Below are 563,339 nucleotides of genomic sequence, written 5' to 3' on the forward strand. Positions count from 1 at the left end.
CCCAAGAAACTGACATGAAAATAATAGAGCCAAACAGATTCATTTTAAAAGCACCCTGACCCAATGTAAAACAGCTCAAAGGGTCCACCTGCAGACTGAAATGTAGAGATGACAACTATGTTTGGTAGAAAATTATTTTCCAGTCTGCTCAGAGAGTCTATAAAGCCCTGGCAGCCCAATTAAGTATGGGTGGGGGGCGGGAATTAATGTTTATTAAGTGTCTTCTGTGTGTCAAAGTCTATTCTTATATTCTCTTGCTTATCAATCATACCACTGTACCCAGGTACACCACAATTAATGCCAGGCACAGGGCGGGGCGGGGGGGGGGGGGGTATTGTTCTGTTGTGCTCTCTTTTTAAACATTTCCTTGAACCCTTAACGGGTACAAATTCATCCAGTCCTCTTGATGATACTTTGAAGTAGAATTTATCATCATTTATTAAAAATGGAACTGAGGCACAGAGAAGTTAAGTAAATTTGCCCTACATCATGCAGTTAATAGGTAATAGAGATAAAATTTAAACCCTGGTGCTAACGTACACTGTCTTGAAAAAATAAAATACATTACACTGTCTCATCTCTGGTGAGCTGATCCTGGTGCACAGCTGCAACACCAGCGTGAACTGGCAATGGGTCGGCTACACTGTGACAATATTGTATTTTAGATTGCTACAGGTGCTTATCATCAGTTTTGAATAGTTTTTCTTTTGGGTGGGGGGACCTGGCTATTTTTAATTATTGTTATTATTATTACAGTAGTTCCCCCCTTATTGGTGGTTTCAATTTCCATGGTTTCAGTTACCCATGGTCAACAGTAGTTTGAAAATATTAAATGGAAAATTTCAGCAGCAAACAATTCATAAGTTTTAAATTGGACACCATTCTGAGTAGCATGACAAAACCCGTGCCACTCGCTTTTGCCCGGGACATGAATCATCTCTCTGTCCAGTGTATCCACACTGAATATGCTACCTGCCCTGGCTGTTAGCCACTTAGTAGCCATCTCAGTTATCAGATTGAAAAAATGAGTGTGTACAGGGTTTGGTACTATTTTCAGTTTCAGGCACCCACTGGGGGAATTGGAACATAAGCCCTGGGGACAAAAAGGGACCACTGCATTATTATTGTTATTTGAATGGGTGATACAGTCATGTGGTTCAAAATTCAAAAGGTATCCAACAAGTGCCCCCTATCCCTACTCATGCCAGTCAGTACCTTGCTCCGGAGGCAGACAGTGCTATTAGTTTCTTGGGTATCTAGCCAGAGATTTCTTACGCATATGCAAGAAGATAAACACACACACACACACACATGCACACTCAAGGTAACCTATTACACATTTCTGCACCTTGCTTTGTTCATAGTACCCAGTATCTGGAGACCGTTCCATATTAGTACATGGAGAGCTTTCTCATTCCTTGCCAGAGCTGCCAAGTATTCCATTGTGTAATCTGTCCTCTATTGAACATTTAGGTTCTTTCCAGTCTTTTGCTGTTACAAACAATGCGGCAATGAACATCTCAGTCTGCAGATCATTTTTCATATTTGAGAGTAGATCTGATAACATCCTAGAGGTGGAATTGCTGGGTTAACCAGTATGTGCACTTGATAGATATTGCCTTCTTCTCCTCTACAAAGAATATCCAGATTCTAAAAGGTGTATTCCCTGCCACTCTTATTTATGAGTGTCTGGATCCATTTGATTAAAGTGTTCCTAAGATTCCAGCTGCTTAACTGCATGATCTGAGATGCTGACACTGATAAAAAGGGCAACTTTCAACCATAACTCATGATTTCCAACTTTTATTTTCACCGAAAGTATATTTCCCAGTGATTGGCTATTAAATAAAGGTTCAAAATTTGAATGTACAACTTCCATGCTAATAAAACACTGCTCTTATTTGCTTCATATGTGGGAGTGCTACCCGGGCACTACCTATGGTCATGCAAACAGCAGTGGAAATGGCAGCCCCTAGAGTTGTACGCAACTATATATCGTGACTCTGGCTCTGCCTAAGATTTCATTTAGGAGAAGTGTGTGGGGAGATGTTTCATGTAGGGTGAAACACTTTTGAGACCCACCCTGAGTTAGACGCAGAAAGTTGCTTCCTAAATACTGCTTGATACTAATGACAGTGGCTAAATCCTGATTCTCTCTCTAAGAGCTTACAAACTCCCACGACATCTTCACAGCCATCTCAGATGACCTAGCTGAAATGAAACTTTCAACCTTGCACCAAAAAGGAGGCCAACAGGCAGTGGCATCTTATCTTTGTTAAAGAACAGAATGCAAGAGGTGATCACTGAGCCACCCGCTTCCGGACCCCTGGATGTTCCGCTATCATCCATGGGAAGTTAGATGGTGGCATGCAGGGGTCTGTCTGGGAGACGGAGAAGGCCAGCCCAGTGGAGATGTAAATACCATTCACAAGCCTGTGTCACTCATCCTGTGAGACATGTTGGATTAGCTGTGCTTTGCTTTCCACCAAGCACCCTGTATCCTAAATTAGATTTGAGATTTAATATACCTGGGCCTGGTCCGCCAAGGCTGGCTGTCCAGGGAGTAGGAAGGACCTTTTACACTGCCAATGGGACAGTTTGACAACTGGGGTGTTGGAAATGAGATGCTGCCAAGGCTGCCACCTTCCCTCCTTCCCTGTCTCTGGCATCTTATCTTCTCCATCACAGAAGGGGGAGCACCAAGGAGGCCCTAGGAGGAGAAAGGGTGCGAAAGCCCTGTGGATGGAGAGGGATGGTGCCTAATCCCCAGCAGCCGCAAGAGCTCAGCTCTGGTGATAAAGGGATCTAGCAGTAATCCAACCTCTCAACAAAGAGATTTAGTTCCCTGAGGGGCGAGAGCCACTCAGCTGTGCAGGGTCATCAGCTGATTTAATCCAGCCGGGTTTTCTACAGATAGAGTAAGTGACTTTAAGCTCCTCTCTGCTTGCGTTTCCAGGACTGATAGCATTTTAAGAGAGTGGATGAATGAGGTAATATACTTTCCGGTGTGACTATATGAGATTTTCATATCTTAAAGATAAGTTTATTAAATAAACTAATTATGCCCAATTTGCTGCTAACCTAAACACAAGCATTTCTCTGAAGTCCAGAAGCCTTTCACACTTGTCATCTGCCTTGATTACTGTGTAGTGTGGTGACACCTAGTGGAGGAAGGAAAGGTAGCACCCAAACAAGAGGTTGAAAAAATTGTATTTGGGGTGATTCTACTTCTGTCAAGGTTATAGAAAGGTTCCAATTTAAAAGCTCCTTCATGTTTCCTCCACTGCTGATAATAAGTGTAGACTTGTCTCACTTTAAGCCCACAGTGACCGGAATATGGCAGAGAGGTGAGAAGTTAATAAACCCTGTTCTGTCCAAAACACTTTCCCCATAGCGATGACATTTGTTTTCAGGCCTGAGAGAAGCCTGAAGATGACTATTCAAAGTCTGAAATTACTATGTCGCTTAAAGCAAGTAGCATCAGGGCTGGCCAGGGTGGTTTAAGAATGAGCAGACTAGAAAATAGCCTAGTCTGATACAAGGGAAGGTAAAAAGACTTCTCTGCCCCCCCAAATGTTTTCTGTCTCACCTATATCAATGCCCAGATTCTCACCATTTTGTAGCTCATGCTTTTGGAACTTGAAAATTTTCTGCAGCCCTTGTAAGTGCAAATGACACTGACAGGGGGAATACTTTAACGTTTGCCAACATTCTGAGGAAGGAAGGTGAATTAAAGCTGAGACCAGGAGGATCATTTGAGGCCAGGAGTTGGAGACCAGCCCAGGCAACATAGTGAGACCCCCCACACACTACAAAAAAATTCTAAAATTAGCTGGGCATGGTGGTGCATACCTGTAGTCCTACTTGGAAGGTTGGGGTGGGAAGACTGTTTGAGCCCAGGAGTTTGAGACTCACTACACTCTAGCCTGGGAAACAGAGTGAGACCCTGTCCTAAACAAACAAAAAAACCCAAACAAATAAACAAACAAAAAACTTTCTCATAAAGAAAATTCCATGCTCAGATAGTTTCACTTGTGAATTGTATGAAATATTTGAGTAAGAAGTGACATGAATGTTACACACCTTTTAGAAAACTAGAGGAAGAGGAATAATTTTCCAGCTTGCTTTCTGGGGAACCCTGATTTAATATATAAATATTTGTCTCCTTTTACCACATCTATTCAGCAGTACATTGGAGGCCCTAGCCAGTGCAATGATGCAAGGAAAAATAAATTAAAAGGCATAGACAGAAAGGGAAAAAGCAAAATTGTCTCTATTTACAGATGACATGCTTGTTTACATAGCAATCCTATGAAATCTACAAAATGGCTATTAAGACTAAGCAAATTTAACAACATCAGAGCACACAAGGTTAATGTATAAAAATTAATAGTATTTTTATATATAAGAGTGAACAATTGGAAAATAAAATTAAAAACAATTTCATTCGCAATACTAAAAAAAAAATATTCTTAGGGATAAATTTAACAAAAGACATGTAAGACCCCTATACTGAAAACCATAAAACATTCGAGAAAATTTAAAGGCAATCTAAATAAATGAAGACATATACTATGTTCATGGATTGGGTGACTCAATATTATTTGTATGTAAATTTTCCCCAAATCAATCTACAAATTCAAAGTAATTTCAATCATAATTTCACAGGCTTTTTTGGAAGAAATTAATAAGCTGATTCCAAAATTTATTTGGAAATGTTAGGGACCTAGATTATCCATAGAAATCTTGAAAAAAAAAAACAAAGTTAGAAGTTTAAAATAAATTTTAAAAATTAAATATTGATGGCTGGGTACAGTGGCTCATGCCTGTAATCCCAGCACTATGGGAGTCTGAGGCAGGAGGATCATTTGAGTCTAGGAGTTCAAGACCAGCCTGGGAAACATAGTGAGACCCCATCTCTACACAAAATTTAAATAATTAGCGGGGCATGATGGTGCACACCTATAGTCCTAGCTACTTGTAAGGCTGAGGCAGGCAGATCACTTGAGCCCAGGAGTTTAAGGTTATACTGAGCTATGATTGATTGCATCAGCGCACTCCAGCCAGGGTCACAGAGTGAGACGCTGACTCTAAAATTTAAAAAAATTAAATATTGAGGGATGAGTATAGACATGTATTGATAGATAAAGCAAGTATAATTAAATGTTAACAGTAGAAGCTAGGGGGCGGATAAAGGGGTGTTTGCTATAAATTCTTTCAGTGTCTCTGTACATTTGAAAAATTTCATAATAAAATGTTGGGCAAAACTTACATGAGTCTTTATCAAAGGTCTTTTGATAGGAACAGTTTATATGATACAACACACAGCAAAACCTCCTAAAACTTCTCTACTCATCTATTTCCTAAAAGTCCCACACTTTGCTTATTATTATGACTATCCATTGTTCTTTTGTTCCAGAATGAAAGGAAATGACCTACTTTTTCTTTAAAAAGGGAAATCTCAAATGTAAATATCAAAGGCAGAGCTAAGTGCAAATACACAGGCCTAAGTCAAGTGACAAATTACACTCCTTGCTTGAAAATCATAGGGTGTTTTAGACCCCAGATGATAATTCTATAGATATCTATTTAATCTAGATCTATGATATATTTATATTAGTCTTGGTTCCAAGTTACTGAGAAGTATTTCCAAAAATCAAATTTACCCTCAAAAGATGAGATCATTCCACCACAAAGGAAATCTGAACTAATAACCCTAAGTAGGACATTCCTAAGGAAGAGTTTCAGATAAATTGTACACAGTCATAGCATTGTTAGGACAGTAAGAAACCACACAAGACAACTATTTTGAAAAGAACCTTATCCAATTAGAGGTATACATTAAAAGAGCCTTCTAAATTAATTATGTTATTTCACATTCTAGCACAGAACAATAATAGATGTTCATAATGATAAACTTGTCTTATCAAGATTAAATGACAAGTAGCATGCTGTTTACCACAAAGCATGATACATAACTTTGAAAGATTTCCAATTGAAATGTCAAATTGAGACAGGGAAATGGCAGGCCCTGCTTGACAAGGAGTCCTAAGACCTGAACCAAGATCTTTGATAAAACAGAAGGTGGTGGAAAAAACAGCTGAAACCAGTTAGAACCAAGGTGGCCATGAAAAAAATGACCTTGGGTCACGCTCACTGCTACAAATGCCATGGCAACTTCTGCAAGTTACCTTTATATGGCTTAAAAGGGGCAGGGTCCCTCAGTACCAGGAACTCTCCACCCCTTTCCCAGAAATCTTGTGAATAATCCACTTAACATAAAATTAAATAGATGATATAATAATAAGACCCCAAAAACTCACAAAGTGCTACTTTCTGTTGTTCTGAGGGATGCGGCAGCCACTTTTCTTTTTTTTTTTTTTGGATTTTTCTTACCTTAATAAACATGATTTTGCCTTACTCTGTTGGCTTGCTCCTAAATTCTTTCCTATGCAAAGCTGAGAACCCACTTGGCCTTCAGGTCAGACCCTGGTTTGGGGGTCTACTTTCCTGTACCAAAATCTTTAAAAGCTCTGATGCTTAAATGTCAGTTATCTGAAGAATTTACCATGTGGGAGATAGCTCAGTCTATTTCAATATATCATATATTACTAAATTCACTTCTAGATATATCTTGACATTTTGTTTCTTCTAGCCTGGGATATGATCTTCAAGCCAAGATTCTAAAACGTCAGCTATCTCTGCAGGTATATTGGGAGACAGCACAACATGACCATCAGAGATTTATTTTCTAGCAGCAACAAGAGAATAGGTCAATTCTGTTTATTTCTGTTTGAACAGTCCCTCATTTTGTCAGGTTTCAGTATGAAAATGTCAGTTCTTGGCACACTCATGGTGGAAGAATGACGAGACACGCCAAAGTTAGGCAAGCATGAAAATGAGGTTTATTGAGGAGAGAAAGACAGGATGATAGGGCAAGAGCAAGATAGAGGTTTACAGAACATGGTACATACGCCACAGATGACAATTGGACCAATTGTTGCAGCAAAGGGAGAGCAAAAGGATGGGCACAAAAAAAGGGAGGGTTGGCTATGGTGTGAGTCTTGTTTTATAGTGCCTGCATAGGGACCTCCCTCGTGGTTCAGACGTCACCATGGCACCACTGTGATTGGACAGTTGGGAGTTGCATGACCTGAGTCTTACTGTACATGCAGGTTGTTCTAGGTCAATTTCCAGACTCTATGGTACCTATGCTGCTTGCCCAGTGGGCTAGAGAGTCCTCTGCATGCTTTTGCAGCTGGTGTGCCAAGTTCTGATTGGCCGCTTCCTAGGGTATTCTCTCCTCCCCCAGGTATGGAAAATTAGGGTGGGGCAGGACCAAGATGGGAGCAACAGCACCCACTTTTGTCCCTAGGAAACCTGGAATCCCTCACTATCTACTTTAAAATAATGATAATAAATGCAATGAAAAAACAGTATTTCAAAGTGGTATTTTGTGAAGTTCAGTATTTACAATGCATTCCTAAGAATAATGCATTTGATGCAGTAGCTATAGGTGATATCCATGTGGTTAATGCTAACATTCACCCTTTTTTCCTCCTTAGGATTCTGGTGTGGACTTGAGGTGAAGACACTGTAGAACACACTTAACACCAGGTAATACATTAGATAAATGATCAGTAAGTTCAGGCTACTGTTTGTTTGGGTTTTTTTCCATAGATTATGGGAATAGCATTTTTAAAAGTGCCATGTGAGGGTCAGAAGAAAAGGAAGCCAAGAAAATTATGTTTTTGTTAGCATTTTGTTAGAACTTGGCATTTTCCAAAACATTTGGTATTAATTACCTAAGTATTTGGGGGTTTCTTTTCACTTTAGTTCAAGATTTACATTTTTATCTCCATTGATTTTAAGTTACATAGAACAAATAGTCTCCTTTTCAAAAACAATCAAACCAAGTTGAAGCACATAGGATAAAATGCAAAGGCTCTCCATCTGCCTCCTAGGCCAGCTCCATGTCCTCCTAAGAGATATCAACCTGTATCTAACTTTCTCCAGTCATTCATCTACACATGAAACAGAATTTGTATTCCTTATCCCTCAGCTGCAGAGAAGTCTCCATCAAAACATAAGATTTAGTTCCCTTAGTCACTGCATAGAAACTTCAAGTCTTCCCACAAGGAAAATTCCCTCTGCAGCCTTGATAATAATCTCAACACATTTGAAAGAATTCGACAAGCCCACCCACCCCCATCCTCACAAATACACAGAATATCTCCAGGCTAATTTAGGAATGCAGGAGACTCAGATGTACTACAAGATTTCAGAAGCCAAATTCCACCAAAGAACCTGGGAAGAGGAGACTTGAAAGCTCACTGCCACAGCCAATCGTGGAAGTCTTGCCATCAGTGGGAACTGGCTGATTTCTTCCCGGCCTGCTGTCTGTCTGTTTATTCTGCTCTGGGCAATAGAGTAAAAGATGGGCCACAATTTCATAAAAGTATCATAGAGACATAACACAAGGCTGGGAGGATTCTCTCTCTTTGTTTATGCAAATTATCACACAGGCCATGCAACATAAAAAGATGCTTGCAAAAGTAAATTATTCCATAGCAAATGTGCAAAGTGGATGATTAAAATTCAGCAGGCTACAGGTGCTGCCATTCTACAGGTGGTTTTCTAGGCAGTCATTTTTTGTGAGCTGTCTGTCCTTGTAGCTTTCGATATTCTGGAAGGATTGATGACATCCATTTCCTTTCAAATAGGGCAGTTTTCAATCTAGCCACATTCAGCAACCTGCAAATCAGCCTGCAAGGCACTGTGAGAAAATGACTTTCAGCTTTGGCTATGTTGCTGGTGGTTCTGTGGAGAATCACCAAGTACAGATGCCCAGAAACTTTTGATGAGTCCTAAGTAGAATAACATCAAAAGTGAGCTGCTTCTTCAGCAAGATACTTGAAAGGGAAAACCTAGCTGAAAGTATCACATCACAGGGCTCATTTTAAATAATGAGGAGAAATGAGGCAAGTGCGATATTTACTTCCTCATTCCGTGGAATTAGAACTCCACTAAGAAAAGATGCACGACACAGATATAGTCTGTAAATTCTTGGGAACTTTAAAAATGGCATAATAAAAATATTCACAAAATAGTCACATTTCTATAGCTTCTATAACTTTGTTAAAGAGTTGGTTAGCTTTTAAAAAATTGTACAAGTAATATATTAGCTTTATAGGACTGCTGTAACAAAGTACCACAAAATGAGTGGCTTAAACAACAGAAATTTATTGTCTCACAGTTCTGAACACTAGAAGTCAAAAGTCAAGGTATTGGAAGCTTTCTGAGGGCTGTGAGGGAAGAATCTGTTACAGGCCTCTCTTCATTTGGTCTGTAGATGGCGGTCTCCTCCCTATGTCTCTTCATGTCATCTTACCTTTGTGCATATCTCTGTGTCCAAATTTCCCCTTTAATCAGGACACCAACCATATTGGGGTAGGGCCCACCCTAATGACTTCATGCTAAGTTGATTACCTCTGTAAAGACCCTGTCTCCAAATATGGTCATATTCTGAGGTACTAGGGGTTAGGACTTCAACACATGAATGGAGGTGGGTGGAGTGGACACAATTTAACCCATAATGGGCAATTTAAAAACCACTGAAACTTTCTTTAGTGAAATAATACACTTCAAGATAAGACATTCCAAGTTTTCCTTTTACTTTTTTTCCTTTTGAGTCTATTTATAAATGTAATTAGGTTCAGCAAAATCTGTTTCAAACTAGTTTATAGTGCCTCAAACTAAAAATAGAAAAAATTAGCTGGGCCTGGTGGCCTGTGCCTGAAGTCCCAGCTACCTGGGAGGCTGAGGCAGGAGGATCACTTGAGCCCAGTAGTTTGAGGTTGCTGTGAGCTAGGCTGATGCCACAGCACTCTAGCCCAGGCAAGAGAGTGAGACTCTGTACTCTGTCTCAAAAAAAAAAAAAAAAGAAAAGAAAAGAAAAGAAAAGAAAAAAATATATCTATGAAGAAAAATTGACAGAACTGAAAGGAAAAATAGACAATTCTACAAGAATAGTTGGAGACTTCAGTATTCCACTTTCAATAATGGGTAAAACAACCAGATAGAAAATAAATAAGGGGAATAAAAAAAAGAAAATAAGTAAGGAAATAAAAGACTTGAACAACACAATAAATAAATCAACTAGATCTAACAGACATACACAGAAACCCTTATTCAACAACAACAGAATAAACATTCTTCTCAAGTGCACATAAAACACTTTCCAAATAGACCTTATGTTAGGCCACAAATTAAGTCTTAAGAGATTTTAAAAGATAGGTATCATACAAACTATCTTCTTTGACCACAATGAGATGAAGTTAGAAATCAATAGTGGAAGGAAAATTGGAAAATTCAAAAATTTGTGGAAATTAAATACCATCATATTGGGGGTTAGAATTTATATGAATTTGGTGGGATCACAAACATTCAGTCTATGGCACTACCTCAATATATTAATATAAAAGCTATACATGAAACTCCACAGTAAACATCATACTCAATGGTAAAAGATTGAAAGCTTTTCCTTTAAGATCAATAATAAGGCAAGATGCTCACTTTTGCCACTTCTATTTAAGGTACTGTGCTACTGAAAATCCTAGCCAAAGCAATTGGTGGGGGGGAAAGGCATCCAATTTGGAAAGGAAGAAGTAAAATTATCTCTGCTTGCAGATGACATGATCTTACATGCAGAAATTCCTAAACATTTCATGAAAAAACCCTGTTAGAATTAATAAATAAATTAAGCAAACTAGCAAGACACAAAGTCAACACAAAAATCAGTTATATTTATATACACTAACAATGAACAATCTGAAAAGGAAATTAAGAAAACAACTCCATTTATAATGGCATTAAAAAGGATAAAATACTTAGGAATTAGCTTAACCAAGGAGGTGAAAGATTTATACAATGAAAACTAGAAAACATTGCTGAAAGAAATTAAAGAAGACATAAATTAATGGAAAGATATCCCATGCTCATAGATTGGAATATTTCATATTAAGGTGCCAATACTAACCAAAGCAATCTAGTTCCTGGAAAACTTATCACCAGATCATCAGAACAATGGATTTTCTCCCATGGATAGAGTTTTGTTAGTTTTCTCTTCTTTGTTAGAAATGTTTATTTTTTTAAGAGACAGGATCTCACTATGTTGTCCAGGCTAGAGTGCCATGGTATCATTATAGTTCACTGCAGCCTCAAACTCCTAGACTCAAGCGATCCTCCTGCCTCAGCCTCTTGAGTAGCTGGGACTACAGGTGTGAGCCACCACACTTGACTAATTTTTCTTATTTTTTTGTAGAGACAGGCTCTCCCTATGTTGCCCCCCACCTCCCACCTCTCAGGAGACAGAAGGTGTCTAGATTAAGCTGCTTACTCTGTCAGAGAGACACGGGGGCCTGGTCAATAGCCATAGCTTGCCAACCAGCCTGTTGAGCAGCAGTAGATTTTATGTGCATCTCTTGGGCCCAACATGACAGATTTATAATGGGACTATAGTGGGTATCACTGGTGGACGGCCAGTTTAGGGATAATAGTTATATGTAACATGGAGATAAAAACTGTCAGTCTGGGAGTGGCATGAAGAAAGAAAGAAAGAGAGAGAGAGAGAGAGAGAGAGAGAGAGAGAGAGAGAGAGAGAGAGAAAGAAAGAAAGAGAATCAAGATTGGGAGTGTTCATTGTTTCTTAGGCATGGACATTCTAATTATTAAATTGAGACAGAGTGTGTAAACTAAAAGAAACCAGAGAAGTTGTGGGACTTGCCCAAGCTTTCATTTGGGAGCATGGAAGAACCAGCCCTACCAAATAAAATGTAAAGGAGCGGTGGAAGACAAAAATAAAATATTCATCACAACCCATAAGTCTTGCCTGTTCAACACAATGGATCCATGTGGGAAGTGCTTAGAACAATACCTGGCACATAGTAAGTGATGAATAATTATACCCCATTATCATTATGTGTCCCACTGCCCAGCATGATGACTTCTACACAGTTAAGATCCTATAAAAGTTTGCCAAAGTAGACTGAATTCATGGTAGATGTGATTAAAATTTGAAAGCATCTTTAACATTTAACATTTTGCATCTAGAACAAAAAGTAAAGAACTTTTTTGAAGCTCTCTCCTGAAATCTACAGCTTATTAAAAAGGATACAAAAGAGGATACCCTGAGGCATCAGAGGTTTATTTTTCCTGGCTGCTCTGGTTTGAATGTGTCCTGCAAATTTCATGTGTTGGAAAATTAATCCCCAAATTCATATGTTGATTAGAGGTGGAGCTCTTGGAGGTAATTAAGGTTAAAGTCATCAGGGTGGGGCCCCCATGATGAGACTGGTGGTTTTATAACAAGAAGAAGAGGGGCCTGAGCTGACACACTCTTGACCTCTTGCCATATGATGCCTTCTGCAATGTTATGATGGAGCAAGAAGGCCCTCCCTAGATGCCAGCACCTTGATATCGCACTTCCCAGCCTCCAGAACTATAAGAAATAAATCTCTTTTCTTTATAAATTATCCAGTCTGTGGTATTCTGTTATAGCAACAAAAAATGGACTAACACTGGCCCATAGCATAACAACCAGGCAATCTCTTAAACAGGTCTCTCACATCACCCATAAAAAGGAAGCCATTTCCTTCTCTGGTCTTAGATTTAAAAAAAAAAATAGTTTCTTGGCCAGTCATGCTGTCTCATACCTGTAATCCCAGCACTTTGGGAGGCCAAGGTAGAAGGATCACTTGAGGCCAGCAGATCAAGACCAGCCTGGGCAACACAGCAAGGACCCATCTCTACAAAAACTTTAAAAATTAGCTGGGCGCAGTGGCATGTGCCTGTAGTGCCATCTACTCAGGAGGCTGAGGCAGGAGGATCACTTGAGCCCAGGAGTTTGAGGTTGCTGTGAGCTGTGACGCTGCCATTGCACTCTAGCCTGGGCAACATAGTGAGACCCTGTCTCTTAAAAAAAAAAAAAAAGTTTCTTTATCCCTAAAACTGAAATACTGCTTATTTGTGAGTAAGAGTTGAAAACAAATTGCTTGTAGAGGGTATTCCAGAGCATACTTGGCAGGCACTATGTGGGCAGCCTCCCCAAGTTCCCTTGGCCCGGTAGAGCCTTAGGCATGCACAGGGTCTCTGCAGCCCTTGTCCACTCTCGTTTAGATGACAACTCAAGTTGTGTGTTTTACTGTATGAGTACTTAAAAGAAATTACTTATTTTCAGCATTGATTCCCTATCTGTTTCCAGAAAGTGCCTTCTAGTCGGAGGGCAAAAATCATTGATTTGGACTCTAATTTCTTTTCCTAAAAATAAAACTCAGTTGCCACAATGTACTTTTTTATATCCTCTAAATTATTTTAAAAGGAGGGCAGGCTAGATCAAACATTCACAAAGCAACATTTGGGTTTGTTTCATTTGTTTGTTTTGAGGATTTGTTTCAGGGTTTTTTGCCATCATATCAAATTCCATAAATTTTCTTGATTCACGGGTCATTTTATCAGTATGGTCAAAATACTGGTAAAATGATTCTAGTGTCTATCAATAATCAGTGGGCTGCCCAGAGGAAAGGCTAAAGATCTATAAAGGTCCATAGCTCTATTTAAATTATTTTTTTAAAAATATAGTAGTATGAGAGAACTCTGAGAAAGCACATATTTAAAATGAATATTTTTATTTAGTAGCCTTGCCAATAGAGCATTCCCAAAATTTGAATGTATAAGGCTTCATTCACTCTAATCAACAGTGAGGACTTTTTTGAGCTAACCAGCAAGGTATTCTGAAACTATGTTTCCTTGCTTTTACTAGACTCTATTCTTACCAAAACCAAAAAACATTGACTTGACTAATTCACTTGAGTGGGGTGGCCATGTGTATACTTAGGTGTACAAATGTAATCAGGCAGAGCCAAAGATAACGTCATGAAATAAAATTGCCTTTAAAATGTACTCCAAGGCCGGGAACGTCATGAAATAAAATTGCCTTTAAAATGTACTCCAAGGCCGGGCGTAGTGGCTCACGCCTGTAATCCTAGCACTCTGGGAGGCTGAGGCGGGTGGATCATTTGAGCTCAGGAGTTCGAGATCAGCCTGAGCAAAAGCGAGACCCCATCTCTACTAAAAATAGAAATTAGCCTGACAACTAAAAACATACAGAAAAAATTAGCCAGGCATGGTGGCGGCTACTCGGGAGGCTGAGGCAGGAGGATTGCTTGAGCCCAGGAGTTTGAGGTTGCTGTGAGCTAGGCTGACGCCACGGCACTCTAGCCCAGGCAACAGAGTAAGACTCTGTCTCAAAAAAATAAATAAAATAAAATAAAATGTACTCCAAAAGTTAACAACTACCTGAGTAGTTAATTTTCTGTCACTTCTACAAGAAAAAAAAATATTTTAAAGAATTATCCAGGCTGAGCCAGGTGAGATAGCTCATGCCTGTAATCCTAGCATTTTGGGACCCTCAGGTGGGAGGATCGCTTGAGGCCAGGAGTTTGAGACCAGCCTGGGCAACATAGGGAGAGCCTGTCTGTACAAAAAAATAAGAAAAATTAGCTAAGTGTGGTGGCTCACACCTGTAGTCCCAGCTACTCAAGAGGCTGAGGCAGGAGGATCGCTTGAGTCTAGGAGTTTGAGGCTGCAGTGAACTATAACGATACCACGGCACTCTAGCCTGGACAACATAGTGAGATCCGGTCTCTTAAAAAAAAAAAAAAGAATTATCCAAATCATTAAAATAAAACTAGAAATGAACTCTCAATTTCTAACAAATGTAGCTTTTTAAAAAAGTATTGATATTTACTTCTAATTATAAAAGCAACACATGTTTATTGTAGAAAATTTGGATACTATAAAAAACCACAAAGAAAAAAATTACAGCTCCCATAGTGCCACATTAATATATTTCCATATCTTTCCTTTGTTTTCATTGATATCATACTATACAATATTGTTTTGTAATTTATTTCTTTCACTTAACATATTATGAATGGTTGCCCACTATTTTAATGTTCAATATGATATTATATTCCAAAATTTAGCCAATCCCCATTGTTGCACAGTTACATGGCTTCCATATTTTTTCACTCCAAATAGCAGTGGGACAAATACCTTTGCACATAAATTTGTTTGATCCTCTCTCATTGTTTCTTCAGAATAACTTCTAGAAATGAAAATGTTGGGTGAAGGAGATGAACATTTTCAAGGATTATGATGGAAAATGTAATTTTGCAGGGTTTCTCTAGAATTTTCCCTTTCTAAAAACAGTGACTCAATTGAAATAACAAGAGTCGTATTCTGGACGGCTTCCCTATGTGGAAACAGTCCCAAAGCTGAGCTCCTAAGAACCCGGTTAGCCTACTAAATCCAAGTGTGAACCGTTCATGTTGCCATCACTGCTGCAGCAGTAAGCCTGAGCTTATTCTGTCTCTGCTTGTGTGCCAGTCCTGTTGGCGTCCTCTACATCTATTCCTCTACCTTGCCAGCCAGCTGAGCAGAGCACAGGAACTGGAAACCAGGCAGGTCAGTACCCAAAGGAGCTATATCCATTTCTACTTGCCTCTCCACTTTTCTGCACATATGGTCCCCAACATACTTGTGAAACATCTCAATCTGAACATGAAAGACTGAGTGCGACTAAGGAGTAGCTAAATACATTCAAAAGGAATAAAAAAAATAATATCAAGCAACACTTCCTCAGTTGCCAGCTTCCATTTTCAGAGTTTCTGTTTCGTACTTCCCATGAAAAACAAGTTAGAGTTTCATAGCAAAGAGATGAATTGCTGATAATTGTGAAAGGTGATTTTTTTTTTAAGTGGAGACCTTGACCTTGGGTAATATTAATCAAGGTGCTTGTGTTATACAATTAGTAAGAAAAAATAAAGTGATGTTGAGGCATTAGCAACAGCCTCTCTAGCCACCTAGTTGAGGTCACAGCAACCTCCCTAAGAGCATCCTTACAAGCCGAGTTAACGATTCCTCCCATGAACAGTCATCACTGGGCTATAAAGAAAAAACATTTCCCTAAGAGACCATAAAATAAACTTATTTTCACTGAACCTTCCATTAAAAGATCAGAGAGTATCAAACTAAACAGTAAGGTTTTATTCATCTGTTTGGTTGTGGAAAGATTAAAAGTGTGATGTTTATTGGCAAAATAAATGTTTTTTTTTAATCACCCACACATTTTGGTTTACTACTTATAACTATCCTTTCTGTTTATAAGTAATAATGTGTTTTGACAATACTAAGAAAACAGCAGTTGTTCTGGAGAATTTATACATAAATAACAGAATTTTTGAAGTCAAAAGCAAAACAGTGTTTAATCGGAGACCTGATCTAAATTGTCATGTTGATTTAGTTAAATAAATGTATGAACTTCTAGTTCTTTCATGGAGGATTAAGTAATATGTACTAACTTTCCTTCTTAGGACAACTAAGAAACTTGGACAAAATAATGGGGAAAAACATTTTTAAAACACTAAAGAGCTAACAAATGAGTGAGGAGTTAGTTGCTTGGCCAAGATCCAAAAGAAGGTGGAAATTCTTTGTAGAATGTTATTCTTAGTCTCATCTCTCACGTTAGAGGGATGAGTCTGTCCTTGAAGCTTCTACTGGCTGGGAGGTATGTGCCACCCAGTGCTTTTGACAGCCTCACTAAGCTAGGGGATCAAAAGTTAGAGTCCTGGGTTTAGGAGAAGAAAGGAGACTTGCTCTTCATGGGATATCCATTTGAACCTTTTGATTTTAATATTATGTACAGGAATCACATTAAAACAAAAAAAAATCCAAGAACCATCAAATGCTCTGCACCAAACCAGTTAGTAAGAATAATAAATTATACATTCCTTAAAGTCACATAGCATACTCTACTTTTTAAAAATATAAAGATTAATGTTATCTTGAGATCTATAAACATAGTAATAAAATATACACACTGTTATACTCCATATTTAGAGAGGGCTTAGAAGGGCTTAGAAAGTAACACATATTTTAAGATAGGGCTTAGAAAGTAATACATATTTTGGTACAATTCTAAAAATATTAAAAATTTGCTTTTAGTGATCAATGTCCCAAATGGCAACCAAAACCTAAATCTCTTTAGCTTTAAAAATCTGGACCAGTATTCCATTACAACTTCGACTATAACAGTTTACATTATAGTTACCGGGATTGCTAAAAACGGATCATGAGTTTAAAGGTTTAGAAATTATAATGGGAATAGTACTTATCTTCCTGCAATAGAACTGCAAGGTTGAGTCTAGATATTCCTTATTCAGTTAAAGATAGACTGTTTAAATTTAACCACACAACCTCACTAATGAAACTGATCATGTAATTAAATTTGTGACATACTGTAGAGAGTACAAAAGAAATCCCAAACTTTTTATCCAACCAAATTCTCCCAGGAAAATTGCACTGTAAATTTTTATGAACATTATTCCATTTTGATACATAAAATGAGTTCATGTAGTTTAAGAAAATGCCTTGTAGAGTAATACAACCATCACTGGAGGTGAAGGGATGAGGTGGCTATTGGCTCAAAAACTGCTGATTTGTGTAGCATGTCCAGTCTGACGCTACATAACTTAAAAGAAACAGAAAAAAAAATGCTGTGAAAAGCAACAATAAAGAGTATATGGTAGAAAATGAAACAAAGGGTTAAGATTTCTAAGCCCAGATAAAATAAATACAAATGCAATAACTGTAAGAACAAACAAAAGGTTAATCAAGAATATAAATGCCATCTGTTTTCCATGTTTTCTAAAGGCAGTATCGAGGACACCTTACTGTTTTGATGTAACCCAGAATTCCTTCACTAATTTGTGGTAGATACCACCCCTCTCCAAATCCCAAGCCTCTAGCTTAAGTGGGATTGACTCTAGCCCTAGTTGCAGAGGTAGCTGTCATTCAGAATGGCCCATCCCTCTGGCGAAGGGATTGGTGCAGAGACGGGAAGATAATCCACTTAGAGATGTACAGGGGAATTTTGCTGAGGTGTCTAGAAAAGAAATCTGGGCAACTTTGCAACTTTGAGAAAGCTGAGATACACTCTCCAGAAACCACGTTGAGTACCATGTTGGATCATATCCTATTGCAATACCTCTGCTTATGTGTGGTGAGGCAGCATAGCACAGGGGTTAAGAGAACAGGCTATAGAGCTGTGCTCTTGATCCTAATCTCAGCTCTGCTTCTTACCAGCCCATGTGACCTTGGGCAAATCACTTGAACTCTCTATGACTCAGTTTCCTCACCTGTAACACAGGAATAATAGAACTCAATACAGTTGAGATTTAAATGAATTAATACATGAAAACCAATCAGAACATTGGCTGGCACAGGATAAGTACTACATAAATGTTAGCTATTATTATTACTGTTGTTATGAGGATTAAATGAATAAATGGAAAGTGCTTAGAAGAATGCCTGACACATAGTAAACCATATATACACATTATCCATTATTAAAACTATCCATTCATTCACCCATTTAACAAATATTTATTGAATGCCTTTTCTGTGTCAGGTCAATGTTTTCATTCTAGACAAGCACTGTCCAACAGAAATGTAAAGTGAACCATAAATGTGAGCCAGGTATGTAATTTTAAATTTTCTGGTAGTCACATTAAAAAGAGAAAGGTAAAATTGCTTTTAGTAAAATATTTTATTTAGCATAATATCCAAAATATCATTTCAACATGCCATCAATATAAAAAATGAGATATTTTACATTCTTTTTTTCATTCTAAATCACTGTGATATGGTATGTATTTTGTACGGTATATCTCAGTTCAGACTAGCCATATTTGGCCAGGCACAGTGGCTCATGACTGTAATCACTTTGGGAGGCCAAGGTGGGAGGATCATTTGAGGACAAGAGTTTGAGACCAGCTTGGGAAATAACAAGACCCCCATCTCTACAAAAATACTAAAAAAATTAGCTGGGTGTGGTAGCTCATGCCTACTCCCAGCTACTTGAAAGGCTAAGGCAGGAGGATCCCTTGAGCCCAGGTGTTGGAGGTTGGAGTGAGCTATGATGATGCCACTACATTCTATCCCTGGCAATAGAGCAAGACCCTGTCTCACAAAAAATAAATAAATTAAAAAAAAAGACTAGCTATAATGCCATATTTCAAGTGCTCAATAGCTATATGTGGCTAATGGCTAACTCCAGGCTTTAAAGAAAGTTAAGGAAAGAGGGGAAATGTTATCTTTGTCCTCTACCCCATCTTGTTACTAATTATATAATTTTTTTCAATTTACAAAGTCCTTTAGCATTTGTTATTTCATTTGATAGAAACATGCCTTGCCTTGAAGGATAGATTAGTTTCAATAGGTGGAGAAAGTTCCAGTTAAGAGGAAACACATGAGCAAAGGAAACAAGGCAGGAAACTAAGGGATCTATTATGGAATTAGAAGTCAGAGAGTAAAATCTAAGATCAATCAGGGAACCTCTCAGTGCCAGATCAGAGACGCTGGATGTTTTTTGGCAGGTGGTAGGGTGAAACTGAAGGTTTTTCCTCTTGCACTCTGGGCCCTTCTCTCCTACCAAATCTCATAATCTACACAACATCTGGAAAATTCTGAAGAATTTCCTCCAGTCAACAGTTCTCCAAGAAACTTCACACGTAGCACCCTTGCCTGCTCGCCGTCTCACGTGGCAGTGCAAACAAGACAACCCACGATCAAATCCGAGAGAGGACAATCAACGCCAGGCTAACCGGACAACCCCTACACGTCATAGCCGGTGGCCTGCTAGGCAACCTCCGCCCTACCGGAAGTCGCTGGCCGGATGAAACAAAAATGTCCCTTGGGGGCGTGTCTCTTCCAGAAGCCAATGGACTCTCCCCACCTCCCTCCTCCATCAACGTTTGGCCTAATCGTGGCCTGTGACGTTTGAAGGGCGGGGCGCGGCGGCAGGTACGGAAGCCGCCCGGGGCCAAGCTCCCTAGTGGCTCGGAAGCAGGGAAACGGGGCAAGATGGTCTACATCTCGAATGGTGAGTTGGAGGGGCTGCGGTGGCGACTGCTGACCTGGAAGCCCAACCCCGGGTTTCTTCCGTTCTCGCTCGCTGGGCCCGGCGCAGCTTCCCCGGGCTTAGAGCCCCGAGGCCGGGCGGAGTCGGATACGAAGTCGTTCGGGCTTGCGGCGCGTCAGCAGATGGTCGCTGAGCCGGCGGTCGGGCGCCGAGGCCCCCCTGGGGAGGACCACCCCGGGTTCCCGCTGGCCTCGAGCTGAGCACCGGGGCCCGGTGACCTCGCCCTCGTGCTGCAAGCTTCTGACTGTGGATTTGTGAAAGTGGTCTTTCCCATCGGGCGTCGGCATCCTTAACTAATAAAGACAACGACGTTGACACCGTATCCTAGCGCTTGTGCGTTGCGCACTGTTACAGCGTTATTTGTTTATCCCATTCAATCTTTATAACAGCCCTGTTCAGGTAATATTTTATTATCCCTGTTTTACGGATGGAGCCTGTAAGGCGCAGATAGAGTAAACAGCTTGTTGAGGATCACAAAGGTGATAGATAGGCGAAAGATAATGGCTGAGTGGGGATTTGAAGCCCGGGAATGTTGGCTTCAGCGTCCTTGTTATCAACTACTCTGCCTCTTTCTATGACTTTTAAAAAGACTGAGCCTACTTAGCATGATAGAGGAAAGCTTTGGATAGGCTTTTTCTTCGCGAGAGGGTAACTAGTCATACATGCAACTTTGTGCCTGAATTTCAAGGGGCCCGGGAAGAAGTACCATTCCTTCTAGGAACAAGTGGATCATTACCGGAATAGAGAATCTGAAAGCGACTTAATTCTGCGATTCTATAAAGAAAATGATGGGAAAGGAAAGACACAGTATGATTGGGTCAGATCAATGCCAGAACTGCCTGCCCACCTGTTTAATTCAGATGAAATCCATTGGTGCAATCTTAGCAAGTGGTCCTTGCATCACTGGAACTAGGTCCTGGTTCTATTTGAATCATCTGTTTATCTCCAGAGATGAGTAAGTTAGGGAGAAGTCTTATGGCTGAGTGCTCTTTGCATTTCTTTGCTGCTTTCAAAATCTCCCCTCCTGGCTCCCACTTAAAAATCTTTGAAACAAGTAGGTTAATGGACACTAAAGAAAAACATCAGTTTCATCTTGGTTCAGGGCACTAGCAACTTTAGTTTGTTTTATATTCTTTGTGATTAAGGCTAGAAGTTTCTATTTATGCATTGTTGAATAATTCCTTATATTTGTGGTGTATCATACTGTGTATGCATTATCTTATTTGATTTACATGAATAGCCGCAGTTAGGACCTTTTATGTCACTTTTATAGTTGAGAAATGCAGCTGCATTCCAGCACCTTATTTCCCTCTGGGGATATTGGGGGGGGGGTCCTGCCTTCAGAAACTAGGAGGGAAAGTGCAAAAAGCAAGATAGAATGATAGAATCACAAAGGAAGAATTGGTGGGTTCCAATTAGATCCGTCTTCTTGGAAGGACTATATTTATCAGCACTTCGTAGTTGACAAAATATTTCTCTGTCAGATGACATTTTCCCCCCAACAATCCTATATGATGGCTAATCCTGGAATACTTTTTCTCAGAGAAGGAACACATCACGTCAGCCAATGAAGCAGAGCTAGTGAGAGGCAGAATCAAGCCTATCACATACTCTTTGACTTTCTGTAGCCATTTTTCTCAGTAGCTCAGCGACAGCATAGGTAAAGTGGATACCTGAAAGTAAGGTGGTCAAGGAAAGAGGAAAAGTAAACCCTAGTGGAGGGGATGGAGGGGAGTGGGGTGAAGCCCTTGGGATAATGGAGAGGAGAGGTGGCCGACAGCTGTTCTTTCCCAAAAATAGGGTGAAACTCTAGCGTACTAATTTCTCATTTTGTAGCTTCTATTAAAGTGTTTTGAAAAATAGATACAGTTTTGCTGAAGATAAAGCTAGAATCAATTATTAAAATCAAGAACATCCTGTTATAGAAAATAGTGGTCATTTTGATGAAGAACAAGCCAAATTCTCTTCACTACTTAGAGTATACAGACTCTTTGATTTGTAAGAATTTTTTCGAAATAACTGATTCTAAAGGCTTGTAAGAGTATGTGTAAACAAGCTTTTTATACAGGCAAGAGACTTTGCAAGTGAAAAGAAATGCTCTGAATGCTTTTAGGAAAATGGAAGTGGTGTGAGCATTCCTTTATATTCACTCATCTTATATGTTTCTCCAAAATACTTGAATAAAGAGGTATTTGTACACCCATGTTCATAGCAGCAGCATTCACAATAGCCAAAAAGTGTAAGCAACCCAAATGTTCATAGATAGATATGAGTGGATAAACAAAATATATATATTACAAAGGAATATTAATTATTCAGCCTTAAAAAGAGGAAGGAAATTTTGACACATACTATAACATGGAAGAACTTTGAACACATGCTAAATGAAATAGGCTGGTTGCAAAAGAACAAAAATTGCATGACTCCTCTCTTATGAGTTTCCTAGAGTAGTCAAATTCTTTGAGACAGAAAGAAGAATGGTTGTTGCCAGGCGCTGGGCAGAAGAGGTAATGAGGAGTCAAGAGTTTAATGAGTATAGAGTTTCAGCCGGAGATGATGAATAAATTCTAGAGGAGGATGGTGGTGAGAGGAGATTTGTACAGTGTGAATATACTTAATGCTACAGAACTGTATACTTAATGGAAAAAGCAGTAAACTTCTATGTATATATTACCAATAAAAAAGAGAAAATATTTGAATAAAATGAAGTTACCCACTAAAATTACAAACTGTAGGCACGCATTTGACATATTAAAGAAATGCCCCTAGATCATGGAGCTTTACTTCTCTGAACCTTCCTTAGAATGATGATCACATAGTAGATTTCTCCTGGTGTTGACCATTTGGAACACTGGACAAGTTGAAACCCGAGTATCATTGTTACCTAACTACCTAACATTACATTAAATGTAATGCCTCTTGGGTCAGGGATTTGTAGACTCACTAAAGTTTCTTTATTCTTATCTGTAGGACAAGTGTTGGACAGCAGGAGTCAGTCTCCATGGAGATTATCTTTGATAACAGATTTCTTCTGGGGAATAGCTGAGTTTGTGGTTTTGTTGTAAGTATGGCAGTGCTCTTAATTGCCTTGATATTTAAGTTGATTGAAATACATTGGGTACATTATGTTGAGTATCTTAAGCTCACCTTTTCCTGAAGTGGTTTTTAATTGTAATTTTTAAAATAGCTTTACAAGGGGAAAATTAAGACTTGTTTAGTGGTAAAGCTGCTACCAAACATCTTATTATGAATATATCTGTTGGGTAGGTAAGCTTTAGCATGTCTTCACAGTGGTGGTAACCATTTCAACCTGTGGCCAGGCCTGTCCCTTCTAATGCCAAATGACTGTGTATCACTTTCTATTCCTGGTTTATGTGTGTTTGTACAACTTTTTTTCCATATTATACAACAGCTAAATAAAGATAATTATATCTTGATTTAAAACATCTCCTAAGTAGTAAACTTTTTTTAAATGAAGGGTTAGAGTTAATACAGAGGAGACCAAAATGTAAATGTCCCCATAATTTTGAGCAGTTCTTAAGTGCATTTTTGGTCTTTCACATGTTTGTTTTAGGAAAATTGTTCATCAACAACTAACAAGTCTTTCTCATGCCAGGTTTGAATATATATTTGAATGTCTCATGGTCAGAGAACTTCAGGGATATAAAGATGTGGGAGACAGTCCCTTTCTTCATTGACATTACTCTCCATAAATATCTTCATATTGCAAGGAGTACAGAGTGGGCATGATTATGGGAGGTGGACATCCGGGAAAGTTTTCCCAGGTAGAAGAAACCATATGAAGGATGGCACAGAAGTTTGAATATGAGGCCGTGGTCTTTATGCTTAATTTGGTTGTAGCTGTGGTTTAGAAAGTTTAATTTTATGGCTGTAGGTAGCATAAATTGGATGAGTGGAATGTAAAATGCAAGAGATGCTTCCATAGAAAAATAAAAATACAACAGGAGACGAGAGGTCCTAAGTTAAGTTACCCAGTACAAAACTTATTTAAAGTCTTATAAATTTCACTACTTCATATTGTTTATAGAAATACTGTTTAAACTTAGTTAAATCCTTCCCCATCCACAAATAAATTCCATTTAAATAGATTCCCAGAAGCCCTGTGCCTCTGCCACATCCCCCTTAGCCCCTCCCTCCCCAAGATAATGTCAGATAGGCTGTCGGCAGGGGAAATGCAGGGGCAATGAATGTGAGATACTGTAAAAGCAGGCTTTGGAACCTGACAACTGATTTACAGTGGAGGAAGATCAAGGATGACTCAGGCTTCATGTGTGTCTAGAGGAGTTATTAGCAAATAAGAAATACAAGGAAGGGTGGATTTGACACACAGCATAGCACACTGATTAGGCACATGCTTAAGCTAGATAGTATTGTCCAGTTGGCTGTAAGAAATGTGGGTTTGGAGCTAAGTAGGTTTAGTCATCTTCCCACAGAGATGATAGTTAAAAACATAGAAATGTATTTTATGTTGTTGAAAGTTGTACCTCTGTTTTTTGCCCCTTATTTCAGTTTCAAAACTCTGCTTCAGCAAGATGTGAAAAAAAGAAGAGGCTATGGAAACTCCTCTGATTCCAGATATGATGATGGAAGAGGGTACAGCTTTTTTATTGATAATAGTAATTTTTACCCCTTTGCATATTTTAATTAAATTAGGTATTTTAGATAGATCAATAGAATTGATGGAAATTAACAGTTTAAATCCCATTTCACAAAATTAAAACTCAGGTTGCCTCTGATTTGATAATCAGGGTTAATCTGGCAAAGCTAAAGTATATGTTAACTATTGTATAGTAAAAGTCTAAGAGGATGAAAACTGATAGTCAACGTCAAAATCTAGAGGTTTGACTTTAGAATCTGGATTTCCAGCTGCTAATGAAAAACCTTAAAAGGTAAAGCAGCACTAGGCTGGGCTTTGCACATGGCAAAAATCAGCTGCAGTTGGGTTTCAGCTGGGCATGTACAGGAAGTGCCATTGAGTTCCTCACAATCCTTTCTTGACTAGGTTTCCTCATATGTGTTAGGTGTCTGGCTCCTATAAATCTTTGAATTTTTTTGACTCCTCTCCTAAATGGTAGTTCCTATTTTGAGTAATGTTTTAGGGTCATATGCATGTTGAAAAAGAAAAGAGTCCAGGTGAGTGTTTAAAAGGAAGCAATTGAAGTTGTATTTACTAAACAGTAGATAATTAACTTTTTCTTTTATTAGGCCACCAGGAAACCCTCCCCGAAGAATGGGTCGAATCAATCATCTGCGTGGCCCCAGTCCTCCTCCAATGGCTGGTGGATGAGGAAGGTAACTTAAAATCTGAAATTATTTTGTAGGATTTTATTTATTTTTTAATTTAAATTTTTTTTGCCCACACAGAACTAGGCGGGTTTTGTTTTGATAATACTTCTTTAGGAAAACAGAAGTTGCCAAACATTTATAATTATTCAGATATTATAATTTGGAAAAATATTTACCTCACCCTTGAAAAATTCATTGGCTTTCTTATCAAAATGTCTTTTGAAAGAGGTTTTATAACATGTAATGTGTTGGGCTTTTCACAGAGATGCAAATTAATAACTAGTAACTATTACAATGTTTTCTTTTAGGTAAATGTCTGCTCTAAGAAGCAGACAACAGGACATGCACATTCATAGCAGAAGGAAACCATCAGGAAGTGGAGGGCTGACCATGCTGGACGAGTAGATGAATGTGTATGTCTAAACAAGGATTGCTCTGTGTCTTCACAGATGAATGAGGTCATGCTGGGAATTCCCTCTGCAGGGAACTGGCCTGACTGAAATGCGGTTCTATAAATGCATATGTTTGTCTCATTATCTTTTTTGTATAGTTTATTAAAGTATTGATAGTTTTAATAAGTAAATATTTTTAGGTTGCAAACTGACGCCTCATCTATGTTTTTTTCTCTTGCCGCCGAGGGCTCTGTTGAGGAATTGCCCAGAGCACGCGCAGCCCTCGCTGGGACTCGGAGCCAAGGCCAGGTGGACGTGGGGAGGGCTGATCGCGAGGGGCCCAGGAAAGGAGGGGTGTCTGCCTGAGTTTTCCCTGTTGACATTTAATTTGAGAATGAGATGCCAAGGGATGTGACTGCTGTGCTTGATGGCGGTGGCTAGAGTTCTCTGTGCAAAGGACGGACAAAAGCCCGGGGGATCATTGCCTCTACTGCCTTCCCCAGGCTCCTGCCCTCTCTTGCTAGGACACTCGGTTTCCTTCTGAGTGCGACCAAGGAGATGGGAAGGAGAACCACTCCTCATCTTTATATAATTAAATTACAAACTCTGAAGAAAAGAAAAGGCTGTGCATTCAGTACTATTTAATTTCTGAAATACTGTTCATTGTTACTTTGTTCTCATTTATAAATAAATCACATTGTATTTATTTCAGTAGTATGCATACAGTATCTGTGCTCTCGAATTAATTTTTATCTTTAATATATTTATCTCGTGAATCTTTAATATATCATATATGATCTAACAAATATAATTATGAGTATTTATTTCAGTAGTATGCATACAGTATCTGTGCTCTCGAATTAATTTTTATCTTTAATATATTTATCTCGTGAATCTTTAATACATCATATATGATCTAACAAATATAATTATGAGGGTATTTATAAAGCCATCACCAACAAAACTGAACTACAAAATGAAGATTTGCTCACGTAGTCTTTAAAATTGTGGACACTTCAATGCTATCTTGACGAATTTGAATTCTATGCCATTGTTCAAGATCCTGCCTATTGGCTTTAACTGTCATCTGAATACTGCTAACGATCACATTTTGTCACTAGAGTAGAAGTTCTATGAGATTAGGGATTTTGTCTTCTTTACCCCGATCCTTTGAATGATGATTTCATGTAATAGGCACTGAAATATTTATTGGAAAAATGAATAATACAGATAATTCTACTTCTGTGTTTAGCAGGCTTTGAAACCAAAATATTCAGGTGAAAGCTTTTTTGTATCCATTTATCAGTATTTATTCAACTCTGCTTGTCAGGAAGTAGGGATGTAGTACCATAAGACACTGATGTCCAAAGATAAGGAAACAAGCAATTTTAACACAAGTTTTAGGATAAGGATAACAGTTTCTTGGCCACTCAATTCTGTCAGACATTTTACACATTTTAAATTCTGACAAAGGAAGGTAGATAGATGATATTTGCATTATGCAGATACCAGGGCTCAGTGAAGTTGTACAGTTTTCCTGATTATATGGACAGTGAATGGCACAGTCATTCTGTTAAACCTCCACCTAACTAGCTGGGGTGACCATAGCAGATTCTCAGTAGGTGGTGGCTTAATGTTATTGATGGCTTCTCTGAGCATGCGACCCATGATCCTCTTTTGTCTCCCAGGATTGCTGCTACAGGACTCATTCCTTAAGGCTTATCCTGGAGTCCTGGCTACTTTTGACAGTTAGCTGTCTCACTCTACACTTCAAGTAGACTACTGTAGTGCAGAACATAGCCTCTTGAGTAGCTTGTGTTCAGATCTTGTCTTTGCTACTCAATGGCTTATGATCTTGAGTGAGTTATGTCATTTTATTCCAGTTTACTCACTTGTAAAATGGGAATTAAATTCCTACCTCAAAGGATTCTTTACTCAGAAGTACTTGATCAACAAAAATGTGATTATCAGGCACCTACTATGTGCTGAAGATCACAGTTGCAAGACAAAATCTCCCTTCCCATGAAGCTTACATTCTAGAGTGGGAGACAGTAAGTGAGCAGGCAAAATAATTAAAGTCTAATGCTTTGTTCATGCTTTAAAGGAAATGGAGTGATGAGAGGATAACTGGGGGAGGCCTGAAGTAACATGTGAGTTGAAATATACAGGATGAGAATGAGTCAGCTGAGGGAAGGCAAAAGGCACAGCAAGTATACGAGCCAGATGATGGGAGGGGCTTGGCATGTCTGAGATAAAGCAAGTGTAGCTGGAAATGCCAAGGATGGGGGAGAGTGATGTGAGGTGAAATCAGAAATGTAGCAGAGTAAATACAGCCTTATAGACAGTGATTAGATTCTGTTCCTTGAGCTTAAAGGGAAATCATGAGAGTTTAGAACATGCGTGTGACATATAATTTTTTAAATAACTCATTGGCAATATTTTACTAAGCAGAGTGTTGAGTACATAGTATTGATTGTCTTAATTACTTCGTATTTCAAAACAAAACTTGGGCGACTGTATGAAGACCAGATCATAGGGGACAAGTTAAAGAAATCAAGTAAAGAGGCTCCAGGTGAGTTGAAAATGGCTTGGACTAGATAGTGGCAGTAGGAATGGAGAAGTGGATGAGTTCAAGATAGATTTTTTGAAGACTGCAGGATTTGCTGATGGGTTGGATGTAGAAGCTACGGATGACTGAAGAATCAAAATGACATTTACTGAGATAGTAAATTGTGTGTGTGTGTGTGTGTGTGTTGGGAGGCGGGGATCAAGAGTTCCATTTTAGACATAAATAAGTTTGCAATTCCTTGACGTCCAGATGGAGGTACCAAACAGGCAGCTGGTTATTAGTCTGGATCTCAGGGAGAGGTCCAAATTGTAAATACATACTGGAGTCACCTGCACAGTTAAAGCCAGGAAATGGATAAAGCCTTCCAAGGAATGCATGGGGAGACCTAGCCCTGGAGGACTCAACATCAGAGGTTGGACTGAGCATGAAGAAATATGAGAAGAACTAGGAGTATGTATGGCGTCTGGGAAGTCAGAAAAAGAGACACCTGTGAGAACGAAATGAGACGTCGGTTTCCGGCCGGCCCACCGCTCTGTGTATTAGCTGCTAGCCGGACTAACCTCAGCAACGACTAACCAATCCACAATCCACACGCTCCCGCGCTCGGACAGCTCCGCCCTTCCGCTCTCCCGGAATCCTTGGGGGCGACTCTGCGGTGGCCATCTTGACTGTGGGCAGCCGGCCGTGCGCCTGCGCGCTGGTTCCACCTGGCCGTCGCCGCTGAGGCACCGAGGTGAGAGGCTGGTGGAAGTCGGCGCCAAGATGACCCAGGCTGAGAAGGGAGACGCGGAGAATGGGAAAGAGAAGGGCGGGGAGAAGGAGAAGGAGCAGCGCGGCGTGAAGCGGCCCATCGTGCCCGCGCTGGTGCCGGAGTCGCTGCAGGAGGTGGGGCGCCAGACGCGGGTCAGGGTTGGGACCCCCGCACCGTAGCCTTAGTCCTCGCTTCCGGGCCTAGGCGGGGGCCGAGCGGGGACCAAGGCCTGGCGGCCGTCGGGCTGGGTCGGGCCTCTACCTTGCAGGCCCCAACCCCTGGTGGGTGGTGCGTATGGGTGGTCTTCCCCGCCCCCGGTCGTTGTGCGCCCGAGTGTCGGGGGCGAGGGAGCGCGGCAGGGCCCGGCGGGGGGTCTGCGGGGCCCCGGCGTCCCGCCCGCCCGGAGGCTGGCTGTGTGTGCTCGGCCCGGCCCTGAGCCCCAGCTCCCCCGGCCGTAAACCGACGACGGTGATACCACCTCCGTCCCACGTGCTGTGAGGTTTAAATGGTCGCAGATAGAGTTAGCACCAGGCTGGCTCAAAGGGAGCGTCAGCCTGTGTTTGTTAAGGGGTCGAGTTCGAAGTTCAGGCTTTTCCCATTGTTAAGGAAATATCAGGTAATGGAAGTCAAAATAAGCTTAAAAGCAACGAAAAGGTAGACGTTTGTCTGAATAGACTTTAAGAGCGTGTGTGTCAAAAACAGAACAAGATTAAGTGAAACTAGAAAAAATTTGCAGTAGGATGGCAGGTAAAAGGCCTTTATTTATACTTATACGCATGGCCCACCCCCACCACGCCTTACTGATCAGTAAATCAGACATGAACATTCCCATAGGAAAACGGACAGAAGCAATGTACAACTCGCAGAAGAAGTAAGGAGGCATTGAATGCTCAGAATTGCACGTGGGCCGTCTCTGAGCCAGCTTCCTCGCCCATGGATGGATTAAGGATAATACCTCACTGGTAGGGCAGCTGTGAAGTACATAGCACAGTGTCTGGCAGGTGGTGAGGTCTCAGAATGGTTATTACTGTTGCACAGACCTGGTTTCTCCACCCATCTCATCAAGGGGGCGGGCAGACTGGATGGTCTGTGAAGGCTTTGCTGGTTCTACCTTCTAGGTTTCTTCCAGGGTTGGGCATTGGGAAGGGAGAGCTCACAGTTGGGGGTGTGGCAACAGAGCTCAGCATGGTGTGGAATGGGCTAGTGCAGAATATTGGGCACACACCGCGGGTACCTTCTCCAGCACTGACAGGGACAGTTTCTTCAAAGGAAGTAGCCTCTGTACCAAGACCTGAAGATTAGGAGCTAGCTAGGGAGGGAGAAATCTCATGGAGCGGGGTAATCTCATGGAGGGAGAACAGTGTGCAAGAGACTTGGGCCAAGAGGATGTGGTGTTGGAGGCACAGCTGGTAGATCAGGATGTCTGGAGTCAAGGGGTAGGACTGGAGATCTTAGTGGGAACTGTGTCATGAGGGTCATGTAAGCTGAAGAGTCTGGCTGCTTCTGAAGACACTGAAGAACTTTGGAAGGCTTTCCTGCATTCAGAGCTAGTGTGCCTTCAGTCCTTCTGGTGGCAGGCTCTGAGCTACATGATTAGCTCCTCTAATCCTCATGATAGCCATGAGGTAGGAAATTCATCCAGACCAAGGAAGCGGCAGTCTGAATTTGCAGCCAGATCTGTGAATCCAGAGCCTGGACCTTTAACCACTATAGCAACATTTCCTTCAGTCACATTTCAGTCAGTTGTACAACACCCTTTGGTTTTTCCAGATCCTATGTGGCAGCTGTACTGTTTGCCTAATAACTAGTTTACTCAGTCTTACCTTAAGCAGTAATATCCAGAAAATGATGTATGGGATATACTGGCTAGGTTTTTTTTTTCCTAATACATAAAATAAATAACATAATTATTAAAAAATATTTGTCCATACTTTGGGAAACCCCATTTACTATCCTGGAGTTTCCTAATCAGTGTGCCATACCCTGTGTGCCACTAGTGAGGTGCAGGGATCCCTGATGGCAGGTAGCCTCATCTGTTTACCCCAGTCTGTTGGACAGATCTTCTCCGCCACAGCACACAAAAGCTTGGGAAGTACTGCTCAACAGCTTGGCACGTTAGAGTGATGCCATCATCATTCAACGAATACCTTCCAAGCTCCTGTGCACCATGTGCGGGCATAGAGTAGTGAACAAGACAGAAGTGGTTCATTCACACTGGAAGTTTATTGTGTGTTGGGAGGGCAGACAAATAATTATAACAGTGACAAGAGTTATGAAAAGAAGGAATGCTGTAAGATTGTATTGCAGGGGGACCAGCAAACCTAGTCTGATGACACTTAACTTCAGACCTGAAAGGAGTAGTAAGATTTAGCAGGGAGAAGGAACACTGCAGGAAAAGGAAAGTGTGTATGGGAAGGCTCTGAAATCAGCAAGTCAGAAATCAAGAGAAATCTGGATTGAGAGAATTAAAGAGACTGAAAAGGAGGTGGTTCTAGAGTGAGGCTAGAGAAGTAGACAGGGTCTTGATCTTGGAGTTTTTAGACTTCATCTTATTGGCAAGCATGGAAATGTTTCAAATGGTGGCATGCTTAGAAGACACGAATGTAGTTCGAGGGCAGGTAGAGTAGGTGCTAAGGAGTCAGGCTGGAGTTGTGGTTCTCAATAGAGGGATCCCTGTTGTCAGAGGCATTGTGAGAGTCCCTTCTCCTCCCTACCAAAACTCTGGGCCCCTCAGTAAGTTTACGTGGTAAAGGTTCTCCCAAGTAATTGAGATTCTGCCCCCTGTAAAATTATGGAGCTAAACCAATTTTCGTGTAAAAGTAAAGCCCACAGTCATCACTCCGCTGTTCTGGATTTGTACTGCTTTGTCAGTTCTTGTTCACCATCTCCCAAAAATGGATTGTGAAATGTCACAAATTTTTCTGACTTACAAGGATAGAATTGTGAACTCTGGCTTTTTAACCCCAAGCTTTTGCAAGATCAAGTAAGTAGCCCAGAACCAACAAGAGTAAAGTGTTTTCAATGACCAACATACAGTTTATGAACATATTCTGAAGTGGTTAATGTGTAAAGCCTTAGTTTCCAACATTACAAAGTAATAATTCTAACCTTCCATGAGTTTCTTCCTGGCCCTTTTAAGCAATGGTTATCAAACCCAAGTGATCGTATTCATCACTTGAGGAGCTTTTTTTTTTTCTTATTTCAGAATATTACGGGGGTACAAACACTTTGATCACATAAATTGCCTTTGCACCGCCCAAGTCAAAGCTACAAGTGCACACTGCACCCGTTAGGTGTAATTACATTGCTAGTTCCTAGGCTCTCCCTGGAGATTCTGTATTGGAAATTTTTTTGTTTGTTTGTTTCCACAAATGTCTTTAAGTGACTCATATTTATGGAACCCAGGACATAGAATTCTTCACATTCTTTTAGTCCATGTTTAACTGTTTTCCTTAGTAAATGGAAAGTTCTCTGATAGTAGGGACTTTGTCCTGGTCTCCATTGTACTCACAGTGCCTGGCACATAAATGCTCAGTACTTATATATGTTAATTTGCATTGGATAATTTTGGTTTTATTCATTTAAACAAATATTTGTTTTGGTTGTTTTTGAGACAGAGTCTCACTCTGTTGCCCTGAGTAGAGTACCATGATGTCAGCCTAGCTCACAGCAACCTCAGACTCCTGGGCTCAAGTGTTCCTCCTGCCTCAGCCTCCCAAGTAGCTGAGACTACATAGGCAGGTGCCATGACACTCAGCTGATTTTTCTATTTTTAGTAGAGACGGGGGTCTCACTTTTGCTCAGGCTGGTCTCGAACTCCTGAGCTCAAGCGATCCTCCCATCCCGGTTTCCCAAAGTGCTAGGATTACAGACGTGAGCCACTGTGCCCGGCCAAAACAAATATCTGTTGAGCTATGTACCATGAGTCAGACTGAGGGAACACAGAGATACAAAATGAATTTGTGTTCAGGTAGAGAGGAGTAATTGGATACCTCTCAAAAAAACTCCCTTTACTGAATACCTTTGAGTCTAATAGTTATTATGGGAAACTAACTTTTTAGTTTAACTTGTTACCTGTATGTTATGTAATTTGTTATTTGCATATTTTTTACTAAGGTCACATGCCTATGTTTTATATTTACAGCAAATCCAGAGCAACTTCATTGTTGTCATACATCCAGGTTCAACAACTTTAAGGATTGGTCGAGCCACCGACACACTTCCTGCCAGCATTCCTCATGTCATTGCACGAAGACACAAACAACAAGGGCAGCCCCTGTACAAGGACAATTGGCTCCTAAGGGAGGGACTAAATGTAAGTTAGAAATGGAGGAGCTAGGGAGAAAGGCCCAGGTTATTTTCCTGGTAGGCTTAGACACTCAAGTGTACCTGGGAGTCTTGAATAATATCTTCCTAACTTTATGGTGTTGTAAAATAATATCATTCAGGGTTACAAATACCATTTTTCATCAGAGCTAGTAATCTTAGATTGTAAAGAATTATTTGTAACAAGAGTAAATCCATCAGGGTGAATTGGGTATTGATGAAGGTGATCTTTAATGGAAGACATAGAATTGTCGCTCACTTAACAATAAAATGATATGTTCAGGTCTTTGTTAACTGGCAGCCATATCTTCTCTTCCACATACTTACAGTTTCAATCAAACTCATGTTTTAAATCTATTAGTAAATGGAACTGCTGTAATAAGCACTTATTACAATCTTAGATCAAACTGTAATTTTAAGGCAAAAAAAATGTTTCCTTATAGTAAGCATTTACTTTATCTTATTTTGTAGATGGTAATTATCAGGAAAATTTTTAGTGATAGGTGTTAAATCTGTATATTGCATCATAATCCACTTTTACCTTTCAACTTTTAACTCAAGGATAGTTTCAGGAACTTACAGTTTCTGTAATTCTAATAGTAAACCTTAAGTTTCCATCTTTTAGCACAACTAGCAGACTGTACTTAAGTCCAGTTGTAAGCTTAAATATAACTTGCCAATCTAAGAGACTATAATTCATTGTATGTCTTTGGATCATATCATTCTACTTCATGGAATAAATTTAAGGACTGTAAATCAAAAGACAAAGTAAGACTTCTACAAAGATATTTATGAATGTTTTCTTTATAATATCACAATAACTCAAATACTAATCAAAATATATTGAATGTGACATTGTTACAAAATTGTAATATAACAAATATTAAGAAAATGCTACTTGTTGATGAGGGAATGTTTCCTAATGATGGGTTAAGTAAGTATTAATAGTTTGCCAGATTGCTTTCTCTCTTCGCTCAGTCCTTTATACTGCTCATCTTTTTCCCTCCAGAAACCTGAAAGTAATGAACAAAGACAAAATGGCCTTAAAATGGTGGATCAAGCAATATGGTCTAAAAAGATGTCAAATGGTACAAGGCGGATTCCTGTTTCCCCTGAACAGGTTCAGTCAACTCTTCAGATTTATTCTTTTACTACCACTATTATAATGCCATTCACATGTTCTTCTTATATCAAATATGCAAATAATAAGATGAGATTTCCTTAAAAAGGAAGACAAACCTTCCGTAACTATATACAGAATACCTGAATCAGTGTCACAAATGCTTAAGCAGGCCAAATAATTTATGAGGTGGTATTTCTTAAGGCAAGTTGATGAAAATGTACACTTTACCTGAGAGTATATAATTCGAGGATCTTGGTGGGAAGCTATATTCTTACAGCATTCTTCAATTTAATGTGGTTAACCAATACTATTAGGAATGGACATGAGTCTGGACTATGTATAAATTTGTGTTCAACTTCAGGCAGAGTATAGTGTTAATTTTGAACTGGCTGTGAATCACAGCCTAGGTGTTAAAATTATGTGAAAAATCAAGATTGTGGAAGAGGACAAGAGAACACTTTTTCGACCAGTCAATATTTTGCCAAATATCTTGGATTTGTGATAAAATTTGCCATTGTATCTGGTCTGGGAGAGAGAGGAGAAAAGGAGACTCTTGTACTGCCCACCCTCCTTTCCTTGTATCACATAATTTTCTGATGATCTTTCTTTTCAGGCACGCTCCTACAATAAGCAGATGCGACCTGCAATTTTAGATCACTGTTCTGGAAATAAGTGGACAAACACGTCTCATCACCCTGAGTATTTGGTAGGAGAAGAGGTAGGAAACTTCTTCACAATGAAATGGGAGAAGAGAAACCTGATCCTCCTAAAATTCACTTACTTTACCACTCAGTTCTAGTTGTTTCCTAGCATTCCATAACCCTACATTGAGGACCGTACATCTACACTGACTTCTGAAATGTTAGATACCTCACTCTCAGCATTTGGAACAGTCAGCTAATGTTAGTGATAATTTCTGGCCTAGATTTTTGAATATGAATCCAGAAAACCCTGAGAAAAGAGTTTTAACAATGCCCTCATCTCCCTCCCCTCCTTTTCTAGGCCTTGTATGTGAATCCACTGGACTGTTATAATATTCACTGGCCTATCAGGAGAGGCCAGTTAAACATTCACTCAGGCCCTGGGGGCTCCCTTACAGCTGTTCTGGCAGATATTGAAGTAATATGGTCTCATGCAATACAAAAATACCTGGAAATCCCACTGAAAGATTTAAAGGTAAGCTAAAATTCTTGGTTATTTGGATTGCCTTTAAGATTCCTGGTCAATAAAAGTACACATTACTGAGTCATTTGTAATATAGTATCCTTCTTGAAGCATTCTTAGGCCTGAGGAGGATATCTTTTCTTCTTCACTTAATTCCCTTCTGGTGCTCTTTTTCTGACTCTGTTTCATTGTGCCTCTCTACTGCTCTGAAATCACTAAGCTTTCTTATGTTTGTTTGTGCCTTCTTTCTGGACCTTACTCAAATATATCCATTGTTTTATTTTTCCTTTCATAAATTTTAAATGATTCTAAGAGGGAAAAAATTAGCGTTTTCTGTTTCTTCATAAAACTCGAAGGATAGCACAGATCTTTGAGCTGGTATGCTGGGTCTTTAACCACAGGTGCTACTCCTTTGAAGGGAATCCTTTCTAATGACAAGTATGGTGAAATTTGACTTGACGAGACTTGAGTGTTAACCCTTTTATCTTTTTCTTCTTTTTAGTATTATAGATGTATCTTGCTAATTCCTGACATCTATAATAAACAGCATGTGAAAGAACTAGTGAATATGATACTGATGAAGATGGGTTTTTCAGGTATGTTTGATTTCCAGTGAAACCGACTTTAAGTGGATTTATTTCTCTTTTTCAATGACAAAGTTCATCTAATTGACTGATTTATTTAAATGCTTATCCTGAAAGGATCAGCATTGCTGAGACTCTTGCCCAGTGGTTCCAGGCTCCTGACTTTAGCTGATTATTTGTTTTAGGATCTTTACTGCTTCACAGCTGATTACTTCTCTGCCTTTTTTTTTTTTTTCTTCAGGAATTGTGGTCCATCAGGAGTCTGTGTGTGCCACCTTTGGAAGTGGCTTAAGCAGCACTTGTATTGTAGATGTTGGGGACCAGAAGACAAGTGTCTGCTGTGTGGAGGATGGAGTGTCTCATAGGAATACTCGGTAAGGAACTTGGGAGTTGGCATTTGCCTCACAGTCTTTTCAACTATAAATCATCACAAGTTAGAAATCACAAGAAATTGTGTGTTCAAAAGTCTGCACGGGAAACCAGCAAGATTGTGGAAGTACAAATTCTAGCCAGGGTAAAACACAATTTTACCCTTCCCATTGGAACTTTCTAATAGGGATTTACATCAGCAGCTCCTGAAAATCCTGATATGTGTTGTGTGCTGGTATTAGAAAACATTAGCTTCATGTCTTTCACTGTGGTTTAGCATAGAGATACTAATCATACCCTCACAGCAAAGCTTTAGTTAGGTGAGTCATGTGGGAGAAAATAGATTTTCTTCAGGTGTGAATTCTCTAGCTAGCTAGAGTATCTGCCTTTCTTGTCATAATGGTGCTTAGGGAGTGATGAGTAACTTTATGATGATACACAAGTTAATAACTATCAGGAGCAGATTTGCTGCTTGTCCTTCCTGGGGCAAGCCTGACACAAGTAAGCACACTCAGGTAGTGCAACTGTAGTTTCTCTGCAGCATTTTGTGATCCTGTGATGGCTTCTTCCTGCTTCTTGAGGATGCTTTAATTTTTCCTGTTCCCCACATTAGGTAGTTTGAATCTCAAGGTATAGAAACAGATTTCAAAGAGGACCCAAACTGTCTATGAAAAAGTTATTCTGCTACCTCCCACCCCGAGTTAAAATGCATTCTAAAACCCAGTATGAGTTATTTTGGCTCGTCCATTGTTTGAATTATCTAATTGTCAGTTATTCTCAAAGTGTGGAGAAAATGCTAGACCCAGGATTCCTACCACTAAAATAATATAGCAGTGGTCTTTCCAAATTGTAGAAACCTTCAGTTAGTGGATAGTTTTCTCTAAGCTTTTCTTGAAACTTACTATGTTCCACTGTGCCTACTGGAGTTCTTGAAACACCCTTTGTACCTTCTTAAGCAACAGATTAACCATCTGCCCTTTTCTCTGAACTTTAGGCTCTGTCTGGCATATGGGGGATCCGATGTGTCAAGATGTTTTTACTGGCTAATGCAGCGAGCTGGATTCCCTTACAGAGAATGCCAGTTAACAAATAAAATGGACTGCCTTCTTCTGCAGCACCTTAAAGAAACTTTTTGTCATTTAGATCAGGTAGGAGCAAAATCAATATTGCTGATTATTTTTGTTTCTAGGAAAAACTTAAAAAAGATACCTAAAAAAAGTTAACAATATTATGCTACCCTTTCAACTCAAGTTAGTAAATCCTTGAAGCTGAAGCTCTTAAGGACTGAGAGCTTTTTGGTAAGGTCAGAGTGGCAAAGATGTGTCTCAGGCGCTGGAAAACACAGCTTGTTTTTTTAGGAAAGAGTTAAGCAAATGTCTCTCTCTAGGAGTCTGATCATTCTGATAAAGTATGAAGATAAACTTTTAGGTGTAATGAATATAGTGGGTAAATATATAGGTACAGCATGTAATTGTTATTAAATGTTAATTCGAAGTACTTTCTTAGTATTAAGAACAGTCAGTATTTAATCATTGTTACATATGGATTGTGACCTTTTTTACTTTTTGTTTCAGACTTTTTTTTTTTTTTACTTTTTTCAGGTAATATAATTCTAAATTTTAAAAATGTTGAGAAACTTAAAGACACTATAAATTTCCCAGTTATTGAGGGAATTTGCTTATTGATTTGGGTCATTGGTTATATTAATACATATTGACAATGAAAAAAGCAAAAAATGCAGACAGTGGAAATTTCAGAAATATTAAATAGGGAAGCAATAATTGAACTCTTGTTTTATTAAATTACACTGAGAGTGTTAAAAAATTGTAGGGTGGGCTGGGCATGTTGGCTCACACCCGTAATCCCACACTTTGGGAGGCCATGGCAGGAGGATCACTTGAGGCCAAGAGTTCGAGACTAGCCTGGGCAATAGTAGTGAGACCCTATCTCTACAAAAAATAAGAACAAAAATTAGCTGGCATGTGGCAGTGCACACCTATAGTCCTAGCTACTCAGGAGGATCCCTTGAGTCCAGGAGTTTGAGGCTACTGTGAGCTATGATGGTGCCACTGCACTCCAGCCTGGGCAACAGAGTGAGACTCTGTCTCTAGAAAAAAAAAATTGTAGGGTTGGCTTTTTATAGGTGATATTTAGATGATGGAGAGGCTTGAGCATAATTTGAAGAGTTTACATGCATTCTTACTGATTCACTGACAGCATCTTTTCCTGGAATCAGGACATCTCTGGGCTTCAGGACCATGAGTTTCAGATTCGACATCCAGATTCTCCTGCCCTACTTTACCAGTTTCGATTAGGAGATGAAAAACTGCAGGTAACATATGGGTATATATTTCCATGGTTAGAAAGAGAACCACATAGGTTCAGTCAAACTGATAATAAAGACTTGCTGGAAACATCGTGAGGTCAGAATGTAAACTGGTTGTAGATTTGCCACCAAACCAACATTTAAGCCACTCACAGGGAACAGATTAGAACAGATATGAGGAACATCTTAGCTGCTGTGTAAGGAGTTGTTAGAGAGGCCCCATTCTTTTTTTTTTTTTTTTAAGAGCATGGGCCATGCTGATCTTCTTTGTATCATTCCAGTTTTTTAGTGTATGTGCTGCTGAAGCAAGCACGAGTGGCCCCATTCTTATTACGAAATTATAAACTAGGTAATGAGGCACTTACTTTACACTTGCTTGTGAGATTTCTCTCATATGGTGTCATGTCACCCATTTATTTGGATGGTGAGTGAGTCCTGGCCTGTTGTGCACTGAAGAAATGATGCCACCCTGCAAAGAGAGTGCTGCCCTATCTGACTTACAGACTCTGATCTGCCAGTTTTGTTTTTGGAAAAATAAAATATAGTGGGATGTGTTTTTTCAGGAGGGAATATCTTTTGTTGATCACTCTTTTCCTTCTATGCACAGGCTCCAATGGCTTTGTTTTACCCAGCAACTTTTGGAATTGTGGGACAGAAGATGACGACTTTGCAGCACAGATCCCAGGGCGATCCCGAGGACCCTCACGACGAGCAGTACCTTCTGGCCACTCAGAGCAAGCAAGAACAGGTCCATAGCCATTCTGGTGGGAGAGGAGGACAGTTTTGTCCCTGACAGAGAAGTTCTGCCAGAGTTAATAGATCATGGCAATCATTACAGTCTTCCAGCATACTAACACTGATGCTGCTTTTAGACGTGGAGAAGCATGGAGGTCTGAATTTACAATCTGGATGACAGATTTCTCTGTTGAGACATTAACCTAATTTTCCAATCGCCAGTCCTTATATTTAAAAGCTAACTTAATGAAGACACTTTCCTTTTGGCATATATTATTTACTTACACTATCTACTTCTCAATATCCAGTAGTATTTTCAGTAAATATCACCTATTTTTTAATTATGTGAAAGATGTGTGGCATAGGCGAAGAGCTGAATTCCTTTGTCGACAGCTGATCCGAGTATTAGGATGTCTGGTGCACTGGTGCAAGGGCACAAACAGAGCTCTGTTCTCCTGATGAAACAGCAGCAACTTGTGATGGAGAATAGACTTTTCTAGTCTTATTCCTGCCCCAAAAGCAAGCATGAAGTGGAGAGATAGGATCTGAAAATAAGGATTCCATAATAGCCACTGGCCCGTGAAGCCCCCTGAATATTCCACTTAAAAACTCAGTTTAAGGGGAAGAAAGTCCATCTGTATTGACATTTCAATTTTAAAATCCAACCAGTGATAAAAAGGTTCTGAGAGACCTACTGTGCCTGCCAGACTGCTTTGGAATTGTCAGAGCATCCTCATCTTCTATACACCACCTCTTATTCCCAAGTTGTCTGGGAATGGGTGCTAAGCAGTTGTTATATACTATGGTGGCTTTTGTTTTATAGTAGTATGTAGAAGTAGGGTACGGCGGGGTAGGGTCTAGCTAGACAATATCAACAGTGTTCTACTGTAGTCATACCATCTACTTGACTGTCTTTTTGATTGATTTTAGTCTGCAAAAGCTACTGCTGACCGAAAGTCTGCATCCAAACCTATTGGATTTGAAGGAGATCTTCGTGGCCAGTCCTCTGATCTTCCAGAAAGACTCCATTCCCAGGAGGTGGAGTTGGGGTCCTCCCAGGGAGACTGCCTGATGGCTGGCAACGATTCTGAGGAGGCCCTCACTGCACTGATGTCCAGGAAGACTGCCATCTCACTGTTTGAAGGGAAAGCCCTGGGCCTGGATAAAGCCATCCTTCACAGCATAGACTGCTGTTGTAAGCACATTGGGAGACTGGGAGATGGCAATTAAATGAGCTAGCAATCAGATGAATTGGCTTAGCCTAGGGTATAGTTGTGCAGTGTAGCATGTTTGTTGAAAAACTACCAAACAGCTACTCTGCGCCTGCATTGGCAGGTGTTGGGAATACAGTAATGAAATAGAATTGGTTCTTAGCCTCACTGAGCATATCGCCTGGTGGAGGAGACCAAAATAAGGCTAATTATTACACAAATGTGAAATTACAACTAAGAAAGATGCAACAAAGTTGAGCTAAAGGGTACTGACTGAGAGCTTCTGATTGAGGGAGTTAGTAAGGGATCTTTACTTCCTGGGGAGAGGTATGGAGGGAAGGAGGCAGGGAAGCATTCCTTAAGGACAAGCCCCTTGAGAGAGACCTTTGTGTGAGGGGAGTTAGTGGTGTTCCAGGCAGAGGAGGAAGCCTATGGAGGCCAGTGTGTCTGGGAAGCAGGGTGTGGGGATAAGGCTGGAGAAGTGGGTGAGGACCACCCCACACCTTCACACTGGATTTTGTGGGCCTCCTTAAAGATTTTGTCTTAATCCTGTGAGTAGCAGGTGTAGAGTGGCAGCGTGCTCACATTTGCATTTTGCCAGGTTCCTCTGGCTGCAGGGTTGAGGGTGGTTGGAGGGAGATCTTTGAGAAGGCTATTGCAGTTGACCAAGCAAGAGATGATGGTGGCTTAGCCTAGAGTTGGGGGTGTGGAGAAAAGGTGTGGAAGGAATATCACTGTCTTTTCAGCATCTGATGATACCAAAAAGAAGATGTACAGCTCCATCCTAGTGGTGGGAGGTGGTTTGATGTTTCATAAAGCTCAAGAGTTTCTGCAGCACAGAATTCTCAATAAAATGCCACCTTCATTCAGGCGAATTATTGAAAATGTGGAAGTGATCACAAGGCCTAAGGTATGTTGTTTCATGGTGCAAGTTGGACTGTATGCAAATGAAACCAGCACTGATTATTTCTAATTGTAATGTTGTCTGTGGACAGATCAAATCCAGGGGGCATGGGCTCATGTCTGGGGAGTTCTTGAGGGCTTGGGGCAAGTGGAAGAACTACTTTCAGCAGGTCACATACATGGTGGAAGCTCTGGCCTAAGGGGCCTGGATTCCTGCTTCTCTTCCCCGCCGTGCCCCCCACGATAGCATGCCTGGCTTCCACCTTCAGGACCAGGTGGGGCCGGGGGAAGACTGCCCGATCTCTGCCCTGCCAACCAGAACAGCTCCATTTTAGTCTTTCTTTTATATCAAGGATCCCTGGACCAGATGATTTTTAAGGATCTTATGGCTTAAACTATCTTGAAAAGAAAGATAAACCCAGGAATTTAGAAATAGATTGTATCTGTATTTTATTAAATCTCATAATTCCTGAAAATGTTACTTCTTTTTAATCCTGAGGGAGGGATTGTGAGGATGTATTTATTCTATTCAAACTTTAAAATAAGTTATTTCTTTATATATGTTTCTGCCTACAGGACCTTGACTATTTGTGGAATAGTAGTGAATGGTAGCATCTTCAGTAATAAAAATTTAAAAGTTTTCTTGTCAGTTGAAACAGAAGGATGTCTGTAGCTATGAGTCCTGCTATCTTTAATGCAGTTTGAAAACTTGGCCTGCTAGGTATTGGCTCAGCAGGGGTTTTCTAGCATTGAAATTCAAGTACATGATTAAGTATAATATATGTCTTGTCTGTTTAGGCTGAAATACCTTTATCACCTTTCTAGGACATGGATCCCAGGCTCATTGCGTGGAAAGGAGGGGCAGTGCTGGCTTGTCTGGATACAACACAGGAACTGTGGATTTATCAGCGAGAGTGGCAGCGCTTTGGTGTCCGCATGTTACGAGAGCGGGCTGCTTTCGTATGGTGAAATGGGGAGGAAAAGTCACTGTTGAAGACCAGAAACAAGCCTCTTGGTATAAAAGCCTCTTACAGAATATGTATATTTTAATTCATTGATCTAGATGCTTAAGTTTCATGGAAAGTAAATGAATTTCAAATTCATGTGGAGGGCATGACATTGGTTTGAAATTATAAGCTGCTTTTGTAGTCAAGACATTTGGGAATAAATAAGAACTTCTCAGTTGTAAACTCTCTTGCCCTTTTCTCAGGGTCTAATGAACTCCCCAGTAATGTAAAATATTGGTGTTGAATGTTCTCACACGGTGGAGCCCTTCATTTAAGTTGACTTCTGAGTGTCATCAGCAGGCAGGCTCATGCAGCCACGAGGGGTAGCCTCTGACTTGTGAGAGCTCTCTGGTCATGCGATCTTCCCTCTTTTATAGCAGTTAGAATCTAAAGTTGTCTGAGTTACGTGCACCTACAATGTGACTCATGTGTCCTCTTGGAATCCCAAATAGGAAAAAGAAAAGTTTGGGGGCTTTTGTTTTTCTGTTGGGTTACAAAAAAGAATGGGACCCACTCAAGTCTAGATTTCTAGAGGTAAAGATTTAAGGTTGGGCTGACTGGGTGAATTTTGGGGAAAAAACCCCAGTTATTTGGCCCAAACAGAACAAAAGCTGAAAATCTTGTTTCCTTCCTAAAGCCAAATAGAAATGATGTAGGTATCATTTAGAGTTGTTAGCTTGTGTTGTCAGATAAACAAGGTGACTGCTGTAATTACTACTGACCTAATCATCAGGCCCTTAGTTTTTCTTTGCCTGAAGAACCAGCTGAGAGCTTTTGGAGTTCATTATATTCAATGAGATCAGCTGACCTTCACCTGTAAGCATCCCGATCAAAATGTAGTACAAGTAGCTACTAGCGCCGGTGCCCAGGCCCTGGTGAGCCATTCATTATCCAGAGACAGGAGCCAGTCAATGAGCACAGCCCAGGAGCTCAGAGACCTGGGAGGACCAGAGGATGCTGATTCCTGCCACTTGCTGCCAGGCATCTGCTTCCACCGTCTCGCTTATCAAGACTGGAGACGGCTGAGACTGGGGCAAAGACAAGAGCAGGGACAGAGAAGAGATGGAAGTAAGAATGGAATATAGGAAAAAGTCTTTGGATGTGGAGAAATGCTGGTACTGGAGCATTTTTTGTGAATAGGAATACTATCTATAACTGCTGAGTAGGTCAGAAACAAGCGAGAGTCCACCAGTTTAACAAAATAATTTTAACTTGTTAATACTATTTGGGATATGGGGCTTCAGTTTGAAAATTGTATGTTTTTACTTATTTTTAAAATTTTTTAATGAAAGCATAGATTATTGGTTTTTATTTATATTCCTGGGCTATTTCAACATAATTTAGTATTGGCTACCTATTTTCAAAAGCATGGTAATGTATTTCTGTTTATAACAGTTTTTCACCTTTCAGCATACTGCTGTTATAACTGGTAGATGTTGATTCAAAGGAAGTTAGTTTCTGATCAAATTTTTTACCTAAGCCATGTCCATCTTCTGTTATCAGCACTTATAAGCACTGTGAAAACTGATCATAACAAATAATTGAGTTTTACCACATTAAATAATGCCTCAGCCGTTACTAAGTATCCGCTTGTGAAACTGGACATGCTGAGTTTGCACTTTGTGCTTGTTTTGGTTTTTATTTTAAGTCGTCCATCTGAAACTGATCCACATTCCAGAACAGATGCAGTATTGTACTGTGAAATAAGCATTCCCAGAAAGAGATATATGCTAATATTAATATAATGTGCCCTCTGCATTAATAAAAAGATCCTTTTAGAAAAATTAGAAATTGGGAAGACTTTTTTAAAATACCATATATCTCTATGTTCTGTAATTCTGTGGTGGTTTCTGTTTTTTATTTAAGCAAACCATTACAGTAACTCATTTATAAAAGATTACTTCAAGAGGGCTAACTTTCAACTTAAGAATTATTTATATTTTGAACATGAAAAATTACATAAGAACCAAGAAACTCTGACAACTCTGAGAGTTAATAGGTAACTTTGGGCAAAAGTAGATAGCAGGTTTACAGGTAATATATGTTGGTGTTCATGTTAAAAGTTACCTGTACAAGAGACAGGACATGAATCTAGTTTGGAGAGGGAAGGTCTTGTGCAAATACCAGATAATACAAGTGGTTACACATACACTAGATCATCTGGTCAGTAAAGATGGGTTCAGCTTTTTTATTCCCTAGTTTTGGTATCTTGAAAATAAAGATTTTTACATGTAATAGATTTTTCACTTAAGGGGCTGAGTGAATTAGTGAGGGCTTCTTAAATTTAGTATTCATTAATTAAACTTGGACTATTACAGAGCCAAACAGTACTACCTGCAATGCAATGCATGCACTACCAAGACTGGACATTTGGTTGGAAGATGCTTTATTGTTGCATTTTCAGAATGGTCATAGTTTTCAATTATAACTATTTTTGATTTGTAGGTATAAAAATGATTTAGTTTTATAATTATGAATTTAGTTTAAATGCTTAATGCTACAGTGATTGGCAATATTTGTAACAAGAATTTTATTGGCATAAAATGTTTTAACTAGTAGACCACTTCCAGGCTGTAGAGTATACTTTAGGATCATCACAAATGCTTTTTCTGTGATGATCCTGAAGGAAGGCTTCAAGGTCTCTTTGCTTCTCATGGGTGGGCTACAAGGAAAAGCAGCCATTGTGGCAGGCTTGTGACCTTTTCCCCACTGACACATGCTGCTTGACATGGAGAAGTTCTGAGCAGAAAGTGGTGGCATCCTTCATGAGGTGGTACTGGGGGCAGACACTGAGAGCACTGTAATCGTCTTTGGTACCAGCCTCTCTAAAGTACACCACCACATATTTGCGCAGGTGAGTGTGGCTTCTTAGGTCACTGCAGAAAAGGTTAAAGGCAAGGGGGAACAGGTCTTGAGAGTTCTCACTGAGGCTGTCCTCGCTCTTGCCACAGGTACTGTCACACGCGGTGTTGACGTCATTGGAAAGAAGGAAGATTACTTTATCTGCTGCTTGCTTCTGAGTGGTAAGCCACTGCACTGGACCCATCTCTGCTATTTTCTTTTTCTGCCACTTTTCAAGGATGACCTCACTTCTGCAATGGTTTTGAAGAAATTCAGTGAAGTAACAAACTGTATGATGGAAACATACTTCAGATGGGTAAACCACAAGAACCTTAGTGGTGGGTAGTAACGTGGTAGCAGAAAAGGAAGTGGTCTTGATCCTTTCTGTAGAGGGAAGAAAAGCATTTGTTATCTGTGAACAACAAACAGCAAGCTTCTGCTCTGTGTAAAGCATCACTGACAATTGTTCCCTTGCTAGAGAATGTCACCTGAGCACCAGGCATCTTGTTATTGCCTAACAAGAAAACATCCCTGATGTTCCTTTCGAACATATCCCCGGAAACACACTGATCCTTAACACACTGACTGCCACACAAAAAAATATTTTCCTTGGGGCCGCGGTGTTTTATTACGAAAATAGAATAAAAACTTCTAAAACAAAATGATCCTTTCTAATTTAATGAAAAATTTGTCATTTTTTATTGTTTTCTGTGTGTGAGTTATATATAACTTGAAAAATAGTTCACACCACTCCCAAGGTGAAGAGACGTGTGAGTTCCACGTCCTTCTCAAGGCCGCAGGCTCAAAACTAGCATGATTTAAATATAACTCACATGGCAGTTAATGTGTTAAACCATAGAAATAAGTCCTCTTATTCAAGCCTTATCTTTTCAAATAAATTCATAGAAACTGTTTAGGTTTAAGGTACTTTGTTTAAGGCGGGTAGTTATAAATTCAGTATTTTTAATGCTCTATGTAAACACGGACATCTGACCTCTGCACTTCATATGACACTTGGAGTTAACTCAGTAATTGTTTGTACCGTCTTCTACCTGCAGGTGGTAGAGTTTCTTTATATTTCCATAAAGTCAAGTGGTACCCCATTTCAGCCCCTGAAACTTACCTAGAATTCTGTCCTGTACAGTGTCATAAAACAGAAACTCTGTATGAAACTACTTTAATTAATACAGGTCAAACAACATCCCCTAAATATAAGTATTTTTGAGGTAAAAATGCCACATAGCTTTCTTAGCTTAGAACATGGAGTTAATCTTATTCTATCTACATTGTCACAAATGACTGAAAGTGCATTTATATTTCCTTTTCTACATGTAGAGAAAAGCAGGTTTTTAATCATTCTGCCTCTAGCTGTGTACCTATATAAATACTGACTTCTGTATGCAAATACTTAATGTTTCAGAGTTGGCAAAGACCTTAGAGAGTACAGGTGATGCTTGAGCAATGCAGGGGTCAGGAGTACCAGCTCCCCCATGCAGTTGAAAATCCACAGTAACTCCTGGCTCCCCCAAAACCTTACTACTAATAGCCTACTGCTGACTTACCAATAACATAAACAGTTGATTAATGCATACTTTGTATATCATATATATTCTGTGTTCTTATGATAAAGCTAGAGAAAAAGGTTATTGAAATAATGAGAAAATATATTTATTAAGTGGAAATGGATCATCATAAAGGTCTTCATCCTCCTCATGTTGAGTAGGCTGAATAGGAGGAGGCAGACAAGGGGTTGGTCTTGCTGTCTAGGGTGGCAGAAGCAGAAGAGGTGGAGGAGGTGGAAGGAGAGGCAGGCACACTCAGGGGAACTTTATGGAAATGCATCATACATCATAATTTATGGCCTTTTTGCTTTCCCATTTCTCTAGAAGTGTTTCTATGAGGTATCATTCCTTCTACCATTTGTTTTAGTCTCAGTGCCTGTATCACAGAAGGGTCCATGTTGTAAAAAAAGTCAAAAGCAGTCTTGAATAATTGGAACCCTTCTGCCAGACTGATGTCAGTTTGTTTTCTCGCTGTTTCCTCTGCGTCGTCTTCTTACTGTCTGGCACTGGTTCAGAAGCACTCATCTCCGTCAGGTCGTCTTCCGTTACTTCCTCTGGTGTGGTGTCTGTTAGCTCTTAAATGTCTCCAACACCCGTATCTTGAAATCTTTCACTTCCCTGCCCCCACCTTTTCTGCCATATCCATAAGCCCTTTCATGATTTCCTTGATTGACTCTGTCGTAAATCCTATAAAGTCATGCATAACATCTGGACAGAGTTTTCTTCAGCAGAAATTTATTGTTCCTGGCCTGATGGCTTTCACAGCTTTTAGTGTAACAACAGTGGCATCTTTAGTGGTGTAATCCTTCCAGACCTTCATGGTGTTCTCTCTGTCGGGGCTGTCTTCCACAGTGTTGACAATCCTTTCCATAGAGTGCTGTGTGTAATGAGCCTTAAAGGTCCCTATGGCCCCCTGATCTAGAGGCGGAATTAGAAACACTGTGTTTGCAGGCAGGTAGACCACTTTGATGCCTTTGGTGTTGAACTCGTGGGGTCCTGCGTGGCCAGGGGCATTTTACAATATCAAAAGAACTTTAAAAGGCCGTCCCTTACTGGCCAGGCACTTCCTGACTTGACTTCAGAGACAAAGCACTGATGGAACCAACCTAGAAAAAGGGTTTTTGTCATCCAGGCCTTGTTGTACCACCAAAAGACTGGCAGTCAGTGTTTATCTTTTCCCTTCAAGGCTCGGGGTAGCAGCTTTATAGATAAAGGCAGTCCTGATCACAAACCTGACTGTGACTGCATTTGTGCAAAATAATAGAGTTAGTGTCTTCCTTCCTTCCTTAAATCCTGGTGCTCACTTCTCTTCCTTACTAATAAATGTTCTCTGTAGCATATTTTTTTTTTCCAGAATAGGTTACTTTTGTCTGCATTAAAAACCGTTCAGGAAGATACTCTTTCTCCTCAGTGATTTTTCTTAATGGTGTCTGGGAACTTCTCTGTTGCCTCTTGGTTGGCAGAACCTGCATCTGTTACCTTGACTTTTTTTTTTTTTTTTTTGAGACAGAGTCCCTGTTGCCCAGGCTAGAGTGCCGTGGCATCAGCATAGCTCACAGCAACCTCAAACTCCTGGGCCCAAGCGATCCTCCTGCCTCAGCCTCCCAAGTAGCTGGGACTACAGCATGCGCCACCATGCCCAGCTAATTTTTTCTATATATATTTTTAGTTGTCCATATAATTTCTTTCTATTTTTAGTAGAAATGGGGTCTCGCTGTTGCTCAGGCTGGTCTCGAACTCCTGAGCTCAAACGATCCTCTCGCCTCCGCCTCCCAGAGTGCTAGGATTACAGGCATGAGCCAACGCGCCCAGCCTTATCTTGACATTTTTTTGACCCAAACTTCTTTCTAAAATTATCAAACATCCTTTGCTGGAATGAAATTCTCCAGCTTTAGAACCTTCACCTTCCTTTTGCCTTAAGTTGTCTTATAATGACTTTGCTTTTTCTCAAATCATATTAGAATCTATAGTAGGCCTTTCTTATAGCAATTTCGCACCCACCTAAAAGCTGCGTTTTCAATACCAGATAAGAAGATATTTCACAAAAAGTGCAAGATTTTCACACCTGCTGGCACCACAGCTTGACTAATTTCTTTTTCTTTCCTTTTTTTTTTTAAACAATGGTCCTTATTTATGCTGGATTCATTATCTTGAAATGGTGGGCAACTGCAGTTGCAGGCCTTAATCTATGATACATATCAGGCATTTCACCTTTTTCTTGTAATGTCATGACTTTTCTCTGCTTCTTGGCAGCACTTCTAGAATCACTAGTGGCACTTGGTATGGGTTCCAGGGTGTTATTCAAGGTTTACAGTTTGCATTAAACATGAAAAATATGCAAGGACCACTGGAGATCAAACTTTTTACTGTGATATGCAATTTGCTGGACAGATGAACTGCTCACATGGAGAGGATTAGCATCACATGGTGTTTTAAGCAGACACAACACTTGAGCTCACTATAATAGCAACAGGAGGTGGCTATGAAATTATTACAGTAGAACAGTGTGTACTGCAGTTAATTTTATGCAGGTAATACCGCATCTTTGTTTACATTTCTCTCAGCTGTGAATGGTGCCATGTACAGTCTGTGTACATAAGTTTTGTTAAATTTTTGCTTTTTATAATAGATTTATGAGTATTTTATGGTAGTGAATGATAAAATAGATTAATATCTACATATATTTTATGCATTCATGACATACCTAACCTTTTTAAAATTTTTTCAATATTTATAGGCTATGCAGTTTGTCTATTTCAAATTGTTGCAACTCTCCAAAACTTTCTAATATTAATATATTTACTGAAAAAAATTCACATATAAGTGGACCCATGTGGTTCAAACCCGTGCTGTTTAAGGGTTAACTGTATATGAATCCAAGAATGTTTTTCTTACACCTCAGAAAAGCTATTTTTAAAAATTAGGAACTAGCATAGAGTACCTGTCACAGGTAAAGTGCAATTTGTTACCATTCCTCTTTTGCCCATTTCAGTACTTATAGTTACCTCAGTGGTAAAAATAAAACAGGTGATAGTCACCAGGTCTGGAAGTCCTGACTGCTTTAACCTGGCAGCTGTAATCCAGTCATTATCCTGTCAGTCTGTGGGAACACTGAAAGGCACTAAATAAATGCTGTCTAACTCTGGGAAATGCCAACATGTGATTGCCTCTAGAGGAACCTCCTTTAAAAAAATTTATCTGTTACAGGTGGCTTGGGAAGAAAAATAATTTTTTTAATATTATTTCCTCATTAAGATATTTTTTAAAAATTACAGTGCTTACCATGCCTCCACATTAGATAGATCCCGGCCACCAGCACCCACGTGACCACCAGCAGAGACGGGAGGAGGAACGGCAGCCAGCCTCCTAACATGCTGCTGTCTGGAGAAAACAAAGCTCACTCACCTTTGGCAAAACAAAACCATGTTTATCTATTTGAAAACTAAGATGTTTTTTACTCTATACTTTGTAGAGTTTAGATCCCTTCAAAACCAAGGGTCAGAAGATCTTTTGGGAGTCTGCTAATCTCTGTTTTTCCATTAGATTCTCAAAAGGGATGTGGGACCCAGGAGGTTAAGAACAGTCTTCTACAAGCTCTTCCTTACCTGCGTGGGCATTTTCACTGTAGTAACCAGAGTTCACATTTGGTTTTTTTGTTCTTTGAGGAATCAGTGTTGTTCTGGGATTCGGGGTATAGTTACTTACATACATAGTATGTATGATGTATGGATGCCTTTTTTTTTTTTTTTTTTTTTGAGACAGGGTCTTGCTCTGTCTCCTGGGCTAGAGTGCAGTGGCATCATCATAGCTCACTGCAACCTCAAAGTCCTGGGCTCAAGTGATCCTCCTGCCTTAGCCTTTCAGGTAGCTGGGACTACAGGTGTACACTACCATGCTCAACTAACTTTTCTATTTTTTGTAGAGACAGAGTCTCGCTCTTGCTCAGGTTGGTTTCTAACTCCTGGCCTCCCATCTTGGCCTCCCAAAGTGCTAGGATTACTGGTGTGAGCGACCTCGCCCAGTCTAGATGGCATTTTTAAAGGCTGTTTTGATAGAGTGATATATGTGGGGGATAATGCCACCGCCTCACAGAATATCGAGGCTTAGGTAAATTCAGGCACGATGTGCTCAGGCATCCATGAGGCCCTGTGCCCACGCAGAAGTCGGGATTGTTAGGCACCTGGGTTGTCTTCACTTCATTTGGCTGAGATTCTAAGAATGACACCTTCTGTCTTTTGACCCCATCCCTGTGCTAGTTCTGCAACATTTTATTTGTCCATCTAAAACGAAAGAACTAACTGACACTTCTCTAAATCTAGAGAGACATTTTCCAGAACAGGTTGCTCTCAGGTACCAGTGAGGTATGTCTTTGGTGCCAGCATTCCTAATTTGTTTATTCAAATGTTGGCTGTGTGACCGCATCAAGTCACAGTAACAGCTCAGCCTGGGCTGCTGAGCCTGGTGAGAGAATCATAATGTAGTGAAATGTGTATTCCCTGTACACCCAGCCATTTGGGCCATTGACCTTTTTCAGCAGATCCCTGTGACACTCAGAACATCCATTTTACACTGTTTATTTTTTTCCTTCAGTGTATCCTGCTTCATAAAGGGTCATGAGTGGTTTTACAAATAAAGCCTTTGTTCTTACTCCGTTGTAGGCTCTCTGGGACAGTTTTGGTGGCTTTCTCTGCACCCCGGTTCAGCATACATAGTTAGGGACCCCTCACTCCCCATGTGCACATGCCCTGCCACGTATTGAGTGGGTGGCAGTGAAAATTGGGCCCTTCATGTCCTGAACGGCTTGAATCATCCTATGAAAACAACTAGGCACTTACTCGTATCCAGAGGGAAGGGAACACCTGTTTGTGGGCAAAGGACAACAGTTCCTTTGTGTCGGATGCAGTCATTGCCACAAGTAGAGAAATACGGAATCAACTGAGGAAAAATGAGAGACAGAAAGTTCACAATATGCTTCAGAGCAAAATCTCAACATTATTCCTACTTCACCTTCTCTTCCCTTTTCTGGTTTCAGCCCTACATCTAGCATTGTCATGGGCATTTTTTCCTTGGTCACACATCTGTAACAAAGCCCTAAAATCCAAACCAGTGACCCAAGACTGAAACACCTAAGACCCCCAGGTTCTGAACGTAAACTCTGTACATGTAACTAATATGTGGGTTCCTTATCTGAAAGGGCTAGGTCACATCTTAGCACACAATGCTTCCTCTAGAAAAAGAGAGCAGTAGTGCTCTTACTGACTTCAGTCCGTGCTTTACAACAGGCAGGTCCCCTGTGATTAGGAAATTCTATAGTTCCCTGGAAAAGGAGTGTAGTCATAATGTGCTTGCTCCTGCCAGCATGTCAGGGCATTTATGTTCCAGATAATGAGGAACAAAAGCTCCTTACTCTCGTGGGTGTGGCTGTGTTCCACCGGACCCTCCATGTCCCCACTTTATAAACTCAGAGTTGAAAGACCTGAGGGCATCTATGGGTCCAACTTCCTGTTTTCTGCCTTGGTCAGCAGAGGCCCTGAGAGGACAGGCAGTCCCTCTCCAAAGTTCATACACTCATGTGGAACCCAGACCTGATTTCAAATCCTTTGGAACTTCATTTTACTGTTAAAACTGATGCTTGGGGAAGTAAAATGGTACTTCTATCCCTGAGTGTCTGTGACAGAAACAGAAAGAAAAGCACTTTGGAGAGTCAGCAGCCACTAATACAAGCAAAAGGACCACGACTGCAAGGTCAGCTTCCTGGCCCCAGCACCGTGGAGACTGCAGAGGAGGAGCCTCTGTTAACCTCACTAAACTCGGGTCTGCTGGCAGAAGTGTGTTTGGGAGGAGAGAATGAACTCATCTTTAAAAGGACTCATCAAAAGCAATTATGGGGGAACAGTCAGTCTTCTACTATCCCTCCCCTCCCTAAAGCACCTGTTAAACTTTACCTGAACCACAGCACCTTCGCTCTCCCCAGTCACCGGAATCACCACAGAAGTTCGAGATAGTTTGTTCTGGTGCAGGTAAGTGAGACAGTCAAGAATTGAGTCACGAGTGAGCAGATCAAAGACCACCAGTGAACGAGCCTTGCTTTTCAAACTGACTTTCAGGTCATTAGACTATGTTTGAACAAGGATTCATTTCATACTTCTGAAACTCCTTTTTTTGGTTTTAGATTCATAGTGACATATCCCAGGATGCCCACAGGGACTTGTTTTTATTTGTTGAATTAACCAAAATGGCCCAACCCCTTTCAGACAACAGACAGTTGTGTGCTCTCTCCAAAGAGAGGCTGCTCAGGAATCCTAAAGTGTCCTCATTTTCCATCCACAAGCGAAGGAAAGCTGGAGGTTGACGATGGGGATGACGTTAAGGGAATGAAGGGAAAGAGTACCTCCAACACGTTAGAAAACCCAATGACGGTGTTATTCAGGATAAGAGCCATGTATCTATTTCCAAGGGGACTGGCTGTAAAATTCACTTCTACCGTCTTCTCGTTCTTCTTACAAGCGGTGATGTTTGGATCCCACAGACTTCCTGTGAGTTGAGAGAGAATCACATGGTGGATGAACCTGCTACCTGCTGCCTCATGAAAATTCCCCAAAGGGCTTTACAAAGACTAATCTAAGTTCTCAGGCACACATCTAAGACACAGGGACTCCACTGCACAGCGAACTTTTTGTCGTTGCTCCCAGAGTCCCAGAGTATCTGCTGCTCAAGAAAAGTATAGGGATCCCACATCGCTGCTCTGCTGAAAATAGCTTCCCTGGGCTGAGGGTGGTAGGAGGCTCTGACTGGGTTCTGCTTCTCACTTATGTTCTTAATCTCTGCTTTCAGATAAGGGCCGGCAGTGGGGGGCTTGGGGGGTGGGGAGGGATGTCAGTATTTTCTCCTCCTCAGGATGGGGAGAAGGAGCCACAGGTTAGGAGACATGCCTAAGATTACAGAGCAAGTAAATTCAGGATCAGGACTACGACCACTAGAACATTCTGTGTTCCAGGAACCTCATAGATCAGACAATTCTGCAAGTTTTACTGGATGCAAAGAAAGAAGGAAATGGCTCAAAGCTTAGAGGATACCCTGACAGATCGACTCCTTCAGAAAAAGTCAGTTGTCTCATTGATGTGACTTGCAAATAAGGACTAGATTGATTTCCAGGAACATGACATGTAATAGCATGAATTATCTTCCGCACCTAGGAGACCATTTCAGGCCCTGGCTCCGAACCATCTTTAGGAGTTCAAGGTCCTCCGACCTCCTCACACCCCAATGTTCACACTCCTACAGATCACTCTCCGGGGAGGCGAGAAAGGCAGCTCAGTGCTCCAAATCTGCCTTCTCACCAGGACGGCACATGCAGCTCAGTCTGACAGGGTACCCAGGGAGGCCTTGTCGGGTGAAGAGTGCCTAGAAGTTTGGAACCAATCCCCCCAAATGCCACAACCCTTATTTAGCATCCCAACATTAAATTACCCAGAAATTTACACAAACCCTTGGAAATCGGGCCTTAGCGACTGATTATTCTAAAGGTGCTTATTTCAAACTTGAAGGGATTGGGTTCTAATAGTCTAGCATGTGAAAGGTGATCCCATTTGAGGACACAGGATAAGGGCATGCTTCTAGGTCATTCCTTTAGCTAACACTCCCACTTGAATGTTTGTGAATCCAAGCAGAAGGTTCTCAGGGTCCCCATGGCCACAGGTTGGCAGTGCTGGTGTCTGGGCAGGTGAAAGGGCTTACAGGGCTCCAAGCCATCAGGAAGGGCCTCCAGCTGGCACCACTGTTAAGTGTGATTTGCGCTAAAATGTTAGCCGAGGGGATGGGGATGGTTTTGTGTGACAACATTGATGCTCTGCTACATAAACCTACTAAGAGCCTATCCCCTGGACAGGCTGCTCAACTCAGTGGGCAAAGTGCTGGGAAGGGATTAGGAGCCCTGGGTGCTTCTGCCTTCACTGTCTGAGCGACTTGGATCCATAACCCCCCATCCCATAGGCCTCCATTTCTTCATCTGTAAAAAGATGGAGAGAGCTGTGCTGGCTCAAGTTACCAGTTTCTTCAATAACAAAAGCAAATGCTGTATTTACTTACCTGCCTCAATGCACTTCTTTTTATGTTTCATTGTGTGGTCTAGGCAGCCTGGAAATTTGAAAGTTTTTACATTTTAGAAGAGGTATCTCTGTTCCACCCTCTTGCCAACAAGTACACACACACACACACACACACACACACACACACACACATGCACACGCACGCATACCACACCTGTAACGAATTGCCAAAACAGTCCAGACACAAGATGGCAGATTTAAATGGGACACTAACATTTGACTGTTAAGCCAAAGATCATCTCCCCATGATGTGATAACCAGAGTCTAATTTAAATACAGCCTTTATCTAAACAATAGCTATGATCCCCAAGAGAAGATCTTTAGAAACATTTGGTAGTATATGTAGATATTGCCTCTTCCAGGACATGAAACTTAATCTACCCCCGACCCCCACCCTAGGATGGGGTAGATTTAGTGGCTTGTTTCCAAAACCTAGAGTTGAGAAATCTACCTAGAATGGATTTACAAGAGAAGCCTCGCAGGTACCACCTTAACCAAGGTGACCTCAGCAGTGACGTCACACGCCCCCAGAGGAGACTGAGGAGACACAAGGAACTAAAAGTAATGGAACAGAAAGAGGACTTTAATGAAAAAGCACGTGAAATCCAAAAAAGTCTGGAGTTTAGCTAATAGAAATGTATTAATGTTGGTTTCTTAGTTTTGACAAATGTACTATGGTGATGGAAGATGTTAACAATGGGAGAATCTGGGTGAGAGGTATATGGAAACTCTTTTTATTATCTTTGCAACTTTTCTATAAATGTAAATTAGTCCAAAATAAAAAAGTTTATTTGAAAACAAAATGAGGTTTGGTCTTATCAAGAAAGCTGGAAACTGCTGTGTAGTAGTAAATGGCACAGCACCACAAACATGCTGGACCACAATCTCAGAGGCCTTTTGGCTTTGACGCCTCCCCCGAGACAGAAGACAGCACTGGGGCACAGAGCAGGTGACCCAGCCCAGATGGGCCCTTCATACACATGAACCTGCCTCTTCCCCACCACAGCCTGGCATTGCACTCAGTACCACCCTGCCTCTCATAGACAGCCCAGGGACAAGCCTACTGGAGTCTGCAGATCCTCAGAGGCCTGGCCACACGCAGCCCACCAGAAAGCTGAGACTAGAAGGAACAAATGTTTTGCATCAATGGCATAAAAAGCAGCTAAAGTGCATTGGTCAAGAAAGACCAGAGTCTGAATGTCAGCTTCAGTTTTACTGTGTGTATAATGCAGGGCAAGTTACTTAACCTCTCAATTTCTTCATCTGTAAAATGGGGCTGTCCCAACCTTGGGGTTGTTGGGAGGCTTAAATGAAATGTCACATGTCAAGTACTCAGCACTGTGCCTGACACACAGGAAGGGGCTTTTTCCTACATTTCACCTGACCTAATCCTCTCTGCTCTGTGAGTGAGGTGTGGTTATACTATGTCTGTATTATAGGTGAGGAAACACTTGGCCAGGCCAAAGGCCCTATCCAGGGTTCCCCGGGCTTTCTGCTCCAAACCACACACCCCAAAGCAGGCAAAACAAGACAGAACAACAGAAGAGTGAGGAAGTTTACCTGGTGAGGTGAAATTCACAGACAAGGAAGGGCCATCTTCATTCATATTTGCATTGGGGATATTATGGGCCCCAATGAAATAGCGTGTGTTCGGCTCCACAGGAAAGCCTACGTAGGAAAATGTCCACTGAAAGGCAAAGCAAGGAACCCTGAGTTCCCAGCACACCGTGCAATGCAAAAACAGTACCTCTGTGTGTTGCCCTTTTCATTGTAATTTCATTCCTTGTTCTGCTGAAACGTATGTTTCTAGCCAGCGTCTGCTTAGGGAGTGGGCACCACCCAGTTTGCTGTGTAAGTCACAGAATCAGAGAAGTGTAAAATTTTACAGTCAGGATATAATTTATCCAGCTCCCCTCACTTTGCTGATAGGGAAATTGAGGCCTAGAGATGCTGACTTGCCCAGGGGACAGAGTAGAGAAGCAGCCAGAAAAGAGATTCAAGCCCAGGCATCCTGCTCCAGGGTCTGAGCTGAGTCGTAGCTGCTCACCAGCCTGTGTGTGCAGCCTGCAGTCCATGCTCCCCAAAGGTCCCAGCTTGCCACAGTTAGCCAAGTGCCTAAAAGTGCTTACTTTGCCGCCAGAGGGTCTGGTCTGGCTCTCGAAGGCCTTTGTGTAATTGCACCTCACACAGCTGTAGGACTGGAATTTGCCTTTGCCCGTCACGCAGATCTTGGTGGCATTCAACAAGCGGATGCTGGCTGGCGAGATAGGCAAGAGGGCAGTTGTTTATTTAGCGCTGTGTGGCTGACGTGATGCTTGTTATTTTGCTAGCATGCTTTCCGTTACGCCTCAGCTCCTAGTCACAACAGCACTAAAAGGTAGGAACAATTCTGCCCAGTTTACAGATTGAGTGAGTGAGGCATGGCGAGTTGCAGGGAGCTTTGCTTAAGCTTACAAAGCTCAGCAGCAGCAGATGTGCATTCAAAGACCAAAGGCCAAGCTCCTTTCTTCTCAGAGGTCAGCCTGGGTTTCGTAGGATGCCTACAAAGGTGACTGTAGCTCTGCATTTTTCTGGGTCTCAAGAAGAACAGGCCTGCCTCAGAGAACCCACAAAGACCCTCCGAGGGAGTCATCACCACACCATGCCTGATCTGACTGCACCTTTGTCCTTGCTGATTCTTCTCTCTGGAAGGCCCTTTCTTCCCATTCTCTTCCTCCAAGTCTTACTTCTTTAAACCCCGTCTAACTCATGCACCATAGCCTATGACAATAGCCAAAAAAGAGCTCACTCTGTGCCAGGCAAGGGGCCAAACCTTATTGCCTCATCTCACTTAATGTAGTCTCACCAGGGCCCCTCTCCTGGGCCTCCCTGCCGCATCCCACTCAGATGGAGCACAGCTCCCTTCTGGGATTCCCCTGACACTGTGCCTGTGTCCGCCTCCCCGACTCCCCTGAAAGCCCTGCTGGGTGGAGACTGCAGCCAACTCATCTCTCTGTGCCTGGCACTCATGGATTCTTGAATGGATAGACTTTACCTGAATTTAGCAGATGGAAACCACAAATGGCATTAGGATCCCAGGATTAGCTCATCAAAGGAACTCGCCTTGCCTTGCAGTGTAATCTTGGGGAAATGCCAAGAGTTTCATGATGTCATTTAGGAAGTGAAGAAGTCACCTACCTAAGCCAGTGCTTTTCCTAAACTAGAGGGAATCATCTCTGCCTTACCCTATCTTCTTCCACGAAGTATAACATACAGAAAGCACACAGATCGTAAGTAAGTGCACCACTTGCATTTGCACACTAACGTGACTAGTACGCAGGTCAAGAAACACCCCAGGAGCGTCCCTCGTGCTTCCTTTGTCACGCCCACCCCAAGAGTACCACTACCCTGACTTCTTAACTGCTAGATTAGTTTTACAGCATTTTCTGTAAATGGAATCATGGCATGTATGACTGTGGGCATGCACACAGATATAAACGTATGAACTCTTTTGAATCTGGCTTCTTACGTTTGTGACATTCATGCATATTGTGTGTAGTTACAGAGCATTCACTCTCACTGCTATAATGGAATCCTTTGGTGATTCCATTCTGCTGTTGGGCCTTTGAGTCCTTTCCAATTTGGGGCTGTTTATGAATAGTGCTGCTATAAACAGCCTCGGATGTGGCTTTTGGTGCATGTATTTATTTCTGTTGGGAATGCTTAGGAGTGGAATTAATGGGTCATATAGTCTACACATTTCTGGTTTAGTAGACACTTGAGGCCTTATATTTGACTGGGGCAAACTTACCATCTGCGCGGAGCATCCAGCTTATATTCATCAAAATTGAATAATCCTCTGTTGTAACACTGGTTTTAACAGGTTCCACTTGGAGATCCCTCAAGTCACCTGGGGTCAGAATATGTTGGATCTCCCACTCTCGAGATGGCCCTGGGAAAAGGCAAGACTTCCCGTGATACTCCTTTTCCCAGCCCCATCTGATGCCATCTCCTCTCAGTGACCCACCCTGGTCCACCCCCACTCACAGTGCATCACTTCCTGCTAAGGTGGGCCAAATGTTTCTTGGTGCTGGCTCTTTTATAGTCGAGGTGATGTTGACCTAAGAAAAATACTCTCAATCTCCTGGTGCCAACCTACAGAGCACTTGGGACCACTCTAGATACCTGTATATGTAAGTACATATATACATAGTGTATTTAACATGTTTATTAGGGTCAGTCCTGCTTGCTCTGTACCTCAGCCCTGGACTCCAGCCAGCTGGCCCGCATAATCCCCACGTTCCCACCTCCTAGCCTTTGCTGGTGCCATCTCTCCTCCAGCTCACCCTCCTTACCCACATGGCAGAAGCCCACCCATTCTTCAAATGCTACCATCTCAAACACCCACTCTTCTATGAAACATTTGCTTTCTGGTCCCAACTGTAAGTGATCTCTCTCCGTAGAGTGGCAGGCATCACTTTCCACCTTGCATGGCAAGTCCTACCCTGCTGTGCTGACTCACCTGAAACACCTCTTTATTCTGCCAGAACAGAGACTTCATCTGCATCAGCTCACAAAGCAATGGTTCACCCTGTGTCTGGTCTCTGATGTCCTAAATGTACAGGCCCCCTTAAAATTACAACTATGCTTCCAAAGCAAAGCCCACAGTACCCATTCCCTAACGCACCTACCATTTTCAGAGCCACACTGAATAGTCTGTGGGAGAGAAAGAGACCAAATGTCATGTGGAAGCCAGCAAACCACAAGCCTTCCTCTGCTGAATTAGACAACATACCATCTTGTCCCTTAAATGCATAAACAAGTGACCAAATTTCAAAGAAAAGATGAACTGGTTCCACATCATAGCTTCATTGTAGCCTATGATGGCCCGTGGATTCACCATCAGTGTACCTGATCCTCAAGCCAGCCCACACCCTCACTTGAAGACCAGGGGTGGGTCTCCATCTGTCTCTGGGTGTCAGCCTTCCCTGCCACAACCAGGGGATGTGGACCATCATGAAGCTCCTTCACACTCTAATGTTTATAGGTTATCAGAATGGTCTGGAGTATTTATTGAGTTTCCCTAGATTAAGGAGTAGCTGTGCTAAGAAGATGAAAGGAAGGAAGCTATGAATGTAGTCTATGGTACCTTCCCCAGGTTCTTTAAAACATTCCCCTTTTGTTTTTTTAGAGATGGGGTCTCACTCTATCACCCAGGCTAGAGTGCAATGGCACAATCATAGCTTGCTGTGACCTCGAAGTCCTGGGCTCAAGCGATCCTTCTGCTTCAGCTTCCCTAGTAGCTGGGACTATAGGCGTGCACCACCACGACTGGCTAATTTTTAAATTTGTTGTAGAGACAAGGTCTCACCATGTTGCCCAGGCTGGTATTGAACCCCTGGCTTCAAGCAATCCTCCCTCTTCAGCCTCCCAAAATGCTGGAATTACAGGTGTGAACCACTGTGCTAGGCCAAAATATTCCCCTTGCTAATACAAAAAGACTCACCTATGCTATTATTTAGAAAACCATATGCAACTTTGATTTCATCATGTTATGTTTTTAAAAGAACTTTAAAAAAAATAAATCTGGGTTATCAGTGTGCAAGAAAATTTGGTACTAAACCCTTTGAAGTTAACTGCTCATGTCTTTCCATAAGAAAAAATAATTTGTATTTTGGTTTTGGAGTAAAATACTGAACCTAAAATATTTAACTTTTAGGCAGCAGCAAGTTCCAATGACAAGACTCCATGTGGTAAGTCCACCAGCTCTGGACTCTGATCTCTTTATGTGTCCACATTTCCAAACACCTTGTAAAACGGAAGGCAGGACTTCTGATGGTTTGAGTAATTTGAGTTTGGGCAAAATCATCAGTCACTCCTCTGTCTTTTTAAAAATGAACTCTAAGGGATAAATCAAACTTTTTAAAAAAACAAGACACCGTACTAGGAGCTGAGTTCTTGTCAAAGGGCTGGTGAGACAAGTTTTAGGAAGAAGCCAAGCAACACTCTAAACGTTACAGAGTTCAAACTGTTGGCCTTACAGCGCAGTTACAGCAAAAGGATGAATTCTTCCTTCAGTGGAAACAGCCAAGGCTGCCTGGAACTTGAGACAGAGGGCAAGGATAGGCGCTGAGGACAGCAGGCAACAATGAATGGGGTTTGTCTTTCCCTAACCATCAAGTCACCACCATGCTGTTATGCCATGCGCAGAGGGCAGGGACATAATCACGAATGCTATTTTGGGGATGAGCTTTTTCCTCTTCGGTGACCAGAAGATTCCCTCAATCATTCAAGGCGCCGGGGAAGAAAGGCAGCTTGCCTTCATGAATGAACAAGGCAGACAACATGACAAAAAAAGGCGGGTGCTAATGGAGAAGCAGTTCTTGTGCCCCAACAGGTGGGCAGACCCCTCCACAATGATCATCTAGTATGCGCCGGGCTCTCTGCTGCTGTGTTGCAGACCCTCAATTCCTTAAGAGACCGTGGTCAGTTAGGTACTACCGTTCGTTTTTCCGATGAGGACACGGAGGTTTGGTGAGCATAAATGACAGGATCAAGAGTACGGGGTGGCATTTCAGGAGATTAGGTCTGATTCCCGCACCCCGACTCAAGTAGCCTGACGCCGGATGCCCACCAGGCTGGGGACAGCTGGACTAGGGAGCTGTGAGGCTCATGGGGCTGCAGGGTGCAGACATACCCTCTCCAGCCGGCGGTCCACGCTTTCGCAGAAGCGCGGGCTGGCGGGTCGCACACCGCCAGGATCCGGGCTCGAGGGACCTTTGAAACAGGGGAAGGGGTGCGGGCGGGGGCTTACCGGCTCTCGCGGCACAGCGCTCCTGCACAGCGCGGCCAAGCTCAACAGCACGAGCGACATCGCCAGGGCGGCGCGCGGGACCCCGGCCAGCCGCCCGCTGCGCTCTTAATCCTGCTCCTGGGGCCGCCCCCTCCCGGCTCCGCCTCCCGCAGCGCCGCCCCCTGCCAGGGTGGGGCAGATCTCAGAGCCCGGGCCTGCGGGGCTCGGAGGGGTGGGCGGGGTCCGGGCGGAGCACGAGCAGCCGCGGCGCGCCCCGGCCCCCGCGCACACGTGCGTGCAGGGAGCCTGGTGCCGCAGCTGCACCACGCCGTCGGGCCTCGCGACCCGGTCCCCGCCCCGGACCGGACCGGACCCGGTCCGAGCGGCTCCGAGCGCTGTCCCCTTCCGGACGCGGAGAGCGCGCCGGGCGCCCGCGCTGCCAGTTAAAGTGCCGCGGGGCAGGGGCAGGGTCCCTTCCCCCCGCCCTCTCGCTCCCGCTGCTGCTCGGCGGCAGCCGACTGTCCCGGCCGTTGGCCGCGCCGTGGCGGGTGAGTAGTGGGGGCCGCCCCGCGCGGAGCCCCGGGAGCCTGGGGCTGAGGTTGGTGGGTCGGGAGGCCCCAGGCTGGACGCGGAGACTGGGGCTCCTTTACGCAACGCAACCGCCGAGTCTGGGCAACAAAAGGGGCGGGGCGCGCGTGAGCGAAGCCTCCTGGACTTATTTGGGGGCGCTAGTTCTTCGCAGAGCTGAGTTACGCGTTATTAGCGATAGAAACCCCCACACCCCAGGTTTCCTGGTAAATGTGTATTTCCACGGAATCAGGATTGACAGCAACACCTGGCTCTCTCCAGCAGCGGGAGCCTTCCGCACTAGTTGGAGCTGCAGTTCTCAGGTGTCACTGTGCCGGGATCCCTCAGCGCCAAAATGAGATTGCGACCCGAACTTGGGCCGGGAGCGGCATTGAACAGCCCCCTCCCCGGTAATTCTGGGGTGGCCCAGGGACCATCCTTTGAGACACAGTGGTTTGGGAGAAGGTTAACAAAGATCAGCTGGGCTAACAGTAGAGTCATAGGGCCTGGAATGCCACTGCTTCAGCCCCTTCCCTTTGCAAAGGACCGGGTTGGGGTGACCAACTGAGAGTCACTTACACTTGTAGGCCGAATTAGCGATGGGAAGACAGCCCTAGAGAGAGATGCGAACTTATGGATGAGTTAGTTGTCAGCTGGTGAGAGGTTGTACTGAGTTAAGCAGCTGTTTTTGCTGAGGCCCCACTGTGTGCCCGGCCTGGCCCACCTGCCAAGTTTGTGTTCTGGCCTGCGTGTAGTGGGGCCCAGTCCCCAGACTCAGGGTCAGCTGGGGCCTCTGGCATGCCTGCATGTGGGGTTGCAGGTGATGGTTCCAGACCACTGGTCTGATTCCCGACCAAGGAGGGTCCCTCAGGTGAAGCTGTGCACTCACCCCTGCCTGGGGCCGGGCCACCCTCTCTGAGTTGCTTTGGGCTCTGTGGTCCCTGAGAGCATTTCTAGCTCTAACAGTCATCTTCCTGTTCAACAAACACTTACTGGGTGCCAGGTACAGGGGTGCAAAGGTAAACGACACCTGGGTGCTGGCTGATGGGTGCCCTGGGACTGAGGATGAGTGCAGTGAGAAATGTGTTCAAGGACACAGGTGCCCGCCCTGCTGTGGATGTGCAGATGGTGTAGTGAACTTTGTCCCATGGTAGCAATAATGAACCACAGCAGGGGCTTAGGTGGTGGTCACTATTCAGTTTTAGAAAGGCCACCGGGGCGGCTGTGCAGGGTGGGTAGGGGCCAGCCTCTCTGAGACCAGCGAGCGGCAGCCATTCACCAACATGCGTTGTTCAGTGAGTATCCGAGTCCCTGCTGTGGAGAGCAGGCGCTAAGATGCACGGGCTCTGGGACGCCAGGGGTGCAGAGGTTAGGCCTGGAGACGGGGTTTGTGAGCCAGACATTCCCAGGCGGTGTGTGGTGCGGAGGAGGATAGGGCTCTGGGGTAGGGGAGCTTCCCGGAGGGAAGGGAGGACTAGGAGACGCTGCAGCAGGAAAACCTGGAAGTAAGAAAGGGCAAAGGGACCAGGGGCCCTGGCCTGCGGGGGACCAATGGCATCATGGTGGCCTTGGCAAGAACAGGTGGGACGGGCATGGGAGGAAATAGGAGTGGCATGGGGAGGTGGTTTTGTTTTAAAAAAGGGGGAAGAAGCCGGTGGGCAGAAGAGAGAGGAAGCGTGAGGAGAGGGTGGTGTGGAGGCAGCTGAGCCAGTGGGGAGGAGGAGTGGGAGGAGGGGTACCTGGGCAGGGGGTGCCAGGCAGAGACTCTCAGCACAGCCTGAGTGAGTTTCCCGCTGTCCTGGGTCCAGAGATGACACTGCCCTGGCCCCTGGGCTTTAGAGGTGGGGCTGCTGCCCAGGCCAGCTCTGCAGAGGGGCCGTGGAGTGTGGGGTGTGCCCAGCGGGCACACAGATGCCCCTGGCTGCCTCCTGGGGCTTTCACCTGGCTCAGAAGGCCACGCCCCACGTGTTCCCCCATGAAAGGTCCTTGGCGATTAGACGTGCAGCCTCCGAGCTGGCCTGCTGGAAGCAGATGGCTGAACTAAGGTTGCAGGGAAGGGACACGACTAAGCCTGACAACTTTGTGGCTTTATAAACTGGAGACAGGGCCACTGCTGTCTCAGCTTCCTCTCCCTCTGACCTCAGGTCTCAGCTTCCTCTCCCTCTGACCTCTGGCGAGTCACTGTTGTTCTCAGAGCCCCGGGGTCCTTTCCTGTAAATGGGCATGGGTGAGGCAGGATGGTAGCGATGAGGTGATTGGAATCTAGGAGAGAAGCAACCTTTGGAGATTTTCTGACTTTCTCCCTTCAGTCATAAATTCTTCTAGGTCTGGGTTTCTGAAGGAGCCACCTGACACAGTGTGCCTTCATGTCCGGGGCTCAGTAGTCGCTTGTCAAATGTTCAAATGGATGAGTAAACAATGCATACCTTCTTCTGAGACTGGTGCCTAGGCCTGAGCACCAGGGAGAGCGGTTTGAACTTCCTCCTTTTTTCCCTACAGGCAGGGTGAAGGTCAGGGCCTCTGTCGGAGCCTGGACGACCACTCTGTCTGGTGGCCCTGGCCTCGCACGGGCTCCGTGCAGCAGGGGGCCGAGAGGCCTGGCTCCCCCTCCGCCCACCCTGCACCTTGCTGGCCATCAGCTGGCCTTGAGCGAGGCTCTGGGACTCCTGGGGCTTCAGCCTCCCCACGAGTAACCTGGGGCTGAAGCCAGCCCTGCCTCCCTAGCAGGCCTGTTAGGAGGCTCAGATGAGACGAGAGATAGGAAAGCAAGTTGAAGGATTTAAAAGTGCTGTGTAAATTCAGGGGGAGGAGAGGCAGGGCAATAAAAAAGCCTAAGATGTCTGTGATCTGCGGAGGGACATTCATTCCTTTGGACCCAAGAGTAATGACACGCCCCAGATTCTGTCACTGTTACTCAGACCTTTGTCTCTCTGCCTGATCCATCCTAGAAGGAACAAGGCCATCAGGGTTGTTGACATGTCCTGCGGGTCCAGCCTCCACCCACACAGGTGGAATTTTCCACTTCGTTCTTTTGCAAATATTAATCAAGGCCCTGGCTGGTCAACAGTGGATTCATTGTCTTGTGAAGAGTGAGCCGTTTCTGGCAAGTGCTGGCTGCCTCCCAGGGCCCCCGGCAGCTAGCCCGAGCTGGGAGAGGAGCCACTGGTAGCACTCCCGGCCTCGGTGCTCCCCCACCCCCGTGTTCTGCACCCGCTTGACAGGTTGGGCATAGCAGGGTCAACTCTAATGCCTGCTCTGAGCCAGAGACCCTGAAGCCACATCGAGGGCTTGCCCACCACCATCCCAGCAGGGCCACGAAACCACAAACATTTTTTCTGCTTCAGTGGGTGGGGCTGGCCCAGGAAAGCTGCAGACTCAGCTCAGTGTTAACATGGCGTTAATACCACTCTTGCTTTTTCCTAGGATGAAAGCCCATGAGGTCATAGATCATGTGTCCCGTTCATGGCTGTAGTCCCTGTGCCTGGTCCCCTGGGTACTTGTGTTGATTTTCACGTCTGTTGTTATCACGTTGGGGCTTCAGGAAAGCCCAGAAGAGGAGGCAGGTACTGTTGTTCTGTCAAAGCCCCATCTGTAAACGGGGGTGATGGACTGGTCCTCGCAGGGCTGTAGGGAGGATCGCCCGGGATTCCAGGGGCAAAGCGGTTAGCACCGTGTTGGGCACACACAGGGCCGGTGATAGGTTTTTTGATCAATGATACTTGACTTAATCTGTTATTAGTAATATTATTATTGATCCTAGTTGTAACATCACATTCTACACTTTATGGAGGAGTAAACAAGATGACTGAAGCTGTGCAAGAGGGGGAGAGAGAGAGAGGGAGGAATGCAGGCCATGCTGTGAACTTGATAAAATCACTATGTGCTTTTAGCTTTGTGCTTTTAATTCTTTGAAGTGTTTTTAGCTCTTATTTCCTTTTGCCCTAATAAAAAACCCAATGAAATGGGTGGCTCTGTTCCAATTATGTAGTTGAGGAAACTGAGGCCCAGAGACGCTAAGCTGTGAGAGATGGCTGAACTAAGGTTGCAGCACAAGGATCTTGACCTTCAGCAACTTTCCCTTCTCTTTTAAAGCAGTGCAACTTGAACATGGAACTCCAGTGCGTAAAATAGAAACAGGTGATGTTGCATATTAGTGTGAGTTTATTTTATAAGTTTACATTTGTGATATTTTTGGTTTGTTTTTTGCATATCATAGTCAGAACAGCAATACCATTTTCAGGAGCCATGAGTACTAGTTGGTATCTTCCACTAACCCAAGTTCCTGATTTATTTCTGCACTTCAGTTGAATGATAATTCCAGTTGGTACAAAGAAGCAGTCAGTTTTCTAAGCAGCTCAGCTTGCAGTCTTGGGACACTCTGCAGTTAAACCCATGCAGACATTTGAAAGGGAAACATAGTGGGCATGTGTGTGAAAGCTGGCTGTCTAACCACAGCTCGCGAAGGTGCCTTGGCCAGGGCGGGCACCCAGCACACGTGCTGGTTCTTGCTCGCACTTGCTGGAGGTGGCTCTGCTTGTGCTGGCATGGAAGTGTGTAAGTGAGCATGGATTGAATAATCAAACAGCTTGTAGCGCTGCTGCTCTCTTACCCGTGACCTGTTTACAGCAAGTATTCGAGTCAGTGCAGCAAACAGTAAGAAGGGAAACTTTGGGGGTCTCCGGCTGGTCACCTGAGCTGATGGGTTTGGGGTCTCCAAGGGATCGATGCTTGGTCCGTAACGGTGCTTCTCAAACTTTCTGTGGGGAAGGCCCAGGTGAGTGTTTGCTTTTTAAAATTTTAATCTCAGGGGCCAACTTTTAAAATACCACACAAATTAGTAGTTACAATAACAACAAAGATATATGAAATATAAGCCCATTATCTTCTTACTAGACTCACCAGACATAAGGTCACCATGTCAAATTCCTATAAAAGTTTCTCAACTCTGACTTCTGATTCTGTGCTTATCTCTCACAGACAATCACAATAGCGTGTGGGCCGGAGCTGGTGGCAGAATGCGTTGTATCCTGTCACTTCTGGGTGTGAGGTGGGTGTTTTTTAACTGAGATTTTAAAAACTGGTTAAAAGTGTACTTGAGGCCGGGCATGGTGGCTCACGCCTGTAGTCCTAGCACTCTGGGAGGCCGAGGCGGGCGGATCGCTCGAGGTCAGGAGTTCGAGACCAGCCTGAGCAAGAGCGAGATCCCGTCTCTACTAAAAATAGAAAGAAATTATCTGGCCAACTAAAAATATATATAGAAAAAATTAGCCGGGCATGGTGGCGCATGCCTGTAGTCACAGCTACTTGGGAGGCTGAGGCAGTAGGATCATTTAAGCCCAGGAGTTTGAGGTTGCTGTGAGCTAGGCTGATGCCACGGCACTCACTCTAGCCCAGGCAACAAAGTGAGACTCTGTCTCAAAAAAAAAAAAAAAAAAAATGTGCACTTGAAAGAGGAAGCTGGCAACAGGCATTTGCAGAACCTCCCAAGCTGCTGTGGAATGGTTCAAAGTCCCCGCCCCAGACCAGGTGCTCCGCATGAATGTTCTCCTGCCCTCATTCTTTGTCTCACTTCTCTAGTGGGGTGTTTGAGATTTCAAGCAAACAACAACTTCAGAAATCCTTTTTATTAAGGAAAATGTGAAACATGTACATTAGCCAAAAGAGATTATTGAGATGGGAACTCTGTTCCCATCATGCAACTTTGACAGTGTCTCCTCATGGATGATCGTATTTTATCTGCCCCCCCTAGTCCCTGGGGTGATTTTAAAACAAATCCCAAATGTCATATTTTTTCTGTCAATTTTTCAGTACACATTTTTGAAAGGGTGCACTACTATTTTGTTTTTAATATAATTTATTTCATTATAAGTTTATATAATTTATTTTTTTGCTTTTCCTATACTTTTTATCATTATTTTTATTGATACATAGTAGTTGTATATATTTTCAGGATATATGTGATCATTTGTTACATTCATATACTAGGCAACGATCAAATCAGGGTAATTGGAATTACCACCTTAAATATTTATTTTTCTTTATGCTAGGAACATTTGAGTTATTCTTTTCTAGCTATTTTGAAATGTATCATAGATTAATGTTAATTATAGTCACTACTGATCTAGCGAACAGCAGGTCTCATTTTTTCCATCTAATTGTATATGGTGCCCATTCATCAATCTCTCCTGATCCCCACGCCCCTTTCCTGGCCTCTGGTAACCATAGTCTACTCTCTGTTTTCATGAGATTCACTGTTTTTTTGGTTACCACATGTGAGTGAGAACACGCAATATTTGTCTTTCTGTGCTTGGCTTGTTTCACTTAACGCAGTGGACTCCAGTTCCATTTTTTATGGCTGACTAATATTCGTTGTGTGTATGTGCCACATTTTCTGTATCCATTTGGCCTTTGCTGGGCACTTAGCTCAATTCCATATCTAGGCTATTGTGATGGGTGCTGCAGTAAACATGGGGGTGCCGACGTCTCTTCAATATATTAATTTCTTTTCTTTTGAACATGTAGCCAGCAGTGCAATAGCTGGATGATACAGTAGCTCTATTTTTAGCTTTTCGAGGAACATACAGCTTTCCATCGTGGGTGTACTAATTTACATTCCTACCAGGAATGTACAAGGGTTCCTGAAAGAGCTTAAACAGCATAACCACAGGACCATTATTATCACATCTGACACCCAGTGATTTCGTGTCACTGGGTGTTCAAATCCCCAGGGTCCCAGGAGGAGCCGCATATTCTGATGGGCGAGTGGTCCCCTCTCCTAATCTGCAGGCTTCCCTGCGTCTTGCTCTTACCGTTGACTTGGACTTACTGCTGAAGAACTAGGGGGGCAGGTGGGCTTGCCTGCTCCTGGGTTCTATTGACAGTGCACCTTTTGTGTGTCCTTCTGCCCTCTGCCTTTCCTGCAGATCGGTACATGGATGTAGAAGTGTGATCAGATTCAGGTTTGAACTTTTTGGCAGGGATATTTCATAGGCAGTGTTGCCTTCTTCCACTCAGACCCCTGCTTTGCCTATAGGGAAAAGTCTGTTTGCAGTTGTCCCCTGTGTGCGAAGTCACTTTGGTGAGGCCCAAGCTGACCCTCGCCTGGATCTTTCCTACTTCGCTGGTCCGCGCTCCCCTCCTCTGAGGCCGCCTGGCTGCTGTATGGAGAGCCGGCTGTGGGGTGGCGTGGGGAGGGGTAGTAGTAGCAGGGACACTGCCGGGTCGCTGTGGAGAGGGTCCCTGTGGGAGGTAACGGGGCCTGGTCCAGCTAGCGTCCCTGGGGTGGGCAAAATTGGGCAGATTCTTCAGTGCCAGCCCCACCCTTCTGAGAGAAGTTATGCCCCTGTGCCTCAGTTTCCATGTCTGTCTGCGGCTTCTCCTGAAGTGGACAGTGTATTTTTATATACCTGCCACAAACACGCGTTTATGGAGTGCCTGCTCTGTGAGTGAACGTGCGTGGTGGGAGCGCAGCTGTGTGCACAGGTTCTGCTGGGTGGGAGTTTGGTGACTTGTGGTCACGAGGACGCCAGCCTTCTTGTGGCCCTTGAAGGGGGAGGAGGGCGGAGGGAGGAGTGACTCATCTTTCTGTCCCTGCTGCGTTACTGCATAAGTGCTAGGACACCGGGGTGTCTTCCCCTGGGCCTGCCTCTGGTGTCGCTCAGACTTACCCACGCACAGCTCCAGCTGGCGTCCCCACTGTCACCTGAGGCCTCCGTGCTCTGGAGCCCACTCGCCCAGGCACAGGACAGCCAGAGTGCAGGGAGCTTGAATCTGGAGAGGTCCCCCTTCCTCAGGGGACAGCTGGAGCCACTCCCGCCCCTCACCTCCCGGTCATAGTGCCTGACTCTGGGAGAGGGACCTGAGGGATTTGAGTCCTCCAGCAGTGACCTCTGTTGCACCCTGTCTCCCAAACACACCTCAGGCGCATACACCACCTGCTCAGATTGGATCCACACACACACACCTGTGAGGGAACGAAATGGCAGGTGACCCCCAGGAGCTGTCCCTGAGGAGCCATCCCTATGGGTCAAGTCCCCTGCCCCTGCCCATGTGTTAGGACTCTGGGTCCCCCCACCTTGCTCTCTGCTTTTGGTGGAGACCACTGTGATGGTTTTAGAAAAGGGGGAGCCAGCTAGAGGGTGGGGTGTGCCTACGAGGGCAGATGCCTGGAACGGGCAGCACAAGGTCCCACAGGCTGGCGGGGCGCCCTGGGGGCGGCAGAGGGAAGTGGCAGAGCAGATGCACTTCCGAGGAGCCACAAGTGTCAGAGGTGCCTGCAGGGGCCAGTGCCCACACGTTACCAGCAGGAAACCCCGGCCCGGGTCACACAGTGAGTCCCAGCAGGGCTTTGATGCATGTCAGACTTCAGGGCTCCCACCTGGGGGTCTTCTTGGCAGCCTGCAGTATGTCCTGACCAGCCTCTGCCCTGCCGTGGCCTGGCTGCACCCCCTCAACCGCTTCACCAGGGGATCCGGAGGCCACGTGGGCTCTGCCCAAGCAGCAGGGACTGAGCAGCCAGGGCACAGGGGGCCAGCGGGCACGGCCTCATCCAGCCAGTCCGGGAGTCCTCTCCAAGGTAGCAAAATAATCAGCTATTTCAGGAGAGTGGAGGAGAATTTCCAATTCACTTGTTTATTGTGCATGATTATGTGGAAGATGAGATCCTAGGAAAAGAAAGTTGACTTTTGAAGAAAATGCGTTAAAAAAATTTTTTTTAAACTTTTTAATTGAGGTAGAACAGACACGCATTAAGTGCATGTCACGTTGATTTTGATCTGTGTATACACCCAGGTAACCACCACCAGGTGAGGATCCAGAACATTCCCTGTGCCCCTCCTGAGTGGTCCCTTCTGTGGGTCCTGGCATGTGTTTGCGCTCGGCATCCACATCTCCGGCTGTCTCGCTAGGGTTTGCCGTGGGCCACGTGCAGCCCGTGCCCTGCTCGTGTCTGCTCAGCCAGCATGGCAGAGCGCCGTGGCAGGGGACAGGGCCGCAGAGCCCTCCACCAGGCCAGGAGCCTTCCACAGCTCATCTCGCTGCTGGTTTGTTGAGGCCCAGTAAGTGGTACAGGGCAGTCCCAGGGTGGCCGTGACCAGTGGCAAGGAAGGCTTCTCTCAGAGGAAATGTGCCTGGTGGGGCCTGCAGGAAGGTGAGTGAGTGCAGTGAAAGGAGGCCGGGACCTCTTCTTGGAGGCCGGAACAGCATGTGCAAAGGCCCTGGGGGAGGAAGAGCAGGTGGTCCATGCACCTGGAGGCCAGAGAGCTGTTCCTATTATTCTGACTCAGTTGGGTTCCACGGTTTAGTGGAGCTCTGTGGTCAGACAGAAGCAGCCACAGAGCAGTGCTCTTCTTGCCCAAAGCCCAGCCTAGAAGGTGCGTAACCTCACTCGAAGTCTTGCACACATTGCAGGTCAAAGCCATTACTGGAAGGCCAGGTGAGAAAAGGCAGGTGATTGGCATTGCATCAAATCTTTAAGTCAATTTGGGGAAAATTGACCTCAGAATAATATTGGGTCTTTGTATTTATGGTATCTCACTCTGTTTAGGTCATCTTTTTTGTTTTTTTAATTGAATTTTTTTTAACAGACAGGGTCCTGCTCTGTCACCCAGGCTTACAGTGCAATGGCACAATCATTGCTCGCTGTACCCTTTAACTCCTGGGCCCAAGTGATCCTCCTGCTTCAGTCTCTGGAATAGCTGGGACTACAGGCATTGCCACCACACCCAGATAATTTTTTTGTCTTTTGTAGTGATGGATCTTGCTGTGTTCCCCAGGCTGGTCTTAAACTCCTGGCCTCAAGTGGTCCTCCTGCCTCAGCCTCCCAAAGTGCTGGGATTACAGGCATGAGCCAGCACATCCAGTCTAGGTCATCTTTAATTTCTCTCAGTGTTTTGTAATTTTCAGTATAGAGGTTTTACACATATATTGTTAAGTTTACTCCTAATTATTTCATATTTCCTGATGCTCTTTTTTTTTTTTTTTTTTTTGAGACAGAGTCTCACTCTGTTGCCCGGGCTAGAGTGCCGTGGCATCAGCCTAGCTCACAGCAACCTCAAACTCCTGGGCTCAAGGAATCCTTCTGCCTCAGCCTCCCAAGTAGCTGGGACTACAGGCATGTGCCACCATGCCCAGCTAATTTTTTCTATATATTTTTAGTTGTCCAGCTAACTTCTTTCTATTTTTAGGAGAGATGCGATCTTGCTCTTGCTCAGGCTGGTCTCGAACTCCTGAGCTCAAACAATCCGCCCGCCTTGGCCTCCCAGAGTATTAGGATTACAGACGTGAGCCACCACGCCCGGCCCCGATGCTCTAATAAATGGTATTGTTTTGTCTTGTATTTGCCCCATGGAGGCAGGATCAACCTCGCACAACCCATGTTGGTTTGAATGTTGAGACTGATGATACCATATACACTCCAACGGGCCATGGGAAGGTTTATTGCTCATATCATGGAGCTTTATGGGGAGAGCAGAGCAGGTACCCAAGCACCTGGCTTGAGTGAAGGAAGGGGCAAGTGTTCCTGGTTTTTATTATGGTTAAGGAGCAGGGCCAAGGTGAGGACACTCACACATGGGTTGGGTCTGCATGATCTGAACTTCCCCACTAATGCTCAGAGCAGAAAAGCCAGAGCTTTCTTATTGATTTGCCCAGACATGGGGTAAGAGGGGAAGAGTAAGGAATGGGGCTTGAAAGCTGTCAATAGTCAAACATCAAAAATGGAGCCAGACTCTTTATATTTTTTAAAAGACTTTTTTTTTTTTAAGACAGTGTCTCACTATGTTGCCCAGGCTGATCTCGAACTTCTGAGCTCAATGGATCCTCCCGTCTCAGCCTCCCGAGGAGCTAGGACCGTAGGTGCACACCACCATGCTCAGTTAAGACTTTTTAATAGAGAAGTTTTAGGTTCACAGCAAAATTGAGAGGAAAGTGAAGAGATTTCCCATATACCCTTTGCCCCCACACATGCATAACCCTCCCATTAACAGTATCTACCCACCAGGGTGGTACGTTTGTTACAATTGAGGTACTACGTTGGCACATCATCATCCAGAGTCCATAGTTTACCGTAGGGTTCACTTTTCGTGTTGTATACTCTATGGGTTTAAACAAATATGTAAATACATTTGTCCACCATTATGATCTCATAGAGTAGTTTCACTGCCCTAAGAATCCTCTGTGCGCTGCCTGTTCATCCCTCCCTCTCCCAGTCCCTGGCAACTACTGATCCTTTCACTGTCACCATAGTTTTGCCTTTTCCAGAATTTCATATCACTGGAATCATACAGTATGTAGCCTTTTCATATCAGCTTCTTTCAGTTAATAATGTACATTTAAGATTCCTCCGTCTTCTTTCACGACTTCATGGCTCATTTCTTTTTAGCACTAAATTATATTCCGTTGTCTGGATATACTACAGTGTATTTGTCCATTTACCTAGTGAAAGACATCTTGGTTGCTTCCAAGTCTTAGCAATTATGAATAAAACTGCTATAAACATCAAGTTGAAGGTTTTAGTGTGGACATAAGTTTTCAACTCCTTTGAGTAAATACCAGGGAGCACAATTGCTTAGATCATATGGTAAGGGTATGTTTAGTTTTATAAGAAATCACCAAACTGTCTTCCAAAGTGGCTGCACCATTTTGCATTCCCACCAGCAATGAACGAGAGTTCCTGTTGCTCCACATCCTTGCCTGCATTTGGTGTTGTCAGTGTTCTGGATCTTGGTCATTCTAATAGGTGTGTAGTGGTATGTCATTGTTGTTTTAATTTGCATTTCCCTGATGGCATACGATGTGGGGCATTTTTCATATGCTTGTTTGCCATCTGTCTGTCTTTTTTTGGTGAGGTGTCAGTTAAGGTCTTTGGCCCATTTTTTAATCAGGTTATTGTTGTTGAATTTTAAGAATATATTTATTTATATATTTTGGGTAATAAGCCTTTGTCAGATATGTCCTTTGCAAATAATTCTCTCCCAGTCTGTGGCTTGTCTTTTCATGCTCTCGAGATTGTCTTTAGCACAGTAGAAAATTTTAATTTTAATGAAGTCTGGCTCATCAATTCTTTCTTTCATGGATTGTGCCTTTGGTGTTGTATCTAAAAAGTCATCATCAAACCCAAGGTCATCTAAATTTTCTCCTGTATTATCTTCGAGGAGTTTTATAGTTTTGTTTTTTACCTTTAGTTGTATGATCCATTTGAATTAATTTTTGTGACAGGCATGAGGTCTGTGTCTAGATTCATTTTTTTTATGTGTGGATGTCCAGTTATTCCAGCTCCCTTGGTTGAAAAGACCATATTTTCTCTGTTGTATTGCCTTTGCTCCTTTGTCAAAGAGCAGTTGACCGTATATATATATGTGGGTCTATTCCTGGGCTCTCTTTTCTGTTCCATTGATCTATTTGTTCTTTCACCAATACCACACTGTCTTGATTACTGTAGCTTTATAGTAAAGCTTTAAGTCAAGTAGTGTCAGTCCTCTAACTTTGTTCTTTACCTTCAATATTGTGTTGGCCATTCTGGGTCATTTGCCTCTCCATATAAAGTTTGGGTCAGTTACTTGATATCTACAAAATATTAATAACTTGCTGGGATTTGATTGAAATTGCACTGACTCTGTGGATCAAGTTGAGAAGAACTGACATCTTGACAATATTTAATCTTCCTATCCATGAACAGGAAACACCTCTCCATTTATTTAGTTTTTTAATTTCATCAGCATTTCATAGCATTTTCTTCATAAAGATCTTACACATATTTTGTTAGATTTACAACTAAATATTTCTGTGGGGTGCTAATTTAAATGGTATTGTTTTTAATTTCAAATTCCACTTGTTCATTACTGGTATATAGGAAAGTGATTAACTTTTGTATATTAACCTTGTATTCTGCAATCTTGCTATAATTGCTTATTAGTTCCAGGAGTTTTTTTGTTGATTCTTTTGGATTTTCTACATAGATGATCATGTCATCTGCAAATAAAGAGTTTTATTTCTTCCTTCCCAGTCTGTCTACCTTTTATTTCCTTTTCTTATCTTATTGCATTAGATAATAGGTTGTTTTTTTTTTACCATTAAGTATGATGTTGGCTATAGGGTTTTTTGTAGATATTCTTTACCAGGTTGAGGAAATTCCCCCGTATTCACAGTTTACTGAGAGTTTTTTTTGTTTTGTTTTAAATCGTGAATGGGTGTTAAATTTTGTCAGATGCTTTTTCTACATCTGTTGATATGATCATGTGATTTTTCTTCTTTAACCTGTTGATGTAATGGATCACTTAATAATTGATTTTTGAATGTTGAACCAGTCTTTCATACCAGGGATAAATCCCAATTCGTTGTGGTATATAATTCTTTTTATACATAGTTGGATTCAATTTGTTAATTGTTCATGAGAGATATTGGGCTATGTTTTTTTTTTTTTTCTTTTTTTCTTGTAATATCTTTGCCTGGTTTTGGTATTAGGGTGATACTAGCCTCACAGAATGAGTCAGGAAGTAATCCTTTTGCTTCCATCTTCTGGCAGAGATTTTAGAGAACTGGTTAATTTCTTCCTTAAATGTTTGGCAGAAATTACCAGTGAACTTAACTAGGCTTGGTGCTTTACATTTTGGAAGGTTATCAATTATGGATTCAATTTCTTTAACAGATACTGGCTTATTCAGAGTGTCTGTTTATTCTTGTGTGAGTTTTGGCAGGTCGTATCTTTCAAGGAATTGGTCCATTTCATCTAAGTTATCATTTTAAAAGGTGTATTCACTGCGTATAGAGATGTTATTAGGCACATTTTTAAAGCTCTGTAAACTATGCTCAGTGGGTTTTTTTCTCTTCAGCACTTTCAAGTTGTCACTCCATAGCCTTCTGGGTTACATGTTTTCTGAGAAGTTTGCTGTCACTCTTATATTTATTCCTGTGTATATAATGTTTCTTATCTGGTTACTTTGATGATTTTCTCTTTACTTTGGAGTTTAGCAATTTGACTATGATGCACTTAGATGTGTTTTTCTTTGTATTAATCGTGCTTGGGATGCTCCACGCTTCCTGAATCCATGGTGTTTTGTCTTGTCCTAATTTTGGAAATCTCAGCAATGATCTCTTCAAATATTTCTTCTCCCCTGTTCTCTGTCTTTCTGTCATTCTTTCTCTCTGGCCTTCCCCCCCCCCATCTCCTTCTCTCCCTCTCCTTCTTCTGGGACTCCAATTATCCATACTTTAGTTAGTTTGATTATTGTCCCAAAGCTCTTGGTTGTTTTATTTTCTCTCTCTCACTCTCTCACCCTCTCTGGCTCTCTTCTCTTTCCCCTTTCACTCTTTCTTCTCTTTATATTTCCATCTGGGTGATTGGTTTTACTAATTCTTTGCTTTGCTGTATGTAATTAAAAGTTATTCATCTCCAATATTGTATTTTTTGGTCTTTTTAGTTTTTAGCATTTTGCTGAAATTTACTATCTGTTCAATGTGTCAAACACCTTTTTAACTAAGTCTTTTATAGTGTTTATCTTGGATAATTTAAAGTGTTTGATGGTTCTAACATCTGGGTGGGTCATCCCTTGGTCTGGTTCTATTAACTACTTTATCTCTTGATAAGGACTTATTTGTTTGTTTTGCGTTTTTGTGTGTCTCCTATTTTTTATTGAATGCTAGATCTTGTGTGTAACAGGATAGTAGAGACTGAGATAAATATTTATGCCTGGAAAAGGGCGTGCCTTTTATTCTGCCAGGTTGTTAGTGTGGAGTGTTGAGTCAGTCCAGTGGGGAGTTGAACGGTGGGCAGCTGATACCTTGTGCTTGTGTGAGACCTGGAGCCCTGAACAGTTCCTGCTTCAGACATAGCTTTTAGGAGGCCCTGCCCACCTCATCTTCCCATGCTGCATACCAGAGGGGAGGAGGAGGAGAAAGAGTCTTCTTCTGTACTCCAGTGTTAGGTTGCTGTTGTTACTTGGCACAGGGCTTGTGGAAAGGGTTTTGGGGATTTAACAGGGTTTTCTTTTGTTTTAGCCTCAGTCTTGGGCAGGCCCTGTAGGCGGAGCTTAGGCCATGTGGGTGGAACTTTCTCTGATGTCCATTGTCAGTGGAGATTTTGATGGCACACCCTGGTTCTTTTCCACCTCTGTGTACTAAGTATGTTGGGATTGATTTCAATGTTGTTGGGAAAGGACCCTCCAAAAGCTATTGCTACTTCCCTGTTAAAACTCCAGTACTCCACAGAGTGATATTTGAACAGTGTAGCTCTGACCCTGTCCCCTGCATAAAACCCCTCTAGCACATCCCATAGCCCCTCTGGTCAAATGCTTTGAGCTCCGTAGTCTCGTGCCTCTCACCCTGACCTTCTTTCAGTTACTCATTTAAGCCTGGTTCTTAACCCTGGCCCTAGACCATCAGTTTTGAGGGTAGATTTCTTTCTATGTATTACTAGAGAAAAAACAGCGCCTAGCAGCTGGTAGGGGCTGAGTAGCAGTCGCAAATGGGTGCAAGCACCCTGTTTTCTTTCTCCTCCTGTAAACTCCTTCCCTCCCAGGCCTTCCAGCAGGTAGACTCCTGCCCAGCCTCCAGGTTCATGCACAGATGGCACCGGGAAGACATTCACCCCTAAGGTTGGGTAGGGGCCTTTCTCCTGCCCCCCTCCAGCCCTGCGCCTGTCCATCCTGGCACAGGTACAACAGTACTGAACTCCTCCTAGTTCCCCAGGGTGGTGACCATGGGGACTGGACCTGCCCTACCTGGCCCTGGGCAGGCCCTTGGCGAGCGTGCTGTGGACCTCTGCTGACCAGCATGGGTGCCCAGCTTTGGGGGACTGATTCTGCATGTGCCTGTGGAGTTAAGATTTTCTTAAACCCCCTTTCTTGTTTCAGGAGAAAGTGAATCACTTCATTCCCTTCTGTGGATAAGAGGACTTGGGCTAGGAGCATGTGGTGTGCCCTGCGAGGCTGGAGGCAAGGGCTCCTGGGCCTGCATAGAGCCCTGGCATGGGGAGCCCTGGGGCAGCAGCAGCCCCTGGGCCTTCGAGCTCTGGGCAATGTGGGTTCCCAGAGCGGGGACGAGTACAGCTACGTGGTGGTGGGTGCAGGCTCCGCGGGCTGCGTGCTGGCCAGACGACTCACAGAGGACCGCAGTGAGCATGTGCTGTTGCTGGAAGCCGGGCCCAGGGACTTGTACGCAGGGAGTAAGCGGCTCTTGTGGAAGATCCACATGCCTGCGGCCCTCGTGGCCAACCTGTGCGACGACAGGTACAACTGGTGCTACCACACGGAGCCGCAGCCAGGCATGGATGGCCGGGTGCTGTACTGGCCTCGCGGCCGAGTCTGGGGAGGTTCCTCGTCCCTCAATGCCATGGTCTACATCCGTGGGCATGCTGAGGACTACAACCGCTGGCACCGCCAAGGCGCCGAGGGTTGGGACTACGCGCACTGCCTGCCCTACTTCCGCAAGGCACAGGGCCACGAGCTGGGTGCCAGCAGGTACCGTGGCGGCGATGGCCCCCTGCACGTGTCCCGGGGCAAGACCAACCACCCACTGCACCAGGCGTTCCTGGAGGCGGCACAGCAGGCCGGCTACCCCCTCACTGAGGACATGAACGGCTTCCAGCAAGAAGGCTTCGGCTGGATGGACATGACCATCCATGAAGGTAGCGTGTGGCCAACCTTCCCCATCTACCTAGTTCCTCCTTTAAACAAAAGAAACTGTCCCCCGTCGTGGTAAGTGTGGACAGGCTGAGGCTGGAGTAGGTGGAAGGGATGTGACTTATTGCATCCCTAGATGCCACAGAGCACACTCCAAAGCCCAGTGAGAAATGCCTGGGGATAGTGATACTGAGGGCATCCTCCCTGTTGGTATGGAAAATGGAGTCAGAGGGCAAAGAGCCCAAAGTCCTCTAGAGACTTGCATATGGGGAAACTGAGGCACAGAGCAGCAGTAAGGAGCACATGGCCCTCTTTCCCCCTCTCCCTGGCTCGTTTCCTCACCAGAGCCATGTCTATCCTTTATGGATGGGGAAACTGAGGTACAGTGGTGATGGGCCTTGCTCACAGCAGGACAGAGGCGAGGCCAGGCTGCTCTGGGGCTCCTGCCCACCTCTGCAGTGTTCTCCTCTTTGGTCAGTTGCTCCTGGCCTCTGTGTCATCCTGTCAAGGGTGAAGGTTATTTTTCCACCTGCACCCAGGGGACCCCAGGCAGATGTGGACTTCCGTAGGGCAGGTCTGTGGGTCTCAGCCTTACTGTGAAGGCAGGGCTTGCACAGTCAGGGCAGGGCACATGTGCTTTCTCGTCAGCCCCTCCCTTCTGCCCAGGGGCGGAGGAAGGGCAGGGCCCAGCGCTGATCTCCTTGCTCCATCCTGCAGGCAAGCGCTGGAGCACAGCCTGCGCCTACCTGCACCCAGCCCTGAGCCGCACCAACCTCAGGGCCGAGGCCCGGACGCTTGTGAGCAGGGTGCTGTTTGAGGGCACCCGTGCAGTGGGCGTGGAGTATGTCAAGAACGGCCAGAGCCACAGGGTGAGTGAATGACAGCTGGGGGGCAGGACATGCGCAGGAAGGAACCCTGGTGGTCAGGCTTAGGGTGGGCGGGCAGAAGTCACGCCCTCCTCCTAGCTACACACTCTCAGCCCTGGGACGATGGCTTGTCCCTGGGGCCTCACAGGAGGCAGTGGGCTGGTGGAGGTGAGGAAGCCCCCAGCCCTGCCACCTGCAGAGGGTCCACGGTGCCCCAGGGTGGGTGTGCCCGGAGCCTCTGTCTGCTACACCCACCTTAGAGCGGCCCCCAGTGCCTTGCACGTGTTCCAAGGCGCTGACCTAACGGAGTTACAGGTTTATGCTAGAGGTTGGAACCTCCGTGAACGTGAATGCACTCTATGCTCTGCAGTGGCAGCAGTGTGTCAGGTTGTTTTGCAGCCCCCTGTGTCGATCTGGCTCACTGCTTGCCTTATTTAGACCACTTGCTTTCGTTTATCTCATGTAAGCTTTCCTGTGCCGTTTTAAGACCCTGGTTACTGTCTGGCTGTGGCAGAACGTATTAGAGTGTGGTCACACTTGATCACGACACACCACGATTGCACGTGCAGGTTGCTTTCCAACAGCAACGCGGCTAGCTTCCTCTCTGTGCGCCGGGTCACCACTGCCACCGCAGCAGTGCTCCTCCCCCGCGCCACGTGGGTTCGACACGCCATGTTCTCACGGTGCTGGCCGGAGCGGCACCGGCCCACGAGTCAGAACAGCCGGCTTGTCAGGAGGTGCGACCTGCCTGGCCCTCTGCCCCTTCCAGGCTTACGCCAGCAAAGAGGTGATCCTGAGCGGAGGCGCCATCAACTCTCCGCAGCTGCTCATGCTGTCAGGTGTCGGGAATGCGGATGACCTGAAGAAACTGGGCATCCCTGTGGTGTGCCACCTGCCTGGTGAGCCCCCTTCAGTCTTCCCCAGAGGCTGTCTCTGCTCAACAAAATGGCTTCTTGTATTTAATGAGCACAGAGCAGGGAGGTGGTGAGAGTCAGTGCTCTGTGCAACTGTCATGTCCTTCCCGTGAGCCCAGAGTCCCCCAGGCCTCACCAAACGCCCTTAGTCTGGGCCCTGAGTCTTTGTGTTGTTTCCTTCTCCCTCGCTGGCCACCCCATCCTACTGGGAGGAGAGCGCCCTCGGGCAGGGAGTATCTGCCCACCAAACCCCGCTGGCTGGCCGGTGCGGGCCTGTCACCAGGGCAGCTGTGTGGTGAGAGGGGTGCACGCTCTGTTCCCATCCAGGGTACTCACCCGCTGCCCTAGCGTTCATGAGGTCAGCTCAGTACTGCGGAGCCTGCCTTTCACATTAAGACCTAAACTTTGTTTCATAAACTATCTTCGATGTCCTTGCAGGCCTGGCTCTGTCTCTAGCCCTCTGTGAGCCACACTCCTAGCAGGGCAGCTTCCTCCTTCCCCAGGCCGGGGCTGAGGGTGGGCTGCTGTCCCCATTCAGTGACAGCTCACCAAGCGATGCCTGCAGCAGGCGTGGGCCCTGCCCGCATGGAGGGTGCTGCTGAGCGGGCGGACAAAGGGCACCTGGAGGCTGCCCTGGAGCATGTGAGAGAGGGCGGACTTGGCCAGGGTGCATGGCGTCTCTGCCTTTAAGCTGAGACCTGGGGACCGAGCAGGAGCTGGCCCAGAACATTAGAGGATAGGGGAGAATTTTTCAAAACCAGGGGAGTGTGGAGAAGCCAGCTAACCCTGCCTGGCAGCCATGAGTTTCCTGACCACTCCCTCCCATTTCAGGAGTTGGCCAGAACCTGCAGGACCACCTGGAGGTATACGTTCAGCAGGCGTGCACCCGCCCCATCACCCTCCATTCGGCACAGAAGCCCCTGCGGAAGGTCTGCATTGGCCTGGAGTGGCTCTGGAAGTTCACAGGTGGGCACTCGCCCGTGGCCTGGGTGGAGAGGGTCCATGGCCTTCCTAAGCAGCCAAGCAAGGGCTCTGGCCTCAGGGTGCTGGGTTTGAAGCTGAACTTTGCCATTTGCCTTAGCCTTGAGCTTCTGTTTTCCCTTCTGCAAAATGCGGACACACAGTTCGTGCCTGGTGGGCTGCTGTGAGGACTGGAAGCAGTAGCTCATGCTATGGGCCTGCTCAAGGTGAGACTGCTGGGCTTAGGTGCTGCTATTCCTTATGGATGGACGTGGGTGGCCTTGAGCTGGACACCACGTGGGCACCAAGGAGCCCAGAGAAGTGGGACAGAGGAGACCCTGGTGCCAGACTGCGGAATCGGCATCCATCTTTCAGCATTTTTGTTCGTGGTCTAGCTGTGTCTCACAGTACTGCCTAGGCCAGGAAATGGCATTTGAAGTCCTACTCATTTATTCAGCCTGTGTTTCTTGCACACCTGCTGTGTGTTGCAGGTTGTGTTGGGTGGTAGGCCTGGCCTGGGTAGAGGGCAAAGCTGAAGCCCCCCGTTTGGCATGGAGTTGATATGCGATGTTCGGGTGCTGGGAGAGCCGCCTGGGGAAGAGGGCAGATGTGGACAGGCCTTGGGCCCAGGCCCCAGCATGGAGGCCAGGAGAAAGGAGGTCGCCCTGGCTGGCTCTTCTGCCTGACCCTTTCCTGATCCTCAGGGGACGGAGCCACTGCCCATCTGGAAACGGGTGGCTTCATCCGCAGCCAGCCTGGGGTCCCCCACCCGGACATCCAGTTTCACTTCCTGCCGTCCCAAGTGATTGACCACGGGCGGGTCCCCACCCAGCAGGAGGCTTACCAGGTGAGCAGATGGCGTCTGGGCCCCAGGGCACACTTCCTTTCCCCCTTTGGTAAGGGAAGAAGCTCTCACATCAGCAGCAGCAGGGCCTTCAGGGTAGCAGGCACAGAAGCCTGTCCCCTTCCCTCCCACTGCCCAGTGTGCCAAGTGGGGAGAGGAGCAGGGGAGCCCAGAGAGGTGGTCTGCGTGGTGCACGCAAAGGTATGACCGCACCAGCTTGGGGCAGATATGCTAGGTCCCAAGCACCAGTAGTGGGACAAACGAGCCTGGCTGGGCCCTGGGGTTGCCACCCCTGGAAGTTCAGACAGCACACTATAAAGCCAGGAGGAAGGAGTGATTCATCAAGGTGGTTTTAACCTCTTGTGGAAGCAGGGTAGGATGCAGGCAAGTGCTCAAATGCCTCTGCAGGACACCCGGGGCCTCTCTGAGCCACTGAGCTGAGGACACTGATGGAGGTCACTGCTTCCTCTGGGTTCTTGTAGGTGCACGTGGGGACCATGCGGGGCACAAGTGTGGGCTGGCTCAAGCTGAGAAGTACCAATCCGCAGGACCACCCGGTGATCCAGCCCAACTACTTGTCAACAGGTAATTCAGCAGCCACCTTCGTCTAGCCTGGGCTTGAATGCATGAATGCCTTTGTGGGGTTCCTGTTTGTCCCTGAGTCTTGCCTCTGGGCCACACTTGGAGACACAAGTTACCCTCTGCCCTAGCATTCCAGGCTGTCAGTTTGCACGTGCTGCTCCGTAGTGTTCTGGGTCTTCATTTTACACACCGGGAGAGATTTGCAGCTTTCAGAACACGAGGTGCAGGGAGACCTGGTTGTGCTCACACAGCATTTTTCCTGCTGTTACTCTGAGCAGCCTCCAAAAGCAAATGACGTTTCTGGGCCTGTCTCTTTGCAGGCAGCAAAAATGAGCACTCCCATCTGCTCACCGCCACCCTGGGGCCGGGGCAAGACGTGTGTTCTTAGCCCTGCCTCGCAGATCAGCCAGACCCCGATTTAAACCTGGCCTCTGGGGCGGGCTGGGTCGGTCTAGGCCACCACCTTTTATCTACCCAGGACTCTGCTTGGTCGCAGCCTAACCACCTATGGGCAGGTGACAAGCAACTCAGTGCCTCAGTCCTCCATGTCCCCAAACTTCATCCCCAAACCTTGTCCCCTCAGGCAGCTTACAGAGCTTAGTGAGGCCACATGGCAAGAGGGGGAGTCTCACCTGTGTCCTCTCCTCGACAGAAAGAGACATTGAGGACTTCCGTCTGTGTGTGAAGCTCACCAGAGAAATTTTTGCACAGGAAGCCCTGGCTCCATTCCGGGGGAAAGAGCTCCAGCCGGGAAGCCACGTTCAGTCAGATGAAGAGATCGATGCCTTTGTGCGGGCAAAAGCCGACAGTGCCTACCACCCCTCGTGCACCTGCAAGATGGGCCAGCCCTCCGATCCCACTGCCGTGGTGGATCCGCAGACCAGGGTCCTCGGGGTGGAAAACCTCAGGGTCGTCGACGCCTCCATCATGCCCAGTGTGGTCAGCGGCAACCTGAACGCCCCCACGATCATGCTCGCGGAGAAAGCAGCCGACATTATTAAGGGACAGCCTGCACTGTGGGACAAGGACGTCCCTGTCTACCAGCCCAGGACCCTGGACACCCAGCGTTAAGGCAATCACTGCTCCTTGACAAGCCAGGAGGGCCAGCACAGCCCTTGCTCCAAATCTCCTTCCTGAAACTGTCCAGCACGTTAGGACCCAGGAGAAACCCTACTCTGTGGCTGAGAATTGGATAATTTCTTGGGAAATAAGACCAGTATTGGGCAGAGAATCAAGCTCCTTTTTCTTGGCGTTTCCCTCTGGGCCTTTTGGGGAAGGCCCTATTTCAGGCTGCGGCCTCTCCCTGCCTCGTGGAGGGACAGCAGAGGAGGCAGGGTCACTGCTGCCACATCCTTGTCTTGTGTCGGGGTGTGCTCTCTAACGCGGGACCCTGCTGCCTGGAGGGCAGTGGTCTTTCCCAGCTCCCCTCCGCGGGCAAGCCCCTGAGAGCAGGTGCTCGGCTCCCCAGGTAGAGGCATCCTCGAGCGCCAGGTGAGGCTGGAGTCACGCAGAACTTAGCTGGGGCTGCACCCAAGTCCCCCATGCCTCTGTTCAGAGGGAGAGCTGCCTGCCAGCAGGAAAGCAGGCTTTTTCTTTCTCTCTCCCTTCCTCATCTCACTCCCAGAGTGAGGCAGGTAACTGGGGCTCCGCCGGGTCATGGAGGGGCTGTGACCCACTTTTCCAGTGCTCTGGTTCTTACTGAGCACAATCAGCCACGCCGAGAGAATTTCTGGACCTTGTTCAAGGAGAGAGGGGTCTGGAGAGAATGCTACTTGGCTTCACTACCAAAGGTTCCACGACTTAGCATGGCAAAAGATTTTCCTGTTGCCAGGAAACGCAGAGCGAACTCCATGTACCAGATCGCGGCTTGATGCTGAAGCAGCTGGCCCGAGAGAGGACTCTTTCACATCAGCCTGGGAAGCGACTCAGCGCCAGGACCCCGGCAGCGGACAGGGCTGGCTGATTCCTGTTCTCTAGACGTCCACGCGAGCAGAGCAGGACGGAGCTGAGACTGATGGAAAAAGCACTTAAGTACAGGCACTGGACCCTGTAGAAATGCCATTGCGTGAAAGAAAAATAAATTGGTGAGTTTTGAGGGGAAAAAAACAGCTACAAGTAGCATTTAGCATTTTATATACATCTCTTTGATCTTAAATTTCTTATTATTCAATAACGTGATCCAGTAACTTATTTTTGAACTGAGATGTTTTATCCAGACTGTTCGTACACGGTCATGAAAAGTACTGCATCTTGGAGGGATTTTTCCGAAGATGCCCACAGCTGCAGCCCTCTGGGTCCCGGAGCGGCCTGCAGGGGTGCCGGGGTGTCAGAGAGCACGTGCTGGTGCGGGGGAGGGGTGAGAAGGAAGGTTAGGCGTGTGTACGGAGGGGTCCCAGGCTGGCCCGTGACTGCACTGACCCTCCTTCCCTGGTATGGACAGGGATGTGGCAGGCGACATTTAGTTCTGCCATCTCTGCGTCCTGTGGTTTGTCAACCTCTGAGACAGTGGTGGATTCAGGCGGCAGCTGCGTTTTAAGAGAAGCAGAATGACATGCGATAAGAGGCACTCGTCTGGCGTGTCGCTCAATGGCTTCCAGGCCCCCCTCGCCCTTGAACACTCAGGCGTGTTCCGCACGATTGAGCCATACGTGGAAATGAGCTTCAAAAGAAAAGACAGCGAGTGTCTCATGTCCAGAACCCATCTGAAAAATCTACTGCTATCGGGGGGGGGGTGCTTTTGCCCCACCAGAGCAGCTGCGGCAGCCAGAGTGGGGAGGGCAGGCTGCCAAGTGGGGTGCGCGGAGGCTCTGCTAGCTGTAGTCTCGTGGGGAATCAGGCCCCTTAGCAAAAAGCCTACAATACCTAAAAAACAGAAGAAGGTGCTTTGCAAAAAAAAAAAAATGCTTGAAAGAGTACAACGGAACACTGCATGTGCCCAGAGCCCCGAGGAGCCCTGGCGGAGAAGCCTGTGTGTGAGCCGCGGACCGGGGGGCGTGCAGGCACGGAGCGTCTGTCTGTCTGTCTGCACGCCTGGCGCTGTGGGTACAGATGCACGGCCTCGCTGCTAACAAACAGCACAGGCGCGATAACTTCCGGGAATTCAGATTCTTCTCTCCGGCCAAACCTTGTTGTCATCCCAGAAATTATTTTGTTTCCACTGACAAAGCAAATTAACATCCGATTAAATACGTACTTTTTTTTTTCTTGAAAATCATAAAAATACACCGTTCACCGGGCCAGGCGTCCCAGACCACGCTGTCAATTCCTGTTCTCATGTTGGAAGCCAGGGCCTAGGCCTGCTCTTCCTCCTCCTCCTTCCCTTGCCCTCCCAGTCCCCAGTAGAGGAGGAGAGAGATCATTTCAGAGAAATAAAAACCTTTGCAATGAATGACAGCATAGCTACAGTCAGTTTTTGAGTCGGGGTGGGCAGATTGGGGAGCTGGGGCTGTGTGTGTAACATCAGCTCTGTTGCTAGCCAGGTTTTTAAATCAACCAGCTGCCCTCGGAACACTAAAAGCCTGTGTAGGAAGACACGATTGGCAGAGACACTTAAGGCTGCAAAAAGTACACAATGCGAAATAAGACAGACTCCTCTGGCTGCTGTCACAGGGCGGGTCAGCAGTAAAGTGGGACCTGGGTTGCGCAGGGGACCCACACCCCTCCCTGTGCAGCCAGAGCCCCGGGGGCCTCACAGCCGGCCGCCACCACTGTGGAACTTCTCTGGATAGCGCCGGGGAGTGCTACCTGGCTAAGCAGGGGTCCAGCTCTTTGGGGGGAAATTGACGTCCGCACACCGAGCAGAGATGGTTCTTAGTGAGGTTCTCGCTGCCAGCTGATGATTAAATCATCACTGCCATTTCCATTTTGTGAGATTACGAAAAACACAGGATTCAAGAAACTAAATGTACTATTCCTGTGGACACAATTATTTTTTTGCAGGAGAGGGGAAACCAAAAAGGAGAGACATTTATTCTTAAAACTTTCCTAAAACAAAGGAAAAAAACATGCTCTACAACTTCAAATTTTTCTTCCAAAGAAAAATTTAATAGTAGATGAGAGGTCGAACCAGGCTTAAAGCAGACAGAGATTAGGAAGTGGTGCAGCCTGTAAAAAATGCCAGTTTTTAAGTACTGACTTTGGAAAAGATCACCACCTACACCAGACGCTTGGGGTCCTGGTGCGGCGATTTTGGCTTGATGACGTTAAGCCACACAGTAAGACCAATACCCAACAGAGAGACACAGAGTCCAAGGTAATGTTGACAGTGGTGTAGCCCTTTAGGAGAAATGGTCCTCCCTGCAGCTGGTATGAAGTTACCGTCGGCACCGAAGGAGCCAGGAAGATGAGAAAGAACCTACGTGATTACAGACATGCCGCACAGAGAACCTGCCCCTCGGAAGCTCTCACTGGCCCACGCCAGCCCTGTGCAAGGAGAGCTCCGACATGTGACAAAATTATTACACAGTTTTATTCTGAAGAACATTTTGTATTTTAATAAAAAAGGATTTATGTCAGGAAATAGTCATTTACAAACCTTGAAGTGTTTTTTGCCTGGATTTGGAGTAAGAATGTCTTAAGAAGAGGTTTGTAAGGTTTTTATAACAAAGTGGTGTTATTTACAAAAAAAAAAAAAAAACCATTAACAGGTTGTCTATTTAAAAATTTTGAACCAAAATTGCTACCTGTCTTTTATGATCTCAGGGAATCTCCGCCAAGGTAACTTGACAAAATCGGCATAATTCAGGTAACAGAAAAGGAAGCCTTGACGGTTCTAATGATGCCAAAGTGGGTTTTCATCAGGACGTACAATCGGAGCGTGAGTGCATTCTAATGAAAACTTCAGCCCTCGTTCAATTGCATATAAAAGCCCTCAGAGAGAACACACAGTACAGCAACGTTTTGTAAAAGGCAACAATACAATTTGTACAGACCCCGACATTCTAATCCTATAGGTCACCAAGTTGCTCCCTCTGTCCCCCCACCCCCACCCCCACCCCCCTTAAGACAAGCAGCACCAGTCCCCAGGGGACAAGAGCACACGTACTTCATTTGCCTTTGTGAGTATTTCTGCACCAGAGATGCAAAAACGTCCCATGTGGGCAGCTGAGAAAACCAAAGTCTTGGATGCCACAGGGGCAGAGTGGGCCAGCTCGACCTACCAGAGGGTTATTAAAACAAAAGACAGTCGCAACCTACAGTGGATCAAAAGGTACAATATCAAAATCATAGAACTCTTGCCCAAAGAAAAAGGCTGCCAATAGTCATCTGATATATCTCGGGTAAAGATATGTTTATAATGACTCAAAATATTTTTAAAAAATTTCTGTAGTGGTGTCAAGTTCTTTTGAACTCAAAATTTTACCCCCAAAGGATTTTCACTGAATAAATGAGAATTGGCTCTATTCTTCTACTTCTGTATAGCCCAAGTAAAAATACTAATAATTTCTAGATTTCAGTGGGGAACTACAATTATTAGGACCCATGGATATTGCTGCAGTTCAAATACGGTACAATAATTACAAAATATAGACCATCTCTTTACAAATACAAATTATAGTATATTACAAATCATGTACAATAAATCTATAATTTTTAAACAAACTAGCGTATCTAAGTTTACCTGGTTGCGAGTGCATTATTCCAGTTTACCGTTGCCCTTCGCTTGACAGTCAGAAACCGACCATCGGAGTGATATTCTCATGTGTAAACTGGCGTCATGTAACAGAAAACCTCGTGTATAAGGTCCCATTGCCCTCTCGTGATGACCGCTGGTAGGTGGTTCTGACTTCCTCACTGTGTTTCAGAACAGCTAGACGGGAACCAGGAAGCAGTGTGTCTGGGGGAAAGGGCTTACAAATGGAGATGCTGGGCCCCGTGACTGTCTGATATGCTAGACCGAGGGCTGAGGTAATGACACAGGTGTGGTGATGGTCATCACCCGGAACCTTCCCCCGCCACGCCTTAGGGCGGGTGGGCGCAGGGGCCCCACGTGCAGGAGACGTAGCCTCCGCGGTGGTGCCCTTGAGACAGGCAGGCCTGTCTGCCCTCCTTGCCCTCCTCTCCCAGAGGGCTGGACCCGCTGTCTCCTGCAGCCAGGCCAAGCGCGTCGTGCACTGCTGGGCTCCGCCGCTCGGCACCTGTTCTGACCAGGTTTATGGCTTTCTTGAGGCATGACATCACTTGTACGAAAGTCTAATTGAATATTGACTCCCAGCCAGTGCCTAACTTCCCCTGCTACGAGGCACTTTTCCCCGGCCCCCCTGCGCCCCACCTGAGGCTGGGCCAGCCTGCCCCCCGGGGCTACAAGGTGGTGATGCATATCATTTCATCCGCCAGGTCCTCCTCCTCTCTCCCCGGGTCCGGCTCGTCGTCGCTGTAGCCGGGACCAAAGTCCTGGAGCTCGTAGTCCTGCCGGTGTGAGATGGGGCCCACGTCCCCGTTGGCTCGGGGGTGCACGCTGCCGTTCAGCAGGGTGCTGGCCGCACTCTCCATCTCATCGATGGTCAGGTCACAGGCATCGGCGATTTCGTGTTTTGTTGCTGACACAAATTTTGGGTCCCTTGCATAGCGTCCTAAGCCTTCAGATATCAGCACCTGTACGGGAAAGAGGATTCATGGTTGGGGAGGCGGGAAATGACAAAGACCAACTCAAGCACCAACTGTAGCACGTGCTTTGGGGACTCGGCGCCATTGTGTCTACTCGACCTCATTCGTGAGATCCCTCACGTAAACGGCTTTGGCTTTGGAAATGTCCTGGGGCTGAAAAGTACACGTGGTCCCAACAAGAGTGAAACCCACTGGGGGGGAAACTGAGCACAAACTAGGACTATCTGCAGGAACAGCACGTTTATGAGAGTGAGCAGTGGCAGCCAGTTTTCACTCATGCTTTAAATACACTGAAGCTGCTCAGAAGTGTCCGCCGAGGCAGCCTGGCCCCGGAGCCCTCGAGCCATACTCACCGCCTCCACCAAGCTGTCCGCACTCCTCTGCTTGTCGCTGTTCTTGTTCCGGAAGCTGCTGGGGACCGTCAGGCTGGCTGGTGTGAAAGTCCGATAGGAGATGTCGGGCTCATCTGTGTACCAGGAGCTGCGGTGCAGGGACGGCAGGCTGCCGTTGACCTGGTCCAGGGACTCCGACCGATCCACCTGGATCAGCGGGGTGTAGCATGGTGTCCAGTCCCGGTACGGAGGGGTCGCTGGAGGGGTGGCCCATGACCGGGTTGAGTGACTCGGTGAGTACTTCTGGGCTTTACTAGAATCTAGGCCTGCAACTGCCATGATCTGAGGAGAGAGAGGAAAGTGGGGACACTAGAGGTCCAGGCCTCCTGCCGCCTCCAAACAGACCAAGCCCAAGTGTGAGCCCTGCTCTGCAGGGCAGCCCAGACACGGCCTTGCAAGGGACATGGGCACACTGAAGCAAACGAAACGAACTGGCAGAAGTTTGGCTTCCTAGGGGGCTGTGTTTTCTTCTCCCCGAAATCCCTAATGCATTTCGTATGACTGTTCCCAAGGAGTCCCCAGTCGCTAGTTCGCAGAACTGCTGCTGACTGAGAAAGAATCAAGGAAGACAGGGCTGTGTGCGCAGACCACCCTGTCCACGCTGGACCTCAGTACTGAAATACGTGCAGAGAAAACTGCCGATTGCAGCACGTACAGGGAAACACAGCTGCTCCTCCGCTCTAGTGCAGCTCATCCCAGCACCAGCACTTGGTCCTAGAGCAGCGGCCACAAGCCCTGCCCCTCTCCACCCCACCGTGGCAGACCCACCCTGGGATCCCCACCCTGCAGGGAGGGTGCTGAGGCCCAGTCTGCACAAACAGCACAGGTTCCTGGCCGAGGGAGGCGCTGAGAGGCCCTGGGCCTGGGCAGGTGGAGGAGAGGGAAGTATGTTCTATGCACGTGCCCCTTATAGATTTCTGTGCCTACTTGGTTCATGGCCTCAGATGGCCTGGGCCTTCCCAAGGTTTGTCCTTCTTCCGTGACACAGGGTAGAAATAAAACTTAGCATAAAAAGTGAAGGCAGAGAAGTAAAAAGGTGGCAAAGAGACTTGAACAAAAAATCTGAAATGGCAGCTGAGTGTTCCCATGCCCAGGACTCTCAGGGCCAGAACCTGCAGGGAGACCTGGCTCTGCCCCCTGGCTGGCAATGCTCACCGTGTGCTGGAAGCTCCCTCGACCAGCCCCATCCCCCCACACAAATGCATGGCATCTCTGATGTGGTATTTTCAGAAAGAAAGTGCCATACTATTGTCCTAGAGGCCAAGCCCTGGTGAGTGGGCTCCAGCCCCGCCCACCTTCCTGTCCAGCCCCCTCACTGTGGACGGGTCATTCTCCCTGGACCGCACTCCCTGGTAGGTGGGTGGGAGACTCACCCACCTTCCTGACCACAGGGCTCTTGCCCACAGTCAGCTCTGTAAACTTGTCTTGAGAAAGGAACCACTTCTCGGGGCAAATAAAGGGCTGTTCTGATTGTGAGGAATCAGTCAAGTGGCCCCACTCCTTGGGGCCAAGACCGTACCAAGCCCTGTATTCAAAGCCAAGAAGAGATTGCGGGGAGACTGTGCACTAGGCAGAGGCCAGCTCTGGAGGCTGACTCCTTGGATCCAGATACCAGCGGGTCACTCAGCTGTGTGAGCTCGGGCACAACGGGGTGGCTGCATCCACTTGGCAGAGTTGTTACAGGATTGAACCAGCCTCCCGGTGAGGGTTCTCCCCTTCCCTCCTGGTGCTGGTGGCCAAGGGGAAGAGAGTGCCCCGGGCAGGTGGACCGGCTTACCTGTTGCTGCATCAGGTGCAGAGGCAAGGCTGTGCGGTGGGGGAAGGCAGGAGACAGTGGGACCTCCTCCTGGCTGCTCTGCCGGCGCAGGCACTCGAAGTTGAAGGAGGATCTCCGGTGGGCTAAGAAGGCAAAGCACACTACCAGTCGTGACGCGAGTTCTCTGTGGGGACATGTGTCTCAGGAGTCACACCCCCCAGACTCTCAGCAGGGAGCCCAGGAAGAAGCAAGCAGAATGCCCAGGAGAAAGAATTATGTAGTAAGGTCTCTAAATTTTTGGAGGGGAGAATGGAAGGAAAAGCCCAGTGTTTTTAAAAAGCACAAACTTATGAGTTTTAAACGTTTGCCTGCTCCTAGGAAGAGCTAAGGCTGCCCAAAGGGCCGGTATCGTGAGTCAGGAGCCCTGGCCCTGCGTGCTGCGGGAACAGGGCATTTCAGTGCAACCACACTGGTCACTCCAGAACCCCCCAGACACCCTGTGTCCCTGGGGGCTGGGACATCCTGCTGGGGCGCCTGTGTTGACACCTCTGTTTTAAAGGGAAGAATTCAACCTGCCCTGATCTGCTCACCAGGTAATAAGCAAACTTTTTGTTGGGAAAGACTGAAGACAAACAACAAACCACACCGCTAACTTTGAGACCCTGGTTGTCCTAAGAGCTGTTTCCAGTAGAGGCCCCCACACAGGCTGAGCCGTGGCAAGAGGTCCACAGCTTCCAGCCTAACAGGGCACCAGATCAGTCCGAATTCTGGCGCCCACCTGGAAACTCCTCCGTTGTCGCAGGGACTGTTCTGGGGGCCTCACCTGGAGTTTGCAAGGCAGTGGCTGTGGCATTTCAACAGCTCCTATCTTCACCTCTGCTTTTCTAACTAAGCTCATGGCATGTCCCAGCCCTGGCAAAACCGTCCATGCCCCAAATTCCTGTATTGGAAAACTTCAGGGACTCGCCTGGAGAGGCCTCCATGGGGCTGGGGCTGGACTGAAGGCCAGGCTAGCCCTTGAAGAGGAACTAGACAGCCAGCAGCCTGGTCTCTCAGGCCCACGCGCACTAGTGGGCCACGCTGGGGCCGCCCGGCGGAGCTGCCTGCATGGAACAGGGACAGCTGCCATCCCAGGGCCTGCACACCCCCAGGGCCTACGGCAACGGTGTGCACTGAGCATGGGGCGCCCCGTCGGCACAACCTCTAGGCCCTGGATCAGGCTGTGCTCCGCACAGCAATCTCTGGAGCAGGAAGTCATGCCACTGTCACTGAGCACACAGGCCGGAGGGGTGACACGTTCTCCCTGCCCCAGGTCAGAGTGGAGGGACAGCAAAGTAAAGCTACCTCATGCACACGGATGGCAGCTGCCCCTGCCCGGCTTGGGCATTCATGTGCTCCCTGGGCTGGCCGGGCAGGTGACCAGCAGAGGCGCAGGCCTGAGGAAGATCATGGACATCACAGGCCTCCCCCACCTCACCTCCACACGCTGCGTCTAGTATTTATGGGGAGGGAGTAGCTCCACTCAGCAGCCTGTGTTTGGGGCTGAGAAATTAAATATTAACCATGGCAATGAGTCTGGTTACACTCCCCAGCGGGGCTGGGACAGCTGGAGCGAGGCAGAGGGCCTGGGCGCCACCCAACGGCGCTCTCTATTGTGTACACGGTTGGCAGGCTCAGGAGCCAGCGTGTCTCAGCTATTTTAGTTACTGATTAGCGTCCGCTCTCATTCCTCAGAAGCACCAGCAACGGATATTCTTTAATTGTCATCAAACCGCCCACATGTCCAGGATCAAACTGAGTGTGTGTGCATGTGTAGGTGTGTCTGGGTGTGTCTAAGTGTACGTGGGCATGTGTGGCTGTGTGTGGCCGTGTCTGGGTGTGTGTGTTGTGTGTGACTGGGTGTGTTTATATGTGAGTGTGGGTGTGTTTAAGTGTGTGTGTGTATGTGAAGGTGGGTCTGAGTGTGTTTGAGTATGTGTGAGAGTGTGTAGTTGTGTGTGGGCGTGTTTGAGCGTGTTGGTGTGGGTGAGTGTGTGTGAAGGTGTGTCTGGGTGTGTTTGAGTGTGTGTAGTGTGTGTGTAGTTGTGTGAGAGTGTGTAGTTTTGTGTGTGACTGTGGGTGTGTCTGAGTGTGTGTAGTTGTGTGTGACTGTGGGTATGTCTGAGTGTATGTAGTTGTGTGACTGTGGGTGTGTCTGAGTGTGTGCGAGTGTGTGTAGGGGTTGGCGGGGCCAGGGCTGCCCTTCTCTCCCCGGCCCGAGTGTCCTGCCCAGGGCTACCCGGATCTGCCAGTGCCCGCTGCGCCCCACAGTGGAAGGAAAGCCAGCAGGGGAGCAGCCAGCCCTCACCCCTGGAATGGGAGCACCTGTCCCGGAGGTGACCAGCAAGCAGAGGGCACTGGCAGGCCTGAGGTGACGGTGAGGGTGAGGAGGAGCCCTGGTGGGGACAAGGAGAGAAGGTACCGAGAATGCCCAGTGCCCCTCGGAGGCAGAGACTTCGCCAGACGGGCCTGGGCGAGTCCAGCTCCGCACCTGGGCCCTTCCTCCTGGGGCCCAGGCTGAGGACAGCGGCACATGCGTGGCTCGCCCACCTCTCAGGGCGGGTCCCAGGCTCAAAGGCACTGATACATACAAAGAAAGCCCCTTATCAGACGTGTGTGTGCAACGGTAGGGCCCCCACTGCCCCTCTCTCTTCTCGAGGAGAGTCAAGGGGGGCGCTGGAGTGGCCAAAGCTTTACCCCGTGGGAGCCGGATGAGCAAAGAGGAACCTAGGCATCAGGCTCTCCAACCAGGGCACCGGTCTGGAGGACCCACGGTCCCTGACAGGGCGGGGCATGTCTGTCACGCTCCTCTGGAGCAGCCTGGGGGAGAGGCACATCGTTCTCTGGAAGGTTCCACCCCAAACAAAAAATCTGGCCTCACATGTTGGGGTGGGAGGTAGTAGGCGTCTCCTTGGAGATCTCCGTGAGTCATAGCAGACGGGGGAGTCGTCGTCCTCCAGGAAGCCTTGGGGGTGATGGTAGCCCCGGGGCCTCTCGAAGTCCGAGTTGCTGCCTGTGTACCTGCTGTAGTAGCCGTAGGTGTGCCTGGCAGGCAGGAAGGGCAGAGGAGAGAGGGGCACGTGAGAGTCCAGCTAACAGGCTCTGTCTCTTGGCTCCACAGACCACGTCACCCTCTTCTCCCCCCCTCCCTTGTGCACAGCAGGACTAGCTGAGACCAGGGCAACCCTCAGTTTCACGGAAGATTCTAGGTGGAGAAAAAGGGTCACTGCAGGCAGGTTCAGGGCTGGAGACCTGTGACAAGTGATGTGCTGGTCATTTCCCTCCCTCAGCCCCAGGTCAAACATGGACTGCAGGTGCCCTGCAAGCTGACTGCCCCCCACCCATTTCCCCCATGAGAACCTCTCTCCTGAGCACCTGCCCTCTGCCAGGTGCTGGGCTGGGCACCAGGGACACAAAGACATACGAGCCACCCCCTCAAGCACCCAGATGGCCAAGGCAAGCTGGAAAGGCAGTGTCGGAAGAGAGGGGCTCATGGTGGGCTCTCTGAGGCTTTGTTTGGGAGGTGGGGGTTCAATTCCAGGCAGGAGACGAAAAGCAAGGTGCTGGCGCAGGCCCCTGGGGAGAAGGTGGAAGGAGGCCGCCAGACGGGGTAAGGCCATCCCCACGGGGGACGTGGTTAGAGCAAGGGCCCTGAAGAGGGAAACGCAGAGTCAGGGGTTTCAGAAGTTTGGCACTCGAGGGAGGCGGAGGCCAGGGCCACTGGAGCTGGGGGTGTGCGTGTGCGCGTGGCTCAGCTGCCGGACGCGGCCCAGCTGCAGCCCCACTTCTGTTCACTGGGCGCTGGCCCTGGCGAGATGCGGGTCACAGAGAACAGAGTGGAAGTTTCCTTCGTCGCCTTGCACTGCCTGCTACTCTGCCTAAAGCGAAGTGCCCATTTTAACCACATTATTCCTGCAGGACAGAGCTGGCGAGGCACCCCAGTCTCTGGGAGGGACCCTTGATGGGGCAGAAGCAGGTGCTATTCATTAAGACTCAGGTGACACCCACAGGCTGGCCAAGCCACCGCACAAACAGCCCCGGGGTCAGAGCTCCCAGTGTTCACTTAATGCAGACTGCTCTCTCAGAGGCCGGGGCTGACGGAAGGGGGTCAAGCCAGCTGTGAGGCAGGCCCCACTCTCATTTCCAGACCTTTTACTAAAAGGCCTCAGAGGCCCCTGGTGGAAATAAGGTGACAGGTCTGAAAGGACAGCCTCCACTCTGCCTCTCTGTGGGCCTGTTGCTCCGGCTCCGCTCTCCAGGGGCGGCCTGCTGACCTCAGCGGGAGCCAGAGCCCCTCACCTGCTCCCGGGTGGCGAGCCGTCGTCCTCATAGCACTCCTCACTGCTGAAATATTCCTGCTCCCCCAGGCAGCGGGGGTCCCTGAAGTAGCCATGGATCTCTGGGTCTTCCCGGCAGATAGTTGGGAGCTGCTCCTCTCCCGAGTCGGATCTGCAGTGGGGAGAGAGGGTGTGAGAGCTGGACGGGGCCGACACGCCTCTGCGTCTGGCTGGCAGCCCTGCCCAGGCTGCTCCCGCGTCTCCCCGCCTGCTCCCGCCTCGAGCAGGACTGGACCGGCAGGCTCTGGCAGCAGTGCTGTGCGTGTTGAGCGTGCGCACACGGGGGTGTGGAGGAGGAGGGGTATCTCTCAGCACCCTGTACAACACCAGTGCCAAACCAGTGTGCCCAGAGGTCTTGGAGCCAAAGGAGCAGATGTGATTTGGAGAACGGAGCAAGAAAATGGACCTAGAGCATTGCAAGGCAAACAGTGGTCGGAGGCCCTGGGGAAAAGACCCTGGGCTCCCAGGCTGTCTGCTCTGATTCCTTCTCCTTCCCCTCATTCCCCCAGGGTCCGGCCCCGCATGACTTCAGAACTAGGAACAAATGGGCCTTCTCACCACTGACTTCCCACTGTATCAAACCAGCAAGGGCGAGGTGAGTTTTAGATATAGTGCCACAGGAGAAAAGTCCCATGGGAAATGCCGGCCACGTTTTCAAAGGCTGCCCAACCTCAAAACTGTGGTCAGTCTTCCTGAAACCTGGCTTGCCCTGGCTTAATCCTCAGGAAAACCAGCAGGTTCAGTGACATCAACCCTCTCTCCAAAGGAAGGAGGGTACTTCCTCAGACCTCTTCTCTCTCACACCCTACTTGAGCCCACATGGCTCCTGATCGAACTTGACATCATGAACTGGAAGACCTCTCCTCCCCTATGTCCAACAAAATGGTCATTCTGCCTGCAGTTCAACTCAGGTTCACACATGTGGAGCAGAATATACTGCACATTTTTTTTTTTTTTTTTTTTTAGACAGAGTCTCACTCTGTTGCCTGGGCTAGAGTGCTGTGGCATTAGCTTAGCTCACAGCAACCTCAAACTCCTGGGCTCAAGTCATCCTCCTGCCTCAGCCTCCCGAGTAGCTGGGACCCTAGGCACATGCCACCATACCTGACTATTTTTTTATATTTTTAGTTGCCTGGCTAATTTTTTCTATTTTTGGTAGAGATGGGGGTCTTGCTCTTGCTCGGGCTGGTCTTGAACTCCTGACCTCAAGTGATCCTCCTGCCTCGGCCTCCCACAGTGCTAGGATTACAGGCGTGAGCCACCATGCCTGGCCCATTGCACATATCTTGAGGGCTATAGCGGAGATGACAGAGAAGATCCAGTTTCTGTTCTTTAGGAGGTTTGGGTCATGCTTTTTTTACCAAGCCCCTATGAGAACCCTGACCCCAAAGAGCAGCTGAAGTTGCCCAGCCACACACCCTGGGGCTCCCACTGTGCACACTGGGCTTCCCTGGTGTCACTGTGAGGCCCGCAGGAGCCTATGGGGCACGCCTGGTGTGTGGACACCAGACCTGGAAGGCAACAAGAGTCTACGCTGATATGGATCTGAAGGCACCGTTGCTTAGAAAGCAACAACCTCTGACCTCTGAGTTCACAGCCCTGAATTATGATAACCTATTAGGCTAGTTGGCTCAAAGAAATTCTTCCTATCCCTCAGCATCCAGACAGCCCAGTCGGTAACATAACACCACAGTATTCAACACAGAAACGTAGGTAATGAGCACATACCTAATGTAAGTTTCATAATAGCGGGTTCTATCCAGGAAAGCCATAATATGGGAGGGAGGAAGGGAAAAGATAAAAGTTAAATATTTCCAACAAAACTTGAACTGCAGATATCAGGCTACCTCCTAGAGTAGGGATTGGCAAACCATGATTCACTGGCCAAATACGGGCTGCCACCTATTTCTGTATGGCCATGAGCTATGAACAGTGTTTGTATTTATAAAGGATTTTTAAAAATTCAATGAAGAAAGATATTCCACCACATGTAAATATAACAAGTTCAAATTTCAGCGTCCATAAATAAAGTTTTACTGGGACACAGCCATACACCCATTCACTTCCATGCTATCTACAGCTGCTCTCACACCACAATGGTGCAACTGAGTAGTTGCAAGACAGACCATATGGTCCTTAAAACCTAAAACATTTACTCTCTGGCACTTTATAGAAAAAAATAAAATTCACCCACCACTATCCCAAAGTACGCTGTCACAACTGGGGAGGGTGGATTTTGCAGCTGCTGCTGGTTTAAGGGGCCGCCATTTGGCAGGTGGCCCTCATCTGTCAGGACCATCACATGGCCAGCGTCTGAAGCAGCCATGACCTCGGGGGTACCCACAGGCTCCAGCACAAATGCCCATGGGTAACCTCCTCCACGTGCCAGGGCACGGGGGAGAGACCTGCCTTGCTCCATGGGGCCGGACTTGACACAGCAGACACCACATTACCACGTGCAAACACACTTTAAAGGTTACCTTTTGATACTGGACCTTCTCTGAGGCTCCCGATCATGCTTGTGGGAGGAATGATGCCCATTTTCAGACACATGCTCAAGGTTCCCAAGGCTGGGCCGCTTTCCATGGGCAGCTTTGGACATATTGGCATTATTGAGATTGGCATTTGTTGAGGTGGGAACGTGCTTTCCTATGGAATTATGGTTATGATGGTTATGACACACCGAATTTCCTGCTGGAGGAAACAGCGGTTTCTCAGTATCACTTGCAGGTGGAATTGAAGGCCTTTGGACATGCAGGGGACGGTGGGTGGTATTGGTCTGCTGAAGGGAATCTCTCCTATCACTATTAACATGATTGACATGGTTTCCAAGCAGGGCACCATTTCTCTGCAAAATAATGGGAGACAACACCAGGTAATTTAACAAGTATTTGATGCAGGCTAGCTATGTTAGGTCATTTTTTCTACATGAAAAACAAATTCTAGGTAAGTTCCGTAGGATCCCTGTGAAACAATCTCAATGTCTCAACGATCAGGGTGAATGTGTTGGTGTGGCAGTTGCCCCCCCCTGAAATGAGGAAGGTTACCGATTTCTTGAGCTGGGGAGCAAGCTCTTGGCTGTCACTCAAGTGTGCTCTTCCAGTTGCTCCAAGTTGGGGTGACTCATACCCAGCTGGGCTGGTTGGCAGCCCCGAGGTTGGGCAGCAGGCATGCTTGCTCTCTGGGGGGGGGAGGGGAGCTGAGGGCTGGCTGGCAGATCAAAGAGCTGACCAGGGAAGAGGAGGTCAGCATGGGCAGCTGCAGGAAGGACCCAGGATGCTCATCCACATGACCAGTGGCTGTGGCCATGCTCCTCGCCAGGGAGGAAGCTCAGGGAAGGAGCTGGCCTGGCCCTACAACAGCTGCTCGTGAACAGGGAGGGCCTGTGAGCCCCACTAGACCCTGGGGCTTGGCTCCATTCTCCAGACTCTTCTGTGGATTGTTAACTGCCCAAACTGGAGTCCTGCCCCACTATTTCCAGGTGGCCAGTGTGTAGCTAGGCGTGTAATAATTACTTTGAATATATCTTCTTCTTCCTCTCGTTTTGTTTCCTCGGGCTCATCATCTTGCAAATCACATGATATGGCACGCCGGATTTCTGGCCCAATGTCGTGCAGTGTCCTTAATCCTGCCTAGATCAATGAAAATGGCAGAACAGGTTAGACAACACATGAGCCCAGCGTTCAGCCTGGGTCTTGGCTTTGCTCCTGCCTGATTCAGCGGTGGGAGTGGAAGGTTTCTCCAAAGGGCAGTCCAGGGAACTAACTGTTGGGATGTGACTGAAGTCAGTCTAAGGGCTGCTGGGAATGGTCAGGAGTTCCATATGGTCAGATGGTCCTGGGCTGGGCTGGTCACTGCAACACAGTGACCTCCTTTGCAAACACCCGCACTCACAGGGAACGCTGCCCAGTTGCCAGTCCTAGGGTCTGGCAGGCCAAGAGCTCCTGCCCCTGTCCTCAGTGGGCTCACCTGCAGGGGCCCCTCTCCCCAAGCAGGGCAGGGCAGTGCAGGGTAGGGAGCAGAGTGAGTGGTCTAAAGGGAGGGCGGTGAGGATGCCCTGGCTGCGTCCAGGATGAGGAAGCCTAGGTACAGGCACCAGAGGAGCAGGCAGACCAAGCAGCCATTAGGGCCACTGGTTCTGCTAACAAGCCATGGAACGAGTGAGGACACACACACTGCAACCACCAACTCACACAGACTGGGACAGAACAGATCGACACGCACACAGACCTGGGCCGCTGTGCAGTACGGCCTCTGTGGCCACCCGGGGTCCCCTGGGCTGTACACCCTGTGTGCAGGCTCAGAACTTGCACTCAGAGGGGGTAGCTTTTTGAAGGCCATAGCAAATTCAAAGTGGCTCACCAGCCGCCACAGGCAGCGCGAGACCCACGGGGTGACCCTTCTGGCTGCTCACAGAAATTCTGTATTTCTCAGAGGCCCCAGAGCTGGCCTTCCTCACTCTCATCCTGCTTTGTTGGGTCGGGGTGCAGGAGAAGCCCTTCCATTGTTCACGACTTCGTTAGGGAAACATTCTGAGATGAGTGTGGACTATCTACGGGGGAAGGTGGTTTCCAGCTCTGGGAAAATTATGATGTGACCACCAATTTGAAGAAAAACAGCTTGCTGGCTTAGAGACTAACAGGGACTGTAGAGCTACTTTATCATTTTCCACAAAAAGATCTTCATCTGAAAGAGGCATTTCCTCCCTGCCCCCAGGTCTAGGTACGCGTCCATGCGGCCTCCTCCTTTGCTGGCCGTGTGCCTGCAGCTCAGCAGCTGTGGAGGCCCGAGGACGTCTAAGACACAGGTTGTGCATGTCTCCACCTGCGGCTAATGCTCCAACTTCAGGGTGGCCAGCAAAGGAGCACCGGGCTGCAGTCTTGCCAGATCTGGTACGGTCAGGCCCCACTGGCGTGTGAAGGCTCAAATCTGGTCTTCTGCAGATGCCAACGGTAACGATGTTCGTTTAGAATGTAAAGTCGCACAGGAACCTCCCAAGAGGTCCTTATAAAAATGGCCTTGTCCATAGAAGCACCCAGCCTTTGAGATGATTCTGCTAACCACGGCATGCCAGACTGGGTTTGATTTGAACCATTCTGTGAAAAGGGAGCAGCAGGTCTCTCCATTTCATGAATCGTGAGGGTGAAGCAAGTGCCAGAAATCAAAACTTGAAGGTTCCTGGCTAGGAATGCTGGGGTCTTGCAGGGTTAAGACAGACATGTCCTGGTTTAGACCCCAACAGCTCTTGGTGCAATAAGTGAAGCTGCTTCTCACTCTCCTGTCCCTCTGACCATAGGCTCAGGATGCAAATGTGCGCGCACACATGCACACGTGGGCACGCAGCAGGGCACAGGCACACACACGCGCGCACACACACACACTGTCTCTCACTTTCCCTCTCTCAGGATTCATGAGTCCAGCACATCTGAGCCTGGGAATCATTTAGCTCTGAGGGGGACCCACTTGCCATTCTCATGGAAACACCGAGAAGGCAACTCTAATGTTATGTTGGTAACAAGCTCTCACACAGCACAGCTGCAGGCATGTGAAGAAAGGTCGTGCCCAGCAGTATCAAACAGCCTGCAATTCATTCATCCAGAGCTCTCTAGGGTACAATTATCAAGGAATGATAAGCTAAGCAAGGGTTTCACTGTCTGATTTTGGACCAGCTGGGAAGAATAGTCTGTTATAGATCTGAGGCTCACAAACAAAAAGAGACAAAGTTTGAGACACCTGCCGCTGTTCCACAAAATAAACATCAGTTACAATGCACTAAAGTCAACATCCCGAAGTAAACTGTGTACATTAATTCATGTTACAAGGCAGTGGGGGCCATGAACGCTCCTGAGTTTAAATGGCAGATAATGTTATTTACTGTCATTCAACTGACTGGACTAGGTCTGATTAAAAGAAATAGAAAACTATTTATTTGGATAATTTTTAACATCATCCTCTGTTGACGGGTTGACATTTCACTGAAATACACATATAACATAATTGCATAATAAAAACAAAAACTGTCTCCAGCACATCTTCAAAGATACACAAGATTAGGGTTCAGTCGACAAGGTAGTGCAGTGAACAGACATGGGACAGAGAATTTGTTTGCAACATAAATCATGGAGAAACGTGGCCCAAGATGCCACTTCCAGAGACAAATAACGATAACATATTTATTAAAGACATCAAAGGAGGAGAGAAAGCATCACTCTTCCCAGATACAAAAGCAGAGGGTTAGAAATCTTGCTCCGCGCAGGAAAATACACACCTCATCAGAGTCAGGGACTGACTTTACTCTTTCACGTGTGATCTGGGAGGGACGGGGAGGGTTGTCCCCCAGGGTTAGGAGTGAGGGAAACAGATGTTCCCAAACTAGAGTTGAAATAAAGCTTAAGCACAGCACCCTGAATTTATTACATATCACAAAACATGATAATGAAATTTTTCTAGCACACATATCAAGCTAAAAGTTAGCTTAGGCTGCTCCAAAAATTCCATAGGCACAAGTTCCAATTCCAAAAAATACAGAAAACTATCTTAAACCCTTGAAAAAATTATTTTCCACAGCCCTGAAAAAAAGAACATTCTTTTCTTGAAATAAACACTTTACAATCAGTAAAATTATCTATTCTTTCGTATTTCATACCTGTGTCTATTTCAATTAGCAAAATATTTTAATTTGAAATGTGGTCATTAGCACTTAAACCAACACAAAGCCATATAAAGTTATTCCATTCACATCACAGCAGAATCATGGTTTGGAATAAACACAGAATTGCTATAAAATATAAACATTATTGACTTGTTTTAAGATGTCCAATCTTATAAAATATTAAACAGAATCAAGCCTAGTTTCTGGTTGATTTTAAAATGCTAGATGTTATCATAAATATTTCTTTAAAAAAGAAATGTTGGCGCTTTGCCTGTAGACTGCTGCTTTAGATTTTAGACACCATTTAGTTGGAATTTTATAGATATTTAATCTATTGAACGATTAAGTCATCAAAAAAAAAAAAACCTAAAATCTCTCTAAACATTTCTGAAGCAATAACATAAAATTATATTTTGACATTATATATGAATATTCATTGACCTTCCTTTCTCTTGCCCACATTTAGGGTTAAGTTTCTCCCACCTGGATACATTTGAAATGCTTTTGCTGCCTGTCTCCCTAAGCTAGCTCCATCAGACACACCAGCCGTCTGCCAGCTCTCAGCACCCCAGCAAGCATGCACAAGTGCCCGGAGCCCCGCCCCGCACCTACGCTGTAGCAGTGGAGGTAAGAGATGCGAGCCTCCAGCCGGGACTGGGCCAGGCCATTCATCTTCAGGTGCGAGTTCCAGGCTTTCGGATTCCAGCCAAAGAATCCCACCCTGGCAGAGCCTGCTCCCCATTACAGGCAGGCTTCACTCAGCCCACACTGGCCCTGCACACAGTCATCTAGCCTGTGACAAGTTTCGATTAACCCTTTAGCAGGATTCAGCCCATGCCCAATCAGCGGGGACAGTTTTAGACCAGCTCCATTAGAAGACAGAGCGGGAGATTAAGTTCTTATACAATAAACCTGCTCATCTGCAAGCTGTCCTCCACCTCCTCCGCAGCACATCACACATGGGCACACCCCTTATTTTGTCACTGCTTTCCTCCAAGGAAAATGTGATGGTGGCCTTTGTGTCCATTGTGAACAGTCCTTGTGTCAGATATAAAGGGCTGGAATCGTGGGCACGACACTCCCTTAGTCAGCCACAGTGATTCCCACCCTCACTGAAAAGTCAGTGGTAACGTTACCCCCACAAGTTATCCTAGGGGTTGCACTGAGCTATAGAAATCAAGTTTGCTACCATCACTATGAAAGGTAAGGGAAACTTTTTAAAAAAATTACCTAAAGTAACCTCTGGCCTTTCCTGCAAACAGTCTGAGAGAGCTGTTTCAGTTCCACCTTGGTTGCAATTTGAACACCAGAATCAGAGAAATTCTTGCCAGTTTCCTAATAATAGAGCATTATGTAAAATTTAGGCTCAGCAGAAGCTACAAATCACTACTTCTATTCTGATATAATAGCATGTTTATCCCTTTCATTGTGGGCTCACATACTTATATTCCACCAGATCCTGGGAGGAGGGGAGAGCCTAGATTATTCCCATTTGATTAAATCCCAAACTAGTCAAAGGCTCAACAAGGACTCTTGATCCCTAAGCCTGTTCTTCCCATGACACAATGCTGGTCCCACCTTTCCCAAACTCCCACCTTGACACCACCACCAAGACAGTCATGGTATCTACCTGGACAGAGTGCTGGAGTCTTAATCACACGCTTACTCACCTACAGTCACAACTGTGGGATGCCACTAATCCAGGTTAACTTTCTCTTCACTAACCTAGCAGAGCTCTTATAGCACTAAGTCAGCATGGAAATGGCAAATGATCACAAGTTGTCCCTGAAACTGATCCTCTGTTTGGCATACATCCTTAGTCTCACTTGTGTCACTTGGAGGAGCTCATTTCTCTATGTGCACTGATTCAGACCACGGTTCCTCCAGATCAGCACAGGTAGTGAGACTCGGCCATGCCACGCTGCTCTCAGCCTGAACTTTGCTGGACACACGGGGACACAGGCAGCTCCATGTCTCGGTGAGTGGGTGAGACTGGGAAGGGACTGGGGAGGGGGAAAGAAGGGCTCCAGTTAGGGGCAGTGCCACTACGCGGGAGCCTCTTTAACAAGGGAAAGCATTGAAAGGCTCCAGCACCTTCTGCCTTTGAAAGGGGGACTTTGGATCATTCCCCTAGAGCAGTGGTTCTCAAGGTGTGCTCCAGGAACCCTGGGGCATCCCGAGACACCTTCAGGGGTCCATGAGGTCACTATGATTTGCATAATACTAGGATGTCCTTTGCCTTGTACACTCTCATTCTCTCATGAGAGCACAGTGAGGTTTTTCAAAGGCTACATGATGTGTGATGATGTCATCACCCTGGTGTCATTGTGCTTGCATATTCTTGGGTTTTAAAAATACTCAGTTTTAATTTCTAATACAGTAAATATTGACATGTAAGGGTCCTCAGTAATTTTTAGGAGTATAAAAGGGTCCTAAGATCAAAAAGTTTGAGAACTGCTGGCCAATCCACCTGGCAGGCACCACGACCTCTCCCCCAGGCACCAGGCTCTTCACCCACCCAGGACTCCCGGGATTCTGCCGGCCTTTCTCCGACTTTGGAAGGAATGTCCTTCATCTGCCTCCTCTGAGCCAGCCTTTGGCTTCTTAGTGGCTTGCCTTCACCGTGCCTGAGAGTGACGTGCCCTCCCACTACTCCAAACAGCCACCTCTCTCAGGTCTAAGAGGTGCTAAGAACAAACTCACTGGGTGCGCACTCACCCCGGAACCACTGGCAAGTTTCAGCAAGCTCCTTGCTATAGATGACTGGACCATGATAAGTTTGGGCTACTGAGGGATACTAGGTGCATACTATTAAATAACATGCTGCAACAATTAAGACCTCTTACTGCTACAGAATATAACGCCTTAACTTCTGTTCAGTAATTCTGTCTTCTCAAAGACCTTTGAACATAATAATTACTGTCCTCAAAGGGGAAAGATCTCCTCACTTTCAGAAAGAGCACAGAATGCAGCACCCAGTGATCCTGCATGTTAATTTAATTTTCAGCTGGGTTGTCCCACACTGTGAGCTGTCTGAGAAGAGTGGCCCCAATCTTACCTTGGCCCCCTCCGGTGTGCACCGGCCCACATCCTACCCTCCGCCCAGGAGCTTCAGCGGTTAGCCCCGTGGATTCTGGCGCTGGGTGCCAAGTGTGCTGTGTGTGTCTGTGCAGACTGTAAATAACGAGCTTGAGTAGTGTCCCACAACTTTCTCTACTGGAAGCTACGCTCTTCTGCCGAGACTTTCAGAGAAACAACAGGAGTCTGCAGTCTGGCTGTGAAGCAAGCTTTAGGAAGCCGGCCTTTTCCCTGTGGAGTCAAAGCTGGGGGCGGCCCTCGCGGTTCCTGGCTGCCTATCCTAGGCCGGCCCTGGCTGCCAACCACAGCCAGGCTGCTCCTTAGCAACAGCCCAGCCCAGACACGCAGGGTTCTCGTTTCATTCAGACCATTCCCCGAGTCCTCTCTAGAAAGCTGTCAGTTTCCAGTTTTTACTTATTTGGAAGGTGTGTAGAGAAATGCATGTAGAAACACCGCCCACTTGAAAGGCTTGGGGCCTTCCTGCCAAGGCTTGCGTGTGTGGAGACTTGAATCCAGAAGACAGTAGGTCACACTGGCCCTCTGAGATGGGGTGACACAGATGGGGAACATATACTTTCTTTCAGCACTGAATAAACTCAACATTGGAGTGGCCCAGAGACAGAGAGAGGGATTGTTTATCTGAGGGTGGGTCAGCTCCTCACCTGTGCCCACAGGGCCGACCTGCTTCCCCTTCAGGGATGATACTTCAAATTCTTATAAATTAACACATCCTAGGCACTGCCCGAGCAGAGCAGAAGTGGGCCTTTGGACCAGAGCAGGGTCCCAGCGGCCCCCACTCTGCCAGGCGTCAGCTCTGTAGTTGCTGGGTCACAGAGGAGTCTGGGAGAAGGGGTGGGCTGGGGGGATGCAAGGTGCTGGGGTAACAGCTACTGATACCAGGTACAGATGTGCTTCAACATCTTCCCACGTGGCCCAGCCACATTGGAGTATGCCGGCCAGCTGCCAACCGCACACGCACGTCAGCCCAAGTGGTGGTGTGTGAAGCTGCCAAACCTGCTGTCGGGCTCTACAGACTCTGCTATGAGACTCCACAACACCCACGTGAGCTCCTAAACTTACTGCAGTCTGCACACTTATGCACGTGGGGCAGGGTCGGGAGCCAGGCCCAGTTCCGTGGTGAGGCCAGGAGGTCCATGTAAGTCCAGGCAGGTACGGGGAGTCACTGCAGCCAAAGGCCAAATGTCACAGGCACAAAAAACATCACTAGAAAAGAGCTCAAGGCAGGGGAGCCCCTGCCAGTCATGCCTAGGACAAGTCTGCAGGAAGGGTGCTGCCCACTGGCCACACTGCTCCTGCCCTCTGCATGGCCTCTGGGATTCCTGCACTCCCAGGATGCTTGGAAGAGCATCCACTTCCACCAGGAACCGGGCTGGCCCAGCGTCTGCCGCTCTCTCCTCCCCGTCTCTCACCCCCACGTGTGCACACCTGCACGGGCACACACACAGCCTCCAGTCTGCACACACCAGGGCAGGCGAAAGGGCCCATCACCCCTTCTTTTCTCTACACAGTTCAGAGACTTCCATTCTTTGTACTCTTCTCCATGTCCTCAGAACTAAGGATACTTTTGAATATTGATTTTAAAAGCACAGTTGGACACTGTGGGTGTCTTGGGCTCAGCATCAGATGTACTGAATCCGCAATCACTGCTTGGACTTGGCCGAGAACCTGAGATCAGATGCTCTTACCAACCAACTTTTTGGGCAAAATCTGCTGTTCTTAAGATGTGAAAATGCAACCTGTAGACCACCTCTGTTTACATCTTTATGCATTGCCTAGATGTCTTAACAAGGGGAGAATTCTCTTTCTCAGTGGATAACTACAGTACAGAACAGAAAAGAGATCAAAGGAAAACAAGAATTTCTTAAAGTTCTGGTAGTAAACAGGCATACGATATTATTATTGTTGTAGTCTTAATAATAAGCAATTATACGTTCAAAGTGCTTTACAATCACTTAGCTATTCCTCACAACAGCCCTGTGAGGTAGGTCGACATTATTACCCCCATTTTACAGATGGGGAAACTGAGGCACAGAGAGGTTAGGTGTCTTGCCCAAGGTCACACAACAAGTGAACGCTGAAGCTGGGACTAGAACCCAGGTTCCCTGACTCCTGGTGTCCTTGAAACTAGACCACACTGCTTCCAAAGAGGCATCCCCAGACTGGCTCTGAGCACGAATTAAAGACGGACAATGTTAGATGAGGTTTGGGTGTGGTGGTATTTCCCGTGGACACATTAAGATGGAACCTGAGGTGTTGCCTGGACTGGTTTTGGCATGCAGGTGTATGTGTTAGTTTCAATGGAGTGTCTGAGCTTCCTGGCCTGTCCGCTCCTCACTGCATTCTGGGCTGGGTACTGCAGAGAGCAGGGCCGGACGGGCAGGAGGTCACGGCGGACCGGCACATAAAAGGAACTCTGTCAGCTCAGCGCCGAGGGGCCTGCCAGTCTTTGGGAGTTCGGGCAAACTAGGGATGCAGGACTTTGGAACGGAGTCAGCTGCCCACCTTAGGCAGGTCTGCTCAATCTTTTTATTATTATTATTATTTTTTTTAAACTGGCCAGCATCAGGAAGTTGTGTTCATTTCGTTTCTCTGTGGGGCGGCTGCCCCCCTCCTTTTCTCTCTCTCACTCTTTCCCTTTCTCTGAGTCTCTGCTTGGAAGGGAAACCTGTTAAGCCTCGTGTGTTCCCTTTCATGAAAAAGAGCCACTGCGAGCAATGTCCGCGACAGGCAGCCCTGGCTCCGCAGATGAGCCACGGCCCCGCTTCCACCTTCCGGAGGAGGAGTGCTTTGCTTGGAAGGGGTCTCCCCGGGGCCTTGGGTTTGCTTTTTCCTGCATTTCTCCCGAAATGCTGTTTCAGTAGAAATAAGCCCACTTGAGACTTTTCCCTTTCAAGGCCTGCTTAGCCACATACGCCTTCCGACTAACCAGCTTGGTGCCGTAGCTCAGGCAGAAAATTCTAAAGCATCCGTTCAAGCATCTGAAACAAATGAATCAACCAGTGAAATCTCATCTGTTAGCATCTGTTCTCCTCTTAGATTAAAAAAGGAAAGATTTTTTTTAAAAAAAAGCCTTTTTATGGCTTCCGGTGGAATCATGCTTTCAAAAAAAGTTTTTACTATTTTTAGACAAAAGTGACAAGATAACAGGTGTTTCATCCTCCACCGGTTCAATCTCCGTGAAGGGTCGCCTTTAGCTTTGTCATTGTGTACTGAGCCTCCCGGGAATGCCAAATCAAGGCACATCAGGAGCTCACAGTCACCCTCGTCCTGTATACCACCCCCATCTCCCCTCGACCACCTGCCTCGCCAGCTGGTGGCCAGGGCATAGGCATTAAAATCATTCAACCTGACAACCTAATTCTTCATAGCTAGAAATAGGTCTGCTCCTTAAACCAAAATTCCAAACAGGTCAAAATGACTCTCTCTCTGAAGCTGTCCTATCATTCAGATGGGTGGGCTCCCAGCTGGGATGGGTGGGGGACAGAGTTTCCTCAGATTCCACCAGAGTGCATGTCTTTTGCAGAACTCGATCCTTGAATGTTGAAAGTAAGAGAAATGAACAAAACTTTTCCCACTTTGGGATCTTTTCTTTTTCTTATCCGTGAAAAACTGGATTAATTGGTGCCTGTAATCTGCACAGAAGTCCTCATCTAGAAGATACGATGGGACGTTCAACGTGCATTGCTATTTGCTGGGAAGGGGACTGAGAGTTTTCACGGCCGCGGGGCTGTGCTCCTTCATTTATTTGCCCCTTGTGGAAACTTGCAGGTCACTCGGATGGAGCAACAATGGATGGAGAGCGAATGCTGAGTCAAACTAAAGTGGGTATGGCGCGTCGCAGATGAGTGGGGGAAACTAAAAGAGGCCTGATGCAGCTTCTCTCCGGCTCCCTCTGTAGAGGGGCTGCAGAGAAGGTTGGTTTTAATGGTGAAGATGGATGAATGGATGGAACCGCACACTCATTCAGACCACAGAGGCCAGCGGGTGCCGGGCTGCTCCCCACACACGGATCCAGGAGCTCCTCGGCCATCCCCTTCAGGTGGAAGGCAACACTGCAGCTGGCCCGAACAAAGGGAGGTCAGACGGAGCCCACAGGGTTCAAAACCACAGTGCATCTGTGTGCCGTGGAAAACCACTCCATGGGCTGGGGGCGCAGAGGACGGGGCGAGCTCTGAAAGCTGCTCAGACAGACTGCACTCTACGCGGCACAAGCACACACATGCCCACGTCTCCACGTCTGCGTGCACACTGCGACGGCCACGCTCCACCTCCCGCAGCAGTAAGTCTGTGAGCCGCGTGGCGCCCTGTCACGGGAGGAAGCCAGTTGCCCCCCTTCTCAGCAGGCTGTGCCCACTCTCAGTGGCTTCCCGAGGATGTGTGTCCTTGTCCTAGTTACGTTGGTGGCACCATTTTCCTAACTGCTACATCGTCACGTAATATTTCATCATGAACTCTCCTCACCCTAATTAAACAGAGTAACAAATCACACTTAAAGCCATTTCTACAGCAGAGGAAGCCAAAAATGTAATTAGAATTATCCTTCAAGGAGACAAAAATTTTGTATTTTTATTGTTTGTTTCAGAATAAAATGCATTTTTGAATTTATCTGTCGAGATTATGTATACCGCTTAATTTCCTAGGCTGTGTGCTCAACATAAACTATGGCCATTGCCTCAACTCCCAATGGAATCATGTGAAAATGTGTTGATATCATCTAACTGGAAATATGAGAATTTTACTGCAAAAATGAAACTCTATAAGCAATGAGAAATATTTAGGAGAGAAAAACCCCTCATTATTTTAACACAATGTGATAGTCTTTCAACCCACAAACTACAGATGTAGTATTAGCACCATTTGACCTTTCAACTTAAGACTCAGTAAACCCCATACATGAAATATGGTAATTACTCAGCCATGTGTTGTTTTTACACAGTTTAAATCATCAAAACACTATATCCAGCCACCAGAACAAACACTGAAGCCATCTAATTGAGAAGTCTCGGGGGCCCAGGAGAGGTATAAGTAACCCTGCATCCAAGTGGTCTTTGTACATGCCTCCTGCAGAGAATTGTAACAGTCTTACAGCACAGAGCTAACTGCATTACTGCATATCACAGCATAAGCCATCGATGAAAGACTATGTTTCCCCCTCCAGAAAAGTCATCAGGTCTGACCCCAACTAGGCTGCTAGAAGAGAAAGCAGTTTCCTGCAAGGAGGGCACCACGGAACCTGGAAATCTGGCCAGCCTGACCCTCCGGGCAGAGGGCTACTTTAAGGAAGAGGCCTCAGAAACATGTTAATCACTCCCCCTGCTCACACCCAATCTGGCCACGCTGCCCTCAGGATGTATGGACCAGAGACCTGTTCAAATCTGCAAACACATCTTTTCCGTTTGCTTTGTCTACGGCTAGCTGTGAACTGCAATCCAGAAGGGGGCTGTCACTGTTGCAAACAGAATCAGCTGGAAATAAGAGAGCTGAACTTGTAAATCCTACAACCTGAGATGGCAATGAGCTGGCTGACTGAGCAGCCGATTCACTGAGCTACCTTTAGGATGTGTGATCAGAGAAAGAAACATCAGAGATGGTCTTCAGTGGGATTCAGTGTTCACCTGCCAACCTGTTTGCCTCTTCCCCCAGCCCCTGCGGCTGTCCAGGCAGAGCTGAGGTCTCACCATGAATCAGCAGGTCACTGTCACACAAGGCCATCTGCTAACCCGCCATATCCACACACCATATCCCCACATTCCTTGCTCACTCATCCACTGCCGTTCATGGTCATGTTCTCTCTCTCAACAAGATCAGAGACGAGACTTCACTTCAGTAGTTACCATTGCTTTGAACACAAAACAATGCTGAGCATTTTTCCCTGGGAAAAAGTGAAGGACTATTCCACATTAAAACTTATCGATACCTACAAGGCCAAATTTAAGACATGTGGTGGTAACAGAGACATGAAGTAATTTTACGGGACAGAAACAATACTTTATCTTATCCATGATGGACTTGGAGCATTCTGGGTAGCAAAGATGACAGGGCTTCCGACCAATCTGGACAGCTGTTGCTGATAGCTGGCCGACCTCTCTGGTTCCCTTGGGCCTGTTCTTAGCATCTTCATGACTACCTTTCCCCTCCACACACCTGCTTCCCAACCCAGAGCTTTGGGCTTTCCTAGGATTCTATGTCCCTCGCGTGCATGGAACCCTACCAGAGGTTCCTGAAAGCCACATCCACACTCTAGGAGCCTGGGGTGGGGCCGGGGTGGAGGAGGGTAGGGCCCAGGGACTGGTGGGGGCTTGAGAGCGCAGCATGTGCACAGCAGGCCCCCTGGCCACCAGGAGACAACACACGGAGAGACAGACATACCACACACACACACACACACACACACACACACACACACACACACACACACACACACACACACAGTACAAACTAGGAGGTGATGGATGTTACTGGAATGGACCAAAAACCAACAAGCAGTGGGGTAAGAAACAAACAGAAACAAAACAAAGCACTTGCGTTCAGATGGAAAGCTGTTCATTCACTGGGCAGCCAGAACCCTGAGCCCAGGGCTGTGGGGAACGTGGGTGCCTGGTGGGAGGCCCTGCCTTGAGGAGTCTGGAGGGGCCGGGGTGCAAGGATGATGCCCTTTCCCCTCCGTCCGGGCCCTGCCATGTGGGTGGCGGCAGGTGCAGGGCTCCACGGAGGAGGCAGGGGGAGGGAAGCACTTACCTTGTGGCCCAGAAATGGCCAGTCCACATTTGGGGGAGGGTGCAGTATCTCAGTTTAAACAAAATCCTTGTAGTACTGCTCAACCATGAATAGGCAGCTCTCTAGTATTTCAAATAAGCTTATAAAATCGTTAGTGAAAAGAGAAAACAAAACAAGATGACAATTCACCTGTAGGGCAATTGTGGTGTTCTTCGCAGGGTACTTTCCCACCAGTCCTTGTTCTTTCCGTTTCTTGAATTTCCTAAAGTAGTCCTGTATCAGGAAAGTGGCATAGAACTTCCCCACGGTTACCTCATCATCTAAACGGAGAGACCAGACAGAGCTCTCCCGAATCAGCACATTTAGACCAAGAGCCTAAACACTCGATTCCGGCTGGGGCAGGGGTGGGGTGGGGCGGGGCACAAGGCACCGGGCTCTCAGCCTACAGCATGGGAGTCTCATCTAGCAAAAAGCAAGGTTTTGCAAAGCATTTAAGGCTCAAAATTAGAGTCAGTTGAATGAACTGATACTCAAAGTTGCAGAAAATAATATATTTGTCATGAGTTTAATAGAGCAGCGTATTAGTAACACTACGAAATGCCATCTTGGTTATTTACTTAAAATAAAAATTACAAAACAAAAAAAGGCTTCACGGGCCACATTTTCACCCCTGTGCATAGGGATTTGCATGTGTAACTACCACCAACTTATCAAGGGCAATTAAGCATCCAAATCCCGACGTCTCAAGATAGAGACCTAGAAAGGTGACATACAAGCTCAGAAGGAGAGAAAGGTTCGGAAAAGTAACTGTGAGTCCAGATTTTCACGTCTCCCCCACCCCCAGTGCTCTGCCAATAAGCTCCATAACCATTTCTTGGTTTGTAATTCTGAACTGCTCATTTTCTGCACTGCAGCGACAGCTCCAACCAGTCTCAGAGTTGAGCTGGGCTTATTTCTGCTTCAGAAACAATCTCCAACACATATTGTTGGGGAATCAGAACTCTGCTGATGCCTTTAAAGGTGATGCATGAGGCAGAATAGAGGCCCTGGCTGTCTCATGGTAAACCACCTTGGACATGTAACTGTGCCCACGGGTCTCCCCAAGGGTGCTTGCCACCAGATCTGCTGGGTGCTGAGGTCTCCCGGGGTGGGGGAAGCTTATGGCCACCTCAGCAGGCCACCCCACCTGGGCCGTGCTGAGGGCTGGGAGGAGGAACAGCTGCCGTCCCCAGGCTTCAGAACAGGTGACCTTTGGCCAAGCCACCATACAAGAGTTACATGCTGATGTGGGACAAGGGGCTCAACCTCTCCAAGCCTGTGTCTCATCTGTAGAATGGGGACAGTCTCTCAGAGGAGCTGTGAGAGTCGCACAAGAGGCTCAGAAAGCATTCAGCGCCATGGCTGGGGTTGTCCTAGAGGCTGGGCACTTGCTCATGGGGACCCATCAGTCCCTGTTACTTTATAGCCTGCCAGTGGCATCTCCTGACCTGGATCCCAGGGCATGACACTGGGACCCACCATCCTTGCTAATGCATCCTGGGTGGGCTTCATTTAGTGCCCACGTGGGAGGTGCCGCCGACCTCCTGTGGTCCCCACCTGGAGACTGCTGGGCCCCTCTGGGCTGCCTCTCCAGCCCTGCTTGTGAGAACTGCTCAGCACTACCATGTGAGATGCTGCCTTGGGGTGCTCTGGCATCGGGAAGCATCATGCTCCTTCTGACTCGAGCCAGGCAAGTCCCGGAGTGAGGGAGGGGGAGGGGCCCTCCCACATAAAAACACAGTACATAAAAACACAGTCCCCAGCTGGACCCGGGCTTGTCTAACTGGTCTGGTGACGCACCGTTCACAGGCAAGGCGGCAAGGGTGGGCAGACATCACTCAGGTCTTGACACCTCACTGCTGCTGTGCCCCCAGCCCGTCCTCTTGCTCAGGGTGCGGTAGAACATCGGTCTAGCTAGCCCCTACTATCGGGCATCCACGGCGTTAAGCCCTGTGCCAGAGGAATTCCACGTGGGTCTCAGGGCCTCTTAACAACTCTCTCTGGCATGGCGGCTCTGCCCACCCTCCTGCCCTCACCCAGACTCGCCCAGGGTGGTGGGCTCCTGCACCTGGATCCTCACCACCTCTCTGGAGATGGCCCAGCTCCAGCCACACTGGCCACCAGCTTCTTTAGAGCTACCTCTCCCACAGTACCAGTCTATCCCTTTCCTGGGCCGAACACAGGGAGTGGATGGACTTTACCCGGCTAGCACATCCAGGGAGTCCAGGGAGATTCTCTGGAGGTCTGCCGTGCCACAGGGTCCTCTGTAGTCCAGGGTTCTGAGTCTTCTATGGGGGCCCCCAGAAAAAACACTGGCTCTGTCTGCAGAAGGGCCACACCTCATTCCACACCAGGATGCTTCCAGCAAGTGCAGGCCTGGCTTGTATCTCTTTTCAGCCCCTGGAGGCGGGGCAGGCCCACCCAGGGGGAGGATTCTAGGGTCACTTGATCTTTTCCACTGAGATGCTGAGCTACCTGGGAGACTGGGCCCAAGGAAGGGTTCTTAAGAACAAGAAAAGTCAGAGCTATGGGAGGATAGAAAAGGAAGAGCAGGAATGAATGCGGTGAGGTCGTCTGGGCTAGGGACTGAATAGAAAGAGACCCAGTCAGCTCGGCGTGCTCTTCAGGGCAAAGGAGCGAAAGATCCGGGTCAAGGAATGAAGGGCCACAGGCCAGGAGAGACTTTTGGGGAGAGAGAGGTGAAGGATCCGTGAAATGGCAGGAAGTCTAAGGAGTGGAGGTGAGAACCAGAGCCAAGATGCAGAGGTGAGGGGCTCAGCCCTGACGGCTGGGGCGGCCGGGGATCACACAGCTGACCCTGGCCACGGAGAAAGTAGCCAGACCCGATGCATGGCCACAGCTCATCCTATCACCCTGTCAAGCTCACAGTGAGCCGGGCGACGTCTCACGTCATGCCAGCAAAGGCTCCTAAGACAAGCCTCCCCGTACCCTGTCACAGGGATGAGGGGCTCCCTGAACACGCCCCACCTGCCAGTCCTAGGCACCCAGGGGCAGAAGCTGGCCTTGCCCAGTCTGCTGCCCTTCGACCAGGTGGCAGTGTGGGGACACCAAGGCCGTCTGCCTCTGGAGCTGCCCCTCTGTTTGTCCAGAGGAGCAGACAAATAGTATCATTTCCTAAGTGTGCCATGATGCAGGAAAGGGTGGGAACTGCTAGTGTATGGAAGAAAAAAGAAGAAAAACAAATAGACAAGTGATGAATACAGATATCAGAACCCAGCCCAGCAGGCGTTCCAGAGGCTGTCACCAAAGCCTGACTGTGACTGTCCTTTGCTCTTCCTCAGTGGCAACAGTGCTTCTACGAGATTCACCCTGGATAGGCTGTAACCATACTAGGCACATAAGCATGCGCAGGCATGGGGCTTCCGGAGCGTTCCATCTCCTCCTCCTAAGCCCACTTCCCTCTTCTCAGGTTTCACAATGCCTCTCGCTGCCATCGTGGAATAGATTAACACTTGTCATCCTAAACCCCCATGCATTTCAAGAGATAGGGAGGAAAAGCCAGGGCCCATTACTGGACCAAGAGATGGAGAAATATTTAGCCTTTAGTAGAAGTCTAGCAGAGCTAACAGTTGATCATCTTTTCAAAGGAAAGGTGCCTAGATGGTGAGCCAACTTCTGGACTTTTCTTCTGATAAAGTGGAAAGAAATGAAGTGTCACAATAATGTGACTGGCACTCTCCACGTGCGTCTCTCGAGGCCAGCGCTGACGTGGGAGCCAGGCAGGCAGTGATGGGGGTGGCGTTCCAAGAGAGATGTGAGGTGGGGCGAGGGGGGGGTGGTGCCCCCGGCTCACGGGAGAGAGGAAGGTTTACTAGACAGGCACAGCCTGCTATTCTGAAGCATGCATCTGTGTTTCAAGAAACATCGTAGGGGAATACAGTTGGCAAGAGATAACTCTGATTCCATGCCACCACCCTAAAACAGAATTGCTTCAGAATATTCTGAAAGACTAAGAGTTGAAAGGAATGGAGGCTGCAGAAAAAGCTCAAGCACATTGTTACAACAGTTTTTAAAAAGCAGTTCAACTAAGCCATGCGAGCACTTGGATGTGCAGCTGAAAGGAAAAGAACGAAAACCAAAGAGTCGTTTTAAGTGTGCAGTATCGGTTCTCCTGAGGGGAGCCAGGGCTCTCCAGGTGGGAGTTTTGCTATGTTTTGTTTTCCTTTTATCATTTCCTTCTGGGCCATCTCCCTCAGCTTTGGGCCAGTGGCCAGGCCAGCTATGGGTGCTCCCTTCAGCGACAAAAGCTCATACTGCTTCGCGCTTCATGCTGAGCAGCAGAGCTGGCTGGCATGCTGTCCTCTCTGGGCCCCAAGAGCCAGAGCTTGTCACCTTCTCAGAGGGAGAGGCCTTGGCCACCGTCCTGGCCCGAGTCCTGAAGTTGGCTTCCAGACCGGAGCCAGACCCATCTCGAAAGCAGCAGGGGCAGTGACACTATAAAAGTTCAGCTGGTCACAAAACACACCAAATGCTCATCACTTGCCCAGGGCCAGGGACGCTAGAGGGCTGGTGTGGTGGCACCGGGGGAACAGATCCTGCACCTTTAAAACTAGGAAACAACAGTCAAAAACCACCACCTCCACGTCTAAGACCGTGTGTGTTTCAACAAAAATGGAAAAACAGTATGTATATAAATATACTGTATATATTTATATATATATATAGATATTTTATATATATATAAAATTTGGAAAAGTTTAGTCAGTTATGTTGTGATAAATAACAAAAGGAAATAAGCATGCCAGTTAGTTCTGTCTCTGCTCGCAATTCTAGTTAAAAGGACATTTTGGAAATTATGGTAGTAAATTCAGTCTTGATAAGAACATTTCAAAAATACCATTTCCTGAAAGCTATCTATTTTTTGTGAGAAGTTTTCAACAGCATGTTGAAGGGTAATTGGAACCTAATTTTGAATATTTCATTTTGGACCAAAAAAAATAGGTTTTTCGTTTTGAGATAGCAATTTTGTTCTCTAATATTAATTCCTCCACCGATAAGAAAACCCCTGCTCAAGCCACGTGGGTCTCGGTTTCCTTCCCACTGAAGCCCCTCGTTCCTCTGGACTGGTCTTCACATTGTCCCAAACAATTACAGCAAAGGGCCAAAGGGCTTTCTTGAGCTGTTGGCCTCGATGCTCTAACTGATACGTAAAGCGTTCTGCAAACGCTCTCTGGGCTTTCTGGAGATGCTACCATGAAAATCAACGCGTTGGCCAAGAACTACTTAGGAAATAGATTACACTGACCACCAGCGGGAGGGACAACTTGGTCGAGCAGTTTCATGCTGGTTTTCTTCCAGATTTTCTTTATCACAGCCCGGAGTTCTTCATTAGCTTGTTCCAGGTTCCCTGGATCCAAAACACAAAAGGGGAAAAGCCAGCTTTGTTTCTGTGCCCAGCTCACCCTGTGTCCACACCACGGTGACCTCGGCCCCGCCTGACCTGGGTGGACGCACTGCCCCCCATGGGGCTGCCCCCCCCCCCAAGGCTCTACCAGTCAGGGCCAAACTCACGTCCGGCATCCAGCTACAGCAATCGAGGCCTCCACCGCGGGAACCACATTTCACCAGGAATTCAAGGCCTGTCGCACTCGGATCCCGTCCTGCCCTCCCACAGCCAAGATCTCCTCCTTTCTCACTGCCCCCAGCCCCGACTGCCCCTCCTCCTGCACTGTCTGTGCCCAGTTCTACTCCATCCTGGAAGATGCAGCCACGTGCACTTGTCTGCTCAACTCACACGTTGGCACATGAGGCCATCCTGCCTTCTGGAACCCCTAGCGAGGCTGGCCTGGGGCCGGGCACATATGAGCATGGCACAAGGAGCACATGTCGGGCTGGAAGAGGCTGGCTTTCCTGGATAGGTTCACCCTGAGCTCTGGGGTTGTGAGAGATCACCTTGTCCACTGACTCGGCACGGGTCCTTTGCTACCTCCCTCCTCTTCCTGCACCTCCACCAAGCTCCCCAAAGAGTCAGCTCCCCTCCGGGTCTCTACTCCCTCACCTCCCAGCCACGGCTGCAATCTGCCTTCCACCCCACCTGCGACGCTGCCACTGCGCCGACCCAGCGGCCACACTCCAGGGCCTGCGCTACCAGGCTTGGCCCAGTGGCCGTGAAGATGGCTCCGGTTTGGTCTGGCAGCCGGAGGATGCCGGTCCCACTAGCATCCCCCGAGTGCCGACTGTGCGCTGGGCGCTGCAGAGCAGCTTCTGCAGACATCACCTCATTTCGCCCTCAGGACTTTCCCTGACACTGGTGCACTTATTTCCCTTTTACAGAGAAAGAAACGACCGCTCTGAATGGTGAAATCCCTCACTGAAGCTCACACAACTAGCAAGACACAGCCGGCGTGAATTCATTTGTGATGGCTCTGTTCCTGCCCCGGGACCCTCCCTGTTCCTCCTGCTACGTAGGAAGTAGTGGTGCAACTCTACTCGACTCAACACATTCTGGGACAAAGCGAAGAGTAAAGGAAGAAAAGAACAAGGGAGGCAAGCGACAGCGCCCCCGCCCAGCACAGACATTCCCACCATGCACGAGTCCCTTCCCCAGCGACTGCCCTTTCCAAGAAAACGCCCAGAGAGGAGCAGGCAAGGTGGGATGTGGTGTCCCCTCCCTCTTCTACCACCTGTCCTGCTGCCAGGGGACACTCACCTTCCGTCTTGATCTTAAGAGCCGTTCGAACCAAAGCAAAGAGAGTTGCATTAAACATGACCGTCCCATCACTGTTGAGAGGCATGTTCATGGCAACTAATCTCTGTAAAGAGAAAGACAAGTTTCTTACTAGAATGCAAATGCCTGACAACAGCCATATCCCTTCTTGGTGTTTATTTTCTGTTTATCACTCATTTCTTTTCTAGTCAACCCTCAGCTTAATTAATTCAAAGCCAACTGGGGAGCACCTATGTGATGGTTAATTTTATGGGTCAACTCGACTAGGCCACAAGATGCCCAGTGGTTGACGCTATTCCTGGGTGTGTCTGTGAGAGTGTTTCTGGACGGGATTAGCGTTTGAATTGCTGAACTGAGTAAAGCAGATCTGCCCTCCCCAGTGTGGGTGGGCCTCACCCAACTGCTGGGGGCCCAAATGGAACACAAAGGTGGAGGAAGGGTGAACCCTCTCTCTGCCTGCCGCATGGAGCTGGGACATCCGTCTTCTCCTGCCCTAGGACTGAGACTCACACCATCGGCTCCCCTGGGTTTCAGGCCTCCAGACTCAGACTGAACTACACCAGCAGTTCTCCTGGGCGCCGGCTCACAGGCGGCAGATCCTGGGACTCCCCAGCCTCCATGGGCATGTGAGCCAATTCCTTATGATGAATCTGTCTCTCTACATATGTATGTGTGTATGTACGGTGTATCTATACATAGAGATACACACACATCTCTCTCCATATCCATCCTGTTGGTCCTGTTTCTCTGGAGAACCCTGACTGAGGCAACCTGCCATTCGGGGGGCTCTGGGAGAACAAAGATCAAAGTTTTCGTCACGAAATGTAAATGCTGACACTCAGATATTGAGTCTTATTTGTTTTAAATCATTAAACCTCACCGTTCAAGCATTTGTCTCCTTTTCTCATTAAACAGCTCTCCCTGTGTCTTGGGGTCAGACCTCCATTCCAGGCATGTCATTAAGGCTGTGGTGAGGGTCAAATGGCACAACAGACAGGTGGGCCGGGCACAGGGCCCGGGACTGCGGCTCTAACCAGCAGGTCCCTTACTATTCCCAACGCTGGGAGTGTCCTTCGAGGAGCACTTGCAGATGAGACCATCATGCAGTGTTTTGAAGGAGTCTGTGTGGCTTCTCTGATGTTTGGTCCGCAGAGCAGGGTCCATGCTCCCTACTCCTCTTATACCTCTCCCGGTCCCTCTCATACCAGCAAGGGGAGTTGGGGGGGACTTGGATGAGGGACTCCCTCTCTGGGCCCCAGTCACCTCAATCTGTAAATGCAGGTGACATGCCCAAGCCAAAGGGGCCTCGCAAGGACTGAAGATCAGGGGACACAAAAATCTTTGTGCCTGGCATAGGGCGAGTGCTAAATAAATGGTAATGTTGACTGTTTGGATTTTAAGTTTTCTTATTTTCAAATGTCCCCAAAGAAAGATTCTTTTTCTCTCCCCTATTGATGGACTAAAACCTTGTGTTTGTGCGGCCTATCCCACCTAAATTCCTAGTCCTCCTACCAACTGTGCCCATCTCCAAGACCAAAGCAGACAGCCGGGGACCCTGGCCGTTCATTCCCGTTTCCTGGCAAGTTCTTGGGTCAGCAAAATGGATGACTGTGCCTCGAGGACACGTGGATCCTTTATGTGAAAGGGTCTGGAAATCCAACCACAAGATGCTGTCGATGAACTGGATCCCATATTGTTCTTGGAGAGCAGAAAAGAGGCCGATACTGGAAAACTTATGGGGGAAGAAGTCAACCTCTGTATGTACATCCAGACTCCAGCCTTAGGAGAAGCCAGGACCCCAAGGACTCACCAGGGGGCCTTTTCTGGATTTTCAGGGCAGGGAATGTGAGTTTGACTTGGGATTTCTTTGCAAGTGTGAAATATTACATTTTAGACTCTGCTCTGTTATCTTGGCTTCTGTCTAGAGCTGGCCTAGCCCCCTGGAGTGGTCAAACCCCTCAGATCTGTGAGGAAAGGGGACCAGTTGTTGTGTGGACTGGTCAGACTACTACACGGCAGAGTTTCAACAGACAAATCTTGCATTTCTCTTTAAAAAGGGAAATCCTTTTCTGCTGCTACAACAAGGGGTAAGGCCACTGTGAGCTCTACGGAAGGAAAAGAAATCTCCCCTGGGATTCCCGGAGAGTGTGCTCTGTGTGGACACGGCAGAAATGGGTGGGAGATTTGGATCCACCCCTGAAAGGCCCGATGTCCCCGGAAAGGGGCCCGTCTCCAACAGTGGCCACAAAGCTCTGCAGCAGAGGGACCGTGTGAAGTGCATGTCACTGCGCCCACCACAGCCCAAGCTAGGGGATATGCTCTCCTGTCACCCAGGCCACCCAGTCGTCCCCATTCCTGGGTGGGTCTCTAAGGTGTCTGCTTCTCTCTGGCCCTACACGTGCTGCCCTCGTTCTGGCTCTCCTGGTTGCCCCCTGCCTCCAGTCTACTCTGTTGCCAACTGAGTCCACTTCCTAAAACGGAACCTGAAGTTCATGTTTCTTCCCCAGCGTGTCGCTTTCTCCCAGGACTCAGCACGGCACAGAAGGCTCAGCCTGGGCCTTCTGCCACTTCCTCTTGTGTCCCAGCCAAGTGTGACGGAACGATTCACCCATCCCCATCGTGATGTCCATCCTCCTGCCCTCGTCTGGGCTCTCCCTGCCTCTGACAAACTCCTGTGTCACCTTCTGAACCTGACTCCAATGTCACCTTCCCCATCGTCCTCTCAATGACAAATCACAGATTTCCCTTCCTCTTCTGATTGTTCCTGACAGGGTGGCCTAAGAGTGACAAATCTGAGAGCTCCTCCAGGGCAGGAGCCAGGTGTCATCCATCTCTTCACCCCCAGCCCCTGACAGAAGCTTGGCTAAGTGTCACTCAGGAAGTGTTTGTTAAATGAAGCAGTGAGCCCCTGCAAGAGAGGCCGTTAGACACGCAAATGGGACGCTCACCTTGCATGCCACTCTGTGCGGACATAACTTCCCAAAGCCCAGGGGAGGCTGGATGCGCCGGAGCAGAGTGACCACGTCCAGGTGTTTGATCCTTCCCCTGGAGGCAAAGGACAGCGTGAGGTCCAGGGCGGCACCGGTCGGCCTGAGCTTGCAGGCCACCCCACCTCCCACAGAAATCACAGCTGACATTCCAGAAACAGCCCCCACAAACCAGATGGAATCCTTTTCAACCTACTTCGCCTCAGGGTCATATTCTGACCATATTCTTTTGAATTCATCTAAATGGTGAGGCCCCAGAATAGACCAGTCCCGGGTCAGATAATCAAAATTGTCCATAATGACAGCCACAAACAGATTGATGATCTGAAAAAGAAATTAAAAAGGAAACAGCTTCAGCTGCAGTTAGATGAATTGGGTTAGACCCTAGTATATGCTCACTAATGACACGAGACATAAAACATTTGAAGGCATGTCTCCAAGAGAAGGTGTAAAAATTTTCTGTTTGGAGAATGTTTAAGCATAGGATTCTACTTTTCCAAGGTGGCTTTGGTAAAGCCCCAGGGAGGGCAGGCAGATGCATTAGCTGGCCTTCTGAAGCACACTGCAGTTTCATAATAACGCACACTCTTAAGTCAACACCACGTGCAGTGGCTTTGACATTTTTAGAAAGGCACCCACAGCCCTAAGAAGCTGGGGAGGTTGGTAACTGCGGAAGCCCGTTAGTGAGCACCACGTCCCTGCGTACAACAGAGGTGGTGGTGACACACGCAGGATTAAACAGAAACCTCCAGCGGCCAAGGGCAGTCCCCAGGGCTCACCCACCTCAACTAACACACAGTGAGTTGACAGGGCAACGTCACCTGTCTGAACCCCGAAGGCCACCAATAGTCTATAAATTGAAGGGGATGCTATTTTGATCACTTACCAGAAATGCACACAGCATGTAAAAGCTGATGAAATAGACGATGGCAAAGTTGCTCCCACAGGTATACTCCTCCCCGGGGCTGTAATCCGACTCAGGGTCACAGAGCTTCCCCGGGAGGCAGGCCAGCATGATCTCTTGCCAGGCCTCACCTGTTGCACACCTTTTTTCAGATTAAGAAAAAGAAAGGGCTTCAGTGGGGGAAGAAGGAATTTAAGGCTTAGACCTCCAGGGAGAAATTTCTTAATAAGAGCAAAATCTAAGTAATTTGGGGGAAAGCCAATTTGAATTAGTGAAAATCTGAAATTCCTACTTATTTTCACATGCAACTTATCTCAGGTCCTACTACAATTCCCTTTGATTTATAACAATCATTTGATACAAGCACAACAATTCTCTTTGCAGAATGGATGTTTGTTTCTGTGTCTTCTCTACTTCAAATATTTATATTACAATTTGTAAATAATTATTAATTATTAGATCCCTGTTCAATTGTGTTGAAAGCCAAGAGTTCGAAACCACCTAACTTTCAAAACCTGTTAATAAGTCACTAGCATCATTAGAAATACTCCCATGATTTCTAGAAAGTTTCTTCACTATGAGGCAGCTTTATTTATAAAGTTAATTAACTAGAGTTTAAAAAAATCCCACAAAATTTGAAACTATACATGTTATGATGTTCCCCAACGGTTGTGTAAAAGGCTTCTATGTCTCTGCTAAATTTCCATTCTCCTGGTTGTGTGTAACTGTGCGCTTCCATGCATAAACATGCAATTTTCCTGGAGGCCTAAGTAGCCCTGCTAACTCCCAAATGGATGAAACTTTCAGCCAGCCACCATCTGCACGATCACAGCAGTTTTATTAAGTAACAATCCAGCAAAACTCCTGTGACTGAAATGCTAGGGTCTCTGCCTAAAAATACAAAACAAAAACAGAACCAAAAAGCCATCCTGATCAACTAGGAGAGGCACCCTGCTTTAACAACTGAGTCCTCTGTTCCTCCAGAGCCCGAAGCTAGAGGGACTCCCCCCTGCCCCGAGGGCCACGGGAGCTGCACTCAGTCACCTGAAGAGCAGCAGCACGGCCTGGGGAAACGTCTGGAAGTTGTTGTTCCTGTTGATCTGGTTGTTATCTCTCATGGCAACTTTTCCAAACATCTACAGGGAGGAAAAAAGAATTCAGGAAAAATGTTATAGATTTTGTCATACCAAAAAAATCCACATGTCAATTTAGAACTAATTCAGGTTTGATTAATACCCACTAGGGTTTTCTCACAGTACTTGGCACTTCATACATTCAACAAAGATCTGCCAGCACAACCACGTGCCAGGCACCCAGTGAAACACCTGGAACAGGGTGCTCCAGACAGGCACACCCTCACATTCGAGGAGTCCCCGCCCTGGGGTAGAGACACAAAGGTAACCAGGTAACGACAACCCCAGATACTGCTGCTGGGAGAGTCCAGCACACAGGCAAGCATGGAACAGGCTCATCTGGCCGAGGCTAGGGGTCTGGGTCAGGGAAGGCCTCTGGGGGAAGGGGCATCTAAGCCCAGAACTGAAGGATAAGTAGCAGTCAGTCAGGTGGTGAGAAGGGTGAAGAGGGAAAGCCGCCTGCACAGGAGCCGGGGGACACAGCACAGGTGTCCAGGGGAATGAAAAGAACAAGAACAATGAGCAAACAGATGAGAAGACCAGGCTGCAGACGAGGGTGGGGGCCCACGGCAGGGCTGCAAGCCACAGGCGCCGGTGGGCTTTACCTTTAGGGCAGTGGGAAGGGCAGTAATCAGTTTTACTTGTGGGACTGAGGAAGCAGACTGACATTCTAGCAGCATCTGGTGCCTACAAATGCCTGCTGGGTGAATCTGGGGCGGTGTGTGCAACACCGTTTGCAGTTCTGAGGTGTCTCTTTTTTTTTTATGAGAACCTATGTGATAAAAGACCCTTCAGAGCACACAGCCCACTGGCTGCTGAATTACAGGGGCTCAAGGACATTGACTTTTGTCTCGTAACTCCAGGTAAGATTCCTAGAGACCTGCAAATGCTTCTATGTCTTCAAGATTAAAAAAAAAAAAAATAACAAGCACCACCATTTCTCTGCCCCTGGAATCACTTCGCCTCTTTCTCACTCACAGTCCTCCTTTATCTGAAAGATGATGTCTGAGCAGGTGCAGGATCTGCAAAGAGGCTGCTCCCTGCTGCTCCCCAACCCCCTCTCCTCCTGGAGGCCGCCCTCTCCCTGTCCCCAAGGCCCACCTGGTGCCAGGGCCCAGATGTCAGTGAGGCCCAGTCCCGCTCCCACCCCCAGGAGGAGCTGGGAAGCAGGCCGCAGCCCCTCAGCCCCAGGCCAAGGTCACAAGGGAGCCTGGTTTCATGCCTGTTTTTAAAGGTGAGCTACTGAAGCACAGTAACGACCCCAATTCAGTCCTACTCACCACTGGAAGTATTTTGTTTCAAGTGAGAATCTCAGTTGGTTTTGATAAAGCATAATTTGTCAGAATATAAATTGGCTTTTGTATCACTAAATATCTTCTGAGTAACATCAGTGCAGAATATACAACACCCATATTGACAATTGTGACTTCTTTTAGTATGGCGTTTCCTCTGTGCGGGTCTCCTATGGCCTATTGCTGCTAAAATCGACTGTGGGTTTTCTCAACCCATCGATTCTCCCGAGACTCAGGTTGGGGGCCAGAGAGCCAAGAAACACAGCTTTTCTCTGTGCATTCTGACCTCTCCCGGCACTGGCTCTTTCCTGCGGAGCTCACTCCTAAGAAGCTACATCTTTCTCATCTTCCTATCACGTCAGCAGAGACATTTGGCTGAAAAAATCATGACCTTTTCTTTCTACTTCACTGGCCAAGGTACATCTTGCTACAGATTTGGGGCTTCCCAGCAAAAGGGCACCTGAGGGAAGGTGGCTGGAGCTTACCTGCATGCCGATGACCGCGTAGATGAAGAACAGCATGGCTATGAGCAGGGCGACGTACGGGAGCGCCTGGAGAGAAAGTGCACCTGGCTCAGCGCCCACTGCCCGTCCTTGCCACAGCTCGCACAGGCCCAGAGGACCCACGAGGGGCCACTCACTTCTCTTCTTTTCCACATTACAGGGAAAGGACACCCACAGTGAGGAAGAACTTTTTAAATCCCAGCCCGACACTGCTGCGGTCCTTACGCGCACGCCTGGTGTCATGGCGCTGCAGGCAGGGCGTGCTTCCCAAGGCCACTAACGCTGCATCCTAATCCCAAACAGCTTCAACACAGACAAGTCCCTCTCATAATAATTCTTACGTTCACTATTGGATTCCTTTGTGAAATTATAATTGATCAAACCATTCCAAAACACTGGACATTTCGATTGCTTCCACTTCCTTTTGTGGGCACGTTTGGGGTGGGGGTCTATTGTAGGTAATGTTGCAAAGGAACATCTTCATGCACAAATCACCTTGCTTTCTGTTGAAGTATTTCCTTAGCATGAAGACTTAGGAGTGGAATTACTGGGCCAGAGGGGAAGAACCACTTTCTGGCTGTTGCTGCAGAATGCAAAATACCTTTCTTAAAATGCACACCTTCTGAAAGAACCGTAAAGTTGGAGGGCTGGGCCAGGGAAGAAAAGAGTTGGCGGGGTGGTTGCCAAGCCTGGGCTTTCTTTGGAAACACCAAATACAGGTACATACATCTGATCAGACCCCTCAGTCCTTGCATCTAATGTTCAACTGCTTTTCTATCATGTGACAAGTGTGTCCATGTGCATGGGGTACCCAGATCGTCAGGCTTAATTCCAGGCACACACGCTTAAAGCACCCGCTTTTCCTCCTACCTGAGAGAGCTCATCAGAAGTCAGCGGCTAACAGACTTCCAGCTACGCCATCTTCGGACCCGTGCCAGCTGTGGATTGTGACTGCCAGCCTGGCCTGGTGCAGTAGCACCGTCCCCACAGCTGGACTGTTTGACAGAGTCCCACAGGGTTAGTTTCAGCCTTTCCTCACCACACATCTACGTATTTTCTTCCTAGGTTACCAAATGTTTAGAATTTTGCTGGCAGTTGCTCAGTTTTCATGGACCACTGCTCTGTGATCTGACTTTCTTATCTATAGTAGACCCAATCTTTTTTAAAAAGTTTAATAATTTCTTTAAAAAGATGACATTATCACCTGAATTCATTCTATTTTTATAGCAGTTCTTTGATGAGCTTTGGTATTTTACATAAATAACAACTGTGGAGGATTTTGTGCCTTATCAGAGACAGGCTCACCTGCCTGGGGCCCTGCCGCACCCTGCCCCACCCTGCCCCCCAGAGCCACACCCTCCTCCCCCTCCCCAGCAGGACCCGTGCCTGTGACTTCCCTTCTCTGGGTGTCTGCACCTGCCCCCTCCCCAAGGCCATCCCTTCTCCCCTTTACTTGTTGAAATCCCACCCACTGTGGGAAAATGTTTACTGTTATCCTAGAGGTAGATGAGGGGCAAGTCTGAACTTTTTTTTTTTTTTTTGAGACAGAGTCTCGCTTTGTTGCCCGGGCTAAAGTGAGTGCCGTGGCGTCAGCCTAGCTCACAGCTACCTCAAACTCCTGGGCTTAAGCGATCCTACTGCCTCAGCCTCCCGAGTAGCTGGGACTACAGACATGCGCCACTATGCCCAGCTAATTTTTTCTATATAGATTTTTAGCTGTCCAAATCATTTCTTTCTATTTTTGGTAGAGACAGGGTCTCACTCTTGCTCAGGCTGGTCTCGAACTCTTGACCTCGAGCGATCCACCCGCCTTGGCCTCCCAGAGTGCTAGGATTACAGGCGTGAGCCACCACGCCCGGCCTGAACTTTTTTAAATATATCTTTGGATAGCTTCATTTGTTATTGTATTACTTTGGAATGAAAACTTGTCAAATAATTTAAAAAAAAAATGTAGGATTCCCTTTCTAATGTCTGTGCATATCCAGAAATTCCCTATGTGGGTGCACCTTTTAACCAGAACCTGCTCCCCCCCCCACCTCTTCCCCAGTGGATTCAGTCCGGAAGACTAGAATACCTGGGGTAGGGTAGAGGAGCAGCTTGTTCTACTCAGGAATTGTCTAGAGCTGGGCTGCACCAGCCTAGAGAATCACAGGTGACAAATGTCCTGAACGCTCCCATCCTTCCAGGCTCTGGATAACCCAGACACTGGGGATGGTGAGCTGGCCCAGGTGCAGGGTCTCTGATCTGAATCCACACTGTGGGGAGTTAGTTATGTTTCCTGCAAAGGGTTTTGGGTCTCTCAGGCAGGGGTCACCGTAAAGGATGAAAAAATAGTAGGAAATAGAAATAAAAAATAATATGTAGAGTCAAAGATATAGTTTATAGAGTAAAGATTTACGAAGATAGATAAAAGAGGGTGTCTGGATGGTTTATATTTTCTTTGTGGAAATGTAATAAAAAGTGAAGTTTTATATAGATATTTATAGGGCAGATATAGGCTCTTGGTTGTCAAGGGTAACGGGATTTATATAATGATAGTTTGGTTAGGGTGAAAAGTTTTTTAATAGGCTATTATAGATTATTTAATTAATTTTATTTAGGTAAATAATGAGTTAAATTTTTTTAGGGTAAACTTTTAGGTTTACGATATGGCTATAATTTTAGTAAAAATAGAGACATTGTGGCTCTGGTTATTGTAAGAGATTTTAGAAGGGAAGTATAAGTTATTTTTTAAATTATATATTTTAAAAGTATAGTTTGTTTGGGTCTGGCTCGGGCAACATATTTGTTTAATTAGTTTTTAGTATATTTTATGATTAGTTTTTTTGGGGGGGAGGTCTGTCTTTGTTGATCAGTTTTGGCAATTTATGGCCTAGGTAAGACCTGTTTTGTTTTTTAAAGCAGGTGAGAGTTATAAACCCAGATTGTAGTAGTTGTCTTGGAAAGTAGTTGTTATTGACTATTGAGATGCCCTCCTGAGGTGAGGCAGTTTTTGATTTGTGAACTAATATGTTTATATACTTTTTAAAGGCAAAGCCTTGTTTGACTTCTGAAATTATATCTGTTTTTAAAAATATAGGGGGCATTTTTATAAATTAGTATTTTTAGGCTCAACACTACACAAGCAACAGACAAGACTATTGCAGCCCACGAGAAGCTGTCCAGGAGAAAGGCTGTCAGGCTTCCAGGGAGTCTGCTGGGACTGTCACCACCAGACATCCTGGGGAGGACAGAGGGGCTCAGGGACGCCACATGTCTCCCAGTCTTGGAAATGCTGCAGCTCTCTCAGCTACGGGTCCTCACTGCTTTCTTCTCGCCTTCCCTTAAGTAAGTAATCCTGCGTGACTTAAGAAATGCTGAAGTGGGTCCTTCCAGCATCCCACGTTCTCTGCTGACCTGGGTCCACACAGCGGTCATGTGGAGGGAGCCTAGGACAGGGGACAATCACTGCCTTATATATGGTTTTCAAAGACAAACAGAGAAGCCCTCAGCACGGCTCTTACCTGAAAGGACTTAATGAAGGTCCACAGCAGCGTCCGGATGCCTTCCCCCCTGCTGAGAAGCTTCACCAATCGCATCACTCGGAAAAGACGGAAAAAGGTGATGGAGATTCTATTGCTCTCTTCAGAGTTCTGAAGGGTTATCATGGAGAGGTCAAACCCAATGGAAAGTAGAACATGCAACACTTTCAGAAAAAACAGCAACAGATGCAAAGGTGACAGAGGTAAGAATTGAAGATGTGTTTCTAGGGCCTTTTTATCTTAAGAAGCATGATATGGAAGGAAGAATTACATGCTAACAACACAGAGCTTGAGAAACTGCGTCCACACAGCACATGCATGTCCACGTGTTCTACTGTGTTAGAGGAGAACGCCGCGCCGGCCGGCAGTGCTGGACACTGATGATGGATGCAGACCACCGCAGACACTGCTCTGAGGACACCATGGAGGACACAGAAAACCAGTGGAAACTCGACACGGCCAATAAACTCAAGGAAAAGGCCCAGCCCCTGGGGACTAGTCACTGATCTTACCCCAGGTGTAGCAGTTGGGACAGGGACATTTTCACTTTCAGTTGGCTTTAAGAAATCAAAGATTGAAAGGCATTAATGAACCGGGAAGGAATCGGTGGTTCAGGAGAGCAGTTCCCCCCTTTTAAAAACTGTGTGGTTAATGTCCTTGGGCGACACGTTGCCCCCTCCCTGAGGGAACACCAGTGGCTCTGCCTGGAACTGGACCTGAGCGGGCAGCCACTGACAGGGACACAGACACACCACCACTTTCCAATTCACATCCAAGGACATGACGTTCCTGGCTGACAGACATCCAGTGAAGACAGTGCGCTGAGACCTCAGCTGCCCCCAGAGACAGAAGCACAGAGTGCGCCTCTGCCTCTCGGGGTGGGGACACTATTCACTGTGCCCAGTTAGGGCTGTGGGTCTGGAACTAACTGCCCCACAGCAGGCCTCCTAACCCCAGGGAAGGGAAGGGCTTTGGGGCAAACAGTGGCGCCTGCTGCAGTCCACAGACCTCCTTGGCCCACCTTCTGTTCCCACGGGACAAAACGCCTGGGCGGCGTGTCCAATGATGGCTACTAAGGAGTGGGACAGATGGAGTCCCTGTGAGGAGGAGAGGGGCTGGTTTCCCTACAGAAGCCTCACTGCCCGCCCCCCAGCTCAGACTGCTCTCAGACGAGAGAAAGCTCAGGTCTGCAGACTCTAGAAGAAACAGCGTAGGACCAGCTCCCTGCCCGAGCTGCAGGGGCTCCACCTCCTCTGAGTGCTGGCTCTGCTGTGGACCAGACGACAGTGCTCTCTTGCTGCCCAGGAGGGCAGCGACCGGGCCTCGCTCCCTCGGGGCCCAGCATGGGGTCTGGCACTTAACGGGTGCTCGGTAAGTGTCTGAGAGAATGCAGGGGAGCTGCAAGCAGGCTCTAACCAACACCAGGAGGCACCTTTAAATTAATGACAGTAATTTAACTGAGCCAGATTCAGGGTGTGCCATCTCCACTGCAGCAGCTGATCTACCTGGGAACCAAGAGAGAAATGAAGCTCTCTGGCTAGGGGCTTCCAAGAGGGCTTCCTGTATGGCGTGTCTGCAAAGCTAAGAGACACGTGTGCACACTTTTCAGATGGCCCCCTCCCCTGGGGACGCAGGGGAAGAAGGGCTCAGTCTGAAGCCTCTCTGTCATCAAGGGCTACCTCCCGAAACCAAGCAGAAATTCCATAAAATTTACAGAAAATAAGGGGTTTGAGCACATCAGAGAACAACTGAAATTCAGCGATGTGACTGTGAACCCCAGTCGAACAGGTTCTGATAGAGTTAAAAGGGGTCCTCGGTTCACCTGGGATGCTCAGAATGGGAGCTCTGCAACAGATCTGCCAACACCCAGGCTAACTTGTAATTTTCCTCTTCTGTTTCTCACCTCAAAAGAAGTAACATCTCCTTACAGGGACAGATAATGTTTTTCAACTGAAGACTTTAACAAATGAAGGAACTAGTTTTCCAACATTCTCACTGTCCCCCATGTCATTCTCATTACATCTGTGCATGGGGAGGCTTCACTCCTGCCCACCCAGCGGGAGCGTGCGTGTTGCGTGTGCGTGTACACGCGGCAGTGTGGGCAAGACAGAGCACTCTGCAGGTAGACTTTTCAAATGCCTGTAACCTGTGTGTTAGACCTGCAAGAGAACAAGGAGGCCTGCTGGTCAGGGAAGACAACCCTCCTGCCTGCCCCTCCTATCCCAGCCCAAGTCTCACACACCGTTAGGACCCCCTTCTTATGGTGTGAAACTCAGCAGCCAAATTGACTTTCAAGGGTCTGTCCCTTCTTCAGCTGATAACTTTGGACTATGACAAATCAAGGACTATGAACTTCAAACTCTGGGTATTCTCTTGTTTAAAAAACGAAAAGGAGGAGGAGACAGCATTTATGGAGGGACAAGACAGCACGACGTGCAAGAAAGGAAGGAAAGAGCACACGGCACACCAAGCTACATGTACCCTCAGTGTGCCTGCGACATGCCCCAGCCCGCCACACGCCACTGGGCCGGGAGGACTGCTTCAGGGGAGCATGCGCCTGGCAGCACTGGGGGGCAGCGCAAGTTGCCAAAATATCTTACAAATTTGAAGGACCCCAAGGATGGCTTTGCCCAAACTTCAAATGTCAAGCCGATGAAAAGGGCAGGCCAGCCCTCATCCTGGCCCACACACTGAAACGGCCGGGAAATCTCTAACAAAATCTGGTCAGACTCTCATGTGATTCATCTGGGGTGTGCCGGCACACTGGGAATTTCAAAAGCTCCCAGGTGGTTGTGATGTGTGGCCAGCACTGAGCGCGTCAGTCCCGGGTCAGGGTGTTCGGCCGGTTGCCCACACCAGCCGAGTCCCTGTGGGTCTGGGGTGACCGTGTGGGGTGAGGCCACTAGAAAAGCCCACTGAGACAGCTACAGCTGAACAGCGGGTTCTTTTGGAGTTGGTGAGGGTTCAGTGCTTGGACACACAGATTAGACCCCAGCCCTACCTTCCTCACCAGGGACGGAGGAGGCTTGGACAGGAAGGGGGCTGCTGGGGGCGGAGACGGAACGTGAGTGAGCTGACAGTGTGCTTGGCTCCTAGGAGCATCCACAGGACGCCCCTAGAAGACACGGGATTAGGAAAGGATGTGCTCCCCAGGTAGCTTTCCAAAGATGACTTTGGGGGGCTGGTCATCAGTTTTCAACAGGGGTAATTCCAGTGTCACCTGAGGGCTCGGGCTGGACAACCTTAGTAGCCCCTCTCAACCCTGAGACATCATGTTCTTCAGCTGGGAACCCTATAGGGAGACAGTAGGGGTGACCTCAGGGGGGTGGCCTCAGGAGGCTGAACTACACACACGGTCCAGAAAGTTCCCCACGTTCCTGCAGCTCCCCTGCTGTTCTCTCCAGCCTCTGCCCACAGGGCTCCTCGGCGAGACACAGGCTCTGGGCCAGCCGTCTACAACTGAGGAAACCAAAACAACCCTGGGTTTCCCAAATAGAATCAGTGGAATTAGTCTGTGTTTTCTGTATTAATTTCCATCTTTGCTCAGAAGAGCAGAGAGGATGTAGATCTCCAATTCAGACAGGAAGCAAACAGGCATCCCAGAAGAGTTGCATCGGTTAATACAAGGCATCCTGGGGAACCCAGTTTTTGGGGGGGCCCTCCCCCGACTACTTCTGAGCTGGCATGTAAGACCTCTGGGGGCACTTCTTTATCTGGGGTTGCTGGGTCTGTGTCCACAACCAGTGTGACCTGGTTCCTACAAAAAGGTTAGCATAGCAGGGAGGGGGCTGAACAACCTTACCGTGGGTTCGGGACAAGAAGCTGAATGCAGCTGTTGGCCACCTGGTCCAAACTGGGTACCTGACAAGGCAGGGACAATTCTTGGGTGTTTGAGAGTGAGCTCCCTGCTGACTTTTCACATGCTCTTTGGTAAGTAATAACAAGGCAGACATGGCTTCTAAACAAGTGTTTTGCCTCTCAGGCAACAATGATGATGGGAAAAGACTAAACATCAGCAACAGCCATCCCCGGGTTAGGGAAAACGTGTTGCTGGGCCATTTCACCACTCGAGGAGCAAACAGGCATCCAGGGGGAGCGAGAGTGAGCCCACCAGTTGTCATCTGACATTTTAGCAGCTTGGTGATGTCACGACCAAATGTGGAGACAAGCCCACGAGAGCTACCAAACCAGGAGCAGAGCAGGGTTGGGGGACGCGGGAGGGGACAGTAGGATGCAGCGGGCTGGTGAGCATGCAAACAGGACAGTGCAAAGGGCCATCCAAAATGTCCTTGCCAAGAATATAAACACAAGCTTGATTTCTCATTTCTGGGCCAGATAATTAATTCTGGAAGGTTAACATTGGCAAGTCAAGTCACAGAGCCAAGTGTGACTGACCAAGACAGCCCAGCTCAGGCCCCAGGCTGGAGACCACGACACATGGGATGGGGAACAATTTAGATGACCACGACCAGTCCTTAGCACGTCCTGTGAAACGCAGTAAAACCAAAGGTGGGGAGGCCAAAACCAAGCACACAGTCTTTAGAAGTGCTTTGCTTTAACAACGACTTCACCGTATATATGCTTATATATACTTGCCGTTACAATTTTCTAAAAATAAAACCAATATGAAAATCAATTAGGCAACAGAAAAGAAAGATCAACAGAGTTTGGGGGAGAGAGGACAGCAGGTTAAACATTGCAAAAAATAACTTATGGCAGCTAAAACCAGCCAACAATGAACCAAGGGTGTTCATGCTCAGCTGACCCCAGAGCTCAGGGGACAAGGCCAGCAAGGATGTGACGTGCACTACTCCCCTGGGGAGCTAGATATGCAGGGGCGGGGGGTGGTGTAGGAACCAACGGTTCCACTTGTACAGATTTATGCCAGAGGTTAAGGATACCCAGTCTTTTTATCTTGTGTTTCCCCAGAGCCTAAGAATGGGAGATGCCCAGGACACGTATGCCGAAAGGCAGACTAAATGAGAAGACGGCCTTGGGCCTTCCCTCTGTGCCAAGGCCCAATGGAGAAGCACAGATCTCCCCAAGGCGGTATCCCAATGGCCCCAGGTGGGGACCTGGCATTGCCATGGCTGAGAAGCATTTGGTCTCAGGCCACAGCTGACCAGGGGAAAGGTCACTGACTGAAAGCAGAGTATGGGAGCGCTTGCCAGTGTGGCTTTGCAAGTCTAATTGCACAAAAGCCTGTCCTGTACAGATAGCCCATGTCAAATGCTAACTAGAAATGTCAGCGCAGACTTGCCCTTTCCTGACTGACCCAGGGTGAAGCTGGGCAACCCTGAGACGCTGACGAGCAGGTGGGTGAAGCGTGACAGGGCCGGGTGTCCACTTGGTGGACAAACCTTGGCCACACCCTGGCCCCCAGAAACGAAGCATTCCCACCACCACCTGCACAGCACTTTAAGCACCCAGCGCTCCAGGGAGACCTGCTGAGCTGACAGTTCATTGCATTTTCACTTCCTTTACAGACTGCCTCTGACTTACATAAGGGTCTGTTCCAGAATCTTCCTGTAACTATACCTCAGTGTAGGTTGTGAGCACTTTACGTTGTGATATGATTAAGCAGGCAGATGTCTGGCCATAAATTCAGGAGAGAGCCCAGTTAGAAACCTGCTGTTCTCCCATTAGCACCAGATTATTTTATACGCAAGCATCATTTACATATCGTGAATGGCAATTTTATAGCTGACTTATGGAACATCTCACATAAAGTAGAATTTGCACTATTTGGGCTTCAAGAGGTTGGGGGACACGTGTACCTACATCTTGTGAAATACATTTTAGTATCTTGTCATGGCACAAACTTGGGTGTGATGAGGCTTAAATCACACACTCATGGAGAAGGTAATATCTTACAGTCCATTTCACTTATTACAGGGAAAAGCTCACAATAATACCCTTGTATCTCGCTAACACTTTGGTTTTTTTAGCGAGTATTTGCACAGATATTCAGATTGTTTTACCACCATAACACACCTGTAAAAGCAGGGCCAGGTATTATTCACCCCATTTGATCCATGAGGGACCTGAGACCGGGGCTCAACAAGTCAGTTGTGAACCAGGGCTGAACTGCCAGGTCTTGGGGTTGCCAGGCTGGTGGCTGTCTCATAGTCACACTCCGGAATCACTTTGGCCCCAGACAGGTGGCACAAAGGGATTTCACGGTCCTCATGTGAGACAGGCTGTCTGGGCACCAGGAAGGACCTGCAGATGCTGGCCAGGTGGGGCAGGGGCAGGGGCAGGCCAGACTGGCATCGTGGAGCAGAGGCCAACACCGCACAAGAGTCCCTTCCATGCCCGGCTCAAACTGGGCACGTGCACTGGACACCCACTAAGACTTGCTGACAGGCTGGGGACAGACCAGGTGCACAGGGCCCTTTCTGCCTGCCCAGGCCTCCCCGTCTGGCATGGGTCAGGCCCAAGGGAGCCGGGCAGGAGGTGGTGATCCCTTTCTTAATTTTGGAAGGGGGGTTCTCAGGGTGCTTCTTGAGGGGGTCGCTCTGCCTACCATGCTGCTACTGCACTTGGTCCCCCATCAAATGATTCAAGTGAACATAACAAAGAAGCAGTGACAGCCGCTCCCCTGATATGCACGAGGCCCTCCTTCCTGTCCTGAGCAGCCTGCCATCGGCACCAGCCCTTGGGGAGCTAGAGTGTGGGTGTTCACCAGTGTCACCTGAGACTCAGAGCAGACTAGGGGACAGGTGAGGGCACCAGCAGCCACCGCCGCATGCTCAGAACACAGCTGCAGGGTCTCCCTCCTGTGCCTTCACAGCACCACTGTGGGCACGAGGGACACACCATGAACTCTGTTCACGGCTGGCAAGGCTGGGGCACAGAGTAGTCTGCCACCCACCACGGTCACACAGCTGGTGGGGGACAACATTCACATACTCTCCCAATTAACCCCCAGCCCTCACAACTTTAATAAAATCTTTCAAAAAATTATTTCAGTTCCAGAATGGCAATTCCACACTTACTCCCCCCACTCCTATCTTTCAGGGAAGGGGATGGAGGTGAGGTGAAGGGGGGAGATACAAATTATCCTCAGTCTTTTCAAAAAAAAAAAAAACCTGTGCCTACATTTCTACAGTGTGTGGAGATTCAGGGAAGTGCTTCTAGTCTGTTCTAGAGCAGACTGAATGAAAACAATCACGTTAGAGGACACGAAGTTTGCTACTTACATTCACTTCAGTTATAGCAATATCAACGACGCTACCAACAACAATTAAGGCATCAAAAGTGTTCCATGCATCAGTGAAATAGTGCTGTTAGGGCAAGCATTCAGAAGCCACAGAGGACAGGGAGCACAACAGGAAAAAAGAAGAAAAGGACAGTGTTATAAAAGGGAAACATTCTAGCATTATGCCACCTGGCTACTTGAAACATCACCTTAAAATAAACACATTATAGATATGTCACTTTGGGTATTGGTTCTGACACAGCAGATAAAAACAACGAGAGACGCTCTATCCTCCTTTGCCTACTGGTGACTGGGGTAAGTGCCGGGAAGAAGCCCGTCCTCTAAGAGGTGACTTGTGTCTACAAAGGCCTTGGGATAAGCCTCTGCCCTACAAGGCGTCCTTCCCGCAGCTCTCATTAGGAAATCCTAGTTTCAGATCAAGTGACTGGGATCTGTGACTTGTCCAGGTGATGCCACTGCAGGGCAGGGAGCAGAGTGTGCACAGACAGAGGAGAGAGGACACAGGCAGCCGCTACGCCAGGTGGATACTCACGTCTGCTTCGCTGAGGGCCACGTCTATAATGCTGCCGATTACGATGAGGGAGTCAAACGTGTTCCAGGCGTCACTAAAATACCCCTGGACAGAGCAGGCGAGGGCAGATGTTTATGAGCACGTATGAGTGAAACAACACACGGACCATAGGGGGACACATCCGAGTCCCCGCAGCACCCATGGCAACCAGGTGGGTTGGGAAAGCCAAAGAAGGCAACAATACTGTCCACTGGTGGAAAGGGACACAGCAGGGAGGTTGTGCACCTTTACATGTGAGAGAGGGCACGTGCACACACACACACACACATCACACACACACAACGCACATGTGCGCACACACAGACCAAGGTCCTGAGCGGCACCACCCCAAGCAGAACATCTGCAGGACAGACGGAGGCATTTTGGTAATCCTGCCCTCGTGCCCGGAGTGACAGCCCCCCAAACCTTGCAGGTTGACAGAAGAGGAAGGTTCTCCCACTCCTTCCAGAGTGTCCAGTCTCCCGCTGGCTTCGTGGCTCCTCTCCCACGTAAAGAGCACCGTCTCCAGGCATTCTGCACACTCTCATTTCTGTGCCCCTTCAAATGTGCCAGCAACCCTCCTCCCCCTCACCAGCCCAGCAAGCATTGCAAAGGCCGTGCCCTGTGGCAGGATGGCCGAGACAAGTCCCCGTCTTCAAAGAGCTCTCGGTCTAGTGGACACAGGGGAAGGCTTCGAGGGAGACAGCACAGAGCAGAGCGGAGGGACTCCCTCGTGGCTGTGGCGGGGGGCCCAGCGGAGGGAGGCCGCTGCAGGCTCTGTGGGGGAAGAGTGCTGAGGAGCGAAGAGCACGTCCAAGCTCCAGATTCCTGCCACCTCAGCTTTCGCTCTCTTCCCTTCCCCTTCCCTCCTCCAGGCTCAGAGGACTTCTTCCCACCCCTCAAAACCACCACCAGGTTCCTCCCCACCTCCTGATGCCTCTGCAATCCCAACTGCCCCACCCCACCTCCGTCTGCTCAAACTCACTCCCTCCTTCAAGGTCAGACAAACACCTGCTCTGTGAGGGGACCTGGCTGTCCGCGCTGCACCAGCTAACTCTGCACCTCCCTCGTGCCCTGCCCGCTGCACGTGGGGCCTCTGTCTGCAGGTCCACCACACCAACAGCCTCGGGGACGAGGACTGTGCCGTTTGTTCTGTCCCCACCCCACCAACCCCAACCTTGAAGAGCCCAGAACCCAGTTAGGGCCTGGCTTGGGCCACGTCTCTGCCTTCCGCCACCCTGCACTCGCCCCGCTGTCACCCAGCTGCACCCAGTGCTTGTTTTGTCAGGTCCTCTTATCTTGCCACAATGCTAAAGGTACCTCTGCACAACTGTGACCTATGGAATCCACCTTACATCTTCCCCTGGGGCAGCATCGTAGGTGCTAAGTTAGCACCTTCCTGTCCCAGCACCCTGGGAAGTACGGCACATGGAGCCGGGGGCTTCGGCTGGCAGGGGGCAGACTGCCACGGTCAACGACTCTGTCTTCCCAAATCAGCTGTGTCTTCCCAAAAAGCCAGGACATGTTTTAGAAATAAAAATTCAGGTATGAATTATATAAAAAGGGGCCCAGCATGCTTATAACTGGGTACATTTAGTGCCATATTAAGAAAACCAGAACAGAAGGTACTTCGAAGCGTCAGGTCCCAGGAACTGTGATCAGATGCAGACCCAGAGGAAGCCACTCAGAGTCACGGCCTTGTGACACTATAGAAAATGTGGACATGTTGACTGTCCTAATGGCTGCAGTGGGGATGTTTATTCTAGTTACTGTTAGCCCCTCCAGATGCATTTATAGGAGAGCTATTACACTAACTGATGGCTTGGTTTTCAAATTTCTTCTTAATCTAAGATTTCTCTATCCAACAGCTGTGATTTCTGAATTTTTTTTTTAAAGACACAGGGTTGGCCAAGTGCAGTGGCTCACTCGTGTAGTCCCAGCACTATGGGAGGCTGAGACAGGAAGACTGCTTGAGGCTAGGAGTTCAAGGCTAGCCTGGGAAACATAGTGAGACCCCATCTCTAAAAAAAAAATTAGCCAGGTGTCATGGTGTGCACCTGTCCCAGCTACTTGGGAGGCTGAGGCAGGAGGATCGCTTGACCCCAGGAGTTTGAGGTTACAGTGAGTCATGATGATGCTACAGCATTCTAGCCTGAGTGACAGAGCAAGACTCTGTCTCTAAAAAAAAAAAAAAAGAGAGAGTGACGAGGCTTTGCTGTGTTGCCCAGGCTGGTCTGGAACTCCTGGGTCCAAGCAAGCGATACTCCTGCTTCGGCTTCCCAAGTCACTGGGATTACAGGCACATGCCGCTGCGCCCAGCTCTCCGACTGATCCTTCACCTCCCCCCACCTTGCAATCACAGTGCCCTCTCATATCTCACCCCCGCTGACCACCTCACTCCCAGACCCCTCTTCTCTCAGCAGTCTGACAGCTGACAAAGGAGTTAGCCTGCACCCGACGAGGAGATCTGTGTATAAAAGTCTAATGGGAAAGTCTACGTAAAAAATAGCATAGCTGTTCTTCTAGCTTTTCTTGTCCTGCATGTGGGACTCTTGGCCGGCAGCACGGGGGACAGGTAGCAGCCGTCGAGGTCTAGGCCAGCGATGATGCCCCACCTGAGAGCCGTGATAAAGAGCAGGCCCAGGACGTGGAGGAACACAGTGGTTCCTTCACCAGGGAAGTGTCCTAACACAAAAGCCGGCTGAACTAGTGTGTGTCGTGCTGTGGCTGAGGTACCAGGGTTGTAAGCACGCTGGGGCCTTTTCTAAATTCTTTATATTGTCGCCAGTGGGTAACGAGCAGTTTTCTGGCAGCCGAGCCACAGGCCACCCTCAGAGCAGCAGAGCCTGCCCTTTTCTTCTTGGACTTAACAGCAACGCAAAAGCTAAAGACAGCACGCTGATCCCTGCCCTCTCCTCTGGGGGGTGATCTGTGCCTTGGGTGAGCAGCAGCCAGAGCTCCAGAGTTCTCACAGAGCAGCGGAGATCAAGCCCTTCCTTTCCTCCTCCGCGGCCCTGCCCCGGCCTGCCGCGTGGGTACCGCGAGCTCTGTTTCTCTCCTGCTACTTCACACCGTTCCTCAGAGGCCAAAGCCGCCACGTGGACACTGGGGCCGGCCCCTCTCACCTGCTCTGGGAGTTTATGCCTGAATAGCTCCTCTCTCTCCGCAAAATGATCACCTTTTCCGCCTTTGAGTGATTCCCATAAGCCGACAAACTACTCTCAGTTCTGGTGCACTGCGGTGGGTGAGACCCCTTTAAATCAACAGGATAGGGGCTCAACACTTCTTCTGGGTCCTGGAACTGTTTGACAATTTCATCGGTTTTCTCTCTAGAAAACTCCTCACACTCACAAAATTGTGCCAAAATCCTAACAGTTCATGGACTGAAAGTTGACAGCCCTAATCTAGGCAACGGGAGGCTTGAGTTGGTGCAGGTGGCTGGACTCACAGGCTCTGACCAGGTGGCTCTGACAAGACTCCAGGGAGGCAGAAAATGCAGCCCTCCCTTCCTTCCCACACGCTGCTTCCCTGTTTAGTGGCCTCCTATTCGCTAACTCACTGGCAAGCGGCGTGATTCAGCTCCCCCACCCGCTCCCCACCAAAGGCGCACCCTGCAGTTTGGTAAGCAAGGTAAGACACGGGCCCACCTCCAAGCTCTCTGCTCTCGGCCCGTGACCACATGTTCTCCTGGCACTGAACTCTGAGGCCAGGGCCTCTCAAGTAGAACCAGCAGTCAAATCTATTTTTTTTTTTTTATCCAGTTCCACCTGTCTGAAAAGACCAAGCAAGTCAGCCACATGCAGTAACATCTCTTACTTAGAAACATTTCTGACTCTGGAAACGTAAAATCATAAACCAGACTAATGTGGGCCTTGGGGCCAGGGAGCTCCATTATTTCTAAGAACCCTATTTTCTCACTGTTTGCTGATGTCTGTCCCCTGCCCGACAGTGGGCTCCCAGGGGACAGAGCCTGCGCCCTTCCTGTTTCTGGCCGTCTAGCCAAGCTACAGCATAGTGCGGCACGGGGAGAGGGCAACGTCTACGGAATGGGTGCAAACAGGAAACAAGAGAAGCAGCCCAAGTCCAGGTTCTTCACGCTGCCTTCATTCCCTCTCATCTGAAGACCTGAAGAAACCTACACGAATCACCTGCCTTATGTTGTTGACCGTGGCAGCCAGAGCATTTGCTGGCTTCTGGCAGGGGATCGTTTGGGCAGTATTTGACCCGAGGGGTGACCCAAAGTGCCAACTTTTGGTAGAAACTAAAACTGACAGCTCCCTAACTAGCACAGCCTTTCCAGAGGTAAAGTGGGGGCTTAAAGGAAACATATCTCACTCTGGGGCTCTGCTCCACCCAAATACCTCGCGATAGAAAAGTGCCGTCTCATGCCCAGAGGCTGCACCTACAGGCTCGTCCACTTCTTCCTTCCCTCATCGTTACTGCAAAATGACCATGTGGCAGACACCATATGAAGCAGCACCGTGGACCCAAAGACAGAATACTCAGCCTGTCACCTCAAGCAGCTGCTTGTCAGCAGGTGGATCGGCAGGTACAGAGTGATGTTGGCAATGTCGATGCAGGGTGACCATCTAACAGACACACACGCCAAGGGAGGGCTGACTCTGGCTGGGCTGGTGAGGACGGTGTCATGGAGGAGGTGACATTGCAGAGAGGGCTTCCAGACAGAGGCATGTGAGCATAGTAAGGTCTAGCATGTTAACACTTGGGGAGAGGGTGGGGAAGAAGAAATGGCAGAGAGGGAGTGGCAGGAAGGAGGCAGAAATACACATGGACCCGTGTTTCATGCAGGACTTTGAATATTAGACTAAGAAAACTATGTATTTTTTCTCAAGCAACAGGTGGCTGGTGCCTGAATTTCACTGGAAGAGTGGCCTGGTCAGCTCTGGGCTTCCAGAGGGGTGTGTGGCAGGTGAACAGAAAGGGCTGAGGCAGAGGCAGGGAGAGCATTTAAAGGCAGGCAGAGTGGCTTGGGGGAGAGGAGGGCAGTGCAGGTTTGGGGGCCCCAGAGGTGCCACTGAAGCCCTAGCATGTAGCATCTTGCAAGGTGAGAAGAGGACCAGGAGGGAGAGCTGGGAAACCTTGGTGTTGAAGGGACAGGGGGAGAGGATGCGGCCCAGTAAGAAGCCCAACATAAAAGTCTAAGGACAGAAACATTCCAAGCTTCATTTGACATTAAAAATAAATCTCCTGGAATAGGTGTGACCACTGAAGAACTGAAAAGATAGTATCAAATTTTCTTTCCAGGAGGTGGAGAATGAACACTAGGGAGATCGCTGGCACTTTGTTAAGAGGCCAGGGAGCCCGGAGCAGGGAGTGCCCCGTGCGCCTCGCTTGGCTCTGCACAGAAGTGTGGTGACAGCACTAAGATACTTTCTTCTTTCCCCAAACCTACCTTCTCTTTACTTTTTCCAAGCTCAGGTGCAGAGCAATGTGAATCTGACATTTTCAGGGTAGAATTCAGATGGCAATGCTTTAAGGACTGAGACTTGGGAACAAAGTGTGGTTGCTGGCGAGGAGCCCACGGCCACAGCAGGTGGTCTGGCCTAGAACGTATCCTGGACTAAACAGCACAGGGGTGACCGAGAAGCACAAGAAGGAGCCCCAGACAGACCAGGCCCTTCTGACCCCACAGAAGTGCTCTGCGCACCTGCTGGGGCCAGCACTTTGCAAAAGGCCCTCCTCTGTGAATCTCTCTCCTTGGAGCAAGAGAATTCCAGCAGCTTCTCCTGGGGATACTGAAGGAAGGGTTGGAGGAATGAGGCTTGTGTCTTACCTAAATTGTGGCCTACTTTGAAAACTCTGCATCCAGTCAGTGCCAGCTGGTGGATTTTCCTTCGGGGAATCAACATAATAAACTGAACCACATGCTCACCTTCCCCTCATTCTTTTGCTCCGGGGCTTCTGCTCACCTTCCTCTCCTGCCTGCCCAGAGCGCAGAGAGGCTCCCAGGTCTGGGTTTCCTGCCTGGCCCTTCCTGCTTGATGCTGGGCAGCCTCACCTCACCTGGCCTGGGCTCATTTCCCTCTGACTGTGGTTGCTCTCAGTACCCCTCCCCTTATATAAAAGAAGTTCTTAGGGTCAGGTATCTCGACTTTTGTTAACCCTTGCCTCCTACCAGTAAGGATTTGTGTAACTGCACTTTCTGTATTTGTTTTACAAAACAACCGCAACCCCGTCTCTCCTGACAGAGATGCTAACAGTCCCCCTGGAAGGGAAGACCACAGCGTGGAGAAGGCTGCCCCAAGGGACCCTGCCACCAAGCTCCTCAAGAGACACTCCTGAGATGAAGCTGATGTCCCCTCTGGCCATCTCCTCAGAATATCCATCCGCCTGCTGCTCTGACCGCCTTGTTCCTCAGCCCGACTACCCCACTGACCAGGAAGGAAGGGCCCGCAGGCTTCTCTGTGAAAGACCACCTGCCTGGGCTGGGCTTGTTAACATCAGAACAATGAGAGAGAAGGAGGGCAGGAACAATTTTAGGTAGTGCTGCCTCTGGGTAAATTGATTCCCTCACTCATCCAGGTACAAGTGACATGAAACCTCCCTCTCTGGCCCCGGTGGACCCAGCAACAGGGCTCTTCAAGTGCAGGGAAGCTGCTGCTGCTTTTGTTTTCGAAGTTCTCTCTGTTGTAATCTGAAGTTGTCTTGTGCTACGAAGCTATCTTGCTGAGTAAAACTAAAAAGCCGCACAATTGCTAGCGGAAACCACCCACTTACAAACTCTGATCTATCAGTACTGATTATAAGTTAGCTATTCATTTCCCTTTGGTATCACCCATCTGTTCACACGCCACGGCCCTCTCCTCCCGGGTTTGGATATTTACTGGGCACAGCAGTGCGCGAAGGCCTGCTAGAGGGTGTGAGCACACGCACAAACACACATGCACACACACATGTGCACGCACACTCACACACTCACACTCACACACCGTGGGGGAGTGTGCTTTCTCCTCAGCCTGGAACAAGCGTTCAAAAACTTCAGAGCTTCGTCACCAGGCAAGGGAAGACATGACACAGCCATCTGGGAAATGTCCCACAGACGTGTCCCATGTTGCACTTTGCAAGCACTTTTGATGTTCGCACTTTGCACCCTTTTCCATCAGTCCAGACAAATATTGTTCAAAGAAGTAAAGGTGAGAGGGAAGCAAACCAAAATCTCAAAGGAAATTAGGATGAATTTGGAAGAGGAGGAAATGTTTATGTATGTAGATATGGACAAGTCACAGGAGGTAACATCTGGCCATGCACAAGGTGCCAAATTTGACCCCACTGCAATCACCCCAATTGGTCACTTACAAATGTCCTTTCTTTTTGGTCCACAAAGATCTGATAAAGATTGCAGAGATTAATTCAAATTAAAGAAAGGAATGTTTGGAAGTAGAATTTCCTGTAACTATGGAGCATGTGAAACCATCCATTTCCTAATCCACGTCTTACTTGGATCAGTGTTGCAGGTACCTTACACACAGATCACGGGGAACTGGGTCACCAGACTCTGGCATTCTCTAACTCTGAGAGTCACGGGCTGTGCTAGGAAAGAAACTGAGGACCAAACGTCCCACCATTCAGCCCGGCATGGGCTCCTCTGTCTACGGTTTTAGAACAAGGGAACATTGTACTAATAGCTTGATGGTGATGGTGGCGGCGGGGACAGCAGTGGTTGACATCTGTCTGCAGTGTGGCACTACACACCAGGCATGATTTCAAGCATTGCGTATGCAGTAATTCTTTGCTCCTCACAGCCATCCCATGAAACAGGACTATGAGCATCCTCATTTTATGGATGAGGACACTGGGCACAGAGCAGTTGAGTGACTTAAGCTGGCAAGTGGCAGAACAGGAATCTGAGTCCAGCCCGGTTTCAGAGCTGTGCGCCCGACATTGACCACACTGCGTCTTCTGCTGCAGCCACCGACAACCGTGGACCCGGATCCACTCCCTCCCAAAGGAGGCACGACATGCTGAGTCGCCAGCACAGCTCAACACATTTCATGTCTCATTTTGTCTTAATGTCAAGCAAAATTTTTCTAAATTAAACAAACAAAAGATGGTATGGCTGTGAGAAGTCTGTGGCTGGTTTTAGCATTTTCCATAAAAGGTAAAAGGATGCTGTAGACCCAAAACAAATAAAACCAAAGTCTGAAAGTAAAATCAGGGTCAAATTCTTCCTGATGGGCTTATGGTCAAACATTTTCTCCAATGCTCAAGTAACGAGGCAGGTTTCCCTGAGACAGCATGATCCATGCTATTCTAGAAACAGCAAATCTGGTTTCAGAACAATCTCAGTCTACAAGTTCCAAGTTCTCTCCTCCCTTCTTTTTCTCAGAATTGTTTTCATGAGTTTTGTTTTTGCAGATTCATTTTCCCACATGTACACAGATACTCTAATCAGATTTTAATGTTCTCAGGTGGTAACCCAGTTAGCAGCCAAACAATTTAGCATAATTCAGTAACAGAAGACTAACAGGAAGCGGGTGCTTCTCTGGGGTGATTCAGCAACAGCCTTTGAAAAGAGGGTTTGACGACTCACCTTAGGCTTAAACGCAATGACTTTCAAAACCATCTCAACGGTGAACACCCCAGTGAAGACCATGTTCAGAATGTCCATGGCGTCGTTGAACATCTTGGACTGCTCGTAGTGCTGCGGATGGAGACAGAGGTGCGGTTCTCAGAGACTCGGCCGCAATGACACAACTCGCAAGTGGAGGCCCCCCCAAACCCGGCACCCTCTTCCAACGACTCCACCTTGACCAGGACTGCAAGGTCACAGGGTGAACTCCCACAAAGCGCACGGGGTCCATGACAAGATGAGGATGATTGAATGATGAAGGGGACAAACATATCCATTTCCTCTGCTCAGGAAAAAGGGCATTCACCCTTTCTTCTGGCAGGGCCTATATTCAGGACCTTGACCAGGCGCAATGCAGAAACCACCAAAATGTCTATGAACAAAGGTAGAACTTGGTTAGGGATAAATTTTATGCCATGTAGGTGTATGTTTAATAAAAGGCAGTGTTACCTTGACTTTACACTTTTCCCTCCATCAGCATAAGGTCCTTTTCATTCATAAAGAATGCTTAAGTTAAAAAAAATGCCAGAAAATTTATCCCTATCTTTAGACTCACATTCCAGACAGCACTGAGAGTTGGTTTGATTTGCTCAAGTTCCTAAAGTCAGTGCAGAAACTGGATCTAGACCCTGGTCTTTGCTTCCTGTCCTTGTGCAATATCTACCAGGCAACATAACTTCTGAAGATGCTCACTGTTAATACCACACTGTGACTGGGATTGGCCAATTAAAATGAATTGCATTCTTTGCCACAAATGTAAGCAAGAAGTAGCCATCATTCAGGTCAAACGCAATACATCATGAACTGGAGAATTCCCCACTGCCATACTGAGAGCCACTAGAGGACAGAAATGTGACTTATGTTTTGTTTTCCAACAGTGGGTGTTATTCTGGGACAGGCTGAGCTCAAAGTGCCTGACAAGAATTACCTAGCATAAACCTTATTTCTCAGGGAGGCATGACAGATTCCCCATCTTACCAGTAAAGAAAGCAAGGCTTCAGGGAATTTAGCTTTCCCAAGGTTATCCAGCTGGTAAGGAGTAAAGTCAGGACTGAAATGGCTGTCCATCACCAGAGCTTTAGTCCTCACCTGCAACCTGGCCACAGGACGCCCATAGTAAACGTTCACCAAGTTGAATGCCACACTCCACACTCAGGCTCCAAGAAAATGCTACCTACCGTCAGGCAGTGCAGACAGTCTCTTAAACAAAAGAGCGATCTTAAACTCCTACAGTGACAACTGTTTGCCAGAATGGGACTCTGGCTAAACTAGAGCCCAGACTCATCAGAAAATGAAACCCATCCTCTCGTGAGGGGGCAGCATTCCAACCCTCAGGATTTGGGGTATGGGCTGTGCAGAATGCCCAGACTTGATACCCACAGCTGTCTCCATTTTTACCTGCATGGCCAAGCAGAGTGTGTTGAGCATGATGAGGACAAACATCATGTATTCGAAAGGCGAAGAGTTCACCACGTACCAGAACTTGTACTGGTAGGGGTTTTTGGGGATGTATCTCCGCAAGGGACGTGCTTTCAAGGCGTATTCAACACACTGACGCTGCAACGGCAGAAAAGGGCAAAAACGGGGTTCTGAGCACCTCTGGGGAAGGAAGCATCGTGGTCATCTGCTCTGAACGGGCACACTCAGCACCTCGTGGGCGGGGACCACAGCCAATGGTGGAAGTGACAAGCAAGCCCCCTCCCCGCCACTGGCACCTCTCGGAGTCACCCAAGGGCCTTCCTCCATGCCTTCTCTGCCTCATAGCAACCCCGGGGGTAAGCAGGGCACCCATTTGGCTTCCATTTTGCTTATTAAAAAATCCTGAGTTCAGAGCTTTTAGCTGTTTTTCCTGGGGTCCTGCAGTGCACGCATAAGCACAGGAGTGAGGACTCGGCCCAGGCCTTTGCCCTGTCAGCAGATCATGTCTACAGTGCTCCTGCCTGTACTTCCTCCAGGAGAGGAAGCCAAGTAACCACAGACACAGAAATCCTTAAGAACCAGGGCTGCGCTCACTCGCTGAGACTGGCAGCCTGCTGGCTGCTCCAGCATGGACCCCACGAGACACGTCTCAGGAGCCAGAACACACGGTGACCATAAATGTCTTACAGCAAACTATCTGTGTGTCCACCTGGGAGCTTTGGGGGCTTTGGAGCTTGTCATGTTCATCTCAGACTCCCTGGGATGTGGTCAGTAAAGCAGCTGGACTGCACTCAGGTCGGGGCCCTGCCAGAGCACTGTCTTTCCCGCTCACTCTGGGGCAAGCCCAGAGGGACCCTCCAGCCCCAAGAGCCCTCATCTCAGCACCAAGGCCTAGATCTGCCCCCACTCTTCTGCTTTGATGCTGGACGCAGACTTCAGACGGGGTCCTTCTGGCTGGGACTCGGTGCTGTGCTGACTCCAGGGGCCCCCTGATTCGAGCCTGTTCCAGACCTCAGGTGCTGAAACCCTCCTAGTGCTGACTGCCTGGCTGGCCCTGACACTCGTCTTGGGTGAGCAAAGTGCTGGGCCAGGCTGCCCTTGGACTGTCCCTGGTGCAGTCTGCAGGGACACCTTGACAACGCGAAGGAAAATCTTCCTCCAAATCAAGCCAGCACGTCCTCACATTTCCCCCAGTGGAAACAGCCAGCTGGGGGACAGATTGCCTCAGCATGCCATGGCCACTTCCCCCCAGGAAGCCCACGCTGCCAGATCATTCTTGCTTTCTACGCAGTCATCAAAACAGAGATGCTACTGATAGAGGGCCTGGGGGAAACTCCCAGAACAGAACCTTGATCTCACAGACTCTTAGGGGAGAAAGGAACCTCTAATGAGCAACTCCTTAATGCTCTCAATTTAGAGAGAAGGCAAGAAGCCCCAGAGAGCAGCAGGATGCACCCAAGGTCACAGAGAAGATGCCGGGGAAGTGCAGGGCTCCTGCCTCCCTCATGTTGCCTCATAACCAGAGCCAAAGGCCCTGCTCCTTCTGCCAGATTGGCTAAAACAAGGTGCCAGATAAAGGATCCTGCTGGTATGATCCTGGCCCCAGATCTGAAGTTACTGACTTCCCTGTGCTGCTACAGGGTACTTCCCCCTAAGTCAGCAGTTCTCAACCAGGGGCAACTTTACCCCCTGCCCAGGGGACATCTGGCAATGTCTGCAGGGGTTTTGGTCAGCCCTGCTGGGGTATGGCGGTGGTACTGGCAACTGGTGAGTAGAGGCCAGGGATGCTGCTAAACATCCTGCAAAGCACAGGAAACACAGCAAAGCATCATCCAGCCTAAAATGTCAATAGCACCAGGGTTAAGAAACTTGGCCCTGAGTGGATACTGAAGACTGTCTCTCAGCAGGGACTGTAAATGTTTCAGTGTCTTCTAGCCTCTGGCCACAGCATCCCTGTTAGAGTCTGGGCCATCACTAGTGGGTCAGGACCACAGAAGGTGGCCTAGGCATTCTTTGACTTCAAACCAACAGGTCTGGGGATGGACTCCATCATGACAACACCTAGTCTGTATCCGGCAACCTAACTCTCAAGCTGGCTGAGAGCACGCTCTAAGCAGGGCCCAGCCTCCGGGACACAGGGCAGGTGGGCGCCCCTCCCTGGGTGTGGGGTAAGCAGTCAAAAGAGAAGGCACTCCACTCTGGCTCAAGGGACAGAAGCCCAAACAGTGTGTGACTTTAACCTGATTCTTGTCCAGCTCACAGTTCTTATACTCTTTTTCCCCCTGCTCCTGAAATGTAACGATGACAAAGCCCACAAAGATGTTCATCATGAAGAAAGCTACAATGATGATGTAGATGATGAAGAAGATGGAGATCTCCACGCGGTGGTTGTAGACTGGGCCGACGTTCTCTCCGTTCGAGTCGATAGCTTTATACAGCAACCTGGAGAGCGGAAAAACCAAGTAAGGGCCTGCCAAGCAGTCCAGCCCACTGCCTTCCCAGGGGTCTCCTTCTTCCGAACTCCTCCCGTGAGCACTGGCACCACCCCAAAGTCTCTGGGCACAGCCTCCCGAGCCTCAGGCCCAGACAACAGCCAGTACCTAGAGGAGGGAGCACCAGGGATACAATCACTGACAGACAGTTCTGAGGACTGCAAATCAAAAGATCTCACTGATACTCAGTAGCACTCCTTTCTGTGCACGCAGAGGAAGAACATCACGTGCGAGACCCCAGAGAAACTGAAAACTGTGTATGCACTGGCAAAGACAATAAGCAACCAACTGGAGTATTTCCAAACAACTAAGGGAGCTTCCACAAACTGAAATATGCACTAAAATTAAATATATGCCCAGCACAACTCTTCATAGGAATAAGAGTAACACCCCCATGTTCAACTGACCCCTATTTTGACGCAGATTCAACACTTCTGGAGCACCGAGCCCATGGTACACGGTGCTAGACCCTCACATCCTCTCCCTGAACCCTCATCTCCATCTGGAAAGGCAGCCGTTACTGTCACACCCATTGTATGGACACTCAGAGAGGCAGCAAAGCACCCAAGGTCACACTCCTCAGGGGCAGCGCTGGGAGCTGAGCCCAGTTCTTCCAAGCCCCAGGTCCCAGATTTGTCCATTTCCCACCAGCTGCCACCGCGTTTTGCTAAAGTAAGTATTCAAAGCCTGACACCACAGCCAGTGCCTCCACAGAGGGAAGGGGCTTCCTCCATGCCTCTCTGCTCCCAGGACCAAGTCCCTAATGAGCAAGCCCCACCCCACCGTCCCTACACCCCACAAGAGCTCCTGAGAATATCTGACTGTCACGTGTACCCGAGAACTCTGCGAGCCCTCGGGGCCCCGCCTGCCCACCTTCTGCAGCTCCTCCGCAGGTGAGAGTGGGACAGTCAGGGCTCTATGTACGTACAGATGCTGGTGCTGGGACATCAGAAAGCAGAGAGCAACACAAAGGCACGGGAGACCTGCCCTTTGTACTCTACCTTCTCCTTTCTGTTCTTACTTCACCCGCTAAAATCCCCGCCATCCCTCAGAACCCTGTTCTGCACATCTAGGACACACCAGGCCTCCCGCCTGGCTTGACCACCTGACTCTGACTAGCCTTGGGCTTTGAAGGGAGGAACCACGTCTAGACAACTGTTTCCCCCACAGTTGGAACACAGCACGCTGCACGGAGTTGGCGTCTAAAGGACTGTTTCACGCATTAGCATGCTAAGTATGAGGGAGGAATGGACGCATGGTTTGGGACACTACCGAGACCCTGTCAAGGAGCAGCCCACGGCAGCTTTCCTGCCACAGCTACCAACGGGAGTCCATGTGACCAACGCCTCTTGGGCCTCCCTGCTCCCACCCAGAGGTGCTGCCCAGGACCTGCCATCCCTGCTTCACAGGCCACTCGCCTATGTGCACAGGGGAGCACTGTGGGTCAAGAAGTGACTGACGGGCGGCCCCAAGTGAAAAAGCCACAGGGCAAGCCCGTGACGGTGGAGGACAGAAGTGGGACTGACTCCGGGAGGGAGGGCTGAGCCCAGGGCCCCCAGGGAGCGCGCAGACGCCCCTGGGAGACGGGCGCCCTTGGTACTCACGCGGGCCAGCCCTCGAACGTGGAGACGGTGAAGAGCGCCATCATGGCCGAGAGCACGTTGTCAAAGTTGAAGTCACTGTTCTGCCAGATCCGCTCACGGACCACAGGGGTATCGACGTCCCCATCCTTGTAGAGGATGAAAAGCCCCCTGGAGAGGAGAAGCATGGGTCGTCTGGTTCACACGTGGCAGGTGGAAGCAGCAGTAAGTCGGTCACACGGTCCCAATCCCACCTCCAGGCACGCCATGCTCAGCCCACCGGCCAGGCCGCGCAGCTGAGCGCGACTCAGGCGGAGTCTCTCCTCTCCTCGCCCTGCCTGTCATCCGCTTTGTGGTTCAAGTAACTGCTGAACAACTATTAGCATAACGTGTATTCTCAGAGCAGCCGGGCTGCCACCATTGGTCTGCTAACCAACGGAAACCATGGGACAGCAAACACTTCTCACATACGATGCGCTCGAAGCATGTGCTGAGGAATCAAAGCTCCGGCCATAGAACATCCCAAAAGCTCTGGGAAACGAGCCCAGGTACATTCTTATCTGCATTTTAGTTTTAATAAAATCTCTTTTTTTAACTAATGATATTCCCAATTTTCGCTCCAAAAGAATTCCATAATTTCTGGCACGCAGTATTTCTCACAGAATTCCATTTCTGGAAGGAACCCACAAATCCAACATCTTTATTTTACAGATAAGGAAGCAGAGGCTTCGAGAAGGAAGGGACAGTGTCTCCAGTCTACCAGGGAACTGCGGCTGCACTGCTCCCCTCCAGGGGTGCCATGTACCCCACAGCCTGTGGAAACCTCCAGGGGGTGCCACACACCCCACAGCCCATGGGAACCTCTAGGGGGTGCCACACACCCCACAGCCCATGGGAACCTCCAGGGGTGCCACATACCCCACAGCCCATGGGAACCTCCAGGGGGTGCTACGCACCCCACAGCCCGTGGGAAGGAGCCTCTGGAGGTGCACGCCCACAGTCAAATTGCAGTTGGTGCTGACTACACCACCTGCTTCAAAGAAACCCCAAACCAAGGCAAGCCAGAGCCCAGTCAGCTAATCTCTGATGGGCGACAAGACACAGACTTTTGCAGAGTCTCAAACCTCAGGCAGTGGTTTCCGTGCCTGCCTACGTAGTCACTGCATATCCTGGAATAAGAGGCACGAATATTTCCCACCTTCTCTCTCCTCTGCCAGTTCTCGTGAATGGAAATATACGCCCAAAGCGTGGGTGACAGGCACAAGGAGAAAGGAAGGCTGGAAGATCTGTCAGCAGAGGGTAGCCAGCGCCTGAACACCAGGAAGTTGAGTTTTCAAGTTCTGGTTTAGGGGAAAGCATCCACATGGCTGTCGGGGAAGCTATCTGGGGCATTTCACAATCCTTATTTCAGAGTGTTCCCCACCTCGTTTATAGACTCTACACCAAATGTCAAAAGGAGCCATCTATCCATTCCTTTGGGATGATACAAAAGTTTTGAAACTAGATAGAGGTGTTGGTTGCACAACTATGTGACTGTACTAAATGCCACTGAATTGCAGCCTTAAAATGGTTGGTTTTTATGTTATGAGAATTTCACTTCAATTTAAACAAAACAAAACAAAACACCATCTATCCAATCATGAGCTGAGCACACAGGTCTCTTCCATTCCATGAAAAAAACTCCCGAAATGCTAACACAAGTGAATCCTTGAAGTTTTCTGTTTGTTCTTCCACGTGCCCCACTCTGCTGTCAGGACGCTCACCTGCATTCCTCAGGGTTACTTTTGGCTTCATCTGTGCAGCGATAGAACTTCCCCTGGGTAGAAAACAGACAGGAGGTCAAGTGCAGGCTTCCCCTTCGGGAACTCAACCTGGCTCTGTGCTGGGAGGCAGTCCCCTCTACCTTAAACAGCTGGACCCCGATGCAGGCAAACATGAACTGGAGGAGGGTGGTGACGATCATGATGTTGCCGATAGTCCGGATGGCCACAAAGACACATTGGACCACGTGCTGGGGAGAAGGCAGAGGGGCGTTACTGTCCTTGTCATCCTAGCCATGAGGTGAGCTATTCCCGGCCAAGAGAGTCTACGTTTATGTGCATTTGTGTATCATTTTCCACCTTTGTGGTCCCCTGTGCTTTGCTTTCCAGCCTGTTCTCTGCAGGGAGAGACCTGTGGGGAGCACTTTGCCCTCCTTGGTTTCCCCCAAAGCAGTCAGCTTCGTCACAAGAAATGCCACAGGCGCAGCACTGCCCGGCACACAGGCCCAAAGGGCGCCTGACCCCAAAGAGGACTTAGGAAAATACAAACCCTAGCCTTTTGTCTAATGTGCACGAGAATAGATTTAAAGACTAAAATCAACACAAAGAAGTACTACTAACAAAAAAGTAATAAATGAACAATCATAAAGAAAAATAAATTAACAAAAATAAATGATTTTGAAAATCCTATTAGCACTCGGCACAGGTGGCTTAATTGGCTAGACAGCCTTTTCAAATGTATAACCCACTTTAAAACCCATCAGGCCTCAGCTCAGCTGCGGCCCAGAAGAGTCAGTAATTACGGCCAACCCCAACCCCAGCCAGCCCAGTCTAGAGGGGAGGGATTAAAACCTTAAGTCCTTTTGCTCTGTTGATTGCCCTGAGGGGCCTCAGAACCCTTAAGACCCTCAGAATCTTCACCACGGAGATGGCACTGGATCTAGGGAAAGAGCAGACAGAGGCAGGCGGAGTACACTGTGGTGGACAGAACACTTAGATTATTTCACTTGACCTTTACTTTAATACGCTATACAATTTGCATGGGACCCACATGGGGCCGATCTCTCTCCATGACTCACCCACAGTCTCCTTCCAGCCCACGCTACGCGGCACCTCCCGAGCCCGCAGGTACGCAGAGGCCCCGACAGGCACACAGCTAACCTCGGCAGAGATGTGACTTACGAATCGCCTTTGTTCTTTTCACTCTCTGTAAACACTACGTATTCATAGTACTTGGCTTTTAGGCTTCAGCTTCTCTAAGTTTGGAGACCTGCGGTCGTGGATTGGCGCTGGAGCTTCCCTGGCCCTCGAGAAGCCCACAGTCTGGTGGCAGAGCTGGGCAATCGCACCCCAGTGTGGGACATGTGACAGTGGGGCAAATGCGATGTGCTGGGCTAGGGGAACACAAGCCTGGGAAGGCCTCGGGGGGTGGGGCAGTGACAGCCAGGCGAGCCCCAAAGGAGCAGCAGGAGTTAGACAAAGGGGAGGGGCTCCAAGTCGAGAGCAGCACGTGCAAAGGCCCTGTGTAAGAGGAGGCAGCGCATCCACAGCAGCCCAGACGGCTGGTGTGGCCAGAGCACGTGCTCAGGAGGAAGAGGGCAAGGGCTGCAGCCGGACAGGACAGGCACAGCCTGGGAGTCCACAGGGGTTGGAGAGATACTAGTACAGATGTGCCTCCAACCTATGACTGCAGGCCTCCCTCCCTAGCGCAGTGGTGGGAGGTGAGGAGCATGACACAGAGGGCTGTGACAAGCAGGGGTCCTTTCCATGTCCCTTTAGCTTAGGGGGTGTGCGTGTGCTCATATGGGGGCACTGACGGTCGGCACTGGAACAGAGGAGTTCACAGGTCAGCAGGAAGGCGAAGCCACCCCTGATGCTTCCCTGGAGCCTCTGCCTAAGACCCCTGGGCAGGCAGGCAGCCTCTAGCCACGACTGCGCCTCACCAGAAATGCCAGGAAAGGACCTAGGGCCCTGACTTTCAGCCTTGGTTCCTCCTAGCTGAAAAATCTCAGAGGCTAAAAGAAAAGGTCACAGAAGCTATTGCATCCTAGAAATCAAGAGAAGTCCTCAATATCCACACTGAAAGGGCCCTGAGAAGCCACCGGGTCCTCGGCCCTCCTGCCCAGAAGGCGACCTGGGATCCCGAGGGAGGGTGCCCTCCAGCCCTGCAAATGGCCCAGAGGAGATGGGACTAGGACTCAGCTTCCCTCTTTCCTGGTCAAGATTTCTTCCACCTCAGTTGAAAGCTAATTTCACAGAGAGTAATAAGCCTAACCTAACGATGGGCACAAAAAGAAAAAAAGAAACACAAAAAACACAAATTGTCTCAATGCTTTCTGGCATGGCATCAATTTAAGGAACCCTGGATAACTAATTATCAAGCTGATGCTCAGCTTCTATGAATTATGTTAAAACTCCTTACATAAACCATGCTGCCCAGCAGTCTTGGGTACACCCCCCGGATACTTACTGAATCCCAAATGACACCAGAGACACCCCAACAACCAGCATGTCCAGCAAATTGAAGTAGTTCCTGCAGAAAGCCCCTTTGTGGAGGAAAGCGCCAAAAGTCGTCATCTATAAGCAGAATCAGGGGTGATTTACTGTTTTTTCTTTCCAGAGGAAAAGAAACCTGGGCTCTTTACAAAATCCTGAGGTCAATACGACTTTATGAACAAGTGCACATCAGGAAGCCAGAAATGTTAAACCCACAGGCTGAGCAACCGTATAGTTTGTTCAAACAAACATTGAGAAGGGGCAGCTTATTTCAGATACATTTTAGAAGATCCATTTGGGCTTTATGACTGTGATGACAGATTTCAAATATGAGTATGTCGTCGGCATGTCCAGAGAGCCTGTCTCAGGAGAGGCGCCACACGGCCGCGTGTGTCAGAATACGGTCGCTGGCCAGAGGGCTCGGCTTCCCGGCAAAGTGTGGTTCGGGTCTCTCCCAGGCCCAGGACAGCCTACGTGCTTCCAGCCAGGCCTTCCCAGCGGGGCTGGGACCAGAGTGCACAGGCTCCGTTTGTGCAGACACTGGCCTCACATGTCCACACAGGCCCCTTATCGTCCCCTAACGGTCCTTTATGAGACACCCATTTTAAATGTCTCCTGCAAGTCTGACCCCTCTAGCCCGTGCGAGGCATGGCCAGGAGGCCACACGCAGCATCTCAACTAAGGCAGTCACTGCCTTCTCCTCGCACCCCACGGGTACCCGGGGCACACGCTATGGGTGCTCCAGAGACATTCCTACTGGCGATGGAAAAAGAGTTTAATAAGGAATTTCCCCAGAGTAAAAACAGCAAAATATATAGAGCTCACCATCTATTTAATAAAAAGGAAAAAAGGCTGGGGAAAAGCTCAGGTAAGTATTATACAGAAGAGAGGGAGAGTTGGGAAATAGTATAACTTTATGAAAACTTTAATGAAACTGCCAATATGAAACCCTTCTTGGCCTATAAACACGTCAGTTTCATAGGGTTTAACCATAGAGCTAAACGGCCTTCCAAATCTCCCCAAGGCTGCCAGCAACCATCATTTCAACGTTAGATACTTCTCGGTGATTCTCCATTTTCTGAATCCTTCTTGTTTCAGCTTATTTTCCATTCTCTAAAATAGCTTCAAAATGAAGAAAAACTTAGAAGATTTAAGTCACCGAGGCAAATCTACAGAAATTAAAAGAGCAACATGATTTTTTCTTCCTTTTAAATAACCCTGCATGTCATTTCCCCCAAAGCTAATGAGTAACTGTATTCATTTAACAACTTAAAAATGTGAAGAGTAAAATAAAACCTCAATTAACCAGGCTAACAGACATTTAGTAGAATATTTCCCCTTTCAGTTTGAAGAGGAGAAGGCAAATCCTAAAAAACAAGAAACTGAGGCAGACGTAGCCCACCCCTGTGCATTGAGCATCCACAGTCGTGACAACGGAGGCCCTTGACCAGGTCTGGTCTCCATCCCACTGCACAGCTCTGACTTAGGAGAGAGCTGCCAACCAAATTCAGTAGTTTAAAGGCAGGAAAATGAACTCAAAGTTTTAGAAGATTTTTAATGAACATTTAAACATATGTTGGTTGGTATTATGCTGTTTCATTAACCAAAAACAAAAACAAAGGAAACTAAATATTCCATTCCCTGGTCATGTTAATCGAGGTTCCATTTTATAGAAGATTTTGTAACGAGCCCAAGTTCCAAAATATTCTGCATAAAATACATTTTTCCTGATATGCACACTATACATTTTTTCTGATATGCTTAAAGAAAATGACTAAAAGTCTTTGTTTCCCAGCTCATCTCCCCAACACAGAATGGTTGCTCTGATGGTTCTCACAGGCCATGTTCTCTCAGAACCACGATACCCACGTCTTGCAGTTCTCAGCCAGTCTTGGGGGTTCTCAGCTCTCTGCTGTGGTCTCCACCCTCTGAGCACATGAGGAATGGGCTCCCCCATGGGGCAGCCTTCACAGTCAGTACACAAACCACATGCAGCAATGGCAACTGTTAGCTCATGCATGGGCAGTACATTTAGGTCGCCCTGTCCAAAGGGTGCTCCTTTTGTCTGTGTAAATGTAAGCCCATCCATTAAAACAGATAGAAAATACCTTAACACAAATAGAATCAAGTCATCTTGCAAATCCTGTTGCAAGAAAATAGCATGTTTCTATTTTAGGCCACCAAAAGCATAATGCAGTCAGAGAAATAAGAAGATAGATGTTCCCTTCACAGGATAAATGCTTTTCCTCTGACTTTGATGCCAGGAAGGGTGGAAGAAAGTTCACACATAGTGATGTTTCTGTTATCTGTTGATAAATTTCAGAGGATATTAAAAAAAAAAGGAGCAAAATATAATTCTCAACCACTATCACGAAGCCAAAGTAGCTCCTACATGCATTCAGAGGTTAAAAAGAAACGGCAAGAACAAGTTGGAACGGTCACAGAAAAAAAAAATCGTTTGGTTTAAAAAAAAAAAAAAAAAAAAGTTTAGCTTGATCACAGAAGACAAAAAGGTAAACAAAAAGTCAAAAGCACTTCACGCTTCTCTCCTGTGTCTCACACGCAGGAGGAGCCCTTCAACACACAGCTGGGTAACCTGTTACCTTCAAAATGATCTCAAATGCAAAAGTACCAGTGAAGACATAGTCTGCGTAACCTAGCATCTGGAAGGCAAACAAACAAGCGCAACTGTTACTGCTACAGCTGCCTTAGAGTATGCGAGGAGCAAGGAAAAAGCCATTACCTTCAACAGGATCTCAACAGTAAAGATGGCTGTGAAGGCATAGTCAAAGTAACCCAGTATCTGCAAGGCACAACACGTGGCAGTGAGAAAAGGCACCCGGACACCTTGCGACAGCTGCACGCCCACAGGCACAACCCCCCATGCAGTCGGAGTCCTGCCCTCCCGGGATGCCCCTGCCACTGCAGAGAGGAGGTGCAGAACTGCTCATGAATGCTTACCTTCGTCCACTGTGGGTCCTCTCTATGACCGAAAAGGAGTGTGTGGGGATCCCTGCCCCCTTAACCACTCACGTCGACTCACTTCCCAGGCTCTTGTCTTGGGACAGACAGAGGCTCATTTCTAAAAGTGCTTTATTAGCAACTTTTTCTCATCGGAGCTCGACATCTACCAATTACCTGTGACACCAGGTAAATTCCAGCCTTGTACACATTTTGGGATTTCTAACGTGTCTTTGGCTGAATGAAGCATGCTGCCAGCCAGCTAAACTTCACATTGACAGAGCAGCATAAAAAAGATGGCAGGGCTAGGCACGGTAGGCTCACGCCTGTAATCCTAGCACTCTGGGAGGCTGAGGTGGGAGATCACATGAGGTTAGGAGTTTGAGACCAGCCTGAGCAAGAGTGAGACCCTGTCTCTACTGAAAATAGAAAAAAAATTAGCTGGGCATGGTGGTGTGTGCCTGTAGTCCCAGCTACTCGGGAGGCTGAGGCAGGAGGATCACCTGAGGCCAGGAGTTTGAGGTTGCTGTGAGCCAGGCTGATGCCATGGCACTCACCCAGGCAACAGAATGAGGCTGTCTCAAAAAAAAAAAAAAAAAAAAAAAAAAAAAAAAAAAAAAAAAAAAAAAAAAAAAAAAAAAAGATGGCAATAGCCTCAAACAGAGCCAGAAGTGTCCACATGTCCCCTTGTATTCCGGTCTATTTCATCACAGAATAAACACCCTTCCCCCGCAGATGTGCTCAGCTGGCTAAGTTTGCCAGGGACAGTTTTACTTCCTGTCTTCCTCCTGCCCACTGCTGTGCATCTAACACCGCTCTCTCCTAGCTCTGGTTTTTCGCCTTGCTGGGCCCACTCAAAGAATTCTTTTTCCTTGGGGCCATGGTGTTTTATTAGTAAAACAGAATAAAAACTTCAAAAACAAAATGATCCTTTCTAATTTAATGAAAAATGTGTTCTTTTTTATTGTTTTCTGTCTGTGAGTTATATGCAACTTGAAAAATAGTTCTCGTAGCTCCCAAGGTGAAGAGACAAGTGAGTTACATGTGCTTCACGAGGCCCCGGGCTCAAAACTAGCATGAGTTAAATATAACTCACACAGCAGTTAATGGGTTAAAAAAATACACAACGCTGCAGGATTTTAAGAGCAATACACATACTCATATGTACATCTCTTTAAAAAGAACAATAAATATTTTTAGGAAAAGAAGCAGGGAAATAAACTCATGGATGCACAATTACAATAAAAAAATAAGAACGTGAAGCCCCACCATTAAATTAACCCCTTGTCAATCTGTGTTCCAACTACCTCCCAACCTAGTCTGTAATATTTTCCCAAGCATATTTTCTCTCTTGTGTCTTATTTTTATGATGGAACTCAATGACTACGTAGGCCTTTAATTCCATTCAAACGTCTAGAGAGATACGGCCTTGCAAACCTCTAACAAAAGCCCTAATCTGTGAGGACGGATTGAGACGGGCTCAGTGCCGTCACCTTTGCATTGGGACCAAACGGGGCTCGGGGAGAGCACTTTTCCCTTCGTATCAGAGCACGTGTTTTATCAGTCTGATAGACTGGCTCTGCCAGGCACTGGGAATGGAGAGAAGCCACGTGAGGGCTTGGTTGTCACGACAGAATCCGGGGGGCCCTGACCTGCTGATGTGCCTTAGTCCTAAAGTCTCTAACAACCTGGTGCACAGAAAGACGCACCAGCCAGGCAAGGCTGTGACATCTGACGGCCGGAACATGTGCAGGCTTCCCTCCGCTGGGAGGGTTTCTTGGTAACAACCCAACACCGCATTCCAATAGCCAAGCCTGAGAGTCCACAGGCTACTGCGTCTCCGGAGCTGTCTCGCCTTTGGGTTGTCCTCAGTGCTGAATTAGCTCAACTGCTAAACTGGGCTGCTGAGGCAAGAACTAATTTAGGTACAAATTTCTTTCCAACGTAGATATAGTCTGGCGGGGGTGGGGGGCACTATCCTTAAGTTACAAAGCTGATGAATAATAAAAACTTAGCTCTCTGCTTGTTTTGTTAGTATAGTCGTCCCTTGGTACCCACGGGGAATTGGTTCCAGGACCTCCTGTAGACACCAAAATCCACAGATGCTCAGCTCCCTGACATAAAACGGTGTAGTGTTTGCATGTAACCTACGCATATCCTCCAGGGTACCTTAAATCGTCTCTAGATTATTTATGATACCTAATGCAATGTAATGCTATGTAAATAGTTGTTAGACTGCACTGCTCAGGGAATGACAAGAAAAAAAGTCTATACACACTCAGTACAGATGCAGTTTTCCCCTGAATATTTTCAATCCTTGGATGGCTGAATCCACAGCTGCAGAAGCACGGATATGGAGGGCCGACTGGAAAACCACCTCTGCCACACCAAAACCCACAGTTCTTCCTCTCCACGGAATGGCTCAACTCGACATCCCGTCTTCTCCCTAGCTTGCATTTCTCCTCGGTAATGGACCCAGCAGCTTTGTGTATTTAAGTCCATGTAAGAGAGAACTCTCCCCCACCAACCCTAAATGAGAGCCCCTGCATGTGGCACACCTGGTTTCAATGCTACCCTCTCCCTGCTGCATGCTTCCAGGAGACACGCATCTCCAAATAGGTGCGTGTGAGAATCTGAGCAGCGAGGGGAAAAGATGGATGTAAACGTCACTGTCAAGACACAAAGAGGAAGAGGAGCTGGGTCCCTCAATACACTAGAAGTTACTGCAGAGTATCTAAAACGGAGTTCAAAATCAACGACTCCGTTAAGATTTATCCCACTAAAACAGCAGCTCTCAGGCACTCACAAGCCGTAAACGTCCAGCCTTCCCAGGTGAATGAGGGGCCTACTCTAGCTGCCATCTTGCAGGTGCCCCAGGTCCTATCTCCACGGTGGCTCCGCCGAGAGAGGCCAGCACCATCCCAGCATGCGCCCCACCTGCCTCTCCTCTCCCAGGGGCTTACGGTGTTCCGGAAGGAGTGGCTGCGGATGGGGTCCTCGGCGGCAAGGGCGGCGCTGCTCAGCATGATGAAGACGAGGATGAGGTTGGTGAAGATGTGGTGGTTGATGAGCTTGTGGCAGCCCACGCGGATCCTGCAGGGAGAAGCTGCTGCATGGACATGGTCCCAGACAGGGCCCAGACACGTGGGGCTGTGAGACCCCAGGCAGGGTGCAGCGGTCTGCTGTGCTGACCGTGCACTGGTGCCCCAGAGCGAACTGGCCGTCACCCCCAGGAAGCATCCCCCGCGGGCTGCAGCACGACCAGCTCTGTGCTGGGGGCGTCACAGAGACCATCCCACTGCATCCTCAGAGGTGGGATTACTGCCCTCCTAACCTCAGGGAAACTGAGGCTTATGGATATGACAGAACATTAAGGTGACACACATAGTAAGACCAGGGGAAGATTTCCCACCCAGGTCTGCATGACTCTGAAGTTTCTCCACTACAACAGAAATCTCAACTGCTTAGTGTCCCTGCCTTAAAAAGGAAGCCGAGGCCAGACCCCACCGCAGTAGTTCACAAAGAGATAAATCCCTTTCTCGTACTGCAGGAGGGCTGCATTAAAACAGGACCTGCACTAGCTGAGGATGGGTGAAATCTCCTATTGCCTGGAAATTTTGTTATACGTGTTGTTTTTTAAATTTTGCAGTTGACCCCCACCAAGCAGTCCTTAGAAAGTGAAGATTGCATCCTTGCTAACACGCAAGGATCTTACTGCACCATGTGACAGAGCTCTCACGGAGTCCTGCGGTCCTGTGACGTAAAGACGGCAGCTCACGTCGAGCACCCCAGGCCCTGGGCTCCAACGACAGCTCTCCAGGCCGTGAGAAGCTCCCTGCTATCTCTGATGTGCCAGGGGCTGGTTAGCAACTGACTAGCCTTACCCTCAATCATCCTCTCTAGAATCTAAAGATTTGGGGGATGGTTTATATAGAACAGAGATAGGTTTTCCTTTAAAAACATTTTTTCACTTTTAAAACTGGAGTCAACTTTATATGAAGGTGACCCCTCCTTCAAGTCCTCCCTTTTGGGGTTGCTTAATGTTAGATATACCCCTCGGAGGGTCTGTGGGTTGTTAGCAGCTGAGTCAGGGTAGACCTTCCAAGGCAGTGAGGGTAGGGGTGCTCGCAGCTTTGGGGAAAACAAACCCATTCCCTCAACGTATGTTTACACAGTAAGCTGTGGGTGTCGGTAACATCAGTTTAATAACCTTTTTTTTTCTCTCTTTTTAATGGACATCCAAATAGTGATGAGCTGTAAAAAGTATCATCAAACCTTCATGTCTCTATGGACTAGGCATGCCCTGCTTCTCACCTGTGTCTCCCTAGGGCCTATGAATTATACGGAGTTCTTCTCCGACAGCCAAAACCTACTTTACAATTCTAGAAACCTTTCCAGGAGCCATTTATTCCCCCTGGCATTTTACTCAATCCCAGATGATTTAAAACCTAGAAACCAGCTAGTAAATAAACGTCTTCCTCGTATAGTACTTGTGAGTCATTGCCATGTTCCTGGTGAGCACCTTATCATCTGAACACGAGAAATGCTATTTTAAGCAGCACATTATAGAGCTGAAGTGGATACTTACAACCAACAAAATATCACTGCACAATATTACTTATCATCACAAAACTCAATACAGAAAAATGATCAACTAAATGGGATCTCAAGATGAAGGCATCGTGCAGACCTTGGTCACAAAATTCTCATCCCACAGAGCATCTTAATGACAATCCCCTCGGTGAGAGAGTGTCCTACGGCTGGCTGACGCGTGGAACAGTGCAGTGGGCTCCAAGTGGAATATTGGTGAGGACAAGGCATCTCCCCATTGCTGTCCCCATGCAGGGGTTGAGGGAGGAGGCGAATCCAGACTGGGGCTCCCCCCAGGACCTGGTCACACCCCACAGGTAAAGAAGGCTAGGAAGAGAGGGACTGAGGGCAAAGGCAACAATGGAGCAGGAGAGGGGTCGGCAGGGACTGGGGGCCCAGAAGAGGCTATGACTCACTTCCCCCTCCCCCTCCCCAGCCACTGCAAGCAGGCTGTAGAGGCACTGGTGAGATGCAGTGATAGGACTAGAAACGAGGTATTTACGGGTTGGTCTTGCTGAGAATGAAGAAGGCGCTCCCTTCAGGGATGGGGGCGATTTTCTCCTTCATGTTCAACTCTGAGATTCTGCGAGGACGGGGACCAGCAGGAACCTCAGGTTCATCCTCCTCCTCTTCTTCTTCCTCTTCACCTACTTTAAATGAAATACTTTTTTTAAGAGGCATGAAAGACTACATATGGGTTTAAATTGTTCTCAATTTCACATTAAAATTAGGCTTATGGCTGGGCGTGGTGAGTGGTTCATGCTGTAATCCCAGCACCTTGGGAGGCTGAGGCAGGAGGATCGCTTGAGGCCAGGAGTTCAAGATCAGCCTGGGCAACAGAGCGAGACCCTGTCTCAAAAAAAAAAACCCAAATTGGCTTAAACTTTAACATCTACCTGCTTACACTAATGAAAACTCTCCTGCTCCTTCAGAATATGGGCCGAGTGTACATGGGGCTGAGAAGCATCCCTGTCTGGTGAGCGTGTATAGTTGTGCGAATGAGGTTCCCACCAGGGTGAGATCTGACCGCAGATAAAGTGGTGGTGGTGGGATTCTCATTGCCATCCTGCCAGCACCTGGCTATTTCCCCTGTAACCTCTTTGGCTCAGCTTAGCCTGGACAACTATGTGTGGGACTTCAAGCCACAGTGAGCCCCCAGGGTCCCTGGCTCCCAGCCCCACCACATCAGCCAATAAAGGCAGCAGTCAAAGGTAAAAGTGCAGGTGAGTGCTGACAGTGGGCGCTCCCGGAGAGCTTTCTCAGCACACGTTCCCTCTCCACCCCCCGGAACTTGGGTTACACGTGCTGCTGGGACCACAGGAAAAAGTGGAGCTAACTGGTCCCCAAGGCGACTGGACCCATGGCCTCAGCAGCCCTGTGAATACCCTGCTGGCTGGTGGCTTGTCACAGAGTAGCAGCACAGCCACATTGTGGACAGACTGAGAGCCTGTCTCTGGCCACCACCAGCATACCTGGCACGTCACAAGGTGGGTAGGGGTCCTTGTCTTCATCCTCTTCTCGATAGTCGTCAATTGTAACCTGCAACGACAGAGACGTTTGGGGAGGAGGTGAGACGGACCTAAGTGCGCTTCAGAGGGCCAAAGCGAACAGCCACCCTGGCCGTTCAGCACAGGGCATGGGATTTCTCTCCCAGGTGTGTCTGTGTGTGAGTGCATAGGGACAGGCAGACGTCCCCGGATGGTGACTCTGCTTCAGACAGAGGCCTGAGGGCAGATGAGGAGATCCAGCCACAATTACCCAGCCCCGTCCAGGCTCTGTCCTTTCCCATCCCCGCACAGTCACACACGCTGTGCGATACCTGTATCTCACACTCCTGTCTTCCTGCTTGACTGTGAGCTCTGGAATGGCAGGGACCTTGTCTATCTTCCTCATTACTGAATCCCCAGTGTCTGACACACGATTGCCACTCAAACGGTATTTATCAACTCAAGGAACAGATGAGCAAGACATCCACAGCTGCCATAAGTGGGACGAAGTCTGACAGTACAGCCCTGATACCACCCAGACCCCCTGATCCTGGGATTGTTTCTGGAAATAGACATCTATTAAAAATCCCTGATTTTAATTCCTACTCAGAAGATGCTAATGTGATCGTGACCATGGGTCAGGTGTGACTACACAACTCCAATAAATAAAAAAAAAGTGGTCAAACCAACCAAATATCTATAATATTGATTCTCTGGTGAAATTCTGGTTAAGAGGCAGCTAACTGCCCTCCCCCCACAACCCGGGAAGCCAGTATCTATACGGTGTGCTACACTCTTTCACACCAAAATATCACAGGTGTGATACGTAAGATACTTCCATGGTGTTAAGTGGTATATTTTTGGAGATACCAACAGAATCACTTTGAAACAAGTATTTCAGAATAAATACCTTGTTGTCACTGTTGGCTATCTGGTTGACTTCTGGTTTGTTCTTTTTATTTTCTAAGCTCTCTTTTCTACAGAGAAGAAAAAAGAACATAAGAAACCAAATAACCATATAACTATGTATAAAAATGCTAATCAGGATTCTGAACCAACAGTGCCCCAATGAAGGACAGAATTTAATTGGAAACAACACTAACAGCAAGAACATAGCACAACCCAAACTCAGAGCTTCTGTTAGTCTCAGTGCAATGGATTCATTACACAGATCGTCTTATTAAAATTCTCATCCAAGAGCTAATCAGCATTGAATGCATCATTTATTTTATGACGCCAAAATTAACTGCAGCAATTCTTTAAGCACAGGGACATGTGACTCCCATTTGCAGCTCTGAGGGACAAGTGTCAAGGGCTTGGCTTCTGCCCAAGATCCCATCCTTTTTGGTCTGCACCACATGGTCACCCACCATCTGCAAAGCGGCGACGTGGGGGCTGCAGCTACCCTGAAGCACAGGTGAGCCCGCCGGGCCCCACCTGCGGCAGGGCTCCCCAAGGGGTTACCTGGCAATCTTTTTCCTTTCCTTTTCTTCTGCTTCTTCTTTCTGAGCAGTGTTCAAACTTTCAGCATCAGCCAAATTGTCTACAGCAATGGCCAAGAAGACGTTCAGTAGAATATCTAATTTGAAAAATTTAAGGGCACAACAACACTTCTGATTGCAACTACATGTGGTCAACAACGGTAACACCATGTCCCTCTGCATTCTGGGAGGCTGGTAGCAAGTGACTGTCCCTAGTGCTACATTCACTTGGTAAAACCAGAGGACCAGAGCTCTGTTTTTGTAAAAAAACAAAACAAAACAAGACAAAAAACAACTCAAAAACTGAAAGAAGACAGTCTGGAAAGAAGTAAATTAAGATCCACTAAAACCCATGAAAACCTATATGCATGTAACTCTATACATCCACGTACCTATAGTTATGTTATACATTGCATAACAATCTATAACATAAACATGGTGTAATTAAAGAGTACTCTGTGTGTTTTTTGTTTCTTTTAAAACACACCCCATAATGTATATATTCAGGGGAATGCTTTTCAAAATAGACTGCTTTGAAAGCCGCAGGTTATTCAAATGATGATCCTGTTGCCTGTTGCATAAAACCATATCAGACTTTCTCCTTTGAAGTGACCTTCAGAGTCTATGCATAACTCATTCATTCCTTCACTCCACAAATACCGACAGACGATAACATGCCCAACTCACTGCCAGATGGTGCTGCACTTTCTTCCGAAGAGTTCCACTGTGGCTAGGTCTTTGATTATTGTGGTTGGACTTGATTTCTGCAAACAGCAGAAACTTTTTTTCTCTTTACAAATCACCGAGACAGGTGATTAAACAAATTATGTTTCTTCACTCTTACTGTAATATTGTATACACAGTTTCCTTGAATGTTTTCATTTTTAAAAAGTATCCTGAAGAATGTTCCCAAATCAGAAGATGCCTGCTTGTTATTCACTAGCAGTTAAGTACACTCTTGAGAAGCACAAGGATCAGAAGGCAAGAGATGACAAGGCTTCCCTTATGTGATGAATGCTTCTCTCTGCTGCACACCCGGCCATCCGCAGGCAAAAGCTCAGGAGCCCAGGGACCCTGAGACAAGAGCAGCACACCACCGTCCCCCATGCCCTGTGCAATCTGCAGTCTCGGATAGGTTGCTGAACACATAAACCAACATAACCTAACAAGGGCCTGAGGAGGAGCTCTCTGTGAGGGGACATCACGCTTGACTAATCTATGCAAGGCTTTAAAGAGGATAGAAACGTGAGTGAATTACATTAAGACACTCAAAATGCCTTTGACAGCCTAGCCTATTTTTTCACTGGAGCTGCAGTGAAAAAAGGAGGAAGCAATTTGTCCTGGGCTGGAGACGGCTGGGTAACAGGAGCACTGCTCTGATGGGCATGGGGTAATGGTGGCTTAGGCAGGTGGTAGTGTCTGGGTCTAGCTGTACTGAGTATTCCCCTCAGTGATTTCAATTAAGGAATAATGACCTCCCTAGCCTTGCAATGACACTCAACTCTTTAGGCAGTAGAAAGCAAACCCAGAGCAATAAGCCACAGGAAGACCTTACAAGCTTGGAACAGATGGTTTCCAGGAGCAAAAACGCATCACCTGCATTGAGAGGCATTACCCAGACCCTCCTCAACAGTGGTGTGCTCCGGAATGCACTGAAAAAGACCTACCGGGCACCTGCACTGTGCCGGCACTGTTCTGGGTGCTGCGGGCACGGAGGAGACACCACAGACTGCAGCGTCTATTCTAGCTGAGGGAGACGGAGCATAACTCCCTAAGCGCCTCAGAGAGTTTTCACAAAGCAAACTCGACACGTGAGCAGAGAGAAGTGGCCAGGGAATAAATCTCTGCAGACTTAAGTCCAGAATAAGGGTCAATCATGAGGACAGCAGAAAAAGAAAATACTAACCATTCATTTCACTGACATTTACCAGGGGCCGACTATGCGCAAGGTCCTGTATTATACTGAGAGATGCAAAGGTGAAGAAGAAGATTCCTGACTCATGGGGCGTATCATCTAATTAGGGGGATGGAGGAGTACCCCACCCCCCAAATTCCAGTAGACAGCAGAGCCTACATGCAGTAAGAGACATGGGTAAAATATGATGGGAGTTCAGCGGTAGGAGAGCTCATCTCTGGGTGGGAGACAGGGCAGAGGAGGCTTCCTGGAGGAGGCAGCCTTAGATCTGCGTTAGGAAACTAGGAGGATGCGTATGTGCTGAGATGGGAATTTTCACAGAATACCTGGTAGCACAAAGCATCCTCCTTGTGGAAAATGGGGCAAGTTTGCAGTGAGGTTGCTACACTGCAGAAAATTCATCAAGGAGCCAAATAGGATTAAGGAGAAAACAGCTAAAGGGATCTGGGCCTCCTTAGAAAAATCCAGGTCAGAACCCTTTAAAACGGAAGGGTGAAGACCAAGAGGTGGCATCGTAGGTGTGTACATTCCTCGCCCACCAAACATCCATTAAGGGCCCCGTACACCAGGTCTTGTGACAGGCTTGCAGGACCTGGAGATAAAACAGACACCCGAAGACTACAGGGTCAGGAGGGTCTGAACAAGGTAAATACAGATCCAAGGGCCAATTTCAGAAGGCTAGGGTTAGGGAGTGCCTCTTGGCCAGGAAAAGGAGCACAGCAAGTCAGGGAAAAGTTGCACAGCGTAATTTAGCAGCTAGCCAATGGACCTCTGATCTCTGAGGACAGACCAGCAAAGCAAAATTAGGCTGAGGGGAGCGTAGGTCAATCCACCAAAGATGGCTCCACATCGGTCACGAAGGGTCTTAAGAAGACATAGATGTGCCCCTAACCTCCAAAGGGTGGTGACACAAGAACCACCTGGCCTTGTCCTAAGCCACTCCTTGGGACCTGTGCAGGGGACATGGCGCTAAGCCGGATGAACACTGGTACCAGCACGTGTGCCATCTCACACTCCTTCCCCCGGCTTGCAGTCTCCAAACCCCCCCGGAGCTCCACTTATACAACACTGTCCCCCAGAGACACTGTGCTAACGAGGGAAAGGCATTCACCTCCCTGCCACCGCCACTGCCACCACCACCACCGCGGGGAAATTCAGAGAAAGAACAAGACAACAAGACGACAATGACAACGGCAGCAAACCCCTGGTCAGCCTGAAGGATACAGTTACCACAAATGAAGAGGATGATGAAGTAGATGCAGACAATCATTCCTGAAGAGGACGGGCCCCCATAAGCCATGATGCCGTCGTACATCACAGCATTCCAGTCTTCACCTGTCAGGATCTAAGGAACCGAAACTGGGGTCAGCCAGCGGGTGGACACACAGTCACAGCTGCTCTCTCGGAGCACCCTGGCGCTGTCCGAATCCGTACCGTGCAGTCTGCACTGAACAAATCCGCTGTTAGCCCATGGAATTCTCCCAAAACATTATTTTTAAATGTTTCATAAATAGATGAGCTAATTCTTCTAGTGAAAAAAAAATTATGTCTAAGACTTACGTATATCCTGATTATACCCCAGCCCAGTTCAAGTCCCCTCCCCAGAAAGCGTGCTGTGGGTGTGTCTCTCTGGAGCCTTCATCTATGGATTTCAACACACATATGTACACTCAGAGAAAACGAGCCCCGGATGTCTTCTCTGAGTGTTTAGACATAAAGAGCATTATGCTATGTGAATTTTTCTGCAACTGGTTTGTTTTTTAATTCAATAAACTCTGAAGACCCTCTTTGTCAGAAAAATCATCTCACTCTTTTTGACTGCTGCTTAGTTTTCGACATAGTTAATCAATTGTAGAAATGGAGAATTATATCTACAAAATTTTAGAAGCAGGAAATTCTAAATGCCTCATGTAAATTTAAAACTCCCTTAACAGTAGTTACTACCAACTGTGAGAAATTTTAAATCTAATCTTCTCTACTGATGATACTTGATAAATCATGAAGTAGATGAATATGGACAGCAACAGAGACAGAGAAAGAGACTGAGTTCCTTTACCTTCTGTCTGGGCTAGATATCTTAAAATTTTAAACTGTTATGGATCACAACCAAACAGAAAAATGGGCAAACAATTTGAAAAGATAAAGTCATTCATTGAAAAGGAACTATAAATGGCTCGTAGTTGTATGAAAAGACATTGAACTTCACTCCTGATAAGAGCAGTATCAATTAAAACTACAATGAGATGCCGTTTCCCGCTATGGGATGGCACTAAAAAGTGTGACCAGCCACTGTGGTGAGAGGCAGAGAGCAGTGGGCAGTGTCCACACAGCCGGTGGAGGGTGAGTTAATACCACCGTACAGAGAGCACTTGGGCAAAGGTATTGAAGTTTAAAACGCACATAGCCTCTAAACCAGCAATTCCATTCAGATCTACCCCATCATGTATGTTCACAGTCACCCACTGAAGCCCTGTTTACCTGGGCCAAGACTGAACACAACTGCATTCATCCGCAAGGGACTGGTTACACGAATTATGGTACATAATTTAGGCAGAACTTATGCAGTGTTTACAAGGAAAAGGTGACCTTTCATGGACGAAGCAGGAAGGCTCTTAAGGACACTTTACGTGCCTTTAAGTGATAAAAGCAAGATGCAAAACAGTCTGTAGAGCAAGCTACCATGTGTGTAAAGTCATCTACAGGTAGGTAGGTTAACTGATTTATATCTATAAGCAAATAGAGACCCAAGAATTCACAAGAAACTGTTAATGGTGGCTGCCTCCTAGAAGAGAAAATTAGTGCCTGGGTGAGAGAATTATTTGTCATTTTAGATCCTCTTGTAACATTTGAATTTTGTGCCATATGCGTGTACAACAACATTAATAGATACTTGTTCCTCTGAAATAAATTAGGAAAAAAAGAATACCTGACCAGCAGCCAAAACTTAAATATAATTCAAAAAGTAAAACTATGGCTTATAGAAATAATTCCACACACCTCAAAATGACCAAGTGGGAACAAATCTTACAGATCATTCCCCTTAGTCTCTGTGTTTTCTTCCAAAAGGGATAAGGGACTTGTCCAAGGTCAGAGAGCCACGCATGGGCACAGCCGCTAGGGGACCCATCTGTCCACCACCCTTCCCATGGTGTCTCCCTGCCTCTCCTGCAGGGCTCTGAAGCTGACATCACACGTGAAAAGTGATGAGGACAGATGAGTCTTTCAAACTTACCTGCCAGGCTCTGTCCAAGGCAGGGGATTTGGAAGACCTCGGCTGACAGTCAGGGTAGGTGGCGAGTGTGCCACTGCTCTGAGCATCGGAGCCATCGGTGCCTGTCTGCAACCATCGCTCCCTTCTCAGCCCAGTGCCCGCTGGGGCCCCAACAGCACCGCCACCCTCCAAATCTGCGTGTCCTCACCCCACCGCAGGAGGACAGAAAGGGCACAAGGCTTCCACAGTTGCTGTCCCCCAATTCCCCTGACTGCACACCAAAGCCTTGAGGCTTCAGAACTCATTTCTTTGCATGAATCTGTTATAACTAGGATTATAAACTTGCATGCAATCAAAATTAGCAAAGAATAAGGGAATTTTAGTCTATTTCACATAAACCTTATAAAATCACTCAAAAAGCTTTTTGGTTTATTATTTTGTAATATATCTAGTGGTCTTATAAAACATTAAATCACATCACATAGACGGAGGACAATACAAAATGAATAACTTAAAGGCACAAGATTGACCAGGGCCATTATTAGGGCACAGATAGTTCACAAAAACCCCAGGAATCTTTTTATCTTACTGAGCTGTGAGCAGACAAGCAGGCCAGAGAGCTTTGGCTATGCCCACCACGTGCTTCTCGGGGAGAGAAAGGAGGGGCTCACCTGGAACACCGTCAGAAGTGCTTGCGGGAAATTGTCGAAGGTGCTTCGCTTGGTTTGTGTTTCATCGAAATTAAACTTGCCGCCAAACAGCTGCATCCCAAGCAAGGAAAAGATGATGATGAAGAGAAAAAGCAGAAGCAGTAGCGAAGCGATGGACTTCATGGAGTTTAACAAGGATGCCACCAAGTTGCTGAGGGAAGTCCAGTGCCTGGAAGTCAAAATCAGGGTGTGAGCTCAGAACACCTGGGTGGGACAGAGCAGAGCGTCACCTGACCAGGGATGTGACTGGTCGCCGCCTCATGCTCATGAGACACCCGCAGGGAGACACATGCTTCCTCACCTGGTCACTTTGAAGATTCTTAGGAGGCGCACACACCGAAACACAGAGATGCCCAGGGGAGACATGATTTCCAGCTCCACCAGGATGGTTTCAGTAATTCCGCCGCACACCACGAAGCAGTCAAACCGGTTGAAAAGAGAGACGAAATATGCTTGGAGGCCCAAGCTGTACATTTTTACCAGCATCTCGCAGGTGAACAGCGCCAAGAGGACTTTGTTAGCAATATCTGGAAAGACAAAGGGCACCGTCCTCGGGGTCGCATGGGAGACACTCCGACTCCCCTTTCCTCCTCGCACCCCTCCCCGTCGGCCCCTCTCTTTGCTACTGCAGCCATGGCAGAGATGTGGCCTTAACCTTGATGTCTGTCTGTCTGCCAGGCTCTAGTCCTGCTTCTGCCTATGACCCAGGTGTGTGACTCTGGAGAAGTTACTTGATTTCTCTGGCCTCAGTTTCACTGGCTACAAGACGGGGAAGGGCAGCTCATCATATAGATTTCTGAAGTTTTCCAGCCCTAAAAGCCTATGATTCTGCATTGAGACCATCATATTATATTTTTTTCTTTTCATCACACACAAAAAGATCTGTCTGATCTTGCTTGTGGCACGATGCTATATCAGAAGCAGCCACTTATCAGTGTCATTTATAAGAGCAGAAAATACCACCGTGCAGGCTGGAGAGGTAGAAGGAAAGAGACTGGACTTGATATAAGGAAGAACTTTTCAATAGCTCAAAACTGCCAAACCCAGAATGGGCTGTCTCTGGAGATGAGCTTCCCCACTCCTCACTGCTGGGGCATTCAAAGCAGGGGAATCAAAAACACTTGCCGAAAATACTATGCAGGAAGATAAAGCTTCCCCATTGGAGGTAGGAAGGGGATTATGAGGGCCCCTCCAACTCCAAGATTCCTCAATCCTAGGTCGTCTCAGGGTCAGGACAATTACATGTTTGGCATCAGCCAGCTCCAAGGTGCTTCCCCACACGGCACAGGCTGCGCCCCCACTCCAGTGCTTGCATGTGTTTGGATGGTTCTACCATCTTCCAAGTTAGTCCTCACTAGAAACATTCTAACACTACATTAAGTATCGATGAGATAAGACTCAACAGCAGTTGGACAGCTACAGGAATCTCCAGCTCAGAACAAAGTGAGAACAGCCTCTGCTTGTACCTTGAATCTGTGTCAACCAATCTGGCTGGTTGTAGTGCTCAGAGGAAATGGTTAAGGTGTTGAGAAACACCAGGACAATAACCAGCCAGTAAAACGTGACAGACTTCACGGCAGCCCTACATCTTCTGCGATTGAACCGGTTCCAGCGACGCCAGCGTCGACTGAAAGACAAGCAAACATTACTCCCTAGGTGACAGATACAGCATCTGAGTGTCCAATGAACATAACTGAGAAACAATTTGGCTTTCACTCTGGAGGTCCAGATTGGGGTGGGAGTGCAGGTAAGAAAGATGAGAACAAATGGCATGGAAATTAACAGACCCAATGATAAAAATTATGTTGGTCTTAAAGCACAACTTTTAAAAGTATAATCCTGACTTGATCATGCTATCAGTTTCCTTCCTTATGGCTTTAGATAACTGTAGAATCTGTCATATGCAGCCCTTATGCGGGCTAGAAAATCTAGATATTCATAGGTTCACGTGCAGATGCAAAATCGCACTCGCAGACATATGCAGTGCATACACCCGCCATATGGGACGCGGATCTGTGCGTGCTATCAGTGCAGAAAGCCACTTAGCTTATTATATACATGTCTCACAGCATCTCAATCACCATACAGAATTTATCAGGCAGCAAAGTGCTCCAAAACCACACTTTTCTTTTTAAGGAAACTTTCCATCATTTCTTAAGTCTCTGAGGTTCCTCCAGAGCCTGGCAGAGTTGTCAAAGCTGAGTAGGACATGAGTCTTCATACTGAGTCATCAGGTGCCCTTTCTAACTAGCGATGCTCAAAATATACCTTTAGGAGAAAAGCCAATATTGAATCGTGTTTTCACAAAAATAAAATGAGCTGAGCCAAACAGACAAGTAGCATGTCCTCCACCCACCTTCCGCTCCTGTTTGTAATTAGGGAAAATATCCTCTGCCTTAGCCTGTTCCCCTGTGGAAAACCTTCCCTGCCACAAGGTGGTGGTTTGGTCAAGTGCACCGTGAGCTGCTGCTCAGTGACCTGGATCCCTGGGAAGGGCCAGCCCTCTGGAGACCGTGCCACCTCACTGACAGCAACAGGGCACTGCCTCTGGGGCCCTGAGTCAAGAGGATCCTCCAGGCTGCCCAAGCTGCAGCCCTGGCTGACTCAGCTGTGTTGCTATGCAGAAAAAAAAAAAAAAACCCACAAAAAACACAAAAACAAAAAACAAACACCAAAAAAACCTGTAACCCCGGAGGCAAGCGAAAGAAGAGCTGTGCCAACTCTTCACCAAGACATGGATCAGGCAAGGTGCATTTTCTTATTGCTCTTGCTGTGCAATTTCCAATGGAAAGAACAGCCAGAAATATGACAGCCACTATGGGAAAACTCTACCAAGGACACTAAAGGCTCTGTCCCACTCACAGTTAGGTTTCTCTTGGGATGCATAATCCAGCACACACAAGCAAAGTGGCTTGAAAAAGACCCAGCCCTGGTGGGTCTATCTCATGCTGTGGTGACAAGGCACGAGTGTCTCCCAAATCCAGGAAAACTCATCGTCCCATCCCCTGGAACCCTGCAGCACCCCCACCTGGCCCCCACTGGGCTCTGAGTGCCAGGTGGCCCAGGCCTGTTCTTTCATGAGACCAGCATTCCCGAGCACCAACCGCGTGCCAGGCACTGGGCAGGTGGAGGTGAAGAGGGCATAGTCCCACAGTACCTGTCCCCGAGAAACATACAGGGTTGTGGAAATAATGACTGTAAATCCACACCGGGTGCTGTTCCCAAGGTCCAGGGTGCAGGAGCAAAGAGAAAGGAGCCACAAAGGCTCTTGGGAGAGTCAGGGAAGGCTTCTCCAAAAAGCAGGGTTTTAGGCTGGGTCTTGATCCATGAGTAAGAGTTCCCCAGGGGGGCAGAGGAAGGGCACTCCACCCACCGGAGATGGCATGGCCAAAGGCACTGAGGTGGGAAGAAACAGAGCATGTGGCACCTCAAAACTGAGAACAGTCCAGCGCAGCTACGACCTGGGGAATGTGGAGGGGAGGCTGACCAGGGGCTAGAGTACGAAGGCATTTATATGCCCTTTGGCAACACGGAGCCATAGAAGGGCTCTTAACTTTTTTAAAATCAGGTTTACTAAGATATAATTTATATTTGATAAAATTTGCTTTTTAGGTATATACAATCAAAATATAGAATATATCTATCACTCCAAGCAGTTCCTTCACTGCCTTTCGTAATCAATCCACCATCCTCACCCCCAGCCAACTACTGCTCTGCTTTCTAGCACTATTGTTTGGTTTTATCCAGAACATCGTATAAGCAGAATTGTACACTGTGTAGGCTTTTGAGGCCAGCAAGAATACTTCTGAGATTCACCTGTGTTGCTACATGTCTCAGTTCTCTCCTTATTGCTAAGCAGTACCCCATCACATGGATGGATCACTGTCTGCCCATCTGCCATTTAATGAACATTTGGATTATTTCCAATTTGAGGTAACTACAAATATAACTGATATAAACACTCATGTAAAATTTTTTTTTGTGTGTAGGCATATATCTTCATTTCTCTTATAGAAACACCTTAGAAGTGGGATAGATTGCTGGGCCATATGTTTAAACTTTATAATAAACTACCAAACTGTTTTTTTTTTAATGGCTGTGTCTTTTGACATGTCCACTGCACTGTATGAAAATTCCCACTGATCAGCAGAACTTGTCAGAACTCGGTATTGTCAAATATTTAAATCTGATCCACTCTACTAGGTATGCCGTGGTATCTAAATGTGATTTTAATTTGCATTTTCCTAACAACTAATGGTCATTTCATATGCTCATTTGCCATCCACATTTCTTCTTTGGTGACATGCTTGTCACAATCTTTTCCCATTTTTTATTGGGTTGTTTTTTTCTTTTTTTGGACAGAGTTTTGCTCTGTTGCCCAGGCTAGAGTGCCGTGACATCAGCCTAGCTCACAGCAACCTCAAACTCCTGGGCTCAAGCGATCCTCCTGCCTCAGCCTCCCGAGTAGCTGGGACTACAGGTGTGTACCACCATGCCCGGCTAATTTTTTGTTTCTATTTTTAGTTGCCTGGCTAATTTTTTCTATTGTTAGTAGAGGTAGGGTCTCACTCTTGCTGAGGCTAGTCTTGAACTCCTGACCTCGAGCGATCCTCCCACCTCAGCCTCCCATTGTGCTAGGACTACAGGCGTGAGCCACTGTGCCTGGCCTTATTGGGTTGTCTTCTTATGATTGACACAATCCTTTATGTATTATTCTCTCTACATATACCAGATACCAGTCCTTTATTAAATATGGTTTGCAAATATTTTTTCCAACTCAGTGGCTTATCTTTTTGTTTTCCTTTGAAGAATAAAAGTTTTAAATTTGATCAAGATTAATTTATCAGATTTCCCTGTTATGGATAGTGCACTGGGTGCTTGTTTATCTTAAGAAACCTTTGCCTAACCCAAGGTCACAAAGATTTTCTCCTATGTCTTCTAAAATTTTTGTAGTTTTAGGTTTTATATTTAGTTCTATTCTACCTCAAGTTAATGTTTATATATAATGGTAAAATGTTTTTAATTAAAAATAACATTTATATGGTAAAGTACAAAATCACAGGTATATGGTTCAATGAATTTTATCAGCTGAACATGTAGCCCTCATCCAGATCGAGAAACAGAACATTACTAGCACCTTAGGAGGCTTCTTGAACCCCCTTGCTATGGAAAGCCTTTGAGCAGAAAAGTGACAAGTGGTAGCTGTCTCAGGGAAATGACTTGGAAAATGAAGGACTGAGAGGCAAAAAACTGTTCGTTATTGTGTCTTGTTGGTTTGTTTTGGGGGGAGATCTTCAGTACCTACCACACTGCTCCCTGGGGTAGGCACATAATATTTAATGCACTGGCTGAAAGTTGGTATCAATGTTATAACCCACAGTAAAACCCAAGTCCAGAGCAATTCTATGTAAAATTCAGAAGTTAAAACATAAAAAAAAAAAAAAAAAACACACAACACACAGGCTGAAGAAAAAACATAAAGACGATACTGACCTGAGTTTGGATTTTGAGATGGCTTGACTGAAAGAAAGACAAAAAGCGTTAAGATTCCTGCTCAGAGGGCTTGAGCACACGCTCCCCGTCACTCCCGCTATGGGAAAAGCCATGCACAGACGCCTGGGCCGAGCACCCCGATCCCCGCAGCGGGCCAGCTGGGGAGGCTAGAGCAGAAATCAAGGTGCTACCAGTGCCGGGCAGGCAGCCGGAGCACCCTCCAGGGCCCAGACAGGAGAAGCCTCTTCAGCTAGACTCCCCGTGTGGCCCTGATGACAAGCAGAGAGGCCAGAGGTCCTTCTCCCGCCACCCCAAACGGAAGGAAGCAGGGCCCCTCCTGCCCACAACACAGCCACTCGCTCCACAGCAGCACCTGCCACTACTGTGGCAAAAGGAGCACTGCATCAGGAGCCCCGGCGCGGCTGTTTACCAAGTGGCTGGGTGTGGGAAAGCAGCATGCCTTTTTGAGCCTCAGTGTTCTCATCTGTAAAATGGGGAAGACACACCCATTCCCTGCCTGCTTCATGATGTTGCAGGGAGGGCAGAGCAAGAGAATGGAGGCAAAGTCATCTCATAAACTGCTGACATTCTGCCCGTATCACATTCTTTTTTTGAAACTCTGCCAAGAGTAAGAGTGAGTTCTCTTAAAGACTATCTATACCTGTACTTTACAGAGATGAGACCTTAAGGATATCAGCAAGAAGCAAACGAAACCACACCACATGGGGCTCCCCTAAAGCGGGCAGTACTCAGCACATTCCGCACTGCTGGTGCCCCACAGCTGCAGCCCAGATCACCTAGGAAAAGCCAGCGATGTCACTGTGAGCCGCCCTCCACTGCTAGAGAGGGTGGTGCACGTCTCCAAGGAACAGTGCCAGGAGCAGCGGAGACAGGGCCTTGCTGCCCAGCCGCCCGGCCTGAGGTTGGGCAGGGCCCGTGAGTGAAGGCAAAAGTACATAGCACATTCTAGTCAGCAACTCCGCCATACAAGCCCCTCTGTCAAAGCACGGATGCCAAACTCGGACTCGAAGGAGAATCAAGCCTTTACCCCCACCGCCGACACCCCGAGGGCCCAGCCTTGGCCGCGCCTCTTCTTCTCCACCAGCACCTAATGAACACAGCGGGGTGGCCGGGTTAACTGGCACTCTCTTCACCAGCTCCGCTGCAGCAGGGACGACTTCACGGGGGGCAGCAGGTGAAATGTGGGGCCCCCGAGGGGCCTGGCACAGGAGGAAGAATGCCAAGGGGTGGGGGGAGCCCGCCCGCCCCTCCTGCACCTAAGGCGATGGCCCTAGGGCACGGCTGCAGGCTGGGCCTCACCGCTTGCTTCTCTGAGGCCACAGGAGGGAAAGGGGAGGCAGTGGCCTCCGCACTCACCAGAGGCTCCCGCAGCAGCCCTGGGTCTCGCCTTCGCCACTCACGTTCTCCGTGTTCACAGATTCGGTCTCACTGGTGGGCATGCTAGCTGTGGGGACAGGAGAGGGCTTTAGACGGCGCGCTGGAGGAGCCGCACACCTGGGAGCAGGTTGTATATGGACCGCTGCCGCCAGGCAGACCCCCAGGGACCAGCAGGAGTGCAGTGAGGGCCCTCAGGGGCTTGGCTGCCAAAGAAAGGCAGGGCTGAGGAGCCAGGGTTAGGGTTAGGGTTAGGGCCAGACTCGCTTCCGTGACGCCGAGAAAGCCCACAGAGTCCTCTGCCGGGAGGAAATTCTGTCCAGACACTTCCCAAGAAACGGAGCCGAGGGGCCAAACTGAATCCTGTCTCCGGGCCTGGCACCAACTTGATCACCTCATCTCCGGGATCACACTGAGAAGCCACCAAAACATCTCAGTTAGAGGCGCAGCTTTACCTGTCCCAGCAGGTGTATATAGAATACCTGTGAATAGACCTAACATTTCATAAATAAATTATTCTAAACATACTGAAGGAGAAGAGCTATTATAGATGGGGCAGTGCATACAGGTACCACGCACAAAATCTTTTTAAAAAGTTAAGATCTCTACTCCTTTTTTGCTCATTTATCTGATGTCTAAGTTCTGCAGAGCTTGTGAAGCTAATATGCAGAAAGTTCTCACCAAATAAGCTGGCACTAGAGCACCGAGAAAGCATAGTCGTGGGGTGGAAGGGGAAGGTTTTTACCAACCAGCGAGCAGAGGGCAAAGCTGACTGTGGTCCCAGTGTCACCGGGGTCCCCGGGCATGTCTCACGTCTCCACGGCCGGATACAGAGCAGAAGTGGAGGAAACGTGGGAACACACCCGCTAGTGTCAGGAGGTCCGGGGACCACCCCGCGCCACCAACTGGCACATGGGCGTCGTTTCTCAAGTATCTGATTCAACCTGTGCTCGTCATGAACTGCCAGAGGCCAGGCAGGGAAGGAGGAGGGGGGGACCAAAGCGGAATGCAGTACTGTGCCCACCTGGAGCAGCACCAGGGAGAGGCAACCCCCAGCAGATTGCTATTAACCGTGCAGAGAGCTGCTGCGGGGGTCTGTGCAAGAAGTTCCAGAGTAAAGACCGACTAATTCCGCCCTGTGGGTAAGAGAGGTGGTCACTGAAGATGGAAACGTGGGACAATCACCCAAGCACGTGTACTTCCTTTTCCTGATGCACAGTTTTGAATGGGAGTGACTGCTTCCAATAGTCCTCGTGGTGTCAACAGAAAAGCCTTCCTGCTCTGGGCTCTGCCCACATGGCCCCCTTAGCAAGGATGTCTTCAGTTTCATCTGCAAAAACTGGTACAGATGGCGCCTCAAGCGTCGTGGTGAAGGCTCTGAGGCCCAGCCAGGCTCAGAGGGGAAAGGGGCTGGATCAGTCCGCTCTGTCCACGGGCCTGCTGCCTGCTGGCCTGCTCAGACGAGAGGCCTAATGCAGTTAATGACAAGGACACAGGTGGAACCTGGCACAAAGAGCCTGGAAGTCTGACAGAGGAGTTTCCTAAGGGGCCTGAGACAAGCTTCCTTTCGCAAGCGCCCAAAGGACCGAGTCTGCCTGAGCGGGAACCTCAACAGCCATATCCAGGACATTCAGGCAAAGGTTTCAAAAGCAAAGGCCAAATAAGAAAAATCAGACTCACATCACACTATTGGTATTCTCATAGAATAACTTTTTTCTTCCTTCCTTAGTTAAGTCCAAAGAGATCAATTATAAAACCTTGATTCACTTTTTCACTAGTCCATGCAAAAAAGCACAGACAAAAACAAATCAAACCCTCTCCCCCCACCCCCAGCCCCAATCCAATCATGGAAAAACTTTTGACAAAAACTCCATTAACACACATAGATACACAGTTGCTCACTCTGACTTGAACAGAAAGACTAGAAAATTGTAAAATTCCATGCAGTTCATTGTTGTGAGTTCCTCTCCCATCATCCCCCTTCCCTTCAGAGACAGGGCAAAGAAAATCCCAGGGGGAGACCCTTTTCAAATCTGGCCATGAGTCATCTCCGTGCAGTGTTCTCCTTGGTGGTCATTACAGCCACTAAGGGGGTCAGAGGTCCGGGGCAGCACACTGGGGAGTGCACAGGCCCTGGCTGTTCTGACTGTCCCCGGGCAAAGTGCCACCTCTCCAAGCTGCCTTCTCCTGTCCATGACATGGTGGCGCTAACTCCACAATCTCGAAGGTTGTTTCTGTCTCTAACAGTTTACTATCTCATGGTTCTAATATTAATCATATGAAAACATTAGTCATTATTTCCGAAACAGCAAACTTCTGAATAGACTAAAGCTTTGTGGCTTTTTACTCTCGGGGACTGTATCTCATGCTGATATGAGTACAGTTGCTGCATTTCATTCCCAAAGCTTCATTTTTCAAACAGTCTGATTGAAACGGATAAACTGCATATTGCTGATGTAAGGGGGGGCCTCTGTTTGCATCTCTAGCTCCATGCCAACTATCAGCGTATGAAACGTACTGGTTGTTCCCTAGACTGACTGGGAAGGAAGGTAAGAAACAAAACCAAACTCCCCAAGCAGCCACTAAGAGAGGATGACAGCTGCACAGCACCGCGTCAGGGCTGCACAGAGGGCAAGGGGGTCCTCCTGCTCTCTGAGCAGCCCCTGCCCTTCAGGTGGGGTGGCCAGATCTGAGTTTAACGTCACATCTGTGACCTGACTTCACACCTCCACTTCCTCATCTGCAAAGCAGGCAGTACCTACCTCGTGCGGCTGCTGGCAGGACTACAAATGAGATGAGGCAGGCAGAGTGCTGGGACCCCAGGGCTGGGTGGTCAGGGAGCCCACAAATGTCAGCTCTGACCATCATCCCAGGACAGCACCCCTGGCGCTCCCTGGAAGCAAAGCGACCGATCTTACATTGCCTCCGCCTGACCACCCCTGTCACCGCAGACAGACAGACCTGTCTGGGGTGAACGGCCTTCCAGACTTGTGGATTAGCTTTCACTACTTGCCCAAGTAGCCAAAGTCACTCTTACTTTGCACCTTTCCTGCCATAAACTGAGTTTCTGTCTAACTCAGCCTGTTGTAGGGACGCCAACAGAGCGACAGGCACATAATAAATCAATTTTTTCCAGAATGCTGTCGCCGGGGCTGAGGACGGGTGGAAGCAGAGGGAGGAGGAAGAGGACAGTGACTATGCCAGAAATTGGTGACCTCCTTTGGTCCTGGAAACAGACACTGATGCAGCCCCTAAATCTGAGCGGAGGAGCCCAGCCCCGACCGGGGCCCTGGCAGCCTCACTCTCTCCTCCAGCCCCGCACTCCCTACCACAGGACAGAACATGTCCCTTTTCAAAAGGATGGAAAAAATCAGGCCCGGTGGGCATAACCAAAAACCTCGTTTGTACATTAAAACTGTTCACCCTTCACTTGCGCTAGGCATTCTTTTTTTTAAATGCTAATAAATCGATATCGATATAAGTTTCACTTCACTTAGCCCCAGTAGCACCTCAGTTACGTTTTTAAAAAGCAAGACAGAGAATCCTAGACTGTTAGAACTGAAAGGGGCTTCTGAGAGCACACAGATGAACTCTGATTTCACGCGTGAGAGAACTGGCCACCCCGCCGTGGGACAGTCACCGCAGGCTGAGAAGGTGATGACTTCCACTCAGCACGCGCGCCTTCCCCCTGGCCACGCTGCCCCGCGCTTGCCTTACCTACCTAAATATACTGGTATACAGCTTGCTGTTGGCATATACTTAAAACCCCACAAATCAAAAGTTCCAAAAAGCCAAGCCGGTCTATTATCTATCAGTGTTGGCCTGCTATTCGGATGCCCTTTATTAACCCCTAGAAATCTGGAACATAACCAGGTCACTTCCAGCAGATCAGCCCGGTGACTGACAAAAATCAAGCTGCACTGGTGACTACTGGGGTTTTATAACAACCCAGACAGAAAGAGTTATAAAAACCCATGGTGAGTAAGTCTACGGGCAAATTACTGCACCACGTGCACCTCTCCTGCCTGACTCCCCAGCACCTGCTCTGTCCTGTTTAGCAGGGATTCAGTGTTAATTGCTGACTAGTGGCCAGGCCTCGCTGGGGTGCAGGAAGATCCCTCAAACCTCCCCCTTCCATGTCACCTATGGGTGCCAGCCCCTCCTGCAGAAATAAGCCAGGGGCCATGTGCATGTGGAGAAGCTTATATAAGGCCTTTCCCCTGACACATTCCAGGGAACTCTAGAGCTTTGTTGGGCAAGTTTTTTTTTTTTTAATATAAATTCAAAAACTATTTTCAGTGAATCTGGGTGAAACCAGGCATCAGGATAAGCCTGTCACCTGTGATGGGATGCTGACTGGCACTGCAATCTGCCTGCTGAAAATCTGGGGGAAGCTCAGGGGTTATGCTTTGCAATCTATTCCAGGCACCAGGATCTCTGGAGTGAGCACCAGGTGAACCCTTAGGCCTAGAGTGCAGTGCACTGACAAGGGCCGTGGGTGCTGCCATGGGTGCGTGGAGGGTGCCAGATAGTGGCCCAGCACATCCTGGACTACAATGGGAGTTTCCAAAGCCTTTGTGTAGGCCGCCTGGGCCAGGCCCCAACCTGAGCACTCTCTGCAGATGTGAGTCACATTGTTTCTAAGATCTTGTATTGGGTCTGGATGCCATAACGGGCCATATCACACAAAAATACACTGTTTCTCAGGCCAGCACAATAACTAGCATTTTCACCAATGTGTAGAAATTTCTCCATCTACTCTCATTCTGAAAGACAACATACCTCTCAACCAAAGCTGCCTGGCTTGTGAATTCAGAGGCAAGTCAACATGCACACGTGGGTGCACACACACACACACAGTGCGTGAGTCTACGTGTGGGTCCAAGTCGGCAGCCTCAAAATTACGTTCACCGTTAACAAGCACATCAAAATCTCAGACCAGCTTCCTTCAGTGACGGAGGCTAATGAGGTCAGACTCTAGAAGAGATGTCAGGAAAACTTGGTTCTCGTCATCAGGTGATAAGGGGACAAGTGCCTCTTCCTGCCGGTGCTTAGTAACCTGATCTGTAAGATGAGCTGTAGGACAACATCATCGCTAAGATCCGTTTACCTCTGACCTGCTACGAAGGCAGGAAAGCAGAAACGCCCCCGAGCTGTCTGGTTTTACTACCGGCAACTGGGGGGTTTCCCTTGCATTCCCCCAGCTCTGGAAGGACAGAAGGGGACAAGCAGCGCTGTGAAGCCCTTGCCACCACAGGAGGGCAGGCAGGAGTCCAGCAGCCTGCCCAGGAGAACTGAATCCGGGCCCTCTCGGGGCACAACGCCCCAGGGAACAGAGTGGAACACAGGACGGAGCAGCCTGAGAGGCCTCAGTCACAGCAGCACAAAGGAAAGACTCGCCACATGCCAAACCGAGCTCAGCGCTCCCCAGCCACACTCAGGGATTTGTTTTCCCATTTCCTTTCCGGTCCCAGCAGCCTAAAGGCTCTCACTCTTTCTTTTCAAAAGAAGGGGCAGGGGTGAGGCTGGACAACTGCACAGGGCAGAATGTGGCTGCTTTCCTACAGGACAGGGATCTGACACCAAGATCTTGTGTTTTCATCTTATTTTCACGACAAGCATGAGCAGTACCATGATGTAACAAGCCTGCCAAAGCCAAAATGACCCCAGACATCCCCTGAAGGCATGTGCACATGTAGAGTAACAACATTTCATTGCTGCAAGAAGCCAGACTCTTCCTGGAGATGTGGGTCAAAGCCAGACCAAGGTCTCCATGTCTCAAGCAAGAATTACACCCAGTGACACCAGCAGTTTCAGGGTCCTTCCTTAAAGTCTCTAGGTATTTCAGTCAATAAAAGACCATCCCCACTAAAATAACATATCCTGAAAATATCAGCCTGCTTCCTCTCCCTGCAGATCTCAGGAAACTAATGGAGAGGCCACAAAAATTCTTAGAAAGTCACAAGGCCTGTGCCCCAACTCAGGAAGGTGGGCTCGAGGAGGGATGTTTTCTGGGGACTGGAGCCACTCATCTCATTCTGGTAACCCACCCAGAACAATACTCCTAAGTCAGTCTTCAAAATCATGTTTTCTTATGTCTATGACAATATTTCCTGCTTAGATGAAGCCCATTCTTCTTCCAGAGACCTCCAGGAACCGCATCAATCCCAGCCTCCCGTTCATAAACCCTCTGCAAACATCAAAGCTAAGTCAGTCAGCCCCATCTCTGCCCCTCGCTTATTGTCCAACCTCAGGCAAGTTCCTGCTCCTTCTTCCCCTTCTGCTGGGGCCACAATGTGCTGAGTGACAAGGGGCTTATATCCAACAATCTCTCCGTTCCTTTCCACTTTTAGGCCTTCTGATGAGACTAGGACTCTCAGATAACCCTCGGTCAGACCATGCATGGGTTGTTCCCATCTACTTCCCATACCCTCTGTGCTCAGCACTCCCATGGTGGCAGAGGTCACTTCAAAGACAACAGTGCAATGTGTCCCCTCTGCTCTCCTAGCAGTTGGCTTTGTGTCCCTGCAGTCTGAATCTTCTCAAACAGACTCTTCCTCCAGAGTTATGTGACCAGGGCTGATCTCGGTGGCAGAACTAGGTGGCATGTGCCCGTGTGCACAGGCCAAGGTTTGTGCTGCTGTCGAAACACAGCAGTGACTCGAGCAGAGCAGGGAGTCAGCTGCTCATGTAACTGCCTGTCTGGGATCGGCCTGACTGCTACCTCAGGGTTTCTCATGGCGGGTGTGTTTAGCATTATTTTAGATCATAGCCGGAAACTTAACTATTTCCCACAGGAGCCCATTCTCACTTGCAAAGGCAAGTGCCCCAAATCTTTGCATCCCCAAAGTCTAACTTTTAACTTCATTCTTGAAACTGCCACTACTAGCTTTAGCATAGTCCTGAGCAAACCAGCCAGAGACTGGAAGACCAAGAAGCCATTTCAAACATGTAGCCTGGAAAAAAAAAAATCAATCAAATAACATTATTGGAATTTCTAAACAGTTTAAATTTAAAAACATCATTTGGGGAAAAGTGATTAAAAAGTCTGTCTTCCAGTCTAAGAATATTCATGCTGAATCAAATAATTTTTTTTAGTTGGTTCAGCTGCTTCTCCATAAGGTACAGTTCAAACAAAAAGGAAACTGCAATGCAGTCTTGATAAGGACACACATTTTGGAGAAAGACAAGAAGAAAAATGCCATGACCAAGTGCAAAGAAATCAAGCAATTAAAGTATAGGCATCTTCCGAACACACCACACGGCACACACATTTCACACGATGCCTATAAACAAGGAAAAGGTATCAGAGATCTCGGGGAAAGAGTCTGCAGAAGAGAAATTTCAATCTCAGTAATTTACCGTGATCTTTAGCCCTGCGTTGACGAAAGCAGCAAAACTTCTTTTTCTTCTTATCCTCTTTTAGCAAGTCGGCCACTGTGACCCCTTCAGGTTAAACACAGGCAGTTTCATCACAGAGCAGCAGAGGGCGACAAAAGCAACGTGATTGAGGGGACAAGGCAGCCAGCCCAGAGGACTCAGACCTCAATATGCAAACCTGAACCAGTTCTCCTCCTCCTCCTAGCAATCTAGCCCAGGATATAAACAGTAGAGGGGAAGTGCATGTTCTACAGCTGTTACACAAAACACTTGTCTTTAGGAAACTGCTGCAAATCAACGACCAGGTAACCCACTCTGGATCAAGGTTTCCAGTGTTTGGCCTCTCATTCAGGGAGGACGTTAGGGAAAGGACACTTCAGGGAGCCGGGAGTCCTGGGTGCTGACTGGCTGTGTGATTCCAGCCAGCACTGCCATATGGGCAGGACAGGTGGGAGTTCAAAAGGCGGGCTCTGGACGCTGACACGCCAGGTCTGATCCCAGGCCTGCCACTTCCTGGCTGAATGACTGTGGACAGGCTACCTGATGTGGCTAAGCCTTAGTTTCCTCACCTGTAAGATGTCAATAATAGTTGGACCTGGACCTCATAAGGTTGTTGTAAGAGGTAAATAGTAAATAAAGTAACATAAGCAGCATACTCAGCTTGGGCAAGGCATGGTCCACCATTACTATCATCATCACCGCTACAACTCTCCAAAGACCACTAGGGCACAAGAAAAATGATTCTGGGGTCTCTAACCCAACCTCTTTCAACTCCGTCATTCCAGGATCACCCCTAGCTGGCTCGTCTTTGGAGCAGAGGCTGCACGCTCCAGGGAAGGGAAGCACAGAGGCAGCAGAAGGAATGCTGGAGCCAGCCAGGGAGCAGGGCACAGGCACCTGCACACACCCTTGGTGGGCAGAACACTCTTGGTTCCTAAAATGGGCATCCTTCCTGACACAGCAAACCACCTTCTTGTAACCGCCCCCACAAGAACATGAGCACGAGTGTGCAGACACAGGAGCATGTATTTGTGGGGTTTAACATGCAGACTGCAGGAGAGCATGGGTTCAGATCTCAGCTTTGCCATGTAATGTCATGTGGCCTTGGGAACTGTGGTTCAGTTTCCTCACCTGGCAAGTTCCCGTCTCACAAAGCTGTGTGAGGAATTACAAACTCATGTCCCCTTGGAACAGTGTCTGACACATACAGCACCCGACAAATGCTACTTAGGGTTATCCTGTGTCTTTCATTCAACAAATAATCGAGTACTCATGTGTGTGACACACACCGTGCTGGGTGCCAGCCACACAATGGAGAGCAGACACAGCGCCTGCTCCTGCCCCCAGGGAGCTCGCAGTCTTCCCGTAGAGACATGAATCACACCATTGCACAAATGAGTGTGACAACACAACTCTGTCAACTGCCGTCAGGTAAAGGTCCACAGATTATAGAGTAGACAGTCCATTGTAGCAGCTTTTATAATGGCAATTTATTAAAAATAGCCAAAATTTTTGCTCTAAAAACATAGGAAGATGTCTATGGCACACACAGTTCAATGAAAACTATCTGTGCTGAGCATCTCATGGCGGGAACCTATGAGAACGCTGGCGATGCAAAATCACGTGTTCTGCACATAAAGTGAGGTCTAAAGAACGGGACTCAGACTGCAAGTCTGGCTCCCTCGAGGGAGAAGGAAGGGAGAATTTTATTTTTTACTTTATATACTTTGATATTATATGAATTCCTATGTTATTTTTGTAAATGAAATATATTAAAACCAAACAAACCGAAAGAAGCCTGACTTGGGAGTCTGCAAGCCTGGCTGGAGAACCTGCTCCTCCTCATCCCCACGGTGAGGCAACGATCCCTAAGTGCATCTCCCACCAGCTCGTATGAGGCCTAAGGTGGTGCAGATGTGAAGGTGCCCTTGGAAACCACTACTACTTTCCACTACCCCGGTGGAGACGGTCCGCCTGGGGCAGAGGACTGATCCCAGTGCCACCCGGCGGGGACAGCGTCCAGCCGCTGACCATCCCAGGCAGCACATCCAGCTGCCTCTGCAGTCCAGCAGCTGACCCGGACACATGTCTACCATATGCCACTCCAACCGCTGCTGCTTGCTTTCAAGCTTTTAATTGAATATTTTCAATTTTAAACTTGTGCCCTGAGGTAGTTTAATTGTGATGAAAGAAGTTTTATAAATCAAAATTTTAAAACACAATATTTTAAAAGAGGACCCACAAATTGCCATGCCTTATGCTTGCAAACAGCTATGCTGCCCTGGTTTTCTGCCCACCCCCAAAGCAAGCATCCCAGTGAGAGGCACCTAGGTGGCACGTACAAAAGGGAGGCGGCGAGGGCTACCTGTACGCTGAGCCCCGCGGCAGCAGAGTCCTGGGGGAAGCAGGCAGGGGCAGCACCCACAGCCTCTGCGACCGCTGAGGAAGCAGAAAGCAGAGGCTTTCCTTGTGGTCCAAGTCGGAGCTTCAGGTATCCCCTCTTTGGGCATCAAATATCCCCACTTAGAGGGATTATTGATCATTAATAGTTCCCACAATAAAACTCCCCTGCTTTTCTGGCCAGAATTTTAGAATGAGCTCCCTTTAAAACAATTTCATTATTTTTAATACTACTTTTTTTAAAGACTAATCACTGACAATGAGAAGAGTTTAAAATAGAATTCTAGGCTTCCAGATTTTAATGGCCCTAGCAAAACTCCATTGTTAACTCAGAAGCAGCTGCATACGTCTAAAAAATCACTTTGAGATCTGGCAGGGTTTCTTAAGAAACTTGAAGCTCAGCAAAAAGTTAAATAAATTATCCTTGAAAATTTACCAAATGCTCAGGAAGTAAGTCCGAAGGGAATTTTATCTATTCAACTAATTTTGTAATGTGAGATTTTTAATGGCAAATTACAAAATTGACAATTTAAATAGTTCATGAATGCACAAAGCTAGAGCTACCTGCTACCAGTCACCAGACAGCTCAGGTAGAGATCTTAAGTGCGTGCCTGGAACAGTGCGACATTCAGCCACTGACAGCATCCAAGACTCAGGAGTTCCCACCCCTAGAGCTTCTTATTAGAAGAACATCCAGGGAACTTTAACAAAAAAGAGCCACCCTGGCTCCCACTCTGGAATTAATCAGTTTTAGGGGGTGGGGTTTGGCATCAGGAGCATGTATTAAGCTCCCCAGGTGACTGTAACGTACAGCCAGCACTGGGCACCACAGATGCAGGCAATGACATTCAGCAGGTCAGCGAGAAAAGAGAATGTGAGCGCACCTCCAGGTACTTGACTGGACATCTGTTCTCTGACAGCCAGCACCGACCAACTGGAAATGAACTTCAAGAGCCAGAAAGCTGTGCTACCGTATCTCAAACGTGACCCAGTCAGTAGGTTTGTTTCCATCAATACTGATACTTTCTGAACAGCAAACTATAGGGCAATGGTCCTAAAAGTGGTCCTCACCCTGAGGTTGGTTAGACGTCTAGTAGAATCTTCAAAATTACCCTGTTTATGTTTTACTGGAGTCTGATGACAACAGCAGCAGCAAGTACCATAGCTATGACAACTCCTGTCAGTCACGGAGACTTCGATCCTCACAACAGCCCCATGGGTAGATACATATGTATCCCCTTCTTGCAGACAAGGCAAGTGGGGCTAAGAGATGTTATGTTGACTAATTTGTCTAACACTGAAGTCCAAATTCCAAGTCACAAAACTCAATTGCAGCCCTTTCCAGAGAAGGAGCATCAAAACGCCCCCCAGCCCAAGCCTTTGCCCCTGTGAGCTCGTGGCCATCTGCCGTTACTAAGGACTTCCTGTAGCCCACCCCCTGCTCACCCAGGCTGAGGTCCAGGCATCAGGAAGTGCTGCTTCTCACACTGTCACTTAATTCCTCAATGTCTGGACAGAAACTGCTCAACTCACATCCGGGACCCTGTTGAAAAGGGCACTCAGCTGAATTAGCACCCCACGCCAGTGCGGATGAAGCCAGAAGCCCCGGAGGTACCATCAGAGCAGGGCTGGGGTGTGAGGCACGTGGGGTGGTCTCACCCCGGGGAGGATGCTGACACCCCGACACTGGTGCTGACGGCACTTCTACCACCTGCTAAACAGATGCACAGGCAGCCCCAGACCTGGCATGGACGGGTGGTAAATCCACGACTGTTTGTTTGGTGAGGAGGACTGTGTGGGCCTCACTGAACCCTCCCCTCCCGTGGTTTTCTGGCTGTGACAGGAAGAAAATGGCTGGCGGCCCCGGGAGGCCCCGGGGAAACCTCAACTGCGCTGGCTTCTCCAGAAGGTCTGGGCCGCCGAGGTCTACGCTCAGCGAAGTTCCCCTCCTCCTCGCTGGAGGAGACTCGCGGCTCTCTGCTTAAGTCAGTTAAATCTCAACACGGTTCCCACAGTCTAAGATTTACGTCTTTATTTAAAACCCTCATCACCAAGGGCCTGGAAATCTGATGACTCAGAAAGCACTCGCTCCACAGGAGGCCCCAGCACCTGGCAAAATGAGCTCAGGAAAGAACAAGGGTGCACTACAGAAATATTTGCCATTCTGGATCAAACATTAAGCTAGTTAATCATTTTGAGTCACACATCACTGTGCATAGCAGAGACAATAATGCTGACGTTCCAAAGACACAGTGCAGTTTCATGGGCTTGGGAACCCAGCTACGAGGTTAATTCTGAAGATCTACCAGACTTTTAAAGGGGGGTTGTTTCTTCCTTGTTTATATTACTGAGTGATGCATTTAAGGGCCCTGAACATCTATCATTTTCTGCACCTTATTGATGCCATTTCCTTAGCTTGCAAAACTCCCTGTCCCCACCCTCTGCAGCCAAAGGTTGCTCACCCCACAGAGCCTTCCTTGCAATCCCCCCACCTCCCCACTGCCAGCATCACTGCGCCCCTCTTGACTCACACGGCAGACTGTGGTCCCTGACCATGGGCCCAGCTTCTCCACTCTGTCTTACACTAGGCCACTGCTCCTCCCTCTTCCCTTCACGGCAAGTTCTCTGAAAGGCAGAGTCATTGATTTTGTCACTACACTGGTCAGGTTCTTTGTAGGCAGTGGCAGGACAGAGGAAATGCTGGGCTGAGATAAAATAGTTAACCCTCAGGACATTGCCTTCAGCCTAGTGCAAATCCTTACTCCTCAAATCACAGGCCATACAACTCCACCACAAACGATGCCAGCAACGCCGGAACATGGGTCTCTATTTCTAGAGGTGGAGCAGTAAAGAGGTGAAAAGCCACTGGCCTATAACAGGGCCCCAGTCAGCTCCCCATAGGACACATCCAAACTAGCAAAAAACTAGCCCTGCCTGGAAAAAGGGACAATATTTTCCCTGGTTTATACCTCACAGGCTGCATGTTGGGGTTAGGAGTGGGGAGGCAGGTGGTTGGTGGACCTCTGAGGGCAGCATCCGAGCTGCAGTGCGCAAGTGAAGAGGAAAAGGGCTGGGCAGGCATCCCCACGCTGCCCCCGCTGCTGCCAGCAGTACTGTGGGTGCAGGAGCTCTGCCAAGGCCATGGCTCCAGGTGGGCTCCAACTGCCCCCAGGGAGAGCTGTGCGTAGGGTGGGCAGACACTCTTCTTACATCTAATCACCTAGTGGACACACCACCGAATTTGGGACTCAAATGAACGTCCATTTATAAACGCTGATCTCATTCGACAAACACAGCCAGCTCTAGAAATGCTCCCAGTCTTCTGATCCTTAGGTGATGAAGCCCTGGCCCCTTCCTGAGCCTGGCAAAACACAGGGAGGATGGGGAAGAGGGAGGCCTGCACTCTGTTGGCCCCCCATCAGCACACAGGTCTGAGCGGGTTGTAGCATCCACAACAACAGAAAACACCCCTCCCCACAGCAGCACAGACTCCCAGGCTGGAAGAACGGCAAAGGCCAACTCAGCCAGGAATCCCCTCCCCCATGGGCCTCTCAGCCCCAGCTGCCACACTCCACCCCTGCCACCCCTCCTGCTACAGCTCACCCTGGCCTTCACAAGGCCCACTGCATCCTCCCCAAAACCTGGCCTTTTCGCACCTCCCCAGGTCAGATTGTTTCTCCTGACACTGAACTGTCACAGCTCATATCCATCTATCTGTCAAGGCCCAGGGCAAATTCCCCCAGCCCTGTCCCAGACCCCTGCTCTCAGCTCCTGTGTCACATGCCTGCCTCCCCTCGTGCCCCATAGCTCTGTGTCCCTGTGCTGCGTTTATGTGTGGGCAGGCCTGCCCCTCCCTAGAGGGCAGCAGACCCTCTCAGGGTCTTCCTGTGCCCAGCCCCAGGCCTTGCAGAGTGCACAAGTGACTGCATGACAGCCGAGGGCCTTGCCCAAGCTGGGCCTTGCTCAGCCATCTTCTATAAGGGAGGCCAAACCCAGTCTCCCAGGCCCCTCAAAGGACATGCGCCCTTGAATCACGTTCTCGGTCCTTATTAACAGCTGTTCTAGACTGGAAACGAATCACAAACATCTTAGTCAAATGCACTGCTGGATCTCAGCTTCCACTTTTACCAGAGGCACAGACAGCCCCAGGAGGAGTGAGCACGTGTCTGTGGGAAAAGTATACGGTAAAACACACGCCGTGGCTGACAGTGGCAATTAATTCCAGGGGCTGAGCTACCAGGCCTTGCCTCCTGCAGGAAGTGCTCTAAGGTGCCTAGTGTCACAGCGTGGGGTATCGGGTGGGTCGGCTGCAAAGCAGTTGTCACTGACTCATGTGCCTCGTAACCACCACCTGGAATGCTGAACTGGTTTCTTCCCAGCCCCGGTGGGCTCAGCCTTTGACTTCACATGGACAGCACGGGGGGGGGGGGGGGGGGGCCACTTCAGGCGGCATAAAAGTCAAGAGGGACCCTGCTCTTCAAATTCTTGTGCATCGCCGCCGTTCACTCTGAGGAGAGGGCAACCATAACTTCCTCTCCGGTGGTGTAAGACGAACACATGTCTCACCCCACTCTGTGCCCTCACAGAACCGGGCTCACTGCTTTCCTGAGGCCAACAGTGAATAAATATGTCTGCCCCTCCTCGCCATAAAGCCACCTTACTAAATGCAAGTCTAAACCCCAAACCTCAGGCAGAAACTCGGAGTCAGTGCAAATGCACCAGTTCTCTGTGTGACGTGCTCGGGCAGAAGGAAGCGGGTGTCTGGGAGGAGGCCACCCCGTTCGCAGCCTGGGTGGCAGGGGAGCCGGCCCGCTGCCTGGCGTCTGGACCGCACCCTGGGTCCCTCTCGTCAGGAGCAGGAGGGGCTCTACGTACTATTTCGTTTGCCTTCCTCTCCTCCTTCATCCTCATTCTCGGGATCGATATCTTCTGCTTGGGTAATCCAATCCAAGTAGCCCTTTAGATCCTCTTCCAGCTGCTGCTTCTCCCGGAGCTTCTGGAAGTCTCCCCGTGCTTTAGCCTTCTCTCTTTCCTTTGAAAATTCTCTGAGGGAGGCAAAGAGAACACGCACATGTCAGGACATCCGTGGGGACCTCCTCCATGAGCCACCTGTCCTGCTGCACAACACTGTGGCAGGACACACAGCACCGAGTACAGCCACATTAGCACAGCAATGGGAGCCACACGTGGACAGGACATAAGACAGTGTCTTCCTAAGCGAGCCTGTGGGTGTCAGAGTTGCAGAGACCACACCAACACACATGCATCATTTCTTAGAAAATTAGCTCCCTTCGGCATGACAGCGGTCCCAGGGAGCCCAGGCCCAAAACACCATGTGCTGTCATGGTGGGCCTCTGACACCCCCACCAGGGGCCTGAACTCAGAGAGGCCCCACCTTTCCCAGAGCCTCCTCGGATATCTGGCATCACACTTCAAAGGGAAGGGACCCAAGTGGGCCAAGCTGTGTCAGAGAGTACCCGGTTTAGGGCTTCTTCAATACTTTTGGACAGAACTTTGCATTCATATTGTGCACTGACCCCTGGGTCCAAACCAAGAGCTCTGAGGGGGGAGCGGTGCTTCCCAGCACCCACACTGGGCTCCCTCCCCACCACCTGTATGTTCAGGCCAGAGCAGTGGACAGGGTGGGCCAGACCCACCCCACAGCCCAGAGGGGAAGTCGAGCACCGAAGCACTACTATTTCTCTTAACCCTTGCTATTTGTCACCGTCTTTCCCTTGAAAGCCTCTCCCGCAGGAGGGAAAGAGGCAGTACAATTAGTTGCCCATTTATGGGAACACCTGCCCTGGAAAGGCTTTGGCAGACGTGTAAATGTTCCCAACTGTTCGCTGTTTATGCTACTTTCCATGTGTGCAGTCCTATATCTATGCATACGTACAAGACCCCACATTCGCCCAGGCAAGTCTGAGAGTCAGGTGGACGATTACCCAATTTTTATATACAAGGAACCATCTGCATTTCCAACCGTGAATTGTTACAGGAGCCAAGATATACGCGTTATGGATTTAGTAAGTATAATTAAAAAGCTGCTCAGAAAGCAGGTGAGGTTACAGCAATGCAGCTTCTGCACACAGACCCTGAGATTCTGCCACGGGTTACCTCTATCTTCTCGCCTTCCTTCCAATTCGAACCTGCACATCTCCCTTTCAAGGACCTGGCTCGCTAACCCCACCCAAGTGACAAATGGGGAAACAGCCTACTTTCACCAGGCTAAGCCCCTTTCACTCCCCTCCCTCGACTCCAGGCTGCCAAGGGGCCAAACAGATACTTGAACATCCAGTGATGCCCATACTTCAGATAAGAAACCAGAATTCCTGCCAAGGTGCCACCTTCTGCCCATAATTAGAAATGATCCCACTCATTGTTCCTACATCAGCCCACTTTTCGGACCCCCTGGAACCTATCCTTGGCTCTGTTCGGGCTGGTCCATCTTCACTCTCTGGGAAGTGAGGAAGGAGGCAAGGCTTCCCAGTGCGCTGGGTGCAGCCCACACAGACCTGACCCCAGGGATCTGGAGAGTGAGCAGGAGTTGACCCACCTCCAGACATGCGCTTTGACCTTCCCATAGGAAAGTATTCCTCTCGGGGAGAACACCTTCCTGTCTCAAAAAAGAAGGGACTCCGTGGGCAGTGTCTTGCTGCTCACACGTACCACATCCTGAGAATGGTCTGGGGCTTCTAGAACCTCCTGGGCTTCTGAGATATAGGAAATGCATAAGTCAGCCCAGGGTAAATTCACCAAATTGCTCTGAACTCTGAAAAAGTCACACTCGACAGAGAATCACATCCCTGAACAACAACACAAGGGCATGTGTCAAATGAATTACATAATCTGTTTTCTTAAATACATCGTAAAGAACAAGTGGAACTACAATTCTATTATACCAAAAGGTATCCTAGTGCTGATCTTTCTGCACGTTTTGATTCTGAACTTAGCATACTAAATTTAGGTGATTACATTTAAACAGGGTATTCTTATTTTGGATTCATATCATATATGAGTTCTTGAAAAAAATTTACAGAGATAGTAAAAGAGTCACCCCATGAAGCTTAAGGACTTTATAAAATGAAATTTTGCTTTAATATCATATTTTACACATTTTTAACATTAGAAATATAAAAATCTCCTCTAACAAGCTGCATCACTGTTGCACATTCTTGGCGGTTTGGACACAGCTAAGCAGGCAGAAGTATTTAATAAAACCCTACCATGATTTAAGTTCCTGAGAATAAAAAAAACCCTGCCAAGTCCTGGTTTATTTAAAATAGTAGTCACTATTACAAAAGCTCATATAACAAAGCTGTTACCATAGACCCTCTGAATTGATTTTAGACAGTTCTGAATGACGTGATACTTAGCAGGCAACTAACACTTACTGATTTGGACAGAACTGAGATTTACGCGGCATAAATCTCCTGTTGGCTATGGGACTGGGTGGAGGACAGGGACAGGGAGGTGGGGTCTGTGTGATAAACCCAGCTGCCCCCTTGGCCCTCCTGGACCATGTGAGCTCCTAAGTCTGAAGACCTTGGTTCTAGTTCCAACTCCACCACTTTTCTGTTCTGAGCTTCAGTTTCCACATGCAAAACAGACACAATGATGCCTCGTCTTCTGTTTCACAGGGATAAATTCCATAAGATGGAACTTTGAAAAACACAAAGTACTGTACAAATGTTAAGTTCAAATGTATAATTTTTAGTTGTTGAATCTGGTCATAAGAGACAAATAAAAAAGGCAAAATGGAAGAGCTTTCTCAAATACCAATGGGAGAAAAATTAGAAATAGCTCTGAATGGGCTCTAAACTGCCATGACCCTGTTAGAGCTGGGGCACACACAGAAGGACACATGGATCCTAGGGCTCAGAGTGACCGTGATGAGCCTGAACCATTCTCTGCTCAGTTGAAAATAGCCCATTCCCATCACACCCAACCCTCTAACCCTCCATTCCAGAAAATCTCCCTGAAGTCCACTGCACCTTGTAACAACCTCAGTGGATGATACAAAAAAGTGACTCCATTTTGCACAAGAATTCATCATATTCTAAGAAGCCCATTACTCAGAGATTAAATCACAGTCACTGTTAAAAGAGCTTATTTATCACAGCTATCGTAGAAACCGTCAGACTTTCACAAGTGACTAAAAATCCAACTGTTACATCCTGGGAGGCCACTTGTTCCAAGATGGAATTTTGTTTGTGGTATGTCTGACCAGAAGTAAAGATAAATAAGAAGTGTTTGGACAAAAAAGCACACACCAAGTGCTACCCTTTGCACACCAAAGAAGGGGAAATAAAATGTACCTATCTCAGTATCTGAAGGACAGAACAGAAGGGCGAGAAGCGACCAAGGTTGGAGTGACACCCCTAAGTACACCTTTTTCTGTAGTTTTGACACTGGGAACCCTGTTAATGCCCTTCACATTAAGCATTTTTAAATTAAATCAACAAGGATGAGAAGAAAGGAAAATACCCCTAAACTGAAAGTGAATTAAAACAAACGAAACTGATTGCATTTCAAATGAACACCAATAACTACACTGAGGGAGAAAGACACAACTAATTTATATAGCTTGTGAACATCTGACCACCTGCCCTCAGTCCTGGGCAGGGCTGGAGTGAGGGATGCACAGCAGACAGACACCGAACTCTTTTTAGGAGGATTTTTGGCTAGTGATGTGGATGAGACCATTCTGAAACTATTTTAGATGTATTACAGGATTTAACAAATGAGTAAATGTGTGACTGTTGTTGGGAGCCAGAGTTCTCACCATGGAAAGAGGGACACAGAAACACTGAACGGAGGAGGGCTGGAAAGAACCCTCTGGCGACGGACTGGAATTGGAGGTATAGGTGTGAACTCACGATTTCTAAAATATGTTTATTTTAAAGTCTGATTTCTAACGTCTAATTTTTCAAAGATATCGGTCCATGAGTATGTATATGTATATGTGTATAAAAATGCATATGTTTCCTAGTTCTGTCTGTTGGAAGGATCTAGACACAAGGTGCTCCGCAGGTATGAGCACACGCAGCACCCACACCTTGATCTCTAATAACATTCTCCATTAAAAGAAACCAGGGGTCTTTGGAGAAATAGCCAATTCCAGTGACAGGGCAGGGTAGTTACAAGATGAAGAAAATAAGTGCTCAAAAGCAAAAACATGACGGAGCCATGCCATAAGAATACAGGAGCTAGAGAAGCACCTCCCACTGGCCAAATTTGAAAAAATTTCAGTATGAAAATAACTAAAAATAGTAATAAATTATAATTTAAAAAAATCAGACCGTACCCCTTATGGATAACAAAAAAGCAAATGAGATAAAATATTAATAGCGAGTGAATTGGAGTAAAGGGTATATGGATTTTTCATTGTATTATTCTTATTCTTGCAACTTTTCTGTATGTTTGAAATTATTTCCAAATAGAAAAAAATTTTAAGTGCTTAGAAAATGGAACTGTACTAATCAAATGTAAATTTATGTTGTCACATATTCATTTTGGTTTGCCAGCTAGATTGTAAGCTCCTGCAGGAATGGACAATGTTGTCCATTTCTTATGTATTTCTTCCCATGTCTGCTTCCCCATGGTGTCCACTGCAAACAGGCATCAGGAAGGCTTTGCACAAAAAAATGCACCCAACAAAATGAGCCCTACTTTCAACTCCTGTAGGAGGCCAGGCTACAGCCCCCTATAGGACAGAAAGCCCACAATTGCTGGAATCGCCCAGAAGCAAGAAGCAAGCACGTCCAAGCCTACACATCCCGTCTGGAACAGCCTCCACAGCCAGCCTGCCATTTCTCCTTATCATTTTCAGGCCTCACGTGGTGGATTTTCTGTCTCTAGGTCATTAGAAAATCTTCCCTTTCATCTCCTTTTTAAGGAGCCATTACTCAGTAAGGAACCTCCCCGATAGCCCAACAGGACACTACCAAGGGCCTCACGCAGGCCAGTTTGCACACGCCCCACCCATGGAGGCCACGGAGGGAGGTGCAGCCAGAGCATTTCCCTGGAGCTTGCCTCCCTCCCTGCTCCGGTGACTGCTGCAGACCCGGACTTCACTCTGGTGCTGTCCTGCTCACAACGGCTCACGTTTCCTTGCTGCTGCCCTCCAGAATTGATGGCAGATGCTTCAGCCTGGCACTCAAGGCCTTCCAGCCTTCTCCCAGCTTCCATTCCAGCCTTATTCACCCATCCTACAAATGTATACCTTGTACTTTGGCCACACTCTTCTCCATACCTCCACCCTCTGAGTCTTTGTCCATGTGAGCACAGCCTTCTCCTGCCTTTGAATTACAGTTCAGCTTTCAAGCCTAAGCTCAAGTCTCATGTTTTTGGTGATATATTTCCTGTCTACCCCATCCAAATGTGTTCTGCCCACCTCTGAATCGCCAGAGCACTCTTCTCTTGGAGCACCAAGACACAGACGTGTGTGTCCCCTCCTCCAGGCAGCCCCCTCGGTGCTGCATACTGCACAGAGCCCAGCACAATGCCCCACCCCATCCTCCCTGGGGAGTGTCCACTGTGAGCTGGGACTGCTTTCACCGTCCTTATCTGGTACCTGAGGCTCAGAGCAGTGGGACTCACAAGCCCCTCTAGCTGCCGAATCCACCCTCCTAAGCACCCCAACGTGGCACCTGGGAGGCAAAGGCAGGGAGCAGAGGAAGAAGAGGGCAGCGGCCTGGAGGGTCGAGGATCAGAAAACAGGCAACAATCAGTCCAGGAAGGGCCTTAAATACAAAACCAGGGAACTTGGATTGCCTCCGTATAGGCAATGGGGAACTGATGAAAGTTTGATAGGACTTTTATCAGCTTTGTTTTATAGGTGTTATGTGTAAAAGAGGAGATCAAAGTAAGGAGAAAATGGTGGTGGGAAGGCCAGAAGGCGTCAGTAAGCCCTTCCCCAGAGGGGCACCCACCGGGGCCTTTGGTAGAGACGGACTAACGCCTCGGCGGGGAAGCCGGGGCACGGATGTTCCAAGACCTCAGTCGGCCTCGCCCAGGCCCACACCACCCAGGCTGTGCCCCACTCTGGCTGGCACCTGGCAACACACTGGCCTGCGCTGTGTCCAGCCGCTGCTGTAACGCTGGTCTCCTTGGCCTCCTCTGTGGCTCACTAGGGAAAGCAGGAACCTGACTACTGTGAACTGGTCCCTTCTGCATTTCCTGCTTCTTTTCCTGGGCAACAGTCTGGCACTCTCTCTCAGACCCGGCAGCCAAGAAGTTTGGTGGCATCAACACCCAAGAAGCATGAGGGCTGAGTGAGTTCAGAAGAAATGGCTGCGGGGGGTGGGGGGGGTGGTTCTGACTATAGAGCAATGGTACGGCCCTGCCCCCACACCCAGCCCCCAGAAAGACCCTTAGATGGGAAAGATATACACGATGGCACAGCCTGAGCCCACGGCCCCCGTAAGCAGCCCTCCACCCATGACTGTGCCAGCCCTGGGTCCCACCCAACAACCAACAGCAGCTCAGCAGAATCTGAGCCCGCACAGCTCGGAAGTGACATGGGTTTCTGCAAGACAGCGTGGGTCCACACCATGTCCTCCCCTAACAGAAACAGACCTCTTGTTTATTCGGGTTTTTATTTACAGTCCTCAAAGTGTCTTTACGCTCACTATCCACAGGCTGCTCATGGCCTCGGTGTAAAACAGGCAGGGCAAGGGTTTTCACGTCCCTTCCACAAAGGCCAACACTGAGGTTCAACAAGGCATCATCACTGGCCCCACATCATGTGCCGGGTCAACAGCACAACAGGGCCACCAACCAGGCTCTAAACCAAGTGTCTCTTCCCCTGGCCTGCCTGAGCCACAGCCTCCAGGCTCAGGAGGAAGAGATGTGTGAGCTGGACACTCACTGGTCAGGACTAGGGAGGGAGGGGACAGAAAGCCAGCTCTGCTTACCACTGCAGTCTGATTTTCTTCCAGAGAAAGGTGACAGCCCCCCTACTGCTCATCTCCCCACCTGGTGTCTCTCATTCCTCCTCAGGAAGCACCACTCCAGGGAGAGATTCCCTGCCCCAAACCCCGATGGACCCCCCCAGGGCCTGGGAGCAAGCCCCATGCTCCACAGAGGCCCCCAGCCCCGACATCCTGAGCTCTGGGACGCCTGGCTCGGCCAACACTCCCGGAGAGCGAGCAGCGGCCTGCAGCCAGCCGTCACACGCAGATGGAAAGGCTGAGCACACGGGACGGCCACAGACACAAGACGACACACAGGCTGCCCTGGGAAGTCTTGTTTCTCAAATGCCCCATAAAATAAATGAGCCACTGGAGATCATCTTGATTTAGACAGAGGATTTTTTTTCTTGGGTGGCAGTGCTATTTGTTTTAACCAGATCCACACGAATAAAAATGAGACAAACTGAACACTTTGATATTTATACACACATGCCAAAAAAACCCCAAACAAAACAGAACACACAACAACCTCTGATGAATAGCTCCAACAGAATCCCCAGGACTCAGATTTCTAGTAAAATAGAGACATCAGAATTTCACCAAAAAACAAAGGCTGTATTATGAAGGCAGAGAGAAGGGGGAAGTTGAAGAAGTAACCCACTGATTTTTATCGCTGTAGGCCAGCCTTCTTTAGAGCTAAATTACTTTCCCTACACAGACATAAAGGAAATGAAACAGAATGAAAAAGTGGTTTGGTTCAAAGAACATTTTTATGGTTAAATCTAATTTTTTGGAAAGCACATAGATTCAGTTTCTGCTCAAGGAAACTAGGTATTTTGTAAAAAAAAAAAAAAAAAAATCAACAGTAATGTGTGATTTCACAACAAAAAATTTTTTTAATCAGTGGTACTGGTTCAGCTCAAAGTTCATCAAAATCATGGTCTTTGTTCCAGTTTTCCTTCAACCATGAAAAGCCAGCGATGGCCAGAGGATGTTCTCTCTGCATGAGACAAACAGGCCAGGGTGGGGTGAGGGCTTGGGACTGCAGCACCCGCCCATGCCAAAGAGATGGGCTCCTTCCCAGGTGACGTCCCTGGAGGGAAGACAGCTGGCCTGGATGGCATTCTGCAGGGGAGGCTGGCCGCTGGGGGTGCTCGGGAACCACTGGGGGGCAAAAGGGAGGGGGGACAATGGAGGGCCCTTGTTTATACCCGAGGTATGTTGAGGGAAACGTCTCTGACAATCACACTTTAAATCATCAGCCCACATCATGGCTATTCCTTGGGGACTCAGGACTGAGATAAACCCATGGTGACTCCTTTTGTAAAAGGATTCCCTGGCTCCTAATTTTTCCTGTTTGCTAAAGTTTGGGTTGTTATGAAATTTTCGCAAAGTGATCTTCCCCTGTTTGTGTCCTTGGTGCTTTCCTTGACATAAAAGACTGAAGATGCTTTTAAAAGAAAATAGTTTCCATCTTTTGGGAGGACAAAACACTTTCAAAGTAGGTGTTTCCTGGCTTTTAATGACTAGGCTGAGTTGCCTGCCATGAATGCAAGAACTTAGCAGCTGGGCCACCCTGCCCGGATAGAGCCTCAGCAGCCGTTCACACACGGCACTCCCCATGAGCAGGGTGTCTGGTGTCTCCCCTGCCTCCTTGAACTCCATACTCCGGTCATGCTGGGGTCCACTCACTTCCCCCGAGGCAGGGGCTCTCTTTCTGCTCCAGGCCACTGTGTGTGCTATTCCCTGCGTAAGCCTCAACTGTTCTTCCAGATACCACCCTGCTCAGCTGGCCAAGGATATAAGGACATTTCTCTAATGTCCTTAGGGTCCCCTGGACTAGAATCCTGCTTTTGTAGAATTTATTTCACAGTCCTACAATTGGGTACTTAATATTTTCTTTTGCTCACCAGATGGTAAGCTCTGGGAGGGAGGGGTTGTGTCTGTCTTATCTTCATACACCAGTTACCTAACACAAACCCAGGCCGTTAGTAGTTTCTCCATAAGAATCGGCTAGATAAATTAATAAATACTTTTGTAAGCGTGGGTTTTACATTAATGATGATCAGAAATCAAAGACATGGACATTTGGGCTCTGCATGGAATATATTTGGACACAAGTGCTTGTGTAACTTCCATCACCAAAAATTATACCCATCGTGCCATTAAAAAACAAAAACAGAAAAAGTAGCAGTCCTGTAGAAGTCTAAAAAAAATACATACACACACACAAACACATATGCAGAAATAAAGTATCCCAGGCATCTGAGAATGAAATGCGCTTTCCCTTCACTACATCTCCTGGTTTGAGGATAGAACAGTTTCCTTCTCTTTGAAGGGTTGGTTTCCATGGCTACCAAAGACAGACTAAGACTTCTAGCAGAAAACTTCTCCCAGTGATGAGAATCCACGCAGGATGCATGCTAAAAGTTACAGACTTATCTCAACCTATTTTTATTTAAACATATTTTAACAGGTATTCTTCAAAAACATGGGCTCTCTTGCCTGACATCAGTCTCTCTGAATGAAATATATCACTTAATCAAACAAGCCAAACTGAAATCATCATATATTTTCATGACAGGCTTCAAATACTGCTACTTAGGAAGTCACTTAAGAAACACACTTTGCTAGACTTGATAGATTCCAGTTTTTAAAGAAAAAGAAGAATAATGTATACCTGAAGTCTGGCCGGGGAGTTTGGCAGAACCATTAAAAACAAACCTGTCTGAAGGCACCAGCACCCCCGGGGCATGTCCTACGTAGGCACCAACACAATTTGCTGTGTCCAGGGCCTGGCTATGCTGCCTAGAACGGACCAGTGGCTGGACGTGCTGTTCAAAGAGCTGCTGGGGGTTCCGTCTGCAGAGACCACGTGGACCCAACGAAGAGGCGGAGATTGAACCCCCCTTTAGGGTGTCCCCAAAGCAATATTTGTAGGAAATTCAGCCAAATCGCACTCACTGGCCATGTAAAAGGCAAGCCCCTGGTGAGCTGCGCCGAGAGGGGTAGGAGGAGTGCCCGTCGAAAGGCAGGGTGGGTGGGAAGCGCCTTCTCTGAGCTCTCAGAGTAGCCGAGGGAGACCAAGGGGAAGAGCTTCATGTCATGGCGGGAGGCTCGGGGACTGACGGATCCACCCTCCAGTACCACGGCCCCAAAGGACCACTTGAGCTGCAATGAGATTTGTCCACATGAAGATTTAAGAGGAAAAATAAATCAATTTCTCTGAAACCTCCATATTCCACGGTTCCACTCTGCTTCAGGTAATTAATTTCAGGAAGAAAAAAAAAACAGACGAAGCAAGAAGAATAGAGCAGCTCAGGATGTATCAGCACAGACACGGTCTGGTGGACGTGATCCCACAGAGGGTTCCCCCTCACCACACGCAGAAAGAGCTTCCAACTGATGAGAAAGGCAGCCTGCGCTCTGGAGACAGACGGATCTAGATTTCATTCCTAGCCTTACTACTTACTAGCTGTGTGACTTTGAGACCATTGATAAATCTCTCTGAGCCTTGATTCCGTTGTCTGTAAACTGAGGCAAAGAATACTTACTTCACCAAAGTACTAGAGGAGATCGAATGAAATAAACGGAATAAAGCACCCAGCCCAGTGCCCGGCATGTATCCTAGTTGCTGTGTTAACAATGATTACAAGCCATAAAGAAGAATCCCCTCACACAATCTACACCCCGGACTTGACAATCTAAATCCACAGACCTCTCCTCCTCATGTGAGGGCACAGGCCAGAACAAACTCCCACGTCCATGCCTTCATTTCCATGTCCACCTCTGCACCCCACCCTCTGTGGCAGCCCCAGCCCCAGGGCTCTCCTCCCTCCACTGTATCCCGGAGACATCAGCTCTACCTTCCCAGAGCAGCTCTCAACCATCCCCTTATTTCAAACACTTTGACAGCTCCAACGGCTTACAGGAAAAAGCCTCATCTCCCTCGGTGGGCATTCCCAACTGGGCCTCCGCTCTTCTGCCCTGGAGGCTTCACTGTCACACTCACTGGCTCCAACGGGCACGAGACATCAGGCCCCACTTGCCTCGCCATTTGCTAGGAGCTGGGAAGTCCTTTATTTACCATCCTTACAAGTCCTACCCATCTTTCAACGCCCAGCTTCCTCAAGGAGGCCCCCCCCCCATCTGTCAATGCCCCACTGCACTCCTAGGACATACTTCTAGGTGCAGGTTTGATGCTAGAACACACTTGACTATCGATAGCCCAAGAGGGGTGTATGGCTGGAATACACACAGGGCCCTGGGATTCCTTGGCATGTCTCTGTAGGCCTGTTCATAAGTAACAGCTGATGATTCAAGAACAGGTGGGCCCCGGGGGACAGCACACCTCTGGGCAGGTGTATGCCATCACCCACTTAATTAGAATCCTTCAGATGCAGCCGAAGTCTCCAGGACACAGAGGCTGAAAAGCCCCACGTGCTTGGAGGCTCTGAGGATGCCAGCAGACAACGTAAACCAAGATTGATTTAAAGCAGAATTTCATAAGAATGCCATTCAGAATGGATTAATATTTTATCCCTAAGTCCAAACCAAACTCTTCTGACAGTCAGACTTAAAGAAATCAGGTTAATGCTCCAACTGCCTCTGCCCATCCTGGGGAGGTGTGGGGCCCTGGAGAGAAATGCTGGCAAGTGAGCATCCAGAACTTTCCCAACTCCCAGAAACCACCTCCCAGGAGACCACGGCCAGGCCAGCGTAGGGCACCTCTCACATTTGGAAAGGTCCTTCGGTCCACAAAGTCCCTTCCTATCCATTCTCTGGCTCTTAGGGAAGCTCTGTGAGGAAAATCACGGAGCAGATGGGGCTAACTAATCTTAGGGATGAGAAAACCTCGGCTTGGAGAAGTTACATATATTGACCAAAGTCACATCTCTAGAAAGTACAGAACCAGGACCAAAGCCAGGACTTCTGCTCTCTGACTTTGAGCTCTTCCCACTGTAACACAGAGAAACCGACAACCACAGCAACCAGTAATCCCCTCGGACAAAGGGGCCACCGTGGGCCAGGGCAGCACACAGATCACAGCTGCCAGCACTGCCTTAGCCCCAGCTGGGCGGACACTGAGACCATACCGCCAAAGTAACCAGCCCCCCGGCTGTGTCTGCTGAGACTGAAGCTTCAGCCCCTCCCCATTCCCTCCGCAGTTGCTGCTCCATCGTGCCAAGCCCTCCCTTACCTCGACTGTTGAGAGGGATCCCACGTCCTCCTTGCCTTGTGTTCCCTGCAGCCCTTTCACACCTCGCCTACTGCAGGGCCTCCATGTGTCCCAGTTCTTCTCCACATCTAAGCCAATACTCCCTCATCCTGTGATGTAAAACCAAACAAAAATCCCTATCCTTTGAGGATGGTGCCAGTGGGCCTCGTGACCTCCCCTTCTGCTGTACCATCTTCTACTGAAGACTTTGACTCCCGGCTCCCAGCCTTCCTCTCCGTTCTAAGTTCTACCATCACCCTGGGGGACTCCAATAGCCCCAGCCAGCTCTGGCCAACTCCTGGCTTTTCAATTCCTTGACATATGAGTCTCCAATAACCACCTCTTTTGTGCTACTTCAGCTACCCGATCCTACTGTCACACCCTAAATTTTATCACCCCCATATCATGAGTTCAAGCCTTCTTCTCTTTGACCACAGCCTTCTCTCATGCCAGCTGATTTATTTAACTATTCCCACTATAAACATTTGAACCTCTCTGAAACGTCCAGTCCAATGACACTTCCATTTTTTCCCAATCTGTTAGGCTTCTCTTTTCCTCATAATCCACCTTAGATTTCATGATCCATTATTATAGTGATGTCCTTGCTGATATCCTAAATTCTCCTCCATCTTTTTACTATACATACGTAGCTAGCAAAACCCTCCCAGCTAGTAAAGCTCTCCTTTTCCATATACAGCTAGCAAAAAGCTCAAATCCTCCCTTTCTCCATGCCAAGCATGGCCACAGGAAGTCATCCAATGCGATATGCCAACATCAGTGCAGACTCATCACCACCAGCTTCCAGGAGCAGCTCTGTGCTACCAATCATTGACATAGTTTCTCTGGTCCAATCGCTTCCTCGCTCTCCGCAATGACTATTTTGAGCCTCATCCTCTCTCCTCAAACATATGACTCTGCCACCTACACCTCCTCACCCTCAGCAGTTAACCCTGCCTCCTGCTTCGGAGAAACTAACTAGGATTTAGGCAGGAATACTCCCAGCTTTCCACTACAAAATCAAACTCACATCTGCCTCATCTTATCTTCCTTTCTTCTCACTACATAGAAAAGTATCTTCTCATAATACTGTCTTCCAACATCTCAACAAGTTGAGTTTTCCAATACATGATCATCATATGTTCTTCCATTTATTGAGGTCGTCCTTAATTTCCTTCAGCAGAGTTTTGTGTAGAAGAGGTCTTACATGTCCTTCCATGAGATTTAGTCTCAGGATCTTATTTTTTGATCTTCCCTGTCTCTACTTAACATTTTGAACATATGGAATATAATTATAATGACAGTTTTCATGTTCTCTGATAATTTTAACATCTGTGTAAGTTCTTAGTTGGCTTCAATTGATTTATTAAATCTTCTCATTATGGGTCATGTCTTCCTGCTTCTTTGCATGCCTGGTAACCTTGATTGAATGCCAGACATAAAGCTTTGTTTGGTGCTAGGTGCTAGATATTTGTGTATTCCTATAAATCTTCTTGTGCTTTGTTCTGGGATGAAGTTACTTGGATCAAACTGTTTGATTCCTTCAGGTCTTGCTTTAATGATCTGCTCGGCCAGTCTGGATCATTGTCCAGTCTAGGGCTAATTATTCCTCACCACCAAGGCAAAATCTTCCTGAGTACTCTACCCAGTGGCCCATCAATTATGAGTTTTTCCAGTCTGGCTGGAAAACACGTAACATTGGCTGGTGGGAACAGGCAATATTCCTGGCCCCATGTGAGTGCTGAACACTGCTATCTCTAATCTATTCTCATATTTTTTTTTGTCGCCTTAGGTAGTTTTCTTTCATACACATGCTAAAAGATACTCTGCTGAATACTTAGGAGACCCTCTCCTGTTCTCTGGAGTTCTTTCTGTGCAATTCATTCCTCTGTATCACTCTGTTCTGCATACTCCAGCCACCCTGGTCTCTGCAGACACTTAGCTTCATCTCTTCAGCCTTCGGAGACCACAGGGCTCCACCTAGGTTTTCCCTCCTTGCACCATGGCCCAGGAACGCTTGCAAGCCAGTAAGCTGGGGCAATCATGGAGCTCATTTCATTAATTTCCTGTATCTCATGGACCACTGTCCTTCATTGGCTGATAGCCAGTGTCTTGAAAACCATTGTTCTATAGACTGTCTCTTTTTGGTTTTATTGTTTCAGGCAGGAGGATAAATCCAGTCCTATTATTCCATCTGACCAAAAGCAGAAGTCTCTTTTAATTTTATTTTAATGGTATTTTAAAACCACCTTTATCAAGATACAAGTCACAATAAAATGTACATAATTTAAGTGTACAGTTTGGCTAATGTTGACACCTATGTAAAGAAGACCCCAATCAAGATATAGAACATTTACATAACAGCCCCCGCAAGTTGTCTCATTCCCCTTCCTAGTCAACCCCACCTTCTACTCCAGAAAATCAATGATCTCATTTCTATCAGTATGGATTAGTTATATCTGTTCTAGAACTTCATATGTTATCTTTTGTATCTGGCTCTTGTTTTTGAGCCAGACACAATAACTGATAATATGGTATTAGTACTTCATTCTTTTTTACACTTGAATAGTATTTCAATGTGTGAATATATCTTAATCTATTTACCTACTAGACATTTGAGTTTTTTTCTAGTTTGGAGCTACTATGATAAGGCTGTATGAATGTTCATGTACAAGTCATTTTGTGGATATAGGTTTTCATTTCTCATGGGTAAATACCTGGAAATGGAAAGTTGGGCCATATACTAAGTATATGTTTAACTTTATGAGAAATTGATGAACGTTTCCAAAGTGGTGGTACCACTTTATGTTTCTATGAGCAATGTATGAGCATATCAGTTGCTCCACATTCTTGCTGACATTTAGTATTGTCAGTCTTTTTGATTTTAGCTACTCTACTACATATATAATATCTTCCCTGATGACTAACAATATTGAACATCTTCACATGTACTTACTTATTAGCTATTGGTATATATTCTCTTGTAAAGTATCTGTTTAAGTCTCATGCCAATTTTTAATTGGGTCTTTAATCTTATTACCTCATTGTTAAGAATTCTTCACATATTTCAGATACAAGCTTTCTCAGCTATATGCCTTGTATTTTCTCCTAGTGTATGCTTTTCCTTTCAATTTCTAATTTCTGAAGAACAGAAATCTATTTAGAAAACATTTATGCATTTAGCTTTCCAATTAAATCTATGGTCTATTTCAAGTTGACGTTTGTGTCTGGTGTGACCTAAGGGTTAAGGTTCACTTTTCACACGTATTCAGTTTTTCCAGAATTGTTTTACTGAAAAGACTGTCCTTTCTTGATTGAATTATTTAGAACCTTTATCAAAGAGCAATTGACCATATATATGTATTTCTGGAGTCTCTGTTCCTTTCAGTTGTTCTAGGTATCTATCTTTACGCCAAATGATACTGTATTTACTATAGCTTCATGGTAAGTCTCAAAATCAGGTAGTGCAAGTTTTCCAATTTTGTTCTTTGTCAAGACTATTTTGGTTATTATAGGTCCTTTGCAATTCTACATTAGTTTTTAGAATCAGCTTGTCAGTTTCTTTAAAAAAAAAAGGGGGGGGCTATTAAGATTTATAATGGGACAACACTGAATGCATAAATTCAAGGAAAATGGGCATCTTAACAATATTGAGTCTTCCAGTTCATGAACATGGTATATCTTCATTTATTCAGATCATCTTTGATTTTACTAGTCACTGTTTTGTAGTTCTCAGCATAGAGGTCTTCCATATCTTTTTTTATACTTATTCCTAAGTATTTTAATACATAGATACTATTATAAATGATTTTTATAAAACTCTCTTTTCCACATGTTTGCAGTTTGTATACAGGAATAAAATTCATTTTTGTATACTGACCTTGTATCCTGTGACCTTGCTATAATCACTTATTAATTCTAGCAGGTTTTTGGTTGAATTATCAGGATTTTCTATATAGACAATCATGTCTATGAGTAGAAATGGTTTTTTTTTCTTTCAATATTTCTGCCTTTTATCCTTTTTTCTTGCCTCTAGTACTTTCGGTATAACATTGAATAAAAGAAGAGAAAAATGCTTACCTTGTTCCTAATCTTAGGAAGCAAGTGTTCAGTCTTCCACCATTAAGTATGATATCAGCTATAGTTTTGTAGATGATCTTTTTCAGGTTGAGGAAGTTCTTGTATATTCCTAATTTACTGAGAGTTACTATCATGAATGGCTATAGAATATTGGCAGTGGTGTTTTCTGCATTTGATATCATCATATAATTTTATCCTTCACTCTGTTAATATGGTAAATACACTGTTTGATTTTCCAATGGTGAACCAACTTTGTATTCCTGGTATAAATCCCACTTGGTCATGAGGTATTATAATTCCTTTTATACTGCTAGATTCTATTTGCTATTACTTGAGAATTTTGTGTCTATATTAATTAAAGATACTGTTCTTTTCTTATTGTGTCTTTGTCAAGTTTTGGTGTCAAGATTATTCTGGCTTCACGAGTTGGAGAATATTACCTCCAATTCTGTGTTCAGGAATGGCATAATTTCTTTCTAAATTGGCTAAAAGAATTCACTTTTGACCTCCTCTAGGCCTCCAGTTTCCTTTGAGAGAAGGTTTGTGATTTTGAATTCCATTTAAAAAGGCAAATATAGAACTCTTTAGATTTTTTATTTCTTCTTAGTAAGCTGTATTTTTCAAGAAATTTGCCCATTTATCCTAAGTTATTGAATTTGTTACAAAATTGCTTACCTATTCTCTTGTTATCATTTTAATGTCTGTAATATCTGTGGTGATGTCTCCTCTTTCATTTCTAATACTGATAATTTTCTCCTTTTCCTTTATTAATTAGTTTTGCGAGGAGTTTATCAATTTAATTAAGCTTTCCAGAGAGCTTGCTTTTGGCTTTGTTAACTTTATGCTTTGTGTTTTCTATTTTATTGACTTCTGTTATTCTTTTTTTCTACTTACCTTGGACTTATTTGCTCTTCTTTTTCTAGATTGTTAGATAGAAGTATAGATCACTCAATTTAAACCTTTCTTCCTTATTGATATAACTATAAATTTCCCTCTAAGCACTGCTTTAGATGGATCATGCATATTCTGAGATGTTGTGGGAATTTTTCATCATTCAGTTTAAAACATTTTCTAATTTTTATTGTAATATTTTTGAGTTATAGGTTATTTAGGGATGTGTTGTTTAATTTCCAAATATTTAGGGGGCTTTCTAGACAGATTGTTACTGATTTCTATTTTAAAACCATTGCAGTTAGAAAAAATATACTTTGTAACATTTCAATTTTTTGAGATTAAGACTTTTTTATGGACAAGATATGGACTACCTTGGTGAATGTGCCATGCGCTCCTGAAAAGAATGTGTATTCTACAGTTATTGAATGTAGTGCTTTGTGAATATCAATTAGGTCAAGCTGGTTGATAATTATTGACTTACCTAAATATAATTTAGATATTATCTATATTTGCTGTTTTTCATCTCTTTGTTCTATCAATTATTGAGAAGGGATTGTAAACATTTTCATCATTGTTTATGGATTTTTCAATTTCTCCACTTAATGTTAACAGCTTTTGTTTCATGTATTGTAAAGTCATTATTAGGTGCAAACACATTTAGGGTCCTTGTGTCTTCTTGATGAACTGACCCTGTTATGACTATGAAATTTCTCTGAGATGTCCCTATCTTTAGAAATGCTCCTGGTATTGCAGTCCATTTTGTGTGGTATCAATATAGTTACTCCATTCTTTTATATTTAATCTATGTCTTCATATCTATAGTACCTTGAACTTTTATTCAGCCTGACAACATCTTTTAACTGAAATGTTGTGCCCATTTTCATTTAATGCAATTATTGATACGGTTGGGTTTGTGTCTACCATCTCACTATTTGCTTTTTGTACATTATATTCTTTGTTCCTTTTTTTCCTCCCTTCCTGACTTATTTTGGATAACTGAATACTATTTTATTCCATTTTATCTCTTCTTTTAGCTTTTTCATGCCAACTTTTTAATTTTTTTAACCATTGCTTTAGAGATTATCATATGCATCCTTAAGTTACCGCAGTCTACCACAAATTCACATTATTATTTCACATACAGCATAAGAACTTTACCACAGTAAAGCTCCATTTAACTCTCTATCTTTTGTGCGATTGCTGTCCCATAGTTTGCTTTTACTTGATATAGTCTCCATAATATCTTATTATTTTTTACGTTAAATGATTATCTTTTAAAGAACTTTAGAAACGAGAAAAAAATCTTTTATCTTTACCTTCATGTTTGCCATTTTTGGTACTCCTTGTTTTTTATATGTATATTTAACATTTCCATCTTGTATTCACTTCTTTTAGCCTGAAAAACTTCTGTTAACATGCCTTATAGTGCAAATTTGTTGGTGACCAATTCTCTTGATTTCTATGTGAAATTTCTTTTACTTTACCTTATTTTGAAGACTATTTTTGCTTCATACAGAATTATAGTTTTTTTCTTTCAGCTCTTTAAAGATGTCATTCCATTGTCCTATGGCTTGCACTACTTCTGAAAATAAGTCAGTGAATATTCGTATTATTTTCTTCTAGTACGTAATGTACCATTTCCCATTTGGTTTCTTTTAATATAATCTCTTACTTTGGTAAGAGAATATTCTGTTACTTTAGTAATTGAATTTTCATGTGCTTAGGAGTGGTTCTCTTTGTGTTTATGCCAGTTGGAATTTGTTGGGCTTCTTGGATCTATAAATTTACAGTTTTCATAAAATTTGCAGCATTTTCAGCTATTATTTCTTTAAAAAATTGTTTTCTTCCCCAATCTCCCTCTTTTCTTCAGTGATTCCACTTTCATTTACATTAGATTAGTTATTATTGTTCTAGAGATCACTAAGCCTGTGCTGCCCAAGCTATTCTTTTTTCTTTTTCAGGTATTGTATTGTTTCTATTTCTCCACTGAGATTTACCATCTGTTCCTTTATTATATCCATCTTTTCCTTCAATTCCTTGTACAGGTTTATAGTGGCAACTTCAAAGTCTTTGACTGTTTATTGCAACATGTGTCATATATTTTGTTTCTATTGATTTTCCCCCCTTGATCATGGTTCCTGTTTTTCTGCTTCTTTTCATATCTTATTTTGGATCACGAGGGGAAAGAAACATTTCAAGAATGTCCGGATTTTGGTGTCTTCCTTTAATGGGTGTTGATTTTTGTTTTGGCACATGTTTAATTTACTGGCCATTTGGAAGCTTGTTTCCAAGCTTTTTAGGAGAGGTCTAGAGTAGCCTTACTCTAAGGGCTAAAATAGCCCACTCCAAGGCCTGGCTTTTCTGGAGTTTCAATTAAATGCCCAATGTATTTATCAAGGTCAATCCACTCCAGCTGATCAGAATCATGTGCCTCCCATCACTGTGAGACCTCCAGTAGCTTACATCTTCCTACAAGCTGGTCTCTGCCAGGCCTCAGTATCACCTGGGCACATAAGCAGCTTAGTATATGGTTAAAGATTTAAGAAAACCCCTACTCAGATTTCTGGAGCCCCTTCTCTGCACACCTCTTTCCAGTACCCTGCTCTGAAAATTCCAGCTGTCTTAGCAGCCTGAACTCTATTGTTTGTCTCCTCAGCAAACAGACTGTTGTCCTCTGCTGGGTTTTGCCTCCCTCTGCCATAATTCTAAAAGTGTTTCCAGGCAGAAAGCCAGGACAATTGTGGGGCTTACCTTCTCTTAGGGATCCCAATCTTATGCATCCTATTTCCATTTTCTGAAAATAGTTGCTTCATAATTTTTGTCCAGTCTTATACTTGTTTACAGTAAAAGGTCCGGTCTGGTACCGTTAGTAGATTGTGGCTGGAAGCGGATTACAATAGCCTTAAATTGGCCTTTCCACATCCATTCTTGTATCCACCAAGTCCATTCATATGACTGCAGCCACGGTGATTTTCATATGCAGATTTTTCCCAACATTTTATTAAGAAAAATTTCAAACATTCATAAAAGTAAAATTAACCCATATGCCTACCACCTAGATTCCATGATTAACATCTGCTACATTTTATCACCTATCTATGTATCCCTCTATCCATCCACCAATTCATCTTATCTTTTTGAAGCATTTTAAGGTAAGTTGAAGACATCAGAACACAGCATAATTTTTATAAAATGCAAATTTAAATCACATCACTTCCTCCTTAAAAGTCATCAGTGGATCCCCTTACCCTTCAGCTAATGACCAAACTCTGAGACATGGTCTAAAAGGTCAAGTGTGATCTGGCCTCTGCTAGACGGTCTCTCCTCTCCTTTTCTCTGCCCTCTCCTCTCAGCTTCCTGGATTCCTGCCACCCTGGCTTTGTCCGTTCCTCCAGTGTCCTCTGTTCCTTCCTACTGTGGGGCCTTCGCATGGGTTTTTGCTTTGACTGGAATCCTCTGCCCCAGCCTCTTTTCCCATTTTGCCTGGAAATGACCACTACTCTATCTTCACTTCTTCCAGGATGCTTTCCCCGCCCTCTGGACAGATGTCAGTTGTGCCCATTAAACACTCTCACAGCACCATGTACCTTTCTTTGAAAGCATTGATAAAAGTCTGTAATTATCATTTTTGCCTCCCCCATTACATATAAACTTCATGAAGGCAGAGACTGTTTCGTCTCACCATTGTAACCCCAAAGCCTAGTAAGGCACTTGGCAAATACATCTACCATGATATAGGCACTCAAAAAAATATTCATTAAATGAATGAACAAGTTCCTTCTTAAGAAGTCTAAGAGAGAGAGAAAAGAGGAAGTAGCAAAATGTTCTGCTTCTTATTTTTCTGGTACATCAAACCCAACTGCCTCCAGGCCAGCAATAGTTGCCCTACCCCAGAGAGCTGAGGAACAAAGTCATTCAGACAGCCCTCCAAAGACAGAAATCCACAATTCTGCAACGCTCTTACCGACAGCCAACATAAATTCTCGTAACACTGTGGATCCATATCTTCATTTGATTCTCAAATATATAGTTCTGAATATCAGAGTTTTGTTTTTTCAGAGAAAATCTCTTTCAAAAAATGATATCTTTAAGGGTTTAAAACCAACAACTCATTCTATGCCTCTCTATGTGTACTCATCTCATACACCGGGCAATAACAACAGCTCTCCTTTGCTTTGTGGGACCTATGAGTGCTGTCTTCATATGAGGAGGAAGACACTTGTGCCTTGGGTGCATATATTTGCTGAAATATCAAAATGAAATCCAGAAAAGGAGTAACTGTTGAACTTTCATAAAAAAGAGTTTCCTACACTAGACTTACTAGTCTTTGAATATAAAAGCTGTCCTGCAATACCAATATTTGATCTCTGTAAGCAATTTTACCAGCTGTAAAAGAATATTACAAAAAAAGAGAGGAAAAAAACTGGCACAGGTTGACAGTAGCATCTTAGAGGCAATCATCAATACGTTTCTCACAGAAGTCAATTATTAAACTCATAAACATCCTTTTCATTGGAAAAGTAATGGCAATTGTTAATGCCACCAACTGAATAGGGAACACAGGAAAATTACTGCTTTAATTTCAACTATTAAGGTATCAAGAGCTTTATACAGAGCTAGGTCTGTGACAAAAGCACTGTAATGAATTCCCTTCCCCTAGGATTTGGAATCAACAGATTCAACAGCCCGCCCTGAGACACGAATGCCCTCCCCCACCTCTCCCCTTCTCCTAAACTGCACGTCAACAAACCAGAGCGCAGGTGGAAGGAAGACTGCTGACACAGCAGCCTTCTAGTACAGAGCTCTCCATCAGAAAAATGGGTGTTCAGGAGGGCACATGTGGCTAGAGGTGCCTCCTGGGTCCTCAGAGGTCTTTGCTATGTGTTATAAAAAAGAACTTGGTAAGAAACAGATGATAGCCACAGCTGACAAGTGAGAGAGCTCTTTACTGAATCTGTCGCTAGTGCCTGGCTGCTGTCCACTGCTGTTGCCAGGGAAACAGACGTCAGCTTGATGGAAACAAGGATCAGCGAAAACTTTCACTTACCTCGTTTCCACTGATCCCGACAGCCATTTCTATGGAAACAGCAGCTGCGAGCCAGCGGCAGAGAGGTTACCACTCACTTGTTAATGTCAGGTGTGGCTACCAGCCTGTGCACTTCAGGTACCATGGTACCAACAGCACCAGGATCCAGCTGTCAGCTAGCCCAGACAGCCTGTTAACTCTGCAACAAAAAAGTTCAGTGTTCAAAAGTATATATAAATGTTTAGCTTGGTTTTTTTTTAATTAGAAAAAGGAAATTTAGCGTTCTTTCATTTAAAGCCAAATTGGGGCTTAATTTCTTGGTCTATCAAAGCCAAACCACGGGAGGTTACTGAATGACCCCGAGTTTTTCCAGCACCCTGACCTCAGCATTCAACCCCATGCACAGTACTTCAAAGTTCAAGAAAAGCGGCATCCAATGGTGTGGACAAACCTTCCAGATAGTAGCCTAGTCAAGCCAAAGAAAAATCTAGCTAAATGCAGGGAAGTATTTTGCTACAAGTGATCATTAACGATGTCTTGGGCATTCCGGCAGCTTGACCATCCCTAATTACACACGGGAAATCTTTTTTTCTTTTTATCATAAGAACTATTTACAAAGAGTCCTTCACTGTCTCTTTGTTTTTAGACTAGACTTCTGTGTGCCACATCAGCCATTTACCAAAAATTCTCTTGTTGGCCAAGATATGGAATTAACTCATTAACTCAGCACAGTTTTATTCTGTAACATGGTGGTAACAAGCCTCACTGACAGCCTCACTGACCTCGACAATAGCCTTTCCCGTTTTGTAAGCAATTCAACTACTCTCGTACGATGCTGATGTGTCAGAGGTGCATATATTGGAGGAAATTCTGTCATTCACTTTCTATCAGTAGACGCTGGTAAGGTGCTGAATGAGAGAAAACCTGAATTCCAGACATGAAAAATTTATAAGAATGCCTATTTCCAGAGGGTATGTCTCCACTTAGAAAATATTCACAAATGAAACCACCACCATCTACTGGTGTGTTTTGCCTCCTGGGTCACCATTCAAGTAGAAGAAATCAGAGATTGCCTGGCTTATAATGGTATGAATTTAAATGGACCAGGGCACAAACTATGATGCCCCGAACCTGATTCCATTCTGTAAAATTCTAATATAATCAGCCCACGGTCCCAACTAGCACCATCAACCACCTTCCCTCTCCACTGTCTGTCATAAACCTTTGTTTTAGGAAACAAAGGTTTCATAAATGTGTAAGAGTCATGCCCGAGTCTTTGTCGAGGGTCTAGGCCCTGGTATTTGATGTTCCAGAATGGGGTGTAGGAAGTGAGATCTAACAGATAAATTGGCTTGAAAATCACCCTTGCTCTTCTATACATCTTCACTTCACCCATGTTCCCTCAACACTTCTAAAGTTAAGATAAAGAGGCCTCTAGTAGTACAAAATAGAATGATTTAAAAAGGTACCTGTGACCTGGTATATCTAGAATTTATCAGGATACACAGAATATAAATTAATTCAGAGCTGAATAACTTTGAATTTATAGACGTGGACTGGGTTTATGTTCAATTTTATGTCATAAGCTCTGGTTTACTAACATTTATCACCTAAAAACATACAAGACTTTTTCATCAAAGGGTTTCAAATACTTTTCATAAGATGTTGGCAAAACCAAAGCTTTGAATTCATAAGTGAATTATAAATGGTTTTATTAATAATCTATTTTTTTAAAGCAGGCCCAGGAGGTCGTTTATTTAGTAATATCCTTTAATCATTGGCTGCTTATGTCATTACATATTTATGTAATAAAACATTTAAAAATATAGCTGACTTTCCACTAACGCAGACCTATCTTGGCCAATTATTATTAATTAATTTGAAAGGACTTAATTGATGAGATTGTTTTCTTGCATCAAATCCCATTTTCTATACCCTCACTGGAGCTTTCGTAATAACAATGACTGAGCACTGTACATTCTTTAGCTCACTGAATTCTCACTGGACTCCATAAGGTCAGTACTGTGATTAGCTCCATTTTACAGATGAAGAAAGCAAGGCTCAAAGAGGTAAGTAATTTGTCTCAAATCTCATAATCGGTAAAAGATAAAACAAAGATCCAAGTCTTGGTTGTCTGTTTCTAAAGCTAGTGTGTTCAACCACTATGTTACAGAAATCCCATTCCCCTCTATTTGTGCATAAAAACCACTGTTGAATATAACTTTAGCAATGACAATTTAGATCTGCGTAACACTGTTTATCTAACAAAGAACTTCCACACCCTCCACAGCCACCTCTTGGGTGACACTGAGTACAACCTTAATGTGTGTGTAAAGCACGGTCACTTGCTGGGAAATCCAGAAAATGCCACACTTCGGAACTTCCCAGAGCCCCCTCAACTGCTCCCACTTCACCCAGAAAGAGGAGTAGAGGAAGATCCATGGATTTGAAATAGGGATATGTTCAATGACTAAAATCCTCTCTATATTTTTAGAAGCCCTTCTGCAATCATTAGTTGATTAAAAACCACCCTGTGAGGGAGACAGCAAAACAGGATATCCCCAGTTGAGGGATGAGGAAACTGAGGCTCAGAGTGACTAAGTGCAGTCCCAGAGTGAGCATGGGACTCCGGCAAGACAGAACTCAGGTCTTCCAGCCCCCTTCCTGGGTGTCTGAGCCACACCTCGGGAGCCTAAGAGTCCTCCACCTTGGGGGCTTGGACAGGTATGGCTGGTGGCAGGTGGGTCCTGAAGTGGAGAAGCAGCACAGAGCCAGCCAGCCCACCACCTGCGACCCCCACGCTGCCCCGGGAACCTAGCAGCAATTCTAAAGATGAAAACCTCAAAGGGGGCAAGCAGTTAAATGAATGATTTTAAAAGTGAAAAATCTCCAAGCTTCTAAAAAGCCAGCGTGAGAAGATGAGAAATACATAATCTGTCTGAACTGTACACTTAAAGGAGACACCCTTTCCAGTTCGTGGTCACGATGGAACCATATCCTCAATGACAACTTAGCGTTAAACTGCAACACTAGTTACTGACACGCTCAGCTCCTCCCACAGAGCACTATCATCAGAGAGAAAAGTGCTCATCTCTGCTTACGCCTGGCTACGCAGGGCGTACAGTTCACAAACTTCATACTCACCTTGACGGGAAAAGTATCTGTTAGAAAACCAAAGATTTTTTCCAAAGCATCAGTCTTACAATGCTTTAAAAATGTATAAACACCCAATCAAATGTGCAGATTCAAGTTAGCTCGAGAATACAATAGGATGGCATGGCCACACGCAGAAAGGAGCGGAGGAGCACAGACAGGTGCAGGTGTTCCAGAACGGTCAACAGACTGAGGGACACACAGCGTCACCGGACAGTCCTTCATGAGAAGGCAATAACGTGGTCCTGACTGGAGTTGCTACAGGTGGAGCCTTTTAATTCAGGGCTTCTGGGATGCCACTTGTGTTGGTCTGATAGTCCCTCAGAGGCTATGCAACACAAGGGGTCTTTCCTTTAACATTTATGTCCATCTCGTGTCGCAATACCTCTAGTGTTCCCTAAAAGAATTGTGAAGAATCTTGAGATGAAAATTTAAAAATTTTTAATTTGCTTTAACAACAACAAAAATACAAATGGGAAAGTACAAGGGGGTGGCCGGGCAGAGAAGCAGGGGAAATTGTTGGGGAGGTGGAGGCCTGCCAACCCTCATCAGTTTCCCCGTGGGAGACCCCTCACCTTCCCCGTGCAGCTCTCAGAGCCCCCTGGTCCACACCTCTGCTCTAGCATTTGCCGTACTGCGCTGCTTAAGCACGGTCTACCCCACGAGACAATGATCGCCTGAGCACAGACATCTTGGCACCGTGGGCCCTGGCCCAGAGCCGGGCCCTCCACAGGAGCTCGGGAAACGCTGGCCCAGCCGGCGGGCCTGGCTGAGGGGCTCTGCCTTGCAGACGAGGTTCCTACTCCACGCAAAGCACCTCCAGCATCTCCTGCCCAAGTGGCCTCATGGGTGGGGGGGTGGCAGCATGCAGCCCCTGGGACTTTGAACACAGCGAGACCTGACAGCCGAAATCTCTGGGAAGCCCTGGGTTTTCTTTTAAACATTCATGTGTCATTTGCATTCTCCTTCATCTCAGCTTTGTTTTGATGAAAAAAAATAATGTTTTTAAAAAACTTATTATTTTCCCCAAAAATATATTTCAGTAAGTTGGCTGTTCCACGAGGGCGTGTGCCTTTTTTATCCTCCCGCTTTGGGTGCCTCCCACAGAGCTGCACGTCTAACCCCACCGTTATCCTGGGAAGCCCCTCCTCCCATCTCTCCCTTTTCTCTTTTTTTAAGCACCTCATGCTTTGGCTCCTAGCTCTGCTTCATCATCCCGGGGCAATGGTTCCCGCCTGGGGAAGCTAAAAGATAAGGCATGTCACTGGCACTGTTAAAATTAGTGGTTTCCATGGCCTCCATCAGTTTAGTTGGGTTTAGGAGACATGAGGCGCCAGGGAATTCACAACAGGATGGCTGCTAACCTTGTATGGGAAGTTCCTGTGGCAGAAATCAGAAACAGTGTTGCTTCTCCAGGAATAAACGCCACCCTCTCAATCCCAACCCTAACCTAAGGCCGCCGAGAGCCATTTCTCGGTGGGGGTTTCATAGGACGGTGTGTGTCCACAGTGGGAAACTGAGCGCAGTCGACTCAGGAGGATTTACAACGTGACCCCTGGGACACAGGCAGGGCACAGCTGAGGGAGATAAAGAAGGAAGCCAAGATGGATAGCCAGGCTCTGCTTCTGCTCTGGCAAAGGCCGTGTTTCCAAAAATGGGATAAAGGTCTTTTCACTAACTCGGCATACATGAAGACATCACTTCCCTGAGATACAGCCTTGAAAAGAGCAAGATAAAGTGAGTGAGGAGCGGATTAACTTCCTTGGAATCAAATCCATCAACACCACCTCCTGAGGATGTCTGGGCTCAGTGTGGTGACAAAGGCTCCTCTGGGGGACACCGGCATCTGCTGGGCCTCCGGGTGCTCTGCTGCTCCCCCACCCCCGCTGGGGTTGTATGAAGAAGCTGCCTGTGAGACAGCCCGGAGAGCCGCAGCTCCCTCCCCTGGGGCACCCTGCTTTCCGGGGGACGGTGAGGACGCAGAGCTGCAGGGCTCTGGGACAGCTCTCTCCACCGACACAGGGCACAGCCTGCCACACGAGGAGTCCCCTTTCCTAGCCGGTCTCTGCCCAACCCTCTTTACAGAGAGTCCGTCCATAGAGATGGGGTGATAAACAAAATGGATCTCAAAAACAGTGACTCAATGACAAGGATGATAAGGCCATGGGAAACGTATACGTAGAAGTTGACCATCATTCTGCATTAAAGGAAGATTCTACCAGTTATGATTAAAATTGAAATTAGAAAGACAAGTCTCACTGTGATAGCACTAGAAAACCAAGCTAATAAAGTAAGATTTTGAAACCGTTCAGGACTTATGAGCTAATCTAGCCTTATTTGTCTTTCACAGTAAAATCTGAAACACCACTGGAAGTATCTGACGCACAGTGGTGACTTAAGAGGGCCAGGCTGTGTACTGTACTAATAGAAACAAGACCACGGGAGACCAAGACCCTTTCCTGGGCTAGACAAGGCTGGGAATCCTTGTACACACTTGTAATCCACCTCTACACATTCACATACTAACACAACTGGCTTCAGGGAAACGTGTTCATTAAATTAATAGTGTTTGGCAAGCATCAGAAACACAGAATCTCACAGACAGAGACAGGCAGAAAGAATCACAGTTCAATCCAGAAGCAACACACTGAGGGGACGTCAGAGTCCAAACGCATGCAGAGCAGCTGTCAGGGAGCAGCTGGGAGACACGCAGAGTCGCCTTACACGTGGCAGCAGGAGAATGTGCAACACGAATCCAACTGCTTACCCACTAAGGACACCAAGAACCAGGTTAAGGACGAAAAATGAGCCAAGGATGATCAGACTAACAAAATACACCCATGGCCATTCCCATCCTATCGCATCATTTACCTGTAAAACGTAAGGAGATCAGTTATCAGTTATCCATTTACAAAGAGCAGAGCCCCGGTTGCAGCTGCCAGACCACTCAGGGCTTGGATGGTTAGTGCTCCTAGGACAGGGACTGGGCCTGAGTCCTTCTGTTTTTTTCCTTCAAATAAGGACAAGTTCTGCTGAAACCTACAAATGTGGCCTACCGAAAGTTGGCCCAGCCTAGCTCATTTAGCTACTGTTTTGTACCAATTAATCTGCATTATATTTGGATCCAGACCAATAAAGCAATTATAAATGCATCTCATTTTAGAACAGACAAAAGGGCAAGCAATGGAAATCATTTAAATCTCAAGCAACAATGCTGATTAGTTTCTGGTCAATAATAATTCTATAGCTTTCTTTCATGAAGGCTGGTCAGGTTCCAGGAAACAGCTTGATTTGGGAAGCTCAGCAGAAAAGCAAGCATCTCAGAGGACACGGAAAGTGTCTGGCACCCTCCTGGCGGCCCCCATCCCGCAAAGCCTGTGTGGTCTTGGCAACTGTCCTCAGGACTCTGCTTTCAAGATGAAAGAGGTGTAGCTTACCCGCTCAATACACCAAGTACAAGATTTAGTACGAAAAATGACCCAAAGATGACGAGACTGACAAAATACACCCAGGGCAATTCAAATCCCATAGCATCATTCATCTGCAAGAAATAAGATGGTCTCATAGGAGTGGGTTAATAGAGAATCTAATAAGGAGAGAGGGTCACATTAGAGACAGCATTTCTATACATTTAATTAAACATTTACTTAGATTCACATCAGAGACAATAGCAGCCAATGCACATCCACTACATATTCCCAACACACGTACATGCACACAAGCACACATGCGCGCGCACACACACACACACACACACAACAAGAGTCATCAAGGCTTTCAGACTAAACAGATTTTAGTCCCACGTAGGGAAATCAGCTGGGATTTGGCTCTTACCAGGAAACTGCCTTGACAAGTGATTTTCAGAAATGATCTTGGTAAAGGACAAAACTAGTGCTTAGCTAGAACCTATTTTCTACTCTGCCCAAGTTGTTAGTACTTTCTTTGCTTTTAAAATTTGTGATGGTGGAAAAGTCTTAGTTATAGAGACAAACTTGCAACATTTGACTCTATAAACTCTTTTTATTAATAAAAATTCCTAACACAATAACCTTCCACTGGAAGCCAACCTATCCCAGGAAACCTGACCCACTTTAGATCTGCATTATCTGCAATCAGTAAGTATAAGCACAACTAAAGGAAGGCAAACTTTTTTTTTCAGAGGTCAACTAGCTTTAATATATTCAGGGGTGCTTTTAGGAATGGGCTTTCTGTCATCTGTACCCACAGAAAGGACTCACGAGGAGGAAAGCAGCCCTTTCCCCCACACCTAGCTTTGACCTAGAGGACCCCCCTGAGACTGGCTCCAGTTGTGAACTGACTGGGATTAGAGGTCAAAGAGCTAAGCCAGAAGCAGCCCATGTCCCCACTTCTGGACAAGCTGAAGTTCACATTTAGACATAGCTTCCCTGTCAGACCCTCCTAGGGGAGGTTTGGTGGTGAGCAGCTCTCATGCTGGAGCAAACAGGTGCTTTAAAGATCACATCTGGATAGAACTTTCCAGCAGCACGGGTCAGTGTTACATCGGGCAAACACCTGTAGGGCAGGAGGCGTTAAGGACCAGTCAGAGAACAGAATGGATGACCCTGCTGGACACCCAGAATCTCCAGCCAATAGGAATCGTATATAGTCTGGGCGGAGCCATCTCTTGCCGCGCAGGTGTACGCCCCCGGGGTGCTAAGCATGTGCTTTCCTGCACATTATCTGGCTCCAGGTTTTAGCTGTACAGAACGAGGCTCATGCATTTCATAATGTTTGCCTCATGTAGAAGCCAAACAGGAAAAGGGGACATTAAAAAAAATTACCTAACATCTGTTGCTGAAGTCTAGGGAGAGGGCATTAAATCCCTTATGAAACACCTGTTTGGCCACATGAAAACTGATGTGCTTAATAGAACTCATATCAGGCTGCACATCTTACATTGGCAATTAGAGTAATGAATGAGCCAGGGCCGTGGCTGCAATTGTTGATCTAATTAAGTTGGATAAACTAATTTCATCAGGAAGGCACAGGGTAATTCTTCCAAAGCAACTGCACCACTAAACTTATTTAAAAACCCATGTGTGGAGAAGAAACAGCCCGCCTGGTGTGGTGGCCAGAACCCACCCTGGGTCCACACCTGCCAGAGAGACATCTCTGTGCCTGTTCTCCTCCACAGAGGTACGTGGGGCAGGGGCGGGTGGACAGGTCCAGGGCTCCCATCAGGAAACCCTACTCTTGCACAACTCTGGCACAGTCAGTGGAACCATCTGCCTCACCAACCCTCCTTCAGGCCTAAGTCTGGTGTTCCAGAGAATGAGCCTGGTAACAGCCATCTTCTCCACTTCAAAGGGAAGACCTTGGGAGTAGGTGTCAGCAGATTCACATTTGCTCAGATCAGAAGTATCACCTGGAATGACTGCTGAGGGCTGGGAAAAGGCTGGTGCTAAACACAAACCACAGGGGACCCCAAATCTCTACGCCAGAAGGTGAGCAAGGGAGGCCAACTTTAGCTCTAAGAGCTGCTCTCTCTCTCCCATCGCTAATCCTTCTCAACCCAAGCCCCTTTTTGGAGCCGAGTATCTCTGAGACCTTACCATATACATAGGGAAAAATCAGAACTGGCAAGTTGTGTCCCAAAATACCCACATGAAAATAGAGACTCTGTTTGGAATTTTGCCTGCCTGTTCTTTATCAATAGAGAAATCAGCACGAGCTGAAGCACTTCAATTTAGATTAATTAAAAAATATTTATATTAAAGTCATCATGGGGTGTCACCCGGTGCCCAGGAAATAATTTTCTTTTTAGCTTCAGTTTTCCCCCATTTGAAAGGCTGAAATGCACATTCATGTCTCAAATTAAAGGCCAACCTAAGGATTTTTGGTTTTTTCCTAACTGTTGAAAACACTATTAGAAACTTGATATCCTGATTGTAACTCCCAGATGATGGAATAAAAGAAAGACAAGCCCTCAGCTGACTACCTAGAGGGAAATTTCCTAGGTGCCTTGAATGAAGGAGACTGTCAGCTTGTCCGTGAGTACTTCCGGTGAGGGTCTGGCAGCCAGCACCTCCAGAGGTACATGCACTGAGAAAAGAGCTTGGTGCTAAGGCAAATTGCCATAAATGATTTACATGGATAGCTCTCTCTTAAAACCAATACTTTTAATTTCCTATAGTTAAAAACATTTCCTCTAAATTGAAAAAAAAAATTAAATCATGTAGTCTAATTCTGCATCTTGTAGATAAGGGAATTAAGGCCCAGAGAGGTTCAGTGACCTACCCAAAGTCACACAACCAGCCCTCTCCAGCCACCAGAGGTTAACGATCTCACTCCCCAATACATCCAAATAACAGTTCTGACCTAAGTGTACCTTTCTGCACGTTAGACCCACCTGCATTTCCCTTCTCAAGACTCTGCCAGTCATTTGCCAGACACTCTTGAGAATTAAGGCATAAATGACCTTGAGAACACTGGCTGAACATAAAGTTAACTAGGTGCAAAACAATCCCCCTAGAAAGACTTTGTCCACCATATGCAAATGCCTGAAGGATTGAGAAATTTACTTGCAATCAGTATTTAAAATCCAATCTCCTTTATCTCTGAAGATGTTCCCTTTTATGCCCTAGCTGTGAATAAAATGGATACTCAAACATGGCCCATCTATACTAATGAGGCAACGTGCTTGGTACACATGAAGAATGGTACTAGTCACTAGTATTTACTCTGTGCCGGGCACTGTGCTGGCCAGGGGTGCTCTGCTGTGGAACACAGCTGTGTGGCTTCCAGTGGACCCTGGCCCATAAAATATGAGGAAGATTTGGCTCGTTGGCCCCTGCCTATCTCTGTGATGAGTTAATAAATGCCATTAACAATTAAAAACAATCTTGATGAATTTCACAGAGTAAGATCTTAGAGAACACTCTGGAAGACATCACCTAGCCGCCCCCTAGTGTTCTAGAAGGATTCATAAACTGCTGACGAGTGGAAGAATGCCAAGGAAAGAGTGCTGGGTTCTACTCTGGACCAGAGGGGTCCCTAGGACCTGCAGGCCAGATCCAGCTGCCTGTCTGCTTTTCTATGGCCCTGAGGCTAAAAATGATTTTTACATTTTGATATGGTTGGGAAAAAAATCAAAATAATGTTTCATGATACATAAAAGTCATATGAAATTCAAATTTCAGGGTCCATAAATAAACTGATTGTAATAGAACCACATCTATTTATTTATGTATTTATTATCTATGGATGCTTCTGAGCTACAACAGCAGAGTTGCATACTTGCAACAGAGACCACATGGCCTGCAAGGCCAAGTATACTTACTATTTGGCCCCTTATAAAAACATTTGCAGACCCCTGTTCTAGATTGAGGACCACACCCACTTGCTGTGGGCCCTTGGAGATGTTTAGTCGTCTCTCTACATTCCACTACATCCATCTTCAAGATCCTAGTCCTTCTATTAACAGATACAGACTGGGATAATGTTTATGAACTACTTGAGTTCTTCCATCAGAATAAAGATGCTATGTAATTCATGGAGAATATAATTATATTGTCAAATTATTAACCATGTGATTGTCATATTAACAATAAAGATGATAATTATATCATCCTAGGTGATACTTAAAAGTTCTCAGAAAAGCAAAGCGAAAACTTTTGTTTCTGGCTACATGAAGTTTTCTCTCTTTTAATCACACACTCCCAGGGTTTCCACTTGCTTGACAATAGGAAACTGTGAGAGAATCAACGTGCAGAAATATAACAAAGTATAAAATTGTCCATTAGTCAAGGCATGTTGGATCAGCAGTTGACAACTGACCATGACAATTGGGAGAAAAACAAAGCTTGGAGGAGTCACAGATTTTTATTTTTTAAAAAAATCAAAATGTTCTTTTCTGTACTGTTTGCGGGGAAGGATCACAGTTTGGGTTATTTGTATGATCCTTTTTCTATTTCTCAGAAACTTCAAGGGAAGACTGGAATTGAGACCTCAACTTATCTGACTAGGAGTTGCAATTTAGAATAGTGAAAATGAACCTTTCACCTAACTTGAGGGCCCCGTGCATGGCCATGGTCTTGGCTCATCCAATATAATCTCCTTCTTCCTCCTCCTCCATGAAAAAGCATTGTTTTGTGAATATAAATAATAGATGTGCATACCCACACACACACACACACACACACACACACACACACACACACACACTCCTATAACAATCAGAAAAAGAAAGGGACATGGGAAAAACAAGATACAACATGTTGGTGATGCTTAAACCTCATCAAACTACACTCACACTTTAGGGACTAAAGTTAAAACATACCTTCTTTGCTTAATAATGAAAATACAGGGACCTCTACAATCCTGACCATAGTGCTCACTGGTGAAGGGAAGCAAAAATCTATTTATAACTATTATATGTTACATTCTCTGAAGGTATGGAGAAATATAAAATCCTGCAAAGCATCTAAAATTTAGAAATTGTCAGAAGGTACTTCTCAATTTGCACACCTTCTAACTAGAAGCTGCCCATTCAAGAAGTATTTTGTTACTAATTTCCTTTTAACAACTCATTAATTGGAATCCTGGTTAATCCCATTTGGACTTGGGTTTAGGCTCACAATCACATTAGCTGTTTTTTCCCAGTAACTCTTATACCATGGAAAACAATTTCCAAATTTCTGTGAGCCTTTTAAATTCTACCAAACAAACTGAGCCCTGGGAAATGGCTGTTAAAATATTACTGAACCTTATTCATACCTCTGGCTCTGTCAGGAACAAGAAGAATGAGAACCCTAGCCTTGAAAGGGTGTCCACCTGTTTCCATGGTGGGCTACATGGGTCCACCAGCCCTGGAAGTCTGTCGTGCTCTTTCTACCCTTTCTGCCAGAATTCTATAGCTCCCAGTAGAAAGAAAGAGAGCTGAGGGCTTGGGCTGGGCGGATTTATAGTAATGATGTGAAGATACAAAAGGGAAATATTATAATAGGGGGAAAACTCATTTTGGGTTTAAGGTTGTACTGAGTTTTGGAAAGCATGAAAGGAATCCAATTTATGTTCCCTCTCTGCTCTTTGGGACCTAGTAGAGTAACCTGCCTTTATATATAGAAGGTCAATTTTAGCCTGTAGAAGTCCAGGACTTTCTTAACCTGGAAAATGACCCTCTGGCTCTCTTGGAGTTTAATAAGGACAGCCCTAGCCTCCTGGAGTTCCTCCAAAGGGGACGACTGGGCACACGGCAATAGTTCTCCAGGCAGCACTAGGAGTGAAGGCCTCACAGGTCAGAAGCCAACACCAGGCAGTAACTTTCTAGAACTGAAACTGCGGCCCTGGGGGACCAGGAAGATGAGGCCTGCTGGTGAAGAGAGGGTCTGCTTCCCTTCCCAAAGAACTGACTTCCAGGGTTTCTTTCTCAGCCAACTCTCCAATGGCTCTAGCTAATGAAACACCTCTCTCCAAGCAAAAACTCTCCATAAACTCTCTCCTCAAACTGCTTACCCAGTAGAGCACGTCTGTCCAGCCCTCCATGGTGATGCACTGAAACACAGTGAGCATGGCAAAGGCAAAGTTATCAAAGTTGGTGATGCCTCCGTTCGGGCCGACCCAGCCGCTCCTACATTCCGTGCCATTGGCGGTACACTGGCGTCCATTCCCTGAGAACGCACACGGAGCTGGGTCCTCTTCAGCTACGATATCTGCAAACAGAGTAAGCAGGCTGCACCACTCCGGAGACAAACATCAGGACACCCAAGCCAGGGGATGCTGAGAACCCTTGCCAGAGCCTGGAGCACCCTACCGCCTATCTATTCTGTCTCGGAATCCTGCTTGTTTTCTTGAAGGTCCATTTCAAATCCTTCCTCCTCAGTGGAATGTGCCCTTTCCTTTACTCAGACTCCATCTCTCTCCTCTGCACCCACTCCTACAGCCCCTTCAGCTCAGACAGCACAATGCTATTGGCTTTCTGCAGGTTCAGGGGTTGGAGGTCCCCCATCTTGTTTGCTAGGACACATTGCATAGGAAATGCAGATGGAAAGAGAGATTAAATTCTCACTTGTTCTGAACATAATTCACACTAAGAACTGGCTCGGTAAACTTTCTGGTATACTCAGCATTTTTTTCTCTTCCGTTTTGTTTCAGATTTTCCCCAAACCACAAAAGTTGTTTTTAGGAAAACCAACATTTTTTAAAGTTAGGTTAGCTACCATTTTCATTACTCACCTGAGTCAGCAAAAAAACATGTTTTGTGCATTTTTCCAATAAAAAGTTCCAATCCTATAATAGCATAGATTATGATTACAAATAATACCAAAAGGGCTATGTGAAGGAGGGGAACCATGGCTTTTATAATGGAGTTCAGGACAACTTGTAAACCTAGGGAAAAGAAAAACAAGTTTGTGAACCAGGAAGACACTTCAGTGATACATATATACAATTCCTAATGATGCCTACTCTGTTTATGACACATGGCAATAAAACTCAGGGATATTTAAAATCTTTTAGTTAATTTTAAGCCTGGATGTGAGATGAGCAAAAGAAAAAAAGAACTTTAAAGATCATCTAATCCAACTCCTGGTCTTGACAGATGGAAAAACTAAGGCCCAGCATTAGAGTTCATCATTCATTTATGCATTTGTTCAGCCATTTGACAAAATACCTTGAACATCTACCCTGTGGTAATCATACGGTTTAGTGTTTTGGGGCACATGAAGATGTTTTACATAAAGTATCTTCTCTCAAAGAAGTTATATTCTAGAAGGAGACAGAATTAAACACAAATAACTCTGCTCTAAGGTAGCACACAGATGCTATCTGAGTAATATCGGTTCAGATTAAAGTGGGATGAAAGACATTGCCTCTGAGTGGGGTGAAGACAGGCAGCTCAGCTCGGGAGCAGCTTCCCTCCAAGAGGGGCCTGAAGGCTGAGCAGGAGGGACATCCACAGGCGGACGGACGTGGCAGAGGCCACTGCAGGGAGAGGGGACAGAGTACCAAAAGCAAAGATGTGGGTGAGCACAATGTGGGCTTGGGGTGGCCCGTCTTGCCTGGTGGTTATACAGTGGAAAAGAATATCAAGAAAGAAAAGCAGATTGCAGCCAGGTCATTCTGGGTTTTGAATTTGGGTTATGGAGCCAGACTTTAGCCCATCAGCAAAAGGCAGCAGCTTTAGAAAGACCAACAGGACAGAGGTAGGCAAGTCAAGCAGAGAGGGGGTTCCAGAGTGCTGGGGCTCTCCGGTAAGGGAGGATGAAGATCAGGATGAGACCAGAACTCAGCACCTGAGTGGGAATGCCAGGAAGGTACCTGTGGAGCGCTCCAATTATTTGGGCAGAGTCTTGAGGCAAATCCCAGCACCCTGAACAAAAATAAGCATTTCAAAGAAGGTCTCCTGGAATGAGGGAGGTAGGAGGGAGAGGGTGGAGGGGTGAGAGTAACTTTAGCGCTGCCCTTCTGATATTTAAATGTTCAAAGCTGTTCAGTATGTTTGCCTCCCATAAGGAGTACATGGAGAGAGGAGGAAAAGAAAACATCTGCTCTAACCCACTTGGACAGGTTTTTGTTGTTGTTTTGGTGTTTTTTTTTTTTTTTTTTTTGAGATACCAATGGGCCATCCAAAATCATCATCCAGCAGTTAGCTCTTCTAAATTCTATGGCAACAGCCATAGACTTCAGGAATATTTTTATATTTACAGTAACTATCGTATTTCAGATTGGTCAAATTTATAAGATAATAAAGCTGCATCTTAATGTGAACATACAGTTTCATTACATTCAGCTCCTTTGTACATAATCAACATGTACAGATGATGTCACAGGACTCTAGCCAAGGAGGCAGTGCAAGAGTGGGAAGAAATCCTGGGCAGGAACGTGGAATCTGTGGGTCTATCCCGCCTGGCCACCCACCAGCTGCAAGAACTTGTACTAGTTCCCACCTCTTAACAGGCCTTTGTTTCCTCATGTAAAAAAAGGTGCAGATACACCAGATGATCTTTAGGGTTCTTTTCCACTTTGATGATCTTGAATTCGGATAAACCTTTATCAGCTAACTGAATATGGGTTGTTAAGAACTCCACAAATGTCCAAACTGCCACTTTTTGAAATATGTTTACCTTTTATTGAAAGACTATGTATTCCCATGCACACATGCACACAAAATTATGTCTTTTAGAACAGTCAGGATTCTCTTTAGGAGGGACTGGACAATTCTGAGATAAATGTAAATAGTCAAACACTCCTGGGCAGTTTTAACAAACAATTTCAGGTACTAGAGAAGAAATCACCAGGCCACAGTTACCGACCAGCACTGGAAATATCATGTCCCCAAACCCATGATCCCCTCCCCCAGAAGCGCATTTGGGTGTGTGAGGGGCTCAGCTGTTCCCCACCTGGGCTGTCAAAGTATGGGCATAAAGTCCTCACTCAAGACTCAGACCCCCAGGTTCTCTCTGTTGACCCATGGGAGAGTGAAATGCAGATCTCTATCAAATTTCACAGTGATTTTTGTTGGGGAAAGGAAGAAATACAGTTCAAAAGTGATTCTCAAGAGTATCTGGGAGCACTGCACTAGCTGATTAGTAAAAACCTCATTAGCCAAGGGGCCCAACACAGTGCTATGCGAGTTCTGAGAGTTTTACTGTGGCCAGAGACTTGCACGCACACAACTCACGCACGAAGCCACAGTCCCCAGAGCCCGTGTGCACCACATGCCGGAGGGCAGGCTGTCCTGTCATTTGCTCTTTGGGGGGAAAAAAGCTGTCGTGGTTACTTTGAAATTAGATTAAGCTATAACGACTAAATCTGAAAGAACATGTTTGCTCACTGAACTTCTCATTTAATCATGTTACACTTAACAGAGCCAGTCATTTTCAAGGTATTTCTATTTTTCTCAATTGATTCCAGACAGCTCTGTGGTTTTGACTTGTGCTGATCTTTTTCAATGAAAATAAATGAACCATCTGGAAAAACAAGTACACATAAAACACCACTTCCTACATTTTAATGTTAAATTTGGAAATATTTTTTTCCAAAGGATTTTGGTGCATTTTAAGTGCCAGCAGGTTTAATAAAATTTCATGAAGAACCTCTGGAGAGGCAAAAAAAAAAAAAAAAAAAAAAAAAGACCTGTGCTTTTCTGATGGCTTTATGAGTTGTGAAAAACAGGCACACCCTGCAGTCCCATTTCCCTGTGCCAGCCACGCGCATGCAGCCACCTCAGAAGCACCAGTCCTTGGACAGGTACAGGACTTCTACCCTCTGAAGTCCCCAACACAGAAGTCCCGTCCGGAGCAGAGCCCTGTGGGGCAAACCCCACGCTCCCTGTGGAAGGATAGGAGGCCTGCCGGCCAGGGCACATGCAGGGTACACCTCTTCCAACTCAGGGGCCTTCAACCTGGCCTGGAGGTCTGGAGCAGAGCAGACCAGGGTCTGGCACTGACTGGCATCGCAGGACCCAGTGGATGACAACAGTCTCTCTCTCACTGAGAGCCTCTGCTGTGCTACAAAGTGTCCGTGGTGCTAGGGGCCCTCCCTCCACCATCTCTTTCAGTTTTCACAGCAACCTTCAAGGCAGGCCCTGCTCTACGCCATACACCGGTGGGGAAGCTAAAGCATGCATCTTCTTCCTCAGAGCCAGACAGGCACAATTCCTGATGTGAGAAGCCCCCTGTTGCTCCCACTTTGAAAAAAGGCCATCAGTGAGCTCTCCAGTACCCTCATCTGTATAACCCACCACGCTCCCAGGGGCAGGTCTGGGAGCGGAGGAGGTGATGGCAGCGTGTTGTCAGAGAAGGAAAAACAGACTGCAATCAGGAGGCCTGAACACAAGGCCTCGCACCACCGCCTCATCCCTCTGCAAGAGAAGATTCTCTCTTCTAAAAATCAGGCTGACAGTAATCACCACCTGTCCCTCTCGGGGCTGTCACAGGGATCCAAAGTGACAGTACAAGCAAAAGCGTTTGTGGACAGTAGTGAGGCTACCGTGGCCGTCCTGCTGGCCCCGGCTGGCACAGAGGAGCTCACCTGGCAGCATCGTTTCACGGTCGTGAGACCCACCCAGAAGAAAAAAATCAGCACACTCCTGACGCTAGGAAAGAAAAAATGCTTACTGGGCACTCCTGACACTAGTCGAAGTGGTCGTAACACTCGAAAGGCACGGAGGGCTTTGACATCAAAGCCTCCTGATTTGCCGCTAGAGTGGTTCCCGCCTTCTGTTTCTTTGGTTAATTGTTCCAAAATTACACTAAACAATCTGAAAGAAGAAGAAAGAAAGAAATGTTAGAGTCTGTCACCCATGGAAGCAAAATAGGATGATAATCGTAGTTATTTTTGAACACGGGCTAATTCTGTGCGGCTGCTGCTTAACAAAAAGGCAGGCAAGGCAGAGGCAAGAGCTGGGCTGTGCAATCCGAACACGACCCTTATCTCTAAAATGCCCTGGGACAGGGATCAATCTCAGCTGTTTTCATGCCAATGGAGTCGCCGAGAAAGTCAACCCCCACTGAAGAGGGGGCTCACTGGGGACCCAACACTGACAAATGGAATTGTCACAAACTGAAATGACAACAATACCAACCTTGGTGGCTAGCATTTCTATAATAAGCACTACATATACATTATTACATTGATCCTCACAAAATGTTATGTAGCAAGAATTATTAACAACATTTTACAAATGAGAAAACAAACTTGATGCGAAGGAGTAACTTGCCCAAGGACACACAAATAGTGGAAGAACCAACACACAAGTACAGGTATGTTGGCCCCATTGGAATGTAGGTTCCATAGGATAGGGGGTTTTACTGTGTTTTGTTCATTTGTTCATGTAGTCTGTTCTCGCCGAGTGCCTACGACAGTCCCTGACACATAGGAAGTGCTCAGAAAATACATGATGAATGAATCGATGAGTAACTTCAAAGACCCACATCGTAGTACGTTATACCACTTCCAGTGCAGTCACTGACACACACCCCCACCTGCTCCTCACAGGCACAGCGAACGAGGTAAATCACAGATGCTAACGAGCTGTGCAAAGGCTAAAAGCAGTTACCTAAGGTAAGGTATTAATATCATCATTTTTTCTTTTGAAATGTGAATAATATTGTATCTGGCAGACACAATAAATTTTTTCCTACTCTAAGAAGGTTTTTTGGATAAAGCTATTTGCAGGCAATCTGCTCATTTAACAGTTACTTTTGCTCTTTCAAATAAATATTTATTCTTTGGAATTATCGCTCGTTTTTCAGAATAAATATAAATTTACCCGTTTCAAACACCGTCAACCCTGGCCAATCAGATTGTGGGAATGATTGGCCTGGCAACAAAGAAAAGGTTTCTGAAGTGTAATTAGCAGCCAAAGCAGAAACTTTGCCCCCACCAGCATGCCTCCGGACTGCCAAGACACTAAGTCTATAAAATCCAGGGTGGTCTGATTGCAGTCTTGATCGGGTAGCCATGTCATTCTGGGGCATTTACAGACCAGTCCTTTGTTTTAATAACAGCACAGCCATTTGCAATGAACCCAGCCAGGAGGGAAAATAAGCCAGGTCTCTACCTTTACAGAGCTTCAGATGGAAGGCTCTCTCTAGTTATGACTAGGGAAATATATCAAATTTATGACAGGTTTCTCTCTCACTCGTATATTTTTAATTACTGTAACCCCCTACAGTAAGGCTAAAGTGAGAAGTCTCTCCTCCAAAACAAATTCATAGCTTCATAAAAACCAAGAGAAAAGAAGAAAGAAAATCTCAAACTCTTCTGAAATGTGGAAGCCACAGGAATTTTCATCCCAAAGGGTTGAGAAAGTAATTTATGCAGGTGGTGACTTAAGATTGCTTTCAAGTATCAGTGTTTTGCAATGCACGCTTTATGGTCCTTTTATTCCCTGTTCCTCAGCAATGCCCTTGAAAACAGGTGAAAAATGTCTCTCTCCCGTTAACAGAGGAGCCCGAGTCAGAGAGATGCAGGCTCATTCCCAGATGGCACAGGCTGTAAGGGGCCAGGGCTGGTTTCCATTCATAAGAGTTATGAGACCTTAGAAAAGTCCTTCTTCTCTGGGCCTCAGTTTCCCTCTCTATAACATGAGAAAACTGGATGAAGTGACCCAAAGAATGACCTTTCCATTCTAAATAGAATTCTGCGATTCTATTCTCCCTACTCCGCCTACCAAAAAAACTATCATGTTTCTGAACAGATAAGGACATGAGGAGAAAGCAGTAATGGATCCTAGATTGTTATTAAAAGTTTACCCAAAGACAGGAGAAAAAAAGCAAGGAGCTGCCCAAACTGACAAAATTCAGAAGCACCAGAATGAGCCATGTTCTTCTTCACAAAAGTTTAAGGAGCCTACATGCTTGAAATATATCTTTACTGAAAAGTTAGAGGAGTGGGATAAAAGTTGAGTTAGAGCAAACTTTTCTCTAAAGAAATAACGTCAGCTCTGGTAGATGCATTGAGTTCTCTTGTGGTCACATTAACAGTTAACATTTTAAAAATATCAATTACTTTCTTAATGTCTCGGTTATTGGGAATCCTGACAAAAGCAATAGGTCACTGTCGACTTGGAATGGAAAATCCATTGGATTGAGATACAGACTGCAGTTGGAAACTTTAGTGAGTAGGAATTTGATTCAAATGAAGACATCATAATTCGTATTTTTTCTTTCTTAAAGTTTTTCTTCAACTGTTTGACTACAATTTAGTGTATATTTTAGATAAAAAATAATCTTGCAGTCTAAAGTTTTTCACACTTACTAAGGAAAAAATCCCAGAGTCCAGTCTGCGTTAGTTTCCTAGATGATTTTTTTTTTTACTTTAAGTCACTTTACAGCAGTTTACTTTAAACATAAAACACACTCATTTAAGGTGTACAATAAGATGAGTTTTGACAAATGTATAAGCCCAAGTAACAAATACCACAATCAAGATATATTAATATTTCCAACACCTCAAATGGTTCTCTTGTGTTCTTTTGCAGTCATCGTTCCTCTAAGCTCAACCTTGGCTATTTATTGCTATAGGTTTTTTCCTTTTCTAGAATCTATGTAAATGGAATCCCATAATATGTTCTTTTTGCTTATTTTCTTTTGTTCACTATACTGTTTTTGAGATTTGTCCAAGTTGTTACATTCATCAGTTCATTTCTTTTTATTGTTCCGTAATATTCCACTATATAATATACCACAAAGAGTCTCTCCATTTACCTGTTGAGGGATATTTGAGTTGTTTCCAGTTTTTCTCTGGTATGAATAAAGCCTTTTTGTGCACATATGTTTTCATTTATCTTGGATAAATACCTAAGAATAGAACTAGTAATGTGGTCATATGGTAAGTGTATGTTTAACATTGCAAGAAATGGGCAAATTTTTCCAAAGTGATCATACCATTTTCCATTTCCACAAGCGGTGTATGAGAGTTCCAGTTGTTCCACACTTTGGTTAACATTCGGTATTTCCAGTCTTTTTACATTTAGTGAGTATGCAGTGCTGTTGTAGCTCCAATTTGCATTTCTCTAATCACTAGCAATGCTGAGCATTCACCTATCTTCTTTTGTGAGGATCTGTTCAAATCTTTTGCCATTTATTGGGTTGTCTTCTTACTATGGGTCGTAAGAGTTCTTTGTATATTCTGCATACAAGTCTTTTGTCAGATATACATATTGTGAATATTTTTCGCAATCTGTGCCTTGCTTTTTCATTTTCCTCACATTGTCTTGAAGAAAAGTTATACACTTTGATAAAGTCCAATTTTTCAATTATCTCTTTTATGGCTGGTGCTTTTTGTGTCCTGAGAAATCTGAGGTCATAAAGGATTTCTTCCCATATTTTCTACTAGAAATTTTATAGTTTTGGATTTTACTTATAAGTCTATGGTCCATTTTAAGGTGATATTTGTGTATGGGATGAGGTAATAATGGAGATTTTTTTCACATGGATAGTTGTTCCCAGCACCATTTTTTGAAAAGAGCTTCTTCAAACCATTGAATTTTCAAGGCCCTTCTGTCTAAAATCAACTGGTCACATACTTATGGGTCTATTTCTAGACTCCCTATTCTGTTCCATTGGTCTTTATGTCTACTCCTTACGCCAGTATCACACTATCTTGGCTACTATAACTTTATTTTACTTGGTTATTTATATTTTTTAGAGACAGGGTCTCACTGTGCTGCCCAGGCTGGAATATAGTGGCATAGCCATAGCTCACTGCAGCCCTAAAGTCCTAAGGTTGAATGATCCTCCCACCTCAGCCTCCCAAGTAGCTAGGACTAGAGGTGCACACAATCACAACCAGCTATTTTTTTTTGTTTTTTGTACTTTTTGTAGAGATGGGGTCTCACTATGCTGCCCAGGCTGATCTTGAACTCCTGGCCTTAAGCAATGCTTTCACCTCAGCCTCCCAAGCCACCACAGCCCAACCTACTGTAGCTTTAGAGTAAGCCTTAGAACCAGGCTCCATATTTGTTCTTAAGGATTTCTTTGGCTAGTCCAGATCCTAATTTCCATATAAATGTTTGAATAAGCTGTCAATCTCTATAAAAATCCTGCTAGAATTTAGATTAAGATTCAATCTATAATTCAACTGAAGAAGAACTGACATCCTAACAATATTGAATCTTCCAATACATGAACATGGTACATCACTCCATATATTTAGGTTTTCTTTCTCTCAGCAAGGTTTTGTCATTTTAGTCAACTATTTACACCTAAATATTTCATGTTTTTTAATGTAAATAGCAATGTTTTAAATTTTCATTTTCCAAGTGTTTATGGCTAGTATATAAAAATTCCTTTGATTTTTTACACTGACCTTTTGTCCAGAAACATTGCTAAATTCACTTAGAAAACATAACTATGTATGATTTCAAATCTTTTTAAATTCACTGACATTTATTTTAGGGCCTGGAATATTGTTTCTTGATGAATGTTCCAACGTGCATGTGAAAAGAATGTGTATTCTGCTCTGGTTTGGGGGAATGTTCCCAAAAAATGTCAATTAGGTCAAGTTGGTTGATGGTATTGTTTAAGTCTCCCTACATCCTTAGGGATTTTCTGTCTACATATTCTATCAATATTCCTCAATAGAGTATTAAAATGTACAACCATAACTGTAGATTTGTTTATTTCTCTTTTGGTTCTATAAGTTTTGGCTTTGTGTATTTGAAGCTCTGTTATTAGGCATATATACATCTAGGATTGCCACATTCTCTTGATGAAATGACTTCTTTATCAGTATGAAATGTTTCTCTTTATCCTTGACAGTATCCTTGCTCTGAAGTCTATTTTGTTGGATATTGATATAGCCACGCTAGCTTTCTTTTCATTCAGTTTTGCATGGTATATATTTTTCTTCCCTTTTACTTTAAAATTATTTGTGTCTTTATATTTAAAATAGGTTTCTTAGACACTATAGAGTCTTATTTTTATATATGTATAATCTGATAAACTCTGGATTTTAATGAATGTTTAGCTGGGTTTAAATCTAGCATCTTCCTATTTGTTTTCTATTTGTCCTGTCCATTGTTCCTTTTTCTTCTTCTTCCTTGCCTTTTTTGGATTGAGGTTTTTTTAATTCTATATAATCCACACTACAGGCTTATTGGCTATACCTTTTTATTATTTTAGTGGCTACTCCAGGACAAATGTCAACAAAAATTTTCTGTAAAGTGCCAGATAGTAAATATTCTATGATCTGCAGGCCATAGGTCTGTCACCACTACTCCACTTCGCTATTATAATACCAAGTAGCCATAGACATGAGTGAATATGGCTGAATTACAATCAAAGTTTCTTTGCCAAAGCAGGTGGCAAGTAAAATACTTTGTCAATGTGAAAAAAGAATAACAGGCTTAAACCACATTTTGTCTACAGGTTATAGTTTGCCAATCCATGCTCTAAGGTTTACAATTATCCATCTTTAATTTACCACAGTGTAACTTCAGGTAATATTTTATCACTCTAGCTACTGTATAAACATTTAGTATAAGACAATAATATATGGCTATTTGTTTCTGTCTTTTGTGCTATTGTTGTCATAAATTTTATTTCTACAGAATCTACAAACTCCACAATACAGTGTTGTTATTTTTGCTTTAAACAATTACATTGAAAGAGATTTAAAAACGAATTTACCAAAATGTCTTCATATTTACCTTTTCTGATATTCTTCATTCTTTTTGTGCAGATCCATATGTCTATCTGGTGTCATTTTCCTCCAGCTTGAAGAACTGCCTTTAACATTTCTTGAGGTGCAGGTGTATCGGTCTTAGATTCTCAAGCTTTGGAAAGTCTGAAAAAGTTTTTATTTTGACTTCAATTTTAGAAGATATTTCAGTGAATAAGAATTCTAGGTTGGCATTTTCCACCAGTACTTTAAAGATATCTTCCTGTTGTCTTCTTGCTTGCATAGTTGTTAAGAAGTCTGAGATGTCCTTTCTCTGTTTCAAGACTTTCTCTTTCTCTTTGATTTTTAACAATTTGATTATGATTATGATGTGACTTTCTGCATGTTTATTTTGCTCAGGCTTTGCTGAGATTCTTGGATTTGTGAGTTTGTATTTCTCATCACATTTGGAAATTTTGGAGCCATGTCTTCAAATATTTTTTCTGTCTCCCCTTTCTCCCTTTCTCTTCTGAGACTCCAAATATAAGTATGTTAGGTCACTTGATAGTTCCCCACAGGTCACCAAGGTGATGTTCATTTTTTTTCCCAATTGTTACTCTATGTATTATTGCTACATCTTCAAATTCCCTTATTTTATTCTTCCCTAGTGTCTAATCTGCTATTAAGCCAATCCAGGAAATTTTTCATTGCAGGCACAGTTTTCACCTCTTGAAGTTCCATTTGGTTCTTTTTTATATGTCCCATCTTTCTTCATTATAGTCATAATGAAGTCCATAAACATATTTATAACAGCTGTTTTTAAAATTTTGTGAAGTCCTTCTCTGCTAATTCCATCTTCTCTGTCATTTCAGAGTCTATTTATATTGATGGAACTTCCTCCTGGTTATGGGTTACATTCCTTCATATGTCCAGTAATGTTTTATTGGACGCTGGACATTTTGAATGTTACCTTGTTAAGTATTTGGATTTTGTTGTCTTCCTTTAAAGAGTGTTGGATTTTGTTCTGGCAGGCCATTAAGTTACTTGCATATCACTTTGCTCCTTTCCAGATTTTCTTTTCAAACATTGTTAGCAAGGATTTCAGTAGTCTTTAGAGCAGGGATTGGTAAATTTTTTTCTATAAAGGGCCAGATAGTAAATAGCTTAGGCTTTGTGAACCTAAACTACTCAAACTCAACTATGTAAACAAATGAATGTGGCTATGTTACAATAAAATTTTATTTATAAAAATAGTTTGCAGGCTAGATGTGCTAGGATTTGGTCTGCTGGCCACAGTTTGCTGACCCCTGCTCTACAGCAAGTTTAGTGCTACTAATAATGGCATTTGTGGGGTCTCTACTGACAGTCCAGGGTGTTTAATGAGATCTTTCCACTCTGGGTAGTCAGAACTTGAACACTGGCTGGGCACAGTGGCTCATGCCTGTAATCTTAGCACTCTGGGAGGCCGAGGCAGGTGGATTGTTTGAGCTCAGGAGTTCGAGACCAGCCTGAGCAAGAGCAAGACTCCGTTCTCTACTAAAAAAATAGAAAGAAATTATCTGGACAACTAAAAATATATAGCAAAAATTAGCCAGGCATGGTGGTGCATGCCTGTAGTCCCAGCTACTCGGGAGGCTGAGGCAGAAGGATCGCTTAAGCCCAGGTGTTTGACGTTGCTGTGAGCTAGGCTGACGCCACGGTACCCTAGCCTGGGCAACAGAGCGAGACTCTGTCTCCAAAAAAAAAAAAAAAGAAAGAAAGAAAGAACAAACTTGAACACCATCCAGTCCTTTGTGAGCTCTTGTTATTATCCATTTTACAGTTCCCCCACCCCGTGCACCCACAGTTTTTCTCTTTTCCCTAGTAATATTCTTTGCCTGGCATCACAGACTCACACCCATGTAAGCATAGCTTAGTCTTCACCCAAAACTGAAGAGGACCCCAAGGCATATTTATGGAGCTCTTTCTCTGGGTAGCTCTCTCTCTCTTCCCATATTTAACCTCTCACATTTCAGCTACTAAGCCTCCCCTAACTCTTGTCTCTATCTCCTTAACCCAATGAGACTACCATGCTCCTCTTGGTTCCCTATCCTTGTGCTGTGCTACTCTGTGAAAAATGTCTCCAGGCAGTAAGCCAAAGTGATCGTAGCATGGTGACAAAAGACATGGAGCTAAGCATCTCTATTTTTTAGCTGAACAAAAGGCCAGTGCCAGAAAAGGCACAGCAAAATTATTCCAGAACCAAGAGATCTGCAAGGCTCTGCTTGCCATTCCTTGTGAGTCCCTCCAACACAGGAAGGTATGGCACAAATCTGCCAGCTGTTCATTTTAGGTGGGCTACCTTTGCAACGATGCCTTAGATGCCAGTGTACTATGGTGGTTTTTGCAAAAGCTAACTTTTTCTTTTTTTTTTTTTTTGATAAAAAAATAAACACAAATGAAACATTTATTTTTTATTTATTTCAGAATATCATGGTAGTACAAACGATTTGGTTACATAAATTGCTTTTGTATCGTGCCCATCCCCCCGACAGTGTGCACTCTCCCTGTTAGGTGCTAACTTTTTCTCCCCCCAAGTCTAATCATCTCACTGGGCCACCACTTTGGATCCCATATTAACTTCCTAGGTTGAAAGGACAGGCCCCAAACCAAGCCCACTCTCCCAGTACCCAGCAGAATTAGTCTCTAAGGAAAAACAAGGGATTCATAACAAAAAGACCATCATAAAGAAAAATTACCTTGCTCAACTGAAAAAGGCAGTTGACCAAAGTCATGAAGATGAAAACAGAAAGGCTATTTAAAAATCTCTCTATATAGAAATAAATGTAACTTTAGGAGCAATTCATTTTATAGCTAGGGTACCCAAGACTCAGAGACAGGATATAACTTATCTTCCTATGTGGGTATTTGGTCCAAAGACCCAATATTCCTCTGACACTGATTCATTTTTTTTCTTGCTGGCAACATTTCCAGGTATGGAAGGACCAGAGTAACATGGGCCACTACTTTTTATTTTAACATTCTCCTTTAACTAAAACTGCTTATGTTTTCTTCCTGCAACAGAATTGTGGGAGAATACCTGCTTCTCTGCATCTTTTTAGCTTATTTCATTTTATTCTAGATATGTGACATTATTCAGACACTTGTTTAGTTATTTAAAATGAGATAGTAAGCCAGAGCTTCTCCCACAAGTCAGCAGGAAAAAAAAAAAAAAAAAAAAACTTTGCTCAAGGGATATTAAATAGCAGAGTACCCCAGTGCTATGAAGGCTTTATTACTTTTTTTTTTTTTTTAACTTAACATGGTGCTAAGTAGTAAGAGCTCTACTCATTTGACTCTAATCACCAGCAGGGCTGGTCTATTTGTGGAGGCCCAAGGCCCTGTAAAGGTAAAGACTCCCACGTTAGGGGCTTAGACTCCCTTCTATAACATGTTACTGAAAAGAGGAGTAATAATAATGAGAAAATTCAAACCAGTCTCTTCTCAGAGATTGACAGCGGCATCACCAGTCCTTAAGGACTCCTGACAGGGGCTGGTCCAATCGCTGGCATAAAAGAGCAATCACATTCCCTAAAAAGACTGTGTTCTCTGTCACTCTCTACCCCCACCTCCCATTTTCCAAATAAACATTTCCCCAAAGTAAAAGAGACTTACCCTACTATTACTATAACAAAATCCAGTAAATTCCATCCATTCCTAACATAAGCATTAGGATGCAGCAATAATCCATACGCTATAATCTTCAAAAATGTCTCGACTGTAAAAATAATCAGGAAGGCATATTCTACTTTTTCCTGTGAAGAGAAACAAAGAACACACCAAAAAAAAAAAAAAGGAGGAAAATGGAAACAAAAAGAAACAGGGATTAGAATCAACATTGCAGAGATATAAGCATTTTCCTCCAAGCAAAGTTTTATTATGAGAAATGGAACAATTACACTGCACCTGCGCCAGAAAGGCATTTAAATTCTAACACTGAATTTCTCATAAGCAGCTAAGTGCAAAACACTTCACTCCAGGCTGCATGGCTGCGTTTTGCCACCTGCCCTAATGCGTGTGCAATGAGTCTGCCTAGGATGTAACAGGCATGTTCGTTATTTGCACACATTTGCAAAATGCAGCAGGTTTTCCTCCTGAGATTGCCAAATCAGGCCCAGAAAAGCACAAGGGTGCGACAAATATTCCAACAGCAGCTTTGAACAGAATGTCCTTTGGAAGAAATGAAGATGCATCTGTTTTGACCTCCTCATCCTCTTGGGTTTATGTTTAAGTCAGAGTCAGCTTTGTCACTGAGTAGCAAGGTGACTTTGGGCAAGTCCCTCCGCTCCTCTGGACATAAGTTTCCACATCCGCACAGTAAGGGGGTGAATTCAGGATGGCAAACACCCTGAGGGCTCACTGGCATGCTGCCTCTCCCTGCCGACACTGCTGACCATCACTGTGCACTTTCCCAGGGAGCCTGGGCTCACCTTCTGAACCCTTCTCAACCCTTCTCTTGTACCCGCCCCAGTAGCCATAGACCCTGGAGGTGCCACCCAGGAGCTGAGTGACTCTTAGAGCCTTTCCAGTTCCAACCATGCAACTCCAGGAGCTGTAGAAAACACATCAATCAGCAGGTCTAAAAACTTGGACTCTTTCCTTGTTTATAAATGTCTTCTGTATATGGCTTTGGTTTCAATAGGAATATGGACCAATGGAGATGTAATTAGCTTTACAAAAAGCATCCCCTAGCAAGAAGCTACTTAGATTATAACTAAGCAAAAAATCATTAGCAATTAAAACTCTTCGATATGAACTATAAAGTCCCCTATGAATATTAGTGGGACCGGAAGAGAGCTACCAATACCTTAGGGAAATGGAAATCATGGAATTCACTTACTAAGATGCCTAGTGCACGAGATCAAAATAAATTTGGCTCAGGAAACACTTAGCAAGCACCTCTCCTGCACAACAGGCACTGTACCAGGAGCCAAGATTAGAAAAAATGTCCCCACTATGGTCCCTGTCCTTGAAAAATTTAGTCTGGTGGGGTTGGGGGCTGATGGTTTTGAGTATGCACACAAAGAACGTCTACGAGTCACAAAAGAAGTAGCTGACAAGAGGATTCTGTGTCTTCAGCCCTCTGACCAGGTCAAAGTTTCAGGCCACCTCTCCCCTGCCCTTCTATTTCACAACTGATTACAGAAAGAAAAAAAAAAGGACTTTTCTGTGTCACATGTGACCACTAATATTTTTATAAATGCAAATTTATATAGGTTTTTCAAAAGAAAATTTAAGTTTCTGAAAAGAAATACTTTTTTTTAGAATATTTTTTAAAAATATTCATTTTAGGATGATTCCCAGGGGTCTAATTCCTTGGAATATTGTCACCTGTTACATATTTGCTTGCAGTAGCACCAACATCCTTTCACATTTAAGTGTGAATCTTGCCTAAGACCCCATGCTCTAGCCACATGCTGCCAGGGGGCTGCCCCTCTGTCACTGGCTGCGTGGCAGAGCTTCCCCTTGGCTTGCCCGGGGTCCTCTCTGTTGACCACCAGGGGAACCCTCCAGCCACCACTGTGCACCCCAGCCTTCACCCCACTCTTAGCTCCTCACTGGTCCTGTAAAGCTGCAGTGCCCAATCCCCAGGCGGAGGACTGGTACCAGCCGTGGCCTGTTAGGAACCGGGCTGCACAGCAGGAGGTGAGCACCGGCAAGCAAGCGAAGCTTCATCGCTATTTACAGCCGCTCCCCATTGTTCCCATCTCCGCCTGAGCTCTGTCTCCTATCAGATCAGTCACTGTCTCCAATCACCCCGACGGGACTGTCTAGTTACAGGAAAACAAGCTCAGGGCTTCCACTGATTCTGCATTATGGTGAGCTGCATAATTACTTCATTATATATTACAATGTAGTAATAATAGAAATAAAGTACACAATAAATGTAATGTGCTTGAATCATCCTACAACTACCCCCTATCCCCCAGGTCCGTGGAGAAATTGTCTTCCATGAAACCTGTCCCTGGTGCCACAAAGGCAGGGGACTGCTGCTATAAAAGACAGCTCATCAGTTCTTCCTTCCCAGGTCCCAGAGCTATTGTGGCTCCTGTCATTTCTGAACCTGCCCGCCCGAGCCCCTCTGCTGCTCAGAACACCATCAGAGCAGTCTAATAAACTCATTTTTGGTGTGAGTGAGCCAGAGTCAGTGTGTTCACAATTTAAGAAGCCTCACTGCCCCCAACCTATACCTGTGCCTGCTCCAAACCTTCCAACAGAACCTGTCCCCAGCCAGGCTCGCCCCATGCCCCTGCAGCTTCCAGTCCTTGACAGGGACGGACCCCACTCCCTTCACACAGCCACGCTCTCCATGCTGGCCTGAGTGCTATGCGAGAGGCCCTCTCACGCCACACACAGACCTACAAGGATGCCCTTGTTTGCTATCCAGACTCTGGTGTCCCGTTCACTGCCATGTCCCCCGTGGAGTGCTCCCAGGAGGCACATGGTGCAGAGCTACTGGAAGAACAATCGCCCATTCACACTACTGCCAATATTCTAAGGGACAGTGACCAACTCCAGGTCGGGGAAGAGATCCAAGAAGGCTTCAGTGAGGCAGTGATATTAACTCCAAAAGCTCAAAGGAAAAGGAATTCTGTTACTTTAACCAGAGGCAGAAATCTCCGAAAATACCAATCCACTGCGCTCAAATCAGACCCGAACCCCTAGGTGCAGACCGTCACCATCAATATGTTTTCAAGACTTAGAGTTCTAAGGGAACAAGATAAGCTAAAAACAGCACACTGATTTTACAATTCCTCTTCCCTTTTTATCCTTGCTGCTTTATTTACTAGGCCAGACAGGAAAAAAAAGCTTTTGCTGCCATCAATATTCATAGCAGTTAGATCCCTACGTCAAGACAGCACACTATACTTTAGAGCAGAAAAACAAGGCAGAGAACAGACAGTACACCTCCAAACACAGCTTGTTTTTCCTCTTTGGCTTTTATTTATAAGTAATTTTGCCACAATAGCATAAGGGCCATTAGTATAACTGACTTGTTTAAGATTCTTTATCCTGTCTCCTTGGCCCTCTCTCCCCTCCTTTTTAAAGCATTTGGTTTCTCTTTCCAAAATCCTTGGTGAACTACTTGATGGAATTCATTATAAGAAATATAACCTTGCTTTAATGTGATTCTCTATTACACAGACTCCACCGTAACGCCAACTGAGCAGCCTCGGCCCAGAGAGCAGGCAGACCAGCCCGCCTGCACGCCAGAGTCATCCCAGTCCTGACCCTGCCGTTAAAAAGGAATCCTAGGAAACGAGTGTACCTCCACAATAAACTAATGTAGTAGTAAAACAATCTTGCAAAACATTCGGGAAAAGTCGGATAATTATTTGCTTTACAAAAGGATTGCTCATTTGAGAAAAGAACGCTGAGTTAGTCACTTGAAAAGGAAGCCAACAAGAAAGTCAGGTTCCCAGCTAGGCAAGGTGGGATGTGCACCCAGCCTACGAGGCGGCGAGACGTGGCACAGAGGAGACGCCGAGAGCTGTGGCTGGGATGGACGGCAGCAGAGGAAGCAGCAATGGCAAGGGCGAAGGAACGGGATGGCAGAAAGGGCGGACAGGAACCCTCCAGGACCAGACATGAGGTGAGGTGTCCCTGCTACAGGAGGCCTGGGCAGGGGCTGCACCCTAAAAGCCCCTCACCAGGATAAACAGAAAGATGAAATGATCCCTACATCCCATCCCCCTCCACGTGCCAGGCAGAGCCACACCTGTGGCACTCAGTGACCCACCTGCAGGGATTTCTTCTCACCGGCAGGAGATCCTGAGTGGGCAGGGCCAGTCAAACCTCCCTTTAGAAAGCTACCACCAGAGACCACCCTATTATGTATGGACAAAAGTCCCCCATAAGTACTATAAGCCTCCAGAGAAACAAAGGCTCAAATCTAATTTGGAAACCTGATTTATCTTCTTTAAACAGTGAAATTTCACCAACAGGAAGTCTCTCACCCAGTTAATCTTACTCAGAACCTTGAGAAACAGAAACTGTCAACTAAGCAGGGGATGGGAGATGCCAGAATCCTTAATCACACTTGGTGATCTCCTCTCCTATTCTCAAGGATCCTCCTATTAGCACTGAGGTATGAATGACAATCCATCCATCTGGCCATCCATCCATCCGTCCATCCATTCATGCTTGAGCACCTGAGTCCTCCCCAGCAAAGCCTGAACCTTATCCTCACAGAGCTCCCAGCCTGCTGTCAGAGCAGAATATCAGCAGAGGCTTGATGCAGGCAGTTAAGATTCACCTCTCTGCTTTGCTCATCCCCGACACGGCCCCATGTCCTCGGAAAGGCTTTCGTGCTTACACCTGCCAGGAGCTGCCCTCCCAGCCTTCTGTGTCCTGCCAGTGCCCGGAACCCAGGGCTCCTCCGGCAGGGACCAAGCACACTGTCTTTGCAACTCCAGCATCCAGCACATGCCAGACATACGCAAGGTACCCACAGGTGCTACTAGGAAGTAGAGAAGGAAAAAAGGGAAGGAATAAAGCAACAAAGCTAGACATAAACAAGCTATTAATACACGAGGTTTTGTGATCCCAGCATAGGTATCAAAAAACAAGGTACTTATCTTCCCACGTTACCACAAACCCTTTCTAGAACAAGTCTGGAATAAACAAACTGCTGAGGCAACAGCTGATCTCAACACCTCATCTGGCTTTCCCTTTCCATCCCAACCTGCAGCCACTTGGGCAGGGTCCTCATCCTTCATCCTTCTCTAGCTTCCTCTTCCGACCTCCCACTCCTGCCCTGGGAGGGCCCTTCTCTCCACGCTGCCAACCTGCTCCCTCCCACACACACCTGACGCTTTCCCAGCTCCACACCTTTGCCCGTCCTGCTTCACCCACCTAGGGAGCCTGCCCCCCTGCATGTAAACTCGCCTCTTCAGATACAGCTGTGACACAGGGCTAAAGACAAGCCCAGCGTGGTTGAATGGAAAGAACACAGGGCTTGTGGCCATATATCTGTTTTCTTCCAGTCCCTGCTCAGTCACTGAATCCTTCTGTGGCCCTGGGCCACAGTGGAGCTGTTCCACATCCTGTTCCCTCTGGCCAAAATGGTTTCCCCATCCACAAGCTCTACTTGCCCTTCAAGGCTCAGCTTAAATGACATTTTCTCAGCAAAACCTTTACTGACCTCCCAGACAAAATGAGAGCCTACTGTTATATGCTGGCAAAGCTCATTATACTCCCTCATAGTCCTAATTCACAATATAAATTTAAGTTTTTGAAAGTTACCTCTTTAATAGAGAGCCCAGAAATAAATCCACACATTTACAGTCAACGGATGTTCAAACAAAGGTGCCAAGAACACACAATGGGCAAAGGACAGTCTCCTCAATGAATGGTGTTGGTAAAACTGGATAGCCACAGGCAGAATGAAATTAGACCCCTAACTCACACCATATACAAAAATCAAGTCAAATGGGTTAAAGATTTACACATTAGGATCTGAAATAGTAAAAGAAGAAAAACACAGGATAAAAGCTTCTTGACACTGGTCTGGACAAAGATATTTTAGATGTGAGCCCAAAAGTACAGTCAACCAAAACAAAAATAGACTAATAAGATGGTATGAAACTAAAAAGCTTATACATGAGCAGAGGAAACACACAACAGAATAAAGAGACAATCTACAGAACAGGAGAAAGTATTTGTAAACCACACATCTGATAAGGGGTTAATATTCAAAATATATAAGGAACTCAACTCAATAGCAAGAAAACAAATAACCTCAATTAAAAATGGGCAAAGGACCTGAATGAACATTTCTCAAAACAAGATGTATAAATGGCCAATATGCACGCACGTGCGCACAGGCACACACACACACACACACGCACACACACAGTGGAACGCTATATGGCTTTGAAAAAAAACACGAAGAAGAAGAAGAAGAAAATCCTGTCATTTGTAACAATATGGATGAACCCAGAGGACATTAGCTGAGTGACATAAACCAGGCACAGAAAGGCAAATACTTCACAGTCTCACTTATATGTGGAATCTAAAAAAGTCAAACTCAAAGAAGCAGAGAGTAGAATGGTGACTGCCAGGGGTATTGGGGACATGTTAGCCAAAGTATACAAAATTTCAAAGTACCCAAAAGTTAGGTAGGAGACCTACTGTACAACATGGTGACTATAGTTAACAACAACATGTTGTACACCTAAAAATTGTTAAGAGTAGATTTTAAATGCTCTCACTACCAAAAAAGTATGTGAGGTAAATATCAATTAGCTTAAGTTAGCCATTCCACAATGTATACATATACCAAAACATCAAGTTGTACACTCTAAATATGTACAATTTTTGTCAACTAAAAAAAAAATAATTTTGGCCAGGCGTGGTGGTGGCTCACACCTGTAATCCTAGCACTCTGGGAGGCTGAGGTGGAAGGATCGCTTGAGCTCAGGAGTTTGAGACCAGCCTGAGCAAGAGCGAGACCCTGTCTCTACTAAAAATAGAAAAATTAGCCAGGCGTGGTGGCGTGCACCTGTAGTCCCACCTACTTGGGAGGCTGAGGCAGGAGGATCCCTTGAGCCCAGGAGTTTGGGGTTGTAGTGAGCTACATGATGCCACAGCACTCTAGCCTGGGCAGCAAAGTGAGACCCTCTCATTCATTCATTCGTAAAATAAAAATTAATTTTAACAAATTACCACTTTAATATTTGTCCCCCCAATAAATTACCTATAAGGATGGAGATCATCTCTATTTCATGCATCATTGTATTCCTAAGGCCTGCCACAAAAATAGATACTTAAAAACATTTATAAGTGAATAAATAAATGGGCTAAATGAGAGGCTTTGACCTACTATTCCTGTCCCTTCTTGCTAAGCAGTTCCATGATGTTAGAGCCCTTGGTTTTGCTCTATTCCAGGAAGATCCCCATGAGCATGTCAGGGAAAGCCTCTGCACAGCCACCCTGCTCCCTCACTGTGGCCCTCCCCACCCAGGGCAGGGTGTTCAGCCAGCGGCCAGCTGTTCAAGGTGATGAGTGGCCCATGTGGCTGTGAGGGGGAGGAAGGCATGGAGGGCCCCAGGTGCCAGGCTACAGGGTTTGGTCTCTGCTTCTCATGTGTGAAACACGCAGATGGAATCAGATGATCTCTTCCAGCTGGAAAACGACAATTCTCCATGACCCAATGAGCGAAGACCAAACGAAGCCAAACACAGGCTCCGCAGGGAGGCTCCGTGAGGGCCTGGAGACCCCAGGGAGGACAGGCAACCAAGCAAGAGCAACGAGAACCAAGAGCAGCGGCTGTTTTTTCAAATGGCTGGGTCGCCTGAGGTCACGGTGCATGCTCAGGCCAGGCTTGCTGAGAGACCCTCCCACTCGCTGCCTTACACATTTCAGGAGGTGACCCAGGGGAGCCACAGAGCTACTATTACACGGTTTCAATAAGCCGATTCAACCTCTAGTAAAACTCCGGTGGGTGAACCGCAGGAGGGTGACCAGCCGGCAGGCCTGGCTCAGAGCTGCTTGGCTGTAAACAGAGGTAATTTCTTCCTCTGCAGGTATTAATGAAGTACGTACTTAGAGGGCCTCCAAAGGGCAGTTTAACACCACATTTACATAAAGAAACTGGCTAGAATAGTCAGTTTGCCTTTGTTTTTCTTCATCTGTGGTTTAAAAGTACAGGTTTTATATGACATTTGTGTCCCCTGAGTCCAATTCTAGTCTGTACAGCTGTGTCACCCTGTTTGAGTCATTCACCCCACTCGACTCTCAGTTCCTTCATCTATGAAACAGGGACAGTCATTCTGGCCCTGTCCACCCAGGTTATGGTGAAAATAAGATCAAGCAGAAGGCGGGGAAGGGCTGTGCACATGTGAAACTGTCCACAGCAGAAGGCTCACTCTCCAGCGCTGGGGAAGCGAACAAACTTCTCCTTCCTGTGGGCGCAGTCCTCGTAGGAGCATCTGGAACCTCTCTGAAGAGGTTCCTCCTGAGATCCCATGGCAGTCCAGCGATGCCTTGACCCCCTAGACGCGGCAGGATGCTGTCCAGGATGTGCCCAGAGATGACACGTGGAGGAGGCCAGCAGGGTGGCCTGGCTGGCCGCTGCATGGAGGCCAGCTTCAAAGACATCTGGACGAGGAGAAGAGGGCAACGCCATGCCGGGGGTTGCGGAGGCCACCAGGGAGCTCTCCCTGCTCCCGGGCAGAGCAAAGGCAGTTCCAGCTTTGCTGCCACGACTGGAACAGGCAGCTTGCATGGGGTGGGTGACCATGGCGTTGCCACCCAGCAAAACTCCGACGTAACAGCACCTGACTTTCCCCCAGGAACGGCTCCTCTCCTACTCCACTCTCAGTCTGGAGGCCGTAGGAGTCGGCCTGTGGCCCAGGTTACTGGTTCAGGGACAGGCACACATCCCAACCCACACCAATCAGGTACAATCAGTGCTAATTCCGGGATTTTCTCTTAACTAGCTGCAAAGTTCTATCACTGGCTGGACTTGGCCCTGAGAGGCTATAAGCCTGGAGTTGCCAGGGGGACAGAGATGAAGAGCCAACTCCAAGGGAAGCCAAGTTAGAAAACGGGGAGCAAGGGTGTCAGACAGACAAGCAGAGACACTCAGGTGGGAGCAAGCACTTGCGAGGGTCCCTGTGAGAGCCCCCAGATCAAGTTGAGCCTGAAGTCAAAAATTCCCTTCCCTTCCCGCTTGGGTTTTTCACTTATAAGAGCCAATAAATAAAGCCAGTTTGGGTTTGGTTTTAGGGAATCCTAGCTAAATACAATGAGCTGCAAGATCACTCTACTTCTCTAAAAAGTTGAAGCATCTGAGAGAGAAAATCTTCAGTAGCTCCTCACTCCTCAAGAGACAGCTCCTGTGACCAGCCCTCAAGACCCACAGGCGCAGTGATGGTCTCCCAGAACGGGACCCATGGGCCCTGCAAGCCACTGCCTCTGGAAACCCATCTGGGCTCGCTTTTCCAAATGTTCTCCTTCAATCTTGTCCATTCTCTGTTGCCATCTTCAATTTCAACTGGTTTCTTGCACTCTGCACACTCTGGTAAACGTGATGCTTCCAACTTGCCTTGCTTCCCATCCTGCCCATTCTGGGGACATGGGGACAAGACTCCCACTTCCTCACCCAGCTTCACCTCTAAGGCACTGTCCCCCTCCAGCCCACCTTGCTTGGCAGTTCAGGCACCTTATTTCAATTTAATTCAATACCACTCAGGGTATCTACTCCATATCCGGCATGACCCAGAGCACTGGGGATTCATTGTTCCTGTCCTCAAGATACATATATAAAAATTCCAAGACATAGCAGATGACAGTCGAAGCTCAAGCAGAGTACCAGGAGTCTCCCTTGGGGAAGAGCGGGATGGAGCAGGTAATGGTGTCAGGAGCATTTGGGAAAGCTCCTTGAAAAGCGCAGGACAGTATCACATCTAAATTCCTCCCCTGGCCTCCCTGAACATCTCTGAAATCTGTTTACACTCTACTACCAACAACCACCTGATGTCTGCATGGCCCCGCTGGGGACAGGGCCCCTGCCCCACCCGATTCCCCCTCCCTACCCCACACGCCCTCTGCTCCAGCCTATCAGCTCCCGTACTGTCCCACGTAGACACATACTCACTGAACATCTGCTCCTGGTGACTGCTCTTCTCCAAGACCAAAAGCTGTTTATCTAAATCCTGCTCTCCTCTTTAAGGGAAGACTGGAGAGTTTCATTTCCTCCGAGTACTATTTTGCCCCCACTTTTGAAAGCCTAATGCCCTTAGCAGGGTGAACAAATGACACCCACATGCCCGCTGCCTCTGCCCCCCAGCCCCCTGCAGCAGACATCCCCGTGGTCACTGGGCGGCACTCTCTTCCCCTACCCAAGCCCTGGTGCAGCCACACGTGGTGCTCCAGCTAGGCATCACCCACTGAGCCTTGGAGCTGGCACCTGAGTTGAAACTGTTTAAAGTTATACCACGTATTTTGGCATTTAATCATGAAAATAACACTTGAGCACCAACTATGAAGGGCATAGAAGAGCAAGTCACTGTCTCTGTTTTTAGAAGCTCCTGGTCTAGTTGGGAAGGTGAACTTATTACTATGTCATCTTATAATATTTAGTCAGTGTCTTGAGGACAAGAACCATGTCATCTATTGCTACAGAATCCTTCCACAGTACCAAAACAGAAAACTGACCACCTAGCCTCAATAAATACCAAGATGCCGTCATCCACAAAGAAGGAAAACAAAACCATGACCTCAAGGCCGCATTTCTAAGTAGCTGGGCCAGCGACCTTATCTTACCAATGTCTAAAAGCAGCTGTAACACCCAGACCAGAACTCCATTTACTGTCTCCTACTTGGAGTTAGAGTTACGCCTTCTTTCTAATCCACAGGAGGCCTTTAGATTCCATCCCAATGGCGCAGGTCCACCTGGACGGGATCGCGTACCCTACACGAGGCTGGTTACAGCTGTGCACTGCCTCCTTGGGAATCTGTGGTGCTCAGGTCACGTAACAACTGCCAAACACCTAACCGTTTAGGAGAGAAGACTTAACAATGGTTAGTTTGCAAGGCATGAGCCAAACCCTCCAACATGTCTACCTCCATTGCTAAAAAGAAATAAGCAAACATTTCAAAATGGCAGGAACTGGTTAAGTTTAAAACTGAATATTTTCATTTTGACAAGAAAGCAGTCATTCCTTTTCTCCATTAACAGAGCAAAACAAAAGCTTTTCAATTCTGTACATGGTTAAATTCACTGACTTCTGAAATAAAAATGAAACCTTATCTCATTTCCTTGATGCCCACTCACATCCCTGCCAACACACCACTTGCACACCTGGGCACAGCTGTCACTGGAGCTCAAGGAAACCCTTTCCAATCTCTTACCTCAGTGACTCTCCAAGCTACAGAGTAAGAAGGCCAGAGAAGGGGTTATTTACATTTCACATATGAGGTTTCCAGACACTCAGTTATTTCTGGCCACAGTCAACATGAATAACTAAAAACAGCAATTGTGCCCTCTGGTTTGAAGAGACCTGACTACACCTGCCTGGTGGGGCAAACTACAACTCCATCCTGGTCCCACGACTGCCACATCTCACCTGGGCTTCCACATTGCTTCTCCTAAGTCACACCCGAAGGACAACCTTGGCCGCTCAAAGAAGCCCAGAGAAGGTCAGTTATGGTCATTCAGCCAACTTCGACTCAGCAACCTGAGGATGCACCTTGGAGGGGGAGCCACCCTCCCCCGTCACAGCTGCTGTGACTAATGTCTCTGCACTGCTAAGCTCCCACCGCAAGGCAGGGACCATGCTGGGAAGCCCCTTCACCTTGACAGCGAGGATGGGCTCAGGTTCCAGCTCTGCCACTTAATTGCTGTGTGGACTTTAACCCTTCTCACTGCAGCTTCTTCATCGTAAAATGAGACTGCAGAGAGCAGAAGCTGCCCAGGTGTGTTGTTAGGTATAAATGAAGCAACGCATGTAAGCACGTGAGCCAGCGTCTGCATGTGGCAAGTTCCCATGGTGAATTCTCATGGAACATTCACTATTACTATCGTGTCTGTGTAATACTCCCTGCACCGCCCCGGCCATCACCCAGCAGCAACACAGTGCCCGGCACAGAGTAACTGCTAAATATCCACTAAGTTAGTACACGCACGACGTACCCAACTCACTGGTGACCCTGAAGGAAGTGCACAGGTCTTCCCAGAGGAGGCCTTGCCCTGGCTTAGGGCTGGCTCCACTTTGAGGGAGAGAGTCGTCCCATCTAAACCTGCTCCTATGCCTTCCTGGACTGCCCAGCAAAAGTCCATGTGTGGTCTACTGGGGACAGTCAGGAGGAGAAGGAGGGCCCTGCTCCCCTGCCTTATCTTATCCGTCTGACTTCACTGTGAAGGCCAAGGAGATGTCTGTGGGTCAGTGGAGAATGGGCAGCACTTGGCATTCATCTCACCATGGAAACTACTCTCTGGGAGGAAGAACCGTAACTCATTCATCCCAAAAAGTAGTGCTGAGAAAAGTTGAACGCTTTTTCCCAGTGCACGTGCTGAGGCCACAGGAACATAGATCATTTCTAAGTACATTTATGAATCAAAGTTTCAAAGTATTTAAAATGTGGCATCTATAATTGAGATAAAGTGTTGGACATATTTACCCAGAAGATTAATGACTCTATGCTGATAATTCACCATTGTTTTCATAGTAGAAAGTAATATTAAGTTAATCAGGAGACACTGGGAGGCTGAAAAACCAGACACCACCCAACTGCAGCCCTGCAGTGGAAATGAATGAACCAGTCAGCGTGGGCAGAACTGAGTCTCCACAGACCCACGCTGAGCTGGGAACATCTAAGAAGCCAACATCACTTGCTTGACCTGGTCTTGCAGATCAAAACTCACTTTTGTCCATTACTTGACACCTCCCAGGGTCTGGAGAGAAGGCTCTGCCACCACCCCCCAAGCACAGGGTCCACACAGCTTGTACAAGCAATCCTACTCCCGGGGAACATGGTGGCTCCAGAAGCAGTTACTAGAGGATTCTACTTGGTCAGGTGGCTAGGGCTAGTTAATAATCTCTACTGTTCTTTTTAAAGTAATTATTTATTTATTTATTGCCTTCCCTTGTTTATTTATTGCCTTTTGAAAGTAAATTTTTATTTATTTATTGCCTTCCACAAAAGAACTTACAGCAGCAAGAATACAAAAATTCAAACTAGGTAAGAAAGGGAATCCTGTGTGGCTGTTTAAAAGGAGAAGGCAGACTCGCATGTAAGGACGGGGAAGATCATCCAGGACCCGTTATCACAGGAGCAGCATGAACACTATAATCCCCTTGAGGTCATAAGCCAGTCTGCAGGGCAGGCACTCAAAGTAAAGAGAAAGATCCAGGGAGACTTTCTAACTTGACTTTTAGGTATCTCTGATTCATTTGAGCTTTTCCCATTGAGTGTCTCTTACTTTAGAATCAGCTGAAACTCTTAAATATTTAGTAACTAAGGTGAAAAGAAAAACAAATTAACAAGGAAAAGAAAATGAAACAAAGTAAGGCCATTACAAACATGTATCCTGTGAAGTCATATCTTTATTAATGTTGCTAAGATTTTTAACAATTAACATAAAAGAAGGAACTCACAGCAGTGACAGAAGTCACCCTAGCTCTTGAATGAAAATGTTTCTCAGCACAGAAAAAAAATGTTTCTCCAGAGGATTTGCACAGAGAAAAGACTCAGCTGACATCAGGAATTGAGTACCAATTACAGGAAGTAGAATAACATCTGCCTGTCTTCCTGGGATTTCTACTGTGATGGAGGAGAGAGGATTGTTTAAATGGAATACACAGAAAATTCATTTAGTGGTTTGCACCCAGCAAGTTTTGAAAAATGAAATACAACAGAAGGGAAAATATCAGAATGCATAAGAAATACCAGAATGCAGTAAGAATATATGACCAAACTCATATTTCAGATGACACATACACATATGTTTGGGAGTCACAATGCAAAATATATTTATTACTGTTGGCCAAGGTAAAAAAAAAGTTGAAAAACAGCTCTAGAAGCCAATAATCTTTGGCCATCCCCGGACAGCAGTGGAGATAGATATCGAGCCTCTTGCTCCATGCTTGCCCACGTGCACACTCTCCCCAAAACCTCACTGAAAGGTACTTAGAGAGCCTCAAACTACTGGAGCCAGGCACCCAAGAAGCAAACCCAATGGTCAGGAAGAACCAACTCAGGAAGTGACAGGGATGGAGGTAAATGTCCCATACTGGTTTCTAGAGCAAAAACTCCAGGAAAAGAAACAGACTGGGCAGAGCTGGGCAGCAGGAGACCAAGCAGGGCTATCTTGAGAGTCAGCTACCTCTATGGCTGCACCTGGAGAGGGAGGGGAGTAGACGAGGGGAGACTCAGACAGAGTTCAGGTGGAAGAAGAATGCACACTCCTGCAGTGGGGCCCTGATGGCAGAAGGCGGGGCGGGGCGTTGGGGGTGAGGTGGGGGGACAGCACCAAACTGAAGGCTTTCACTCACAAGCCAGAGTGCCCGAGCAGCAGGCACTCCAGAGACCCGACACCACTGTCCTCTAGGAGCTGGAGAGACAAGCCCAGACAGGGCAGGGGCAGCACTCGCACATGAGCACCTAGAGGCAGGAAAAGAGCATCAACAGCTGGGAGCTGGGCACAGGAGGGAAGGTGCCCGGCAGACCGTCTAGCTCAGACCCTGCCCATCTTCCCTGATCCCCTCTAAGTCCAGATCGGGAATGGCTCATTTAACAAAACAAAAACACCTGACCCCCTGGGTCCTAACCTGGGGCAGCAGGTCTGAGAGAAGAAAGGCAGGCAGGGCTGCGGGTCCCCACTCAGGACTGGAGTCTGCAGGCTCAGGAGGGTCCACAGAAGCTGTGTCATTGTGTCCTCTGGCAGGCAAGGGGCACACAAACAGCTCTTAGCCGGGAACAGGGCTGTCCACCAAAGGGCATCTGTCACTCACAAGGTGAAATGAAGTGGGGGGCTCCTCTTATCTCACTTGTTTGCGGAAAACGTGACAAAAAGCCATTTTGTCCCAGCTAGGACCAAAGCCCTCTGCAGCCTGGGCAGGCACTCCAGAGCCTGAGGCTGTAGTTTTTAAAGCATGTTTTTGTGTTTTCATTCACTGAATGAGAGGAATTCCTCCCTCCCTTGCCTTTTTCTGCTTTCTTCTTCCTTGAGACTATGAAGACATCTCCCAAAAGAACAGCCTTTCAAGGAAGCGTAAGACTGCCTGCCCGCCAGGCAGCCGTGTGGATAGTGGAGACCATGTCCACTTCCCCTTCTGCCCCTCTCCAGCCGTGCAGTCCTAGGCAAAGCCCTGAAGTTCTCCAAGCAGCCTTTCAGTGGTGGCAACAGCACCAACTTCCTGGAATGAAGGCTTAACACTGATGACAGGAAATGCCTGGCACACGGTTTGCACTCAGCCAAGCGGCTGCTGTCACTGTGGTGGTTGTGTTGTGATTGTTACACAGAAGGGTCTCCACAAGCTCTCACACAGGGGTACCTCTTATCAATCAAAAGTTGGAGCGTTCTAGAATGTTGAGGAGTCATACTACTCAACTTCACTTTACATTGCCACAGTGCTAAGAACCAAGGGGGCACACCCACCCTCATTTGTACCCCATGACAAAAAGTAGTACTGAAGGCTCAGAAAACAGTGGAGAACAAACAAGCACCTTGAAGTCGCAGCCACTGAAGTCCTGCCTGGCCAGCTGAACGCTCAAAACCACATCCATCCTGTTAAATCGGGCACAGGCAGATGCCTTTTTAATGGTTTCATAATTACGGAGATCAATCATCATTTTAATAATGATTAGTGTTGGAAAAGGCAACAGGCTTAATCACAATTGCCTCAATTCGAAATTCATTAACACTCTGTGACCAGCTGACATCACTACACTTGAGCCCTGTACTTCATACATGTACCTTTTAAAGGAATTGTCCAGCTACTTCACTTCTGTGCTTTGTAATTGAAAGCTGCCTTTCCATGTCAGTATATTTCACTTTCCAGAGTCGCTCCCCTCTAAGTTTAGCACTCGGGCACACTTGTATCACTGAGACATCTGAACATGAAGAACCTATGAAGGCTTAAACAGCTAAATAGATGCTATTTTCTAAATGTCTGGGTTTATTATTTATAAAGCATCCTAGTGAGTTAGGATAAAATGGAGCAAACAAATACAAGTTTTCCTTTAATTATAGTAATGTTGGTGAATCAGACCTCAAATGTCTGGAAATTACTACTTTCTCCAACTTGTGATTCTGCTCAAATGCCAAACTTAAAAAAAAAAAAAAACAACTCAAATCTAGAACAAATAGCTCAACTGTAACATGCAGTCTTGCATTTGTTACAGCCCAGACATATCGGAGTACAGAGAAAGACCAAGAGGTAAGATTAACCCTGATTACCAAGTAAACAGTAAATAGGTGGGTTCTGAAAAGCACCCCTGTGGGCCTATACTCTACTAGTTCACTATTGACTTTTAAACAACCAGACATCCATTAAAACAGGATGGGGCAAACTGCAATCTGGCTGGATGACTTCGTGGCTAGCAATATGTCCTGAGCTGGGTAGCATACTGAATACGGAGTCCGACAGTTTGGGTTCAAAATCCCCACTTGGTCCACCTATATAACCTTAGATAAGTACTTCACCCTTCCGAGCCTTGGTTTTCTAATCAGTACAAAAGCATCGTTGAAAGGAATAAATGAAATATGTCCAGTGCAGAGTATGCACAAAGTAAAAGGTTATTATACAGGCATACCTTGTTTTATCGAGCTTCACAGATAATGCATTTTTTTACAAATTGAAAGTGTGTGGAAACCCTGTGTTGAACAAGTCTATTGGTGACATTTTTCCAACACCATGTGCTTACTTCATGTCTCTGTATCATATTTTGGTAATTCTGATATTTCAAACTTTTTCATCATTATTATATCTATTATGGTGAACCGTGATCAGTGATCTCTGTTGCTACTATTATAATTATATGAGCCATGAACTATGCCCATATAAGACTGTGAACTTAACTGATAAATGCTGTGTGTATTCTGACTGCTCCACAGACCAGCCATTCCCCGCTCCTGTCTCCCTCTCCCCTGTCCTCCCTATTCCCTGAGATCCAATATTGAAATTAGGCCAATTAATAAGCCCACAATGGCCTGTCAGTATTTAAGTAAAGGGAAGATCGCACATCTCTTTTTAAATCACAAGCTAGAAATGATTAAGGTCAGTGAGGAAGGCATGTCAAAAACCAAGGCAAACTGAAAGCTAGGCCTCTTGCACCAAACTGTTAGCCAAGTTGTGAATGCAAAGGAAAAGTTCTTGAAGGAAATTGAAAGTGCCATTCCAGTGAACACATGAATGATAAGAAAGTGAAATAGCCTTATTGCTGAGATGGAGAAAGTTTGGTGGTCTGGATAGAGGATCAAACCAGCCACAACATTCCCTTAAGCCAAAGACTGATCCAGAGCAAGCCCTAACTCTCTTCAATTATGTAAAGGCTGAGAGAGGTGAGGAAGCTGCAGGAGAAAAGTTGGAAGCTAGCAGAGGTTGGTTCATGAGATTTAAGGAAAGACACCATCTCTGTAACATAAAAGTACAAGGTGAAGCAGCAAGTGCTGATGGAGAAGCTGCAGCAAGTTATCCAGAAGATTTAGCTAAGACCACTGATGAAGGTGGCTCCACTAAACAACAGATTTTTCAATGTACATGAAATAGCATTCTATTGGAAGAAGATGCCACCTAGGACTTTTCTAGCTAGAGAAGAGAAATCAATGTCTGGCTTCAAGGCGTCCAAGCCCATTCTGACTCTTGTTAGGAGCTAATGAAGCTGGTGACTTTAAGTTGAAGCTAATGTTCCTTTACCATTTGGAAAATCCTAGGGCCCTTATGAATTATGCTAAATCTACTCTGCCTGTGCTTTATAAATGGAAAAACAAAGCCTGGATGACAGCACATCTGTTTACAGCATGGTTTACTGAATATTTTAAGCCCATCATTGAGACCTACCACTCAGGAAAAAAGGTTCCTTTCAAAATGTTACTGCTCCCTGACAATGCACCTGGTCTCCCAAGAGCTCTGATGGAGACGTACAAAGAAATTAATGTTGTTTTCATGCCTGCTAACACAACATCCATTCTGCAGCCCATGAATCAAGGAGTAATTCTGACTTTGAAAAGCCTTATTATTTAAGAAATACATTTCAGAAGGCTCCAGCTGCCACAGAAAGTGATTCCACTAATGGATGCAGGCAAAGTAAACTGAAAACCTTCTGGAAAGGATTCACCATTCTAAATGCCATTAAGAACATTTATGATTCATGAGAAGAGGTCAAAATATCAACATTCACAGAAATTTGGAAGAAGTTGATTCCAACCCTCATGGACAACTTTGAGGAGTTCAGGACTTCAGTGGAGGAAGAAACAGCAGATTTGGTAGAAACAGGAACAGAATCAGAATTACAAGTGGACCCTGAAGATATGACTGAATTGCTATAATCTCATGATAAAACTTGAATGGATGAGGAATTGCTTATTACGGATGAGCAAGTAAAGTGGTTTCTTAAGATGGAATCTACTCCTGGAGAAGATGCTGTGAACATTGTTTAAATGAAACAAAGGATTTAGAATGTTACATACACTTAGCTGATAAAGCAGTGACAGGGTTTGACAAGATTGACTCCAATTTTGAAAGAAATTCTACTGTGGGTAAAATGCCATCAGCAACATCACATGCTACAGAGAAATCTTTCATGAAAGGAAGAGTCAATCGATGTGGCTAACTTCACTGCTCTTTTATTTCAAGAAATTGCCGCAGCCACCCCCACCTTTAGCAACGCCCGCCATCCCCCGATTAGTCACCAGCCATCAACATCAAGGCAAGACCCTCCACCAGCAAGAGTAGGACTCTCTTAAGGCTCAGACGATCATTTGCGTTTTTTAGCAATAAAGTATTTTTTAACTTTTTTACTAACCAAAAGCAAGCTGGAGTAAGCAATAACGTGTTTTAATTAAGGCATGTATCTTTTTTAGACATAATGCGACAGCACACTTAATATACTACAGTATAATGTAAACATAACTTTTATATGCACTGGGAAGCCAAAAAATTCTTGTGACTTGTTTTATTACGATATTTGTTTTATTGCAGTGGTCTGGAACGAAATCCGTGATATCGCCAAGGTATGCCTGCATTAGTCACTGGGGTAGAATAAACACCCAGTGCCACCATCTATGCACTTGGCATGCTGTGTCACAAACCTCCATCCTCCCAGTACACCAGCGGAGGGGGAAATGGTGTGTGGTGGCAGCAGCACTACATGCTGGGGGAAGGAGAAGGAGGGGACACGTGTGAGCATCGGTGAGAAAGTGAGAGAGGAAGCACGTGAGCAAGACAGGCCCGCACAGCGTCACACATGGGAAAGGAGGGGGGTGTATGCCACTACTGGTGGCAATGCACAGCTCGTCAGAATCCCCAGAAAATCACCCCAGTGCCAGATTGCTAACTCCTCACCTTAGCCATGACTTCACTAAATCATCAAGACTACATTTTATCCTGTATTTTATTCTATGTTGGATACACAGTTCCTGAACATCCGCTGTGTGTGAGGTAAAGTGAGGAAAGGAAACAGGCTCTCTCTCAGGAGCCTACATAAATCCCTACAAATGTGATCACTGTCTTAAGAGAACACAGAGGGCCAGCCTAACCTTATGTCCTAGTTCACAGTCAGCTGGAGAAGATCTAAGTTGGTATGAAGGCAATCAGACAAGCAGAGCTACCTTCTTGCGCCAGATTACACGACCGGCGACAATTCGAAACTTGCATTCATACTTCCCACTACACAAGTTATGGCCTCTGGTCCACCAGCCAGATTTTTGTAAATAAAGCTTTACTGCAACACAGCCACGTTAGTTTGTTTATTGCCTAAGGCTGCCCTTGCCCTACAACAGCAGAGTCAAGTAGGTGCGACAGAAACTGCATGGCCCACAGAGCCTAAAATATTTCCTATCTGGTTCTCTACAGAAAACGTTTGCTGACCTCGCTGCTCTGGACCCACAGTGCTCATGAGATAGAATGCTCTTGACTTTCGCTTCTCTGCCAGAAAAAGGAAGGAGATTAGCTAGCCCTGTTCCTCCTCCTAAAATGAATGGTGTCATATTTTTGCTTAATAGTGAAGATATATGCAGAATACTAGCAGAAATCTTTTGCAAACACAAACATTCTTACAAACAGGCTCTGACAGTCTTTCCCTACTGCTTTCTGTGAAAACATGCAAGCACTAAAATGGCAGTGACCACGGAGGCTTTTGAAAACACAAACACGCACATTCACATATGGCGCTCAGCTTGGTTTGGAGGGACACACTGCAATTCAGAATTGCAGGCACAAAAGAAACTGCTACTTAGAGATATTTTTTAAAAGACCTTGAAGGACCTGATTCCTCATTATTCCCAAAGCAGCTTTCAGATTTTACTCTGTATTTAACCAAAGTTCCTACAAGACTATAAAAAACCCATAGCCACTGTGAAAATGAGTTAAAATAATAGTTTCTGCAAAATACTTTAAGTGCCATGGCATTCATCCTTTAGAACTGGGTTAGGGAGTACTGTAATTTGGTCTGTCAGTACTGAGGCGAGCATACAGCAGGCCCAGAACAGTATGTGTGATTCTCTAAGGTTTGGAGGATGGGGCAAGTACAGCGGTCTCAAATAAGACTCAACATCCATCCCTCTACAAGAAGTTACCCTCAGACTTGGACAAATAAGTCTTGGACCATCACAGAGAGAACACCAAAAGCATGGAAAGACAGCCCCAAGTAAAGGGCACAGTTGCTGCATCTGATGCTTGTACTTATGTGTATGTAAGGCATGGCTGTGTGGCTTACAATAAAATTCTTCATTTTGTACATTAAAGGGAGCTGGGTGTTTCCTGTTACCCAGGTATTAAAGAAGACAGGGCTCCCTGCTGAAAATAAGAGTACTAAGTACCTCATTTTCTGAGAAACCACTGAATGGGATTAGACATCTCCCCAGCCCAGGGCTCACTAAGCCAGACCTCTACACTCAGCCACCGCCCCACCCCCCACAGCCACAGGCCAGGGGGGCTTGGAGAGAGGACAGAGAGTCAGCAGGTTGGCAGCCTTGTGGAGGAGGAGAGAAGCTAAAGGGAGGTCCCCCTTCCTAGATCCAAGAAACAGGGACTCAAGAGAATTATAAAGACAGTCATGCTCAAAAGGAGAAACCAGCACCTCATTCCCCAGGGGACTGTTGGCTTTGGCTACAGTCCTGAACAGCCACTCCACTGTCCTGAGCAGGGACAGTCATCGTGCCACCCTTTGGCCTGGCAAGGACCCATGAGCTTCCTATGAGCCAAGTGGACCCACAGGGTGGCTGGGCTTGAGCGCTTGCTGGGATCTGACCCAAGGAGACTGGCTGCCATGCAAGGTCACTGCAGCAACCAGAGGCTGTGGGGGACCAGAGTGGCTGAGCCAGAGCCCCACATCCCTGTCAGGACCCGCGAGGTGAGGAGGCCTGCACAGAACCCACCCAGACCCCACGGGGGTTTTATATGCACTGGGGGTTTTATATGCACCCCACGGGGGTTTTATATGCACCCAGACCCCACGGGGATCTGCACGTGGATGTCTGTGAGGTGGAGGGTGCTGCCACCTGGCCAGTTTTAGCTAGAGAAGCTACAAAACCCAGCCAGGAAAAAAACCAACACAGTCTGGTGCAGTTAGGTAAACAGGGATGTGTACTTTCACCATCATCCCTCCTCCCAAAGGAGGAGTCAGAGGTGACAAGGAGCAGGGGGAGGGGAAGAGACCTTACTACAACTGGCAGGGCAGGGGGCGTCTTAAATCAGATGACAACATTGATATTCTATTAACCGAAAAGGACTGGGAAGAGACAGTCTGCTGAAGACATCACGTAGACAGGGACAGGGAGATGCAACACAGCACAAGTGGAAGCAAAGACGGAAACACAAAACCATTTCATGTTACAGTTGAGATTCCTCAATCAGTAAAATATAGATGGGTAAACTGAAGCTCAGGGACAGGGAAAACCTTCCCCAACATCATAAACCAATACAGTAGCTAAAGCTGAAACTAAAACTTCAGTCACCTGTCTCCTCCTTTTTCCTGCACAATGACACCTGCGTGTGACTTTATTCATGTTTGACTTAAAAAAAAAAAAAAAAAAAAACGGCAGAGGAATTGGCTCAGGGCCTTGGCTCAGGTTCCAGGTCTTCCCTTCTCAAGGGCTTTTCCTAAGAGCCTCCTTTGCTCTCTCCATGTCCCCACGCAGCCTCTCCCTCCCTCCCCGCTCACCCTCCTGTGGCCAATGCAGATTCCCTCTGTCACCTGCCACACAAGCCCCACATCTCCCCTCTGTCTGGTAGGTCTTGCACTGCCATATGTACATCTAGGTTGTCCCCCAAATACCTGGGCCTCAACAGAAGTTCTAAGCTATTTCCAGATAAGGGCAACCAGGAAAATGACTCCAGAACAGACCTTTCTAGAACCTGGCCATCAGCACCACCTTCTCGTCATTCCTCTGACCGTGAGGGAATATGCACACCGCAGCACTGACTAACCCAATCCCAGCACACTACGCCAGTGGGAGGCCAGACTTGGAAGCACCAGAGGGGTCCCATGTTTTATTAGGAAGTACAGAGTGAGGTCCAGACCCTTCTGTCCCAGAATCCCACCAATCCTGTGTATCTCACTAGCCAGGCTCCAGCTTCTCAGCTCATTAGAGAAACCCCAAGCAGAAGAACTGCAGACAAGACTCTCCTTTCCTCCCAATCCAGACCCAATCTGTGAATTTTCTCAGTTGGCTCCTCCCACCCCCATTCCTCCTGCTCTAAAGGCACAGTGCTGGAGTACATGACCTCCACGGATCCTCAAGTTCTCTCTGCATTGAATATCCTGAACCTCTGTACACCCGGCTGGCCCACTCACCCAACCACACACTTCCAGGGAATCAGCTGCCCTGCAATATGACTTATTTCCTTAATCTGTTGCAATCCATGAATGGATCTGAAGGTCAAATAGAAATCTAGGTGGTTGTAGACTATCTATAGTTTCAACAAATTCCTTTTGGCTACACCTGACACAGCAAAGGTACTTAATAGTTAATGAACAAATAAATGAACACATGTCCCCCGCCCTCACAGAGTTAACAATATCAGAAAACAAGAGTCAGGCATGGTGGTGCATGGCTGTAGTCTCAGCTACTCTGGAGGCTGAGGCAGGAGGAGGGCTTGAGCCCAGGAATTTGAGACCAGCCTGGGACATACAGCAAGATCTCATCTTTAAAAAATCAAGAGAAAGAAAATAGGGCACAAACCTGGCAGAGAAGGGGGTGCTTGGAGCATGGTACAGAGAGTGGTGTAGAACAGGAGTCCCCAACCTTTTTGGCACCAGAGAACAGTTTCATGGAAGACAATTTTTCCACAAGGGGTAGGGGGATGGTTTCAGGATGATTCAAGTGCATTACATTTATTGTGCAGTCAAACCTCTCTGCTAATGATAATCTGCATCGGCAGCTGCTCCCCAGCGCAAGCATCACCACCTCAGCTCCACCTCAGATCAACAGTCATTAGATTCTCATAAGCAGCGCACTACCTAGATCCCTCGCATGCCGTTTACAGTAGGGCTCACACTCCTATGAGAATCTAACGCTGCTGCTGATCTGACAGGAGGTGGAGCTCAGGCAGTGATGAGAGCAATGGGTAGCAGCTGTAAATACAGACGAAGCTTCACTTGCTCACCCACCACTCACCTCCTGCTGTGCAGCCTGGTTCCTAAAGGCCACGGACAGGTACTAGTCCACAGCCTGGGGCTTGGGGCCACAGATGTAGAGAACACTCCCAGATCCCACAGCAGGACACCTCCCTAGAGGTGAGAACAGCACCACTATGGCCCCCACACAACCACACGACTAAGAGCAGTGAGGAGAGAGAGAACACCGTCTTCGAGAGAAGGGCTGGAGACAAGAGGCAGGGCTGCTGGGAAGTCAAAGTGGCACAGCTGAACCCTCACGAGAAAGCGCAGGAGACATGGTGGCAACACCTCCACCAACTTGTGTTTAACTGGGTGGCTCTTCCAAATGCAGGGAGGGTAGACCCTGGAGTCTGTCCCATCAGCATCAGTACCCAGCTGCCCTCAATGCCCTTCCAGGGCACACTCACAATGCCAGGCCCTTGAGACCCAGCTGCCTTTGCCACTTAGATGTTCAGTACTCATTTCAGTCCACCGTACTGAGCAGCTACTGCCAGGGACTCAGACAAGTGGGCACTCTTTGTTCAGGGCTGAGAACAATGAAGAAACACAAAAGCTACCATGACACTCCTTCACTCACTCTCTCTCTCCCCCATCCCCCTTTCCATCCTGTTATAAAACATAGCCATTAATCAGCCTTCTTACACTCCTATTCCATCAATGCAATTTTCACTGTCACTGGAATGCTTTGGATTTCTTAGAGTTTCTCAGTATGTAACAGGGCATCCATCTCTATGATGCCCCTATACAAGTCCACAGGTACCACCTGGACAAGCCCAATCCTAGGTCCACCACCTGGGGATCTTGCTGCCCCTCACATAAATTCTATTTCCAATTACTGCTTCCATCAAGGCCACAGCTCCAGGACTGAGGGTGTGCTGCATGATCACACTTACTGTATTAGCAATACCACCAAGGGCTGGTTGGGTCCAGCAGGGTGCTCTGTTGGAGCACTTCCCAAGTGAAATGCCATATAATGGGAGGTGAATGCCAGGAAAGCATGCCTTCCAGATGGGTGATTACAGCTGGACTTGGGATGGCAGGGATAGTAAAAGCCCCCCAAACACCACCTGGCTGGAAGAGGCTCGGCGTGGCAGAGGGCATGGGAAGGGCAAGGGCAGGCAGAGCCAGCTTCACTAGCCAGGTGGGCTTGGGTGGACTTGGTTTTGTTGTTTTCATTATCATGCAAGACCTCACTAGCTAATGTGCTGGATCTCCCTTCTTCCACTTTTCCTTTCCTGTACTTATTATTACATAGATCAGTTCAAAAATTAGGTTCACTGAAAATGAAAATGAGAACAATATTGCTGTGAATTCATGCCAAGAAAACAAAAAAGGAATGAGTGTTGATCTAATCTCTGTCCTCAGTTCACTCTGTGATTCTCTACGGTGGTTTATAACTTCCCCTCTCCACTCCAACATTCGCCTGATATTGCTAACTCGAACGATATATCTGGCATTTTTGTCTAAAGCTCTGAATGTTAAAATGAACAACCATTTCAGCCGTTGTACATGACATCCACCACTGCACTGTAGGTGGGTAACTTTCATCTGAGGGGAAAAAGATGACCTAGTTTATCTTTTATTTAAATCTCTGTTGAAAAGCCAGGAACTTTGTTCTCGTCACTGAGTACATTTCAAATTACTTAGTGAACTCTGCACCCTCCCCCATCACTATTTCCCAGTCTCCTACTTGTTGGTTCTTTGTTCTCCAAATTAACAGACAGTGAAAGCAACAACTTCAAAGCTACTCCAAGCACTCAGTCTTTAAGGAAACACAACTTTAGGATGATCACACTCAAAGAGGGAGAACCATAGCTGTAGGGGGAGGATTAATTCAAAGGCATCCAGGTGACATAAATGAGTCAGAGAGGCTGGAAGGATTCTTCTGAATCTGATAAATGAGCTATATATTGCAGAGGCTCCCGTGGTAGGTTTTAATGGAATTTTGAAAACGATAAGCAAAATAGCACCATGTAACAAGAGGCAATAAATCATAATTATCTTCCATTCGTGCTACTGCAACTTGCATCCTCCACTTGAGCATATTTATTCCAATATGTATTATATATTAATAAACATTTTCAAACATACAGAAAAGCTAAATTTTGCAATGCATACCCACATGCCCACTACCTAAATTACACAACTAAGATATACTTTATCACATACCTAACCATCTTGTGATCTATCCACCAATCCATCTTATTTTAGATATTAATACATTTCAAAACAAGATGCAGACCTCCTCTTTACACATCACCCCTAAACCCTTACGCATGCATATCATTACCTGGAGTTTAATATTTGTTTACAGGTATTTTAAAGGAAAATGTATACATTGAGAAATGCATCAATCTTAGGCATACCACTTAGTGAATTTTATAATAACATACAGAATTTACTCTTTTATGCAAGGCTTCCTTCATTCAGCATAATAACGTGACATGTATCCGTAGTTTCTGCCTTTTTATTGCTGAGTAGTATTCCATTGCATGAATATTCTGTACTTTGTTTATCCATTCTCCTATTGATGGACACCTATACTGTTCCTCCTTTTTTTTCTTATTAGGAATGAACATGCTATAATAATTTGTGTATAAATCTTTTTATGGACACACATTTTTATTTCCCTTGGGTAAATACCTAAGAACACAATTGCTGGATCATAGGCCTTGTAAAAAATTGCCTGGGGTTTCCCCAACTGTTCGCACCATCGATACAGACTCACCAAGGCTGTGTTACGAGTTCCCCGTGGCTCTACCTCCTCCCCAACACTTGGCACTGACAGATTTTTTTTTAGTTTTAGTCACTTTGGTGGGTGCATAGTGGTAGGTCATTATGGTTCTCACTTGCATTTTTCTGATGATAATAATGTTTAACACCTTTTTATGAGCCTCTTGGCCATTGTATCTTCTATAAAAATATCTGCTAAACATTTTGTCCATTTTTAATATTTAAATGTTTGCCTTTTTATTATTGAGTTGTATGGATGCTTTATACATGCTGGATACAAAACCTTCATCAGATATGTGTTTTGCAAATATTTTCTCCCATCCAGTGGCTTGCTTATTCATTTTCCTAACAGCATCTTTTGATGAGCATAAGTTTTTAATTTTGATGTAGTCGACTGTATATCAGTCTTGTCTTTTATGGTTTTTGCTCTTTGTGCCCTGTCTTAGAAACCTTTGCTTATACTTAAGTCCTCTATTTTCTTCACATACGTATGTTTAAGTCCATGCTGCACCTACTACCTTGATATGTTTTCAACTCACTCCCCTCCCAAGGCAACTTCTGCATGGCACACACTGGCTCTCTCCACCACTGTCCTGGGTCCCCAGACCCAACCTCTAAGCATGAGAAAAAGCTGGAAAAACAGGCAGGGCTGGCTGTGGACACACTTAAGATGATCTCTATGGAGCTCGCCCTGGCTTAGCTTTGGGACAGAAATTTTGAAAAGACAAAAAGAATGAGACACTTAATGAAAACATGGGGCTTCCTAGATTTGGCCTCAAATAGGGGCTATGTATGGAGAGAGAAGCTGGAAGAGCTGCACCCCCAGTCCTCTCCATACTGACTGCCAGGAATTCACAACTCTCGTTTAGTCTGTTCTTTACCTTCACTTGTATTCATAGGTGTCCCACAGTGTTTAAGGTAAGATCTGGTTTTGCTTGTAATACAAGGTTATCCTCCAAGCTTCTGCTTGTTGGGGTAGGGCTGGGGGATGCAGAGGAGGAAATAGAGCTCCAGACTGGTGTCTGAGGCTTTCTGTGCAGCCATCATTCTCTTCCTCATTAGCAGATCCCTTCTTGTTCCTTTCTCAGCGCTCCTGTAGCCCTTAGGATGGGGGTTCCTTCTTCTGACCTCAGAGCCTGCACCCACTATCCTCTCTCTTCCCCCCAGGCCTCACCTGATGTTAAAAGTCCTAGTGACTTTCAAATGGCAGCACAAGCTTTCAGAAGCCATCCCAAACTAGTTCTTCTGTTGTGCAAATCCAAGTATATCTTGGGTATCTTATGTAATAAATACATCCCAAAAATGTAGGATGCAAATCAAGTCCTTTTACAAATCTATGATTGCAAACACTTTAGAGTTCTCAGTTGAAATGTTCCCATGTCACCAAAGCACAAATTGTGTTCCTTTTGGTTTTCTTCTGTGAGTTTTGCTTTAAAAGAGGGACAAGAACTGAGTTCTATGGTAGAAATTTATCTCAATGCCCTTCTCAAAAAAGCCACCCCCACACCTCCAGGCCCCACGTGCACCGCCCATGAAAAGGCCACTAAATGGACATCTGTCCTGGCTCTGCAGCACCTTCCAGAGCCTAGACTTCTCGGCTTTAAGGAGAGGAAGGCAGCCAGAGCTGTCACATGATGACTCCAGAATTTATCTTAGTGCCTTATTTTATTGTGTTCTACTTATATTGCTATTTAATTTTTCATAAATTTTCTTCATAGTACTCATAACCACTTGCAACTGTCTTGATTATTTATCTCTTTCCCTGTTAACTGCCTGTGCCCACAGCCAGAAGCCCGAGGGACATCTTTCTGCCTAGTTTGCCACCATATTACCAACACTTACACAAGGCCAGCCACCTAGTGAAACTGCCCATCATGCAATTAATAAAGGGCCACAAGGTGGGAACTGTGGTGGGGGCCTGAACTCTGCAAAAATGTAGGCATAGTTAAAATATATGTATAACCAGCCACTGTCCCCGAGCTTGCTTTCCTATAACTGCTCACTGCTCAGGAGTCACATAGCTGATAGTCATAAAGATTCTTAGCTTTCTTACCTTTCTTCCTTACATCACCCTTGTGAAAGCTAAGGCTAGTTTCTGAGGTATCTTCCAGGCCCTGCATGCCAGTGGCACAGCCGACCCACCCAGACCAGTGGCCCATACAGAGGAACTGACTCAACTGGTCTTGCGACCCCCAGCCCCAAAAACCTGGTCAGCAAAGAAGACAATTTCTACATTGTTATGGTTCTACCCCAAACCCATCCCATTAGCAGACCCAATTGCCTTGCCCTTTGCCTAACAAGCTATCTTTAAAACCCTTTTCTCCCAAATTCTCAGGGAGATAGATTTGAGAAATTCCTCCTGTCTCCTTGCATGGTGCCTGCAATTAAGCTCCTTCTCTGCCGTAACACCTACTATCTCAGTATATTGGCTTGCTCCTAATCAGAGGGCAATTAACCTGGCTGGGCTATAAGACAAGCAGACACTCAGTAACTGTTCAGGAAAGATGCACATGCCCTATGCACTTCAGTGAGCTTGTAAGTTTCTAGAAGGAAAGGACCACGTCTTACCCTTCTTTTGCACCTGGACCAGTATTCTTCGCACTTACTAGAAAAAGAGATTAAAAAGAAGAAGAAGAAAAGAAAAGAAGACGACGAAAGAAACCCACTGGGCATGGTGACTCACGCCTGTAATCCCAGTACTTTGGGAGGGCAAGCCTGGAGAATCACTTGAGCTCAAGACTTCAAGACCAGCCTGGGCAACACAGCAAGACTCCATCTCTACAAAAATAAAATTAGCTGGGCATGGTGTCCCATGCTTATAATTCCAGCTCTTGAGGAGGCTGAGGGGCAAGGATTGCTTGAGTCTAGGAGCTGGAGGTTACAATGAGCTATGATCACACCACTGCACACCAGCCTAAGCAACAGAGCAAGACCTTGACTCTAAAGAAAAAAAAAAAAAGGAAGCCTTCTAGTCTGGATTGGTGGGCCAGTTAAGCTCTGCAAAGGGATCCTCTACTGACCCTCCAACCTTGGGTCCAAGTGCCAGGGATGGAGAAATGAGAAAGGAGGAAGCTCAAACAGGGCAGGGAAAGGACACCTGCCTCAGAGCCAGAAGAGGAGGGCTTGGGCCCGGTCTGTAAATTGAGGACAGTAATAATCACAAGGCCCCTTAGCAGCCCCTGAGCACTGTGTGGCCAAATCAGTCGGCACCAGTGAGGGTGCCTGGCAGGCGCATGCTCACCTAAGAACACTGGCTATCATCCCCAGCACCTCGGAGTCTCAGGCAAGCTGCCGACGCATCACAAAGGTTTGCCCACCTAATTATTAATAATTCAAAGAAAAAGCCTGAAACAATGATCTTCACAGAGAAATAAAAGGGGAGAAAATTAAGATCCTTCTGCAACTAATTCCAATGTTGAATATTAATTTTCCGAAGGCTAGGAAAGATAGAGCATGAGAAAATCCCAAATCTATTTCAACCTCATCCTGCTGAGGCTCAGCCCAGGTAAAGCCCTGGGCAGCGTGTGGGGCTGTGGGGTTGGGAAGTGCGTGGGACTCAGAGCCACAGTGTGGAGCGCCCGTCTCCCTGGTGTGGTTTCTGCCCCTGACGGTCGTGCCGTCACACTAATGCTTTGTGGCACCGTTTCTGCGTGGGGAGAGGTCACACTGGCTGCTGCAACAGACCCGAACATAGGAGATGCTGGCGGTGGGAGCTCCCACGTGAGGGCCATCTGCACAGAGCTACAGATGCACCATCTCACAACACCCTTGAGAAGTATTAACCCCATTTCACCAACAATGACACTGAGGCCAAAGAGATGAGGTGACGTGCCCAAGGTCACAGGGATAATGAATGCCAGAGCCAAAAGCTGAATCTCAGTCTGTCCCACAGCAAAGCCAACGTGTGAACCACTGGAGTATCTTGCCTCAGGGAGGTAAAAAGTGAGAGATGGAAGGAAAGAAGTCAGTAGAACCAAGGGGAGGAGATTTCCTAGGAAGGAAGACATCTGAGCAGAGATGGGGAGAAGCCCACAGAGCAGTGTTGTGCCCGGAGGGACAGGTGCCATGAACAGCCTGGCTGAAAAACCAGGAGAGGCTTCTGGCTGCATCTGGGGGTGTTGCAAGCATGGGTGTGGGGGCCCGAGGACTGGCGGTGAGGGGTAACCGAGAAAAGCAGATGGGGTCAGAGCATCTCCAGGGTCTCAACGATGGCTGAGCTCAGAAGCTGTACCATCTGAGTTTTCCAAGCAGGGGACAGACCGTGAGGTGTGGCGACTGTTGTCACAACTCTCCCTTGACCCTGACCAGGCAGCAGCACTGTGGCTGCCAGAGAAGTCTCTCAGCATCGACACAAATCCACGCTGTCCACAGGCGGAAGAGCTCCCGCAGAGCCTGGCCAGCCCTGGGCCATCTGAGGACAGCTACATGATGTCCGCAGCACTGCCAGCACCTGGGCAACCTTGGTGCCCGCCGGCCCTCTCACGCCCTCACTTCTCCACCCACTTCTCCAACAGCACAGCTGAGGCAAAGATGCACGTGGCATGCGGCTGCCAGGAGCCACCGAGTCTCCGGAGTCAGAGAAGCACAGACCACAAGAGCTGGCGCGTCCCTCCAGGCCCAACCCCTCCTAGTGCTGGGGAGATCCCTGTGACTCAGAGGACACCAGGAGCTGTTCAGGGTTACCCAGGTCACAGGCACAGCCAGAGCTGTAGCTCAGGGCTCTGATCCTTCCTTCAACAGAGACTGACCGGGCACCTACAATGTGCCTGGCCCTGGCCTGGACACTGGAGACAAAACAGTGAAAATGACAGGCACTCTCCTGACAGAGCTCCTGTTTGGCCTCTCAGTCAAGGGCTCATTGCATTGCACACAGATGCCGCTGTCCCAGCCCTCCCAGCACGTCTGGTGCTCATGGGTGAATCTCTTTTCCCCTGGCTGCTCCCCTCACTGAGGACCAGGGTCACTGCCGCAGCACAGCACCTAGCACTGGGCTGGGCCCGGAGCCAGCCCCAGATAATCCTGCGAGTTGACCGCCTGTCGTCCTTGCTGGGGAGCCGGTGACAGACTATACAACTGGACCAAGTTGCCCGTGCTCCCCGCACTTCCTTCTCCTCTGCTGTACAGAGGGATGGCGATGATTACAGTAACCACACCTGACACACTGGGCCAGCCAGTATGCCAAGCACTTTACAGGCAAGGGGTCATTTAATTGTCATAACAACCCTAAACCCCAGGGTTTATGAAATTGGAAATATTACTTTTAGTACTTTACACATGAGGAAACTGAGGCTTAGAAGGTAAAGCACTTAACCAGGGTTACACAAAAGTGGCAAATCTGTCCCTCCAAAATGTGTGCTCTCAGCCCAAACACTAACCGACCTCTTCCTGCCTCCCTTCCCCCCACCACTCTGCCCACTGACATCAGGGGGCTTCTGGGAGCAGCGGGAGAGACAAGGGGGAAGAGGGCAAACTCTCGGGGACACAAGCGCTGTGCAGAGGCGTGGGAGGGGCTGTTTCTGCTGTACACGGTGAGCACTGTGAGGCAGCTGTCACTGCACATGGTTGGTCCTGACGACATCGGTCAAGAGCTGGGCCTCAAGGGACAGGCAGGATTTGGAACAGCAGAGAGGAGGAGAGAGGGCAGTCTAGGCAGGTGTGCTCGGGGAGGCAGACATCACATGCAAGAAAGGCCCAGAGGATGGAACAGAGGTTCAGGGCACATAATCCAAATTGCCCCAACTATACTCAGTAACTCCCCCTGTGACACCAACCCTGCTCTGTCCCTTCAACCCACCAGGCAGACATACAATCAGCGTCCTGTGCCTGCCTCCATGGAAACCCACCCAGCACATCCTCTTCTCTCAACCCCCAAACCCAGATAATAAGAGGCATATTAAAAAGAAAACAAAAAACCAAAAAGGCAAAGCTGGCATGATTCTGAGTTTCAGGCCTCCTGCCTCATTTCCTATAGGCTCTGGCACAGTGCTTATTTGCATGGCTGATTGGATAACCAATTATACAGTAGAATATTTTTAGGTCTTCATAGCAAAAAAAAAAAAAACCCACACACACAAAACAAAAACAGGGCGAGCTCAGTGTATTTCCTCATGGGTCTGATGCAACCGTGGAGCACAGCGTTAGGCCAGCGAGCAGGGAAGAGGAGGAAGGAAGAAGAAAGGCATCTCCCCATTAAGTCTGGTTGACTCCAGAGCAGGGAGAGAGGATGTGCATGTGTGCACGTGTGCCTGCATGTGGGGGGATTGGAGAGAGTAGGGGCAGGAAGGCACAGACTGGAAATGTCAAACTCTTCCTCACTCCTTCTGTGGCCTCTCTCCCCAATGCCGCCCCTTCCCACCTCCACAGAGATGGGTGCTGATGGGTGCTGATCCTGAGATCCCTGGAGCTGTGACGTGATGACCTGAACTGGAGGGCCAGTACCCCTTCCCCAGCTCCAGACAGGCTGAAGTCAAGCCCTGGACACTGATACTGATACTGATGAGAACGCATCATACCTCAGCCCTCCCACACACACAACCCTTGGCATTAACAATTCCCTTTACCCACACTGTCCTAACTGAGCTTGCAACCACCCTGCAAGGTCACCAGAGCAAGAACATGTTAGAAGGGCAAGGTTTTTCAGGGATCATCAAGTCTAAACCTCCCACTCTTCTGGTGGAGACCCAGAGGTCCAGAGAGAGGAAAGGATTGCACATCAAGTCATGGTAGGAAGCAGATTAGATAAGCAAGTATGAGAATCAACGGGCCAGCTGTAACAAAAATACAGAAACTGTAGAAAACCTGCTGTCAGTACAATGTCAAGAATTGCCAATGCCCTGTCACCCAGAAGTGGCTGGCCTAACTGAAGAGCAGAATAGCTCCCAAAAGACTCAAGTTATGGCACCAGTTGGAGCAAAACACCCTGAATAATGGACTGGTTTATAGGATGGGGCATATGTTTTGAATCAGAAACCAAATTCCAGACTGGAGATTTCCAGCAAGTTCCACCAGCACAGGACCACAGGACCTTCTCTACCACACACATGACACCAAAACAACTTCTCTGCCATTCAGTGAACGACAGACAAGCCCTCTGCAATGAGATGTGGATCTCAGCCGGGAGGGTATCTTCCTTGAGTGTTCTACCTCAGCCCTAACGGTAGGGCTGTCTCCTATTATCTGCTATTCCTATCTTCTTTAGAGTTCTCCCTACTTTTTACTAGCTAAATCCTTTGTGGCTCCAATCCAGTTATGACTAATAATTTCTTATATCAAATTTTAGCTGTTCAAATTACTGTGTGGTTTCTGTCTTCTGTTTGGAGATACAGATTGATACAGGAAGTATAAGATTCAACAGTCTAGCTAACACAAAAAGTAGAAACTGCTGAAGCCTTTTATCAATACAATGTAAGGAAGAACTATAAAAAAGTGATAATTCTCCTTCCAAGCAGAGGCTGAATATATTTTGCAGAAGTATTTGGCTGGATGAGAAGACATTTACCCAATTACTGGGTTATCTGAGTCTCAATGAGGAAATTCACAGTGACCTCAAAAACACCTTACATTCACAGCACATAAATCCATACACACACACAGAAACATAGGCGACTGGGTCAATTATATAAATAAGAAATATGAAGCAAATGCTGAGGACTTAAGTATCTTGTCCCAAGTCACACAGAGAGTCAGATGTAGCTCCAGAATTAAAATGCCTGGTTTCCTATAAGGTCCAAGGCTGCTTCTACTCTATTAGACAGCAAAGACAACTCACATTACTGGAAAGTAGGAAGTGGAAGAAGAGGAAAGAGAGAGGGATAATAAAGTGAGGCATTTTGGAAGAGGGAAGTCTTGAACAGGGCCATTTCTTTGTGGTCAAATGGGGAAATGAAACGTAATTGTCGGAACCCAAGACAAAGCATAGAAAAATCATAATAGTTCTATCCTTCAATGGATAAACACTTTATGCAGTAAACAGTTTGATTTACAAGCTTAAGTTCACTCATTTAGGATTAGGTACCTCAAAGCAATTCAGCAGCATACTCTATGGTGTTTGCATAGAAGCAAGGTGACTTCTTAGATATATAACCTGTTAACTGACTCACTTTAAAAAAGTCAAATTTGAGATTCGCCTTTTGATCCTATGGAACTGTGTTTCCCAGCCCATTTATGCCCTGCCTGAAAAGGTGATGACTGACTTCTATTTCTGGCCATGATGAAATAAAAAGGACCAAATTTATCTCCTGCCTTAAACAACCAAGAAAACTGGAAAAAATATATGAAACAAATAGTTTCAAATACTCCACCACAATGCTGGGTGAAGACTGTAATCCCTGAGAGAAGAGAACCCTTCCCTCAAACCAAGCAAGCCTTAAGATTGCCCCAGCTTTCTGCCTGGAGGTACCTTCTGGAACACAGAGCAGGGAGAGAGGACCCCAAGCAGAACACAAGAGTCTCACTAAGTTGAAGAAACAGTGATTAGAACATAGGAAGTCTGAGGTGGCGAGATACATAGCAGGGCAAAGAACCCAGAAAGCTGAAGAGGGGACCCCTTCGGTCTTTGCTGAATACTAAGTCACAGAAAAGAGGGTAAAATCCATGAGAATGAGCAAAAGCAACCTTGAAACTGTGAGCTGAACAGCTCCCAGAGTTCACACATGGAAATCACTTCATTTCCCAACATCTGGGTCAAGAGATGTTGATCTCTTGAGCTTTTGGCAGAGACCTCAAAAGACTATTTTAAATCCACCCTAACAAAGCTTAAAAACAATCTTTGAAAGGATTTCTATGAACAAGTGACTTAACTGCCAACCATAATGAAGCCACATTCTTTAAAGGAAGAAAATTCAGACACTCAACGATATAATATTTACAATGCCCAGTATTAAATCAAAAATTACTAGAATTTCCATGAAAAAAGGGAAATGGGACCCATAAGCAGTTAAAAATAATACTAAATAGAAACAGACCCAGAAATGATGGAAATGATAGCCAATTTAAAATCTTTGTTTGCTAATTCTATGAAAACTTTACTCAAATACTTAAAGAAAAATAGATACACAGTGAAAAGGGCCATGTAAGATATTTTTTAAAAAATCAAATGGAGTTTCTAGAGACGAACATATCTAAAATAAAAAATTGACTTGATGAATTAAGAGCAGACTAAGGCCGGGCTAGGTGGCTCACACCTATAATCCTAGCACTCTGGGAGGCCGAGGCAGGTGGATCGCTCGAGGTCAGGAATTCGAGACCAGCCTGAGCAAGAGCGAGACCCCGTCTCTACTAAAAATAGAAAGAAATTATCTGACCAACTAAAATATACATAGAAAAAATTAGCCGGGCATGGCGGCGCATGCCTGTAGTCCCAGCTACTCGGGAGGCTGAGGCAGAAGGATCGCTTAAGCCCAGGAGTTTGAGGTTGCTGTGAGCTAGGCTGACGCCATGGCACTCACTCTAGCCAGGGCAACAAAGTGACACTCTGTCTCAAAAAAAAAAAAAAGAACAGACTAGACTAGACAAAAGGTCAGCAAACTATGGCTCACAGTCCTAGCCTGTTTTTGTAAATAAAGTTTTATTGGCACATGCATTTTTGTGTATTGCCTATGGTTACTTTTGTGATACCATGGGAGACTTGAGTAGTTGCAACAAACCATATGGCCTGCAGAGCATAAAATATTTACTATCTGGCCCTTTACAGAAAAAGTATACTGACCCTTGGACTAGACACTACAGAAGAAAAGATTAATTAACACATAAATAGCAACAGGTATTATCCAAAATTAATCAAAGACTTTTTTTAAAAAAAAGTAAACAGAATCTCAATGACGTGTGAACATCAATTAGGCTAATACATGTAATTGAAGTTCTGGAGAAAGATGTAGGAGCAGAAGAAAAAGGTAATGGTTGAAAACTTTACAAATTTAAAATTATAATGCACATATCCAAGAAGCTCAATAAATCCAGAGGAGAATAAACACCAAAGAAAACCTCACATTAAAACCAAATACCCCAAAACTGACATAAAGGAAAAAACTTTAAAGTCAAATGAAGAGAAAAAACAATATATCGTGTACAAAGGATCGGAGAAAACTTACCGGAAACTTGACAAGCCAGAAGACAATGGAATTATATCTTTAAAGTGCTGCAAGGAAAACTGCCAATCTAAAATTCTATATCCAGTGAAAATATCTTCCCAAATGATGTTAAAAATAAAGAGTTTGTCAGATGAAAATTCAAGGGGACTCACTGACAATGGAAATGCATTACAGAAAAGTTGAAGGAAAATCTTCAAATGGAAGGGAAAACTGCACAAAGAAATGAAGAGCCCTAGAAATGATAAATGTGTGGTAAACATAAAAGACTTAGGTTCTATAGATAAGACTCATAAATTAGATATAGCTAAGGTGGCAAGACTAGAGGTAAATTATACCAAAAGAAGGCAGAAAAGGCAGGAAAAGGAAAAACGAATAGAAAAATGTAAAACAAATACCAAGATGGTAGAATTAAAACCAAAACATAAATGATCCAAACACCTTAATTAAAACACACAGTTGTCACAATAAATAATAAAGCCCAACTAAAGCTGGGCTTTCCAAGGTAGGTGCTATCATAATATTAAATTTCAAACAAAAAACATCAACAGGGAGAAAGAGACATTTCACAATGATCAAGTCTTCAATTCATCAAGAAGACATAACTACTCTAAATATATACCTACCCAAGAGCAAAGTTTAAAAATATGAGGCAAAAACTGAAAAGATAAATAAATTCATAACAGTAAAGAGTTGGAAACTTCAACATTACTTTCTCAGTAACTGATAAAACAAGTAGAAAAAAATCAGTATGTACACAAAATGTAAGAACAATATTATCAACCAACTTGGTTAAATTTATAGAACCTGACACTTATAAAACATTCCACCCAAGAAAAGCCCAATAAACATTATTTTCAAGTTAATATGGAGCATCCACCAAGAGAGATGATACGCTGGGCCATGAAATAAGTATCAATAAATTTCAAAAGTCTGAAAAAAATACACAGAAAATTCCCTGATCACAACAGAATTAAATTAAAAGTCAACAAACATATCTGGAAAATCCTAAATAGGTAGAAATTTAAAAGCACATTTCTTTTTTTTTTTTTTTTTTTTTGAGACAGAGTCTCGCTCTGTTGCCTGGGCTAGAGTGAGTGCCGTGGCGTCAGCCTAGCTCACAGCAACCTCAGACTCCTGGGCTTAAGCGATCCTACTGCCTCAGCCTCCCGAGTAGCTGGGACTACAGGCATGTGCCACCATGCCCGGCTAATTTTTTCTATATATATATTTTTAGTTGGCCAGATAATTTCTTTCTATTTTTAGTAGAGACGGGGTCTCACTCTTGCTCAGGCTGGTCTCGAACTCCTGACCTCGAGCGATCCACCCGCCTCGGCCTCCCAGAGTGCTAGGATTACAGGCGTGAGCCACCGTGCCTGGCCTAAAAGCACATTTCTAAATAACCCAAGGGTCAAAGAAGAGAAATAAGACAATATTTTCAACATTTGAATAAAATAATACGCAACATATCGAAAAAACTGGAGCATAGCTCACTCAGTGCTTGAGGGAAATTTATAGCTGATATTCTGATATTAGAAAAGAAAGTAAGTCTAAAATCAATTATGTAAGATTCTACTAGAGAAAAGATGAAATTAAACTCAAAATAAGTAGAAAGAAGCAAAAAAAATGACGAGAGAAAAATATATGAACTTGAAAAAGACAACCTATAGAGAAAAATCAAAGAAACTAAAAGGTGGATTTTTAAACAATATCCATGAAACTTATAAATCTTTAGCTATATTGATCAACAGAAAAAGTGAGAAGAAACAAATTACTGATATCATAAATGAAGGGAAGAACATTACTACAGAGCCTACAGACTTTGAAAATATATTATGAATACTTTTACACCAATAAATTTGATGATTTAGATGAAATGGGAAAATTCCTTCAAAAGTACAAGCTACCAAATCTCAGATGAGAAGAAATAGAAAATCTGGTTAGTCCTATATCTATTTAATAACTTGAATTCTTAATTAAAAATCTTTCCACAAAGAAAACTCCAGACTCAGACAGTTTCACTAGTGAATTCTGTCAAACATTTGAGGAAAAAATAATACCAATTCCACACAAAGTCATTCAGAAAGCAGAGGAGGAAGGCATACTTTCCAACTCCTTTTATGAGTCCAACAAAACCAGACCAAGATATTTAAAGATAGAAAACTATGAACCAATATCCCACATGTACATGGACATAAAAGTCCTTAACAAAATATTAGCAAATTAAATTCAACAATATATAAAAAGGGTAAGTCACCACCACCACAATCAAGTGAAATTTATCCCAGGAAAGCAAGTTGTTTTAACATTTGAAAATCAATTAATGCTATTCACTATATTAGTGGAATAAAAAAGAAAAACCATATGACCATTCCAACAAATGCAGAAAAAATTGTTTGACAAAATTCCATACCCACTCATGGTAAACACTCTTGAAAACTGAAATACAAGGAAACTTCCTCAACCATAACAAAGGACAACTACAATGAAGCTACAGCTAGCATCTTACTTAATGGTGAAGCAGGGAGGGCTTTCCCCTAAGGTCAGAAGCACAGCACAAATTCCATTGCCTCTACTCCTACTCAGCGTTGTAAAGAGGGTCTAAAGGGTGTAATAGGGCAACAAAAAGAAACTAAAGGCCTATACATTGGAAAAACAGAAGTAAAATGATCTTTATTCACATACAACATAATTTCTAGGTCTAAAATCCTAAGGAATTTACCAAAAAAGTGACTAGAAATAAGTTAATTTATAAGATTACAAGATACACAGTCAATATGCAAAAGCTAATTTTATTTCTATATTCCAGCAATGAATAACTGGAAATTGAAATAAATACCATTTACAACAGTATCAAAAACCATAAAATACTTAGAGATATATTTAGCAATATATGCAAAAGATCTGAAACTGAAAACTACAAAACATTATTGAAAAAATTAATCAGATCTAAATAAATGATGAGAAGTATACATGTTCATGAACAGAAGATTCAATATGAAGATGTCAATTTTCCCTACATTGATATATAGATTCAATATAATCCTAATCAAATCCCAACAGGGCTTTTTTTAATAGAAATTGACAAGCAGATTCTTGAATTTATATGGAAATATAAAGAACCCAGTATAAAGCTGGAGAACTTACACTACCTGATTTCCAGTTATACTATAAAGCTACAGTAATCAAGACAGAGTGATATTGGTGTAAGGATAGACATATAGACCAATAGAAAGTCCAGAAATAAACCCACTTACATAGTCAATTGATTTGCCAAAGGGCCCAAGGTAATTCAAACAGGTATAGTTTTTTCAACAAATGGTGCTAGAACAACTGTATATTCAGGTAAAAAAGTAAACTTCAACTCTTAATTCACATATACTTTATATAAAATTACCTCAAAATGGATCCTAGAGCTACATGTAAAAGCAAAAACCATAAGCCTGGGCTCTTATCCCAATGTTCTGGGGGAGAATCCACTTCCAGACTCATTCAGGTTGCTGGTGGAACTGAGTTACATATGAATGAGGTCCCCCTTTGCTGAGGGTCATTTTCATCTTGTAGTGGCTGTCGGCATTGCCTAGCTCACAGCCTCCTTTCTCCATCTTCAAAGCCAGCAAGGGCAGGCCAAGGCCTTCTACTCTTTAAATCTCTCTGACTGGCTCTTAGGCTCTCCTTTCCTGATTTTAAGGGTCCACGTGATAACACTGGGCCCCACCCATGTAAACCAGGATAATTCCTCTATCTTAAAGTCAGTTGATTAGCAAGCTTAATTCCATCTGCAAAGTCCCTTCCGCCCTGTAACATAACACATTCACAGGTGCATCACCCGGCGGCAAAGATCACAGTGGCCAAAATCCTACCTACCATGCAATATGACCCACCAATTCCAATCTTTTCTATTTTTCCCAAGAGTAAGATAAATGTGTGTCTACACAATGACTTGTATGAAAATGTTCACAGAAGCTTTATTTGTATAATACTAGCCAAAAAAAAACCTGGCTATTTATTTTTCTTAGCCCAAACAATGTTTAGACCAAGTGGCTAACACCAAGTAAGGGGATGAAAGGACAAATTTCTGATACAGACACAAGAGTACATTCTGTACTGTTTCGCTTATAGGAAACACAAATCTAATCTACACTGGTGAAAAGCAGTTCAGTGTTTGTCACTGTCGCTTTGGGTCAGGAGTTGGGGACAAGGACTGACCAGACAGAGCACAAGGGAACCTTAATAGTGATGGAAATGTTCTATTATCTTGATTGGGGTGGTGGTTACAGAGGTGTATATGTTTACCAAAACTCATCAATCTGTATGCTTAAAGGTATACACTTTAAGTAGATTTTTCCTCAATAAAGTGCGTAACTGTTCCTTTGTCAAACACTTGTGGGAATCGGGCCCCAAACCACATATAATATCTGGTGACCGTCCAGAAAGTCCACAGCCCCTGGCCTGCACTGTGCCCTAGACCCAGATTCTAGATTCCCATCATTTTCAAGTCTTCCCTCCTGCCTTTTTTCTTCTATGGTCTAGGCTGTCAAAACAGCCGATTCCCACCAAGGTGTGGGGGAAATAATGTAGTTAAATGTAGTTCCACCATAATTGAAGGTAATTCATGCTGTCACATTCGCTGTAACCAGAGGTCACATCTGCAGAGCCAGAGAGGCTGCTCACATTAATCATAACTGACACCACCTCCCTGCTTCAGGGGCATCCTGCCCAGATGCAGGGGGTTCTTCACTCTGGGTTCAAGTAACTCCATCTGCATTTCTACATCTCTCTCTCTCTCTCTCTCTCTCTCTCTCTCTCTCTCTCTTTACTTCTTCTTTAAGTGAAAAATGACAAAGATGGTTGAAAGATAAGAGACAGTTGAGAAATCTCAAGTCACCCAATTAAATGTGATCGTGAAGCTGATTTCAGCACTTTGCATCTATTACTGGTTCCAAAAGGGCCTGACTATTGACAGAGTTGATGGCTTTCTCTGACTCCCTCTCCAGCTTTGTTGGTGTTTCCCGGTCTTTGCCTCCTGGGCCCATTTGAGTCACCGGGTAAGAGGAGAAACAAACAGACCCAGAAGCCCAACTCCCCAGAGCTGTGATCAGAGAAGGACGAAGGCAGCTCTGCGGAGAGGGCAGACCCCTAAGGAAAGCACAATACCTTTTTCCCCAGTGGCTCGGCCCTGAGAACCAGGGCCTCTGGGGGAAACAGCTCGCAGCTCTGAAAACTGGCACTGCAGTCTCAAGGCCACGTGCTATCTCCACCTTTATTTGCTTTTGGTAAGTTTTCTTATCTCTGCAAGGGGAGAACAGACTTGCATCATAAGGAAGCTGTGAACATTTGTAAAAGTTCTTTGAAAATCAGAAGTATTCTGTTATGCTTCTGTTTTAAGTTTTGGATTGCCATGTTAAGGTGGCCCACACACATTTTGGTTGGCCACGATCCCCACCATCCAGCTGTGGTATCCCTAACTGCTTCCCTGCTTTTGTTACCCGTCTGGCTCCTGAAGGCATCAGAATTCATTATCCCTATAGAAATATTATAAAATGTAAAGTGCTCTGCATAGAAGTTATTATAATTATTCACATTTTTCATAGTCAGCTAGCTACCTGTATCTTTAGGCGTGCTGATCAACTAGATCACTTCATTTAGTTTGTGTCCCTTCTCTCTCTGAGCAACTCCTACAGAACCTAGGGATCCACCATTCATGCGGGCACATGATCATATGTTCCTGGAAAGACAAAAGTACTTTGAAGGGCCAGAAAATGACACTCGATTTGTTTCCCTGAGAACTTTACAGTGCCAGACACAAGAGGGAGCTCTCGGTGGTGGTGACACAGGTTTCAGTGCACGGTTACTGCTGACTTCTGGAAGGGTCTCCCCACTGGAGTCATGGTTCTCACCTTGACAACTGCTGTGTGGTATATCTCATGTCCTTTATTTCCAACAGTGTAGGATTGAAATCTTTGAATAATCTATTGGGTTTTGTATTTTTTAATCAGGTAGATTCAGGGTTATCTTTTTAATGATGCCTGTCTTTTGTACACGTATGCTGTGCTTTCTTGTGTAGAGGACAAAGAATGGAGTTACGACGCAAGCTCTGGGAAGTGGGCATGACAAGTGGCCTGCGTGCAACAGCCCACAGGGAGCAACCACTGCAGATGAACCATCAGCAACTGCCACCACAGGAGCTGGTACACTGCACTGCCCTGCAACAGATTTAGCAAGGTCCATACTCTTACATACCAGACCATGAAATGAAGGTGCTAATGTTTCTAGATCTTTAGATTAGGGGCTCTACCCCTGGGGGAGGGTCAGAGTCGCTCTCTCCTACCAATACCAAGGGGCACGCTAATGTCTGCATGACAGGAAATGATTGCATGAGTGTGGATGGCATTTGACAGATAAAGCACTTTCGTATCCACCATTTCATCCACCTCTACACAACTCTGTAAAGTAGGGTATTTATTCCCATTTTAAAGCAAGGATAAGCAAAATCAAACCAGTTGCTAGATCAAACCAGGTCCCAGGACTATCAATGACCCATCCTGGGATCTCACTTAACTTTTATGATCTCTTCGCTGAGAAGCTTTAAAAGGCTTTTCAGCCACAGGGAGAAGTGCAGAGTATGGGGAGGTGAGGAGGTGTTCAATGGCTTCTTCAAAGAGCCTTCTATTTGCAGTCCTCCTTCTCCTCCTCAGCAATATGCCAGCCCCTCCTGTTATTTAGCACATAGCCCCCAGGTTGTTCCTTGCTCCTCAAGAGTGTGGACAGAACAGCTCTGTACCGAGCCCTACTCCCCATCTGCTGGCCAGTCCTCAAAATGCCTACTTTACCTTCTGCACTATTCCATCCAAGCACTTCCATTTTCATCTGCACAACCAGATGTGGGAATCCAGCGAGCCCAAAACAAACCAGCATCCAAAACTTCTCCAAAGCATCCTAACTACTTCTAACGCCCTTTGCAATTATTCTCACTCCCCACTTTTCACTGAGTTAAGAGTCTCCATCAGTATCGTACCCCATGGCAAGGGAAGCAGTCAGCCAGTAAAAGCTGACCTCAATAAGAAATACAGCCAGACTCTCAGCCTCAGGCTTTAGGTGTCTTTAGATGTCTAGAATTTCTTTCAGACAAATTTGCCTGTATAGCCCCTTCCACATTACCTAATTAAAATTTAGACACCTGCTGTCAGAATCTCTACTAAATCCTCCTGTACCCCTTAAATATAAGCAACTATTAGAATACCCAAGTCAGAAGTTACCAAACACCAGTCCATAGATCAGCTGCATCAGAATTACCTGGAAAGCTTTTTGTAAAAAAAAAAAAAAAAAAAAAAAACTCTGATTTAGCTGGTCTGGAAATAAATCATGTGGTATGGATTTTTAAGTTCCCCGGGGATTTTAATGCACAGCTGAGTCATTGCTCTTCCTTGGTCTACGATGGGGCTAAACATCCTTACTTACAGAACTGCTGTAGAGTTGGATGAAATGGTGGATATGAAAATGCTTTAACCCTAAAGTGCCGTTCACACTCATGGACGGACTGCCTGTCACTGCTCCAGGGAACCCATCACATTGGCGGGTTCTCCACCATCACCAATGTGCCAACTTTACTGCTGCTGCATGAGCTGGGATTATCAACTATCACTTCCAATAGAGAATTCCATCTCTTTACTCTCTGTCACCCAGAGTACTGAATGGTATATTTTGCAATTTACAAAGCATTCTCATTTGATTTAGAGAATCAAATGGTGTAACGATGTAACATCATCTATATACATTAGGTCCCAGGAACTGTTCTAAGTGCTTTAAAGATAGAAAGTCATTTAATCCCCACAACAACCCCAAGGGGTGGGTTTCTTATTATGTTTCATTTTACAGTTGAGAAATCTGAGGCACAAAGAGGTTAAGGAAATTGCCCAAAATCTTACAGTTAATATCAGAGATGGGATTCAAACCACAGTAGTCTGGCTTCAAAGCGCATGCTTTCCAATCACTCTGCACTACTGCTTTTCAGGGCAAGCATGAGCATTATTCCCACTCTAAAGAGTCTAGGTGACTGGCGTAAGTCCATCAAGATATTTGGAAAAATTCCTCAAGGCAGAAGTGTATCTGTTCCATGCACCAGCTCAGTTCTCTCAGAAAGTTCCAGATGCAAAACTGCAATGAAGAGCACGGTTTCATTATGTGTAAGTCTACGCTTCCCAACCAGCCTTCCTGGCATTCATGACTCTCAGGACAACACCTATGCCTCAGGCACAGCATGTAACACAACAACCTGTGAGTCAACTGCACCTCACTGTTGAAGAGGTGACAACTCAGTCAGAGAGAAAGAGCTCATCAAAGCTGCACCACTGCGCGCAAAGGAAACAATCAGCAAAGCGAAGAGACAGCCCACATTCGCAAATATCCATCTGACCAGGGATTAACAGCCAAAATATAGAAAGAGCTTAAATAACTCAATAGCAAAAAAAAAAAAAATCCAATTTAAAAATGGGCAAAAGATCTCAATAGACACTTCAAGAGAAGACATACAAATGGCCAACAGGAATATGAAAAAATGCTCAACATCACTAATCATCAGAGAAATGCAAATCAAAACCACCATGAGATACTCTCTCACCCAAGTTATTAATGAAACGGCCTTTATCTAAAAGACAGTCAGTAACAAGACTGGCGAGGATGTGGAGAAAGGAGGAGCCTTGTACTCTGCTGGTGGAGTGTGAATTAGCACAGCCACTATGGAGAACTGTATGAGGTTCCTCAAAAAACTAAAAATGTAACTATCACAGGATCCAGCAATTCCACTATGGGGTATATAGTCAAAAGAAAGGATAACAATATATGGAAAAGGTATCTGCACTCCCATGTTTGTTGCAGCACTATTCACAATAGCCAAGATATGGAATCAACCTAAGTGTCTATCAACAACAGACACACAGATACAGAAAATATGGTATATATCCGCAATGGAATACTATTCAGCCATAAAAAAGAATGAAATCCTGTCATTTGCAGCAGTATGGATGGAACTGGAGGCCATTATGTTAAGTGAAATAAGCCTGGCACAGAAAGACAAATCTCGCCTGTTCTCACTCATATATGGAAGCTAAAAAAGTGGATCTCATGAAGATATAGAGTAGAACGATGGTTATCAGAGGCTAGAAAGGGTAAGGGATGAGGGGAACGAGAAGAGGTTGGGTAATAGTTACAAATATACAGTTAGAAGGAATAGAACCTAGTTTTGATAGATGAGTAGGGTGACTGCAATTAATATCTAAAAATCTAAAAAATAGTAATTCAAATGTTTCCAGCATAAAGAAAAGAAATATTTAAGGTGATAGACATCCCAATTACACTGATTTGATCTTTACAAATTATATGAGTATAATAAATTATCACATGTACCCAAAAAATATCTATATTATGTATCCATAAAAATTTTTTTTTAAGCTGCACCAGTTACATCATAGATTAGAGTTCTACAAGTGGAAGGCATTACAGAGACCATTAAGTCAAGAAATAGCAAACAGGTTCTATCTTCCATGCCAGTTCTGATTAACTGGTAAAGGCTACGAGGCTTGAGGGGAAAGAGTGGCAAGGAAGGAATAAAGGGGGAAGGGGGAAGGAAGGAGGAAAGAAGGGAGGGAAGGAGGAAGGGAAGGGAGGGCGGGAAGGAGGGAGGGAAGGGGGAAGCATGACCAATCAGTGACAGAGAGGAAGTCAGCTTCCCAAAGTGACAGAAGTAGTGACAAGTGAGACCCAGAGCTCAGAGTTGTGGCTCCTGCACCACAGTCAATGCATCCCCCCTCAACATAAACTCCAGGGGCACTAACTGCTACCACAGAGATAGGAGTCATCAGCTCTGACCATAAAAAATACTGTGATCAAGTAAATGAGATTCTATGTTTTCACTTACACCCAACTCTCATTCCAAGAAAGGGTTTAAGATAGCAAAGACAATACAAGTTAGTCAAAGCTTTGCGATCCCACAGTGGCAGGGGACAGTAGCATGCGTGACTATATATGTGCTTTAAAAGCTGCAGCAGGGTATAGTTAAGTAAAAGACAGGTCTCTGGCCTCAGATAACACGGGTTAAACCCCCAGCATCTCTACCACCTAGCTGTGGGACACTGAAAATGCTTACCTGCATGAGCCAGTCTCCTCATATCTAAAATGGGGGTGAAATACCTATAGCAGGGGGTCACTGTAAGGATTAAGGTGAGTATGAAAAGCACTTCCCACGATGCTTAGCACATACTAAATGGTGCCCACCACCATTATTATCATTGCTACCACTGCTGCTGCCACCAACAACATAACTCATGTATGTTTTCCACCCAGGAAAATCAGTGATCAGGCTATAACAGAATGGTATTCTCTGGGATGGCTGAAATTGGCAGGGCTCTCTTCCCCTACACAAAATCTTCCCAGCTAATTTTAGAATCCTCGGTCTGTTTTCGTCAGCCTCTGCCTTCTCTCTTGCTACTAACCCAGTGGTTCTTAACCAAAGTGCACAGTCCAGGGATGGACAGATCTTGGCAGAGTAGGTAAGCTCTGAAAAGTGGGCATAGATTAAAGGAGCATATTTAACATTAGAATGTAATTTCATATTTTAAAATTAATACCTTAATACATACGACTGGAAGCAAAGCTTAGCAAACCTTTCCTGATGGAATGTACAGAGAACAAACACAACCCTCTTTGCACATTAATGCTTCTCAGGGAGGACTGGGGGAGGGGGGCAGTGACATGCACACAACCCTAGACAGCAGTATCAAACTCCCTGAAGTGGGGACAGGAGTTTTTATACTCATGAAAAGAGGGTATGACTTTAACAAAGGGGGACAGGAGAATGGTTGGGCCTCACATCAAACTCACAGTGTACTGTGGAGTTACAGAGCAGATAATCCAACATGTTACAATTGCCAATAAAGGAAAGACTCGACAGACTGAGAGCTGGAGTGGAGCATGCATATAAAGGATATATATGTATACTGTGGAAGGATTATCTGTTTTGATCATTCAGAACAAAGCTCTTAAGGGAATTGGGGGTTCAGAGCTATATATCAAACAAGTGAGATATTCATATTTTCATATGATAGTTATTTTGTGGCTTCTATTATCTTATGCAAATTCCTTAAGAGCAGGGACCATATCTTTTTCTCTTTGAATCCTTCCACACAACAACTGTGTAACTGTTGAATGAGATGATAAATCCCACAGTGCAGATACAGAACATTCTGATACACAGATCGAAGGATAGGATTGAGCAGTGGTTAAAAGCAACAACAACAGAACCATACTCTGCAAGGATTCAAATCCCAGTTCTGCCATTTACTAGCTGCATGTCTCTGGGCACATTACACTTGGTTCCTCAGTTTCCCTGTCTTTTCCTATCTCGCGGATTGTGAAAATCAAAGGAGATGTTTCATGCTCTGGAATCTGGAGTCCCAAAACTCATCTCAAGTCCTCCTACACTACAGCCCTAGCAACAGCCCAAATATTAGATCCGTGAGGTTTTAACAGAAAGCAACTATTAATATGTAAATGTCTCTGGGCCTCTGATTAAGGAAAAAGAGAAACAGAATCAGCAAATGCTTCATCCCTATGGGCCAAGGAGGAAGCTAAAAGGGGAGAGGAAGAAAGAAAAGCTCTAAAAAGCTCAGAGTTCCCCAGAGGGTGAGATGAGAGGTACCTGCATGATCCACGCTGACTAAAGGGACAGCTGAAGCTTATGTCGGGTCCTAGATGGAATTGCCAACTTTGCCAAGGACAGAGGCCCTGACGAAGGACCACATCCTGGCCCCCTTGTTTCTGATTTTACCAGCTGGCCCTCATGCCTGTCTGTACTTCAGCATCTGTAGAATTTCTCAAGGCTGAGAAACCAATTTCTTCCATGCTTGGATAATTCCAAAGCAACTAAATGGATTGCTTCATCTAGCTATTAAATAAGCATGAGAAATTTCAGCCTGATCAGTCTGTCTGAGTGTGTAAGTGTCTAAGGCAGGATTTTGGAATCAGGACGGACATCTTAACCCTGGTTACAGAGCACCAAGGTGGTGGTGGGTCTCCTTGGGCCTATGGTGGCCACTAGGGCAGCTGTGGGTGGGACAGAAAGGAGGCTAGTTAAGATCCCATGCCCTCCTGCTGAGCAAGGAGAGGCTCAGGTACAAATTAGGAAGGACTTTCATACAGTGAGTTCAGGTACAGACTCATGTTTTACTTACATTATGTCACTCAATTAGTGCTCACATTGAGTTTAAAGATATTAGGATGCCCATTTTATAAACAAGCAAACTGAGACTTAGAGATAGGAAGTAACTTGCCAGGGCCTCACGACTGGTTATGGTGGAGCCAAGATTCAAACCTCGATGTATTTGACTTTAAAATCTGGGCTCTTAACCATTCAATTATCTTAATATCAAAATTTCTAAGTTTTTATTCCTTTTAAAAATCAAAAACAAACCAAATAACTTCGCTGCTCATACCAAAGACCATAAAATTCTGTATCTTCTTTGTTACAGCAATTTCCTGTCTAAGAATTTATGCAAAGGAAATAGTCATGGATGTGCATGGTGATTTTGCACACAGCACACTGTTCTCCTATTCCCCTTTTTTAAGGTCATGCCCTCTTTTGATGAAGATAAAAACTCCTGTCCCCACTTCAGAGAGACCTAGAATGACCACAATGTTCAATGCAACGTGGTTTATAGTCATTAAAGAGTTTGAAAACAACCTAAATTTCCAAGGACAGAACAATGATCCCATTGTATAAAAGACATTGTTTTCATTTATGCTTCCTCTATGTTCTGAAATGAACAAATTTTACTTTAAAATATTTTTTAAGCTAGTGTGAAAAAAGGAAGTACGGGCAGAGCTGCTCCTTCAGAAGAACCTAATACATTAAAAAGTGACAGATTCCTTCAATTAAAAAACTACTCAAAATTCCATCTACACACAGCTTTTTCACCAGGAACACACCTGTGGTGCTAAAACAAAGGTATGCTGATAACATATCCACATGTGGCACTCCAAACTTAACTTGTTTACTTCCTAGATTGGCTGATCTGCTAGTGACCTCAAGCAAACTGTCAAATGGCATAAAGTTTCTCAGCTGTCCCAGGACATAAAAAGGTCTCCCAAGGTCACTGAGCTATGCCAAGACCCAGTCTCTCAATACCCAGGCCTGGGCACATCCCTTTCTGCCAGCTATGGCCCAGCCTCCATTGATTAACCCGAAGTTCAGTTCGTTCAGCAGCTAGCCAGTGTCAGGAGGTGACATTGTCATTCTTCTGCAGCTAGCCTTTCTTTTGGCCGTGTGGCAGTAGCAGTGAACAGAAACGAAAGGAAAGCAGTCTCGAACCGAGAGCTACAGGACAAGGACAAGGCTTTCTTCAAGCTCCCATCCATACAATGCAATCCCAATATAATCTCTACAATCTGCCTGAGACTATGAAAACCGATAAAACTGATAACTTATCATGACTTAACACTTAATACAGAAAATTTACGTCCACTCTTGTTACCACCAAGCACCTTTTGTTTTCAAATCAGAATCTGATTGAGAAGCCAACCTAATGGGGAGAGAAATACATTTTAAAGTTTCTCTCTAAAGACCCTGACAGGCTTTGGGCTGTCCTAGAAAAACATATTCATCCTAAATGAATATGTTTTAAATATTATTTATGAATAAATAGCATATTCATACTCATAAATATATCTATTCATAAATTACTTATGAATAAATATCAAACTGCCAGGAAAAGGCCATGCTAAAGAAAAACAATAGTAACTATCGATTATTACACCGTCTTCCCCAGAGTTACAACCTCGCTCTCAGGCCTCAACTGCACCGAGTGAAGCTAGAGTTCTCAGATACGAGGCTGCAGTGACATCTCCCTCAGAGAGAGCAGAAACGGTGGCCATGTGCATTCTGTGGGGGCCACCAGAATTCACGAAGTTACCTGTGCTCTCAGCTTGTTCCCAGCATCAGACTGGCCCTAGTTCTTTGGCATTTTGGAGAGATGAGAAAGGAGATGAAATACGAAATTATAACGACAGCAACTTTTTTAGCAACAGCTGGCGGTGGGGACTCCTGTCCCCCAGCAGAGTGGGGCAATCCACATAGGCAAAGCGGAGCAGAGCCTCCCACTGGCCTGAGAGGAGGGTCAGACGAGGCCCCGGACTCCACCAGATGTGAGTTCCACCCCAGTCCCCTGTCCTGGTGCTGTAACCTTGAGCAAGTGCTCACCCTTTGAGCTTCTGCACTCTCATCTATAATATGCGCCACCAGTCTGCTCTGTTTTTTCCTACCAACTATCAACCTCCAACATAATTTACAATTTACTCAGTTATTATTTCTACAGTTTATCACCAGTCTCCCTAACAAATACGAGCTTCAACAAGGCAGAAGATTTTTTACTGGTCTTGTTTCCAACACCCAGAACAGCTTCTGGCACACAGTAGGCACTCAAATACTTGCTGAATAAAAGAAAATGATAATTCTAACATATCTCTCAGATGACTATTAGAATTAGATGACATAACAGAAGTAAATACCCGACACACATAGGCCAATAACTGCACAGCGTTCTTCTTTCTTCCTTCTCCTCTTAAACTTTCAGGGCACTTTAAGGTCTATTTTCTCATTCCATGGACCTCAGAACCGGAAGGACCAAAAGGTCACATGGTCTGGTTCTCAGCCTTCAGGCAGGAAAAATTTTTTGTCCCCATTTTAGAGTTGAAGCAACTAAAATCTATAGGAATGAGTGCTGTGTTAGTTTCCTATTGCTGCTGTAAAACTTACCATAAATTTAGTAGCTTAAAATAATACCAATTTATTATCTTATACCTCTGAAGGTCAGATGTCAGCAATGGGTCTCTTTGGGCTAAAATTGAGATGTTGACAGGACTGTGTTCCTTCTGGAGGCACGAGGGGCCAATCTGTTTCCTGGCCTCCTCCAGCGTCTAGAGGCTGCCCGCATTCCTTGGCTCCTGGCCGCATCACTGTGAGTGCTGCTTCCATCTTCATGTTTCCTTCTTTGGCTCCTTCTGACAAGCATTGGGGGGCCCACCTGAGTAATCCAGCATAGTCTTCCCATCTCAAGATCCTGACCTTAATCACATCTTTAAAGTCCCTTTGCCATTGAAGGTAACATATTCACAGGTACCAGGGATTAGGATGTGGACATCTTGGGGCAGGGGAGGGGGGATTACTCTACTTGATTTTCTCCAAAACGGCAAAACTGGTAAATGACAAAGAGAGGACCACTAACAGACTCTCTCCTGCCACCTAACAGTATCTCTGCCAACACTGGCATTACCCCTCCTCATACCTGTGGGCACCACACATGCAGAGGTTATTAGGGCAGAATAAGCAAGCAGGGGCATCCCAAGGGTACAGGACTGGGTCGAAGGTTACACGGGAGCCTGTGGACGTCCAGGATTGGAATCCAGGCTCCCTGGTGCAGCTCCCCTTCCCCGGGTTGTGTGGCCTTCAGCAGGGTCAGCCAGAAGAAGGTTGTGTCCACAGTGCACATGCCACTAGGCTCTTGATGCCCCGTGGAGCTCAGTCTTATTTTTCATTTCTTTTGGTATTTAGAGCAGGAGGTGGCTAAGCCTTGTTTCTGTAATGATGACAGAGTTCTACAATTGAAAAGAAACCCCAGGAGATCAAAAAGGTCTACCTGATACCAGCCTGGTTGTTGACAACAGATGCCATAATTTAATAATTCATTTTACTATACATACCCCAGTATTCCCTCTTGTCCAGCCCATCTGTCTGAATCACTTCTGGGCACATGTCACAAAATGCCTTTATCATTAAATGAGTTCATGTCCTTATGAGCACCAACTGTAAACTCCTTGAAGGCAAGAACCATGAAAATACTTTTTTTTTTTTTCCATGAATTCTTACCCTGTATTTCCCTCACTACAACTTCAACTGCATTCTAGACAAATTGAGCTGGGTCGGGCAGATGCCACCAGAAGCAGGCACAGGCCCAGGACAACCATGGGTCCAGAGTCCGTAGGCTCCAGTGAGCTGGATGGAGGAGCACTGGGGAAGCAATGCGGATACGGAATAGCTCCTGGGGACAGCAGGGGATGGGGTCAAACAGATGGTTCCTCCTGCTCCCTGCAGGGCTTCGCCGTGATCCACGGTTTCAGGACAACTCCACACTGTGGGTGAAAGTCCTAGAGTGGGGAGAGGGAAAGGTGCCACCCTTTTCTCTACCCCTTGGTTTAGCCTCTGGAGTTCATCCTTTTCTTCCAAATGAAAATATTCTTAGTCTCCACCCAAATCCCTCTAAATGCCCTCTCCCCAGTCCTCTCGTGACTGCACCCTTTGCATTCTTTTTTCATTCTCCCGTGGGGAACAGTGCGCTGTCTGGGCATGAGCTGTCACAAACCTAGTTATTAACTTGAAGATGGACTACGACTAAAAAAGTTGAACTCCCTACTAAACAGCTGGTTATAAGAGTTGTGTTGAACTAACTCACCATTTTAATGGTTAAACAATTAGCTTCACTAACATATCAACCACTGAGCAGACAACACAGAAAAAATACAAATTGAAACCTAAGGAAAGAAATCAGTAGGGAAACAACAGGACATTAAAGCTGCAAGGGAGTAAACCCCTGCCACGCATAATTCCAGGTCAATATAGGAATTCAATAAGATCTAACGTTCATATTTGACTGACTCCTGTCATTTTCTCCCCTGCAATCTTCAATTCTCAAGGGACTTCATGCTCTGATCAGAAATCTTCACATCTTGGCCCAGGGGAAGAAAGTAAGGATCCCAGAGCCTATGACAGCGTCTGCCACATACATACAAGGGTGTGGGACTGCAGTAGAATGTGAGAAAAGTACGAAAGATTCAGGGAGTCCGCTGTTCTCTTCTGCACGCAACAAATGGTAGCAACTGCCTTCCTGTGTTCCATAATGGCACTTCTCTGCCACAAAGCCTTCATGTCTTCCTTCTGCCTGGAAAACTCTGTCCCAGAGCCCCAGAGGCCTCCTGACCACCTGTCGGGTACTGTCACATCACCTCCCTTATTTCCTTCGCAAGGCTGGTGCTCTCTGAAGTGGCCTTCTCTGCCTGTTTACTTGTGTGTCTATCTCCCCAGGAGCCTGTTCACCAAACATCTCCAGGACCAAGATCAGTGCCTGCTACCTAGTAAGTGCTCAAGAAACATTTGCTGAAGTGACTGAATTATCTAACGGAAAAAGAAAGCCCTGGATGAACCCAAGATCTAGCTTAGTCTGAGCCAAGTCTCAGTAATCCCAGAGCATTTGGGCAACTCTGTCCCCATCTCCAAGTAAGGCTTGAGCCATCTGCCTTTGAGACCAGTTCAAGTTACTTCAAATGCTTTAAAATAATGCAATTATATTGAAAGCCATTTTCTAAGTGTTGTCACTAATATGAACCAAACTTCACAGCTATGGGTGAGAGTCTTTCTGTTCAAGGTCTTCTCCCATTCCCCTAGCCTTTACACACAAACACACACACACACACACACACACACACACACACACACACACACACACACACACACTCTCCACCTCACAAACTCCTCGCCAGACTTTGCCAAGCCTAGTGGACTCTGTTGCTGAACTTCATTTCTGTTCTTCCTTCCTCTAAGATTCCACCTTACTCGTGTCTTTCTGTTCTTACACCTTCTAAGAAAAGCAGCAGCTCCCTGAAGAATGGATTCCAACATCAGCGTTTCTGACTGAAGCTCTAGCAGAGCTGGCTGGGACTGCGGCCATCCCTGCTGGTGACCCAGGTGCTGAGGCAGGACACAGGCCACACTGCTCAGCCCAGTGGCAGGTGGAAAAAGTGCCTTGTCCTGGCCACCTGCTGGTTGGTGGCAGGGAGTGGGGAGAGTTGGCTTAGAAGGAGAAAATTCCAGCTGCCTGGGTGGCCTTGGAGCACTGCCCTTCTCCTGCTTCAAGGGTGAAGAACAGCCACTGCCCTTTCCTCTCTCCTTTCCTGTACTCACTCAGGACTTCAGCACCAATGTGTCTTCCTGATAATTTCACCATCCTCAGAGAGGGAGCACACCCTTACACACAGAGCTACAATCAAACAACATTCCCGTCACCATCAGCACACCGGGCTTGGGGTCTATTTCTTCCAAAGGGCTTGCCACTTCCACATCTGTTGGGAGAGAGAGAAGCAGGAGCATTTGGGGAAGTTATTTAATTCCATCTATGCCGTGTTCCTTTTGCTTACATTTGAGTCTAAAACAATTCCCAAGAAAGAAACTCAAGAAACTCAGAAGCAATAAATGCTGGCTGAAATTTGGACGATACCCAGATCTATATATATCACACCACCTCATTCCTTTTATCAGCAGACAGTTAGATCCTTGGCAATTAGGTTCTTAAAATCTCTTGCCCTATTTATTACCTACCCACTAGTCCTACTCAGGGACCGCACAAAGGCAAGGGAGTAAAAGGACGAGGGCTGAGCCCTGGGGTGCTGCCATACAGAACAGCGTCTACCCAAGACCCCACGCACAGGAGCTGCTCAGTCACTACCTGCTACACGAACAGGAGCCTCCCTCTCACAGAACAGGCCTTGCCCGTAAGTAATCAGGCAAATGCCTTTCTGTTAAAATAGAAGTAACTTCCCTCCTATGAATGAGTTAGTCCAATTTCCTCAAGCACAGAAGAAACCTAAGGTGACATTACACAAATCAGATTGTGTCCCTTTACTCTTCAAAACTCTCGAACGGCTCTCCATCTAACTCAGAGTAAAACCCGGGCCCTCACCCTACATTCTGGCCCCTAGATCCTCCCGTCCTCCCCACCCCTACTCCATTCCAATTAAAAGCGCCTCCCTGCCACAGGCACACGCCCAGCTCGGGGCCTTGGCACTTGTTGTCCATTGTGCTTCAAAGATGCCTTCCCTGGCTACCCACCAGGCCTGCTCCCTCGCTGCATCCAGACCTCTGTTCACACAGCACCTCATCAAAGAAGTCTTTCCTGGCCACACGATGCAGGTATTCCCAGCTAGAACGTAAGTGCCAACTATGTTGTAGGTCTGTCTGTCCATTGTCTTCTCTTCCCACTAGAACGTAGCTCCAGGAGAACAGGGGCCCTGCCTGTTTGGTTTGCTGCTGCTCCCTGATGCTCAGACTCGAGTCTGTCACACCATAGGCAGGTGCTCAGTTACCCCTATTGAACTACTGAACCAATGAGAGAAATGACACCTTAGTGTAGGGAAGGATCATGTGTTTCTAGAAAGGCAGGGAAAGAAAAGAAAGGGCAGGAAGGACAGAGGGAGCCTGTCACCCAATTTTGCCAAAAGTTGGTGACAAAATATGCTTAGTAACATGTGATTGAACAAGCATCCCAGGGTAAAACCCAATATCCAAGTATTAATAAAGTGACACCAAGACTAGCTCAACTGGCTGTTTCCTTCAGTCAACAAGCTTTTCCTGAATGCCTGGGAAGTACTGAGTCCTTCTATGCTGTGCATGATTCCCAGGCAGAGAAAATATCACTCTTGCCTTCAATATTATAGTTTATAGTCTTAGAATTACACAGCAAAATGCTATAGTGAATCAACACAGCACTGAGTGGGCACAAAGCCATACGTACAGGGTCCACAGAGTCGGGAAGATATCCTGAAGGATGCTTGTGAAGCTGTAGTAAAGGACAGCACGGACAGAATGTTGGGTTCAAGGAAAGAATTGGAGAGAATATTCCAGGTAGACAGAATGAGAAGAGAAGAAATATGAAGAGCCCCTTGTTTCACATGAGAGATGATGACAGTGAGCGATGACAACAGAGCAGTGACACCGGGAGTGTGGGAAGTGAGGTGCTACTGAGCAGCTGGAAAGGGTTTGGAATCACAGGCTCAAAGGTCTGGGTTCAGTGCCCCCTCAAAATGTGTATTTCCATCTGAAAGTGTTTCCTGAAAGCCCACATGTAAGAGAAAACTTAATCGCAAGGCAGCAGAGCCTTACGTACCCCGCAGGTGGCGGTGGACAGCCACAGTGACAGCAGCCGACGTTTCCTAGAACGCTCCTGAGTGCAGAGAAGCACCTGTACCAGTTCACTCAGTCCCCAACAGCACCAGGAGGCGGGGATCGCTATCGTGTGCCAGACGAGAAAATTGAGGAGCTGAGCAGTTCCCTGACCCAAAGGCACCCAGTTATAAGAGGTGAGGTCAGGATTTAACTCAGGGAATTTGGTCCAGAGTGCATGCCCTTCACTAATACTCTGTACTGCATCTCCAGACAACAGGAATTAAAACTATGATGACCACAGATACTTTGTGAACCAAAAATCAGGGCACTCATGCTGACAAAAGATTTTTGAGCTGCTTCTGATTATAGGAGACAGGCTGGGAGTTGGCATTTGGATGCCAAGCAATAGGATTTCTGGGACAGTTCATGGGCATGAAGGAACAGAAGGTCTGAAATTAGGTCTGCCCTATAAAACGTGGGCCAGGTCTTGAACAGATAAGCATACAAATGATAAGTGACAATCCTAAGTATAGGATAGACCAGGACAGGGTAATCAAAGGGCACCCAGCAGGAGAGAACCCTGACCTCAACCAGGCATCAGAGAAGGTTCCCCTAGGAAGCAAATGATGCTCTTGAACTCGCAGTAGTAGCAGTGAAGGAAGAGCAGTGCAGGAGCGGGCACAGTCTGTAAAGAGGCCGAGTGGGAAGGAGCATGAGAAGGTGGCTAAGGCAGCCGGCCAGGCAGGGAGAGGACCACCAGCTGCATCCATCCAGGGCTGGGCTTTCCTGGGTGGCGGCAATGAAGAGGGCCAAAGGGAAGAGCACTGAGGGAAGTGAGGGGAAGGGTCTGGAATCAAAGCTGGCCCAGGAGGAAAGCACGGGTCCACAAGGTCACAGGGGAGGGAGAACGGGCCCAGCCAGTGCTGAGCAGGATGCCAAGCTAGAGGCTTAGGAGCTGAACAGGCACCCAGACCACGAGGCCCAGGGTATGTGAGTGTGAGGAGATGACTAAGGAGGGACAGAGATGGTCCCCTGAAATGAGAGGCCGGAGTGCTAGAGGGGACATCCACACGGTTTAGCCAGAACAGGTAGAGAGGAAGACTACAAGCTAGTTACCAGGGTCATCAGTGAGCCAGGGGACGTCTGGGCAGTGGGCAAGGGCTAGGAAGAGGCCAACCGAGGCTCACACGGGGTCCCGCCCCCACAGCCCTGCTCCGGCCAGGCTCCGTCCCCGCCGCAGTGCACCCAAGTGCAGCAGGGACAGGCGCAGGCTCAGGACAACTCCATGGCGCACGGAGCACAGGGCTCCATCTGTCACCCCTGGGGAAGCGCACACTCCGGCAGCCCAGCTCTCGCCTGGGCTAAATGCCCATTTTTGCACATGTTTAGAAGAATGTGCAACTGTTCTCTCACCAACCACTGTCCCTAAAATATCATTCCTCCTAAAGTAATCTCTCAGTTTATAAGTTATGCTAATGAGGAAATGGCCTCCTAAACAACATTAATAATGAAATATAAGATATGAAGTTCATTTGATAAAATATTCATTAAAGGTTTAAATAAACTGAAAAAAAAAAAGACTGATTTCTGCATTAGGGAAAACCCTACAGATCTGAAGAACTAAAGAATCACACATCTGCCGTGATTGGTGAGTTTCAGTCCTGACAGCAGCGGTGCAGCACACAGTGCCGTGTGCGTGGAGGGGCCGAGACAGCAAAGGTGCTCTCCAAACAAGGGGCACAGGACAAAACGGTGATCAAGACCCTGCCTCCCCTTTTTCTACTTGAAGAGATCTTTATTTTTTTTTCACAAAGTAGATTAAAATCTGTTACTGTTATCGATGGTTCAACCCAAATAAATTGTAAGTATCTTTTTTTTCCCTGTTTTTTTTTATTCTTATTTCAGCATATTGTGGGGGTACAAAAGTTTAGGTTACATATATTGCCTTTGTCCCCCTCCCCCCCGAGTCAGAGCTTCAAACGTGTCCATCCCTAGACGGTGCCTATCGCACTCATTATGTATGTGTACACCCATCCCCTCCTGTACCCACATCTGCCCGACACCCGATCAATGTTATTCCTAAATGCGCTCTTAGAATGATTCCTCAGGAGCATTAAATCACTTTAAGGTAAGAAAATATCTGGTTAAAAGTTCATACTTGAAAAACGAAAAGGAAAAAAGAAGCAAGCTGGGCTTGTGGCGCTGGTGGGCCTTTGCAGCTCTCAGGTGGGCTCTTTGCTACATGCTGACCTGTGTGTCCCCTCGCAGCTAGACACTGTAACGAGGGGCACAGAGCCATTAGTCACCTCCAAGAATTCCATTTCTTGCCGTTACCGCTGGGAAGCACTTTTCCACTGCCCCAGGCAGAAGGAGCATCTATCTCCCTTCCGTAAACTGCCCCCGACTTCACACAGAATTCAAATGAAGCCGAGCTCATCCTCAGCCACAAATGCCTGTCTGAGATCTATCCACCCACTAGGCTACCACCCCAGCCATAAGCAGGGCTGGGTCTCAGTGGCATTCCTGTTCTGGTGGCAAGCAAGAAAGAAGGCACAAGAGGGTGCCTGACTGATCAATGAGTCAGGGAGTGAGGGCTGTCCCCAAGTCTGCAGTGTGCCACACAGAGGGAGTCCTTTGAAACCCAAGAGGGAAACCCTTTGAGGGCTTCAGTGAGAGAGACCACAGAGCTCTTGCCCCAACAAGTCCAGAATTCTTGACACCAATAATCTGTTGCCTTCGTAACAAAGAGCCAGAAAAATAGGTGTACCCTACGATTGAAGGAATACCTCTGGGTATGTATGTGAGCAATTAATCCAAAATTTGAAAACACTATGAATGTATTTCAGAATTTTTTCTTATTGTGAAGCATACAACAAGGATCTAATTAAGTAAATGTGGGCAGAGCACCTTGGTGGGATTGCACAGCTGTAAGTAAGTGTCACTACCGAGGCCGTGTACCAGCATCCCTTCAACCAACCACTAGCTGTCCAATTAACACGGGGACATATTACAGCATTATCATCTGCAGCTTCCACTTACCTACCGAGTTCTCCTTTTGCATTACAAGGTCTTCTCTGTGACCTGAGGAGCAGCTTTTATTAAACTAATTCCAAACACAGTTATGTCTCCCTTAAAGCTCAGGTTCCTAATTTGAGCTTGAGTAAAAAAAATCCGCTCAAGAAATGTGGTAAAAGCCAAAGAACCTCAGAATGTGGTGGTCTAATTCATGTCCACTATTTCGAGTATTGATTTTGTATCCGTGAATCTGAAATTTGCACCTCCAGCCTGCTTCTCTCTTTGGAGCTCCAGAAGCACTTGTCCACGTTCCTGCCCAATGTCTCCACTTGGATATTATTTTATAAACACTTCAAGCTTAGCATGTCCCAAACTGAGTTCATGCTCCTGCCACAACGAGCCCTTTCCTGAAGGTTTCCTAACTCAGAAAACAGCCCTAGCACCCATCCAAGCCCAAACCCAGAGAGTCTTTATTTACTACTTTTCCTCCTCTACCACAACCAAATAATCCCAACTGCCATTCATTCCACTGCTCAATAATTTCTGAATCTTTCCACTTCTATCAGCACCAGAGTCTGCAGCCTAACATTTCCCCCCAAACAACTCAAATAACTGCATCATTAGGCTCCTTGGTTTCATTCTTGCCCCTCCCCTATGTTTCCACAGCAGACTGTTTTTTTTCCTGAAGTCTAAAGCAGACTTTCTAAAACACATGTCACTCTTTTGCTTAAAACCCTTTAGTAGCTTCTCGTAGCCCTTAAGACCAAGTCAAAGCACTCGCCCTGGGTAGCTAGTGAGGCCCTCCACGATGGGACCCTGTGGTCCTCAAGCCCCTGCTTACTCTTGTCCAGCCACACGAAGCTCCACCTGGTCCCTTGAACACACCACACCCTAAATGATCTTCATAACTCTCTTTACCTAGCTAAAGCCACTCAGAGTCCAGCCCTCACTCCTGTCTCTCTCAGGGAGGCTACCCTGACTCCTCAGGCTAGGTTGGGGCCCTTGTCATATGGCCCCTTGGTGCCTTGTGTTTGTCCTTGTATTGGTCTAATGTCTTTCTTCTCCATTAGCTTCTCAGCTTTATGAAGTTAAAGACAATGCCTGTCTTGTTTGCAATTAAAGAGTCCAGGTTCAGTTCAGCTGTTCACTGGCTGGCAAGTGACCCTGGGTAAGTACCTCATCTTCTTTACATCTTAATTTCTTCCTCTGTAAGATACAAATACTTAATATTAGTTCATCTAACCCAGAGGTTACTTGGAGTAACAAGTAAGATAACAGAAGTAAAGACAGTCTAAAATTTTTGAAGCTATAAAAATGTAAAGGATCATTATTATTGTTAGTTTCATTATACTAGCAGACAGTTTGCAGCCCTTATATTTTTGGTGGACTACAGTGACTTCACAAAACTGAAGTGAACCCCAGGTGCAGTGGCTCACACCTGTAACCCCAGCACTTTGGGAGGCCAAGGCAGGAGGATCACTTGAGCCCAGGAGTTCAAGCAAGACCAGCCTGGGCAACATAGTGAGACCCAGTCTCTAATTTTTTTTAAAAAATTAGCCGGATGTGGTGGCTCATGCCTTTTGTTCCAGCTACTAGGGAGACTGAGGTGGGAGGATCACTTGAGCCCAGGAGTTTGAGGCTTCAGTGAGTTATGATCACACCACTTCACTCTAGCTTGGGTGACAGAGCAAGACCCTGTCAAAAAAAAAAAAGAAAGAAAGAAAGAAAAAACACTAAAATGGACTAATTTTGCTTTTGCTTTTTAATTACTTTAGTTTTTAAGAGACAGAGTCTCACTCTGTAGTCCAGGCTGGTCTTGAACTCCTGGCCTCAAGTGATCCTCCCACTTTGGCCTCCCAAAGTGCCGGGATTACAAGTGTGAGCCACCATGCCTGGCCTGCTTTGGTATTTTTTATGATATCCGTATTTATCACTAGAGACACTGTAGAGTGTTGCAAAAACTGGCTGAGGAATTGTTACCTCAGAGGGAATGAAGAAAACCAAGGGAGTAGACAAGGAGCCTGCTGAAAGTGATATGGCTCCCTGGGACTCGAAGCTGTCTGTCTTCCAAGGGGAAACACACACACCCACACAGGAGCGAGGCAAGGAAAAGTCCATGGAAAAATCCCCTCCTCTGCATGAATTCCCCCCACTGATACGTGTGCCGTGGGTCGTCCCCCAGCCAATGAGGAGCCAAAGCCCATTCCCTCACCTCAGCAGGGTGTCCAGCTATGTCACTAGGATGGCAGGAGAGTTCACTCCCCCATGTTTTCCTGAGGAGTGAGTTTTCTGGCCCATTACACACAGATCCTTTGCGCAGTTTGAGGCTTTCTTTGATCCTGAACCACAGCTGGAACTACTTAAATCAAACAAAGACGAGAACAAAGGATCTGGAGAGAAGTAGAAGCTCCCAGAGGCAGGGACTCTAGCTAGGTGCTCTGACACGACCCGTGGCATGGCAGCGTTGGAAGTTCTCTTCCAGGCCTTCCCACCACCTGCCTGTGTGAGCTTCCGTCTCCTCCTCTGTGGATCAAGGATGACCCTGCCAGCAGTGCCTCCCTCCCTGGGAAGTTGTCAAGGTCAGACGTGGGGAGGCAAAAGCACTTTGTAGAAGGGACAGCCCTGCATGCTTGGGCTAGAGAGCTGCCAGTCCGTCCCCGGAGCCCCTCCCCCACGCAGAGCACGGCCACAGCAGGTTGGTTCTCAGGGCATTCTGGGGAGGCCGGCCCCCACCCCCACCCAGCGGGAAACAGCTCCCCCTGACAAGGACAGTCTTCACGCCCTCCTGCCTGAATCAGGTGTTCGATTCACGTGACACCAAGGAAAGCATGCTAGGGAGGCAGAATCACAAAGTAGGCTTTGATGATGCTGTGATGAAAATAGGTCAACCTGCTTTAAGATTCAAACCTGGCCTCAACCCTGGGCGGTTGTTTTTTTTTTTTTTTGGTAAAAAAAATGTTTTTAAAACAATGACAATTCTTCTGGCATTAGGACTGTAAGTGGGCCAGCCACATCTGCTAAGAAGCAAATCTCTGCTACACATTGTTGATGAACGCCCAGCCTGACTCCCAGAATCCTGGCTCCCCAAGTGCGAATCTGCCTCAGATGACAGGCTCAGGAGGGACCCGACCCAGAGGCCTCCACGGGCAGGCACGAAGGCACGTCTCGGCAGACTCGTCAGCCCTGTGCTTCGCCTTCCTATTTCTATTAATTAAACTTAATTTCTGAAGCAAGCGTTTCAGCAGAAGCCTAGGTGTGATTAGACAAAGGCGTGTGAAGATGGCAGCTCTGACCCACATTAAAAATGAATTAGGCAGCTCAAATTGACACATCCTTTTCTTCAGAAAAACAAAAAAAGTAAAAAAACTGGAAGCGTAAAGAAAAGGCATGAAGTAAAGCTTTTCATTCTTCAGGGAAGCCTCCAGCACAGATATACTTTGGGGACCTTTGTCTATGGAGACATCATATTTTTTCCTCAAGTCCCGCCACACCCTCCCACCACTCTGGATTTCCAAACCAGAATCCGGAGCTTCTAATAGAGTCGTCTTTGCAACATGGCACACTGGAAGGCGGGCATGCCTTGCAGACACACATTCTTTCAGGCCTTTCATTAAGCAAATACAGCCAGGATGACAGTCGCAGCAATTCACTGGCCACACAAATCTCTCAACTTCTAAGAATATTGAAGATGAGATAGTCTTTGACCTTCAAGGAACTTACAAGTTAAGCTGGGGAACAAAATCCCCAACGCAATTGGAACCAGGAGAAAGCAACCAAAGGTGAGCTCCCTGAGAGCAGAGACTCTGTCTTCTTTCTTTCTGCACCCCCGTCTCAGGACCTGTAAATACTGGGTGATAAAGGGATGGAGGGACAGACAGACGGACGGATGGACAGGCAGATGAACAGAAGGGCTATACATACAATAAGACGTTAAAGACAGAAACAAGTGGTAAAGATTCTGTGGTTTTGGATAATAGAAGGAAAACGGGGGCATCCCAGAAGGAAGAAGTAGGAATATCAATCCAGCCACCCCTGACCCCAGCCCCACACCAGCACACATCTCAGAAGGCTCACCGAGGGCAGGAACTGTGTGCATCTGTTCTCTGCCTCTCTGCCAGCACATGTCAGACAATCAGTGAGTTGTTTAATGAATGAGAATGACCAGAAAGAGGAGTGGGTGGATGAGAGTAGTCACCTGGGGTATCCTGACCCCATCTGAGCTAGAACTGCCTGGCTTGGCTCACCACCCTAAAACACTACACACGACAGCTGCCGTCGCTCCAAGACAGGTCAGTGCCCTTCACTGTGGAAACTAAATGTTCTCCTTGTGCTTTTCTAACAAGGAAAAAAGGAGTTTGAAAAACTATGAAGGGGCACACTCTTCTCCCATGATCTTACCCGTCGTGTTATAAAGCAGTACTATGTCAGATGGGAAAACGAATAACTCGCCACTCCAGCACCTTGCAGCTCTCCGATGGGCCAGCAACTTGCATACCTGCCTAACAAAGTGCCAAAGCAGCTGCTAGTGTCCCTACCCTCTACTGGGTACCTCACACGCACCTGGCAGAGCTTCTTATTATAAACAGAGTGTAGACTCACCAGGAAGAAAGTCCCTGAGGAGAGTCCCAACTGCGGTTTCGCAGCGTAGGACGAGCATGGGCTGCTGCCAGCACAAATCATCCTCAGGTCGAGGAGGGGGGCTGGATGAGGTTCCCAAGCATGCCCACCTCATGACAGGTGGAAAGGCACATTTGGGTCCAGCCCTGTATCTGGGGATTATGGGGTTTACAAGCTCTGTAGAGAGAAGACAGCTCAGGCTACATTTGGCATGTGCTGGCCAGACAGCCCCAGCCCTCAGCCTGCTGGCAGAATGTGCCAAGGCTTGTCCCTGTGCTAAATAAGGAGGGGTCAAGCAAGGACCAGGCAGGGAGACTGACACTGCAAATGTCTGCTCCACGCAGGGTCAGCCTGAGGATCCTGGAGGTAGCTAATTTTTCTAAATAATCCACTCTACTGCAAGTCAGCACACATGTGGATTTATATCCACATCTAAGCTATTTTATTCTCTGAACAAACATCACAAATAATTTTCTGAGGCCAAGTTCTGGACAGGGATGAGACACCATCTTGCCCAATAGGGGTACACAGTCTAAGGAGATCAGTGAACTGTGCAATTGAATAGTGACAGCTTTCAAATTAAATGAAACATTCCCCAATAAACTGTACATGATTTGAGAGCTTGGTAAGTTTTAAAAATGAGCCCACATACCAATCTTCTTCCTCCTAGACTCTAAGGTGGATATCCTTTCAAGAGTAATAGAGACCTCTAAAAATTAGGGGGGGGGAGGTGCACATACACACAAAATCATTGCACAATTTTAGTGAGTTCCCAGATCACCTGAAACCCACTGGAAGGTTCCTGAGGAGTCCATGGATCCCTTTGTTAAGAGCCCTGTCCCAAAGGAAAGTTGGTGGCATCAACCTGCCAGACTGTTTGCACCAACAGCACTGGAACAGGAAAGGGGGTGGGGCGTGCTGGGAGATGACATTTTCCCAGAGTCACAGGCTGCAGAGGAGAAAGACTTAACTTGCCACCACAGAGCTCCCAGATCTTAGGATTCCTTCCTGGGTACCCCCACCTAGGGATTTACCTGAGACCCTTCACATCTGATACTTGCTCCCCTACTTGGAATGTTTTCTCCTGCAACCTCCCAATGTTCAAATCCCAATCACCTTTGCCAAGGCAGGCTGAAATGCCCTCCTTCAAAGCCCTGCCTGCCCAGTTCCCTACACCCCCAATGACCAAGAGAAAGGGCTTCTGCTACTGAGACTCCAGAGTGCATTTTCTGCCCCTCTCTCGGGTCTCTGGCCACTTTATAAACTGAGTTACAATTTTCCTATATACAAGTCCTCTCTCAACTCAGATCTTTAAAGACCAAGGTTGCAAATCTGCTGCATCTTCCACAGCATAGCCTAGCTGAAGACCTTAAACATGAAATGTTTGCTGGCAAATGAAAGATCACTCAGTAAGAGCCACAGGACAAGAGCGTGAGAGGGTGAGGGAAGACCGGCCTATAGAAAGGAGGACCCTTTCTACAGTGCTTAAAATGCATGGCAGGGCAAGGGAAATGGTGGGGTATTCAAACGAAGACAAGAACATTCTCACCAAGACTAGAATGTTAACTAAGGGTGCAGACTCTGTGCATACAACACAAACGATGATAACCAGGAGGAGGAGCCAGATGCAGGCAGATACGGAAATTAGCAGACTGTCGTGAGAACAGTCTGAAGGCTCCACTGGAGATAGCTGCTTCAAGACGTCCAGATGCTATCTTGCTTCTGAGCAGTAACCACACACCTAGAGATGCAGGCAAAATTACCCAAGCATCAGCTTCTCTGATAAAAGCACCAACCCAAGGGACCTTCTTACATCTGTACCTTCACTTATTAGCGTGGGGAAGTGGCAAGAAGACAACAGGCAAGGTTTTGGGTACCAGCTCTGCTACCATCCAGCCCTGGGACCCTGGGCCTGTTTCTCTCCATGGGCCTTAGTTTTCCTATTCTTTAAATGAGAATGTGGGATTATAATTCAGAATCTTTCCAGCCCTGAAGTTCTAGAAAACCATTAAGTATTTAGTAAATACCTGCTCTGTCTCACATTGACTAGGCCCTGAGGAAATTACAGAAGAAATGTTAAGACAAGACTCTTTATTTTCCTGGAACTGGCCATCTACTTGGGAAAATGAGATACAAAAACAACTGCTAGGTGGTGGGTGTGTGTGTTGTAATGTGTATGCACCTGCCTAAGAGAGGTATAAAAACATCCCACAAGGTTAATAGTGGTCATCTCTTGGCTTTTTATGGGTAATTATTTTTATTTAAAATTTTCTGTGAATTCCAAATTTTCTACGTTGACAATGCAGCTTGTTTCTTTATTTACGTAAGATAAAGCACTTGGCTCTCAGAGTGGATGAGGGAGGAGATGCATACACATTAGCCACACATCCAATAAAACAGGATTCCATCATGTTGACAAGAATAAGCCCTCACATGTGTACAAGGCTTAACTTTTACCATGCATTTTACATCCACCCTTTCTTGGGAGCTGCATAAACCACCCCCAAAATAAGCAGAATAGCTATCAGTAGCCTCATGTAGAGAGCAGGATTCTGACAGGCTGAGGATACTTAGGCCACTTTACAAAGTCTCCAGCCTGCTTAGGTGGCCACCCCTGGACTTAGATCCAGCTCTTCCAACTCCTGGTCTGTGCACTTTCCTTTCCCTACTGCTGCTTACTAACTTCATTTGCTGAACAAATATTAAACGGCCATCATATGTTAATCGCTGTGCCGAGTGTGTGTGTGTGAATGTGTGAGCGCACAAGCTTGAGGGCTAAAAGAACTTCAGTGAAGACACACATGACTACTTTTAGAAACTGAACTACTGTAATTAAGAAAAATGGATGTACCTCATTCATTTATTCATTCAAAAAATATTTATTAAGTGCCCGCCATATGCCAAGCACTGTGCTAGGCACTGGGAAATAAATGCCAGGCAAACTAGGCATGGTCTCTGCCTTCACAGCTCCATATGCCAAAAAGGACCAAGTGGGGTCATGAGGATGCTTTAGCCCAAAGCTGTCCCTGCTTCTAGAGAAAGTCACACTTCACATTCTGTAGATGATGAATGCCTCTTTCCACAGACAGGTAAACAGGATTAATTAAACTGCACATTTATTTATTTGCCTAACAAACAAGCACCTATCGTGTGTGCAAGGCAAGATACTTGGTTCCACGGGAAACACAAAGGACGTGGCCAAGTGTCTGCCAAGCACTTCCTTTATTTGCTGTACTCGAAGCTGTGAGAGACACACCCGACGGTACTCAGGTCAGCTGTAGCAGGAGCATCTGGATGAAATCAGATACATCTCACTGAGGGCAAATGAACTCTTGATTCTTAACCTCGCTAATTTTATGGGTCTCCCACTTATGACATCATGTATTCCTTTCATAACCCTACCAAAAAAAAAAAGCAGGTATAATCCTCATTTTCTGAGCATGGCACATCCAGATGGTACCAAGTTACTCCTTCATAAAAAGGATGCATGAGCCAGAGAGAGTCATTTCGGACGACCAGTTGTGGGAAAACATCATGAGGGCAGGAAGAGCTGCAGTGGTCTTTGTATCTGCCTGGAGCCCATTTTTTGATAAAAATGTGAAAAGTAGTACCAATCTGTCCACATGACTGAAGCAAAGATCTTTAGTCTTTTCACAAGTCTCACCCTGGCTCCTTCTGGCCACCGGCTCCTTCCACAATTTCAAGATGGCCCCGCACAGCCCCCGGGGCCCGTACAGCACTGCCTGACCTATGTCCTTTCAACAGAAGTGCTCTGCCGGTGTCCGTACCAGACAGGAAACAGAACACAGTATTAAGGGATCAGGTTTGACAAGTCAAAGCCACACCGCCCTCCCCACCCCACTATTCGAAGCCCTGCCTGCTGAGACATAACTGGTCAGCAGATGGTTGAGACCCTAAGTTCAGGGCAACCTGATTTAGTTGAAGGGCGTTGTTGAAAATCACTAGGTAAACACAGCTTTGCTCATTTCTATGTTAACTGAACAAAGAAAAATAAATTCCCTCATGAATCTTTGTAACAGACAAAATAACCACTTCTAAAACCTCAGAAAGGATATCATTTCCTAAATGATAAGGTTTTTTTGGTTCAGATGTCACATACAAAGCATCTTTACTTGGAGTGCCCTATAATAACAAGGTCTTTTAGGTAAAAGAAACCAGAACAGAAAACTACTTAGGGAGATGTTTCAAAATTCAATAAGGGAAGAGAAATTTCATTATGATTAACTGAAGTTCAAGTTGTGATTTGCTGTTTTTAACATGGTTGCTCGGTCCATCTGTTTGATTCCAGAATGCCTCAGAATGTCTTTTCTGGTTATTTTATGTTCACTGAATGAGCCTGCCAATGTCAGCTTCAGCTTACTGTTGGGAGTAAAAATATTAAGACAGTCCTATAAATTGCAGTTTGGATCACCTGCGTTATACACAGGAGGTCACCTGCAGCCCTGGCTCAGGGGGCAGCGCTGAGCAAGTCCCCAAGTCGAGAGCTGAAGGCTAACTCTGGCTTCTCCCCCCACAGCCTGTGCGTTCAGTCTGCTGCTGGGGTATGGCCACAGGCTGTCAGAGCTGTCCGCTCACCCTTATGTACCCCTCCTAAATCTAGGCCCTCAGTGGCTCTTCCTCACAACTATGGGAACAGCTTCCCAACTGCGGTCCCACCTCTGCTCTGGCTCTCTCCTTCAGGCCACTGGATGCATCCTAAAGCACAGCCCAGACTGATAGTACAGCATCCTCCAGACAGGCTACATAATTTGCAGGGCCCCGTGCAAAAGGAAAATGCAGAGCCCTCTTGTTTTAAAATACTAATAATTTCGAAATGACAATAGCAGAGCCTTAAGCTGAGCATAGAGCCCTGGGCAACTGCAGAGACTTCTGTCTGGGCACGCATGACTCTCTATGACATCTTCCTCAAATACAGAAAGGAACTGCTATTTGCCTTTCAAAGCCCAGTTCCAAGTGCAGAGCCTGGCATACCATGAGCATCAAGAATGAATGAGTCGGCTCCCTCTCCCTCTCCCCTGCTTGGCCACTCCTTTCTTCCACCCTATCTTGCTCCCTGCAGCTCTGCCTGTAAAACCACATCCCTTCTTCAGGCTCAGCTCGGATACCACCTCCTGTACTCTCCTAGGATGGGGTCCTGCTCTATTCTGGCCTCCCTGTAGCTTCCTGCTTCCCTGACAGCACTTGCCGGTATTATATCTCACATCACAGGATCTATACACCTGGCCCACCACATACCAACTGGGCTGTAGACACCCCAGGAATGGGGCTTTGCATAGTTCCTTTCCACCCCCCACAGACTTCAGAATGTTTTGTACATGGTGGAGTCTCCATGAGTAATTCTTGACCGGATGACAAAAACAGATTAAATGAGACTTCCCCCTGCCATGCACCCTCTTAAAATAGATCTTTTCAAAATACATCAAGATGGAAGGCAAGTGAAATTAAACGTTCATAAAAATATTAAAAATGGAATGAACTTAATGTTTTAATCGCAGCGGTCCCCAAACTCTTTGGCACTAAGAACCAGTTTCATGGAAGACGATTTTTCCACAGACAGGGGTGGGGGGTGGCAGAGCTCTGCAGCCCAGTCCCTAACAGGCCCTGCGGACCAGTACCAGTCCATGGCCTGGGGGTGGTGACAGCAGTTTTAAAGAAGTGCCTTTGGAACCAGTATAAAGAAGCTGCATTCTGCAAGTACTAAAAGGAAGAGTAAGAGGATGGATTCCGCCTCTTGGGAATCACGTATGCTGGGCACCGCCCGAGGTTCTCACACTCTAGGATGGCCACTGCTGTGCTCCCATGCTGCTGTGTACGCCTGACCCCACTTCTCCTGGTGGGCACCTCCTCCTCTGTGGGAAATCCTTTCCTCATGTGGTTTGGGTAGAGGAGACTCTACCCTCTTCTGGCCACTGCAGAGCCAGAAAACTCTATTCCCCTGGCCACAGGGAAAAGGACAAGAACAGACGGTGCCCCAGGCCAAGAACTCACACACCTCCATGGGATTTCTCTAATTTTTCTATTGGAAAAGCACTGCCTCTCTTGGCTGGGTTGAGTTTGGGGCTGCCAGTGGCCATCTCACCACCACATCCAAGGAGAAAGCCATGCAGAGCAACCTCTGCTAAGAGATAAAGCGATGGCACCACACCAGCACTGGCGCCTCTGGAATCTGGCAACACCCAAGGTCAGCTGCAGCCAGGCTTCCTTTCTCATAAGTCAATTTGAATTGGGCTTCTGTCACTTGCAACTTAGAGAGTCTGAGTGAGTACGATGCTATGAGAAGGACCCGATCACCCCATCTTACAGATGAGGAAGCTGAGCCTTAGGGAGATCCAGCAAAGCAGTCCAGACCACACGGCCAGTGAACGGTGGGGCCAGGAACTAAACGGAAACTCTCTGAGCCCACATCTCACTAGTCTAAGATAGGAGGTACTAACCAGAGACTCCACACCTTTGAGAGCCCCTCCAGCAAAATACAGGGACAGAAATGCCATTATGAACCGTATTGGCGACATAATTTAAAGCAATGTGCTCTTAGAAAGATCTAAAATAAACACACTGGCGAATGATGTAAGCATTTATCAATTCTACTTAGTGAATCAAATGGACCAGTATGAAAATTGAATGAAAAAAGGACAGCGATCCTTCATTGGTGACACAGGGTAAATCCTGACTGGCTGCTGCTCAGACTGGCAGCCGCGTTCCACCAGGTGGTAACGGTTAAAAATAAGAACTGCTGCAAAAGCAATTTAGACAAATTCAAGAACAGTATGAATAATGGCTCCACAATAGCTTATCAAGGGACATATGAAACACACCCCTACATCTTTAAGGTGATGGCCAGAAGGGTCATCAGGTCTGACCACACTGACTGCCTTAATTTCTCTCTCAGTGGCAGAATGCTGGACTAGAAGAGCCATTAGTCTGATGGAGGATGCAGAGTCTCATGTTCTTACGGGAAGACGTTACGGAGAGCAATGACTCTCCGGCTTGATGGCTTTTAGTGATTCTGTACACTGAAGATTTCACTGAGAATCCTCTCATCCAGACACTGAACTTTATTTAAATCCATTTAAAATTTCGGAGGAAACATTCACCAGAAAACTTTTATTGGGTGTCATTTTGATTTAAGAAAAGCAAACTGACCTACAAGTCAAACTTTAGGGGCCTCGTTATTTTTCTAACACAACAAACATCGGGGGCATCTTCCAAGTCTTTTGTGGGCCACTGTGATGGAAATGGATGGCACATGTCCCAGTTGAAAGCAGCACACCCCCTCCACGGGCCGTGGGCCTTATCTGAAGCCAAGACAACCAGGCCAGCAAAGCAAAGATGCCACAAGGACCATCAGCACTGTGCTTTGTCTAGTCTCAATGGAGAGAGGGAAGGTTCCCACAGGATGTGAAAAGTTCCTCCCACCTAAAAATTGACACTTAAGAAAAAATAATCGTAATTTTTTCATCATCTATTTAGCCATTTATATGCCTAATTTTAAGAAGAGAAAAAACCTTCACCAGTTACGGGATATTTTTCCCATTTCCAGCAAGATATTTCAAGGATTCTCTTCGTGCCTTTTGCTATGGGGATACAAGCGTTAGCAAATATTTCAATTAACAATCCAACACCAGGTCTTATCACATGAACAACTATGAGTGAAAAAGAGAATTGACTAGAGATTTTTAAAATGAATGTGACTAGTAAAAAATCTATCTGAATACCTTAAACCAATTGGTGTGTGTCCTTACTCTCCTGAAGTGACAGATAATGGGTTAAACGGACACTGTTATTTGTCCACTGGGCTGGGCAATCCTGCTAGTTCAGGGAACTCCGAATGCCTTCCTCACCAGCAACATGACGACTGACCCTGGACCCTGCAATGCTGTGCATCATGGCCACACCTGTGGGAATTCAGAAATTTCCTGCCCATTCTCATCTCTCTAGTGAAGGCAGAAAGCAAGTCCAATAACAAATGATTATGGCTACCAACAGAACATAACTCCAAGTAAATCCAGTTTGGATCTATTACTGGCAAGACAAAACAGGAACTGCCCTAAACCCCAGTCCCACCCTACCCCCAAATTCTCCCTCTCTGCCCATGCACAGCAGCACCTTGACAGCTCCAGCCTTGACAGGCCCCTCTGTGAACTCTTCCCTGACCTCCACTGCATTCCCACCCACACAGCAGGTTTCTCTCTCCTCTGAGCTCCCACGGCTTTTTGTGCATGGCAAGGGCATCCCGTTCACAGCCTCTATGCACGAGTTGGGTATGGACACCTCTGCTGGTAGCCCTGCACCATCAGCTCCTCTGGGGTCCAGCCTGTGCCTGATCCTCTCTGAACACCCCAGACCAACCATGTGTCAGCACATCCTGGGGCACACATGAGACTGTGAATTCAACAGAGAAGGCCCCAAATACTTAGATGTGCCTGCCCTGTGCTTCTGTCTCAAGACATCAACGGGGTCACAATGAAAAGACGCCACTGCAATGTCCCCGAGAAATCCAGAGCAGGATTGTGATGCAGGACAGCAAGAGCCTGTCATGTGGGTCTGAGCAGGGGTCTTGCCCTGTGGACTTCACAGAGTTTGAAGTCACTGCAAGGTTCGCTTTGAGCTCTCTGGGCTTCTTCCTTACAATCCCAAGAATCAAAACAAACTGGCAGGTTGGGCATGCTTGTGTGACCTAGTGCTCGTGAGTGACAGTGAGCACCCGAGAATGCTCCTGTCTGCTGGGGTGAGGGGACACACTACAGCTGCCTGAGGGAGGTCTTGAAATGGTGAAATGCACAGAAGGCTGGATTTCCCATAGAATTCAACAAGCTTATAAAAAGAAATGGTTAAGGGCTTAAAATAACATCCCCCCCCAAAATCTATCTGTGAGGATTTCTTAGTCAATGATTTTGACCCACACTTAACATTTTGTGCTCGATGTAATCTGGTTTACTTTAGACTTAAAAATAAACACTTCCCTCCCGTCAATGGAATACTCTCCTAAGGGGCTAACAAGAGAACCAAGGGAGGCAGACAGGGTCCTCTAGGGATGTGGATCCGGCAGGAAAGATTCACGTAATCCCACGAGCTGGAAGGCACTCCCTGGAGCTAGAAGGCATCACAGAGGCACCTCCTTGGGTATAGAAGAGATGTGTGTGTACACAGTGCATGTGGACGCTGGGTGTGCACAGCAGAGAGGAGAGGAGACAGGGCAGGGCCCTCATCATTTAGAGTCGAGACCACATAAAACACGTGTACAAAACACTGAGTATCTTTGCTGTGTGTACCCGGCATCCTGAGATGGCACTCAGTCTCATCCTCTCACCTCCCTCCTCCATAGCATAATGCAGCAGAAAGAACACCGGGCCTCCCTGTCAAGAGACCTGTACTGTAAACCCACTTTGCCAAGAATCATTCTTCCTCTTTTGCCAAGAGTCATTCATTCAATTACTTGCTTATTCCTTGACTTTTTTTTTTTTTTTTTTTGAGACAGAGTCTTGCTCTGGATAGAGTGCAGTGGCATCATCATAGCTTACAGCAACCTCAAACTCCTGGGATCAAGCGATTCTCTTGCCTCAGCCTCCTGAGTAGCTGGGACTATAAGCGTACGCCACATGCCTGGCTAATTTTTCTATTTTTAGAAGAGACAGGGTCTCACTATTGCTCAGGTGGTTTTGAACTCCTGACCTCAAGCAATCCTCCTGCCTCGGCTTCCCAGAGTGCTAGGATTACCAGCATGAGCCACCATGCCCAGCACCCTTGACTCTTTCATTTCAGAAAAGTGTAAGGAATAGACAGTGGTGAAGGTTGCACAATAATGTTAATGTACTTAATGACACTGAATTATACACTTACAAATGGTTAAAATGGTACATTTTATGTGTATTTCACCACACTAAAAAAAGTCTAAGAAGTGCCCACTCTGTGCCAGTCACTGGGCATACATGGCTCAGGCAATCATTTATTCACTCAAACACCACAGAGTGCCCTTGTGCCCAGAGCTATTGAAGACACTGGACATACACCAGTGAGAGAAGAGAGGCAGCTTCCCTGCCCTCACAGAGCTTTCATTCTAGTGGGGGACACAAAACAATAAATAAAATAAGCAAAATGTGTCATACAGCAGAGAGGGATAAGCACAAAGGAGAAAAATAAGCTGAGAAGGGCAGTATGAAGCGTCAGGGGCACGGGCCACAGATAGCCTCGCTGAAAAGGTGACTTTGAGCAAAGATCTGAAGAAAAGGAAAGTCAGCCGTGTAGACATCAGCATAAAAAAATCTTTCTGAACAGAAGGCCCAGCAAGTGCAAAGGCCCTGGGGCAGAGCAAGCCTCACGAGTCTGAGGAACAGCGAGGAGACAGATGTGAGTTGAGGGAAGGAAAGGCACAGCAGTGGGAGACAGGTGGCGACAAAGGGTGGTCACTCGGGCAAGCAGAGCAAACACAGGCCTTCCCTGACAGCAATCAGCAAAGACAACCACGTTAATGAATAAACAATTCCAAATGTTGCTGTCAAGAAAACAGGTTGGGCATAATGATAGAAGAAATACGGGAGGGACTTTTTAGATGGAGGAATCAGTGACAGCCTAAAGAGGTGACATTTAAGCTAGGAACTGATTGACAAAATGAGAGTTTCCAGATGGAAAAAATATGTTTAAAAGCTCTGTGGCAGTAACTGTTTATCATTTTAAAGAAACTAACATGATGTTGATGTGGCAGAAGCATCATGGGCACAGGGGAGAGCAGACGGGGACTCTGGGGAAGAGGCAGGGGCCACGCAGGGCCTCGTGAGCCTGGAACAAAGCCCAAGTTCTGTTCACAGAAGATGGTCCAGGAAAGGGTATTTAGGTGGGTAACATGCTCAGATTTGTTTTCAAAAGGCCACTCTGGCCACTGTGTGGAGGAGAGACTGGAGGCACAAAGGTGATGGTAGTTTAGATTAGGGAGGTGGCAGTAGAGACAAGGAGAAGTGGAGAGGTTCAAACCACCGAATCCAGAGACAGAGAGGACAGGACCAGTGATGATTCCAATGGTAGATCAGGGATGAGAAGAAATCCAAGATGGCCTCAGACTTGCAGTGTCAGCACCTAGGTGGACGGGGCGCCATCTGCTGGGACGGGGAAGGCTGGGGGCAACCAGACTAGGAGGGAGACCTGGGTTCGATCTCGGATGTGTCAAGTCTGAGATGCCTTTGAAACACACAAGTTGAGACGACCAATAGGTCAGGGGCAGGGATGTAAATTCAGCAGTCAGGAGCAACTGACGGCGTGTAAAGAGGGACAGACAGGCAGACAAGAGCTTAGTGACCTCAAACAAATCAGTCCAGCGGCTGAGTGGTAGTTTCCTCTTTTGTAAAACCAGGGTGGTATCGAAGGCACTTCAGGAGAATTTTATGAGTCCCAATCACTTAGGGTCAGGAGTTCCCCACCACCTATTCCTAAAAAGGACAAGGATATTTTCCTGTTTAGGGACCATGGTTAATTTAAACACACACCTGGAACTAAGGTTCCTATGGAGAAGTGTGGCTGTCAACCTGTGAACAGGACAGTGGTGGCCCTTCCTTTTCCAGCTTGCCCACCTCCACACCTCAGCCTCTCTACCAACAGGGAACCCCTCATGACTGATACGAAAGGCCATGTAAGACTGTGGGCTCTTGGCCAGACCCTTGCAGCTAGTACTACCAATTATCAATGGTTACCAAGTGAACAATCCCAGGAGCTGAGCAAGTGAATGAACATATGACAACTCTCTCCAGCCACCCCACTGTCCCTGCCCCATGCATAATCCAAAGGTTTGGGTTTCTGTGGGTTACTTGTGAGTGGTGTCAGGTTTTTCTGTGTCTCAAACCTCAGTCTCCTTTTCCTTCTCCTGCATAATCACCCATCAAACCAAAGCACATCACCAGAGCAGAAATCCACAGCCAGAGGTTGCCCTCATCGACTCATCTCCAAAGAAAGAGTCAGACACACACAGAAAAGTAATCATTCAAACACTTCTCCATAACAAACTTGGTCCTAAACTTCCTTTGGTGCCCTCACAGCTTAAGAAGCCCCCACACCTTGACCCAAAGCCCACAAAGCACCCAAAATCCTAAGTGGCAGACAAGGACATGACTTAGGGATAATGGGTTGTGTTCACAGGGGAGCTGTAAGGCAATCAGTAGACATACTCTACTCCTCCCAGAGGAGGGTATGGACTGGCCTGAGAGCCATTCACTCATCCCTGGCTGGACCAACCTTGTAAACTGCATCACGAGGCACAATCTGACTCACCTTTCAATGGCCAGCTCCAATCTCACTTTTTCCAGGAAGCCTTCCCTGACCATTTTTAGCTGTTGTTAATCGTTCCTTCTTTGAAATCACAGTACTTATATTTACCCCATTCATTTGGCACTTACAACATATTGCTGAGTGATGTATGTTAGACTGTATCTTGCACTTAATATTTTGCTCTTGCATTATTTAACAGTGTGAGTCTATGTGTATATATGTGCAGATACAAGGCCATGTATGTTTGCATGTACTGTCTCAATGTCTATGCTCAACCTCCTTTGAGTGAGGGCCATTTGCAATCCTTCTTCCCCTAAGCAGGTACAAGCAATGAATGTGGCTACTATTGACATTTTGCCTTCAAGGCCAAAAAGCTCCTTTAAGACACTTTTAAGCCTCTGCTTAGTTTGTATTTAGTAGCATCACCTCTACTTCCTATAGCTTTACCTCAGGGCAATCAATGTAGGAATTCAGGTAAGTGTCTCCGGATCAAAGACAAGTAACCAAGTACTTACAGAATTCTCACTGTATACTTTGTGATTATGCTCAGTGTACATATAAAGGCATTTTAGAAAAAGCCCTCCCTACAAAATAAGTTCCTTTCTCATTAATTAAAAGATTCAATTCCTCTGGAACATTCCATTCCTAAGCACTCCAGTTAAGTAAATTTTACTGAAAGGCAGTCCTTGAACTTTGTAGCAGAATAAATTCCTGAAAAAGACTCTGTAAGTAGAAATGTAAATCAAATCCAACATCTAACTTTTACCACAGAAACAATGTTATATTAGACAATTATGTTCTTGACCAAAGACCAACTACCAACATTTAAAAGGAATAAGTGTAATTTTTTTATTTCAAAAAGTTTTTAATTGCAAGCAATCCTAAAGATGATCTGCTAAGGACAGTAATCATAATAGTTACCACTACTGAACACCTAGTATGTGCCAGGAATTATGCCAGATGCATTCCATATATTCAGCATTTAATTCCTCCCAATAGCCCTATGAACCAAATATTTTACTTATTTAAAAATGAGAAAACTAAGGCCTAAGGTTGCTATGTTCTGACTAAGGCTCTGTAGCTATTTAGTGGCAGAGCAAGAATTTAAACTCAGAGGTATCTGGCTCTAAAGGCAAAGATCTTTCCACTACCCCAAATAGCCTCCCCAAATCAATCATAAGGAATACATTTAACACCGCACACTAAAATGTCTGCCAGCAATTAAACAGGGTCACAGAGAAATGATCATATCATTGTATGAAACGGATTTAGTAAGAGACTTCCAAGACAGAGCCCTCTCTGAGCACCAGAAGGGAGAGCTGAGGCAGGGTGTGAGAACAGTGAATTACCGGAGTCTCCGCTGTATAGGGAGACCTAACACATCTGCTCCTTCAACAAAATATTTACTAAGTACCTACTATGTGCCAGGCTCTCTTCTAGGTATTATGGATACGGCAGTAAATAGAGTCCTCCCCCGTGGAGGCCATGTTCTAACAGACAGCAGAGACGACAACCACCAGCCAACAAGTACACCTGCAGCTGGTGAGTGGTGGTAAGGGCGGGGTGAGTAGGGCCAGGCTGCCTCTCCAAGCGCAGGGCTATACGTGAGCCTGGAGGGCAGAAGGGAGGCCTGAGCTGGAGGTGTGTGAGATATTAGCTTCCAGATGGATTTGAACCCCCAGACGGGGTAAGATCACTGAGGGAGTGAGTGTTGACGGAGACAGGAGGAGGTCTAAAGACCATGTCCTGCAGTGCTCCAACAGGAAGAGGTGCCGGAGGAATCAGGAAAGGAGACTGAGAGGCAACAACAGCTGGGTTGGGGGACACCAGGGAAGTGTGGTGTCCTGGGAGCCGTGAGAACAAGTGCATCAAGGAGGGAGGGAGCAAGGGGCAAATATGTCAGAGCAATCAAGTACAGCGAGGGATCAAAATGAGCGAACAGTGGATTTAGCAACATGAAGATCATTAAGTGACCTTAATGAGAGCAGTTTCGGTGAGCTGGTGGGAGCAAGAGCCTGACGGCAATGACCTCAAAGAGGACTACGGAAGAGGAACAGGCAACAGTAAACATGCAAAATAATTTGAAGAGTTTAGCCATAGAGGAAAGAGGGAAACGGGTAGTAGCTGTTGGCCAAAAAGGGATCAATAAAGGATCTGCTACCGAAATGGGAAAAATTAATGATGGTATGTTGGTGTATTGACTGGAAAGATCCAGTAGAGGAGAATAAACTGACAAAGCAAGAGAGAGGCAGGAGGACTCCACTGCCATGTACTTCAACAGGCAAGCGTGGATGCAGCCTGGCGTGCACATGAAGCAACGGCCTTAGCTGGGGCATGGACGGCCATCCGTGTTAACAGGAGAGGCAGCAGCCCCTGGGGACAGAAATGTAGGCAAGTGGGTGGATGTGGCAGTGGGAGGTTGTAGAAGTTCTCTTCTGGTGGCTTCAACTTCCTCTGGGAAATGGAAAGTAAAGTCATCAGCTGAGAGCGAGGATGGGAAGCAGGTGTGGGAGGTTTCAAGAGAAGAGAATATAAGAAATCACTGTCTAGAAATGAGTAAGAGAATGGATTTGATAAATGTAGTCCCAATGCCAGTGGCATTAAGTTCTCACTTGAGGTCATTGATCATTTTTAACAATACCAATCTTCATAGCTGAACAATGTTTCCAACCACGCTTAGCTGCTCCAGTGCAGGTGCATAAGAGGGTGAAGAGTTGCAGATAACCAAGTTTGGAATTAGGTAGCAATGCTACCTAATCATCTTATTTCCACAGAACTTCATCATCCACAAAGAATCACACTAGCTCATTGGATAATGATGTCCGTGACATTTCTGCCTCTGTCAGGGGAGGACACTGAGGCTCAGTTGGGTTAAATGACCTACTCACGGTCACAAGGCTAGTTCTCCTGATCCCCAGCCAGCGCTGTGGCTCCTTTCAGTCAGAAAGAAACCCATAACCCAGAACTCACTCTCCAGGAATTCCTGGTGCAAGCCCGCCTTGCAAAACTAGCAAAAGCCTTGGCTTGCTTCTGCCTGAACACCATCCAGCCCCACTCCCAGGCAGTGTATACAAGACATGTCCGTAACTACATAGAGATTAAGCCCTTAAGCTCTTCACTGCAATTAACTATTTATTAGTGAGAATATCCTGAACTGCAGACTTTTGGCCTTATAGAAAACCCTACATTCATAAAAAATGAGTGGCCCTGTTGTCTGCCCTTGATCCTGCATCAATCCTAGAAGAGTAGATTCTCACTCCTCTGCAATCAAACACTTAAGACTTAAACTCTGGTGAGGAGAGAGTAGGAATATAGCCCTATTTTAGAAAGTGTTTGGATTCTTTAGGGTCACAAGGGCACCTTTAAGTGAAATAAAAGCAGTAATTTACACAGAAGAGCCTTCGAGGTCTGACATTTATGAACCCCCAACTAGGGAATGGCTGTGTGTCCTCTGACACCTTTTATTCAATATCACAGGAGGTCAGGTGCCCAACAAGGGCTTTCTCACAATGAGCAACTGTTCCCTACAGATCACATAGGATCGTGTAAATAATTCTTGTAATTTTAAAGAGTAATTTTGGACATCGATCATAATAAATTTCACATAAGCCAAAGCTCACTTCAACAATGAATTATCAGTGAACACTTACTGATTGTGAGCACCATGTGTGAGGCACCATGCGAGGCACTGGAGGTCCTGCAGTGACCTGGAAAGGCCAGTCCCTTCTCCGGTCAAGAGTACAGTCAACGGAATTCTCTTACACAAGACTCAGGAAAAGTTCATGGAGGGATTCAGAATGGAAACGCTACTCCAGCCAGCAGTTTGCATAAGAAATTACGGTGCTGCCTAATTTGCTGCTCTGCTCCTTGGGGAGGACAACTGCTACCCACACTCCTTGTTAACAGACAGCTGAAGAGCCTACCATGAGCAAGGCGGCATGCAAGGCTCAGTCCTAGCTCGGAAGGAAGACAGCAGGGACGACAGAAGGGAAAAAGCTTATGACAGACTCTCGTCCCGAGTCACTTAGCGTGTAATGGAAGAAATACCCACGGAAAGAGCTGCGTAAGTGGTGCGAGTGCTCTGACAGAGAGGCAGGCAAGACGCCATGGGAGCTCTCAGGGACGGCCAGCGGGCTGGTGGGGGGCACGAGCCTGCTCCAGTGGCCCTCTGCACCCCCTTCCAGCCAACAAACAGCTATCGGGTGGCTCCCACAGGCCAGGCACTGTTCTAGGCACTGAAGACACAGCAGTGAAAAAGACAAGGTCCCTGTCCGCAAGCAGATGACTTGCTGTATGTGTGTGCACACGCGCTCGCATGCAGTGGGGAGCAGATAATGAATGTGTGTCGGTGCCACATAGGATTCAGGCAGAGTAAAAGGGGGCCGGCAGAGAGGAATGTGGGTGCTATTCAATATCATGGTAGGAGTCGGTCAGGGAAGATTTCTCTGAGAAGATGACATCTGAGCAGAGACCCGGATGATTGGGAGTAAGTAAACCAAACATGCATCCAGGGAAGCACAGTCCAGGCAGAAGGAAGAGGAGGGCAAAAGCCTGGGGTGAATGTGTGCTTGGCATCTTGAAGAACAGCAAGGAAGGCATCGTGGCTGATGCAGAGTGAAAGGAGACATTAGGAAGAGTTGGAAAAGGAGGGCACGGGCAGATCGTGTATTCTTTGGGCCATGGTAAGATCTCGCTACAGTCTGAAGGCTGAATAGACTTTGGACTAACAGGTTTTCTGTAGGGAAATTTCTTCCCATTGTCTGGAAGTGCTCAGAAACAACACTTATAAATATTCAAAGCCTAATCATTCTTCACTTTGACCAACCAGGTTTCGAAAGGCTAAGATGTAGAGTACTGGTTTTATTTGAAATTCGGCTGCTACAGCACAAATAATAGTTTCTACAGAGAGAAGGGTCACGGGAGAGAGTGGTTTGTGCCTGAGTAGGTATATTACCCATTCTGTTTTATATTACTTTGATATAACATCGGGGAACAGAAATATTCCCGGTGGAGACTCTAGGTGTTCTAGCTCAATTCCTCCAAAGGAATCAGGACATTAAGTACCAAATCATGCATCAGCCATCTAAGACCAACTGGGTGCAGTTGCCTCTTACTTGATAAATAAGGCAACTTAACCATAAAAGATGCATTACCTTGTTTGTCCCCTTATGGAACCATACTACCCAAGGTTCCACATCCCTTTTGAAGTTCCTCAGCACGTTTCCTGGAATTACCGATGTGAATGGACTAAAACAGAAGAGACTATTAATCTATCAAACTGCTTTTCCTTCCCTTCCATTTAACAAGACTCAAAAGCTTTCTAAAAGTCACTACACGGTAGGTAGGCATTTGAGGAGATGTTTCCCACACAGATAAATAGAACTCAAGGCACTCGAATGAAATTCTGTCTGCTTAACTTTTAGCAAGCAACTAAATGCAATAGTAATGACAAATCATTTTCCAAAAGCCCAATATGTATATATACTATTTTGGTAAAAAATTCTCCTGCCATTTTGCTTTCAAAAACCAGAAACTTTACAAGATACTCCTGATGAAGTAGAAGAGGGACAGAAAGATATGACTTACCAGATATCCAGAATTATTATAAAGGCATACTAATTAACACAGTACAGTACTGATGCACAGAAAGACAATCCCACCACTGAAACAAAATAAAGAACCCATAAGTAGATCTCGGTGTATAAGGAAACTTCATTTGTTATAAAGCTTGTGTTGCAGATAAGTGAGGAAAATGTTATTTATACTTTTAACTGGTCTGTGCCCGAACAACTGATAATCCATGTGGGAAAAAAATTAAACCCCTACTTCACATGAAACACAGTCTGTTATGGGGCAATTAAAGACCTAAACGTCAAAGGCAAAAAGAGTTTTAGAGGATAGTATAAGAATATCTGCATGATGTCATATCATGGTAGGAAAGAATTTCTTAAACAAGAGTTTCTTTTTTTTTTTTTTTTTTTGAGACAGAGTCTCACTCTGTTGCCCAGGCTAGAGTGCCACGGCGTCAGCCTAGCTCGCAGCAACCTCAAACTCCTGGGCTTAAGCAATCCTCCTGCCTCAGCCTCCCGGGTAGCTGGGACTACAGGCATAAGCCACCATGCCCGACTAACATTTTCTATATATTTTTAGTTGTCCAGCTAATTTCTTTCTATTTTTAGTAGAGACGGGGTCTTGCTCTTGCTTAGGCTGGTCTTGAACTCCTGACCTTAAGCGATCCTCCTATCCCGGCCTCCCAGAGTGCTGGGATTACAGGCATAAACCATTGTGCCTGGCCCTTTAAACAGGAGTTTCTTAAACTACTTTAGTTCAAGTCCTGACTCTACCATTTACTAGCTGGGTGACCTTGCCAAGTCATTTAATAATTCTGTGCCTCAGTTTTCCCACCTATAAAATAGGAATAGTACTTGCCTCTAATGTCATTATGAGGATTAAATGAGTAAATATTAATGTTTATAAAGTTCTTATAAAAGTACCTAGCACATAGAAAGTATTTCATAAGTGCTAGTTAAATAAACTAAAGAAAAAATTTCCTAAATGAAAAAAGGTACAGTAGCTACATTAAAATTAAGAACTTCTGTTCACCAAAAGATACCACAAAGAGCTCAAAAGGACAAGCTACAAACTGGGGGAAAAAATATTTCTCTCATGTATAATCAACAAAGAATTATTATCCAGAACATATAAAGAATTTCAATCAATGAGTATGAAAAAGACAACCCAGTAGAAAAATGGGCATAAGACCAGACAGACACTTCACAAAAAGAGGAAACTAAATGGCTATATAAAAAGATGCTCAGTCTTATTAGTCATCAGGGAAATACATATTAAAATCACAATGATACATCACTGGGAACCACCAGATGGGAAAAAGTTTAAAGTCTGACATCAAGTGTTAGCAAGGATATGAATGTAATTACACACTCATAAATTATTGGGGAGGAGTTTAAATTTACACAATCCTTTGGAAAACAACTGGGCACTATCCAGTAAAGCTAAAGATGTACATACAGGATGACCCTACAACTTTACTGCTGGTTAATTCTTAGCACATGTGCATCAAGAGAAATTCAGAAGACTATTCGAGGTAGCACCATTTGAATTATTGTCTTAAAAAAAGGAACATCACAAATGCCCACCAACAGTAAATGTATAAATAGATCATGGTATATTTTACTATACAAATGAATCACAGATAAATCTCAGAAGTATAATTGAGGGAAAATGACAAGTTACAGGAAAATATATTCAGTACAATTCCATTTATATAAACTTCAAAAACACGCAAAAGATATGTTGCTAGGGAATCAAAATATATGTGGTAAAATGCTAAAGTAAAAGAAGGATAAGCACAGAATTCTGGATAATGGTCACCTCTGCCGAGGAAGACACAGGATGAGGAGGGTGCCCAGAGGAGTAAAAGGTATGACGGGTTATTAAAAGGTATTGTGGGCCTGCAGGTTTTCACCGTATCTTGAGTTAAACTTTAAATATTTTATAAATATTCTTTAGTATCAACTAAAAAGCAAAAGAAGATGATTTCCTCCAACTTTAAACATAGGCAAATTCTATCAGAGGCCCACCTGTCATGGCATTTGCCTTGATTCTCTCTTCTGGGCTCCCACTGGACTTTCTTGTGGCATTCCACTGAGCCTTGGATAAAGGCTGTGCCTCAGTTTCCTCAACTATAAAACGAGGAACAATAATAGCATCTACTTCATAGGGTTACTGTGGGGATTGGATGTGTTTATACAGTCCATAATCCCTTATCAGAAACTTCTATCACCAGGTATGTTTTGAAATTCAAAATTTTTCAGATCTCAGAACATGAATATCTAACATTCTAGAAGGATCTGGAGCAGTACTCCATAATCAAACACTTTTAATTTATTCAGTGAAACATCTGGAAATTGACACTAAAAGGGACAAAAACTATAAAAAGTCTCACACAAGTTCAAGAGAATTTTTGGGGTGATAAAAATGTTATAAAACTGGATTATGGTAATAGTTATATAACTATAAATTTACTATAAATCACTGAATTGTACATTTAAAACAGGTGAGTTTTATGATATGTAAACTGTACTTCAATATAGCTGTTAAAAATGCAATATTCAGCTTTTAAAAAGTCTCACATCAATTCAGGTCATGTATTACCACCAGATGGGGTTAATAAAAAACCCAATTAGGTTTTAGAGATTTTTGGATTTAGAGCTACAGATAATATGGGTCTATATTTGTATTGTTCTCGGAACACACAGAAAGTGCTCAATATATAGGTGTTTTTTAATCATTACTATTATTTTACTCAGTCCAGTGTCTCCCAACATGGGCTCTATGAGAATTTTGGGTGGGACAATTCTTCCCACACACTAAATTCCAACAGCACCCCTCAATATTTGTGACAATTACAGCTGCCTCATACATTTTCTAAATACTCTAGAGAAAATGTAATGCCAGTTGAGAACCATTGAAGCCTATCAAACTCTAAGTTCCTTAAAGGTCGAGACCAGGTCTTGCTCATCATGGTAAAATGAGAATACTACTTTGTACAAGAATATGTGCAAAAATATCTAGCACAAAGCAGCATTCAAACTGTGTCTTCATTCCTCCTCTTTTTGACTTTTATCATTATTTACATTTTCTTTGTTCATCACATTTGAGAGAACATTAAATCAACTACATAATCAAGACATGCGATGTGAAATGGATTTTAAAATTCCTAGAATGAATAAAGAAAGCAATGAACTTTTCCATATTACAACATAAAGTCTTTAAGAAATGCTTTACTATCTTGCAGAACATATTTCAAACAAGGTATACCAGTACTTCATCAAGGCCCATAGTTTCTTACGCATTTATCACTGACTTTGATAAGAGTTCAAAGAATATGGCACTAACTTGTGTGGCTAACACTAAATCAAAGGAGAGTATAATCTAGGAGCATACTGTGAAAAAACTGAAGATTAAAAGGAATTAATATGTTTATTCTATTTTCCTTGGTAGCTACAGAGCTTTAAGTCAACAGGTACCACACATGGTCCCAGGACCAGGCTGGTTCTCTCCAACTCTCTGCAACCCTCTAATGACAAGGTGGCACCACCTCTTCCCAAGGTCTTTGTCCATCGTTAGGATGCTCACTGCTGAAACCCTCACAAGGACAATGACAGAGAAATAGAGTCCCCTATTCACAGGCAGGGAGACTAAGATCCTGAGAAATGAAGAGACACACCCAGATTCATGCAATAATTCAAAAACAAGTCCAGACCATAACACAGGGACCTTGAGCATAAGACTTTCAATGACCCATACCGTTATCAACATGGCCTTTTAGTACAGAGACAAATCAAAACAGAAAAAAGGAGGTTTGCACCCCGCTAGGGTGTGAAGAGCAATAGCTTTGATGCTGGACAGGCCTGGATAAAATCCCAGCTTAGTCACGACTTAAGACATGCCAGTCGTCCTCTCTCTGCCTTAATTTTTTCATCTATAAAATGAGGACAAAAGCATTTACCTTACAGAACAATATAGGGATGAATTAAGATAAAAACATGTAAAAGACCCTCTCTCTGCCCAACCTAAGAAATACAAAAGAAGACTGAGAAGCTACGGGTTATATGTACAAACATTTGGTAAGATTTCTGGAACTTCTTTTGCTTTCCGACCCTTATTTCTCCATAACAAGCAGAAAATAACGCTTATAACACAGAAGTGTTGTTGGTCAGGCCATACGGCCAACCATGACATAAATCCAGGGTCTGTAAACTTTGGCCCATGGCCAAATTTGGCCCACTACCTACTACATGGTTATAAGAAATCAGAAGAATGTTATTTCATGACACATGAAAAGTATAAGAAATTCAAATTGCAGTGTCAAAGTTTAATTTGAACACAGCTATCCTCATTAGTTATAAATTGTTTATGACTGCTTTTATATAACATCAGCAGAACTAAGAGGTTGTGACAGAGACCACATGACCACAAGACTGAAATATTTACTATTTGCTCCTTTGAAGAAAGTCTACCAACCCTTGCATTAAGTTAAACAAAATGTAAGCTTGGTTTATCACAAGCATTATTTGAGAATTCCACGATACATGTTACAAACACATCCTAGGATCTCATAAAACCAGGCTTGGTAAATCCCACCCTACACAGGGTTTGATTAAGAAACAGATAATGATCTTAAGGCTAATATGGAGGCTCCAGTTCCAGGCAAGATGGAGTAAGAACTCCCACCCTCTCTCTCCTACTAAATGCAAATATAAACGCTAAACAGAAAACATGGAGCATCTGAGGACTCTGAAAATTAAATGGTAACCGGTAGATTGGGGAAGGAGACCACAACTCCAGTACCACCGAACCAGTGGCGAATTTTCCATTGGTTTTATTTTCCCTGCCAGTATCACCCAGTCTGGAATCAAACGCAGCCCCACATCCAAAAGTGCTCATTGAGTATTAACAGAAAGAATTTGAAGAGAAACCCTCCCTTTCTGGCCTAAGGAAGAGGGGGAAAAAAAAAAAGAACTCCTGATGTTTAGAAAAATTCCCTGTACTATATTTCTTTCTTCTGACCTCTCCCACCCCAGCCCCAGGCAACTCCACAATATCAAAGAGCAGCATCAGAGGCTGGGCAGGTATCTAAATCTCTGAGAAAGAAGAATGATTTCAGCAGTGGAGCTGCAGTCCCAGGAGCATGGGGTGAATCCCCATTGCTTCTTTTTCTCTCTTTGTCTTCCACTACATGTCCCTGGACACAGTCACAGCAAGTAATGCAGCAGAGAGGGGGAACTAATGTCCTGGCTTTCTGGCTGGAGGATAGCAAAAGAGGGCTTCAGGGAAGCAGAAACTGTTAGAGAGATTACAAAGAGAAGAAAGCAAAGAGAATTATATCACAAAGTGGTATATTAATTAACACTTGAGCTGTTCATTGTGAATCTGACCCTAAACAGCATGCCAATGGCCTTGAGATTTTCACTTTAATACAGACCATTGCCCATGTCCCAGACTGGACAACGGGCTGCACACCTAAAGGACCAACCCAGGTGACACTGCAAAGCTGTGAAAACTGAACTGATGTTGGAAACAGTACACAGAAGTCAGGTCATAATTTGCAACTAGGTCAATTATCTGCTTAAAAAAGAAATAAACAGTCTCCTTTAAGATACAAATAAGGCCCAGAGAATCATAACATAATATTCAAAATGTCTGGGATATAATCAAAATTACTCAGCATATGAAAAGCCAGGATATTCTGAATTTGCAAGGGAAAAGAATCAACAGACAACCCCAAGATGACATAGATATTGGAATTATCAAACAAATAATTTAAAGTAGCTATTATAACCATGCTCTAAGAAGTAGGGTTGAATACTCTTAAAATGAATGGAATGATGGTAAATCTCAGCCAAAAAAAAAAAAAAAAAAACAAGGAAAAAGACCCACCACCACCAAATGTACCAAATGGAAATTTTGGAAATGAAAAATGTAATAACTAAAATTTAAATTGTTAGTGGGTGGAAACAATAGCAGACTGGAGGTGACAGAAGAAATAGTGAGTGAACTTTAATTTATATCAGTAACAATTATTCAATGTAAAACATGAAGAGAAAAAGGATCATAAAAATAAACAGAGCATCAGGGACCTGTAGGAAAACAGTCTAACGTTCATGTCATCACAGTTCCAGAAGAAGAAAAGAAAGAGTGTTGTGTAGGAAAAATGCTTGAATACTGGCTAAAAACTTCCCACATATTTGGCAAAAGACCTAAACTTAACAGTTTCGAGAAGCTCAGCAAACTGTCAGCAGGAAAATGTCAAAGCATCCATCCATACCCAGACACATCATATTAATATAATGAAATTGCTGAAAACTAAAGACAAAGAAAAAAATCTTAAACAGCCAGAGGAAAACAGCGTATAGCATATAGGGAACAATGATTTGAATTATTACGGATTTCTCAAAAGAAACCATGGAGGTCAGAAAGAAGTAGAACAATACTGATAAAATGTTGAAAGAAAAGAACTGTTAATCCAGAATTCTATAGCCAGCAATAAACATCTTTTGAAATGAAGGTAAAATGACAATCTCAGAGGAATGAAAACTAAGAGAATTCATTTCTATTACCAGAATATCTACTGTAAAGAACTACAGCCAACAGATTAGATAACCTAGATGAAATGGACAAGTTTTAAGAAAAAAAAAAAAAAAAACTACTGAAATTGACTCAAGAAGAAATGGAAAATTAGAACAGACTTATAATAAGTAAAGAGATTGAATTACTAATCAAAAACTTCCCACAAAGAAAGTCCAAGCCCCTGTGGCTTAATTGGTTAAGTCTACAAAATGTTTAAAGAAGGAGTCACATCAATCCTTCACAAACACTTAAAAAAAAAAAAAAAAAAAAGGGAAGAGAATACTATAAAGCCAGTATTACCAATACCAAAACCAGACAAAGACATCACAAGAAAACTACATACTAATACCTCTTAGGAATATAGACATAAAAATCATCAACAAGCTGAATTCAGCATATAAACATATAATAATTTTGACCATGAGCAAGTGGGATTTATACCAAGAATGCAAGGTTGTATTTATACAAAAATCAATCAGTGTAATACATCATACAAATAGAATAAAGGACAAAAACCACATGATCAACTCAATAGAAGATCATGTGACAAAATCAGACAACCTCTCATGATAAAACACTCAGCAAATTAAGAATAGAAGGAAACTTCCTCAGCCTAATAAAGGTCATTATGAAAAACTCACAGCTAACATCATAAGCTCATGGTGAACGACTAAACGTTTTCCCCTAAGATCGGGAACAACAGATAAGTTAAAATGAGATGCTAAAACATATTCAAATAATCCAAAAGAAGACAGGAAAGGAGAAGTAGTGAAATGAGAAAAAGAGAACAAGCAATACAAAATTAAGGGTAGACTTAAATTTATAACATTAAATCTAAATCTGGCCAGGCATGATGGCTCATCACGCCTGTAATGCTAGCACTCTGGGAGGCCAAGGCAGGAGGATCACTTGAGCTCAGAAGTTCAAGACCAGCCTGAGCAATATCGAGATCCCATCTCTATAAAAAATAGAAAAATTAGCTGGGCATGGTGGCGTGCACCCTATAGTCCCAGCTACTCGGGAGGCTGAGGCAGGAGGATCACTTGAGCCCAGGAGTTTGAGGTTGCAGTGAGTTATGATGAAGCCACTTCACTCTACCCAGGGCAACAGAGTGAGACCCTGTCTCAAAAAAAAAAAAGAAAGAAAGAAAGAAAGAAAAAGAAAAGAAAAGAAACAAGACAAGCAACAGAGTGACAGAAAATTTTTGCGATCACATATCTGATAAAAGACTTGGATCCGGGATATCTGAGGAACTTTTCAAATTCAACAGTAAAAAAAAAATCCAACTTAAAAACTAGGCAAAAGGCAGAGACAGGCACTCTACCAAAGAGGATAAACAAGTGACAAATAAGCACATGAAATGATGTTCAACATCATTATCTGTCAGGAAATGAAAATGAAAACCAAAACAAGATACCACTATACACCTACAAGAAAAACTATAAAATAAAAAGTACTGACACTATTAAGTGCTGGCAAGAATGCAACTAGAGTTTGCATACATTTCTGGTGGGCATGCAAAATGGTACAGCCACTCTGGAAAACAGTTCGCTAGCTTCTTATGTTAAACACACAGTTACCATATGATCCAGCAATTCCACAGCTAGGTATTTACATTAGAAAAATAAAAATTTATATTCACACAAAAACCTGCATGTTTATAGCACCTCTATTTATAATCACAAATAACTGAAAATAACCCAAATTCAATCACCAAAAACTGGCGGGGAGTGGGAGGGACAAATTTCCTTCAACACATGAATGGATGGATAAACTGTGCCATATCCATAAATGTAATATAGCAATAAAAAGGAACTACTGATACACACTATCGAACATGGACAAATCTCAAAGGCATTATGCTGTCTGATTCCATCTACATGACATCCTGGAAAAGACTCAACAGCTGCAACAGAGAACAGACCAGTGGTTGGGGTAAAGGGAGGATATGACTACAAAGGGGCTGGATAGGTTTTGGGGGAGATAGAACTGGTCCTGTACCCCGATTGTGGTAGTAGACACAACAATTTATCTGTGTGTTAAAGCTCACAAAACTGTACACACACAATTTTGCCACATTTTAATTTTAAAAAATAAATCAATAAAAGAATAATCTGGGCCGGGTCTATCAAGGTAAGAAAGAATTCCTACATGCAGAGAAAGGAGCCCTGGATGAGAAGCAGGCAGGCACTCTGCACTTCATCTGCTGAAAGGCAAACATGGTTTAAAGATTCTTCCTTCCCAAAAGGTCACGTCCAACAGATAATAGAGGTGAGGAGGGGGGTAGTGAGAAATGGAACATCACTGAAAACGATTTGAAGAGAAAAAAAGATGAGTCAATATAGCATTAAATGAAAGGGCTATGAGCTTTAGGAAGTCCAAAATCTCTTTTATAGGTGCCTTTTGTCAACTTATTTCTCTATTCCCTGGGAAGTACCTCGTAGGAAGACAGAGAAAGCAGCCCGAAAGCAACAGGGAAAAGGGCAGGAGGTCCACCGTCCACTGCCACTTTCCAACTAAACTCCACAGCAAAGCCCTATCCTGCATCTTGTAACAGCACTGTGACTGAGAGCCTTGTTCACATTTCAGTATTTTCCACAGTTTTGTAAAATATGGGGCCATAAAAAACATAGCTGGAAATCCCAGCATGGATTCATCACACGAGGATGTGACACTAAACGCTTGATAAGTCTTGCTCAGTTCCTAGTCCCACCATTTGGGTACAGCACCCTCACACAACAACGTAGGATACACTACATAGAAACAGGGGATACAGGCCATGGGAAAGTATCATTGCTCCAAATTGTTAATTTTTATTCCATTTCATTATATTCTCTTTAAAATTTCATATAATGTTATATACTGGCCAATAACATCATCATTCAGAATGTAAATTTTAAAAGGAAGGTTGTTGTTTGTGATTAAATCAATGCATGAGAGTCGGGAAATTTACTGTCTCCCAGTCCCAACAGAACCTTTGCCCGTCTGTGACTGGAATGCAAACAGTCATTGAGCTCAAAAGAATGCAGGGTCCAAGAACTTTAACTAGCTTTAGGTGTCATTAATCAACAAAATATTTATTGACCACTTACTGAGTGCAAGGCCATGTGCTGGCTCCCGAGCGGTTACAAAGGGATAAAATGTCAGCCACCAAGGTGTTTTAACCTCACGCAGGGAAAGCCACACACACTGTGCTGTGCAAGAAGGAACGAAGAACATAATCCCTGCCCCTGAAGGGACTAAAAAGGAACTGAAGAGGGACGATAAGTGTATTTGAAAAAGACCTAGGAAATGATAAGGAAATCTAAGTGCACCTTCAATCTAATGGCCGTCCTGTCGTGGGCTGGATGATGGGCCCATGTGGCTGCAGGCAAAGAGTCTCTTGAATTCACGAGGGCATGTTTGCAGAGAAGTTTGGCGGAAGGGTCTAGAGAGTAGGAAAAATTCCCCTATCTGTGAGGGGGATGTGAGGCTAGAAACAGCATGATTTGTAGGAACTGTACGTGGTTGTTGATAGCAGCGAATCTGGTTATTGTAAAAGCAGTTTATTGGCTAACAATTGCTGTCCATTTTTGTAAATAAATTTTATTATTTAGCTTACATCTTTTTTCTGTGGTGCAATACTGCAAATTCCAGTTTTAAAACACACATATATGAACATGTACAGTTTCAGACACTCTCAAAAAGTATTGACACAATTGCGATTTGTACCGTCATTTTCCACTTTAACGTGAGTGTCTAGGTAACATGTCCAGTAGGGAGAGCTCCTACTGCAAAGGCTCATGGCAGTCCCTAGAGGAACCTTGGAATTTAACAGACCTAATCTTTATCCTCTCCTCCAACACAGAGGCTGGCTGCCAGGGATTCAAATATGTTGACTGCGTAGAGCTAATATCATAGTTACTGGGAGCCCACCTGTGGCATGTATACATGTGACTTGTGACAGAGTGGAATAAAGACCCTATTCAGTGTTACATTGTTTCAATTGCATTGGGAAGAAAATGGTTCTCATTATAAATTTTTAATGTAACAGCTATTTATTTTCCTAATCAAAAAACATCTCTTGTAGAAATTCTGGAAGTTATACACATACACACATTATGTTTTAAAGAGCTACATGGCAAGTCCGTGGGGTCCCTGCTGTGACTAGAGTCCAAAGGTGTTCACACATGCATATGAACGACTGTTGTTATCTACGCAGGATGGCGGTAGTGGTGGCAACGCAGTGCTAGTAATACTGCTGCGACTACCACCCGACACGCCCTTAATGAATGGTGGCAGCTTGTTCTTAAAATGCACGAGGAACAGGCAGAGAACATCCGCACTCCCAGAGCCCGTGCAGCCAGGTGGTGAGGCCATAGATGGGCCACTGCGGCAACAGCATAAACACGTTTCTATCTAAATAACCACGAGCAGCGACTGTGTGGAACATAAGTACAGCTTAGTCACAGAAATTAGGACTTTATTTTAAAAAACTTCACTAAAATGCTCCCCTAATTGCTAGTAAGGCCATTCTGAATATCAGTGTGTCAACTAGAGTTTGTTAAAATAAGTAAAACAGCATTACTTTAAACTTTGTTTCCTAAGCTGAAGTCATTACTTATGGTGGCTCTTAGCACACTTTGATTCACGTGCAGGCCGCTTGATATGTACCTGCAAGTATTAATAATTTTTTTTTTACTGTGCCTGGGAGCTTTTAACATAATTTGAAAGCAATTGCTCTCTCATACACTCATACAAGCTCAGCATTCCTTTGTTCTGCCCTGGGTTTATTAAGCACCCAGCAGGTGCAGGTACCGTTGGGACACATAAAAGAAAATGTAGTTCCTGACCTGAAAAAGTTTGTAGTTTAGGATGGAAGAAAATCGACAAGAATAGTAAATCCCTTTAAAGTGTATTATGGCAGTCCAAGTTCAGACTGGAAGGCAGAATAGTAACATGTTATCTTTCAACTACTAAGCCAAGCAAAGTAAGAAAGAAAAGAAAAGAAAGTGAAAGAATACACCAGGAGCAATCTAACAAGAAAAGGCAATTGTCTATGTCAAGAACAGAAACAGAAGAATCTGTGGCAATGTGGCATAGCTCCTGACCTGGCAGCCCCTACTCCTCCGGGGCAATTCTGAGAAACCCAGGGCTGTCAACAACACCCGGAGCATTCTCACTCATAGCCTCCAAGTTGGAGAGAAGACCGAGGCAGTGAACCCACATTCTCCAAGGTTAAATAAACCCTCAAGAGTGGGGCCCCTCCACACACACCGTGGGTCACCAGCAGAGACCGGAAGTGCCCCACAGTTTGCCATCTTCCAAGAGACTGCACTGAGTTGCCCGCAGGACTAGGATCCACTCTCAGATGGAAAAGTGGGCCCAGGTACAGGTCAGTAATGAGACACCCAAAGAGGGAACAGGACCCCCAGCAAGAGCCCTTGCCAGCCAAGATGCCACAGCCCACCTCTGCACCCTCAGGGGCGGAAAAAAAAGATGATTGAAAACACCACCCCACACTCTAACTGTATCCCCAGGGGAAAACAAACTGGTCCGGACAAGGCAGGAAGGGTGTCTGGGACAATCCCCCAGGAAGCCAAGTGAACGGCTACCTGCCAGCCCCTGCACAGTGCAGGCACAGCCCAGTAAGCATGTGGAGGCCCAGGGGGAGGGGCCAGGGCCAGGGCCAGCCTGTCCCAGTGGGCGGGAGTGTTAGGCAGGAGTCCACCCTTCACACTCTGGGTAAAAGGAGAACCAGTGAGTCTGAGGTTGCTGTGGGCTGGGCTGATGCCATGGCACTCTAGCCTGGGCAACAGAGTGAGACCCTATCTCAAAAAAAAAAAAAAGAGAGCCAGTGAAGGTTCCAGAGCAAAAAACTATGAAATTTTATCATTGTAACCCTCAAAGTATGGTTTTAGGAAAACATACGGTTTATTCTTCCCAGCATCTACCACAGTGGGTACCAAATAGCAGGTAACCTCATAGTTCACTTACAAACACCTAGTACAAGCAAGCACATAAACGTGTGAGCCGGTGATTCACAAAATGAAGAAGAAAGGAGGTAAACGATGAAGGTCAGGTTGTACTCGGCAGCAAGGCAGGCTCCTGTACCCACTCCCTGTCTGCTCCTGTCAGTCTGACCTGGATAACAGAGGGAGCCTGGATAACTTCCTCTGAAGGCTGAACTTAGAGGGAGCTTGGGGGTGGAGGGGCAAGCCAATGTGCTTGACCTTAAACCTGCAACTCTATAACCTATCAACCCTCTGGAAAGTCACCATGTGACCTTGGCCAAGGAAAGGCACTTGCACCTATGCTATTTTTAAGTGTACATCAGCACTGGAGGGGAGAGACATTTTTCTGGGATTGAAATCTGGCAGCCTGGGGCTTAGGCCCAACCTAAATATATTTCCTCAACTATGAAAACAGTCATCTAATTAAAAAACAGCCAATATAAGTGAGGAGAACTATATGTTCATCAGCTTAAGATGTTTTTTGGCATAGAAATCCCCCAAAAATGGAGCTTTAAAGAAAATCTGGCAAACAATTAGGCACTAATCACTTTGCCTTGATACCTTTTCAGACATTTGAAACAAGAGTGATATCATCGCTGTAATTTTATTTATTTCCGAGGGAGCTGACTAGACAAATTTCAGAACATATTTCCATCCCCAAGGATATAATTGCTCACTTAAGTAAAAAAAAATTTCTGGGTCTTTCTCTTATTAAAATATCCATAACCCTAAAATCTGTATTGTCCCTCAGGCATCCTCTCTCACCACCTCCCCAGCAGGTCAGGCTCCCGTGGGTCTGGGGACTTCTCCTGTGGTTTTCCTCAGACAAGGAGCAATGAAATGAAGACAGCAAGAGAGAAGAAACAGTCTAAAATGACTGACTCCAAAGAAGACTGAAAAGCCATCAGTCTCAAAGAGCAAATGAGAAATTACTCAGCATTCTAAAAACATCCACAGAGAATCTTCCAAATGATCCATGAACTGAACTAAACATCTATTCAAAGAAGAAGAAATTGGCATTGAGCAGGTCACATGCTGCCTGACCCACTTATAGAGGGAACAGCTCACGAAGGGTCAAGGAATGCAGAGCGGGAGGGTCACAGAGCCTCCGAGGTTACTGTGCATGTCTAGGGCAAAGACCCGGCCCGGGGTGAAGGCAGAGACGGGTGCTGTTCAGCCCTGCTCCACGGCTGCAGGGTAACTTCGCACCACAGCGGAGAACTGGACAGACGGCTCCTCTGCACTACCTGAGCCAGGTGCCCTATCTCACGGGTTCAGGATCACAGCCCCCACGTGCAGAAAGGGCCCTTGCAGGCCAGCTAGCCCCACTGCCCCTGCCTGCCCTGGACAGCACCTTGGAAGGGCATCCCTGGCTCTCCTCACTCTCTGCCCCCTCAGTCCCTTCCACGGGGGCCAGTGTGGGTCAGTGAATGCACTTTTTTATGAGGGGTGATCTGAAACGGGTCAATACCACACACCACCCCTTCCTCCCACCAGCTCGGCAGCCAACTGAAATCTCTTCCATTTTAAATCCTTATTCTACTTTTGTCCTATATGCATGTGCAGAACTTCTCAGGAGAAAAAAATAATCCTTTGAATATTGAAGGCAGAAAAACTTTACCCCTATACTCTCTAATTTACTCAGAGTTAAAGGGCCAATGTGAACTGACAGTCTAAGAACATCATTAATAGAAAATTTAGCAATTGAGATTTTGTGATATTAATCTGAAACAATCTGAACACCACTTCTTTGCTATCTACAAATAGAATGCTTGAAAAGCCAATAGAGAACATGAAAAAAATTTTAATTGTTTTAAAATGTTTAAAATATAAGGAAGTATAATATATTTAAAAGAATCAACTTTCAAAGAATCTGGTAAGTTAGGAGTTTACATTATTATACTTTATGCTTATTATGGCCCTCTTTGGAGTTAGCACCTAAAGACTATATCTCTGGTAGCAATCATTTGAGATATCAAGAATATTCTAGAATGTCCCAGACTAGAAATCCTGTCAGATTTCCTTATCTTGGCTGGGCGCAGTGGCTCATGCCTGTAATCCTAGCACTCTGGGAGGCCGAGGAGGGAGGATCACTTGAGGGCAGGCGTTAGAGACCAACCTGAGCAAGAGCAAGACCCTGTCTCTACTAAAAATAGAAAAAATTAGCTGGTCGTGGTGGTGTGCACCTTTAGTCCCAGCTACTCAGGTGGCTGAGGCAGGAGAATCACTTGAGCCCAGGAGTTTGAGGTTATAGTGAGCTAGGCTGACCCTATAGCACTCTGGCCTGGGCAATAGAGCAAGACTGTCTCAAAAAAAAAAAAAAAAAAAAGATTTCCTTATCTCCTCATTTTATAGTTGAGGAGTATGAGGCCCAGAAAAGTAATAATTTCTGCTCTGGGCCCTACAGCAAGTTGGTAGTAGAGGCAAAACTGGAGCTCAAGTCTGACTAATCACCTAGAGTTGGGTTCACTATATCCACATGGTCTCAAGGGCCTATGCATATGTAAATTCAAATTCATATGCAAATATCATTTCCATCTGACAAAAGCAATGTAGATGGCTTTAAATGAAAGCAATTCAAGTTTAAGACAATTAGATTGTGTAAAAAAACACAAAGTATTGTGATATCAGTATGTGACAAACAGAAAACAACTAGTATACTCGCTGTCCTCTGATCTGCTGAGCTAAACCCGGTAGCAGCAGTGAGAAGATGACATTTGCATTTTAATTTAATTTACAGACTGTTTCTATCATTCTTAAAGCCCTTTAAGTGTTCTAAAACAGTACAAAGATTTGTGAAGCCCTGTAAATAACCAGACTATTTAAGAATATTCTATTATTCAAACTCTTCTGTTACTGCTTAACACCCTCCCCCACCAATTATTTTTAATTAATGATGTTTAACAAGTACAACAAAGTGCCCCAAAGAATGCCTGTTGAATTAATTTCCTGTATTTCAGGCAAGGAGGATGTGTGGCCACCTTCTCTGCTGCTCAGTGCCCTCTTCTGTAAAACAAGGACAACAATGCTACCCATCTCATAGCTCCGTGTGGGCATTAAATGCGAACATTTATGCAAACTATTGCAGTGCCTACAATAAGAACCACTATATGGCAGACGCTGTTCTCATATTTCTAAATAAATTGCTCTCTTGTTTCTGAACACACGAATTAGAAGGGGAGAGAAATTACAAGCAAAAGTAATACCTAACAGTCGGCGGGGGTGGGGGTAGGGAAGGGAACAGATGGGATAGAACCAGATATAGGACTCAGCAAAGCCCAAGCCTCTGGAGCTGCTGCCTGCAGGGGCAAACAACCTGAAGGCATCACTCCCCTAGCACAGCAGATTCTCTGATGCTCATAACAGTGACCCTGCACGATGGAAAAAATGTCAGGTTAGGTTCCAAGCTGGCTGCTTCTGAAGGCAGTTAAATGTGTAATATATTTCGGAGAATTTCCTTCCAAAATGGATTTTTTAAAAATAAATTTAAAAAAAAAAACAAACCTTTGTTGCTTACAATGGATAAAATTCAGCTTCAGCACTCTGGAAAATTCAGCTCTCTGGAAGGATACAATCTGTGAAGAAACACAGCCAAGGTGTGCTTTCTCCTTCAGTTACTTTGTGCACCATTAACTAAGCCACAAAACGAGTATATTTAACATGACTCTTTCTAAGCATTCTGCCAAATGACCTTTCAGGAGAGAAAGGTGCAAAGAGGAAGAGCAAAGACAAGACAGAGGCAGAAAGAATCAAAGGACCAAGAGAAGAAGAGGAAAATCAAACCACAGAGAAATTTGCAAATCACCTCCATTCCTTGATGGAAGGGAAAACAAACAGATTATTTAATGAGCCCAGACCTCCCTTCCACTCACCCAGCCGGAAAATCTGGGATAATCCTCCTTGGCCCAATGTTCCATTCTCCTGGAACTACCCCAGTTGCTCATGCTGGAGAACCTGTCCAGCAGTGCCAAGGTATGGGAAGTTTTCCCTTAGGGAAAAACTTCTGGTGGGGAAAGGATGCTAGAGGGATACAGGCAGAACGTCATTGCCTTGTCATTTCCAGCTCTACTCAGAGAAGGTAAACCAGCATTAAAATTTCACAAGTAATGAGAGGTCTAGTGACAACTACCGATACTCCATGGCTGGTCATGACAGCCAGCAAGGGAGGCAGCTACCTCCAAGGGGCCACTGGCATCATCTTTAAGAGCTGGTTCAAAATGTGCTTCCCTGGAGAAACTTCCCTGTCTCTTCTCTTCTTCAACTCCCTTCAGCCCACACAAATGCAACCTCCATGGTCTCCAACTGCCAAGTACACAAAGTCTCAAACACAGGAAGGCAGAACCCTGAGGCACCCATCTAAGAGCTGTCTCACGACTTTCCAAAAGGGGAAAGAAAGTAAGATGAAGCCCAAGATGAGAAGGACTGAATCTCTCTCCACCCCGGGCCATTGCACATTCACAGGATGCAGAAAAGAAAGAGAAATTATCTTTTTAAAGTCCATCTAGATTGTAGGCTCCAAGAGAGCCGAAGCCATGTTTACCTTGCTAACATATTTCTAACACCCAGCAGAGGGCCTGGCTCACAGCTGCCCTCATCAACAGCTACCAAACAAGGGGGGTGGGGGAGGGGCGGGGGGGGCACAAAGGGAGGTGAGTGAGCACTTAGGGCCACAGCCAACGAGCCTTACTGCCCTGTCTCAGCACACAATAATGACAAAAACAAGACCCAGGACACCTAGTTGTATTACTGATTTTTGACATTTATTCAGTAAATAATCCTGGACAAGTCACTCAACATCCATGAGCCTCAGTTTCCCTCATTTGTAAAATGGGGGGTGGGGTGAGTTTAACAATTCCTGCCTCTTTTTGCACAGAATTATTGATGGGATCAAAAAGGAATAACAAAATAAAAACTTTGGGTGAATGTGAAGAATAGTATGTAATAATACAATTTACTACAGACAACTTTGCAGCAGTAAGTCTCACTTTCCAAAGGCCATGTCGTAGATGGGTATTATACATCATATGCATATATATTATATTAGTGTCCCCAGCATAAAATAAAAACACCGAGATTCAGGAGAGGCAAGTCACTTGCCCACCGTAAGGAAGCAAGGCCAATTTCTATCCGTTTACTTTGCTGTGACTTTGTGTGATGCAGTGTACTTAGTAATAATCATGCACGTAGGGCCAAGGCTGGTGAGTTGAGCCCAATAACCCAAAACTTCCATCATTCAAAGACATAGGAGTGGTTTGGGATAGGAGACAAGGTGCAAAAATTGATGCAGAGGAAGTGCCCAATCATAAATGCAGCAGGATCTCCTTGAAGATGGCTTCTCATCCCTGCTAGCCAAATCTTGGCTCTAACAGCCTTTTAGAGGCCAAATTATGGTTGTAACCAGTTGGTCACCAGAACCCTGAGCCAAAAGCCACTCTAAAATAACAAAACCTAGGACAGAGATCATTAAATAGCTATGTACTCAGTGTCTATACATAAAGGTACAGACGCAGTTTGGTTTAGGGAATCCCTCACCCCAAATTCAGACCCACAGGTCCTAGTGCTACTCTGTTGGGTTCCTGGAATCAGCCACACTCCAGATCCAGCCGCCAGTTCCCCCAGGGCCCGCACCTGCCTCCCAGCACTAGGACAGAGCCGCCTGATCCCGACCTTCCATGGTTGAGCAGTGGTAACATCTAAATTACAAGCTCAGCTGCCACAGCCACGGCCACAGTCCTCATGCAGCCAGTAAGCGGTGTCGGAGGAAGTCGGGGGCGAGAGAGCCCGGCCAAAGAGGCCCAATGAGCAACTGTGACCCCTCGTGACCTCCATCATTTCTCTAAGAAAGATTCTCTCCTTCCCCCATCCACGGGCCCCACACATTCTTCACCCTCCACAAGCAGAAGCCCAGTTTGCATCAGTGCTCCATTCCAAAAGGCACTGTTCACACCACCACTGCCTATTTTCCCCTGATTCTGTAATTGCTTTACAAGAAGGGTGCGTGAAATGGAAAGTGATAAACCACAGAGGGCTTGCAGAAAAAGAATTACATCAGAGCACACAATAGAAACAATTTGGACGTTCCACTGTTGCCAGAGCGCCTCCTCCCCGCCCTCTGCCCCAGCGCTGCTTCATCCCCTGCCCTGAATCCCAACTGCTCTGAGAGTGAGAAGAAAGTGTCCAGCTTTGGCTAATTACATCAAACAAATCGAATTTTTACATGGTAACAATCAGGGATTTTGAGGTCAATCTTCACAAAGCCTTACGTTTTTCTCTGAACCCCAAGTTATTTTGTTTTCATTTTTAAATAAAGAAGAACACCATGACCTTTTCAAGCTGTCAGGAGCCCATAAATTACTGCGCTACTGTGACAGTCCTAGCCGGAAGCTCCCCTGGGAATCCTCTCTCCTGAAATCCTCACCCAGCTCCTCTAAGCACCCCCTTTGGGCTTAGTTTTGCAACAAGGGCAAAAGCCCAGTTGAGGTACAGCCATATCACACGCAGTCATTTTCAAAGGGACCCGGCCTCGTGCTCTCTCATAAGCTCCGAGGCTTTGCGAGGGCAAGTCGTTAAATGTCTGCCAGGCTGCTGCCTCCCCTGGAGAGTGGCAGGAACAACCACTTCCCTGTCACTGTTGGGGGGTGGGGAGGCTCAAGGAAGGAAAGTCTGAGAAGTCCTTTGCATTCAGTGAGACACTCTTTAAAACTAAAGAATCATAGGATTGTGGCCATGGACAGAACCTAGAGATTACTAGAACCACCCATCATCTCACTGTTAAGGAAACTGAGACCCAAAAAGTTAAAGTGACTTGCCAAAGGCCTCAGAGCATGGTTTTCTTTGTGAACATGATGGGAAGAATCCATAGTTCTCCAACCTTAACATCCACCTTTCCTCCTCTCTAGAATTATAAAACATTGGCCAATCTCCATGGAGCACTTCCTCTGTGCCAGGCCCTGTGCTAAATGCTTCATGTGCCTCATCTCATTTAATCCTTCCAACAACCTTTAGGCCTAGGGGGTAGGTGCTGTTACTGGCCCTACTTCTACAAATGAGAGCTAAGCAACTTGCCAGGCCATGGCGCTAGAAAGTAGCACAGCTGAGATCAGAACACAGGGCCCAAGCCTTAAACCCATATGCCTCGCTACCCTCAAACCACCCCACTCACTATGCCAACCTCTGCATCTAAATATGCCATCCACACGTAAGATGCATATCAATTTGTAAATGCAGCTCTTCTTTTGATATTAATTCAGAGAGGAAGCTCTAACCTCCCACTGGAAACAGGCACAACACGCAAGTGACTCCCACCAATCACCAGGCAAATGACTGATGACTCACTGGGTAAAGTCCCATCTGATTTTTCCCTTGCCTAGATCCTCCCAGGACTGGAGGTTCTCACGACCTTTTCATAGTACATGGAACTTTCTCCCCGCTGTTTGCAGGTTTTCCACTGGACGAGAGCCATCCCCAGTCCCCTCTGTCTCAGGAATCCTTCTCTTTTGCCTCCAGCCAGCCCTACCCCGTCCTCGCCCAAAGCAGTTACTGCAGCCCTGCATCTGCCCATACCGTGTTCACAATTTCTGTAACTGTACCTGCCACAGAATGTGCTCATTTGTAGATATTTTTAATTGTTTCACAGGAGAGACAGTATTATGGCTGGGGGAGTGGAGAAAGACTGAGGGGACACTTTGGGACAGACGACCTTCCAAGTTGGACCATGGTGTGAACCTGTCAGGTCTGTGTCCTTCCCCCATCCCCAACCCCCAGTCCATGACATCCTGATTATGACTGGCATGTCCTCAGTCCCAAGGTCCTTTAATGAATTAGCAATGGCTTTCGCTAATGGGCTGACAGAGGTTGAGTGGATATAAAAATAAATCACAAGGCATAAAAACACAGACCAGAAGGAAATACGCAGAGACATTAAAGACGGGCATGTCTGTGTGGCAGAATTACGGGTGGTTTTTATTTTCTTCTTTGTGCTTTCCCTTATCTTTTAATTTGTATTATTTGTGTCATAAAAAATGTTATAAATTCCATGCTCCTCTGCCCTGACAAGAAAATGTTCAGACTCTGATGCTGGACAGATCTGCGTATGAATCCACCACCTACTAGTCCTGTGACCTTGGGCAAGGTATCTGACCTCTCTGAATCTCAGTTTCCTCACCTGTGAAGTAGTAAGAATGCCTCTCCCACTCCAGTTGTGAGAAGTGAACAAGACAATGGTACCTCTCTGTCACAGGGTTTTTTTCCTGCTTTTATAACAACTGTAAAATTTACAAGCCTAGCACATAGTAAGTAATCAATAAATGCTAGCTATCATTAGCATAATAATTACTCTTCACATTTGTCTCCACTGGGTGCTATATTTCTAGGGATTGCCAGAGTGTCTTACACAAGGACAGGCAGGCAGTGGGAACTCAATAAATACCCACTAATTTCTTAGTCTATACTATAGACCTATCCAAAGAGAGAGTTCTGAATCCAGCACATTTAGGGAATAACAAATACTAACTCAACTGTAAAGTTCTTTACCTATTTTCTCTTCACCCTAACAGTAGAAAAGATTTACTCTCAGAAATGGGGGGGGGCGGCGCAATGAGGAGAAATACCATTTAAATCTTAATTATATTATCAAGAAGTCCCAAAATGACAGATGCTGGCATGGATGCAAAGAGAAAAGAACACTTAAAACATTATTGGTGGGACTGCAAACTAGTGCAACCTCTATGGAAAACAGTATGGAGATACCTTAAAGAACTAAAAGTGACCCACCATTTTATCCAGCAATCCCACTACTAGGCACTTACCCAAAGGAAAAACAAAAGTCATTTTATAAAAAAGACACTTACTAGAATGTTTATTGCAGCACAATTCACAATCGCAAAGATGTGGAATCAACCCAAATGCCCATCAATACATGAGTGGATTAATAAAGTGTGGTATATGTATACCACGGAGTTCTACTCAGCCATAAAAAAAATGGGGAATTAATACCTTTTGTAACAACCTTGATGGAACTGGCTGTTCTTCTAAGTGAAGTATCTCAACATGTGTATTCACTATGAAACTGGAATTAATCGATCAACACTTATATGCACATATGGAAGTAAAACTCACTTCAAATCAAGCAGGTAGGGGGGAGGAGAGGATGGGAATGGATACAATGCACACTATCTGGGTGATGGGCACACTTAGAACATTGACTCAAACTGTACAAATGTGATCCATGTAACCAAAATATTTGTACCCCTGTAATATTCTGAAATAAAATAAAAAATAAATTAAACCCAAAAAAATCTTAATTATAAATTCTGAGAAGTTACAAACCTTTGTATTAAAAGGGTTGGGCGGGTTGGTTTGTGCAGAGTTTTTTGTTCTGCTTTTGTTTTTTGTACCAGAACAAGAATTAATAATGTTGACTCCTTTAAAGAGCCTCTGAATAGTGCCGATTCATATTTAGTGGAGAAGGGAATCACAAAAGATTACTTTCTTATCTGTTGAGAAGTAAACTTGGCTATTTCACTTACACCTAACAGGCATCTGTTTTAGGACCCTTCCCTCCAGACCTGACAACTCTGTATCATCCATCCTTTAAAGTAACCATGGAACTTACAGGGGAAACCTCACTGAGCCAGCTGAGAAAAAACAGTTGTATTTTTTGTTATTTTTAATGTTTTTTAATAGCTTCATTGAGATGTAATTCATATAATCACACAATTCATTCATTTAAAGTATATATTCGATGGCTTTTAATATTAATATATTCACAGATATATGCAACTATCAGCACAGTCAATTTGAGAACATTTTCATCACCTCAAAAAGAAACCCCATCACCCCATTCCCCTCAGCCTTAAACAATCACTGATGTCCTTTCTGGCTCTATAGATCTCCCTATTCAGGACATTCATATTAATGGAATCATATAATATGTGGTCTTCTGTGACTAGCTCAGCTGCTTTGATTTAAATGCTGTCCTGAAGGGAATAATGCCCAATTAATGGTAAAAGTCCATCGCGCCAGTGTGCAGCATAAACTCCTCTCTGCAATGGCAATCTGCGTGCAAACAGTCCCCCTCACAATCAATCCTCCTCCTTCTGCACACATCTACTATTGCCTAGAACACAGTTAAGCTCTCAGGAAATGTCTGAGGAAAAACGGATATACTCAAAGTATGACTGGAACAGTGGGGGAAAAGCATTTCAATTTGAATAAAATCAAAGCCCCAAAAGGCTGGGCAGAGTCCCCACTTTGGGGAAGGTGATTATCCAGGAACCCAAGAACTCTCAAGTTACTTGTCACAGAGAACACTGACAGTTATTAAAGGAGGCTTCTCTGCGCTGATTTTATAACACAGTTAAGGCACTTGCTCACCCCTCCCTGTTCTTTACGATGTACACTCTACACAAGCATAGACTCCCCCATGAAATTTGCTCCAAACGATTATTTGGCTAAATTAGCAGTTTCTTCCTTTAAATATGGAGAATGGTATGTGTCAATCTTTTTAAAATACTGTAATCATATTGCAATTAATACAGGTTAGGTCTAAAAATCAGTTCACATTCAGATTATTTCTCTGAATGTAACCAATTAGACCTTCTAGTTTAGACTATATGAATTGCTATTTTACATGAATTAACTGAGAGCAAATATTAACATGTATTAATATTTAAAACAACCAAATCCAAATTATTTGACCCAGAAGTTCCAATGTTGAGAATTTGCTTTATAGACACATTCACAAAATTAAAACAGGATTATATGCAAGAGTTTTTTGCAGCACCATTTTAATAGGACTAGAACAACCTCAATTCTATCAATGAAATGCCATGCCACCACAACAAAGAATCAAGTGGATTGGTATACGGGCAGCACAGAAAGATCTCCAGAATAAAACTTTACATGAAAAAGGTGCAATGTGATAGTATTATTCCTATTATATAGATTTTTTTAAAGGGCACGGCTAGGTACAGTGGCACACCCCTGTAATCCCACCTACTCAGGAGGCTGAGGCAGGAGGATCACTTGAGCCCAGGAGTTCAAGACCAGCAGCATAGCAAGACCCTGTCTCAAAAATAAGTAAATAAAAAAGGAATGTGCACAGGAAGGTGAAGCCCCCTGGATTTTAAAAGTTATATAAGCCAGGCATGGTGGCATATCCCTGTAGTCCTAGCTACTCGGGAGGCTAAGGCAGTAGGATTACTTGAGCCCAGGAGTTTGAGGTTGCTGTGAGCTAGGCTGATGCTACAGCACTCTAGCCCGGGCAACAGAGTGAGACTCTGTCTCAAAAATAATAAATAAATAAATAAATGTTATATAACTACATAAAATACTAAAGTGTCTATATGTTATTAATTTATAACATAATTACTATATTTTAAAGCTTTACTAAATCATGTCCTAATAGAGTAGAAGATTTCCTAAAATAAGACAAAAAAATTACAAGAACTCACCACAAAGAAAGTGAAAATAAGCTACAGAGTGGGAGAAGACATTCACAACACATAAAACCAATGAGAACCTGCATCCAATACATATAAAAATGCCTATAAATCAACAAGGAAAAGACAACTTAATGGCAAAACGAGCCAAAGACTTGTTGGAATAGAACTTGAACAGAAACTTCATAGAAGAAGAGATCCAATATTCAAACATATAAAAAGGTGTTTAACCTCAATGGTAATCAGGGAAACACCAAACCAAAGTCACAGTCAGGTATCGCTTCGAATCAAGAGACTAACGAAAGTTAAAGTCTGACCATTCCTGGTGCGGCAAGAATGGGAAGCAACAGGAATGCTCACACTACTAGTGAGCACCTCAGCTGGTGCAACAGTGTAGAAAGAAGACACACATAGCTTTTAACCCAGCAATTCTATTTCTAAGTACATACCCTTCAAAAATGTACACACATGTACACCCAGAGACAGATACAAGGTGAGCAGCATTTTGCCTTTTTTTAACAGCTCATAAGCAGAAACAACTCAACTACAGAATAGATGAATGGACTGTGGTCTATGCACCCAATGGAACACCATATTGCAAAGAAAGTGAAAACATGAATGGATCTTATGTTGAATTAAACCAGCAAGATAAAAAAGAATTCAAGAAGCATGATCCATTTGTATAAAATTTAAAACAGACAAAACCAAGCTATATGGCTGAGGGATATATTTTTTGTTTTAAGTGATAAAACAAAAAAAGCAAGGATGTGATTACCATAAACATTGAATAGTTACTCTAAGAGGATGTGGGCAAAGATTGCTCAGAAAGGGATCCACTGTGGTGCTCAGAACTGCCATGTTCTATTTCATGGCGCAGGGTGGTTACATAGGTGTTGTACTGTATGAATTTTCTACACGTATTTTTACTATAAAAAACTGTTTGTTTATGGATATGCACCTCTGAGCCCAGAATGGAGTCTTGAAATACTATTTCCCACTCAGAAGAAGCAGGACTGACTCCTTGAGGAATTGGCTGATTCCAAACCTAGGGCAAGAAATGTATACAATGAATCCAGAAGATATTATACCAGATATTAAGAAAGCTATCAAAGACTACTAGGCTCATGTTGAACAGATTCAGGAACCAACCTGAAAAAGCTAGCCATAAAGGGGACAATTTGAGCATCAGTAACTTTGATGGAATACATTAAATATGTTTAAATTTATAGTACTTTTAAAAATTACCAAAAAAACCCCAAACCAATCACTATTAAAGGATGCTAATAAACTTACTCAAAACTTGCAAAACTGGTAAATATAGGGGAAAAAATATCAAACATTTCAGCCAATACATGGCAAAGAAATGAATTAGGGTTATCACCATTTTACAACCCATAGTGAATGACTTGATTTACACGTTAAGCCCCAGTGAGTGCTAACATCACAAAAAGAGACCATCAGAGATTAAGTGCCTGGTGGAAGGACTCACTGCCACCCACAGAGTAGCCTAGCTAAAAATAATAAAATACAACAAAGTTTGAATGTGATCGAGCCTCTAGATCAACTACCAAGCCTCACGAAATTCAGAGGACAAAAGAACGAAGATATTACAGAATACCACAGTGCTATAAAACTTCTGCATAACAAATAACCTCATTTTTTGAAAACTGAGTAGCAAGAAGAATAAAAGAAATATAGAGGGAATGAATAGATTAAAAGACTTAAGAGACAACAAGCAATCACACTGTGTTAACCTTATCTGGACCCTAATTCCAAGAAAGAATAAAAGAAACTATGACATTTAAAAGACAATTGTGAGGGGGAAAAGCAAAAAGAAAAAAAAAGATAACTAAGTAATACTAGGTATTCAAATTTACATTAGGGAATTGTTATTTTTCAAGTGTTAGTAGTCTGTGATTATGTTTTTACAAAGAGTCATTATCTTTTAGAGACAGGTACTAAAGTATTTACAGATAAAATGATGCCCTTGGGATTTGCTTCATAACAATATGGGACGTGGATGCCATACGTGAAATAAGATTGGGCACCAGATGAAGAGTGTGGAAGTTGAATGATGGGTACACAGGGTTCAGTACACTTTTCTGTCTTGTGTACCTATTTGGAATTTTTCATAATGAAAGGTTAAATAATTAAGAATATTTTACTAGTAAATTAAGCATGATATGGCCAGGCGCAGTGGCTCACTCCTGTAATCCTAGCACTCTGGGAGGCCGAGGCGGGAGGATTCCTTGAGGTCAGGAGTTCAAGGCCAGCCTGATCAAGAGCGAGACCCCATCTCTACTAAAAAATAGAAAGAAATTAGCTGGACAACTAAAAATATATAGAAAAAATTAGCCAGGCATGGTGGCACATGCCTGTAGTCCCAGCTACTCGGGAGGCTGAGGCAGTAGGATTGCTTGAGCCCAGGAGTTTGAGGTTGCTGTGAGCTAGGCTGATGCCACGGCACTCTAGCCCAGACAACAGAGCAAGACTGTGTCTCCAAAAAAAAAAAAAAAAAATGATACGAGAAGCTTTTTAAAAAGGATATACATATATACTCTGGTATAACCACAAAACATTTTCTGGAAAGATAACTATTAAATGTTACCTGTGGGTAGAGGAATTGGATTAGGGGAAAATACAGGAAGACAGGTTTTTACTTTAAACCTTTCTTAACACTGTTTGAAAAAAATTAACATGTACATTTTTATTTTTATTACCAAACATGTTAGAAGAGGTAGTCTGAGTAGTGGTTTTGATGGACCATGTTAGTTTTTCTTCTTTATACCTTTCTTTCTTGGTAAGAAATAAAAGTAAAAAGAAAAATAGTTAAAAGCGGAACTTCGGAGAGAAATCACATCTCGATTAATACACATTAGAACTACAATTCCTCGCCATCTAGACCAGGGATTGGCAAACTTTTTCTGTGAAGGGTGGGACAGCAAATATTTCAGGCCACTACTCAATTCTGCCATTGTCATAGGAAAGCAGCCACAGATAATACGTAAATGGATGGGTGTGGCTGTGTTCCAATAACATTTTACTTAGAGAAACTGAAATGTAAATTTTATATTATTTTTACATGTCACAAAGTATTATTCTTCTTTGGATTTTTGTTCAAACATTTAAAAATGTAAAACACCATTCTCCATTGGTGGGCCACACAAAAACAAACATAAGGCCAGGTTTGCCTGGGGGCCACAGCTTGCCCACCCCTGCTCTGGACAGTTTCTCGTGCCACTTGGATCCTCTAGTTTGGAGTTACCATCTGGACTATATGGGTTGTCTATTTTTATGTCTTTTAACCTGGTAGTTCCCATGCATTTCAACCATGCTTCTGTGAAAAATCAGTACCATATGTTAACAGGACTGTTTGCAATTATTTCATTAGAGACAGAATCTATTTTCTCAGCTTAAAAAAAAAAAAAAACTGAATGGTCAAGAAGACATGAATTTGCTTCAACCCATGCCAAGTTCAGCTTAAAAAATGACCAGAGTAAGAAAAAAATCTTTGACTCAACCTTCCCTGTTATTAATTACATGACTTGAGTTTTAAAATCTTTTGTAAAGAAAAGAAAATGGAAATTCAAAACTTTTCGGCCCTTTTTGGAGTCATGAGTCCTTTTGAAGTTTCCATGAAACAATACAGTTAACACCCTGAAGACACGGGTGTCCACAGAAGCACAAACAGCACGTGTTATAACATTTTAGCCCCAGCCATACATCATAACAAAACAAACAAGAACCAAAGAACCACGCAGGCCTTCAGCTGGCTTATCAAAGGGTGATATCTTACTGATACTTATTGAACACGGATTAAGCCCACCAGCATATGCTGCTCATTGGATCTTCGCTACCACCTACGAGGCAGGAATTTCCATCCTCCTCACACAGCCCAGGAAACCAGAGCTCAAGGAGGTTAAGGGACTTGCATGCCTGTCGCTGTGCGAACACTCCAAACTCTAGAAACTTGAATCTTTGTATGTGATAGCCTAAAATATGTGACCAAATTATCTGCATCTAAAATGCAGTTTTTCTCTTCCAGAAAAGGAATAGAAATTTGTGGTCCAGGATGTATCAAGATCTAATATAACGGCCCCAGCTTTCATCTAACTTTTATGGCTAATAAAACAGGATTTCAAGTAATTAGTTTACTTCCCACTAGTCTGGGAGGAAGGGGATCCTTGTTTGCTTTTTGTAACCTCAAAAGAAACAACATGTTCTGATTCCACTCAGCAGAAAACATTAAGAAGATACACCCAGCACAGAGCTCGAATTTATAGCCCTGGCATGCAAGCCTTTTCTCCATGGGAGGTAAAGCTTGTCCGTCGATATTCACCCACAGGTCAGGAGGCTGGACTTCTACGCCAAAGATAGATTTTTATTTACCTTTAAACGGAAGTGACAAGCAAATACCACGTAATCTATTCCAGTACTGGATCCTCTGCTTCCCGTCACTCCACTGCAGAAGCCCCACAGATGGGCTGGCTCCCCTACCATTCACTTGGGACTCACAGGCCAGCGAGGCCGTGATTGCTCCTGCCTTCCACCCTTTGCATCAGCAGCGTACCCTGGGGAGAGTGCCCAGGCTCCCAGGCCCAAGCTGTCACAGTGCTGCTGTACTAGATGAGCTAGCAGCAAGGGCTGTAAAGACGTGGGTGTGCAATTCTAGTTCTCCACTGGTTCTCCTGCAAGCTTCACTGAACACCTTTTCCGTTCCCCCTCACCCGCCAGGTGTCTGTGTGTGCATACAAACGGGGGTTTGTGGAGGAGAAAAGGGGCAGGCCTATGAGCGCGATTCGTGTCAGAGAGAGAGCCAGGGACACCCAGAGAGACGTGCCCAGAGCGAGCGAGCCCATGAGGTGCACGATACGCATCCGAGGGGGAGCTGGCCAGAGTGGGCATTCGCAGACAGCGATCCAGCCCAGTGCCGACAGCCAAGTCTGTTACTAATATGTGTATGAAGACACATATTGATATTAAAATAAACATATTACATATTTAATTATACCAACTGCAGCTCATGATGTAGATGAACAGATGCTTAGAGTAAAAAGAAATAGTGAGCATGTAAATGTGACAGAAGGTAAGAAAAGCAAGCAGCAGAAGAGGTGGGAAGGACGCGGGTCACAAGCAAGAGTGGGCTGAGAGGGGGACAGGAGATAGGGCCGGACCCTAGCAAAGGCCAGACATGCCAATGGGGCTGAGGGGGACACAGGAAGGGAGGCCAGGAGAAGAAGGGACAGAACAAACACAGGCCCTAATGGTGCTCTGGGTATACGAGGCTGGACGACATAAAATTAGATAAGATAAAGCCTGAGCCAGCAACCTGGGGAGAGAAGCAATCAGTACGATTACCGTGAGGAATCAGCGCAGAGGGGAGGGTGGAGGAAGAAGCAAGGCAGGCCTACCAACTCCACCCCCACGTGACTTCTGCCAATAACTCGGCCTTCTCTGGGGACCACACCAAGGGCTGTGGGACCCAAGGTACTTTCTTTGTAAGCCCAGGCATCGGGGATGACTGTGAAGAGGTACCCAGGGAGGCCCTGACACACAAAGAACACAACCTAGAAACGGGGCGCTGCTTCCCCCCTCCGCCCCGAGGTAACGCGTGTCTCCGTTTCCACGGTGGCCTCAGTCCCCCCACTAGAACTGCACACATCAGCTACTGTGAGTCTTCTCGATATTATTCCTCTGAAATGTACTGTCTACGCACTGAGTCTATCCTATCTAATTATTAACACTGCTGGCATCAATTAAGTGCCTAAAAATACAGTCCCCATCTCAGTGCCTGGCATATAGTAAGTAGATGCCAAATGATTGTCAAGTAAATAAAAGCTACCTCTAAAAGCCAGGCTGCAAACAGGGGTAGTGACACCTAGTAACTCTGCCCAGAATCTCATCCTTCCATATGCCAGGAGTCTGAGCTAGCAGCTGCCTGTGCCCCGCCGCCCACCACCCTCCCTGCAGCCTTGGAGAGGGCAGGCGCCGACCCCAGGAAAGCTGCCTCGGGCCTGTCACGCAGATGCCAGTGCTGTGGGTGCCTGTCACAAAGACAAGCCCGTGACCTCCAGCAATCACAGGCCTCCCTACAAGGTCAGGACCCAATTGTATCCCACAAGTACTGTTGTATCAGGAAAACAAATAATGTTCACAAGGAAAAACTTTCCCCCATGCTTACTGCACATGAGAAGACTGAAAAATGAGCCATAGGGACCATCTGATAGGGAATAATATAAGAAGGAGCTTAAATACAAAAATCTATCCCAAACTTTTTAGACCAAAGTCCCCAAATCTGTTTTCCATTTGTTCGATGGGCCTCTGCCCAGATAAATGATTCTAAAACGTACACCTGATCTACTTCTCGAAAGGATTTGAGGTGATGTACAACAAAGGATACAAAGAATAAGATTATCAAGATAAAAATGGGGGGGGAAATCACATTAAAAAATAAAAAATATAATTTAAAACCTTGGCCAATCCAGCAACTATAATCCAGCAATAAATTTAGCTCTGAGCTACTTTGAAGCCAAGACAAAAGCAGAAACATGATGGGAAACACAGATATATTCACAACCCGGAGAGAGCTACTCAGAGGGGGCGTGGCTAAGACATCAAAAGAAACTTGACCTTGCAAAAGCCAGGGTTGGAGTGCAAAGTTCTCCTTTCAATCTCGGCCATCCTCACTAATTGGCTGTGCCAACACCACCAGAACAAAAACCTCGGCACGTCCAGTCAAGGGTCCCAGGGAAAAGGCCGCTGGGGCTGACTCCCGAGCCCGACGCGGAGTACCAGCACTGCCACTTCAGTGCTGTGGCACGCCAGGCCACAGCTGGACACCAGCAGAGAAGTGACCAGAACCCAAGGTCGCTGCATTCCTTTCAACACACTCACTGCCTCTCTTCTCTTCCCAGATATAAAAGTATCTACTTCATCAAACTTAAGACTATAAAATCCAACAAATTTAAAAGGCTTTGATAAAACAAATATCAGAAATAAACATAAAAGCAATATACACGCAAAAGCCAGTTTAACAATGTAATAAAAATCTCAAATTCTAGTCAATAGGCCCCTTATCCTAAAAATCAAGAGAAATGTGGTAAAATTCTAATGCTACCAAAAAGTGCTTAAAATTCCTTATCTTTGTCCATCTCTTCATTCTCTTCCCCTACCCTGAAATGCCCACTTGACACTTCTCTCCAAATTTTACACACTTGCCTCAATATCTGGCCTCTTGGAGCCTCAGTTTACCCCTCAGTGGGATGGAAAAAAAATATTGGCCCTATAGTAAGACTGTGATTCTTGTAGGCAGTGCTTAGAACGGAGCAGTCGCTCCGTAAGTAGGAATTATTACTGTGGTTAAATTCTCATCTCCTCTAGGAAGTGTTCTCTGTCACTCCACGTTCACTCCCCCCGATTCATTCCCAGATCTCCACACAGGACACAGAGTAGCTATCCACTGACTTCTTGTGGCCTTAACTACTTCCTAGGTGTTGTTTTAACAGGCTTTGTTATAGCAGGACCAGTCTTTTGTAAATGCAACTGGGTAAACAGTATGCAACCTGTCTCTGCAACAATTCAGCAGTTGTAAGTATGCAAACCTGACCCTGAGGACACTCACCTCCCCTTGGTTAGAAACATGACCCTGCTTGCAATGTCAGTGATCCTTTGGGAGAGCACTTACTGAGCACCTGTGCTGTGCAAAGGACCAAGGGACCCCTGGTATAGAGCAAGTACACACCTGTTATTAGCTCCCTCCCACGTGCTGGGCAGATGACACACACTCCCTCAAACCCTAACCACCACCCTGCAAGGCAAGCTTCGTCATTCTTTGTTTAAAATAAAAAGGAATACAGGAAGACCAGCAAGATTGACTTGCTAGAGATTACACGGCCTGGGATCTTGTCCTGGGAATGTCTGACTCTCACACCAATACCCTAAAAAAACTGGCAGAGGAGCCTCAATAAGAGGAAAGCTGAGGTACAGAAACCAAAAGGAGAAGGTAATTCAATGATCCAAACAGAGTAGGTGTGGCAGGAAGAATTCATTAATAATAAGAAAGTAACTGTGTAGAGAAATCTCATCAGTCTGAAAGGCAATAAAGCAATAATCCAGTAGGTCAAGACAGAGAAATCAAGCCCCCAAATAATTTAACTTTGTTTCTAAATTATCTACTCTGACACTCATTATAACCTAAATGTTCTGGTTGTTGCAAATACTTCATTTCCCACTGTGTAGTTTTAAAATATTTTTTTACTTCTGTCTCCAAATACCTAAAACCTACCTGAGAATGTCAAGCTTAAAAAAATAAAAAGCGTCTATTCTGTCACATTAAAAAAAAAATCAGATCTAGACTATACCTGCTGATATAAATCTTGTCTTCTCAATTACAGCTCCAAACACATTATTCTTAAGGGTATATTAAACCATAAACACGAAAAAGTAGATCCTACGGGAAAGAAAAAAGGGAGCTTGAGTAGGTAGAGAAGGCTTCCCGGAGGAGGCTGGACTTGATGTAAGTCTTCAAGAATGAGGAGGATCTGGATTGGTGCAGAGCAAGGAGAGAGAGGCACTTCATTCTGGGGGAACATCTTAGGCAAATGGTCCCCAATCCCAAAACCCTTTTGACAAGGATTCTCCAGAGAAACAAATGAAACTGCCACAGGAGGCAGCACTGAAGCAGGGCCAGTGGCATCTGAGAACATGCACACCACACGTGGGCACCATGCAACCCCACCCATCACCCACAGAAGTGATGGCAACAGGAGAGAGGGAAACCTGTCCATCAGAGGTCACCAGATGATCCAAGCAATGCTGTAGGTCCCGCTCATTGGTGCCAGGCTCAGCCCATAACATGCTTACCTTCCTCGGGCTCTTGGAAAGAAAATAGGGGAGATCTTTCTAAATCACGTGAGACAGTAACTCCAAGAAGTGCCATCCTCTATATTGAGGGCATAAAGAAGAGCACACTGAGTACTGCTGAGCACTTTGTGTAGGATGTATGTCTAAACACGACATTCTGAAGACAGAGGTGTAGAAGTTGGCATGTTTCCTAAAGCATGACAACACACACCCAAAACCCTTCCATAATGATTCCCTTTCTCCCTGTACTTTTCCTGGATGCACTGTCACTATGGAAACTGAGATGGTTACTCCCAATTCCCTCTCACCCACTGCTTATTTAATACACGATTTCTACTTCACCAAAATTGATGGTTTGTTTTCTTAAACTCCATTCTGTACTTTACTTCTGCTCCGAGTTAGATTGATTTTATAATACATCTTTTTGAACAGAAGTCTCCCAGTAACAGAAGCCACAGCAGTATAGCAACCTACAATGCCACCAATACAGATGAAAAAAATGTTTTTATTTTATCTGAGGCCATGTAGCCAACTTTATACAAAATAATTCAACAGGTGCTAGGCAACAGTAGCTGACTTATGAATACAAGCTTTTACCTGGGAGAAATACAACCAAAAGACGGTAGAGAGAGAAAAAATGAGACTCGTATTAACATGCAATACAATCTTATTAACTGAATACTCTATAAATTACAAATGAGCAATAATCACATAACTCATTCCCTCAATGATAAAAGAAATTTTGCTAATAAAATATAAATGCAGTTTTAGTATAAGGGATGGTATGATTTTTCTCAACCCAGTTAAAATATTTACTAGCTTCTTTGAAGCATTCATTTCTTATTCCCAACATATATGCTATTTCATAGATATCTCATATGTTAATAAGCAGAGATTCCTGGCTGATCATCAAAATAATCTACCTCTTTACCTAATAGCCAACACTCTGTGCACTTAAAAGTTAGAAAACTAGAACTCTGTGGCTGGTCATAACAGAGTAACCAGCACCAGACTATTTCTCGTATTATGATTCAAGCATAACCCTGATACCAAAACCAGACAGAGAAATTACAAAAAAAAGAACATCTACAGACCCAACATCCTCAAGGGCATGCATGTAAAAATCTGTAACAAAGTACTAAAAAATCAAATCTATCAATATATAAAAAGAATAATATCAGGACCAAGTGAAGTGGAGTTTTTCCTGGGAGTGCAAAATTGGTTTAACATTCACAATCCAATGGAATTTGCCACAGTAGAATAAAGGAGAAAAACCATATGATTATCTAAGTACATGCAGAAAACGTATTAGACAAAATTCAACACCCTGTCATAACAAAAACTCTCAGCAAACTAGAAACAGAAGCAAACCTCCTCCACCAATAAAGAACATCTATGCAAAAGCTATAATTAACATTCACAATGATGAAAGAATAAACACTTTCCCCCTGAGTTCAAGAATAAGGAAAAAATATCCACACTCTTAGCACTTATATTTCAACACTGTACTGGAGATCCTAGCCAATGCTATAAAGCAAGAAAAAAACATACATATACATATATACATAAATAAGCATTGGAGAGGAAAAAGTAAAACTGTCATTATTCACAGAATAATAGTGTTCATAGAAAATCCTAAAGAATTTTCAAACAACTACTGGAACTAATCAGTAAATTTGACAAAGTGACATGTACAAGGCCAAATATAAAAAATTACATCTCTATATGCTAGTAATAAACAAAGATTCTTTTTTAAATTCCATTTATGAGAACATCAAAAAACATAAAATATTAAGGATGAATTTACTAGAATATGTGTAAGACCACTAATAACACTGATGAGAAAAATTAGAAAAGATCTAAATAAATGGAGAGATTCACCATACTCACCAATTGAAAGACTCAACATTGTTAAGCTGTACTTTTCCCCAAATTGACCTACAGATTCAATTTCATCTCAACCAAAATCCCAAGAGGCTGTTTTGTAGAAATTGACAGGTAAATTCTAAAATTTATATAGAAACTCAAATGACCTAAAATAGCCAATACAATCATGGGTGGAAGAAAGAATAATAATTAGAGAATTGACACTATCCAATTTTAAGACTTAAAACAATAGAGCATCAGTAATCAAAATGGTGTAGAAAAGGCATAAAGATAGACAAATATCAATGGAACTGAACAGAGAATCTAGAAATAGAACCAAATTGATGTGGGCCATTGATTTTCAAGAAAGGTACCAAAGCAATGAAACGTGGACAGGAAAGCATTTTAAACATATGTTGCTGGAACAACAGGTTGCTTCAACAACAGTTTGAATATGACACAAAAGTAGGAAAGTTTTGCGACCCATTCTGTGTCACAGAATGTGCTGCCAGTGGTGACTGTTTTTCTAAAAGAAGTCTCTGGAACAGCTCCCATAACTCAACAACCCTGGCCAATGAGCTACCTTTAGAGAGCCGTCTCACTTCTGTGTATTAGAGAAGACGTGTGTGCTCTGCGTCCATCTCCTCACAGAGCTGCGCGAACAGACTTAAGGGCATGAACTGTACTGTGGTTGATAATTTTAATCACATCCTGCACAATGTTTAGTTCAGGTGACATTTTTCAGCTAGCCAGGGTTTCCCTATCAGTCTACAGTGCGTAGACTCACATTCACTACTTGACCCAAGTAGTGAAAACAGAAAGCCGTCCCGTCACAGCACCTTCTCCATCTGTGCATATACCAACACAAAATGACCAATTCAGTTTTCCTGGTATGTAATCATTCAAAGACTTGAACAGTTCTGCAGCTGTGGTGTTTGGTTGGCAACAAAGGTGCACATAACATATCCTCATGCACATACTCCTGAAAAAGCTATTGCACAAAAACAAGCATTGTTGCCTTGTTGTCAACATCAGTAGACTTCAACCTGGATTGCACACCGTGGTGACTCATTAATCCTCTCTAACAATTGTGCCTCAATATCCTCTGCTATTCCATCAGTTCGTCTAGTTATGGTGCTAGCTGAAGGAGGAACGCACACCACCTTTTGAACTGCAGCCTCTCCTAAAAGTTCATGGCAAATGTCCTTAGCAGCAGACAGGATCAACTCTTCACCAATAGCAAAGGGTTCTTAGCTTTAGCAATGCGGTTAGCCACTAAGAATGATGCTCTCAGTGCAGACACATTTGATGAAGTGGTGGCCTTCAATAATCGCTTCCGTTATTCATGTTCATATTTTTTTCTTTTGAAAAACTCCAAAGGCTTGTCTTTTAACACAGGGTGCTTGGTCTCCATATGACGAAGCAATTTTGAAGGTTTAATGGCTTCATTGGATAGCCGGTCGCCACATACTATACAAAGTGAGTTTGGAGAATCACCTGTTACAATGAACCTGTAATTTAAGTAAGTCTCTTGGTATTTTCTTTTAAATGCAGCTTTCATTTTGTTGGCAGTCTTAGAGTCTTCTGCTGTCTCATCATTGGGTCTTTCCCCTTTTTCAAAGGAGCTCTCCAGCAACATTTGTTTTTTACTCATTCTTGCTACAGTTACCTTGTGGGCTTACCAAAACTGTGACTGAGACAAGTGCGCAGTGCAGGAAAGAGGCGTGAATGGAAGTGGTAAATAAAATAATGGGCAGGCCACACATAGACTAAAATAAGTGTCGGATTCTGACTTAAAGCCTGCCACCAGATGCAGCTTGTCACTTGCTACTCACTGATAGGGTTTTGATATGAGTCTGCAAGCAATTGATTTATTATGGTCTCTGTGCAGTCAAACCTCTCTAACTAATGATCATCTGTATTTGCAGCCATTCCCCAGTGCTAGCATCCCCACCTGAGATCATCAGGCATCAGATCCTCATAAGGAGCAAGCAACCTAGACTCCTTGCAAGCAGTTTACAGTAGCATTTGAGCTCCTATGAGAATCTAATGCCACTGCTGATATAACAGGAAGCAGAGCTTATACAGTGATGTGAGCAATGGGTAGCAGCTGTAAATACAGATGAAGCTTCACTTGCTTGCCCGCCATTTACCTCCTGCTGTGCAGCCTGGTTCCTAACAGGTCATGGACCAGTACTGGTCCACAGCCCAGGGGTCAGGGACTGAAGCCCTAGAGGATGTTTTCTTTCCTTGGCCTTTATACTGTTCCATTTTATGATGGTTCCGGGGCATCTCCTGTCTCAGAATGGATGCTGCCCACCAGTATCAATCAAGGTTTCTCAAAACTTTTTTACTCCTGATGAGTTCATAAGCCAACCATGACTGCAGAAAATCTGTGCTTTTGGCATTATATTGAGCAAAAGTAGCAGGCATACAACAGTACAAACTGTATGATTCCATTTATAATGAAGCTCATGAACAGGCAAACCTTAATTGATACTGATAGAAATCAATATAGTGATTTCTTGGGTGGAGAGTTAAGGGAGTGAGAGCTGGCAAAGGCATGAAGGAACCTCTAGAGTGATGGAAAAGTTCTTCATCTGAGTGGTAGTTACATGGGTGTATATATGTAAAACTTCATCAGCCTACACACTTCAGATCTGTGCACTTTATGTACGGCATACCTCAAAAACATTTGTTATTATTCTTTGGTCTCCTACAGGAGACATCTTCACAGAGAAATATGTGTACCTTTAGACTCGAGGTCTAGCTCAAGGTCTTGCATGTCTTCACAGAATGGCTGTTCCTGAGCCCAGTGGTCTGGTTTTAGTATCAACTCTAAATCAACTAGATGTTATTCACCCCAAGACCATAACAACTGATAAAGCCAACCCAGATGATCCTGTTTTTCTTGGTGCTTGTTTCATTTCCTTCACACATAAAAGAGAGGGCACACCATGGACACGTACTGTGCACAACAGTTTTGACTAATCTGGTCTACATTTTCAATCATCTTGAAATAGAGGCCTATCCAGAAGACCTATAGAATAATACTAGTAATGTTCTCACAGTAGTCTATTTGTTACTGGGCACACTCCATTTTTCTCAAATAATTAACATTATCATAGTTATCATCTAGTATTGTAAATACTACCAGTGCAGGATGCTTTAAGGAGGGGTATGGATAGGAAGAAATGAGCCATATGTTAACAGACCAAGACTGGAGGGTCTGGCTGTCTTCCGCAGCAGCCCAAACTCCCTGAGAAGTCTTTCCCTTTTCCAAGGTAAATGACTTCAGTCTCACCTAGGCAAAGCAAGCCTTTTAGGTTCTAATTATAAAGCTACTGACAGTAACTTTGAAATGCTGTAAACTTATGCTATTGCATACAACACAGATTGAAGCAATTTGCTTTAATGTTAGGAGAGGTTTACAAATATAATCTTGATTAAATCAATCCAATGAACAAAGATAAAAGTAAAAAGACAATCTTATTTTTCACTATATGAACTCAAGGCTTCTTATTTTGAAGAGCTATACAATATAGCTCTCCAGTCCAATCCATCAGACACCATGGTAGGTAGATACCTAATAAATTCAATGAATTATATCCGAAAGGCAAATCCACACTGGAGTAGCAGAATGCTACAATGGGCATGGGATATCCAAGAAGGTCCCTGGCAATGGGACTTGCCCTACAACTTTCCAGCCACTATGCAGGGCACAGTGAGAGTCATTTGCTCTCTCTATGCCCTAAATTCCCTTACCTATAAAATGGGAATTGTGATTTCTGCTTTGTTTCATTACAGGCTGTTATAAGTATCAAACAAGAGAAGGAACCCAGAAGTACTCAGTGAATTACTAAATGCTGTACATTCTGGGAGGCATATGCTGTTTGAGAGCTTTCTAACACCACACCCTCAACAAAGATGCAGCTCTCCAACTCTGAGTTGGGGTAGGCAGTGGAGGAAAGATTTTCATAGATTTACAGAATGTTTAACACTAAAACCAACTTTAAAGAGATTATCTGGCCGTAAGCCCTGATCATTTGACAAATTAGTAAATAACAACAGCTACTTACAGACTGCTTACTATGTCGCAGGTACAATGCTTTACTCATATCACTTATTTTTCACAACGCAGGGAAATGGTGATTGTTTCACAGACGAGGAATCCAAGGCTCACTGACGAAGTCACGATGTACCCTGGGGTTGTTCTCTCAGTCTCTGAATGAAGTCTGTACCACCCCCAACTCTTATACACAAAACTCCAGAAAGATTAGGAAATGTTTCCCCGAATAACGTGGTCAATGGAGGGAGTGCCCTCGCACCACCTGTCCTTATTCACCCTATGTGTTTTGAGAATTTCAAATAGCAATCACCATGAAAATAGCTAGTATGAGAGTCGAGGTTCTAATGCCTACCTGAAATAAGTTTCCCACCCCAGCCCTAGCAAGAACAATATTCTCAGGCCAGGCGTGGTGGCTCACGCCTGTAATCCTAGCTCTGGGAGGCCGAGGCAGGAGGATCACTCAAGGTCAGGAGTTTGAGACCAGCCTGAGCAAGAGTGAGACCCCCATCTCTACTAAAAATAGAAAGAAATTATATGGACAGCTAAAAATATATATAGAAAAAAAAAATTAGCCGGGCATGGTGGCACACACCTGTAGTCCCAGCTACTAGGGAGGCTGAGGCAGGAGGATTGCTTGAGTCCAGAAGTTTGAGGTTGCTGTGAGCTAAGCAGACGCCATGGCATTCTAGCCCGGGCAACAGAGTGAGATTCTGTCTCAAAAAAAAAAAAAAGAACAATATTCTCAGGGAAGACTTGTCTAAAGTCTTGGTGTTTAAATCCATAGTGCAGCTAAAACCACATGGTAACAAGATGCTATATTCAGACTGGAACAAATTCTGACTTGAGAGTATGTCAGGCAGGAATACAGCCCCAAGTTCAGCCTGCCCTGACAATGAGTCAGGCCAGAGTTCAAACCTGCCCTGTTACCTTTCCACAGTAATTGATACTTGAATCTCTTTCCACTCTCAGCCCAGGACCTTATGGTAAAGTTGGCTCCTCCCTGGGTCCGGGGATGAAGCATGTCACCTGGCCCCATGTCAGTCAGTGCTTCCACCCCCGAGCCATGACCCTGCCACTGGTTCAGGATGTGCATGTGACCCAATCTGAGCCAGCGGGATAAAACAAGACTCTGTCTGGTCTTCTAAGACAAAGACTCTCATGCTCTCTTTCACTGCAAGTGGAAGGACATAGGCCTAGCAACTGCTGGCAGCCATCCTGAAGTTATGAGGGGACGTTGTGTCTGAGAATGGAGTCAACACACAGGAGTGGAGCCAGGATGGGGAGAGAGAAACCAGACCCTGATGACATGACTTGGGCCCCTGAGCTGACTCCAGATTTATCTCCAGACTGGCCAGTTACGTGAGCCAATAAATTCTTCTTTTACTTAATGCAGTCTGTGCTGGGTTTGGGCCATTACTTGTGACCAGAGGAATCCTAATACACAGGCTCACTAAGGGCCATCTGTCCCCCACTGAATGGTGAGCTCCTTGTGGTCATGAATGACTTCTGACTCCATCAGTTAATGTGCAGGGAATTGGGCTGGTCCTTGGCACATTCTGAGAACTCCAAATTCATAGGAATTAAATAGGTCACCTTCAGACTTTGCAGAGCAAAACCTACACCCAAAGCAGAAAATAACAAAAACCTGCAAAGCCCTATACTGATCATTTAATCACTAGTTCTAGCTTATATTCCCCACCTTCCCTACTGCAAAGTTACCAGGTTTTACATGGCCTACTACACACTCTTCATCCCTGAGATCTTCTCCTCCTCTTTGAAGAACAGTTCTGGAAGAAGAAAGGAATGAGTTCATGCCCTGAGATAGCTTTTTTTTTTCCCTATTAAAAAAAATGGAGATACAATATTTTTCAAGATGTCAATAGTATATAGAAATCACTTATTGTAGGGATTGTGCTCATGCATAATACTGATTTTTTTATTTCTGCTGCCCCAAGGAGCCAAGCAATAGCTATGAGTTAGAGGCAAGTGAGACCTAGTACATAATCCACCCTGTGGGCTCACTCTTGGGAGGAAGGAACAAGCACCGAGCCCTAAATGTTCAGCCCAGAGTCCTCGCTGACTCAAGTAAGCATAAGACATAGACCAATCTCTCCTCTACTGCCCACAAAAGAAGTTTCCAGACACTTTTTCCCCAAATGAAACCTTAAGTGGAACCTCAAACATACACACGAGGGAGGAAGGAGAGAGCTGCTCCGTGGGTAGCAGGAGCAGCATGGCGCAGTGCCCTCCTCCCTAGCCACTCCTCCCAGCTCCAGGCCACTGCAGAGCCTCCAAAGGACCCTAGAGGCCTGTCCCTGTGCCATTTTGTTGCTTCTGAGAAGATATGAAAATAAAAATTAAAAAGGCAGCAAATTAATACATGAAATTCATGGCTCAAGTGAGTGTTTAAAACCATTTCCATTTTCTTTCCCTGGCTGAAAAGGCCAGATATCCACAGGCCATGTGAAAAAGAAAACAAAGGCAATGATCCAAGTAATTCGGCCTGAAAACTTACTCTGCTCCAACCAGAAAAACTTAGGCCCTGGTAAAAGCTGAACAAGGAATTAATTACAACGAACCCCAAAAGAGGCTTCAAAGGCCAGGGGCACAGGCACTCTGACCAGGGTCACATGCCTGCTCCATCATCTCATCCCTAAGAGCCCTGTAACTAAACTAAAAGTACACCAGCTGAGTCTAGGACATTTTCAACCTGTTTTTAAGATTTTCATGCAAATCTTTTGTAAACTGCATTTCTAGTGCTAAACTAGTACATAAATTTATCTTATAGTTTTGTGCTGGCACAGTAGTCATTAAGCTTGTCATTGAAAAGAACTGTTTTCCATCTCTAGAGGAGAAAGCAGAAAAGTTCCACTATTAAACAAGATATTCTGTGTTTATGGCATGGAATTCCTTCCACAATTCTGTGCTTGCCCCCTCTCTGCTCTGGGAATCCTTCCCAGGTTGTCCTGTTGGGCTACATCCACCAACTGCCCAATTCAGCAGAAAGTAACCCTTCCATCCTCAGCACAAACATGAAAGTTCGCCCACTCTTATCAAGTTCAAAGGCAAAATGAGCACCTCTCCCCACAATGGACAGAAGGATTAATCCCATTTCTTCTGGTTACTATTTTCAAAATGGAACTGATAAAGTTCCAGGACCATAGGGAGAAGAGATCACATACCTCTGAAACCTATCAAAAGGGGATTTTTCTCGAGAAAGAGAAACTCCATGGATATTCACTAAATGAACAGTCTGCACCAGTGTGAGTGGGGGCAGAGATAACACTGTCCTTGCCCTCAAGGCTCTCGGAGCCTGGTAGAAGTGGCTGACCTTCTCAAAAATAACAAGTCTCTTTGTTTCTGAATACTTGCTTTAAAGTCAAGGACAGACTTCCCTGCAGAAAAACAGATCCTGGAGATAAGAAAAAGAAATGAGAACCCTAGTGTTCTTGCCATCATGGAAAGGTTTCTTAATACTTTCTAATTACGAGAGTGGCAAAGGAGGGCTTGAAGGCAGGTCCTAGTACCTAATGTGGGTTAAACAAATTAATATCTAAGCCCATGCATGCAATATCTCCTGAAAGTTGTTTTGAGTATGTCTGAAGTAGCTGTCCTTGTGTAAATGAAGACACACAACATAGCACTTGGAATGTGTATACAGCAAGGTGCCAGAGGACCTGGATTCTGATCTCAGCTTTGCCACCATTAATTTGCTGTGACACTGGGTGAATCTATTCTCTTCTCTGAGATATTCCCCAGGCTCATCTGGTCTATAATAGCCCATCTTGATACAATCGCCGTGTCTTCCATCACTAAGACATGGTAAAACATTCTTCTATTTAATATATAAAGCTCTTCTGTTGAGATTCTTTCCATAGTCCTGGTGACCTTGGGATCAATGGCTTGGATGGCCCTCAGGGTAACAGGAAAGCCCACACCAAGCACTCAGCAAGACTGGACCAGACTCTTCCACGTCACTGTCTCAGAACACCCAGTGTTCTGACTCCTCCTGCCTCCCACCCCACTTCACTTAGCATCTTGCAAATTCTTAGGAACCAACTACCTCTAAAAGGAAGTATCCACCCAAAAGGCCACTAAGCAATGCAGCCAAAAGAACTAAACTCAGTTCTTCAACCTCCATTATGTTAAGGGAAATAAGCCAGGTGCAGAAAGACAAAATCTCTCATAGGTGAGAGCTAAAGAAAGCTGATCTCATGGAGGCAGAGAGTAGAATGATGGTTACCAGAAGCTGGGAAAGGTCTGGGGTGGGGGGATGAAGAGGGTTTGATCAATGGGTACAAACATACAGTTAGATAGAAGGAATAAATTCTAGTGTTCAATAGCACAGTGGAGTGACTATAGTTAACAAAAATTTATTGTACGTTTCAAAATAACTAGAAGAGAAGATGTGAAATGTTCCCAACGTAAAGAAATGACGTTTAAGGTAACAGATACCCTAATTATCCTATAGGATCATTATATATTGTATGCATGTATCAAAATGTCACAAGTACCCCATAAATATATAAAATTAGGTATCAGTAATTTTTTTTAAAAAAGAGTTCTTTAACATCTTCCCCTAGTCCAAAGATAGCAGATCAATTCATCCACGCTTTCATTCATTTTTAGGAGTTAGCCTCTCCTAAGAAAGAACACACTCCTCACAAGCACCTTTCAGCTCTGTTTCTGCAAGTCACATCTGTTGGCTGAGGTGAGGGAAGGCACTAGGCGCTCTACTGGCAACCACATCCAGAAATTATGCAAAGGAGCGTCTCTGCCAGCAGGCCCCACAGACCATCTCATCTGAGCAGGGGGGTTTGCCAAGAAGCCCAGGGGTGGCTACGCACATAGGAAGCCTGAGCAGCAGGTGGATGAGGGACATACAGAAAATAGAGCACAGCTGTGAGTCCAAGGTACCACCTGGGTCAGGGGGTGGACAGAACGCCAGTGGCAAGGGCCAGTGCTGTCCAACAGAACTTGCTGCAACAATGGAAACATTCCATATGCATGCTGTCTAATACGGTAGCCATACATAGATATGGAACAATGGAAATACAGCTTTATGGCTGAGAAAATGAATTTTAAATTTCATTTTAGTTAATTTAAATTCTTATAGTGACACATGGCCGGTGACTACCATTTGGGACAGTGTGGCCCCAGGCTATTCTCTTATCTAGTGCAACACTGAAAGAAAGGACCAAATTCTATCAGGACCCTTCCCTATTTAAAAATAAATGAACTATAGGGAGGTGCCTTAAGGTCAGTTTCATTTATAAGCAGGACAGAGTTTGGAGTCTGTGTGCTTCAAGGGAAATGAGAATGGCTCAGAGCCTACCAATTCTCTTTCCCCACATACGTAACCTAATCTTCCCACCTTCAGAAACCATGCGGTAGAGACTGAGGATGCCCCAGGGTGAAAGTCAGGAGATTGAACTCCAGTCCTGACTTTTTGGTCTCTGACCTTCAGCAAGGCCCCTCCTCCCTAAACCACAGAGCCTCTCATCACCCGACAAGGGAGTTGGAACAGGAAAACCTGAAGGCCCGATCCAGCTATGAGATTCTAAAATAAGAATGTACAGGATCCTTCATCAAAACTAAAAACTGTGCTTAAAGGATACCATCAAAAAAATTGAAGAAACAACCCACAGAAAAGGGAGAAAATGTTTGTAAATCATACATGCGATAAAAAACTGGCATCCAGAATATGTAAAGAACTCTTACAACTCAATCAAAAAAATCCAATTTAAAAATAAGCAAAGGATCTGAATAGACATTTCTCCAAACATATAGAAATGGCTAATAAGCACAAGAAAAGATGCTCACGAGGAAAATGCAAATCAAAACTATAATGAGATACCACTTCGCACCCGCCAGGATGGCTATAATTTAAAAGATAGACAATAACAAGTGCTAACAAAGACGCAGGGAAACTGGAACCTTCATACATTGCTGGTGGGAATGTAAAATGGTGTGGCCGCTTTGAAAACCAGTTTGGCAGTTGCCCAAAATGTTAAAGTTACCATACAACCTCACAATTCCACTCCTTGGTATATACCCAAGAGAACCAAAACATAAGTTCGCACTAAAACTTGTACACGAATGTTTATAGCGAAATTATTCATAGTAGTCACAAAGTGGAAACAAACCAAATGTTCATCAATTGATGAAGGAATAAAATGTGGTACACCCATGCAATGGAAGATTTTTGGGCCATAAAAAGGAATGACGTAATGATATATGCTACATGGATGAATCCTGAAAACACTGTGCTAAGCCAGACACAAAAGACCACATATTGTATTATTCCATTTATACGAAATGTCCAGAATAGGCAAATCCACACAGACAAAAAGCAAGTTAATGGTTGCCTAGGACTGGGGCAGGGGGTCAGATGGAAAAGATATGGGGTTTCTTTTTGGGGTGATGAAAATGTTCCAAAGTTGACTTTGATGATAGTTGCACAACACTGTGAATATAGTAAAAAAAAACACTGAATTGTATAATTTAAATTGGTGAATTATATGGTATGTGAATTATATCCTCAATAAGGCTGCTTTAAAAAAATAAAAGTATAATATGAACATGCCATCATCTGTACTATCAGTGGAGACCAATTAATTCTGTTACTTTTTGCCCCCAGGCCCCAATGCTGGGTGCCAGTGACCAGTGTGGACCACCTGAGCCTGGCTGCAGAACACTGACAAACGAAGCTGCGTCACTCATGGATGAGGGGCCTCTTTTTCCAACAGTCTCTGCTGTCTGCCCCAGCTTCACGCGCAGCAAGGGTGGAGCTCTCTCTGCTACAGCTAAGATTAAATTGTCTAACTTTCCCAATATCAAAAATGCATTTTTTTAAAAAGGCAAGAGAAAAAGGAATGCAGAAACTTACATATTCTTCTGAGTTAAGCTCAAGGAGCTCTGCAGCCGTACTGAAGTACTGCTGTCCAATTCTGTAAGTAACCCAAACGACAGCTGTGAAATTACATCGGTTCCCAAGGACCCCCGAGCCCTGGCAAGGGTCAGGCATGTGTCATCATTCTGCAGAAGCCTAGAACTGAGTACCCTGACTCTGGGGTAACAGGTAAATGTGTCTTGCCGGGGAATGAGGAAGACTTTTAAAATCCAGGCACTGGCTGGAAGTAAAACATCTCACTTTCTCATTCTCCCGGGGGCAAAGGCTAAAGAGAAAAGCCCAGGTCAAGAATTACTGGCACAGAGAGGAAGTCAGACTAGATAAGACTGCAGACTTAGGGAAGTGCGACTGCAAAGTAGTAAGGCTGTTTGTTTGATAAACACTCCAGAGTGGCATAAATACATGTTCCCTTCAAAGCGGTAAGCCTGGGAAGCTGGACACGTCATTCTGATAATTTTGCGGTTCCCCAGAACATTTTCAAAAATGCCAGTATAAGACCTTCTTCAGAGCCCATGACACATTGCACTCAAGATCCTCAAAGATAAGAAAACTTGGTTCTTTGAAAATAGATTTGATTTTCTTACAAATACCCAAGAGTTTCTCCAAGGAAAGACTGGGGAATAAGGTCAGTGCCCGACCTGGATCATCCACTTTTAGCCAGAAGCAAAGCAAAATGAAAAGTAAAATTGAGCTCTGAAAGCAATTCGGAAGACAAGTGTTCCAGCATCACCGGGATGAGGCTGCATCCCCTAGAACAACTACTTTGATGAGAGCACGATGTTTTGGTTGTGTAAGGTCTGATGTTTTCATTAAGCAATTACAGTCTCTCCCGCAGGGGGCCTCTCTCTACCTCCGGCGTTCTAGTCCCAGGTTGGAAAGAGAGACCATCAGACACCTATTAAGAAAATAGAGCAATTAAAGCAACCTCAGGGTGCCTGATGTGGACACAGTGATGCTTCATTAAATGGTCAATCATTTACTGAACACCCCCTGCCAGGGGCTGCAGAGGATTTAGGAGAAAAGGAAGACTGGGTCCCTGCCCACAAGAAGTTCTCATTCTTGTTAGAAGTAAGAGCAAAACAGCCTAAGATCAAACACAAGCAAACACAAGCTCAAACACGATCAGATGCCAGGGCTGTCCCCACCCCAGGGGCTGGCGCACTCAGTTCTGCAGAGAACGCACCGTGGGCCCAACCTCCCCAGCGTCAGCACTCCACACGCAAAGCCGCAGCGCACGGAAAGGAGTCAGACCCGCACATCAGAGCCTCCAGCCTCCATGGCTACCCAGCTTCAGGTCGTGACCAAACCCATCACTTCATTTATTCATCACAGACAAAAGGAAGACAGATTGAGGAACAGAGTGGAGATGTGACATTAACTGTGCTCTGTTCACACTTAAAACCAGGAAATATCATTTGCTTGCCTGGAGACCGGCTGGGTCGCAAGCCTATCCATTACCGGGCAAAGCGTTTATGGTTTGCATTTCACAAACACAAGTAAATTCCACAACTCTCAAGGAGCTCAAGGAACAGTCCAGACTTCAAACAACAGCTGGCCTTTGGAAATCGTGAAGCAGCTCCTCTCTGGAGGGTGGGGAGGAGGGAGGGTCACCTCAAGCTCAGGTCTGCTTGGCTTTTTAAGTCCTTCTCTACCCACCACCTCCTTTCCACAACTTCAGCCTCTCACCACAACACTACAGGCACGACCACTGCGGCTGCACTGGCCGGGGTGACTTTGCTGCTGCAGGGCCCAGATGCAGCAGTGGCGTCACAGGGAGACAGAGTACAGAGTGGGATGGGGATCTGGGGCCCTGCACGGCTTTCTCAGGGGATCAGAAGGAAAGGTGAGGCCCGAGTCCTCTCCTTGAGGTTATTCTTACAACAGACAACAACAGGGATGATGACGCCTGCCATGTGCAACTGGCGTGGTAGGTTATAAAACACCTGCACACACATCCCATTTGAACTTTTACTTCCTACTTCACGCAGAGGGAGGGAGCCAGATCAGGGGACCCTAAAAGCCTGAGGAACTGAGACCTGGCAGGTAAGGAAACTGACACATAGCACTTGTAGTCCACGGACGGTTCCCTTGCAGAATCACTTTTAAGCCTCTCCACAATGTTACTACTATTGCTCCCATCACACAGGTGGGGAAACTGAGGTCAGGGACCACGTGGCAGAGAAGAAAGAACAACAACCTGGGTCCTGGTGAGCCCGGATACTGGCGGTCACATCCCATCCACTAGCCTCGGTCTCTCACCTGAATGACAGGCAGGGAGGACTCCATGGTGCCAGGAACATGGTGTGGAGGAAAGGGCATGAGATTCCGCACCTAACTCTGCTGCTCCCTTGCTGCTCAGTCTTGCGTAAGTCACCTAACAGCCCCACGCCTGGGCTGCCTCATGTGTAAGTGTCAGCAACACTCGCCAGGCTGCTGCAAGCATGAAATTGAGCAGTATGATGAAGCACCGCGCCACACGGGCGTGAGGGACTATCGTCATTATTCCAGTTCTAGGAATCACACGGCTGTTGGGCCAGAGGTTCTCTGACATGCGTTTTGCTCCTTAGCTCTTGTTTTCTTCCCCTCTTCTGAGCAACCTTTAAATGAAGAGAGGATCAGGGCTTCCACCTGGGCCAAGCGTTTTGCTCCTTAGCTCTTGTTTTCTTCCCCTCTTCTGAGCAACCTTTAAATGGAGAGGATCAGGGCTTCCAGCTGGGCCAAGCAAAGAAGCAGCGACAGCTGGCCAAGCAGAGCCCAAGCTAGCTGAGAAAGGGGGCTGCAGACACCACCATGCCTCGCAGGGAGGCTGTGGAGCTTTGGAGTTTCTTCCTCCAGAGCACGACGCTGCAGGCTTCAGTCTCCTCAGCTGCAGCAGAACCAGATCCCGACCATTAAATTAACCCCCTTGCTTTCCTCAGTGTCCCTGGGGAAATAAACAACCCTTTGTTGTTGTCTAAATGAAGACAGGGTATGGTCCAGGTCTGAGCCCTCCCATGGCCAGCAGGGTCACTTTTAGTTCATCTCTTTGCCAGGTCCACCCCAACACTCTTGGGGCCACTACTGCCTTAGGCTATGAGGTGGCACAGGAGGACTGGGTCAGTCCAGTAAAAACATCTTCAGGAAAATGGCTTTGGAAAGCAAACCCCAACCCAGCAAACTGTGTGGTGGGAGGGATCCTCTGGCCATGCAAGCTCAGCCAGCCAACCTTCCCAGGCTGGGGCCGGCGATACCTACCTCACAGGACTACTGCGAGGCTTCTGCACGTGGAAACCTCTGGCTCACAGCACAGTGTTTTCTAGGAGCCAGGGCCGATGCTAACCCTTTTAGCCACTTTATTTCCTCTTTCACAGAAAAGGAGCAGACACAAAAGGAAAAAGTGGTTTTCCGCAGTCACAGAGCCAGTGAAGGCCAAACTGGGGACAGAACCCAGTGTGACTCCAGGGCCCATAACCTGGAGAGTGATGGGTATGGAAACTTTCTATGCCAGTCCCAAACCTAGGCTCCACGCACTACTCACAAGCATGAATGTGAAGCCCACCCAGAGAGACCCATCATGAGGTTCCGCTGCCAGGGTGCCCCGGCTCTGCCCTGAGGCCTTACCCTCCTCTGCTTGGGGTTCAGGCACCATCAGCCATGAGCCATGGCTCCCCTTCCCAGCCTGGCAGCTGAGCCTGGGCGCTGGCGTCAGAAGCCCAGGTGTGAATCCTGGTCCTGCCAATAACTAGCAGTGTGGCCTTGTGCAAGCAATTTAACTACTCCTAGCTTTGTTTCCTCACCTGTTAAATGAGGATTTTAACAGCACCTCCCTCGTGGGTTTATGGTAAGGATTAAATGAGAATTAGAGGAGATTATATAGTTACATATCGTATCTTGTAACAACAGGGATACGTTCTGAGATATGTGTTGTTAGGTGGTTTCTTCGTTGTGTGAACATCACAGAGTGTACTTAGCGCACCTAGATGGTGCAATCTACTACACACCTAGGCTGTATGATACGGCCCATGCACCCAGGCTACAGACCTGTACAGCAGATTGCTGTACGGAATACTGTAGGCAATTGTAGCACAATGGTAAGTACTTGTGTATCTAACCGTAGAAAAGGTACAATAAAAATACAGTAAAAGATTAAAAAAAAAAAGTACATCTGTATAGGGCACTTACCATGAATGGAACTTACAGGTCTGGAAGTTGCTCTGGGTGAGTCAGTGAATAAGTGGTGAATGAATCTGAAGGTCTAGAACATTACTGTACCCTACTATAGACTTTATAAACACTGTATATTTAGGCTACACTAAATTTATTAAAAAAAAAAATAAAGTAACTGTACTATGTTACAACAACTATGACATCACTAGGCAATAGGCATTTTTCAGCTCCATTATAATCTTATGGGACCATCACCCTATATGCGGTCTGTTGACCAAAACATCATTATGTGCTGCATGACAGTATACTGGAAGCCCACCTAGCTCAGTAAAAGTCAGCGATGAGCTAGCAACAAAGGTGGGGCACGGTGGTTCACATCTGTGATCCCAGCACATCAGGAGGCTGAGGCAGGAGGATCACTTGAGGCCAGGAGTTCCAGACCAGCCTGGGCAACATAGCGAGACCCCATCTCTACAAAAAAATTTTTTAATTAGCAGGCAGGGTGGTGTGCACCTATAGTCCCAGCTACTTGGGAGATTGAGGCCAAAAGATGGCTTGAGCCTAGAAGATCGAGGTTGCAGTGAGCTATGACTGCACCACTGCACTCCAGCCTGGGTGAGAGAGACCCCCACAAAAACAAGATAACTAAGGAAAGACCCGCTGCATTTATTAACCAACTCTGCCAATTCTCTTCTGCCGTACTATATCCACTGGCCTGTGCCCTGGCTATTTCCACAAAATAATAGGGCAATTTATGGCCAAATGATTTCTGCAGGTTGGTATGTATGAAAAAAGTAACAAAATATTTTATGAAGTTAAATGGGGAAGGGAGAAGTGATCAAAACTATCTTTTGGAAAATAAACACAGAAAAAATTTGAGATAATTAAAAGTGACTCAATGCCCCGCTTGCTTTGAAGAGACAATCCTTCGTCACCACTGCCCCTGGTGTTCTCAGACCCTGTCCCTCCACCAGATGGGAAGTACCTGGCTTCAACACGGACTCATAGTTATCACTGGGGTGAGTGGGAAGAAAAGAGACTGGGAGACAAATACCTAAGTCCCCACGTGGCTGCTCTCTCACTGTGTGACCCTGTGCAAGTCAGACTGGTGGGTCTGGAAAAGAAACAGACAGATCTGAAGGTCTCTGAGGTCCTCTCCAATCCCAACCCCATCACATCTGTGATTCACCATTCAGGGCAAACCCAAATCAGGCCATCTCATCTGCTGTTGCCCCATCTGGCTTTAATGACATCAATTAGCTTATTCATTTGGCTAACCTAAAACAACCAAAGCTTTCTCTACCAACTTCACTAGTACCACCCCAGAGAGTTTTCTAGAAGATTTATTAAACACCTCCCTTTTACCAAATTCCTGCTGGCTGTCTCCACTTCCTTGCATTCTATTATAATTTAGAATTTTAAATGTTTTAATTTTACTCCCACCAGATAAAAATTCTGAAAAGAGCTTTGGATAGATTCTCCATTAATTTATATTTCAATAAATCAGAATTTGTGTAATCCCAAAGAGAAGTTTGCATCTGCATTGTCATGAAAAAAGGACTAAGGAGCTAATTACTGACATAAAAGGGCAGCATTTTACACATTTACCCATTTAAGCTGCTTTTATACAATTTAAAAGCAGTCATTTAAATATAAACAGTGTTTCATTATACCCCATTGTCATCTATTTACTGAAGAACACTCAAGGATGTCTTCTTTTAAAAATATTGGTTACTTCCTTAGATTACGTGAGAGTAAAATATAAAACCACATCTCTTCAAAAATGGGGTTTTTAGGGAGGGAAGAAGATGTTCTTTGCATTAATTCATACTGTTCCCTTGTATTCTGACTTAAACCAAGTTAGCACAGTGAGTGAATGTGCTTAATGGACTATATTTTACACATAATAAATGCTCAAAAAGTACTTTATGAATGATTAAATAATGGCTATGTTAAACTACTCATTTTTAAACTTCTCAGCTTTGGTGCTATATTAATTTAAATAATCAAATAGCAAAATTCGTATAGAATTTAGAAGTGCTTTCACTATTGCACAGTTTAACGCTGTGCCCTGACCCTTTAAACATAAGAATGCAGAGGCCGTCTGCTTGCACTGCATTTCGGACTCTCACAAAACCACAACAAAGACATGGCTCATCCTGCCCCAACAAAAGACCTCGTACAAGGACCCATGCTGTAGATTCCTCCTTGAATTTGGTTCCTAGAAAGTGCTTGTCTCGATGACAGTGGCTGCTTCCCTTTGTTGAGAGCATAAAAACCCTGCAAGTTAGGACACACTCTCTTTTGCTGCCGCAGCTGGAAAATCTAAAGGCCAGCTCTGTTCAGGCCTCAGCACTCCGCTTACCTCCAGCACCTCGGCAAGTCTACTGCGTTTCCACTCCCAGTTGCCCCATCTTCTCATCAAATTCTGTTTTCTAAACCACCTCAGAAAAGCGGGAAGGGCATAAACTTTTGGAAGTAGGAGGGGCATAAACCCCATATACATACCATAATAATAGTGAGATGTGTGTGAAAATAAAATAGTTAATAAGAATATGGGACAACAAAAACATAGCAGATTGGATATTTTTCTTCCCCAACTAACAGGAACATAAAGGCAGTATTCATTGTGAAACCAACCTGTAGTGAGCAAACATTCCAAAACTAAGACTCAGTTTTTGTACTAGGAACTTATTTACCTATTAGCTAGCTAGAACAAATATTTCACTGGAAAGAACTGTGGTACCCAAGCAGCTGGCACCCAAAGCAAAGAATAATAAGTTTTGGTGCTTTTTCTCTGGGTCACTGGTACAAAAAAGATGTCAAAAAATTTAGTGCTCAGGTTCATGGTCTTTCTGCTCTTAACCAGATGCTCTGGATGTCTAACAACATCCAAGAGAGAGGCCATGTCCTACCCCCAAGATTTCTTTCTTATAGCCTAAGATATAGAACAAAGAAGATCACTCATCAGAGTGAAATGACCACTGATGGCAACGAGATGTGATGTGGGAGTAAAACCATACAGGCTTAGTGAAGGACAAGGTGGCAGTAATATGGAAACGAAAAACATGCATACCCTCCAACCCAGAGAGTTTATTTCTAAGGACTCATCCCAGCCGAATGTTCGCTTCTGTGCAAGAAGCACACACAAGGATATTCAACACAGCATTATTTGATATAGCAAAACTTTTGGAATTAACCTAAACACTCATCAGAAAGAGAACAATTAAATAAGCTGTGGTGCATTCATACAAGGAATATTTTACAGCAACTAAGAAGCTGTCAGATCTCTGCACACAGGTATGGAAAGATCTGTAAGACTCATTACGTGGAAAAAGGGAAGATATATAACGCATGCATTCTGTTCACAGTTGCGTGAAATTTAAAAACCCAAACTGTATATATATTTCAAAATGCCCAGATTATCTATACATACATACACACACAGTGAAAACCAATTCTGAAGGATCACACAGAGCTGATTACTGTAATTAAAATGAGTTGAGTAGGTAAAAGGGGATGTTACTTTATCTGTATTGTTTTAATCATTTAAAAGAACGTATTCATGTATTACTTGTGTAAATTTTGAATAATTTATATTACAAAGGCAAAATATGGAAAACAAGTCCGCCTGTTCTCTGACCCCACGTTACAGGCTTTCCTTCGTGACAAGGCAGCAGGGAAACGGGGAGCAGTGTGTCTGCACAGTACGTCTCAACAAACATTTGTTGAATAAAGGTGCCTCAATTTCCTTTCTTATAAACAAGTGTCCTTACGGCTCTACAAAAGCATCTGTGAGTCTAAGCTGTGCAAAAATTCCCCATGGACAAGGAAAAGGAGACAGGGTCAGCCCTCAGAAGATAACTGAGGCAGGGAAAGGGAAAGAGAAAGAGCGTGAGCCTCTGCCCAGCCCCTGTGAATCCCCATGCAAAGCCAACCAAGGCCACCTCTCCCTCCTTCTGCACTGCCCCGGGGCAGTCTGCACCCGCCTCCCCTCCCTCCCGGCCTTGGGTCAGCCCCCCAATTCCCTCCAGCCTGACCTCACATTCATTCACTCAATAATTGCAACAGATGTCCTATGATTTCTAAAATTACCACTCACCCAGCAGGGAGAAAGAAAAAAAAATTAGCAGAAATAACTGCTTTGAGGTTCTGGAGAAGAAAGTCATTTTCCTCAGCCTGGACAGCATCTGGGGCCCCACTTAGTTAAAACCACCAGAAAAGGCTTGGTCCCACAAGGTCTGTGTGGACAATAGCCACCCCCACCTTTCCCCCAACACACAGTGGGGGTGTGCCACCTCAGGCAGTTCCTTCTTCATCCTCATCTTCAGTTGTTCCCACTGCTTCTTCCTCCTGCCCAGCCAAACACCCTTACTGCCGGTATGAACATGGGCTGGGAGAATATCAACATCACTTGAATTAAAAAAGGAAGACCCCCTCTAACACTTTCCTTCTTTCCATCACATGAGCAGAAGAGGACTTGGGGACACAACCTGTGACTGCTGATGGCAGAGCCCCGGAGTGTGAGTAAGGCAGGAGGCAGAACTGGGGATGCCATTAATAACATTATTCCTGGATCACCCGCTAACCCCGCTCTGTCCCTACCCCTGCAGGGCCAGGGACAACCCCTGACACTCCTCCTCAGCACATCCATCCACTTGGCAGTAACACTGCACACAGTCCCTCCCTGTAAGCCCAACCACTAGAATCTAGAAGTTCTGCACTCTCTCAGGAACTTTCTCCAGTGCGGCGCTGTTGGGGGCATGTTGGGGAGTTCCCCACCGCCACCAGTTTTAACACAACCTCAGTGTCTCTGCTGCTGGGCATGTTGTCTCCTCTGTATCAGGTAATCCTCATATTTTGCAAACAGTTAAAAATTAAACAGCTACTGATGGGGTATTAAAAACAGAAAACTACCCAGCAATCTGCTACAGGGGTCTCTGTTTCTCAAACAATCATTTTGAAAATACTGAACTGAAGCTGAGATTAAGAAAGAAATGCACCTCCCCACATGCTCTCCCTGAAACGAGCTGAGAAGGACATGCATTTAAGGCAACCTGTGAGGCTAACCTGCCGGAAGTCACTCAGCTCTGGTCTCAGAAAGCTGAGGGGCGGGGTGCAGGGATGGAATCCTGATGGCATCTTTTAAGTCCCCTTTCCAGCTGTGTCTGACCCCATTTCTACCACCTGGACTTTTCACTTAACTGAGGTTGTAAATTACACACTCACACACACACACACACTTTTTATTCAGCTATAAGCCAGTTTGAGTGAGCTGTGTTTCTGAAAACCCTAAACTGAACACTTCCAGCTAACAACCTAATACACCCCAATAGCCTTACTCTAAGGTAGTCTCCCTCATTAAAGGGTCTGAACAGGGAAGTCCACTGTACAAGGTATAACTGTAAAATAATAAGATTTTGCTTTTAAACAAAACAAACAAGTGAGGACCCCATTGTAATTCTTCTTAAGGAACTTTAATAGTAGCAAATACAAATTCTTCAAGAGTTGAATTTTATTTTTGAAAAAATGTCAATACTCAATCAAGGTAATCTCTGTTCAATAAAAGATCAAGCGAGGTAAATTGTTCTTTGTCAAAATGAGGTAAGACTTAAGAGAGATGTAATTATTTGTGTAGATAATAAACTGGTTCATATTTTGTTAGAAAACCAGGTTTGGGTAAAGTTTTACTACAGAAGTCCACCTACTCTGGTCATTTTTCTGCTCTGCCTCCACCAATCTTTACATAAAACGTGACACTCACACATCTGTCCAAATAGAATCAGTCACAATGTGGCTCATGAACAACACTGAATACAGAAGCCAGCTTATGACTTAGGGATTCACAAAGTATCGACAAGTATTTGTCTTTCTTCTCTCTTTAATAAAGAGTTAACTTTGCCAAGAAAGAAAGATACAATCCTGAAATTAAAGGTGAACTCTGACAGGCGTTTCCTGGGGTTTCATTAATGTTGGACAATGAAAGTCAGCCTCTGAGGCAAACATTAATCATTAGCCAATTGTTGAAAATTAACTAATGATCTATAAGGATATACCACGGAGCCCTTGCATGGTCATTCGTTTATTTATTCACCCATTTGATGTGCATTTCCTGATGTGCCTCCTGTGTGCCAGGCATAGAGGTAAGTTCGGAAAGCTATAGACCCAAATCAGACTCCAGGCTCAGCCTCTAGAAACTCACATTCTAGTTTCATCCAAAGTCAGTTGGCTAAAAGCCAGGCTGTCAGACCCCCAAAGCTCACGAACAGAGCCAACACACCTCAAGTCACTTCCCATAACAGTTATAAAACAAGGCGTAAAGGGGCTGATATCTATAAAGAGGAGAGGGAAAGCAGCACTTATACTTAGGTGGGGGTGGGGGGAGTGCGGGGGTGAAGCGGGGAGTGGCCAAGGATCAGAGAAGGCTGAATGTAGGAGGCAGCGCATGAGCTGTCCTAGAAAAACAGGTAGAACCTGGGCATGCAGAAATAAGAAAGCTCAACTCAAACATAAAGACAATAGAGCAAAGAGTGTTGATGATGTATGCAACTAACACCCACCCTTAGAGGCTACACCCAAGGCCCCAGGTTACAAAATTGTGTTTCAGGTATTACAATTTAAACCACTATGTGCAAAAACTGAGAAATGCTAAACCACATGACGACGCAGATACAAAGAACTTGCTTTTTAAACCAGCTAACACTGTAACACTGGGATCTCAGGCATAGAGGAGAGAAAGCAATCAAAGTAGACTGTCCCACAGCATCCCTGGCCATTGTAAGGCATCCGGGCCTGCAGACAAGTGTCCACAGGCAGCACTGCTTCTCAGACAGGTCCCACCACTCTCTGCTCCTCTGAGCCCTAGAACCAGGGCACAAAATGTACTAGACTGCTCAGCTCTGAAACCCAGCTCTGAGGGCTTCAGCCACAGGTGCATGACAAGGGTCAGAGACCCTAAGCTTTTCAGGAATAAACGCTTATGTAACTTCCCACCCATTCCCAACTAAAGACCTCCAAGGAGTCTACAGAAAGACCTTCCACCTAAGAAAAATCCTACCTATGGCCCAGAGGAAAGAATGGGTGAGGTGCTTCTCCGGAGAGAGCTATTCATTTGGCAGTCATCAACAACACTTATTTACTGAACATCTACTATCTACCATTGCACCAGGCATGGTTGGGGATTCAAAAATGGTTCACTATAGCCTGGCACAGCAGTTGATGCCTATAATCCCAGCGCTTTGGGAGGCTGAGGCAGGAGGATCGCTTGAGCCCAGGAGTTCGAGGCTACAATGAGCTATGATCACACCACTGCACTCTGCCTGCCTAGGCAGTGGAGCAAGACCTATCTCTAAAAAGAAAAAAGGCTCACTGTGAATTTTATTCTGAAGATGGCTGATAAGATAAAGACGTGCATATAAGTAACTAAAATATAGAGTATTTTATATACAAAATGCCTCAGGAGAGGGTGAGATAAGACTGTTCTTAGGATCATGTCAGAAAAGCCCTTGGAAGAGACCTAATTTGAGACTGTCCTTGAGCAGCTGTGGGAGACTTACACGTGCAGTAGGGGTAGTGGGGAAGACGAGGCATTTCAAACAGGACAGTGGAGGAAGAGCCGGAAGGCAGGCAAGCAGGGGAGGGGCATTCAGGAACTAGGGGGGGACAAGCGGGCAGCGCTCTGCAGGAGAAGAGCGGGGAAAACACCAAGAAGTTCAGAGCAAACCAAGGCAGCCCTGGCCACAGGGCCTGGCCTTTCCTCGGTGGGCAGTGGGTGGCCGCTGCAGCTGCAGGATCACCTCTCTCGCAGAAGTCACCTGGCGGTGGTGTGACCGGGAAGGAAGGGGAAGGCAGGAGAGGTAACAGAGGCAAAACGTTAATAAGCTAAAAACACAAACAGACAGATGGGCCCCAAAAACAAGATGAGGAAAAGGGCAGGAAAGGGGTCACAGGCTTGGTAAGACTGTTCCTTTGGTTTAACGAGCCCTCACGCAGCACCTGGTCTGACGGACCGGCCCTTGGTTAGATAAATGGACAGACAGGCCTGGCCACGGCCGCTGCCCCGCAGTCGCTCGGTGCCGGTGCAGAGGCCCGGGGAGGCCCGCGTGGGCAGCCGAGGATCTCCCTTTAGGACATTGGTAATTTGAGGCAGTTCCGCACTTGCAGGGAGAGGACCAGGAACCGGCTGCACAGGCGAAAAACTGTTCAGCCGCGTCAGTTTGCGTACGAGAAACTAAAGTTTCCGATACGAAATAACGCGTTTTTCATCACAGTGAAGTTTGATATTGTCATCAACTCCACTCCGACACTCGATGCAGAAGTGCTCCCCTCTGTGCTAAGAAAATAAGTGATGAACACTTTTAATAAGCGGAGCTGAGGAAATACTGCTACCGACGGAACGAGGAGGGATATTACTGTGGGAACTGAGTTGCACCGTTTCCATGACTTCAGCCTCCGCTAGTCCCTGCAAGCCCACAAATGAAAGCTGAGTAGAAAGTTGAGATTGTTTATATTTAAAAAAAAAAAAACTAACCCTGGGAGAACTTGCTGCCCCCCAAGGTAGTCTCCAAATCCCAAAGGTAGCTGAGTTACATACAACCCAGACAGAATACACATTGGACCAACGGGGAAGGCCACATTTCTCACCCAACAGAAGTAATAATTTCACTACAAATGACTGTAAAAGGCAGAAACATCATCCGGTACGCTGACCGTGCATCTCACTCTAAGTGCTCAGCATATACGCTTCCCACAGAGCTATCAAGTAAAGGAAACCATAAGCTTTGCAACCCATGACAGCCTCTGCCCTTTGTTTTGCCATTCACATTAAATGAAAAGTATTTACTACAGATGAAAAATAAGCCTCGTTCAGCTGCCTCTAAACTGATCCCAAAAATAGAGCAATCACTTTGGCACAAATTGGGTCAAATGTATTAAAAAAAAACCCGGTTCCCTGGTGGGAAGACCAACATGGCATGGGACCTTGCTAAGAGTCAGGAGGAAGTCTACGAAGATCTTCCCTTCCCACAGTGGGAAATGAAATATTTAAAGAGTCAGGCAGAGTATAAACTCATCTGGCCATGTGACCATCCAAGTAAAAGCGAGACACAAACTTGAATACGAGGAGTTTCAGAATACTGAGGTCAAAGGAATATACGTTGGTTTTTAGAAAGGCCTGCCAAACCAACGCACTGCCTGTACCTCCTAAAAGAAATAAATAAAGTCCAGTGTTTAAGAATTGTCAAGGAAGGATTCACTGGGGAGGGGCTGCGAGAGGGAAGAAGAGAGACTTATCCATTTCCTGTATTTTATTCCCTTGCTTCTTAGCTGAGCAATTCAAATGCTCTGACAGCACTTGTATTAGTGCCCTGAATTTCCCTGGGAAAAAATCAGAATATTAATTGGCTTACACATGCAGCTACATTAATTATTCCATTGATCTGAATTAATCTGCCTTTCTGAAAGGTATTTATTTTCTAAGTTTGTTTAATCATGTTCTCTTGAGCTACAAAAAGCAACAAACTGGGTCATCATCCACGTCGTTAAATTTGGTAACAAGGCTAACACCATCTGTGGCCTAGACTATGATGATCTATCTCCATTGATGGGAGGCTTTTCACTACTTCTGCTTTTCCTTTAAAATGATCATCTAATGTCACATGTCTACAACCAAATCAAAAGCTAATTGAAATGTCCAAAGTTACACAAGTAATCTCTGGCACCGTATACATACATACAAACAGTCAGTGTTCATATGTGTATCCAACTCCCATTCAGTTATATTTTCAGCAGTAATGTCCAAAATTTCTTTTAATTCTCTAGAAATCAAACTACCAAAGCCTAAACACAAATAGATAGCATGTTACATCAGAAATATGCCACAACATTTTATAAGTAACATGAAATCTTGTACATAAACCATTAAGACTTATTCACAAGAGCATAATTTCACTATCTTCAGAAGCCAGCAGAGCTCTCCCACACTAGGTAGAGCCTAGTGTGTTTGCCTTTACAACACTCACTCAGTTAAGAGCATCCAGCCCTGCTAAAATACAGCTTCAACACGAGAAACCGAAAACAAACAGAACCAGCGAAAAGAGGATCTCCTCATCTACCATTCTGCATGGCCTCCGATCAGAAAGACCTGATCCGTGCAAGAAGGATGCTGCAGCAGCACCAGAAAAATCCTGAAATGGCTTCTGAATCATCAAAGAAAGATTACAGAATGTCAGAGGTAGAGACAATCCTAGTGATCTTCTTATCCAATCCCCTTAATTGCCAGGTGGGTGAATGGCAATGCAGAAAGGATACGAGAAATGCCCCAAAATACAAGCAGTTGACAGCCAAGTGTGACAAGCACCTAGTTCCAGTCCAGTGCTCTTTAGTGTCTTTTTTTTTTTTTAAATATATCTACCTTTCCCAAAAGAAGTTCCTTGGAACACTAGTTCCATGATGTTAATTTAAAGTCTTCTGCCAAAAAAAGTGTTTAAAGAATCCATGACCAATTACTTTTAGGGACTAGCTGAGTTAAACAAAATAAAACCTGTTTTTTAACTGCAGAACTTCCCAGAGGTTTTACTAAGCTAATGTGCACTATAAATCTTTAAGAGGCCTATAAAGTATATGGAAGTATCCTGATTTATTTAACCATATAATCATTTTAATTTGGGACATTTCAGAAGACTGGGAGTAGGAACTTCAATACCATACTGTATTATTCTCTAAATTATGATCTATATAGATTTATTAGTTTTCTTGTATTCTACTTCTCTAAAAATGAATAGTCCATATACAAAAATCTATGATAATTCTCTACTTACCAGAAAAATTGACCAAAGTACCCACCACTCCCAAATAACACCAGATTTTAAAAAAAAAAAAAAAGCTAATATTATCAGGAAATGGTAGACAGCAAAAGCTTATGTGGAAAGAAAAGTTATTTTAAAATCCACTACAAATCTCTTCCATAAAAAGTCCACATCTATTTATACAACATGCATGACTTTAAACACTTTCATTCAGTATAAATTTGAGAATACAGGTCAGAAAAATAAAAACCCAAACCACTGTTGCAAAGCTCCAGGACACATCACATGCATGGCTGTAAACTTCAGCCACCCAGAAGGCCAGCTGCCAGTGTAAGCAGAGACGCAAACAATAACCACACACCAGGACAAGGAGGAACTCTAAGGACACTTACCAAGTTATGATTTGTTGAATTAGAATCATCTTCAGGGAATGGGATGTAAATAGCTAAGGCCACACAATTGGCAAAAATAGCCAATAATATAAATATGTCAAATGGTCTGAAAAATTTTGTTAAGGTATATATGCATTATGCAAACATAAATCATTTCCCTCAGCACACTCTTGATCACACCCCTTTTGAAACACTTTTAAAATGAAAATGACATACACAAATCCTATTTCGACTGACTTGTGACTGGTAGGTTTTCAGCAGACGTAGTCATCAGTGGTCCTCTCATAGTAGACATTCCTATCAAATGACCTCTCTATGTCCTTTTCTTCTGTTGCAAGGATCATGTTACACTCATTCTTCTGCTGTACATTGTATATTAAGACCTAAAAGTATATCCAATTAGGGCACTATGTGAACCAGGTTTCTGCTTCTTGTAGTTTTAAAAGCAACAAAGGCCTTACTAAATTCCCGGCTGTTGTAGACACAGAAGTCATCATGGGATAAATCTCTTCCACAGATCCTTGCCTCCTTGCCTTCGTGTGTTAGAGCCATTTTCTCAGGGGCTATTCTTGGTGGTGTCAGCCTAAATCTCCTCTCTGGATTGGGGCAGGCCAAGTCACTAGGACCTTCTCCATTCCACCTGTGACTTTTTCATGGCATATTCCAATACCTCTGACAGTGGAATAAACGAGGTAGGCTTCAGCTCCCTCCTCTGCTTTCACTACTAGAGCAATCAATGGCTATAACTGTTTCAGATTAAGAGATGGACTGGAGCTCGTTTATAATGAGCTGTTACTGTGCTCAATTTATAAACAACTTAAACAAAAAAGCCATAAGAAATCAGCACCAGACACTTTCAATGTAGGAGGCTTTCATAATTCTAAATCTCGGAGGCCTGTCTGGAAGAACCACTCTGAGATCAGCCTTCAAAAGATACTTGCTTAAACATTCTGGTGTTATTAAGAGACACTGTCAAAACTGGCAATGCAAAATTTGACATCTGCCAAAATGACTGTTTTTCTTCTTTTGGTTTTCAGCCTTTCCAAATGCGAGGTTTCATGAGCACCAACCTAACCTGCAATTCCTGGGCTTGATCTTACAACAGGGCTTCTCTGATATACTCACCCACAAGGGGAAAGGCCACTGATATAACTAAATACCTTGAGGTACTTAAAATGCAAGGATATGAACAGACTATTCTCCATTCATCCTGACACCCTTCTGGGAAATCCAAAAATGCTACAGGAAACAAATACCCTTTATCTCTCTGGAGCTATCTTGAGTCTCATAAAACCTCAGCCACTTGAAGAGCTTTGATAACTTACTGAAATAAGGAAATGAAAAACATTATTCCCTTACTAATTTCCATGGATTTATTTTTTAACTTATCTAGTATTACAAAATCTTTTATCCAGGGATCCAACTTTCACACACCTTAAGAAAACTTCAGAATTCCCTTTTCGTTTTTCCTGGTAGCAGGTCCCCACTGAAATTTAAAAAGTCAACTGCCCCAATGTTGTTCTCTATAGAAACACACTTAGTCTCTCCCTTCCCCCATACCACTCTTCTTCCTATTCAATTTCTCAATCCCTAAATGATAAAACAGCAAATCTGAGAAATACTAACACTGTTTAGGAAGGCTAAATATAAGGTGTATTTATTTTTCTTTATGTTGGTTCAGTTTCAGTCTTCAGGTACGGGTAGATACCATCCTACTGCCACAAGATTTTTACAAGCGAAGCAGAACAGAGCAGAAAAGAAATGGATGGGTCTAGTCCTGACAATTCCTGCTGATAAGGAGAACACCCCTCACTCCCCCGGGTGCAGGACACTCTGCCTTGCCTGTCTGTAAACTAGACTCTTGTTCTCCCAGGGCAGACTGGGCCTGATGGAGCTGTCTTTGGGAAGAATTTCTATAACCTGGTCCCTGAATTAGAAGGAAACCGTCACTTAAAAAAACAAATGGATCATATACTGTTTAAGGATTTATCTAGTCTACAAACTGTCCCGTTTATAAGCAGGTGTCTCCCTGAATGGGCAGCCATAACCCCTAATTCCTGTCCAGCATGTATCTGGCAACTCGGAAAAGAGAGACAGCAGCGTGATGCAGGAATTCACTCTGTACACATAAATTGCTATGTACCAATTACTGTGCACAAAGAGAAACAGCATCAGGCCTCCCACCTCACTCCACATAAAATTAATGACCCCACTGAGAGGGCTCTGCTTACTCAGAGTCATGTCAAGCCAACCTAAGGAGGAGATATTTCTGGCAAAGTGCAGCTGCTGCCCATGACTCCAGCGATGCCACTGAGGCACATCCTGATTCACCTAATTCCCTCCTAGCCTGACACGAGTGTTCTGCTCTCAGACTAGAGAAGAACTTTAAAGAGAAAATGCATACACACAACCCCAGCTATGTGAGAGACACCATAACTCACTCTAGAGAAGAGACATCTGTTCTAAAAAGAAAAAGCACACGGAAACCCCTCAGATCCTACCCTAGCATTTGGCTGCTCTCTCCAAAACCTTTCTAGACAGTTACCTCATTTTAACTCCTGTCCAGGGGCAGAGAAAACAGCCAGCTAAGACAGAGGGCATGCAGATAGCTGCCTACTGGGTACCTGAGTTATAAGGGGATTTCAGCTCTGCTTTCTAGCTGGTGGCCAACATCTCCCTTTTCAGTGTGGGCCCCCCCATCCTTCCGTGCCTGGTGGGAGAAGCCCTATACTCACACCCCTTCCTACAGTTAGAAACTGTGCGAAGGCCCCTGTCAGGCCCAAACATACTTCTGGGGAAAGAAAATGCTTTATTTTATCCAGACTAATGAATCATCTGACTAATTAAAAAGCCATTTGCTCAGAAAGCAGGCCTCAGTCAACCTTTTCTGAAGAATGGCAGTAACTGAAGGCTTGCCCCCAGGTTTGGGGAAAGGGACAAGCTGGCAGAAGCACTGTGGTTTTCCAAGATCTGGGACGTGACAACCATTCTGGGGCATTTGGAGTTCAGTTTTAAAAATACAAAGGAGACACCCAGAAATGTAACTCCAGTCCAAGGACATAGACAGAATTTTTTTATAAAGGCAGCAACTGCAAATTCCTCCACTGAGAGGGCCGTTCTCTAACTCATAAAGGCTCGGGAGGAAGAGGCACGTGCAAACCTCTCCCTTCACAGGCTCCCTCGTGCTCACGTTTCAGATGCTTTTTTGGAACTTGTCAAAAGGAAATTCCAGGAAGTCATAGCATTGATCAGCCAAAAAAAGGAAAAAAATCAAAAGTACTCCCTCCCTATGAAGTAAGGGTTGATATCTGTAGCTACCTGAACAATTAGAATCGCCAAATGTCAGAGCTAGAGGCAACCCAGCATTAGTTGTAGTTGCAGAAGCAAATTTCAAACATTAGAATGAGAAGATTCTACTAAACGTCAAAAATGTATTCACTTCCAGTAGAGTCTCATACAGTCTTTTTTTTTAATCGACATATCTTATTTGCAATAGGTTCAATGCATACCACTGCCCAAAAACAACAGTGTATTTGAAACCAGCCATCTAATGTCCAAAGACCAAAGGTTAGTTTCATATTTTAATTATCTACCACTTTGAAGTTTCAGCCTGTCACTCCCTTCCCCACCACTAAACACACACACCCAGACAGGAGGCTAAATATACCCGCAGAGCCACCCCTCTGCAACCTGAGGAGACTGGAAGGTATAAAACCCCTTATATACAGCTTCTTCTGTTGCTCACATTCCAGACTGCTACAGCTTTGTGTCATTTCAGAAAGCAAATCCTTTTAAAGAACAGATGGTAAAAGAGAAAATGAGAAAGACTTTCCCCCAAAAAAGGATACTTCCATTCCACTATACTAATGCAGGCTCTTCGGATGGGGTTATTGAGTGACAAACAGAAAAGGGCGCGGGCAGGTCGGCTGTTGGACGAGTTACCCTGTTTTTTGCTCTTGGCGTATTGCTGACGTTTTCTTTGGGAGAGAGATCCTACAGGTGGGGGTGCAGAGGTGCTCATAGTTTGGGCAGCCTTGGCCTGTCTAGCAGCATCGATTGCAGCTTGCCAAGACAGGACAGTTTGCTTGGAGCTATTCGGCTGAGAAGTTGGTCCTTCAGCAGAAAGAGGGAGTCTGGTGCCTCTTGCATAGTTTGCCTCTGGAGAGAAGGAGAAAAAGAAAGATTTAAAAAAAAAATGAGAATCCAGTGTGCAGGGGAGAAAAGCAAAGGTTGTCTTCCATCAATAACAGGGGGACTCATTCCTACGTTTCTATTTTGAACCTCATGTCCTATTTTTCAGAAGCAGGGGTTTGGTCAACCAGAGCAGCAAGGAGAGTCCACGAGCTCTGGTCTAAGTGTGGATCACGCTGGATCAGCGCTGCATCACATGCAACGGGGTTAGTACTCCTTCACAAGGAGTCTTTTAGTACATTTCTTCTGACAAACCGAGGTCATTCCCACATTTATTCCACATCTTCTCTGAATTTTAAAACCCATCTATCTCTAATGAGTTAACATATGTACAACAGCTTTTCTCTAACGTAACTACCACATCACCAAGAAAAAAAAAAGGCAGTGACAATAATTCAATAGTCTTAATCATTTTCAAGGTGTTACTCCAACATCTTTCCAAAGCCACAAATGCATTTTTTTCAGCATGGGGAAAAAAATCCTCCACTGGCACCCGGGCAATACCAAAAACCCCATAACAAATATCTAGATTATGCACTGACACTTCCTGCAAATGAAAATTCATGATGCTTGGGACTCATTTCCTCCACAGGCTTCCGAAAACAGAAAACATCTTTAGGGCTTTTTTGCATTTTAAATTGCAGCAGCATCAGCCAAGCCAGCATCCAGAGAGGCAGACAAGGCAGTTGGCCTGCACCCCTGTACCTAGGCTAGCCTGGATCATGCCAGGGGCCCTCAAGGCCTCAGCAGGAGCATGTGAGAGTAGGCTGGCCTTCAGGTGCACACCAGACAGAATCCCAAGGGGGCTCCGTGTGTGAAGCACCCACCAGGCTTGGGTCAGGCCACCCCCTAAGCACCTGCCTGCCTTCCACCACAGCCTCCTCACTGAAGCAGAAGTCAAAGTGAGAGAGGTGGCAGAGAGGTAGAGGGATGGGCATTTGCAAAACCAATTATTGCTAAGTAAAGAGTCAAAGCAAGCACAGCTCTGCCTGCCCAGCAAGCCTGAGAAGGGGGCAAAGAGGGCGGGCAGCAGGCAATCGGCGCCAGGGACGAATCGTGCCAAGCCTTTCCCTTGGGGAGCGCTCACCCGGAAAGGCTTCCAGCCGACCGGAGTTGAGGGGCGCTGGCGATCTCCAAAGAGGAGGGCCGGCCACGAGCTGCTCCAGCCTCCCTCGACCCAGCCCCGGCCAGCGCGCATACTGCACGTGGTGCCCGGGCCAGGGCTGGGGAGAGGAGCCCCACGGCGGCTGCTGCGACTCCCCGGGCATTGCTAGGTTACCGACGTGTGCACAGCCGGCTACGGGAGCGGGAATACACGCTCCACCCGACCCCCTTCCCCCAGATGCGGAGACCGGGCCTCCTCCGAGAGGGAAGGGGTGTGCTTCACCCATTGGCGGCTTGAAGGGTGAAACTGGGCAATCCTAGAATTTTCCGGATGCCACCGGGGACCTTCTCTAGTCAAGGAGGGGGCGGGCGAGGGGAAGAGGCTGGAAAGGGGGCTCGGCTGAGGACTAACAACCCCCCTTCCATCGCTACGGGGCGTTGAAGGAAAGTTGAGCCCGAGGACACTGAACCCGAATCACCTCGACTCGCAGCCCCTGGGGCTGCACAGTACTCCACACACTCAACGACCGCCCCCACCCCACAAATGCAGAATTAACTCTGACATTCAGGGCCTGAAGGAGAAAACGGAGTGGCTGTCACGCATCTCCCTTTCTATGTAGATGACACCGAGCTAGAAGCACCCTCTCTCCAACCCCCTCAACCCACCCAGCGCAGCGGAGACGTGGGGGTGGGGGTGAAGGGGGGTGGGAAGCGGGGGACCATGACAGGATTAGATTTGGCAGCGGGTGCCCAGGCTCTGGCTGCTCACCGTTCGCGTGGTCCGTTTGCTGCTGCCGTTGATGCTGCATTTTTTTCATCATCATCATCATCATCATCCACGAACATTTATTGAGCGACTACTGTGTGCAGGGCACTGTGCTGGGCGTTGGGGCGGGGGAGGAATGGGTAAGGGGATCACCAATAGGTAGGAGCCGCGGTCCCTGCCCTTATTCTCGCTTCAGCAGGGGGTGGGGAGGGACGGGGACAAATAACAGAAAATAAGGATAATTTATAAAAACCGCTCGCCACCCAAGCTCCCTCGTTTTCAAAAATGGAGCAAAATAAACTTTTTAAAAAAATAAAATCAGATGTATATATTATCTTAATAATATATACATGTAATTTTTTGCTGCAAAGGAGAATTGGCTTGGTCCCTCCTCTAGCGGAGGGACGCCGCGGTGATGCCGGCCCGGCCGCCGGGGCCGCTCGGAGCGCCCCCCATGCCCGCCCGCCCGCCCGCCCGCCGCGGTGCCCGCCGCGGTGCCCGCCGCGGTGCCCGGTGCCGCCGCCGCCGCCCGCGCCGCCGCTGGCTCGGGACCGCGGGCAGCCGGAGCTCACATCCGGGGACGGAGGCGCTCGTCCGCTCGCTCGCTCGCTCGCTCCGCGCCCGCCGCGCCGCGCCGCACGCCGGCTTCGCCCTGGCGACGCTGCGCGCCCGCCGCCGCCGTCCCCCGCCCTCCCCCCGCCCGCCCGGGCCTCCCACGGCCGCGGCGCGCCCCGGCAGTCGGCGGCCCGGCGCGGGGTCCTCCCCGCACGGCCCGCGCGCTCGGGGTGGCCGCCGCGAGGGACTCGGGGTGCCGCCACCCGGGCCTGGCTCGGCTGACCTGCGGGCGCCAATGGGTTAAGCGCGCTCCAGCCGCGGGCCGCCCGGTTAACCCCCTCCGCGCCGCAGGGTGTGCTCTCCCCCTTTCCCCCGAAAGAGGCGGGCGGCGGCGGCGTGCGGATTAACCGCTCCTCCCCCGGCACCTCTCGGGGGCGGAGGTCGCTCGGGCTCCCGCGGCGGGCCTGGGCTGTGCGCACGGTCCTCCCTCTCGGCACACCTGGAGGCGGCCCCGCCCCCTGGGAGCACAGGTGCTAGCGGGCGGTCGTCGCTGCGGTCCCGACGCGCACCCTTCCCGGGGCTCTGCCTGCCTCCCTGGCTGCGGGGGGCTGGGCAGGCGCCCCCTCCCCTCCGCTCTTGCTGGCTGCGGGGGATGGGGAGACCGGCTCCAGAGGGAGCACATGCCGCCCCAGGTAACTGCCTGCAGCTCCGACCCGGCTTGCCGAGCACCCTTCTTCACCCCGCCCTGCGCGCGGTCTGGCGCCGCCGTGGGCTCTAAGGGGCGAGCCAGTATCTCTCCCCCGAGGGTGTTTGGAGGCAGGTACAGGGAAGTAGAAGCCAAGGTCTTTCAAACCGCTTGTGTTGCTCAAAGAAATAGTGCAGCTGAAACTGTCGACTCCAGTCTGGGAGCCGAGGAGAGTAGTTTGTTTTATGATACCTTTGCTGTCTCATACTGGGGATTGGGGGGCGGGTTGCAAACGGCAGCTCCTGTCTGGAGGGAAAATACTGTATCTAGTGGATGACTGATATTTTTCATTTAGCTCTGTGCTGGCTGTTGGAGAAGAGCGACTGCTTTGTTACTTCACAGGATTCGATTTATTTGCTTTTGTTCCGATCTGCATGTTCCTACAGCGTTTTAGAACGTTTAAGAACAGTGTCTTTAAAGCACAAAATAAAGCCAAAAGCTCAGCGTGAATTAAGAAAATAAGAATTGTCTATGGGAAGGTGTTCCTTGCCCATAGAAGACACACTAGGCATCCGCAGTTGTAGAGGGGCCCCTGGGACGAGAGAGTGGGGACCAGACAGAGACTCTCCAGGGGCCTTTCTGAGGGGGTGTCTGGTCTGGAAGGATGAAAACAACCAGGCTCCTGCCGGATTTTGTGTTTTGCTTTGCTTTGGAGAGAGGAGAGGCAAGGAAATAGCCCTATGGTCTAGTGGCAATATAAAGCTGCCCTGGGCCACCTCACCTATGGCTACTTCTGAGCCAAAACCTGAAGGGACAGAAGATGGTTCCTGTCAAAGAACTTACCCATCCGTGAAGCACTTGTGAAATTCACAAGTGCGCATGTCACTTTCAGAGCTCCAACTCTAAAGCCTTGCCTCTTGAGACCTTTTCTACAAAATCCCCTCCTAATGTTTGCTCAGGACTCAGTTCGGTTCAGCCAGTGTTCCTAAGGCACCTGTTAAGAACAAGGGTCTGGGCTAGGTGTTGTCAGGACAAATCTATGGCACAGCTCCTCCCTCAAGGACAATCTAATGAAGGAAGCAAAGTGTGTATGCATCTCTCATACCATGCAGAACACACAAGCTGTAACAAGTATGAAAAAAGCAGTATTCAAGCATCAGAGATTAATTATAATTGAGGAAATCTGAGAAGTTTTCACAGAAGAGGGCATTTTAACTGATTCTTAAAAACTGATGGGGAGGAGGAGGGATGAACAGGTGGAGTACGGGGCAATTTTAGGGCAGTAAAGCTATTTATGATACTGTAATGGATGTAGGACATTATGCATTTGTCAAAATCCATAGAACTGTACAACACAAAGAGTGAACTTTAACGTAAACTAGGGGCTTTTGTTAATAATAGTATGTCAATATTGGTTCAATTGTAACAGATGTATCCTGGTAATGTAAGATGGTAGTAATAGGAGAAACTGTTGGCAGAGGGAGTATTTGGGAACTCTGTACTTTCTACAAAATTTTTTTGTAAACCTAAAATTACTCTAAAAAAAATAAAGTCTATTAAAAACAGGTGACTACTTTTATAGGCTATAGATGGGGTAAGAGGAAGGGGCTTTAGGGGTGAGAGTGAAGCGCAGGGCAGAATATGGGTGAGGCTAGGCTGATGGACAGAGGAGGTGGGAAGGCCACTCCGAGCCCGGAGGAAGGCTGGCTGGCTAAGAACACCAGATTCATCTTCTCTGCAAGAAGAGCCAGTGAAGGTGTTTCAGGTCAGAAGTGACATGATTAAATTGTGATTTGGGGATTTGGGTTTCCGGGTTTTACCCCTTAGGTCTTAACAAGTCTATGGAATTAGAATTTTTGACGTTCCATTCCAGCTTCTGAATCTTGGCAATGTCTCCAGCAAGCTTTTTTTTTTCCTGAGGGCCTTGATTCAGCACAGCTCTGGATGCTTTGGCCCACTGGGTAATTTAAATCTTTATATTCCCATGATAATGTGAATTACTGAACAAATAATAGTAACTAATATTATTAAAGGCTGCCTATGTGCCAAGTTCTAGTGTAGGCACTTTACATGTATTCATTTAATTCTCCTAACAAGCCTGTGAGACAGGTACTATTAAAACCCTCATTTTACAGATGACAAAACCAAGACAGTGAGGAGTTAAGTAACTCGTCCCAAACCACACACAGTTACTTAGTGGCTGAGCCAAGAAGACATGAGGAAAGGCTAAAATAAAATATTTCCGCTCTAAGACCCAATTATGTCACTGACACACTATTGTGGGGTCTTAATCCCTGTGACCTCATTTATCAAACACTCCTATATAAAGGCACTGAATTGGCATTCTAGACACGGTTACCTGCGTGTACTGCATTTCAAAAACCCTTGCTGATGTGACAGCCCAGTCCAGAGCCTGACCATCTCACACCCACTATCGTGCACTAGATGACCCATCTCCATTCTCCCTCCCATGAATAACTCATCTTATGTTCAGAAGACACCATGTCACTGCTCTAACCAAAAAACGTTGTTTCCTCTTTCCTTCCACGTCCAACCTAAACTCCTCTGACTAGCTTTCAACCTTATCATTTCGCACCATTCACCTTCACTGTGGTCAGCAGCCTCCTCATTAGGCAGTGAACATGCTGTGCTCATTTCTGACTCTCTGCCTTGGCTCGTGTTTGTTCGCTGACCTGAAATCCCTCCCTTGCTGACTTGCTGACCTCTAACTAAACCCTCCCTATGGGACAATCTCCAGTCCCTACCTCCTCCAGAAGCCTTCTCTGATTGCTCCTGCCACTGTGATTGCACATGTGCCCCTATCCCCACCACCCCTTCCCTGAAGGCCTATGGCACCTAGTTTTTCCTTTGATAACATACCTTCCTGTGTCTTACTTGATTGCTTCTTGGCTATAAATCCTGTCTCTGCAACCACAGTGCAGGTCCTCAAGCAAAGATCACCATCTCAGCCCCCTCCCCCAGCTGCCAAGTGTTATGCTCACGGCAGGCACTAAATACCCTGATTAATCTGCCCAGGATCATAAAAGCCCACAGATACCACTAGAAATTGTCAGCTAATATTTGCAAAAATCCTATAAAGTTTATGGAGGCACACTTGGCCCTTAGATGGTAAAAAATACAAAATAGAGGGAAAACTGGGTCCTCTGCACACCAGGAATTCTAATTAAGGAAAACAAACAGATCCTGAAGGCTACATGCAGAACATATCCATAAACTGTGAAGTTGGGTCTGAATGAGGCTCTCCACCCACAGGCCCTGGTGCTAAGAAGATGGCCCTGACCCACTAACCACCAGAACAGGCAGATAAAGGGGGTAGGGATGTGTGTTCCATGTAGAGGAATGGTATGCACAAAATCAGGCTGAGAAGTCCAGAATATGTGCAGAAGTCAGTAAGTAGGTGGATAGACTGGGACTTATGGGTACTTACGAGACAGTGGTGTAAGTAAAGTAGCAAAGGCAGCATGGAGTAGATGGTGGAAAATCCCTGGTGCCTGGCTTACCGGTCCAGGTGTTACCCTGTAGGCCAATAGTTCTCAAACTTTTTGGTCTGAGGACTACTTTAGACTCTTTACAGTTACAAAGAGCTTTTGCTATGTAGATTTTATCTGTTGATATTTACCATATTCAAAATTCAAACTGAGACCATTTTAAAATCATTTCTAAGTCACTTTAAAATAGTGATATATTAATTTTTTTAATGAAAAGTAACTGTTTTCCAGAACAAAATAGTGAAATTCTTTTATTTTTTGCAAATATCTTTATGGTCTGGCTGAAAAGAAGACAGCTGGATTCTCCTATCTGCTTCTGCATTCAATCTGTAGTGATAGGCCCGGCGTGGTGGCTCACCCCTGTAATCCTAGCACTCTGGGAGGCCGAGGCAGGCGGATTGTTTGAGCTCAGGAGTTCGAGACCAGCCTGAGCAAGAGCAAGACCCCATCTCTACTAAAAAAATAGAAAGAAGTTATCTGGACAACTAAAAATATATAGAAAAAATTAGCCAGGCATGGTGGCGCATGCCTGTAGTCCCAGCTACTCTGGAGGCTGAGGCAGAAGGATTGCTTAAGCCCAGGAGTTTGAGGTTGCTGTGAGCTAGGCTCATGCCATGGCACTCTAGCCCGGGCAACGGAGCGAGACTCTGCCTCAAAAAAAAAAAAAAAAAAAATCTGTAGTGATAGAATGTTTGATACGTACAAACAGATAGGAACACAGATACATAGTTAATACTCTTTTCAGATAATTGTGGATATTGTTCTTTGATATGACACCAAAACTCGACTTTTAAAGGTTAGTTGAAATGTGGAATTTCAAACCATGTCAGTGAACTCACTTTTTATACTCTGTTACATTAAAATCTATCAGTCGATTTTGCAGTTTGAATGGATCTTTTAGCCATGCATGATTTGGTAACATCATGTATTGGTCATTTGGAAAATACTGTTTCACTGAGTTACACAGATTTTCTAAATGTTGACACATTTCATTATGCAATATCAAAAAAGCCCATTCATTGTTATCACCACCAATCTCATCAGAAAGTCTTTAAGTATTAGGAAGCTGTCAAGCTCTCTGTGGTAGATAGAAGTTTTTCAAAATCCTAATTTTCACTTGAAAGCTTAAATTTTATAATTGGCACAAATACTGTCAAGTTTTTTCTTTGAAGTAACTGGCTTACTTCATTCATTTTCGAGAAAATATCTGCCAAATACTTAGGTCTGAATAACCATAGTTTGTCAGTAAAATTGTTGTTCCATGAAAAAGTAACCCATCCAACTGCCTACCTCAAACCGTCACACGAGTGAAACATTGTATGCAGCAGAAATGTTTTATGCATTTGTCCTAATTTGTGACCCAGAATATTAAAAAAGACATCTGCACAAGGGTAGTGATTTAATAAAATAATAATTTCCATTGCTTCATCAAGGAGATTCTTAAGTAAAAATGACTTTTTTTTCCCACTGTGAGTGCATGACAGATAATTATGCAGTGCCCAACAGCACACTTTGGTGTCACTGCCTTGATTCATGCTAAGACACTAGTAGTTTTAAACACTGTTGATTTTGTACTGTCAGTGCAAATGTCAACACAGTAAAAAAGGCAAATAAGTCTTAGTGTTACTATGAAAACAGTTTTGATCTCAAAGACCACTTGAAAGGGTCTTTTGGTGCCCCAGGTAGGGTTACCAGATAAAATACAGAATACTCAAATATTGCATGGGGCATACTTAGGCTAAAAAAATTATTTGCTGTTTATTTGAAATTCAAACTTAATTGAGCTTCCTGAATTTTTATTTGCTACAACTGGCAACCTTACCTCTGGGGGTCCATAGACCACACTTTGAAAACAGCTGCTCAGGCAGCTGTGGGCCATTTTTGAGCAAAGAAATGATATCAGAGTTATATTAATACATCATGAAAATAGTTCTAACGCATATGGGCAGGATAAATCAGAGGATGGAAGGTCTGATGGATCAACTAAGAAGATGTTACAAGATTTATTGATCAATTTATTTAGTTATTGTGAGAGGCAGTGCCATTCTGAGGTTGGGCAGAGAAAACAAAGCCCTGCAGGAGGCAGCTCTCTGCCTAGTGAGGTCTCCTATCCGGTGGGGCCACCAGCTTACCCTCCCCTCATCCATCCCCATGCCCCACCACCAACAGGACTTCTCCATTACAACTGACTTATACTCCACCCAGTAAAATTTCAAATCTTTTCTTTTTGCTTTGGCCTCATTACAAGTAGAGTCCAGCTGGTCTTCATCCTTCATCAAGTAACTGTTCACTGGAAGAGCAGGATTTACATTTCACATCGGACAAAGTTATTCCAGTTCCTTTAACTGGTTCATTCCCATCCCCCTTGACCCGATTCTTAAATCTTATCCATCAATCTCTGATGCACCAAATACTCTCCACTTCCACAATTGGGAAATCCTGGCAGAGTCTAGTATATACAGTCAACACCCCATTATCCATGCTGACTGAGGGAAGGGAGCAAGTCTTAAGTTTCCCATCTGTGAAATAAACTGATTATAAAACATATCTCTAAGGGCTCTTAACATTCTAATATGGTATATTGGAGGGAACCTGCAGCCTTCTGATTTTCAGATTGTTCTTTTTTAAGCACCAAAGGAGGCAAGAAAAGCTTCCTCTTTCTCTATTGCACTCCTTTTAATAAAAGGATTTATCCTGTAAAATTTGGATTCAGTCAAAAGGCCACACTTAAGGACCAGAAAGACCACATGTTTCCTTAAGGCTGAAGGTTCCCCACCCCTGGTTGGAGCCAGGTGGAACTAGGCTCAAATGCTGGCCCTGCCAGCTACTCGCTATGCTGTTTTGGAGGAGTCACTTAATCTCTTAGGGCCTCAGTTTCCTCACCTTTAAAACAAGGATAATATCACCCATCTTATTAATTTATTGCAAAGATTAAAATAATGTTGTAGAGCCTCTGACATGTAGCATCAAGTTGAATCATATAACTTAATGTGAATTTAACTAAATATACCCAGTTTCAGAGAGAGAAAGGGAGGGAGGGAGGAAACCATTTAAATGGTGCTGGCAGGAGTCTGCCCTTCCTGTGCGTGGTCTTAGTTTTTACCTTTATGTCCTGACTTTAGAACTTAACTCCCCACCCCAATTAGAATATTACAATCCACTGTAATGATGGCTCTCCTTTTTGTTAACTGCATTCTGTCATTCACTGTAGTCCCAAAGCAACAGAACACAGTGGGTTTTTTAATGATCTTTGAATTTTGCTTAATTTTAATTTCCGGTATTTATTATTTAAGATTCAACAGCCAATACTAACAATCCCAAAGCAGTTATAGTAGGACAAAGATAACAGTAAAATAGGTATGTACACACATGCACACAGTGCATCCCATGGCACATGTTGAATTTAATTGTGAGCACACACAAACACACACACACACACACACACACACACACACACACGGGTGCACAGACAACACCCAAAATTGGGCTTAGTCAACACTATTGGTCACCTCCAGGTTAGAAGCATTAGCTGTCCACTGGAAATGAAACTGGTAGTCACACACTGTAATGGAAAAATAACACAAGTCTGCATCCGATCAGCCACAGGAGCAAATTTATGAGGACAGGAAGTTGTTAGGGAGACCCAGAAAGTCAATAAACGTCAGAAATTTTATAGTTCAAACATGACAATTTCCTTTTTGTTTCTTCAGAGCAGTTGTTTAAATATTCAATTCACAAAACAAAACTGAAGTTTAAATGGCACCAGCATCTCTCACAGTTGGCACCGACCACATATGTGGACCTGTTTACTTTTCTTACTTAAAAAAACAAAAAACTAAGTCACAAATCCTTGACACTAGCATAACTTTTAAATCAATATTTTGGGGAAGCATTAAGTAGGAAATCATAAAAATATGAAGACTCTTCATTTCCTCAATTTTACTAATAAAACCCTTTGAAATAAGCAGCACAGATCTTGAGTGCTAATTTAGAAACATTTTCTTTCTGGTTGATAAAAATGCAATATGAAAATGCAGTGTGACCTCTCTCAGCTTCATGATGCCAGCCAAAAAATGGATGCTAAAAATTGGGATTGGACTGTGGGCTTGAAAATTTGATAAACTAGCCAGATTTTATATTTCCCAAGTTGTTAGAAAATGCACACAGAAAATTTTTAACAAAAAATTTTTTTTAATTTCTAAGTTGAGAAACTTTTATAAATGAAGATCATAGTAGAATCCAAAACCACTTATTTGAAGAAGAATCATTATACAAACTTAGATAACTCACTAAGGATTATCTGTTTCATGTTCTAATAACGAGGTTGGTACTGTATTGCATCCAGAAATATGGAACTTTCCATTTTTCAGTTCTATCTTTTTTGAGGTTGCTATTTTTAATGTGTGTTTATAATACACTGAAGACATCTCAGTCAATCATGTATTGAGCAAAGTAATCACCATGGCAGGGAAACACACATGGTAGTCTTTATTGTCAACATGTCTGCAGTAAACTGAATAAATAGTTGTTAATGTTCCATTTTGATAAATACAAGGAACATGTGGGGCTGAAAGGAAACCATATCAAGAGCTCCATAATTTTTCAAAGACTGACACTACTTTCATGGCCAATAACAAAGAATGCTAGGGTGTATGGGAGGGTTTTTGCAAACACACTACACCACAGACTAGATTCTGATGATGTGGCGGAGTGGCCAAAAGAGAGAGGACTGAGCATCCTGTCCTGTGAAGCTCACTGCCCAAGTGCTTTGAAAGGCCTTTATGGACCTTAGCTTTTTACCCACAGCTTGCCCCACTTCCCTTCCCCTCATCCAGCCTCTCCTTGCTTCCTTTCCCAGCGCCTTCTGCATAACTGGGTTCCTTTCTTCACCCATAGACCTTTCATCCTGGAAGTTTCTTCCCTCCCATCCCTTTACTTCCTCCTCCAAATACTTCTGTATAAATATCCCAAATGCCCCAATTACAATAGCTCACTAGAGACTGCTAAAGGCAAGGTGACCATCCCAAGGGAGATTTAACAAAAAGACTCCTGCAAGAAAAGTCAAAAGATAGAGGGTCTCATTCTGGCCATGCTTAGCTGGCATCATAAAACTCTGCAATGGTACAATTTTAACTAGAAAAAGAATGGTAAGGGGAGAGGCCGGGACTCCCAGCTCTGTTCTCTCCCTTGCTGTGTGAACTTCAGCAGTCACAGCCTTTCTGAGCTCGCTTCTTCATCTGTGATGTGCCGACCTCACAGGGTCACAGGATGTACGGGGATCATAGGGCATTGGCATGGGAAGGCATTTGATGAATTATAAAGCACAAGACCGATGGTTTTCAAAGTGTAGTTACCGCAACAGCAGCAGCCACATCACCTGAGAACTTGTTAGAAATGCAAATTCTCTTGCTCACCCCAGACCTACTGAATCAGAAACCCTAGGGGTGGGGCCCAGCACTCTGTGTTTCAACAAACCTCCAAGTGTTTCTGATTGACACTGAAGTTTGAAGACATCGCACTCTACAGATGAATTGCTTTTTATAAGCTTTCTTCTGGTTGTAGCTTTCTATGATTCTGAATAGATTCTGGTAGCATAAGGGATGTTAATGCCTTGTGTTGCAATGGTACTTCTGTGAAGAGCACAATAGCTTATTCTCTTCTTGATTCTCAGAAAAATCCCTACAAAGTAATGCAATTGGATCCATTTCACAGAATCTGATAGCACTTAAAATGTGGATCATACAATTTATGACATCTTTGAGGGCGAGGAAATATTCTACCACACAGCCAGCCCAATAACCTGATGGAAGCCTGTGTATTATGGTTTCAAGGATACCAGAAAGATCACATTCTATACTTTTTCACCCAGCTCACTGATGCCAGAAATTGCATCATAACAGCTCAAAGCTTTAGTCCTCTACCTGAAACACCAATGTCCCTGGAAATATCACAACAAGCCCTTTAATTCTCAGGGAGGGAAAATGGAAGGAAGAGACTGTGAGCACCTTGCTGTCAGGAAGTGGAGTGCCTACACTTGCCTTGGGAAGAATGCCCCAAAGCAGGTGTCTAGGGTCACTAGAGGCAATTGTGCTTCCTTCATAATTTTGCCAAAGGCCAGGTGTGCACACATAACCAGATGTGCATCATAGGTGCATAGAAACAATAAGGATTAACTGGGGAGTCTCAGGCTGAAGGAGGAAAAATGAGTAGACCATAACAGATAGAATCAAATGGGCAGATTCCTGCTTTGGGCACGCTAGGAAAAATAGAACACTCCCCCGCCCCTGCCAACTATCATGGAAATGCAACTTCCAATTCCATTTGATTCTCTTCTTCCTTACCTGTCTGCATATTGGACATTCTGGTGTTCCTTTTTTTAAAGTATTGGATTTATATTATACCTTACAGTTGGTAAAGCACTCCCACATGCAATATTCATTTGCTCGCTACAGCCCTATGAGGAAAATAAAATTCCTCATTTACTAAGGAGGATACTTGGGCATGGCTACTGCCAATACATGGCAGAGCTTAGGTATGAATCCTGGTTTTCCAACTCCAATCCTACTTCTTTCATCTCTGTCTATATTTTCAATCTGGTTTGCACCCTGCTGTGGAGATGAACCGTGTACTAATGCTCAATTCCTACACTCCCTTAAAGAGGATACTAGGGCTCCAGAGCCCCGGGCCAGAGTGTGAATCTCAAGCTCTCATCATTTGAGCAGGTTCCCACTTTGCTTCCACTGTTTACCTCCTCCCTGCTTTTAGAGCACAAGAGCTTAATGACTTCACAGATGGGCAACATTGTCAGCCATGGAAAAGAGATTCTGCTACACATAATTGTACTTTGAAAATATCACTGTGGAAGTGTATGGATGAGTCACAGAGTTGGCAGGAGAACTTCACATGGGCCAGGCCCTTCTGGTAATGAACTCCACAGGGCTCTGCAAGGTGGCCCAGGCTAGGGTCCTTCCCTGACTCTAGGCAGAGTGTTGCTCTGGCCAGACCGAAAAGACATTCTTTGCTCTATCACTTAGATCAGTGATCTTGGTTCATGCACAGAAGTTTGGCATAAAATTCTCTAAAATGTCTTCCAAGCCTACAATTCTAATTTATACACAACAAAAGCCTTAATTCTGTTATCTGATCACCTTGTACCATGTATGTGACTCCAGCTGTCACCTCTGTTATAATGGATTACAAATTCATGCTTCCAGTCCTGCCCTTAATCTAAGCTCAATGCCGCACCACCTAATGCCTGCCAGATGTTGCCACCATCAAATCTAAGTGGAAATGTCTAAAACCAAACTCATTTCTCATTGTCCTCTATAAAATAGCTCCCCTCAGCAACTTCTAGCACAACCATTTTTTCTATTATCAAGACTCAACATGATGGAGTTGTCTTCGCCTTCATTTTGTATATTTGGTTTGTCACCATTAATTTCTGTTTCCTGTGTACACTCTTCATACTGCTACCTGACTGATCTATATTAAATTTTCTTGTGCTGTGCTATTCCCTGAACCAATGTTTTCTTTCTTGCTTTATAGCCATGAAAACAGTAGTTCTCAACCCTGGCTATAGGTTAGAGCTTCTTAAAACTTCTAATGTTCAAGCTTCATCCCTAGAAAATTCTGATTCAGGGGTCCTGGAGGGCAGGTCCAGTCAGTCATCAGTATCACTGAGAACGAATGTCCTGAATCAACTACAGCACTTTTCAGACTTTAAAGTGCGTAGCAATCATCTTGTTGAAATGCATATTTGGATTCAGTAGGGCTGGAGGGGGGATGATTCTGCATTTCTAACATGCTCTCAGGTAATGTCAAAGCTTGTAGTTCTCAGACCACACTTTGAATGTCAAAGTCCTAGAGCATCAAGTACATCTCCCATTCTGCCTCATTTTAAGGCCCTTGCCTCATTTCCTACCTCCCGTTCTCACCTGGCCAGCTCCTGACTCCTCATAACACGTGGACCCTGCCTCGCCATCCTGACTGACTCCCTTTTCTCCGCCTAGTTAAATCTCACCCCTCTGTCAGGCCCAGCCCAGGCCCTTGTCTGACACTTAGTCTTCCCCAACCACTTCATGGCTTACTAATCCTTTGTTCCTCTAATTTCCCACCACTGTAGTGAGTGCAGTCATCTTCCCTTCATATCCTAAGCTTTGCAGCTGACAGCAGGGAGAAAACCGGACTGAGAGAGATATGGAAACCGGGCACACCTTATAACTGCTGGCAAGTCATTTCCCCTCTCTGAAAAATGCTCCAAATGGTGAAAGTCTACCTGGTAAAGGCTAACTTAGGTCAGGGGTTTTGGGGGCTTTTTAATCACTTATTTTTTCTTTAAAACATCAGAAACTTGGTTCAACAGAATGGTCCTAGGTGAGGCAAATTGTAATACACAAAATGCAGACATGGCAGCAGCTAAAGCTATATTCTAAGAACGTTCAAGGGAAGAGAAACTTTAGTGATCTCTTGATATAACTGTCCTTCTTTCTCCTCATTTTACTAATAAGGAAGCTAAAGCCGTGGGATAAGAAATAGCTTCCTCACATACACAATTGGTCAGTAGCAGATTCAGAGCCAGAGCCCAGATTTCTGAGTTTTCGCTTCTTCCAGGTGAGGCATCTTCCTAAATGTTCAAGGTGAGCCACGACTATATTAAGCAAACGATGTGCTAATGCACTGTGACTAGTTAGGGTGGATAAACCTCAGGAAACATTTAATGGCAAGATATTATGAGATGGCCATCTGCAAGCCAGGACACCCTATCCTCTGGCTGCTGAGTCCTCCCGCCCTCCACCACAGGCCGGCCCTGCAACGCAGTGCAAGACTCCTGATTATCCTACGAAACAAAGGTCAACTTTTTATCCCTGGCGTCAAGGTCCTCTACAATCTGGCCCCAACCTAACCTTCCGGTATCTCAGACTCACTGTTTCTCACACATACCTTATGCCACTGTTCATTCTTACGCCACCAGATTGCTTCTGCGCACATGAGCCCATGTGCACATGGCTCAATCTGCTACATCTTGAAGTTTGGGCACTTTGAAGTTTGGAATTAAGCTGGGCAATTGCTTAACGTGAACCCAGGCCCAGGCCTCACAATGGTTCCACCCTTTAAGGAGCGGTGGCCATAATCTTTCCAGGATAAAGGAGCTTTTCTTCTCTCTGCTGGCTTCCTAATGCCACCTCAGGTGAAGCTCTACCGTGTGGGGCCCAGACAATTGTCATGCTGAGGCCAGAGATGTTTAATTGGACTTTAAAAGATGAGAAAGCAGCAGGGAGCTGATTGTCAGCCCTCTGACAAGACGGAGCTGCATAGGTGGCCCAGCAGCACAGAGGAGGGGTGGCCTGCCCAGTGTTGATGACTGTCTCCCCCCGGGGCAGTGAAGGCTGAGGAAAGGAGGGGAAATACAGCCGTGGCGGCAGAGCCTCAGCAAACCAGCAAACGCAGAGCCAGGTTGTCCTATATTCTGTTTTCACCCCAAGAATTTTGCACTCTCAGAAGGCAACAAAGACTTCCATTTTAACTTACTCCTCATAAGACAAACCTCTCTAAGCCTAATATTAATAATTTATTTTTATTTTTTTACAGCGCCTTTTCATTTCCATGCTACCCTTTAAGCCTCACTAAGCCTCTAAGGTAGGTCAGGGAAAATATTCTCACTTCCAGTTTATAAAGGAGTCTGCTGGATTCATTATGCTGGGACGTGACTTTGCCGAGGTTATGCAACTAGTAAATGGTTAAGCCAGAACTGGAGATCACTTGTCAAGGATCACTGATGAAACGGTAGATAAAAGCCGTTTCAAACATGACAAGTGTACAGTTCTAATTCCTGCTTCTGAAAGCTACTCCCCAAAGAAGAAAGATCCCTTTGTTGTGACAGCGCCTGGGGAGCAGGCTGTGCCCTAATGGCTAATTAAGAGCGGAGGTTCCCACATCCACCCTTCATCCTTGGATGGGCGGTGACTTTACACAGGAGCACAGACATTTCCAGAGCACACGAGGCTGCCTGTGTGCTCCTCTGCTTCTAGGCACAGAGTCGTGAGGTCCGTGAGAAAGCGCATGTGTGACCAGGACCCTAGATGCTACTCTGAGACAGGCAGTACGGAGAGGCCATGAACCAGATTGCTGGATTCAGCTCTAGGGTGAATAGGGCTCTGGCAGGTCAGATATTCCACTAGATATGTGGAGGGATTCTTTCACATTATTTTTCCCAGAAAGGTCTGAAATAGGAGAAAATCTTGAAAATTAACTTATTTTCCTCCTGCTGAACTTTAAGGCTGCCACATCCCTTACCCCATTTTTAAAGACTTGAGGTTGCTACTTTTCCTGAGGCTGAGAAGAGCATCCATCCTTTCAGCCTTGCCTGTGAAAACGTTTTCATCTTTCTCTCAGTGGGCTCTACAAGTCACTGAGAAAACACAGAGGGCAGCGACAGCCCCGTAAGAAAACTGGCTGAGTGGAGGCCAAGAAGGAAACAGGAATATTGAAGGTAAGTTCTTAGCAACTAAACCTAATCAGCCAGAAACACTGTCCCTTCTCCGAGACCTTTGTGTACCCAAAGCACCTAGATTTCAAAATGCATTTTGTTAATGCAGCTTCTATAAGTTCATGGTGATGAGAAAATTCCAAGGAATTCTCATGCAAGAAGAATTTACAACTTAAAAATATTTAAGAATAACTCAAAGGCCAGGTGCAGTTGCTCATAATCCCAGCACTTTGGGAGGACAAGGTGGGAGGATCACTTGAGGTCAGGAGTTTGAGACCAGCCTGGGCAACATAGGGATAACCCTCATCTCTACAAAAGAAAAAGAATTAGCCGGGCATGGTGGCGCATGCCTGTGATCCCAGCTACTCAGGAGGCTGAGAGAGGAGGATTGCCTGAGCCCAGGAGTTTGAGGTTGTAGTAAGCTATAATGATGCCACTGCACTCTAGTGAGACCCTGTCTCAGAAAAAGAGGAATAACTCAAGAGACTTCATGTTTCAATGTTTCAAGAGTACAGAGTGAAGATATTTCACTCCATTTTCCTCCCAGAAATTATTCTAAAAATAGTAAGAAAAAAATGAATACACAAAATTCATCTTTGATGAAACCCATAGTACATGAAGAAAGGTAAATGACTTACCAGAGCAGAGGAAGATAAAAATTTAGTACTTTCAGATATTTCGACAGGTGGCGAACCAATTCAATCCCCTGCCCCATAAGAACAGAAACTCAGGCTGGGTGCAGTGGCTCACGCCTGTAATTCTAGCACTTTGGGAGGCCGAGGTGGGAGGATTGTTTGAGGTCAGGATTTCAAGACCAGCTGGAGCAAGAGTGAGAATCCATCTCTACAAAAAATAGAAAAATTAGCCCAGCATGGTGGGGGGTGCCTGTAGCTCCAACTACTGGGGAAGCTGAGGCAGGAAGATTACTTGAACCCAGGAGTTTGAGGTTGCAGTGAGCTATGATAATGCCACTCACTGCACTCTAGCTGCTTGAGCAACAGAGCCAGACCCTGTCTGAAAACAAAAACAAAAAAAGAAAAAAACCCAGAAAGTCATAGGATTGGGATACCAGGTACTGTAAAAAGCTATGGTTGAGGTTCCAGTATGATAACAGTGAAGGAGCTTGATAAAAGTGTCCCTCTTACTGATAAATGTTATAAAATCAGGACAAAAAAAATTTTAAATCTATGAAAGCTTTGGAAATTGACCAAAACAAGGCAGAGTTTAGGCTAACTGATTTGAGGTGTTAGAGGACAGAGTTCAGGTTAATAGAGAGGGTGGGAAATTATAAGGAAATCCCAAAAAGGAGGAATCATCAAGGGTATGATCCCAAAAATCTGAGTATAAGGTCTACCCAAATTTTTGATTGACACTGTACTATTATTTCACAAGGAAAACTCCAGGAGACCCAACAAAAACAGCTAAAAGGACACAGTGGAGATTTTCTCTGTTGTCCACCTCAGAGGAGACAGTTTGGAGCCTGAGTCCGGTTAAGTTAACTGATTTCAAAAACAAAAATCAACATTTTTTTGGATGAAAATAACTGAATCCAGAGTCTCTACAATGTGTCATTCACAATGTCCTGTATACAATCAAGTTATTAGACACAAAGAACAGAAATATATGATACATAGTCAATGAGGGGCGTGGGGAGGAAGGAATTAATAGAAATCAATCCCAAGATGACACCAATGTTGGAATTAGTAGGTAAGCATTTTCATTATAAATAAATCTAATGACATAAATGGAAACATAGGCATAATAAATGGATTGACATAGACTCACAGCAAAGAAATTGAAACCGTAAAAACTTAAAACCCTAGAACTGAAAGGTATAATAATAAAAATAAAAATAAATTCACTAAATGGGCTTAAGAAAAAATTGGAGATGGCAGAAGAAAGAATCCATGAAATTGGAGATTGATTAGTAGTAATTATCTAATCCAAAGTACAGAAAGAAAAAGAACTATAGAAAAATGGACAAAAATTCAGGGACTTATGGTTTAATATTAAAGAGTTTAACATAAGTGCCAAAGAGAAAGGAGAAAGAATTAGGTGAAAATAATATTTGAAGAAATAATGGTTGAAATTTCCCCAAATTTGATGAAAAACATCCAAGAAGCTCAGAAAAATGCAAGCAGGATAAATGCAAGGAAAAAACCACACCTAGGGATATTATGATCAAACTGCTGAGAGCCAAAGGTAAAATCTTGAAAGCTGCCAAAGAAAATTTACACATTACATATAGACTGAAGAGCAACAAAATGACCAACAGAAGACTACTTCTGATTGGAGAAAATTAAGATTGGAGGACAACGTAATAGTGGCTTTAAAGTGCTAAAAGAAAAACCATTCAACTCAGATTTCTATATCCTTAAAAAAGGAAGGTAAAAGGAAATCATTTTCAAATAAATGAAAATTTGGAGAATTGCAAACACACTATAAGAAATGTGAGATGAACTTCAGGCTGAAGAGAAGTTCTTCAAACACTAGAGGGAAAATTGGCAATGGACGTGAAGAGCACTAGAAGTGGTAAATATGTACATAAATGTGCATAAAATACTATATTTTTATTTATTTATTTATTTATTTATTTATTTATTTATTATTTCAGCTCATTATGGGGGCATGGCCAAAAGTTACACGGGTGCCGACTCGTGCTCTGCTGCTTACTAGCTGTGTGAGTCCAAGCAAGTGACTTAGGTTCTCTGATCTTCAGGTAAATGAGAGACAGTCACGGTACTCCCATAGGCTTGTTATGTGGTTAAGTGAGACCACGCGTGTGAAAGTGCTTATAAAAAAAAAAAAATACTATATTTTTTCTTTTCTTCTCTTAATTTCTTTAAGAGATATATGACTATTTGAAACTCACGTTATAATACTACATTATAGAGCTTATAATGCATATTGATATAAAATATTTGAAAATAATTGCAAAAAGAACAGGGAGATGATGGAAACAATACCCTTGCATGGTTTCCATATGTTATTTGAAGTGGTACAATATTAAGTCTACACTGAGTGGGATAAGTTGAAAGCATGTATTTTAATCCTAAGAGCAACCACTAAAAATATGTAAAGAGATATAGCTAAGAAAAATTAAAATTAAATACTAAAACATATTGTTGACCCCCAAAAGAGACATGAAACAAGGAACCAAAGAATAAAAATCATATCCGACAAATAGAAAACAAAAATGAGAGACCTAAATCCAACCATATTAATAATTACTTTAAATATAAGTGGACTAAATACTACAGTTAAAAGAAATAGATTTTTAGACTAGATAAAAGTTACGATTCAACTATGTGTTATCTACAAGAGACACATTAAATACGAAGACACATATACATTGAAGATAAAAGGATGGAAAAAGAAATGCCATGCAAGCACTAATCATAAGAAACATGGGATGGCTAGATTAATTTCAGTTAAAATGGACTTCAAGATAATGAATATTACCAAAAATATAATATAATATTCCATAATGACAAAACAGTCATTTCATCAAAAGTCATACCAATTTAAATGTTTAATAATGGAGCTTGAAAATGTATAAAGTAAAAACTGGAAGAGGTGGGCAAAGATTTCTTAGGGCACGGAAAGCAATAGCCATAAAAGAAAAGAAACAGGTTAAGTTTCAACAAATGAAAAACTTTTGCTGATCAAAAAGTATCATTAGGAAAATGAATAGGCCATCCACAGATTGGAAGACAATACTGGCAAACACACAACTGACAAAGGGCTTGTACCCAGAGTAAAGAACTCCTACAACTCAACAATAAAAAGATAAAGGACCACATAAAAATGGGCTAAAAACTTGGACAGACACTTCACATAGGAAGATATATAAATGGTCAATAGACACATGGAAAATAATTGCTCAACATCATTAGTTATTATGAAAATGCAAATTAAAAGCAGGAAGACATACCGCACCCACCAGAATGGTTAAATTAAAAAGACTGCCAACCCAAAATGTTGGCAAGGATGTGGATTACCAGAACTTCCATACAATACTGGTAAGAATGTAAAATGGCACAACTGCTTTCAAAAAGCTTTGTCAGTTTCTAATGAAGGTATCCATATACCTACTCTTTGGTCCAGCAATTCCACTTCTAAATATTCACTCAAGAGAAATGACAATGTATGTCCACGAAAAGCCCTGTAGACGAATACTCACAGCCGCTTTATTCATAATGGCCACAAACTAGAAACAACCCAAATGTCCATCAATAGGAAGAATGAATAAACAACTTGTGGTATATTCACACGATGGAATAAATATTATTTATTAATGAAAAGGAACAAACTATGGATACATGTGAGAACATGGATGAATCTCATAGACATCATGTTGAACCCTAAGGCACAAAATAGTAGGTACCACATGATTTCATTTATACGATGTTGTTGACAAACAACTAATTTGTGGTGAAAAAACACAACACAGGAGGGGATAATGACTTTTCATTTGATGAAACCTAAGAGGAAAAGAAACATGAGGAAACTTTCTGGGGTGATGGAAATGTTCTATATCTAGGGGTATGAATTACATGGGTATAACCCATTTCTCAAAACTCACAGAATTTTATGCATAGTATTTTTACATTTTGATGTATGTACATTTGGGGAAAGGAAAGGAAAAAAGAAAGGAAAGCTATATTGAGGGTAGAAGACCAAAACTAAAAATTGAGAATTGTTTGAAAGTTGATATAAAGAATAATGGTACCCCCAGGTTCCTGTCCCCATCCCACCTAGCACAATCAATGAACTGTTCTCACTGCCACCCACTCCCAAGAAGGCATCAAAAAGTATAGCCTCTGAAGAAATGGGAACAATCTCACAATTAGAGGACTCTAGTTCAAGAATGGAGATGATGAGGTATGAAAGTAAAAACTGAGAAATTAGGTGAAAGTCTGTGTACTGAATGTGAGGAGCCCCTAAGCAGCTTCAGGACTACAGCCACCAGACGTATTTGTACCCTTAAGGCAGGAGCCTGAGGCATGGCTTTCTGAAGAAGCTGAAAGACCAATCGCTACAGATATCTCAGGGTCTCCAGTGAAAAAAAGCCATCCTGTTTCTCAACTGAGAAGCCCACCATTAACAACACACACACACACACACACACACAATTGCACACACACACACACACACACAGGGAGAGAGAGAGAGAGTGTTTTCCACTAGCTATACAGCACCTCATCCTTAAGTATACACAGATATTTAAAGAAAGCATTCAAGAGGAATGAGAGAGAACAAACGAAACAGACACAATGCAGGAAGCAGAAGAAATCTCTTTAAGAATCAGAGAAAGATAAAGAGACATTTCCCTCATAAAACAAAAAGAGGATGATATATAAAAAATAAAAAGGAGTAATCATAAAATGATTGCTCATCAAAATGTGAAATAATATAGCTGAAATTAAATTTTTAGTTTGAAAATTGAACTTAAGGAATTTCCCAGAAAGTAGAATAACAGAACCAAGAGATGAACATTAAGAGATGAAGGACAAGGAAATTAGAAAGAAACTCAATCAGTAGGTCCAACATCTGAGAAATCAGATTCCCAGAGGAGAGGACAGAGGGAACAATGAGAAGGGAATTATTAAAGAAACAATACAAGAAAATTCCCAGGTACGTAATATAGTGAGTCTCTAGATTGAAAGGCTCGCTTGCCAAGTGCCCGACGCCAGGGTCACGGTGCAGCGCAGTCAGGCAGTGTGTGCCCTACGCAAAGGCACCCAGCCAAGAAAAGTGAAGCCCAAGCTCTGCTCCCCAAGCCCTGTACCCTAGTGCACCAGCCTAGAGGAAGGGTCGTCTTCTTCTAACTGGTTTACCCAGAAGGAGCATCTTTCTCTACCTGGTCTACCAAAAACAATGCCTTTTTACAATTTGGCCCTAGAAGAGAATGACTTTTTCTAATTCACATAAAGATAACTTATACGAACAATTAGTGCCCAGAACAATGAATGAAAAAAAGATCCAGATCTAAGGCACAAATACTGGGAGTATAATGAAAATCCTAAAATCTTCCAGAGAGAAAAATCAGTTTTCATAGGAAGGATCAAATGGCATTTGACTTCACATCGGCATATTGGAAGACAGAAGGCACAGGAGCAGTGCCTTCAAAACTCAGAGGGAGTGTTTGCAACCTAGAATTCTGCACACAGGCAAAAGTAAGAAGGTAGGAAAAAGATGTCTTAGGATATGCACAGTTCTCTGAAACTTACCTCCCAAGCATCCATTCTCAGAAAAAGAAGTAACTGAAGGATGTGTTTCACAAAAATATGAGCCAAAAAAAAAGAAGACATAGAATCCAGGAATCAAGGGGTTTAACCTAGGAAGAGATGAAGGAAATTCTCATAATGATGGTGAAGGGAAATCCCTAGGACAACAGCTGTGCAGCAGACCCAGAAAGCAATTATCCTAGATCAGAGGAGAGCAGAGGAATCCAGGGGGAACATCTACGGGGGGAATAAATATTACTGACAAATCATCTATTAATAATAGGTATGACCACGTGGAAAACTACAGCCAGAGTGTATATGAGAAAACACAGCCAGAGATTCTAAGACAATAAAGCAAATGACAAATTAAGACACATATCTTTCCAGGAAAAACAAAAGTTATACAAGAAGGTAATGTGTCCATGGTATACTACTTGGCTCAGTAGTAGAGTACATTTCTTTGATCAAAATGAAAACATCAATTGTGGCAGTTTAAAAATATGGCCCCAATTCTTTGTCATCTGAGCAGGTCTTTGGTAACCAGTAGAGTATGGGAAAAGTGATGCTAGGTGACTTCTGAGACAGTATCTTCCGAGGCGATTCAGCTTCTGCCTTCCTTACTGGAACAGTCACACTGGGAGGCCTCCATGTCATGAGGAAGCCCAACCTAACCCACAGGGAGAGACCACATGGGAAAGCCCTGAGATTACATGAAGAGAGATGGCCTGGCCAACTCCAGCCACTGCCCGACTGCAATTGTGTGATAGAACCATCCAGTTGAGCCTTTCCCAATTCCTGAACCACAGGAATTATGAGAGAGAGTAAAAAGATCATAGCCCGGGCATGGTGACTCGTGCCTGTAATCCTAGCACTCTGGGAGGCCGAGACAGGAGGATTGCTTGAGCTCAGGAGTTCAAGACCAGCCTAAGCAAGAGTGAGACCCTGTCTCTACCAAAAACAGAAAAATTAGCCAGGCATGGTGGTGCGGACCTGTAGTCCCAGCTACTAAGGAGGCTGAGGTAGGAGGATCACTTGAGCCCAGGAGTTTGAGGTTACAGTGAGCTATGATGACACCATGTGCTCAACCCAGGGCAACCGAGCAAGACTCTGTCTCAAAAAAAAATTGTAGTTGTCTTAAGCCACAAAGTTTTGTGATGATTTGTTAAGCAGCAATAGATATCTGGAACACTGACAATTGAGTTAACCAAAATTTGAGATATAACTATATGGTGATTATGGGAAGAGGAGAGGGTAGTGAAAGAGAGCTAAAACTCTTTATCTACCAATCCTTAAAGTTAGTAGGTAATGTATAAAATCGGTGAACCAGGAGGTAGATATAGATACAGATATAGATATAGATGATATAGATGTGTATATATGACCAAGGAAGGAGGAGAAATAGTTAAAAGAATTAAGAAGTGGTTACTTCTAGGGAATACACTAGAATGTGTAGTTGGCAGGGATTACTGCTTTTATAAGCCTTTTACCACTGTTTAACTTTTAATGTATGTTCATTTATGGCTTTGTTAAAAATACAGACTTTTAAAGAATAACAGAACACATACAGAAGACTCTGTTTCCTCCAACCTTCAACAAAGAAAATCATGGCCTAGCTTTGCATAAACACCACACATTTCTCGTGCCTACCTGGTATAAATCACTGTGATATGCTATCACTATGGGATAAGAGACATTCACATACATGATCCTGGACGTTGAAACACTTGTGTTCTGGTAGGGGAAAATAACACAGAAGTTTGAAAGACAAATGGCGTAGATCACCCTGATCTTATTCGATAAGTGGTACGGACAGCCGTGAGAAACTGACAGTGAGCTCTAAAGACAAAAGAGGCCAGAGAAGGCAGTGCTGAGGAGGACAGGGCCCCTTGTCTTGGGACTGAAGATAGGACCTAGTGTCCAAGTCTTATTTATTAGCACACTTACATGTTCTTTGGAACCTTAGGTATTTGGGATCCACTCTGTCACTCTGCCCACTCTCCAGCATTCTCACCCTTTCCTGTGTTTCAGTGAGCCAGCCAGTCTCAGAGCTCCATCACTGACAATATTAATGGTACATTCCTGGGAAATCAGCCACAATGATTATGATGAGTTTCACTAACATGCATATAGTCCTTTACAGATCACAAAACTTATTTCATTTCCATCTTCATAACTGTGTAGTAAGCAAGAAGTTATTATACTCATACAGATAAGGAATCAGGAGACTCAGATTAAGTGAGTCCCCTAATAGCCCACAGCAAGTAAATGGCAAATTAGGACAAATATCTGTATCTTGTGACTCCAGGGTTGGTAGATAAACTCAATCCATCCAAACCATAAATTGGTATAATTCTGGGCCCCTTGGTCAAGCCAGAGCCATAGGGTTAGAAATGGAAAGAAAGGGGAAAAGATCGCTCCTAAATTTTTACTTCATTAATGCTGTTTAAACCGAAGTAGAGGCATTAGGATATAAATAGCACACTTTGGAAGAACCACAGCGTCCCATACTCATTGGCTCTAACTACAAGCAAAGAAGGTTTTTGATGCAAGCAGCTATGGCTAGAAAATAGACTAAGAGAGTGCTCACTTCGGCAGAACATATACTAAAAATCAGAATGATACAGAGAAGATTAGCATGGCCCCTGCGCAAGGATGACATGCAAATTTGTGAAGCATTCCATTTAAAAAAAAAGAAAAAAAATCAGACTAAGAGAGAAAAGAAAAGAAAAATACAGAAAATGGAAGTCGAGCAGTATGCTCAGTTCTGAAGATATAAGGGAAAGAACATCTAGTAATGAGGAAGCAGTCTCCTCACAGATCTTGGAGGAAAAACAGAACTCAAGAACACTCCCAGATGGAGATAGGGAATTAAATGAGTTCTCTGACTTAAGAGGCCCCAAGAGAGGAGAGAAGTAAAACACCAGGAACATCCTCACCACTTCTAGCAGAGAAAAGGCAAGGAGGGTGGACTCAGCGATAACTTTGAAGCCTGGGAATTAGCTTTCAGGAGAATAGTATAGCCACAAAAGAGCTCATCAATTATTCTAATACTGCCCTCAACTGCCTAAAACAGGTGCAAAAACAAACAAATAAAAGCCAAAAAAGCTTGACCAAATTCCCAAAGCAGTTGTGGTATTCACCAAGATTCAAACCACAACATTAGTAATACCATCAAACAGTCATAACGGCTGTTTAGAGTTTACCAAGCATTTTCACATGCATTAATTGTATTAATGTACTCTTCCTCCTGTTTGATGAGGAAACTGAGCCCCCTCCCCACCAAAAGTAGAATAGCTTATGCAAAGTCATACAGCTATTTAGTGATAGAACTAGAAATGAATTTCAGGTCTTTGGAATTTCAGTTGACTTTAGTTTGAAAACAAATTTTCTAAAAATATTTTACTTGTTTTGAAACTCAGAATTCAGCTTTCTAAAGCATTTGGGCAGGTCCCATTTTAATTTGATGACTGATTAGACCCAGTGAAAACAGACTCATTTCTATTATACATACATGGGCCATAAGAAATAGTTGGAAGAATGAATTGGAATACATGGAGAGGAAAACTAGAAGCACATGGAATTCTCATGCATTTGAGGAAATGTAAATTTGATAAGCCAAGTGAATTCCTAGAGGAGAGACAGAAAGTGAGCACAGTTCTATAGGGAGATAAATATTTCCACTTGCTGCAAAGTCATTCGGAGAGCACTATCATGACTTTGTCACTCACAAATGATATTCACCACCAAACTCTGCAACCCAGAGGCTCACAGGTGGCAGTGCCAGTACTGGGCAAAAAGCTTACCACCCTATCTCTGTCTTCTGACCCTTTTCCCCAGTATACTTTTCTCTCAGAAAAGATTTTAACCTCAGTCATCTGCAACTTAGCACATATTTAAGGCTTTATGTTATCTTTCCCCTAAGAGTTTGCATTTAAAGCCTTTTCTTTCATGGAATAAAAAGCAATGAATTAGTGAAAAAAAAATTAGCATTAGCCAACTACTGTAAGGGAAGTCTCCTGCCTCCAAAGAAACACACCCCAGCTAAAGAATCTTCTTGGTGCTCCTAAAATCAAAGCCATCTCCAGTTCTCTTTGGAAGCAGAGAGAAAAAGTAACACAACTTTGTAACATAAAGGAAAAAGAAATATCTATACAGGCTCTCCTTGCCATTAAAAATAATGAACCAGACAATTACATACAAGAAATAGGTTTGGAAATAATACACAACAAAACCCCAGTCAGATTCTGTGATTTGGTCATGCTTCCGGTTCCCATCACCCTGCCAAATGCAAACATCAAAAGTAAGCAAATCTATTCTCTGTCACTGATCCTCTGGCCTCCTTATAAACTGTAACATTCTATCTGCTAACAAGTATAAATGTGTATCACTATACACTCAGTTTAAATAGCTCTAGCTCCTTGGTTGGAAATTTTATATTTTTCTTTCCATGCTTAACATGAGATTTTAAGGTTCTTCCTCTCATGTATATATTGAATCTCTACTTTGGGCTGAGCACTGTGTCAGATGCCAAATACTATAAGAACTTTGGGTTCAGTTGGGAAAACACACACTTTAATGAAACAAACAAACAATATGTACTGACCTCTCTATCTTCTAATTTCAAATAACTTTCTTCCATTCCATTGCAGCAACCTATCAACACTCATAGTGATGCCCTGGACCTCCTTATCATCACACACACACACACACACACACACACACATCACCTCTGTTTTTCCAATGTCAAATTCCAACTCCAACCTCCTGTTTTTTGGTCTACTGGCTTGAGTATCCCAACTACAGCAATTCTTCAACATCACTTTGGAACTGCAATGCACTTCTCACACCCATTAACCTCTCTCTCCCTCCAGTTCCCTCCTTATTCTCTTTGGATTCCATGTTCCATCTTTATTATCACTTCCTTGCAAATCCCCACAATGCTTGTCCCTCTTTCCTTCTATTGTACTCCCCTGGAAAACCCTAAACCCTGCTTAGATGTACTCAGGCATCTTCCTTCACCATGTCTGCCCCTAAGTAACTGAAGGTTGCTGAAGAAACAATCATGCAGAATGGTTTCAATCTAAAATCAGGATCTCAGTCCTCAACTAGGCTCTCCATATTTCATGGAAATTCTATTTCTATATTATTAATAATATTGCTCTTATACTCTACAAGAGGAATTTCTCGTACTTCTCCTACCCTCAGACCAGGTACTGTCCTTCTGCCTCACTCTTGGCCTTGCCTTATTCCAAGTTGAGAAAACAAAAGCCCTCTGATGAGAATCCCTTCATTGCTCTGCCACTAAATCCACTGACTTATCTACTCCGAACCCATATTTTCCTAATTCTTTGCTATGAAAGTGGAAGAAGCATCTTTCCTACTTGACCTATCCCTCAACTTGGGTGCTGGGCCCTTGTCAAAAATATTCTTCCATAGGTTATCCCTTCATTCTCCATCACTGGTCTCTCTCTCGTTATTGGATCATTCCAGCAGCATTTTTTAAAACTCTAATATTGTCTATTCTAAAAATAAACAAACAAAAAACCATTAAGTAAAAAAATTAACAAAGACAAGATTCCCTTGAAAACACATTGCAATCCAATAGCAACCTATTTCTCTGCTCCTCTCACAGTCTAACATCTACAAAAACTGGTCTACACACCCTGTTTTCACTTTCTCCCACTCACTCATCATCCCAATCCAAGGTAAATTCTGTGCCCAGCACTGGGCCTGCTTAAAGACTTGCACAGAAGTAAATCCCATGATACTTTTCTGTACTCACCTTACTCGACACCCGAGCAGCATTTGATTCAGGTAATCAAAACGCTTTTCTTTCTTGACTTCAGATAACATTCACATCTGGTTTGCCCTCTCTCTTAGCCTGTTCCATTTAGACTTCATTTATTTTATCGGTTCCTCCTAATCTAGCTGATCTCTGATTCTTGGTTTGTCCCAAGACTTGGTCCTGGATATTTTTTCTTCCCCAGTTATACTTTCTAGGTTATCTCAACCCATCCGTACCGGAAACTGCTAAATGACCCCCAATACCTATTCTCTCTCCTTCTACAATAAGAAAACCCTCCATTTGTAGCTGACCACATGGCTATCTGGAAAAAGATTGCAGCTCCCAGCCTTCCTTTCAGTTAGGTGTGGACAAATGATTAAATTCTGGCAGTAAGAAGTAAGTAGAAGTGGTGTATGAAACTCCTGGGAATTGCCTTTAAAGAAGGTGGGGATGTGGCCTTCTTTTCTTTTCTCCATCCTGCTGGATGGAGATACAGATATGTTGAAGATATGACGAAGGTGTTGGAGCTGGAGTTGGGGTGGCCCTCTGATCTATGAAGTGGCACTGCATAATGAGGATGGCCAGGTGCCCAGCCAACAGTGTGGAAAGAGCCTCATTTTCTGATGTTGAGAAGCTTTCATGTTAGTGCTGGACCATCTATCCAGACTCTTAAGTTAGAAAGAAATAACAATTCTATCTTGTTTAAACTACTGCTTTTTTTGGTTTTCTGTTGTATGCAGTCAAACAGAATGTTAACTAATATACTATCCTCATTGCTTTTTTTTTTTTCCTGAGACAAAGTCTCTCTCAGTCACCCCAGGTAGAGTACAGTAGCATCATCATAGCTCACTGCAACCTCAGACTCCTGGGCTCAAGCAATCCTCCTGCCTCAGCCTCCCAAGTAGCTGGGACTACAAGTGTGTACCACCATGCCCAGATAATTTTTCTATTTTTTTGTAGAGAGAGGGTCTTGCTCTTGCTCAGCCTGGTCTGGAACTACTGACCTCAAGCTATCCTCCTGCCTTGGCCTCCCAGAGTGCTAGGATTACAGGCATGAGCCACTGCTCCTGGCTCTCATTGCTTTAAATATCATCTGTCTGCAGAAGACTCCCAAATTCACATCCATAGTCCAGACCTCTCTTCTGACTCCAAAGATGTATGTCTAATTACCTACTTGATATTTCTACTTGGAGAAGATAGCACAAGAGCTGGTGGAAATCTTCAAGTTCTGGAAACAGAATATTCCACATCTGAGAATACTGCTCAAACTCATTTACCAGTGGCATGGAAGGCTGCAAGTTTTAAGTGAGTCCAGAGTAGGAAAGGGCTCTATAGCAAGTCTGAGCAATGATGTGTTCAGCACTGTAACTTGGACCATCTGACCTGGCAGAACCTATGATTCTAAAAGTATATTTATTTGTGCACATGTGTGTGGGTGGGGAATGCCACAGGAGTTTGTGGTTAACTCTTGCAGGAGAATAACAACATAAATTCCAAGGGTTCTGGAGCAAGACCATAGTATATGAAGCAGACAACTATATACTATTTTAAAAACATCTTCTAGTGTGCTACTGGGTTGTGAGTGAGATAGAGTGTCTGGTCATGACATCAAGTGAACATGTGGCCAAAGTTGCCCATCATGGCCGGGCGGGGTGGCTCAGGCCTGTGATCCTAGCACTCTGGCAGGCCGAGGCGGGAGGATCGCTCGAGGTCAGGAGTTCGAGACCAGCATGAGCAAGAGCAAGACCCCGTCTCTACTAAAAATAGAAAGAAATTATCTGGACAACTAAAAATATATAGAAAAAATTAGCAGGGCATGGTGGTGCATGCCTGTAGTCCCAGTGACTCAGGAGGCTGAGGCAGAAGGATTGCTTAAGCCCAGGAGTTTGAGGTTGCTGTGAGCTAGGCTGATGCCACGGCACTGTAGCCAGGGCAAAAGAGTGAGACTCTGTCTCCAGAAAAAAACAAAACAAAAACAAAAAAAAAAAAAACAAAGTTGCCCATCATGAACTGGGTTTTTTCAGACCAACAAGTCATAAGATAGGATGGGTCCAACAGATACATCATAAGACTAAAGCAGTCTCATCTAGGATTAAGCATGGGTAGGAACAGAGGGCACAAATAAGCTTCATGAAACAGGTAACCCTGACCTCCTGTCCTCCACATTGTCACAAACACTTCTCTCTCAACTCATACCTATGGCCACCTGGCAGGGGAGCTGGCAGGGGAGAAAAAAGGCAGAACATGGTTCACAGATAGAGTGACTTGATATGTAGGTATGAGCCAGAAACGGACCACTACTGCACTCTGGGGTGATGCTGAAAGACAGCACCTATGTGCATTGCACCTGGTCATTGACTTTATGTGGAAAGAGAAGTGGCCCAAAGTAAGAATATACATGGGCTCATGGACAGAAGTGAATGGCTTGACTGGTTGACTGGGGGCATGGAAGGAAAATATTTAGAAGATCTAGAACAAGGAGGTTAGGGGAAGAGGTGTATGGATGGATCTATGGGAAGAAACACAAAATGTGAAGCTATTCCTACCACATATTAATGTCCATCAGATAACATCCCTCACAGAAAAGGTCTTGAAAAACCAAGTGGACACAATGATATGGCCAGTTGACATTAGCCAGCCTCTGTCATTGGCTTCCCTAGTGCTAGCACCATGGGCTCATGAATGGAATAGCCATGGTTCAGGGATAGAGGATATGCAGGGGTCCAACAGTATGAACTTTCATTCACCAAGGCTGATTTTGCTACTGCCACTGGCAATATGTAACCTGCTAGCAACAGAGATCAAATCTGAATGTCCAACACAGCATCATTCTTTGAAAAGACCAAACAGTAAGTTGATTATGTTGGACCCCTTACACCCGGAAGGGTCCCAATTCATCTACTGGGATTTGAGAGTTTACCTTTGTCCTTCATGCCTACAAGGCACCATTATCCAAGGTGTTATCCACAGAGTGCTCAGTTCACCAGCACAGGTCCTGCATAACACTGCATTAGATGAAGGGACCCATTTTATAGCAAAGGAGGTGAAGTGGTGTGGCACGTGACCATGAGATCCACTGGTCATCTAATAGTCTGCATCTCCCCAGAGGCTGCCACCCTGATAGACTGATAGAACAGCCTGTTGAAGGTGCAGCTGAGTTGCCAGCTTGGAAATGATACCCACAGGCATACACACAGTTAACTCCTAAGTCAATGACCATTATATTGTGCTTTGTCCCCAGGAGGTAGAAAGTACTGGTCTGGCAACCAAAGGGCAAAAGTAGGAGTGTTTCCACTTACTGTCACCCCCACTGACCCACCAGGGGAATTTGTGCTTTTTCTCCCTGCAACTTCAGACTCTGTGGGACTAGAGTCCTATTTCTCACAGGAGTAACGCTTCTACCAGGGGACACATGAGTCCCATTAAACTTTAAGGTATAGCTGCCACTCAGTCACTTTGAGCTCCTTGTTCCAAAAGACAAGCAGACAAGGAAAGACACCACCACCCTGGCAGGGGCCATGGACCTTCCTCATCAGCAGGAGGCAGGACTGCTGCTACATAAAAGGGACAGGGAAGAATGTGTTCAGCACTCGGGTGCCCCACTGGTGAGTCTCTTGGTGTTCTTCTGCCTAATCTGATGATACATGAACAAGTACAGCAGAGTTGGATCTTGGATATTTCGGGAATGACTAGGGGTTCAGCTCTCCTCATTTAAGGTTAACACATAAGCCAGCAGATGTGCTAGCCAAGGCTGAGGAGAATTTAGAATGAGAATAGAGGAAGGACAGTGAGTATCAGTAGCAGCCTCGAGACCAGCTGCAGTGGAGAGGCATCTCATCTCACTAACTTTCCACTTAGAGGTTTTCCCAGCATATAGAGAGCAACCAGAATCCTTAAGGATCTCTCCCCAGAAGAGGTGAACAGAAGTATAGCACATAATGGGGCAGGGGGTTACTCTGAATCAGGAGCCAGGTTGAATTTTAAGCTTGCCTGGACTGTATTTTAACCGCTCAAATGGACTGGAAAGTTACAGGATCTGCCAAACATTCACTAAGAGATGGGAAATTGGGTGAACAAGGTTGAAAGCAGTCACTGGGAAAAAATATAGAGCTGTTGCAAGTTTATATCCAAATGAATTGTGAATACCCAACACACTGTTTATTCTTGTTACTTGTTTATCTGCCTCTCCCACTGCTTTGTAATATGCAGGAGGGCAGGGATCAGTGTCTCCTTTGCTCACATAATACCTAGTACAGAGCCTGGCATGAAGCAGTTACCAAAACATAGCCGTAGCTGTTGTTGGTATCAATGGAGGGATAAACTGTGTGCAGAGACTATAAGATCTGAAAGCCAAGAGAGGGCAGTGAGCACTCAAGTAGACAGAGAAAACCTCATGGGATTAAGCAGGGTTCCGTCAGTATAGAGATTTTTCTTCTTTCTCCTAGTAGAGTACGGCAGACCCTCTTTATTTTCAGCTATAGCTTTTGGTCCTATGTAGCTACACAAATTGTTCAAAAAGATCACTGCATGATCTATATGAGATTTCTTTTTTTCCTTCTTTCTTTCTTCTTCTTCTTCTTCTTTTTTTTTTTTTTTTTGAGACGGGATCTTGCTCTGTCTCCCAGGCTGGAGTGCAATAGCCTTGTCATATAGCTCATTGTAACCTTGAAGTCCTGGACTCAAACAATCCTCCCACTTCAGCCTCTTGAGCAGGTAGGACTATAAGTACATGCCACTGCACCTAGATAATTTTATTTTTTATTTTTGTAGACATAGGATCTTACACTGTTGTCCAGATTGGAGTGCAGTGGCATAATCATAGCTTACTGCACTTGAACCCCCAGGCTCAAGCCATCCTTCCTCCTCAGCCTCCTGAGTAGATAGGACTACAGGCACATGCCACCATGCCCAGCTAATTTTTTCATTTTTTGTAGAGATGTGCTCTCACTATGTTGCCCAGGCTGGTATGAACTCCTGACCTCAAGCAAGCCTCCCACCTCAGCCTCCCAAAGTGCTGGGATTATAGGTATGAGCCATCGTGCCTAGCCTACATGAAAATTTTTAAAACATATAACAGCATTGCTCCCAAAAGATTCATCAGTTGAGGAATCACTATGTATTAAACTCCTACTTGTGTGCTTAGTGTTGGGTTAAGTGCCTTTCAGTGATTAAACCCCTTGTGAAGGTCCCAGACAGACTAAGTAAATACTGAATTCATCTCCATAACTCAGAGTATTGCAGTGGGGTTCTAGGATGATTTGTTTGATATTTAGAGAACAAGATTTAATAATGAGACTACAGAAATGCTACCATCATCCCAAACCTTTCCCTTCCAGCAAACTGAAAACACTATAACCTCTGCCACTTGGATCCAAGAACATTAAAGAGATGCTAGATCCACCAAAGGCAAGACAAAGAATTAAAAGGTTTGAAATACAGAAGCTCTAAAGTGACTGATTCATATATTTGGCTCTGGTCGGTAAAATTTTCTTCAACAAAAACACCTCAAGGGTTTGAAACATATAAAAACTGAGAATCTCAACCTATTTTTAATTAGTCCAGCTTCTTTAGTTTTAGTTCAAGGACTGTGTCTAACATTTCCACCAAACAAATCATCCTATTCTGTAGAAACCCAGGGAAAGTTTACCTCTCAAAATTGGCCGCAGTCAACTCCCAACTTTCTTGGGCAAAGAAGTCTGTTTGCTAAGCCTGGGTCCAACACACACAGCTTTGTGGAGAATATACAAAACCATAGCTATAATAATAAAATTCAAACTAACAAAAAAGAAAATCCCCCATTCCAAAAGCTAAATGTCCTGAGGAGAAGCTATTTCCTGTGACACCTACCCATAATGATCTCTCTCCCTGTCTACCTGTATGATACATGGTACATGCTGGACTACCTTGAGTCACTCGCTCACATATAGGCTCCTCAGGGCCATGTGCCTCACACAACTCCTTGCATAATAAGATGCTGAGTAAATGCATATGAGAGGTGAAGGGTGGAAATACACAACTGGTAGTCAGTGTCAGTTCCTGAGGGTTTGAGAAGCTCCTCTGGAGCTAGAACAGCAAATAAAAACACTTACCCTCCCTGTTGCTAATGGAAGTGGGGGTGGGGCTGGGAGGGGACAAAGAACAAAAAGAGTAAGGGAAAGGAAAACAGATAAGGACACATAGGACACATACCCTAATTTAACTTTTGCTCGTCATCCTAACTCTTACTTTGCCGAAGGGCTAGAAGTGCCAACCTAGAATTTATTTCTTAATAGTTAGCATGCCTGTGAATCGGGGAAACGGGGCAAGCTAAGCGTGAAAGTTTATTGAGATGAGTATCTCCCGAGCCATGACCTTCCCCAGCATCCGTTTTACACAGTGAGGAGTTATGGCACAATCACTGACACCTTCGCTAAGCAAATAGTTTTTTCCTAAATTAAACTCTTCTAGCACTGATAACTAATATTAGAGTACATGTCATCTGCATACTCTAAAAGTGTCTTACGTACTGAGGATTTTTCTATGAAATGAACACACTGGTTTTATGTGAACACTTATGCGCTTTTCCAAACTTGGTCAAGAGTAGTTCTTTTTTTAAAAGCTTGGCAGACTATTGGAAAAGGCTGTTCTTTTAAAGTACATACAAAGATTATTTTGGAAAGCTGGAAAGCAAAGGCTGATAAGTTTACCAAACAGTCTGCAGGAAAGGTAATTGGTTTCCTTGAAAAGAGTAACTGCTTCACTCCTTCTTACATCTATCCGCAGAAGAAATAGGTACCTGAGACAGGAAACAGATGCTTTCTTTTAAACTAATTTATAAACCATAATATGGCACTTTTGGGTATATATAACACTCATTTTGTGTAATTTAAGAATCTTTTTAAATGATTTAAATAAATTAAATCATCCCTAATTTAATTGTGCCTTTAAAAAGCTTTCTTACAATAAAGCAATATGTATGTATCTTGTGTTTTTATTATTTACTATATTGTGAGCACTTTCTCATGTCATTAAATAGTCAAAAAGCCCTATTTTTTACTTTTCAAAAGTACCTTCAAAAATATCTCTTGTAATGTCTGCATACTATTTCAATGAATGTAGCCTATTTTATTTTACTGTGGTTTCTCTAATTTAGACCATATGACTAGTAATGTGATGAACATGACTGTACTTTTATTTTGCCCAAGTTTCTGGTTATTCCCTCAAGACATAGTCATAGAATGGCAATTACAGGGCCAGAAGTTATGAATTATCTGAAGTGTTGACTGCAGATGGTACTTCTCACCTCATCCTCCAATCCCATTTTACACCTGAGTTGTCTGGAAGCCTTTTCCTAATGTTCACCTTTGGTACAGAACTAAGCTTCCTCTGATAAGACTTTCCATTTGCCTTCAATATTTTTAGCCTTTAAGCCCATCCCCAAGGAGATGTTAAACATCTGGATGAAAATGTTTTTTAGGATTTTCAGTATCAAGATGTCCTTCTTTTACTCTCAAAACTCTCTCCAAAATGAGGAAGAAAAGAAACAGAAACAGAAACTCCATATAAAGTCAGAAAGTGGATGGAGAAAGGATAAATGACTTAACAGAACAGAGAAAGGTCAGACCTGTGGGCATACAAAAAAGATGCCAGCGAAAGAAACGCTAATTCATCCCCGAGAATTCTAAGAGAATCAGGAGACCAGACAGAAGACAGAGGAGAGCCAGAGGCAGCAGGTAAACCCCAAGCTCCCAAGCTCCACCTGGCATTGTCAGCTGATTCTGCTTCCCACAGGAGACCGAAGGGAGTCTCTCCAAAAATCGAAGCAGAAAAGACCAAGTCTAGAGGACATTAGGCCTGCAGAGTAGAGGGCTGTTGGTGAGGAAAATAACTAAAAACTGGGAGACAAAGTGAAAATCTGCATTCTTTTTTTTTTTTTTTTTTTTTTGAGACAGAGTCTCACTTTGTTGCCCGGACTAGAGTGAGTGCCGTGGCATCAGCCTAGCTCACAGCAATCTCAAACTCCTGGGCTTAAGCGATCCTACTGCCTCAGCCTCCCGAGTAGCTGGGACTACAGGCATGCGCCACCATGCCCGGCTAATTTTTTCTATATATATTTTTAATTGTCCAGATAATTTTTATTTCTATTTTTAGTAGAGACAGGGTCTCGCTCAGGCTGGTCTCGAACTCCTGACCTCCAGCTGTCCACCCGCCTTGGCCTCCCAGAGGGCTAGGATTACAGGTGTGAGCCACCGTGCCCAGCCCCGGCATTCTGAATATGAGAACCTTAGCCCCCTCCACTGCGTAGATGATGGCAGCCAGTCTTCTTAGACACACCAGGCAGGAGACTCGATGGTTCTTTCTTGGAGAAACTGAATGACAGATGGGCAAAGACCTACAGAGGCTGACATTTGGGGATCTCCAACAAAAAAGCCATCTAGCCACCCATCCAACTGTCCTATTGTTAAGTGTATCAGACAACAAGTCCTGCACATACACATTCATTCATTTAAATACTCCATAAGTATTAAGTGACTGCTGTGTTTTAAGCACAAGGGATTCAGCAGTAAACAAAACAGAAATCCCTATCTTAATAGAGCTTCCGTTCTAATAGGGGATAACAGGCAACAAACACAGCAATGGCTGGTCAGGGTGGCTCACGACTATAATCTTAGCACTTTGGGAGGCCAAGGAGGGAGGATCAATTGAAGTAAATAAAGCAGGAAAGGGGAATAGGGAGTGCCAGTAACTCTAAAGTGGCCAGAGAAAGACCCTCGGAGATGGTGACACTTGAACACAGACTTGAAGGAGGTGAGAGAGCAAGCCATGCGGCTATCTGGGAGAAGACAGTTCCAGGCAGAGAGAACAGAAAGTGCAAAAGCCCTAAGCATGAGGCTAAACAGGAGACTCTGTGGCTGTGGCAGAGTCAGTAAGACGACACTTGCAGGAAATGAGGCCAGAGAGGGAATGGGGAGCCAGACCACGTGAGGCCTCACAGGCCATTTGTGACAGACTCAAGATGGCACCGCATCATCCCCAGTGTCTGTGTTCACGCTTTTGTGTGATTCCCTCTTGAATGCGGGCAGGATCTGCCCTTTGGTCAGGACTTGATTCTAACCAAAAGATCATGGCAAAAGTGATAGGATGTCCCTCTTGTGGATCTGTTACATTACATAAGACTTTGTTTCTTGTAGCAGACTCGCCCTAGTCTCTCTCTGCCCCTGCTGGCTGGAGGAAGCAAGCTCTGTGACTCCTACAACAGCAGGAATTGAATGCTGCCAAAATTCATGCAAGTTAGAAAGCAGGTGCTTCCCTAGTCAACCTCCAGATGAGAACCTAACCCTGGCCAATCCCTTGATTGCAGCCTCATGAGAGCCTAAGCAGAGCACCCGGCTAAGTTACGCCTGGATTTCCAAGCCATAGATACTGTGAGATGATAGATATGCATTGTTTTAAGCCACTAAATCTGTGGCAAATTGTTACATAGCATAAAAAACTAATATGTCATTATAAGGATTTTTGTTTGGAGTAAGATGGAAAGCTTTTGGAGCATTTGGCCCAAAAGTAATATAACATGACTTAATATTTTTAAAAGATCATGGTACCCTCTGTTGAGAATAGTCTATAAGAATAAGTATGGAAGCAGCGAGACTGATTAGGAGACTACTGCAATATCTAGCCAAGAGGTAATGGTGGTTTGGACCAAGGTGGTCCAGATGAAGGTGGTGAGAAATGGAAGGATGCTAGGTATGTTTTAGATGCACAAACAGCTCTTTGGACCTCATCTTTAAATATGAATAGACAGCCTAAGACCATGAGACAACATTAGAAATATTTCTAAAACAGTAGAGGAACATAAATGAAACAAAACAAAAACTCAGAGAAAACAGATACAACCTAGGGAGCAGAAGAAAACTCACTAAGAATCTCAGAGAAATAATAAAAGATATTTCATCCTTGAAATAATAACAGGATACTATGCAAAAGTTTTAGAGTAATTATCCAAGATCCAAAAAAAGCTCTTCGAAATTAAAAATATATGAAATTTTTAAATCTAGGAAAATCACCTAAAAAGTAGGAGAATAAAAAAGACCAAGAAACGGACAATAATAATAAAAATAAAAAGAAATTAGACACAATTCAGGAGACCCAATTTCTACATAATAGTTCCAGAAAGACAGTACAAAGCAAACAGTAGGGAGAAAATTATTTTTTTAATTATTTTAAAAAAGCAGGAAATTTTCCCAAAACTAAAGGACATGATCCTCCAGACTAAAGGGGCCCACCCGCCAAGTATCCAACCAAATGATTGAAAAACAACACACACCAGGCAAATTATTATAAGTTTTCTGAACACTAGGATTAAGCCAAAGATCCTAAAAACATCCAGAGAGAAGAACAGGTTACCTACAAAGAACTGGAAGTCAAATGGTACTGGACTTACCAACAGTAACACTGAAGCCAGAAAACACTAACAATGCCTTCAGGATTCTGATGTGATGGGAAATTATTTTTGACCTAGAATTATAGACCCAGACAAACAAGAGTGAAAAATATATAGTTTTTAAAAATTTGCAGTTTCTAAAGATTTATCTCCCATACATTCTTTTTCAGAAAGCTACTGGAGATATATTTCACCAAAATAGAGGAGTAAACCAAGAAAAAAAGAAAGATATGAGAGCCAGGAATCAAAGGATACTACACAGGAGAGAGTTGAAAAGACTTTCTCAGTATCTTGGGATGCCGGCAAAGAGAAGTCACAGGAAAACAGCTAACGACAGTCGACAGTCGTAGAGAACAATGGGTCCAGATTGGAAGACAATGACAGAAGGCTCCAGAAGGGATGTTTCCAGCAAAGAAAAAATAAAACTGAAAGCTGCACTTTGCATATGTTATAATAGAGATAATAAATAATGACTAAAATAATGACCCAAGAGATAATAGTATATAAATATTTTTTAAAATATTTGTAAAACCTGAAAAAAAAATCTTAAAGAGTTGAATGAAGGTGGTTGCCTCTTAGATTGGGAGAGGCAAGCAATCCTTCCAATTGGACGGGACCGTTGATTTTTGTTGTCAGACTTACTTGAACTTTAAAGTATGCGAATTTATTTTTTGCCAGTGGTAAAAATTAGTTTTAAAAAAACTTAAGTGGTTTATCACCCAGAGTTTGGCAACATCGCAAGAGCAAACAAATACAAACAGGACATGTAATTAGAGGAGAAAAATCCTGTCTTATCAGAAATAGAGGAAGGACGATGTGTTATATAATGTTAGAGGCTTTGGGAAGGCTCCTACTCCAACTCATCCTCAAAATTAGGGATTAATTCATAGAATTAGAGTGTTAGACAGAGTCAGATTTGCCATGAAGCTAATGGAACTTAAGCTTGCACAGGCCACTTTCAAAGCCTTAAAAGGGGCTCTAAGCAATGTGTTCATGTATTTAAATTTATATATACACATACACATACAATTCCAACACACACACACACACACACACACACACACACACACACAGGTCATTTGCAGAAGTAAAATGTTTCTAACCACAGTTGTTAAGAATTTTGTCTCTTTCCATTCTGACTTCTCTTCTTCTATCACACATCTTCTAGAATTGGGTACCATTAGAGTAGAAGTTATTTTTGGAATATGGATATGGAGAAGTTCAGTTGTGGATACATTTAGTTTTACTTTAATGGGAAATATTTATACAGTTCACAGTCACTTTTGTGTATGGTTAAATTTTTTTGGGTTTTGTTTTGTTTTGTTTTGTTTTTTACTTCTAATATAAGGATGGCTTCCAGGAATATTCTCACTACACACTATGCTGACTCACCTGCTGATTTGACATGAAATACTGACCTTGATGAAGATAATATAAAATTCACACCGAAGTAATAAAATGAGTGCATCAGTGACACACTAGTTAATGAGTACTGTCAATTCAAGGAATTCTTATGATTGGTCACTGTATTAAAAAATTCCCTTTTATCTTTCAATTTATGTATGAAAGAAATTTTACAGCTTGTATGTAAAAGAAACTAGAAGTATTTCCAAAGTTGATAACAATCTTAAACATTTACATGATAACATATAACAAGCTAAAAGAAGCTAAATGAAGCTAAAAGAAACTTCTAAATCATTAATTGTTTAAGATTTTATATTTTGTTATAATTTCTTTTCTCATAAATAAATGCCCATGTTCATACCTACTTTTGTATTTGTCATTTTGATTGTTTGTTTAAAGAGAGAGCCCCCAAATTGGATAAGCTATGGAATCCACAATAATTGGATCTGCCCTTAGTAGACCCGGTACAAACTAAAAATGTCATTTAGTGCAGTAATTCACAGGGGAGGTAGTAGTGCCTTCTGTAGAGTGCATTTTAGAAATTGTGGCAGGTTTTTTGTTGTTCCCCCAATCATTTGGAGGAACAATGATTTAGCAGGTGGTGGTAAGGGACACGCAACACCTGCAGTAGTGGGGAGAGACCCACCCACCAATTGTGTCACTGCCACTCTGACTTTCCAATGTCCAGCCTGACAATCACATAGGTAAAAAAGTTGTTTTTAGGCCGGGCACGGTGACTCATGCCTGTAATCCTAGCACTCTGGGAGGCCGAGACGGTTGGATTGTTTGAGCTCAGGAGTTCCAGACCAGCCTGAAAAAGAGCAAGACCCCGTCTCAACTAAAAAAAAAAAAAAAATAGAAAGAAAATTATATGGACAACTAAAAATATATAGAGAAAAATTAGCCAGGCATGGTAGCACATGCCTGTAGTCCCAGCTACTCGGGAGGCTGAGGCAGGAGGATCGCTTAAGCCCAGGAGTTTGAGGTTGCTGTGAGCTAGGCTGACGCCATGGCACTCACTCTAGCCAGGGCAACAGAGCGAGACTCTGTCTCAAAAAAAAAAAAAAGTTGTTTTTAATTACCTGCGCCTAGACAAAACTCCTTTTTATATATTAGCACGTTTGGGGGTTTTTTTGCACAGTTTAAATATATACTGATTTTTTTAAGGAAAGCAACTAAGAAGGGAAGATCATAATTTGTTTTGCTTGGAACTTTACCAAGAATCACTCACCGTTTCAGAAAATCACCTCACTGATGGCAATGCCACTAGTGGTATTTGATGGCCAATAAAAATGATAAATGAGGGCTAGTACTACACAGTCATAGTTGTAGCATTTGTAGCTGTCACATATATGATGGTTCTACATATAGCTGCAAGCATCTGACTATCTTAGTATGTGTTCTGGAGTAGGTGGGCTTGGCCATTTATGTATCAAAATATATTTTTAATATAAAAATCCCTTTATTTCTTTTTCATATTAAGGTACTGTATTGATTTTTAATTATGTGTATAAGTAACTTACATTATGTCTAAATTTCAGGATAGTAAAAGAGGAGTTTCAAATAAAAGGGATGACATTGAGTCTGGTATGGTTGAAAACCACTGATTAAGCTTAACTGCCTCATTTCACAAATAAAGAAACTGGGGCTCTACCCATTCAATTCTTCCAGGAACAAAGTACGTCAGTATCGATACAAGGACCAGACCCTAGGGCCCCCTCTCTGCTTTCAGAGGCCATACCACTGGACCAAGCAATTCTCCAGCTTTCTCAGGTACTACAAAGAAACTTGTCCCTATTAAAACAGCAATACCACGGAGAAGGGGAGTAAAATGAGTTGTGGTCCAATGTAACACCTAAGTTGGAATGGTATTATCTTATTCTTTCCAAGTGGCCCAGATATGCAGGCAAGCTTCCTGCCTGGATCAACACTGGGAAGAGTGTCAAAGTAGGGAAGGTCGAGTAAGAAAGGATGAGGAGAGAAGCAACAGCAAAAAGCCAAGGACAAACTTCCTCAGCACCACTCTTTTGCTAAATGTTACCCTTGAGAGTCACCCTATGAGAGGACACTTCGTTTGTCACCTGACCTGGCAGTGGCTTTACCATGACCAATGCATTCCACCTATGCAGAGTTGCAGTGCACGTCTGACCCAGGATGCAGGGGAAGAAGGTAATATCACTAGTTATAGGGACTGTCCCAGATTAGTTTCCATGGCCACGACCTTTGCGAGGAATCTCATGGAAATGCACTTGATTCTAACTACCTTAATTAAGGCTCAAAACATTAATTTCCTGGACGTACAGTATCTTGCCTGGATTGAAGTGCAAAAAGCAGCCGATTTTCCCAAGGAGGACAGCTATCCACACTGAGGAAAGAAGGTAGGATCTTTCAAATAATCCAAAGATTAACAATGAGGATGAAGAAGCAGCCAGATCTGCCATTCAAACATGAGGAGCTTAATTCTGACACATTTTCATGAATCAGGAAATGAACCATAAGGTTATGTTTAGTAGATAATATAAAACCTGCATGACTCTGGTATCCTGTAGTATCCTAAAAAACACGTCTAAAACCAAATTTATTTCCCCTCACCACTACCACCCCAAACTAGCTCTCTCTTCTGACTTCCCTATTTCCGTTCAGCATGCTCCCTTTCTCACAAACTCAGAACCAGTGTTTAGACTATTCCTCGTCCCCCACTCTGTACAGTCTCTAAATTTCCTCTGATAGTTGTAATGGCCTGTGTTTGTACTCTTTCTGCTACCTAGTTTAAGCCTCACCCTTTAGTACCTGGATTACCACAGGAACCACCTAATTCATTCTCTCTCTTTCTCTCTCTCTCTCTCATCTTGCCAGGTAATGTTCCCAAAGTGCAGCACCAATTATATCACTCCATCCATGCATTATTTGATACTCATGCCATTGTGTGCCAGGCAATGGGAGTACAGTGGCCAACATGTCAGAGCCCCTCCTCAAAGAGCTTACTCTCTGGAGATGCATACAGGCAATTCCGCAAGCAATTAGAATTCACAGAGATAGGCGGAATGACAGGGTAACCATGGGGGTGGGACACAGGACCAGTGTCCGACTCAGTTGGTGGGAGGCAAGGAAGATTGCTGGTAGACATGATAGGTGAAACCTTGAAAATGAGTTAGAATTCAGGCCCCACACAGTGGCTCACACCTATAATTTTAGCAATTTGTGAGGCCAAGGTAGGAGGATCGCTTGAGGCCAGGAGTTTGAGACCAGCCTGAGCAAGAGGGAGACCCCGTCTCTACAAAACATAGAAAAATTAGCTGGGCGTGGTGACGTGCACCTGTAGTCCCAGCTACTTGGGAGGCTGAGGCAGGAGGATCCCTTGAGCCCAGGAGTTTGAGGTTGCAGTGAGCTATGAGGATGCCACTGCACTCTAGCCCGGGTGACAGAATGAGACTCTGTCTCAAAAACAAATAAAAAAAGGAGTTCAATGTTTAGCATATGAAATGTGTTGTAGAATTGTGACATGATTCACTCAGACCTCTTAGATGTCATCTAGCCAAATCCCTTACCCAATATGCTGAAAATTACCCCTCAGTTCCAAGTTTACCTTCCGCACATTAAGTAGTAATAATTATGTACATGTTTACTTAAGCCATAATCAAAATTTTGTTTGGGAAGTTTCTGTTTACTTTTTACTAAAGCTTCTTAGGTCATGCACAGCATACACTGCACATAGTAAGTGTTCAAATGTCTTGCTAAATGAATGAATAAATGCATGATGACAATATTTAAAAAAAAAGAATAAGTTAGAGTTCATCATAAATACAGGGATATGAGGGTAGGTGAAGACCCAGATGCACTAGAACAGGGAGTGCTCAGTAAGCTGCAAGGAGCTCATGGTTTCAGTTGGCATGTCCCTGTGAGTGCGGACACACAAGGTATGAGGCTAGACAGAGGAGTGGAGGGCAGATCAAGGACATTACAAACTCTGCTAAAACCCTTCAAAGATGCCCCAAACTAAATGCAGTTTCCTCATTCTGGTGCTCAAGGCACTATACAATGTGGCCCAGCCTACCTCCCAGTCTTCTCTCATTTGCTAGACTTTTACACTGATACTGGCTGTTCCATGATGTTGCTTATACTTTCCTCTTCCTCACTTTTGGGCCCCTCCAAACTTGACTTTTGTTCTTAACATACCACCATACACACATACCAAAGATGGGCTTCACTTTGAGGAAATTCAACATGTGAAATCCAGGAGTGGCAAATAGATTATACCACAGTTTGAGGAAAGAGACAGAATAAACTATATTCTTCAACATACAAAAAATTAATCACAGTTAGTTTCAATAGTAGTTCCATTAGTACACTGTAGTGTTGGTTTACGTACTATGAACTGCTTTACAAAGTCCCTAAGCTGGGGGGAAAACTGTAAAGCTTAAAATGTAAGGAACTACTGCCAATCAAAGGCAAATCAGAAATAAAGATAGTGATCTTTCTTCTCCGCATGCCAATCAAGAAGAAAGTCATGTTCTATTTACAAACATTCATTTCACATATCACTTTTTAGAAATGAATTTCTTGTAAAAGTAAGATGCATTTAAGTTATTCACTAATAATACCTTCATTCAGCCAACACTTACAGAGTGTGTCCCTGTGCCAGGCAGTACCGTGCACAGTGGGGATGGAGCCTTGAACAAGGTGGGCGTTCAGAGCTTACTCTTTGGTGGGGAAATCGTCCCACAGCAGAGGCTACAAGAGACTCTAACCCTGGCCTCGGCAGCCTGTAAGGGTGGGGGAGAGCCATTGCAGATTAGATGGAATGAATTAATGAAGTTATACCTGGGGTGGAGGAGCAGCAATAGTCCAGGTTCTAGTCCTGATTCTGCCAATAAGTCACTATCTGGTTTTTAGGCATGAAATATATGCATTTTGGGCCTTGATTTTTCCACTGGTAACGTCAGGTAGTGGATCAGGTGATTCTATAGCCCCTTTAATCCAATATGAATCAAAACTGACGATAATTATCAGAGGCTGGGTTTTGGACAGTTGGTAGACCAGTGAATTATACAAGTAACAGTATGCTCACTGGAGTGTGGACACGTTATGGACCCTGAGCATGATGGTTATCTTTGAGAATCAGTGCAGCCTACAGCCATGACCTGATGCAGCTTCCCAGTAGCAGGTTGATGGTTTGGGGGAAAGTAACATGACAGACAGCTTAGAGATGAAGAAACTGAAGCACTGCAAAGTTAACTACCCAAGATGTTATCACAGATCTGCTGTAAAGCGCACAAATAATTTGCATGAGATTGTTTACTATATTATTCTTTAATTAGTCTCTGCTTGTTCTTCAAATAGGGATTTCCTAAGAACATACATGTATTCAGGACTGTGCTCGTCACTTACCACTATCTGGGATTAGATCATCTGCTTGTTTACTCTGTTTACTTTCTGCTTCCCCCTCTAGAGTATAAGATCCACGTGGGCAGGAATTTTGTCTCGTCTTGTATCTCCAGTGCCTTGAACTGCGCTGATGTGAAATAAGCACTTAATAAACATTGTTGATTTGATGGATGGATGCTAAGGGCTCTGAGAAAAACAAACAGCATAAGATATTTTCTCAACTTTGAAGTAAAATTTCATGGGATATTTGAAACTATTGAACAATACAGAATAATGTGTAAGCAAGAATCAAATTATTTAACATAGATTCATGTGCAAAGTTGAGAAAATAGAGTAAAATGATCAGTAAATGCTACAGTGATTAGAGAAGCTTCCAGAAGAAGTAGATCTTGAATCAGACTCTGAAATAGGGAAGTTTGGGGTTTGGAATGAGGGAGACGGGAAACAATGAGCAAAGGCCAATGAAAATGGCACACAAGACCAGATGGATTTGAGGAGAGCTACTTTTAGGAAATAAAATGGGGAGTAAAGTTGTAAGGGCAGGTGAATCACAGATTTTGGAAGATCCCCCAAGAAAAGTGCCCTGGATCAGACTTGATGTGATAGAAATAGGAAGCCTAGAAATAGCAAGATTAAAATCTTGCCTCACAGATTAGCTTGCAGCAACCCTCCTTTCCTCGGATCTCCAACAATGACCGAGGCTACTCAGACAGTAGCTACTTAATTAGTACTTGTGGGTTAATAGAATTGTAATCAAAGGCTTGGCTTTTCCATCAACCCTTTATTACTCACACAGACCCCCCTGGACAGGGGCAATGGCACAATTTTATTTCCCATCCATCTTTTGTGCCCTTTTTCATATCTGCTGCTGGTCACAGTCCAGAAAAAGGAATGTATTACCAACGAAGTCGTCGCCTCATTAGGAAGCAGGGTCTGATCTGAAACCAATTTTTCAGAACAATGACTTGTTAAGTGCTGAAAAATGCAGTGTTTAGTCATGGAGAAAATAAAGACAGATTCACCATGCAATTTGTTTTTTTATATATATACACTAAAAGATGAGAAATTTAACAAGTGGAGGGAACCAGTCCATTATCAAGTCTTTCCTCCCTCAAAACGGGAAACAACATGCTCTTTCTGCACAAACAGAAAAGGCTTCCCTCTCCCCACTCCCTATATTTCCTTACTTAAAATTCAGAATGAATGTCGGCCTTGCAAGAAGGTGAGAAAGCTCAGAAAAGAGGGTGTGTGAAGCTCAAAACAAACTCCTCTGTGAAGGACAAGCTGGATGAGCATTCTCAGGGGAGGGTGTGTGCTGAGCACAGTCCTCCAGGGTCCCAGTGAGGTCTGGGTGCTGTGAGGGGAGTTATGGAATTGGAGAGCAGGAAGTCACCTGCAAACATCAACATGACATGGACTAAAGGCAATGCCATTTTTACTTAAGAAGTATCTCGGAATAACTCAGTGGGGGTAAATTCCATTCTATCATTTATTGGTCTCTGAAGGATAAATGGGTAGAAAATGGAAACTATTTGACTCCCTCCATTGAGAAGACCACTGAAGGAGGAAGGCAGGCTAATGCTAATGCTGCAACATGGTTTTGGCATGAAATAAAAAATACTCCAAGATATTTCTTTCCATAGCCTGGATATATTGTTCACTTCCTCTGTACATGAGTTGCTTCCTCTCTGCTTCTGGTCACAGATTTTAACCATAACTCCAATAGGTTAGTCAGCAAATTTGTACTGTATATCACAAGGGAGACCAGGTCAGAGAATAGAAGTAGCTCTACTCAAATTTATGTTCACTTTTGGAGGAAAGATCTTAAACATAGTTTCCACAGACAGTCTACTGTATTGAATTCTTATCCAAAAATATAGTATGAAACAAAGTGAGCAGAAAACATCCCTGCCACAGGGCAGGCTTTCCAGAGTCTCAAGCAGTTGCTACTCCCTTGTCTCAGGTAGCCGCATCCTGGTCTTGTTGAAGAAGATTGTGGGAGGAGAGGTTTTGAGGGGCGTGGCCCTAACCATGTAGTGCACATTCATCCCTCCCTCCTCTTCCCTGCAGCTCCCAGAGTGTACGAGGTAGATCCACTTTTAATTTAGAGCTATACAGTTTAGCCCTTAATTATTAGCTGTATTATAATTGTACTTTTAATGTATGCATGTCAATTTCATCTCCCAGCTACTGTAACTTGCATGCTCTTTGGACTGAGGGATTATCTCCATTTTTGTGTCTTCCAAAATGCCTATAAAAATATTGAGTACATGCTTTGGGAAACAGTTTGGCAGTTCCTCAGACAGTTAAGCATAGATCATATGACCCAGCAATCCACCCTTATACCCAAGAGGACCAGAAACATACATAAACATTCACAAAAACTTGTACACAAATATTCAAAGAAGCACTACTCATAATAACCAAAAAGTGGAAACAACTCAAATATCCATCACCTGATGAATGGATAAACCAAGTGTGATACATCCCCACAATGAAATATTATTCAACCATAAAAAGGAATAAAGTACTGATATAGGCTACAACATGGACGAACCTTAAAATAATTATACTCAGTGAAAGAAACCAAACATAAAAGATCATATATTGTATGGTTCATTTACATAAAATGTCCATAACAGGCAACTCTATGGAGACTGAAAGTATTAATAGATTACTGGTTTCCAGGGCTAGGGGCAGGGGAGTGGAGAGTCACTGCTAATGGGTATGGGGTTTATTTGTGGGGCATGAAAATGTTCTTAACTTAAGACAATGGTGATGCTTCCAGAACTTTGTGAATAGACTAAAAACCACTGAGTTGTACATTTTAAATAAGTGAATTTTATGGTTTGTGAATTATATCTCAATTTTTTTAAATGTTGAGCATATAGAAGAGTAAATGTTTGAAAGTGAAGTTTCCTGATATAATTTAGGGGAAAAATCCCAGAAACTATGCCTAGTGTCTTTGGCACAACCATTCCTTCCTGTTACCAGGTTACGAGCTAGAGGCCCTCTCTATTCCCGGTCTCTTCCCTGGAGAGGCTGTGTAGCTCAGGTCCCCTGCTGCAGGGAGAATAAATGACCAGCGGCCCCAGCTGCTACTCTTCTGGATTTGCCACCATATTTGTGCCAGACTTCTGCTGGCTGCTCCCAACCAAGAACTGAGCACAGCAGGAGTGTGATGCAGGCTTATTCCAGCAAGACAAAGTCCTCCAACAGCCAACTTTGGCTTGAGGACTCCCCATCCACCTGGCATCACCAAGTAGTTTAGTAGTGGCTCTCCTCTGCATGCCAGAGCTCATGATAAGGAAAGACAATCAGAGCCGGACTCACTGATATTCATGGAGATGATGGGGCCCAAAGTAATAGAGGCTGGGGAAGGGGCAGTCAAAAGGGCTTGACCCACAGAGAGTTTGGAGATGGTTAATACAGAATAGTGTTCCTGGCTATAAAGGGTGCTACTTAACATCTACAAGCAAAAAAAAAAAAAAAAAGGCAAGAATGGAGGAACAGGAGGCGGACGGTGGTCACTCCAATAAAAAGTCACTCTCCCTGGCTCAGTTCCCATGCCCAAGGCAATTTTTAGATCTGGAACCCACTGTCCAAAAGAGGTGAAGTGGCCAGGTCCCTAGGACCCACAACAGCACATCAAGTATATATACTATAATGATTCTCCAGTCCTTCAAAGGATCCAGAGCCACTTACTCATGTGACTATATAGTGTATATAGGGAAATTTCCCAACTTTTTGAGAACTATTGGACACAGAATCTGAGTTAACATTGATACCTAGTGATCCAAAGCATCATCATGGCCCCTGTTATTACCTTACATGGAGGCCAGGCAATAAACAGAGTCCTGGCAATAAAAACAGTCCAGCTCACAGGTGGCGCTGGGTCCACACATCCACCCAGTGGTCATTTCACCACTGAATGTATACTTGGAATTTACATACTTGGCAAGCAGAGAAAAACCCACATTAAGTCCTTGGCTTGTGGGGTAAGGCCAAGTAGGATTTCTGAAACTGAGTGCCCACAAGCTGAGATAGTAAATCAAAAACAGTATCAGTTGGGTGTGTGTGTAAGACCTGAGGGATACAAGACCTATCAGATTTCCATTCAGTGCACCAGTTTAACCCCCTGCGGGAACTGCATGCCTATAGACAACCACAAGTTCAACCTAGTAGTAGTCCTGATTGTACCTGCTGTGCTGGACAAAGTATTAAGGCCGGAGCAAACTAACAAGGCCTCGAGTACAGGGTATGTGGCCACTGATTTGGCAAATGCATTCTTTTCCATTGTTCACTCACATGGGACCAACAATATCACTTACACAAAAGGTGACTAGGATGCTGGAGGCCTTGGTAAGACGTATGTGCTGCAGGGGTAGAAGATAATCCCTCTGGAGCTTCAGAGACCTGCCACTTCAGTGAAGTTTTTAGGGGCCCAGTGGTCAGGGGCATGCCAGAATTCCCTTCCAGAGTAAAAGACAAATGGCTGTATCTCACATTCCATACCACAAAGAAGGAAACACAGTCCTTGGTAGATCTCTCTGGGCTCTGGGGCAACACATTCCATACCTGGGAATACTGCTCCAGCCCATAGCAGGTGACATGGAAGACTGCCAACTTTGAGTGGATCCCACAGCAGGAAAAGGCTACACAGGAGGGCCAGAAGACCTGTCCTGCCACTTGGCCATACAATCCAACAGATCCTATGGTGTAGTGGGTGTTAGTGATAGAAAAAAAGATGCATTGTAGAGCCTATGGCAAGTCCCAGTGGGAGAATCTCAATGTAGGCCCTGGGATTCTGGAGCAAGGCCATGCGATTCTGGAGCAAGGCCATGCCATCTGCAGTAGAGAATTTGATGCTTATGAAAAACAGTTCCTGGTGTATTACTGGGCCCTGATAGAGACAGTACACTTGACCCTGGGGTAACCAAGGGATCATACAACTGCTGTCCCATGAAGAGCTGGATTTTGTTGAACCTGCCAAGTTACAAAGTGGGACAGGCCAAGCAGCAATCCGTCATAAGATGGAAATGGTACACCTGTGATTGAGCCTGAGCAGAAACAGAGGCACATGTAAGTGGCATGAGCAGGCAGTCCAGACCCCAGATTACACACCACAGCCGCACCACCCCTCTCTCCCAGCTTGCACCTGTGGCCATAGGTGTATATGTGAATCTTACACAACCAGCTGAAGGAGCAGGGAAAGGGCCAAGTTTAGCTTATAAATCTGTATGGTGTGTGAATTATATCTCAATTTTTTTAAATGTTGGGCACAAGCTGTGTGAGGATACAAGCTGAAAATGGACAGCAGCTGCATTACAGCCACATTCAGAACTTACCTTGAAAGACAATGGAGAGGGAAAGTCTTCCTAATGGGTAGTCATGGAGCATGCACTTGGTCATCCACTTTGTGCAGAAGAAGTGGCCTGAAGTGAGATTATTTGAAGATTTCTGAGCTGTGGCAAATAGCCTGGCCATTTACTCATGGGCCTGGAAGGAGAATGTGGTAGTACCTCCTAGAACCCCCTCGCCTCATTGTAACTGTAAACCGATGTGTACCGCAACAACAGCCTGAGAAAGATATGACTGCCAAGGGCTCAGACCTCTTGAGATGGAGGTTTGGGTCACACTGCCAGCATGTTACCAGGACCTTCCAAGGTGATGGCTGTGGATGAGGGAGAGAATGAGTACCAATTCTGACCCTGACCCAACTGTTACAATGGGCCCTGCAGTTCATCCCACTGACCTCTTCCAAGTTTCCCTTCAGGAAGAGAGGCTGATGAGAACTGTGGACAAGCTATTCTCCGACCTGTGTTGAGAAGTAGATTTGTGTGGTGCAAGGGGTGGGCAGTGGTGGCCATGAAAATGGACAGCTCAGATCACCTGCTATGGGGCACGAAATTGACTGACAGCTCAGCCATTGATTAGGCACAGTGGGGTATGAAGGCAGGATCATTCCAGCAAGACACAGGACTCTCCCAACATGAAATTGGCTGACTCCCCATTAGCTGGCTGAACCTCTTTTGGAACTCTGCTGCAGTCCAAGACTCCTCCTGCCCAACCCTGCTTCCTTCTCTTCCTCCTTTCACAGATGTCAGACCTGCATCATAGTCTTTGCCTTTTCCTTCTCCCTCCCCCAAGAAATCCCTTGCATGTCCAATCCCATATTGGAGTCTGCTTCTCGGTGGACTCAAGATAACACAGGTCTCTATGAGTGGAGAATGGCTTTATGAACAAGGCACTCTGTGGGTGCAGAGAATCTTTATTATTAATATTACCCACTCTGCTCCAAATGGGTGTCATTATTACCTCTTGCCAGGAGTTGAGGAGTGATTGAGTAGAATGCACTAGCTATCATCTAAAACAATAGAAATGATGAATGAGGTAAATTTTGAAACTGCATTTTATCAATTCTCTTTATCCACTCAATTTCTCTGACTAGACAGTGAGAAGTGCCAAAACCTGCAAAGCTCCTTATACACACTGTCAGGAATGCTGGGATTTGGAGACCACCGAGGGACTCGGGGTTTCAAGTAGACTTGAACAACACATAGGTGATTTGAGATCTAACTAGAAAAATAGGCAGGCCCCCTTAGTGCTGTAGGAGAATGCCAGCTTCTCATCAGAGCAAACCAGTGAGCAGCATCCCGCCCATCCTGGCTAGTATAGCCAATGAAGCAAGTGTCAATGGGAGAGCCAGGGCTGAGCAGCACGTTCTTAACACTCTCACATAGGTCCTTCCTGGGACCCCTCTGTTCATATCTGGAGGCTTCTCCATACATCCTAAGGTGTGAATGAGTGATAGCAACATAACAGGCTGTCTCTCTCGAGGGTTTAGCACTCTGAGAAGACTTCCAATGAAATAAAATTTTTAAGTGAAAGTAACAAATTTGGAAAAGGGGGCTCCTTCCACCACCTATCACTTGTTCACAGGCACCTACCATGTACAGGAAGTAATGCTAGGTTGGATGAAGCTTTAAAATCAGAGATCACTTTCAAATACATTGTCCAATGGCTAATGAGATCACCCCAAAACAACAGAAGGCAAGCAGGGCAGGGACTGCCATTCCATTGTACAGAGAAAGAAAGAAGCTCAAAGGTGAAGCAATTTACTCGAGATCACAGGGTCAGGTCTTGCCTTCTCACTTCCTTACTAGCTTGCCTAAACTCAAAGAACATTTAGTTTTTAGGTTTACCATTTACTCTTTACTATTAAGACAATCACATCTATTTCATCAATCAAGGCAGATGAGGTCAGGAGATATCACATTCAAGATTTTAAAAATTCATAACTAGTGATTGCATCGGATGCTGGGATGCCCCACCATGATCTCCCTTCAGGAATGAAAGAGTCACTCTCAGCTACTAGGAGTGCTGCCAGCAGAAATCCCTCACCTGTCAGCCCCTCAGGAACCACCCTGTCTGAAGACGGCCACATTGCCAAGGTAATACTCTTACCAGGGTAGCCTGCATCCAATGACTCATTGACATGAAAGTTTAAAGGCTAAGCCCTCTTGCCTCAACTAGGGACAACCACCACTGGTCATCCCATCCCAGATTCTTAACTCCCCATAGGGTCAGCTGAGGCCTCCAATGAGATTTCATTATGGCTCAACTTCTTCCCTTCTCTTTCTCATGTTTTGAGACTAAGACCAATACCTAATACACCTTCTGCATGCTAATCTTCAATTGGTACCAAAAGTCAAAGATAAAAGACACTAGGTTAGGATTTTGGAAGTGGATCACCCAGCTAACAATGAGAATCCCATCACTGATGATATGTGGCACAAGGTAGCAGAGCCATTGTTTAAACTCTTACCTGTGGTGAATTGAGATGGTATGCTCTTGGAAAGAAAGGCATTGGCTGGCATGATACATTGGAGAAATATGGGCAAAATGGTAACAATAAGGACAATGAAAATGGTGACAATTGCTAAACACAATTGACATGTAGAAAAAGATAGTGGAAAGCTGAGAGTGATTAATCATCAAATTAAAAGCTAAGTATGAAAGCCAGATGGTCTCTTTCATAGCATATGAAGAGGCTCTCATCACCTGCAGTGGAAGGACAGAAAAAGCCAAGGCTTAGGCCCAGGACTTAGTAATAAGAGCTGTTGAGTTCCAAAGATTATACTCCCAACCAATGGTCCTATTCCCAGAAAATAGGACCATTACACACAGGATGAACATATCTACTTGAAAATGTTGAATCTCTATACTCCCTGAACCTTCTGATTGTGTAGAAGTGGCCCACGCCTTCCCATTAGGGGCTGGCACTCCCCTCTTGCTTGAAAATGATGCAGAGGCATCTTCCCAGGAAAACAACATGTGGTCTCCTCAGGATTCGCCTTGTATCTCCTCCTGGTCACTAGGCCAATAACAAGGTTTAAGTCAAAAAATAATCAAGCTGTGTAACAGCAAATAGTAAACTTAAAGACTAAATGCTCCTTAAGTTTAAACAACCTGGTAGGGAAGTAAGAAAAGCAGGACCTGACCCTGCAGCCTGACAGGGAGGAAGGAGACTATACTACAAAGGAGCTGCAGGACCTAGCCAGCACCTACAGCAGGAGTGAAGAGAGGACACATGGGACTGGACTCTGAGGGTGCTGGATCAAGGAGGGCAAACATAAGGTGGAATAATGGGGAGTTTATCGCTTTGGGAATGTTCTGCTGGGATCCATTATATAATACCCAGGCAAGGATCCCAGGAGATGGTGAGAACACATCACAGGGATGACTCTGAGAAGCATAGGAAAGGCAATAGGCCATGCTTTTGTGAAGTAGAAATACAAGAATTGCCATGGCAGATGATGAAAGAAGGGATTAAAAGGGTGGAAGGTGGGATACTAGGGTGGATATATTGTACAATACCAGAAAACCCACCAGAGGACTGTGTTCCATGGGAAGGCCCAGAGGATACACCACTTACCAAAGCAATAAAAGACGCCAGCATCATTAAGAAGTTTAATGGCAGTTGTCTTCTGTAGGCCAGGCTGATGGTAGAGATGCCATGATGGAATTGGACTCATTGATAGCAATGAGGATGAGGATGATAAGAAACTTCCCCCAGCACCCTACCCTGCTCCCAACCAAAAGAAGCCAAATGGCAATGCTTAATTGTCAGAGGGAAGATGGATGTAATTATCACAGTGAGTGGCAAAGTTGAAGGGGCAGCCAGGGGGCTTGAGTCACAGTCTCAGACAATTAGTAGAACGCAGGATCTCTAGGGACAAAATAAGTGGGAAGCGAACAAGGATATTACTCAAACTATAAAACCAAAAGAAATCAAGGATGGATAATCAGGCAGCTGAGGGCCATTGCCCCCAATAAAATAGCAAGGTCATGACCAGGACAGCCTGCATCCAATGACTCATTGACATGAGGGTTTAAAGGCTAAGCCCTCTTGTTAGCTTGTCTGCGAGACATGTGGGTTGATCCACTTGAAAATGTTGAATCTCTGTATTTCCCTGATTGTGCAGAAGTGGCCCATTCCTTCCAGTTAGGGGCTAGCATTCCCCTCTTCCTTGAAGATAATGCAGAGGCTTCTGAACTGGAGCCAGTTTTTAGACACAAATGATTGCCTGAAGGAGATGCCAGACTCCCAAACGGAAGGATCCTATAACGTCATAGCAAGTGTGCTGGGTAACGTTTCCCCATGTTTCCTCCCCAAATGCAACTACAGCTATTTATTGGGGGAACCATACACTGAGGAAGGGGACTACCCAAAAGGGCTGTTGGACACAGGGTCCAAGGTGACATTAATTTCTGGAGTCCCAAAACAGCACAAAGGACTCCCAGTGAGTCATATGGGGTTTAGGTGAAAACTGGAGTCCTGGCCCAGGTCCTGTTTTCAGAAAGTCAACTAGGTCTGCAACCCACACAGCAGTCATTTCTCTGATCTTCAACTGTATAACAGAAGGTCATACTTAGTATTTGGTAGAACCACCATATTGGCACCTTGGCCTGTGGGGTAAAAGCTATCATAGCGGGAAGGCCAAGTGAAAAACGTCTGAAACTTCCCCCGATCCCTTGGCTTACAACCAAGGCAAGGTCAATGCAAATCAATATTGCATCCAGGGGAAATAGCAAAAATTAGTGCATCCTGATTAAAAGGATGCAGAGATAGTAGGCTCCATCATGTCTTCATTTAATTTACCAGTCTGGCTCCTGCAAAAAATGAGACAGATCCCGGAAAATGAAAGCAGACTACTACAAATTTAACCAAGTAGTAACCCCAATTGCAGCTGCTGTGCCGGATGTGCTGTCTTTGGGAGAACAGACTTAGATGGACTCAGGTATGTAGTGTGATGTAGTAATTGCATTCTTTTCTTTCTCTTTCAGAAAAGACAATCAGAAACAGCTCACATTCACTTAGAACAAACAACAGTATGCATTTATAGTCTTGTATACAGTACGCATTTATAGTCTTATCCCAGAGCTATATTAACTCTCCTACCCTCTAAAGAGACTTGGTCTGGCTGAAAATCCCACAGAACATCATACTGATTTTCTATATAGACAATGATTATGCCAATCAGACAACATGGGCAACAAGTATCAAGAACATTAAATGACTTGTTAAGACAAATATGCTCTCCAGAGCAGCGTTGGGTGGAGAGATAAACTCTACAAAGATTTAGGGTCTGCCATATCAGTAAAATCAGTGATCTGGGGCACACCAGAAAATACCCTCCAAAGTTAAGGACAAATTGTTGCATATTGCACCTCCTACTAAAAAGAAAGAAACAGTGTTGGCAGGCCTCTTCAAGTTCTAAAGGCAGTATATTTCATGGTAGGGAATACTACTTTAACCCACGTACCAGGTGACATGAAATGCCAACTTTGAGTGTTGATTCTGCAGCAGGTCCAGGCTGCAATAGAAGTGCCTCTCCCTCTTAGTCTATACAATGCACAGGCCCTAAGATATTAGAGGTATCACTGGCAAGAAAAGACATCCTGAGGACTTTACGAAAAGCCCCAGTGGGGAAATCACAGTCAAAAAACCCTAGAATTCTGGAACAAAGCCATACTATCTACAGCAGAGAAGCATACACCTTTCAAAAAACAACACGTGGTATGGTAGAAATGGAGTGCTCAGTAATGGGATACTAAATGACCACGCATCTAGAACAACCCATTATGAACTGGGTTCTGTAAGACTCACCAAGTTATAAGGTTGGCAGACTCAGCAGCAATGCATTGAAAGGTGGAAGTGGTACATCCAGGCATGAGCACAAGCAGGACCAGAGGTTGCCAGAAACCTGCACGAGCAGATACCGCAGGCTCCCATGTCATGCACCGCTGTTGCACCAGTACCTATCCCTGCTCTATGTTTCATATTGTGGGGGGAGGGTCTTTTATGACAAGCTGATGAATGAGGAAAAAGCCCAAGCTTGGTTCTTGGACAGGTCAGCTCAAGATATGAATGCAAACCAAATAGGGACTGTATTTCCATCTCACTCAGAGGTGGCATTGAAAAATAGTGACATGGAAAAATAAGTGACTTGAGTTTAGAATGTATACTAACTCAGAGCAGTGTAAAATGGCTTGGCCAGATGGCCAGAGACCAAGAAGGAGAAAGAATAGACAATCAGGGACAAGGAGTCTGAATCCATGTAGATATTTGTATTGCATATTAATGCCTACCATAGAGCTCCAGGCATTCAAAAAGACTCAGCCAGTTGACATCATTCAGCTTCTGTCATTGTTCACCCCAGTTCTGGCACAAGGGCACACATGAACAGAGTAGCTGTAATGATAGGGATATTGGTTATACCTGGGTCCAGCAACATGAGGTCCTATTTTAACAAGGCTGATCTAGCTACTGCTACTGCCAGTGACAAAGACCAACTTTAAGTCTACAATATAGCTTTATCCCTTTGGTACACCCACCAGCCCCTTGGTAGCAAGTTGATTACACTAGCCCTCTTCCAGCTAGAATGGGTAACAATTTGTTTTGACAGGAAAGGCCCCACTTGCCGTCACTTCCAATGACCCAGTAGGGGAATTTGTGCTTCCCATTCCCACAAATCTGTGCTCTGTAGGTTTAGAGGTCCTGGTTCTCAAAGGGGGACACTCACTGTAGTGGACACAGAGAGAGTTCTACTGAGCTATAAGCTACAGTTGCTGCCTGGATGCTTCGGACTGGGAAGACTATGTTTGGCAACCAGGCAATCTGCTTGGGCACCCACCCCCTCGACTGCCTTAGATGAAGATAGCCACCTTGTCCAAGGTCGCACTTCCTTACTGGTGCAGTCCATATCCAATGACTGATCACTGTGGAGGTATAAAGGCTAAGCCCCCTCACCCCAGCTCAGGATACCAGCTTCAGAACTTCCTGTGCAGTCAACTGCGGCATCCTCTGAGACGGCATCAAAGGTCAACTTCCCTCTGCCCAATCCTGCTTTCTTCCCTTCCCTTTTACAAGCATTATTCCCAAAAGTACTCCCTAATAAACCTCCTGAATGCCAACCTTGGTCACAGAATCTGCTTCCCAACCTAACCTGCTACAGGGACAAAGCCAAGAGACACTTGATTTAAGATTCCAAACCCTGGCCATGATATCACTATTTGAAAAGGAAATGAGCCTACCCTTCGCATGGTGCTGGAGTCTATATGCAGACAGAATTAGACAACACTTGCCAGTTAAACTTCTTTTAGGGGTTATAGGCCCCTTTGAGATTCTGATGAATGATCTGGACTCTTCCCCAAAAAATGCATCTGTTGGGGTGGGTGTGCATGTATATACATACATACACAGATATGCATCAAAGATTGCATGAATTTCAGGTAGTTCATAGAATAATAAAGACCCCAGATTAAAACTTTCCAGTTTACATCCTCTCCAGTGGACCTTAAATTTCTTGAGATTAAACCATAATTCCCATAGTAGGCATATTGTAGGTATTCAGTAAAATTTGTTAATTTGCATTTTGTAGGCAATAGTGCTTGCTGATTTGATGCGATTTCAGGTACAAGGTGATGGATTAAAATGTTTCTCCTTTCTCTAACTGCACCACTCACCCCCACCTAACAGTGGTGATTGCCTAAAAGCCCATCACTGCACACCTCTATCTCTTCAGCTTGAAGCTTTGTTTCAATTACATGAAGATGCTCCTGAAAGATATCAGAATAACTTATCATACATCAGTTTGTATTAGCATCATCAGTTCACATTCAATCTTGGATAGTGGTGTTATAGAAGTGAGGGAGAATCATCAATGAGACACTGGACACCAGATGGAACTCAACAATTAATGGGCTGGGGATAGATGAAAAAAGGGAAATTGTTGGAAATACAGATAAACTTTACCAGCTTCAGCTATTTTGCCTTGAAGGACTAGTTCTATGCTCAAAATGATGCTGTGCCAAAAGCAAACTCAGAGCAAATGATAGCAACGCCAAATTTTGCCTGATAAAAATATATAATTACTTTGTGATTATTATTTTTAAGGAAAAACAAGCCTAATAGAACAAAACCACTGTATTAACATAACTGATTCTATATTAATTTTAATTTCCTAAGAAGTGTGCGAGATCTTTGAGGCCATATGATTTTTATCTGCCACTCTTATTTTCTTTGCCACCCCCAATATCCTCTTCTGAATGGGCCGAGGTGTTGAAAGCATCCAGACAGGGTCTCTGGTCAAGGAGCTTCTTCTGATTCCTGGTGTGCTCTGAGTAAGGAAGAAGGCACATGCTACACACACCTCAGTTCCAGGTCTCCTGGCTTTCTTTAGAACCCATTCCCATATATGGAGAGGTAAGGGGATGCAATGTTAAGAATTCTGGACTAGAAGTAGAAGATCTGGTTTGAAGTCCCAGACTAACCTTGTCAAACTGGATTCTTAGACAAATCACTTTACCTATATGTCCCTTAAAATAAGAATGTTACCTGTTTTAATAGTATTCTTTGAGGACCAAGTGAGATAACATATGCGAAAGCACTTTGTAAACTACGGTGCATTAATACTCAGGTTAAGTTTTCTTTTTATCACCTCTGAGCATACTTCTCCTATGCCTCTTCATCTCACCCTTAAAGGCCCACTGTCCCCTTTGAGATCTCTCTAATCGCTTCTTTATCCAACTCTTCTCTGGGTTTCTCTTATATGGCTAATATATTCAACACAATTTTGGACTTTATAAAGCATCTTATTCTAGTCACTGTTTCATGTATATTAGTCTTCTCTGCAGTTTGAATGTAGGCTCAATTATAAACAAAGATCATGTCATAGTCTGACACCTCTCTTCTTTAGCTGAAAACATGATAGATCCCCAATAAATGGGACCTTGACAAGCTGACTCTAAAACATATATGGAAAAGCAAAGGCCAAAGAATAGCCAACATACTCCTGAAACAGAATAATTATACGACAGGGAGACTTGCTCACCAGATATCAAGACTTAGAGAGTTATAGTAATTAAGGTAATGTTTATTGGCATACAGATAAAGCAACCAGTAGAAGAGAATAAATAATATAGAAATGTAATGTATCTCAAAAACAACATTGTGTATCACATGGGGGAAAGATGGACTATAAATGATGCTGACACAACTGGTTATCTAGATGGAAAAAAATTAAACTGGATTCCTACCTCACACCATGTATAAAAATCAATTCCAGATGGATTGAAAACTTAACTTGGAAAGGCAGACTCAAATATTTAGAAGAGATTATCTTTATGATTTTGAGGTTTGGAAAGATTTCCTAAAGCAGATGGAAAAAGTGCTAACATTAAAAAAAAGTCTGAAAATTTTTACTACATTAAAAGTAATAACCTCTTTTCATCAAGATATCATAAAGAAAGTGAAAAGGCAAGCCATAAACTGAGAGAAAGTATTTGCAACACATCCAAGTAACAAAGAATTTATAACCAGAATATATAAACAATAATAAGAAAAAGACTATTCAACCAGCTTTGATAAGATCTGCAAGGGAGAGAGAGTTTTAGAGTTTGAGTCCTGCCAATTTGGAGCAGAGTAGGCTTGCCACAGATGTGGGCTTTCCACAGATATATCCTAACAAAGCATGAAAGTAATGCTACACAAATTCAAGGTGATCAGCTAGTAATTGAACTGCCTGCTAGAACAAAAATCATCACTCTTCCAATGAAGATAACAAAATCCAGTGTCTCTCTACAAAGTATCAGCACAATTTCTAGTATACAATTCAAGACTATTAGACATGCAAAAAACAGGAAAATGTGATCTTGAGATGGCGCAGGTGTAGGATTCAGCAAACAACTTTAAGTAGCTCTAAGTATATTCATGGACGTAAAGGAGCATATGGTCTTACTGAGTGACCAGACAGGGGATCTCAGCAGTGAAATAGGAATGTTTTTTAAAAGATCCAGGTAGAAATTATAGAATTGAAAAGAACAATAACCCAAATGAAAAATTTACTGGATGGGCTTGATAGAAGAAAGGGTTAGCAAACTTGAAGACAGAGGAATAAAAATTATTCAGTCTTAGAACAAAAGTCAAGGAAAGTGAACTGAGCCTCAGGGACTTATAAAACAATTGCCGAACAGTCTCACATACATGTGAAGTGGGTCCCAGAGGGAGAACGAAAGTGGAACAGAAAGATATTTGAGGAAAGAATAGCCAAAAGTTTTCCAAATTTAAATGTATAGATTGACTCACAGATAAATACAGATAGAATAAATAAAAAGAAAACCACATTTAGGCACACCATTGGTATATCTTTACCCAGGGATAAAGAGAAAAACCTTGAGAGCAGTCAGTGAAAAAAAAGGACACATTACATACAGGAAGCTATGTTACGAATAACAGCTAACTTCTCATTATAAACAATGGAGGCCAGAAGATATTGAAAGGACATTTAAAGTGCTGAAAGAAAATAATTCTGTATCCAACAAAATTATCCTTCCAAAACAGAGATGAAAGAAGACATTTTCAGGTAAACAAAAGCTGAGAGAATTTGGTGCCAGCTGTCCTGCTTTACGAGAAATGATAAAGGATATTCTTCAGGATAAAGGAAAATAATACCAGATGGCAACCTGGAACTACAGGAGAAAATGAAAAGCATCAGAAATGGTAAATAAGAGGATAAATTTTAAAAACTAACTTTTCATCTTATAATTCCCTTCAATGACCCCTGAGTGCTTAAAGAAAAAAACAATAGTATCGTAAGGTGGTATTTATAATATATATAGAAATAAAAGCTACAATAATAATAGAACAAAGAATAGGGGGACAAGTTAATGGAATTATACCACTCTAAAGTTATCAGATTTAGAAAGTAGAAGTATCAGGTGTGACTCCTGAAGTGTGAAGTGGTATAAATAGATTTTGATAGGTTAAAAATGTATTATTAGTCCTAGAACAGTCACTAAAATAAATAATGGAAAGAAGTACAACTTTTTTTTTTTTTTAAGGCTGGTCAAGTGGAGCAGTGTGAGTGGAGAAGGAACAAAGGAATCTGTAACTGGTTGTGATCAATTAGCTTGTAAACACCACTGCACTTGGACCAACCGAAGTATAACTTTTAAAGTGGGGGAAAAGACAACCAAATTAACAAGAAACTGGAATAGACTGGGTTGATATTCATCCAGTGCACAAGTTTGAAATACTGAGTGTGAAAAACCTGCCATGTTGGTTTAATTTTTTAAAAAAAAATTTTGACTTTTCTCTGATTTCACAGAAAAAGAAACACAAACAGTGAATAAATATAGTATGTGGGCTAATCAAATTTAATACCATGATAATATGCCATTTTAAACCCACCAGATTAGCCAAAATTAAGAGGTCTGATAACACTAAGTGTGAGCAAGGATATGAATCAAGGAGAATTCTCATATACCTGGAGGAACAGGAAGTTAGTACAGTGAAGTTTAGAAAATAATGTAGCATTATCTTGTTAGGGCTGAAAATGTGCATACCTTACAACCCAGCAATTCTAATCCTTACTATAACTTTGTATCAGCCAGAACCCAACCAGAAAATCCGAAAACGTTTACCTAAGCATTTGTAACACAGGGTTATGAATGCAAGGAATTGTTTCCACAAGTGATGGGACATCGGAGAAACCAAACAGTTATTACTCCCCTCATCTCTGTCTTGAACAGTATTTCCAAGAGTAGTGGTGGCTAAGTCTCTTCTCAGCTCTAGATTCTGGGCAGGCCACCACCACTATGGTTCTAGCTTCTGCTGGTAACTATTGTTCATGCTTTTATATAATATTGCTTCCTCCCTTTGGCTCTCCAGTCTAGGAGTCATCAAATTTTCCCATAAAGGGCCAGAAAGCAAATATTTTAGACTTCACAGGCCATACAGTCTCTGTCCCAACTACTTATGTAAACATGTAAACATACATATAAGTATGAAGGTTAATAATATATATTTATGGGCCGGGCGTGGTGGCTCACGCCTGTAATTCTAGCAGTCTGGGAGGCTGAGGGGGGAGGATTGCTTGAGGTCAGGAGTTCAAGACCAGCCTGAGCAACAGCGAGACTCTGTCTCTACTAAAAATAGAAAAAAAAATTAGCCAGTCAACTAAAAATAGAAACAAAAAATTAGCCGGGCATGGTGGCTCACGCCTGTAGTCTCAGCTACTCGGGAGGCTGAGGTGGGAGGATCACTTGAGCCCAGGAGTTTGAGGTTGCTGTGAGCTAGGCTGATGCACTCTAGCCTGGGCAACAAAGCGAGACTCTGTCTCAAAAAAAATAAAAATAAAAAAATATATATATATATGTATGTATCAAATATTGTATAATAATTATTTAAAAGAAAAGAAAGCCATGTTTGCTAGCTAGACCTTAATTCTGTCTCTCCCTTAGGTATTTCCAGTTCCCTACAAAAGGAGAATTGCTCCTTTAGTTTAGAAGACACAAACAGGAGGCTTTGTCTTTGTCCCAAGAAGACCCTTGTTACCAGAACAACAAACGGGCTGGCCCCAATCATAATTGTAATATAGACAATATCTGTTTTGAGAATATCACTCCTCCTTAGGAGATGAGACATAGAAAGGTGCATACATCGTGGAAGGGAAAGTAGAGAAGATGGATACAAAAGCACTGTCATGTTTTTGTACATGTGCTGCACTCTGCTATAGAGACCCAAAGAGCTTGCGATCTAGTTGTGGAGGTGAAACACAGTTCAAAACTATGTGACTTGAGAGCCTGGAGAGTGAGTTCTGTAAGAGAGAGGCGGAAGAGATTAGGATGACCGGGAAGGTGAAGGAAGGCATCATAAAAGAAGAGGGGACGGTCAGAACCTTGCACCATAGAGGAGATTCTTCTTTTCCTGACTCCTGGCATCCCCAGCTTTGTCGGCGACTTGCTGCATGATCTTGAGCAGGCCAATTCGTATCTACACGTCAGGCTCCACACTCTGAGGGGCGATCAAGTCCATTTGCTTACAAGGGATGTTTAGGAGAAAAAAATGTTTGGTGACATGTAAAATTAATAAAACCCTTTACTGATATGGCTTTGAAAAGAGGTCATGCACCAAACGCCAACACCTTGTCATCTTGTTCTCTAAATTCCTAGGAAGTCAGCAAAACAACCCTAGGCTTTGCTAGAGAAGAGTGGCTTTTGTGCAGTGTGAGGCATCCTGCCAAGGCCTCCCAGGTTAGTCCCCTGCTTCTGGAATACTGATGGCAGGAAGGATGATAAGGAGAGTGCTTTTATTTATTTATTTGTTGTTTTCGTTTTTGTTTTGTTTTTTTTTGAGACAGGGTCTCCCTATGTTGCCCAGCCTAGAGTGCAGCGGCGTTATCATAGCTCACTGCAACTTCAAATGCACTCGGGCTCAAGCAATTCTCCTGCCTCAGCCTCCCAAGTAGCTGGAACAACCAACAGGCACCAAGAAGCCCAGCTAATTTTTCTGTTTTTTGTAGAGACAGGGTCTCGCTATGTTGCTCAGGCTAGTCTCGAAGTTCTGGCTTCAAGTGATACTCCCGCCTTGGCCTCCCAGTGTGCTAGGATTACAGGCATGAGCCACCTTGCACAGCCAAGAGAGCTTTTAGATCTGGATTCAAGGCATAGCAGGCCAGGCACAGTGGCTCACACCTGTAATCCTAGCACTCTGGGAGGTCGAGGCGGGAGGATTGCTTGAGCTCAGGAGTTGGAGACCAGCCTGACCAAGAGCGAGACCCTGTCTCTACTAAAAATAGAAAGAAATTAGCTAAAACAACTAAAAATAGAAAAAATTAGCCAGGCATGGTGGTGCGTGCCTATAGTTCCAGCTATCGAGGAGCCTGAGGCAGGAGGCTCACTTAAGCCCAGGAGTTTGAGGTTGCTGTAAGCTAGGCTGATGCCACGGCACTCACTCTAGCCCGGGCAACAGAGTGAGACTCTGTCTCAAAAAAAAAAAAAAGGCATAGCAGAATGCCTTGCACATACTAACTAATTAAATAATGAATGAATGAATGATCTCCCAGCTAGCAATACACAGTATTAGGTGCTTCCTCTGATACAAATTGCATGGGATTTTAACAAACCCATTAAAACCATACTTAATGTCTAAGAGCTTAATTGAAATATTTAATAGCTGAAAGTAAACATATGTAAAATGTACAGCAATGTTTATGTAAAAGATCTTGTTCTTGAAAACAGTATGTTTAATGCCTCACAAGTTATATTAATGTTCTCTTTCTGTGTTTCTTTTATTAAGCTAAGGCCAAATTAATCTTTCAACATCCAAACTTCAGAGATAACTCAACAAAAAGCCCATCAAAACAGCCGTCTTTGTGCAATCTAAGAGGCTTTGGGAATATGAGTCTTGAAGGAATGAACCTCATGTGCTGGGCCACTTCTCTGGTGTCACAAGTTACTTAGGGTGTGACATTCTGACCTCACGGTAAAGTTAAGCCTGAGCATTTCATTTTACTGAGATGGCAGATGGCAAGGACTTAGACTTAATGAATGAATGAGCACAAGGGATTGGAGGCTGATAATGTCAACATGAGGGTTTCCAGTAGCCCTGGCTGAAACACTGAGCTCTTTCTCTCTTCTCTAGATCAGCACATCTACTTTGTCACTCCACAGCTGATAATACAATTTGTACTTGAAAAACACAGGAAAGAAAATAAGAGAGAGATACAAATCTCTCCCCGCTCACCTGTTTGCACAAATTCAGCAGACTTCATGGCTGAGCACTGACATTCTACTTAAAGACCCTCAGGTCTGACAGTTCAGAAAGTGGCTTTTCTTTCCATGCTTGTCTTAACTGCTAAGGTGCCACTAAACACAGGCTGCTCAGGAGACCTGCCTGGAGTACAGATCCTCTACCACAGCCAGCAGAGGACTCTGGTAGGTTATCTGCTTCTTCCCCCTTCCCAGCCCCTGCCAGTGGGCTACAGGAGCTGCACACTCCAACCACATTCTTTTTATTGTGGTATATATAACATAAAACTTGCCATTTTTATCATGTTTAACTGTACAATTCAGTGGCATTAATTGCAGTCACAACGTTATGTAATCATCACCACTATCTATTTTCAAAACCTTTTCATCACCCCAGACAGACACTCTGTAACCACTGAACAATAACTCCCTGTTTCCCTTTCCCCCAGCCCCTGGCAACCACCATTCTACTTTCTATCTCTATGAATTTGACCATCCTAGGTGTCTCACATAAGTGGAACCATACAATATTTGTCCTTTTGTGTCTGGCTTATTTCACTTAGCATATCTTCAAGGTTCATCTATGTTGGAGGATGTGTCAGAATTTCCTTCCTTTTTAAGGCTGAGTATTATTCCACTGTATGTATATGACACATTTTATTTATCCGTTCATCTATTGATGGACACTTGAGTTGTTCCAAATTTTGGCTATTGTGAATAATGCTGTGAACATTGGTGTAAAAATACCTGGTAAAGTCCTTGCTTTCAATTCTTTTGGGTATATACCCAAAAGTGGAATTGCTGGATCATATTGTAATTCTATGTTTAATTTATTGAGAAATTACCATACTATTTTCCCTCATTATGGTTTTAATTTGCATTTCCCAAATGACTAATGACGTTGAGCATGTTTTCATGAGCTTATTAGGCATTTGTATATCTTCTTTGGAGAAATGTCTATTCAAGGCTTTTGCCTATTTTTAATGAGGTTCTTGGTCTTTTTGTTGTTGTGCTATAGGAGCTCTTTATATATTCTGGATATTAACACCTTATCAGAACCAGATATATGATTTACAAACATTTTCTCCCATTCTGTGGGTTGTATTTTCACTCTCTTGATAGTGGCCTCTCCCCATTTTTTTTAGACCTGAGTACTATATTGTCCAGGCTGGACTTGAACTCCTGGGTTCAAGTGATCCTCCAACATTAGCTGGGACTACAAGCAAGTGCCACCTCACCTAGCTTGCCCTTTGTCTTTTGATGAACAAAAGTTTTTAATTTTGATGAAATCCAATTTATCTTTTTCTTTTGTCACCTGTGATTTTCATGTCATATTTAAGAAAGTATTGCCAAATCCAAGGTCATGAAGATTTGCTGCTATATTTTCTTCTAAGAGTTTTATAGTTTTAGCTCCTAAATTTAGGTCTTTGATTCATTTTGAGTTATTTTTTGTATATGGTGTTAAGTAAGGGTCCAACTTCATTCCTTTGCATGTGGCTATCCAGTTGTTCCAGTATGAGGTCTATCAGGTTTTCCTTGATGTATTTTGTTTTGTTTTTTTACAAAGGCTGGTCAAGCGAAGCAGTGGGACTGGAGAAGGAACAAAGGAATCTGTAACTGATTGTGATCAATTAGTTATAAACACCACTGCACTCGGACCAACCAACCTTCATGTGTTTCGGAGCTATCTTGTTTGCTGCATGCAAATTTTAAATTGCTATATATGGGGGATAAAGCCTTTTATCATTATGTGATGTCCTCTTTGTCCCTAGTAATTTTCTTTGCTTTAATGTTTACTTTACCTGCTATTGATATAACCATTCTTGTTTTTCGTTGTTGTGAATCCTCGCATGATAGAACTTTTTGCATCCTTTTACTTTCAACCTACCTATGTTGTTATGTTTGAAGTTAGTTTCTTGCAGATGGCACATAGTTGGGCCATTTTTAAATTCTCTGCCAATCTCTACCTTTTAATTTGTATATTTGGTGTATTTGAACTATTTACATTTAAAATAATTATTGATATCTTAGAGCTTAAGTCTGCCATTTTACTATTTGCTTTCTGTTTGTTCCCTCTGTTTCTTCTTTGTTTCTTTTCTCTTGCTTCTTGTGGGTCACTTAAATATTTTTTAGAGTTCCATTTTTATTTGTTTACAATATTTTTAGCATATTGCTTTGTACAGTTTTTATTGGTTGATATACATACATATATATATATATATATATATATTATCACAGTCTCCTGATGTTGACATTTTCCCAAGTCAAGTGAAGCATAGAAAACTTACTTTCATTTAGGTTCCTTTACTCTCCCCATTTAAAAATATAAATATTTCCTCTACATATATCAAGCACTATTATCATATAGTGTTATAACTTATTCTATTATGTTTATATTGATTTTTACCCATGCTGTGTTCTTCTATCCTTTATAAAGTTCTCAGCATTCTTCTTCTGTTAACATTTGTGTTGCAGAGTTTTCTTTAGCCATTCTTGAAGTACAGGTCTGCTAGCAACAAATTCTCTCCGTTTTCCTTTGTTGGGAAATGTCTTTATTTCCCCTTCATTCATGAAGGATAATTTCTCCAACTATAGGATTTGGGGTTGGAAATTTTTTTCTTTCAGCACTTGAAAACTGCTGTGACACTTCCCCAGGACCCCCTCGGTTTCAGAAGAGAAATCTGTCATTTAAATTGCTGTTCTTCCTTAGAACTATGTCATTTATTTTGGGCAGTTTTTAAGATTTTTTTTCTTTTTTAGTTTTCAGAAGTTTAATTATGGGCCTTAGTGTTTCTTTGTGCTTATCCTATTGAAGGATTACCCACTTCTTGAATATGTAGGTTTTGTCTTTCACCAAATTTGGGAAGTTTTCAACCATTATTTCTCCCAATTATTCTTTCAGCATTATTTTCTTCCTCCTCTTCTTATGGAACTCCAGTGATAAAAATGTTCACTCTTGTTATTGTCCCACAGATCTCCCAGGCTCTGTCCATTTTTTTTAGTCTATTTTCTTTCTGCTGTTTAGGTAGAGTAAATTCTATTAATCCATTTTCAAATTTACTGATTCTATTAGTTATCTTCACTCTACTACTGAGTCTACCAGCACTTTATTTCAATTCTAGGTTTTTCAATTTTATAAATTCCATTTGGTTCTTTTTTATAACTTTTATTTATTTCTTTGCTGACATTTGCTATTTTTTCATTTGTTCTGAGAGAATTTGTAATTGATTGTTGGAAGCCTTTTTATAATGGCCACTTTAAAATCCTTGTCAACTAATTCCAACATCTAATTCATCTCAGTATTGGCATCAGTTAATTGTCTTCTCTCATTCAAATTGTGGTTTTCCTGGTTTCTGGTGTGATGAATAATTTTTTTTTATAACTGGACATTTTGGTCATTATGTTAGGACACCATTGATTCTATTTAAACCATCTATTTTAGCAGGCTGTCACCCTGTTTAGGTTTAGCCTATAAGTCTTGGCCTACTTTATGGGTTTTAGTTCCAATGACAGTTTGGTTTTGAGAGCCTTTGCAATGCTATTCTGGTCCGCTTTGTTCTTCTGATGGTGACAGGGTTCCTTCTCATTCCTGCTGGCGCCATCTGCAGGGGCAGAAGGTGCTTCCTTCAGCCACTTGCTATTGCTGGGTAATCCTCTAGGGGTAGAAGTTAGAGCAGAAGCCACCGGGCTTGTCTCTTCTTATGTCACCGGGTAGAGGGCAGGGAGACACAAGGTTTCACTGCCCCTGTCACTGTGGACTGATCGGACTGCCTGCCAGTGTCCTGGTTGTGGAGCAGTATCTTGGATGGCCTGGGGTTTTGCTGCTGCCACTGTGGCCAACGTATTGGACTGCCTACTAGCTTTGGGTGTAAAACAGGCTTTGCGGTTCCCCACTAGGTCTCTGTTGGGCTTCCCCTCTCCCGGTCCTTTGGCCAGAGAGAGCAGGCTTTTCTTGAGTTTTTTTCTATGCCTGTTAGTAGTTCCAGACTACCAGCCTCTCTGGCACCCAGGCCAGGGGGCATATAAGGAACAAAAAGAAAACCCAGAGAACACATCATGTTTTCATTCCTCAGGTCCTAGGGTTTCCTACCAATCTGTCATCTTCTTTCTAGCTTTCAGAGTCCTTTTCATTATTGTCTATTCAATATTTCCAAGGATGTTGAGTTGTATTTAGAAGGCAGGAGTGTGTAAAAGTCTATTCTATCTAGTTTCAGAACCAGCAACCCAAATCAATTGTAATAAACTAGCATTATTAAATCAAGATATTACCTCTCAATTATAAAAAGAAGTTATATGCAGAAATATCAACACAGACACACTGTGTATAATAAAAAGCAATAACTACATGAAGTCAATCTAGTGTTTTCAGTCTGCCAATTCTGATTGCCATAGGGTGGAACCAAGGCCTTCTGTGGAGCTATACATTAGAATCAAAAAGAGAGGATCAACTAAGAAAGGTCAATTAGTAGCAAAATTTCAACAAGAGCTTAGTAAACTTCTGGGTGTTGTACTAAGTAGTGGAGGGGAAAAAATAACACTATTAGTTTAAAAAATTCTCACTGTAATTACTTCTGTCTAATGCTATGGAAGTGGCACAATTCTCTCCAGAACCATGGACTTTTGTGTGGCAAGATGCACTGATCTGGGTGCCCAAGAGTGAGGCTCAGCCATGATTCAGAAGAAAACTGAGAAACCAAGAGATAGCTAACCTCTTCTGCCCGCCCCCCCCAAAAAAGAGAGGGAGAAACTAGGTAAGGTAGGGTAGAGAAGAAAAGGGAAGTTGCAGACAAGGGTGAGGACAAAGCAATATGACAGGACAAAGGGACTCTCATGCAGAAATGTTGACAAAGGATAGGCATCTCTGATAAACATGTTTTAAAATTGTTTGCCATGTAGTTCTAGATTTGTTATACACAATGCCTTTTATATATGGCATTTTGGGAAATCCAAGAAAAAGCATTGTGTTTCATGTCTAGGCAAACATCAGAGAAAAGAACATCTTTTTATTATTATTATTATTAAAAACATTTTTTAGAGATGGGGTCTTGCAATGTTGCCCAGACTTTTCTCAAACTTCTGGCCTCAGTGACCCTCCCATCTCAGCCTCCCAAGTAGCTGGGATTACAGGCACGAGTCACTATGCCTGGCAAGAAGAACATCTTAAAGCAGGTGACACCTGGGTGATAGCTAGAGTTCAGAAGAACTATAAATTAGATCTAGAGGTGACCATAAGAACATAAGTACCCAGAAATTCACAGACGAGATGGAAGATAGAAGGTCAGGTCAGTTTGCTGTGTATCTATTAATATTAATATAAGGATAAGGTACTCTCAGCTATAAGAAATACGTGTATCTGTGGTATGTGAGCTCATGCAGGTGGAAGGTAAGGAGGTGTAACTGGTCATATAGCTGCTGCTCATTTGTGTAGCATGGTCAGCCAATCTGGGGCAGAGAAGTTAAATAACCAAGGTCACACCGCTGACAGGGGAAAGAGCAGAGATTCAAACCACTGCAGTCTGGCTCCAAAATCTTAACCGCCATTCTACACTGCCCCTCAGTATTATTACTAATAATAATCCACAGTGATAATCTGAACTATTTCATGGGTATAGACAGTAACAAAGAAGACAGTAGAGACAAAGGGTAGACTATTTGGAGAAAAACAACACAAAGGGATAGAAAAGTGTAACCCTTCTTCAGACATGACATACTTGAACTTTTGTAGATTGAGGAACATCATAGAAGTGTTTTAAGAGTCCCTTCTTTAATGGATTGTTTCATTCCAGTTTGTTAGAATTACTATGAATTCAGATTTTCATATATTAGACATTTTGAAATTTTAATGTTACTATATGTATAAGATTCTACTAGACCTCTGAAATTTTCACATAATTTTGATAGTTCGTTATCTTATATGCAGAGAATATATGAAATGTAAAACAAAACTTAAAATTCAACTTGATTTTTTAATTAAGAAGACAATAAATGTCAACGGCTTTCATGTGTTTTCAACTTTAAAGGCAGGTTCTCTTGTCTGAGAGAAAGGAGACATTAAGGAGCTTGAGAAGACAGAAAAGAAGTTATTTTAACATATTATCAAAAAACTCCATCTTGATGAGATAAAATATCTGCTGCACATATTGTCAGTAAATCCCAGGGGTTTGATCATGTAGGAATAAACACAGACAAGGTAAAAATCAAAGAGAATTCCAAATGAATGTGCCAATTCCAAAGCTGCAAGACTAATTATTTCAAAGAAATGGTAGAAGAGTCTTCCTGCTCTCCCACAGAGAAAGGGTAGGTCCAGCCCCTACAAAAGCCCTGGACGGGCTGGAGCTCTCATAATGACTGCCGACCATGTTGTGCAGGAGACACGGCTGGGAGGTGGTGGTGGAGATCCCCATCCTTGGGGAAGATGACTCAAGGAAGAAAAAACAAGGAGACACTAGTAATTGATCTTCTGCAGGCTGACTCCATCTGCTAAAGTTAGTATCCCTGGGTGATAAAAAGGACTGACTCACTTGGCGAATGATAAATAGCAACAATCAGAGGCATTTGCAGAGTATTGATTTCCCTGAGACTTCCACAGGTTTTCATATGAATAATCTAATTTATAACCAAGCAGTTCCTATGATGTGTCTGAAGAATCTCCTGAATGAGTCTGTGGTATTCCCCACATCTCACAAAACAGGAAACTAAAGAGAGAAGGTACGTGGCTTCCTCAGGGCCACATAGGACCTATACTAAATGAATGGTCTCTGGAGGGTACTAGAACAAATGGTTCCAGATTACATGGATGACCCACAGTTAAGTCACTGGATGCTTCCAATCTGCCCTCAAATCTAATTTAGTCTAAATAATTGTTTTTAATATAATTTTGTTAATATAATTTTAAATCTGAAGGCAATTGTCAAAATACTCCTTGAAAGAAATAATACACAATGTAAAATGGTAATTTAATAATGATAAAAGCAAGCACTTACTTATTGTTTATAGTTTAGCATATGCCAGACACTACTCTGAGTGCTTGACATGTATTTCCTCCTTTAATCCTCACAGCCACCCTTTGATGAAGGTATTATTATTATCACCCTCTTTCAAAGGACAAAACTGGGGGAGAGAAGTTAAGTAACCAAGGTCACACCATTGACAGGGGAAAGAGCAGAGATTCAAACCAGGGCAGTCTGGCTCCAGAATCTTAACCACCATTCTATACTGCCCCTCAATACTATTACCAATAATACTCCACGGTGAGATTCCTGAAGCGTATCTACAAAAACTGAGACTGTCAGGGGAACAAGAGAGCAAGTAAAACATGCATTTTTTTTTTCATTTTACTCAGAAGAAAATCTACTTCATTCTCAAATCTGAGGAAAAATACATTCAGGTTTTAGAGACTTGAAAAAAACATGTAGGAATTTTGGTGGTGATGGTAATGTATACCTTAACATGAGTTTGAGTTACATGGATGTATGCATTGTTGAAACTCAGTGAATATGTATTTCAAATATGTGCATTTCATTTTAAGTAAATTTTACATCAAAAGAAGAAACTAAATAAATATCAAACTTTAGCTAATGGTATTAGAGAATACTGAAGTACCATGGGTGAGGTATACAAATGTCTGTGATTTACATTGAAATGCATCTAAAAATAAGATGCATTAAGGGATGGATGGAGGGATGGGTAGATGGCTACGTATGTGATAAAGCAAGTATAGTAATATGTTAATGAGAGAACTCTCACTGTACATTTTTGTAATCACTATCCAACCACCCAAGAATCTCCTCCATGTGCCCCATACTAATCACAGCCTCTCTCCCTCCCTCTAAAAGTACCTTCATCATGTTCTTCTGTCACTTTATGGTTTTATCACCCAAGTGTGCATCCCTAGACACAGTAGTTCAGCTTCCTCCCTTTTTTAAAACCTAGTATGTACCCCTCCATCTCTTTCTGTCCCTTCCAATGTATCTGTTGAAGGACCTAAGCTGTTCCACCTGTGGAATTTCCTGCAATCTGGACGTTGATGACTGCATACTCATGGTGCAGTTCAGCATGTTCCTCTATCCTCTGTATTTCCTGAAAATTGGCAGTTAAATCCAGAAGACTGCTGAGACTCAGATTCCAACCCTTTGGCAAAACTAAGTCGTGGTGTGTTCTTTCACAAGGAAGTACAAATGTCTGCTTTCAATTTATTTTGTTATGTTGGCCCAATGCCTCAGCTCATTAATTCATTTTGGGATAGTTAGGGGATGATATTCTAATTCTATCTCATTGTTTTTGTTTATTAGCTGAAATAATTTTATAAAGAGATGATTCCCTTCATCTACCATTTGGTTACCCAGTTGTATAGTTCATAAAGGAAAGGCAAGATGAACAGGTGGCTCTCTGTTCTTATTTACACACTTTTCACAATAATGAATTGTTTATCCTCAGAAAGTAACCAATTAGTGTTCTTTTTATATGTCATTATGAATCCATGGGTTTAAAAATACTTAAACATTATCCTTATTAAGTCTCAAATTGTTCCTTCTTTAACCTGTGGGAGCCTCTTCAAAATGGTCCCTGAGCCTTTTGCCCACAACTCCAGTAGTCTTTGATAATTTCCCTGCTGTGTGGTAGGTCGGGATATTCCAGTTAGTCTTGTACATTTCCTACTCCAGACCTAGCATTCATTTCTCCAAGGAGTTGAGGTTTCCTTCAGTGGAACATGGTATTTTGAGACCATATCTGGGCACTAGGGCTGCTTGCTCATTGTTTTTAGGGGCTTCCATACCAAGAATCCTGGTTCTCAAGGACCCAGACAATGAGAGGATTGGAATATCCATCATGTGCACTAACCTATAATAATTGTACAACAGTCTCAGAATAACAGTACTACTACCACAAATTATGATTAGGGAAAACAGTTAAAAATGTTCTTACTTAGGCTAACATCATACTCTTCCCTTTTTTAATGGTTGTACTAGATCTATGTTGACAGATTGTAAAATCTTTATGTACTATAATCTCCTCTTTTAATCTTCAGTAAGTCTTAGTTCTACAAGCAACCATGCATTTCATGCTCACCACCAGTTCTCCGTCAATGTCTCTCTAATCATGTTGGTGGCCTTGATCTCTGGTAGACACTTTAATAAAAGCCCGTAGGAGCAATATTTCCCGAGTTCTTGAATGTTGATCACAGTTTGTGTCAATCTTACTGGACAGAAGACCCTTCCCTCACATTTTCTTTCCTTGAGTATCTTAAATATGTTACTCCATTTTATTCTGGCATAAAGCTTTCCCATCAAAAAGTCTGATGATAATCTAATTTTCTTTTCTTCATAAGTCACATGCCTAAATGCTTAAAGAAATTTTTAACTTTTCTTTAAAGTCTGGGAACTTTTCTAGAATACGTCCTGGTGTTGATGGCCCTGGGTCAGTATGCAGTATGCTCAGGTACATGCTGTGTTCTTTCAATCTGAAGTTCCAAATATTCCAGGAACTATGTCAGGAAAGTTTTCTTGACTTTCAGTTTTAGTACTTGTTCTGTTCCCTTTCTCTGGGCTTCTTTTCCAGGACTCCTACTATCCATATTTCACATCTTTCTTATCTTCTATATTTGTTGCTTCTCTCAAATCCTTTTTATGTCTTCATTTCTTTTTTATTTTTTAAATTATATTTCTTTTTACCTTCTATTGTGTTTATTTTCTCTAGAGTTTCTTCTGGTTTGGTCTTCATTTCTAAAATGATTTTTTTTTCTTGTCACTTCTAGTTCTTTCTGGAATTCTGTCATCCCATTTGTAAGCTTTTCTAATTCTGATAAATGATGTTCTCTCATGTCTTTTATCATTTTCTTAATGTCTTTTAGTTCATTTGAAATAGTATGTTGCTGCATTTAACTGTTTTTTCAGCATGTTTTTCTAGGGTGCTTCCATTATCTATACTCCCTTAATTTTTGCATAAAAACACTGATGCCCAGAGAGCAGGTACTCATCCAAGTTCACTTTTCAAAGTATGAAAAACTATGTAATTTAAAAAATAAATTTGTATCATAGTGTTTCCTTTGGAAAAAAGTAAAAGAAGCAGTTCACAAAACCAGCCAGTTGACATTAGACTAAAAACTCACAAAGGTAGGCCATCCTTGCTCCACAGACACCGGAAGTTCCTTTCAGGTGACTGTTTTTCCCTTTCATACTTCAAAAACAAATAAACTATCAATTTAGTCAGAAGAGACTGCACCAAACAACACTCTTCTAAAAAGGCCCAATGAGTCTTATTTCATTTCTTCTGTAGTGTCAGTTCAGCTTCTGCTTTTGAATCTTCCCTACAGAAAAGAATCATCTCTTACTCCTTTGTGTGGATCAAAGAGAGAAATCAATGACATACGGAATTAATATGAAAAGGCATTTCAAATACTGACACCATCCAGCACCAACACTGAACATAAAACTCTGTCTTCATTGAAATATTTGATCAATTGTTTGATGTCAAGCAATATCATTTAATTAGATATTTGTCTCTTTTCACATAAAAGGATTGATTACTGTATTTTACAGGGGAATGAATTTAACAATTTCCTATCAATAAAATAGCACTTTGCCCTAAAATGTTTTAACCATTTGAACTTTTAAATGCAAGTTGTCCCTACTTGCAGTTGTCCCTGCAAGTTAATTTCCATTCTCTTTAGATTGATAAAAATGTATTTAGGCCGGGCACAGTGGCTGATGCCTATAATCCTAGCACTTTGGGAGGCCAAGGCGGGAGGATCTCTTGAGCTCAGGAGTTTGAGACCAGCCTGAGCAAGAGTGAGACCCTATCTCTACTAAAAATAGAAAAATTAGCCGGGTGTGGTGGTGCATGCCTGTAGTCCCAGCAACGTGGGAGGCTGAGACAGAAGGATTGCTTGAGCCGAGAAGTTGGAGGTTACAGTAAGCTAGGCTGATGCCATGGTACCTTAACCCAGGCGACAGAGTGAGACTCTGTCTCATACATACAAACAAGTATTTAATATTAATGAATTTAATGCTAATTTAATGCTAATTTATTGATAACATTAATAAATTTAGTAATTTATTTATATTAGAATAAATACTATAAATATTAAGATAAATGTCTAAGAAAAATAATTATTTCACATAAAAGTATAGAAAACACGCAAGCACTCCTTTGATTAAAGGAACAGATCACAGATCTCTGAGCATTTGCATATAAAAAAGTTGTAAAACTTGGATAATTATGGCATAAAATATTACTTTAAGTCTTACCACCTAAATAGAGCTTCTAAAGCCCAGAAAAATCCTCATAGATTTTTTCTAGCAATAAGTTCCTGTACATTGCCCTACTTGCACCTAAGCTTTAGTCACACTCATTCTCAAAGAATAACAAAGGCTGTGGCCCTGCCCTCAGGCTACTAGGTGCTAAGCAATACATAAAGAAACCACTGATCATATTATATGACTTGCGGAGGAAACAGAAATGGATATAGAAAAAAAAAAAAAGAGGAGAAACTGGAAAGAGAAAGATGGAAGTGAAATCACGGAGTAGGACGACAGAAGAAAAAGAAATGTCTGGGAGCCATCGACAGTCACCTGTAGCTCCTAAAAGAGACTTTTGTCATCATTGTCACCATCCTTGTCATATGGAATCACCATTTATTTTGCACTTGTATCCCAAGCACTGTATTTGGTGCATCTTTTATTCGTTATTCTTGTACCGCCCCACAAGGTAGCCATTCCTATTTAAAATCACAGATTGACTTGTACGTAAATGTTCAGAGCAGCGTTGTTCATAACAGCCCAAAAGTGGCAACACACCAAAGGTCGATCAACTGATGAAATGATAAACAAAATTTGGTATACCCTTACAATGCATAATTACTCAGCAATAAAAAGAGATAAAGTACTAAAACATGCTGCAACATGGATGAACCTTGAAAAGACTATGATAAGTAAAAGAAGCCATTGACAAAAGACCACAAATTATATGAAGGTTCCAGAATAGACACATCTATAGAAAGTAGATTAGTGGCTGCCTAGAACTGGGAGTGAGGAAGGAATTAGAAAGTAACTGCTAATAGGTATGGGGTTTCTTTTTGGGTGATGAAAATATTCTAACATTGATTATGGTGATGGTTGCACAATCTGTGAATACATTAAAAACCATTGAATTCTACACTTTAAATGTGTGAAGCTGATGGTATGTGAATCATATCATAATAGAGCTGTTATTTTAAAAAATCATAGATCGAATATACCAATCACTCTGTGAGGAAAGGAGCCCAAGACTGATTTGTTCAAGCATAACAATTGGCCCATTTCTGAGACATTTAACAAGCCCTAAAAATAAAGTAGAAAAAACTTTTCCCATCTGGACTGGAAGCCGGGGAACTGAGTTCTAGCGTTCTCCACTCAGTAGCTGGGAACTTTGAATGAGCAACATCTTGAAATATGGAGACACAAACTCTGGTGTTACTGAAAAAAATACCATGTGTATACTTCTTTGTGGGTGCCTTAGTGTGTAAATTTCTCCCTTTCCTTCAGCCTCCACCTAATCAACCAAGTACTGGAAAGTCTATTTCCTTAACTCCTCTCCCATCCATTTTCTTTCTCCATTTCCACCACCCACAGTATTGACTCAGGCCTCCAGCACTTCTAGATTACTCTAATTGCCTCCTACCAGGTCTTTCTGCTTATACACTAAAACCCTTTCCGATCCCCCAACCACACTAGGGCCAGAGTGATCTCTTTAAAATCAAGTCTTAGCATACCACAAAGACCGGTACCCTGCCTGAAACCCTTCCACGCCTCCCTTTTTCTTATAGGATGAAAGTCAAGTTGCTTGACTTCCCATCCCTTGGTGGCCTGGCTCCTAGCTTCATTGCTGTCAAACACCCATCCAGCAGAGAAGACATGCCCTTAACCCAGCAACATGAGATCAGAGGGCAGAGGAGCCCTTACATGTGTCACAGTTTCTCATGTGTCCGTGCCTTTGCACACTGTGCCCTCCATGGAACTGCCCATCCTCCCCTTCTTCCGACTGTAAATGCCTAGTCCAAAGGCAGTTTGTCTGGTTGCCTCTGAGGTGCTGGATGGGGCTAGTGTACTGGCCAGAAAGAAACAAAAGGAACTCTCTGCATCAATGAAAATGATGTATATCTTGATGGAGCTGGTGTTTACATGGGTATATACATTTGCCAAATTCATTGAACTATATTACAGTCTATGCATTTTATTAAATGTTCAAATGTTTAAGCAACTAGGAAAAAGTCAATTCAAAAGCATCATGTCCCATAAGAAGTTTCCCTGAGCCCCCCTTCTAACACGAGGTGATTTAGTTACTCTTCCTCTGTGTCCCCATAACACTCCATGTATATTTCTACTACAGTGTTTAACTTATCCCACTCGACATACACAACTATTGAATTCATTTGTCTACCTCACCACACTATAAACTTTAGAAGGCAAAGACTAGATCTTAATGGTTTTCTTTCCCTAAAACCTACTACAGCTTTATGGCGTCTTCACAAAGCATTCAGTTATTCAGTTTACTGAATAAATCAAAACAAGACTTAGTGATGAGCAGGAGATGGTGGAGGTGGCAGGAGGGAGAGGGGAGGATTTCTGAGGTTGTCACACAACCCAAACAAATGACCACACAGTAAAATGTAATCATCAATGACAATGGAATCAGCTTACAAATTGCTCCCATCTTTGGCTACCAACTTTTGTCTCACACACACACATATACAACCTCTCACCATCTCTTTACTGTGCCTTTTGAACAGTTCACACCAAGCTTTGTATTTGGAGTTGCAGGAAATACCTTCCCAATGTGCTGTGAGATCTGTTTTCTCCCCTCTAACCCCAACAGAGGGTCCTGAACAGAGGTGTTTAGAAGCCATTCCCACAGTGAACTTATGTCCCGTGAATGATCAGCTCAAATCATGGCAGATCGATTTTCTAGGAAAGGTTTCCCTTGTTCTTGTTTAGGAAATTCAACTCTAATCTCTTCAAAACACGTCTAAGTGAGCTTTATCATCCCTATAATTAACTTAATTTAGATAAATATTAGTCTGCAGAAATTGTACATTATAAACTTGGCTATGGCTGAATGCTCCAGGAATGCCCTAATGTGCTACAGAAATCAATGAAATGTTAATCAGCATTGACAGCTTAGCAGGTGCCACAGAGGAGAGCAGAATCCAAAAAAGGATTGTGCTACACAGGCAATTCTGTCCCTTCAAGGTTATCATCTCTCCACTCATCCACCTACATTTACTGACCTAGAGGCACAGCCTCCCTGGGCTGATTGTGAAATTCCACCTCATAATACACCTTTCCCCTCTATCCTTCCCACTCAGCACCTCTGCCCAGGAAAGCCTCTGCCTAGAAGGAACTGAGACTCATTTACTCAATGGCAAAATTGAGATAGACCCATGTTCTCTCAGGAGTAATTCCAAAATCCCCAAACTCTGAAAACCAAAAAATTTTTTTGAAGTTTGACACAAACTCGTTTGGCAGCACACCCTGGCCTGAACTGACGTGAGACTATTTGTAGTTTCCGTCCCACTTAGTATAAATATTCATCATTATCTGATTATAGAAGCTGTCCCAGACCATGCTGGCAGTATTGCATAACATACACTGTATGCAACGTATCACCTTTCTAAAATCCAAAAACATCTTAATGCTGAAATACCTCTAGCGTCAGATATTTTAGATACGGGATCATGGGCCTGAGCCCACTAGAGTGCCAACTGGATCAATCTGCCCTGGATGCCCACCTGGCATTTCAGGGTCCAGGTGGAAAGTGCAAGCACCATGGTAGCCTCTGGGTACCTGACACAGGTGAGGGTGTGGGCACACGTGCCTGGTAGTGCTTTTCCTGACTCAGAGCATCACTTCATCCAGGGGGTTTACATCCCAGCAGCCCCAGTAAAGGAGGCACAGCTTACCCATGACTCTGCTCTTGAAAACAATTGATAGGAGATGGTGAGAATGACATAGCCCTGATGCAGAGCTCTGAGAGCACCTACACAGTCCTGTCCATGGAAACAGAACCTTTTGGAAGAGCCACGAGTGGTGTTTTCTCCAAGGCAGCAGGTCAAGTCGGTGAATTCTGGTATCCAGTTAATCACACCAGTTTGTTGATATTATACACACATATCTTCAGGTTGAGCTGAATTGTGAACTTGTTACTGAAGTATAACAAACATGCACAACAGGGCACATTGTGTAAGTGCATCACTGGATGAATTTTCACAAATCAAACACATCTATGTAACCAGTATCCGATCCAAAAATAGAATATCCCTAGCACTGCAGAAATCTCCTTCATGTTGCCTCCCAAATTATTATCATCCTCTTCTGCCCACCAAGGACAACCACAATCCTGACTTCTAAGAGTCTAGTTTTTCTAGCTTGATTTTTAAATGAAATTCACCAAATGTAAAGTAGGTAGACTCAATTTTCGTGATGGCCAGGTTTCTTCTCTACCTTCTGAAATTGAGACTATAAAACTAGCTGCGCAGGAGTTGAGGCATAACAACCACAAAAAAATCAAGAAGCACATGCCCTAACCCCAACCTGGAATATGCTTCAAAATCAAACCTTGACTGAGCATGGTGGCTCATGCCTATAATCCCAGCACTTCGGGAGGCCAAAGCAGGAGGATCACTTGAATCCAGGAGTTCAAGACCATCCTGGACAACATAGGAAGACCCCATGTCTACCGAAAAAAATTAGCCCGGCATTGTGGCACATTCCTGTAGTCCCAGCTACTTGGGAAGTCAAGGCAGGAGGATAGCTTGAGCCCAGGAATTCAAGGTTACAATGAGCTATGCAATCATGCACTATGACACTCTAGCCTGGGCAACAGAGCAAGATCCTGTCTCTAAAAAAAAAAAAAATCAAACCCTGTCAAAATATAAAAAGAAGCAAAGCTTGTTTGCATTAAAGAGCACAGAAACTTAATTTAAATAAGATGATCCACATATATGTATCACTCAAAGCTTATAAAATGCCATTTTTATTGAGATAAAATTCACCACTTTAACCATTTTGAAATGTATAATTCAGCGATATATTCACAGAATTGTGCAACCATCATCACTATCTAATTGGAGAACATGTCCATCACACCAAGAAGAAACCCTACACGTCTAAGCAGTCACTCCCAACGCCTCCCTCCACCCATCCCCTGGCAATCACTAATCTACTTTCAGTCTCTATGAATTTGCTTATTCTAGATATTTCATATAATCACACAATATGTGGCCTTTTCCAACTGGCTTGTCTAGCTTAGCATAATGTTTTCAAGGTTCATCCGTATTGTAGCATGTATCAGTACTTCTTTTTATGGCTGAATAATATTCCATTGTATGGATATATTTTGTTTATCCATTCATCAATTGATGGACAGTTAGGTTGCTTTCTCCTTTTGGCTATTATGAATAATGCTTCTATGAGCATTCATGTATAAGTTCTTGTGTGAATGTATTTTTTTTTTTTAGACAGGGTCTCACTCTATTGCTCAGGCTGGAGTGCAGTGGCATCATCACAACTCATTGCAGCATCGAACTCCTGGGCTCATGTGAACATCCAGCCTCAGCCTCCCACGTAGCTGGGGCTACAGGAGTGCACCACCATGACTAGCTTGTATGTTTTCAATTCTCTTAGGTATATACCTAGGAATGGAATTTCTGGGTTACACGGCAACTTTAACATTTTGAGAAATTGCTAAACTGTTTTCCAAAGTGGCTGCAGCATTTTATATTCCCACCAGCAATGTATGAGTGTTCTACTTTCTCCACATCTTTACATACTTGTTTTGTGGTGTTTCTTTTTTTTTATTATAGCTATCTGGCCAAGTGCAGTGGCTCATGCCTGTGATCCCAGGACTTTGGGAGGCCAAGGTGGGAGGATTGCTTGAGGCTAGAAGTTCAAGACCAACCTGGGCAACATAGCAAGACCCCCATCTCTAAAACAATAAAATAAAAAGAAATAGTTGGCCATGGTGGTGCATGCCTGTAGTCCCAGCTACTCCAGAGGCTGAAGCAGGACCATCACTTGAGCCCAGGAATTCAAGGTTACAGTGAGCTATGATTGTGCCACTATACCCCACCCTGTGTGACAGAGCAAAACTTTGTCTCTAATAAAAAAAAATTATAGCCATCCTAGTAGGGGTGAAGTGGTATCTCACTGTGGGTTTGATTTATTTCCCTAATGACTAACAATGTTGACACTTTTCATGTTCTTATTGGCCATTTGTATATCTACTTTGGAGAAATGTCTATTTAGATCCTTTGTCCCTTTTTAAATTGAGTTGTCTTTTTATAGTTCAGTGGTAGGAGTTCTTTATTCAGTTTGGATACTAGACTCTTATCAGACATAAGATTTGCAAATATTTTTTCCCATTCTGTTGGTTATCCTCTCACTTTCTTGATGGTGTCCTTTGATACACATAGTTTTTTGTTTGATGAAGTTTAATTTATTTATTTTTCTTTTGTTGCTTATGCTTTTGGTGTTATCTTTAAGAAACTGTTGCCTACTCCAACATCATGAAGATTTATACCTGTGTTTCCTGCTAAGAGTTTTATAGTTTTGTAAAATGCCATTTTTATTAAATCATATTTTGATGTATGTAAGACAACTATCATGTCAAAACTCCCTTGCTAGAAAGGCCACAAATTTTTTAAAAATACACAAAATAGGGCCGGGCGCAGTGGCTCATGCCTGTAATCCCAGCATTCTGGGAGGCTGAGGCGGGAGGATCGTTTGAGCTCAGGAGTTCGAGACCAGCCCGAGCAACAGTGAGACCCCGTCTCTACTAAAAAATAGAAAGAAATTATCTGCACAACTAAAAATATATATAAAAAAAAAATTAGCCGGGCGTGGTGGCACATGCCTGTAGTCCCAGCTACTCGGGAGGCTGAGGCAGTAGGATCACTTGAGCCCAGGAGTTTGAGGTTGCTGTGAGCTAGGCTGATGCCCCGGCACTCTAGCCAGGGTGACAGAATGGGACTCTGCCTCAAAAAAATAAATAAATAAAATATATACAAAATATATTTTAGTCTTATCTTCTGTAGTGTAATGGCTTACGATGTAGTCACTGGAGTCAAATCCTAGATTCAACTTCTAATCACCATGTCTAAGGAGCTCCTTTGGAGAATCTGTATATCCTGATTGAGAATAAGTATTCCAAATTATATGTGTGCTCTATATATTTAGCTATAATTATCTATATACCTATAGCTTTATATATGGATATATTGTTCTACCATTAAAAGCCATCAGTGTGAAAACTTTGTGTAGACTGATATAGTTCCATACCCACTAAGTCATAGAGAGGCAAAGGATATGTGAATGGCACGAGAGCTGTCCATTAATATAATATTAAAATATATATTTAATCCTGGGGAGAAAAGAACCTAGCACTGAGCTTTCTGAAAGCTAAGCAATTAATTTCTCCAGAATATTTAATTGAAAAATTTCCCAAATATTCTCTTCTTTACTGGGAAGGCAGCACAATAGTATATTCCAAAAACTAAGAATTAGGAAACATGAGTTTGAGCTCTGACTCTGTCACTAACTATATGACCCTGGAGATTTGCCTCATTTCTCTGGCCTTTGGTGTCCTATCTGAGGAAGGAAATAAGAAAGGCATGTTGATTTTGTAATGCACATTAAATATCCAAGAGGAGATGAATTAATAGCTCTGGAATTCAGAGGAAAGTCCTGGCTAGGAGTTGATGGAATAGATATATGAGAACTTAAGCCCTTCCCTGCAGAGTGAGCATGAAGAGAAGAGATGTCTCAGCCCTGGGGCTCACCAACATTAAGACAAGAAATTGTGAAACTATTAGAATTCCAGAAGAAAATGTGGGAAAAACTCTTACAGACATTGGCCTAGGCAAAAAATTTATGAAGAAGACCCCAAAGGCAATCACAGCAACAACAAAAATAAATAAATGGGACCTGATTAAATTAAAAAGCTTCTGCACAGCCAAAGAAACTGTCACGAGAGCAAACAGACAACCTACAGAATGGGAAAAAATTTTCACATGCTACACATCCGATAAAGGGCTGATAACATTAATCTATTTAGAACTCGGGAAAATCAGCAAGAAAAAAATCAAACAACCCTATCAAAAAGTGGGCAAAGGACATGAACAGAAATTTTTCAAAAGAAGACATAAGTATGGCCAACAAACATATGAAAAAATGGTAACATCTCTAATCATCAGGGAAATGCAAATCAAAACCACAATGAGATATCACCTATCTCCAGTGAGAACAGCCTTTATCAAAAAGTCCCAAAACAACAAATGTTGGCGTGGATGCGGAGAGACAGGAACACTCATACACTGCTGGTGGGACTGCAAACTAGTGCAACCCCTGTGGAAAGCAATATGGAGATACCTTAAACAGATACAAGTAGACCTACCATTTGATCCAGCAATCCCATTATTGGGCATCTACCCAAAACAACAAAAGACATTCTATAAAAAAGACATCTGCACTCGAATGTTTATAGCAGCACAATTCACAATTGCAAAGATGTGGAAACAATCCAAGAGCCCATCAATACATTAGTGGATTAATAAAATGTGGTATATGTATACCATGGAGTACTACTCAGCTGTAAGAAACAATGGTGATATAGCACCTCTTGTATTTTCCCGGATAGAGCTGGAACCCATTCTACTAAGTGAAGTCTCCCAAGAATGGAAAAATAAGCACCACATGTACTCACCATCACATTGGTTTCACTGATCATCACCTAAGAGTACATTTAGGAATAACATTAATCAGGTGTCAGGCAGATGTGGGGGGGGTGGAGGGGATGGGTGTATACTTACATAATGAGTGCAGTGCACACCGTCTATGGGATGGACACGCTTGAAGCTCTGATTGGGGGGGTGGGCAAGGGTAATATTCGTAACCTAAACTTTTGTACACCCATAATATGCCGAAATAATAAAAAAAGAAAAGAAACAGAAATGAACAGATTAAGGTGATACCCAGATAAATAAAATAAAGACACCAAAGCAAAAAAAAAAAAAGAGGACAAGAACGATAAGGAGGAAGCATCTAAGAAGACTCAGAAGTGTAGCCAATGAAGAAGAAGGAAAATAAGAGAAAGAGTGCTCCAGAAGTCAGAGAAAGAAAAGTAATCAACCATGTCAAATGCTCCTCGTAGGTCAAGATGAGGACTCAGGATTCATGCTCCAAAATGGATGAACCTTGAAAATGTTATAGTAATTAAAAGAAGCCAGACACAGAAGACCACATACTGTATGATTCTATTTATACAAACCATCCAGAATAGGCAAATCTATAGGGAGGGGAAGTAGGTTGATAGATATCAGGAGTTGGGTGGAGGGAGAAATGGGAAATAACTGCTAATGGGTATGGGGTTTCTTTTGGAGGTGATGAAATGTTCTGAGATTAGAAACTGATGCTGACTGCAAATTTTGTGAATAAACAAAAAAACCACAGAATTGTACATATTAAAAGAGTGAACATCATGGTATGTGAATTATATCTCAATTTTTTAATTAAAAAAAATGAAGACTTGGAATTTGCTACTGGATTTAGCAACGTGGAGGCCAATGGTGGCTTTAACAAGTATGGTGGGGATTACTGGAGTGAATTTAAGAGAGAAAGGGGTTCTGGGTATAGTGGTTCACACCTGTACTTCTAGCACTCTGCAAGGCTGAGGAGGTAGGATTGCTTGAGTTCAGGAGTTTGAGACCAGCCTGAGCAAGACAGAGACCCCATCTCTACAAAAAAATAGAAAAATTAGCCAGGTGTGGTGGCATGTGCCTATAGTCCCAGCTACTCAGGAGACTGAGGCAGGAGGATCACTTGAGCCTAGGAGTTTGAGGCTACAGTGAGTCATGATGATACCACTGCAGGCTAGCCTGGGCAACCGAGTGAGACGCTGTTTCAAAAAAACAAAAACAGGCCGGGCGTGGTGGCTCATGCCTGTAATCCTAGCCCTCTGGGAGGCCGAGGCGGGTGGATCGCTCGAGGTCAGGAGTTCGAGACCAGCCTGAGCGAGACCCCGTCTCTACTAAAAATAGAAATAATTATCTGGACAACTAAAAATATATATAGAAAAAATTAGCCGGGCATGGTGGCACATGCCTGTAGTCCCAGCTACTCGGGAGGCTGAGGCAGTAGGATCGCTTCAGCCCAGGAGTTTGAGGTTGCTGTGAGCTAGGCTGATGCCACAGCACTCTAGCCCGGGCAACAGAGCGAGACTCTGTCTCAAAAAAAAAAAAAAGAGAGAGAGAGAGAATGGGAATGGGAAAATTTGAGCACCAATATGGACGACAACTGAAATGGATTGGAACACATCTAATATGTTTAAATATATAAGTTCATAATGATACTTACGGGGAAAAGTCACAAAAAAAGAATACAAAATCAAATTGGGGGATGCTAGGGTAACAATTCATTATTTTGAGACTAGTAAATAAATGAAGGAATTTATCCTGCCTTTCCTGTACAGATGGTACCACTGGGTGCCCAAATGGCATATGAGGATACATTTCTCTTTTAAAATGTATTCCAGCTAATAAATGAAAAAGAAATGATAAATTAGAATTTCATCATTGAATAGCCCCTAATGAATCAATGCACCTAAGCAGTAATCAACAGCTATTAATATTAGCATCTCAAAAAGAGAAACAGACTCTCTAAGCCTCCTGATGGAAGAACATACCTCGGAAGTGGTATGTAACTGATCCTGTAACTGATCAAGCTTCTAGATTTAACTACCAATTTTTAGGAAATACAGAGGACAGAAGCTGTTAAACTACACCCCAGGGATGCAAGCAGCAATATTCAGACTGAAAAAGTCTGAAGGACAAACATCATGGTTCCTTCAATAAACAAATTACAAGTTGGGGAGGGAGGGGGGTAATGAGGAGAGAGGAAACAAATGCAACAAATGGACTTTATTTGAATCCTGTCTCAGACGGAAAAAAAAGTTACAACATATATGAGACAATTAGAAATTTCAACACTGCATATTTAATGATATTAAGAAGTCATTAACTTTCAAGCTATCGGTTATGGCTTAAAAGGGTCCTTATCTTTTAGTAGCACACACTAAAACATTTACAGATGAAACGATATGGCATATGAAATTTGCTTCAAAATATGGGAAAGGAAGCCAGGTATGTTGGCTCACACCTGTAATCCTAGCACTGTGGGAGGCCGAGGTGGGAGGATCAGTTGAGGAGGAGTTCAAGGCTGCAGGGAGCTATAATCATGGCACAGCACTCCAGTCTGGGTGACAGAGTGAGACTCTGTCTTTTAAAAAAAAAAAAAAAAAGGAAAGGAAAGGAGAAGTGAATAAGGATATAGATGAAGCAAAACTGGCCATGATTGATAATTGTTAAAGCTGCATAAGGATTATGTGCAGGTTCATTATACTATTCTCTCTACTTTTATATTATTTAGGTTATTGAGTACGAAATGTCTGATTTCCTTAAGTACTAAGTTTGACAGTTGATATCTCTGACATTTCACTTTGACACTTCTTGTTTTACGTTTATTGTGAAGGTAATATTCTCAGTCTTTCAAACATGTTTTGGCTTGTGATTATCTTTCAAATTTTGTTAGAGCAATTTTTGTGAAACCATGGATAAGTCAAAACTTTGTGTTATTTTCGAATATGAGTTCCATCGTGGAACCAACAAAGCACAGATAGCTCAAAATATGAACCAGGTGTTTGGGAAGGATGTGGCTAATGAACACACAATACATCAACAGTTTGAGGAGTTCTGTTCTGGTGATTTTAATCTTGAAAATGAACAATGTGGGAGACCTGAAACCAAGGTGGATAATGACGAGCTGAAAGCTATAGTGGAAGCGAATCCATCTCAACCTACTCATGAACTAGCAGCAAGTTTTAACATTACTATTCCAACAATATTGGACCATTTGAAACAAATGGGCAAGGTAAAGAAGCTGGATAGACGGGTTTCGCATGAATTAAACATGCATCAAAAGAGAAATCGTCTGGAAGCTTGCCTTTCTTTGTTGTCATGAGATAAAGGAGAACCATTTCTACACTGTACTGTTACATGTGATGAAAAATGGATTCTTTTTGACAATTACAAGTGTTCAGCACAATGGTTGGATAAAGATGAAGTGCTAAAACAGAGTCCAAAACTGAATACTCATCAAAAAAAGCTAATGGTGTCTGTCTGGTGGTCCAGTGCTGATATTATCCACGCTACAGCTTCATGAAACCTGGTCAATCCATTACAGCAGATGTCTACGCAACCAGTTGGATGAAATGATGAGGATGCTTGAGTTTATGCAGCCGAGATTGGTCAATAGCAACAGGCCAATCCTCTTGCAAGACAACACTTGACCACATGTCCCACAAACAACACTGCTCAAACTACAGAGGCTAGACTTGGAAACTCTCTGTCATCCACCACATTCATCAGACCTTGCACCAACTGACTACCACTTTTTCCAGGCTTTGGACCATTTCTTGCAAGGAGAAATACTCAATTCTCAAAAAGCTGTGGAAAATGCCTTTCACAATTTCATTGCCACTCACCCTCCAGGCTTCTTCACTGCTGGCACAAGCAAACTACCAGTAAGATGGCAAACCTGCATTGATAGTTTAGGTGCATACTTTGATTAATTGTACTGCTTCTTGTTTGAGATATAATAAACTACACTTTTGATTCAGAATCGGACATTTTTTTATTTAATGACCTAATAGTTTAAAACTAATCATTAAAAAACAAACAAACAAAAAAGAGCAGTATGAAGAAGAGGCGAGAATGACCCCAGGACCAACCAAAGCCCACATGCCACTGCATTCCAGCCTCTAGCGCCTACGTCCCGCCGCCGTGGCCACCACATCCAAGAGAAAGGCAGAAGGGGCTGCTAAAGGAGATAAAGCCCAGGCGAAGGAGGAACCACAGAGAAGATCCATAATGTTGTCTGCTAAACCTGCTCCTCCAAAGCCAGAGCCCAAGCCTTAAAAGGCCCCTGAAAAGAAGGGAGAGAAGGTACCCAAAGGGGAATAGGGCAAAGCTGATGCTGGCAAGGAGGGGAATAATCCCGCAGAAAATGGAGATGCCAAAACAGAGCAGGCGAAGAAAGCAGAAGGTGCTGGAGATGCCAAGTGAAGTGTGTGCATTTTTGATAACTGTGCACTTCTGGTGACTGTACAGTTTGAAATACTATGTTTTAAACAAGTTTTAGAAAAATGCAGAATTTTGTTTTACTTTTTTTTTTAAGCTATGTTAGCACAGAGAATGCTTCATTATTGTTTTGGGGGAAGGGGCATGTGTCACTAACAGGATGTCTCCAAAGCTAGATTGACGTGGGGAAAACACTTTTCCCTTCTAGTTTTGAGAGACTTCCTCTTGGCTCTCAGCAGGAGGGATTCCTTCACACTGACACATAGCCACCTTGGCACAAACGCCTGTGGTACGGAAAAACTAAAATCTGTTTTTCTGTTCTCTTCTCCCTCTCTGCCTTCAGCATAGTCTTAACTCCCTTAAGCCCAGGCCTTCTTGGCACCTGACCCCCAGTAATTGGTTACCAGCGTGTCAAGTAATCTCGTCTTTCCAGTGACGCTACCGAGATGGCATCCCTCAAAAGAGCAGCAGTTCTGTTTCTAGATTGTAGATCAGATAAATTCTGCCATTTTCATTTCATTTCCTGAAAGTCAGGGTCGGCTCAGGAAAAGTTGATAAACAACATGGTAAATGTGAAATGTCAACCCTCACTCTAAACTTTTCCTGTTCAGAGCATCAGATGACTTCATTAGGTTTTACAGTGGCTTTCTGTTTTGGTAGTCCATTGAAGAAGGGAGTTTGAAAGTTGTTGTACACCGTTAACAACTGTCTGCCCGTGTCCTGCCTGAAATAGCATGATCATTTATGAAAAGTATCTTTAATAAAGCTGGAAACAGTTTCACTTGGGGAAAAAAAAAAATCTGAAAGAGAGAATGAGGAGAGGACCTGGAGAGGACAAGTACAGTGTGGGCTCCTCCGCAGAGAAGCCAGCAAAGGACACAGAGGAACGGGGCAGCACTCGGAAAACAATGTGGGCCCAATGGAGGGTTTTCTGACAATGGCAGAAATTAGACGAGGCTTGTATCTGATGAGAAAATGATCCAGTAGAAAGGAGAAACAATTGGGAGAGGGGACAATTGCTGGAGAGATGCTCTCCAATGGTGCAGGCATTAGGCAGCTACCTGCAAGTAAATCCAGCAGCATGGTCTCTCAGTGACATAACGCCAGGGACACAGATTTCTTAGGAGAGGAAAATTCACTGAGCTTGTTCTATTTAAGGGACTCACAGAAGTGAATCTGGGATGATTCCTCATCTTTGGGAAGCATCTTCTTGAAAACACTCTCCTTTCTACGATCAGGCTTTAAATCAGCCATGTTTATTCTTCATTAATAGTAATTCCACCTAGCAACTACACAGTACCCTTTTCCCAAGATCTTTCGTTTTAATTTAAAAAATTATTTTTAGTTTGTTGTTTTTTTCTTTTCTTTTCTTTTTTTTTTTTTTTGAGACAGGGTCTTGTTATTTCACCCTGGCTGGAATGGAGCAACACCACCATGGTTCACTGCAGCTTGGAGCTCCCAGGCACAAGTGATCCTCCTGCCTCAGGTTGCCAAGTAGCTTGGACTACAGGCTCAAGTCACCATGCCCAGCCCCTGTTAATATTTTTTATAGAAATAATAAAATGAAAAGTAGAAGCCTCTCTCCCCTGTCCTAGTTCTATTCCCTAAAGGTAACCACAACTCTGTTTATCTTTCTAACAAAAAAAGTTGCATAAACTGGGCACAGTGGCTCACATCTGTGATTTCAGCACTTTAAGAGGCTGAGGTGAGAGGATCACTTGAGGCCAGGAATGGGAGACCAGCCTGGGCAACATAGTGAGACCTCTTCTCTACACACACACAAAAAAATTTTTTAAAAATTAGCTGGGCATGGTGGCGTGCACCTGTAGTCCCAGCTACTCCGGAGGCTGAGGTGGGAGGATGGCCTAAGCCCAGGAGTTTGAGGTTGCACCAAACTATGATGACACCACTGCACTCCAGCCTGAGTGACAGAGCAGGACCCTGTCTCTAAAATAAATAAAAATTAATTAATTTGCATATGTCGCATATATATGTTTGAATAAAAATTCATACACAAAATCCATCATGCTATAACTACTACTCTACACCTTACTCCAGCAGTCCCCAACCTTTTTGGCACCAGGGACCAGTTTCATGGAAAACAATTTTTCCACGGACCACGGATGGGAGGAGGTGGGGGGTGGGGGGTGGGGGGATGGGGGAGGTGGGGGTGGCAGGGAGGGGTAGGCAGAGCTCAGGCGGTGATGCAAGGGGAGGTGAGGGGAGCAGCTATAAATACAGATGAAGCTTCCCTGCCTTGCTCATCACTTACCTCCTGCTGTGCTGCCCCCCTTCCTAAGTTCCATGCAAGACAATTTGTCCATGGCGCGGGGCCGGGGGGCGGTCGTCCCTGGGGATTGGGGACCGCAGCCTTACTCTTTATACTTAATATACGTCAATCTTTATCAACCTATTTATTTTAATGGGCACGGTGCACTTTTTTAAAAAGCACTTTTCTGTTTATCGTATCTTAGTCTCATCAAAACACACTGAAGGAAGAATGTCTTTAATTTGCAGATGACAAAATTGACCCCGAGTGAGACTAAGTGACCTGTCCAAGGTCTCAGTAGCCGAGGCAATAGTAGACACTGGGTTCCTGTTACTCCCTGTGCCACAGCGCCTCCCAGTGGTGTCAACATGGCATTTTCCGCCCACCGCATCAAGGCTGCCATTCAATGTACCCTCTTCCTCCATGTAGTCCACCAGGTCTTAGGAAATTTTTCATCTGAATTATTAAGGCCATCTCATACTCTAAGACAAAGTATCTCTTTTTTGTCAAACTTCTATATTTGTGAAATAACTTTTACAACCATTCCATTGGGATTTAAGGTTCTAAATAGAACATTAAGTTGTATATCCTTACACAGAATTCCCCTGGGAAAAAAAATAATAATAAGTTGTGTATCTTATAATATCTAATATTCAAAGGCTTTCAGTGTGGAAAGAGAAGAGATGGATTCCCAGAGAAGTTACTTTTTATAAATTTTTTAAAAATTTAGTCCAATGTACTGAGAATTTTCAAATGTTCATGGTTCTTAACCTTTTAGGGAGACATGGACCCTTTTTTTGCAAATCTGATGAAAGCTACGACTCCTCTCCTATGACAAAAGCACAGACACTCAAAATCTTGCTTTCAATACCAGGGCATTCACAGAATTTCTAAAGGCCATCCACAAGCCCCAGGCTAAAAAGCACTGTGGTAATGATTTCATCTTTTGATTTTGCAATACCCAGGTATATCATGCTCTAAATTCATTCTAACTTTCAATATATATGCCACATCTTCTCAGCCAGCTTGGCATTTGAGGATATCTCAGTATAAGTTCAATTATCCCAGACAATTGGAAAACCCTGAAAAATTATGTTTCAGATGTTTTTTTTCTTTTTTGAGACAGGGTCTCACTCTGCTGCCCAGGCTGGAGTACAGTGGTGTCATCATAGCTCACTGCAGCCTTGAACTCCTGGGCTCAAGTGATTCTCCTGCCTTAGCCTCCCAAGTAGCCTACAGGTGTATGCCTGGCTAATTTTTGTTTTGTAGAGATAGGGTCTTGCTATGTTGCCCAGGCTGGTCTTGAACTCCTGGCCTCAAGTGATCCTCCCACCTCAGCCTCCCAAAGTGCTGGGATTACAGGTGTGAGCCAACATGCCTGGACTTTGTTTCAGATTTTCTTAAAAAAATTAAATTTTCCATTGAAAAAAGTTGTTCAACAGAAAAGATATTTAAGTTAAGGTTTGACCTAGATTATACACAGATAACTTGACACTCAGTTACTTACACTGATGACAAAACCAAACCAAAGAAAACTCCAGGCTTTGGATATGGTAGGGAAGGGTGGAGGGGTTACAAGATTCATCACATCAATTAATGATTACTTTCAGAAATATAATGAACCTTAGGGACAAAGTTTACCCTACTCGAGTGGCTTTGGGGTGGGCAAAAAACATTCCCTAAAGAAAATTCTTTCTTTGACCACCTTTCAAATCCTCCACTCTAATTAGGGTATCCTTTTCTGAGGTGTCTTAAGAATCACCTTCTTACAAAGGTTCAGGTCCCCACCAAAATGGAGTCTGTATATAGCATCATCATTGAGTATCAGTAAAGCACTGTATCAAATTTTTTCTCCATGTAGTTAAAACTACCTATAATTTCCCTTTCGCCAGGTGACTATCCCACCTTCTGGTCCAAAGGCCACTCTGAACAAGAGTTTAATCAGCTGTCTAAAACATTACTAGGCTCTTTTCAAACATTTCAAAAGGCTGGCCCTTTTTTTCACTATTTAATGACAAAGTGAAAAAAAGAGGGAAAGACCATTTTCTCACCTCTAAGACTTTTTCTTTGCTGTCCCCAACATCAACCCTAACCTTATCTCTCAAAGAAGAAACACCTTCGTCAACATGAGTCCCCTCGCTCCTGTCACTGAGTGGCAAACCTGCAAGATGGCACCCCTGCTGTGCAGGAGCCAGTTATCCAGCTGAAGCAAATCCTCAGAGCCACAAAACTCCCTCCTTTCCAGTGTTAGTAGCAGATGTTAAAATAGGCAGTTGGGTGGGGGGAGGTTTGTTGGTTGGTTTGTTTTCGCCTTGGATCTGTTTCTCTGACTCGAAATAGTTTGTCATTTGTTGTTACCGTTTTGTTACTAATTCAACAGAAACCCTGGAGCATAAGGACATGGGACTTACAGGTGTGTACATGCTTCACTCTGAAATCACATTTAGCTTTTAAAGAAATGTTATTTAGCTTGCTAGGGGGCCTGTGATAATGCAACCTCCACCTTTCTTTGATTTCTAGGCTTAGAACAAGCTCCAAAATCAGATTCACATTCTCCCCCTCAAAGTGGCCACTTTCTCAGTAAAATGTTTTAATGAAGTAAAGAGCACAGAAAGCCATTTCTCCCTCTCTGTGTGCTAGTAGAGAGCAGGTTTAATCAGTGTCTGCCCCATCTGATTGCACTACTATAGGCTCTTAGAAGGCCACTCAGGAAAATACATATAAGAAAAATTGCTATAGCTCTGTGCTGGACAGGCTCACTGGGAAACTTCTGATTACCTAGCAATATGCACTTGTCCTTGGTTAACAAATGTCCTCACTTTTTAACACATATGCCTGGACTCAGCACTTTTCATTCCTAAACTCTACTGTCCTTTAATCCTCTTGACAACTAGCATATATTCAAGGGATCCTGAAGGTTGTATGTGGCAATGTTCGGGAAATGTGAACTGTGGTGCCACCATCCATTTCCCGGACAGGGATGAGGGTCTTTGGGTGGCCACCAGTGAAAGGTCAGGCTTGGGTTTCCGAGAAGGCTGACCCAAATTCCAGGGACAAGCATTTCAGCAGAGTTACCACATTCCCTGCATGCTGCCAGGATCGTGCCGGTTACCCCCTACTCATAAAACAAATCTATCATTTATGGCCCAAGAAAAGGGAAGAGAACCTTGTTATTGATTGAGCCCTTACTATGTGTAAGGCACTATGCTAGTTAATTTGCCCACATTTTTTCAAGGTAGGCAAATTTCTCAATTTCTACAAGCCTGGGAAGTTATTACTAACCCTATTTTTTTCAGATGAGAAAGCAGATCTAGAGAAGTTAAATCACTTCTCCCAAGGTGCCAGCCATCAGGCAGTGCCTTGACTTTCTGATTTAGAATTCTCAGATGTTGAGTGTCATAAAGCTGTCGGTGAGATACTGCTTTAACATATCATGCATGGCAAATAAGGAAAAAGGAAGAACATTCTTTCCAAGAAATATTGCTCAAGAATATCACCCCAAAGAGAATCTATATGATTTTTTCTGCAACAAAAACACAAAGAAAAAGAATTAGACTCGGCATCTTCTCGTCTCAGACTATCCTAACCCCATCCACTCCCCAAGGCCCAGTTCTGTTCCTGCCTCTATAATGGCTTCTCTGAGAGCTCTTCAGCTGGACACTCAGCCCTGGATGTCAGCACCATTTGTCTGGCACTTACTGTATATGGCTTTATATTGCTAGTTTCCCCTCTTTCAATTTCCCTTCCCAAGTCCTAGTTACCTGATGGAAAATTTTTTTATAGATAGTAACAAAACTGAAAGAATTCTTTCTTTGTTTTAGATAAAAAAAAATCTACAATACTTGTTTGTTAAATAAAGGGATGTGTTTTTAAGTTACTAGGCCATGACACACAAAATGCCACTTTTTATTATACTTTTGAATGGCTTTATGACATAGACCTCAGGGTGCATAAAGGTTTGTTTTGCATATATTATTTTCCTTTTAAATTATATGGATATATACCTGATGGAAATTTTAATGAGCAGAGAAATGGTAAGAACAGGAAAAAAAGTTAAAATCCTGAACGTTCCACAGATTGGATTATCAGGTGCTGAGATATCCAGAGTTGACTCTACTCCAGCGAAAGCACTGTGACCTCATTGGCCCCACCTGCAGAGGAGGGGAAGCCAGAAACAGGTGTTCCCAAGTGCAGTCCTGTGGGAGTGAAAGTACTGAGCTACTCAGCACTTAAGGGGAGGAGACAAGGAAGCCTGTGGCCAGCTCCACGGCAAGGCAAGCTCTGGTCACAAAATTAAGACTTAGATCAATCATGAGTATCTTTCAAAAATAGTTCCCTAAGTTCTTATGCCATCTAATAAAATTTATGGACATCAGAATTTTTATGTATTTCTCCTTTCTTCCTTCACAGCCCAGTTTCATTATCTTGCTAGCACAAAACTATCTTTCATACTTTGGTGAAACATCCACCATGAAAGCCGATAGTGGAGTAGATCAGGTAAAATGCATAATACCTGGGAATGGCCCTCCAGACCACCCTCAGAATACTGGCATTTGTTTGTGGGTTTTCCTAAGTGATTCCTTGGAAGCGAATGGGCTGAGATCCCGGATGAGTCCATGGATAGTAAGGCAAAGCAATTTTGTGGAATGGGTACAGTGGTGGTCAGTGCTGGCTCTGCTTCTACGGAGACAGGCTCCGTCATTTCACACACTGGACACCTGTTTCCCCCTAAATAAAACAAGGGTAAACATCCCTGCCCTGTCATGGATTGAGTTAAAAGAGAAAATACATATGGACATCCTATATAAAGTGTTAATGCTTCTATAGCAGGGAGTGTATTAAAGATCAAAGTACCAAAAACATGGTGCTTTGGTCATCAGGGCAGAGTTCTGATATAGTTTATCAGTGCTCTCACCCTGGAAATACAGGTCCAAGATTGCTTTGTCTATACAAAATGGAACTGCCTAACGTGTTAATGGTGTAAACATTGGCTTCTATTATTTTCCATACTCCTGTAAATACTTTTTCAGAGAATCACAATGACTTTTAATAAACCTACCATGGATGTGAAAAACAAACTGAACTGCCTAAATATTTGCTGGAAGAAATGCTACTGAGTCCTCAAATGTTTGTTATTTTTTTGGTTTAAAATTAAAAGTAAAATATTTTAGTGCACCATACATCTGATGGTGATGGTTTCAAATACAACTGGATTCAAAAACTGGGTAGAAGATGAAAAGAAAGCTAGATGCTTTCCTCTTAGCTTTTAAAATCCCATTTTCTCCTCATCTGCATCTTGGGGGACAGATGACCCCAAAGCAGAAGGCAATAGAAAGGCAGCCGAGAAGGCCATGCCATGAGATCACGCCATTGGCAGTTTGCTGCGCTCACTCAGTCGGAGTGGGTCTAACGGATGTGGGCCTGCTAGGGCCTGAAAGTTTGTGTCGCCCTCAAAATTCTTATGTTGAAACTTAATCCCCAGGGCAGTGGTGTTGGGAGGGTGGGCATCTGGACGGTGATTAAGTCATGAGGGCTCCACCTTCACAAATGAGATTAGTGCCTTTAAAAAAAGAGGCTTGGGGGAGCCTGTTTGTCCCTTCTGCCATGCAAGGACGCAGAAAGAAGGCACCATCTGTGAGGCAGAGGGCCCTCACCAGACACTGACTCTGCTGGCACCATGATCCTGGTTCCAGCCTCCAGAACTGTGAGCTATAAATTCATGCTGTTTATAATAGTCTAAGGTATTTTGTTATAGCAGCCCTAATGGACAAAGACAGGGCCTAACTCATATTTTCATAAAAGGTGAGTTCCCTTTTGTTTTACAGTGTTAATATCTTGACCCTCCACCAGACTTAAGAATGACATAAATTCATTGGCTTTGCCTCTTAAACCTATTTTGCACTACTAGTCTCCAGTTTTAAAGGACAAAATCCAAAAGACTGTTCCTTTTTTATGGTCAATGACACATTTTAAAAAGATCTTTCTTCTCACATCAGAAAAGATTTATGCTATTGAAACTTTAAAAGTCATCTGACTTCTTTGAGGGAAGAAAAGACTTCTTGCTCATTCTGAAAAGGCACAGCAAAATATGACATTAAATTACCTGTCAGATTAATTAAACTGATGTATCTCTAACAATAACAAACTACAAGGCTCTATTTCCTTGGTGTGATATACTTTTCAAAAGATCTTAGCTGCTTTCTACAGATGGTCTACCTCAATACTCAGGGACTCACTAAAGAGTCTAGGAATTTCATTCACATATATTCTGTTAGTCTAAAGTGTGGATGGGCATTTTTTTCTCCTAATCTTCAGTTTTCAGTAGATCATTTCAAATGCAAGAATCTATAGAAAACAGAAAATGCTTATACGGTCATGTTTCACCTGAATAATAATATTTCCATTACCTTCACTAAACCAGAAGGCAATTTAGCTTAAAAACAGATAAATAGAAAGTATGTTCTCATGTGTTTCATTATTGAAGAATGAAAGGCCATCAGTGAAAAACAAAGATAGGAAAGAGGTCACCAAAAAAGAAAACAAAAACCTTTCCATATGAAAGCATCCATTAAGTCATCAATACTTGGGAAATATACAATTTTTAAACATTTACAAATAAAAAGCCACAATTTCTTCCTAACATCCCTTAAAACTAAGTTACATCTATCACCAAACAGTCCCACTTAGATTGTTTTCTAGCATTAAATATTACATGAATACATGGCCTTTAAAATACTCTTCAAAAACATGAACGAAGACTTAGAAGTGTTTGAAACGTTAAAGAAATATTAACAAGTAACTTTTCAAAACTAGATAGCTCTTTTAAGAAGTAATTTTGACAGTTTTTACTGCTGGAAGATTGCATATAAAAATAACGCTACTGTATTTTTCATATAATTTTACCCAGAAAGACATTTATGTTGTATGATATATTTAATGCCATATCTTTTTCTTTCAATTTTTTTTGCTTGTACTTATCAGTGATATAAATAAAATAAAATTACGAATATACAGAACATACAAAATGAAATTCTATTTGGTTCACATTTTAACATTACCTTTCTACACCATCTGCCTCTGGGTTTTCCATAAGAAATCTTTTGATTTATAAATCTTCATCTTTGCCAAGAGACAGTTTCTAGAGCTTCAGAAAGTTGTCATGCTAATACAATCACAAAATAAAACGGCAAGGAGCAGCTTAGGAAGACACAGGAGAGTGGGTATTTTATTACATTTCTGTACCAGATCATTATTTCTAGGAGGTAATTCATAAATTTTTAATCCTTCTAGTGTTCGTGAGCAATGTTGTAAAAAGGGCCACTCCTGACCTAGTTCAACCTCTTTTATCACAATAGTGGCAAGAATATTTTTGTGCAGGAGAAATTGGTTATTCTATTATCTTTTAGGCTAAGGCTTATTAAATGACAAAGCATAATTTATGCCCTTCTCTTTGGATAATGAATATTGAGATCTACTTCAAGGCCAGTACAGGTAATATTCCTTAAATTCAAGGCTGCAGGCAACATACAGATGAGTGAATGGTTTTTCATATTGTGACAGTTAATATCCATTAAATTATAGCATTTCAGTAATTCAGAGTGATGGTTAATGTATCCTGTTTAACATTAATTTCTGTAAGTGCAATTGAGCAAGAAAAGATAGAATTTTTCACTACTTGAGCCCTCATGATAAATGAATTCAAGCTTACCAAAATAACATAAATGGAGTCTAGTATCTAGACTATGTTTATTATTCCACAAATCTTATAATGAATGCTTTACACAAGAATCTTATGTTAGTTTTGCCTCAAGTAGACCACATGTTGGAGACATAAATTAAGAAATTATGCAATTGAAAAAATAGAAAGCAATTGAACCGTTTAACTGTGTAACACTGTGGTTTTGCCTCAAAATGGGAGGATACAGTAAAGATAAGTAATTCATTCTTATAGGTGTTTCTGAGCAAATTCAATCCATAGGAGTTCATCAGCTTATCAATATGCCCTGGTCACTGGCAATCAAATTTCAGATCCAAGAAAACTAAAATTAATTAAATGAATTAAAGGCATATGTAAAAATAATTCTGACATTAATTTTTCCAGATAAATAAATATTAGTCAGTGAGTAATGGCAATGTGAGACTAGAAGCACCCTAGAACCAAAACTGGGGAGATACAGAAAAGAATCCACAGGCAAAGAGTTTATAGGTTCTGTTATCAGCACTTCCTATCAACAAAGAAGCTTGCAGTTTTCAGAATTAATACAGCAGATGGATGCCTTTAATCAAACTCTTCTTATTTTGTGGGCTTAAGAAATACGTGTATTTTAATATGCCTGAGGGGAAAAGGTAGGCAGGATCAAAGGAACTCTGCGAGTATCTGTGGAACTCTCATGGAAAAGTGCATTTTAAATGACAGCCTTCCATTTTTGCTGAGCAGATTACTTCATGATGCAATTGCAAAATCAATTGCCTAAATGGTATATACAAAAACATTTTTGGTCTTTAGCCACTTTGTGACTCTGCAAATTTGTGCCTATAACTGATTGTAAATGTAGAACTATGACTGGAGTTCTTTTAAAATCTTGACTTATTGTCAAAGCACTAAGCAATGTGTTCTGGTAAATCATATGTTTGATTTTAATTCTACTTCAGAAGACTGAAGTTTTATTGCTGACTTTCTAAACAATCTGGAACAGTATAATTAATCAAGATAGGCTACACTGAGGTAACAGAGACCCCAAAGTACATAATTACTCAATCCCACCAGGGTCTACTTCTCATTCACGTAACAGTCTGAGACAGAAACCCCTGGTCAGCAAGCAGGTCTCCTCTGTGTGTGATTCAGGGTCCAAGTTCTTTCCATCCTGTGGTTCTGACATTCCTTAGTGGCCTCACCATTGCCTGCACCCAGTCAACAGAAAGATAAGACAGTTGGGGGCGGGCAATGTGCTCCTCAAAGCCTGGACCTGGAGATGGCACAAAGCACTTCCGCTAACATTCCACTGACCAGAAATGGGGCACAGAGCCTTACCTAACCCAAAGGAGCTTGGGAAGTGAAGCCTAGCTGTGTGCCCAATGCAATGGGAAAAAAATAAAAGGATTATTGGTGAACCTCAAACAATCTCTGTCATAGGCAAGTCAACTAATCTTGTGCCTCTGGGCTCCTTCATTCACAAATGGGTAACCATTATTAACATCAATAGCAATCCTGAGAGCCTGTGAATATACATACCTATGAAGCACTTTGAGTTCCATGGATAAGCAGTGTATCAGCTGACTAAATTGCTGTTGTTTATATCATTGCAAGCTATTGCTATTTGAAACATTACATGGGGTTAAGTAACAGTAAAAAAAAAAAGTAAAACTTTCTACCTAAGAACATTATCAAGAACACTATGTTATATGCAACCTTGCCTGGCAATAAAGAGATGAACTAAATGGCATTCTAGTCCCATGTTCTTATATTCAAGTTACATTACTCCACATAGAACAGCAGTTTCTTTCTTTCTGTTGAAAGCATGAGTATTTCCGCTCTAAAACTGACAGACTAATCTAGTTCACATATCAAAAATGTAATTCTAGAAAACATCTAGCACCTTTAAAAATACTTTTATAAAGTATCATTTTAAAAATACAAAAATCAGGCCGGGCACGGTGGCTCATGCCTGTAATCCTAGCACTCTGGGAGGCCGAGGTGGGTGGATCATTTGAGCTCAGGAGTTCGAGACCAGCCTGAGCAAGAGCAAGACCCCGTCTCTACTAAAAATAGAAAGAAATTAGCTGGACAACTAAAAATATATAGGAAAAATTAGCTGGGCATGGTGGCACATGCCTGTAGTCCCAGCTACTCCGGAGGCTGAGGCAGGATTGCTTGAGCCCAGGAGTTTGAGGTTACTGTGAGCTAGGCTGATGCCACAGCACTCTAGCCTGGGCAACAGAGTGAGACTCTGTCTCAAAAAAAAAATACAAAAGTCGGAGGCCTTTTTGGAGAAACTGAAGGAAAGAATTACTATCCTGAGTAACTGGTAAGGAGCAGGTAATAAATTTTATAGTAAGTCCACAACCTTTTGGATATCAATCATGTAAAATAAATACTGGTAGTGAAACAGCAGCATCAGGATAACAAGTTTCACTCATGTGTACCCAGTGTAATTTAAGAGTATGCCAGGCAGAATGGTAGCAAGATACATGATCTACCTGGAAGCCAAGGCTAGAAGATGCTAATCCCAACTCAGCAGATGAATCATCATATGACCTTGGGAAAATTAACTAGCTTTGGTTTTTCTGCCTATAAAGGCAAACAGTAATAAGCAGACACTTCTAGAATAAATCTTAAAAATCTGAGACAGAGAGAGACAGAGAGAGAGAAAGGGAGGATGGGGAGAGGAAGAAGAGGGGAGAGAAGAGGGAGAGACAGAGAGGAACAAAAAAAAACAGACATGGGGGAAGTTGCAAGATTGAAAAGATGCTGAATGATCGTTCTGAACTATACTAAAAGAAACATTGATATGTTTGCTTCATGAAGCATAAAGCCTAAGTCAAAATATATTAATACAAGCAAATCAGGTACCATTATATGTTTAGCATTCATGACAAACAAATACTTTGTTAGAGATGAAGTTGAAACCACCATCCCTTCTCTCAGATTTATAAAAATAGATAAAGAAAGAATACCCTAACATTCCAATTTATTCCAGAGATGCATATATTAAGCCTTGCCTCTGTGCCAGACATGGTTCCTGCCTTCATCAAACTGATGAGCCAGACCAAACATAAGTAAATGAAATAATTACAACTGGCAGATAAGTACTACGAAGAAAGTAAGGAATGAACCATAAGGATATCTGAGGGATATCAAAGGGAACAGTGTTCCCCAAAAGGGGAACAGCAATACAAAGGACCTGAGACAAGAATCATTTGGCACTGCTAAACAAAGTTTATGGGAGGCCATTGCTTTGGACTAACATTCTTCACCAGGCCCCAGCAGACCAGACCAAACTAGAATGAAGTCACTTGTGCTAAGTGACATTATCAAACTGAATTCTGAAACAGGCCAGTTTTCTAAAATTAGGAGATTCACAGCAACCAATCAGAAGGGGCCTCGTTTACCTGAGCTGGCATGACAAGGAAGTTCCTCTGTTTTAATCCTAAAGTAAGTAACTCTGAAACTACCATTTGCCTTTTGTTCCCTATATCTGCTTTCTTCAGCTCTTCTCTGCCTATAAAGCCAACCTCCTCTGCTCAGCCCATTGGAACACTCATTCTGTTTTATAGATTCTAGAATTGCAAATGAAAGCCAATTAGATCTTTAAACTAAATTTTTTGTAATTTTGTCTTTTGACAGCACATGTACAGGGACAGTAAGGTTAGTGGACTAGGGTGGAATAAGTGACAGGACAATTCATAGAAAATGAGATGGAAAGATAGCAGGAGTGCAGATCAAGGGGTGTCTCCTAGGCCGTGGTAAGGGCTTTATGCTGGAGAAATGGAAAGTCTGTGACTAGCTGACAAGTTACACAGCACGTAGATCTGGAACTAAAAGACTGATTGCCTGACTTGAATTCCACTAACCTTTCCCTTGGATCCCATGATTTTAAATGCCAAGTTTTATTTTTTACCACAAAGCCACTCAGAGTGAGGGAGAGAAGAGGTTGGACTGATTGGGTTTTTAGGTTTTCATTTTTTTAATTATTTTTATTTTTAAAAATTGACATACATGGAATACAAATCAAAAGTAACTGAAAGGCTGGGTATGGTGGTTCAAGCCTGTAATCCTAGCCCTCTGGGAGGCCAAAGCAGGAGGATCACTTGAGCTCCGGAGCTCAAGACCAGCCTGAGCAATAGCCAGACCCCTGTCTCTACCAAAAATAGAAAAAATTAGCCAAGACTATGCCTGTAGTCCCAGCTACTGGGGAGGCTGAGGCAGGAGGATTGCTTGAGCCCAGGAGTTTGAGGTTGCAGTGAGCTATGGTGACACCATTGCACTCTACCCAGGGTGACAGAGTGAGACTTAGTCTCAAAAAAGGGGGGGGGGGGCACTGAAGGTTTCTGAGTGTAAAGAAAGCCTCCTTCCTACTTCTCATCCCAGCCACCAGTTCACTTCCCTTCCCACTAGTTTTCTGTGTGGCCTTGAAGGAGCTGGGTTTCAAGATGACATTCAATTACTGATCTTTACTGAAAGTCAGAGGGGACCTAATAGATGAAGATGTCATCTCTCCCCTCTCAGAGTCTATTGTCTAAAGACACAAAAAGTCTTAAGGTTTGATTCACAAACATAAGGCAAAATAAGGCCTCAAGATAAATGAGGATGGGCTGGGTGGAGGCGCTCATCCCTATAATCCTAGCACTCTGGGAGGCCAAGGCAGGAAGATCACTTGAGCTTGCTCAGGAGTTCGAGACCAGCCTGAGCAAGAGTGAGACCCCATTTAAAAAGTTAGCCAGGTATGCTGGCCTGAGCCTGTAATCCCAGCTACTGGAGAGGCTGAGGCAGGAGGATCACTTGAGCCCCAGGGGTTTGAGGTTACATTGAGCTATGATGACGCCACTGCAGTATACCTGGGGTGACAAAGCGAGATTCTGTCTCAAAAAAAGAAAAAAGAAAAAAGAAATAGATAAACAAGGATAATTTTCAATTCTAAAATTGAAATTTACATTGTCTTTAAAATATCTTAAGAACTGCAGAGGGCATAAGAGTCAACATGTTTGGGGGCATGCAAACATGCATATTCCAAATAGGAAAACGCCCGAAAATAGCTTGGTGTTCTTCCCTAGTCTAGCCCTACTCACTCAAAAACAGTAAATTAGTGGAAAATGTCTTAGATTATTTTAGAAAATTTATGTAAGAAAAAATGAAATTATGTTTCAGGTGTGTCCTTTGAATTTTGTACCAAGTGAATGTGTTATTTACAAATACACATATATATTTTTTTAGCTGGGTGTGGTGGTGTACGCCTGTAGTCCCAGCTACTCTGGAGGCTGAGGCAGAAGGATCACTTGAGCCCAGGAGTTTGTGGTTGCTGTGATCACGCCACTGCACTCTACCCAGGGTGACAGAGTGAGACTTTGTCTCAAAAACAAACAAAAAAACAAATACATATATATTTGTTAAATTAGTTTCTAGATTTTCACTTTTTTTTTTTTTTTTTTTGAGACAGAGTCTCACTGTGTTGCTCAGGTGATTGCGGTGGCATCAGCCTAGCTCACAGCAACCTCAAGCTCATGGGCTCAAGCAATCCTTCTGCCTCAGCCTCCCGAGTAGCTGGGACTATAGGCATGCGCCACTATGCCCAGCTAATTTTTTGTTTCTATTTTTAGTTGCCCAGCTAATTTTTTTTCCATTTTTGGTAGAGACAGGGCCTCACTCTTGCTTAGGCTGGTCTCAAACTCCTGAGCTCAAGCAATCCTCCCACCTTGGCCTCTCAGAGTGCTAGGCTTACAGGTGTGAGCCACCGCACCCGTTCAGGTTATAGATTTTTAAAACAGACTGAAGGTAGGTGGAGGGGAATAAGGCTCCTGCCTCCAGTCACTGGAAGAAAGGCAGCTGGGGCGTGGAAGAAGAAAGGATTCCAGGGCAGAAGGCAGCAGTCCCAGGATTCTAATACTGAATCCCCCTGACTAGTGTGGAACTCTGACCCAGTGATTTCTCACCCCAGGTCTCAATTAAATCATCTGTCAAATGAGGATGACCACATCTTCTCTACCTCACTGGGCTGTGAGATGAACCAGAGACCATACCTTTTTTCCCTGATGACCTTCTACTCATCCCTGGAGCATCAATTCAAATGTCACCTCCTCCATGAAGCCTTTCTAGACTTTCCCAGTCATACACAGTTAGTGGCTCTATCCTCTGGGTTTAAAAGAGAAATGTCTGTAGCATCCTCCCTGTTTCCTTGCATTGTCCTATTTCTTTCAGTTTCTCCCAGAGACAGGAAGATCATAGAGTGAGTAGCTCCCAAGGGGCCACCAGTTCACAATTAGCCACTCAATAAATACTTCCGTAATGAAGGATGAACGAATGATACCGTTTCTTGGCCCACATTTGTATGTGCTTTTTACAGGATTCTACAAAGACTGTAAATTTCTCTTTCCAGTAACAAATGGTCCTGGGATATAAAATCATACGCAACAATTCAAATATTTGGTGTTATTTTGATGAAACATGGTGGGTTTTATTTGTTTGTTCATTTTTTTCATTTTGAGGGGGGATTCTCCCTATGTTGCCCAGGCTGGCCTCAAACTTCTGGTCTCGAGCAATCCTCCCACCTCCACCTTAGCCTCCTGAGTAGCTGGGACCACAGGCGCATACCACCCCGCCAGGAGTGGGTGTCTTTTTAGTAAAAGAAAACGTTGCTTTTTGAAAAGTCTAGGGGGATAGACCTCCCTATAGTCTCCACGACTTGTTTTGCTTTTTAGCTAGTACCTGGCTTTTAAATGCCTTAAAATGCTCAACAGATGTTTGCTACAGGAATGAATGATGTATTTCACGCTTTAAATAATGCAAGACAAACTGAAGCCTTCATGAGTTCTTCCCAGGACTGGACATAAATCTCTATGTGGGATCCAGATGAGGAAAACAAGCAGCAAACGTGGATGGCAAGACATTCCTGAGTGGCTCCAAGCGGGTTAGTTTGTAAAGTTTTCTTTCAGAAATCACCAAATTGTTAACGGTGATGATGTAGAGATATCTGGCATCTGGGGTAATTTTCGGGGTTTCCCCCACACTGGCTTTTCTGTGTTTTCTAAACCACCGTGGGTCCCTGAATTTCCAAAGCGATGTCTTCGTTCTATGGCTCCAGGTCCTCTCGGCGCGAGCGCGAGTCAGGCACCGCGTCGGTCTCCAGCCTTCGCCTGGCAGGAGCTCGGAAAACGAGCAGGCAGCCCCAATCCCGGCACCCGGACGTTTAAGCTCGCGGAGAGGAAGAACCAGAATTCCGGCCTGTAGCTAGGCCGCGCAGCCGCGGACGCCGCCCGGAGAGAGCTGAGCCGATAGAACCTGACGATGCCGGAACCCGGCGCCTGGGGCGTACGCGCGGCGGAGCAGAATAGCTGCCGTACCACACCGCCGCGGAACCCGGAGGAGAGGAGGAAGTCGACGGGACTGACGCGGCTGGGGGAACTTTGCCTCGATGGCACTTTCCTGTCCGTGACTCCGCCCCCGCCAGAGGGGCTCGGCTCCGGGATTCAAGATGGAGTCGCTGAGTAGAGCTGGGCAGGAGATGAGCCTAGCGGCCCTGAAGCAACATGACCCCTACATCACCAGCATCGCAGACCTCACGGGCCAGGTCGCTCTGTACACCTTCTGCCCCAAGGCCAACCAGTGGGTGAGTGCGGCCTGGCCGCTGAGGACGCCCGCCCGGCTGCCGCCGCCTCTTAAAGGGGCCACGCGGGCTGCCTAGGGTTGGGGGGAGAAGCAGGAGGCCGGGGACTGGCGAAGAACCTGGCTGGAGCTGAGGGAAGTCGGGGCGCCCGGGATTGGGGAATAGAAATGAGAGAAGTAGGCCCGCGACATCCCAGGGAAAAGCTGGTGGAGGAGAGAATTGCAGCTGGATCAGTCCCTCGGGGTCGGGTCTGGGGACGTGGGCGACCTGCCTTCTTTGCTGATGCGTTGGAGAATATGAGACCGATAGGGTCAGAAAGGTACCTGAAAGCTTGTGTTTGAGGCTTTGAGGATTGTTAGATAAATTGCATATACATGATCTACCAAATAAACACTCCTCTCCCCCCAACGTACATAAATGAGAGCCCTCTTCGCAGAGGTCATTTGGATTTAAAGCTTGAAATCCCATTAGTTTCAGTTCTTGGAAGAGAGGGGGTTGGGTGGGGCCAGCTTTAATCGAACTACACTGTTCTTCCAGAGTTTTATAAAAGATTTAAAGGCACTCAGGAAAAGGGCTACTATGTTAATTGGATTCCCTGGAGACCTTTTATAGGAAAGAGAGACCCTATAAATGTGTTTTTTTCCACCTATGATGCTGGTGATGTCATCTCTGAATGTTCCCATCAGACTAAGTACCTTTTGGCTTTTGTGCACGGGAGGGTGTCTGAAAAGTTACATTCAGTCTCTTCTCTGACTGTTCAGCCCCTTCTTGAAGCCTCATTAGTTGTTTAAATAACATAATTTCCCATTTTCTTGCAAGTGACTCTTCCTAATTAACTTGTCTAGTTACACCCTTTACACTTAGAAAATAATCTGTAAATGTTTGTTGGGTTGAATTTACCAATGACGGGGATTCACATTTCAATAAGAAATGAAATCTTTAACAAAATTCTTAAAGATTATTGATATGTCCTGTACAGTATAAGCCACATGCATAGATTATACTTATCAGTAATTTTGTGACAATCATTTGGCATTTATAAACAGTTAATTCAGATGAGAGTTTTCATAATCGTCTTATCTTTCCTTCACCTGGAAGAGAAGGAAGTATGGGAAGCCACAAAGAGTAAAATTATAGATTGTTTTATAAATGTAGCCATTTTAGACGTTGACTTGGTTTGAAATTTTCTGATTCATTTTTCTTTTCTTAGTCTATATATAAATTTGTGAAATATGGATTTAAAATTTTTAAATTATAGAGTTCTATTTTAAATATGAAATACAAGTTTAATAACTTGTTGAAAAATAAAATGAGCTGCTATTGTTTATTTGGATAATGGCACATAGAGCATAACCAAATTCTTTTCTCTCCATTATTTTACAGTGAGTTGTAATTTTGCAGTTATAATGTTTTTTGGGGGGCAAATTTTCTTTTACTGTGAGACATTTGATTACCAATTTCTTATACTAATAACTTAACAGTTTAAAGCCAAGAAAAAGCTTCTGAATCCTGAGGAAGGAAAAGTTTCACAATTTTTTCACAATGATACTTAAGCTAGAGGAATACCTGTGGAAGAAATCAAGATGATAAATTTTTTAAATTTTTTTATCCCAACAAGTTCAATTTGATATGACTAACATTTAAAGTTTTAATAGTTTGTGGATTACAGTAAAATATTTAGGTCCAGTCTAGGCTGTGAACTGCAGACTGATAAAGTTATTTATTTTTCCAAAAACATTGTAACTATGTTTAAAACCTAAATACACTCTTGTAACAGCAAATGAAAGATGATAATAAGTTGTACTTTCCTAATCAAAACATTTTCACTTTAAACTAAAAATTTTTTTTTTTTTTTTTTTTTTTTTTTGAGACAGAGTCTCGCTTTGTTGCCCGGGCTACAGTGAGTGCCGTGGTGTCAGCCTAGCTCACAGCAACTGCAAACTCTTGGGCTTCAGCGATCCTACTGCCTCAGCCTCCCAAGTAGCTGGGACTACAGGCATGTGCCACCATGCCTGGCTAATTTTTTCTATGTATATTTTAGTTGGCCAGATAATTTCTTTCTATTTTTTTAGTAGACACGGGATCTCGCTCTTGCTCAGGCTGGTCTCGAACTCCTGACCTTGAGCAATCCACCTGCCTCAGCCTCCCAGAGTGCTAGGATTACAGGCGTGAGCCACCGCACCCGGCCTAAACTAAAAAATATTTTAAATTATTTGTAAGACCTGTAATAATTACACTAAGGCAGAATATAGTTTCAGTAGTTATGATTCTTCATCAAGGTCTAAAAATAATAAACTAATTGTATTGAATAGTAGTACTTAACTAACCACAAAATTTGCTACATATGAAAATATCAAAATCCCCAAGTGGTGAAACAAAGTATCCTATTAGAAAATTTCCTTTTTCTTTTTTATTAGCATTGATAAACATTAACATTGATAAAAAAAAAGTGAAGAAATTGCTATACACAAGACCTTGGCTTTAAAATTAATAAATCTAGCTAAAATATTTTAGCTTTAAAAAGTGAAAGCTAATTCTATGATTTTCTCCTTTACTAATTAAAAAAGAAAAACATGGCAGACATAGGTTGCTGGATTGAACATTGCACATGCTTATGTATGCATCAGTAGCATTGAAAAGATACATAAGAAACTGGTGACAGCAATTAGTGGAATGAGAATAAGACCTACTTTACCTGTTAAATTTTATAATAAATAAAACAAGTTGATCTTAGACATGAAGCATTTTCTCTCTATTGGGACTGTTTGGGCTTGGATTATGGGGAAAAAACTAATTGACTTATTGTCTATTATAGGAGAAGACTGATATAGAAGGGACCTTATTTGTATATCGAAGGTAAGTTTTTAAAATACATATATTTATTTTTTAAAAATCTAATGGTGAATGATGTCAGTGGTTCAGTTCTGTTGTACATTTGTCTTTGGAACCTTCCCACTTGTCCCCCTTCAAGTTTTCATCTATCCCTAGCTGTGAGATCCTAACCACATTCATTATTTCTCTTCTCTGAGCCTGCCTGTGATTGAAAGTAAAAAGAACTCAAATTTATTTAGGAGCCTAGCATAACTGACTCAAAATAGAAAATGTTTTCTTGTAATGAATCAGTCTAAAATAGATGCCTGCCTACCCCCCCATATTAAAAAAAAGACATATATTTGGGGAAAAGTTAATGCATAAACTAGCTATATAAAATAATGTAGTTGAGAGGCCAGTCCCTCTGTTCTGTGGTTACTAAATGAGAGCTATATAAAATAATGTAGCTGAGAGGTTGGTCCCTCTGCTCGGTAGTTGCTAAATGAAAGGTTTTTTTTTTTATGACTGGTTCTGTCCCCTTTCTATCCCTCCAAAAATGTTCTGGATTATGTACAGTATCTTTAGTAATATGTATTTTTAGTTTATTTGAGAGTTTTTTTAAAAGCCTGGATTATTCATAATTGTACATTTTTTATTTTCAACTACTCTGAGAATTAATTATCTTAAAATGTGATTGGTTTGCAAATTACAACTTTGTTTTGTTAGACAACTTTTAGGGCCTGAAGGCAACTGACAAGTTGTGATAGTCATGGGCTACTTGTTGTCCTGGATCCCTCTAAGGTCTTGCTTTGTTGGGGATGGATTCCTTCCCTTGTTTTCTAAAGCTTAGAAAGTCTGCAGGGGTTATTACTGACATCTGGTCTTTCCCATTTTCTTGTATTCAGTTATCTTTAAGGGTCACCTTTCTCCATGAATGCTACTTTAAATTAATTTTGTCAAATATTCCTCTAAATTTTGGTGTAAAGCTTTGAGATCCTGTCTAAACACAGTCATTTTTTCTTAAGTGTAATTCTTTGATATTTGTACACCAAGCTCTTCTTTTTTTTTTCTTTTTCTTGACACTTTGTTCCTGTTATTTATCTTTCTCCTTTTAAAAAAGGAATGGTCCTTATCTTTACCCTCTTCATTAGCAGTATAAATCTCTAGAAATTCTTTAACTGTTAATAGAACCTTGGTTTCTGTGATATTTGGAATTTGGCTTTACTGTTAAAGTATAGTACAGATCCACTGATGGTAGAATATGTGAGATTAAGTATAGTGAGTGGCTTGCTTTAATACAATTCATGGAGGCTTACATGGTATTGATTCTAATAAAAGAAGACACAAGAAACTCTTATTTGGGACATGCAATAATATTTTATATATCTTGGATAAAGTTATACCAGAATGTCAGGCTGTGACTTGGCAGAGATCACTTATAGAAGGACCCTGGATTTGGAGTCAGAAATGTAAAGCTAAATCCTAGTTAAATTATCTGTGTGACTTCAGGCATAGGCTTTAATCATTCTAAGCTTGTTTCCTAATCTGTAGAATAGAGTTCTGTTATCTCCCCATGTATATCACAGAGAAACAAACAAGAAATTGTGAAGTGTTAGATACATATGAGGAGTGTCTAAAGGATCATGTACTGAATCCCGCCCCCCATAGGGGAACCAAGGATATTTCTTATTATTAGACTTAAGGCATTTTCCATCTACTCAGGAAAACTATGTAAAGACCTATTTGGTGCAAGAAAAATCATTGTTGCAATGGTAGGCAGTCATTATAGCCAATCCTGCACCACATTTAAAATAAATGAATGATATTTCACTCAGCAGCTGTGTGTCTATCTTAGGATATATCTGTGAAAACAAATAAGACAAAAATCCCTATTTGCGTGACACTTACATTCTAGTGAGGGGGAGTGACAATAAATATTAAAAATAAGTGGTATGGGTAAAGAGAGGAGGGTTAGAGATTATTGAGCTTGGGAGCAAGTTGAGAGCATTAAAAAGGGTGCTTTAGGTAGGCCTCATTGAGAAGGTGATGTTTGAGCAAAGGCTTGTAAGAGATGAGATAGCTTTGCAGATTCTGGGCAGTGGTCCAGGCAGAGGTCTTTAGGTAGAAGCACACCTACAGAGAAAGTGGCTAGGAGTCCCATGTGGCTGGAGCAGGGAGAGCAAGGGAAGGGGTGTAGGAGATGAAGTCAGGGAGAGCATATCAGGTAGGGCCTTGGTGGCCCTAGTGAGGACTTTGGCCTTTTACACTGAGCGACTGAGTTCGTGAAGACTTCTGAGCAGAAGAAGAGTATAATCTGACTTAAATTTTCTGTTTATGGTTTTAACTGCTAATAATATTGTTTAATGTACTAATGTGTTAATATTTGTTCTTTTTTGAAATAAAAATAAAGTACATCGTGGGTAACATTTCTGCAGATTAAATGGTAACTACAGGCCGGGCGTGGTGGCTCATGGCCTGTAATCCTAGCACTTTGGGAGGCCGAGGTGGGAGGATTGCTTGAGGCCTGGCGTGTGAGACCAACCTGAGCAAGAGCAAAAAAAAAATTGAAAAATTAGCCAGCCATGGTGACATGCATCTGTTGTCCCAGCTCCTAGGAAGGCTCAGGTAGGAGGATCTCTTGAGCCCAGGAATTTGAGGTTGCAGTGAGCTATGATGACGCCACTGCACTCTAGCTCAGGCAACAGAGTGAGACCCTGTCTCAAAAAAAAAAAAATTGTAACTACAGGTTTTGTTTTCTTCTATTAAATTTAAGGTCAGCTTCACCTTACCATGGTTTTACCATTGTGAATCGACTAAATATGCACAATCTAGTTGAACCAGTGAATAAAGATTTGGAATTTCAGCTCCATGAACCATTTCTTCTCTATAGAAATGCAAGCTGTGAGTATATCTGTTTAATTACAGTTAATATATTTCCATTTAAAATTGAGTGACTTTAGTTTCTATCAGTACATTATTTTTGGAGTTTCAAATTACAGTACAAAATATGGTCTATACTCTCTTTTATGATTATAAATGATTCTTTTAGATCAAACCTTTTAAACTGGGCTCTAAAGTTGAAAATATCCTTGTATATATAATTATGTTATTTTAGTTAACTATATTATTTTATTTAATGGCATTATATTTCTATTGTTTGTTTATGAAAATAAGTTTTACTCCCTTGTTTTTGTTGTAGCTCTGAACTATTGGCTACCCCTATCCCTAACAATAGAAATTAGTTTTGGAGACATAGGATGGGGACACATACTGATAATTCTTTCCACAAAGAAAGTACAATCTTTGCCCTGAATAGTGGGGTTTCTCAATCTGTTTATTTAGTTGGGTGTCTACTGGGTACTTTAATGGTAATGATACGATAACCTATATGGGGTAGGAAGGCAGTTAAAGCAACTGAGACTCAGAGATGTGTGACAGATATTTAATGAGTTAGGATTATAGCTCTTTTTCTGCTTCCTAGTCCAGGGTCTTTTCAGGCATTTTACAGACTCTAATAATGATTGAATGCAATCAGAAAGGCCAGAGTGGCCCTTTCAAGAAAATACAGTACTAAAACTATACTTGGTTCCAGTATTTTAGTGTGAGTATTAAACGTATGGGTGTTTGAGGACAGAAGGCAATCATTTTGTTTGGCATTAACTGTAGGGATAACAAAACTCGTTATGATAGCAGAATAATTGTGCAGTAATCATCATCTAAGGATACTGTTGGAGAAATGTTGCTTCCAACTTAAAAAGCAAAAGTTAATGTGTTTGAATTCACTTGACTGGGAGGTAATTGGTGTTGAATGATGTCTTCAGTATAAAATATAAAAAACTACTAGATAGTATACATCTCTTATCCCCTGAATGAGAAGTAGCAAGATCTATTTTTAAAGCTGGAAACCCCAAATTCTTCCTAGTTCACTTTTAAGTATCTAAGTGAAATAGCAACTCTTGACTTTTCAGTAAACTATTAGTCCACCTCTCAAATTTCAAATTCTGTGGACATATTGGAAATGTTTTTTAATACCTGTAAGATTAGGTGGATTTATTTAAACTAATGTTAACAGTAGAATTATTTCAGATGGCTATTTTCTTTGTACTGAACATTCCATTAAAGGGGAAATTCTGTAACATAATACAGATCCAATTTTTTAAAAAGTAAAATTGGCATAATCCTGTTCTTTACTACCTGGCAACTTAATCTAGCTATTGCTCCTAAGAAAAGTTTGATTATTAAAGTAGTCAGTAGGGAAAATTATCAGGATACCCATGGGCCTCGTTACCATTTAGCATAAGCCTGAAGTGAATCATATTTTATTTCTTTCACAAGTAAAAGGTCCTGTGAAATTGAAAGTGTGACCAGACTCGGTGGCTCATGCCTGTAATCCTAGTACTCTGAGACACTGAGCCAGGAGGATCGCTTGAGGTTAGGAGTTCAAGACCAGCCTGAGCAAGAGTGAGACTCCATCTCTACAAAAAGATAGATAAATTAGCTGGGCATGGTGGTGCACGCCTGTAGTCCCAGCTACTCAGGAGGCTGAGACATGAAGATCACTTGATCCTAGGAGTTTGAGGTTCCAGTGAGCTATGATGACGTCACTGCACTCTAGCCAGGGAGACAGAGTGGGGCTCTTGTCTCCAAAAAAATATATATATATATATAAATAAACTGAAAGTATGACATAACACACATATAATTGAATAATGATTAATCAAAATCTAACTAATCAGAGCTTCAGTTATGCAAGTATCTGGAAATATTTCTATAGTCCATTTGTGGAAGAAGTGAAGACAAATTATAAGAAAACAAGCTAATATTAGGGTTTATTTTTTGAAAATCTAGCAGATATCTAGAGTTCCCTAGATACCTGGGTTCAACATTAAAAAGTGTCGATATTTTATAACTTTAACCCCACTGTAGTATCGTAGATTAAATTGTTACAGTGAAACCTTAAATCATCAGGAGTATTTATTATTTTAATTAGGATATTCAAAGGGAGAAAGAGAACTAATTCATTTTATTTTAGAAAGATTCTCAACAAGGGTTGAAACAGAGGTTTCCTTAGTTGAACAGAAAACTCACTTAACCAGGTCATTGCATTGGGGAAAGTATTTAGAGAAATAGCTACATCACAGAGAAGTAACAAGTGATTTTGTGAGTGTCAAGGCCTCTCCTGAGTATGTGTTTTGTCTACGTAGACTTAAAAGTGGAAAATAGTCTTGTCAGGTCAGCAAGCTATTAAATTGTTTAGGGATTTGTTCTTTAAATAAAAAGTTAGTTAGTATCTGATTAAGGCATACAGGTAATTATACCTGATTCTGTAGCTGCTCTTCTGCTGTTCTCTTGTGGGAAATAACACCACCACACCTGACCCATTTAACTCGTTAGATCTTGATATCCATCTTCTTTCATTGAAATCATTTTTTAGAGTTAATGTAATAGAACAATGAACCATAACTTTTTCCAGTTCTAAATTATTCATTTTTTTTAATTTATATATACAAAGTCCCCCCCCCCCCCCCCGCAAGAAAAAGGTAAAATCTTACAAAGAAAATGCTTACATTAACCAAGGGCATAGGTTTGGTGATTCTCTTGAATGTTTTAGAAATAGTTTATTTTTATTCTGTGAAAGGGCCTTTTGGCAGTCACAAGACCCCATTGAGGCTACAGTAGAGAATGGGGAGGTTGCAGATTGTGTAGTTACTTGGCAGCAGTGATATTCCCAGCACCTTATTTCTGATCCCCAACTTATAGATTGAGGAAACAAGCAGCTCAGAGAAGTTTAGAAACTTGCTTAAGAGTAATAAGATGATAAGTGACCGATGCAGAATTCAAATCTAGATCTGTTGGGCTTCAAAGCCGATGTTCTTTCCATTCTACTGCAACAATAAAATTACTTACTTCATCAGTCCACTTTCTAGAGCAGTGCTGTCCAATAGAACCCTGCAATGATGGCAAAGTTCTGTATCAGCACTGTAGCCACCAGCCACATATGACTATTGAGCACGTGAAATATGACTAATATGAACGAGGAAGTTTTATTTTTTTGTTTTTTTTGAGACAGAGTCTTGCTCTGTCACCCTGGATAGAGCGCAGTGGTATCATCATAGCTCACTGCAACTTCAAATTCCTGGGCTCACTTGATCCTCTTGCTTCAGCCTCCCAGGTAGCTGGGACTACGGGTGTGTGTCATGATGCCCAGCTAATTTTTCTATTTTTATTAGAGATGGGGTCTCGCTCTTGCTCAGGCTGGTCTTGAACTCCTGAGCTCAAGCAATCCTCCCACCTCGGCCTCCCAGAGTGCTAGGATTACAGGCATGAACCACCACGCCCGGCCTTTAGTTTATTTAATTTAATCCATTTGAATTATATAGCTATATGTGCTAGTGGCTACCATATTGGACAATGGAAATCTAAATCCTTGCTCTAACACACCCTTTGCTGTATCATACCCAAAGCGAACAACCACTTGGGAAGGTTTGGATCAGATTTTTTGCCTCCCATTTAGTAATCTTTTTTGAAATTTATAAATGATTTCTAGATACAAAAGCTGCAGAATATATTCCTGAGGGTGGCTTTGCCATGGTAACACTCTTTTGGCATGGAATTTATTTTGCAGACAAGAGTTCTATTCTAGGCTTTGCCATTTTACCAACTGTAACCTTGGATAAATCACTTCAACCACTGATCTGACATGTTTATCTTAAAAGAGCATCATGAATGTAAGGTCTTATCAGGCACTTACAAATATAAAATATCATAGACTGTGTCTCCATCTTGAACTCAAGCCAAATGATCTTATTAGTGAAAAAGTCATTGGGACCTGAATATTATTCAGGTTCTCATATAACCCAGGCCTGTAGTGTCCTTCCTGTACATTCTGACTAGCACCATTGATGAGCTAGAGGCTTTTTGCTTCTCTTTACAAATATTATTTTCAAATGTTGTGAGGGTCATTGCTAGACAGCCTTGGTATGATAAGTTAAAAAAATTATATATGTTAAGAATGAGAATTTTTTTTTTTTTTTTTTTGAGACAGAGTCTCACTCTGTTGCCCAGGCTAGAGTGCCATGGTGTCAGCCTAGCTCACAGCAACCTCAAACTCCTGGGCCCAAGCAATCCTCCTGACTCAGCCTCCCAACTAGCTAGAACTACAGGCATGTGCCACCATGCCTGGCTAATTTTTCTATATATATTTTTAGTTGTCCATATAATTCCTTTCCATTTTTAGTAGATACGGAGTCTTCTCTTGCTCTGGTTGGTCTCGAACTCCTGAGCTCAAACGATCCTCCCGCCTTGGCCTCCCAGAGTGCTAGTATTACAGGTGTGAGCCACCTTGCCTGGCCAAAAATGAGAAATTTTTGAGTGCACAGGTTTGTTTTTTTTTAAATCCTCAGGAGAAGCAATTCTGGTCAGTGGGTCATGGTATTGCTTTTTATCAGAATACTGGAACACAAAGCACTAGCCTAACTAAAACTTTGTAATAATGTGAGGATGTTTTATTTATTTATGTATGTATGTATATATGAATGAATGAATGAGGGAGACAGGGTCTCACTCTATTGCCTGGGTTAGAGTGCAATGGCATCATCATAGCTCACTGCAACCTCAAACTCCTTTGAAGCAACTCCTGCCTCAAGTGATCCTCCCATCTCAGCCTCCTGAGTAGCTGGGACTATACAAGCACATGTCACCATGCCCAATTAATTTTTTATGGAGACAGGGTCTCACTATGTTGCTCAGGCTGGTCTCAAACTTCGGGCCTTGAGCAGTCTTCCCACCCTCAGCCTCCTGAAGTGCTGGGATTACAGGTATGAACCACCATACCTGGCCGTGAGGCTTTTTTAATTTGGACACTTCTCCCTAAGAAATACTGGTGAAAGTTTTTATTTTATCTGTTATTAGCTTTTTTAAAAAATGGCTCTTTTGCCATGTAAGCATGTGCATTGTCACCAATCTGCTGCTCTTCTGATTTCATTTTTAAATGGAATCCTTATTATTAATTAATTGGATTATAAAGTCATTCCTTGGAGTCACTAAACTTCTAAGAGTTCTGTGACATAGGCATATCAAAGAAAATACTCAACTCCTGTACAGCAACATCTGGGTGGAAAATCTTCCCCCTACAGATATTTAGAAATGCTATGTAAAATATTAAATGCATATCATAGCAAAAAAGGGAGTAAGGGACATTTCATGGGCCAGCCAAAAGTTGAAGTGGGAAGCATGTGAGCTAACACTGGCTGCCCCTGTTATAGGGTTCTTGGGGGTGGGAGCTCTTCTTAATATAAGGCCTCGATTATAATGTGTAACAGGATCATGAGAGAAGACCTCTTGAGGTGGAGAGCTAGAGCTGAGACACACATCCCAACCTACAGCCAGTTCTCCTAATGAACTACATATCAATTAATTAAAGTTATCTGCCCACCAACCTAGGGAGATGACAAACAAGCTTTCCTATCTCGATCTGGGCTATGAATTAGAAGGAAAATGTCTCCCTGAAAATTGTAACCAGGGTCTTCCCTCATACAGATTTGGGGTTCAAGGTATACCATTCCTTTGATACAATTTCTTCCCCAGACCAAAAAATTAACATGAAATTAATCATCAGCTAGTGAGTACTCTAGGGCACCTGGCAAGAACAAATGCAAAACCCTTTGGGCAAGATACATTCTTAAGCCAGGTTGCCCAGGAATCTCACAGATAGGCCTCATCCAACATTACTAAATATACAAGGAAATAATTCATAGTGAATAAAAGGTAGAATATAACAAACAGCAGGATTAGACAACCCTCCCCAAAACTTTAGTTAATGGAATAATCAGTTAGAGACTTTAATGGATGTAAATGTCAAATACTGATTATAAATAAAGCAAAAAAAATATAAGAAAAGGATAAATGCTTTTTTTTTTTTTTTTTTTTTTTTTTTGAGACAGTATCATTCTGTTACCCGGACTAGAGTGCTGTAGCATCAGCCTAGCTCACAACAACCTCAAACTCCTGGGCTCAAGCAATCCTGCCTCAGCCTCCCGAGTAGCTGGGACAACAGGCATGCACCACCATGCCCGGCTAATTTTTCTATATATGTTTTTAGTTGTCCATATAATTTCTTTCTGTTTTTAGTAGAGATGGGGTCTCGCTCTTGCTCTGGTTGGTCTCGAACTCCTGAGCTCAAACGATCTGCCCGCCTCAGCCTCCCAGAGTGCTAGGATTACAGGCATGAGCCAGATAAATGCTATTTTTGAAAAAGTAAATTTGAAAAATAGCCAAGTAGAACTTACAGAAATTAAAATTTTAGTTATTAAAATAAATTCTACATGGAGTCAACAGTTGACTAGTAGCAACTGAAGAGAATTGGTGAGCTAGAAGACATATCTAAGGAAATCCAGAATGTATCCCAGAAAGGGAAAAAAATGGAAATAAGACAGAAGAGATAGAATGGTAAAGTCTAACATATGATAGATAAGAATTTCAGGATGATAAAAAAGATGTAGAGGCCGGGCGCGGTGGCTCACGCCTGTAATCCTAGCACTCTGGGAGGCTGAGGCGGGTGGATCGCTCGAGGTCAGGAGTTCAAGACCAGCCTGAGCAAGAGTGAGACCCCGTCTCTACTAAAAATAGAAAGAAATTATCTGGCCAACTAAAAATCTATATACAAAAAATTAGCTGGGCATGGTGGCGCATGTCTGTAGTCCCAGCTACTCGGGAAGCTGAGGCAGAAGGATTGCTTAAGCCCAGGAGTTTGAGGTTGCTGTGAGCTAGGCTGATGCCACAGCACTCACTCTAGCCCGGGCAACAGAGTGAGACTCTGTCTCAAAAAAAAAAAAAAAAAAAAAGATGTAGAGAGGCAATATTTGAAAAGATTGTGGCTGAGTGCGATGGCTCACGCCTGTAATCCTAGCACTCTGGGAGGCCGAGGCGGGCGGATTGCTTGAGCTCGGGAGTTCAAGACCAGCCTGAGCAAGAGCGAGACCCCGTCTCTACTAAAAATAGAAAGAAATTATATGGACTGCTAAAAATATATATAGAAAAATTTATCTGGGCATGGTGGTGCATGCCTGTAGTCCCAGCTACTTGGGAGTCTGAGGCAGGAGGATTGCTTGAGCCCAGGAGTTCGAGGTTGCTGTGAGGTAGGCTGATGCCATGGCACTTTAGCCCAGGCAACAGAGTGAGACTCTGTCTCAAAAAAAAAGAAAAGATTGTGACTGATAACTTTCTAGAATCCATAGAAGACATAAATCTCAGATTTAAGCAGTAAAATAGGCCCCAAGCATAATAAATAGAAATAAATACACACCCAGACATGTTACGGTGAAACATCAAAGGCAAAGAGACAGAAGCAACCATCGGCTGCTTAAGATGGAATATTTACAAAGGAGCACCAATTACACTGACAACATACCCCTCAGTTGCAGCTACTGAGTTTGGAAGACAAAGGAATAATATTTTCAAAGGACTGAGGAAAAAACAACCACCAATTCAGTAATTCAAGAGAACAAAATAAAGACATTTTTCAATAAAAACCATATTTGTCTCCAGCAGACCTTGTTGTAGGAGCTTCTAAAGCAGCACTGTCAGTGCAGCAGCCACTAGCCACATGTGGCTATTGAGCCCTTGAAATGTAGCTCGTGCAGCTGAATTTTTAGCTGTATTTCATTTTAATTAAACTAAATTATTAATCTGTTTAATTTCAATTAATTTAAATTTAACAGCACAATTTTAAACAATATAGAAGAAAACTGAACACAAGGAAGAAATGAGATAAAAGAAATAATAATGAATTTTTAAAAAGCTAAATCAAAATAAGTATTGACTGTATAAAACAATAAAATGACTAGTTTGAGTAGAGGTATTAAAAACAAGGTGAAGCGAAAGTACTAGAGCAATAACATAAAATAGAAGCTGTTCAATCCTAAAGCATCCCAAGATTGAAATGAGGGTAGATATTGATTAGCTGTAGACTTTTAAATAAGGTTATATGTGTTCAGGAAGGGAAAAAAAATAAATAGAAACTGTAGGAAGTAGAAAACCCAAAATAAAATGACAGAAATAAACAAATCAGCAATTAGAACAAATGTTAAGTGAACTAAACTTGCCAGTTCAAAGACTGAGATTGGACAAAGTTACAGAGTTTTCTTATATGCTGTTTTCAGGAAACTTTAAAAGCTTAAGATCTTAGAAAGGTTCAAAATAAGAGATGGTGTGAGATATCAGGTAACTATTGACCCAAAAAAGCTGATATAACTATGTTAATCGTACATGGTAACTGTGTGATTAACATAGGCAGAAGGCATCATATTAGGGATAAAAGTTACCACGTAATGATAAAAGGAATAAATTACTTAGAAGATAAAATAATTTCAAATTGATGTGCACCTAGTATATGTTAGAATTACAAATTGAATGTTAATCCATAATTACAGTGGGAGATTTTTAACAAGCCACCTTAGTAATTAATAGATAAAGCAGGCAATTTAATAAGGTTATGGAATAAACAAGACAGTTAACAAACTTGATCTAATGGATATGTAAAGAACCCTGCTTCCAGCAATTAGAGCATTTTTCAAGTATGTTAGAAGTTTTATAAAAATTACCACACGTAGGCCACTCAGCCAAAGAAGTTAGGAAGGAAAAAAGAGAAATCTGAGTAAAATTCAAGGAAAATAAAGATAAGAATAGAAAATTAATTATAGAAAGTAGAAATTGCAATAGAACAAAGTAGATCAACAAAACAGAAAACTGCTCTGTACTATGATTGATCCAATAGCAACAATAAAGAGAGGAGGCACAATTAGCAACATTAGGAGTTAAATATATATATATATAATAAATACTTATTGTAACTAAACGTAGAAAACAAACATTTTTTTCAAAACAAGAAACTACTGTGAAGAACTTTTTGCCTGTAAGTTTAAAACTTAGATAATAAGGACAGTTTCCTAGAAAAACAATTTAACAAAACTTAGTCAGGAATAAATCGGTCTGAATGGACTCATAAACAGTAAAATAATTAGGCTAAAGTTTAAAAATCTCTCCCATGACATCTAAGGAAAATGCTGAGAGGAATGTTCTACTCAGTAAATGGCACTAGGACAGTTAGTTCTCCTTATAGAGACCAGCCTCTGAAAAGGCAGATACAGGATCCGCATTCCTGGTCTTATCTTCACAGCAAACTTGTCTCCACAGGCCACCCTTCTGTGGTAAGGAAATCATGCTTTTGTTATCCACCATTCCTTTAGCAAGGTGGTGAGCACCTGCTACAAGCAGTATACCTCACTAAGTAATATTTCTCTTAGAAGTTGCTTTTCCCAAAACCAGTGTCAGGGGTCCTTTGATTTCCACTTCCGTGGATACCTCGTAGAGTGAAAGTGGTAATGTGGAATCTGTTTTTTATATATATGCTTACCTATTACTTAATTATGAAATACCCCAAGAATATTCTGTAATATGGGTTTCTGAGCAATTTTTTTAAGAATCTAAATTTGGTGCATGAATCAATAAGAAAGTACAGTCATATGTCACTTAATGACAGAGATACATTCTGAGAAATGTGTCCCTACTGTACACCTAGGCTATATGGTATTGCTTCTAGGCTACAGACTTGTACCATTAGGCAGTTGTAATACAATGGTGAGTATTTATGTGTCTAAACATATCTAAACAGAAAAGGTATAGTAAAAATATGATAATATAATCTTAAGGGACCACTGTGTATGCAGTCAGTCCATCATTGACTGAAACATCATTTGTGGCACATGACTTATAAAGGCAAACAGAACTACATTTTCTCTTTCTTGTAGCTAGACCGTCTATAGTATTACCTGGTTAACTGAAAATATTAAGATATAGGTTTGTGATACCACCAAGCTCTGTAACATTGATTCTGGCATTTAATGATTTTCTTTTGCAAAAATTATTTCAATACTGCTTTTTACTTTGTTTTTAACCAAGGTGATTATTTAACTCAGATGCACACCTTAATTCAGTGATATTTATTGAGATATTTATTGAATATGTCATTTGCCAAGCACTTTACCATTTGCTATACCATTTGGATTAAGACTGTTGTGCACTTTTAAAGAATTGTATTTATTTTTTTAGTTCTTAATTTCTATTGTATTTTCTTAGAAAATTATAAGCAGAAGTTATTAAAGTGTGTCAAAGCTTTTGATATCAGGACTCTGCCTTTCTGGTAAGGGTCAAGATTCTTAATGAAATATGCTACTACGTTAAGCCCAGCACTATGCATGTTTATTCTTAAAACAACTCCCTGTGAATTAATGATAAAAATTAATGACTTAAGGTCTGTGATTTGAGAGTTATCAGTTGTATAATAAATTTGAATAACTGGGGGGCCAGTAATAGTGAAAATCTGATCTACCAAACAGTGAGGATATATACATGTTTTTCCTTGGTCATTTCTAGAAATAATACTCATCCATTAATTAGAGTATATAGTCTAGATTTTCTCTTCTCAGACCTAACTTTATTCTGTCCTTAGACTAGTATGTAATGGTAGTTTTAACTAAAAGAAAAGTGATTATTTTACTTTATGTGCATGTTAGACTTGGCGTCTTTTTACTGGAAGGTAAACATTCTAACAGGGACAGCTTTTCGTGTTTCTTCTACCCAACACCTTAAATTATGTATCTCTACTGAATTCCACTTTTCATTTTAAAATATTTTCTATAATCCAAAAGTAGTTTAGCAAAGTCCTTTTCAGTTTTCCAAAATATATCCTGAATTTTATTTTACCTTGACACTTTTAAACAGTAACAAGTTTGTGGTTTGTATAAAACACTTTCAAAATGATCATATGTAGGTAAAATCTAATCTGAAATTTCCTCAAGAAAGTGTTAATGCCATTTAGCCATTAGTCTAGTATGTTGCTCTTTAGCCTGCTTAACAAAAAAAGGCAATTACCTAATAAGTACAATTGAAAGTTAAAAATATTATTGCTATTGAATATTTTTAAAAACTTACCTCCAAAAGCCAGGGAGAAGTACTCCTTCATTTCTGCTTCACTTATAACTTTTCCTTTATATCGAGCATCAGTCTCCTGATATAGAGCATTTTTAATTAAAATTAGATCACTAGAAAAAGTAGGGAGGTTCATTTCCATAATGTTGAAAATGCAGCTGCCAAATGGAAAGTTTTAGTAGAAGAAATGTTGTAGTGTGTGCTTTTTTTGTCTCTCTGCTTGTCCTTTCTCAGTTCAAGGGCAAGACTCAGAACAGTAGAGATGGTAGGTGGCTGTTGGCATGTGGTGCAAATCTTCAGACTTAGAGCACAGTGCAAGAAATTTTCTTGCGAGATAAGTTTATAATTTGTCAAGTCAAAAAATGTGAGTTCTACCTCCAAACTGCAAGAGGAATTTATAAACAATAAGAAAAGTTCCACGGTTCATTCTTGTGATCTTTGAATTCAGCACAGTACTTCTTTCTTCGCCTGAAGAAAGGCAGGCAGACTTCCACCATCAGCTGCGGCGCTGCTGTGGTTGGTGTGATTCTGTAATCAGCAAAGGAGAGAGGATCTCTGGCAACTGCATTAGTCTGGCCTTCTGACCAAGATAAGGAAAGAGCATTGCTGTTGCCACATTTGTAGATTGAAGAGGTAAAAACACCATGAACAGGACTTAGAATCCAGGGCTGGCTTGGTAACACTGTTAGGTCAGGTATTTTAAAAATATATATTGCTTTCTATCTCATTGTAGGCCATGGCTTAGTATGATTTGGTAGAGCCTTTACCAAGTACCTTCTTTGTGAGTCCACGAACATTTCAGAATTTCCAAAGTGGATTCTTTTCATTGTGGTTCACTAATTACTGCCTTCCCCCTCCCCCCAGGTAATGTCAGATAAAAGCAATTTTTATCTTTTTTTATTGTGGTTCTATCTTAATTGTAAAGATTTTAAAAATTAACACATGCACGCACTTTTTATCTTTTAGATAATTATCATGTTAAGTATTTAATACTTTTAATGTTTTTTCTTTTGAGAACTTACAAAGGAAAGCACAATTATTTATAGCTAAGTGACAGAAATATGTTCTTAACATGTATTATATAGGTTTTTATCTCGCATTTACGCAGTGAAGTTCAGCATAGATGTAAAAATTGAAACAGAGTAACTACTAGCCTAAGAAGACTGAAGACACTCTGGAGTGGGCAACATAAACTTCAAGACTGAGCCCTCAGGTTCAGTGCCCTAGGGAATCCAGGCAGACCTGAGTTACTTACAAAGTCACTGCTTTCAGCATGGTTAGCTTTTTCTTTTTAATAAAAGGAAAACATAGGATGAGCATTTACCCCCAATATTTAAAAATTAGGATATTTTATACATACATACCCCTGGATTTCTACCTTTTCTTCTTGTGACAAGATGACATGTGTGGCCACACAGCACTTGGATTCCTTACAGGTACTAGCAGCAAGAATTCTGGGTAGGACATGTTCATCACTGATCCCACCACACCCTGAGGTCTCTTACACTCCATAGTTGCTTGTGCTTACAACCCTGCTTCGGATGACTGCTTAGCAAATTGGTAGAAAAATGTGTAGGAGAGTAGAAGTTAAGGAAAGGAGAGAAAAGAAGTTCCCCTTTTCTTACACCATGATCTGACATGCTTCCCAAAGCCCTAACTGTAGATTTTTGGAAGCCTAGGAAATAGGAACTCAACTTCACAGAGGCCAGGGGCCATGCTTCCTACCCTTTGTCTCTCCTTTATGATACATAAAAATGATAGTATCTGTGTGGGATACTAGGGTGAATAGATAACCTGTGAGGAGTTGGATGTGGACAGCATTTTGGCACACCTGTAATCATAATCATTTACAGCATACACTCTGGCGGCTTTAAGGAGTGGTGAGTACTGTGTGGCAATAGTGGCTGTAAATTCTAACAACAGAGGCAAAACTCTAGTGTGATTCACTGTTTTATTTGAGGTTGTCTATCATTTAAGAATAAAAATTTTGGCTGGGCGCAGTGGCTCACACCTGTAATCCTAGCACTCTGGGAGGCCGAGGCGGGTGGATCGCTCGAGGTCAGGAGTTCGAGACCAGCCTGAGCAAGAGTGAGACCCCATCTCTACCAAAAATAGAAAGAAATGATTTGGACAGCTAAAAATCTATATAGAAAAAATTAGCCAGGCATGGTGGCGCATGCCTGTAGTCCCAGCTACTCGGGAGGCTGAGGCAGTAGGATCGCTTAAGCCCAGGAGTTTGAGGTTGCTGTGAGCTAGGCTGATGCCACGGCACTCACTCTAGCCCGGGCAACAAAGCGAGACTCTGTCTCAAAAAAAAAATAAAAAATAAAAATTTTATAAATGAGAATGGTCAGTTGTGATATTGTTGAGTTTATTTTCCTAATACCTAGAGAAGTTCGATGGTCATTTCATGTGTCTGAATCCTATACTGAAATTATAATGTTAAAGGGGACTGTGAAAGCAGTATTTCTGGTAAATATCTTCAGAGTTGATTTAATTTAGGTAGGGGCGCCAAATTTTGAAATCGTAAACTGAAGAGCCTACAGAGTAGCATTTTTCAGTTACCTGGCCTAAGTCCTATAATTAATATTCAGTGTTCAATAAACAGATAATACAATTTAAATTTTAAAAGTTGGGCTCTTTGTCTACCACATTCAGTAGTATTCTGAGATGAGTGTTCTTTTTGCCAAAAGGGGTAAGCTGCTGAGGTAACTGAATCATGTTTGCCAGCCTTACTTATAGATACACAGCATCTCCTCACCTGCCTAAGTGTTTGGCATATACCAAAATCTGTTGTAATCCCAGGTCACCAGTCTGTGACTCCAGACCCTTTGTGCTGTGTGTGTTTGTGTGTTTTCTGCTTGTCCAACCCAGAGCCTTTCTCCTCTTCTCACTCTCTCCCAACCTTTTGATGTTCGTGGGGAGCCACTAGGCTTATTCTTGTCTTAAAGGAAATGATCTGTCAAGGCAGAGGTATTTACTTTGTCACCTGCCAGTGTGGACTTATGTTTATATACCTATTCCATCTTTATGTATAAAATCATATTTAGCCATACTCAGAGCCCATTTTCTTCTGTTTCCTGGTATAAGAGATCTTTGTCAATATCGTCATTAGAAATTTTATAACTATTAACACCATCACCAAAAAGCTGTTATCATATCCCCTTTTCCACTTGGCACCATACCAAGAAAATCTCCAGCCTCCTCAAATCCTTTTAGAAAGTAGGTCAGATCTAAATAATAAATGAATCAGAAGACAACATATGCATGTGAGCGCTTCCTAGTTCTGCTTTTGTGACATTTCATAGCATCTCTAGAAGTCTCAAGGGATTTTACAGAGTCTCCAAATTAATTTGGATTTTCTTGATCTTGTGTGTACCGTATACCTCTCAAGATGAAAAACAGAATGAAGTATTAATATAACATCGAATTATAATAGGTTGCTAGATCTTCAAATTAAGGCTCTCTAGGGAAATAGGAAACTCTTCCTTGAAACTCTTTGTAAAATTTCTCAGTATTAAATAATCCAAATACCTTTAATTTTTGTCATTATTATTTTTCACATTTTCAAAAGAAACGGGCTTCATTTGAAAAGCAAAGGAAACATTTAATTTTTGATATTCTATTTTTCATACAAGTACAACCTAGAGGCAATCAAATGTCCTATCATACCCCCTAACTTTTCAGTGACTTCCCTATGTGGCATGACTCACACAGGACAGCTGTTAGTGGTCACAATGTATGGTGGATATCCAGTAACTAAATAGTTTGCTTTTGTCTTGAGAAAAGCCATATGTGTCATCATTATTTGCCATCCCAAATCTTCTGTGGTATAGTTAATTGGAGAAAATTATTTCAGAATGTTTCAGCAAGTGAATCATTGGCAGAATGTATGGGTCTTCTAGTGTAGGTTTCTTGAGGGAAGAATACTTTGCTTTGGTTTGGAGACGAGGTCCTCAGAGGTTTCAGCTATCTGGTGAACTTGTCTGTCTTTCCTCACGAGTGACAGTGACAGGCTTAGTGGCACCTCCCTGGACTTTCTTGCCAGTTGCGTGTACTGAGCATTTGATATGTTGGCAGACAGGGCTGATTCTTGGATGCGTGTCTGAACCTCTACAGGTCTGCTTTTGGCAGAGTCGAGTGTGACTCTTATCCCTTACCCATTAAGCTATCATTATGGCTTCCTTATCTTTATTTCTTCTGCAAACATGCCTTTGAAAGTGTTTGGCTCTTTTTTGGCAGTTTATTTGATAATGTACAAGAGTAGAAGGCATGTGTCTTATTTCTACATTATATCATGTTTCTTCAAAGGAAAAAGGGAGAACTTAAGTGAAGATTTGTCATAATAAGTTGTTAGTTCTGGTGGACTTATTTTGATTATCAATATGGAATTCTTGCCTAAGAGTTCGATTTAGAATCCACTGTGAAAACATGCTTAATTAGCTCTGTTTAGCACAGAAAAAGTTGTATGTTCCTCTCTGAGCCTGATGTGTTGCGTATCCTAAACTTTTTCTGACCACTATAAATTATATGACTGTTCAGATATGTGTGGTTTATAAGGGGGAAACTGGAATCTTTTGTATTTGGACTTTGGTGTTTCGGGTATTCATTAGCCAAAGTTGGAAGAGGCGTATTTCAAGAAAGGTGTTCGTGTGTAATTGCCATATATGGAGTCTTTTCAAAGCCCTGATCTGATTTATTCTATATTGGAGCAAGCCTTAGCTATTAAGAGCATAACTAAGACTCTGTGGTAGATAATGCTTAGTAATTATCTCCTCTGTAACAGGGCTGCTTCTGTGCTCCTTCGATTGAGATGTCAAAGCTAAGTGAATTTGTTGTCTCACTTACATCGTGTAAAATATTCCAAAATTACTTGTTATTCACTGGGGTTTGATTCTGTGTGAAGTACTCTTAGTGTTTTGAAATTCTGTGAACAAAAGAGGCACTGTAGAAATGGGTTCCAAACCTGGGAAACCATTCACTGCAGACTGAAGGCTCAGAGACTGACCAACCTGGACTGCCTTCAGGTACTGTAATCACCTGCAGGACACACTAATTTTACCCAGTCTCTTCCAGAAAATAGAAAGGGAAAGGATATTTCTCAACTGTTTCTATAAGGTCAGCATTACTCTGATACCAAAATAAGGGAAAGACAGTATTAAAAGGAAAAAAAAGAAAACATACAGCCTGAGCAAGAATGAGACCGCATCTCTACTAAAAATAGAAAAATTAGCTGGGCATGGTGGTGTTCGTGTGTAGTCCTAGCTACTTGGGAGGCTGAGGCAGGAGGATCCTATGAGCCCAGTAGTTTGAAGTTACAGTGAGCTATCGTCACACCACTGCACTCTAGCTCAGGAAACAGAGTATCTGGGGGAAAAAACCCAAAAAACTACAAACCAGTATCTCCCATGAACTTAGGTGCAAAAATCCTCCACCAAATGTTAGTAAATCAAATCCAACAATATATTTTTTAAAAAAGTATACACAATGCCCGTGGCCTTTATTCCAGGTATGCAAAACTAAAAAAGAAATAGAATAAATATCATATGATCATATTTTGGATTTTTTGATGCCAAAAAAAGCTTGACAAAATCTAGTGCTCATTTATGATAAAAACTCTCAAGTTAGAAGTAGAAGTGTAGTATCTCATTTTGATAAAGAATACCTACAGAAAGCTTACAGCTAGCATCATATTTATGGTGATAGACTAAAGGCTTTCTCTCTAAGATGGAGAGCAAGGCAAGGATATCCATTCTCACCATTGCTCTTCAGCCTATCACTGGAATTTCCAGCCACTGCAATAAGTCAAGAAAGATAAATAAAAGGCCTACAGATTAGAAACGAAGAAATAAAACTCTCCCCATTCACAGATGACATGATTTTCTGTGTGCAAACTCCTGGAACTAATAAATGAGTTTAAGGTCTCAGGATATGAGATCAATATCTAAAAGTTAGTTTCATTTCTATATACTAACAGTGAACATGTGGAAACTAAAATTAAAAACACTACCCTTTATAATCACTACAAGGAAAATTAAATACTTTAGGTATAAATTTAACAAAACGTAGAAAGGGTCTGGTGTGCTGAAAATTACAAAGAAACCGATGAAAGAAGTTGGTCAGATACAGTGGCTCACACCTGTAATCCTAACACTTTGGGAGGCCAAGGCAGGAGAATCATTTGAGCCCTGGAGTTTGAGGTTGCACTGAGCTATGATGACACCACTTCACTCTATCCTGGATAAAAGAACAAGACACTGTCTCAAAAAATATGCATATTAATATTTGATAAAAGGAAAAATTGATAAATTGGACCTTGTCAAAATTAAAAGCTTTTGTTCTGAGAACACCTTACTAAGAGGATGAAAAGACAAGCTACAGACTGGAAGAAAATATTTTCAAACCACATATCCACCAAAGGACTAGTATCTCAGATATATGAAGAACTCTCAAAACTCAATGGTAAAAACAAACAAACAAAAATACCCAAAGCAGTCTACACAAAGCAATCTAATTAGAAGGAGCAAAGGCACAAACAAACATTTCACTAAAGAGGATGTAAGATGGCAAAGAAGTACATAGAAAGATACTCAGCATCATTAATTATTAAGAAAATGTAAATTCAAGCCGCAATGTAAGAGTATAAAATGGCATAGCCACCGTGGAAAACAGTTCAACAGTTTCTTGTTAAGCTAAACATGCAACTACCATAGTTAAATAAACTGGTACATCCAATACCATGGACGGCTGCTGGGGAAAAAAAGAAGTGAACCATTGATGCAAGCAATAATTTGGATGACTCTCCAGGGAATGATACTGAGTCAGAAAAGTCAAATCTTATAAGGTTATATATTAATACTATATGATTCCATGTATATAACATTCTTGAAATAACAGCAGTATAGAAATAGAGAATAGATTGTTGTTTGCCAGCAGTTAGAGACGGGAGGAACCAGAGAGGGGGATGTAGCTATAGAAAGGCACCTGGGATCCTTGTGGCCATGGAAATGGTCAACATCTTGGCTGTGACAGTATACTGTAGTTTTGTAAAATGTTGCCATTGTGGGAGACAACTTGAATGGCACAGAGATCTATTTGTTTTTGCAATTGCATGTGAAGGTACAATTATTTCAAAATAAAAGGCTTAATTTTTTTTTTTTTCCTAAGACAGGGTGTCACTCTGTTGCCCAGGCTAGAGTGCAGTAGCATTACTATAGCTCACTGCAACCTCAAGCTCCTGGGCTCAAGTGATCCTCCACTTCAGCCTCCTGAGTTGCTCGGACTACAGGCACTCACCACCATGCCCAGCTAATTTTTCTATTTTTTGTAGAGACAGGGTCTCATTCCTGTTAAGGCTGGTCTTGAACTCCTGAGCTCAAGCAATCCTCCCGCCTCAGCCTCCCAGAGTGCTAGGATTACAGGCATGAGCCACCACGCCCCTCCTTAAATTTTTTTTTAACTAAAGCATAATGATACCTCCTGTGCCAGAGAGTCATTTTAAGTGTCAAAGGAGGTATAAGCTGGAAAAAGCTATGTTTGTCATGGTAGGTACACATGGTAGCAATGAGCCTTTACCCATCCATGTGTTTATTTTGGCTTGTATATTCAGTAGTTCTGTTCAACCTTATCCAAAAAAATAGTAGCTTCTATGTATTAACATCTTTAATAATAAAGTTCATTTATCTTGCAACAAATGTTTTTTGAGGGCTTTCTTTGTGCTGATTACCATACTGGGAATAAAAAAAAGGAAAAAGAAGTGTGATCAACTGAGCCTCAGTCCATTTCACATATGAACCATCAGTCATAGGATGGATATGGCAATAGTTTTTGTTTTTAGAGCTTTGTCTGTAATATAACAGAATTTTAATTCTGTATTTTAAGATGCAAAAGACTCAAAGATTCTGGTGTTTGGTTGGCCAGTGAACTTAGTTTTTATTAATAATTAAGACTTTTTTTTACATTTTAGTATCATTTTGGAATCATCTTACAATCAGTTTAATTGAATCTTAGTTTAATTGGCAGCTTTTTCCTTTCTTGATAATACATAAACATCTTATACTTAGTGGCATCTTAGGTTCAATGAGATCTGATAATAATGCCTAAAACCAACTATTTTTTATAATTTTTGTCTGAATGTTTTACCTGTTCTGATTTTATTAAACAGTTTTGGGGGGAGGTATTTTTTTTTTCTTTAGAGGGACTATTAACAATTTGAGGGTCTGATGGTGAATTCAGTGACATTCCATGGTGATAATACATTATTTACATGTACCCAAATATTGAAACCTCATTCCCCCTTTTTTTTTTTTCCTTTGTTTTTCAAGTGTCAATATACAGTATCTGGTTTTATGACAAGAATGACTGTCACCGCATAGCAAAACTCATGGCTGAGTAAGTATTTATATTACTCTATAGATTTAATTTATGGTATCTGAGAAATGAAAAATTTGCCTACCCACTTCTCTTTACTAAAGTCTACTAACTCATATATTTCTCCTTCATTTCCTTTTCATTACCAAAAACTTGATAAAAGCAAAAAAGCTTTAAAAATCTAAAATTATATAATCTTACTACTTCCGCTGTGCATTTTAGTCTGTTTCCTACTGGTCTTTATTTTTGTGTGTACATTAAGTGGATGTGTGTTATTGTTTTTTACAAAAATAGGATCATACTGTACCTACTGCTTTTCATGTCAACAGCATTTTTCCAGGGCATAATATTTTCCTCTGTAATATTTATAATGACTGCATTATATCCAATCATACAGACAGATCATAATTTAACAAGAGCCTTACTGTTGAATATGTAGGTTAGGGCTGCCAGACTGTCCAGCTCCAGAGGATGTCATCTATATCCAGTGCACAGCCTGACCTGCATATACAATGGTTCAGGTTTAGGTTCTGTACAAATTGCCACTGTAACAAGTGGTACTGTATTCAGTAGCCTGGTGGAGAACTCCCACACACATTAATGTTAAATTCCTTTAAGTGAACTTGTTTTTTGGGGTGGTTTTTTTTTTGTTTTGTTTTTTGAGACAGAGTCTCTCTCTGTTACCCAGGCTAGAGTGCAGTGGCGTCAGCCTAGCTCACAGCAACCTCAAACTCCTGGGCTCATGCAATCCTCCTGCCTCAGCCTCCCAAGTAGCTGGGACTACAGGCATGCGCCACCATGCCCGGCTAATTTCTTTCTATTTTTAGTAGAGACAGGGCCTTACTCTTGCTCAGTCTGGTCTCGAACTCCGGCCTCAGCCTCCTAGAGTGCTAGGATTATAGGCGTGAGCCACCATGCCCAGCCGTGAGCTTGTTTTTGACACAGACTCTATGCTTAGCAGGCCCTAATCCACTGATGGATTGTTTGTAACTCGGACTCTTGAAATATAGAAAATAATTTTCATTGAATTAGCATAATAAAGGGTGGTTCCTTGCCCTTTCCCAAGCTAGCCTGTGGAAGCCACCCCTTGTGTGGCCTATGCATATTGCTGAACTGCAAATACAGACTCTGGGAGCCCAAGGCACTGTGGTGCTGGGAGGGGCTGAGGAGCTACAGAGTTCTCGGCAAAGTGCTGCAATGGGCAGACTGACTCTTCTGGTGCACTTCTGCTTTCTTTTCAGTGTTTGCCTGAATCTCCTCAGAAACATGGACCTCTCTTCCCCCTCTGTCAAATCAACATTCCTTTTGGTCTACTGCAAGGTTTTTATCTACATGTTTGGAAGAAAATAGTCTTAATTTTTTTAACAGTCTAATTTTAAACTCATAAAAGTATAAATAAATAATTAACCCCAAAACCTCAGTTCAGGGTATATTTGCATTTTAAAAAAAGATACACGTGGCTAAGGACAAGTTATGATCCAGGACTCCTGACATGTCCTGACTGGATGTTTATCAGCCTCCTGCATTATTGTCTGTTCTGGCTGGGAGCTTGCAGGGCAGGCCCATGTTCCTTACTTTACTGCTGTGTATACCCTTGAGGGCATTATTCCCTATGGACTTATAGTCACTCAGATTTGAAAAAGTGTCTGCTCTCTAGAATCACATTTTCTTTTTAGAACACTTTTTCTCTGAAAAAAGATAAAACTATTTTTCAACAAAGCCACTCATTTGATGATCACCTTTTTGTTCTGTTTTTTGGTAAGAGACAGAGTCTTTCTAAAATATGAATTGATTGCTTATTTAATGCTCAGTTATAGGCCACACCAGCTTGAATCCACCTTCATAAAGGACTCTGTCACGCAGCCTGTTTTCTGCCTGCCTCCTGCCATGCTGCCTGTCTTGGCCATGCTGGTATTCACTTCTTCTCTGACTTGGCCTGGATCTGTGATTTTGGTTTAAAAGAACGTTTTTAATTGCCATTGTTCACCTGTGGAATAGGCCATCTTATAAAGCTCGCTGCTGCTAGTAATAAAAGCAGAAGTTGTCAGGGATGGTGTGGAAGGGGCCCTCTCACCCATATGGGGCTTAGACTCTGAAGCCTCTTCCAATTTATTTAGTTAGTTTGTTTTGAGACTTGATCTCACTCTGTCACCCAGGCTAGAGTACAGTGGCATGATCATAGCTCACTGCAGCCTCCAACTCGTAAGCTCAAGCAATTCTTCTGCCTCAGTTTCCTTAGTAGCTGGGACCATAGGCCCATGCCACCACACCCGGCTAATTTTTTTATTTTTAGTAGAGATGAGGTGTTGCTAATCTCAAACTCCTGACCTCAAGCAATCCTTCCGCCTCAGCCTCCAAAAGTGGTGGGATTGCAAGCATGAGCTGCCACGCCCAGCCAAAACTGACTCTATTTTAAAAAAAAGATCTGTTTAATGTTACTTAACCCAGTGTTTTTAATGGGAGTTCCTGAACAGGATGTTTTAAAGTCCTAAACTGACACTAAGTGGCCTGTTCTTGTCCTATACCCCTTATTCCATAAAAACAAACCTTTCCCTACCGAATTGTTTTACTGCCTGTCATAATTGTCTGGAAAGTTCTTCGTTAATACAATTATGAAGTTGTGGCCATGCCCATAAGATCCCATGGTGAGTAGGCTTAGTCTTAGTTGCCTTATTAAAATTTTTTGTTTATTTCAAGCTTGAAGTAAAATATAAGAAATAGAATATCTGTGCTTATCACCCAGCTTTCAGTTCCTAACATTTTGCTCTAATTGCTTTAAATCTTTCTATATAGTGGAGAGGAGATATTCTTTAAAAATGAAAGCCCACAGATAGATTTGAAAATCTCAGGCCTATCAGTGGCATTCTTTTCTTGTTTTATCGATTTTCACGTGAAGAATTAGCTTAAGCAGCACCAATCAAAATAAAAAGCATTCCCATGACCACCCTGAGCTTAGTCACCCACTTAGTGATTTTTAGAGGAAAAATAACGGAAACCTTTTGTTTGCTTGTAGTGCTGTCATTAACTTTTGAAGATTCACCAAAACCTCTATTTTCAAGAAGCTGATATTTCTCCTTGCCAGCCCAGTGTCAATATAAACTTTCCACAGTGGGTTGTTCAGCTGTGTAGCCTTCCTGTGTCTTGGTGGCATTGTCCTTTTTTTTTTTTTTTTTTATTTCTCTGATCCTTGCTTCTGGTGCATTGTCCATTTTCAAATTTACCAATTAGTTTGATTTTGAGATAATTCTAGGAAAAAAGGAGATACTTTAGTAGAGTTTTGAATGAACCTGCTTAGACTAACTCTGAGAAGAAATTCTGTATTTTTGTCCTTCTAAAGGTGAAATATATTGATTGGCACCGTTGTTAGATGGTGAGTGGTGGGTCATATATTCCTAGAATGAGATAACTGAGGCTCAGTGTTACGTATTGCAAGGACAATGTCATCATGTGACATTCTTAGTGTATCTTTGGGAGATGGACACCAAAAGAGGTTTGGGTCAGACTGTGTCTAAAGAGTCATTTCTAAAACCTGGTTCTCCTCCTCTAGTGTGGTAGAAGAGGAGACACGGAGATCCCAGCAAGCTGCTCGGGATAAACAGAGCCCCAGCCAGGCCAACGGCTGCAACGATCACAGGCCCATCGACATCCTGGAGATGCTGAGCAGAGCCAAGGATGAGTACGAGAGGGTGAGGCTCTCTGGGTGCTGACCAGGGAAGACCAAAAGGGGTGGAGGAGGCCTGCAGGAAGCTGTGGGAAGTCACCTTTAGGGCCAGCAGAAATAATTAGTTCAAAAAGAAAGTATGTCTTACTTACAATTTTAAGCCTTAAAAATAAGGAAAGAACTCTGATTACTTCAGAGTGCTTGTTTTGGCAGGAAATTTTGCAATGCTCTTTTCTATTCTTGTAAAATGACTATAGGAGAAAATGGTCTTAGAGTGCAGAAGTTAGCCCCAGAAGTTAGCCCATAGCTGGAAAAGCTTCGTCCCTCTTCACCCCTCCAGTGGTTTGGATGCTCAGTGGTTTTAGGAATTTATGTAGGCTTTGGAAAGTATTCTAATAATTTGTACCCCATAATACTAAAAGGTGCATTTATGATGTGTAATTGGTGGTAGGTATACAGCCTTCATTAAGCATCTTTTGGAATTTTATGCAAATGAGAGACTTTTCTGAACACTGAAATTCAGTGTTTTCTTTTTCATGTGTTTTGCATTTTAGCTAATAAGTTAACTGATAATATTTTCCCTCAAAAGTTGAATAAAATGGCAATTGTGATGCATTAGTTAATTTATTCAACACATGCTTATACTGTCCACAATGTGCCAAGCAGTGGACATTTCATGACAGTGTCTTCAAATTTCGTGGCTGTGGAACTGTCCTGGCTTTTTACTTGGCACCTCAAAGCTCCACGCTTCATTAGAGTGAGACTAAAGCTTTCTAATGCTGCATTTTGTTTCAGCAGAGTTATAATTGTCACCTTAACTCTTCATTAAACATTGGGCAAAATGCTTTCCTTTCTATTTCATCCTCACCTCACCAAAACGTCAAGAAACATAGTGTGAAAAGCACTACGATCTGTTTTCCAAACAGTTCTGCTGTAACCCTAGATTCTAGGTTTTTAATAGATTAACCTTGAAAAATGCTTCAAATTGATCAAATGAGTTAAGGAAATGTTAACATGACGACTCCTCCCCTCATCCTCTTTGGACTTTATAGTGCCCAAGACTGAGAGGTCCCACAATAAATAAAACAATAACATCAGTTCCCAGATTGTTTTGACTATAGGACCATTTTTTACATACTACCCTTTAACTACTCAAGAATCTGGAGTTCAGGGAACAAACTGAAAAGAGTTGTTCTGGAAGGTAATTTTTTCGAACTAAAAGAGGCATATTCTCCATAAACTACAATAAACCATCTATATTCAACCACCAAAGGAAGTTCTGCCTCCTGGGTAGAGAATTGTACACTAGAGCCGATGAGAAGTTTCAAGTTGTAGCAAATTCCTTCAATGTCTCAAAGAGAATTAGTAGGAATGTATGGATCTGTGGAAGTTAAATATAGGGAAAGCAGTCATCTCTATAATAAATTCATTAATTCTTAGGAAACAGAATAAATTTCAAGAATCATTTTCTGAATTTAAAAGTTTCCTTATATTCCCAAAATCCCCTCTCATGCCTCTAATGACATCTGAGTTATCTACATAGACACCTTGTTCTGTTTGTAGAGGCCTTTCAGTGTTCTTATAGGTAACTAATAAGTCCAGGGCTCTGTCACTCATCCCGAGTGATGACTGGATCTAGGTGCCATGTGAGACAGAAACCGTAGGTGTTGCACACTAGAGCAGATACTCCAGGAAGTGGCCTGGCTTATTCTTTGGGCTGAGAAACAAATAGCCACCAAAGAAAAGCGGGAAGGCAGGCCTTGTTTTTATATACAAAGCTTTAAAGGAACTCTAGGGTCAAGTGGGCAGTCTAAAAATGCTGACTAATGTCTAGTTACATAAATATTGCAAAAGTAAAGAATATGGATAGCACAATAATTTTTGTTGTATGGAAAATTCTTCTGCAATATAGAATAAATAAAATGTTATTTATAGTTAGATTAAAATGAAACCTTTGGGGATTTGGTTAAGTCTTTGATATTTATTTTTTAATGTGTTCTTTCTGGTTTTGAAAACTGTAAATAGGTGGAGTTTTTTGTTTTTTGGGGTTTTTTTTTTGCTAGTCAAATTTAGCAGAGGGGGATTGTATACCACCTTTAGTGACACTAATGTTAATAAGTTCTGATAACCCACTACCTGAAAACCAACCAATGAACAATGTTTTAAGTTTATATTTAGTATAATTCAATTCCAAACATTCCCCAAGCATAATGAAGTTGATACTGGTTGATGGTAATATTGTACAAACAGAGGCATGTTAGAAGATTAAGATATTTCATAGGCTTTCACAGACTATTTCACCCCTATTCAAATTGGCAACACTGAGTAAATGATATTCTGAAATAATATAAGGATTAAGTCATTTGAATAGAAAAAATGCATATCATTTAACATTTGAGTACCTCCTCCTGTGCTTAAGCACATATCTTTATAGTATGACATCAAAATGAATCTGTCTCTGGACTGAAGTTTAGACCTGCTTTTTTTTCTTTTTAATGAACCTGACATCATAATTGCTTTTTAAAAAATCTGTTCTCTTGAGTTTTCTAAACTATTTTTGATGTGCTCACCAGATACTGGATCAGATAACCAAAATATAACTTAAGTTTCTAAAAATCCATAATTCCATGTTCATCTAGTAATCATTTTTTGAGGATTCTTTTCTTTTTTTGAGACAGAGTTTCGCTCTGTCACCCAGGCTAGAGTGCTACCCAAGCTAGAGTGCCGTGGCGTCAGCCTAGCTCACAGAAACCTCAAACTCCTGGGCTCAAGCGATCCTCCTGCCTCAGCCTCCCAAGTGTTGGGGACTACAGGCCGGTGCCACCACACCCGGCTAATATTTTTTTCTATTTTTAGTTGCCCAGCTCATTTCTATTTTTAGTAGAGACAGGGTCTCGCTCGTACTGAGGCTGTTCTCGAACTCCTGACCTCAAGCGATCCTCCTGCCTCAGCCTCCCAGAGTGCTAGGATTATAGGAATGAGCCACCATGCCCAGCCTTGAGGATTCTTTTTAAGAACAAAATATTTTCACTTTTTGGGTCATATGCATGTTAACAGGAATTTAAATGATGTTGGTACAATTGGATGTCCATGGACAAAAAAAAAAAAAAATCTCAACCTAACTAACTTCTTATACAAAAATCAACTCATAATGGATCATAGATCTAAATGTAAAATATAGGCTGGGCACGATGGCTCACGTCTGTAATCCTAGCACTCTGGGAGGCCGAGGCAGGTGGATCGCTTGAGGTCAGGAGTTCGAGACCAGCCTGAGCAAGAGCGAGACCTCGTCTCTACTAAAAATAGAAAGAAATTGTCTGGCCAACTAAAAATATATATAGAAAAAATTAGCCGAGCATGGTGGCGCATGCCTGTAGTCCCAGCTACTCGGGAGGCTGAGGCAGTAGGATCGCTTAAGCCCAGGAGTTTGAGGTTGCTGTGAGCTAGGCTGACGCCACGGCACTCACTCTAGCCCGGGCAACAGAGCGAGGCTCTGTCTCAAAAAATAAATAAATAAATAAGTGTAAAATATAAAACTATAAAACTTTTAGAAAGAAAATATCTTTACATGTGACCCAGAAATACCACTCCTAGGTATTTACCCTAAAGAAATGAAACTTTTGTCCACTCAGAAACCTATATGAATGTTTGTAGAAGCTGTATTCGGAATCACCAAAAAATGGAAATAACACAAATGTGCAGAGGCTGGGCGTGGTGGCTCACGCCTGTAATCCTAGCAGACTAGGAGGCCAAGGCAGGCGGATCGTTTGAGCTCAGGAGTTCGAGACCAGCCTGAGCAAGAGCGAGACCCTGTCTCTACTAAAAAATAGAAAGAAATTAACTGGACAACTAAAAATATATATATATATAAAAATTACACCGGCATGGTGGCACATGCCTATAGTCCCAGCTACTCGGGAGGCTGAGGCAGTAGGATGGCTTGAGCCCAGGAGTTTGAGGTTGCCGTGAGCTAGGCTGACGCCACGGCACTCTAGCCGGGGCAACAGAGTGAGACTCTGTCTCAAAAAAAAAAAAAAACACACAAATGTGCTTCTACAGGTGAATGGTTAAACAAATGGTAATGTATACATATAATGGAGGAATGAACACATACAGCAATTTGGATGACTCTTGAAGACATTATGCTAAATGAAAGGAGCCAGCATTCTACTTATATTCCATTTATATGACATTTTTGAAAGGACAACGCTATAGTGAGAGAGAACAGATCTGGTTAACTAAGAGTGGAGGGAGGGCGTGACAACTAGATAGCACAAGGGAGTTTATTGGAGTAATGTAACTGTTTTGTATCCTGATTGTAGTGGTAAGAACACAAATATAAAACTGACAGTTGTGGCTAACACAGTTTCCTAAAATTAGGGGCTCAGCTTTCTAGAAGTTGTATTGTATAAGTTATTTACTTGAGAGCCCAAAGCAAGCATTTAGGGGGATTTTTTGCTTATTTTTTTAAAAATAGCATTTCTGATAACCTTAAATGCTGTTTTGTGAGCCAAATAATAGACAGCAAACTTCTTTCACATGATACTTTTTCTTTTAATTTTTTTAAGAATCAGATGGGCGACTCAAATATCTCTAGCCCTGGGTTACAGCCAAGCACTCAGCTCTCCAATCTGGGAAGCACCGAGACACTAGAAGAGACGCCCTCCGGGTCACAAGATAAGGTTTGTACAACCTAAAGGCTTGGCTTTGTCCAAAGTAACAAAACAAAGACTAACATTTTGTAGGGTTTTAATGTGGTGCAAGTTTGATTTGGCACTTAACCTGTCAAGGTCCAAATGTGCAGCAACATAATGACATCTATCTACCCAGGTCATTTCCCTTGATCCATGTAACTATCTCTCATTGGATCTTGCAGTAGCCTCCTGTCTGATCTCCCATCTTTTGCCCACTGCCACTCCCTTACCTATTCTTAGCCCAGCAGCCAGAGTAATCCTGGCAAAACATAAGTCAGATTGTGACATTCCTCAGTTTAAAACCTTCCAGTGGTGTCCCATCTCAAAAGCCAAGATTGTGACAGTGGCCCATTAGGCCCTACCTGATCTGGCCCCTCTAACCTGGGGCTCTGCCTTGCCTATTTGGCTCCAGCTTCATTGGCTCTCATGTCTTTCCTCAAATGTACCAGACATGCTCCTGCCTCAGGACAGGCCCTTGCCTTGATGTTTCCTTGGCCTATAATACTTTCCTTGAAGATGTGGCTTGTTCCTTTTCCTCCTTCATGTCTCAAATGTCCTCCATATAGGTCAGGCCATCTCTGACTGCCCTATTTAAAATAACTACCCTATCCTACCCACATCCTCCTTGTGTGCTTTATTTTCTTACTGACATCTAACCAGCTAACATAGTTTGTGTTTTCTTCTTTATTCATTGTCTCCTGGACACCAAAATACAAGCTCCCTGGGGCAGGCAGTTTTATCTGCCTTGTTCATTACTGTATCCTTAGCATCTAGCGTTGTAAATATTTGTTGAATTAATTAGTTCTCTTTATAATTGATAGTCTGATAAAGAAATAGATACCAAGTAAAACTTATAGTTTTTTAATAAAAATTTTTGTTTTGAGATAATTATAGATTTATATGCAATTGTAAGAAATAATACCAAAATATCCCATGTACCCATTTCCCTTTTGATAACATCTTGCAAAATACGGTATAATTCACAACCAGGATATTGATACAATCCATACATCTTGTTCAGATTTCCTCAGTTTGTGTGTGTGTGTGTGTGTGTGTGTGTGTGTGTGTGTGTGTGTGTGTATTCAGTTCTCTGCAATTTTATCTCATATATAGCTTTGTGTATCCAACCACCACAGTCAAGATGCAGAATATTTCTGTCACCACAAGTATCCTTTGTGTTGCCCTTTTATGATCATATCAACTTCCATGTCTTACCCTCTCTACTTCCCCCACCCCTAGCCCTTGGCAGCCACTAACCTATTTTCCAGTTCTATAATGTCATTTCAACACTGTTATATAAATGGAATCATAATATGTAACCTTTTGAGATTGTCTGTCTTCACTCAGCATAATTCCTGGAGATTGGATGAAGTTATTACGTGTATCAAGTCTGTTCACTTTTATTGCTGAGCATGGTAGGGAAGTAACAAAATTTGTTTAACTATAACTATTTTTGACCATTGCCTATGAAGAACATCTAGGTTGTTTTTAGTTTCGGCTAGTATGAATAAAGCTTCTATGAACATTTGTATACAGGTTTTTGTGTGAACATAAATTTTCATTTATCTCAGATAAATGCCTCAGAGTGCAAATGTTGGGTCATATGGTAATTGGATGTTTTAGTTGAATAAGAAACTCCCTGTTTTCCAGAGAAGCTGTACTGTTTTACATTCCCATCAGCATTTTGTCCAGTGTTTTTAGGTATTTAGATGATAATTAAACCAGGTTTTGTGTATTACATTCCCATGTTCCATTTTTACTGGATTTAGGTTTCTGAAGATCAAACATGTATTAAATATGGTTCTATTACAAAGAATTCATTATGAATTCAATTTTTAAAAATATGCGTTAGAGAGACGGGGTTTGTAGATTTTTTCCGATCTGGTTTATCAGCCAGGAGTGTTAAAACTCCATTCATTTTTTAGGCCATAGCAACAAAATTTTGTAAAATGTTGAGATCTGGATATTGTCAGAAGCCACTGATTAAATTTGCTCAAATTTATAATCAGCCCCTACATACAGACACTACATTTGTTTAGTAACACTGCCATCTAGTGCTGAGGAGCAGATAATGCTGTCAAGCCTTTAAATAGTACTGAATTCCATTTCAGTTTCATAATTCACTTATTAAACTTCTCTTGGGACTATTTCCCTAGTGTGTTGTGTTTTGTTTTGTTTTTTCTTCCTGTGATCAAGAATAATATCTGCCTAATAGTGTGCCCAGCACAATAACTAGTAAATCCAAACAGAAATAGCTCTAAACATCAAGAACTGTGGGTTGAGGAGAAAACTGTAAAACCTCATCCAGTATATTAGGATTTTGTCTTGCACCATGTGCTGTTGCTTACTGAATGACAGACTAACACTTGCTCTAAGCAAAGCATTACAAATCTCAGAATCCAGGCAGGAACACAGTGGCTCACACCTCCCAGTATTTTGGGAGGCCAAGGCAGTATCACCTGAAACCAGGAGTTTGAAACCAACTTGGACAGCATAGTGAGACCCGGTCTGTACAAAAAAATTTTTAAAAATTAGCCAGGCATGGTGGCATGTGCCTATAGTCCTTCCTACTTGGGAGCTGAGGTGAGAGGATTGCTTGAGCTCAGGAGATCAAGGCTGCAGTGAGCTGTAAAAGTTAAACAGAATTGCCATATGACCCAACAATTCCGCTCCTGGGTGTATACTCAAAAATATTGCAAGCAGGGATTCAGACAGATACTTTTACAAGAATATTAATAGCAGCACTATTTGCACTAGACAAAAAGTGGGACCAACTCAAGAACCCTAGTGTCCATCAATAGATGAATGGATAAAGATATGATGTATACATATGATGGTATATTACTCAGCCATAAAAGGAATGAAATTCTGATACATGTTACAACATCGATTAACCTTGAAAGCATTATACTAAGTGAAATAAGCCAGTCACAAAAAGATAAATGTTGTATGATTCGCTTGTATGAGGTAACTAGAATAGGCAAATTGGCAAATTCATAAGAACAGAAAGTAAAACAGAGGTTACCAGGGTGTTTGGGGGAAGGGAAGGGAGATGGGGATTATTAAATGGTTACAGAGTTTCTGTTTGGGATGATGAAAAAGTTCTAGAAATAGTTAGTAGTGATGATTACACAACATCATGAATGTACTGAATTCCACTGAATTTTACACTTAAATATGGTGAAAATGGTAAAGTTTATGTATATTTTAGCATATTTTTTTAAATGAGGGGAATGGATTATCTCTGTTCTGTCTGTAGACATTTAATGATGCCAGGAATCCAAAAGTAAGTCACAATGTTGAGCATGGGAAGTAGAACCCGTGCACTGGAGTAGAGTTACGCGGCCTGCACAGAGAAGTCTGTCCCAAGGAAGAATTTGTTGTCTGTTTTGACTTAACGTTGAGTGGACTTGAAATGTTACCAGGGAGTTTTCAACAATCATGTGTCTTCGATGATTCCTTGCAATGGGGAATGACAGGGTGGTTCAAAATAGCATAGCCTTGGTTATCCCATCGGGTGTTGTTGTGTTTGTTGTTGCTTTGCATTATGAGGATATGATATTCCTGAAGGATCTGATACATTTTTAATATCTCAGCACATTATTTCATGCTTATTAAAAAGTATCCAAACAGATTTATCATGATTGCTATTAAGACTATATGTTGGCTGGACGTGGTAACTCACACCTGTAATCCTAGCACTCTGGGAGGCCAAGGCAGGAGGATTGCTCGAGGTCAGGAGTTTGAGACCAGCCTGAGCAAGAACAAGACCCCCATCTCTACTAAAAATAGAAAGAAATTAACCAGACAACTAAAAATATATAGAAAAAATTAGCTGGGCATGGTGGTGCATGCCTGTAGTCCCAGCTACTCACTAGGAGGCTGAGGCAGGAGGATCGCTTGAGCCCAGGAGTTTGAGGTTGCTGTGAGCTAGGCTGACTCCACGGCACTCTAGCTGGGGCAACAGAGGGAGACGCTGTCTCAAAAAAAAAAAAACTATATGTTGTTAATGTGATAATAACAGTGAACTTCAATTTATTGAATGCATGTTGGGCACCATACGTTATATTGAGAATTTAATTTTAACAACAGCTGTATGAGATAATTGCCACAATTGTTCCCATTTTTCAGATGAGGAAATAAATAGAAAGATTATGTAAATTTCCCCATTAACAGCTGAGAATTGAACCTAGGCATCTTTGATTTCAGACCCTAAACTCTAGTTTTTTCAGAAGTGAAAATGTGAGGAAATTAAACCATATAAAATCTTTAGTATCTTTTTTTTATATCCACAGTGTATAATTAGGTGTTGATGCCGCCTTCTATTTGAAGTGAGATTCTGAATCCAGAAAATCCTTTAAAGTGCTAGAGAGTGTTATGACAAGATAGTCTTATGAGTCTTACTATGGCATTATTAGTGGGGGCCCAAATTTGCCATTTGAGAATCTCCTCACTTAAACAAAGGCCTCTTGTCATATTAACTTGCCAAGACATATTATGTTAGCTTTTTAATATTAATAGAATTCCTTTTGTTGAATATTTTCTAAGATAAAATGGCTTGATATGAAGCTATGATTTTTTTTACAAAGGGAGTCGTCTTCTGCCTCTTCCTCCGCGAGTTATTTTGCACCGACTGCATTCTCCCCAGACCTGCCCTGTTGCCTCTCACCTAGCAGACAACACCGTCCTCACACCAGTGAGAAAATACAAAATGGCATTCTCTTCACTTTCCCTTAAATGCAGATTTCCCTGCATCCTCATTGGTGTTAGCCACTTCTCCCTGCTGTCTGACTTGAGTCCCTCCCTTGATGAGGGTCCCGTATGCCCACGCCTTAAGGGTGTGCCCACACCTTAAGGGTGTGCTGCCAGTAAGCTCCCTCCCTCCTCAAGCTGACCTTTCCCCTCTGGGAGATTCTGTGTCCTCACTGGCTCTGTGGTACTGGGTGGTGGTGCCGTTGCCTGTGTAGGCAAGCCCAGGAGAAAGGAATCAAGGATGAGAGAAGAGGTGAGAAAGTCAGCCCCTGCCTGGGAGGAACTTGCTATCTGCTGTTGTCACTGTGAGTGCTGACATTAAACAGGCACTTCCTATGTGCTGGGTTCTGTACATTTCAGCCTCCCACCGGCCCTCCCTAGTTTACAGAGGAGCTGAGACGCAGGTTACACAGCTAGAAAGAAGCAGAGGCAGCGGGCAGTGCTTCTCCAGACCCCCACCTGTTGGTGGTCGGTAGGGCACTAAGGCTTTGTCCCTGCAGTCTCCTGAGGGAATGCCATTTCTCCCTTGACTTGTATTACTATTTTTGTGTTTTAATAACTTCCAAATCAGTACCCCTGAGTTCCAAGTGTCCCAAGGAGACCTTAGATGTGTTCACAACTGACTTCAGCTTCCCCACCCCCCTCTCAACCTAGGGGCTTTTCCTGGGCTTGCCTGCCCAAGCAACGTACCACCACCCAGTACCCAGAAACCAGGGTATCTAATCAGTCTTTTTTGTGGCCACCAAAGTGCACATCCTAAAATATAAAGCTTAATGGCTCATTCCCTAACATGTCCCCATTGGCCTGTGGATAAAGTCCAGATCCCTTAATGTGTCTCAGACACTCTGCAGTCTGGCCAGTGCTTCTCTCTTCCCTTCACCACCCCTCCTCCTACCAAACCTCTGACCCAGCCCTGCTGAAGTTCTTGCAGCTCTCGGAGTGCCGGCGCTCTCCAGCCAGCTCACCTCAGCGCCCCCCTCAGCTTAGCATCCTCGCTGGGTACCCCTGGCGCCCTGCAGCTCTGTCCTAGGGGAGCCCTTATCACCAGTGGTCCTTGCCTGTTTTCCCCACCTCACAATCACAGCACAGTGTTTGGCACCTGGTAAACTCAATAATTATTTTTCAAGTGGATGAAACAAACATTTGCCTGGAAAAATCTGGGTTTGTTTTCCTGTAGAAATGTGATTATACCATAGGGCTATCACTGTTATACTTCAGAAAGACTTATAGTCTATACTTCAGAAAGACTTATAGTCTTTCTGAGACCCTAAACATCATATTATTAGTGAATTAATTTTTTCAGCATAAACATACATATATACAAACAATTAAGTAGTTCACACATTTTAGGAATAAGACCCTAAGTTGAGGCTTCCTCTGTTTTCAAAGCACTTACATATGTCTCCCATTAAACTGTAAGCTCTCGGCCGAGCGCAGTAGCTCACGCCTGTAATCCTGGCACTCTGGGAGGCTGAGGCGGGAGGATTGCTTGAGGTCAGGAGTTCAAGACCAGCATGAGCAAGAGCGAGACCCCGTCTCTACTAAAAATAGAAAAAATTAGCCGGATGTGATGGTGCTCACCTATAGTCCCAGCTCCTTGGGAGACTGAGGCAGAGGATTGCTTGAGCCCAGGAGTTTTGAGGTTGCTGTGAGCTATGACGACACCAGAGCACTCTAGCCCGGGCAACAGAGTAAGACTCTGTCTCAAAAAAAAAAAAGAGGAAGAAGAAGAAGAAGAATGTAAGCTCTGTCAGAACTTGTCACTCCTTACTTTGCCTCTTGGGCTCAGATTATAGCAGGACCTGGCATCCTATGAGTACTCTACACAGTAAGTGAAGGTAACTGAATATGGCAATACTGCTTGAAGGTGCAGGACAGCATGACTATTTTTCCTTTGAATAGTTGCAATGATGTCAATAAGCCAATTTTCTAAAATATGTAATTTTAAAATTTTCAGGCTCAAATGCTTCACTTTTTCTTAAGGATTCTGTGATGAGTGGATAATGAGGGAGAATGGCCTGCTATTAAGTGGTTAAATTTATTTTCTGGTATTTGGGACCCAGTCCCTGAGATGTAATGCCTAGCTTTTTATCAAGAACAGTGAAAATAAAGGTAGGAGTCATCTGATTAGCATTTGGTCACTCTGTACTCTCTAATATCAATTCCCTATGTGTTACTGACATGGGGCAATTAGGCACAATAATAAGGTATTTCCCCTTCACCTTATATTCATTTAGCAAGAAAAAAAGGTGAATTCTAACACTATTGCCCAGAGTCTCTAAAAATTTGAATTTTATTACTAGTGCAGATTTTCATCCACAAACTTGGGGAAACTACATGTACCTTGGCCTTAATCCCTAGCACATCTTCAGTTTTTTCCATTTTTTATTTTCGGACTCCATCTATCCTTCTGCAAACTCCTTTAGTCGGTGAAAAAAAAGTTTAGTTGCACTGATATGGAAGAGATTTCTTTCACTGAGGGGTTTGTTTTTTTTCAGTCCGCTCCATCTGGACACAAACATCTGACTGTGGAAGAGTTATTTGGAACCTCTTTGCCAAAGGAACAGCCAGCAGTTGTGGGTCTGGATTCAGAAGAAGTGGAGAGGCTGCCAGGAGATGCCTCCCAGAAAGAGCCCAGCTCGTTCCTCCCATTACCCTTTGAGCAGTCAGGTGGAGCCCCTCAATCAGAAAACCTGGGTGTCCTTTCTGCTGCCCACCACTCAGTCCAACCTGAAGTCACCACCCCGGTGCTAATCACTCCAGCCGCCATCACACAAACTAGTGAAAAGCATGCCCCAAGCTACACAATCCCTTTGAGCCCTGTGCTGAGCCCCACTCTGCCCGCTGAAGCTCCTGCTGCACAGGTTCCCCCGAGCTTACCTCGAAACAGCACCATGATGCAAGCAGTGAAGACCACACCTAGACAGAGGTCTCCACTCCTGAACCAGCCAGTCCCTGATCTAAGCCACGCCAGTCTGATTGCCAACCAGAGCCCCTTCAGGGCCCCACTGAGCATGACGAACACAGCTGGCACATCCCTCCCAAGCGTTGATCTTCTCCAGAAACTCAGGTTGACCCCACAGCATGACCAAATACAAACACAGCCACTTGGGAAAGGTGCAGTGGTACCCAGCTTTTCTTCAGCATCTGGCCAGCTGGCCACACCTGAGAGCTTCATAGAGCCTCCCTCTAAGACAGCAGCAGCAAGAGCAGCGGCCTCAGCCTCCCTGAGCAACATGGTGCTTGCTCCCTTTCAGGTAGTGGCGGCAGGGTGGGAGTGGGTGGGGTGGGTAACTATCATTGAATGGGATGAAGCTACAAAGACCAAAGACCTTGGTCTTAACTGACTTGAGACAGATAATTTTAAAGAGTTACCTCTTTAAAGTTTGTCAGGATGTGAGGGCGATCTGGCTGTGACATCTGTCACCCCATTGATCGCCAGGGTTGATTCGGCTGATCTGGCTGGCTAGGTGGGTGTCCGCTTCCTCCCTCACCGCTCCATGTGCGTCCCTCCTGAAGCTGCGCACTTGGTCAAAGAGGACGACCTTCCCCGATAGAGGAGGATAGAGGAGGTCCATTCTTCGGTCAAGGGTATACGAGTAGCCTCGCTCCCTTGCTAGAACCTCCAAACAAGCTCTCATAAAGTTTGTCAGGAGCTAGGAGCCAGGGGAGGCAAAAATCCCTGTAGCAAACGACTAAATAATTGGTTAATGGTGGTGTAGCTCAATTCCACTTCCCAAAATTATTTCAATTGATATAATCTAAGAAATTGTATTTGTATTTTCTTATCTGGATATGCAGTCATTTTAGAGTTTTTTTGTTTATTTTGTTTTTGCCCAACAATTCCAGGAGTCCTCATTTGACTCAGGACCATAGATCCAAATTACTCCAAGCTTAGTTCCTCTCACAGCTCCCTGAGTACTCTCCTTGAGTGCCTGCCTTGTGCCAGGTACCCTAGGGTGCTGTTAGAACATCCCAGATTTGGAGGTATGAAGTCAAATAAAGCTTCCTAATGAAACTGATGTTTCAGCTGAGATTCAGCAACTCAGTGGAAGTTACCCAGACCTTTCCTAGGGTGGAAAAAGTGTTTGAGGCAAGGAGAATAGCATGTGTAGTGGCCCAGATATGAACGGGCATTTGGTGAACTTAAATGCAGTGTGGATGGATTAAGAAACTGTGTAAAGCAAGTTGCAGGAGCCAATACTGGAAGATGAAGAAGACTTTGTAAATTGTGTTAAGGAGTTTGAGTTTTGTTCTCAGAGCCCTGGAAGTCTTTGAAGGGCTTTGAGCAAAGGGTGATGTGCTGGGAAGGAGAAGACAGGAGTAGGACCAGTCACCCAAGTTTGAACTGGTAGGGCCTTGAATGTGGGAATGTGGACAGGTGGAGATGTCTCATCAGTGGGACTTAGTAGTAGACTGGGTGTAGAGGGTAAAGAAGAGTTTGTCCCTCACAATAATTCATAAGGTTGTTGAGTTTACAAAAGAGAAAATCAATTAAGGGTTCTAGTGACTAGTGTTAAATCACAGAACTGAAAACGGGTAGACCTGCTACTCTAAAACAGTATTGGTTGCCGTTCAGAATTTTAGTCTCATACCCTTTAACAACAATAATAATAATCCTCAGTCTTAGCATTTTACCAAATAATATTGAATAGAAGAGCCCATCATAATTATTATGCATATTTCTTAGTTAATGGGATATTTTATTCCATTCCTTTGAAATCTTATACCCAAAGAGAGGAAACTTAGTATCTTGGTCACATCATTATGTTATCATTCTTTGGTAATTTCTACTGAGGTTCTCTGCGGTATAAAAAGGAGAGAGAATATTCTGTTCAACAGAGAGGTATCATACCCCTGAAATGGGCCTGCTGCCACTGTCTCTATTGTTCTGGAAGCGTAACCAGCGATCTTGAACACGGCCCTCTGCAGATTCTGGCCTCTGGGACAGCATCCAGTCCAACCTGCCTCCTGGCAGGGGATGCTTACGTGAAAATTTTTATTTCTCTGGCAGTGGCCACTTTTAGGACCTGGGACTTTCTTAAGTTCTAATGTATTTGCTCTACAACAAGAAGGTTCTTTCTCACCAATGAATAAGGACAGCCTTGAGCATGTAGAAGTGTGCCTCTGTGTGAGGGCTGTTTAGTGCCAAGTTTAAATCACCTTATCCAGGAGTGTCTACTTCCTGGATCTCTCATCTCTACAGACTCAGCAGCAAAAATATGCCTGGGCTGTCCCTGGCTCTTATAAGAGATACAGGTTTCAGCTTTTTCTTTAAAGATGCACTAAAAGCCTTACAGGTACCTCCTTTCCCAGGGAAGCTAAAGAGAGGAGGCAGTCCAGGAGCCTCATTGTGCAGTTGGTCATTGGTTGCATTGTCACAAGTTCCTGTCAGCCTCTTCCCTCAGGAATCTAGGAACTAGTTAATGTCAGAACCATTCCCTATTGCTAACCTAGATTTTTCACCAGTAACTAGGAAATCTTCTTAGTAGAAACTTGCTACATCTGTTCATCTTTTCTTTTTAAACATTTCAGTCTATGCAGCAAAACCAGGATCCTGAAGTATTTGTCCAGCCTAAGGTGTTATCCACTGCCATCCCGGTAAGGACTCCCTTTTTCTGAAGAACGCATTATGTGTTTTTAAGTTCTTCTGTTGGGTGTGAAGTAAAATGTCATCACCTTAGTGAAAAGTTTTAGCTTTCAAGCTAAGGCCCATCTTAGAGGCCCCTCCTAGGCTGGGCTCTCCTGCCCTGTCAGACAGAGTTCATTGCTCTCCCTCTGGAGGTCTTGTGTCATCTCCGTATGGCTGTCTTCCCTGGCCATGTGTATAGAAGGCAGGGTCACAGGCTGGGCCCTCACTCAGTGTTTGTGAGTGGTTGACTGCCGAGAGTGTATCAGCCTGATTTCTCCCATCCAGGTACTAACCAGGCCCGACCCTGCTTCCCTTCCAAGATCAGATGAGATCGGGCGCTTTCAGGGTGGTTTGGCCATAGACAAGCCTGATTTCTATAAGCCCTGGAAGAACGTGGTGTCCCAGGGAGTAGAGCCCCTACTCTGCTACAGTCCTCTCATCTCCCACTCCTCTGACACAAAAACCTCCCAGGCCTGCATATTCTGTCCCTTTTTTGTCCTCCCTTCCCTCATTTTTTACATGTTGTCCCCACTCTCCATCACCCACCAACCTTGAAATACACACTCTTTTTTCAGTTCCTTAAGTGTCACATTCCTGTTTGCCTTTGAGCCTTTATTTAAATTATCCAGTCTCAAAATTTAAATTAAAGCCAGCTTCTTTTTTGAGACAGAGGCTTGCTCTGTCACCCTGGCTAGAGTGCAATAGCATCGTCATAGCTCACAGCAACCTCAAACTCCTGGGCTCAAATGATCCTCCTGCCTCAGCCTCCGTAGTAGCTGGGACTACACGTGCATGCTACCACACCCAGCTAATTTTTCTATTTTTAATAGAGATGGTGTCTCACTCTTGTTCAGGCTGGTCTCAAACTCCTGAGCTCAAGCAATCCTCCCGCCTCGGCCTCCTGGAGTACTAGGATTACAGGCGTGAGCCACCATACCCAGTCTAAAGCCCCCTTCTAACTGGTCTCGTTGAACAGTCTTTTCTGTAGTTTGTCCTGCTCCTGGTGATCAGCAGGAGCTCTCAGCCTGGTTGGCACCAAAAAAAATGAGCTAAATGGCCCAGATACCAGAAAGTACACCCTTAAAACTGTGGCAAGCTCTTTGCTATTCGTGAATGAGAAGGTGACATATAGGAGAAAGAGAAATGTAGATTTCTACTGATTGTAGCAAATGCGGGAATTATTTTAAATGCTTATTATTACTATTATAGTTTAGTATATTCATATTATTAGCTATAATTAGCCTAGAAGCACATCTAAATGGAAGAGAGAGGTCTATGTTAGCTGTATTTTTAAGAAATTTTATCTTTGATACCTGTAATGGTATCAAATCTGATAAATAGATTGAACATAACTGGATTTTTAAATTCTTTTTTATGAGTCTTGACACATATATGTAATATCCCTTGGGTAACCACTAACTCAATCAATATGTAACATTTCCATCACCCCAGAAAGTTCCCTCATGCCCTCTTCATTTCCCCTCCTCTCCCAACCCCCACAAAAAAATTTTACCTTTTTAATTTATCATAAAATTATTCTTTTTTTTCTTTTTTTTAATTTTTTTTTTTTTAAGGCTAGACAGGTGAAGCAGTGGGAGTGGAGAAGGAACAAAGGAACGTAGGATTGTTCTTACTATGTATTCTTTGCTATTATTTATCATATTCACCTTCTGTGGTAGTTAGACTTGGGTTCTTCATCCTTAAGCAAACAGAAACGTCATAACCAGGTATAAAATGTTCAAATGCTTCTACTGATTGTTTGCCTGAACCCAGAATGGTTAGCATTTGACTCTGCTCCAGCTTCACACCGTTTATGCCTCTTACCAGAGGTTGCCTGCGCTGGGCCCGGTGCCAGCTTCTGCACTTGGGTGCAGGATGACCACTGTTCCCTGTCAGGTTGCAGGCCCCTCACTAGCCACTGCAGCGACCACCGCGGTGTCTTCAGTCCTGCTGTCTCCAAGTGTTTTCCAGCAGACGTTTGCAAGGTCCTCAGACCTTGAGAGGAAAGCAAGCTCCCCTTCTCCTCTAACTATTGGAACACCAGAAAATCAGAGAAAGCCTTCCATTGTTCTCAGCAAGTCCCAGCTCCAGGATACATTAATACATCTAATAAAGGTATGTAGGATATCAGTTTAGTCTTTGATTTTTCAGTCTTTAATGAAAGAAAACAAATTGTATAAGTTCTTCCTGCTAAATCAGTTCATAAAGTAAATTCAAAGACTAGCTGGGAGTAATGTTTCTCTCTTCTTGAGCGTGTACTCCTTCCTGATGGAGAACTCGCTGAGTGAGTTCCAATATATTAATTACTGTCTCTAGGTGGTGGGATTATTGGGGTAATTGATCATTAGCCATACAAATTACTTACAGTTTTTGTAAGCTATTGTCAAGGAAGTAAGTTCTGATGAGGTAAATGTGACATTTCATGTTCTTAACCTTTATCATCTCTTCTAGAATGATTCCAGCTTCCTCAGTACACTTCATGAAGTCTACTTGCAGGTTCTAACCAAGAACAAAGACAACCACAACCTATGACTGGAACAGAATAAATCTGAAGGCAGACACAAATAGGCTTCATCATGGAAACTTCTAAACAGAACGTTGAGTTTTGAGAATCCTGAAATCAAGCCTATGAGAAAGAGACTCATTCCATAAGAATGTTTTCCAAGTAACATTCTCAGTGATAAAGGAGGTTTCACTGTGAAGCATCACCAGCAAACCTTTGTTTTGACAAAAAAAAAGAAAAAAAAGATCATTGTGTTGAGTTATGTGGGTGTTTTCATCAGCTGTAAGCAAGTATGTGAAATAAGGAGTCTCTCAGCTTGCTTTCACTTTCAAGGACATAGGAGGAGTAGTCACCAGCTTTACTGCAGCCGCAGCCCAGCCCAGCCCACGCCCCTTCCCCTAACCCTGCCTCGAGAAACTTGGGCATTAGGCTGATAGTTAAGTTCTGAACAGAGGAGAAGTCAGCTGTGCAAAGTAGCTTTTAAAGATCAGAGTTTTAAGGATCTGAGTTTAAGTTGGTAAATTAGGAATTATTTGTTCAAGTGAAGTATATTTGTTATGAATGCCCTATTTGGGCCTTTAAAGTTCTGAAATGTCTTAATAGCATTTTGTCCCCAGTGCTGCCTTGCAGCGCACTCCCAGCGCAGCACTAATGTTTGAACAGAGTGCCGGCAGGCTCTAGCGGTGGGGGAGCAGGCATGGCACACCTCTGAAGCAAAGGCTGGGGCTGGTAACACCCAGATCCTATCAGATCTTCATTATAAGTTAAGCTCTCCAGTGATTTTGAAAATGTGTGTGAAGCACAGCTTTATTTTCCTTTTCTGTCTAAACACAGTTAGAAATCATTGTTGATTGTTTTCCTTAACACTTAGACAAAAGGACCAGTGAACCATCTGTCTAAGCCATCCTGGTTCCATTCCTTGAGTGTACCAAGAATAGTTTTAAAGCTATGCAGAAAAGGGAGCTGTTATTCACACTGCCCTTACTTTGTTGTAGATTATGGAGTTGAAAAGAAAGTATGAGATTCAGAACTTTACCAGTATATTCCTAGGCTGTGAGTATTTTCCCAGCCCAAAGTGTGAAAATATGTAAAGATGCTTTGTTATGCTGCTATTGATCTGCCATGATTTGTATTTATTCTTTTATGGCATGTAATGGTGTTTAGTAATATTTTAATGTAGATTTGATTTATTTCAGCAATAGTAATTTTAAGATATTCTTTGAATGAAAGTGTCTTTGTTTCTATAATACAGGTCATTTTGTAGTATTTAACCAATTAAGATGCACTGCTTACTTTTCTGAGCACTATTTAATGATGGGATAAAAACCCAATTGGCTCAACCAGCTAGCATAAGGATTAGCTGCGAATAATGCTGACAGATGTGATGGTTCCTTGGGAACAATCATTTAAGCTTTAATGGTAACTCAATCATAAGTCTATAGATTTTTTTTCTAGCTGAAATTTTAGAAAATTATTTGTGAATTATATACTTGTTTTAGTTGGTCTTAGTTTTTTAGCAATACTTTGATTGGCTTTTGTTAATCTAAACATGCTTCCTGGACAACATTTCTGCTTCTCCATTAAGTGTCTTCTCTTGCTGTCTACCTAGTTATGTGTGAATTATGCAGAATTCAGGGAAGCTTTTAAGTTTTCATGCTCAATTAGGAATAGTTTGTTTTCAAAGATAGTGTGTAAATTCAGCAACCAAAAATGAATTGCTTGTGCATCATATGGGAAATAGGAAGTTATAGTAAGAAACACAGTGTCACTGACACTAGGAGATGGTGTTCAGGGAGCCACGTGACTGTTCTCATAAAATGGATGTGTCAGGAGATTTGATCACACCCCAGGTGTAGTCTCAGTGGGCTTTGGTAGATGACGAATCAAGGGATTTCTGTTATAATGGAAATTTGAATTTAAATAATGCTTTTGAGTATGTGTAATATTATGAGAGGTTTAAGAGAGAGTATCCTAAAGAGGGTCTGTAATCCAATCTGTTAATGTTCACATTTAATGCTAGGAATGAATGTGATAGTAAAGAGGATCTATGATAAGGCTTCCCTAGTGTGAGAGTAAACTTTTAAGTGCCCAAGTCATGGAGACTTGAAAAGAGTAAACCTGTTTCAACTCCCAAATTTATATATTCAAAGCATTTACTTAAAATTCAGAAGCCAGAAATTCACAATCATGATTGCCAGGAAGTTTGGGCCAAAATGAGTCCATGGAGAAGCCAGGCCAAGTCTGGATGGTTACAGTTGGATGACCCTGGCCGAAAAGTCACAGTTCCGTTGCCTTACTCCTCATTCAGGCTTACTATCCAGAACCTCGTGCTAGCTTAGGTTGCATGTTTACATTGCTGCAGTGTCTTTGCTGGAACCTTAGTTGAATCACAGTGGACACCAAGATGGAGACACTTCTTGCTAGATTTTGCAGAACCCCCAGGAGACCTGCATTTAAACCACTCTGTCCATGTGTGTGCCTACCCCTACCCCGAAGGTCCAAGTGTAGGCTCAGAGGAGCAGCCCAGAGCTTGCAAGAGGAGGTGTGTCTGGGGTGTCACTGGTGGGTGGTGCTGCTCTTCTTGTCGTAGTTAATGTGATGTCTTTGAATGGACTCTCACACCTCCCAGACAGCCCTGTTCCTTTTAGGCAGAAGCTCCTCTTCCTTGCACATCTCTCCTGGGATCTGTGAGGTGTGAGAGTTGGCCTACTTGACTGAATTCTAAGTTTTCAAGTGGCTGTCAGTGTCAGAAGCATTTCATGCTGTCTGTGAGTGGAATGTCCACAGCCCACCTTTGAAGGCTTAGGCATAGCCATCAGAGACGGGTGTTTTGTGAAGAACCCAAGTCAGTCTGGGTCCTTCTCTACAGGAGGATGCGCAGGCTTTGTTTAGAATATGTCTGGCCCGATTTTGCATGTCAAGCATTTGTTCTTTTTCTGGCCCATGTTTTCCTGTAGAAATTATAAACCCCATCAAATCCACTACTAGGTAAATATTTTTAAACCATGCAGCTTTATTACTCTCCTCCCCCAAAGAATGTAGTTTGAAATTTTCTCATTCTGGTAGTAGAGGCCCTAACTGCCATTGTATTACTAATAATGCAACATGAAATTGAAGGTGCCTAACTGCTTAAAACACAAAATCAGCCATCATACTGTAACTGAGAGGAATGAGAGGTGGCACAGGCACGAGTGGGCTCAGCCCGAGTGAGTGAAGAGAACTGAGGAATCCCAGGCACGAGTCCTGCGTCCTTGCTGCGCACACTCTGCAGAGCACGTGTTTCTTTCTCGCCGACCTTTGGTTTTCTCCAGCTGTGTTCAGTGTACCTTCTGGAACCAGCAGAGCCCTGTGTTTTCAAGTGTCTGTAATGTTAAGATCTAAGCAATGTCAAGCAACATATGCTAGGCTTTTGTAACGCTGTGCTTGAGAACATTTCCCTGAGTGGGCCGGGGCCTCAAAAGACCCTGTTTTTCAGCAAATTCAGCAGGAGAGATAAGTGCAATGTTTCACTCAGTTTTGTGTTTGACATCTTCATTTAAAGTGCTAAGATGCAATATCATTCACTTTGAAGTGGGGAAAATGCAAAATGTGTTTCCCTTTTATCTGTGTGATTCCTTAAGAAACATGTTTTTAAAATATGTGTTCTAAATGGTTTTTTATTCTGTATCACTGCTTTGGCCATGTGGCTCTCATGACTTTCATTATACCAGATTCTCAGCTCCCTGAAATGCGGGGATGAGAAGCTCTGGAATCACAGCAAAATTTTTGTTCCATAAGCGCAGTACTGCATCATCAACATTTTTAATGGAATGGATTTTGTACCGTCTGTGTATGTTTGCAAATATTAAGTTATTACATGTTTTAAAATGAGCGTTTTTCATCCTAAATTTTATATGTTTGCAAATATATTTTTTTAATAAAATTTCAAAACCAAGTTTTAGCACCTATTAAATTTTAATTGTGTTTTTATTTAATTTATAGAAATAGGAACTTTTAAATGAACTGCTGCACTTCACCAGGGCCCCATACTAGAGACGGGGTCTGGTGAGGTAACAAAACCAACAAAGAAAACCCTCATCCACCTGGTTTCCAGCCTGTATAGTCAGGGTTCTCCAAGAAACAGAACCAATAGAAACATAGATAGAGCCGTGCGCCATATAATGATGTTTTCGTCAACAACGGACCGCATATATGACAGTGATTCCATAAGATTATAATACGGTGTTTTCACTATACCTTTTCTATGTTTAGATACACAGATACTTTGACCATTGTGTTACAGTTGCCTACAGTATTCAGTACGGTAACATGCTGCTCAGGTTTGTGGCCTAGGAGCCATAGGCCAGGCCTGTGGTGGGCTGTGCCATCCGGGTCTGGGTCGGCACACTCTAGGATGTTTGCACAGCGAAACTGCCCAAGGGTGCGTTTCTCAGGTCCCCACCGTTAAGCAACGCATGACTGTGTAGATACAGCAGTTCCCTGCTTGTCCGAAGTTTTGCTTTCCACAGTTTCAGTTACCTGCAGTCAACCAAAGTCCAAAAATATTAGATGGAAAATCCCAGCAATAAACAATTCATAAGTTCTAAGTTGTATGCTGTTCTGAGTAGCGTGATGAAATCTCTCACTGTCCTGCCCCAGCCGTGAATCACCCTTTGTCCAGTGCATCCATGCTACCCGCCCTTCAAGCACCTAGTAGCCATCTCAGTTATCAGATCAACTGTCACGGTATCCTAGTACTTGTGTTCAGGTCACCCTTAGTTTATTTATTTAATAGTGGCCCCAAATTACAAGAGTAGTGAGGCTGTGAAGTGCTTCCTTTAAGTGAAAAGAAGAAAGTTCTTGACCTAATAAGGAAGGGGAAAAATTGTGTGCCGAAGTAGCTAAGATCTGCAATAAGAACAAATCTATCCAATTGTGAAGAAGGAAAAAGAAATATGTGCTAGTTTTGCTGTTGCATCTTAAACTGTGAAAGTTATGGTCACAGCTCATGGTAAGTACTTACTTAAGATGGAAAAGGCATGAAATTTGTGGGTGGAAGACACGAACAGAAAAGTGTTCTGATTGAAGGCAACATGTTGCACCGGAAAGCACTGAGTCCATACAAAGTCTTCAGCAAGGGATCCCCTGAAAGGAGTGACACCAAGCCATTTACTGCAAGTAAGGGATGGTCACACAGATTCAGGAATACAGGTCAGTAGCCCAACACTATTGTCACAATGCCTGTGTCATTCACCTCAGGCATTGTGCCATCTCACGTTGTCACAAGAACAGTGAGTACAGTACAATAAGATTTTGAGAGACCACCTTCACATAACTTTCTTACAGTATGTTGTAATTGTTCTATTTTATTATTAGCTATTGTTAATCTCCTACTGTGCCTAATTTATAAATTAAACTTTATCATAGGAATGTAAGTATAGGGAAAAATATATAGCATACGTAGAGTTCAGTGCTATCTGAGGTTTCAGGCATCACTAGGGATCTTGGAACATATCCCCTGCAGATAAGAGAGGACTGCTGTATATAGGAAGAGATTTATTACAAGATATTGGCTCACATGATTATGGAGGCTGAGAAGTCCCACTATCTGTCATCTGCAAGCTGCAGACCCAGAAAATCTAGAGGTACAGATTCCAGAGCAGGTCTGAAGGCTGGAGAGCCAGCAGCACCGGTGTCTCAGCTCAAGCAGTCAAATAAAAATTCATTTTTATTTATTTTATTTTTTATGGGCAGGGTCTTGCTGTGCTGCCCAAGCTGCGTCAGTTTCCTGAGCCGTGACTACAGGTGTGAGCCACCTCACCTGGCTCAGGCACGGTCAATTCAACCCCCCTCCTCCTCTGTGTTCTGTCCAGGCCCTCAACAGATGGGATGATGCCCACCCACACTGGGGAGGGCAGAGCTGCTTTACTCAGCCTACCAATTCAAACGCTACTCTTCCAGACACACCCAGAAATAATGGTCAACCAGCTATCTAGGCATCCTGTGGCTCAGTCAAGTTGTCAGGTAAAATTAATCATCACACAGCCGATTCCCAGCCAGCTGGCTCACAGGCCCCATGGATTCTTAAGTCTGAAGCCTCTGAGTACTGGAGCCTATTAAATACTCCTTTCCAAGTAGCTGTCCGTTATAACTCATGTGGGTGAACACCTAAAGAACTTCATTTACTCCTCCAAATTTTCCCAGGGAGAGGACACAATTTTAATCATGGCCAAAAACAGGTTTTTTTATTTTTATTTTTGGAGACAGTCTCACTCTGTTGACCCTGGCTAGAGTGCAGTGGTGTCATCATAGCTCACTGCAACCTCCAACTCCTGGGCTCAAGTGATCCTCCTGCCTCAGCCTCCTGAGTAGCTGGGACTACAAGCACAGGCCACCACACCCGTTTAATTTTTCTATTTTTAGTAGAGACCAGGGGTCTCACTCTTGCTCAGGCTCGTCTCTAACTGCTGATTGCTCTAACAAGCAATCCTCTTGCCTCGGCCTCCCAGAGTGCTAGGATTACAGGCGCGAGCCACCACATCTGGCCTCAAAAACACTTTTATTAGAGAGTTTACAGCCAGGATCATTTCCCAAATTCACTCAATTCGTGGGTATTGAGCTCTTATGATGTGCCAAGCATCTACAATGATAAGGAAGGAAAGAAGGAGGGAGAGATGGAGGAAAGAAAAACATGATCGTTATGGAACATAGAGAAAAGTTTAAAGAAAAAAAAGTTTAATTATACATCTCCCTAATAATCATTGTCATCACATAACAATGTAATCATTATTTACAATTTAGTATAAATTCTTCCTAAAATGTTTGCTATATCTGCCTGCCTTAGAGCTAACTCTTGCCTTATGACTGTTTCACACACGCATGCCCAGTCATCATGAATGCTGCATGCTCGTTCAGCAGGTAAGAATTACTGCCCCATTGTTTTCCTGATCTTCACAATAACCCATTTTAGGGAGAAGGGCAGTGAGGCTGAGAGTGACTGAGGTTGTGCCAAAGATTGTGTATTAAGCAGAGGTGGGTCAGGACCTGAAGCCAAGCAGACTGGAGAGCTGGTCTGGAATTCCTTCTCTCCCTGACTCTGTTGCCTCCGTGATAAAATATCCTAGGCTATTTTTATCATTTCTTAGGTCATTCATGTCCCCTCTGTTTATTAAAAGCTGGAGTGGTCTGCTTCTCACCTGCTGAGACCTAGCAAGCCAGGTAACCAGGTTCACTGGAATTTTGTGAAACGCTAACGTGTGTAGGTCCTGAATAAGAGCTGTGGCGTTTTCTCTTTAAAATGAAATGGATGGGGTTTTGGGGTTTCTCGGTTGTTTGTAATGATGTTTTCCCAAACTGCTTATGGATCCTGGTTCACAGATTAGATGTTGCTATAAAAATTTGATATTTGAATAAGGAGTGTATGAATAAGAGATTGTTGAGGCTTCTGAGAAGCAATGTTTGTCTCAGAGCTGTCAGGAACCAGCCGGTCCCCCTACTGGAGGAGAAGCTGGAAACCAGGTAGCCTTGATGTCACCGTGCGGGAAGCCTTGATGTCACACCTGCAGGAAGCACACCTGCAGACCAGGGTGGAGGGAGCCGCAGCAAGAGCCAGTCATGAGTCGAGCATAGTTCCAGGTGTCACACAGTGTGAACTGGCTGCCTGTGACATGTAACATGAAGAGTCCTAATTCAAGATTATAACCTCTTAGCACCTGCTGAGTGGAGGTGCAGGTGAGAAGACAGCTGCCAGCTCACAGACACAGAGGGAAGCCGTGGAGAGCCCGTGCTGTGCTGACAGCGGGAAGGGCCTTGGGCTCCCAGCAAGAGCCTTGTGCACCTTACACAAGTCTCTCGAGGTTCACTGGGCTAAATTAGCCAAAAGTAAAGGTGGCTGGTAAGAGATTTCTTATAACTCACCAAGGTAGAATGGCTTGAAAAGGGGTAATGCAAAGTCAATGTGACAGGCATATCATGTTCAACAAACATCGGTTTCAGGTGAGTTTGAAGAAATTCAAAGTGCAATTCCACAAGCAACCGTGAGTGACACTCGTCACGTGCTCGGGCTTTGTGCGCATTCTCATTTAACCCTCTCCAAGCCCTGAGAGATGCTTATTCAGGGTGCAGCCTCAGGAAAGGGCCCCAGTACATGTACACACAACATCTTCCTGTAACCCCCAGGAAGGGACAGGGGCATCGGCTGTGGCAGGACTGATGTCAGTCCATTATTCTGAGAAGGGCCCCAGATGGCCCACGGGCCGAGAATGTGGAGCCAGCAGGGAAGCCACAGTCCACAGGAACTGCTGTTTCCTTACTGTTCTCTGTCTCGCCAGGATGGTGCGGCTGGCGCTGCCTGAGTCCCGGCAAGGCTTTAGGAGACACTGTCAGCAAGCCATCCCCATTTTCAGTGTCAGCAACAGTGCCCTAGCTTCTAAAGTAGGTGCAAAGCCTGGACCCCTACACATTTTATGCAACTCAGTACCCATTTTGCTATTTCTCTTATGTGTCCCTGCATGTGGGGATTGCCCCTCCCAGGCCACAGGGCTTTCCCAGAATAGAGCTGGCTGACACCCTCTCCCCATGCTGCTGGCACTGGGCGGCTTCCCTGACTTCTCTTTGGCCCCCCAGGCCCTCTGGATGGAAAGGGGACTCTAGCAGTGGGATGTCGGCAGTAGTCCCTGTTTAACTGCACCAGGGGCCTCGAACCCACCTGACACCTAGCCCCTCCCTTTTTTTTTTTTTTTTTTTGAATCAGAGTCTCTGTCACCCGGGCTAAGTGCTGTGGCATCAGGCTAGCTCATGGCAGCCTCAAACTCCTGGGCTCAAGTGATCCTCCTGCCCTCAGCCTCCCAAGTAGCTGGGACTACAAGTATGCACCACCGCGCCCAGCTAATTTTTCTAGTTTTTGTAGAGACAATGTCTCGCTATGTTGCTCAGCTGGTCTCAAACTCCTGGCCTCAAGCAATCTTCCCGTCTTGGACTCCAAAAGTGCTAGGATTACAGGTGTGAGCCATTTGCCCAGACCTTGCCTCCTTTTTGAACCAAGATTTTGTCATTCCCCCTTTACTATCCTGACATGGAATTCATAGAGAATATAACCAATGGCTACACACACAATTTAAAATAATATGATAATTGTGATAGAAAGGAGGAATTTTAAAGCAATAATAATGAAACATTCCATATTAAATATGTAAATGCTTGGGCATAGCTACACCTCTTTCCACCTCCCTGAAAAGCTGCTCTCCCAGGTAGGGTCTGCCAGGGCCCAACACACCTGGGGGTCTGCATCACCCCCCTCCACCCCCCCGGTCGCCCCCAGCCCAGCTCGCAGCGGCTCGTCGCCCAGGATGGCGGAGTTACTGATTAATGCTCCCAGTGGCCTCTGGGGTGTCTAAATGATGGCCTGGTGTGCACTAGCTGGCAGGGCGGCACCTTTGATCACCAGCATCTGCCCAGGCTGTGTCGCAGGGAAAGGGCAGAGAAAGGCGGGTGGGCAGGTGGGAGGAGAGAGACGCACAGAGCAGCTGTGTGTCAGTCCCCTCGTCCGCCCCCGGGGCTGGGATCCGCAGCCGCTCCGTGCCAGGCACTGTGCGTGGCACCACACGCTCAGACGGGGCGCTGCCCGGGAAGCGGGCGCGCAGTGGAGGTGCAGGTCACTGTTGTTGAGTAGAATGAATTTCACCCTCCCGACCACGTGGGGGATGGTGTTGTGTTGTTACCCCATTTTATTCCTCAGGAAACCCCAAGTGAGTAATGTGCCTGCGGCCATGGCCCGGCTCACCCAGCGAGAGAGCAGCAGAGGTGAACACCACCTCCCTCTGGCTTTGTGGAACGTGGAGAAAGCGTCTTGGTCCCGGGAGAATTCTGAAGAGTATTTTGCAATGCTGGTGGCATTGCTCTCCCTGCCCGCCAATCAATGGGTTCAAGGACGGCTTCGCCTGCTGTGATTCCTCCCGGTTCCCCCCACAGGCGGGCTCTACAGGGCAGACCCTCCCTCCGCTCCACAGCCTCTCCTGCTTCCCAGTTCAGTGTTTTTACATCGGAACGAGTTTATCACCGCAGTGCCCCCCTCGCCCATGCCAGCTTGGCCAGGCAGTTTTGTCACGGGGAATTCTGTTATTTCAAAACTGGCTGTCCGTGGTCACGCCCCCCTGGAAGCCTTCCCTGCCTGCAAGCCCAGCAGGCAATTCTTGCACAGCTCCTGCGACAGTGCTGCATAAGCACTCAGCCCCTGCGGACCTGTGACCTCCTCAGAGCCAGGACCAGGACGGGACCATCTCGCCGCCCCAAGCACTTAGACTGCGCCCAGCACACAGGCTGTGATAAATGAACTGATGTGTGAATCAAAGGGTCAGTGATGACAAAACCATTTTCCTGTCCTGACTGGCGGACCGACTGCAGCGGCACTTCCCTATTTTGCACGGCAGCACAGAGGAAACGCTTTTGTGATGCCTTGTCTAAGTCACCAGAACAGACGGACTGGGCACCACCGCTAACTGTGGAGATGAGGATGAGGAGAAAACAAGTAAAAGTCCTCCTGTTTGGGGGCCAGCGAACCCTGGCTAGGGACTCAGATCTCATGAATCCTCACCCACCCTCAGGAGGCAGGAGGTGCTGTTAGTGGTTTCGTTTCCCAGGAAGAGCCGTGACTCAGAGCAGTTAAGCAACGCTTCCACGTGCCCTTCCAGAGCTCTCCAGTCCTGCCCCACTCTCAGCTATCCAACAACCAGCCCAGGAGGAAATCTACTAATCTTCCCACAAAACAAAAGAAAAACTTTAATCTTTAAAATCCACAGGAACAAAATAGCCCCCTCCACCACCCCTGCCTTGCTCAGGGAAACCCAGGAGGTACCAGAAAAGGGGACAAGGGTGACAATCTCTCCCTACTACATCCTGCAGACGGTGCCAGGTGCAGCCCCTAAAGAGCACCCTGTCAGCAGCACCGCCCTCACCCAGCCCCGCCTGGCACTGGGCCCCCGGGCAGGGGCTGACAGGGCTGCAGGGGTTTGCTGGGAGGTGGCTCCCTGCTCCTCACCCAGGGAGGCACCCAGGCCTGCAGCAGTGCCAGGCAGAACCTGACTCCACTCTACGCAAAGTGCAAGTTACAATGACTAGGCATCTTTTCTTTATGCACGAGGAAAGTGAGGCTGGCAGGGCTTGGCTGGCCTGGACACTGGAGCTTACCTCTCAGGAGCACCAGGCCTCTCCAGCCCCAGGCCTTCTGGGGTGACTCAGAGGACCAACGATCCAGTCTGGTCCTGGGATTGGCCGAAGACAGTCAGGGGCCTATCTGCAGTGGCAACCGGTAAAAAGCTCTCTCTCCCGGGACTCGGCGCTGACCGGAGTGAGAGCACAAGCCCTGTTTGCTACAGCGTGGAAGCAAAGCGCTGCAATGTGCAGCTGGGAGTAACCCCAGGGGTAGCAAAGAGCCTGGGCTCGTGTGGGGAAAGGCGTAAGCTGCCCAGTGATACAAACAAGCAAGACCTGCAGATGGTTCACAACTGTATTTAAAATATTTCTGTACATGGGTAGAAAACAAAAATAAGACTTTAAGGAAATAACCAAAATGTTGTCAGTGTTGATCCCTGGATGGCATGGAAGGATTGTAGGTTTTCCTCCTTGTGTGCGTATCAGTCAGGGTTCGACCAGAGTAACATAACCAGTAGGAGGCATATATGAAGAGATTTGAAAAGCCGGGGCTGGAGGCTACTCCAGAGGCTGAGGCTGGAGGATCCCTGGAGCCCAGGGCTATGGCCACACCTGTGAATAGCTGCTGTGCTCCAGCCTGGGCAACATAGCGAGAGTTTCAAAATAAAATAAACTAATGACTGGATGCCTGTAATCCCAGTACTGTGGGAGGCTGAGGTGGGAGGATCATATAAGGCCAGGAGTTCAAGACACACCTGGGCAACAGAATGAGACCCTGTCACTACAAAAGATAGAAAAATTAGCCCAGTGTGGTGGTGTACACCTATAGTCCCAGCTACTCAGGAGGCTGAGTCAGGAGGATCGCTTGAGTCCAGGAGTTTGAGGCTGCAGTGAGCTATGATCATACCATGGTTCTCCAGCCTGGGAAACAGAGCAAGACTCTGTCTCAAAATTAATTAATTAATTAATTAATTTAATTAAAACAAAAACTAAATATGAAGTAGGGGACGATATTGTCCCTTAACCTATGGGCTCTGATGCTATCTCCAAGTAGACGGTGTCAGAACTGAATTGAATTGGAGGACGCCCAGGTGATGTCCACTGCAGGACTGCGTGGGAGGGAGAAATCTCCACACGTTTTGGTGACCAGAGGTCACAGAAATATTCTGTGTTGTACTGCGTGTATGAGAGCACGAAAATACACTTGGGTTGTTTTTTTCCCTCTATTGATACCAAAAATCACTGAATTGTACAATTTAAAAGGGTGAAATTTCAGGGCATATTCATTATATCTCAATACAGCTGTGACTTTTTTTTTAAAGGCATTAAATGGGACAGGGAAGAGGAGAGAAAGCCAGGTGCACCTGGGTGAGCCGGCTCCCAGCAAAGTCAAGGAGCTGGCAAGTTTCTCTCCTGTTCCAGGTTCCCCTCCTCGCCCTTGTCTCCCTCTCATGACGTTCTCACCCAGCACCCAGGCCCTGGAGTTTGCAGATAACTTGGAGAGAGTGATCTGCAAAATTCAACCCAGAATTCCCTCTTCCTTTTGCTACTGGCCGTGGGGGCCCAACGCACTCCCAGCCCCTACACATACTTGCCCCGGAAAGCATACGGGCCCACGACCTGAAAGTGCTGGCAGTCTTCCAACCCCACTGAACGCGGTAGGACTTGCTTTTCCCAGACAGAGAATGGCCCCCAGGGCTCTGACCTGCTGCACAGGGCCTGGCACAGAGGGAAAACTCAACCTCTGTGTGTTGCAAGAATAAGCCCATTTTACACAAGTAAGGAAGCTGAGGCTCAAAAGAAAGGCAGGCATCTACCCAGGGCCATGCAGGTTTTGGATTGCCTCCCTCCCCTCTCTCTGCCAAGCCCAGGGTGGTACCAAGCCAGTTAGAGGCAAAGGTGTCTGAGTGGCAGAACCAGACTTTCTGGAGAGCTCTTTGCCACGTGTGTATCGGAGCTCTGGAAGGGCTGCTACCCTATCACCCAGTAGTTTCCTGTTTCCTTTGGTTCAGGAGATGGTAAAGGATGGTTAATCAATGAGGACATAGCCCCATGATGAGACAATACACAGCTAGTAAAAACAATGTTTTTGAAAAATTTTGAAATGTTAATGGGAAAGTGTAAGAGAAAATGGTATATTTTATATGATCCTGACAGTGTATTTTTTTTAAAAAAAAGAATCCATAATAGCAAACATATTGAACAAGGACTACCTGTTCTCAGTCCTGCCTGACCACCTGGGATGCAGCTGTGCTCCCGCCCCCACTCTGTAGCCCCTCTCCAGCCCCTCACCTATGACTATGACCTTCTTTTTTTTCTTTTCTTTCTTCTTCTTTTTTTTTAGACGGGTCTCACTATGTTGCCCAGGCTGGCCTCAAACTCCTAGCCTTATGTTATGTGGTCCAATCATAGCTCACAGCAACCTCAAACTCTTAGGCTCAAGCGATCCTCCTGTCTCAGCCTCCCGAGTAGCTGGGACTATAGGCACGCACCCCCATGCCCAGCTAATTTTTTTTCTAGTTTTTATAGAGACAATGTCTCGCTATGTTGCTCAGCTAGTCTCAAACTCCTGGCCTCAAGCAATCTTTCCACCTCGGACTCCAAAAGTGCTAGGATTACAGGAATGAGTCACCACACTCAGCCTTATTTTCTTCATAAAAATTATAAAAAATCAACATTTTTCAAATGAACAAATGACTTTAACAGTGGTCCTCATTGGATGGAATTATGCCTGATTTTAGCTTACTTTTAAATTTTCTGTACTTTTTAGGTTTTTCCGATGAGTATGTTTTACTTCTATAATCAGAAATTAAAAGTGTTTTTTTAAAAAAATTCAATACAAGAGAAATCAGAGGTTCTGTGAATGAGTTGAACCGATTATGTTCTCACCTTCCTGGAGCAATGTTATCAAAACAGGTATTTCCCCAAAAATTCTTCCGAAAGGAAATTTCAGGCATTGGAAGGACAGACAGATTTATTAAAACTCAATCAGCCTCCAAACCTCTATCAGGTGCCCATGAGGGGGCCCTTGACCAGGCACAGGGGGGTGTCAGGCCAGACACTCACCCCACAAGGCCTCACCCTAGGCCCCTGCAGGTGCCGAGCCTTGGACATGAATCCAAGAAGGTGTCCCGCCAACCTAGCCTTGGATGCTGGCTGCACTGCAAGTACTGTGCTCTCGGCGGCTGGCCCAAGCGTGCCCCAAGGAGCACACACGTGGGCCCAGCCCTGCCAAAGCGATGCCCAGCTCTGTCACTCAGGAACGCAGCTGCCCGGGGCCCATTCACGCCTCATCGGTGCCCACTCGGTGGACGTGCAGGAGCACATCGGGATAGCTTTGCCCCAAGTTTCATGTGGACAGCAAAGCAAGGGCAGGAGAGGCCACACCATTGAGCACCCACTGCCTGGGGGTTTGCTCCCAACCCAAAAACATCCAGCACAGCAGCCCGGCTTATGAAACACAGGAGTGGCTTTACATAATCATGGGAAATGAGGAGAAAATGTGTGTTCATAAAAATGCAGCCTCCCCCCAGCCTCAGCAGTATTTTCTTCAAGATGCAATTTGATTTTGCTTTTTTTCTGATTATAAAAGCCAACCATGTGCATTGCCACTAGATTCCAACAAAAGAAGAAACTGAGAGTCCTCCTCAGTCCCACCCCTCAAGTACCCCATGGCTTAGAGCCTATCCCTACAGATTCTAATTTGCCCCTGTGAACTTACCAACACACAAGCAAGCACACAGTGCACAAATGCACACATATACCTTTATTTATTTATTTATTATTTTATTAATATTGTTGTTATTTTTTGAGACAGGGTCTTGGCTGTTGCCTGGGGCTAGAGTGCAGTGGCATGGTCATAGCTCACTGCAACCTCAGACTCTTGGGCTCAAGAGATCCTCCTGGCTCAGCCTCCTGAGTAGGTGAGACTACAGACACACACCACCACACCTAGCTAATTTTTCAAATTTTTTGTAGAGACAGGATCTTGCTATGTTGCTCACGCTTGTCTCAAACTCATGGCCTCAAGTGATCCTCCCACCTTGGCCTCCCAAAGTGCTGAGATTACAAGTGTGAGCCACCACGCCCTGGCCTGCTTTTATTTATTTATGTATTTCAATATTTAAAATAAATTTATTTTTATTTTTAGGATAAAGTGTAAAAGAATGAAAGATACCCATCCACTCAAGATAAATAGTTAAATATCTGGCACTAAAAGGTAGTTGACAACAACTCTCTGTTACCAAAAGTTCAGCACTTGTCCCCAGGGCCACATCAAAAGAACGAGGACAAGTGGTTTGAGAAGGAAAGAGGAGTTTATTAATTTGACAGCAAAGAGGAGTCTGGCAGACTCCTATCTCAAGGTACCAGTGTAACCCTTCTGAGCAGAAGTACAAAGCTTTTAAAGGCTCTGATCAATCCCATCTTTGGCTAAGACAATCTCGTGACCTCCACCCAGACAATTCCCTTGAGGCATCTCCGGTGGCAGAGGAGAGGCTCCCCTGCCTCTCCCGACCGCTGGCCTGAGGCAGGGATGCAGGTCCCAGTTCTCCAATAGAGTGGGGGATGTTGTAAAGATACATAAAACATTTTTGCCATTTTTTGAAGCCATTCCTTCTGTTACACATTTCCCCCTGTCAAAATTACCCTTCCATATCTATGGGAAGAGGGGCGATGTAGTCACCGAGCTACTTCCTCCTGAATCAGGGCGATGTTTCAGATGGAAGGTTTATGCTTATGTATGCCATTGCAAAGCTTCGGCAGTATATTTACAACAACAGATTACCAGGTGGAGAAAAGTCATAAGTAATAACTACAACAGTGAGGATTAAGGCAAAATGGCTTTCGCCTTGCACACGATTTCTGATACAGGGCTGGGTTAGAAAAGAACCGTGGGGCCTCTGAGAGTGCAGAGCCATTAGTTGCACCCTGTGTGTGATCTGAGAGACTGGCTTCTGCAAATTCAGAAATCACATACAGCCTGAACAAGGTTTAGGAAGACAAACCCAGCAGCAAGACAGATCAACAGAAGAGGCAATAGCCCAGGGCAATCCTCACTAAGGAGTTGTCTCTCCATGCTACAGACAGACTTTTATCTATGTTTGACAGAAATAGGATCACCTGCCTGTTGTTCTACACCTTGCTTTTACTCCATTAACCATGGATCACAGACATCTCTACACCATGCATTGGACTTTAAATGCTCACTCCCCTGAGGGGCACCAAGCAAGGTGTTGAACCCAGGTCTGTCCAGCTGTAGAACCTAAAGTCCTGACAGTCTTGCCAGCATTTTTCTCTGGAGAGTTCTTAGAACCCCAAAACAGGATTGCCCGAGGGTCTTATTAGAAATGCAGAGTCCTAGGCTCCACCCCAGAGATTCTGATTCTGAGGGTTAGGTGTGGTGCCCAGGGAGCCGCATGTTTGACAGCTGCTCAGGCAAGTCTCACAATCTAGCCTGGCAGAGGACTGTCGTGTCTGGTCTTTGGGACCACTAAGGAGCTACATTTCCCCACAGGCCCTTCCAGTTTCTGTCCCCAAGTCAATATGCTTTATCAGAACCTCTTTTCTTAGGAGGGGTGGACTTGACAGTGATCTGGTGAAATGACACCAGGCCACCTGGCCTCTCCAGCACCTGTGCTCCACCATGGTAGATGTGTTTGCAGGGGACGCTTCCTGCAGAATCATCTCCTGAGCACAGAGTTGCCAGTCAGAGGGCACATGCACCGTGGGGCACTCGTGTCTGGGAGTGCAGCCAGGTGCCCAGGGCTGACAGCAGCAAGAGCTGGACCTTGGTTCTGCCACCCTGAGCCTTCGTGAAAGCACACAGGCTTTGTGGGCGGCCGAGAAGGTGCTGCACCGATGCCACCTGCCCTGTGCAGGGCAGAGCCAGGCGCACGTGAAATAGTGAGAGGGTGCAAGTGTCAGCAAGTGTGAGTGTGAGCATGTGGCAGTGTGAGTGAGCATGAGAGTGTGACTGAGAAGGTGTAAGTGTGTGAGTATGAGCAAGTGTGAAAGCACAAGTAAAAGACAGTGTGGGAGAGTGTGAATGTGAGACTGAGTGTGTGGGTGTGAGTGCATGTGACTGAGAATGTGTGAGCAAGTGTGAGTGTGTGAGACAGTGCAGGAGCATATGGAAGTGTGAAAGCCCGAGTGTGAGAGTATGACTGTGAGAATGTGTGAGCGAGCGTAATTGTGAGAGTGGGAGAGAGTGCACGTGTATGCATGAGAGTGTGAGAGAGAGTGCGAGTGAGTGTGTGTGTGTGTGTGTGTGTGTGTGTGTGTGTGAGTTCCTGCAACCTGGGCTTCCTCATGCCTGGCCCAAGCACAGCCCCCTCAGGGGCCCTGCAGCACCCACAGAGTGGGGACACGCATGTCCCCTCACAGCCCCGTCTCCCATGCCAGTGGCCCCTGCCCAGCATTGCTGACCCAGCCCGGCATTTCCTGCTGGGGTGCAACTCAGAACCCTGCCGCTCCACATTCTGCTCCAGGCAGCCATGGCAACCCATCAGCACTGTCCCTGTGATCAAAAGCCACCCCCCATGGCCACCCCAATAACAATACTAGGCTGTATGCCACCCTTTCAGCACCCTAATTTCCTACAGGTCCCATTTAGTGATTCTGGAGGTCCCCAGGAAGCCAGCTGTGGGGGACTTTTATATGGGGACTTGCCCTGCTCTGACTCCCCTAAGGGTGCCCCTCTCCCTAGGTGCTGCACAGGTCCTGGGGGACAGCTCAGACTCTGGCATGTGGCTCTGCTCTCAGGTCACAGTGGCTTTTGCTGGCACCTGATGCTGGCAGCAGGACATGTGTGCCACTTCCTACTCTCCAACAGAGCACCTTTGTGTCTCAGCTCCTGGGAAGGCTGGAATGGAGGGCACCAGTCTGAGGGCAAGATCCCCTGCCCTGAGGTCCCCCTGATACCCTCTCTCCTTGGGGGCAGCTCTGGCACTTGCTGGCTGTGTGACCTTGGGCATATCACTTCACATTCGTCCTTCCTTCTGCAGGCATTTATTGAGTCCCTACCATATATGAGACACAGTTGTCGTCCCTGGGGATACAGCCAGGGACAAGAGAACGCATGCCACTCTCCTGGAGCTGACAGAAGGTAAGGCTGGTGGGAGTAGAGCCCCCCAGAGACTAGGACAGGCAGTGTGACAGGTGGGAGGGGCTGCTCTG

General features: G+C 44.2%; 6 protein-coding genes and 1 non-coding gene across 19 annotated transcripts; 5 read left to right on the plus strand and 2 right to left on the minus strand.

The window, feature by feature from the left end:
* The first annotated feature begins 19,873 nt into the window (after positions 1 to 19,873).
* On the plus strand, positions 19,874 to 25,948 carry SELENOK (selenoprotein K). Of its 2 annotated transcripts, XM_045529899.1 has the most exons (5): positions 19,874 to 20,002; positions 23,012 to 23,102; positions 24,572 to 24,655; positions 25,268 to 25,354; positions 25,657 to 25,948. In XM_045529899.1, the coding sequence occupies exons 1-5, from the start codon at positions 19,984 to 19,986 to the stop codon at positions 25,658 to 25,660; spliced, it is 285 nt and encodes a 94-aa protein (XP_045385855.1). In that variant the 5' UTR covers positions 19,874 to 19,983; the 3' UTR covers positions 25,661 to 25,948. The 2 variants fall into 2 exon arrangements, with proteins under 2 accessions (XP_045385855.1, XP_045385856.1); XM_045529900.1 differs by lacking the exon at positions 25,657 to 25,948 and having other exon boundaries at positions 19,900 to 20,002; positions 25,268 to 25,358.
* A 3,028-nt stretch (positions 25,949 to 28,976) lies between these two features.
* On the plus strand, positions 28,977 to 45,914 carry ACTR8 (actin related protein 8). 3 transcript variants are annotated; one of them, XM_045529886.1, is made up of 14 exons: positions 28,977 to 29,194; positions 33,205 to 33,375; positions 34,396 to 34,506; positions 35,123 to 35,227; positions 35,512 to 35,685; positions 36,176 to 36,269; positions 36,499 to 36,631; positions 37,621 to 37,774; positions 38,863 to 38,958; positions 39,560 to 39,700; positions 40,618 to 40,882; positions 41,645 to 41,808; positions 42,627 to 42,816; positions 45,760 to 45,914. In XM_045529886.1, the coding sequence occupies exons 1-13, from the start codon at positions 29,072 to 29,074 to the stop codon at positions 42,768 to 42,770; spliced, it is 1,875 nt and encodes a 624-aa protein (XP_045385842.1). In that variant the 5' UTR covers positions 28,977 to 29,071; the 3' UTR covers positions 42,771 to 42,816; positions 45,760 to 45,914. The 3 variants fall into 3 exon arrangements, with proteins under 3 accessions (XP_045385842.1, XP_045385841.1, XP_045385843.1); XM_045529887.1 differs by having other exon boundaries at positions 28,987 to 29,042; XM_045529885.1 differs by lacking the exon at positions 45,760 to 45,914 and having other exon boundaries at positions 28,982 to 29,194; positions 42,627 to 42,991.
* IL17RB (interleukin 17 receptor B) lies at positions 45,178 to 62,205 on the minus strand. 4 transcript variants are annotated; one of them, XM_045529888.1, is made up of 11 exons: positions 62,113 to 62,205; positions 59,990 to 60,014; positions 59,110 to 59,250; positions 57,449 to 57,576; positions 56,880 to 57,006; positions 55,300 to 55,347; positions 53,603 to 53,745; positions 53,157 to 53,327; positions 52,047 to 52,146; positions 50,494 to 50,592; positions 45,178 to 46,033 (listed from the first exon to the last, which is right to left on the minus strand). In XM_045529888.1, the coding sequence occupies exons 1-11, from the start codon at positions 62,170 to 62,172 to the stop codon at positions 45,471 to 45,473; spliced, it is 1,605 nt and encodes a 534-aa protein (XP_045385844.1). In that variant the 5' UTR covers positions 62,173 to 62,205; the 3' UTR covers positions 45,178 to 45,470. The 4 variants fall into 4 exon arrangements, with proteins under 4 accessions (XP_045385844.1, XP_045385846.1, XP_045385845.1 ...); XM_045529890.1 differs by having other exon boundaries at positions 53,157 to 53,222; positions 62,113 to 62,191; XM_045529889.1 differs by having other exon boundaries at positions 59,346 to 60,014; positions 62,113 to 62,185.
* Positions 62,206 to 62,377: 172 nt separating this feature from the next.
* CHDH (choline dehydrogenase) lies at positions 62,378 to 88,115 on the plus strand. 6 transcript variants are annotated; one of them, XM_045529975.1, is made up of 11 exons: positions 62,378 to 62,639; positions 66,082 to 66,221; positions 66,647 to 66,795; positions 67,636 to 67,705; positions 78,507 to 79,279; positions 79,992 to 80,143; positions 80,910 to 81,039; positions 81,886 to 82,020; positions 82,719 to 82,861; positions 83,341 to 83,443; positions 84,093 to 88,115. In XM_045529975.1, exons 5-11 carry the CDS (start codon positions 78,562 to 78,564, stop codon positions 84,509 to 84,511), a joined length of 1,800 nt encoding a protein of 599 aa, XP_045385931.1. In that variant the 5' UTR covers positions 62,378 to 62,639; positions 66,082 to 66,221; positions 66,647 to 66,795; positions 67,636 to 67,705; positions 78,507 to 78,561; the 3' UTR covers positions 84,512 to 88,115. The 6 variants fall into 6 exon arrangements, with proteins under 6 accessions (XP_045385931.1, XP_045385933.1, XP_045385932.1 ...); XM_045529977.1 differs by having other exon boundaries at positions 66,647 to 66,776; XM_045529976.1 differs by having other exon boundaries at positions 66,751 to 66,795.
* Positions 88,116 to 88,713: 598 nt separating this feature from the next.
* Positions 88,714 to 392,569, minus strand: CACNA1D (calcium voltage-gated channel subunit alpha1 D). Its single transcript, XM_045529982.1, has 47 exons — positions 392,326 to 392,569; positions 390,110 to 390,419; positions 386,262 to 386,367; positions 243,242 to 243,381; positions 233,599 to 233,741; positions 229,715 to 229,867; positions 228,995 to 229,191; positions 222,288 to 222,391; positions 194,113 to 194,282; positions 179,440 to 179,527; positions 179,111 to 179,170; positions 178,063 to 178,089; positions 174,036 to 174,196; positions 172,871 to 173,096; positions 172,531 to 172,738; positions 169,873 to 169,993; positions 166,717 to 166,831; positions 166,163 to 166,229; positions 165,238 to 165,304; positions 164,268 to 164,415; positions 162,139 to 162,268; positions 158,958 to 159,017; positions 156,189 to 156,295; positions 154,571 to 154,658; positions 153,862 to 153,969; positions 153,722 to 153,774; positions 151,983 to 152,129; positions 150,127 to 150,328; positions 147,866 to 148,024; positions 146,429 to 146,539; positions 137,860 to 137,943; positions 130,088 to 130,216; positions 126,567 to 126,632; positions 124,701 to 124,792; positions 123,639 to 123,798; positions 122,949 to 123,076; positions 122,714 to 122,810; positions 119,748 to 119,850; positions 118,344 to 118,445; positions 113,228 to 113,358; positions 100,086 to 100,202; positions 99,051 to 99,418; positions 96,533 to 96,682; positions 95,115 to 95,278; positions 92,216 to 92,337; positions 90,400 to 90,720; positions 88,714 to 90,034 (listed from the first exon to the last, which is right to left on the minus strand). Exons 1-47 carry the CDS (start codon positions 392,390 to 392,392, stop codon positions 89,741 to 89,743), a joined length of 6,471 nt encoding a protein of 2,156 aa, XP_045385938.1. The 5' UTR covers positions 392,393 to 392,569; the 3' UTR covers positions 88,714 to 89,740.
* A 23,797-nt stretch (positions 392,570 to 416,366) lies between these two features.
* Positions 416,367 to 416,474, plus strand: LOC123623738. Its single transcript, XR_006730016.1, has one exon. It is a non-coding gene; the product is annotated as a U6 spliceosomal RNA (small nuclear RNA).
* An 81,913-nt stretch (positions 416,475 to 498,387) lies between these two features.
* On the plus strand, positions 498,388 to 548,983 carry DCP1A (decapping mRNA 1A). 2 transcript variants are annotated; one of them, XM_045529983.1, is made up of 10 exons: positions 498,388 to 498,630; positions 501,443 to 501,483; positions 504,212 to 504,339; positions 523,749 to 523,815; positions 527,342 to 527,480; positions 532,024 to 532,137; positions 539,400 to 540,158; positions 542,437 to 542,502; positions 544,361 to 544,648; positions 544,985 to 548,983. In XM_045529983.1, the coding sequence occupies exons 1-10, from the start codon at positions 498,496 to 498,498 to the stop codon at positions 545,063 to 545,065; spliced, it is 1,818 nt and encodes a 605-aa protein (XP_045385939.1). In that variant the 5' UTR covers positions 498,388 to 498,495; the 3' UTR covers positions 545,066 to 548,983. The 2 variants fall into 2 exon arrangements, with proteins under 2 accessions (XP_045385939.1, XP_045385940.1); XM_045529984.1 differs by having other exon boundaries at positions 544,430 to 544,648.
* The last annotated feature ends 14,356 nt before the right edge of the window (positions 548,984 to 563,339 follow it).

This window comes from Lemur catta, chromosome 18 (genome assembly GCF_020740605.2).
Source record: "Lemur catta isolate mLemCat1 chromosome 18, mLemCat1.pri, whole genome shotgun sequence".
Lineage (NCBI taxonomy): Eukaryota > Metazoa > Chordata > Mammalia > Primates > Lemuridae > Lemur > Lemur catta.

Bases quoted from the DNA above. Each gene is read 5' to 3' on its own strand.
- ACTR8 (XM_045529886.1), top strand. From the start codon at position 29,072: ATGACCCAGGCTGAGAAGGGAGACGCGGAGAATGGGAAAGAGAAGGGC. The intron at 33,376-34,395 runs GTAAGTTAGAAA...TTTTCCCTCCAG, and splicing joins TCCTAAGGGAGGGACTAAAT to AAACCTGAAAGTAATGAACA. The intron at 36,632-37,620 runs GTAAGGAACTTG...TCTGAACTTTAG, and splicing joins GTGTCTCATAGGAATACTCG to GCTCTGTCTGGCATATGGGG.
- IL17RB (XM_045529888.1), bottom strand. From the start codon at position 62,172: ATGTCGCTCGTGCTGTTGAGCTTGGCCGCGCTGTGCAGGAGCGCTGTG. The intron at 60,015-62,112 runs GTAAGCCCCCGC...TCTCTCCCACAG, and splicing joins GCGCTGTGCCGCGAGAGCCG to ACTATTCAGTGTGGCTCTGA. The intron at 57,007-57,448 runs GTAAGCACTTTT...TTTGCCTTTCAG, and splicing joins CCAGACCCTCTGGCGGCAAA to TGGACATTTTCCTACGTAGG.
- CHDH (XM_045529975.1), top strand. From the start codon at position 78,562: ATGTGGTGTGCCCTGCGAGGCTGGAGGCAAGGGCTCCTGGGCCTGCAT. The intron at 80,144-80,909 runs GTGAGTGAATGA...TGCCCCTTCCAG, and splicing joins AGAACGGCCAGAGCCACAGG to GCTTACGCCAGCAAAGAGGT. The intron at 81,040-81,885 runs GTGAGCCCCCTT...CTCCCATTTCAG, and splicing joins TGTGGTGTGCCACCTGCCTG to GAGTTGGCCAGAACCTGCAG.
- CACNA1D (XM_045529982.1), bottom strand. From the start codon at position 392,392: ATGATGATGATGATGATGATGAAAAAAATGCAGCATCAACGGCAGCAG. The intron at 153,775-153,861 runs GTAGAGGGGACT...TTTTCTACCCAG, and splicing joins TCGGGGTCCAGCTGTTTAAG to GGGAAGTTCTATCGCTGCAC. The intron at 118,446-119,747 runs GTGAGTGTCCCC...TTTTGGATCCAG, and splicing joins TCTTAAGATCAAGACGGAAG to GGAACCTGGAACAAGCTAAT.
- DCP1A (XM_045529983.1), top strand. From the start codon at position 498,496: ATGGAGTCGCTGAGTAGAGCTGGGCAGGAGATGAGCCTAGCGGCCCTG. The intron at 498,631-501,442 runs GTGAGTGCGGCC...TGTCTATTATAG, and splicing joins GCCCCAAGGCCAACCAGTGG to GAGAAGACTGATATAGAAGG. The intron at 527,481-532,023 runs GTGAGGCTCTCT...AATTTTTTTAAG, and splicing joins CCAAGGATGAGTACGAGAGG to AATCAGATGGGCGACTCAAA.